The 561,178-nt window shown below is 40.2% G+C and overlaps 3 protein-coding genes, 1 long non-coding RNA gene and 1 other non-coding gene across 19 annotated transcripts; 3 read left to right on the top strand and 2 right to left on the bottom strand.

Moving 5' to 3' along the window:
• The first annotated feature begins 4,584 nt into the window (after positions 1-4,584).
• On the top strand, positions 4,585-66,315 carry CCDC169 (coiled-coil domain containing 169). Of its 4 annotated transcripts, XM_077974261.1 has the most exons (9): positions 4,594-4,814; positions 6,566-6,645; positions 18,033-18,143; positions 18,226-18,266; positions 45,409-45,507; positions 45,709-45,762; positions 50,117-50,196; positions 65,723-65,824; positions 66,134-66,315. In XM_077974261.1, the coding sequence occupies exons 1-9, from the start codon at positions 4,732-4,734 to the stop codon at positions 66,213-66,215; spliced, it is 732 nt and encodes a 243-aa protein (XP_077830387.1). In that variant the 5' UTR covers positions 4,594-4,731; the 3' UTR covers positions 66,216-66,315. The 4 variants fall into 4 exon arrangements, with proteins under 4 accessions (XP_014976401.1, XP_077830387.1, XP_014976397.1 ...); XM_015120911.3 differs by lacking the exons at positions 65,723-65,824; positions 66,134-66,315 and adding an exon at positions 61,853-62,360 and having other exon boundaries at positions 50,117-50,193; XM_015120915.3 differs by lacking the exons at positions 6,566-6,645; positions 65,723-65,824; positions 66,134-66,315 and adding an exon at positions 61,853-62,360 and having other exon boundaries at positions 4,585-4,814; positions 50,117-50,193.
• Positions 32,008-32,114, bottom strand: LOC114673656 (U6 spliceosomal RNA). The gene has a single exon (XR_003724419.1). It is a non-coding gene; the product is annotated as a U6 spliceosomal RNA (small nuclear RNA).
• An 11,757-nt stretch (positions 66,316-78,072) lies between the features above and the next one.
• SOHLH2 (spermatogenesis and oogenesis specific basic helix-loop-helix 2) lies at positions 78,073-121,676 on the top strand. 2 transcript variants are annotated; one of them, XM_001082320.5, is made up of 11 exons: positions 78,073-78,873; positions 91,273-91,487; positions 99,556-99,617; positions 99,698-99,802; positions 101,541-101,640; positions 103,376-103,486; positions 114,928-115,075; positions 115,231-115,322; positions 115,990-116,108; positions 119,104-119,360; positions 120,835-121,676. In XM_001082320.5, exons 1-11 carry the CDS (start codon positions 78,826-78,828, stop codon positions 120,853-120,855), a joined length of 1,278 nt encoding a protein of 425 aa, XP_001082320.5. In that variant the 5' UTR covers positions 78,073-78,825; the 3' UTR covers positions 120,856-121,676. The 2 variants fall into 2 exon arrangements, with proteins under 2 accessions (XP_001082320.5, XP_077830386.1); XM_077974260.1 differs by lacking the exons at positions 114,928-115,075; positions 115,231-115,322; positions 115,990-116,108; positions 119,104-119,360; positions 120,835-121,676 and adding an exon at positions 110,158-111,342.
• A 39,708-nt stretch (positions 121,677-161,384) lies between these two features.
• On the top strand, positions 161,385-512,110 carry DCLK1 (doublecortin like kinase 1). Of its 11 annotated transcripts, XM_015120875.3 has the most exons (18): positions 162,211-162,473; positions 167,458-167,852; positions 181,781-182,127; positions 335,998-336,097; positions 412,355-412,471; positions 428,063-428,157; positions 443,647-443,731; positions 446,707-446,815; positions 454,549-454,606; positions 455,103-455,222; positions 459,934-460,080; positions 471,817-471,950; positions 473,679-473,756; positions 474,451-474,547; positions 476,986-477,066; positions 489,289-489,402; positions 494,478-494,551; positions 508,750-512,110. In XM_015120875.3, the coding sequence occupies exons 2-18, from the start codon at positions 167,477-167,479 to the stop codon at positions 508,805-508,807; spliced, it is 2,190 nt and encodes a 729-aa protein (XP_014976361.2). In that variant the 5' UTR covers positions 162,211-162,473; positions 167,458-167,476; the 3' UTR covers positions 508,808-512,110. The 11 variants fall into 11 exon arrangements, 10 of the variants coding, with proteins under 10 accessions (XP_028693270.1, XP_077830338.1, XP_014976361.2 ...); XM_028837437.2 differs by lacking the exons at positions 162,211-162,473; positions 494,478-494,551 and adding an exon at positions 161,385-161,823; XM_077974211.1 differs by lacking the exon at positions 494,478-494,551 and having other exon boundaries at positions 412,355-412,465.
• Positions 415,435-426,804, bottom strand: LOC144336278 (uncharacterized). The gene is made up of 2 exons (XR_013407908.1): positions 426,682-426,804; positions 415,435-415,484 (listed from the first exon to the last, which is right to left on the bottom strand). It is a non-coding gene; the product is annotated as an uncharacterized LOC144336278 (long non-coding RNA).
• Positions 512,111-561,178: the final 49,068 nt, after the last annotated feature.

Raw genomic sequence — 561,178 nt, 5'->3', positions numbered from 1 at the left:
TTCCCTCTACTGTAAAATTTGCCTTTTGTCACTGCTGACAATTTTGCTTTTCATGTTTAGGTGTTTACTGAGATTTGTGTGTATGTGTGCAAGATGTAAGGTATCTAATTCCTCCCCTCCTCCCCCACCCCGTGGATAATCAGTTATTTAACCCCTGTTTATTGAATAGTTCTTTTCTTCAGTAATTTCCCACAGGTCTTTCTCTATATATCAAGTATGAGTGTTTCTGGGCTCAGAGACGTTTGTTCCATCTGTCATTTCTTTTTTTCCTGGGCCAGTCCCACACTGTCGTCATTATAAATTAGTAAGTCCTACTGATTGTTAGGGCAAGAGGCTCAATTCCCTAAACCAAATTCTTTAAGGGTATTTTGGCTGATAGTTCCATAAGGAGTTTAAAATCTTCCCACAAAGAAACATCAGCCCAGATGGACTTACAGGTGAGTTCTAACATACCTTAAGAAAACAATGTTACATTGGGTGCAGAGGCGCACACCTGTAATCCCAACGGAGGCTGAGGTTGGGTGATCTCTCGAGTCCAGAAGTTTGAGACCAGCCTGGGCAACATAACGAGACCAAAGATATTGTTGGACATTGTGAATTTTACCTTATTGGGTACTGGATGTTTTGTGTTCCTATAAATATTCTTGAGCTTTGTCTTGGGAGGGGATTAAGTTACTTAGAACCAGTTGGATACTTTTGGATCTTTCTTCTAAACTTGTTAGGGCTAGTGGCTAGTGTTTTTTTCCACTCCTAAAGCAAAATCCTCTGTGTACCTGATGCCCTGTGAATTCAGAGGTTTTCCGTTCTGGTGGGTGGTAGCAGGGATTATTCCTACCTCTGTAAACTGTAAGGATTTCCCCACTAATCCTTTGTGATGGTTCTTTCCCCAGCCTGAGTACTTGCCCCACCATGTGTGTGCATTCATCAGGACTCTGCTGCAGAGTGTACCCTGTGGCAGGCCAGGTCTCAACACAGGCCCCCATAACAACTGTTTCAGTACTGAGTGAGTGGCTAAGTTAAATGCTAAAAGATAAAAAAGCCAAGGCCCTTATACAAAGGCTGGAATGTAACAAAAGCCCACCAAGAATTTTGCCCAGGCCTTTATTGGGCCTTAAAGCATGACAAAAAAAAAATGAAGGAATTCTTAGCTGGACCCATTTAGGATTAAACAAGTTTATTGGGGTTCTGAAAGAATCACCAAACCTCCCTGATTTAGCAGGAGACAAGCGTAATCACCCTAGCAGCTGGACCCATTTAGATGAAGTGAATTTACTGAGGCTGCAGAGGAAGGTCTTCAGGACTCCAGACCTTAGTTGTAGATTATAAGAAGTTAACCACTTATGTCTTTAGATGAATGCACACTTACACATAGACATATAGCTTAGAAGGTATTATAAGCTCTGGAAAATTTTGTAATTTTGAGTTGGTCTGGTGATCATTTCCAGGCCTTCTCCCTGTAACTGGTTCCAGAAATAAAAACTCTTCCTCCCCGGTTCATCTACATCTTCTTACTGGGTCACAAGAAATAGCAGCCCAACCCTCAGTTTGGTCTGGGAACACCGTGCGCAGCTCTTCCCTCCAATGTCTGCCCTGCAAAGTCTAGCTGCCTTGTTCTCCCTAGACTGTTAGAGAAACTCTGTTTCCTCAACTTAGGGCAACCACCAGCCTCTGCCTGTTTTCTCCCTTTCTGCTTTGTACCCTGGCAGGCCCAGGCCAATTTGGGAGCTTGCCTCATTTGTGTCTCATCAAGAGATCATTGTCCCTTATTGCCTGATGTTCAATGTCTTGAAAACCATTGTTTCTTTTTTTGTTCCTCTTAGTTTTTTAGTTGTTTCAGGCAGGAGGTAAATTCAGTTGCTTTATTTCTGCCAGAAACACAAACCTGTTCTCTGCTTGCCTTTGATCTTAATTTCCCACAGTGAGATTCTGCTAACAGATCTTTTTAAGAAATCCTCGGCCGGGTGCAGTGGCTCACGCCTGTAATCCCAGCACTTTGGGAGGCAGAAGCGGGTGGATCACGAGGTCAGGAGTTCAAGACCAGTCTGCGCAATATGGTGAAACCCCTGTCTCTACTAAAAATACACAAAAAATTTTAGCTGGGCATGGTGGTGCATGCCTGTAGTCCCAGCTACTTTGGGAGGCTGAGGCAGGAGAATCGCTTTAACACGGGAGGCGGAGGTTGCAGTAAGCTGAGATTGTGCCATTGCACTCCAGCCTGGGAGACAGAGTGAGACTCCATCTCAAAAAAGAAATCCTCTGTACATTTGGATTTGTCAACAGATAATCTAGTCCTTTTCACTTCATTCTATTCTGTTTACTTGGTTGTGAGTTGCCCTTTCAGACTTACAGCTAGACAAAATTTTGATAAGCATACCTCCTATATTAGGGTAATTCACAGAAACAGAACTAATAGGGAGTGTGTGTATAAAAGATTTATTATAAGGAATTTGCCCATACAATTAGGAAGGCTGAGAAGTCTCAGGATCTGCAGTTGACAAGCTGGAGAGGCAGGCAAACTGATGTGTAGTCCCAGTCTGAGCCCAAGGCTGGAAAAGTGTTCCAACTCAAGCTGTTTGGCTGTAGGAGCTCCCTGTTACTCCTGGGAGGTCAGCCTTTTTGTTCTATTTCGTCTTCAGTCGATTGGCTGAGGCCCACCCACAGTGGAGAAGACAATGTACTATACTCAGTCTCCCAATTGAAATGTTAATCTCATCCAGAAACTCAATTGGAAAACTATTTATGTATTCACAACCCGTCTGACACCAAATTGTGTTTTCCACACCAATCAATTATCCCATTCTCACTAAAACCTTGTTCTCCACAACCCCTTTATTTTCTAAAGACATTCCTAAGTCTTTAGTAAATAACTTTTCAACCAATTGCCAATCAGGAAATCTTTTAATCTAGCTGTGACTTGGAAGCCGCCCCCTGTCCCCCATCCCTTCCAATTGCCCTGCCTTTCTGGATGGAACCAGTGTATATCTTAACAGGTATTTGATTGATGCCCCATGTCTCCCTAAAATGTATAAAACTAAGCTGTACCCTGACCACCTTGGGCACGTGTTCTTAGGATCTCCTGAGAGCTGTCACCAGCCATTGGTCACTCATTTGGCTTAGAATAAATCTCTTCAAATATTTTACAGAGTTTGTCTCTTTTTGTCAAGGAAACACAGATGTATCAAGGGCAGGAGGTGAACTTTGTGATTAAAAATATAATGAGGCCGGGCACAGTGGCTCACGCCTGTAATCCCAGCACTTTGGGAGGCCGAGGCGGGCGGATCACAAGGTTAGGAGATCGAGACCATCCTGGCTAACTCGGTGAAACCCCGTCTCTACTAAAAATACAAAAAATTAGCCGGGCGTGGTGGCAGGCGCCTGTAGTCCCAGCTACTCGGGAGGCTGAGGCAGGAGAATGGCGTGAACCGGAGAGGCGGAGCTTGCAGTCAGCCGAGATTGTGTCACTGCACTCCAGCCTGGGAGACAGAGCGAGACTCCGTCTCAAAAAAAAAAAAAAAAAAGAAATGTAGGTCAGGCCTCTGAGCCCAAGCCAAGCTATCGCATCCCCTGTGACCTGCACATATACGCCTGTGACTTGCATGTCCGCATCCCCTGTGACTTACACTTAAACGCCCAGATGGCCTGAAGTAACTGAAGAACCACAAAAGAAGGGAAAATGCCCTGCCCCGCCTTAACTGATGACATTCTACCACAAAAGAAGTGAAAATGGCTAGTCATTGCCTTAAGCGATGACATAATCTTGCGAAATTCCTTTTCCTGGCTCATCTCGGGTCAAAATGTTCCCCCACTGAGCACCTTGTGACTCCCACTCTTACCTGCCAGAGAACAACCTCCCTTTGACTGTAATTTTCCTTGACCTATCCAAATCCTATAAAACGGCCCCACCCTTATCTCCCTTGGCTGACTCCTTTTTCGGACTCAGCCGCCTGCACCCAGGTGAAATAAACAGCCATGTTGCTCACACAAAGCCTGTTTGGTGGTCTCTTCACATGGAGGCGCATGACTCTCTCTCTCTCTCTCTCTCTCTCTCTCTCTCTCTCTCTCTCTCTATATATATATATATATAGAAATTTCAAGTTGCAGTGAGCAGCTCTGAGGTATGTTCATGAACGGCACACAGATGCAAAACAATAATCTGGAGGGCTAGCAGTCTTCCCGAGTTCAGGAGGTACCTTTTTAAGGCCAGTTCCTCTCGCTCCAACACTGCCAAATCAGCGACTCTGGTGCTTGTTCAACTGAAGCAAAGAAGGGCGCAGCTACTCTTGGATCCAGCATTTTCCTAACAAGGGCTAAGAGTGAAGCTGACTTTGCCACCCAGGTCTATGTTTAGGAAAGCAACCAGCAGGAGGGAAGAAAAAGGTGAGGGATATTCTCGGCCTCCTGACACTCCCCTGTGTAGTCGGAACAATCTAACCCCAGAGTCTTGAGCAACGAGTGTCCCTCGAGCTGTTCTCCAGGGTCGCTCCACCGGACAGAGCAGGTTTCTCTTCCAGTCTCCCCGGCTGCCCTCGCCCCGCCCCCTGCCTCCTACGGGCATCGCTTTATGACGTCACCACGCGCCTCTGCCGGCACGCGCGGGAGGTGGGACCGGGAGGCGGTTCGGGTGCCCCGCCTCGTGCCATACTCTCCTTGCTCGCTTCTGGGTGGCCTTTACTGTCTTGTGTTCTAAGGTGTGCTGAGGGGAAGGACGCGGGAGGTCTCTAGCCTGACACTATGGAGGAAGAGAAAAGCTACAATTTCGACGGTGTGAGCACCAACCGCCTGAAACAGCAGTTGCTGGAAGAAATCCGCAAGAAGTGAGTCGGGGGGCGGCGCGGTGTGGAGTCTGGTCCACGCCCCCCGAGCCTTCACCTGCGGCGTCTCAGGGCCAAAGCCGCTGAGGATACTGGGAGACCGGCCCCGGGATTAACCCCTGGGCACTTCGGTCGACCTGCCCAAGTGTTCCGTGCCAAAGATTCATGTGCCTCTTTGACTAAGCCTTTGGTATTGTAAGTAGGCAGCTTTCGAGGTAGGATGTTCTGCCCTTAGGATCCAAGCATACGGCGTGTGTTTTGCCTATATACTGTAATGCCAAAAGTTGTGTTTGGTTTTGTTGTCTCCATAAATCCAGATTTTTTGTTTAAAATTCCGAAGATTTTATTTAGTTATGCGGGTTTGTTTTTTTTCTTTCATCCCTTTAGGGGGAACTTCATAAAATGGCATTTAGTAAAACTGTTACTCCTTTATGCTTTTTAAAAACAGTATTCGTACTTGGTGTTAAATTTTTGAAACATTTATTTTTTGGACATACTCCCAACTCCATCCACAAGTCCCGTGAGAATTGGACTCTCCTTTGTGCGTAGATAGCGTTCTGGGTTTTCCTCTATTGTAGCTCCAATCACAGTTTTTTAATTGCTTGTGTATTTCTTGTCTTGCTACCAAACTACACGCATTCTGAGGACAGGTTCTGTGTATTCTGAGGAAGTAGAGAGTAAGAGCAAGTACTTGAGGAGAGTGCTGAATGAATGCAAACCTCATCTGTCACTCAGTAATTATGCAATCTTAGACAAGTTAATTAACCTCTTTAATCCTCAGTTTTCTCCACTCTAAGACGGGTATACAAATAGTCATCATCATACTCCTGCAGTTGTGCCCAGGTTGGAATGAAATGCACTATAAAGCACTCACCGTTGGCTTATAATACGCATCCAGTGGAACTTTGCTGCCGCTATTGCTATTTTTCTGTTCACTGTTCACTGAATTCTTCCGTGTTTAATACAATGCCTTGAACATAATAGCACTCAAAACTATTTATTGAATAAATGGTCCTGTCATATGATAATGTTCTATTTATTGATGTCCTAAATAGCTAACCTTTTAAATTAGTGTTTCTTTTTTTCCCTTTGTTTCAGTTTGTCAGCTATTGTGTATTGCCCTAGGTATGCCTTTCTGTAATAATGTGCAGTGCCTAATTTGCTTGGTTCTGAAAAACCAGATAGCTAACTTCTTTGGGATGATATTTAAATTAAAGAATTTCCGAGGGCGGGGCGTGCTGGCTCATGCCTGTAATCCCAGCACTTTGAGAGGCCAAGGCTGGGCGGATGACAAGATCAGGAGTTCAAGACCAGTCTGGTCAGTATGGTGAAACCCCGTCTCTACTAAAAATACAAAAAAAATTAGCCAGGCTTGGTGGCGCATGCCTGTAATCCCAGCTGCTCAGGAGGTTGAGGCAGGAGAATTGCTTGAACCCGGGAGGCGGAGGTTGCAGTGAGCCGAGATTGCACCACTGCACTCCAGCCTGGGCGAAAGAGTGAGACTTTGTCTCTTAAATAAATAAATAAATAAAGGATTTCCAGTGGTTGCCTGGGGGTCTTTGAGCTTTAGTGCATATTTGAGTCCTAGAACTAATTGGAAGCCTTCCTTACCTGAGTCTTGTTTCTTAACCAGTCCTTCAGTAAATGATGTGTCATAGTAAATTGTTCCTGAAGTAGTAGTGGGTTACTATGTATTATTTTTCTGGTGTTATTTTTAATTGAATTATAATCAACAAAAACATTTTAAATAACAGGGATGCAGTGCAACTTTCAATGTTTGAACTAAGACACAAGATTACAGAACTGGAAGCCAAACTGAATACTGACAATGAAGGTATATAAGTAAACACTTACATTTGTAACTCCTGTATAATTATTGTTCATTTTACCAGGATTAAATTTCATATATTGAATAATAGTACCAAGGTTTCAGTATTGCTTTTTGGCCACATTAATAATAGTTTATGATAGAGGCTTTAAAATTGATACTTCAGAATATCAAACCTATTACTATTTAATTATTTTTCTACCTTTCAAGTTCAAAATGTTCATTAATTAGCAAAACCTTTGTTACATGACATCAATATATTATTTCTTTATTAAATAAATATCACCAGTTTTCTACTCACCTCAAGTTATACTCTTGGTATCCTAACTTCTAGATTTGGGATATGTTTAAAATCTGTATCTAGGTTTTGGCTATTGTTGTTGGAAGCCTATTGTTTGCTGTGGAGGATGTTGTGTACATACACACTCATGTATCCTTAAAATTTGTAATGTATGCAAGATATGACCCTGCCATATGTAAACACTTTAAATGGAAGACCTTTGTTTTCCCTGTTCTAAAGAGGTTCATTGACTATTGGGAGAAAGTATCAAACCAGAATATGGATATGAAAAGTCTTATGAGTTCTATGTGAGGATAAATGAAAATGTAGGGAAGAGAAACCTAACAGAATTTGGGTGAGGTAATAAAGACAGGCTTTCCAGAACAGGCAGTGCTTGAACTGAATGCTAAGGAACAGGAGGAGTTTATTAGGGTTATCAGGGGAGGCATTTATACTCTTCCTCAACTGGGGAGCCATGAACAAAAAGGATTAGTGGCCATATGGGAAATAAAATGCCACTTTCTATAAGTACCCAATGCTTTGTTAAAGCTTGGTTGCAGAATACTGCTTTGTCCCAAGGCTGAAGTAGCTTCCTCTATCTCCATATCTATATCTTAGATATAATTGAGTCTCTGGGGGCAGGCTCTAAGTGTACTTATCAAATACTTGCATTGGCAGGATAGCTAGAACTTCTTCATGTACCCAGTTACAGGAAAAAACAGAAAGCATGCTTACAGGTACACATGCAGTAACTATACCCACTAGTAAAATGTGGCTCAACAAGTTGTACCAGTTCTCAAAAGGAGCTAGTATGTGGGTATAAAGAGAAAAGGTCAGAATGATAGGAGAGAAAGTTCTTTCCTCCATGGGCGAAAAGTAAGGCCTAAGGTGAAGGGCAGAAACGTTTACTCCTTTAAAGCCAGGGACTGTGTCAGGTGAGGTAGTTACTATTATTCCCATTATGGAAGAATGAAATTCAGGAATTCAAATAACTTCTAAGGTCATATAGCCAGGGAGTGGCTGAGCCATGACTTGATCCTAGATCATATATTTGCCATGCCTTCAGTAAGTGATAATACAACTGCTATTACCACATCACACTCAAAACAGTTCTGCTTGTCTGTTGCTACATAGCAAACCACCCTATAATTTAGGAGCTTAAAGCAACAAACTTTCTCTTATAATTCTGTGGATTAACTGGGTTGGTTCACCTGATGGTTCTTGACTGGGATCTCTTGTTCGGTTGCAGTCAGGTATACTGAAGATTCAAGTGAACTGGTTATTCCGTGATGACTCATTCACTTGGCTAACATCTGACACTGGCTTTTGACTGGAAGCCCAGCTAGGGCTGCCTGTCAGAAATGCCTCTTGTACCGTTTTCTTCCACAGCATGGTGGTTAGGTTAGGATGTATCCCAAGAGCAAGCATTCCAAAAGACGTAAGTAGAGACTGCCAGGCCATTCAAGGGCTACTCCCAGAACTGGCACAGGTGTATATCCACTGTATTCTATTGGTCATAATAGTCACAGATTCAAGGGACTGGAGAGGTAGACTGCTTTAAGGTCACATTACAGAGCAGCACATGGGATGGGATACGTTATTGCAGTCATCTTTGGAAAATACAGTCTGCCACAGGAGCATTAAACATAAAGCCATTTGGGGAATATGCTAAGTAATTGATAAAAGTGGAACATAGGTCATAATGAGAATGCGGTAAAAGATGAGATTAAAGTTTACGAAGGAGATGAATCAAGAAGACTGCATGATGCTAATGAATTTACATTTATCCTGAAGGCAGTGGGGCAATATTAAAGGTGTTTTAAAATGAATTTATTATTGGAAAAAGGTGCACATGCGACAAATATGGGTGCATTCACTGTTCAGATAATTTGTTCACCCTTTCTGCTTTCTTCTCAAACCTCCACCACCTCTCTACTCAATCCCACTCTTAGGTAATGAGCTTACCCTCCTCTTTCAAAGAAAACAGAGAAGCTATCAGAAGAGGACTTCTGCATGTTTCTACCAGCACAGCTACCCATCTGCCTGCACCCTTGCACATCCTCTTCCCTCCTGTTTTATGAATTGTCTGTCCTTATTCTTGTCTCAGGTTATCTCCTCCCTTTGTGCAGTAGATCCTACCTACTCTTACCTACTCAAGGATATCACTCTAGTGATGGCCCTGTCTTCCCTACACTGTTTTCCCTGCTCTACTGGATCATTCCCAACAGCAGACCAACATGCTGAATTTATTTTATCTAAACAACAAATGATAGGCTTCTTTTGGTCCCACTTTTCCCCTTCAGCTAGCATCGCCTGTCCCTGCCCTATTTATAGCAAAAACCTTCGAAAGAGTAGTTTTTATTTCTACTTTCTCATCTGCTTATTGTTTGATCTTGCTTGTCACTGGATTAATTTTTAGGTAAACGGTAAACACAGCCAACTCTAAAGAGCTTTATATTCTCAGTCACCTCTTGAAGCCTTTTAGGGTTCATAGGAAACTATGTGTAGAAAATTTGGTTTTATGTTTTAATTTGAATTTTACAACAAAGGTTAGTGATAAGAAAATGGTAAAGAAATGTTCAGGTGACTTTTTTTTTTTTTTAAGTGAGAAGAATTAGTATTTGTGTAGAGCTTTAAGTATGTTTTTTTAAAAAATTGAAACCTCACAACTACCCTTTGAAAATAGTATCATTACCTCCATTTTATAGATTGAAAAATGGAGGCCGGGCACGGCAGCTCACACCTGTAATCCCAGCACTTTGGGAGGCCGAGGCAGGCGGATCACCTGAGGTCAGGAGTTTGAGACCAGCCTGGCCAACTTGGTGAAACTGTGTCTCTACTAAAAATAACAAAAGAAAAATTAGCCGAGTGTGGTGGTGGGTGCCTGTAATCCCAGCTACTCTGGAGGCTGAGGCAGGAGAATCGCTTGAACTGGGAGTTGGAGGTTGCAGTGAGCGAAGATTGCAACATTGCACTCCAGCCTGGATGACAAGAATGAGACTCCATCCAAAGAAAAAAAAAAAGGAGACTTATTGACAACACACAAGGTTACATCTTCATCCTGGATTTCTCCATTGAGTCTTTTATAGGCTGGTTTCTATGCCCAAATGCCTTTAGCTAGTGGGTAATGTATTAATGGATCCAATATATTTTTTTAAAATCACCTCAGTAAATGCTAAAATTTTTAAAATAAAATTCCATTTGTTTTTCTTATTTCAAAACAAGGAAAAGAATACTTCTATTTATCTCAAACTAGCGTAATACTTAACAATGAAATAGTAGAGGCATTTCCATTCTTGGGGAAAAAAATACCAAAGCTGCCTGCTGCCATTATTAAAATGCAATATAGTTTTGAAAGTTCCAATTAAGCAATACAATATGATATAGAAATAAGAGTTATAGCTATTAGAGACGAAGTGATACAATTATTATAAAGATTAGCATATTAATAAAGAACTAGAAAATGGTTGGATACAATAACTAAATAAATGTTTATTTTAAAAAACAAATGCCAGCAATAACCAGTTAGAAAAATAGGGTTTTTAAATGATCCCACCCACAACTCCAACCCAAACCATAAAAGATCTGGCAATATTCCTAAGAAGTATGAGGACCTATATGAAGAGATAACAGAAGACTGTAACTATAAGGGAATAACAGTTCAGTCCAAATTCTTACTTATTTAACATAAGAGATATCATACAGGAAACTCCAGAATAAAATGAATTTGGGAAAGCTTTGCAGCATTAACACTTGTTTGCTGACCTTCTGAGAGTCTTTGTTAGTAAGTGAAACAGGTAACAGTGTGTATCTTATTGCTACAGAGTCTGTCAGTCTTAGGTAATCTCTATTTTAATGTTAATGCTGGTCATTTGTGCCTAAACTCCAAAGTGGGGGAAGGTATAGTGTGGCGTGTCCAACCCTTCACTTCTCATAATGGCCTGAACTAGTTTTTCAGGTTTCTTTGAGATTCCCTTTGGCCAAGAGGTGGATACATTCCCTCTGTTGGGGGGGGCTTAGGATTTTTTTTTTTTTTTAGTTTATATTCCCCGTTTTTTGTTCAAGGTATGCAGAGGCAGTATCCATAGCTAAGCTTTTATTAGCTTAAGTTCTGGGGTGGTGTGACTACTTGCCCCTGGTCCATCATGCTTCTCAGTGGGACCCCTATTGCCAAGGAACTTAGAGTCAAAGACTTACATCCGATTAAACGTTTTAGGCTAGATAGGAGTGGAGGTGAGCAGGTATTCAGGAATCTTTAAAACCCCTTTTAGGTAACATAAGAGCCAAAAACCAAAAGCCAAAAAATAAGGTTATAAAGTTGAGTTATCTATAAATTTTCTGCATTGAGATACTGTAATCTTGACTTGTAGCAATTAGCTATACAAAACACAAGAATTTGTTCAGCTGTTTAGGCATCTGTGTGTCTGTCTTTGATTTGGAGGGTCTTAATTAATTTTATCCCTCAAAATCTGGCCCTTACAATGACACACTTCTGCGATAGCCCCTGGGCCTGGAGGGATTGAATAGTTTCAAATTCTGGAGGTAAAAAATAATGTGAAGTATTAGCAATGTTTCACACAAAAAGGTCATAAGCCCTGCCTAGTTCTGACAATTACAGGAAAGGAAACTTATAGGTAGCTAAACATTTAAATTATTTAGTATCAAGGCACAGAATAAATTATATTATTTTAGATAGAGGCAAAATTATTAAGTGAATCTTAATTTTTCTGCGGTACAAGTGTGTCCCTGTGTCTCATGAAGGTAGTTTACTATGATTGTCATCTTTTCCCAGATCTAAAGATGGGGCTTTGGTTAACTTAGATTTGCTGTCAGATACTGGCAGGAGTCAGTGCCTTCTTTAGATGAGATATGTGTACCCAGGAATCAAAGCCCTGTAACTTCATAGCACAAGGATTAGTTAATAGCACCTGATAAGGACCTTTTTAAGGGGCTGGAGGTGGTGACGCTAGAGTCCATGACTTGACTGGAAGCTGTAAAAAGATTCTATAACCTTGCAGCAATTAACTTTTATAGCTTTGATAAACACCAGCAATAAGCCAGAGACTTAATTTTGGTTTCAATTTTGAAGATGTTTCTCAAAAATGTTAAAGGGCTCAAAACGTTTGATTAAAACAGATCCACAGGTCATTGTAAACCAATAGTTACTAATTTAACCAAAATGATCATTGAAAGACTTAAAGGCAATACAGAAGGTTACATGCATGTAACAACTTTCAGCCTTTTAGGTCTCAGTTTTTCTAAGCAATTAAAAATCTAATAAATACAACATATGAATTATTTTGATAAAAAGTAAAATGTTGTTTCTTATGCCAGTTACTAGAAAGGCAAAGAAAAACCTGCAGTGTGACTACTTCTCCTTATAGGAAGCCTATTTAGACAACCTGGAAGTTAAACCTGATGAAAAATGTACTTGAATTTAATCAGACACAGGAAGAATGTGTTCAGGGTTATGAGTATAGCAGAGGAATACATAGTTCTTAGTAACTGCATGAGAAGTTTCTTGATTACATTGAAAAATTTAAACCTATCAAGAAAGCCAAGAGTACAGATTCAAATTATACTGGAGGAAAATATTGCTTTTCTAGACCTTTAAGATAAAACATTTTAGCATCAGGCCACAACAATGGAACCAGAGGAAAAATGTTACAGAAGCTAATTTAAAAGCTGAAGGAGAGAGCGCTCATCTCAGGCCTTCTCAGGCGGAGGAAAAACTGAAAGCAGTGAGACAGCAATAGTTGAACTTCTGAGATACGATTCTGAGAAGTTTTTAAAAGAAACAGGCTCTAAAATTTTAAAAATCTCTTGTAATTTTATTAAGAGAAAAGTAATACCTTAAGAAAACCTTGTTGTAGGATAGGAGATCAATCTTAGAAAGACTATTAAAAATAATTCCCTTTGAATTATAGCCAACTTAATACATAAAATAACTTTTGTGATTTTCCTTTTACGAACCTTATCATAACTGACATAGACCATTTATTACATGCTTGGACTTTCTGATTTGTCCTAAAATTTTCTGTTTTCTGAATAACCAGCCATTTTATTTGAGGACAAGAATTTACTATATAAAATCTTTCTCATGTAAGATTATTTGCTTGTTTTATAACCTTTTTATTATAAACACATATTTGTATCCACAACTTTCTTTATATCTCCCCTACTCACTGATTCTTTTTTATCTTCTTTTAGAAATAACTTTTAAATGACCTTTGAATTACTTACTCTTTTTTAAAAAATGAAAACACAACTTACGGAATTATATATTAGAATTCTTATTCTTAGTAACCTTAAATTTTAGTGAAAACTTAGGAAGCAAGAAATCCTGAACTGTTTATCAGATGTTAGCATTGTCTGGATGAAACCATTCTACAGTTTTAGAAATATGTTTTCCTACATCATAATCTTTTCTTAATTGGAAGTGTCCCAGAAATCTAATTATTATCAATTGGATTGGAGCATCTATTATTTAATTCAAAACAATTTTAAGATTTAAAATTACATAAAAAGTCCACTTACAGGCATTTATCTCATTTACGTGTATTCACTCTTTCCATTTTTTAATAGTTTATCTAAATTACTTCCGAAAATTGAGATACTACACAAAACTAATCATTATTTAAAGTTATTACTGGGCTGAGCGCAGTGGCTCACGCCTGTAATCCCAGCACTTTGGGAGGCCCAGGTGGGCAGATCATGAGGTCAGGAGATCGAGACCATCCTGGTGGCTAACACGGTGAAACCCCGTCTCTACTAAAAAAGATACAAAAAAATTAGCCGGGCGTGGTGGCGGGCGCCTGTAGTCCCAGCTACTCTGGAGGCTGAAGCAGGAGAACGGTGTGAACCCAGGAGGCAGAGCTTGCAGTAAGCCAAGATTGCACCACTGCACTCCAGCCTGGGCAAGAGAGCAAGACTCTGTCTCAATAATAATAATAATAATTTCCCTATTAACCATTTTTAAAATCTGTGAACAGTAAATGGTGAGCACCTAATTAAGAGCCTTAAAATTAAATGTATTTGCTGATGACTCAGAAGATTTAGCTGTTTCATTGAACTAACAATCTTAAGTTAATCTTATTTGTCAAAAAAAATACACAAAGATTATTCTGTTTTTGGCTGAGTGTAAAGTCTTAGAACCTTTATGTCAACCCTTGACAGCTTAGTATACACACTGATACAAATATAAAACCACTTAGATAAAAACGTATGTGGACAATTCTGAAGACATTTCTATTTTTATCAATAATTTTAAAACCAGTTTTATTAAAGATTCACATGCACTTGAAAAGCATTTGGACTTAATTTTTGAGTACTCGTTCACTTATAAGCCAATTTGATAGCATGCTAGACACAACACAGAACATAATACATGAACATTACATAAATATATCTAAACATGTATACATACATGCACAAAGAAATAACCAATAGCTTTTACCTTGGAACTCTAGCCATGAGATAGCATTACAAACTTACAGACATACAAAAGTTAGCTGGCTCCAAGTTCTTTTTCTGACAAAATTGAAACCTGTTCATATGGCCAAACTTCGTTTGCCCTAATAGGTAATACAAGGAAATCTGTGAACCAAAATTTTGGGTAAAACAGTCTCTATGGCAATTTTTTAAACCCCTTTTACCCTTGTTTTTTTATTTTCAGTTTCAAACAACTTTCCAGTGTTTACATTCTAGTTAGACCATAAATGAGTCTTAGCACCAGCAGCTTAGTAACAGCAGATTTAAAGCAGGCAGGAAAGAGAGGAAGATAGCTTTAGAAGACGCTACTTAACTCTATAGCTTCAGGTTAACTATTTGAGCTCTAAATTTTTCTTGCTGTAATTTGCCCGTCAGTTTAAAATGTACACAAAAATGGACCATATGTAATCAGCTGGAGTCCCAAAGAGGATGACAAAATGGGGCCAGGATGTTGAAAGTTGTTTTTCCTCTTCAGTACTGGTTTCCTGGTTTGAACAGGAAAAGATTAAAAGAAGAGTGGAGAGGAGAAAGGAGGTCAGGTTTTGTGGGCAGGAAGAGGAAAGAAAAAAGAGGGAAGGGAGGCTCATGAGCCTTCCAGCCACTGCACAGTACCCCTACCTCTCTTGTTTATCTCCTCTTAGGGACAGCCTCAGCACCCCAGACCTGCAGGGTGTGGGATGAATCCCTCCCATTTCCTCAAGTCACCAGTCAAGGTAAACTGTTTCGAGCCAGAGGGAGCTAAGGGTGGTTTTGGCTGAGAAGAGTAGGGCTGTAGATGGCTTCTGAGATAATCAGGATGATGAAGGTGAAAAAAAAGGGGAAAGAGAGAGAGAGATCAGGGTGCACAAAGATCTCACACACGGACAAACAGGTGGTGTGCCTCCAAACAAATCCCTGGTTAAGGGGCTGTGTAGACTCCCACATCCCTCATTTCAGTTTCAAATGGCTCCCCCCAGGCAGCTGAGTCAGAACTGAGCAAAGGCCCAAGATTGCAGCAAATACAAACAAAACCAATGCATAAAATGCTCATATAGTGTCACTGGCAGCCAAGTCTAAATAAAGCAGAGCCCCAGCGACACCCCAAAAGAGGCAGAGGGTGGTTGGGTACACTCTGACTAATGTACCTAGTTCCAAAGTTTGTCAACTTCTCCAGAGGTCACTTTGCACCAGTGAAGCATTGAAGGTAGCAGACACCATAGCAGGAAGAAAAGAGAGGATCCCTAAGACAAAAGATTCTTGGCGACTGCTGGAAATTCCCTAATATCCTAGCCATGGGTCAGCTAGCCGTCAGCAACTAATATTCACAGATGGCCCTTTGCCCCATCTGACAGAAACCAGACTGGCGGGCTCAGGCCCTGGAGCATACAGCACTCACCATATGGGACACTAAAATTGTAACCAGCAATTTTAAGTGCTGATTGCATAGTGCAATTAACAAGAGCGAGGTCTGAGAGAGAGAAAGTGACTTCATTGACCAAAACTAATAATGGACAAGTGGCCAGATTCCCATCCAAAATAACCATGTCCAATTTCTAGAAAAAAGGCAGGGGGCTTACAAAGGGAAACTTAATATGGGAGGCATGCAGGAGTTGTGCTGGTTACAAGGTTCTGTGTCTTGTTTTGGTGTCTATGTTGGGTCTTTTGTGTTGTCCCATGTTGATGTTGGGGTTAATAAAGTCACTTTCCACCAGACCTTGCTCTTATTAATTGGACTCTGTAAGTGGCAAGCAGCCGAATTGCATTTGGTTACAATTGTATACTAATAGGTCAGTCTGTCTATCTATCTTATTTTATTTTTGTTTTTCTAAGAAAAATTTTTATTTTTTTGAGATGCAGACTCGCGATGTCACCCAGGCTAGAGTGCAGTGAGTGGCGTGATCTCAGCTCACTGCAACCTCCGCCTCCCGGGTTCAAGCAATTCTCCTGCCTCAGCTTCCTGAGTAGCTGGGATTACGGCCGCCTGCCACCACGCCCAGCTAATTTTTGTATTCTTTAGTAGAGACGGGGTTTCTCCACATTGACCAGGCTGGTCTTGAACTCCTGACCTCAAGTGATCTGCTGGCCTCAGCCTCCCAAAATGGTGGGATTACAGGTGTGAGCCACCATGCCTGGCTGACTTGTCTATATTTGATGATTGACTTAAAAGTCAATAATATTTTAAAATAAAATGGTGTCAGAATTTATGAACTACTCAGATGTGCCAAAAATAAATTGCGTTTTTAATTTTTTGGTAACCATTCTCATCTTGGTCTGAAGCATCCATTCCCATGGTAGGAAGGGGGATACCATGACAAAGGGAGACTTTAGGTAGCAAGTTATAAACATGATTCCATGCAGCTGGGCTCTACTGTGTCTTTTGGGTAAATGTTTAGTCTTTCAGGGCTTCTCCTTTCTTCTTGTTCCTTTCCAAAGCTTTTGGGTTAATGACTTTCAGTTTCAGTATGGGAGGGTGTTCCAGCCCCTTTGGTAGGCCACATTTGCATAAAGATGAGGGTGTAAGGGAGACCTGTGTCTGGGCTGAGGAGGTTGGTAGTGGTATGTGCTAATACTCTTTCTCCTTAACTCCTCCACCAACTGTTATGTAGCAGCAGTTATTTCAGACATGTGAAGAGCATTTAAAGTTGAAAAAGAAGCCATCTTTTTGCCCTCCACAAAGCCTGACTTTAAAGACTAGAAAAAGTTAGCTTTGGACTTTGAATCTGAACAAAGACCTTTTAATTTTAGGCTGTATTCTTCTTTTTCCTCAGACATAAGAAAAATGCTTTGACTTTAATAGCTAAAGGGGTTTAGCGAAAGAAAAATGCTTAAGGTTAAGAGAAAATGCCGGAGAAGATAGCTAAATGTACATTGTTCCTTCAGCTTAGCAGTTAAGAGGATGTGATTTCAAAGGCAGATAAAACTGGATTTAAAACCCGGTTTTTCCCTTATTTATTAGCTCTGTCATCTTAAGAATATTATTTGACATCTTCGAACCTTGGTTTCCTCATCTTTGTAAAATAGGTAACTACATTTCTAAAATGAGGATTAAATTAGTTAATGTATGTAAAGCATTGTGTGCTTTACACACAGCAGACACATAAGTGATAGTTATTAAGCAGACTTCAGAATTGCTTTCAAAGGAAAAAAATGAACATGACATTGGATAGGTTAGTAATGTTTAGGATATTTTATATACATATAAGTATATATAAAATATATAAATATATCAAGTTTCCTTGGAACTTTAAATATTCATATGTATTTATGGATATATGAATATTATATATATGGGTATTTCAAGTTCCAAGGAAAGAAACATGTCCTGATATTCCGTCTAATTGAATTCATTGTAAGGATGCACAAGAAGTAAAAGAAAAAAGGGGGTGGGAAATAGGGAAGAAGAGGAATTGTAGTAGTTGTAATAAGTTTTGGCTGTGTGGTAGCCTGAGTGTGGGTCTAATTCTTGCAATCTAGAAAATCTTACTAACAGAAATACAGACTTAATAATTATTTCCTTCTAGTTGATCTGTATTGCCAATAAAGTAAAATGTAGTAATAGAGTAAGATCAAGCTCTTCATGTTATTTTAATGAATAAATGAGAGGTGTTGGGGTTATCTTGATTGTTTCCCCGTTTTTACTCAGGTAGTGAATGGAAAACCCGTTATGAGACACAACTTGAATTAAATGATCAACTAGAAAAGCAAATTGTTTATCTCAAGGAGAAGATGGAAAAAATCCGTGGAAACTCTTCAGGTACAAAACCAATCATATATATGTTTTATAATTTGAGTTAAAACTGATAAAACATTAAGTGTTCGTATTTGATTTATTGTAGATAGACTATCTTCTATTCGTGTCTATGAACGAATGCCAGTGGTGAGTAGAAATATGATTAAACACAAAGAATAATTGAAGGAAATTATGTCTATTTTTTTCAGACGTATTTCAAACAGAAGTTTGAAGACTAGGGCAAGGTCTAAATAAACTATTTTTTTCAGGGGACCTGTTTGAAGTAACAACAAATAATTTTCAAGTAGCTATAGGTGGAGCATTAAGTTGCCAGCTATATTCACAGGCCTCCTGAAGAGCAGAGCATGTGTGGATATTGCGTTTTGAATCACTGCCAACCTCTAGAGAGAAAGATATAGACAAATACTGTGTTTTTGCTAATAATGGATCAAGGAGAAATAAGTGTTTTTGCACACTTGTTATTTTCAACCCAGACATGTCTTTATTTCCATATCTTGGAAAGTCAGGAATTTTTCTTTTTTAATTCGAAAAATTGTATGTTTTCCCGTGTGCTGTCATAGAGTTATATCGCCCTCTTGTGGCATTTAGAAATCATTGCTAGAGCTGTGTTAAGCTTAGTGCCTTTTCTTAATTGCAGGTAGAATTTTATTAGTACCTACTGGATATAAAATATTGTAGCTACCTGCTTCTTGATAACTGAGGTTCAGTCCTAGCTCACAAGAGTGGGTATCACCACCTTCGTGGAGAGTAGCAACAAGTGCTGGTATGACTTGGTAAAATACCTTAGGGCATATCTAAGGAGCATTTAATTGGTTTTCTAACTACTACCTGAGACTCTGGAACATATTCATGTTGGCAAAGCTACATTTATTTTCCTTGACGTATTTGTGTTATTTCTGAAGAAAATATGGTTCTCTAAGAGGTTTAATAATTTAGATCCAGAGACAGAGAATTACATTTCTGCACAGTAAAGGACTGAAGAAATATTAACACAAGGAAAAGTGAGACCACAGGCTAAGCAGAAAGGAAAGAGAATGAAAGTTCAGTATAAATAGTACTGATCCTCTCTATTCTCTGGACAGGTGCTTTCATGAGTGTTTGGTACTCATGAATCCAAGAGGGGTATGTCTGAGCAGCAGACATTAGAAATCTAGCCAAGGAGTCAGCGATAGAAGTGTCCAAATGCTAAACAAAAAGCACTGGGATCCAACAATCCTATATCCAGTCAAGAGTCCCTCTTAGCTAAGGACGAAAGATATACTAAGTCTTATTCTTTGATATAAAGAATAATATTTGTGAAATTTAGACATGTAATTGTGTAACGCAGACCTATTTTTGGCTTCCTGTTAAATTGACAATTAGGCAAAAGGGCTTAAATTACTTGTGTTTGTGGGATAGGGTATGAATTCAAACACCATCTGTAAATTTCCCGATTCTTTATCCTTGTTGTGGATTGTTTAGTGTTTAGGAGTAATCTGTACAGACATACTTATGAAATTGATGTGTTAGTTTGAATACTAATTTTGAGTAACTTCAAACTGCAGATTTGCTTATGGGTAGCAAAAGGATGGGCACTCGTTGTTGACTAGTATATGTGTAATATTTTAAATGTTGTTTGACAAAAATATATAAAATATTATCTTCAAACTATATCATTAAAGTGGACTTTATTTTAATATAATTTTATCTCTTTTTTATTGTGGTAAATGTACATAATGTAAAATTTACCATTCAGCATTTTTTTTTTGAGGGAGGGTCTCACTTTGTCACCTAGGCTGGAGTATAGTGGTTCAATCTCAGCTCACTACAGCCTTTGCCTGCTGAGCTCAAGCAATCCTCTCACCTCAGCCTCCTGAATAGCTGAGACTACAGTTCATGCCCCCATGCCTGGCTAATTATTGTATTTTTAGTAGAGATAAGGTTTCACCATGTGTCCCAGGCTGGTCTCAAGCTCCTGAGCTCAAGCAATCCACCTGCCTCACCTCCCAAAATTACGGGTATGAGTCACCACACCCTGCCTGTTTCAGCCATTTTGAAATATAAAGTTCAGTGTGATTTTAATATTTTGGAAAAAATTATTCACATACGTGAGAGTGAAGCTTTAGTCTTTGTTCTGATATTAGGTTGATGCCTCCAACCTTTTTTTTCTTGAGGTTCACTTTTCTCCTCTGAAGGTAAGATAGATTATATTATCTTCTAAGTGTCTTTCAGTGGGGTAATTTGTTAAAATTTTATTTTAGCATGATGTATCAATTAAAGGTTGCATTTGACAAAATATAAGAGAAAGGTTTAAACAAGTAAAGTTTTTTTTTTTTCTCTTTTCTTTTTTTTCCTCATGTGACAGAAAGTATGAGGTTTGCAGTCCAGGGGTGGTGCAGTGGCTGTATAATGCCTTCAGGAATCCAGGCTTCCCCTAAGTTTCTACTCTGCCATCTGTTTGTGAGTGGCTTTTGTCCTCGTGTTTAAAGATGGCTGCTTCACCTTCTCAGCTGCTTCACATTATCATTCAAAAAAAGAAGTAGGTGAAGGAGAAATGGCCAAGGTGAAAGCCAGTCAGGTCTACTCCCGTTCAAAGAGCTTTCTAAGATGCTGCTCCCCTTGACATTTCACTGGGAGTTAGAACTGTATCATATGGCCACCTTTGTGTGCGTGACAGGCTGGGAAATGTAGTGTTTTACTGAATATACAGGAAGAAGAGAAGAGTGGATTGTGAGCGTACAGTTGGCTGTATCTGCCACACACAAAGTCATTTAAAGTGAAGGCATTTCATTTTATGTATTCAATTCATTCATACATATTCATTCAATATGTATTCAGTTGATATTATTTGAAAAATAAAAGGCAAAGAAAGAGAATATTATAAAATCAAACATATCCACTGTTGACAGTTCTGTTTTTAGTAATTTTTGTATGCATACATATTGATTTAAAAGAACAACCAAATGAATAAGTCAGCCAACAAACAAAGTGAAAAAGAATTACAGCTAGTTTTTATTGTTTAAAATATAATTATAACCTTACTGCATGGGCAATTTTGAATCCTATGCTAATCAGGATAATTAAGTCAATTATTTCTTATGTTATATTCTCTTCATGTACATTTTTCAAGGCTATATTATGTTCCATTGTGTTGGAATGCAAATGTTCAATTACTTTTCCCTATAACTTGGTATTCTAGGTTGTTTCTGGTTTCAATTTTGAGTTAAACAAAACCCACAGAATATATTATGGCGAGCAACTCCATATTCTAGTATTTATAAATCTTCAGATCTGTGTCCCTTTTTTATTTTAAATTTTTTAATGAAAACAATTTATAGAGTTGAGATCTCTTTTGTTCTCCTCCCTGTCTTGTTTTTGCTTCCTTTTCATAGGGAAGGACTACCATGAATTTGGTATATATTATTTCAGTTTATTTTTTAATATCTCTCCACATGTTGTATGTATAAAAATGCATTAAAAAATATCATACTGTGCATATCATTCTTGGTGACCTGATCACCAAGTCGTAAGTGTCACATGAAGTCATGAAACTACAAGGGATTGCTCGGGAAAATATATGCAGTCTGAAAAGTATGATTGAGGTTGAAACCTTGGGGAATGCTAACACTTAAAGTGTTAGGAGGCAATTTAGGGGATATTATTGAGAAGGAAAAATACTGAGAAAGGATGAGGGGGACAACTGGAAGAATGGTATCATAGAAGTCAAGAAGGGGATGGCTTTATGAATGTTCAGCAAAAGAATGTTCTAGAAACTTCTGCTATAGGAGAGGATAAAATGCGTTGTCCAGAGTTCAGGCAAATTATTCAAAAGTGAAGAAAGAAGTGCCAATTAGAGGCCAGGATGTTAGGAGAAAATGTGATGTGGTGTGTAGTGGAAGAGTGGGGCTGAGAAAATGTACTGAGTATAACCTATTTTACCTAGAAACATAGGTTTTGGAATCAGACCATCATGGCTCAAATTCAGACTATGGGACACTGAGGAAGCTATTTCATCTCTCTGAGGCTTAATTTCCTCATCTGTAAAATTGAGTTAATTAAACTGTCATGCAGGGTTACTGTGAAGATTATTAGAGATAGATAAAACAAATAGCATAGTGCCTGACATAGCAAGCTCTGTGTTAGTTCCTGTCCTATTTTCCCTTGATAAAGGAAAAGTACTATTTTATTAAAACAAGTCTGTTGTGAAATTAACCCCAATCACCTTGGAAGGGATAAGCATAAGGCCCGAAGATATGCAATCTGTTTTCACTTATTAAGCTGTGCTGTTATATAAGTTGTGAATCTTCTGAATCTTCTGGTACCTTCTCAAAACTATAATAGAATTCATTAGATATTTAACACTCTTTTTTTGAGACAGAGTCTCACTCTGTTGCCCAGGCTGGAGTGCAGTGGCGTGATCTTGGGTCACTGCAACCTCCGCCTCGCGGGTTCAAGCCATTCTCCTGCCTCATCCTCCCAAGTAGCTGGGATTACAGGTGCCCACCACCACGCCCAGCCAATTTTTGTGTTTTTAGTAGAGATAGGGTTTTGCCATGTTGGCCAGGCTGAACTCCTGACCTCGGGTGATCCGCCTGCCTCACCTCCCATTACAGGCGTGAGCCACCTCACCTGGCCGGTATTTAACACACTTAATAAAAAGTGCAGAACCTCTACTTCCCTTGAGCTAGCTGGGTGTACATTTTCTAGTCTCTTCCATGTGCATTCACCAAAAAGGGACTTAGTGCCTACCTGAAATTCCTTCCAAGAGTTCCCAGGTATGTTCATCAAAGACTTATAGCCATCTTAATGTATATTAAAGGTGTATTCTTTTTTAATGTTTAAGTTCTGGGGTACAAATGTACAAATGCAGGATGTGCAGATTTGTTACATAGGTAAACATGTGCCATGGTGGTTTGCTGCACCTGTCAACCCATCAGCTAGGTATTAAGTCCAGCATGCATTAACTATTTTTTCTAATGCTCTCCACTCCCTCCACCCCACTCCCTAACAGGCCCCAGTGTGTGGTGTTCCCCTTTCTGTTTCCATGTGTTCTCAACGTTCAGGCCCCACTTGTAAGTGAGAACATGTGGTGTTTGGTTTTCTGTTCCTGCATTAGTTTACTGAGGAAATGGCTTTCAGCTCCATCCATGTCCCTGCAAAGGATATGATCTCTTTCCTTTTTATGGTTGCATGTTATTCCGTGGTGTATATGTACCACATTTTCTTTACCCAGTCTATCATTGATGGGCATTTGGGTTGATTCCATGTCTTTGCTATTGTGAATAGTGCTGCTTAATGTATACTTTTATATACATTATGTATGTATACTAATGTGTATTAAAAGTATACATTCTGAGGATTTCCCCAGAAATTTGGTAGGTCTGGAGTAAGGCCTGGACATTTGTATTTTTTTGGCAGGCATCTCAATAGGCTCTATTACAGAGCACCACTTGAGATCAACAGATGTAGGGGATCTATATCCCTCAGAGAAAGATGTGCAATACAGACTTGCTTGTGAAAAGTTAGTGTAATGGCTCTTATCAACAAGCCCCACCATACCCCTGCAGTCAATTGTATTGCAAAGTGGAAGTCCTGTTCCTTGACTCATTTAGAGTCATAAAAGTGATGACCCCTATTTTTCTCTTTCTCTAGTTTTCCTATCAATACCCACCCTCTTGTCTTCCATGACACCCAGGCAGCTTGGATTCTTCAGGGAAATCTCTTACCAGTGCATATGCTTTGTCAGTCAGATGGATCCTGTTCCTAAAGCTAGCAAGACTAGCTGGTAGTGAAAAGAATAGGGGAGAAGGTGTAGAAACGAGAAACATTATTCAGGAAAATACTTAATCTCATTCAAACATTCTCTGGAAGACTCTTGATCAATTTGTAGAAAACCAATTCACAGGAAGCCAATTTGCCAAAATCCAAATCCTTGAATATGTTCTAATGAATATAATTTTATTTAGTAACATTTTAAGAAATGTTTGTTGAAAACCCAAAACTTACGGAAATGATTTAGCATTTAGTATTATTATCGAAAATATACTTAGAAAAAGAATATATTTCAGGTTATACGTTCACGTATATGAATGATTTTCCTTGAAGCGAGTTTTTAGTAAGTTTGGAATTATAGGTAGATTGGTCTCCCTGCAAATTAATCCTTTGGTGAATTGACTTTTTGAAATATTAATCTTTGGCTGTTTGTCTTCCCTTCTGACATATGTTTCAGTTTGCCATATGACAAACAGGAGAAGAACATATTACAAAAGCAGGAGAAACCTGAAGGAAGAAATGGTTTTAAGTCTTAGTTCTTTTAAACCATCGGGCCATTGTTTTTATCCCACACCGGGCTCTCCTCTCTATTATTCTCTGTTGTCCATGTCATGTCCCACCCTCTGACTTCCAGTCTGTCTTATTACTCATTGACCTACTTATCTTTTCTTCATCCTGATGCCCCACACCATTTGCCTGACTGTGATACTAATTTCTTTCCTTTATCATGATTCAGATTCTTCTTTTAGCTGTGCTGCCTGATGGACATCCAGCCCTATTTGGGTCTTCCTGGGACTCATTACCTCGCTGTGCACCCAGTTAGTCATGCTCCCACTGGGCTCACTCTGGTAGCTTATGCCTTCTGAAAACTCTTAGAAATTTTGTTTTTAATGCCTGATAACCAGTCATTAAAATTAATGACCCTAGAGCACTATTGACACGCATTAAGTATTTTTAAAGTATTGAGGTTACTAAAATGATATAACCTCTGAGACTGCCTCCTGAGGTGTTCTGTGACAGCCCTCACTGGGTTTGTGTTCTCCCCAAGATCAGAATGGTCAATTAGGGGATAGGTACATAGCTTCAAATCATGAAGAGAAAAGTTAAACAGATTTTACATGTAAATCTAGTAACAGTGCTGTCCACAAGGGGGCATTTGGTATTTAAGTATGTAGAAGGCTGTATTCTTTCATTGTTGCAGTTGCCTATATTGAAAAGTACTGTATGTCTAGGAGCTGTGCTTAACTAAATTGTGTTCTTCTGTTTTTTCTTTTGTAAGCTTCAGTGGAGTGATTATTTTTTACTTTAGTTTTTTGTGTTCTTTAGCAATTGTTGATTTAAAAAATAATAAGCAGCCAGTGGAATTTTCTTTCTGCTTTGGATAGAGGTGAGGGACTTTTTAAAAAACCTAAGTATACTTTATTTCAGGTGTGTAAACAGTATCTTGAAATTTCTTATTCTTACCCTGTTGTTTCAATCTACTCTAGGAAAATGGCCTTTAAAAAGCAAATTAAAACAAGAACATAGGTGAAATACGTTATTGCTTGGAATGCTAAGAAGTTATTAGTGTCAGAAACAAAACAAAACAGCTCTTGTATGATAGTAGAAGAATTGGCTTTATGTATGTGATTTTCGTTGTTGTTAATATCTAACAGAGTTTTCAGTTTAACTGTGGCATTGCTTTGTCTTTCCAGGCTGCAGTTTTCTGGTATATTACCATTGATTTGTATAATCAGATAAAAGCAGCTCCTTGGGAAGATCAAGAACATTAAGTTATGAGTGGTCCAGTGAATTGGAAATGATGGAATGAGAGAGTCTGTTCCTCTGTTTTGAAGATATCTAGTTCATTTTGGAGTCAGTAAAAGAGGGAACTTTAAAGTTATTGTAGTATAGTTTTATATTTTACAGGGATCTCTAGTATGTATATTATAAATGGATGATTACAAATATCTTCTTGTTTATGGTCCAGGTTATTTCATGATTGCTGTAGTTTTTGCAAAATCTATAATGTGGTGTTGTCTTCTCCCCAGGATAATTTATTTTTATGCTGGCCTTATTCCCATGAGATTGCCCCAATGACACATCATAACTTCCTGAGTTATAGTATAATTTCAAAGCATAGTATGTCTAAAACACAACTCATAAGAAGCAGGTGCAGAGAAGGAGAGTGAAGTGGGTTCCAGGAATTCTGGACCACACCAGCTATAACTGTGTGGGGGCAGTGCTGAGGCTAACTGCAGAAGAGAAAATACTTTGTGTCTCTATGTTGAGCCTGGACAGAATGAACACCCACAGAGCTGGGAGACAAAGTCATGTGGTAGAGGCTGGAAGAAGAAACCAAGGTGTTAAAGCTTAAAGCTAAAGACAATGGTGAAGAAAGAAAGAAGGACAAGGCACGAAGACCACAACTCCTATGAAGCTGCTTCTTAATACGTTTTCCACATGGTGCCTATAAGGCTTTAGAAATTAGCACATTATAAAAAAATTTTAAATAAAAACATTGATGGAATTTCTAACTTAAATACCAGGGTGGGTTGTTAACGATCTCAAATGTGATCTATTTTAGAATTCACAGTTTTTGAGTATAAAATTATTATTTTTAAATCTAGCAGAATAGTAGAAATATTATTGAAGCAGTAGTAGTATTGTGCTTAAAAAATGCAAATATGCCTAATTAGAATGTTCCCCATTTTAGTCAAAACATGTTTTGCTTGTGAAACTAGTAAGTAAGGTAGTATGTGTGTGGGGCCTCAGTTAGGAAATTTTTTTTTATGACTATTACATCATTTGGTGTGTTCACTCTTACATGCTCCTGTCTCACAAACCCATATTCTTCCCATGTATAAAATTCCTAAAGTACTCCCACCTGACAAAATCCAATAACACATGTAAAATTGGAAAACTGGGTATAATTGGGTATAATTGGTTTAAGTAAAATCATAATTTTTATTTTGGTAAAGTTGAGTTTGAAGTGTGAAGAAAATGTTAAGAATAGGCACCCAGGGGCCTACTTTTACATTTGGATCTGATATTTATTAGACAAGAAATGATAGCTGATCATTGAAATGAATGGATAAGAAGAAATCTCAGCAGGCGAGTGATTTAAACAAATTTTGCAAGGCTCATAGCTGGAAGAATACAAATTGACTTGATAGAAGTTGAGGAAGCAACAACAGAGTGCCTGTAGAGAAGAATATTGGTGAAAATAATGCATTCACTCTTCTGACCTGCTTAGTGCTTTAGAACTTGGCAGATATGGAAGAAGATGGAGGTGAGAAAGGAGCTGAAAACTGAGAGACAGTTGAAGATAAACACATGGAGCAGTTGGTCACTGGAACCCCTCTGCCATCCCATGCAGCCAGGATACTCTCCTTCAGTTAGGAGTCTATTTTCTGGAGAAATTAAACTGCAATAGCTCTTGTACTCTGGAGTTTCAGACACAGAGAAGTGTGAGTGAGATAGAGGTCTAAGAATGATGGGATCAAATGAAAATATGCAGTTTGAATAATGGAACTCTCAGCTCTCTTCTCCTGCCCTACTCCATGAAACCAGCAGCTAGGATTAAACGTTAAGGGTTAGGAGATTAGAGTATTCTTCAGCAAAAAGCCTGAAATGCCCTTTAGAAAAGTTAGCGTGTTGAATGGGAAGAAATAGGAAGAAAAAATAAGAGAAAAAATAATTTTAAAAATATAGAAAAGTTAGTATGGTGACCCAACAATGAACCTCACAGACTTCCCAGGACAGGAAGGTTAACTGAGGACCATAGGTGCTGGGCTTCAAAAAAATTCTACCTGTGTTACTACTTTTGTATCAGGTTTATACTTCCTAAGGGCTATTCTCCGCCTATGACTAAGTGCAGTGGAGCTACTAAGGCAGACCCATTCCTGCGAAGCATGGGACTCCATTGTCAGCTGACTTCGACTTCAAGTTCCCTGATGGCTTTTTTCAAAAAGTTTTTATTTCAATACATTTTGGGGTACGTGTGTGTGTGTGTGTGTGTGTGTGTGTTTTCTTTTTGTCACATGGATGAATTATACAGTGGTGAATTCTAAGATTTTAGTGCACTCATCACCCAAGTAGTATACATTGTCCCTAATGTGTAGTTTTTATTATTATTTTAGTTTAGTTTTAGTTTTTTTCTTTTTTGAGATGGAGTCTCACTCTGTCACCCAGGCAGGGGTGCAGTGGTACAATCTTGGCTCACTGCAACCTCCGCCTCCTGGATTCAAGTGATTCTCCTGCCTCAGCCTCCTGAGTAGCTGGGATTACGGGCATGCACCACCACTCCTGGCTAATTTTTTTGTATTTTTAGTAGAGACGGGGTTTCACCATGTTGATCAGGCTGGTCTTGAACTCCTGACCTTGTGATCCGCCCGCCTCATCCTCCCAAAGTGCTGGGATTATAGGCATGAGCCACCACAACCGGCCACTAATGTGTAGTTTTTTTTATCCCTTCCTTGCCTGCCAGCCACCCGCTTCTGGGTCTCTAAAGTTCATTATATCACTCTGTATGCTTTTGTGTACTCACAGTAAAGCTCCCACTTACAAGTTAGAACATACAGTTTTTAGTTTTCTACTCCTGTGTTACTTCACTTAGAATATTACCCTTCTATTCCATCCAAGTTAATGCAGAAGACATTATTTCATTCCTTTTAATGCCTGAGTAGTATTCCATGGTGTATATATAACCACATTTGCTTTATCTACTTGTTAGCTGATGGGCACTTAGGTTGGTTCCACACCTTTGCAATTGTGAACTGTGCTGCTAAAAACATATGTGTGCGAGTGTCTTTTTTGTATAATGACTTCTTTTTCTTTGGGTAGATACCCAGTAGTGTGATTGCTGGATCAAATGGTAGATCTACTTTTAGCTCTTTAAGGAATCTCCATACTGTTTTCTATAGAGGTTGTACTAATTTACATTCCCGTCAGCAGTGTATAAGAGTTCCCTTTTCCCTACATCCATGCTAACATCTATTGTTTTTTGACTTTTTAATAGCCTTGCAGGAGTAAGGTAGCATCTTTGTGGTTTTAATTTACATTTCCCTGAGGATTAGTGATGTTGAGCATTTTTCCATATGTTTGTTGGCCATTTGTATATCTTCATTTGAGAAATATCTATTCATGTCCTTGCCCACTTTTTGATGGGATTTTTTTTTCTTGCTGATTTGTTTGAGTTCCTTGTAGATTCTAGATTCTAGTCCTTTATCAGATGTGTGGTTTACAAATATTTTCTCCCATTCTGTGAGTTGTGTGTTTGCTTTGATTATTATGCCTTTTACTCTGCAGAAGCTTTTTAGTTTAATTAGGTCTCATTTATTTTTGTTTTTGTTGCGTTTGCTTTTTGCATCTTAGTCATGAATTCTTTGCCTAGGCCAATGTCTATGAGAATTTTTCCAGCCTTGTCTTCTAGAATTTTTATACTTCCAGATCTTATATTTAAGTCTTTGATCCATCTTGAGTTGATTTTTATATAAGGTAAGAGATAGGGATCCAGTTTCATTCTTCTACATGTGGATTGCTAGTTTTCCCAGCACCATTTATTAAAAGGGGGGTCCATTCCCCAAGTTATGTTTTTGTATGCTTTGTCGAAGATCAGCTGGCTGTAAGTATTTGGCTTTATTTCTGGGTTCTCTATTCTGTTCCATTAATCTATGTGCCTGTTTTTTATACCAGTACCATGCTGTTTTGGTAACTATACCCTTGTAGTATAATTTGAAGTCTGGTAATATGATGCTTCCAGAGTTGTTCTTTTTGATTAGGATTGCTTTGGCTATTTGGGCTCTTTTTTGGTTCCATATGAATTTTAGGAATTTTTTTTCTAATTCATTGAAAACTGATGTTTGTATTTTGATGGGAATTGCACTGAATCTATACATTGCTTTGGGCAATATGGTCCTTTTCACAACAATGATTCTTCCAGTTCATGAGCATGGGATGCGTTTCGTTTTGTGTGTGTGTCATCGGTGATTTCTTTCAGCAGTAGTTTGTAGTTCTCCTTGTAGAGGTCTTTCACATGCTTTGTTAAGTATATTCCTAGTTTTTTTGTTTGTTTGTTTTGTTTTGTTTTTGCAGCTATTGTAAAAGAGATTGAGTTCTTGATTTGATTCTCAACTTGGTCATTTTGTTGTGCAGTAGTGCTACTGATTTGTGTACATTGATTTTGCAACCTGAAACTTTACTCAATTTGTTTATCAAATCTAGGGGTCTTTTAGGAGGAGTCTTCAGGATTTTCTAGGTATACAATCATGTCATCTGAAAACAGCAATAGTTTGGATTCCTCTTTTCTAATTTGGATGCTCTTTATTTCTTTCTCTTGCCCGAATGCTCTGGGTAGGACTTCCAGAACTATATTCAATAGGAGTGGTGCAAGTAGGCATCCTTGTCTTGTTCCTGTTCTCAGGGGGAATGCTTTCAACTTTTCCCAATTCAGTGTGATGTTGGCTGTGGGTTTGTCATGTATGGCTTTTATTATTTTGAAGTAAGTCCCTTCTATGTCTAGTTTGTTGAGAGTTTTTATCACAAAGTGATGCTGGATTTTGTCCAGTGCTTTTTCTGCATCTATTGAGATGATCATAGGGTTTTTGTTTTTAATTCTGTTTATGTGATATATCACATTTATTAACTTGCATATGTTAAATCATCCCTGCATCCCTGGAATGAAACCCACTTGATCAAAATACATTATCTTTTTGATGTGCTGTTGGATTCAGTTAGCTAGTATTTTGTTGAGGATTTCTGCCTTTATGTTCCTCAGGGAAATTGGTCTGTAGTTTTCTTTTGTTGTTGAATCCTTCCCAGGTATTAGTATCAGGGTGATACTGGCTTCATAGAATGATTTAGGAAGGATTCCCTCTTTCTCAGTCTTTTGGAATAGTTTCAGTAGGATTGATACCAGTTCTTCTTTGAATGCCTGATAGAATTTAGCTGTGAATCCAACTGGTCCTGGGTGTTGTTGTTGTTGTTGTTTTGGCAACTTTTAAATTACTGGTTCAATCTTGTTGCTTGTTATTGATCTGTTCAGGGTTTCTGTTTCTTACTGATTTAACCCAGATATCATTCAGGAGCAGATTATTTAATTTGCACGTATTTGTATAGTTCTGAGGGTTCTTTTTGGAGTTGATTTCTACTTTTATTGCTCTGTTGTGTGAGAATATACTTGATATGATTTCAATTTTAAAAAATTTATTGAGATTTATTTTGTGGCCTATCATATGGTCTGTCTTGGAGAATGTTCCATGTGCTGATGAGAAGAATGTTCTGTAAATATCTGTTAAGTCCATTTGTTCTGGAGTGTCATTTAAGTTCACTGTTTGTTGACTTTCTGACTCAAAAATCTGTCTAGTGCTGTCAATGGCGTCTTCCACCATTATTGTGTTGCTGTCTCATTTCTTAGATCTAGTAGTAATTTTTAAAATTTAAACATTTTAAAATGTTTTATAAATCTGGGAGCTCCAGTGTTAGGTGCATATAAATTTAGAATTAAAATATCTTCTTCTTTAATTGATCCTTTTGTCATTATATACTGACCATCTTTGCTTTTTTTAATGTGTTACTGCTTTGAAGTCTGTTTTGTCTGATATAAGAATACCTACTACTGCTCACTTTTGGTTTCTATTTGCATGAAATATCTTTTTGCACCTTTTAACCTTGAGTTTATATGAATCCTTCCATGTTAGGTGAGTCTCTTGAAGACAGTAGATATTTGGTTTGTGATTTGTTTTTAATTCATTCTGTATTTTTTAAGCAGAGTATTTAGACCATTTACATTCAGTGTTAATGTTGAGATACAAGGCATTGTTCTCTTCATCATATTAGTTATTACCTAGTTTTTTTTTTTCATTGTGTTATTGTTTTATAGGCCCTGTGAGTTTTAAGGTTTCAAGAGGTTCTGTTTGGTACATATTGGGCTTTTGTTTCAAGGTCTAAAACTCCTTTTAGCATTTCTTATAGTTCTGGTTTAGTAGTGACAAATTCCCTCAGCATTTGTTTGTCTGAAAATGACTTTATTTCTCCTTCATTTATGAAACTTAGTTTTGCTGGATACAAAATTGTTAGCTGAGAGTTATTCTGTTTAAGGAGGTCGAAGATAGGACTCTAATCTTTTCTAACTTATAAAAATATGAAATTCTTCATGAATTTGTGTGTCATTCTTGCACAGGGACTATGCTAATCTTCTCTGTATCATTCTAATTTTAGTATATGTGCTGCAGATGTGAGCACTCTTGGTTGGCTTTGCCAAACTTTTCCTAGACTACATTACAGCCTAGGACGTTTCTGCTCCCAGCCAAGCTTCTCTCCCTGTCCTTTACTAGGGCTAAGACTTGCATTACTGTCAGACTGCTCTCCTGGCCTCTTCCTGCTCCCTATTTCCTTTTACATGGGTGTGTCTCATAACATGATCCTTTCACATGTAATCCCATCATAGTGTCTGCTTCTCAGAAGACCAGGTCTAAAACTAGGAGTAAGAATAGTAATATGAGAAAATAGGAGGTAATTTGTAACTGGCTCAATCACTGTGTAGCAGGAAGAGGATCTGTTCTGATTGGTAGATGTGACAACAGTAGATCCTGGCCCAACGTGGCAGTTCATTTCATAAAGATTGCACTGATGATGACCTTGGAAAATGTCCTGTTGGAGTGGAGTACTGTGGAAGAAGCCATGATGCAGGCATTTGCTACCAAGTTGTATTGACAGCCTACATATGGATAATGAGAGGCTGAGGACTGTTAACAAGTATGTGAAACCAGAAAGCCTTAGTGGTAGCCTCATAAGAGGCCCTCTATACCAGTAGTGGAAGGGTGGACAGGGTAAAACAATAGGCTAAAGACCTAATTGTGAGAGTTGCAGAGCTCCAGAGGCATCTGAATGCTCAGCCCAGGTAGGTCTGTTATGTGAAGGGCAGGGCCCTGATAGGGATGACCAGGGATCTTGAAAACTCTGATGGGATATCTGGATAGGTGCCCCTGAGGATCTGGATTCTACAAGTCTACCTGGACCCTCCGGGTGTGCAGAGGTGGCCCACCCTTCCCTAATAAGGGCTAAAAGTGTATCCACTGTGCTGGAAGATGCTGTGGAGGCCTCTTCCCAACAAGACAACTGGTTTCCCCCTCAGGAGCTGCACCCACCTCCTCCCCTGGCTGCAAAGGCAATTAAGAATGGTGCTGTTCAGCATCTCTAGTTAAAGAAAGAAAAGCAAAAACATAGGAGCAGGAGGCTGAGGACAGCCCAGCAGAAAGCATAATTCTTTTACTCATTTCCCAGATCTGAACCAATTTCCAGAACCAGAAACTACTGACCAAAGAAGTGACTGGATTCCTAAGAAGGGCCCTGCAATACTAGTCAAAGTTTATGTTATGACAGTATCCATAGTCCTTCCAAAAGGGATCTCTGGCCATTTACACAGGTGACTGGACACTGAGGAAAAGAAATAACTAGTTCTCAAGGATGATTGAGCACAGACTCCGAGTTGACATTGATTCCCAGAAAATCTATGACCAAATTCCAAATCACAGTGGGCTCAATGTGCCCACAGACTCCCCTACCCCTGCAGTGATAATTATCTCCATCACCAAGTACATAATTGAAATAGATATACTTGACAGTTGAAAGTTACTCCCTTATGGGTCCCTAATCTCTGAAGTAAAAGCTATCATGGTAGGGGAAAGACCAAATAAAAACTTCTGAAACTGCTCCCTTCACCAGACCAAAACTGTAAATCAAAAACATGTCTTATCCCAGGGAAGACAGTAGAGATTAGTGCCATAATTAAAGACTTAAAAGATGCAAATATACTGGTATCTATCATAGCTGTCTTTAATTTGCCAGCCTAATGGCTGCAGAAACTGGATGTCTCTTGGGGAAAAACTGTAGGCACTACAGACTGAAATTAGTAGCCTCAATTGCAGCTACTTTGCCTGATGTGATATCACTGCCAGAGCAGATTAATAAGGTTTCAGTTACAGGGTATGCAGCCATGATTTGGAGAATTCATTCTTTTCATTTCAGTTAAGAAAAGGGGATCAAAGTATGTGACTCCTTGTTTCAGCTAGAACATGTATACAGCTTGAAAGTTGTCAATCTTGTCATTACAACAAGAACACGGTGAACAAACTGAAAATCAGTGACTTTTCTTAGACCCATTAGAAAATTGTGTTTGCAGGGCAAACTCCTACCCTGAAATCTGGATAAACAGAAAAAAGTGGACAGTCACAATTGAGATCTGTTCACCTAAAATGAGAACTGCTAGAATTGTAAACTGGTAGGTGTACCTGAATGGTAACTTTGATTAATTACTGGAGGAAAAATAGACAAATCCATTATGAAAGTTGGAGACTTCAACATCTCACTGTCAGTGCTTGATAAGCAGGCAGTTGACCTGAAAAGTGCTACCAACCAACTTGATCTAATTGACATTTATTGAATATTCCATCCAACACCACCAGAACACAGATTCTTCTCAAGCTCACATGTAACATTCATCAAGATAGACCACATTCTGAACCCCCATCAGATTCTCAGCTTCATGAGGACAGAGTCTAGGTTTGTAATTCTTAGTGTGCTATCCCTAGCATAATGCCTGACACATAAGAGGTGCTTCATAGGCAGTTTTTGAATAAATGAATGAATTGTAAAATTAGGCTACGAGACAAGGAATCTAGTCAAGTTGGGAACAGCAGTAAGATATAGTCTAAGTCACAAAGGAAGTACAGGTATATTAAAAATGTTTAAGCCTCAGGAGTTAGAATTGCAAATTCACACCTGAAAGTAACAGAAAACATCCTCTGTCATAGAGACTGCCACTTGACTAATATTCCTAAGTCCCTGTTTTTATCATGTCTCTTCTTTAGTAACTTGGAACAGCTCCCAGTTCTTAGACTCCTGAGCCTAACATGTTAAGCCTTCTTTATCCAGGTCCTTCCCTAGGTATCCTACTTTGTCTTTTATTTATTGCTGAAATATTTTGCTTCAGCTCTATCACTACCATTAAATAATTGTTTCTGATTCAAGCCTGTGACCAATATATAGCTCCTTCCATTTCACTTTTTCCATCGAAATCTTTCTCATTTTAAGGACTCTGTAGCCCATATTGATCAACTTCTTTTAAAAACTTCTGAAGTATTTATTGTCTATGTTTCACATTTTGGCTTTTAATCACATATTGCCTGTAATTTTAAATGCTATTTGAATGTACGTTTTTTGGGTATGAATTTCTAAAGTTTTGAATCCCATCTAATTCAGGTCATCTTTAATGCAAAAATAATTTGTGTTCCAGAAAGTTATTTGTAAGCTAACTTCTTTTAGAACTTAGAATACATTTTCCATTAAAACTATACTAAAAAGGGTTGGATTCATTTTACATCTATAAATATATTTAACAAATTATGTAACTGATCTACGTTACTATGGTAGCCTAAACTTGGAATTCTTGGAGCAAGCGTCCATGTAGCATAATTTTGAACTACCTCCCTCACCCCCTGATTATCCCTTCAAAAGCTCTTCATATTGAGCAGTTTATTTCATAGGGCTTTAATTTTCTGTAAAATGACTCAGTTTAGCTTCTTGCATATGTTTGCCTTTTATTGATTTTCTTCTGGAGCAAATTTGTATTTGGGGGAAGGGAACTGGAAACCATTTATGATACTAGTGTGTAATTAATTTTTGAAGAAGAATAATACCTACCTGAGAAATATCACCCAATTACGTTTTAACAGGGATGTTGGTCAAATATATATAGTGAGGATGTGTCATTTCTCAGGGATTTGTTTTATCACTAGAATTATTTTGAGAGACTGGAACTTGCCCTGTTTCACCGAATTATTCTCTTAATATAATTTTTAAAATTCTAATAATTGTTAAGAAGTATCTAAGAGAGAATAAAGTGTTTAGAGAAGTAGATGTGTTTCCGGAAGGTATGAGCTCTGAAATATCTTGCAGTTTTGCTTTGTGGAGATTTAAATCAACTGCTTCCATTTTTCTTTGAAGGATTCTTTTAATAGATTTAGTGACCTAGATCATGACCAATATGATTGAGAGAATTTGACTTGAAGATTTTTTCCCTTTAATTTGCAAGAATGGGAGAACTCATTGGAGTTACTGAAAATGATCAGTTATCAGTTGGGGATTAAATTTTAAACCAAATGAGTGTATTATTGCTCTGACCTCTAACCCTTTTTTTCTCTACTTTCCTACCAATGTTTTAGGGAACTTGATTGTAAATTCAACAAATACTATAGCCTCACAATTCCTTGAACTGCTTAATTCTATTAAACCCTCCCTCTCCCACTCCTTTTCAGAAACCCATATACCATGGCCAAACACTGGGCTTTAACATCTCCTTTGTAGAGGGCATTTTGGTTTGGTTTGATCAGCATTCCCTCTGACTTCTTCTAGGACAGAACTCCCCTCCTTCTGCAAATTGTATTTTCTCCTTCTTTCAATCATATGTTTATATCAAAAGAGTTTTCACTGCTTTATATGTCCCCAGAGCTCATTAGTTTAAAGGTGGAGACCTTACATAGACTGGCCAACCATAGTATCTCTTAGAAAAGAGATGCTCACCCCCACCACTGATCCAGAGCTGGGCACAGAGACAGTTCAAGAAACCAAGCCCACTAGCTCTGGACCTATAGTTAGATGGCACTTTTATGCACAGAGCAGAGCCCAGAGCATACTTCCTAGGTAAAAATCGTTCTTTAAAGATCTATGTTGGGCTATCCAGTATATACCAATCTTCACCCCTCCAGCCACCTTTATCCTTTCAGCTGGGGCAGGGAATCTTCAGGTTTTCATGATTGAAGGCTTGAGCCACAATTAAAAGCATATTTGAAGCATGACTTGAATTCCTAGGTATAGTTCAAAGCTAGTAGTACTTTTATTTATTTAGGTATTAGAACTTTGTGGCACATGTTAGAAGTCCAAGACTAGCAGGACAGGGCCAGTAGGAGACTACATCTAGCAGTAAATCAATATATTACATACTTTCACACCCAGAAGGAGATGGAGGTGTTCATCATTCCTCAGGTGCTGGCACAGTCATGCTGGTACAGTTCCAATAGCATTATGTGACAGTGGGTCAGGCTGGCCTTAGAAAATTATTTCCACTCATCTCTTTTTTGTCTAAGGATGAGATCACATACCTCCCCAAGGACTGTGTATTTGGTAATCTGAACACTATGTGCTGAAGTGTTGGCAGAGGAGGTTTAATTGTTAACATAAGTAATTTCTGGGTGGTAGATTCCAGTTGGGTGGGGCCGAGCATTTCTGGGCAGCACTAGAGGGGTAGACAGTTATTCCTCTGTATGAACTTCCTGAAAAAGTTTCTGCATGTGAAAGTCTCTCAGCAGGGGCATCTCTTAATGGTTTTCCCAGAATATAAGAGAAAACTAAAAAGTGTGGGATGATTAAACAACCCAGACCTAAGCCGATTTAGAGTAAATTGGCACCTGGGTCTATTGGGCTAAAATCAACTGATGAATTTACCTAAACTCACAAATGCTCTGCAGTGAGTTCCAACAGCAAGTTCCCAATGGTGTATTTCTGATGTTCAGTTCTGTGATCACAGGGCAGGCTCTGGAGGCAAGTCTAATCATAAAGAATCCAGCTTTCCTCCAGAACAGGCACAAGTTATCTTCTAGTGGCAGTGTGGGTTTTCTTTGCTACAAATTTAGCTCTATGCCTAGCATTCTGCCTTCAACTCATATGCTCTGAGCCACTAATTATGCTAGGCTGCCAGTCTTAGATATCAGCCAGTTGACTGTCCAGCCAGTCCCACCTGAAAAGGATGGTAAGATTGTTTTTTGGCCTAACAGAGCCCTTTTGAGTCAAACAAACAAACAAACAAACTTCCTTCTCAGAACTGATAGATTGCCAAAGTATGTTGCTGGCTGAGGCACTGTGGTAGGAAAGGTAAAACTGTATCAGGAACACTTGTCAGGATGAATTGTTGCTGTTTTGAGGTTGGAAGGCATCTAGTATAATCAACTCTTGCCACCAAGCAGCTGATTGATCTTGAAAGATGGCACAGTAACAGCGGCTTATGTTGTCGTCTCTTGTTGGTAGGCTAGACATTGAGCAGCAGCAGTACTAGATTAGTCCTGCTGGGAAGGAGCCCGTTATGTTGAGCCAACGCAAAGTCGCCATCTCAGCCACTGTGGTTACTGATCATGAGCTCATTGTCTACCCACTGGGGTGACCAAAAACAGAAACCAGATGCTATCTCCTGGTTAAGTCTTTGTTCCATATGGTTTAATGCCTCTTACGTAGTGGGTGCTCTCTGGTGAAAATTACTGTGCAATACAGAGATTTCACCCTTTGTTCCCACTTTTATAGGACCATCCACATACCTCTTTCCCAGATTTCCACATCCCCAATCATCAAGTCAGTACAGATTTCGGCCCTCAGTGAATATTGGCCAGGTAGAAGGATTATAGGATTCTTGAAAGCTTTTCTGCATTTCTATATGTGACACCCAGGAAACCGTGCACTTCTAAGTCCTCTCTGAAAAGCTAAAACAGATGGGGGTAGGAGGTTCTTATGAAAAGTAGCATTCAGAAAAGAAAGTTCTAGAGTTTGTGAGGGATGCACTGACACAAAAAAAGAGAAATAATATGATCAGGAAAAGGAGATTATTTATCAAGCCAAAGAAGTGAAAGAAGTAGAGTGGTAGAATAGGCACTAAAGGTTGGTAATCAGGAAAATTGTGAGGATATTACAGAGTAGACTAGTTCTAGAAACTAAGACCTTAACCTAGATACCCCTCATCACAAATAGCTGGAGTTTTTTACATAAGGGTTTGCTTACATTTATTTCACTAATACCAGGAAACTAGTGTAACTCAGATTGGAAGATAAAAATTATACATTTTAATTGTACATTTATCTAACAATTTATAATTATGTATATGTATGGTATTATTGATGTGGATCAAGATAATTCACTACATTCCATCTTTTTATAAAAAAGGTGCCATAAACTTTTTCCTGTATTTGGATGCCTGTTTGATCCTGTTTTTATAGATTTCTAAGTTAGTTTTTCACCAGGAAATAAAAATTGACTTAGAGTATACAGTTAACAATAGGACATCCTCTTTAAATGTCTTTGCCTGTACCTCTTTTTTTACAATGGTAACAATAAAATGAACACGCATATAATAATTGTTTACCTTCTGTGGCCTTTGGAGTCGTTTTACCTGGGTTCCATTCCAGCTCTACCATTATTAGCTGTGTGTCTTTGAGCCAGTTATGTAATCTCTATAAGCTGCAATCTTCTCAACAGTCAAATAGAAATATATTAGCCATTTCAACTGTAATAAGGATTAAATGAAATAATCTATGAAAAGCACTTAGGCCCAGGGCTCCCAGAGGCAGGGAGGTGGACTGGGCTGGGCAGGCCAAGCGAGGAGGCATCTCCATTGGAGCAGGCCATGCCCGAAGGCCACCAACTGCCCACCTGCCTCAGGCAGGCCTGTCAGCCACCCCTCCCCTCCCTGCGCCCAGTCCCTGGCAGGGCCAGAGAGGCCACCACCTGGTGGGAGTCTGGAGAAGATGAGGCAGGAGAATAGGGTCTAGAGACAGGGAGTCTAAGGCCAACCTGCCTCTGACTTCTTGGAATTCAACCTAAAGGAAAACTTCAACCTCTGATTGGTCATGAGCTAAGTCTTTACTTCAGCCTCTGATGCGTATTTTTGGGCCAAGTCTTCACTTCAGGGTTGGTCATGGGCTGTCTTCATTTGCATAGGGTGTAACCAATTGGAAACCTCTAAAGGGTGTTATCAAGTTCTTTTAGTTAATAACCCCAGGGAACATTATACTCAGACCTCTTGAGCCACTTGCTTGAGCCCGCTTCACTCTGTGGAGTGTCCTTTCACTTCAGTAAATCTATGTTGCTGCCATCCATTGCTTTATTTGAGCATTTTGTTCAAGTCTTTGTTCAATATACCAAGAACCTGGACAACTCGCAGTCAAGACTTCCCATCCGGTAACAAAGGGAAGCCAAGAAGCACTTCCTGGGGGAGAGCTCATAATGTTCCTGAGGGAAGCCACGACAAGATGGTGGCTCTGAGGGGGAGACAGGGACCAAGTGACTCAGCTCATCGCCAGGGGGCAGGATGCTGCCTTCTAATTCGACCATCCTGCCCTCGGCCCTCACTGTCATGGTGGCTTTCACCACTGTAGTCCTGCTACCTACATAGATTGTGGTTTCCGAGGGAGGGGGATCCTGGGAATCCCTGGAGCCTGCCTTCTTGGAAAGAGCAGGGCCCGAGCACAGGAACACATTTTAGATGTGCCTGCAGGAAGCAGGATTCCTCGGTAGGCACTCATCCTTACCCGGAAGCTTCAGGCTCTTGGTTTTGAGTGTTTTCACACCTGTGACAGATGACATGGCCAGTCACACTGTATGGAGAAACTTAACGGAAAGGAATCCTGATCCAGATTCCAAGAGAGGTTCTTGGATCTTGCACAAGAAAGAATTAGAGGCAAATCCATAGTGTAAAGTGAAAGCAAGTTTATTAAGAAAATAAAGGAATAAAAGAATGGCCACTCCATCAGCAGAGCAGCCCCCAGGGGTGCTGACTGGCTTTTTTTTTTTTTTTTTTTTTTTTGCTTATTTCTGGATTATATGCTAAAGGAATGGATTATTCATGAGTTTTCTGGGGAAGGGGTAGGCAATTCCTGGAAATGAGGGTTCCTTCCGTTTTAAGACTATACAGGTAATTTCCTGATGTTACCATGGCATTTGTAAACTGTCATGGTGCTGATAGAAGTGTCTTTTAATATGCTAATACATTATAATTAGCATATAATGAACAGTGAGGATAACCAGAGGTTACTTTTGTTGCCATCTCAAGTTTTGGTGGGTTTTGCCCCATTTCTTTACTGCATCCTTTTATTGACAAAGTCTCTGTGACCTGTACCTTGTGTCAGCCTATTTCATTCTGTGACTAAGAATGTCTAACCTCCTGGGAATGCAGCCCAGTAGGTCTCAGCCTTATTTTACCCAGCCTGTATTCAAGATGGAGTTGCTCTTGTTCAGATGCCTCTGACCGAAACCTCTGTAGGGGAGCAGGACTCAGCAGACAGGCTGTGGCCCAGACAGCAGCTGCCGAGCTGATGGAGCCTGCACCCACCCAATTTGGCCAAAGAAGCCCCCATACTCTCCATGAAAAAGATTTCCAGAAGCTGCTGTGTCAATAACAGTCTCAAAACAAAAGCAAAACCACCAACACTGAAGATCATTCTAGAGTCTGATTTGAAAACTAGGGTCACATTCTGCAGGGACTTTCAAGTGGCAAAAAAATCACCCTAGTAACCAGATCTACAGTCTCATCCATCACACCAGGGAAAATGCTCCATTCACCGTTCCTCAGCTTCTGGTTCTGGTTTCTGAGTTCTCTCTATATTGGAGGGGTTTTAAAGCTAGAGGGACCTTTGCCCACTTACTCATTCACAGGTCTGAATATGGAGGTCAAGAGGGGAAGTGACATGTCCTAAGTCAAAGTAGATAAGAAGCCGTTGACTGAGCCTTAGTGTATACTGGGCACTGGCTAGCTACTGGGGATATGGAGATGAAGAAAACATAGTCCCTTTTACAAAGAGCTCCATCTAGTAAGGTAGAAAGATTGTTTTTCTTTTTTTTATTATTTTTTTTTAGATGGAGTCTTGCTCTGTTGCCAGGGTGGAGTACAGTGGTGCCATCTTGACTCACTGCAACCCCCACCTCCCAGGTTCAAGTGATTCACCTGCCTTAGCCTCTCAAGTAGCTGGGACTACAGGTGTGCGCCACCACGCCCAGCTAATTTTTGTATTTTTATTAGAGACGAGGTTTCACCATGTTGACCAGGATGGTCTCGATCTCCTGACTTTGTGATCTGCCTGCCTCAGCCTCCCAAAGTGCTGGAATTACAGGCATGAGCCACCATGCCCAGCTGGTAGACAGACTCTTTGTAGGCAGGACCAGGCTTCCCTGAAGCAGAAGGAAACTTGAAATTAGGGTAATGAGCCTCACCAGGGGTGGCCACCACACTGCCCCGAGATGATTATGTGTGGACACAGGGCTATGACATAGCCCTGCTTTGACCTTGTAGCTGTGCTGTAGGGCTAGATGGGGCCTGGAGTGGCCTGAGCTAGGGGCTGCCATGAGCTCTTTCCACTCCTCCAAGGCATTGCGTAAGTAATGTCACTTTCTATTTGTACAGCAAAATCAAGAATACAGTTTTCTGTAATACCAGGTGCCTCCCCTACCCCCAGCTCAGTGAGTGGTCTACCTGGTCGATAGGCCCTTGTTTGTGTTAGACACAGAACACTAGTGGTAAGCTCTGGCCCACAGGCCACTGGCAAATGGAAGCAGAGCTGCAGAGCCCTCAGGAACCACGGAGCACCTCTGTCTGCCACACAATGCCCACCCAGCTTCTGCTGGCCCACCTGTAGGCAGTAGTAATTAGTGATGTGCAGCCTAGGACTAGTGCCAGGGAACCTATGGACACTCTGGGTGATCGGACATGTGCTGCTGTGGTGGCCTTTATGATCAGGAGATGACATGCAGTGAGAAGAAGGGAAGAGATGGCCCAGGGGGTTCAGACCAGGGTGAGGTCCACAGAAAGGCCAGGGCCAAGATGTGGTCAGCACCCCAAGCCGGTGGGGGCCTCGTATCACCCATGCTGGAGGTCAGTCCTTGACTGCTCCAAAACCTCTGCTTGAGGGATTCTAAATGAAATGAGCAGGCCTTCCCTTCAGGACATGACTGAGTGATATGGTTTGGCTCTGTGTTCCCACCCAAATCTCATCTTGAATTGTAATAATTCCACATGTCAAGGGCGAGACCAGGTGGAGGTCATTGATTATGGGGGCTGTTTCCCTCATGCTGTTCTCATGATAGCGAGTTCTTACAAGATCTGATGGCTTTATAAGTGTCTGGCATTTCACCTGCTTGGTCTCATTCTCTCTCCTGCCGTTTTGTGAAGAGGTGCCTTCCACCATGATTGTAAGTTTCCTGAGGCCTCCCCAGCCATGCAGAACCATGAGTCAATTAAACCTCTTTTCTTTATAAATTACCCAGTGTCGGGTATTTCTTCATAGCAGCATGAGAACAAACTAAAACAGTGAGCTTCTGAGACAAGCATGAAAAAACAGGCCTCCTGAACTTCCCCAAGTGACTGATGCAAATCACATCCCTCACACTTCACAGCACGCTGGAGATCTTTAAGGACAAACTGCAGATGATCTGAATGACAGCACTGACCATCAGCAACCTGCACAACTGCCCAGCCAAGAAATTGCAAGATGGAAGCAACACTTGCAGGCAAAGAAGGAGAAGAAGGAAAGGCCGGAGCAGACCAAGGCAAGAATGAAACAGCCCATGAATACTGGAGTGAGACAACTGACCTCCCTGGCCCACACCGTGCTGAGCGCCCTGTATCTGCTCAAGGGTGGTAAGAGACTACGTGGAGGACGGGGACTTGGCAGTGAATGGGGATCAGCGAAGGACATAGTGGGTCCCCCAGCGTCCCGGCCACAAGTTCCTCTGAAGACTGAGGATGACAGGCCGGGCGCGGTGGCTCAAGCCTGTAATCCCAGCACTTTGGGAGGCTGAGACGGGCGGATCACAAGGTCGGGAGATCGAGACCATCCTGGCTAACATGGTGAAACCCCGTCTCTACTAAAAATACAAAAAAACTAGGCGGGCGAGGTGGCGAGCGCCTGTAGTCCCAGCTACTCGGGAGGCTGAGGCAGGAGAATGGCGTAAACCCGGGAGGCGGAGCTTGCAGTGAGCTGAGATCCGGCCACTGCACTCCAGCCTGGGCGACAGAGCGAGACTCCGTCTCAAAAAAAAAAAGAAGACTGTGGATGACAATGGTAGCATAGGTGCATCCTTCTTATTTCCTGAGGGGTAGTTGGAGAAGCAGAATGCAATTGTGGGAAGAAATCCAAAGAAGGAAAGAATTCACAGGACAAGTCCAAAGTCTGATCGGCAAGCAGGCCTTTCCATTTTTTTCATGGAGTCTTGCTCTGCCACCCAGCTTGGAATGCAGTGGCACGATCTTGGCTCACTTCAACCTCTGCCTCCTGGGTTCAAGTGATTCTCCTTCCTCAGCCTCCTGAGTAGCTGGGATTACAGGCATGTGCCACCATGCCAGCTAATTTTTGTATTTTTAGTAGAGACGGGGTTTCGCCATGTTGGCCAGGCTGGTCTCGAACTTCTGAGCTCAAGTGATCTGCCTGCCTCGGCCTCCCAAAGTGCTGGGATTACAGGTGTGAGCCACCACGCCAGGGAGCAGGCCTTTCTGCAGGGTGCCAGGGCACAGCCTGAGGGGGAGTTCCTGAAGCTGTAGCTGACCCTCCCCACTCTATCTGAACTGCATGGAGAACACATGATGGGGCCTCAGCAGCAGTCCATGGAGGAGGACACCTACTGCCTGGACCCCGACCAGAGACTTCACAAGGCACCTGAAAACTTGAACTGCTTATATCACACTGCTACAAGTTGTTCCAAGAACTGGCCCAAGAATTGAAGAAAGACACTTCCAGTTTTCATAACAAGACCCTCTTCCATGAGAAAACACCTCAGGAAAGCTGGGTGACTGCCATGTCCACTGAGAGAGCACTCTGGGCACTCTGGAAAAAAAAATGACCACAACAGGCAGAAGCCAGCTGACTGTGAGGCCAAGTTCCTGCCCCCACAGGGGCCAGGAAGTGCCAAAGGAACCTGGAAGTGCCAGGGCTCCCAGGAGGGAGGCAGGTCACGATGTGAGGGCTTGGGTCCAAAGCACCAGCGGGTTTGGTTATGTTTTCCCTGTAGCCAGGTTCTGAATGCCCACAGCCCCAGCAGAACATCAGCCAGTGCTGCTCCTCTGAAAGCGCTTTTGGTTGGTCTCTTGTTAGTTGAGCTACTATTCATTAGTTGATGCTGAAATTGCCCTTATTGAAGTTTGATAGACAGTGTTAGGTTTGTACGATACCATTTTTCAAATAAAGATAGCTTACTATGAAAAAAAGAAAAGCACTTAGTACAACACATGATATATTGTTAGCGTTCAATAAATATTGTGATTATTGCCATTACTTAAAAAGTACACATCAGCTTGGTGCAGTGGCTCATGCCTGTAATCCCAGCACTTTGGGAGGCTGAGGCAGGTGGATCACCTGCCTGACCAGGCTGAGGTTAGGAGTTCGAGACCAGCCTGGCTAACATGGTGAAACCATGTCTCTACTGAAAATACAAAAAGTTAGCCTGGCATGGTGGCAGGTGCCTGTAATCCCAGCTACTTGGGAGCCTAAGGCAAGAGAATCGCTTGAACCTGGGAAGCAGAGGTTGCAGTGAGCCAAGATCACGCCATTGCACTCCAGCCTGGGTGACAGAGTGAGACTCTGTCTGGAAAAAAAAAAAAGTACACATCATAGAATTATGAAATCACAGAATGTTAGGTATACAAGGCATTTGCTAGTGAATACATTGATGGTCATTTCTTATTTTGTTTAGAACATGAATACATATAAAATTTTACTATTTACATTTTCAGGAATCCTTAAACACATTACTTAAACAGCTAGAAAAAGAAAAGAGGACTCTTGAAAGTCAAGTGAAATACTATGCACTTAAACTGGAACAAGAATCAAAGGTTTGTTTTTACTCTATATACTTAGCAATTCCTTTGAAACTGCCATTATTTCTAATGTTATCTACAAACCTACTCTATAATTATCACAAAATGCTTACAAAACTATTTCCTATACTATAGAGACATACACCTTAACTTAGTCTTGCTAGTATTGCTAATCTTCTCATATGCTGGACCCTTTACTTTTGTATCTTCACATAGGCTTACCAGAAGATCAGCAATGAACGCCGTACATACCTAGCTGAAATGTCTCAGGTAACTCTTTTTTATTTCCAAATTCTAAGTGTTTCTTCTTACTATAAATTACATTTTTCACTTTTCTAGGTTTTGTTTTGGTTTGGGAGAGAAGCAGATGTTGGAATTAAGTTTCTAAATATGGAGGGTAGACAAGAAAATACACAACTTGTATAAAAGATAAAAAGGGCTGGGTGTGGTGGCTCAAGCCTCTAATCCCAGCACTTTGGGAAGCCGAGGCGGTCGGATCATGAGGTCAGGCGTTTGAGACCAGCCTGACCAACATAGTGAAACCCTGTCTCTACAAGAAATGCCAAAAATTAGCTGGGCCTGGTGGTGAGCACCTGTAGTCCCAGCTACTTGGAGGTGAGGCAGGAGAATAGCTTGAACCTGAGAGGCGGAGGTTGCAGTGAGCCGAGATCACACCACTGCACTCCAGCCTGGATGACAGAGCAAGACTCAATCTCAAAAAAAAAAAAAAAGTAAAAAGGACATAACAGTTTTCCAAATTAAGAGATTATTTTTCATATTTGCTTCCTTAATTATCCTTTTAGTTTCATCCCTAATCACTAGAATTCCAACTGGTAGCTGCTATCTCTGTACTATCATGAAATTCAAGGCACTTCACTTTATAATAATGCATGGTAAGGTCTGAGAGATCAGAATTGCTGTTGGTAGAAGTGCGTACTTATAAATACAGGACAGGGAGGTGATCAGTAAGTTATGAAAGATGTTGCATCTATTTTCAAGCTATTCATTTGCCTTTCAGTTTTATTTATGATATTGTTGGTATTGTAGAGTTTTTGTTTTGACCTTGTCAGAGCTATCTTTTATTTATGATTTCTAATGTTATAGTTAAAAAGACCATCTCAATGTTTCACAGCATTCACCACATCTTTTAGTATTTGTATAGCATAATATCTGACATTTAAATATGTAATCAGTATTAATCTTATTTTGGTAATGTTTTAAGATTAGGATGTAAACTCGGTTTTCAGTGTGTATTATCCAAATGGAAGTGTCCAAAGAGCAGTTGGATATATGACTCTCAGGAAACAAATAAAGATTTGAAAATTGTTAACATATAAAAAGTGAAGTAGGCCAGGCATGGTGGCTCACGCCTGTAATCACAGCACTTTGGGAGGGCGAGGCAGGTGGATCACGAGGTCAGGAGATCAAGACCATCCTGGCTAACACGGTGAAACCCCATCTCTACCGAAAATACAAAAAATTAGCCGGGCGAGGTGGCGGGCGCCTGTAGTCCCAGCTACTCGGGAGGCTGAGGCAGGAGAATGACGTAAACCCGGGAGGCGGAGCTTATAGTGAGCCGAGATCGCACCACTGCACTCCAGCCTGGGCGAGAGAGCGACACTCTGTCTCAAAAAAAAAAAAAAAAAAAAAAAAAAAATGAAGTCATTGAATGAATGAAATGCATTGGGAAGAATATACAGTGGGAAAAGAAAAAATAGTCTAGGATATAGCTGTGAAGAAGTTCAACAGTGACGATCAAGGGAAAAAGAGCCGAAAAGAGGGTTGGAGTCCTGAAGACACAACTAGGTCTGACAAGGAGGTAGAGGATATTGAGGATGGGAGTAGCATGAAGAATAATCTGCTAGTCACTGATCCCGAATATCTAGAGGGATTAATGAAAGGATTGAGAGGAAGAGCATTAGGTTTGGGGATTAGAGCCAATAGGGGGATATTTAGAAAATTTTGAGAAAGGTCTATCATGGGTAAAGGGAAGTGTGTGTTGCGGTGTTGACTAAGGTAAACAAGAAGAAATTGAGACAAGATAGGATCAGCTCTTGCAGTCTCTTGTCTGTAAAATGGATGATTAGCTTAAACTTCATGGTCCTTGATACTGGGCTGGATGCATTGATTCCTCCTAGAACACAGGCACCCTTATGCCTTTCCTCAGACTATGTGCTTGGAATGTGCTCCTTCTCATACATGCCAGTTCCACTTCCTTCAAGGTCTAGCACAAACACTACCTCTTTATGGGGCCATGACGTGATGAAAAGACCAGACTGTAGTGGGATTGCAAATCTGAATCTGAATCCCAGCTCTGCACTTGCTATTATGTGACCTTTCTGGGCCTTAATTTCCTTCCTCACCTGTGAAAAGAAAGTATCAGTATCTTGCAGGGGTTTTGTGAGTATGTAGAGAAATAATATATGTGCAGTGCTGGGTGAAGTTTCTGGCACATAGTAGGTTTTAAATTCCAGGAAATGGTGAATATCACTTTCCTATGTTTCTTTTCTGATTTTCCGAGCCCCTCTGTGACAGGGACACCAGAATTTCTGCTTGCCTTAGCCTTCCTCCTGGTCCCTTATTGCTGATACATCTGTTTGCTTCACTCAGCTGTAGGTTCCTCCCTGAGGTCAGGCAGGGTGACTCATGCTTTCTATTCCCTTTCACAAAGAGTGGCAAAAAGGAAATATGCAAAATTCTTTACTGAACTGAACATAAAATAGAAATTTATGTTCATAATATTAAGCCCAAGTTATTAAGAAAAAGGTGATATATAAAACATTGTTGAAGGATTCTTTTAAGGTTAAAAGTAAAGTCTTTTGTCCCCAAGGCATTCATTTACCTTTGTTTATCTGAAAAATTCACTTATGTGAAATAATCCTACTCTGACTCCACAGGATCACTGAACATACGATAAAAGCCTATTTTAACAGCTTCCCAGGAAGATGTTAATCCTGTCCCCAGTATAAATGTTAATAAGGATTTTCACTCTAGAGTGAATTGTTAATCTCTATAGTGAAGGACAGTTCTAACCATGTGGATACTATGGTGATTGGAAAGGTTAATGGATGATTTGCAGTTCTTCCCAGGCTGAATACATAAATAATTGATTCATTGGTAGATAACTAGAGCTATTTGCTGAGTGTGCTGTTTATCCTTCTGCTGCTGTCCTCTCTGTGGCTTTGTCTCACTCTTGATTCACTGTTTTGAATGAAACTGAGTTTCCCCCTCTTGGGAGTCTTCTGATATGCACAACGTAAGAACACTACGGACATAGGTAGTGTTCTTTTTAATAGCTTTTTAATACATAGGTACGTTACATTACTTAAAGTCAGGCAGAAAGACTGATTAGAGCTTTTTGCAACACATAATAAACTTAAGCTTTAGCTTCTATCCTCGTAAACATAGAATTTTAGCAATGGCTGTGAGAGGTTGAGGAATATAATGCTTTTAGCTCACAGATAAGGAATCTCAGGCTTTTCTGTTTCATTATCAGGAAGTTCTAATTGTTAAAATTGTTAAAATATCATATGATGCCTCTTATTCTCCTTTCCTGAAACTTCCTTAAAATCCATTGGTTTTAGTTACATCCTCTGAAGAATAAGAACAAGTCTACACTCTTCCTGCAAGATAGGTTTTCAAAGATTTGTAAATGCCTCTCAGTCTTCCCTTAGTTTTTTGTTTTGTTTTGTTTTCTAAGCTAAAATATTAAGTTACATTAGCCATTCCCATAACATAGGTTCCAGACTGCCCAGGTATTTCAGCTGCCTTTTTGGACAATTCTGTTATTGTTCATTTAAAAATGTGGCTCCCTAGGTTTAAATGTAGTACTTAGGTTTAAATTTAGTACTTTAGATATAATGTCAACAGCATAGTGACCAAAGTCTTAACTAACTCTGCCGCACCCATTTTTCTTCTCTGCTGCCTATCATTCTGAAATACAGATACAATAGTGTTGTTTCCTGTTAAAAACCTTCAGTTTGCATTACCCAGAGGATCACAGCAAAGCTCTGTGGTGTGGTCTCTATGGGGTCCTCTCCAACTTGGCTGTACCTGTCTCTGCAACCTTGTCCCTGCTAATATCCTAGACTGCCGTTAGACCAAATGCTATGTGCAGTTTCTGGATATATCTACTGCGTTATACCTGAGGTCCTTACTGTTCCTTCTACCTAGAATATCCTTTCCTTAGTTCTTAATTGGCTACTCTTCCATGTGGAGCCCCCCAAACCCTCAATTAACTACATCTCCTGTATGCTTACAAAGCACCTGTGCACATCTCTATCAAGGCATTTAATTATAGTCACCTATTTATTTTGTTGTTTCCCCAATAGAACTAGGACCCGTTTGTCTTTGTACCTAAGTGCTTAATGTAGTGGCAGCATATAGTAGATGCTCCATAACATTAGCTGAAGGAATGAATGAATTCTATTTTCTGTTCCAATATACCCAAACCTGTCACTCATATCAAATGATCTAATATCTTAGCTCACACACAAAAAGCTTCTCTTACATATGCTGCAGAAAAACCAGGTTATGGGAGAGTTAATTGAGAATTGACTATCTCTCTTATTTCTGAAATCAATTATGAACTAAGAGGATAAACACTCAAATTTTTGTATTTCAGGGTTCTGGTTTACATCAAGTTTCTAAAAGGCAACAGATGGATCAACTGCCTAGGATGCAAGAGAATCTAGTGAAAACGTAAGTCTAGCTACATATTTTCTTTCTAATTAATTACATTTGCACATAAATGCCACTGACAAAACAGGTGTCCACTATATTTTGGAAGCAGAACGTCTAGGTTTTATAGCAACAATATAAAATTGCAGATGGTAAGAGAACTTAAAGAAGTTGTGATCTGTTCCACTATTTATACACATTTTTTTTTAGATCTCAGATACATTTTTGGTCCTCAAGCACAATAATATATTAGTTTTTAAACTAAAATAATATGTACCTAGGAGAGCTTAAAACTACACCATTAACAATGACATAAACATAGTCATACCTTGGAGATGTTATGGGTTTGGTTCCAGACCACTGTAATGAAGCTAGTATCACAATGAAGTGAGTTATACAAATTTTGGGGTTTCTCAGTATATATAAAAGTTATTTTTATACCATTATACCATTACTGTAGTCTATTAAGTGTGCATTAGCATTATGTCTAAAAACAATGTAAATATCTTAATTTTAAAAGATTCTATGCTGAAAAATGCTATTGATCATCTGAGCCTTCAGTGAGTTATAATCTCTTTGCTGGTGGAGGGTCTTGCCTTGATGTTGGTGGCTCCTGATGAATCAGAGTGGTGGTTGCTGAAAGCTGAAGTGCCTGTGGCAAATTCTGAAAAGAGGGCAACAACGAAGTTTGATGCACCGATTGACTCTTTTATGGAAGATGTCTCTGTCATTTGTGTGGTGGTTTGATAGCGTTTTACCTACAGCGGAACTTCTTTCAAAATTGGCATAATCCTTTCAAAGTCTGCTGCTGCTTTATCGACCAAGTCCATAGAATATTCTAAATCCTTTGCTGTCATTTCAAAAATGACATCACAGCATCTTTACCAGGAGCAGATTTCATCTCAAGAGACCACTTTCTTTGCTCATTTGTAAGAAGCAACTCCTCATCCATTCAAATTTTATTGTCAGATTGCAGCAAGTCAGTCACCTCTTCAGGCTCTACTTCAAATTCTAGTTCTCTTGCTACTTCCAAAACATCTACCGTTACTTCCTCCACTGAAGTCTTGCACCCTTCATAGTCATCTGTGAGGGTTGGAATCAACTTCTTCCAAACTTCTTTTAATGTTGACATTTTTCTACCTCCTCCCATAAATAACAAATGTTCTTAGTGGCATCTAGAATGATGAATCCTTTCCAGAAGGTTTTCTCCCAGACCCGTCAGAGGAATCACTATCTGTGGCAGATATAACCTTATGAAATGTATTTCTTAAATAATAAGACTTGAAAGTTAAAATTACTCCTTGATAAGTGGGCAGCAGAATAGATGTTATGTTAACAGGCATTTAAGCAGCATTTATCTTCTTGTGTATCTCCCACAGAGTTCTTGGATGTAACCAGGTACATTATCAAAGAGTTATAAAATTTTGAAAGGAATCTTATTTTCTAAGCAGTAGGTCTCAACACTGGGCTTAAAATATTCAATAAACCATGCTGTAAACTCTAAACTCTTGTGCTGTCATCTGGGCTTTGTTGTTTCATTTACAGAGTACAGGAATATTAGGTTTAGCATAATTCCTAGGATTTTCAGAATGGTAAATGAGCATTAGCTTCAACATAAAGTCACCGGCTGCATTAGACAAGTCAACCTGTTTTTTTTGATGCTTCGAAGCCAGGCATTGTCTTCTCCTCTCTAGCTAGGAATGTCTAGGTGACATGGTTTTCACAGTTTCCTCCACATTTTATTTTTAAAGTCACATGGACTGTGGGTCTGAGATAGGGGGATTTCCAGAATCTTCAGAGGTTTGATAATAATGGAGAAGGCCAGAATTTCCCATTTTTCTCAGCTGGCATCCTTTTCCTACAGAAGGTTGTTTTGTGTACATTGAAAATCTGTTGGTTAGTGTAATTGCCTTCATCGATGATCTTAGCTAGTTCTGGGTAACTTGCTGCAGCACATAAGACATACTTAATTCCTCCAGCAAAAAATTGCAGCAACAGGTATGACATCAACACTTGCTACTTCACTTGGTACTTTTATGTTATGGAGGGGGCTTCTTTCCTTAAGCCTCATGAACCATCCTCTGCTGGCTTCTAGCTTTTCTTCTGCAGCTGTCTCACTTCTTTCAGCCTTCATAGAGTTGAAGGGATTTAGGGCCTTCCTCTTGATTAGGTTTTGGCTTAAGAGAATATTGTGGCTTCTTTGGTCTTCTATCCAGACCACTCACATTTTCTCCATGTCAGCAAAAGGCTGTTTTGCTTCCTTATCATTTGCGTGTTCACTAACGTGGTGCTTTTAATTTCTTTTAAGAATCTTCCCTTTGCATTTACACTTTGGCTTAACTGTTTGGCACAAGAGGCCTAGCTTTCAGCCCATCTCAGCTTTCAACATACCTTCCTCACTAAATGACTAAGCTTATCATTTCTAGCCAAATTAAAGTGAGAGATGTGCAACTCTTCTTTTACTTCAGCACCATAGTAGGGCTATTAATTGGCCTAATTTCAATATTGCTGTGTCTTAGTGAATAGAGAAGCCTAAAGAGAGGGAGAGAGACCCGGGAATGGCTGGTTGGTAGAGCAGTCAGAACATACATACCTTTATTAAACAGTTTGCTGTTTTATATGGGCATGGTTTATGGCTCCCCAAAACAATTACGGTAGTAACATCAAAGATCAGTGATCACCATAACAGATATAGTAATAATTAAAAAGTTTGAAATATTGTGAGAATTACCAAAATATGACACAGGTATGAAATGAACATATGCTATTGGAAAAATGGTGCTGATCGACTTGCTGAACAGAGGGTTGCCACAAATCTTCAATTTGTAAGAAAATGCAGTATCTTTGAAGCACAATAAAGTGAAGCATAATAAGACAAGGCATGCCTTTTTAGTCAGGAAATATGTTCACTGGAGTGGACACTAAAATAAACGTAGATGCCAGTGCAGTTTAAACTGTTTTCCTATGTAAATAAAACCAATTTAAGATAGATAAAGAACAGAGGGCCTGGTGCAGTGGCTCATGCCTGTCGTACAACATTTTGGGAGGCTGAGGCGGGAGGATTGCTTGAGGCCTCAAGTTCAAGACCAACTTGGGAAACATTGCAAGACTCTGTCTCTACAAAAATTAGAAAAATTGACTGGGTGTGATGGTGTGCACTGTAGTCCCAGCTGCCTGGGAGGCTGAGACGGGAGGATCACCTGAGCCCAGGAGTTCAAGGCTGCAGTGAGCCACGATTGCACCACTGCAATCCAGCCTGGTTGACAGAGCAAGACACTGTCTCTTAAGAAAAAAAAACAGGAAAATATTTTGTGAGTTTAGAAGGTTATATCTACACGCAATTTTCCCTGGTCCTAAATACAGAAGAATTACTCAGGTAATCCTTGTCTGAGTAACTTTATCCTATGTAGGGGAAAACATTAATATGTAACTTAACACTATAAAAAATTAAGCCAAGATGTGAATCAGCTATAAGTCAGAATCCTTTTTAAATATAGGTCAAGGTAAGAGCCACTCAAGTATAGCAAATTTCCTTGGTGGAGATTAATGAGGTAGCAACATTTTGTCCAATAACCACTGTGTCCGAGTCCCCAAGACCACTCCCATCCATATTCAATGGTTCACTAGAAGAATTCATATACTGTCAGAGTCCCCAAGACCATGCTCACATTCAGTGATGCGCTAGAAGAATTCATAAGGATTGGCATATATTTGTACTTATGGCTAATATATATTTCTTTCCTTCCTTCCTTCCTTCCTTCCTTTTTTCCTTCCTTCCTTCCTTCCTTCCTTCCTTCCTTCCTTCCTTCCTTCCTTCCTTCCTTCCTTCCTTCCTTCCTTCTTTCCTTCCTTCCATCCTTTTGCTAAGGAAAACAAAGCAAAATCAACCAAGGGATAAAGCTCATGGGATGAATTCTCAGAAAATTAGGCTCAAGCTTCCAAAAGTTTTCTCCAAGTTAGGGCCACATAAGACATACATAATTCCTCCAGCAAAAAATTACAACAACAAGTATGACAGTACTTGAAGTTTTATCTACCAGAGAAGCTCATTAGATACTTAGCACCTAATGTTTCTACTGGGAGCAGATCACATAGGCTTCGTCTGCCTGGCGTGCACCAAAATTCCAGACTCCCAGAAAGAAAGCAGGTGTTCAGTATAAACCACATTGTTTGTACAGACAGCATAGGCATAGTGAATCATTCTTTTCGTTTGGGAAAAGGTTTATATCAGTGTAGGGAACTGTTTACCAGTAAGTTTCCAGATACCAGCCAAGGGCCAACCTTTTCTGTTCTTTTTATTAATATATATTCTTTTTCTTCTTCTGTTGTTTCCTTTTCTGTTATTTTTATATTGCTATTGTAATTCAGTAAATCAATCCACTAATGAGTTGCATTCTGCAGTTTGGAAAACATTGCTCTAAAAGACATCTAGGAGATTAAATATCTTTTACCAGTAAAGTACCTCAGCTTCATCATTAGTGTCATTAGTCAGTTATTATTAAGACATTAGTGTCATCATGTTAGTTAGATCTTTTAGAAATGGGCTGTATTTTGGAAGCTACTCAAAACATCCTTAATGTAATAGAAAATCATTTCATACTATAAGTAATATCTATAATGAGCTATATTAATTAAATATAATAATTGAATGATTGTGATTAATTCCATATTTCACCAGAAGAAATCATTTTTTAAACATGATTAATAAACTAAAGAAAATTTTAACAGGAAATAAATTATTCCCAAAGCACATTTTAAAAAGTTATTTTATTGAGATATTATTCATATACCAAAAAAAATATCCTTTTAGCCTACAACTCTGTATCCTTAGCACTTCAAAAGGCCAAGGCAGGACAATCACTTGAGCCCAGGAGTTGAGCTGCAGTGAGCTATATTCGTGCCACTTCATTGCAGCTTGGGCAACAGAGCCAGACCTCATTAAAAATTTTTTTTTAAATAAAAATAATAAAGTGTACAACTCAATGATTTTTAGTATGTTCATGGGGTCATGCAAGCATCACTGCTAACGGATTCCAGAACATTTTCATCACCCCAGAAAGAAAGCCTATATGAATGAGCAGTTAGTTCCCAAACCCCCTTCCACTAACCCCTGGCAATTACTAATCTGCTTTCTGTCTTTATGGTTTTCTCTGGTTTTGTTATTTCATATACAGTCAGTCACATGTCCCTTAATATTGGGGACATGTTGTGAGAAGTGTGTCATACGGCAATTTTGTCATTGTGCAAACATCATAGAGTGTTCTTACAAAAACCTAGATGGTAGAGCCTACTACACACCTAGCTCTATGGTATAGCCTATTGCTCCTAAGTTACAAACCTGTACAGCATATTACTGTACTGAACACTCTGATAATTGTAACACAATGGTAAGTATTTGTGTATCTAAACATAGAAAAGGTATAGTACAAATACAGTATTATCTTACAGGAATACTGTCATATATGCAGTCCATTGCTGACTGAAATGTTATGTGACACATTTCCAACTGTAAATGGGAGCATACACAATATGTGAACTTGTGTGTTTAACTTATGCCACTTAGTATAACATTTTCAAGGTTCATCCATGTTGGAACATATGCGAGTTCTTTATTCCTTTTTGTGGTGGAGTAATATTCCAGTTTTTGGATATACCACATTTTATTTACCAAATCATCATCTGATAGATATTTACATGTTTATACCTCTTCACTCTTTTGAATAATGCTATTATGAACATCCCTGTACAAGTTTTGTGTGTAAATGTTTTTAATTCTCTTTGGTGCATGCCTAAAAGTGGAATTGCTGCGTTAATTCCATTCTGTTTATCTTTTCAAGGAACTGCCAAGCTGTTTTCTGTAGTGGCTGTACCATTTTATATTTCTGTCAGCAATGTATCAGGGTTCCAGTTTCTCCACATCCTTGTCAACATGTTGTCCTTTATTTAAAAGAAATTTAACCATCCTAGTGGATGTGAAGTGGTATCTTACTGTGGTTTTGATTTGCACTTTCCTAATGACTAATGATGTTGAACATCTTTTCTTGTACTTGTTGGCCATTTCTATACAGATAGCCTTCCATATGCATGAATTCTGCATCCATGAATTCAACCAACTGTGGATCAAAAAAATTGGGGAAAAAACAATAATAATAATAATAATCATACAATAATAATAAATAATTTTTAAGAACCCAATACAGTAAAACATCTATTTATGTAGCATCTACTTTTGTATTATGTATAAGTAATCTAGAGATGAGTTAAAGTATACTGGATTATGTGTGTACATTATATAGAAATATGACACCATTTTATGTAAGGGACTTGAGCATCTGTGAATCTTGGTATCCATGGGGGTCCTGGAACCAATCACCCGTGGATATAGAGGGACAACTGTATCTTCTTTGGAGAAATGTCTATTCAAGTCCTTTGCCTATTATTAAATTGGCTTGTTTGTCTCTGTTACATTGCATTGAGAGCATTTTATATTCTAGGTCTGAGAGCTTATCAGATAAAAGATTTACAATTTTTTTTTCCCCATTCTATGGATGGTCTTTTTACTTTCTTGATGATATCTTTAGAAACCCAAAAGTTCTCTATTTTGATAAAGACCATCATCTACTTTTTCTTGGTTACTTGTGTTTTAGGTGTCATATATAAGAAGTCATTGCCTAACCTATGTTTTCTTCTAAGAGTTTTATAGTTTTAGCTCCCTTTTCACCCATTTTGAGTTCATTTTTGTATATGATATGAGATAGGCATTCACTTTCACTCTTTTGCCTGTATTTATTCTGTTGTCCTAGCACCATAGGTTGAAGACACTATTCTTCACCAATTAAGTGGTCTTGGCACTCTTGTAAAAAAACAATTGACCATAACATATGGGTTTACTGTTAGACTCCCAGTTGTATTTCATTGATCTATAACCCTATCCTTATGCCAATACCATACTGTCTGGATGACTAACTTTTTAGTGAGTTTAAAATCAAGAAGTGTGAGTACTCAAATTTTATTGTTCTTTTTCAAGATTGTTTTGGTTATTCAGAGTCCCTTTAATTTCCATGTGGATTTAGGATCCACTTGTCAGTTTCTTCACAAAATATAGCTGGTGTTTTGATGAAGAGTGTGTGTTGAATTTGTAGATCACTTTGGGTAGTATTGCCATCTTAACAATATTAAGTCTTCTAATCCAAGAACATGAATTTCTTTCTATTTATTTAGATCTTCTTTAATTTCTTTCATAGATAGTTTATAGATTTTAGTGTACAAATCTTACAATTCTGTGGCTAAATTTATTCCTAATGCTGTATTCTTTTTGATGCAGTTTGAAATAGAATTATGTTTTAAATTTCATTTTAGGACTATATATTGCATTGTCTAGAAATACAGTTGATTTTTGCATATTGATCTTAAATCCAGAAACCCTGGATCTCATAAATGCATGCGTGTGTCTGTGTCTGTATGTGTATGTGTATGTGTATGCCTTAGTATTTTCTGTACATAAGAACATGTCACCTAAATAGAGATCATTTTACTCCGTTTTTTCTTCTTCTTTTTCTTCTTCTTTTTTTACTCCTTTTTTTTCTTCTAATTTGGATGCCTTTTATCTATTTTTCTTGCCTAATTCTATACAATGTTGAATAGAAGTGGTAATAGTGAACATCCTTAACTTGTTCCTTATCTTAGAGAGAAAGCTTTTGGTTTTTACATTAAATATAATGTTGGCTGTAAATTTTGTTCATAGATTTTCTTTATTAGGTTTAGTGCTTAGAGATAAATTTATAGCTGTAAATATATTTTTAAAGGAATCATTTCAAATAAAAAATCAAATCTTCTACCTTAAGAAACTTGAAAAAGAGGAGCAAACCAAACCCCAAACAAGCAGAAACAAGAAAATAAGAGTAATATTTGCCTCATAAAATAAGTAGGAAGGTGTTCTCTCCTATTTCATTTTTATGAAGTGTGCACGAAGGATTGGTTTTACATGTGTATGTTTGGTAGAATTTACCAGTGAAGCCATCTGGTCTTGGTCTCAGTGGTTGCCCTGGGAATTACAATTAGGATATTAATTTATAACAATCTACTTTAGGTTCAAATCAACTTAATTTCAGTAGTGTACCAAAAGATCTTTCCTATGTAGCTCCATTCCCTCCACCTTACATTGTGCTGTTATTGTCATACAAATTACAACTTTATACATTTTGTTTCCATCAACAGATTTATAATTATTGCTCCTGCAGTTATTTTCTTAATCAGTTAGGAGATTCAAAAAGAATTACAAACAAAAACCACATTTATCCTATTTTTATGTTTACCTATGTAGTTACCTTTACTAGTTTTCTTTATTTTTTCATGTGAATTTACACTACTATCAAATGTCCTTTTATTTCAACACAAAAATCTCTACTATTTTTTATAGGGCAGGTTCACCGATGATTAATTCCTTCTGTTTTTCCTTATCTGGAAATGTCTTAATTTTTCTTTTATTTTAGAAGGATAGTGTTGTTGCACATAGGATTCTTAGCTGAAAGTCTTTTTCCTTTAGCACTTTGAATATTTCATCTCACTGCCTTCAGGCCTTCATAGTTTCTGATGAGAAATCAGTTGTTACTCCTATTGAAGATCCCTTATACAGACAGTTGCTTCATTCTAGCTGCTTTCAAGATTCCCTCTTTGTGTTGGCTTTTGATAGTTTGATTATGATGTGTCTGGATATTCATCTTGGAATTTGTTAGCTTTCTTAAATTTGTAGATAAATATTTTTAATGAAATTTGGGAAATTTTTAGCTATTATTTTTCAAATAATCTATCTGTCCTTTACTCTTTACCCTCTCCTTCTGGGACACTCATTATACATATGTTGGTATAGTTGATGGTGTTTTACAGGTCTCTGAGACTGTTCAGTTTTCTTTAGTGGGGGCCATAGGCTCTTGCCCCTAAAGTTTACTAAAAATCACAGACATGAATCAGATTTATTAATAGGAGAAAAGGCACACAAATTTATTTAATATGTATACATGCTTCAGAATGAAGACCCAACTTCCCAATGAGTTATAGAAGCTTATATACCATTTTGAAGTTACAGAAAGAGTAGGGGCTTAGATTCTGATTTTTAAAAAGGTTATAGGAGCAGGGAGAAGAGGTTTAGCAAACAAAGGTGGACTTTTTATGTAGATGAAGCCACCATCAAAGAGAATAGATGGTAAATGTTTCTTCTCAGACTTTTAAATGTGTCAGATTTTCAATCTCTCCTAGATCTGGGGAAAAGCATAGAAAGGGGAAGTGGCACAGCTGCATTAGTGGAGATTCTCCACATTAATGCAAATGTTCCCCACTTAAGACAGCTTTGTAAGGCCATTTCTGCCTGCTGGCCAAGAGACTGACATTTCAAAATATGTCAAAGAACTATATTTTGGGGGAAAATATTTTAATTTCCTTCACTTTATTCTTTGTTATCTGTTGCTCAAACCAGACGATCTTAGTTGACAAATCTTTAACTTCACTGAATCTTGTGCCTGCTCCAATCTGCTGTTGAGCTCTTCTAGTGAATTCTTCATTTCAGTTATTTTCTTTTTCAACTCCAGGATGCCTATTTGGTTCTTTTTAAATAATTTCTTTCTCTTATTAGTATTCTTGATTTGGTGAGACAACATTCTTATAATTTCCTCTATAGATATGATTTCCTTTAGTTCTTTAAACATATTTAAATAGTAGATTTAAAGTCTTTCTCTATTAAGTCTAACATCTGGACTTCCTCAGGGAAAGTGTTTATTAGTTGCTTTATTTTCTTGCATAAGAGCCATTTTTTTGGTCTCGTCTCATATATTGTAATTTTTTTTTTGAAAACTGGATGTTTTAAAAAATATAACGTGGCCACTCTGTATATTAGTTTCTTTCCCCTCCAGGGTTGTTTGTTGTCACTGTTTTTGCGGCTGCTTGTTTAGTGACTTTTCTGAAATAATTATGTAAAATCTGTATTCTTTGTTGGGGTGGACACTGAAGTCTCTGCTGAGTTAGCTTAGGGGTCAGCTAATAATTGAACAGATTTCTTTAAATGCCTAGAATCAATAAATCTCCTAGCCTTTGCTGATGGGCTCTGTGTGTGTGTGTTGGAACATGCCTTCAACAGCTGGTCAGGCAAATTACAACTGTACCTTATTCTTTACTTCCTGCTTGTGCAGAGCCTCAAGGTCAGCCAGAGGCAAAAGCTTAGGGACTTTTCAGGCCTTTCCTGAGTATGCACACACTCCTATGCATCCCCACAGTTACGCGTGTGTATGGTCTTCTAGATTCCAAGAAATATAATGGAGCTTATTAACACTCATTTCGCAGCCGTCTCACTCTGTTGCCTAGGCATGATCTCAGCTCACTGCAACCTCTGCCTTAGGCTCAAGTGATTCTCATGTCTCATCCTCCCAAGTGGCTGAGATTACAGGCATGCAGCACCACGCCTGGCTAATTTTTTCTTTTTTTTTTTTTGTATTCTTAGTACAGGTGGGGTTTCGTCATACTGGCCAGGCTGGTCTCATACCCCTGGCCTCAAGTGATCCACTTGCCTCCCTTAGCCTCCCAAAGTGCTGGGATTACAAGTGAGAGTCACTGAGCCTGGCCTCTCAGCTTTTCCTTTTAAGCTTCCTGGTAAGCCTATTTTTTTTTCCTCAATTGTTATCTACTAACTCCCGGCAGCTCTGAAATTAAACAATGGTTTCTTATTGTTCCATGCCCCTAGGGAAAAGGCTATTTACACTGGACCATCTCCAAGTTAGGTCAAATAAAGATAGCTTTGTAAGTGGTGTTTCAAGTAATCACCAGACTATTTAAATAATGAAACTCCTCTCGGAATGAAATAGGTGTTAAAGGAGCTCCAGCCCTATTCTGCCCCTTATGGTGTCTGCCAGGCTACTGGGTTTTCACTGCAATTGTGCACTCTTGGTTTTCAAGGCTGCCATGGAGCTGGGGATGACAGCCGGGGGAACAGTGGATAGGCATAGGGCAAGTTAAAATGCTACAAAGCTCAGTGTTCGAAGTTTCAGCCATTTGTTTCTGTTGTTATTTTATAAATTCTCCAGGATTGTTGCAACACTTTCGTTAATTTCCAGAGTTTTGATAAAGTTGCTTCTAACCATATTTGCCAATTTATCATCACTTTTATGCAGAAGAGAATCTTATCCTTCATTTTAATGAGGAGAAAATGACAGGTTCTTACTCATCGTTTTACTGCCATCACCCCCTAACTAAGAAAGTTTTTAGGAAATTGAAGTGGCCTTTTACTCTCTCAAGTCAGAGTGTAAGGTAGGTTGGCTTTTTAATGCCACATAAGTCATTAATGGAAAAAGGATCTCATGGAAATCTAAGGAAAGGAATCCATGGATCTGTCTTATCCCTCATTAGACAGAACTTTCCACATTAGGGCACCTGACATGCTGCTTCCCAGCGTTTGAATTATCTACCCTTAAGCTGTATGCCTCTGTAGCTGTGGAGATGATATGCTATAACAGAAGGCTGCCTAAGATTTGCACTGTAAGCTGAAACTCTTCACAGGAAGGTTTCCATGTGAGGGTCTATCGGGGTGGGGGGTGGGGAATAAGGTACAATATACATTTCTCCCTGTGTGGCCTATAATGTTTTTGTTGTACATAATGGTGACTGAAAAATTATGATGAACACTTATTTATTTCAGTGGAAGATATAATCCAGCTAAGCAGAAGACAGTGAGTGCCAAGAGAGGACCAGTAAAAAAGATTACAAGATCAAACCATCTTCCAGAACTCCATCCATGATTCCAGAACTGGGTGGATTTCTATTTCTTCCTTTTTCCATTTATAATATTCAACTTATGAAGTTAATGGTCAGCACATTTCTTCAGGGAATAAAATAGATAAGAACTGCCAAATTTTTCTTTAGCTCCTTTTCCAGATGTGTGTTCCTTTGTTTGCATAAAAGTAATTTTCTCCAGTGACCCTAAACTATGAAGTGCTTGAGAGTTTTAAAATATCCTAGGGAATCTGAAGGCTGGCATCGTTACATTTACTTTTCATGATACACCCATGATCTGCTCTGATAGAAACATTTCTATTCTATTTGGTTTCTAGTTGACTGTCAGCGAAAAGTGTGTATTCATAAAACCTTTTTGCTATTTTGGGCTGGATCTTGCTCAGTTTTTTAAATTTCAGGTTTAAACAAAGCCGAAAATCAAGTCCATTTTAAGTTTTGACTTGAACTCTTATGGTATTGTAGAACAACCTTAGATTACAAATAAACTTGCCGCTCTGCCATGAACTTAGGAGATCTTGGGCAAGTCCCTTCACCTCTTGTTTATTTCCCACACCTGTAAAATGACTGAGGCAAAACTATACACTTTCTGAGGATTTTTACAATTCTAGAAAACCAGTATTTATTCAATCATAAGGTCCTACCACTTACTTAGCACTAGTGATTTAAGTCATTTTGTGACGTGTGGTAATTCATAGTGATGGACTAATTCTTTAGACCAAACTGCAATTGTTCACAATACTCAAGTCCAGACATGGAGATAGAATGAGAATAAGAAAAGAGTTCTTTTGAGGCATTTATAAAATGTATTGAATCCTCTCATTCGTGGTTAGACTGTTTTTGTCTTTTAGATAGTTTTTGTAACTGTCACCTAGGTCCGGAACATGTAACTTGTTTGTCCACTTTAATAAGTGAAATCATTGGACTTCAAATTTATAGAAATCACCTAGAGGTAAGTATAGTTTCCAGCTAATGGTGTTCTCATCCTGTATCTGGCACTAAACCTAAATTCAATTCTGTATCACCAGGAATGAATACCAAATGCACTTCTGTAACTACTTCTATAAAAGTTTATTTTCTTTCTTTAAGGAAGAATATATAAATTTCATATAGCCAAAAATATTTTAAGTTACTTTAAAATGTAATGTGGAAAAATATAACTTTCTATAAATTATTCTACATTGGAATTATTCATAAATATTTTACCCTATTATTTAGCTAACTATTGATATTAGGTGCCTTGACCCATATCATTAGACAAATATTAGATTTTTATGTCTTATACCATCTTTCTCAGCATTAGTAGAAAATTAATAATTAAAATAATAATTATAGGACGGGTGTGGTGGCTCACACCTATAATCCTAGTACTTTGAAAGGCCAAGGCAGGCAGATCACTTGAGTCCAGGAGTTTGAGAACAGCCTGGCCAACATGGCAAAACTTGTCTCTACTAAAAATAGAAAAAATACAATTAGCCTGGAGTGGTTGTGCACGCCTGTAATCCCAGCTACTCAGGAGGCTGAGGCACAAGAATCACTTGAACCCGGGAGGCAGAGGTTGCAGTGAACTGAGATCATGCCACTGCACTCCAGCTTGGGAGACAGAGCAAGACTCTGTTTCAAAAAAAAAAATCATTATTATAATTATCAATGAAAAATAAACACATTTTTTCCTTTCATACAGAGCTAAGCTATTGTAGGGACTATTGAGGAACATTTAAAGTTATCTCAATCACTGGGATAAAATATTAGTTGAACATCTTATCACAGGGACTCTATTACATTTAAGTGTTGGTTCTGCAAGAGCTACTTTGGGATACTTTTCAGATGCCATAAAATGACTGTATTAAACAGAATGATGGAATGTTGAGAGAGTATAAAGAACTGAAATGAGGGACTGCAAGATCTGTATTCTAATACAGTTTTGCCACTTATAAGTTTCTGACTTTGGTAAATAACTTTTCATATCTTCAGTTTTATCCTTTATAATTACTGCCTTGAGATTGCTGTGCAGATAAAGGGTACTTACCATGTATTTATTTCTTTACTTCTTTATAGCCTCTTTCCCACTAGAAGGGATGTGAGTTAGCTTTTCCTAATATAGAGGTATCAAAAAATACCTACAAGATAAAAGATGAAAATTAAAATTAAAATTTAGCAAGAATTTCCAACCAAGAAAAGTTTTAGTTTTAAGCTTTCTACCAGTCAGTGCAAAGAAGCAATGACTGCTTTCCTCTGTAGAAGGAATATACAAGTAGAGAAGAAGTTTTATCTAATTCTAAGCTCTGAAAATAATTTTGTCATAAAGAAAATGCAATTACTGGCCGGGCATGGTGGCTCACACCTCCTGTCACTTTGGGAGGGTGAGGCAGGTGAATTGCTTGAGCCCAGGAGTTCCAGACCAGCCTGAGCAACATGGCAAAACCCCATCTCTACAAAAAATACAAAAATTAACCAGTTGTGGTGACACATGCCTGTAGCCTAGTACTCAGAAGGCTGAGGTGGGAGGATCACTTGAGCCAGCCCAGGAGGTTGAGGCTGCAATGAGCCACTGTACTCCAGCCTGGGCAACAGAGTAAGACCCTGTCTCAAAGAAAAAGAAAAAAAATCTAATTACTTGCTGCAATAACTGCAGCAAAAATGACAGTTTAGGGTCTTTGATACTCAAATATGTATTGACTTCAGTAGTTGTTTTCTTTCATTGGAAAGTTCAGAAATCATAAAGCAAAACCATCAGTAAAACAACATAAAAAATTTTAAGATATCTAAATGTATTACAAAATATCAAGACATACCATTTTAAAAACAAATATTGCCATAATAAAAAAGACAGATCATGAGTATTGACATGAGTGTGAAGAACCTGGAACCCTCATATGTTGCTGGTGGGGATGCAGTGATACAGCCACTTTGGAAAGCTGTCAGTTTCTCAAAAGGTTAAACATGGAGTTACTATATGACACAGCAAGTCTCTTTGGTATATGCCCAAGAAAAATGGAAACCTATGTCCACATAAAAACATGTACAGGAAGGTTTGTGGCACCATTATTCAAATAGCCAAGCAGTGGAAACAACCCAAATGTTCATCAGCTGATGGTTGGGTAAATAAAATGCAGTATATTCCAGCAATGGATATTATTTGGCAGTAGAAAGGAATGAAATGCTGATATATGCTACAACATGGGTAAACCTTGGAAACATTATCCTAAGTGAAATAATGGAATAACAAAAGACCATATATTGCATAATTCCATTTATATGAAATGTCAAAAAATAGGCAAATCCATAGAGACAGAAAATAGATCGGTAGTTGCTGAGGGTTGGCAGAAGGGTCGGTGATGGAGAATGACTGCTGATGGGTACAGGATTCCTTTTTGGGGTGATGAAAATGTTCTAAAATTGATTGCAGTGACAGTTGCACAACTCTGTGAAAGTAATGAAAACTATTGTATACTTTAAATGGGTTAATGGTATGTTTTGTGATTTATACCTCAGTAAGGTTGTTGTAAAAATGTTAAATATAAGTTATTTTAATATTAATTAGTAAATAAATGTTAATGAAATATTTGATCTTTCTCAAAAATATGATCCAAAAAATACAAAAATGCATTATCACTAGTGCTATTACTGGGTATAGAGCTTTTTATTTATTTGTGTGCGTATGTGTATGTGTGCGTGTGTAAAAACACAATAAACTAGTTGGAACATCTGCTTTGTTAGCATATTTGTACCTTCTCTGCCCTTATTTATGTTCTATTCACATCTCTTCAAACGGTCCCCTCTTAAAAGAAGAATTGGACCCTTTAGAGGTCAGCTGCTTGGAGACATTGGGTTTCAGTGCTGCTAGTGTGGCTGGACCAGAGAACAGGACATGCCTTGGAAAAAAAGCTCTCTGGCGGCCGGGCATGGTGGCTCATGTCTGTAATCCCAGCACTTTGACAGGCCGAGGTGGGCGGATCACGAGGTCAGGAGATCGAGACCATCCTGGCTAACATGGTGAAACCCCTTCTCTACTAAAAATACAAAAAAATTAGCCAGGCGTGTTGGCGGGCGCCTGTAGTCCCAGCTACTCAGGAGGCTGAGGCAGGAGAATGGCGTGAACCCAGAAGGCAGAGCTTGCAGTGAGCTGAGATGTGCCACTGCACTCCAGCCTAGGCAACAGAGCAAGACTCCCTCTCAAAAAAAAAAAAAAAAAAGCTCTCTGGCCCGCCTGCTTACATGGGTCCTCAACCTTGGCTGTGTGTCAGACTCACCTGAAGAGCTTAAAGTAAAATACTCAGACATGTGCACCACCCCCAGGATTGTGATCTCACATGTATTTCTTTAAGCCTCCCCCCAGGAAATTGTGCAGAAAAGATTGGGACCCACTCTGCTGGTTCAGTGTGGCTCCATCTCTCAAACTGAATGACACTTCTTCCAACTCTCCTCAAGCTGACTTCACCTTGGTCTTTTTATTTTTACTTTTTTACAGTGAGAGATAAGGATTTTATTTTTTCTTTGTTGTTATTTATTTCAATTTTTATTTTAGATTCGGTGGTAGCCGTGCAGGTTTGCTACCCTGGTATATTGTGTAACGGTGAGATATGGGGCACAAATAATCCTATCACCCAGGGACTGAGCATAGTAGCCACCAGTTGTTTGTCAACGTTTGCTCTCCTTTCTTCCTCCACCCTCTAGTGTTCCCCAGTGTCTATTGTTGCTATCTTTATGTCCATGTGACCAGTGTTTGGCTATCACTTGTAAGCAAGAACATGCAGTATTTGGTTTCCTGTTCCTGTATTAATTTGCCTAGGAAAATAGTCTCTAGCTGCATCCATATTGTTACAAAGGACATGATTTCATTTCTTTTATGACTGTATAGTATTCAATGGTGTATATCAGGAGTCCCTAGTCTCTGGCTGTGGACTGTTACCTGTCCATGGCCTGTTAGGAACTGGGCTGCCCAGCAGGAGGTGAGCTGCAGGCGAGCAAGCATTACCACCCAAACTCCACCTCCTATCAGATCAGCAGCAGCATTAAATCCTCCTAGGAGCACGAACCCTGTTGTGAACTGTGCATGTGAAGGATCTAGGTTGCACACTTCTTATAAGAATCTAATGCCCGATGAGAATTTAACTAACGACTAATCTGAGGTAGAACATTTTCATCCCAAAACCATCTCCTCCCAACAATGCAGTCTGTGGAAAAATTGTTTTCCATGAAACCAGTCCTTGGAGTCAAAAGGGTTGGGAACCACTGGTGTATATGTAGCACGTTTTCCTTATTCAATCTACTGTTGATGGGTACCTAGGCTGATTCTATGTCTTTACTATTGTGAATAGTGCTGCGATGAGCATGCAAGTGCATCTGTCTTTTTAGTAGAAAGATTTGTTTTCTTTTGGATATATATACCCAGTAATAAGATTGCTGGGTCAAATGGTGTTTTAAGTTCTTTAAGAAATCTTCAGACTGCTTTCCACAGTGGCTAAACTAATTCACATTTCCACCAACAGTGTCTAAGTGTTCCCTTTTCTCCATAGCCTCACCAGCATCTGTTGCTTTTTGACTTTTCAATAATAGCCATTCAGACTAGTGTTAGATGGTGTCTTATGGTGGTTTTGATTTGCATTTCTCTATGATTAGTGATGTGGAGCATTTTTTTCATGTTTGTTGGCCACTTGTATGTCTTCTTTTGAGAAGTGTCTGTTCATGTCTTTTGCCCATTTTTTTTTAATGGGGTTATTTTTTGCTTGCTGAGTTGTTTCAGTTTCTTATAGGTTCTGGATATTAGACATTTGTCAGATGCATAGTTCATGGATATTTTCTCCTATTCTGTAGGTTTTCTGTTTTCTCTGTTGATAGTTTCTTTTGTTGTGCATAAGCTCTTTAATTAGGTCCCATTTGACAGTTTTTGTTTTGGTTGCAATTGCTTTTGAGACTTAGTCATAAATTCTTTCACAAGGCCGATATCCAGAATGGTGTTTCCAGGGGCCAGGCCTAGTAGCTCATGCCTGTAATCCCAACACTTTGGAAGGCCAAGGCAGGAGGATTGCTTGAACCCAGGAGTTTGAGACCAGCCTGGGCAACATAGTGAGACTGCCATCTCTACAAAAAGTAAAAAGTTAGCCAGGCATGGTGGTGCATGCTTGTGGTCTCAGCTGCTTGGGAGGCTGAGGTGGGAAGATCACTTGAGCCTGGCAAGTCAAGGCTGCAGTGAGCTGTGATCATGCCACTACACTCCAGGCTAGGCGACAGAATGAAACCCTGTCTCAAAAAAAAAAAAAAAGGTTTCCTAGGTTTTCTTCTAGGATTCTTATAGTTTGAGGACTTACATTTAAATCTTTAATTCATTTTGAGGTAATTTTTGCATATGGTGAAAGGTTGGGGTCCAGTTTCATCCTTCTGTATACGGCTAGCCAGTTATCCCAGCACCATTTGTTGAATAGAGAGTCCTGTCCTTATTGCCTAATTTTGTTGACTTTGTTGAAGATCAGATGGCTGTAGGTATGTGGCTTTTTCTTCTGGGTTCTTTATTCTGTTCCATTGGTCTATGTGTCTGTTTTTGTGCCAGTACCATGCTGTTTTGATTACTCTAGCTTTACATATAGTTTGAAGTCTGGTAAAGTGTTGCCTGTGGCTTTTTCCTTTTTGATTAAGATTACTTTGGCTATTCGGGCTCTTTTTTGCTTTCACATGAATTTTAAAATAGTTTTTCTAGTTCTGTGAAAAATGTTAGTATTTTGACAGGAATAGTATTGAATCTGTAGATTGCTTTGGGCAGTATGGCTATTTTAACAATATTGATTCTTCCAATCCATGAACATGGAATGTTTTTCCATTTGTTTATGTCATCTGATTTCTTTTGGAGGTGGTTTATAGTTCTCCTTGTAGAGATCTTTCACCTCCTTGGTTAGATGTATTCCTAGGGGTTTTTGTATATGTCTTTGTGTATGTGGCTATTGTAGACTGGGATTGCATTCTTGATTTGGCTCTTAGTTTGAATGTTATTGGTGTATAGAAATGCTACTGATTTTTTATACACTGATTTTGTATCCTGAAACTTTGCTGACGTTGTTTATCAATTCCAGGAGCCTTTTGGCAGAGTCTGTAGGGCTTTCTATGTATAGGGCCATATTATCCTTGAAGAGAGATAGGTTGACTTCTTTTCCTACGTAGATTTTTTTTTTTTTCTTTCTCTTGTCTGATTGCTCCAGCTATCTCTTCCAGTACTATGTTGAATAGAAAGAGCTATTTTTGGGAGAATTTTCCAACCAAGATGTCAAAACAATAATGATGAGAGCATTATATGCTAATTCCCAATATTTTCCTTTGACTTGTTTAACTTTAAATAATCCAATTTTTTTACTTAATGACCTTGTAGAGAATATTTATAAAACACCTTTTGATTTTTGACTGGGGATGGATTTTTAAAAAATGTATTAAGAGCTATATAGTGTTGATTTCTAATAAATTATTTCTACCTTTTCATTATCTTAATTAGTTTTATCATGTATAGGAGATTCCAAAGCAGAATTACCTATATCAGTTTTAGTACTATTATATTCATATTTTACTGGATAAGAAATTACTTATTTGGGACTAAGAATTATTCTTGCAACAGAAGCTTATCAGTAACACTATTTGATTGCTTTTTGCTGTGTGCCCAAGTGAGGACCTGTCTAGACTTCTATACTATGTGTATTGTATTAATTTTGTTCATAAATTAAGTAATTGAGTTATAGATACTAATTTAATATGTAAAAAATTTAGATTGTTGATTTCAAATATCAGAATAACCAAATTGTAACAACAGTGCTAGGATTTTGGTATTTAAAAAGGCAGAGTATACCAGAATATTAAAAACTGGCATTAAAATCACTAAACGTAATTGAGATATGAAAAAGTACCTTTAAAATAATAAAGCACTACATAAATATGAGATCATATCATATATTTGACAGTAGGACATTATTTTTACAGGTTAACATTCAATTAATCTGACTATGAATTAGAAAAATCTTGAATTTATAGAGTTCATTTAACTTTATTAAAGCAATTTGCCAACTCAGCTACAGAAATACAGAAAATATTACTATCTGGAGAACTACCCAATCGTAAGTTTATCATCGTTAGAATTGTTTAAGCAGAGATTAAGTGACCATTCCTCAGAGATACTATAGGAAGGATTCCTGCAGTGGTGGAGGTGTGTAGTTGGTTGCTGTCAATGTGCCTTCTGATACTAAGATTCTGTGATTCCCTGTTCATATATCATTCAACAAAACGTGAGACAAAAATAACTCCCTAAAATATATGTTGATTACACCATATAGGTTATATACATATAGACTGTAAATATAAGCTTTCAAAAATGTTTTGCCATTAGCTAATAACTAACAAAATCAGTTTTATTAAGGTGGTTTTGTGTTTATATTGCATGGTGTTCAATGAGCTTCTTATATCTGTAGTTTTCATCAAATGTGGAAAATTTAGGGCCATTTTTGTATTATTTTTCTGCCGTTTCCTGTCCTCCTGGGCCTTTAATTACAGCCTGTTGTAAACCACTTGATATTGTTCTTTTTGGTTCTTTTTTTATATCTTCTGTCGCTGTATTTATGTTTTCCATTAAATAATTGGACAGGCATATGATGACTGTTTTAGCATACTTATTTGCTAATTACAGTATCTTTTTCATTTCTCAGTCTGTTTCTGGTGACTGATTTTTTCTTCTGGTTTTGGGTCTCATTTTCTGCTTCTTGTAATATCTACTAATTTATATTAGATGCTAGGCATTGATTTCACATAGTTGGTTATAGATTTATTCTTATAGGCAGTTAAATGACTTGCAGTTCAGTTTCTTCTTTTCAAGTCTTTTTTAGGGTAAGTATAGAGTGACCTTTGCCCTAGAGAGAGTTTAGCACTATTTCTAAGCCATAGCTATTGTGCGATCGCTAGTAAATTCTGTGAGTGATCAGCTGGGACACTCAACTCTTGCTGGTTGGACCTCAGATGCCTCACAGGCTTATGTGGCACTCTGCTTGACCTCGTAGAGTTTTACTCTAGGCTTACGTGTCTCAATATCCAGCCGACTCTCAAGGGGCCCCTAAGCAGATTTCTGGAGTTCTGTTTTTACATGTCTGATTGCCCTCTGGTACTGTGCTCTACAACTTCAGCCACTTCAGCCTCCCTGAACTCCAGCCTCTGTCTTCTCCGCTACATGAAACCACCATGCTTTGTTTGGGATCCCCTACCCTGCTCTGAGGTCTGCACCTGCAGGTAGAAATCTAGAACGATGGATAGGCCTCATGTCATTCCTCTCAGGGGTCACAGTCTTAAGGTGCATGTCAATATCTGCAGTTGTTTCATATATTTTTGTCTATTTTTCTGTTTCTTCACAGTAAGAAGCTAAATCTTTCCCGTTACTCTCAATGCCAGAAGTAAAGGATAAAGCACTAAAATAAAAGCAAAGAAAATATTTTAAAATCTAATATAAAAATCCATTTTGCTATGCATCTGTAACTTTTTTTATGTTATCACCTAAATATGTTTTTCTCACCTTAATCACTGAAATTTGCACTGGATAAAATGACTGGATGGGGCTTGGTCTTACCTTGGCGAGGTGGTAAGTATATTCTGGGAAGAAAGAGCAAAAGTATTTATTTGGTGATCAAATTGATGGTCTGCGGCAAAGACTGTTGCTGTACACTCACCAAACTGTCTTCTTTTCCTATGGGACACAGAACTAGGCTACATTTTGTATGTGTTAACCACTTTGCCAGCGTGTGATGGTGCACACATACTTCTTTGCTTAGTGATATATGCATGAAACACTGTTTAGTAGTGTGTGATATGTATGCTACTGTGTTTAGAGATGGGGTGTGAAACACACTGTATGCACCTAGGTATGACCCTGCGACTGACTTCAGGCCGATATAACCTAGACATAAGTGATATATGTCATTTCTGTGACTAGCCCATTAAAACCTCCCAGGTGATCCTTCTTGTTTGTGCTTTAAAAAAAAAAATTGTGTTATGGGTGGATATGGAGGGTCTAAAAGCAAATTCCAAGGCCTCGGGGATAGCAGATCCACAAGGTAGAAGAAAATTGGGTCCCCGAATCACTTCATCTAGCACATCCATTCCTCTCACTTTGCTAATCCTCGTTTGATTTTTATGTGAGGGAAAAGGAAATCCTTTTGTATTTTTCTGTGTGTGTTAAGACACTGAGATTTAGGTTTTACTGGTTGAAGCGGTCAGCGAATGCTCACTTGTATCAAACAATATTTTTAGTAAGACTTACAAGTATTTAGGTTTTCTTCAGTAGATAATATCTTTCTTTGCAACCACATGAGAGATAAATTCAGCTATTCATTGATGGTGATGGCCCCTGGCCTGCTGCATCACTGAATCATGTTCTTGCATCTCGATTGATATTTTAAAATTGATTCTAACTTGGTATATTTTCAAGTCTGCTGAACATAACTAAAACAATGATTTCTTTTAACTAAACAATCTTTTTGCATTTCCATCAGTGTCTTTCTAGGATGCTGTTCTTTTAAGCCTTAGTACAAATGCTGTAAAATCTGATAGGCAAATACGAGCTGGGCCCAAACAACTGTGGAATGTAGCAGTCAGTGTGTGAGCGTGGAAGGATGCCCATAATAACTTTTGCTCAGATGAGGAAGAATACACAGCATCACTCATCCACGGCATTTATAAAATCCCATTGGGAAGATATGGTGAAAGCCCTCTTCACTGGGAATGGGGATGGTTCCTTTCTTAGGCTCTGACTCTGCTCTTGGGAGGAATGTTCTTGTCCATTTTTTCTCAGTAGCCTCTGGCTCCAGTCGGTGGGATTTTCTTCCTTTTTCATCTTCTTGCCCACATTCAAAGTGGATGATGAGGTTATGCCCTCTATTGGGGATGCACAGCTTTCAGAGCTCATACTCTGTTTCAACAAAATTGGGTGTCTAAAGGTGATTTTACGGTTCAAAGGCTTTTTAGTCTTAGTTTATATAAATTCCATCAAAATAGTAGTCAGTTCTATGTATAATATAATTTCAGAGCATGATTTGTTTCTTTGACCCATACCTCTCTCTGCCTAATGGCAGCTACCATGCAGATATTTAACTAATTGATTAAGGTGATATGAAGTTAACACCTATCCATAATCTGATCCTTGCCACAAGGCTGAGTATTAGTGGTCTTTTGTGGCTCAAGACTTTTCTCAGCCTCATCTCTTTCTTTTTGGGATCTAGAAATAGTTGGCCTGTCCAACTCTTTAATGCCCTTCGATGCCCCGAATTTCTAGATTCTTTCCTAGACTCTCTCTATTCCCTTCTATTTCTCCTTACAAACTGGTTAACTATATTGCAAGCTCATCAGTTTCTTCTCTCTTACCAAAGGCAGTCAGTAACATTTAGTACACATACGTGTCCTAATTTACACATATTAGTCCATTCTCTTGCTGCTAATAAAGACATGCCTGAGACTGGGTAATTTATCAAGGAAAGAGGTTTAATTCACTCACAGTTCCAGCATGGCTGGGGAGGCCTCTGAAAACTTAAAATCATGGCAGAAGGGGAAGCAAACGTGTCCTGCTTCACATGGCAGCAAGAAAGAAAAGTGCCGAGCAAAAGTGGGAAAAGCGCTTTTATAAAACCATCAGATCTCATGAGAACTCACTCACTATCATGAGAAAAGCAGCATGGGGGTAACCTCCCCCATGATTCAATTACCTCCCACCAGGTCCCTCCCAGACATGTGGGGATTATGGGAACTACAATTCAAGATGAGATTTGGGTTGGGACATAGCCAATGCATATTAACACATTATTATTAGTTGTTTTCCCGACATCCTTCCTGTGACCTACAGTCTTAGTAAGCACTTGGTCTGCTATGGCATAACAGGGATCCCAGGCTTCCAAACTCCCATATTTGTTTCTGTGCCGCTCACTGCAGACCTGCTAAGTTAATGCCACACATATTAGTATTTTGTTAATGCAGCACCTAAATTCAAGTTATTAATCTCTCTATTATGACTATAAAAAATAACTCTTGAGACTTTAGAGGCTTAACACAAAGGTTTCTTTCTCTCACACATCACAATCCATTCTGGTTTCAGCAGTGAAAAGAAGTAAAAATAAATAACAAAATAGTAATTCTATCTGGGGATAGAGGGGGAAATGTGAATGAGAGACACATATAAGGTATTTTAAAATTATTGATAGTATCTGTTAGACTGAGTGGTAGCTACATACACATCCATATTATTATACTTTAAATAATACATATGTAATATACTCAAGTATGTATGAAATTTTCAAAATAAAAAAATTAAAATTACTTCAGATAACTTTTTTTTTTTTAGACAAGGTCTTACTCTGTTTCCCAGGATTGAGTGCAGTTGCATGATCATAGCTCACTGCAGCCTCAAATTCATGGGCTCAGCCTCTCGGGTGTGTACCATCACACCTAATTTTTTTTTTTTTGGTAGAAATGACATTTTGCCATGTTGCCCAGGCTAGTCTTGAACTCCTGGCCTCAAGCATTCCTCCTGGCTTGGACTCCCAAAGTGTTTGGATTACAAGTGTGAGCCTCCTACACCAGGCCTCTCAGCTGACTTTTAAACCATATTAGTATACATCGACATATTCACAAGTAAAGTGCGAATGACATTTTTTCTACTCCCCCTTATCCTTCACCTTTACAAACAAGAAACTTCTCTCCTTTAAGGTGGCCTGACATTTTTGTGCTAAAGAAATTCCTCATGACTTCATACAGCCACAGTTGGCTGTCACTATGACTAAAGGAAAATGAGTTCATTTGTAACTTTGTGATCTCCTCAGACCATAGAGCTATAACCAATGACTACCCTGGGGGGATGCACTCAAAATGAATCAACGTGGAATCGCACAGGCCCACTGTGGACTTGGTGTGACACAGCCCCTCCTCCATGGTTATAGTGTTACTTTGGTTTAGCTCTACATTTCCTAGCAAAGACTTGTGGTTAAAATGAAGCAGATTTAGTAGAACTAAATCCTGTTTTAAAAAGTGAATTAATATACTGAATGATGAGAAAACTGTCAAGTCTTATTGCAATCTAATGCAGGGCATCATTAGAAGTTGGTACTATTCTTTGGCCTTTGTTACTGCCTAAGGGCGATGGTTCTTAACTCATTGGGAAAAACATGTATTTATTATCACCTTCTGTATGTATACTAAATACTAGGATATGAAATCTAATAAACAGTCTCTGCCTTACCATGCTGCTAAAATCAAGTCATAATTGTTGAGCAGAGGTGTGAGATGGTGTTAGTCTATTTGAAATGCTATAACAAAATACATACTGGGTGATTTATAAACAGCAGAAATTTATTCTCACAGTTCTGGAGGCTCTGAAGTCCAAGATCGAGGCAGCAGCACGTTCAATATCTGGGGAGGGCCCACTTCCTGGTTCATAGATGGCATCTTCTCACTGTGTGGTAGAAGGGGTGAGGGATCTCTCGTGGGCTTCTTTTACAAGGGCACTAATCCAGTTTATGAGGGCTCCTCCCCCATTACCCAATTACCTTCCAAAGATCCCACCTCTTAATACTATTACATGGGGGTTAGATTTCAAATATGAATTTTGGGGGGACATCAATATTAAATCTTTAGCAGATGGAATTAGTACTACTTTGAAAATTTTCCACTGTCTTCTCAGACTAACCACAAAACAAAAGTGTGAATCAGTCTGTTGTGTGGGAGAAACCGAAGCAAGCACAAGTGTAACATTCAGGAGTAAGTAGGTGTGCTAAACCTCAGACAACGCAGCTGTCAGAACTGTACTTTCAGGTTAGGAGGACTGAGGGAGAGGCAGAAAGAAGGCATGCACGCAGCAGGGGTGGAAGCCTCTTTGATGCAGGGATAATGGGACAGGAAATGTTTTTCAGGCAGAGTGCAGAATCAAAGAATAAGTGAATTAGCAGCTGACAAGGATCAGAAGATATATTCAGGGCAGTTCGCAAACCAATAAACTGTGCTCACAGTGTTGTGATGGCAAGTGCTATCCTTTAAGGCAGCTTGGGGCTCCTCTAGGCCTCAGGTGACTTATCCTATCAATACTACAATTCCAAAGAAATAAGTTACTCTATCTGCTTGTGCAAATCTTACACTGGGGACTCTTGGGGGGACCTCAGGACACTATTAAGGAGATTTGAAGCTAAGTCTAGAAAGCCAGAATGGGACAAGGTAATGTGGCCCTAATGCCACACTGAGGAATGGGACTTAATTGTAATCAGCAGAGAAACCCTTGTACATTTTTAAATAGGGAAAGGACAGGATTAAAACTGACCTTTTCTTTTCCCCATGCAACCACCAACACAATTTACACCAGTTCCGGCTTTGAAATACTGAGTTTGCCATTTTAGTGTGTGTAATATTTTTTCCTTTCCTCCAAACCTCATCTTTTCCTTTCCACTACACTAGATTCAAGAATGTGAAAGGTGCCAGAGAAATTAAATGGCTTACATTCTGTGTTATAATTTGGAGGGTTTATATTAATAGTAGGGTTTCTCAACCTCAGCACGAATGCCATTTTGGGCCAGATAATTCTCTGTTGTAGAGCACTGTCCTGGGCATTGTAGGATGTTTAGCAGCATCCCTGAACTCTACTGGCAAGAAGCTAGTGCACCACCAGTGATAACAATGAAAAATGTCTTCAGACATTGCCAAATATCACTTGGAGGGCAAAGTCTTCTCTGGGAAGAGACATTGTTTTAGAGTAGATGTCTGTTCATTTACAAAGAAAGATTTTTGTTTGTTTGTTTGTTTTGTGAGACAGGGTCTCCCTCTGTTCCGCAGCCTGGAGAGCAGTGGTGCAATCACAGCTTATTGCAGCCTCAAACTCCCAAGCTCAAGTAATCCTCACACCACAGCCTCTGGAGTAGCTGGGACCACAGGTGTGTGCCACCACACTAGGCTAATTTTTTTTAGTTTTTGTAGAGACTGGGGTGTCCTTATGTCTCTCAGGAACTGGTGACCTCAAGTGATCTCACCTCAGCCTCCCAAAGTGCTGCAATTATTGACATGAGCCACCACTACATCTGGCCTTTTTTTTTTTTTTCTTTTTAAAGGAGATTGGAAACAAAAATATCTAAGCTAATGCTTAGGAAGCTTGGACTCATATTCTAAATACAAGAGAAGTTTATTATCTTTTTTTTTTCTTCAACACAGTAGTGATGACTTCTTCTCACATAATCTTAGGGGCATTTTTTACTTAAAAGCAATGAGTCTGTTTCCCTTTCAACATTGTCTTTGTCTATTAGACTTGCTAGTCTAGACCTGTGGAGCAATGGAAATCTGATGCTTGCGCATTGAGCACGAAATGCTCAAAGCTGCCTCAATTCACACCCTACACCAATGCCTGGGCAGGACTTCACCTTTGTCTTATATTGGCGAGCAAACCACTTCCCGCACAGACATTGATCTGGATACTGTCAGTTCCTAATTGGAAAAGCAATAGAAGTGAAATTGATTTAATTTCACTTAATACACTCTATTAAGACGTGTACACTTCCAAAAGTAATGCAGAATCATCCCATCAGAAGTTTATCTGCTCCTTTTCTTCCCATCAGAATTGTAGAGTACCACAGCAGTATTTTTGCATGCCCCCGGTATCTAAATCAGGCCCCCAGGACACAGCACCAGCTGCTCAGGAACCAGTAGACTTTGCCCAGGAACTGCCTGCAGCGATGGTTCCCGTAGAGCTCCCCTGTGTTATATGCTCTAGTGAAATCCAGAGTCTGCACTCATCCACAATAACCACCGCACTTACAGCAATGGAAAAATCATGATACAGTAGTCAAGACTTATCCGCGGAAGGATCCTTCGCGTGTCCTGACGCCCAATAGGTCTCAGTAAAATGTTCAGTGAAGGTTGAGTAGAGGGGTTTACATAGCAGCAGCCACGAGTAAATTTTATCGCCTCATTGTTTCCGTTGACAAAATAGGGACAGTATTTGTTAAATCACAGCACAAAAATGAAGTGTTTCTAATATTTTTAATTTTTTTTTTTCTTTTGAGACGGAATCTCTCTCTGTCGCCCAGGCTGGAGTGCAATGGGCGATCTTAGCTCACTGCAACCTCCGTCTTCCGGGTTCAAGCGATTCTTGTGCCTCAGCCTCCCAGATAGCTGGGATTACAGGCGCCCGTCACCACACCCGGCTAATTTTTGTATTTTTAGTAGAGACGGGTTTTCACCATGTTGGCCAGGCTGGTCTCGAACTCCTGATCTCAAGCGATCCACCCGCCTCGGCCTCCCAAAGTGCTAGGATTACTGGCGTGAGCCACTGTACCCGGCCTAACATTTTAAATTTCTTAGTGGCTTGGAAAGAAAGCACCGTAAAAGTACTCGCCTTCCCTGTCCTCTGTTTATGTTTGTTTAGAAAAGAGCAAAACAAACCCAAGTGTTTGCTAATTCCTAACATTTAAACTGGAAAGACTGCCCATAAGAAAGACTTCTTAAAATGTTTAGACCATCTTGAGGTGACGCCTTGCCTCCCCCCTCCCCAGGCGGCGCAGTGGGAGTGACTACGCGGGGCTTAGTGTCGTGAGAGCTGCCCTGGGAAGGGGACTTGGAGTGCGCAGTCTGCTAATGACGCGGTCTTCTAAGGGCCCCCAGGACAGCTTGAGTAGCCCCCAAGGGCAGGCCCCCGACCCGGGTTCCGCGGGGAACCCTCAGAGCGGCCTGCCTCTCCCCCAGGCGCCAGAACAGGCGACAAGGCCACTTTAAGCGCGCCCGGGGCGTGCTCGCCCTCAGCTGCGGCCAGGAGCCATTAGTGCAGGGGGCGGGCCCGGGACGCAGCGGCTGTGGAGCTCCTCCTGCTGGAAGGCTGCCCCAGGACCCAGCACGTGCGCAGCGGCCATGGCTTCCTCAATTATCTGCCAGGAGCACGGCCAGATCTCGGGCCAGGTAAGAGGCTGAGGAAGGGGAGGCAGCTGCGTTTATAACCTCGCGGGCGGGTCCTGGGCCGGTTGCCCCCGCGGCCCTCAGTGCCCGGCCCGGGGAGCTCTCATTCTCGGGGAACCGCGAGGAGCGGGTAGCAGGAAGGGCCCCTTCCAGGGCGCGAGTCCACTATCCCCGGGCCCTGAGCTGGGGAAGCGCGGACCCGGCTTCTGAGGGTGCCCCCGGGTGCCACCAGGCCCTTTGGGCCTGAGGTCGGGGGACGGGGCTGATTTATCTCAGGAGAGGAGGCCAAGGAAGAAAGAGAACTGAATCGTGTTATAAAGAAAACCCAGTAACAGATGAAATGTTCACAGTGAAACTTAATGGAATCCAAAAAATTCCAGATTGCATCACATCAGTTACTCAATAAATGTGAATTCTCCAACTGAAAAAAAAAAAAAAATCTTTCCCTTGACGTTTGCCCAACTTAGTTTTCGAGCAGAAGGCCACTTGTAGAGTTAGCTACCTAGAAACACGATTTTGTAGGCACTCTGGGGCTGGCGACTGGACAAAAATGAATGATTTTTATTTTTAATATAAGAAAGTTTAGGCGTGCTGTTTCCCTGCAGTCCGGTCTCGGCACAGCTGGGCATGCTTATTTTCAGTTTGCGCACTGGCGTGGCATCCCAAAGTGTCCTTCGTGGAGCTTCCACCCAAATAGGCAGCTTTGTGTGGAACCAAAGCCGTGGTGGGAAGGGGACCTGCTCTGCACGCATTTACCACCTGCATGGAAATAAAAAAGCCCACTGGCCTCTTTTGAAAGTACCTTAATTTTTCAGCCCCTTTAGCAAAGCACAAAATCACTTCTGTAACTGTTTTCGATAAAAGTGAAAGGTGATTACCCCACGAGGAGGAAAGCATAGACGAAACCTCCCCAGGCCAGAAAGCAAGGCCAGCTGGGGAGAGGGGCTTTCATCTTCCTATTTTCCGCATCTTGATAAATAGGAGAGGGCAACCTTTCGTGCTGAGTGTAGTCTTGTTACCTCTTAGAACACTCTGCAAACTTAATTTCCTCTCCTTAAGAGCAGACTTTCTGAAATGGGATTAGGATCCCTCTGAAGTGGACCCGTTTAACAGGTTTTCTTAATTTTTCAAGATGGAAGAACCTATTTAAACTCTAAGGAAAAATAGTATTTTATGGTGCAGGATTAGGCAAAGCTGCACAAAACGAATTCTGAATGAAATATCTGATTATCTAGTAGAACATAAATAATTGCGGTTTCCTTCCCTTAAGAGAGTGTGAAGCCCCAACTGACCCCTTTGTGTGCCTTTGTGAGAAGAGCCGCTTGCTCAGTTTCTCCAGATAGAGCTGTTTAAATCCCTTGACTCCTGGGGAAACTGAAGGCCCACAATTGCCCCATGAGAGCCTCAGCCCTGCAGCTGCTGCTGATTGTGGGCTGCTCTGCTCCTGGTGATAAGAGTGACATAAATAACAACTCACTAAAATGTAGGAGTGATTTGCTTTAAGCACTTCAGCACCTGCTGTTACTAATTAAGGGTTTAGCCTGCCACAGATTGCAAATGGAAATCCAGTGTCTTAAAAATTGTAGAGACTAGAGTGCCCTGCATGTTACTGTGATCACAGAAATGAAACAGTGGATGAAGTGTCTTGGTGACAATGATGTCGTGTTATTAAAACCGCCCACACTTAAAGGGTATGTACCAAGGTTAATAGGGCTTACCTTGAGTGGTGGAATTTCAGTTTTCTTTTTTTGATTTTTTTTAGTATTTCCCAATGAATACATATTACTTTTGTTTACAAAGGTGTAGTAAGCAATTCAAACAGAAAAAGATATTTCATCAAACGAAGCCTAGCATTGGTTCAAATTATTGCTTGCAGGTGAAAATCTTAGATGTACTAAAAGGCAGTTTTCCAAGCAGAATATACTAGAAATGTTTATTCCTTTTTCTTTTTATCAATAGATCTTTTTCATCACCTGTGTTCATATTACATTGTCAACAAGATATTTTTAACTAAATAAACATTCAGATTTATGTTGATTATAAACTATTCCCTTAATTTGAGTTAACTGGAATTGGGATAGTGGACTTGAGCAGTGTTCTGATTTGTCCATTAACATTCCAAGTGTGCTATGGCCCTGATTTTGTAAGGCAGGGAAAGAAGCATTTGGCAAGAGAGCACATCAGTTCTTTCCGGAGCTGCTTTATGTCATACCCCTCTGTGCCATGGTGCAAGACACTATGCAAAAACTTCAGACTCCTGCACAGAACGGTGGGTTAGCGGTGCTTGTTTCTCCTCATCCCTTTCCAGATCGTCTTCCTAGCTACCCTCAGATTTCTTCCTACTTCCCACTACGCATATTCTGCCCTTCATAACTCTTTCTTGACCTTTTTTTCCCAAAAGGCCGAGAGATTCTGGGGACACTGGGAACTGAGCCTCTGAGGGGTATCATGCAGTCAGAATGTCATGTGCTAGCTAGGGAAAGGCTCAAGCTAGGCAGTTGATTTCTGTTATTCTAAACTTTATGCTCTGCAGGAGGCCCCGCTTCCTGAGCACTGTGATTCAAACAGTGCAGAGCCCAGCATGGACACGTTTTCCCCTCTCCTCTGGTCCCTCCCCTGCTAGGTTGATTTGACATTTTCTGTGTTCTTTGTGCTCAGGTTCGGTATTACTTGCAAAAACATGGCAATAACTACCACCTGCAGGGCACTATACAAACACTTTTCATAACAATCTTGCAACGTAAGTATTTTGATCCTTCAGACGAGGATCGCTTACGTGTCTTATTCAAAGCCACTGGTAAATAGTTGAACTAAGTGACAAGACTCTGGTCTGTCTGCCTCAAATGGCTTTGCTCCCTTCCCACTGCATCAAGCTGTTGAAAAAGGATTAGTAACACCCTTAGTAGAACTGGTCATACTCCATTCTTCCTATATTCCAAGGATTGAACGCCATGCTTTCTTAGCAGAGAAGAGGGCTGTTAGAATGTAAGCCCCATGAGGGCAAGGACCTTGCCTTGTCTTGTTTGTTCACCTTGTGTTCCTAGGACCCAGCCCTGTGTCTGTCCTATAGTAAGGGCTCAATAAATATCTATGGAGAGAATAGACATCAAGCATATTTAAGCAGATACATAAAGTGGCAGGATATTTTAAAAGAAAAAATAAACCTTACTAATATAAAGTTTTACAAACTATATCCCAGGACACCCTAGTTTATATGTGTTATTTTAGTGTAATTATTAATAATTCATTCTCAAAAGTGCCTCAGTTTGGAAGATCAATTATATGGTCATACACCCTAATTTTACTAGATAGGTTATTTTTGGGCTTTCATATTTGCTTCCATTAATCAGGTTAATTAAAAAACAAAACCATAATTGCTTCTGTTGTGATCACTTGTTAATGAGTGTTTCATTGTTTGGTTTTGGGTTCACAAAGAATATATTTGTATAGAAGAAATCATGTGCTGTAGTGGAGATTCGCAAACAGTCTGCACTCACAGGCATCACAAAGGCTTAGAGTCCCATGTTGCTCCTAAAGTGTGGCTGGAAATGAGCAGTATTTATAAAATGTAAAGGAAACACACTAGTAGGGTCCCAACACTCTCTACTGTAGAAATTCCATATTTCAAAACTCATTTAAAAGTGTTGTGCTGTGTTCTTGGAATATAGAGCATTGAGGGAAGTAGAAGGAAATAAGTTGGTGAAGTAGGTTGGTAGCAGGCTATGAAACACCGTGCTAAGGAGTTTAAATTTGTATCCTGTTTAGTGTAGGGTAGTGCAGGTGAAGGAGATTGGCACGTGATGATTGAGCACACAGGTCAACCTCCCCGTCTACCCCAAACTCCAGAGCAGATGTCTTCAAAATGTGATGATTCCTTTAAGTAAATAGCATGGAAAAAGAAGACAGGTATTCCAAATTAAAAGATCAAGGCGCTATAACAACCAAATGCAATGCATAGTTCTTAATGGGATCTTGGTTTGAACAAAGCAACTTCTCTGTGAATGTTAAAAAAAAAAAAAAAAAAAAATCCACAGAAAAATGTGACATTTAGAAAGCAGATGGGGTCCAATTGCACCTAAAACAAAAGTAGAAAATCCACAGCTTAAAAGACACAAAAGAGAAGAAATGCAGTGATAAAACAATTTTAGTGATAGTTCAGGCTCCATGTTGACAGAAACAAAGATGAAAGTAGCCCAAAGCATGCTCACCTGGTTTGAATTAGCTGGGTACAGAACACCGGGCCAGGTTGGCCCCCTGGATTTACCCTGTGGACTCTCCCAACTCACTCCTACTAAAGCAGGAGCAATGGTGCCTTTAACTGAAAGATAAAACTCAGGAACTCTTCTCTAAAGAAAATGAACTATACATGGGATGAGGACTCCTGGTATCAGTAATTTCCAGACCTCTGTAACTGAAAGAGGAAAGGAAAGGCAGTTCTTCCTAGGAGGAAAATAAACTAAAATACTTGGTCTTCAGAGTAAAGCCCACCTTGATTTTGACAATTAGCTGGTGCCAAGATCTCTGCTCTTCGGCTGTTGCTTTCGCTCGTCCTGAGCACTCACACCAAACCCATAGTCAGTTGTCCCATTAAAGGAGGCCCGCACTGAGGAACCACCACCCCAACTGCAGGAGAAATTGCCTGTTCACATCCACTTAGTTCTTGATTCATCTTTATGTTTGGAAACCAAGGATTGCCAGACATTAACAGAACTAGACAAATGCACAGATCAAACAATTAAAGAGACAGATTTTTAAGGTGCTATAGACTGAATGTTTGTGCCCTCCACCAAATTCATATGTTGAAATCCTACTGCTAAGGGGATGGCATTAGCAGATGGGGTCTTTGGGAGGTGATTAGGTCGTGAGGGAGGAGCCCTCGTGAATGGGATTAGTGCCTTATAAAAGAGGCCCAAGAAAGATCCCTTGCTTCTCCACCACATGAGAACACAAATAAATTGCCATCTATGAACCAGAAATTGTGCCATCACCAGACATTTAATCTGCCAGTGCTGTGATCTTGGACTTCCTCAACCTCCAAGCTGAGAAATACATTTCTGTTGTTTATAAGCCACCCAGTTTATAGTCTTTTGTTATAGCAGCTTGAATAAACTAGGACGTAAAGGAATAGGGGGAAAAAAAAAAACTTCTAAAATTTGAATTTGTATCTGTGGAGAGAATATCACATCCTAAAAATAGCAGGTAATGAAAAGTTACCAAAAAATCTTAGAAATTAGTAATTTACATTAAATGGATTGAAATTGTAATACTTAGAATAATACTTAGAAGGACTGAAGACTAAGCCAGTGATCTGGAAAATGAGGAAATCTCTGAGAGAGAAGTCGAGGCATGTAGGATCAATTTAAGACATCCAGCATCTCATAGAAGGTTTACGAGGAGAGACAAAGACAACAGAAAGAAGGAAGTAATCAAATAAATAATAGAAGAAAATTTTCAGAGCTAAAGATCCACTGGGTGCCAAGTAGGATGAATAAGGTCTATATTCAAACACAGCCTAGAAATGATCAGAACCCAGAGGAAAAAGAGGAGACAAGCATCTAAAGAAGAACAAAGCAGCTTATTCTTTTCATTAGCAACTTTGGATTCCAGAAGGAAAATTCAGAGACAAAGTGATTTTGACCTTATAAGTATTTGCTGGGCAAAACTTGCACTGAATTGTGAGAACACGGTGAAGATGTTTTCAGACATGCTAGGACTCTGATGCTATCAGACAGTCTTTAAAAGAATTTTCTGAGCCCCCGTACTATAATTCAATAAAATGAATCCAAGAAAGAAGCAAATATGAGATACAAGAGACTGTAAGAATCAGAGAAACAAAAATTAAGTGTAAATGTTAATAAATGTAAATAATAATGATTGGAACTAAAATTCCAGGTAGTCATAGCATGAGAAGTATATGGGGTAGAGGGAGCTGTGTTAAGGATGCTGCCATGTTTGCAGAGAGGCTGTAGATTTAGATTAGCTCTACATCTTAATTAAAAATTGCTACATATACTTACTAAAAATTAAGTATTTTTGAAATTTTAGTGGCCAAAGTGGAGTAATTTGAGTAACAAAGTAAATGATAGTATTGGATTATAACCCAAATAATAAAATAAATATCCAAAAGTCCTTACTGATTTAAATAAACAGTTGACTAAATAAATAAATGAGGGAGAAGGAACATATTCTCCTTACATAAGATTTCCAAATCATAAATGTAGATGGAAGGAAATAGAAAAACACCAATTGAATGTCATAGTAATAATTGCTACAGGCAAGATCCACAAATGAAGGGCAGGAACAGAGGGTATAACTTTAAGGAGAAATGGGATATTTGCAAAGCCTTAAACCATCTCCACTAACATATTTATCAATGACTGTGATGGTTTTTAACGTACATCCACAATTGTTTGATATTCCTCCCTCCAAGAGGTGGTACTTTAGTCCCTTTCCATTGAGTGTGTCTGGACTTAGTGACTCCCTTCTGAAAACAAGAATGTGGAAAGGATAAACAAGTAACTTAACAGTGGAGAAACCTTACAGACACCATCTTAACCAAGCGACCAAGGTGAACCTCCCTGGCAATCTCTCATTGATATATGACACCATAAGAAGGAGGTACTCGTGTCCATGGTATTCTACCCAAAATTTATAGTCCCAGTCTAATTATGAGAAAATGTCAGGCAAATCCAAGTAGCGGGACATTCTACAAAATACCTGACCAGCACTCCTCAAAAGCCAGTAAAAACTGAGAAACCATTGCATGTTAGAAGAAACTAGAAGATACAAGGAGTAAGTACAACCTGTTATCCAGATGGGATCCTGGGACAGAAAAAGGCTATTAGTGGAAAAATTGGTGAAGTTCAAATAAAGTCTGTAGTTTAGCTAATAGTACTATGCTAATATTGGTTTCTTAGGGTTATCTTTCTCATGATTAAAAAAAAAAAACCCTCACAATTTCTTAGTTTGGATAAACATACTGTGATTGTAAGATGTTAATATGTGGGGAAGCTGAGTCAGGTGTTTATGAGAACTCACCATACCCTCTCTCCAACTCTTCTGTAAATCTAAATTCCAGATAAAAAGACAATTAAGCACTTAAGCACAAAAATTAGGGATTTCAGTCCCAAAGCATTATAGGAGCAACAGGATGGAAAAATGAAAATTTGATCAGCCTAAGAGTAGCTATGGGAAAAAAAGAAAAAAATTACAGTAAATAGGAAGCCTGAAATAACAAATGAAAGGGAATAAGGTCATTTCACATTAAATTGTAAATGTTCACAAGTAATTAATATTAGCTAATTCGTTACAGTACATTAATGAAGTTAATGTACACTAGTTAATGTCAGTAATGTAATTACTTAAATTCATACATGAAAAACTGAAAGGTCAGATTGTGAAAACCATGTAAATTCAATTAAAAGCGATTTACAAAAGTCGCAGAAAATAAAGATGATAAAGAAAAGTTCAAAATAAGGGGATATAAAGAACGAAGCTGTATATCAGAAAAATAAAATTTGAGGTGAAAAGCATTAAAGGGCAAAGAGGTATATTTTACATAGTAGTATTCTCTATATAGAATCATCTATATATATATATACACACTATTTAACAACATACTATATAAACATAGATCACATATATATTGTTAAATATTATAGATGTATCTTTATATAATATCACTATCATGAACCTTTATGTACTTAACCCATAATTATAAATATAACCTATGGTTAGAGAAATTGATGAATTGACAAAAGCATAATTAAGGAGATTTTGGTACTCTTCTTTCATAAACTGAAAGATCAAGTAGACCTAATATAAGCAAAGAAAGAATGAACAGTTTTGCTCTAAAAGATACATAGAACTTTTTGCACAAGAGAAAATAGGCATTGTTTTCAAGTACCCATGGACGATTAACAAAAACTGTTTATTAGGCTATGAAGAAAATGTCAACAAATTTTAGAAAGTAGATGTCATGCAGGACACATTCATTGTTGACAGTGCACTGAAATAAGAAATGAGCAACTAACAAATAGCCAAAAAAACAAAAAACCAAACACACTATCCCCTTGAAAATCATAAACACGTTTGTATAGGTGTATTTAATAAAAGTCTTTAGATTAAAATGGAACTATCAACTGAAATTATAAAATAGCAATGAATGAACATGAACTCATTGTATATAAAAATGTGTGGGCTACAACAAAATGCCACTAGGAGGAAAATTTAGACCCTCTACTTTGCTGCCTAGTAGCACTTTCCACAATGATGAAAATGTTATGTAATTATACCATCTGATAATCCACACTTACCACATGAGGATGTTGAGCATGTGAAATATGGCTAGTGCAACTGAACTGAATTTCAAACTTTAATTAATTTTAATTAATATAAGTTTAAATAGCCACATGTGGCTACTGTATTGGACCACACAGTTCCATATTCTCAATAAAGCATTACCAGAAAAAGAAAAAATTAAACATTATTAATTTTATATATATATAAAATTAAAACATTAAACATAAATCCATATGAAATGGATTTGTAAAATGTGTATGACCAAAATTCATTTAAGAGAAGGTGGGAAACTTGAATTTACCATTAATCAGTAAGGAACTATAAAATGAAATGTAAGATCCAGCTCTATAAATGTCTTCAGAACCAGGTTTTCTAGACATGTTTTACCTAAACTTAAGATGCAGATAATTTCTGTGTTTTATAAACTATTCAAGACCATAAAACAATATTTTATTCTTCAAGGCTGGCATAACCCTGATGCCTAAACAAGATAAAGCAATACAATAAAACAAAATTATATCAAGATTCACTTATGAGCACAGATACAAAAATCTAAAGGTGAAGGAATTGAATTCATTACATATTATGAATAGGTTTATCCCAGCAATACCGTGATGGCTTGACATTAGGAAATCTATTAATGTAATTCACTGCCTCTGCCTAACAGATCAAAGAATAAAACATAATATGATCATGTTATACTGAAAAAGCATTTAATAAATATCAACACCCTTTTGTGATATAAAATTCTTAGCTTCCAAATAGAAACTTTTTTAACTGATAAAGGATATTGATCAGAAATCTTCAGTAAGTATCATATTTAGTAGTAAAAACATTTGAAATATTCCCACTAAAGTCAGGAACACGACAGGAACACCTACTATCACTCCTGTTACTCACCCTTGTTTTGGATGTTGTAGCTAATGCTTTAAAGTCAAATAAAAGGCATACATTCTGGAAACAGACAAAAGTGTCATTTTTTGAAGGCGGTAGATTGCCTACCTAGGAAATTGAGAAGAATCAATGGAAATATATTGGAACTGAACAGAGAGTACTATAAAGTGCATTACTCGAAGCAAGTTCCTTATACAGAAATCAATAGCACTTCTATATGTCAACTGTAATCAATCAAAAATGTAGTGAGTAAGAAAAGAGATCCCCTTCACAGTGACCTCCAAATGTTGAAATATCTGGGAATACGTAAGACATATCTGGGAATACATACTAGGACATATGCAAAATCAATATGAAAGTCCATAAAACTGAAGAACATAATGGAAGACCCAAATTCTCTAAGATATATACTTCCTAAATATGATGACTTAATATAGCAAGCATATTTTCTAATTAACTGTTAAAATAGAGGCAACCATAATTAAAACTTTAACAAGGTTCCTTGACAAACTGATGCCAATTTCTGTTGGAAGAGAAATTGTTGGAAAATATATAATAACCGAATTGAAAAATAACAAGGAGGGAAACATGCTCTATCAAATATCAAAACACATTATAAAGAGCTAGTAATTAAGCAGTATGGTATTAACCAGGAATAGGCAAATAGATCAGTGGATCAGAATGAAGTCCAGAAACACACACACACACACACACCCCTACCTGGCATTGTGAAAACTTCGCTCCTGAAAACACTGAGAGAAGGTTAGTCTGTTCAGTAATCCTGTTGGGTCAATTAGTTCTGCATTTAAAAAAGAAAACTGAAAACAGGTACCTACCTCATATTAATGACCAAATAAACTCCAGCTGGGATAAAAAGCTAAATGCAAAAATAAACCCTTAACAGTATTAGAATACTCTACCAAAGCATTTTTTAACATAAACACAAATGGCTTTGAAAACAAGATAAAATTCACTAAAGCCATAAAGGAAACAGTAGATTTGTTACTAAATATTAAATACTTATTAGTGACAAAAGACCTTATAATCAGAATTAAAGGGCTGGGCACGGTGGCTCATGCCTGTAATCCCAGTACTTTGGGAGGCCAAGGTGGGTGGATCACCTGAGGTCAGGAGTTCGAGACCAGCCTGGCCAATATGGTGAAACATCATCTCTACTAAAAATACACAACTTAGCCAGGCGTGGTGGTGGGCACCTGTAATCCCAGCAACTCAGGAGGCTGAGGCAGGAGAATCGCTTGAACCCGGGAGGCAGAGGTTACAGTGAACCGAGATCGCGCCACTGCACTCCAGCCTGGGCGACAGAGTAAGATTCCTTCTCAAAAAATAAGAAAGAAAAGAATTAAAGGCAGAGTGACAGACTGGAAAAAAAAAGTAGTTGACTAATATCCAGACTTTATATACTCCCACAAAGCAATAAGAAAAATACAAACCACAAATAGGTGAACAAAGGGAGTAAATGGGCATGCTTAATAAATATGTGATAATAAAATGCAAATTGCCACTAAAATGAACAGATACTCTATGCATTCAAAAAATGCCAATAAAAAAGATAAGATTTTTTGCTCACAATATTGGCAAAATTTTTTTAAAGGTTAAGAACAATCGGTTTTATTAAGGGTTTGGGGAAATGAGTACTCGTACGTACTGCTTATAGGGATATAAATTTTTGTATCCTTTGGAGTATGCAAAACAAGTGAAAATTTACTTTCTGATTTTCTAGTTTTGATTCTAGGATATATGCTTATTTGCACAAAGATGTATTTATAAAGTGTTCGTCATGGCACCGTAATAACATCAAAACCGAACCCTGGGAGAATGTCTCAATCAATTGTCATCATCGAAAATAAGGAAGACTGGATCACGATGACAGATGAGCACATTCACCCCTGACCCCAACAAATAATAGAAAACATACTCTTATGAGAATAAATCTATAACCACCTGGAAAATGAGAATGTTCCCAGTGAATCAGAATTTTTGAGGAATTGTTGAACTATATTGTTAAATGTAAAAAGCAACTCACTTCAAATAATAGTAACAGCCCATTTATGAAAAGCTACATATGTTTGTATTGTACTTATATGTTTGACACAAAAATTGTCTGGATGGATAGACACCAAACTCTTGACAGCAATTGCTTCCAGAGAAGGGATTGAATTAGGATATGAGAGATGGTAAAGGAAGATTGACTTTTTTATAAAAAGAAGGAAGAAAATTAGGTGAGCAGGTAGAAGTGCCCGAGCTTTGCTTACTTGACTCTTGCCTAGTTTCTTGCACCTCACCTGTTCTTTCCTGCAACCCTCAGGAAACCAGGCTGAAAAGAGAAGGAAGCCCCACGGTGGCCACTTACACCAGCATCCTGCCCTGTGGAGTTGCTTCTTTGCCAAGCTGCCTTTCTCTTTGTACAAGTATTTCCAGCCCCTTCACTCACTCTTTTAGCTTCAACTCTAATCACCTCCCAAATCTGTTTTCTCATACAGATGTTTATGGCCTGGCATTTCCAATTGTCTTCTATTTCCATTAATTTAAGCATCCCCATTCTTTGGCATTTTCAGTGGGTTGTGTTCATTAGCTGTAGAGAATAAAACATAGAGAAATAAAAGGTGAAGAAGGGAATGCTCTTTTTCCTAATTGAATATACTTGAAAATATCTCCAAATGCAAATAGTCTTTTTGGTTCCAATATTGAGGTTTGAATAGCACATACATTCAATTGAAGGGACTATTTCAGTGTTTCTTATGATTTAGGAATTTAAATCTTTCTCTGTTCCCTGAAATGTGTGTTTCACCAAAATAAATCACGTGGGAGAGTTACGACTTTGATCCTTTCAGCAATAAATAGATTTTCCAGCAGGAAAGACTTTTGGGAAACTGAGTCATAAGAACTCTATCATTTAATAGGATAAGAGAGAAATTTGCAGAAAAACTGAAGTAAAATAGCATTGGTAGGCAAAATGTTTAAAAACAGCATGACCTTCAGATCTATTCACTACTCTAGTTACTGAAGATGTGAAATTAATAGTTCCTGTCCTTGAGCTGCTTACAGTTGACCGTCTAGCCAGTCAGACTAGATATGGAGTCAATCGTTGTGTTATTTGTGAGCTTTATTTATCTTATCCTCTCATACATGACATTTCACTATGCCTAGGTAATAATTACGTGACACCTCTGCTTCCTTCTCTTTCAGGCAAAAATAGACGTCTTATTAGTTGGAGATGTCACTGTGGGCTACCTGGCTGATACTGTACAGAAACTGTTTGCAAACATAGCAGAAGTCACCATCACCATCAGTGACATGAAGGAGGCAGTAGCACTTTTGGATGATTGCACATTCAACATGGTTTTCTTGAAGATGCCTTCTTCACTAAATGCTGAGGAGCTGGAAGCCATCAAGTTAATTAGGTAAACTTCAAAAGCCTTGATGCTGTATCTTTAGAACCATTTTTTTAAAAACTCATTTTTTAAAACATCCTAAAAAGATATATTTCTATTTTACTTTTTAAATTGAGGGGCCAGGGCGTGGCTTCATGCCTGTAATCCTGGCACTTTGAGAGGCCGAAGTGGGATGATTGCTTTAACCCAGGAGTTCAAGACCTGCCTGGGCAACATAGTGAGACCTCTGTCTCTACAAAAAAATTTTTAAAAATTAGCCGGGCCTGATGGTGTGCACCTATAGTTCCAGTTACTTGGAGGACTGAGATGGGAGGATTGCTCAGGAGTTTGAGACTGCAATGAGCTATGATCATGTCATGGCACTCTAACCTGGACAGCAGAGTGAGATGCTATTTCTAAAAAAAAAAATGAGGGATATTTTCATGGAGAGATTCTATGTACATGTTGTTTTTATTTCCAGTTTGTGGTATTTTATTATAAGAATTATTTTAACTTGAAACTAGGTATGGATTAGAATGTAAGAATCAATTTGTCATAGAAATTTATTTAGTATGCAACGCTTATGTTATTCCCATACATACTCCTTTTTAATAACTGTATGATTAAAATGGTGCATCTATTCAGGGTTCATTAATTGTAGTGGCAGACACTAAAGGAAGTGAGCACTCTCAGCTCTCTGTCCTGTTAGCTGGGGACTGAGGTGTCTCCTGGGGCCACGGAGCCTTCTGGATTCACTGGGTCCAGAAACCACCCCCTCCAGTGTTCTTGTTTCGTCTTGCAGTTCCATATAAGCTCTGCTTCTTTTCTTTTCTTTTCTTTTCTTTTTTTTTTTTGTTTGAGATGGAGTCTCACTCTGTTGCCCAGGCTGGAGTACAGTGGCGCCATCTCGGCTCACTGCAACCTCCACTTCCTGGATTCAAGCAATTCTCCTGCCTCAGCCTCCTGAGTAACTGAGATGACAGGCATGTGCCACCATGCCTGGCTCATTTTTGTATTTTTAGTAGAGATGGGGTTTTACCATGTTGGTTGGGCTGGTCTCAAACTCCTGACCTCATGATCTGCCCACCTCGGCCTCCCAAAGTGCTGGCATTACAGGCGTGAGCCACCGCACCTGGTCAAGTTCTGCTTCTTTTTAACCCACTCCAGCTCTAGAAAATTGGAGTCCAGTGGTGGGAGAGTTAGATTCTTCCCTGCCACTTAAGATGTATTTAGATAGGGTTAGATCAGAACAAATTTGTTCTCCTTCCACTTAATAGATAAAGTGGAATTGTCAGTTACATTGGAACATATGAGAGCTTGTCAGAATTACAAGACAGGCCTCTTTTTTTGGCTAAACAATTCAGAGCCAATATTTTGATCCTTGAATAAAAGGGCAAGCAAATTATGTTAAGGGAAAAGAAAGGTTGAAATGAGAAGCCCAAGCCATCGAGTTACTTATTGGAGAGACAGACACACAGATACTACTCTTGGAGTTTCTTAGAACAACTGGTCTGCATTTCTTTTGGCTTTCTATGAGGTATATGAACTCTAGTCACACCAGGCAAACTATCTATGTCAAAGTAAATTCCACTTCTAAAACCTGCTGTATACTATCCTCCTTCTGAGAATATGCTTATTTTATTACAAACCTTAAAAAAATAGAGTTTCCCTTGGCTGTGGACTCATCATAATATCTCATTTATATCATATTTAAAATTTTTTTACACAGCTACATGAGGCAGGTGGAGCAGGATTTTATTGTCCCTACTTGACAGATGAGAAAACTGAGCCTGAAGTGACTTGCCTAAGACCACATGGCTCATTTTTACAAAACTCAGACTGGTTTTACAAAACTAGATTAGAACTCTACTCTTCCCTTCATTTTCTTTCTAGAAGTCTGTCATTAATTGACTTTTGTATTGAAACCACCTCTTTTTCATCTCTGAGGTTCAGTATGTGCCAAGCTGGGTGTACATCAAACATAGATATGGTTTTGAAAGAGCCCTGGACAATTCAATATGGCTGGTCTCTCCATTCCAAGACTAGGACCCTAGCTATGCCTGTCAGAATGGAGTAAAGCTTTGCATTTGCTTCCTGTCAGAGCTGCCTTTTGAACAAGATAAGAATGAATTTCTGTTAAGAACCAGCTTTATGTTTAGTTGCAGATATTAAAACCTAGAAGGTTAGAGGAGAGAATTTCTTGTCTGATACTCACCTCAGCAGCTTTTATTGCCCTGAGTAACATAATTTAAGATTTCTTAGCAGAGAAAAGAAAGTAGATTAAGGTATTAAGTGTATAGCTATGCAAATGGTAGTTCTGTTATTTTGCCTTAAGAGAAATCATTGGTTTGAAAGGAAACAAATAATTTGTGGAATACACCTGGATTTGTATTCCTTGTTTGTCTACTGTTGCACTGTTCCCAACACCCAGTGAAGGTCTTGACTGCCAGCAGGTGTTATCTACCTTGCTGTAGCTCCAGTGAATGTATGGATGAGTGGGAGAAGTGCCGTCCTAGGCAGGCAGTGCCTCCTCGCTTTTTTGCTCCTCTCCGCAAAGGGACAGAGTTGTTTGGTTTTGTGTGTGTGTGTGTGTGTGTGTGCGTGTGTGTGTGTGTAAGCTTTGCTTTCTTGGTGCTGTCCTCAGAGGCTATGAATATCTCTGAAGTTCCTTTTCCTGCCTTCAGAATCGTTATGAGTTTATGATTTGTTGAATTGTTTAAACCCCTGTAGAGGATGTTTCCAATTTTCAACCTATAGTTTTTCTTATGGTAATGAGCCCTGTACACGTACCGCCACATTTGTAAGGAGTTTAAACCTTCATCTATCCTAAAGTACTACATCTTTTGAGTTTGGGCTAATATTTAATGACTAAACCAAAATGAAAAGCCTGGCTCTACTTTTCTTCTGCTGTATTTTAAAGTTTTCTCTTTAGATCTTTGTTGTCCTCTTGTAATATCTCAAAAGCTATGTAGGTCTAGGAAAATGTACATCTACTTACCTTACTCTTGTTTCTCTGGGTGCTTTATGTCTCCTGTCAATGAATGAGGAATTGATGATAGAATGAAAGTGGCCGTATATGTGTTCAGTATTGGAGCACAGGATCACAAATCTATGTATCTGTAAGACATATGGATTTTTATTGAAAATAAGGATGAAGTTTAGCCTGTTAGCTATAATATTATATTTATTTTAGAATAAAATGAAAGCAGCGTCCTTAAAAGATTCTTAAATTTAATCTTACAAAACTGTGTTTTAAGCTTGGTGCTAATCATTCATTGACTTTAATCATTCATAAAATATCAGTACTTAACAGACTCAAGACTTATGGCACATCTCACTTGTAGGTTAACATTCCTAATAGTACTGCCTAATTTGTTTTCATCTCAAGAATGTATTGAAAGAGTGTGTTTTTATTGAGCAGATGAACTCAAACACTACCCAGTGGTAACATATTTTAAGATCATCTTAGGATTCATATGCTTAGCTCCAGAATTCCAGGGATATTTCACTCTTGGCTTAGATAAGTTCTCAAAATTGAGCCATACTCAAAGGGCAGATACTTGATAATTCAGACACATCCTGATACTTACTTCCAAAGACAGGTACAGAAAGTTTAAATATGTTTTAAACTTGTCAGTATATAGGGAGTTATAGTTTTCTTCTCCATGAAATGGTTCTGCAGTTAAAATTCCATGATTCTCATGAGCTCAGAGCAGTTTAGCAACAAAAAAGGAATGCAGGATGTGGCTCCATCTGCTCCGTCAACAAATCAAGTTTGAATCTGATTTCATTTCTTCCCCGTGTAGCTTTAATTGTCTGACCAGCTAACTGATCACTAAGAAAACCCAATCTTGGGAGCCACAGAGATCTAACAAGTTGTCCTTTTATGTCTCCAAGACATCTTTGACTTGACAATGTAAATCATTAAATCTTACTAGGTAGTTTGCATGACCTACTCCTCTGAATATTCGACAATAAACACAGTAACAGCAAAACACCTAAGTAGCTTTACTAAAACCTTTTTCCTACAAATTGGTGGAGGAATTGAATAGGAACTGAGGACAACTCTAGGTCTTTATAACTTCTAGCACCATGTCACATGGGGAGTGTTGCAGCAGGAACTCTGTGGGAGAGCCGAGTGGGAACAGGGCACACCACCAGAATAAACTATATAGCCAAATTATATAGCCAAAATAAACTATCAGAGCTTAATTAATTAACAGAGAACAATATTTGTTACAAGTCCCATGTAGGTCATACCAGGTTAGTTTGGCTGCATGTACCCCACGGACAGAATAATGGGTAACTGTACTCAAGAAAACCACAACCCAAAGATGATACTGGCTTTTGTCCCTGGAAATCCTTATGGCTCTAAGAGAAGTAAAGGTAGAAATTTCCGCAGGCTTCACAGGGACTTATAACACCTCTTTGGCCCTCTCACATGATAGATTGCAGAGGCCAGGGCTTTCCTGAGACCCTTTGATCAGCAGAGTATACAACTCAGCTCAAAACCCTTGTATATGATCTTTGTTTTTTCAGCTACCAGAGACAGACCCAGGGATGGGGGCAAGACAGCGGGTGGTTACTGTTGCTGACTGAGCTGATGCTGACTCCAGTTCTAGAGGGCACTGCAGGCAGGCATAGGAATGGAACCGAGAATATCAGTATCCAATCTCAAAAGTGAGGTGTAGCCTCCGGAAACATCATGACACTTAAACAGCATAATCGTGAAACATGAGGGAAAATGAATTGTCCCCAAATAAATTGCAAAACAAAAGAGACATTAATTGAGAAGGTCTCAGAGCCTACAATTTGATTTTGGTATATAGAAGAGGAAGTAGTATCAATTGGTGTGGATAAAAGTGATTTTTATTTTGGTTTGTTTTTGCATTGCTTAGTTTTATTTCCAGGAATATTCATTCACAAAAAAGAGAACATTTTCTGGTTGATCCTAGAAACTAGAAACTCTTTTAGCTTATCGATTTGTAGGGAATGTGAATGAGCAGCTGAGCTTAAGACCAGAGGATTGGATTCTGGGAACTCTTACTGGTTGCAGGAGTCCCTGTACGGCTAGGGGAGTGTGTGTTTGGTAATTGATTCTGTGCTGATAACAAAAGTCCAAGAATCCCGCCTTTGTCTGATGTAAAGCTTGAAATTTGAAAGTCATCAGGGCATATAAATCCATATAGCCATATCTTACATATTTTTGTGTCAGTAAAATCAATTTTCAAATTTTTGAAATATCGGGTTTTCAAAAATGGACATAGGAAGATTTCTAAAAGCAAACAGGCTGTTTTTAAAAAATCATTTAACTGTATTTAACTTAGGATAATTTACTTTTTTGAATCCACTATGCAGTATTTTTTATTTTGACATTTAAACTACCCGATAATTTTCTTTCAGTGGTCCCATCTGCTCAGTCCTTTATTCCCTTTCACCTCTCTTTCCTCATTCTGTTGTCCATACCTCCATTATAATCCACACTTTCTCATCACTTAAAAATATATATATGAGGCTAGACACAGTGGCTCTTGCCTATAATCTCAGTACTTGGGAGGCTGAAGCTGGAAGATTTCTTGAGGCCAGGAGTTTGAGACCAGCCTGGGCAACATAGTGAGAACCCATCTCTACTAAAAATACAAAAAAAACCCAGCCAGGTGTAATGGCACACACCTGTAATCCCAGCTACCTGGGAGGCTGAGGTACAGGATCGCTTGAGCTTGGGACAGTGAGGCTGCAGTGAGCCTTGACCATGCCACCACTGCACTCCCACCTGAGTGACAAAGCAAGACCCTGTCTCAAAAAATAAAATAAAATAAAATAAATCTATCTATTTATCTCTTTCTATCTTTCCCTCTTTCCGTCTTTCTAAAATGCATATATTTAGTTTCATATACATATGAAATGCTGACATACTGGCAGGCATCATTCTGATCCCCGTATTCCCTCTGTGTCACCACGCCACCTACACCGGTGTAGGAAGTGCCTTTCTTACCTCCACATTTGGTTGGCCAGGCAAACTCTATCCTCCCTCCTGCATATGCCTATTTTGATGATAATATTTCTGCCTGAGTTTCTCATTTCCTCATAGAAACCGTATATTCTTCCCTTTCTTCTCTCTCAGCCTAAACTCCCCAGAATTCATAGCACAGAATCAAGTCCGAATAGACCTCATTGGGGTGTCACATTTTCTTACTAATCCTGCTAGTCTGAAGTAATTCATTTAGTAAATACTCTGAAATATTTAACGTTACCAAAGGTTCCCAGGTGTGCCCGCTTTCCTTACCATCAGCCCTTGCCTGGATCACTGGCCTAGGGTGTCTCCAGTCCACCTGTGTCACCCCATCAGTGCATCCCATCATAGGCAGAGTGGCCTTTCTAAAATGCAAGGATAATTGTGTTGGTTGCTGCTGAGCTTCATAGCTTTCCGTTGCCCATTTTTCTTCAATACCAAACCTTTCCTGTGGCCTAACAGGCGTTCTGCGAGCAGAGCCCAGCCATCCCTCACTCTTTGGTCTCCACTGATGCTTTTCTTTCTCAGATGCCCTGTGCCAGAGCTCTCCTGGACATCTTGTACCTTCTCCAACTCACCTTGTTCTTGACCATCCCAGGGCTCCTGCATATGCCGTGCCTTTTGCCCAGAATGTTCTGTGCTGCCCATCTGCTTTCTGCCCTCCCCCTCTCCCCAGCCTTTTCTGTGTCTAGCCAGCACTGAGGGTTGTCGGCCTGGAAGCCTCTCCCAAGGCTGCTGAGGCAGGTTGGTGCCCAGGCGTGGACTCCTATTGGCCCCTTTGGTTTTTCCTTCCTGGCATTGGACACATTTTCAGCCATAAAGTTATCTATAGTGATTTGTTTAATGTCTTTCCACCCCAAGACCACCAGCTGTGTGAGAGCAGGAACCTTGTCTGTCTGTTTACCATGATATCCCCCAGAGCCTAGCACAGGGCTGGTACATAAGAGGTTCTCAATATACATGACTCAGATATAGAAATGATATTAATATATAATGCAATTTGAAATATAGAATGTATACTTACTTCCAAATGCTTATGTAAGATAAGCTAACAATGTTATACAGTGGGGGTGCTCTCAGTTCTCATTTTAGTGAATAAATAACAACCATATATAACCACATGCTAATAAATGATGCTTTTAAGTACTTGAGAATAGTTTGCTTTTCTTAGGTAGTTTTAAACTGTTCTCTTTGAAGTCTCTTTCACAGTCACATTCTCCCTGAAAATCATTTCATTTTGGCTAATACCAAGGCTCAGTATCCATCCATTTATTGAATTCCAGACTTACTGTACTGAGTTTAGTGAATTATAATGCCACTTTAAGAAAAAAGTTTTATTTGAAAAATTTCCAGAAATAAAAGGGAAGCGAGTATAATAATACACCCATAATATAGCCTCAGCAGTTACCCACATCTGGCTCGTCATGCTTCTCCCTACCTTCCCACCCCTGTCCACCAGTGGATTATTTTAAGGCAAATCTAAAATACCGTTTTATTTCATCCATAAATACTTTAATTGGTACCTCTCTAAGGTGAGGACTCAGAGAATAACTACAAAACTCGTATTATACCTGAACATCAATAATCACTTCTTAGTATTGTCAAATATCCCATCAGCATTCAAATTTCCCTGCTTATGATTTTTTTAAAAACTGTGAGTTTATACAAATCAGGATTCAACTTTCCCTTTCCTCTTTTTTTTTGTCTTGTTCTTTAATTATATGTATATTTAAAGGAGTCATTTGTCTTACAGAATTCCCCCCATTCTAGATTCTGCTTATTTCGTTCCCATAATGTTCTTTAAAATGTTTCTTTTTTTCCACAAATTTCTTGTAAACTGCTGATCTGATCAAAAATTTGGATGAGGTTTAGGCTTTTTTTTGTTTGTTTTTAAGAAAAAGTGATTCATCTCTTTCCTCACTGATTTGAGATGCTACTTTTACTAAATTTCCATGTTAATATTATTTTAAATTCTAAAGAAATGAAGAAAATCACTGTAGTTAGTTCCTAATAAGCTAAACTCCTGAATCCCAATTTTTTGAATAATGATTTTGCTTCATTTTAACATTTTCTTTCCTCTCTCAGATTTGGCAAAAAGAAAAATACACATTCACTGTTTGTTTTTATAATCCCTGAAAATTTTAAAGGTATGTACCTGCTAAATACAGTATTTGTTTTTTCTCTAAATAGAAACTATAAGGTCAGTATTTAATGTAAAGATTCTTAGGTTGTATTTCAGGGCATGGAACTGATATTGCTTTAACTGAACCACTGACAATGGAAAAAATGAGTAATGTGGTAAAATACTGGAAAACATGTCTCTCAAACACAGGTGAGTAAAAAATTTCCAAAGGTTTGAAAATTTGAATTAAAATCTTTGAAAACTATGCTTATGTATTCTGACAAAAACAATCATAAAGGGAGAAATATATATTCTTTACCTGGAAAGAAAAAAACTACATCTTCAGAGGTTTAGAATGTGTTGCCCAAGGGCAAATACAGTGCTGCGGTAGGCACAGGGTTTTGGGCGGGGGGTTGGTAGCAGCATTGTGTCACTATTTTTTTTTCTTTTTTGGTAGCCTAGCTACCATAATTTCTTACTCATTAAAATGGAATTAACTGTGCTGTGTCATTGTGTGATTATCTAAAAGCCAGGGGCACTAACCTACAGTTGTATTGTACTTTCTACTTTGCAAAATACTTGCATATAAATTATTTTGCTTCTTAAAGTTAATAGGGTGGTTGCCCTTTCTGTTTTCGATTTTAGATGCAGAGGATTAATGTCAATGCTTCAATTAGACCTCACATTTCTAAACTCTTTGCCTATTATGTTATGCATATCACCAGTATCTAAACACTTAAACTAATTAAATTAGCTTTCATTTGGCTTGTGAAAGGACAGACTCCAATTACGGAAATTAAATTCTACTGGAATCATTATTGGTCAGTGACTATTTTTGGTCTTTCTAGGCCTGGGATACTAAATACGGAATCTTTTAAAATTAAGATGATGTTAAATTGGGACTGTTGTTGGTCAGGGGGTACAAGGTTTTTTTTATGCAAGATGAACAAATTCTGGGGGTCTGGGATACCACTGTGTGACTATAGTTAACAATACTGTATTGTCTACTTGAAATTTGCTAAGAGGGTAGATCTTATGTGTGCTCATCACCAGAAAAGGTAACGATGTGATGTGATGGATATGTCAATTAACTTGTGTGTGGTGATTATTTCACAATATATACGTATATTATCAACTCAAGTTGTACACCTTAAGTATGTACAGTTTTGAATTGTCAATTATACTTTAATAAAGCTGGGAATTTTTTTTTAATAAAATTAAGATTTTTTTTTCTTAAAATGGTCCTGAAAGACACTTTCTGGATTATCCTGATAATGATTATACGAGATTCAGTGTAACAGTCCTTTTTTAATGTTCTTTTTTAATATTCAGATGAGTGCGTCTGTTTGTGACATTCCAGTGGCTCCCAGCCCTTGTGGTTCTTCCTGGAAATGGCTAACTTTGGTGACCGAGGGCTTTTGCAACCTCTTACTTGGTTCTCGGTGAAATAGAGCAGCTGCTCATCACCTGCCCACACCCTTCTGCTGGTCATGACCATGTCAGCTTCCAGTTGTCTCGTCTTTGCTCCGAGGATGAGCAGCTGCAAAAAAGGAAAAAATTTTTTTCAGATGCTATATTTTGACAGTGCAGCTGCTTATTGAAGACTCATGCATGTTTTTTGTCTCCTGACATTTACCTATAAATAGGAACTTGATAAGTAAACTCAGTTGAATGTGTTTTAAGCACACCTGTCACTAAGTGACTAGAATCTGGCTTAAAGGTATCCCGGGGTAAATAATATAGAGTATTTTAGTTTTTGCTTTCTAACCTAGGTGGTTTTATATTTCACAAAAATCTATAAATTGCTTTCAGTTTTAAAAATACTGCTTTGTGAAATCTATTGAGTAAAAGACGACAACTGCATTAAGGATTGGGGCTTGTATATTTGATTAGCATTATCTCCTTAAGTGACTTTAGAAATAAATAGTCCCCCTCTCAAAACTTTCAGTTAAGATTGAAAATGCTGCTGGGCCTGAAGAACCTGGATTGCCCCTGCAGAGGTCTTACAGTGAACACGTGGGATATTTTCCTACTGATCTATTTGCCTGGTTAGTTTTTTGTTCTTTTTCATAATAGCAATATTTTTAGAGAACTTACTGATTGTGTCTATTTTGTGGAAGAGGGGTGCAGCATTTGCTGTACTTAAGAATCCTGAGCTGGCACCATGGGTACACATTACAGAAGTATTCAACTTAATATAAGGAAATACTTCATAAATAATTACATTTGACAACAGGTGAGCAGGTCAAATTGTAAGATAGTGAGTTCCCTGTCATTGGGGAATGTGATCAGTGTTAGAGTCTGTGTTGTCACTAAGCAAAGTTAAATAGCAGCAGTGGTATTTAAACTTCATAAAAACAGTGAAATTCCTCAAACAAAAATTTTACATGGAACCCCAATATTTAAACAGACAAGAGCAGCCTCACCTGATATATACCTACTATTCAGCTTCTTCCTGTTGTCTTTCTTGAACTCATGAACCTATCCCCCGAGTTACTGAAAATCACCCTTTAAAAAGGATTTGGTATCATTTACATACCTCATGTAGCTTTTGGAATCTTCTTGTTTGGTATACAAGGCAAGTTTTAGTGTGTGTCTCTGTGTCTCCTTGTGTTTCTCTGTCTCTCTCTCTCATAGATGTTAGAGCTGGCATTCAAACCTGGATTGGGTAGGCAGTTGAACTGGGAATCAGACCCTTCCAATGCTAGTATGCTTATAAAATTAAATTTTTGTGAATTTCTTCCCTTCACTTTAAGCTGATTTCCAAGGAGGTTTTAAGTGGAGCCTAGGGATACAAAGAATGGACATAACTGCTGAGGGCATGTGTACTGATGATGGTGAGAATTTTAAGTTAGTTACTTCCAGAATTTGTAGAATGTGGCCATCTACTGTTTTGAACAAGAAAGGGACTTGGCAGTCAGTAAGTGTGGTTAAACCAAAGCTGACTTTGGTAACACCGAGATATCAACAATTTTCTTGGTCTTATTTAACATTTTAATCTCAAAGAGGCTTGCTATATTAACCCCTATCTAGGATATGGGGTTGAGAAAGGTTTTGGAAGGTCTTAATTTTCTTATATTACTTGCAACTGCTTTTCTTTTTTAAAAAGTTTTTATGACTACATGGTATGCATGTGCTTTTTGATCTCTACTCATCTTGAATCCTTCTGTCTTCCCTCAGTATCCTACCACTGTAAATACAATTTTGAAATCCAGTTATATCTCTTAGGATAGAGGAAATAGGATTAGTTTGCAAGTTTCTTAGATTAATATATTTTTAAATCAATCAGAATGCCTGAAGAAGTTCTGCAAAAATAGTAGAGCCAGAAAATGTTCATTAAATGACAAATTTTAAAATGGAGGGAACCTGCGCTTTGCTGGTCGGCTTGGACTAGGGTGTATCTTGTCGTTCTAATCCTTTATGCTTTTTTCGTGTAATGTACCTTTCCTTCTAAAGGGTGGATAAAGTCATATAATATGGTGTAGTCATAATTGATGAGGTCAGAATGTTTTAATCCTACTTGTATCTATTGTTACCAATTTATTTTAGAATTTTGATCAATCATTGATTTTAGGATGATTTTGATCATATATTCTTTTGAAATTTTGGAATAAACATTCTGCACCAAGTGTCTAAGATAAGGCGTTTTGACACTTATTTCCCCTTTGTATGAAGCAAGAGATGTAGAGAAGCATCCTTTGTTTAGTATATTGGTACATATTGTTTAATTTTGCCCGACTATTTTCCCCTTTAATGTATGGTATGATTTTCTCTTGTTTCTAGCCCTGAATCTTTAAGGAATGGCAATGGGCTTGAGTTAAATGCTTCGTTGTCAGAGTTCGAGAAAAACAAAAAGATTTCTCTTCTTCATTCAAGCAAGGAAAAACTAAGAAGGTGAATTTTAATATAGCACTTTTAAAGCATTATTCTTTTGTAGGGAGAAATTAATGAATTTTATAATTTTTTTGTAATATTGTTAAAAGTATAAGTGAAACTAGTAAATTTAGCAAACAAATGGATGCCATTCACTCATTCAGCCTTGTAGTCATTCAATAAACAGTTTTGAGTCTGCAGTGCATGCCAAAGAAGCATTGGAGAACTGAGATAAAAAATAAGTCCCTGCCTTCAAAGGTGTTCTGAGTCTAGTGCTCAGACAGACTTTTAAATAGGCTATTAACTAGAAAATGATGCTTTTTAATACATGATGAGAACACAAAGTAAAGACACGTGGAAAGTTTTCTAAGACAGAATAAGGGGACAGCAAAATTTTTCTTGAGATGGCAATAGCTAAATTGAGCTTTTGACACGTTGCAATTAATTTGGTTTGGAAGTCAGGGAAGGGTATTTTACATGGAGAGAATAATAGGTACAGAGGTTGGCAGCCTTAGAGAGTACAGTGAATTTATGGAACTGCATGTATGTCCGTATGGTTGGCCATCAGGTCACAAGGGGGAGGAGGCAAAAGATGAGAGGTAGTAGGTAGGGGCTGGGTATTTCATGCTATGAAATTCAAATTGTAACCTGGTCTGTTGGGCAGTTGTGAAAGGATTTTAGTGAAGGAGTGATATGAAATTTACACCTTAGAATGAACACTGTAATAGATGTCACACAGTGAATTACATCTGGAGGCCAGAAGGAGTCTGTAATAAGAAATGATGATTTCCTGAGCTATGGTGTTAGCAATGAGATAGAGAGGAATAAGCCAATTCTAGATGTATTAACTAGGAAGAATCAGCATGAGCATGGCTAAGGATAAGTGAGGTGTAACTCCCAAGTGGATGGTGACACCATCCGCAGACGAAGAAAGACAATAGAATGGCAGTGTGAGGTAAATGTATTTTTATTTTTAATCTTGTTGAGCTTGAATACCTGTAGGTTTAAATGGAGTGCAGAGTTGGCCCTTTGATTCTAGAGAAAGGTCTAGGCTCAGAGGAATGAGGACACGGCATTTCTTTGAAGCAGTGGACATAGGAATGGATATAGGATGATTGTGGGAAGCACGTAGGGAAGGGACTAGTGGAGAAAAGAACCTTAAAAAGATTCTCAGTAATTAAGGTACAGGCAGCAGAGAAGGAATCCATGGGGAACACAAAGAGTTACTAAGCAGATAAGAAGAATACCAAGAGGGAGTGGTATTAAGCAGACCAAGGGAGAGGAATTTCCTAAAGGAACAGGTGCTCAGGAGTATCATGTGATGCAGAGAGATCAAGTAAGGTTAAGAGCTGGTAATTGACTATTTGTATTGAGCCAGACCTAGATGTCATTGATCTTGGCAAAAATCATTTCATTCGTATGGTTACAGAAGAAGCACCATTGCAGAAAGAAAGACGGGAACACAGATGAAATTAAGGTGTGAAGTATTTGCAAAGGGACTGAGGGTTAAGTACGGGATTTTGATAAGAGACCAGACTTTAATATGCTTATGTTACAAAAGAAACAACTGAGAGAGAGAAAGAAGTCTTGAAGATCCTCATGTTCTAGTTATCTGTGGTTGCATAAAAATTAAAACAAGATTTATTGGCTTGAAACAACCACCATTTTATTGTAACTGCGTTTTTATGGGTTAACAGTTCCAGCAGGGCTCAGCCAAGCAATTCTTCTGCCTACATGACATTAACTGAGGTACTCATAGTGTTCAGCTGGTGGATGTAGTCAGGAGGGTCCAAGACGTTGCATATCTGGACCTTTTACCGGCATGGTTGGAAGGCTGAGCTCAGTGGGGGCTGTCAACTGAAGCCTCCCCCGTTGAGTACTTTTAGGGTCATTGGACTTCTTTCATGGTGGCTCAGGGCTCCTGGAGAGAGTGTTTCAAGAGACAGGAAGGGGGCTCTGCCAGTCTCTTCAGGCCTGTGTCCAGGAATAGGCCCAGTGCCACTTCTACCATATGCTAGTGGTCAGAATCATCACAGGGTCCTCCCAGATCCAAGGGGAGGAACTAGACCTCACCTGTCAGCGGGAGGAATGTCATATAATTTTAATCCCCCGCAGCTGGCGAGGGGGTGTTGGTGATGAAGTGAGCATCCCTGAGGAGGCAGAAGGCAAGGGAATCCAGAACCAGGTGGAAGAATATCTTCCATGGAAAATGGAGAGGAGGAGTTTAGGCTCAATGTGAATTCACATGAGTTTTTCGATGGGGCCAGATCGGGGAGGAAGTTGAGCAAGTTCTTTGCTGAATGGTCCCCCTCCATCTGCTGAAGATTAGTGGGAAGATGATGGGGTTTGGGCTTGATGGGATGGGATGGTGGATAGGCTACTCTGGCTCTAAAGGGCTTCATTCCCATGACTGCTGCCTTGGCCAGGTCAAGACTTAGGGCCCGCTGGCCAGTGCTGTCCCATAGATCTCACTCATCTGAAGCAAAATGAGAAAAATACAGTGCACTGGGTATTTTTAAAGCTACATATTATACAATTGATATCCTAAGATTGTATTCTCCTTACTTTATTAGGTGTTAAAATAATGTTGATATTAGCAAATGATTATAATGAAATGATATGAGGAAACATTTATTCCTTGTTTTTTCATTATTTTTCATGTCCAGATCTAATGTTGGGAATCCTTTATTGGTCCCCCAAAGTTCTGTCATAGTTTTCTTTTAAAAATTTTAATGGTTGTTGAAAATTAAAATCTAAAACTACTCATCTAGTAGACTGAAATGATGCTTTGGGGTTGTTCACATCCGTGGCATTATTAGAAGGACTAGAAATCTTTGTTTCTCAAGAAGAGCTGTGACAAGGACCTCCCCCTTTCTCTTTAGAGATTTGTCTGGGAGCTACCATGAGGTAAACATCATCCCTGATTAGTTTTTGCCTTTCCCTCTTAACCTTTCTGACTATGTCTGTGAATCTGAAATGGTTGCTTCTAGTCTGTTTCCTTTCTTCCTCCTCCTCTTCCCCTCACCTGTTTTACATATGGTTTTGGGTTTTTGTTTGTTTTTAAGCAGTAGGGCAACATGATGTTTGCTAATGTTAAGGAAATGACGGTTCTGGCCAATATTTTTGCACTTGGCAAGTTTTTTTCTCTGACACTTGCATTCTTCTTAGTAGAACATATTAATCAAAATTAGCAAATTGTTACATTCTTAGTGAAATCCCATTCATTATATATTTATAAATACATAAACATGTTTTTTTCTTGTAAAGTATGTATTCTCCAAATGATGTCGTCACATTTTTGTGTACCCATGAGTCTGACGTGATGATGGTTTAATAATTTTGGGGGTGTTCATTCACTTGAAAAGAAGGGAAACATTGAGCTTTGCCATAGTGTCCCACAAATGAAGACTTTTCCAGGACTAGACAAGTCTTAAAAATTCAAGAAAGGCAGTTCTTGGAGGGTTTCAAGTTGTATCTGGCCCAGATATCTTTCCCTGTGACTCCTCGTTTGCTTGAGATACATTTGTGCAGAGGAGAGCCCCAAGTAGATATCCGTGCCTTGTTTCCAATCTTAGACGGAAAATGTTGTCTTTTACCGTCACATGTAATGTAAGCTGTAGGCTTTTGTGCATGCTTTTTTATCAGCCTAAAAAAAGTTCCCTTCTAGTCCTAGTTTAGGATTTTATCATGACTGGGTGTAAAATGTCGGTCTTTTCTTCTCTATCTAGTAAGGTGATTATTTCTCCTCTTGTTTGTTAATGTGGTGATTATAACCAATTTTTTTAAATGCAAACTTCACTTTGTCTTAAGGTATAGATAATTTTTATTTATTGCTGGATTAGATTTGCTAATATTTTGTTAACAATTTTTGCATCTGTGTTTATGAAGAATATTGGTTTGAAGTTTTCTTACAATGTCTTTTTCTCAGACTGGTTTTATGAAATGGAAAGTCTTCTGTTTTCTGAAAGAATTTGTGTAGAAATGGTATGTTTGATAGGATTCGACAGCGAAGTCACTAGGCTTGGAATTTTCTTCATGGAAAAGTTTTAATTACATATTCGATTTCTGTAATTATTATAGGACTAAATTCCCTATTTTTTCCTTTTGGTTGTTTTTTTCTGTGTCAGTTGGGTTAATTTATATCTTTCAAGAAATTTGTCCATTTAATCTTAAGTGTCACATTCATTTAACAACATGATCTTATTATCATTTTAACATCTACAGGTCTGTGATGATGGCTGTTTTCATTGCCGGTATTGATAAATTGTGTTTTCTGTCTTGTTTCTTGATCAGTCTAGCAAAAAAAGGTTTGTCCGTTTTATCAGTTTTGTTGATTTTTTTTTCAGTGAAGCAGATTTTGATTCATTGATTTTCTGTATTAGCTCATTTTTTTATTTCATTGATTTCTGCTCTTTGTCTTTCTATACTTTTTTTTGTTTTGTTTTGTTTTTTGAGACAGAGTCTTGCTCTGTCACCCAGGCTGGAGCAGAGTGGTATAATCTTGACTCGCTGCAAATTCTGCCTCCTGGGCTCAAGCAATTCTCCTGCCTCAGCCTCCCGAGTAGCTGGAATTACAGGCGTCCACCACCGCACCTGGCTAATTTTTGTATTTTTAGAAGAGATGGGGTTTCACCATGTTGGCCAGGCTGGTCTCAAACTCCTGACCTCTTGATCTGCCCACCTCGGCCTCCCAAAGTGCTGGGATTACAGGCGTGAGCCATTGTGCCCGGCCTCTGTACTTTGCTTTTAAAAACAAAAAAAGTCTTTGAAAATGTGGCACATATACACCATGCAATACTATGTAGCCATAACAAAGAATGAGTTCATGTCCTTTGCAGGGACATAGATGAAACTGGAAACCAGCATTCTCAGCAAACTAACACAGGAACAGAAAACCAAATACCGCGTGGTCTCACTCATAAGTGGGAGTTGAACAATGAGAACACATGGACACAGGGAGGGGAACATCACACACCAGGGCCTGGCGAGGGGGTGAGGGGGAAAGGGGAGGGGAGAGCATTAGGACAAATACCTGATGCATGCGGGGCTTAAAGCCTAGACAACGGGTTGATGGATACAGCAAACCACCATGGCACATGTATACATATGTAACAAACCTGCAGGTTCTGCACATGTATCCCAGAACTTAAAGTATTTTAAAAAAAGAAAAGTAGGCCAGGCGCAGTGGCTCACACCTGTAATCCCAACACTTTGGGAAGCCGAGGCAGGCAGATCATGAGGTCAGGAGATGGAGACCATCCTGGCTAATACGGTAAAACTCTGTCTCTACTAAAATACAAAAAATTAACCGGGCGTGGTGGTGGACGCCTGTAGTCCTAGCTACTCGGGAGGCTGAGGCAGGAGAATGGCGTGAACCGGGGAGGTGGAGCTTGCAGTGAGCCGAGATAGCACCACTGCACTCCAGTCTGGGCGAGAGTGAGACTCCGTCTCAAAAAAAAAAAAAAAAAAAAAAAAGTATTTGTAGGTAAAAACTTCTATCACTGATTTTAACCTTTTCTTCTTTTCTAATATAAGCACTTAAAACTAAAACTTCCTTTATGAAAGTTTTTCTCTAAGCATTGCTTCAGCTGCGTCTCATCAACTTTGATATATTTCCACTATCAGTTCAAAATATTTTCTCACATCCCTTGTGATTTTTTTCTTTTCACTAGTAAGTCTTTTCACTGTTTAGAAGTGTATAACTTAACTTGAATGTTTGGAGACTTTCTAGGTATTGATTTATAATTTAATTATGTTGTCATCTGAAAACATACTTTGTAAGGTTTCTGTCCTTTGATATTTTCTGAAACTTGTTTTATGGCCCAAAGTGTGTTCTCCCTTGATGAATGTTCCATATGCATTTGAAAACACTATATTCTTCTGTTTGGAGGTGTAGTATTCTATAAATATTAATGAGGTAGAATTAGTCAATAGTGTTTTGAGGGTTAAATTTTTCAGTGACAACTCTTTTTCCCTTTCTTTTTGAGAGTTTGCTTCATGTAGTTTGAGATTCTGTTGTTAGATGCCTGTCTTCTTGCTGAATTGACCCACTTATCCTGAGGAAATGATAATGCTGATTTTTCTATGCTAGTACTCCCTGTCTTAAAAAATCTGCTTTGATATTAATATAGCTTTCTTATGATTAGTATTTGCATGGTTTTTTTTAACCTGTATATGTCTTTATATTTAAAGAGTTTCCCTTATAAATAGCGTGTAGTTGAATTTTGTTGTTATTTTTTACTCATTCTGACAATCTCTGTTATTTGTTTTCATATACTTACTGTTAAGTGCGGTTTTAGGTCCACAATTTTTCTATTTGTGTTCATTAGTCTAATGTATTTTATTTTTCCTTTTTTTCTCTTTACCTGCCTTCCTTTGGATTTATCAAGTATACTTTAGCATTTCTTTTTATCTCTTTTATTGACTTTTTAGCTAAAACTATTTTTTGTTGATTGATCTAGGGATTATGACATGCGTCTTTAACTTATGATAATCCACCTTGAATTGATATTATGCCCTTAAAATACAACAGCATATTTCCAGTTACCTTCTTTCATTTTTTGTTATTGTTGTCATACATTTTACTTTTACATATGTTATTGTGTTAGTCCATTCTTGTGTTGCTATAAAGAAATACCAGAGACTGAGTAATTTATAAAGAAAAGAGGTTTAATTGGCTCATGATTCTGTAGGATGTACAGGAAGCATAGCAGCTTCTGTTTCTGGTGAGGCCTCAGGAAGTTTACAATCACGACAGGAGGCAGAGTGGAGCCAGTGTGTCACATAGCAAGGGGAGGAGCAAGAGAGGGAGACAGGAGAGGTCCCAGACCCTTTTAAACCACCAGATCTTGCATGAGCTGAGTGAGAACTCATCACCAAGGAGATGGCACTAAGCTCAACCCTAGAGCGCCCCCATGATTTAACACCTCCCACCAGGTTCCACCTCCAACACTGGGCATCACATTTCATAAGATTTGGAGGGGACAAAACATCCAAGCCACATCAGTTATCAACCCGGCATTGTGATTAGTTTTGCCTAAACGGTAAGCTGTTGTCCAGTTATCTAATACTGTACAACAAAGTACTCTAAAACTTGGCAGTGGAAATCAACAAACTGTGTATCATATCTCATGATTTTGTGAGTCACCACCAGTTTGGGCAGAGCTTGGCTCTGTTATTCTTCTCTGTGTGGTGTTAACCATGGCACTCCATGTGTTCAGCCAGCAATTGGCCTGTCTGGAGATTCCAGCACAGCGTCATCCACACATATGGTCTTCTGGTGGGTGTGGCTGCAGGTTGTGCTCAAATGGGCTGTTCTTCCCTGTGGTCTCATCACTTCTCCGCATGGTATCTCCAGCAAGCTAGAAGGACCTCTTACATGAAGGCTTAGGATTCCATGAGACCAGTATGAAAGCTACATCTTCTGAAATACTGGTCCCAGAGCTCTCATAGAGTCACTCTCCAGATATCTTTTGGTTAAAGTAGGCACAGGCCAGTGAAGATTCAAGAGGAGAGGAAATGGACCCTGACTCTTCGTTGGAGAAATAAGTAATTTTCAGTGACTTTAATCTTAACTCTTAACTTTTTAACCCAAATATCAGATTCTTGTTTGCAGTAGAACAGGCTCTTCACTGTATACAAGGTTTTGTCCGAGTTGCCAAAATTCTCTCCCCATGAATTTCCCTGTATTACCATCTTTTGCTCCTGCATTTCTGCACTCAATCTTGGCTGCCACCATCAAAGGGACATAAAGTACAAGGACACTTTTTTCTTGCCTCTGTAGCAGAAATCTTAGCAGTATACAGCTGCTCTGGGCCTGTCAAATAAATATACTATTGGTTTTTAAAACATTAATAAGTTAGAAAACTACCCTTTAATGTATGCTACCATATTTATCATGTCTTAGACTCTTCACTTGTTTGTGCAAATTGTATTTCCATCAGATATTATTTCCCTTTATCTTCATGTAAGATAAAGACATTTTCAGATAAAAGACAACTTATATATTTTGACACCAGTGGACCTGCAGGGTAAGAAAGCTGAGGGAAATTCTTCAGGCTGAAGGGAAATAATACCAAATGGAAACTAGAATCACTGGAAGGACTACATAGCACCAGAAATGACAAATGTCTAAGCAAAAACAAACATTTTTCATTTTAAACTATTTAGAATACTTAAAACTGTTATAAGCAAAAATTATAGCAATGTATTATGGGGTTTATAACATATGTAGCTATAGTACATTTGACTATTACATGAAGAATGAGTGGGATAAATGCACTTGCATAACTTCTGCAGTTATACATTTTATGTGATGTCATAAAGTATTAATTCTAGACTATGAAAACTTCAGATATATATTGTAATCCCTAGAGCAACCCTAAAGAGATAGGCAAAATGCATTGCTGTGAAGCCAAAAGGTAAATTAAAATTGGAATTTTAAAAATATTTTAAAAAGAAGGAAGGAAAGGAGGAACAGAAGAATAAAAAAGCAAAAGAGACTACAGGGGGAAAAAAAGTATGGTAGACCTTTATCCAGCTATATCCAACTTATAGGCAGAAGTTTTCAGAATAGATAAAAACAAACAAAACCCAATACCTAGCTATCCACTGTCTGTAACAGAGAAGCTTTAAATATAAAAAAATAAATTAATAGAAATATATCCATTGTGGAAACAGGAAGTATAAGAAAATCAAATAGGCTGTTTTAATACTAAATAAAGTAGACTTGAAGACAAACAGTATTACCTGAGGTAAAGAGGGGCAATTTATAATGATAGAAGTGTCAACTTCTCAGAATGATATTAAAATCACAAATAGCATGTGATAAGAACTTCAAAATACTTGGATCAGAAATTTACAGAATTAAATGGGCAAATAGATAATTTAAAAATGATTGCTAAAGATTTAACACTCCTCTCTCAGCAATTTATGCAACTAGACACCAAAAAATCAGTAAGCTCTAGAAGATGTGAACACTGCTCACCACCTCGATCTCATGAATATTTATAGAGCAACACTCCCAACAGCCGCAGCAGAAGACTCCTCCTCAGTGGCACATGGTACAGTCACTTAGACGACTGTATACCGGGTGTAATGTAAGAAGCCTCAATACATTCAAAAGAGTTGAATTAAAAAGATGTGTTCCCTGACCACAAGGAAATTAAATTAGAAATTGGTAAGAATAAGATGTAAAGGGGAATCTTGAATGGAAATTTAAAAAAAAAAAAAAACTTCTAAGTAATCCATGGGTAAAACAAAAAAAAAATCACAAGAAAAATTAGAAAATATTTCAAAGTGAATCTGTTGAGAACAGAATACATCAGCAAACCACCATGGCACACTTTTAGCCATGTAACAAACCTGCATGTACTGCACATGTATCATGGAACTTCCAATTTAAAAAAAGAGAATGCAATATATCAAAGTTTTTAAATAAACTACAACAAAGTTTAGGGAAAACACTGTGACTTTAAATGCTTATATTAGATAAGGCAAAAGGCCTAAAAATCAGTAATATAAGGTTCCATCTTAGGAAGCAAGCCAAAGTAAAACAAAGTAAACCCAAATAAGCGGGTGGTGAAGGGGGAGGAGGCTGGGAGAGAGACAGACATAATATATCACAATCATGAATGAAAGAGGGATGATCATGATAACTACTCTAAATATTTAAATACAAAAGAGTATACTTTGAACAATTTTAGGCCAGTAAATTCAACAACTTAGATATACTTCAGGCTATGTATATATTATAAAACATAAATCAGTTTTGTCTTAAACCTTGGGTCCCATCCGCAAGCTATCTTATTATATATATGCAAATATTCCAAAATCCAAAAAAAGTCTGAAATCTTAAACACTACCCCAGGCATTATGTGGAGGGATACTCAACCTGTACAGTAAATGTTAACTGTAGACTCTTAAGTGGTGAGTGTATAGGTGTTCACTGTATAATTCTTTCAAATTTTCTGTATGTTTGAACATTTTTCTAATGTTGGAAAAATTTTAATAGCATTTTAATAGTTTCAATTATGAATGTGACATATGCCTGGCAGAAATATTTGGAAGATATAGAAAATAAAGGGAATAAAAAGGATCCGTTGTCCAGCCATCCAGAAATAACTGTACTGGATGTTTTTGCCTTCAGTCTTTTTTCCTAGGCTTCATTTTTACTTTGTTTAGTGGCTAGGATTATATTTTATATGCTGTTTTGTGTCCTACTTTTCCCCAATAAGCTTTATAACATATCACTTCCACTGCCAGGTGACATTGTACTGAACTAATGTACTGTAGCTTACTTAAGGCATCCTCCTATATTAAGTATTGTTTTCCATATTTTTCTAATATATTGCTCTGATGGGTTTCTGTGTATACACACTGTGCTCTGTGTTTTAGATTCACTCCTTAGGATGGATCCTTGTAAGTGGAAGTATCATGTCAAAGGGTGTGAGAAGTTTCAAAGCCCTTCAGACACATTGTCAAATTGTTGACTCTTCTAGCCTCCCCTTCCCAGAATAGTCCCTAAGACGCCTGCGCAGACACCCCAGAGTTCCTCAGAGCTCAGTGAGAACGCCATTTGAGTTACTCATTGGCCATATGTCAAACTAGGTTTTTAAATTTAATTTCTCTGCCATTCTGGTGTTTACAGAGGTTTAGTAACTTGCCTAAGGTTCCAGTTAGTAATAGCAGAACCACCATTCAACCCTGTAGATGTCAAGGTAGTATTCAGCACAAAACAGGGGCTTAAAAATGTTTATTAAATGAACACATGGATAAATGAAACCACAAGGGCTTAAGTCAGTTAGATCTACATTTCCCATCCCCCTTCAGAGCTGCGAAAGACGGGTTAGTTTCTTTCTGATACCTGCATCTTGGTCTACTCATTCTGTCTATACCTACCTCATGTAAAGGAAGCAGCCTTCTGATTTTCTTATTGCTCAGGCCACGAAGTCATGTGATACAAGATGCTAGCTGATCTGCTGTTGGAAACGTGGTCTAGGTCCCAGTGACATGAAGGTCCTTACTGCTCTTTGCCTTCTAGGCTTCTAGTGTGAATTGCAAAAGGATTTTTGTATCGTGTACAGTTCTCTGCTGGGAGGGCAGAGTGGTCCACACGTTTCCGTAGGCAGCAGGGGGTGGGAAGGGTGCCCTCCTCAGTGACTGGGCATCCAGCGCTCTGCGGCAGGCCTGAGGTGAGAGAGCTGGGGCTGCCGTCAGCACACACAGTGCACTTGGGCAGTGGTTCTTTGTGCAGTGGTATGTGTGGGTACCCCAGGAAGCTGGGATTTCGGGGGCTGTGAGGGCTGCTGGCTTGTAGGGACACCGCCTTTCTCTGAAATGGAGACTGCGTAGGGAGGGGTGGTTCTTTTACAAACATACCCAGGAGGAAGGGTGGTTTGTCTTTGGGTACAAGGAAGAAAATGAGACTAATTATTCTTTATGTATTGCAATTCTGTGTCCAGAGAAAGAATCAAATACTGCTGCGAGCAGCTGCGTACTCTCTTGCCGTATGTAAAGGGGAGAAAGAATGACGCGGCTTCAGTTCTTGAGGCAACAGTTGATTATGTGAAATATATCCGGGAGAAAATCTCTCCAGCCATTATGGCCCAGGTATTTGACTCCCAGAGCTTTGAATTTTATCCTTATAGACAACGCTTTAATACTACAATTTTACTTCTTTGAATTTTTTATCATTGGAAAGTATGTGTCTTTGTTTGTATGTAGAAATGTCAGTATCTACCTAAATATATTTCTGTATTTTTTAGATTACAGAAGCACTTCAGAGCAACAGGAGGTTTTGTAAGAAACAACAAACACCCATCCAGCTCTCTGTCCCAGGCACTGTCATGGCACAGCGGTATGATAAGGGCTCTTGCGAATCTGAAGTCTGCTAGCTATTTTCCTCCCATGTCGATGCTAACACGTAGACAAAAACTGATCCCATCCACAGTGAAAGCGCAGGGGCATATTAAGGGTCAGTGAACTTCTCTAATTGCCAATGTGTATCATTTCGTTGCAGTGATAAACACAGGTAATATTCTCAGGTCCATGGTTTTTTCATCATGTGACTCACCCTTGCTTCTCCTTTTGTTATTTCTGAGATTCTTAAAATTGGGGCTTTCTCCCTTGTGAGTGTAGGGATGGTGGCGGTCCAGCAGGGACGCGATGGCTTCTGGTGTTCCTCCATCCCGGAGAGGTCTCGGGCCCTGGAGCTGTCCAGCCCTGGTTCAACTAGTGGTGCTTAAAGCAGGTCACTAGTGCCAAATGTGACTTCCCAAATGATTAGTTCCTTCCGTAGGTTGATGAGAATATGTAAACAGAGAAAGTGTGGAGAAAAACACATCATTCCTGCACATCCTCAGAAATCATCGTGGGTCTTGTGTCTGTGTTCATATGTAAAGAATCCACAGTGGAGGCTTTATCAGTGTTTTTAGAACTTGAATGATAAAAGGCCAGTTGAACTCAGCAATGTTCACATTGTTTTCCTTGAAAAATATGCAAAGAATTTTTTCTGTCCTTTCAAGGGAAGATAGTGTGACGAGCACTTACTCCCCTGAGAGAGGGCTCCAATTCCTGACTAACACGTGCTGGAATGGGTGCTCCGCTCCTGACGCAGAGGGCTCCTTGGATGAAGCCGTGAGAGGTGAGCTTCACCTAACATCTGTGCCACTTACAGGGGGACCTGCACTGCCCTGCAAACCCCCAGGCTCCTGTGCATTCACCTCCATAACCAGGGAATCCAGGAGAGCTGACGAGGCCTTCTGGTGTTGTCAGCCTCAGGTACACAAGGTGGCTACGGGTATTTAAACAGTGTTATGTCAGAAACTGGGCTCAAAATTGACCGTAATTACCAGAAAGCTCATTTTGTTGATAGATGATAAGCACACTGGTGACTTTGTTTATAATAGAAATAGAATCTCAGGGGAGGTGAAGTGTTCATATTATTTCAGGACGGACTGTGTCCTGAGCATTTAACATATTTATTTGCTTCCTTCATGCCTTTGCTTGCATGTCACCTCTCAAAGAGATCTTCTCAGCCACCCGGATAAAACTGCACATTCCTCCCTACCATAAACATGACGCAAGGCACTCCTCATCCACTTTCTCTGCTGTATTTGTCGTGATAGCACTCACTGTCTCCTGCTGTTCTTTACTCCTGTGTTTTGTTTGTTGCCTATCTTCTTCCATTAGAATGTCACCTCCATGAAGGCAGGGAATTTTCTGGCCGGTTTGATACATTTCTGTATTTCTAGTACCTAGAACGATGACCAACACACAGGAGGGGCTCAAGAAATCTCCTTATATGAATATTAATTGTGGAACAAATGCTTTCCCACTGGGAGTCATTTTTGTTATATGTGCTATATAAGCCTAGACATGCCTGTGTACTTGAAATAACAAGGTGGAAAAAGATAGAGGAAAAGAACACAGCTAGCAGTTTGTGACTTTCAGTATTCCTGAAGGTGAAGTTACTCTCCATCTAGAAACCAGGAAGGTATGGACCTCTTGACCTAAATGTTAGATGCTAGATGACAGGACTGCCTGTCTCCTCAGCCTCTCAGTCCTAGACGACACTTCTGACTTCCTCCAACAGGCTCTGCTCTCACCAATGTACCAGAAATGTCCTTCCTCCCTCACCTGCCCTGGGCAGCACCAAGTCCATCCCTAGTTCTCAGCTTAAATGTCCCTGCCTCAAAGATGGGGACACAGAGATGAATGAAAGGCAGTTCTTGTTCTTATGAAGCTCACAACTTAGTGGTGGAAAGGGTCACAAAAGAAAATATGGCCCAGACAGTCTTGTAAGTGCTGTAGTAGAGGCACCGTGCGTAGATGGGGATGTGGACGGGGATGTGGCGGAAGCCATGGGAACAAATGAAGGGTACTCAAGATGGTGTCTAAAGTCAAAAGAGAAGGGGCCCCCAGATAGAACCTAGCCCTGATTCTTCATATCACCAAAGAAGCTTCAGGGTGTTATTTTAGTCAATTTAGACTTTTCTCCTGACTTAGAGAAGAGAAGAGAGGATAAGAGGAAAAAAAAAAAAGTTGCCATAAGCCACGGTTAATCTACTTAAAGTAGCGGTGGCTGAATGTGATATGGAATGATTAAATCAGCCTAGATTAAATCAGATAGAGGTCAGGCCACAGGCATATGCCTGTCAATGTTATTTTTTTGTACATACAATACTATTTATGTCCTGCAGACACTCTGAAACATTTTGTGGCAGCGAGTTCAGGCCTTTCTGTGCCCCAGCATTTCGAGGCACTACCTCCCCTAAGGAGACTGATCTTGGGAAGCCAGAGATGCGCTAGGACCATAGATCTGTGGCATGTTCAAACCCTAGGAGGCCTTGAAGGTTAAGGAGTCAAATCTCCCATTTTTATTTGATGTAAATACATTTTTGCGTTTGAAAACCAGTGCCGATCCTTTACTAACCTGGCTAAGATAATCACTGTGTTCATTTTTTGACGTATTTCCTTCAAGTCTTCTTCCAGGTATATTTTTCTATGGTAGTAATCATTGAACATCCATTTGGTTTCCTGAATTTTTTTACTTAACTTTGTGTCATACATACGTATATTTGTTGTTATGCATCACTCATCACCATTTTAATGGTTTTAATTATTTATCAAGTGATTTATAGAGTAATTTTCTTAGCCATTTTCCAATCGCTACATTTAGCATTTGCAGTTTGAGGGGAGAGTGATTTTTTATGTCATGTGATAGGAAATATTTTCCCATATATGAGGGTTTCTGTATTTTGGACTTTTCCTTGGACTGGATTCCTAGAAGAGTATAATGGGTTCCTGGAAGAGTGTAATGGGTGAGTTAGAGAACAGAGAACGTGAATGTATGTATAGCTCTTAATGCATGTTGCCAAGTTGTTTTGGAAAGAGGATCGGAGAAGTTCAATCAGTTAAGTCTTCCAAATTTCACTTTCACCACCCGCATCAGGAAATTGAAGGCTAGAGAAGTTAAATGACCACCCGAAGTCTCAAGGTTTCTGTGCTGAGCCCGATCTGTAATACATACATGTTTTAACCTTATCAGCTTGCCTTTTTCTGTTCTTTTTCATAAATCTCTGTATATATTTGCTTAAATTATTTTTTCACAAACATTTCAGATACATTTGTATTTAAAGTAGACGTACCATTATATTACTTTACTTTCAATGTTATTGATGTCCAGTAGAAAATAAACATTCATGGTATTATTTGAGGTTACATTGTTAATATTATATATTGAATTTTTTCTTCTAGTTACCATGTAGAATATAGCTGTATAATGATATTAACCATTCTGCTGAATGGAGTTGTTCTTTCCAACCTTCTTCCTTGCTTCAGAGAGATTCCATTTTGATTGACATGCACATTCACATACATCAAAAGGCACAGGGATCTTCCGCTTCTCTAACATCTGTCTTTTAATGACACATGAACACTAATTTATAGTGTGTGTGTTGCTCTAAATGTCACAATTAGAAAGTTCACTTTGTTTTTCCATCAGCGTTCGGGTGTAGCGGTAGCACAGATTTGTAATGCGAGGAAATGAAACAGCGGGCAGTTTATGTCAAATAACAGTCGTTCCGAATTACAGAATTGTGGATACTGACCCATATTTGTTTTCTTTCTCATTAAAGTTCCGTCAAGCTCCACCTCAGAGAATGCTATTGGTGATCCATATAAAACTCACATTCCCAGTGCAGCGCTCTCTCTGAATTCCTTGCATACTGTCAGATATTATTCTAAAGTCACCCCTTCCTACGATGCAACTGCCGTAACAAATCAGAACATTTCAATTCATTTACCTTCAGCCGTGTCCCCGGTCTCAAAGCTTCTCCCTCAGCACTGCACTTCTGGGTTGGGTCAGGCGTGCACTACACATCCCAACTGTCTGGTAAGTTTTCAGGGGTCCATGGATCAGATTGGACCCTTTCACTCCAGCCAGCAGAAACCCCTGACCCCCATTTTGTTGTTGCGACTCTGGTTGGAAGACTGGGACCTAAGGGCTTGATTCTGAGTCTCTCTAACCTGCTGGGTGAAAAGGAGATGCAGTCGACCCGTGCTCTCGCTCCCCATGCTGCAGGGCTGGTGTCTAATATCCAGAACCACTGAAGCTGGATGGGACTGTGCTAGTTTGACAGTGACAGGTGGAATCTGATCTCCCCTAGCACTGATTCCCCTCTGCCCCCCTGCTTCTACTCAGAGCTTCCGCAGTGGCACATCCCACCTTACCACCCTCATCCTCAGCTGGTCCCATCACTAACTGCTGCTTATCTCTCAGGTGGGCAGCATCACTCACACTCATCAAAAAGCTTTCTTTCAGTCGCCAGCCAGGCTGGTTTCAGATACCAGGTGTCTTCATACAGCAGATATTTACTGAGCACCCACTATATTCTGACACTGAGCTTGTCATTGTGCTAAGAATGTAGTATACAAAGGTAGACACGATCCCTGCCCTCATGCAGCTTTAGTGTTAAGGGGATGCAGACAAAGAAGCAGAAATTACAATATGGTTGAAGCGGGTAGGAGGAGTGCCCCACTGTATATATCAGCTAGATGTGGGTGAGGTTAGCGACTGCTCGCCCCTGGAGAAATGCCATCTATGCCAATCTCTAGCTGCTAAGAATTAGCCAGGTAGAGGGGTGAGGAATCGGAAGTGAGGAGACAAGAGCAGTCCTGGCAGATGGACCAGCATATGAAACAGTCATACCTGCATTGTTTGGAAGAACTGTCCAGTGCTAGAGGAAGACTCAAACTAGGTTGGCCTACTTAAAATGGACTTCTGTTAACTTTAATATAGTTGCTAATACTTTTGCATATTAACAGTAGCCAACATGTTTTGAGCACTCAATAATAGTGCCAAATACTCTATGTACTTAATGTGCATGATCTTTTGAGAATCCCTGAAGTGATCCTTTGAAGGTAGATACTGTTACAATCTCCATATGACATCTATAAAATGGGAATAATAGTGACCTTCCAAAAGATATTTGTAAGAAAAATATTCTAAAGAGAATTGCGAAGAAATGTTAAAATATGTAGTGTCTACAGATATCATAATGTTGCTAATGATCATTAGTATTCCAATAGGAAGGCTAGGGTAAATGAAAGAAAAGATTACAATATTATTAGTTTTTAATTGTTGACCTGTACTTACTCTGTGTGGGTTTTGTTGGATTGTTGTGAGAAAATAATTCCTTTTAATAAGAATACATATTTTAAAACCTGTAAGCTTATTCATCTGAGGATTTCACATAGTTTTGCAAATCATTTCAGATTGTTTTATGATATAGAAAATACAATCATGACATTATGAGTAAGAATGGGCGAGGATTCAATTAATGTGGATTTTTCCCCCTTCTTTGCAGCAACAATTTTGGGCATATTAAAAGCACATGTTTGAAATTCACACTCTCAACCACCTACTGGGCGCAGTTTGACAATCTAGGAAAAGTGGAACAAAGAATGATTTTGAAAGCTCCACCCAAAGACCTAATATCAAAAGAGTTGGCATGGTTTGGCTTCTGATAAATGCACTCAAAGCTTCTGCAGATAGAAAGACCAGCAGCAAAAAAGCTGGCCGCACACTGTCACTCATCTTCATACACACTTGGATCCCCGCCAGCCAGAGAGCTACGAGAACAAATGGCCTCGGTGACCTACACTCTTTCTTCTCAAAAAATATTCCACAATTGATGAAAAAAGCATGCTATAAGGAAGATCCATGTAGACACGATAAAATGATAAGATTAGGAAGGTGTGTTGATACCTCGTGTCACTGAGTACAGATATTGCAACTTGATTCTTATTTTTAGTATCCCTGTGAATTACTGTCACTCATTTCTAGGTGGTGTCTTTTCCTTATTTGACATTTTAGAGTGTTTCCTTCTTCATTCACCATCCAAACTAAGATACGCAGGAAGATGCTGAAAGAGGGGTTTACCTCCCTACTTGACTACTGATGAATAAATTGATGTGTGCTTTTGCATTTCACAATCCATTGAGTGAAACGATGGCTAATAGGTAAATATTTCTTTCTGGACCATTAGTTACAGACTAGCAGGTCTTTTGTTTTTCATCTCTTCCTCCCTATGGGTATTAGAAAGGACAGTTGAAATTAAGGGGGAAAAAAGGTTTGTTTTATATTTCACTGAATTGTTCTTATACGTACATTTTATTATTAAATAAAATACTCAGTTTTCACCCTGAACATTGTAATCCATTTTTATTTTGTTTAATAAATATCTGTTCTCTCTTTCAGTAGTACTATGTAGGGAATTTAATTTCCTAGAGTTTTGAGAAGCTTAAAAATTACTGTAGGCATAGCCTAATTCTCATGTCAAACCGTACAGCTTTTCTTGGAGGCTACCAAAATGATGGAATCTGTAGATGTTTGACATACTTTAAAAAGGAACAAGAAGTTTCCAACTAAGGTTTTATTCTTATTATTAAAAACAGGTGCTTGCTTCTTCATTCTCTTTCCTTTAGAAATAATTGCTTTGACATTAGAAGAGAACCTGTTGAGGTATTTTGGACGCTGGGACTACTGCCTGTGTTCCCAGCTGGTCTTAATCGTTGCTGGCACTTTTGCTTTGCACCAGGGTTTCTTTATATCTCCATGTGGGCTATGAGAGAAGCCTGTGACTGGGAATTCTTCAACAGAGGACCTAAAAAGTGTGACCCCTAGAGCCATCTCTCTACTTGCTGCTCTCTCAGTCCCCTTTTCCTTTCAGCATAAAGAGGAGGCTACCAGATCGATCGTTAGAGCTCTCTGCTTTCCGAGGCTGGGTCCCATGATCCTGGGCTTCATGCCAGTGTCCAAATTCATTTCTAACACGAGAATTACATTTTTAATAAATTATTCTCTTCCAAGTGAGCTCAACTCTTAGCCAAGGAAGAAAGGTTAGTTGGGTTTCACCTTGTAGAAAAAGAGCAGGATTTTCCTTGTAAAATCAAGTTGGCTGGTTATGAGACAGACAGTTGCAGTGTTATTTTCACAATGAAGAAGATGCAAAGAGCTTGCCTAGAAAAGGTGACAGCTTGTAGGTTTCATGCTGGTAAGAGCAGAATGAATGAAAGATAGTAGATGATCTGATACGGGGCTGTGATAAAGGGCAGAGAATTAAGGATGCCACCGAGACTTCTGGCTTCAGCAGCTAGCGAGGCCGTATTGGTGTTCACTGAGACAATGCGAGGAGAAGAACACTTGGAGTCATGGCACTAGAACACGACAATTTTATATGGGGCCATGTTGCATTTGAGGTATTTAAATGATATCCGAGTTGAAGTAGCCAAAATACATTCAGATATTGCAGCACAGGCAATAGATCTAGATGAGAGACATGGTTTGGGGTGTCAGCACTGGAGGGGAATGCCAAAGTAGGGGGATTAAACATTAAATGGTGGGAGGGGCCTGGATGACCCAGTAGGAACTTGTGACGCTGCAGTTCTATCATACTATATGATTCATTTTAAGAGGTCACTCGACCAGGCTCCTGATGACACAAGGCATTGCAAATCACCGGAGATTCAAGGTACATGGGTAAAACCCTCAAAGGCAGAGGGCACAAGTTGTCGGTGGCAGCTGTTTGTTTATTGGCTGTTTTTTGAATGTTAAGAAATTAAATTGCTCTGAACTTGTAGCTTCTGAAAAATTCGAAACATAGACAATACTGGCTCTATTTCTACTCTGGAAAAATAGTAATGAACTGCTGAGGCAGAGCAGTGCCTCCCCCTTTCCATGGGGCATCAGCTTCCGTTTGGTCCCTCCCCACCCAGGCTGCCTCATTCATTGAAGTGGTGTGCCCGGTCCCAGTAGGTGTTCCAGTTTGGTTCCAAAAGCGGTAGTGTTTCTCTATACAAGGAAATCATTTCGGGAAGGGAGGATGGAGAGGTTTGTTAAAATGCAGACTCCCAGGCCATATCCCCACAGAGTCAGATTTGGTAAGCCTTACTCCCTGGTGCTTGGGAATCTGCATTTAAACACTACAAAATGTGCTTGCTAGTATTTGATTATTCCTCTTAAACACATCCAATTCACATAAAGAGACACAGATACCCATAGGGAACAGAATAGATACAAACTAAAACCATATGTCATTGACTTCCAAACCTGGCAGGGCCTCAGAAGCACTCATAGGTTGATTAAAACTGTACATTCTCGGACTTTCTCCCAGAGATTCTGATTCCATAGCTCTGGAATGAGGCCCAATACTCTGCATAGGATGATTAGGATGATTCTGATGCACAGCCAGGTGTGAGGGCCCCTGTTAACTTGCAGCACCCTGATCAAGTGCATGTTAAGGGCTGGAGTGGAGCACAAGGAGCACCGCCCTCCTCGATAGGCAGTGACGGAGAGACTCATTCGTTACTCCCACAGTGATTAAGAAAGGGTTTGCTGGGATGGGTTCCCGAAACTGCTTTGGTAAGTTAGAAGGATGAATAGGCAGTACAGCTGGGAAACTCAAAGGCGGGAGTGAACCCCGTGAATTTTGAGTAGGTATTCGCAAGGAGTGAAAACCAGAAAAGTGATGTGGGGTTTCACTCATTTGGTTTATCTAGATGGCAGTGGAAACTGCATGAAGAGGTGGTTCTGAATTTTTATCAAAGCTTTCATATTTTGTGGAGTTACTCTAAAGGTATTGTTAAAAACAGAATGTCACTTTTGAAAACAAAACAAACAAACAAACAAACAAAACAACCTTGGAAAGGATCTGTCATTTCTCCGAATGGCATTGATGTAACAAAATCTTAAGACCTGAACCTGAACTTCCTGGTATTTTTCTACCCACCTATCGCACATGCCACTGGTTTCCCATTTTCTTCAGTGCATCTCCCTGTTATATGGAAGTAGGAAGCAGGAAGCCCACAGATCACCTTGATTAATCCGGTATCAGGAGCTGTTTTCATCACCATGGAAACATGACACTCCTATGGAAAATGGAGAAACCTCTGATCTTCGTATTTTAAAAGGTTTTTTTGTTTTTTTTTTTTTTAACACCCTAGAATAATGTTCTTTTTGAAAACAAGATACACATACAAACACACGATTATATTACACATCTTGTATGCGGTTGAATTTTACTCATCATGCTTGTAAAAATATTAATTTATTCTCAAAGCAAAGGTTTCTATACATAAGATTATAAAATAAGAGGGCTTAAGTGCCACTGGAAGAAACTTCAGGGAAATAGACTTCTAAAATGCACAGATTCTTCTAAGAAGAACATGTATCCCAAGAAGTCTTTGCAAATAGATATTCCTTTATGCTTATTTCTTACCCAGGTAGTATCAAGGCTATGTAAGGGTGTTGGGAGTGGTGCATTTCATAAAACACTGAATTTTTCCTCCTTTCAATCTGCATCAAGCTATTTCTTTTTGTCCTTCAAAATAATAGCCAAATGTTTAAAAATTCTCTGCTTAGGACTCCATGTTATTTTAAACCCTCAATAACAGATCTCAATATTGCCTGCATCCTGTAGATTATTTTCCACATAGTCCTGAAATAAGACTCAGTTTTGAACTGGAAACTTTTGAAAAGTAGGAAATCTTTCCTATAGTTGTGTGTATATTAGGATAGGCACACAAAAACAAGAATAAACTCATGGAATACTTTCCCTACTGCTTTAGGCTAAAAATGGTTCTCTCATGTTGTGGTATTCTAGTGCTGCTGACTCTTGTTTATAGAACATTAAGGAAGGGGTGAAAAACTTACAGCACTCACATCCCTGGGGTAGTTACTTGTTTCTTTAATATTTTTAGATTTTATTTACTGTAATCAGAAAGAAAGCCAATGGGGTTGGAACACTGATTTTTGTAATTGAATGGAGAATTATAATTGAACCATGTCAAATTTAACTGGTAAAATAAAGTTGTTAAATATCTTTCTAAAGGAGACATTATAGGCTTTTTCTTTTTTTCAGTACAATAGGAAGTTCTACTTTTTTATAGGGTTAGAGAGTCAGGAACTGGATGAAAATGCCCCTAAGCCTTTGAGAGAGTTAAAAGAAAGGGAGAAAGACAAAATACCAGTTGAGCTACCTTTTTTTTTTTTCCCCTTTAGAAGTAGAAAATAGTATTTGGAAAAATTTGAATATGAACACATTATCTTGGGTTCTTAATCTTATGCAACTGAGAAACTAGTACAGGATTTACTCTGAACTCAAAGTAATATTTCCTTGCTTTCTTGAGTCATGTGAGAAGCATCGTATATGGGGAAGGGAATTCCTTTCTTGACCATCATTGCCCTCACCCTGTGAAGCAAGAGCTGTGAGTTTCAATATAAATATTATTGCTGGCCACCAGACTTCCCAGATCCTTTTCAAAAACCCTAGCCGCAGCATTTGACTGGCAGAGGATGTGTTTATACTTAGTCTCACTATCAATTCTCCCTAAAATGGAAAACCTGCAACAAAGGATGGACTAAAGTACTGCTCCCCAGGGCAGGCTTGTGTCAGCACAAGAGGCAGTTACAGGGAGATCATGTTAAGGGATTTGCACTTAACCTTGGCTCCGGTCCAGCCAAGGCTGGGAAAAGTACTCCCAGTTCTCTACCCCAGCAGCAAATGATGTAATTCACACAAGGAGGCACGTCCGCCGACCTGGCTTGGCAGAGGTGAGTGCAAAGGTGCTTGTATAAATGGTTTGCTTGTTGAGGCTCAAAATGGTTTATGAAAAGAAGGCGCTTAACCAGCATTTTATCACAGGTTAACTGCATTAGAGAAATTGGGTTAAAATGTTAAATCTCAGCTGCTAGAACCAGCTTTGTGTCATTTGGGTATTTCCTTCAAATGCTAATGAAAGCTCAAGAATACTAATCAGATCCCATTGGCAAAGCCAAGCCAGTCATGGCAGGTTTCCAGCTGAAAATTATTTTTCACTGTCTACACTTGGATATTCTGCTCCCACTTGAACAAAGGCAAGACAAAGTCATTGGTGATTATACTCCTCCTATGCCCAGTCCAGGCCCCCCGCAGCATGTCCCTACAACTGCTCTTCACAATTCTCAGGCCCTTGCCTCTGCAATGAATAGAGCTCTGCTTCTACACCCTCAGTGCCTGATGCAAGACCAGACACTACTTGCTCACTGCTTAGGCCGGGGCACTGATTACCTCACCCAGAAGAGGCAGCTGAGTGTCGTGGAGAAAGCACGAGACTAGAAGTCAGAATGTTGTGAATAGAGCCTAGTTCACTACCCATTAGCTGCATATATTTGGGTAAATTATTTGCCTTTTTGCACTTGTTTCCTGTTCTGTAAAATGAGAGTAATGAAATTTATTTACTTATTCAGGGTCTGAGGATTCAAGATCATGTTTATAAAACTTCCTGGCATGTGGTAGACCCTTGCCCAATGGTAGCTGTTCTTATCTTGCCACCTTCCCTTCCTGCAGCCTGTCTACTCCCTAATACACAATCTGCACAGAGGAAGAAAAATCATGGTTCTTAATGTCACTTCATACCACTCTTCCTGGCTCTGTAGCATCCTAAACAAGGAGAGGTTTTGGTTCTGAGGGGCTGCTGGGATTTTCTCCAGGCAGATTTGACTGGCTGGCTGCTGCTGTTGGATAAGCAGAGATTTAACTGGGGTTTCACCAAGCACGTTTGACAGAGAAGATAAGGGCTAGGGAGTTGAATAAGTATGCAAGGGAGTCATGATCAGGAAGACCCGGGGGATCTTGGCTTTACAAGTGAGGAGGGTGATGGGCCCTGGAAAGTGGATCAGTGGATGCAGGGCTCCACATGTGTGGTTAAAAAATTGTTGATGTCAAAGTAGGTAGAGGGATGAGATGTAAGGGTAAGGTGTGGGGAGTGGGCGGGGGTAAAAGTAGATGTAGCAGTTAGTGAGTGGCATACTCAGAATGGTGGGTATGGAGGGGGTATGACTGTGGGAATATTCTTTCTCCTTTGCGGAAAAGAAAAATGTGATTATACAAGGCTACAGAGAGGACAGGTAAACCAATAACTCCAGCAAGACCTCATCTGTCCAGCACTGTTAGCCATTGAGAATCCCATTCATACAACCATTCCAGACAACAAATAACTTAAAGCACATACTTTATTTTAATGACTTGGAGAGAATTCTTACTAATGACCAGTTTGCTGAATGCATCAATCATATACTAGGGGATATTGTACTTGCACAGAGAGAAAGGGCACGAGACAGGGAGAGGATGTGTGAGCACTTTAAGGAAGAATATAACATGCATCAGTATTTTCAAAGATAACCATTTCCAGGGAGTTACAAAGTCTTCATGAAGTAGTAAATTTCTATTTTAATAACAGGGGACTGTAATTATTAGCTGATCACTTGCCTTTTTGCAGTCAATAGCACAGGTAGGACCTTAATGTAATTTTCTACAAAGAAAATAAATATATGAACAGATGTTTATAATAATAATTGAAAAACCAGTGGAGTCATTTCTCACCAACTAGATATGACAAAGATTATAAAGTTTTACACAGTGTTGGTGAGGGATTGAGGGAAAACTATCATACATGTGGGTAGGAATTAAATTTGCATCAATTATTTGGCAACATCCATCACAACTGTAAATGTACATACCTTTTGTATTAAAATTCAGAGACAAAGAGACTTAGATGAATGTAGCCCCAGAAGCAGAGTTCAGAACTATGGAGTAAGTGTGAAGTGCTCGATACGCTGAGAAAGCAAAAGGAAAGGCCTTCACACTGATGGAGTGTGACAGGATCCAGATGAGCCCTCTTCTTGAGTTGAATTGGAAGTACTTTTTAAACTGGGTAGGATCAAGTTAGCGTTTCAAGAATGTTTGGGGAAAGCAGATTATTCCAGAAACAGCAATGCGGAAGCAATTTGAAATTGAAAAAAAAAAAAAGAAAAAGAAAGTAAAGCTGCATTCCTACATCACCCCCCCTCCAAAATACTGTAAAATCATTAAAGAAAACATGTATATTTTTATAAAAGTGGCATGATGACTTTTTTTTAAACAATGACAATGGGCCAGGCACGGTGGCTTACTCCTGTAATCTCAGCACTTTGGGAGGCCAAGGCGGGCGGATCACAAGGTCAGGATCGAGACTATCCTGGCTAACGCAGTGAAACCCCGTCTCTACTAAAAAAATACAAAAAGTTAGCCAGGCGTGGTAGTGGGCACCTGTAGTCCCAGCTACTTGGGAGGCTGAGGCAGGAAAATGGCATGAACCTGGGAGGCAGAGCTTGCAGTGAGTTGAGATCACGCCACTGCACTCCAGCCTGTGTGACAGAGCAAGACTCTGTCTCAAAAAAATAAATAATTAATCAAAAGAATGACAATGAAACCCAGGCCCATATGATTAAAGACTCCTCCCTCTATATTTTACATGAATATGACTGGCAAATGGCTTGTTTCCCTAATATGCAAAGGGCTTTTCAAATGAGTAAGGAACACACAAGCAACCAGGGAGAAAAATGGGCAAAGGTCATCAACAGCATTTCATGAAGAAGAAACACAAGGAAAATAAATAGGTGAAAAGTTATTCACAATAGTAATTGATAATGAGCTATTTTTCACAGACTAGATATGACAAAGATTATGAACTTTAACAGGGGTTGAGGGAAAACTCATGTGGATAGGAATTTAAATTTGCATCAATTATTTGGCAACATCAAGATTGTAAATGTACATACCCTCAATTCCACAATTTCTTATCTACCCGAATTTATTGTGAATCTTTCTGAATCCGTTATGAGTTCAGGACCTCCTCCTCCTCTAGAGGTGACCTGAGGGCCACAAGGAGAGCCATTGATTTTTCTTCCCCCATCGCAACATAACCAGCCCCATCATTATAAGCCCAATCCAGTACCTGAAGAGCCTATCATTAGAAATGACTGCACACCTTCTCCTAAAAGGCCATGGGAACCAGCCTCATCACTCTTTCCATGCCTAAGTTGCTCGTCACCAGAAGTGAAAGCTTCTCATGTCTCTCTCACCCCCCTATTGTTGGACAGCTCCTGTTGGAACCCGATTTCCCAGCCACCCTGAACACATACACACCTCTGAAATGCAATCATCGTCACAACCATGTGTCCTCTCCTCCTTTCTACGCCAGCCTCTCTACTTCCAGCTTGGGTCTCAGGCCCTCTTAACTACTCACAGACTTTCCTCGAGCAATTGTCCTTTGTTTCTCTTGAACACTGGATCGTCCTTTTATCCAAGGTCAATTCCATCACACAATAAACATGCTTTAATATCTCCCACCTAAACAAACAAAACCAAAAAATCCTCTTTTGACTCCACCTCACTTCCTTCCAGTTACTGCTCAATTTCTCTGTTCTCTTTTAGATCAAAACTTTTTGAAAGGATAGTGTTGTGCCTACTTTCTTCACTTCCTCACCTCCCATTCTCTCTCTTGTGAGAGTTTTTACTGAAGTGTGATTAGCCTACTGGAAGGGGCACAAATCACAGGTATGCAGCTCAATGGATTATCACAAAGTGAACACACCCTGTGCCAATACCTTCGTCAAGAAATAGAACACTGTCCACACCCCAGAAACCTAGTTTTTTCTTCCGACTACCACTGCTCCCTCTTCCCCGAAGACCATTACTATTACTCCTTTTAAAATAACACATTATTTTGCCTATTTTGAAAAATTGCTTTGGAATATTTCTTTCTCTCTCTCTTTCTCTCTCTCTCTCTCTCTTCTTTTTTTTTTTTTTTTTTTTTTTTTTTTTTTTTTTTTGACAGAGTTTTGCTCTTGTTACCCAGGCTGGAGTGCAGTGGTACGATCTCGGCTCGCTGCAACCTGCGCCTCCCTGGTCCCAGTGTTTCTCCTGCCTCAGCCTCCCGAGTAGCTGGGATTACTGTATTCTCTGTGCATGTTTTCTTTTGCCCAATGTGATGTCTGTGAGATTTGTTCAAGTTATTACACGTAGCAGGGACCAGATCGCACAATATAAGGACTTTTTCATTTTTATGGAGTGAAGCCCTTGGGAGGTTTTTAACAGAGGAGTGACATGATATGATCTTTTCACTGAAAGTTCACTTAGCTGCTACCTCAAGAATAGAATATGGGTCGGGAGGTGAGGATGAAGAAGAAAGCAGGGAGACTGGTTAGGAAGCCGTTACAACAATCCAATCACAGTATTAAATTCTCCGGCTTTAAAAAGAAAAGACATTTTAGGTCAGTCCCTCAGTGGAGCTAAATCAAAGCAATAATAAACCAAGTTGACTGTTGGACCTGCAATAACTAGGCCAGCTATCACAATTTAGGCCCAGAAAATAATTAACACCTCCTCAACAAAAATAGCCTTTGCAAACAACTGTAATTTTCAAAATTAAAATAGAATAATAGATGGCTGAGAATAAATAGAAGCTTCAATATTTGGAAACCTTGGGTCTTCAAAGTAATACTTCATCAAACACGGAAAGCATTTTCAAGGCCAGAAAACCGAAATAATTTCAGGCCTTGGGAGAATGACAGGGTGGCAACGACTCATCGAAAGCAGACTGATAGGCAGGCTGAAAAGTATGGGTTACCTGGATATAAATAAATGGAAATACAGGGGTGCCCTACCCCGCCGTAAGGTTTTCCTTTACGATGTACATTCTTTCTTGTTATTCTTAACACTTGCAGCATCGCAAAGCTGTGTTTTCTTGGTGGCAAGTGTTTTTACATGACTCAGTTGAAACCTGAGATTACGTGTGGTTGATTTTTCATCCATAACTGCACATTTGTCTTGATCTCGAGAATTTCCAGCTTTTTGAAACGAAAGTTTTAACATTTTTGCTCAGATCCACGTATTTGATTCCATGTTGGTTCTCACAGCACTCTGGGCAAAAGATGGGGCTGAAAGTTGGTGTATGTTAAATCTAGGAGCATGGCACATAATACCGGACCACAGCTCTATTCAATTCTATAATTTATCTAGGGGAGTGGCCACATCCCACATCCCCTTTCCCCAGTAAAAAAGTCTGGCTGCCTCATACAATATCAACATCAAAAGATTAGCCTTGTATTGAATATCGTTTTACTTATTTACCAGTTAAGATCTATTGTCAATACATTTATCTGGGAATCTTGTTTTAGCTTACTTTATTTTTCGCTTCTATCACCTTTGAAGGAATGTTCTCCTTTGGAGCAAAATTTTTCAAAATAATTCATACTTGTCTCCAATTACCCTCTTGAATTCTTTGTTAAATGCACTCCAGCAGCCTTTTGTCTTCAATATAGCCTTGTCAAGGCAACCAAAAACCTGCATATTGCTGTGCCTACACCAACCGTGCAGAATGTTGATTTTTCCTACAACCTTCGAAGATAATTTGTTTTCCTGTATGTTCTAACCGCCCCCACTCCAAAAACAAGTGATTCAAAAGAAAGTTTGAAGCCAGGCTGGGTGTGAAGCCAGTAGTGCAAGAGCTTTAGAGTTTTAGAGTCAGACAAACCTCTGTTGAAGTGCAAGCTGCATCACCTACTAGTGGGTGGCCATGAGCAGTCTCTCTGACCCCTCTGTGCCTCAGTTTCCTAATCTGTGAAAATGAGGAGTTAACAGAAGCTGCCTAGCAAGGCTGTGGGAAAATGAAACGAGAGAATGGGCCTGGCACATGTAACCATTTATTATGCCTTAGCTGCTATTATTATTGTCGTTGATACTGTTCTCATCTGAGGCCAGAGGGGGCAAATAAGTTTTATGCCAGTAGATTCCTCCCCACAAGTCCTTCTGGGTGAGCAGCTGCCTCTGCTGCTTTCTCAGGCTGCTTTGTTCGACTTCCTGCCTGCTTGAGGCATAAATCAATAACTTTGATGATAGCCACTGCTCTTTGTGAGATGATGCAGGAGGAAGGAAGGTTACAAGAGGGGGTGATAGCTGGAAAAAACTAATGTAAATCTATAAACTCAGCACCCCACAGGTAGAGGAAATGCTCCCAATACATTGGCCTCTGTCTATACATCTGGATAAAATGTAAACAATAGCTTTATTTTAATAAGATCACAAAATTGCAAGCTTTGCAAACACAGGAGCAACGTCCTCCATTTCCTCTGAGTCCCTCCGCACTGCTGTCCGTAGGTAGCTAAGCCAGCAGCCTTCAATCTTTTTCTTTTTCTTTTTTTTTTTTTGCTGATTCATAAAAATGGATGCCGCTTACATGAGCAATCACTCTCGTGGGGATGCCCAAGATTCTGTGAAATTCCCAACACACAAGCAGCAATTCCTCCCTGTTCTCTCTCTTGAACACAAAGGAGAATGACAAAAATAGAGGGGTACATTTTAGCTAGCTCCAATTCACTTTGCAAAAGAATATATAATTTGTGAGCTTATCTTTATTGTTAGTCATATGTTTCTTTTGACACCTCACACTGTTCACCTTCGCCATTTCAACAGACATCCGTTTCAACAAGCTATCATCAAACAACGGTGCCAGGGAGCTACTAGGAAGTGGGATGAGGAGACTCTGGGGTGTCTATCGGCGCTTCCCAACGAGTGTTATGGGCCCTCTGTTTTCAGGTGGACCTTCCTACAGGAGCAGAAGATTTCTTGCTAAAGGGGGTGTAAAGGTCGTTTCCTTTCTCTTTAGTGGATCAGAACCTGCATAGAAAACAGAAATGAATGCTCAGGTGAGAGCAGGGATTCTCAATGGCTGGTGTCCAAGACACAAAAGGATAACCCCAATGTTTTTATGAAACCACCTTCTGAAGATCATGTTTGCCAAATTTTTCCTGAATAATGGACAGTATGAAGAAGACACAAAATGATTATAAAGGGGAGATTTTGGAAATGGATCTGTTTCAAGTCAAAGGAGAAAGTGATCAAGTAGTTTGGGGGCCAATTACAATACTGGGTGAAAGCTGCTGGGTTAAAGAGAAGGCTATGGGGTCACCACACAAGACAAAAGCTGAACTTTTGATTACCTTTCCCACCATTCCTCTCCCTTTCTTTTAGTAAATGGCAAACCCATTTGGCACCAAGCCAGAAATCTTCGAGTCATTGGCTTTTCTCTCTCTATCTCCTTTTCTCTTTCTCTCATGCTCTTCATTGGATTGATCAGCAAATCTTGACTTTTTGAGTTCAAAATGTCATCATTGCCTAACCACTTCACTCTAGTGAAAGACAGTACTCATCCTGGTCCAGGCCACCAATACCTCTCACCCGGGGAATGGCCTCCTAAATAGTCACTACTTTCACCTTTCCCTGCTCAATCTGTTTCACATAGTAGACAGAACGGTCTTTTTAATGTTTAAATCAGATTATGCCATTTCTTTGCAAACCTCCAAAGACCTCTCACGGAAAAGCAGTCTTTACTATGAGTCTATGAGACCTTTTAGGACGTCACTCCTTGCAACCTCTCCAACGACATCGTCTCCAACAGCTCTTCCCCGTGTCACTTAGCTCATTGACAATGGTCACCTGGGTTTTACTTGAACAACCCTACTCAGAGCTTTGCACTTGCAATTCTCTCTGCATGAAGTATTTTATCCCAGAAATTTGCTTGGCTAACTTATTTATTCAGTTCATCACAGGCCTCATTATGAAAGAAGGCTTATTCTTTTTTATGGACAACTTGATCATTGGCATCTGTTTCAGCAGTCAATGACTGTGAGCAAACTGGCAACGTCAAAGTCCGTAAAATTTCGAGATTTTTTTTAATGACCTAAAATAGAGAGCTTATTATCTCAGAAATTTGTTAAGGTCACATTTTTTTGTGTATTATCCTCAGCACATGGTTGCTTTTCTCTTACAGACTCTTTCACTTGTTTTAAAGAATGAATGATTTAGGGACTTTGAGTATTTAAATCTATTTCTAAACATGGTATATGTTCTTGTAATTATTTTTCTCACATTGGCACTGATTGTACTTTATTAGTTAGTTCCAAAGACCCTTAATTACAGAAAGCTGCCTGGGGAAAGTGCGAGATCAAGTCAATCGTATTGATGAGAAAAGAAAGAAACAAACTAATAGACCTAATGACTTGGAGTCTAAGACAATCATGAAAGACTTTCCCCCTCCACTTCCTCAAAATATAGGTAGGTGCAATGTTAAGTAGAGTCAGAGAAGTCAGTAACTCATTTTGCCAATTTAAAGCCCCAACGCAATTTATTTATGAGGCTCGGGGTATTTTAAATTCACCTAAGTCAATCACGCGGTGAAAATCATGCTCGGGTGTGAATTCCGGCATGCAAATATGCATCCCCTGATTGTATTCACACAGACCTTTTGCATCTCAAGCGGGGTGAGCAGCTGTTGCGGAGTCGGTAGAGCCTGGTCTGAGTAAGGAGGAGCGCGGTAGCGGCCCTGGTGGGGTCGGAGAGAGGGCACTGGGGCTGTTTCTATTTGGGGACCTGGGAGAAGGCGCCGCCACCGGGTCATTGCAGCGCCTCCCCAGCGCGCCGGGCTGCGGATCCCACAGCAGCCTCCAGGCCAGGTTCCGGGATGCCTGGGGATGGCGCGGCTGCACCTGTCACCCGCTGCTCCCTCCTGCTCCGGGGAGACCCCGCGCCGACCTCTGTCCTTGCGCCTGACAGCTGGGCCCCGAGTCTCCCCTGCCTCTGCTGTCACTCGGAGGTGGCTGGTGATTAGTAATCGTCTCCATCCTCCACGCGGGAGGCGTGACCAGGCTTTTACACGCATCCTGTGAGCCAGTGCCTGGAAATTGCTTTCAGGGACTGCTTTTGCATCTAGAAACCAGAAGTGATTCAAGTGATATGTTCAACTCCTGCCCCTGGGCTGGGGAGAGCGTCACAGCTCAGTAAAGCCCTGCTCCCAGAGAAGAGCTGTCTCTGTCCCCATGGCATAGTTCCTTTCCCTTTCCTGATCAAGGAGACAATGACAGAAGTATGACTGTCATGACGGATGATAGCCAGACTGGAGAGACATTCGCACTAGGGTTTTGTTTTGTTTGTTTTTGTAGACAGAGTCTCACTTTGTCGCCCAGGCTGAAGCTCAGTGGCACAATCACGGCTCACTGCAGCCTCAATCTCTCCAGCTCAAGTGATTCTCCCACCTCAGCCTCCCAAAATACTTGGATTACAGGCGTGAGCCACTGCGCCCAGCTCCCATTAGTTACCACTAACACACTTCCTCAATTGTAGAATAAAGCATTGAACAAGTTGTTTACATTTAAATCACTTTCTGAGTGTCCATCAGCCTCCAAAAATTAAGGAAGTTTCTCAGACTAATATCAGTAGCAGTTCTATCACTATTTGCACGTGGCAATATCTTCTTCAATGTAAGGGAAAAATAATTGTGATCAATTTGCCAGGTATCAATTTGGGTAACATTTCTACCATCTTGATTTGACATATTGCATTGCAGTTCCCCAAGTCACTCCAGCTGGGGCACAGGAGGCAGCTAACAGTCACTGTGGGCATGCTTTTATTCTGTTACCTTGAGCCCACCAGGCTCATATGCTTAGTCCTTCTTGTCACTGGCTCTGCACCTGCCCTTGGTACTTGTCCAGGCCAGGCCCCAGGGGAAGAATGCTTATAGACTGGGTCAGATATTTTACCTTCCCCATTGCTCTTGGGAGTGGTCTCCATCTTCTTCCTTTGTTCATTTTGCTAAATTCAGGAACCCCAGATCCTGGTCCTGGTCCTCCTCCACCAGAGGGAAGGAAGTCAGAGCTTACTCCAAAGAAATTCTTGCAAAGTGGCCCCACAACTGCCTGTCTGAGTCAAGCCTCAGTGGAAAAAATTCCCTGTATCCATCATCTCTTTCTCTATTCCTCTATGAATAATTTATCTCATAGTTCATCATATTCTATAATATCTGCTTATGATAACTGAAGCATCTAGCAGCTTGACCTGCTGGAAAGGATATGGATTTGGGACATTTTGTCTCAGCTCTACTACATACAAACTTTGTGACTTTGGAAATAGACACTTTCTTGGTCTGAGTCTCAGTAAGCTCACCTGTAAGACGGGAGTTGTAAGAATTTTATAGTGCCAGGCACAGTGATTCACACCTGTAATCCTAACACTTTGGGAGGCAGAGGCAGGAGAATTACTTAAGCCTAGGAGTTTCAGACCAGCCCTGTCAACATAGAGAGACTCTGTTTTTCCAAAAAACTTAAAAAAGAAAATTAGCCAGGCATGGTAGTATGCTCCTGTCAGCTCTTCAGGAGGCTGAGATGTCAGGATCCCGTGAGCCCAGGAGGTGGAGGCTGAAGTGGCACTGGATTGGTGCCACTGCAATCCAGCCTGGGCAACAAAGCCAGATCCTGTCTCAAAAATAAATAAATAAATAAACAAACAAATAAGAGTTTTGTAGGAATCAAGTCAAATAATGTATGACAAAAGATCCTGTGAACCTCACAGCATTATGCAATGGTTTGTGTGTGTGCGTGTGTTTGTTTTACTGCAGCAGATTTTGGTGGTTGGGAGAATGAGTTTTTGGAGTCAGATGTCTGTTTAAAGCAAGGTTTCACTAATTACTGACTGTGACCACAGAAAAGTGACTTTAATTTCTTTATACGCCAGCATCATCATCATCTGTAAATTGGAAATAATAGCTGTATTTTAGGGTTGTTGAAACATTAAGTGAGATAATGTATGCTAAGCATTTAGTATCATTCTTAATATATCATAATAGTTGTTGCTGCTGTCAGGCCCTAAGGATCCTGTTGGCCTGAAAAAAAAATGTACCCTTGAGACTTTTAATCTACCTCCTTTTGTTAGCCACATCTGAATTTTTATCTCCAGAAATAAATGTATATAAAATTGCCTTACTTAATTCCAGTGTTTAGAAAATATTTCTTTTTCCGTAGTTTGAAAATGCATAAAAATCTAGTGCACCAGCTTCTTATCTCAGCAGATGAAATCATTTCATTTGACCATTGATTCTTGAATTCAATCAAGATTTTTCCAGAAAAATCATGAAAGAATCAATCTTCAGTGACTGATGTTCTTCTGGGTATAACAGACCTGATGTGTGTATTCTGCCAAAACAGTTGAGCAAATGAAACAAACTTAACAGCTTTTTGCCTAATTTGATAATATACCAAAAGGCCTCACAATTAGGTATGCATGTCAGGTGTATTAATCCATTTGCACACTACTGATAAAGACGTATCCAAGACTGGGTAAATTATAAAGAAAAAGAAGTTAATGGACTCATAGTTCCAACTGACTGGGGAGGCCTCACAATCATGGCAGAAGGTGAAAAGCAAATCTTACGTGGCAGCAGGCAATAGAGAGCACTTGTGCAGGGAAACTCCCCTTTATAAAACCATCAGATCTCGTGAGACTTATTCACTATCACGAGAATAGCACGGGAAAGACCCGCCCCCATGAGTCGATTATCTCCCACTGGAAACCTCTCACAACACATGGGAATTATGGGAGCTACAATTCAATATGAGATCTGGGTGAGGACACAGCCAAACCATATCATCAGAACTGTTCAGGGGACTCCTTGGGGGGTCGTAGCGCTGTATTAGGATGGGGTTCCAGGAGATGCTGCCGTGGAGCATCACTTTTATGTCCACAAATGATCCTTCTGAGGAACATGAGATTCCTGAACATGAAACATTTGTTCTGGAGTAGATAATTTATAGTTGCTTTTTCTCATGCACCTGTGATCAGCTGCTAGCCTGGTTGGCTGGTCTAGCATTGCCTCAACAGGGACAGCTTATCTCTGCACCATGTGGTCTCTCTTTCTTCAGCAGGCTTGTTCTCATGGCAGTTGCCGGAAGCAAGAGAGCCAGTGAAAGAGTGAAAGTACTCTTGAGACATAATGACTCTTCTGCTGCAATCTATTGGTAAAAGCAATAGAATAAAAGGTCAGCCTAGATGGAAGACGAGAAGAAATGGACCCCACCTCTTGATGAAAGGATGTGCAAAATAACATAAAGAGTATGCAAATGGGAGAAGTGAAGGATGGTGGCCATTTTTGCAACCCTCCACATATGATACAGTTGCCGTGTTGCTGTCTAAGTAAAGCTGGAGGGCATTTACGTTCCCACATTAAGAGTGTGAGTTTCTGTTTCTTTGCATTCTTGCCAACATTTGGCAGAATACACTCATTTTTAAAATTAATCTGATAATATAAGGTAAGTGGTGTCACATGGTTATTGTTTTTATTTCATTTTCAGTTTCTACCTACTGACGTTAAATACCTACTGAGGTTAAATATAGTCTTATATATTTATTAGCTATTTGTATTTCTTCTGAGAATTACCAATTTCTATCTTGCTAATTTTTCTATTGGAATTTTTTCTGTTGGAATGTTCTCTATTGGAACTGTTATGAATATTTATATATTTTAATTCTTTAAGTGTCATTTCACTGCAGATTTTTTTCCATTCTTTGTCCTTTTGTTTTTCAATAGGTTTTTGAGGAACATATGGTGTTTGGTTACATGAATAAATTCTTTAATGATGGTTTCTGAGATTTTCATGCACCCATCACCCAAGCAGTGTACACTGCACCCAGTGCATAGTCTTTTATCCCTCACCTCCCTCACCCTTTCCCTTGAGTCCCCAAAGTCCATTGTATCATTCTTATGCATTTGTGTCCTCATAGCCTAGCTCCTACTTACAAGTGAGAACATATAATGTTTGGTTTTTCCATTTCTGAGTGACTTCATTTGGAATAATGGTCTTCAATTCCACCCAGGTTGCTCCCAATGCCATTATTTCATTCCTTTTTATGGCTGTGTAGTATTCCATGGTGCATGTATATCACATTTTCTTTATCCACTCATTGATTGATAGACGTTCAGGCTGGTTCCAAATTTTTACAATTGCATACCGTGCTGCTAGAAACTGGCATGTGCAAGTATCTTTTTTGTATAATGACTTCTTTTCCTCTGGGTAGATACCCATGAGTGAGACTGCTGGATCAAATGGTAGATCTACTTTTAGTTCTTTAAGGAATCTCCAAACTGTTTTCTATAGTGGTTGTACTAGTTTACATTCTCACCAACAGTGTAAAAAAGTGTTCCCTTTTCACCACATCCACACCAACATTTGTTATTTTTAAAATTTTTATGGCTGTTCTTGCAGGAGTGAGGTGATATTGCATTGTGGTTTTGATTTGCGTTTCCCTGATAATTAGTGATTTTGAGCATTTTTCCATATGTTTGTTAGCCATTTGTATATCTTCACTTGAGAATTGTCTATTCATGTCGTTAGCCCACTTTTTGATGGGATTGTTTGTTTTTTTCTTGCTGATTTGTTTGAGTTTCTTGTAGATTCTGGATATTAGTCCTTTGTCCAATATAGATTGCAAATATTTTTCTTCCACTCTGTGGGCTATCTATTTACTCTGCTGATTATTTCTTTTACTGTGCAGAAGCTTTTTAGTTTAATTAAGTCCCATTTATTTATCTTTTTTTGTTTGTTTGTTTCATTTGCTTTTGGGTTCTTGGTCATGAAGTCTTTGCCTAAGCCAATGTCTAGAAGGGTTTTTCTGATGTTATCTTCTAGAATTTTTATGGTTTCAGGTCTTAGATTTAGGTCTTTGATCCATCTTGATTGATTTTTGTATAGGGTGAGAGATGAGGATCCAGTTTCATTCTTCTACATGTGGCTTGCCAATTATCCCAGCACCATTTGTTGAATAGGGTGTGCTTTCCCCACTTTATGTTTTTGTTTGCTTTATCAAAGATCAGTTGACTATAAGTATTTGGCTTTATTTCTGGTTTCTCTGTTCCATTGATCTATAGGCCTATTTTAATACCAGTACCATGCACTTTGGGTGACTATGGCCTTATAGTATAGTTTGAAGTCAGTAAATTTGATGCCTCCAGATACCTCCTTTTTGCTTAGTCTTGCTTTGGCTTCAGTTGTCCTTTTAACTTTCCCTATGATGTCCTTTGCCATAGGCAAAAATGAATTTTTATCTAAAAAAAAGTCAACCTTTTCCACTATGAGTTACATTTTTTGTAACTTAAGCCATTCTTAACTTCAAAATCTTCAATATGTTATCCCCATTTTTGGTAAAAATAGTTGTAAAGTTTGCATTTTATATTTGGTTGTTTAATATATCCAGAATTTTATTTTTATGTATGACATGAAGGAAGGAATCTAATTTTATTTTTTCTATGTGGTGAACAATTATTCTCACCCACTTTTTGAAGACTGTGTCTTTCCCCACTGGTTTTTGGTGCCATCTTTATCATATATCAAGGCCCTACATATGAGCAAGACTGTTTCTGGACACTCTAAAAGTTCCATTGACTTATTTATTTGTTGTAGCATGAAAAAAATTGCTGTTTTATTTATGATGACTTTGAATATGGACAAGTTTCTAATGAGAAAATATGCTTTTAAAATTATTTTTCAGGATTGTTTAGCTGTATCTATACTCTTCTGTATGAATTCTATATGGACCAAAATTTTTAAAAAATACACTTTACCTTTAACTTTTCTCCTCTAATATGCAAAATAGCACACATCCAGCAAACAGCTATTTTTACTGGGCACATAAATCTTACTCCTCCAAAATTCATAGTCATTTCTAGGCAAGGGAACATGTTCCCAGTGTAAATGGTCTGAGATTATATTCTGTTTTAATGCTTCTCATTCTGGTAGAATTATTTCTCTGTTTCTCAGTGTTTTTGCTTGCTGAGGAATACTGTTAATGTAGAATCTTAAAAACTGTAGAAATGTTTTATTAAAAGATAAGAAGGTACCATGAGGCCTATTTTTAATTAGAAATCTGGTACTTTTTGAGTTCTGAAAACTTCAAATACAATGCCTCATCTCAGATGTCTTAGAAGGTAGCCTCTTCACTTATTCATTCAGCAAATATTTACTAAGATCCTATTACATGGCTGTTACTATCTTATGTGCCAAGGATAGAGTGGCTTACTTAGCAGTTATTTGGAAGAGAAGAGACAGTGATTATTTTTATTTTATAGGTGAAGGAAGTAAGGCACAAACTCTTCATTTAATTTGATTAAATACAAGTTGCATTTGCCGAGAGCTTACAGAGGTCCCAGAGTATAGGGTTATGTATTAGGTGCTCTGGGGTGATAATATCAAAGATGAGGAACGGAGGTGTCCTCTTCAAGGCCGGTCTCATCCAACATGACAGATTACAGTCAACGTGTAGCTATTACACTTGAATTCATGTAAGACCACTTGCCTCTTTCTAAGGAGATTTAAATTGATTCCTCAAGAAAGTAGGTTGTAAGTTGGCTTTTGAAGAATGGAAGTATTGTTGTCTGATTTCTAGTGAGATTATCATGTAGACAGATTGAAGGCCAGAGGAGATAATGTAGCAAAAAGAGACCTGGGGAGAAAGACAACATTGCAGAGACAGGGGTGAGACTGGTTGGAATAGAGCAAGTGTTTGGAGCATACAGAGATGGAATGAGTAGTGAATAGCACTCAGGTCTCTTGCACTTCTGGCTAGTAGAGGTCAGTGGATTAGGAGAACTGACATAAATTACAATCACAAGCAGGCTACCTATGCTTTGTCATTTGGTACTGATTCCTTTCTAGTAGTTTCTGTGTAATCTCCTTTACAAATTTTTTTATAATTCACCACTGAAACTGAATCATTCTTCCATCTATGCCCCTGTACTCTGTGCATTTTAAAATCACAGCACCTGTAATTTTCAGCATACTTGATAATGTGTCTGTCTGCCTAAGAGCAGAGACCATGCCTTCAGCCTTTATGACCTCAACAACTAGCACAATGCCTGTTAGTTGAAGGAAATTTTGTTGATGGAAAAACAAACCTTCATGGCCTATTATTTAGTGGATGGCTAGAGTTCCTTGGGTTTGTTTTTTTAAAAAGTCTGTACATCTAATGCATCTTATGAGGTAGTAACCTGATGCACTGATATGACTTTGGTCACAGAATCATGTGATTATGTGAGAGTATGGTTACTGATTCAGAATGTGACATAACCCTGGAAGGGTTCTAGAGAAAAGCTGTAAAGAGCCAACAGTGCAGAGTGAATGGTCAGCAAATCAGACATCCTGAAGTAAATTCAGGCCTTGTTGAGATTTACAGGAAAAACATTTTCCTAGTAATTGGAGGTTTTCCTCCTAGATCAATGTACTTATATTGTTCTATAAACTTGGGACTCAACTAAAAGTTGTTAAAAAAGGTTTTAGAATGCCAAATAAGTCTAGTGTTTTCTATATTTCAATTCTCATTTCTTTTTATATTAAAATTTCTTCTGCATTTCCCAGTCACCCTTTATGATATTTGTCTTGGACTTTTAAAGAATGTTCATTTGGGTATATTGATGAAGCACAGCTGGGGAAATCATTAACTGTATCTTCCTTGAGAAAAGCACAAACTATTCAAGTGTATCTTTGCCAGAGAGAACACATGTCCAATCAGTCACATGTGGGAAGTTAAGGGTGAGTGTGAGGTACCTGGCCAGGCCAGGAGTGAGTAATAAACATAGAAACAAAAGAAACAAGACACATCATCACCTCACCTGCTACCAACATTGAAGAATCTACACTTCACTCTAATACAAAGAAGGACTAGAAACCCTGTCCAGAAAGTACCTAGGGATAGAAAGCAGTCAAATCAACTCCATTCAAAGCTACTGTAAGAAAAAAAACCAGAAAACGTATCAAAACATTACAGTTAGTAAATATTCTTTATCCAAAACCAACAATGAAGCGGAAGAAAATTGTAATACAGCACTCCAAACTGAAGTAAATATTCTCTAATAAAAGCATCTTAAGATATTAAAAATACCTGCAGTCAAAAATTGTAACATTAAAAATGGACAAAACAAAGAAACTGGGAAAAGTGAGAATAAAAGATGAATTAAATAAAAAGTAAATAAGTTCAGAAAGAAATTCAAGAACAAATTATAAGGGGCTGAGTGAGCAGAGTTAAATGGAAATCTGATAATGAACATCAAGGTAAGAAAACAACAAAGAAAATAAAAATGAGACAAAGAAAGAAATAAAAAATCAGAGAAGACGTGATAAAAGTGAACAACAGGCAGTGAAGGTCCAATACACATGTAATGGAGTTTCTGAAGAAGGAAAAACAAAATAAAGGTACAGAACTAACATTTAAGACTATAGTATAAGAAATATTTCTGCAAACAAAAGAAAACTTGTCTTCTTACTGAAAGGGCTATCCAGGTCCTGGTTCTGGTCAGCCTGTAATCCCAGCTGCTTGGAGGCTGAGGCAGGAGGATGAGCTTGAGGCTACAGTCCTGGAATTTGGAAGCATCAACTATGATACATATCCTAGTAAAATAAGGATAAATCATCAGAGTCTCCAGGCAACAAGATCACACTACCCATAAAAGTCAGAAAATTAGGCTAGCATCAGATTTCTCAAGAACAACATATAAAGGGAGGAAGTAATGAAGTAACATTTTCAAGAAACTCAAGGAAATAAAGGGTGATGCAAGGATTTACTAATGCAGCCAGGATATTCTCCAAATATCAAGACTATTTATGAAAAAACAGTTTTGAATGTGCAACAACTCAACAAATACAGCAGCACTTTCTGAAGAATCTACTAATGATGAGCTTTTCCAACCGATAAATAACTGTGGAAACTTTAGCAAAAGATGATGAGAACTTAATGTATTGAAATATAGAGCTAATATTAACAAAGATGGAAACACTGGTGGAAGAATAATATGTAAATGCATGATGTTCTAACAAAGAAGAAACAATGCAACTTAAAGCATGAGAGTAGGGGGAAAAAGAATGAAGACCACTGTTTCTTATATGTAGGTAATTTGTGGGTATAAACTGAATTGTCTATGTACTTTTGTTGAAAATCAATTGTCCACATGTGTATGGGTCTATATCTGAATTCTTTGTCCTGTACCATTAATCTATTTGTCTTTCTTACACCAATACCATGGAATCATAATTACTATAGCTTTATAAGTTCTGAAATTAGGTAGTGTTAATCCTCCACTTTATTCTCATTTGACTAGGTTGCTTTGACTCCTCCAGATTCCTTACATTGCCATGTGGATTTTAGAATCACCTTGCCAATTTATTCAAAACACTGCTAGGGTTTTGACTGGGAATGCATTGAATCCATAGATCAATTTTGGGAAAAATTAACATGTTAACAATATTGGATCTAATGACCCATAAACACAATATCACAATATACCAGTCTATTTACTTAGGTTTTTACTTTCAGTAATGTTTTGTAGCTTTCAGTGTACAGGTCTTGTACATCCTTTGTCAGATTTTCCCCAAAGTATTTCATATACTTTGATGCTAGTATGAATTGTATTGTTTATTTCATTTTAGCTTCTGATTGTTTGTTGCTAGTACAAATACAATTGATTTTCGTACATTGATCTTGTATCCTGAAGCCTTTCTAAACTCATTTATTAGTAGTTTCTTGGTAGATTTCATCAATTTCTCTACATGTTGTCTGTGAATAGAAACCATTCACTTTTTCCTTCTCAATCTTGATAACTTTAATGTCCTTTTATTGCCTTATGCCAGTTAGCTAAACTTCTAGAACAATGTTGAGTAGAAGTGGAGAGGACTAGCATCCTTGTCTTCTTCCCAATATTGGTGGAAAGCATTCAGTCTTGGACTATTAAGTATATTACCTGGAGGTTATTCATAGATGCCATTTTTCATATCAAGGACGTTCTCATCTTTTCCTAGTATGCTAAGATTCATACTCAGTGTAGATGAATGGATATTGGAATTTTCCAACTGTTTTCTGAGTCTATTGAAATGATCATATGACTTTAAATTTTTTTTTTTTTTTTTTTTTTTGCTAACGGGGGAATTAAGTTGTTTGAGTTATAAATGTTAAATCGACCTTGCATTCTTGAGATAAGTCTCACTTGACTCAATGAGCCATAAGATACAATTTTTTTATTATTGTTGGACTTGATTTCCTAAAATTTTGTTTAGAAATTTTGTATCTGTGTTTACGAATGATATTAATCTGTAGTCTTCTTTTTTTAAATAAGTTTTTTGTCAGGTTTTGGTATCAGGCTAATGCTGGCCTCTAGAATAAGTTGTAAAGTGTTCCCTCCTCTTCAATTTTCTGGAAGCATCTGAATAGAATCTGTATTACATCTTTCAAAATTATTTGGTATAATTCATCATTGAAGCCATCCAGACCCAAAGTTTTCTTTGTGGGAAGGTTTCTTAAGTACAAATTCTGTTCCTTTAATAGATAAAGGGCTATTTAAACTCTTTATTTCTTCTTGAGTGAGCTTTGGTAGTTTGCATAAAGTTGTTCATTATATTCCCTTATTGTCTTTTTAGTACCAGTACAGCCTGTAATGATGTCACCTTTAACATTCCTGATGTTGGTAATTTGTATCTTCTCTTTTTTCTCATGAGCTCCCTAAGTTTATCAATTTTACCAGACTTCTCAAAGACCCAGCTTTTGGTTTCATTGATTTTCTCCATTGTTTTTATGTTTTCTTTTTGAGTTCAGCTCTGAGTTTTATTATTTTCTTTCTTCTGCTTACCTTGGGGTTCAATTTGGAAAATGAGTTAGAAGGACCAGAGGTATTTTTTGAGGTGACTGAGGAATGTATAATGAGGATTAATTATAAGAATGTAGTTATAATTATATTAATTATGAGAAATGACAAGAAGGAGACAGGACATTGCATTTTATACAGCTTATTGTAGAGTGACAGAAAGGTGTATACAAGTTCTAAATTCAGCATTATGAACTGTTAGAAACACTTTTTACCAGTGTAGTGAATCATATAGTTTGAAAAACAGCCAATATTAGGAAAAAGGGGAATAAAGAACAAACTGGTTTCTAGGTTTTGGTAACTTTTCTTTACAAATACAAAAACCACTGTAGGACAAATTATTTTGACATGTTTACTTATATTGGTTCTATTCCAACTGTGAATTACATTATGTTACTCTCAAGTACATTTCTTTTTAGTTTTCCCCACCTTTTGGCTTCCTATTTATCTTTCCTGAAATACATTTGCTCTTCAGGCACTTTCAATTATGCAATAATATCAGCTTACTGGTATAGTAGAAGCAGCTCTGGCTTTTGAGACAGATTTGCTCCCAAATGCTTACTCTACCACATTATAACTTTGAGGCTTTGGAAAGTGATTTTAACTTTCGGTAAGCATATTTTTCTCTCTTTTTTTTTCTTTTTCTTTTTAAAGAGTCAGAATCTTGCTCTCTTTGGCCCAGGCTGGAGTGCAGTGGTACGATCATAGCTCACTGCAGCCTCAACTACTGGGCTCAAGTGATCCTCCCACTTCAGCCTCCTGAGTAGCTAGGACTACAAGTGTGCCACACCACGACTGACTAATTTTTATGCATATTTTTTGTAAAGACAAGATCTTGCCATGTTACCCAGGCTGTTCTTGAACTCCTGAGTGCAAGTGATCCTCCTGCCTCAGCCCCTAAAAGTGTTGGGATTACTGGTGTGAGCCATGGCTCCTGGCCATAATTTTCTTAATAAGTAAATATGGAGCTAAAAGTCCTAGGTCAAAGTTGTTCTGAAGATTAAATAAGAGAATATACACAAAGTGGCTGCCATATACTAAACCCTCAGTCAATATTAGTTCTCTTTCTTTTTCAGTAATGATGTAGCCACTTCCTTGGCAGTCATTTATTAGAAGGCCTTGACTAGCTTCCTGTAGGCATAGCCTGGCAGCAACTGGCCTGGAGCTTCACACCAATTACCTCTCACTTTCTGTCCCAAAGCTTTTCTGAATCAGAACGTTTGTTGCCAGAAAGAATCTGCTCTACACTCTGCCATGTGCAATTCTGTCTCAAAGAAAGTTAAAGTCTTGGACATCCTTGACAAATGGGGGATGGGAACTAATGGATACATGTTTCCCAAGGCGTTTCACAAGGATCCTCAGATGGTCCAGTGGGATAATGCACAGTTGTCTATAGTATTGACACCTTGACGACTTATCATTGTGCTAGATTTCTTTCTTTTTTTCTTTCTCTCTCCTACTACCTCATTCCTGCTTGCTGGACTCACTCCAAATAAACCACTTGCACCCAAGACTTTGTTTCAGGATCAGCTGTGGGAAAAAACTCAGCCTAAGGCAACATCTATTATGTACATTGCCTGTGCTAAATACTGGGAAAACAAAGTTGAGGAAGATAAATGCCTATCCTAGAATACTTCACAGTCTAATGCAGAAAACAGGTATTTAAACATATCATTTCAATACTATATGTTTATACAATTTACATTTACTGCATACTTGACATTTAACTCAAAGCTTAATCCTAATTTACTAAATATATAACAGTTAAACAAATGGAAACTGTTTTGCATTTGTGCTCAACACATGGTTTGTGAGAATCATCTAAACAAATATAAGTAACTGTATTTCATACATTTTCACTGCAGTATAGTTTGCCATTACAAGAATATATCACACGTGATTTATCTACTTTTTTCTTGATGTCCACTTAGATTGTTTATATTTTTATATCTTTTCTGTTATAGATAGGGCTTCCAGGAGCATTCTTCTACCTGTGTTTTGGAGTACATGTGCAACAATTTCCCTTCTACCTGTTTAGAGGTAGGTATGCTGGTACGTAGAATTTGCTTATTTTCAATTTTACTACATAATACCTGAGAGTTTTATAACATGGTTATACCAACATACACCTCTTAAAGCACCGTATAAGATTTCTGGTTTCTCCACAATCTTGTCACACTTTATATTGTCACACATTTTCATTTTTTTAATTAAAAAATTCCTCATGCTATCTAGTCTATGATATATTGTCACACATTTTCAATTTGCCAGTGTAGTATGTGTAGAATGGTATTTTGTGATTTTAATTTGAATTTCTGTGACTACTAAGGAGATTGAGCTTTTGTTCATGTTTGTTGACCGTGTTCATTCTTTTGTGAAATGCCTATTCAGGTATTTTTGCCTATTTTCTACTGAGATGTTTTAATTTTTAGTATAGAGGCTATTTATAAATTGTATATTAATCCTTTATCAATTATATGGGTTGCAAATTGTGTCAACTGACAGTTTATGGCTTATCTTTTTAACTGTCTTTATGTCTTTCAATAAATATAAATTCTTAATGCAGTATGAGTTATTCATCTTTTCCTTTATTCTTTGCATTTTCTGTATCCTTTAAAGAAATACTCTCTTATCCTAGTGTTGAAAAAGTACGTATTCTTCTACAAATTTGTTTACTATTTTTCTGTTCACATGAAAGTCTTTAATCCACTTGGAATTGCTTCTTGAGTATGATATGCTCTAGGGTCTTAATTTTATTTTATTTTTCCCCATTGGGATAACCGATTCACTTATTTAAAAAATCCTTCTTGTCCCTTTTGGTCTGCAGTGCCCACTCAGTCATAAAACAACTTTTCATATGCATGGTGTTCTGTTCTTGGGCTGTCTGTTCTATTCCATTTTTCTATTTGTCCATTCTTGCACCAATACCACAATGTCTTAAATAATATAACCTTGTCTAGTAAGGCAAGTCTCTCTACCTCGTTCTTTGCCTTCAATAGCATTTTGGTTATTTATTCTTTGCTTTTTGCTTTCCAAAAAAATCCTAGAATAAGCTTGTCACACTTCACAAAAAATTAAAATAAAAGCAAAAATATGTTTGGCATCTTTACTGCAATCACACTAAATCAATAGATAATCTGAGGAAAATTTATATTTTTTATTTGATTAAATCAATCCATGAACATGGTATATCTGACCATCTATTTTAAGTTTGCATTAATGTGTTTCAATATAATTTTATAATTTTTTCATGAAAATCTTATACATCTTTTCTAAGGCTTACATTCCTTGATACTTTGTGTTTTAGTGCTATGATAAGTGATATCATTTAAATTACATTTTCTAGCTGTTTTGCTGGCATATAGAAGTGTAACTAATTTTTATATATTCATTTTATATCAACCTTACTAATTTTTCTCATGAATTGTAAAAATTTTTCATTAAATTTACTTGAATTTTCTATTCAGATGGTCATATTATCTAAGAATGACTTTCTAATCCTTGTACTTTTTATTTCTTTATCTTCCCTTACTATGTTTGAACAGCAGTATAACAATAAGCATCCTTATCATCTCCCTTATTTAAAGAAAATACTTCAATATTTCTTCATTCAGCAGGATGACTGCAGTAGATCTGGGGACTCCTATTTTGGGACTTCCCTTCTATTGCCAAGATTTTTTAAATCATGAATGCATGGTGAATTTTTATTTAATACTTTTCTATATCTGTTGAGATTATCACATGATTTTTCTCCCTTAAGCTATTTTAGTGATGAGTAACATCGGCTGATTTTCTTTTGTTAAGCCAATCTTGCATTCCTTGGATAAACTCTACTAGCTCAAGATGTGTTTTATTTTTTATATCTCTAGTTTGTCTTGACAATGTTTGCATCTATTTTTATAGATGAGATTGAGTTATAATGGTCTTTTTTTTAAAAAACTGTTCTTGTTAGATTTTGGTATCATGCTTTTGCTAGTCTCTTAAAATAAATTGAGGGGAATATTCTCTTTACTTATACTTAAGAATTATTTTTGCAGGATGGAAATTATTTGTTCCCTCAATATTTAGCAGAACTCACCTTTTTTTGTGTGGGCCTGTTGTTTTCATTATGGGAAGATTTAAATTCTGATTCTATATTTCTTTTCAAGTCAGTTTTGGTAAGTTATGTTTTTGAAGACTATTTCATCTAAGTTTTAAAATGTATTTTCATTATTTTCATAAACTCTTATTATATTTTAAATGACTGAAACATGTGCAGTTAGATCTGCTTTTTTATTCTTAATATTATTCACTTTCACCTTCTTTATTTTATTCTTACTTTATCTTTCCAAAGTTTGATCTATTTTATTAGAGTTTTTAAGGAACCAGCTTTTGTCTCTGATGATTCTCTCTATTGTGTATTTGTTTTCTAGAACATTAAATCAATTCTGTATTAATTTTTTATTACTGTGTGACAAATGGCTGCAAACTGACTATCTCAAAATTTTATTGTTTTATGTCTGGGTATGCTTAGCTGTATGCTCTGCTCAAGGTCTGACCAGGCTGAAATCAAGGTGCTAAGGTGGGGCTGGGGCTATGATAAGGCATGAGCTCTTCTTCCAAGCTCACTGGTTTTGACAGAATTCATTTCCTTATAGTTACATGGCTGAATTCCTATTTGCTTGTTGGCTCCTCAACTTCTACAGCTAAACACAGTTCTTTGCCATGTGGCCCCAGCAAGCAGTTTACAACATGACTATTTGCATACCTCCAGGACAGAAGAGCACTTGCTGAACCTTTGAATTTATCAGACCTCTGTCTCTGACCTCCAAACCCTCTTTTAAAGGGCTCAACTAATTAAGTCAGGCACATCCACACTCAACAGAAATAGATTATGCTGGTTGTGTGCTCAAGGATGCAGAAATCTTGAGAGCTATCATAGAATGTTTTCTGTCAGTAGTCCCTTATATTTGTCTTTTTTATACATCTTATTATGGCTTTATTCTGTTGTTTTATTTTTTCTTTTTCTTTTTTTTTTTTTTTTTTTTGAGACAGGGTATTGCTGTCGCCCAGGCTGGAGTGCAGTGGCATGATCTCGGCTCACTGCAAGCTCTGCCTCCCCGGTTCACGTCATTCTCCTGCCTCAGCCTCCCGAGTAGTTGGGACTACAGGCGCCTGCCACCACGTCCGGCTAATTTTTTTGTATTTTTTTTTTTTAACACAGACGAGGTTTCAGCGTGTTAGCCAGGATGGTCTCGATCTCCTGACCTCATGATCCGCCCACCTCAGCCCAAAGTGCTGGGATTACAGGTGCGAGCCACTGCACCTGGCCTGTTGTTTTCTTTCTAACTTCTGAAGTTAGATGCTTAGTTCATTGGTTTTCTAAAGTCCATTATGATTTCACCTTTGAACAATGTACAACTAAGAATATTTCAAATAGTTTAAATATATAGATTTAATTTTTTTCCCTTTGATTACTCATTTCCTATTTAATTGCATTGTAGGGAAGAATATTGACTGTATGAATCAGTATTTGGAAATTTGCTGATTTTTTTTCTATTTTCTTTTTATAATTCTTTAATTCTTGCCTCATATTATTAAGGTCATATTATTTTGTGCTGGTGGGTAGAAATAGATTGTATGTTTTTGATCAATTAACTTTTTTATCATTATGTAAGACTTAGAAATTTTTACCTTAATATACTTATTTGAACTTTGTTAGTATTTATATGGTATATTTTTTCCATCTTTATATTTTAAATTTTATCGTCTCATTATATTTTAAATGTGTCTCTTATCAACAGCATAAAGCTAGATCTAAAAATTCCAGTCTAGCAATTTGGCCCCTTAAATGGAGTTTTTAGCATAGTTATATTTTTGTAATTACTAAAATATTTGGTTATTTTCAGCATCTTATTTTGTGCTTTATAATTGTTCCACTTGTTCTATGTTTCTTTCACTTTCCTTTCATATCTTATTTTACATTAATTTTTAAAATTATATTATTTTTCTCTATTATTTTGGAAATCATACATCCTATATTTATCAATTAAAATTTCCTTATTCTAGAAATACATTTTAAAGAATTTAAGTTAGAATTTATGGAAAGTAAAGAATATCTTGTTGTCACCCTTATTTGTGAGAATGATTTTCTTTAATACACAATTCTATGTTGATAATTATTTTCTTTTTGCATGTTGAAGATACCATTCTACTGTTCTCTGGCTTCCATTTTATGCCTCCTAGGTTCATTATTTGCCGTAATTATATTCTATAAACTCACTGTTAACACTGAATTATTAAATACTGAGCCACTTCTCCTAGAGAAAATAAATGGTGAGGTTCCATGAGCATGTGGTCACAACATTTTCATCAGCTTATCAATACATAACCTTGTTTTGTATGTGTTTCTGTTTAAAAACACCTTATTTAATCTATATTGTTGATTAATTAACATTGAACTTGCAGCCCACAGTACTGTACTCACATCTGAATGCGGCTTCTGTAACACGTGTATTTTCCCCTAAAGACACATCATAGTCTTCTTGTTCTTAGGAACACTAACAGTATTTCAGCACTATGCTTGAGGAGAATTTTAAACTGCAAAATCACTGAAAAAAAGCACAGAAATCGAAAAATATGCTACTAAATAGACTGTGAAAAAGACACATGTTTATAGTATAAGAGCTAACACTCTAATAGTATATAAGTCAATTTTATTTTTAAAATGTTTTGATAAAATTTTGATTTTCTTAGACTTCATAAATCTGGGGCTTAATATTTCTCATCAGTTCTTTAAGAATGCTCAGCCATTTCTTCTTCAAGTTTTCTGTCACCCATTTTCTCTCTCTTTTTTTTCCTGGGACTCTAGACATATTTTTGAACATTTACTTTGTTATTTATGACTCCTAACTATTATTCAGTATCTTTCATTTCTTTGTCTCTCTGTGTTGCATTATGGATTCATTCTTTAAATCTAATTTCCAGTTTACTAAATCTTTCTTCAGCTGTATCAAATCTGCTGAAAAAGCCATTGTTTAGACTTTAATTTCAGTTGTTTTCTTTAATTTTTATAAGTTCTTTTTGATACTTTTTTCCAAATATTATTGGTCTTTTTAAAAATCCCTTGCTCTTGGCTTGAAATCTTTATCCTCTCTTCTATTATGTTAAACCTACTACATACATGCATATATTTTTATATCCCATGTCTGATAATACCACTATCAGAAGTCACTTTAATTCTGATTTTATTTTTCACTTTTTTCTAGCTCATATTCCTGATGTTTTCTTTATTAATCTATTTAGTGTTTCTTCCTCCTCTTCTTCCTTCTCCCCCTTTTACTTCTTCCTCTCCCCCTCATCTTCCTTTCTTTTCTTCACCATTACCCTATAATCTTTAGAAGTACATTAGTAACAATTTTTTGAGATGTGGCTTGAAGATGTATTTCTTCAGTGAGGACTCAGTTCACTTTTCCTAAATGCCTGAAAACCATTTTAAACTGAACTGAGAGCTTCAAGGCTTTTTAGGTCACCAGGACAGTATGAATTTAGGCTGCAAACCTACATGAGGCCCAGAGTGTATATCTAAATTCTTAGGGAATATTTTCCTCCTTAACCTAAAACAAAATTTTGAGATAGGCACCCTTTCTCTGAGAGTGTATGGAGTTTCCTTTTCAGCATTTCATGATAAGCATGTTTTGGGTTTTGTCTCCAATCTTCCTGCATTGGGAGGCTATGAAAACTAAAGCTCAGTGCCCTCAGGGTAAAGCCAGTTTGAGTTCTTTTTCCCTTTCTGTGTGTATTTGTTACTTGAACCACACCCACGGATCTTTATAAAAACAGTATATTCTATCATTTGGCCTCACATTTTATTAGAACTAAGAAGGGTAGGAGAGTTTTTCAGAGTTTGGTGTCACATCCATGCATACTAGGTTACTGTTGTGAAAGTTCTGAACACTGGGGGGGGGGCAGTGGAGGGGAATATGCTTCACTCTTTGCGCAGTTTTTCAAACTATTTTCTTGAATTTTCTTTTCAAACTACAAAGCCAGAAAGTGTTCATGCAATAGGGCATTAACATGGAGTTACACAAAGAAAAGGGCAACAATCTGTCTCCCCAACTATTGGCTCCTTAACAGCGAATATTTACACTTTTGGATGCATGTTTATCCTTAGCTCTGTAAGCTCATACAATTATATGCAAACAGATACACAATACAGATTCTCTTTCTTTCTCTTCATTACCAAATAATGAGATCATACTATAAATATCTCTGCCACTTGCCTTTTCATATAACAGCATATCATGTTCCTCCATGTCAATATATATAGCCTAATTCATATGTTATTAATAGAAGTGTGTTATTCTGTAGTATGTATATATGTGCTCCAATTTATTCAGCCATTTCTCTATTTATAAACAGTAGTTTTCCTGCCAGAATTTTACCATTGATGGTAGGGAAAGATCAGCAATGAACATTCTAGACACAAACGCTTATGTACTGGTGCTTTTATTTTTGTAGAATAGATCTTGCTGGATCAAAGACTCTGTTTGCGATTTGCTTTCCAAAAAAATTATAGCTGTTGTATAAGAGTGTCCTTTCTTCCATATTTTAGCCAACAATATATTTTATCAGTCTTTCTAATAGATGCCAGACTGATGAGGGGAAATGTGTCTCATGTTTGCCTTGTTTACTTCGACCTGAATTTTCAATAAGGTTGAGCATCCTTCCATATGATGAATAGCCATTTGCCTCAACTCTGATGTGGAAAACTGCATACACTTTATTCATTTTTCTATCAGATTGCTTGATGTTTACCTATAAATTTCTATGGCTCTTTGTAAGTTAGAAAGAGTAATCTTTGTCTGTCATATATATTTCAAATATTTTTCCAGCCTATCGTTTGTTTTTTTTTGTTTTTTTGTTTTTTTGAGATGGAGTCTTGCTCTGTCACCCGGGCTGGAGTGCAGTGGCCGAATCTCAGCTCACTGCAAGCTCCGCCTCCCAGGTTTACGCCATTCTCCTGCCTCAGCCTCCCGAGTAGCTGGGACTACAGGCGCCCCACCTCGCCCGGCTAGTTTTTTGTATTTTTTAGTAGAGACGGGGTTTCACCGTGTTAGCCAGGATGGTCTCGATCTCCTGACCTCGTGATCCGCCCGTCTCGGCCTCCCAAAGTGCTGGGATTACAGGCTTGAGCCACCGTGCCCGGCCTCATTTGTTTTTTGACTTTGCATTTGGTATATGGAAATTTTTATCAGTTTCATTGAGCTATTAATTTACATGCAATAAAATTGACCTGTTTTAAGTGTACAATGTGGTAGATTTTGACAAATGGGTAATGGTATGTAACCATCACCACAATGATGATATAGAAGTTTCATTATCCCACATATTTTACCTGTGCTTCTTCGTAGCCAGTCTTTTCCCAGCTCTAGCCCTGTGACCACTGATCTGGTTTTCTTGCCCTTTCTGGAATTTCATATAAATGAAATTATGCAGCATGTAGTCATTTGTGCCTGTCTTTTTTCACTTAACATAATACCTTGAGATCCCATGTTATGTGTATCAGCAGTTCCACTTTTTAAATAGCTGAATAGTGTTCCATTGTATGCATATTCCACAGTTTGTTTATCCATTCACCAGTAAATGTTTATTTCAGTTGTTTTATCTAATATGAATAAAACTGGTAAAAAAATTTTAAACACAAATCTGCATAAACATATTTTTCTTTTTCTTGGGTATATATCTAGGTATGGGATTGATGGGTCATAGAGTAGGTACAAAAAAACTGGCAAATTATTTTTCAAAATAATTGTATCATTTTGTATTCCAAACAGGGTTGATGAAGAACTTTAGCTGCCCAGCCTCCTCCCCAACACTTGGTATCATCAGTCTTTTTATTTTTAGTTATTCTGTTGGGTGTGCAATGGTATCTCATTGTGGTTTGGGTTTGCATTTCCCTAAAGACTGAAGATGTTGGGCATTCTTATGTGTTCTTTGGTGATGCGTCTGTTCAAATCTTTTGCCTTTCTACCCCTCTTTTTTGTTCTGATCCCTGTTGAGCTGTAAGAGATCTTTATTCTGGATGTAAGATCTTTATCAGATATATATTTTGCAAATTTTTTTTGCTGCTTTGTGGCTTGCCTTTTCATTTTCTTAACAGTGTCTTTTGAAGAGCAAAAGTTTTTTAATTTCATAAAAGCCATCTTAACTAATTCTTACTTATGTTTCATGTTTTTGGGTCTTCTCTAAGTAACCTTTCTATAGCCAAACGTCACAAAGATGTTTTTCCCATATTTTATTCTAGAAATTTTATTGTGTCACTTTTTGCATTTAGATTTATGGTACATTTGAGTTAATTGTTAAGTGAAAGAAGTCATAATACAATACATTACATCCATTAGCATCCTACATTTTTCTATTTAAAGCTACACTTTTGGTATACATACATATACATGAAAAAATTTAGAATATATATGTACCAAACATATTTTGATTTTTTTCACTTAAAAGATTACCAACAGCAGAAATGTAGTACGTTTTCTCTTTGTTTAAAAGATACCTTTAAAAATCCACTTCTACAAATTAAATTAAAGTTTGAAAGACTCCTTAGGATATTAAAAACTTGCCAATGACTCTTTGACTTTACTTATAAAGTTATTCAGTCTACAGGTGTATTTTATAAAAGGACAAGCACTATTGTATGAGCCCCTAATTTAAAAAAATCCCAGGTGTTTCAGGTGAGGTCTGATTTATGCTTAGAAGACTTAACATAACTATTGTGACTTCTTAAATATTTGTATTCTATAGAATCAGTGAGAGTTCTCAGAAAATATAATTATATAAAATATAATTAACAGAGTAGTGTATAGTACTTTAATATAAGTATGCATTAATAAATATAAAAAGTAAATTATTTGTCTCTCAGAAATTTTTGGAACTAAGAGTGTGGCTCAGTAAAGTTCTATTTGAAAGCATTTTAGGGCTTGGCATGGTGGCTCATGACTGTAATCTCAACACTTCGAGAGGCCAAGGCAGGTGGATTGCTTGAGCCCAATAGTTCCAGACCAGCCTGAGCAATATAGTAAGACCTCATCTCTACTAAAAATAAAACAAAGTTAGCCAGGTTTGGTGGCAAGTGTCTGTAGTCCCAGCTACATGGGGGCTGAGGTGGGAGGATCACTTGAGCAAGGGAGGCTGAGGCTGCAGTGGGCCGTGATCATGCCACTGCACTCGTGGCATGGGTGACAGAGTGAGACCCTGTTTCAAAACAAACAAACAAACAAACAAACAAACAAGATGTATTTTAGCAAAGGTGACTATTTTTGAGGTTAATTTTAGGATCCTTAAGTAAAATTTTCATTATTTTGGGGGAATTACTCCATGTCTTGGGGCAGTGATAGAATATATAAGTAAGTATACATTCTTAAGTTACTTTTCTAAAATCCTTGTATCAAGAATAACATATAATTTTACATAATTTTATTTTTCACTTGGAGATGCCATATTTAATACATGGACTTAAAGAACTTTACAGATTTGAATACTTTGCTAAGTTCAGATTCACTTCTCTGCTTAAAATCCTTCAGTGATTTTCCTTTTCTTTAGGACAAGTCCATATTCCTTAATAAGGCCCTCAGGATGTGGGGTGCTGGCCCCTGCCCATCCTTGCAGCTGCCTCTCTCCACTCTCTCTGCCTGTGCCCCAGCCACTCTGCCCAGCTCTTCTTCCTTGAACAAGCTGCTTCCCACTCAAAGTCTTCACTCAGCTGTTTCTTCTGCTTGGAATAACGCCCTTTCCCCTTGTGCCTGACAAACTTCAAGTCTTTGCTTAAATGTTACTTCCTTAGGGAAGAAACGCTCTCCTTGAAGTTATTTGTGTTCTTTTCCTTCATGGTACTTAAATAATTATTTGTGTAAAAATGGGTTTAATCCAATCTCCCTACAAGCTACCAATGCCTGGGCACAGGATATTTGTAGCTCTATCTCATGATTGTATTATTTCTACCTAGCATGGTGCCTGGCACATTGGAGACACTCAAAAATTACTTATTAGATGAATGGATGAATGAATGAAAATTTATGTGGTCTATGAATACTCATGACCTCAAAATGGCATTGAAGTCAAGGATATAATCCTTGTTATAAAAATCTGAATTTTTCCTATCACTGGATCTCTAGATAATTATTTTCTGGAGAGAACATGTTGACCTCTAATTACTTGAGTACATTGAGAGAGTCATTGGCCATCCGCCATCAACCTGGAGAGAGACTGTGGGCAGTAAGGTGATAGAGCCTGCTGTGACCATGTTCTGTTGAAAGTTTTTATCAACAACTGAGATGATGATGTTGGTGCAGTGTTAATCAGACTGATAGGATGCTGGAGGGATCATTCAAGTATAATATGCCCTTATTAGGATCTGAAAGGATCTCACTCAACAGATTTGAATGGGGGATCAAATAACAATATACAACGTTAATAAAGGAAAATTCCAAGTGGGCACTGGACTTAGGTCCCCCAAATCTAATTGAACAAATGCAGAATGAGGGGTCTTAAGAGCAAAACATATGAAAAGCATGGAGATTTTTATTGACTGGATGAGTCAATAGCATGGCATGCCTGTCAGAGATATTGATTAGATGTTAGGCTCCTATAATGGAAGCACCGTGTCAACAGTCAATGAAGTCATGGAGCTTCCCTAGTCAGGCCACCCCTGCTGTGCCATGCCCAGTTCTGGGAGGCACATGTGGAGGGAGATACTGACAGTTGCACTGCTGTGAGCATTTCCAAAGATGTCAAATGAGAAGCAGTTGAAGGGCTGAGGATTCCTAGTTAATGAGGAGTCAAATTTGGGAGAAAGTAAGGAGACTGTCAAGCAAAAGCCAGGGCCATTTGATTTGTTCTCCACGGGTCTAAAGGGTAGACCCAGGGTGCACAGGAAAATTCCTGGGAAGTGGATCTTAGCTGAATTTGAGGAGCTGTCCAGCAGGGGAGTGGGCTGTGCAGAGTTCCCCTTCACTAAAGCAAATTACATTTAGGCAGGAAACGAAGAGAAGAGCTTTCGGAAGCTCTCTGCTAGTTTACAGAGGTTCTATCAGAATACTAGGGGCCTTTCTTCCTCTGTGCAGTTCCAGAATCTCATGTAGTTTGGACCTCAGCATGTTTGGAGTTCCAAACCAAGGGTAAACAGCCAGTTAAAACAATTTATTTTAAAGATCTCATTTACTATGCCTAGAATTCCATGGTCTATCCTAACACTCAGAGGGATAATCTTATTCCTCTTCGCTTTTGCCACAGAGCCAACAGAATGGAGGCTGGAAGACAACTTGTTGTGGAGGGAATTCATGCACTGGGTAAAAATTGATAGGCTTCTGCCAAGGTCTCACATCACCGAGTTTCTGTAATTCTAGTAGAAGCCAGAAGTATGTTCTCTGTAATTAGGGGGAATTAGATGAACTATCAGGAAATGCCATAGTCTTCAGAAGAAAAGAAATACAAAGGAAAATCAGACTGATGATTATGTTCTGTGAAGCTGCTTCTCACAATTGTGGCAGCCACTACATATACACAGTCCCCCAGCCCAGGAGCACTATATGCCCATAGCCACAGAGGAGAGATTATGAATGAGCCAGAGCAAATTCTTCCTCCTAGAGGGAAAAACAGGAAGTGTATCTCTTCCTGCTCATATTCTCATTCGACAGTTCTACTTGAATCTACGTGATTAAGCATATTGTTTATGAACAAGGCAATGAAAAGAACCTGAAAAGAGATACATGGTGAATTAAAAAGTATTATTCCGAAGAATAATGGTTCTCTGTCTCTTTCCTGGTTTGCACTAAAACCTTACATTCAGGAAGACAAGCACACTTAGATAAGATTGTCCATCCACTATGTTGCCAGAGGTTAAAGTGCAAATGTCCTCATGAGAAGTTTAGTCCAAAGACACATTTGAGGGGATCCGTCACTAAAAGAAGCAGTGTTCACGATAGCAAGGAGTTAACTCTGTTATGAAGTAATAAGCTCTTTGATTAAAAGACTGCATTTTCCAAAAAAGATTACACTTTGCACTAGAATTTGGTATTGCTTTATAAGCATATGGCCTTAGCAATTGAAAAACTGACTTGAATTTTAAAACATAGGGATTTTAAATCTTGAAGTTGGGCTTGACATTTTTAAGCTACATGACTGTGCGCAAATGATGTAACCTCTCCATGTCTAAATTCCGTCATCTGTAAGATGAGGATAATAATGCCAATGCCTACTTTGCATGGTTCTTATGAGAATGAAATAAGAAAATGTATAAAAGCCCCCAGCATGGCAAAAAGCAAGCACTGAGTTAATGGGAGCCACTGACAGAGCCGGGGCCTAGTCATTTTCAAGGATGACTAGGATACAGAGCTGTGTCTGCTTGGGGAGGCAGTTGGGGTACAGCTTAAATAGCATTTGCTTTTGGGAGCTAGAGTGAGATCTCCATTACTTTCAGATGATCCTGGGGAAAAGGATGTATTAATTCCATTCACTTCTTTGATCAATACCTTAGTGATGTAAAGGAAGTAGCATTCGTTTTTGAAAATTACTTGAATTAGGAGTTTTCTAGTTAAATTTCATTTCAATAAGGAATTATTGTTGAATATAAATTAGATTTGCCAAAGGCTTAAGCTACCCGGGAATGAATTTTAGTACCAGCCTGCTGTCCTGGACTAAATGATATGACCATGATGTAGGGCCAATGTGAACTATTTAATGTGCTCATCTACTTAATTATCAGTTACCCCCTGATTTCCTTAAAGAGCTAATGATGCTCAACTATTTCTAGTGAGAGCACTTTGCTACTGAGAGACTCAAACACAAAGGTATTTCCCTAAACACATTATATGCGTGTGCTAGGAAGAGGTAAGATGCTGGTGAGTTACTTAAAGCTCTTAAGAAATGACCCTAGTAGAATATCCATAGGGGTTAAGAGATGAAATTTATTTCCTGGCTTAGCATTTTGGAAGAAATCACTTGGCATTTGTCATTGGCAAGATAAAAAGAAGCTCTGATTTCTGTTCTCCAGAAGATGTACTTGGCTTCTTCCTTTCTCTTAATTTACCCCCATGGCTCTCATTTTGCATCAGAATGTGAAAGAATAGGCTTACTACTTTGCATTTAGTTAATTTGTTGAGTTCACTGTACTCTCATCTCTGTGCTATTAAATAGTTCAAAAATAAATATTGCATCACTTGTGGAATGTGTAGCATGGATCTCATTTGAGCTGTGTTTTAAAACAAATGGTAATTATTTAGCATTTACATCATACTTGGAAAGTATTTCAGAATAGTACTTTTTAATAATAAGTAGTCAAATACATAACTGGGATCAATGGACAGGAGAAAAATAAAATTTTAATTTTCCATTGAAAGGTGTAAGCTCAGGAAGAGAGAAAAATACTTATGTGTATTTGTATACTTATGTGTATTTGGGACAAACACAGGTCGTGGGCGACAGGACTGAAAGTCAGATTAACTGGATCAACATTCAGGCTGCGTACTGAGCCAGTCTAAGATTTCACCGAAATCTGGGAGCTGCTCCCACTCCCTGGACTTTTGTGCAAAGACTGGAGGAAGCTGTGAACAGCCTGGGCTAGGAGAACATTCCCGCTCTGGGAGGAGAGGCTCGCATGAGCTCATGGGGCTTTCCACCGCACACCCAGCCTTGGCAGCCACAAAGTGTCCAGTAGTGAAACCTGGCCCTTAAGTTCTCAAGGGCCTGTTGGAACATATTTGACTCTAAGCAGAGGACACTATTCCAAGGGTGACTCATGTCTTGGGGTCAAGTGGAGATGATGGGTGTGGGATCCACGAGCAGATCGAGCTCTTCCCAACGTGGGGGGCACCAGAGTGCATAGCTTGGGAGGGTTGGTCATCCGAAGAGGCGCTGCGTGGATGCATCCCGGGCAAGAAGGATGAGAGGGTGATCCACTGGCTTCCATACCCTGGGAAAGGTGTCAGACCGTGAGGTCACATCAAAAGGTATGGGTGTGGGTACCTCCTTCCCTCCCCCGACGGTGGGGGCCTCATCTCTGGGCCATATCACCTCTCTGCCTTGCATACTTCCTGGCTCAGACTCAGCCCTGTCCACGTTCTCTTCCACCATCTGATCTGCCCCCACCTCCCAACGACCACTTCTGGGGACTAGGGAGGTTTAGGGGTGTAGTCAGGCCAGATGTACCGAGGTCGCTGCGGTGGGAATAGGGCGCTGGGAGGGAGGAGGACCTGGGGCGCAGCCGTGGTGGGTGCGCCCTGCCAAGAAGGGCGGGGGCTACGGGGCGCGCACGCGGAGGAGGAGGAGGAGGAGGGAGAAGGGAGGGCGTGTGAGCGAGAGAGACAAGAAAAGGGAGCGCGCCTGCCGCCGCCGCCGCCCTCCTCTGGAGAGAGAGGCTGGAGTGAGGCTGTGCGAAGCGCTGCATTTCAATGAGGACCGGCCGAGGCACATCCCTGCACTAGGGGCCGCAACCGAGACGCCGCGCTCCAGCAGCTGCTGCCGCCCAGCCCGGCCACGCCGCCGCCCCCCAGCCCTGCAGCCCCGCAGCCCCAGCCGCGCCTAGCCCGGCGAGGACAGCACCAGGAGGCGGCCCCCAGCACGGCCACAAAGACCCCCGGCGGCGTCTCTCCGCGGACCGGTGCGTGGTTTGCCTTCCCTGGGGACGGGAGCTGAGGAGAGGGCGGCCGGAGGACTCCGCAACGCCCGCTCCGCCCGCAGCCGCGGGGCGCCGAGGGCAGGGCGGGCGCTCAGCTTGGCCCCGCCGCCCCGCCCGCAGTTCCTCGAAAGGCGGCCGCCTTGCCCTGGCCAGCCTGGCCCGACCCGCGGGGGTTGCGTGCGGCCGGCCCCGGGGCTGCTGGCACCTGCCTCTTTTGTTTGGTGCCACGGGTCTTTAAACCTGGAGTCGGGCGAGCGGGCCCTCCCAGGTTTTTCGCGTTGTTAGTGGAGATGGAGAGCCGGGGCGGAGGAGCTGGGAGAGGTGCTTATCATTGTCAGAACTGGCTGCGGAGCGGGAACCAAGGAAGGAGTGGCCGGGCCCGGCCTCTTATTGTGTGTGTGCTTTTCCGTGTGCCCGGGCCAGAGATGTGTGCTTGTGGATGGGGTCGATTCGTGCGTGGTGGTGGCTGCAGCGTGGGTGTTGCAAGTACGTTTGCAGGGTCTCAAGTTCCTTCAGGGACAGCGAGGCTGCCTCATGTTCAAATTAGTACCTGCAGTGCTAAAAGCATGCAGAGAGGAAATGGCATTTTTCCTCCTAGTGGGAGCGCACGCACAGCCCCGCAATGCCCCACAAAAGAGGCTGCTTTTGAGAACCAGGTTTGCGCGGAATTGCTGCTGGATTTGGCAAGGAGATGCTTGGTCGGTGAGAGAGCAGATGAAAGGTTTCATTCAAACCGGCTCCCTCTCTGCTGCACCTGTGAGTGTGTCCAGGCACGGTGCACACACGTTAAGCGACCACACTGCAGGGTGTTTCGTGAATACATTTTATGACTGTTCCTAAATATATTGCCTTTCAGTGGGAGAGGAAAGTAGGACAGCGTTTTAAGTATGAAATGTCACATGGATGCGGGTCAAAAGGGATTTTTAAGAGAGGTCATATAGAGGAAAATTATAAAAGATATGCACACACCCTGTGATGTCTACGTCCATGGTAGTGCACAGGCCTGGAAGGTATGTGTGTGCCTTTTATTCCATGCCAGTCCACCTGAATCCTAATCCTACGGTTAAAATATGCCTTGGGACTTCCAGGTCCAGCATGTATTTAGATGTGGTAGCATTTATGCCATTTTTTTTTCTTGGTATGTATGTGTGTAAATTTCTGAAACAAGAACCATGTGCTCATCTAGAGAAGGATGAACATAGATTCCTCAAAATGGTGAGAAATCCCACTGAGAACACTCAGGGATATTGGTTTCTTGAAATGGCAGGATTTATAGGAAAAGCTCTGATGAAAGCCAGTCGCCCTTCTTCCTTCCAGTGTCTGTGGTCGCTGTGGCTGAGGCGCTGTGGTGACCATCCTGGTGCCACTGCACATGTGCACTCAGGCCCTTGGCCACCTATGGTCTCTGAACATCGAGCTGTGTGTTCTCGCAGGCTTCCTGTGCAGAAAGGGTGAACCTGTGGAAGGCCAGCGGACCTTCAGAAGCTCATGCATGGTTCAAATGTATGACTAAGCCAAGGTGAGGGAAAGAACACCTATTTTGTTGCCATGAATAATTACCAGCACACTAAGGTGTGGAGTGTGCTTCATTTAGAGGTAGCTGTAGCCTTGAAAATGATTTCACTCTGAATATGGTTTCTTTTGTCGACACCATTGCCCACTTTTGGACAGATTCAGGGAAGGGAAGTAAAAGGTGTAGCCCTGTCCTGGATGAACCTGTGATCCAGTTTGAGGAAATATGCAAATAAAATGAAACAAAGTAAACCATTTTTCTATTTTAAATTGTTCTTTTCTTCTCTTTTCAACTGGTGTGGGAATTCTTGGTCCTAAAAGCCCGTTCCCCCAGGGAATTCAAACTATTGCCAAATTATTTGGCCTTTGCCAATTGTCAGTCACTGAGAATTCGAAGTGCACTCTTTCTGGTAACAGAACTGTGCCATCCTTCCCTATGACCCTGCTTGTTTTCTTTTAGTTTATATCCATTTGGAAGGAAATCCCCAAACTCCTGGTGTTGGGAGAATGATCACTGCCTTTAAGAATAAAATACAAACTTCAAAAGCGAGTTTGGCCTTTATAATTTACAAAATGTTGAAGAGCTGAGTGAGTTGGTGTGAGTACTGGGAGTGCCTTCCACTCCACCCCCAAGACACACCCCCTCTTAGAAGACAAGAGAGCTGACTTTAAAAACATATAAATTAAAAAGTAAGAGCAGTTACCAGTATCATGGGCAAAAATTGGTTCTGTTTCACAACTAATGCCTACAGGATTGGATATCAAGTGATCATTGTTTTATAGTTATCTAACTTCAAAATCAATGAAACCAGTTCAGAGCTGCCTATATATGGTATAACTTTTTTTGAAAAATGCATATTCTGACTCCTATGAGTTATTAAGATGCATGAAATAGTTTTCATATTTGGAGGGAAAAAAGTACACTGAACTCATTAACACTCCAGGTTTAAATCACACTTCATTTCTCCCTCCCCAGACCTTCAGTGGGGTCAGCAATGGATCCATAAGCAGCTAGATAGAATCACAAACATCAGAGGCTTGCTGACCACTGCTTCCTCTGTGTGCAGATGAGGTCCGGTTCAGTTATGTGGCCTGTCCAAGGTCACTGAGCTAGTTAGGAGTGAGCACTTACAAAATCTTGCTTCTCATGCTGAAGAGCAACCAGTTTCAAAGGAGCAAGGGATGGAAAGCACCAACTTTGGAGTTACAGTAAATCTGGGTTCAAATCTCAACCCCTCAGTTATAATTTTGGGACCCTGGATTAATTCCATAGTTACCTAAGTACTGATAGTATTACCTACCTTGTTGGATTAATATGAGGTTTAGAAGAAAATTTTTAGCATATTATACAACTGATTGATGAGTAATAGTGTCACGTACATCCTAGGCCTTCAATAAGTATTGCTTTCTTCCACTTCATTTCTGGAGTACCAAATCTCTAGCCATGCTTTCGGGTGTGAAATTTTAGCCACTCTGAATGGATCAGAGGTCAGTTTACTGAGGGTCAAAGAAAGATTGTGGAGACAGTGGTACTTTGGTGAATTTTGGATGACCTTCAGAAAGGTGATGTCCATCTATATGGTGGGACTTGGGAAGTGCTTGTAAGGTTCTTGCTCCAGATTCTCCATTTTCTTGATATTCTATTTCAACATGCCTGAAATTTTGTCATTAAAATTTCTTTCCTTTGAATGCGTTGGTCTTTCCACTTTCTACATTGTCTCGTTAAAACACAGATTCCCCTGCAAGACTCCACAAACCTTTATCAACCAACCCCTTAGCAAGGATGAACTGGTCCCCCCAGGCAGCTTGCTGTGGGGACCAGGGGTTGCAGACGTACCTTTCAAAATCTCATGAGATGGAGATCAGGAAGAAAGCAGAGCTTCTCTTGCCAGAAAGAAAATATTCTATTCCTATTAGCTTTTTATGTGTCAGGGCCAGGAAGAGAAAAACAGATTTTATTAATTAAAAAATTAGTATTTATCGAATGTCAGACACTATGCTAAGAATTTCATGTGCACGAACTTATTTAATAGTTGATACTGACTACGAGGCAGGTACTGTTCTCATTCCCATTTTGTGGTTGAGGAAATCAAGGCTTAAAGATTCTGAGCAAGTAGATTTTTTAAGCTTACACAGCTAGCATGGGGTCAAGTGTAAATCGACATCTTTAAGCCTCAATTTCTTCAATCACAAAGATAGAGAGCCTTAATGAAAGGAAGAACCAAGAAATGTACTTCCAAGCAACATTTTTTTCCCTTTCTTGTTGTTTCTCTTCCTTCTCCTCCTCCTCTTCCTTTTTCTTCTTTTTTTAAACTCAACTTTTCTGAAGTACTAAATGTAAGTAAATGAAGTATAGTGAATTTGCTTTTAAAAATATTGAATGTGTGAATATGTTGGAAAATCTTCTTTAAGTTGGTCCAACCTACAGATTGATTTAATTTGCTCTCCATCTGGCCATGGGGTGCACAAACACTATGTAAAACTTTGACAATCTGACTGTTATGCTGCCTGCCCTCTCTTTCTGTCCCAGCCCACCATAGCTACTTATCTTTCACTGATAATGATAGGAGAGCTTATTTTCTTCCTGCTACCAGGATTAGCACTCTGCCCTGCAAGGAGCAGTGGGCTTTGGAGTCAGGGAAACCTGGAACAGAGGTGCTGGTACAAGCATTTCTCAATTGTATTCCTTGGAGCAATTTAGGAGAAATTTTTCTGTGCCTCAGTTTCTTCATTTGTAAGGAAGGAAAATACTTTGGAAAGTTGTTGTGTCTACTGGGAATGATATCTGTTTGAAGCCTGATGCACCGCGGGCAACCTAGGAGCTGCTTCTAACAAATTTGTGGTTGATTAATAAGCTGTTTCTACTGGGCTCGGCCCCTTCTGTTGAGAGCGTGCAGAGGAGCCTGTGTTTATATGAATTCACATCCCTTTCTCTTTCTGTCCCACTTGATAACTCATATTAAATGTGTCATCCGTTAGAGCAATGTTTCCACCCAGCTGTTCTGAAGCAGACGCTTTGAAATCATGATCTCAAAATAACATCATCCCAAAACTTTGGGAGGCCAAAGGAGTTGGGGGGCGGGGGAGGATCACTTGTGGCCAGGGATTCAAGACCAGCCAGGACAATATAACAAGACCCTCATCACTACTACTAAAAACAGACAAACAAAGGAAATTAACCAGGTGTGGTGCAGGCACCTGTAACCTGTAGTAGTCCCGGCTACTCTGGGAAACTGATGCAGGAGGATCACTATAGCCCAGGAGTGTGAGGCTTCAGTGAGTACTTCAGTGAGTACCACCGCACTGTAGCCTGGGTGACAGAGCGGGACCCTGTCCCCAATTTAAAAAAAAGTATGTGTGTGTATATATATAATAGATATATGTTGTAACATATATATATATATAAAAAACTTACATCAATATATGTGTCTGCTTTTGTTTCTGGGGCTCGTAGATACTACTTGAAGTCCATCATGTCCTTCGGCAGAGACATGGAGCTGGAGCACTTCGACGAGCGGGATAAGGCGCAGAGATACAGCCGAGGGTCGCGGGTGAACGGCCTGCCGAGCCCGACTCACAGCGCCCACTGCAGCTTCTACCGCACCCGCACGCTGCAGACGCTCAGCTCCGAGAAGAAGGCCAAGAAAGTTCGTTTCTATCGAAACGGAGATCGATACTTCAAAGGGATTGTGTATGCCATCTCCCCAGACCGGTTCCGATCTTTCGAGGCCCTGCTGGCTGATTTGACCCGAACTCTGTCGGATAACGTGAATTTGCCCCAGGGAGTGAGAACAATCTACACCATTGATGGGCTCAAGAAGATTTCCAGCCTGGACCAACTGGTGGAAGGTGAGCGCTGTGAGATAACCCCCACGTGGCCCTACAGGTTCCAGGCTCAGATTTCCAGTGTTGTAGCCGATTCGCATTTGCCCTCTGACAGTTGGCATTCAGCCTTATGGCTGCGATCCTTATAGTTTCTCACATATGAATGTGCTATTGTGTAGTGTAAAAAGGAAAAAAAAAATGGTATTGTCAGGTAGCTTATAATAATTGGCCAAGGGAAAAAGTGCCTAATTCTACAGCATTCTGTATTTTCTTTCTCATACCCATGCTACATTAATTTTAAAAGTCCATTTATCTCTTCAATCTTATAGTTTATATTCGTTTCTAAATGCAAATTAAACTTTTGCTATCACGATATCCGAAAGTACTTGAACTGAAAATGACAAATGGATCATGAAATTTTAGAGTTGAAAAGAACCTTAGATAGCTATCAAACCCATTAATTTTATCTTTGGAGTCTGAGGACCAGAAAATTCAAATGACATATGAGTGCTTACGTGGTAAGATAGTGATGACCCTGGACCAAAACTTAGGTTTTCTGACAACTCATTCCACTGCGATGCTTCCTTTTGAGTTTAAAGGATTATTGTCTTTCTCTGATATTTGAGGATAGGCAAGGACTAATCTGTTCAGTTTAATTTTTAAAGTCCAGTCTAGGTTAATCGTAATTATCTGTTTCAGACATTTAATGTGGAAATAGGACTGTCTGCGTCCATAGATGCAGCCTGGTATCTTATGCAAGCAGAGAAAGTCATCGACTCTGGGCTATACTTGCCCCAGGACTGACCCGATTTGAACAGGGCATAAAGCCTGTCATTGTGTTAGAAATCATCGCCAATTAAAATGAGTTGGAGAAAAATGACTGGGATTAAATGTATACCAAGGTGCAAAAAAGGCTAGCAGATCCTCTTTGGAGAGTTGGTTTTTCTGAGATTGAGATCTCAAGACCCTGATGATGAATAAGTAGATGGTACAAAAGAACCTGGGAAAGGGAGGTTGGATGGAGTGTTGGAAGAGCTTGATTTCGCCTTGAGTTCATTTTTACTCCAGAATTATTTGCTCAGGCCATGTAACTCAACTGGGTCCAGGAGGGATGCCATATAATCCCTCCCTCTCTTGTGCAGGTAGCAGGAAGCGCCGGTTTTGCAGCCCCGTTGGAGATGGGGGCTGTTCTCCCCTGACCGCACACTGACAGAGCCCTCTTGTCCTGCTTTGTAACCAGTGTTTGTATGTGATTCAAGGCTGGGGGCTTCTCTCTTTTTGCTTTCCTTCATGCCTTGGCAGGAATGCCAGCCTAATCACAGTGTGACTGGCCTTGAGAGCGTGCAGAGGAGCCTGTGTTTATTTTGTGGGAATTCACATCCCTTTTCGGTGACTTGACATGCTGCCAACATGCCTGTGGACTTGGCCTTTTTCCTTCTATTCAGAGGGTGGAACTTCCAGTAAATTAAAGGAGAAGAATGAACATGAAATTTTACTGTTTCGGCTTTAATTTCTGTGCCCTGTCCTTTGCATGACCTTGGGAAATCAAAGGTTAAATGAAACATTTGGTGATATAGTCCAGGGGATCTGGACAAAAGTCATCTGCAAAGTCAGGTGCATGACAGTCAACAAGCCATCCCTCTGAGGGCCGGTAGTACCGTAGGGAAAAATATGGCAAGATCTCAAAGCACATCCTAAGACAGTCATGGTTCCAGAGTCACTTGTGTAGCATCTATGGGGATTGGGGTACTTCAATCAGTTTCCCACCCAGAAATGATCTTTACTTAGAAGTGGCCAGAGATATTCCAATGACTTCCATCCACCAAGGAGAGGGTCTGGAAGGTGGTAGATGACAGTACTCCCTTCACATCTAGGGACCATCAAAATTATGGCATGCTTGTCACCATCTTCTTTGTCTTTTACTGCAAAATAATGCTTGCTCTGAGGGACTGATGGCTTGACTGAAGGTAATAATGATAGCTCTCAGTCACTGAGCATGTGCCAGGCACTGGCCAAATCCTTGCATATATGAATACATTTAATTCTCACAATGATCCTAGGAGGTAGGAACTGTTATCCTTATACTAAGGTGAGAAACGCAAGGTACAGTGTGGTTAAATGATCCGCTCAAACTCACAAAGAAAAAAATGGTAGAGTTAGGTTTTGAACCCAGGAAGGCTAGTGCCAAAGCTTGAGCTCAGAACTACCTATAAGATGTTGCGTGCTATGAATTCAGCTCCTATAAAAAGCACTGTTGTGTTTGCTTTAATACAGTGGATTTTTTTGTGATATAATGGAATGGTAGATATTTCAGTGTAAAGTTAACTACAAACCCTAAGTTGTTCGCATGGCTGTTAGTGACATTGAGGTGTTATTGTATTAGTTTCTTCTTGAAAACAAATGTTTTTAATCTTGACATAATTCCAGGAAAGAAAGATGCTGCTCCTGGAAACACTTTAATATTTCCATTTGCCCCAAAATACTTTTTCCCCTCAATCAATATGAAGTAACTGCCAACTGAATATTCTGATGTTTAAAAATGACTTTTTTGAAAAAAAAATTCTCTGATTGAATGAATGGTAACTTTGGTACAGTGTGCGAGTTCACCATGTTGGCTGCATTTATTTTTTGAATTTTCATTTAAACAGATTTTTTTCTAATTCATAACACTGACAATTAGCATGCAGCTGCAGTTAGTGTTTAAATAGCTGGAAATTCATTTAGATTCGCCTCTTTGTCAATTACATTTTTTGCTTAGTCTGTTAAAATGCAAACCGTTGCTTCATATTCATCATTAGGCTCATATCTCTCACTTTACATACTAATTTTATGTAAACGTCAATGCATGTTATTAGCTTTTCATTTCCCCTTCCAATATGACGATGTTTGAGTTTTAAATTAAATTCTTTTAGTGGGTGCAGTGACAAGTGTATTGGACTTATAATTATTTACTTGCTCTTTCTCACTTGCTCTCTGACTAAAATTTCTGAATTACAATGATATTTGTGAATTTCTTTATAACAGTCTTGTGGTCACTGTCACTGTTTTGTTTTTTTTCTATGGATTATTATGCCTAAGGGTGGTTTAAGCATATTGGTAGAGCTAGCTGTATGTATTTAGCTGAGCCAAAATGATATAGTCAGTGTGAATGTGTGTGTCTATGATTGTTTGTGTGTCACTTATGCACACATATTCACATGCATACACCTAAGTGCATTCCAAAGGTGATACTCTTGTTTGCTTTCAAAATGGCCTTAATATGTTATTTTAAAAAATCATGGTGCTTAATAAGGAAAGTTGAATTGAAGGCCTATTTCTGCAAGTGATTCATCTTGAGACTTGGCCTCATTTCCCCCAATTTTGCACCATCTGTATTCTACTGTAGGTATGTAAATGTTGTGAAGATAAAAGAAGGTGTGACATTTAAAGCCTTTGAACTCTTAGGAGAAAGATGTAATGTAAACCTGGAGCATTGATGGATTGACTGATTTGTTCTTCTTTTAACATCTTATGAAAGTGTACATGTGAGAGGGCCAGAACATTGTATTTAAACATTAAAATAAAAACTCAGTAGATATGTAATCTTCTCGATACAAATAAGTGAATTTGTTCATCAGATCTGCCCTATTAGAGATGAGTGCCTCCTCTTCTTTGGTTCTAATGCATGCCTTGGCTTTTCACTAATCCTATATGGATATTGCCTGACTATGGCGCTGTAGTTTCCATAAGGGCTTTTTCCAAGTTTCTATCATAATTCCCCTCTCAGGATTAAACCCATGCTTCACCCTGCAGTTAGGGAATCTCTTTCCTACCATAGCCTCTGGATTACCCATCTTTTCCTATTCCCTAATAGAGCATACTCTACTTTATTTCCCTATTTCACTGGCTTTCTCTATGCCTCTCCTTGCTATATTGAATTTCTTAAAATTAATTTTTGAATAGCTATAAAACCTGCTCTTCCTAAAATTCCTCAGAGGGGACCACTTTACTAGTTTCTTTTTCTTTTTCTTTTCTTTTTTCTTTTTTTTTTTTTTTTTTTTTGAGACGGAGTCTCGCTCTATCGCCCAGGCTGGAGTGCAGTGGCTGGATCTCAGCTCACTGCAAGCTCCGCCTCCCAGGTTTATGCCATTCTCCTGCCTCAGCCTCCTGAGTAGCTGGGACTACATAGTTTCTTTTTCTTTTCTTTTTTCTTTCTTTCTTTTTCTTTGTTTAAAAAAACAAACAAAACAAACAAAAAACAAAAAAACAGGGTTTTGCCATGTTGCCCAGGCTGGTCTCAAACTCCTGGGCTCAAGCCATCCACCCTCTTCAGCCTCCCAAAATGCTGGGATTTCAGGCATGAGACACTGTGCCCAGCCTACTAGTTTCTTGAGTATCCTCTCAGAGATACCAGTGCATGTGAAGGACACATATACAGCAATACCCCCTTATCCTGGAAGGAAATACATTCTAAGACCCCCCCAGTGGTTGCCTGAAACTGCAAATAGTATTGAACCCTGTATAAACTATGCTTTTTTCCTATGAATACATACCTATGATGAAGATATGTATATGATGCAAGGTATATGATAAAGTTTAATTTATAAATTAGGCATGGCAAGAGATTAACAACAAAAACAAATAATAAACTGGAACAATTATAACAGTATACGGCAATAAAAGTTATGTGAATGTAGTGTCTCTCTCAAAACATCCTTTTGTACTGTGCTTGCCCTTCTTGTGATAAAGATGGAGGAAGCAAAATGGCGTGAGAGTTCATCACACCACTCATAACTGCATACCGTTTACAATTCATGAATTGTTTGTTTCTGGGTTTTTTCATGTAATATTTTTGGACCTCGGTTGACTGCAGGTAACTGAAACCATGGATAAGGTGGGGCAGTACTATAATTTGCCCAGAAGGTAACTTTCTATGCCCACACTTCTGCAGCTTGCTTTGTGTACTTAACAATATACCCTGAAGACCTTTCCATATCGGCACATCCAAAACCACTGTGTTCTTTTATTGACTTTATAGTACTCCTTTATACAAAGGTACCATCATTTATTTAACTAGTCTTTTATCAATGTGCTTTTAGGTTGTGTCCAATTCTTTGTTATTATAGACAGTTTTGTGATGAGTATCCTTGGATAGATGTTTTCCACTCATGTAGGAGAATATCTTTAGGATAAATTCCTAGAAGTAATATTGTTGGGTAGAGAGGTACAAACGTTAACATTTTAAGCACTATTTGCAAAATTCCCCTTCATAAAAGTGGTTTCAGTTTACACACCAACCAGTTATGTATGAGAGTGACTGTTTCTCTACCCTCAACAAGATGTTTTGAAATCAGATGTTTTCCCATTAACTAACCCATTAACAAAAGAAAACTATATGTCTTCTCATAGTTTTAATTTTCATCTTTTCATATGTTTAAAAGGCATTTGTATTTCATTTTCTCTGCATTGTCTCTCCATCATTGATGATCATTTTCCTGTCAGGTTAGGGTCTTTTTTATTAACTTTTAGAATGTTTTTTCTTTTAAATATATTAACTCTTTATAATAGTGATTGAGAGGGCAGTCATGTGTCATTTAATAATGTGGATATGTTCTGAGAAATGTGTTGTTAGGCAATTTTGCCATTGTGGGAACATCATAGAGTGTACTTACACAAACCTGGATGGTGTAGCCTACTCCACACCTAGGCTGTATGGTATAGCCTGTTGTTCCCAGACTATAAACCTGTACAGCCTGTTACTGTACTAAATACTATAGACAATTATAACACAATGGTATTTGTGTATCTAAACATATCTAGACATAGAAAAGGTACAATAAAAATATGGTGTTACAATCTTATGGGACCATTGTCATAGATGTAGTCTGTCATTGAACGAAATGTTGTGGCATATGACTCTATTTTTTCCAGATTTCTCTTTAGTGACTTCATTTATTGTGTTTTTTGCCATATAGATGTACAAAACAATTATATAATCAAATGTAGTATTATTATTTATGTGTAGCTTGATTTTTATGCCTCTTGGGTCCTTTGTATAATGAGATCATAAGGCCATTTTTCCTCATTTTCTTGTGGTATTTTTATGTTTTCACTTTAAAAATATTTTAATGGAAGTCATATTGTTATAATATGTGAGATAGGGATTCAGTTCAACATTTTTTCCAGGCTATTTGCTTCATTTCTTTAACATTATATTTTCAGATTAATTTGGACTTATAGAAGTATCACCGAGATAGGAAGTTCCTGTTTACCCTTCACCCGTCTTCCCATAATGGAACAGCACACACAATCATGGTACAATGAACAAAACTAAGAAGTTAACTTTGGTACAATACAGTAGCTGAACTACAGGCTTCATTTGGTTTTCATTCATTTCCCCACTGATGTCCCTTTTTTATTCCAGAATCACACATTGCATTTAGTTGTGGTGTCTGCTTCATCTCCTTGAAGCTATGACGTTTCTTCTGTCTTTTCTTATCTTTAATGACCTTGACAGTTTTGAAAAATACCAGTCAGTTATCTTGTAGAATGTCTCACAGTTTGGGTTTGTCTGATGATTAGATTGATGTTATGCACAGAAGTCATGTTTTGTCCTCAGTACATCATTTCAGGGGGTACATGATGTTGATATGTCTTGTTGGTTACCTGTGATCATTTGGTGAAGGCAGTGTCTGTCAGGTATATTCACTCTAAAGTTATGATTTTCCCCTTTGTAACTAATATTTTGGGAAAAAACTTTGATGCTCTGTAAATATCTTGTTTCTCCTTAAGCTTTTGCCCATGAATTTTGACATTTATTGGTGGATCTTTCCTATAGCAGTTATTACTATTTTGTTCTAATGGTGATTTTCTTTTCCCTCTTTACTTGCCAAATTTCTAAACATTACTGTCCTCCATTTTCCTGTCTTTGGATCATCTATGGTGATCTCATCAACTGACATTATTTTAACCACTCTTTTAAGGCCTATTACTCCCAAATCAGATCTTTCTTCTGCCCTCCAACTACCTTGATATATGTAAGTGATTCTCTTCCTTAGTTCTTTCAAGCTCAACATGTGTAATTGTGGACTCATTCTTTTCCATTTTCCAAAATTCATTCTTTCTCTCATATTTCAGCTCTTATTAAATAGTGTTACCACCTGCTAGGGTCCTGATGTTTGGGACCCCCTCAAAATTCACATATGAAGGTATTAAGGGGTAGGGCTTTTGGTAGGTGATTATTAGTTCATGAGGCTGGAGCTTTTATGAATGGGATTCATTGCTTTATGAAAGAGGCCTCCAAAAATTGTCTTGACCCTTCAACCCTGTGAAGATACAATGAAAAGATACCATCTGTGAGGAAGTGGGGCCCTCACCAAACACTAAATCTGACTGTGTCTTGATCTTGGACTTCCCAGCCTCCAGAACAGTGAGAAATAAATGTGTGTTGTTTATAAGCCTCCAGTTGATGGTCTTTTGTTATAGCAGCCAAAGGACTAGGACACCACATAACTTAACATCAACCTTAACATCTCTCTCTCTTAATCCCTCAAATCCAGGCTATCATCAAATTTTGTTGATTCTGCTTAAGACATTTCTCCAACTTGTTCTCTCTTCTCCATCACCTATTTCTGCTTGCTGGAAATCTCCAACTGATTGGCTTCTAGGAACTTCAAATTTAATATGTGCACAGTCAACTTAATTTCCTTCTTTACTGCCTATTCCAAACCTGTTCCTCTTCTAATTATACCTATTATGGTGTATGGGAAGTAGGCCCAAAGAGAATTTTCAGTGTCCTCACTTCAGTGTCTTTGTTGCCTCATATTCCCTCAGAACCCATATCCAGTCAATTGCCAATTCTGGCTGGTTGTATCTGCTAAATACGCCTCGTAGCATCCACTCCTCTGTCCCTAGTGTAGATATGTAACATTCAGTTCACCTCCTGTCGTAGTCAGCTGTAATGACTTTCTAGGTGATATCTCCCCGTGTTCACTTCAGCCCGTCATTCACACTGCAGCCAGTGTAACCTGTCTATCATCCAGGGCTGATCACGTGTAAAACTCTGACCTTGTTGCCTGATGTGGTTTTATCTAACTCGTCTGTCTATGGAACCATTTTTATTTCATTTTTTTTTGAGAAAATATATTAATATATATCACAGCATATCCCTTTCTGTACTGTGCGACAGAGCATATTATTATTTTATTTTTCTCTGGAATGCTCTCCTCTCTCTTTTTTGTCAATGGTAATCTTACCCTTACTTCCAAGGCCAGTGTGAATTCTATTTCCCTTTCATTGATAGCCCAGCGGGAAGTAGGAAGTGACTTCTTTCTCCTCTGAGTTAGGATGGCCTACACTACTTACTTACCATTACCACTTACTGCCTTGTGGTGGAATCTTTTCATAGACACATCTTGCTTTCTAACCTATTTGAAGACAGGCTCCTGACTTAGGTTTCTTTCCCTCCCCAGAGTGGCTGAGTTAGGTCTTGCACCTATGACTTAGGATTTAGGAGGTTGTGTTTAATTTTTAGGTTTCACTGTTAATGCTATACGTACTTGTCACAGTTTTGTTATTTGTTGTTCTGTTGTTAGGCACAATTTTTAGCAATGAGATTATGGGTATAAACATTTTCGTGGCTCCAAGTAGTTTTCCATGTTGCTTTTTAAAAATGATTGTTACCAATTTAGTGTCTGTAATGGTGTTTCCTATTTACACTTTATTTTGTGTTTATCGTTTGTCATAGATTTTAGCACCTTGTATTATTTTGTTGCTGCAACCTCGATACCACTTGTTTTCATTATTCTTTTGTTGCAATTACAATAGGTACAAGAGTACATCTTAAAACTGCTTTAACCTGCCTTAACCTTGCATTTCTTGGCTTACTATTTGAGCACCTTCCATGTGTTTTCCGTATATTCTTTGTTTTGTTTTTCTCCTTTGCCGTCTATTTTTGCACCTTGTATTTTTGTAAATTATAATAAGCCATGTTTATTATAATAAGAAATAAGAAAAAGAGTGTCTACTTTTCAATTTCAAAAAGTTTAGATCTCTCATATTTTTTCCTTAATGTTTTTCTGTTGCTTCGGATTTGAGAAGGTGACATGTCCACAGGTCTGACATACACATTCAAATTCATTTTCTATCAGCTTACTTTTATGTTCTATTGTGTTAGGGAAGACTTCTGGGAAGGAGTGACCCATTAGCGCCTTTGGGAAATCTTTTTTCTTGCCTTTAATAGCTCGATGAAAATCATCCTAAGCCAGTGACTTCCAGGTAGATTATGAAATGTTGCTGCGCGTATCTGAGTTGCCTCATAAGATGTAATATCCAGAAGGCACTTTATGATATTCTATTCTATAAACAATATTTCATGGAATTTAATTCAGTTTGGTTGCAGAGGTTTCAATACATATTTGAGTTTTTTTCTAGATTTTGCCATAACTCACAATAATGAAATTTAATTGCCAGGGTTTTTAATCAGAAAGTTTATCCTCTGGAAAAAATGAAATATATTACAGATATCCTTCACTTAAGATACTTTTGACTATGCCACATATTGATCTTAAAGGAAGCCTAGAGGAGGTGACAACCAGCTCTAGTAATGTGAAAGATGGAGATGAGGGCATTTTCAGACTGAAGTTAAGTAATATCAGAACTGGAATTTACAAGCCACCACTCTTAGCCAATGAAAAAACTCCCGCAATAAGAGGCAAATTTGTAAAATCCCCCAACATAGAGTCTTGTGGAGGAGCACTTTTATAGCTAACACACTGCAGGTGCAGTCACCCAGGGAACTGGTACCACATTATCAGTTTTCAGTAGTGCCTAGGGAAGTCATTTTAAGTGGAAATATTCTTATTCTGTAATGGAAGCTAATGGCAAAGTAGAATTAACTTCACAGATTTTTAAAATAATAAATCTTATTAGAGAAAATGTATTGTTATGCTTTGAAGAATAATGGCAAGTATGATCATTTAAAAATACAGGCCAGGCATGGTGGCTTACGCCTGTAATCCCAGCACTTTGGGAGGCCGAGGTGGGTGGATCACTTGAGGCCAGGATTTGAGGCCAGGAGTGTCAACGTGATGAAATCCCGTCTCTACTAAAAATATAAAAATTTGCTGGGCGTGTTGGTGCATGCCTATAATCCCAGCTACTCAGGAGGCTGAGGCAGGAGAGTTGCTTGGACTCAGGAGGCAGAGGTTGCAGTGAGCTGAGATCACACCACTGCACTCCAGCCTGGGTGACAGAGTGAGACTCTGTCTCACAAAAATAAAAAACAAAACATAAAAATAAAAATACGTAGATGATTTTTTAAGCAAAGATTCTTCAGTATCTTAAAAATAATCTAATATTCTTACTTACATATTATTTTACCCTCCAACTTTCAGAAAATATTGAAATCTTTCAGGAAAGAAATGACCACATTCTGATATTTTAGTATCAGTTGGATCCAAACATAATTTCATGCTTTATTTCCTTACCTTTTTAAAAAACTGTCATTTTCTTTATCTCTCTCTACTTAAAAGCAAAGATTAGTTTTTGGCCTTCAGAAATGCTACAACAAAATTTGGGCAGATGCTGCTTCAGCAGTTCTTGCTATTTGTTGGGGTGTCTTAGATCCCAGAGTATTACCTTTCAAGTGAAGAATCAGTCTTATCATAGAATCTTTAGGGCTTGAACAAACTGAAAAAAAAAAGGTTGTATGACAACCAACCAAAAAATCATGATGTTTTGTAATTTCCGGTACCATTTCTAAGAGCTTTGCAATCATGCCATCCTTGTTCAAGTTCACCTATAGGAAGTCATGCAAAGCTTCCAAACCTAATTTTGGGCTATTTTTTTGAAAAATACCTTAGTTCTTTTGTTTGTTCGTTTTAGATAAATTCACTTTTATTTCATTGTTGCAGTAAAAGTTATACCAAAAGACTTTGGAATGTGGGGTGGCTTAGTGTATGTAAGAGGAAGTATACTACAGTAATTATAAGCTTACTTTATCATGTTATTTTGTTTGTTTGTTTTTTAAATAAAGAGAGACGGGATCTCGCTCTGTTGCCCAGGTTGGAGTGCAGCAGCACAATCATGGCTCACTGCAGCCTCATCCACCCAGGCTCAAGCGATACTCCCACCTCAGCCCCCCAAGTAGCTGGGACTACCTGTGTGAGCCACCATGTTTGGCCCTGTCTTGTTATTTTTGAATGGCACTTAGCACACATACCTCATGTCAATACTTGAATGCTCTCTAAAAATGATTATTTAAACAAGATTATAACCTATCTCTTAAATCTCAGTCTCACTAAGGAAGAGACTGAACACTGGATATCCAGAGCTATTTGACCAAATCAAAACTATGTTTTCTTCATTCAGAACAATCACATTTGTTAATTTATAATTATCGATGATAATTAGCCCATGAATTGAAAAGCTATTTTTTACAAAATCAGAAAATACAACCAACTTTAATTTAACTATGTTAAGGCAGGAACCACATCTCTTGTGGCAGAGAGAAATTCAGTATTACGATTACATTGAAAATAGTTAAAACATGGATTCAAATAGATTTAATGGAAATTTCTTTGCACGATAAAATGGAAATTTACTAGCATAAGGAAATCAATGGAAATTTATTAGCATAAGGAAATCCATCTGGGCCTTTCCTGAATTCCTGAATAGTGTCGCAGACTCTGAATGACTGTGGTGTGTGATCTTGGATTTGGTGGCAGCTCCTTCTCCTTCCTTTAGCTGTTGCTTTCCTGTTAGCACAGTATCATCTGTTACTGGAGTCTCACATCCTTCTCTAAGATTCACATTCCAGTCTTTAAATCTGATTATCCGGCAGAGGAGCCTCACATTTACAGCACAGATTAAACACATATTTTTTTTCTGATCATTGTTGCTTGAACCAAACCAGCAATGCCTTCTCAGTGTCACGGGAGAACTTTCTTATGCTTTTAAACATTTTCAGGGTGCTTTATCTAAGAAGATATTTTTAAAAAGTGTTTATTGTCTCTTCTAACAAACTCATTCCATGTTGCTATGTTCTTTAAAGCTGCTCCCTCTTCTAATACATTTTTAAAATTTTTGTTGAAATGTACTCTCTATATCTTTGTTTTGCTTTTAGTTATTAGCTTAGTATATAAACTTAAAAATGATCAGACAATTGTATATCTTCAGTTAGCACAGAATTCTGACAAAGGCTAGCTTTACCAGCTCAATTACATGCTGTGTGTCTCACTGGGGAGTGTTGGGGGCATTCTCACATTGACATGGACCCAACGTGGTGTCCACTGGTAACTGTTCAATATAAGACCTGCTTACTGATTTCTAGTAAGTTTGTTTTTGAATTTTTCTTTGTGGCTTACTGCACAATTAGGGTAATATAGCCTCAGGTCATTTTCACTTACATAGCAAGTTTGCATCTGAGATCACTTTGATCTCTATCTTCTAACTTGACCTTCATAAAAACCTAATGAGGTTTTACTTTATAGATAAATAAACCACCACCCAGAAATCTGAGGGACTGGTCCAAAGTCACATGCTTGGAGAGGCCAGGTTTTGAGCCCGAATTTCCAATTCTCTCTTCCCACTATCATGTTCAGGTCATCACTCCATGAAACCTCCAAAAACACTGCTGTTTCTGTAGTACCCAAATATGCCTTTCTCAGAATTTAAGTAAATATCAAAAATCTGTATATGTTTTTGATATTTACTGAAATCCTGAGAAAGGCATAGCTGAGACAAGTCGTGATATGCCAAGTGAATAGAAAGGGGGTTGGTTTAACTTGCACTATTCATACAACTTCTAGTGAGGCATAATGTGTATGTATACACATTATAGGATATTTTAAGAACATCTGCAAAACAAGTGTTCAATGACATGTATAACTGTTCTTTTTAACTTTTGAAGGCCTGCTTCAGTTATTTTTATGCGACTGCTTGTTCTTTGGCCTTGGATGTTTGCACTGTTAATTTAAAAATAATACAAGGACTTAGATAAAAGAATGGGCTGTGTTAGATTAGGCCTAGGTCATTTTACCTGCAATTATGAAGGCCTTTCAGCATTTTTACCTATTCCTAGTTACAAAAACTTATTAACACAGAAAAAAAGCCATTACAAAATCTTTAATTTCAAAAGACTTTGACCTATCTTTATGAAATATGTATTTAGAATTCGTCATTTCACAATTTGTTGTCTCTTGGTTCTTGTTTTTCTTTTTTGTGTGCGTGATCTTCATCTACTTAATAGTCTGATTATTTTCATTAAAAAATTTCCTGCTAAGGTGTCATTTTTAATAAAAATTTATTTATTTTTTTAGAGCCCATTTTTGAAGCTATAGTTTGTATGTTGAACACTTCTAAAACTTTTTACTTATGAACAAGTATGAATTGACTTTACAGTGTGTGTGGATCACTGTGATTGGCACTATGTAGATGAGAGAAAGGAAGGGTGATTATTTGCTTGCTTTTGGAACTTTACTGGGCTTTACAAAATCTTTAGCATCACCTCTCATCAAATTCATAAATTATATGACTATTTTTAGATGCTGTATTCTGATTCATTCTTAGTGTCTAAATTATCTCAGGTAGCAAATGTAGGTACTTCCGATTTTGAAGTTTTCTGCAAATTTAAATATCTCTAATTCCCAAAGAATATTTTCTATTTTAAATTCACTTTCACACTTCTCTAAGGTCTTTTCAAGCGGATCAGCATTCCTATCACCAACCTTAAGATGAAGAAATGGAGGAATAATGTTTTGTTTTGTTTTTCCAGGATGTGGATCTGTTACTGACAGTGCCAGACTAGCAATCAGAAATCTTTCTTTTTCCCTGATGATTAATCATACTTCCATTGTCTGAAAAGTCAGGGCTAGCTCTTGCCCCTAAGCAGAAAAGGCAAAAGAGAGGATAAGTAGGAAAAAAGAAATGGGTATATTTTCGTTTAAATTTAAATATATTTCTCTCTTCCTCAGGAGAGAGTTATGTATGTGGCTCAATAGAGCCCTTCAAGAAACTGGAGTACACCAAGAACGTGAACCCCAACTGGTCGGTGAATGTCAAGACCACCTCGGCTTCTCGAGCGGTGTCTTCACTGGCCACTGCCAAAGGGAGCCCTTCAGAGGTGCGAGAGAATAAGGATTTCATCCGGCCCAAGCTGGTCACCATCATCAGAAGTGGTGTGAAGCCGCGGAAAGCTGTCAGGATTCTGCTGAACAAGAAAACGGCTCATTCCTTTGAGCAGGTCCTCACTGATATCACTGATGCCATCAAGCTGGACTCGGGAGTGGTGAAACGCCTGTACACATTGGATGGGAAACAGGTAAGAGACATATTGTGATGTGACTTTGCCTTTGAGGCAAGAACCAGGGAGTTGGAGGGTGTACGTGGTTAAAGCATACATTTTGCTCAAGTTGTTAAAAGACCTGGGTGACTTAATTAACAAATATGTACTTGCTGGCCCTAGAACAGTCAGAAGTTTGAGTTGAGCAGGATTATTCTTAGGAATAAAGTAAGAAAAAAAATGCGTATCTTTGAAGATTAAATAATTACTCAGGGATTTCTACTTTTTCATTTATTATTGCTTAACATAATGGTTCTTTTCTGTCATCTGTTTTCAGTTTTCTCATAGGTCTTATAGCCTTAAGGATGACTGAGGTATGGAAGTAAACTGTGACCAGTAGGGACAATTCTAACTTATTTCTTTGACCTAAATATTTTATGATTTTAAGTCTTTGTAGTGTTTGTTCACTGGTGAGATTTACTTACATGTTATAGATTTTCAAATGTGTATCTAAGAAATGACATATTTCCATCTGGATAGCTTTAAAGTCATATTTCTAGAATAGTATTTATCTTGTATATTTCAGTGTTAAAATAAAAGGGAGGTTTTTTAGCTACAGAAGGAACATCAGTTGACTTGGATGGGTGATCATTTTAATGTGAATTGGTCAGATGAATCCAAAGGAAGCATCACCTTTTGTTGTCTTGGGTGGATTATTTTTGTAAAGGTTTGGCAGAACCTTGATGGTGAGTTGAATTAAAAAACATTGATTATATGTACAGCATGATTTGCTAGTCATTCAGAGTTTACCAGATTACATTTTTGAGCACACTATCTTTGATGGAAGTTTAGTTTTTAATGTGGTGCTATCAAAATGCTTTAAAAAATTTTTTGAGGGATAATTTGAATGATTTGTATGTATAGAAAATACTAAAATTAAAATGATTCATGAATTAAGAAACTGATCTTATTAAATAGAAGACTCCTCCAAGTTCTTAAAGGGTAGCACGTTCAAACTTTCTGAATTAGAAATCGATGCTAATCCTAGAAAGAGTATTAGTCATGAAAGAATACTTCCCTTAGGGATCCATTCAGATGCTCTAAATTATAAAATTCATTAGGAAAGAAGGAATATGTGCCAGTTGTTCATTTGTATTTACCATCTTTTGCTTGTCTGATAACCCTTGCCCTAAGTATCATGAGGATAAGGATCCTAATGGATGAGATTCTCTAATGAATGAGATCTAGTCTTCTAGATTTAAGAGTCTGTAGCCTAAATGTCATCAATCTATCAATGACCAGAAAGTTCATGCTGGCTTGTGAGTTATAGTAGCAATAAGATGGCAAACTTCACCTTTACACATTTAAACCCTTCACTGGCTCCATTTCTAATGAGTTTTTCAAACATCTTGTAGTTCTGAATTTTCACATACTGAATTTTCTCAAGATAGGAGTTCATCCATTTTCATAAATATATACCTATTCAAGTAAATATTTTTATGAAGTGTCTCATTAGAGTAAAGAATACATATGGATAAATGTTCCCTCTCCCTGCCTCACTTCAGAATTTTAGTAGCTCCAAAATGCTACTCTGAATCTAAAAATCAGCTTTAATGACTTTAGCTAAAATTTGCCATCAGCTGATTATTTAATTTTGTTTATTTCAGGATCCCTAGAATCCCTAGAATAGGTATGATGTTCTCAATTATTTTCTTCCTTACTGAATTTGTCTAATATCAGTATTTGATAACAGCTAGTCTGCTGTGGTTTACATGTAAATAACCTGAAGTCATGGGAAGGAATCCCAGGTTTAATGTCAAAAGACCAGGATTCAAGTCTTGGCTCAGTCATAGATTCCTTATGTTTTTAGCAAAACACTTAACTGAGCCTCATTATCCTCATCAGTGAAACACAGATAAAATGATTACCTGTATTTTATAGAGTGCTTGTGTGTCAACTATGATGATACATGCGATAGCAATTTTGATATATAATGATGATAGCTTTACTGAGCATTGTTCTAAGTGCTTTGCATATATTAGCATGTTTAATCCTCATAACAACTTGCTTATTATCCCCATTTAACAGATTAGAACACTAAGGCACAGAACTTGTTAAAAACATGCCCAAGACCACACAGCTATGATTTAAACTGGTCTTGCTCCAGAGCTTGTGCTGGTAACCACTGTACCACTTTAGATTATGTTAAAGCACCAAACTGACGCAAATGTACTGAGAAAGAATTGTTAAGGGAGTAATCTGTCCAAGGAATATCATCTGAAATATTTCTGCGCTGTCCTTTTTTTCCTGCAGTCATTCTGCTGACTGTTGTACTCAACTGTTGTTTTGTCAAGCATTCAGTTTGCTGCTATGGCATTTCCCCTAGTGTTGGCATGTTCTCTTCATAGCAGGATCAGTGGAAAGCTGCAGAGAAATTGGATGATTAAGTGGAAAGAACATAAAGACTTATTCCTTGGGTTCCCAGTGGGAACAAAGATGCTTCCTCATGGACCCCAGGAGTCTTTGGAATCATTTTGGCTCAAAAGAGAAATCTGTCTCATAAGCAGTTTGTTAGAATAGAATTTTTGACAACACTGGCAGAGACTGAGGCTTGATAATCCTCTGAGAATAAACCACTTTCCTCCACGCTGTCCTATGGAATAATGCTTGGCCATAGTGGGGTGGCACCTGCACTGCTACCATCTTGACCTGCCTGTGGTGACATCAGGGTGCTTATGCTGCCAACAAGATGTCACCCTAAGATTACTTGTCCCACCTTTTTAAAAAATGGTTTAACTGAACCCTCACATCAGCTCCATGAACAATATGGGAATTCCAATGCCCAGTAAAGAATTTCATGTTTTCGGATTGAGGAAGTAGAATTGTTTAAAAAAATGAATTGCTTGAGTGCTTTGAGTAAATGGGTAGAGGGGAATATGGTTTTGTAGATTGCCTTAGGGCAGCCTGCAGGTGTATCCATGGCATGAAAACTGTTGACGCTGGGATTTTGGACAATGGAACCATGAAAGCCGGAGCCTGCTGTTTAATCTGTTACCCAGAGGAGACGGACACTGGAGGGCAGAGACCACATGCCGTTCTCACTTGTTTCTACCACCACTCCTTGCTCCGTTGCCTCCCGGGTTTGTGTTAGCCCTAAGCGAGGAGTTCATCGAACAGTACTTTTCTTGATGTTTTTAGACTGAGATAAGGAAATGAACGTTTTGGAAATGCTGCACAATCTAGAAAAGATTCTGCAGGAAGCTACAATTGGCCAAGATGATCGTTGTGGTTCATAAGCAGCCTATGTGTGAGCAAACCCTTTCTAATAATTTCAACTCCATTCTTTATTCAGGGGCGCTGAAGCTTCAGTAAATGGTTGCCCCAACCTTCCTCGTCTTCCTTGCAGCTTTCAGGGTGACTGCTCACCAGGTCATCAGTCCTTTTGCTGGCATGGCTGGGAGTTCAAGGAAGCACTTACCATGCCTTAATTTCAGTGATGCTTTTTTTTTTTTTTTTAATCTGGGCCTTGGTTAGAGACCTCCAAAGAAGAAAAAGGGACATTTTCTAGCTGACAGTTAAAATCATGTCCCCTGAACCCATGTCCAAGGGGAGGATTTGTGGGATCTGAGAGTCTGAGAGTCTCTTCCTCTTGCCCAAGCCCAAGCTCTAGATGTTGGAACTTTGCTGTGGGTTATTCATTTAACCTGCCAAGCAGTTCCTCCCAGAGGACATTTGGAGTATAATTGTTTTTTAAGTGCTTAAAATAAGCCTAAAAGTTACCAGATTTGCTACAAAGATACCCTTGCATATCTCCTGACTCCTTTTATGGAAAAGCAAATCTGGTTTTCTTGAGCTGCTTAATCTGTGGTTCTTAAATCCTTCCTTAGAAACATAGAACAGCTCGTGCCTAAGTAGGTGATTTATACTATAAAGAACACAGATAGGGCACTTCCCAATGATCCCCTTCCCACTGAAATATAGCAGTGACAAACTAGATAGCTCTTTAAGTAGAAAACCAATGCACATCCCTATCTTATCTACTTTTCAACATCAAAGATCTGTGCAACATTACAGCATGGTTTAGTGAAGAGAAAAAAACCCAGGGATGTTATATTTTTATCTTTCAGACATTTCACATAGGCCATGGACTTTATAAAATCTACCACTGCTAGCATGCTAGAGTGAGCAAACCATTTATTGTTTTCCCAATATGGAAAACATTAGGAATTCCTCAGCTGAAGTAAGGGTAGCCATAAACTGATTTGGATGGTAAACCATGAGAAAGCATCATAACTGCCATTTTGAGGACATCCCAGTAGCTGTTGATAAATTAATCCATTATGACCTCTTCTCTGTATCTTTTGATCATGAATCCTTATTGCCTATTGTAAACGTAAAGCTCAAAAGATGCTTGTAAATGAGTCAGTAATTGCCGCCATTTTTTTAAATTTTTTAATTTTTTTAAATTATTATTATACTTTAAGTTCTAGGGTACATGTTTAGGTGTTTAATACAGGAGTTTATTTGATTACAGGAAATGGTAATGGTGATTAATAGGAATCTATGAATCAGACATCACAAAATGGTCTTTATTTTCTTCCTTTTGGCTTTTAATATCTAATTCTAATCTGAAGTAAAAATAATTTGGTCCACTCTTGAGTTCACAGCGCTTAATGTATGTCTTCCTCTTACAAGTGAAAAAACTCATACAAATTATTATTACATCTGACCTTGGCTATAGGAGTTGATAAGCATAGAAAATGTGGAAACTAGAGGTTTCCAGATAAAATGTAAAACATTTAGAATCTGATAGGATTTATTTGGAATGGAAAAGGAGGTTTTCTGTAGCTGTTAACAGCAGTGGTATTTTTCCTTTTTTATTAGTAAAACTTTTCTGTGACAGTCCTAATTAACTTCTGCAAGCATATTAAAACCCTTCATTCTTAGTATAAAGATTGAGTACTATTGATTTGCTACACTACCTATGTAGTAAAGGGAATGTAATACTTTTTAGTTTTGTTTGCAATTGGAGTAAAAAAACAGTTGATACAAGTAATTTAGCTTATACTTTAAAATGTCAAATTAAACTTTTCTACAAAATCTCAGAGCACATGTTAAACCATCCTCATGATTTATTAGAGCTATGAATTGATGGAAATAGATGATTTCAAAGAAAAAGAAGTTTAAGAATCATAAGGACACTTCACTTACAGAATTAAAGTGTTTAGAATAGAATGTGCTATTTTAGGTCACATATCTTTGGTCAATATTCAGGACTCATGAGCTACACCTGTCCTTATGTAGATATTAGTGCCTCCAAATTGGGAAGATTTTAAATCCTTTTTTTTTTTTCACTTTGAGCTCCTCTGAGGATGTGATCAATTATAGGTACCTGCAGTGATGTATATTTTAAGGCTTAGATTCCTTTTAGCAAAAGTCAGTTTTCTGTAAATTGCATTCCAGCTCGCTGTAAAATGAATTCTAAGTTCTCTTAGTGTTCCACTGCTGTACTGAAGATAGGCTTTCTAAAGCCCTTCCACAGTGTGCTGAGAGCATCTGGGGGACGTTTACAAGTCTACTGGCTTTGTGATTGCCTTCTGGTGGTGACTTCTCTTGCTTCTATGACAGCTGGAGCCCTGACCTGGCCTGTGAGCCTTTTCCGTCTGGCAGGAGCATGTTAGGATGATGGAAAGAACTTGGACTTTAAAGTCAACTGGTCAGTCAGTTATCCCTGCAACAAACAAACAAAAAAATTCAGCTGAGCCTGGACTGAGATTTCAGTCTGGAAAATCTAGCTTGTGGTTTTTCATCCAAGCCTGGAAAATTTAGTTAGCCTACTCAACTTACTGATTAGTTAAGTTTACAATTTCTGTATATTGAATTTACTTATAATGAGGAAATTTGCTTATGTATGCTATAAATTAAGTATAGAGATATGTGATAACGTGACACAGAGGAAAAACATTAGTTCCATAGAATTATAGACTTGAGTTCAAATCTGTCCTCTACTGTGGGCACAGTGAAATTTATCCTCCTGTTGGAAATAGTTCACACCGTGATAATCCTCAGTTTCATCATCCATATATTGTGAATAATAATCATGATAATAATGCTTGCTTTATATGTTGTCACGAGGACTAAATGAAACAATTCACGTGGCAAATTTAGCACTGTGATTGGTACCCAATTGTTGGTAGTTGTTATAATGGAAATGCTGACACTTAAGTTGCTTTTGGAAAAAAATCATATTTTAAATGTGCCAAAGGGACTTGCTGTTTTAAATTACCCTTTTATAATGACTAATCATATTTTCCTTTGTATATGTGGCTTTTCACATGGAAATGCTTCATGATAGAATAAAAAGAGCATGGAATTCGAAATGAGACACTTACTAATATAAAGTCAAATCCTGACTCGAATACTCATTAGTGGTGTGACCTCTGGCAAATCAGGTAAACTCTCTGAATCTCAATTTCCTCTTCTTTAAGATGGCATAGTAATGCATACCTCTTAATATTGGGGTGATAATTAATTGGCAAAATACGTATATAAAGGCCTTGGCTTAACATGTGGTAGGTCCTCTAACAATATCAGTCCTTCTCCCTTCTGTTCTCATATTCCAGGCTTTCCTAAAAATATAAGACCCTTGTAGTTGTATAATACCATGAATGTGGAATTGGTCATTTTGCACTGTTTCCATTGTAACTGAATTACTGTACCTGAACTACTAACGACTGTATTTTTATCATCCCATTTATTGTCATTCAGTTGTGAATGCGATGCAGATATTTTATTCACTTTCTTCTTCAATGGTACAGGTCATTCCTTAAAGGCATCTTTCTATTGGCAATCCATCCCACCAAGAAAGTAATATTACTATTAGTATCATTTGTTGAAAACCCTCTCTGTGCCTGGCACTGGACTCATTGCTATATATATTTACATTGATGATTACATTGATAATGGAAGGTAATCTCATGAACCCCAGCTCTGCAAAGCAAGAACCTACTCATTCTCAAGATTCAGCCCAAAGGTGGCCTTGTCTATGAAATATTTCCCATCTTCTCCATGTAAAATTGGCAACTCCCTCTCTTGGGACCTGTTCACTGTACATTGTACGTAGCCCTGCAAATGTTCATTATGCTGGTCTATTGTAATTCCTGTCTCCTCCTTTCGATTTTATAGGATGAGGCTAGGAAAGGTGTCCTATCAGCCTTTGAGTCTCCAGAGCTTGACCTGGTGAATGATTGAATGACTAAGTAGCTGGATGATTGACCAGTTTGCTGTGGTCTATCCACTTGGCGTTAGCACATGGCTCCAGTATTCAGCAAGGTCCTTACAGGTCATGGCCTCATAGGAGCTGCCTTGGTCACCCTGGGCTGTGGTCATGGGTAGCCATAAATGATGATGGTGCCCTCTGCAGTGTGACCACACACTACATTACCATGCACACCGCACCATGGTGCTTGTTTCTAGCTAGGGCTTCTTCATGAAAGACTCTAGTGTAGAAAAGAAAAAGAATGCATCTGCCAATTTTAGATCATTTTCGCTATTGAAAGCACTTTCATTTTGTGGGGGAACAATAGATATTCTGTTAGAAACATCTCGCCGTCTGAGTCAGGAGAATTGCTCTAAACCTTCCTGACATTGCCTTAGCCATCCAGTGAATAAAGAGAAGAATTGATCAATATGTCCCATGGATTTAAAAATTGGTGATGGGCCAATAGGAGATGTGCATGAAAAGCATCTGGCCTAATTATCACACAGACACAAACCTGCAGTATTCAAGGGTGTTTGTGGTGGTAGAGTATAATATGTTGCACCAGATTTTCCTGATTAGTTTTTAAATCGTTGAAACTAAATTAAATGAAAGAAATCTGTTTCAGAAATTAAACGGAACTTTAAAAATCCAATTTTAAATAGGAACTATGTTGTAAACAACATGCCTTAGAAACAAAAGGACAGATGGGAGATTTATTTTTTAATTGGTCTTGTCCTTTGTAAGATTAATATATAATCTTTGTAAAGAATTTTGAAGGAAATGGGAAAATATTAAGATAAATTAAAATTACCCACAGTTATGTTGAGAAGATGGCCCTTGCTCATATTTTGGTCTTTTTTCCTTTATCTTCTTTTTTTTTGAGACAGGAGTCTTGTTCTGTCTCCCAGGTTGGAGTGCAGTGGTGCAATCTCAGCTTACTGCAACCTCTCCACCTCCCAGGCCCAAGAGATTCTCCTGTCTCAGCCTCCCAAGTAGCTGGGATTACAGGTGCATGCCACCACACCCAGCTAATTTTTGTATTTTTAGTACAGACGAGGTTTCACCATGTTGGCCAGGCTGGTTTCAAACTCCTGACCTCAAGTGATCTGCTGGCTTCAGCCTCCCAAAGTGCTGGGATTACAGGTGTGAGCCATGGCACCTGGCCCTGTCTTTTTCTTTAAAACAAACAAAAACAAAAACAACAACAATAAAAACCTCAGATCCCACTCTGTGTGCAGTTTGGCTCCTTGCTGCTACCTTCAGGGGACAGTCTGCACGTTCATGTGAGAAACATATCAAACCATCCCCTCTCTAACTTTGTTATTTCATTGTCCAGGGCCAGAGCCCCTGAAGCCAGGTTTCCCAGTGTGCTTTCCTCTCTTGTGACTTGCCTGTAGAGCCTCTTTGTCTTCTGACTTATGGCTGATAGTAATCGTGTTCCAAAGTCCGATCCAGAAGGAAACAGTATGTAAAGTAGCAATTCTTGAGGTGCTGTTCAGTGTCATCAGTTACTGGAGGTTAAAAGTATCTCAGACTCCATCTGCTCTGTCTAGAATCCTCTTAGAAAAAAAGTCACATTTTCAAAACATGTCTGAGTCCATAAGTCCAGTCTAGTTTTTGTAAGTGCCAGGTAACAGGATTTTTAGGTCAATGGGAGCACAGTCACCATGATCTTTTCTGAGTTCCTCCCTGAGGGAAAAGCACAGGGTAGTTCTCTTTCTGTGGATAATCACTTCTGCTTTGCATTAGAACTGTCTGTACACCTGTGTGAGACCAAAATATCCCGGAGAAAGAAGATAGTGCTTTGTGGATTTCTGTATTCACGACTACCCTCATTAGATGCTTACAGTTTGTTAAATGACATTTCTTAGTTTTAACTTGTGGCTCATCCTTTAACAAGTAGATTACAGGGCTAGGAGTGCCCCTACAAGAGATCTGTCCATTCCCTTTTTCTGTACTTGGAACACCATAAACTAAACTTGCCTTGGCAGATAGTAACATACAATTGACTTTTTTATTAAAAACAAAACAAAACACACACGCAAACCTTCCAGGAAGAAAATAACTCAAGGTAAGCACTAGCTTAAAAAAAAATTAGACTAGACATTTTGCTGCTGATGCTTTTTCACAGTGAGAGTCTGGAATCTAGAAACTGCTTACACAACAGAAATAAGTTGTAAAGAGTTCTGCTATGTGCACAGGTGTATGCTTCATCAGTGTTCTTAAAAACCTCACTGCCAACCAGGTACAGTGGCTCATGCCTGTAATCCCAAGACTTTGGGAGGCTGAGAGGGGCGGATCACTTGAGGTCAGGAGTTCGAGACCAGCCTGGCCAACATGGTGAAACCCCATCTCTAATAAAATACAGAAATTAGCTGGGTGTGGTGGTAGGTGCTACTCGGGAGGCTGAGGCAGGAGAATCACTTGAACCTCAAAGGCGGAGATTGCAGTGAGGCGAGATGGCGCTAGTGCACTCCAGCCCAGCCTGGGTGACAGAGTGAGACTCCATCTCAAAAGAAAAAAAAAATAATAATTAAATAAATAAATAAATAAATAAAAACCTCAGTACCAAGAGTGGTCCCGAGACAGGAGCAGCAAGGCCACCACGGACCAGGTAGAGATGCAGACCCTCAGGCCCCACACAGACCTACTGAGTCGGAATGTGATTTCAACAAGATTCTCGGGCTGTGTATATTCACATTTAAGTTTCAGAAGTGCTGCTCATGAGACTGAAGAGTATGAATGGAACATCAGAATGCAAAGCCCTAAAGATGGTGAACCCTGGCTGTTGTTGCATGGATGCATTAAACATTAGTTTTAGCTGATTTTGCAGTTTTATTAGCATCCTAATGCCAATGTTGACATCAGATGGCAAGATATGATTGCCAGCAACAACGTTCTGGAAAGCAGCCAGTGCATTAGTGTGAAATGTGTTCTCACTACAATCTAGCCTCAGTGGGCTGCCTCGTGTGGAGGGTGGATGGCTTCCTGTATGGAGAATAAATGTAGGTTAAAGAGGCAGGAAGGCTGAACAAACACTGTGGAAACATGGATCCGAGGAAGAGATTAATGCCACAAAGTGCGTAGGCGTGCTGTTAGAAGTTGTCTGTATCTCCCCTCAATACGCTGCACACACTGAATATGATCCCTGTGCTACTTCTGGGTGTCTTCTATGGGAATGAATGGAAGTCATTAACTGGTCCTGAGAACCGATTTTCGATCTTCAACTATTATCAGATGGAGCCCCTACACATGAGACAATTCCCAACATGGACGATGCCCAGAAAGACGTGGGCTGTTTTTAAGGTGTGCAGGAATGGAGGGGTGATTCTTTTTTTTTTTTTTTTTTTTTTTTTGAGACGGAGTCTCGCTCTGTCGCCCAGCCCAGGCTGGAGTGCAGTGGCGCGATCTCGGCTCACTGCAAGCTCCGCCTCCCGGGTTCACGCCATTCTCCTGCCTCAGCCTCCCGAGTAGCTGGGACTACAGGCGCCCACAACCGCGCCCGGCTAATTTTTTGTATTTTTAGTAGAGACGGGGTTTCACCGTGGTCTCGATCTCCTGACCTTGTGATCCGCCCGCCTCGGCCTCCCAAAGTGCTGGGATTACAGGTGTGAGCCACGCGCCCGGCCGGAGGGGTGATTCTTGAAAATAATTTCCAGCTATAATAATTTCCTAGGCATGCCCAAGGATTTAGTGGCCAAGAGTCTTATGTACCGCAGACTTGACTGTGGAAAACAACAATGGATGGGATAGGCTGGTGTGAAGGAACCACCTAGTAATCAGAATTAGAGTGATTTTCTTATGACACAGCCTGGGAGGTTAAAAGACTGAGGCGGTGTCGCCTATTTAATTCAGCTGGTGGCTGGCAGGGACTGCACGTCAATTAGGGCAGACGGGGCTTTGCAAACAGCCATACAATGCCCAGTGACCCCATAAACAAGGCCTTTTTCGAATGGGAAGGTCAATTCCATCTCTGAGGTTATAGCTCTAAATTAGGGAAAAAATAATAAACCCTAGAAATAAGTGGGGTCTGTACACAAAGAACCAGTAAAAGGTTCGTTTCTGTCATTGTTGATACAGTGGCCCTAGGAAGAGTAAAATTACTGACATATTTCTCAGGCCATTTCTGGGACTGGTCTCCTGTGAAAGGAGTAGTGCAGGCTTATTGTATTTTGTTTCTTGGTAACATCATCATTTTTGTTTGTTTGTTTGTTTGAGACAGGATCTCGCTCTGTCACTCAGGCATCTCACTCTGTCACTGTTACTCAAGGTCACAGTGACGTGACCTTGGCTCACTGCAGCCTCCACCTCCCGGGCTCAAGCAATTCTCTGACCACGGCCTCCCAAGCAGCTGGGACTACAGGCATGCACCACCATGCCTGGCTAATTTTTGTGTGTGCTTTTTTTCTGTAGAGACAGGGTTTTGCCATGTTGTCCAGGCTGGCCTCGAACGCCTGGACTCAAGCAATCCTCCCGCCTCGGCCTCCCAAAATGCTGGGATTACAGGTGTGAGCCACCATGCCTGGCCAATCGTTTTCTTATATAGCAAAAATTGCTTTTCTCTTTATTTACATTTTGTGTCAAATTGGTAGACTTAGCCACTGTGTATTGAGAAAAAAATACATCCATTGATTAAATCCTTGCTGCATTTGTCAACAGTTTATAGGAAAAGGGAGAATTTCTGAAGATCATGCTGTGATGCCTCTGGGATACGTTCAGTTGGAGAAAATCTAATCTCATGCATTATTGTATTGTGCAGAGTGTCAGTTATTGACAGTGACCATAAAAAACAAAGACCTGTTACAAAGCCTGTTAGGTGAACAGACTATTCACAGAGTTGTCTTTGGTTTTGCCAAATTGGATCAAGAGTTTCACCTGGGTTTTATTAAGATGATTGTACTTTAGCTTTTTAACATAAATGTCTGTTAATGTTTAAAATATGCATGTCCTTGTAGACTTGTTAGATCAGGAAACATTGATTCAGCATGGATTCTGTGCCAGGCATTGGAAATATCTTAGTTTTCTTTCAGTGAGCAGTGGGAAGACTTGGGAGAACTCTTCACAATAGAATCCTAAGAGAAGAGTCCTTTTAGACTCACTGCAAGCTTTGTTACTAGAGAAACTTGCTTTTTCACTCTCAGTTCATGAGAGTAGGAGATGATTAATACAGTTAATCTTATTTGAGGATGTCCTTGTACTGTTTGAAAATGTGACTGTCGAAACACTGTGAGTAACATTGCCTTCAAACTTTAAATAACTGAAAGATGTGTTTTACTTTATAGTTGAATTAATAACACCTCTAGCACATTAAGAATCCAAATAATACTGGGCGTGGTGGCTCATGCGTGTAATCCCAGCACTTTGGGAGGCCGAGGCAGGCAGACTGCCTGAGGTCAGGATTCAAGACCAGCCTGGCTGATGTGGTGAAACCCCGTCTCTACTAAAAAATACAAAAATGAACCAGGTGTGGTGGCACGCACCTGTAATCCCAACTACTCAGGAGGCTGAGGCAGGAGAATTGCTTGAACCCGGGAGGTGGAGGTTGCAGTGAGCCTAGATCACGCCATTGCACTCCAGCCTGGGCAACAAGAGTGAAACTTTGTCTCCAGAAAAAAAAAAAAAAATCCAAATAATATTAAAAGCCTACTCTTGTGTATCAGCATGCTAGTAAACAGATTTCCACTAAAATTCGTCCCTGTACTCTAAGCTTGTGGCAGATTTTAGAAGCCCTTAAAATAAATACTAAATGTCCCAGCTCTCAGTTTTATGAGCCTGCACTTTCCATTGAGGCATATTGAGAATCAGGTGTATAAAGTTCCTATTCATTTTCTACCATCAGTTAAAGTGAGAGGGAAGTTACTTTCAAAGCGTTACAAGGTTATCAAAATGCAAGAGAACTTGACTTTGGAGATGTTTACACCCACATACCTACATTTTGAGGCACGAGAGAACTAGAGGAAGAACCAGAGGAAATGTGAATCTATTTTGAGGATTGGCAACATTAATGATGCTGTTTTCTAGGTCTTAAAATTACTTTTTTTTTTTTTTCAAGACAAAAATGAAGCTTTATGCTATGTATTTGAATAATTGCAAATCTCTCTCTCTCAGTGCTTCTCTCACCTGGAAGGGCAGGTATGAATGACCCCACTGTAAACGGATTCTGTTCATGTGACTTTTCCTTTGTCCTATTTGCCTTATAATTTGGTCTGACATCGGCTGAAGAAAGTGTGTCAGATCAGTTCTGGGATACCGCAGCAGCTCTGTGCCAGAAAATGAGTGATAACACTTTGTGTAATGAATCAAAAGTTGGAAGACATTTTCTGTTACAACAGCTGGAAACATTTTCTCCAGTTTACATGAAGATTGCTGAGTACTTGGCATTCCAGGAAGGTAAAGGACTGAATCTGTCCCTAGGGGTGAGGCTTTGTGGAAAAGAACAAAATCGTCTTGTATGTTGAACCCAGACCAGGGATAATAACATCAATAAATGTAGAATAGCAGCTAGTGTTTCTTGAATGTTTACCATATGCCAGACACTAACTAAAATTTCTCTTTTTTACCCCATTAACAGTATTATGGGAGTAGATACTATTGTTATCTCCATTTCACAGATGCAGAATCAGGGAAAAGTAACAGGCCCAAGTGATTAGTAAGTACCTGGTCAAGGCAGACTGACATTCTTAACCACAGTATCATATCTGACATTATATAGTGTTTTCCAAATACTTTAAGTATATAAAATCAGGTGCATCTTTTTTTTTTTTTTTTTTTTTTTTTAGGTGAGAATGCTCACAATTCATTGCTAAGCTTTATTGGTGTGCCTGCTGGAGTTTATAAGTATTTTTCTTCTGAAATTATCAAATTCCTGTGATCTGTCGTCTTTAAACACAGTAAGATTAATATACTACCCTGTTAAAAGGGTTAGACTGGGTTGCCAAAAGACAGTAAATGTTGAGAAAGCTACTGAAATGTCTTATTTCAATTTCTTCTAAGTGTTTCTTGCTATTTTGGTTCCTATTTGGACTGTTAATGATTATGAAAATAATCCATTTAGAGTAATTTTAAAAACTTAAGAATCTTACTTTAGATTATTATAAAAATGTATATTCTCAATAGTGGAAAAATTACATTTTTAATGTAATTAACACATCACAGAGCTATACAGTACAACTATTTTATAGTGTGAATATCACAAAATTTAAAAACATGTCAACTTTAAAATAAGAAATGATTACAACTTTATTAAGCTGTAATTTTCATACCATAAAAAGCACCCATTTTAAGTACATTATTTAATGCTTTTAATAAATCCAAAGAGTCATGCAACCATCACCACATTCCAGTGTTAGATACTTTGACCAAGAAAGTTCCTTCATCTGCATTTGCAGTCAATCTGGGCTCCCACCTCTAGCCCAACAGCCACTGATCTGCCTATTAGCCACATCAACTTTTAAATGTTGACCTCATTTTTCTATCTGCTTTTATAGAAAAGTCTCTTTTCTACCTTCTAAGTCATTTGTGTAATTATGGATTCACTAAGTTCATTGCCTTTAACCTGTAACTGTAGCCTCCATCCTTTCCAGCTCGGTTTGACCAGCGCTGGGTTTTATTGAGGTTTTAGAAGTAACTTATTACAGAGGTTATGTAGCCAGTTTCAGCACCGTGAGCCACTTATTATCTTTGCACTTTTTGCATATATAGTATTTCTGAGCTCACTCCAGTCTTAGGTATCCAGGAGAAGAAACCTTTCATGTTCATGGCAGGATGGAATAATTGTTGTCTTCTAAGCCCTAGCGGTGCTTCCTTGGGGCCTATTCTTCTCTCCTACCTTCTTGGGGCCCCATTTGATGATATTTGCTTTGTTACAGTTCAAAATACCATTTATAAGCTGATTAGGCTTCACATGATATTAACATATTTCAAGCTGTGTATATCTTTTTGCATTTCATAGTTAAAATATGGTTTCCATGTGCTTTGTCTGTTCCTTGGATAAGATCCAATTATTTCCTAATCTCTCTCACTCCCTCTTCATGGTGGGTTTCCCACTTGTCCTTTCATCACTTTGCTATTCAAGATCTTTGAGGACTTTTTAAAAATTGCCTATTTCTCTCTTCTCAAGGAAAGAGACTTAATTGTGCATTTTAATATCCTGCCGTACAGTAAAGCTACACCTGGGGGATTATGTTCACTGAACCATCATTGAAAACGCCTTTGTACTTCAGTGTTAAGATGCTGCTGGCTTTTGGATTCCAGAACAGTTTGTGTATTCAGTGTATACTTATCTTCTTTTTCTTGTTCAAGGCCATCTCTAAACCAAAAACAAGGACTGGTCTCCCCTCTGAAGCCTCTTACAAGATGAGAAAGAAAAGTTGGTCTCTGGCTGGGATTCAAAGGCCTTGGGCTTAGGTCTAGGCACAATTCTGAGATTAGTGAGGAACTGAGATTGCTTCCCAGATTTTTCTCCCTTTCTAACCTCCTTCCTGGTAATCTGTCTCTCCAAAGAACCAAAGGGGTTTTGGTGGTGGGTAGCTACATTAAAGCGAATTACACACAGAAAACCCTTTCAAAACCAATGGAACTGGTTTATAGTTTTTAACCCTCCCTTTTAGGGGTTTTATTGTATAGCTCTTATTATTAAATTGAAATTAAATAAAATAGCGATTTACTTTGTTTATTATATGGTTTATTATAATTGCCTTTAGCTAAAGCTGACAACAGAAAATAATATAAATGAAATGGAAAAATTCTATAATCAGTAATTTAAGACAAAACCCTCTATCTTTAACTTAGTTTTTCTGAGTTTATCTACACCAATGGCTCTTAAATTGTGGGGACTGCATTCCCCTTTGAGAATCTTATGACTGCTGTGGCTATATCCTCATAAAAGTTATGCTTCTCAGATCAGGTAACATTTAAGTTTTCTATTATGTTTCCCGGCAGTGTTCAGTCCTTGACTCTCACATTCTGGGGGTGGGGGTGGCGGAATTTATATGTAGCCAGTTTCAGCACCATGAACCCCTTATTATGTTTGCACTCTGCACATATGGCATTTCTGATATTTACTTATCTGGTGACATAAATCAAGTCTTATTTTAGATCGTCTTTAATTTTCTTGCATTAAGTAGTGCTTTTTTGGAAACATTTGGGAGTTTGAGCCCAGAAAGATATGAGAGGGCCGGGCACAGTGGCTCATACCTGGACTCCGAGCACTTTGGGAAGTCAAGGCGGGCAGATTGCCTGAGCTCAGGAGTTCGAGACCAGCCTGACCACCACAGTGAAACCCATCTCTACTGAAAATGCAAAAAATTAGCAGGATGTGGTGACACACGCCTATAGTCCCAGCTACTCAGGAGGCTGAGACATGAAAATCACTTGAACCTGGGAGGCAGAGGTTGCAGTGAGCCGAGATCACATCACTGTACTCTAGCCTGGGCGACAGAGTGAAACTCTGAAAAAAAAAAAAGAGAGAGAGAGAGAGAGAGAGATCAGAGGATACATTCTGCCACCTGTGTTCATTCATGACTGATTATCAAAAGAAATTTCTGGTTCTTGACAAAACATTTCCTGTTCATAGAGAAATTGTTCAGTTCAACTGGGCATGGATTTGCTTTCTGTCACTTGCTGGAAATTCTTTACCGGAATAAAGAGTCTAGTGCTTCTGCACAAGGGAAGACAGACATGTGGTCCTTCCTCACACCTGCTTCCTCACTCCTGCTTCCTTTTTGCTCCTCATTTTTCCTTTCCATCTTCATTTTTCCCCATCACTTGAGCCTTTAGTAAGTGTGAGATAATTTCACTTTCTTCTCGTGATTTTTTCACTTACAGGAAATCATATTCCTGGCCCGAAATTGTTTCTTCTTTCACAGCAGATGCTCTCCAGGGCTCTTCATCATTTTGTCCTGAGCAATACATTTTCAAAATGTAAAGTGCTTCCCAGCTGATAGCTCTGGAGCCACTAGGGGGTTTAGGAATGTGGTGCAGTAACGACATTTGTCTTAATACCCTTTAAAAACTATAAGTAAAGTATAATTATTGCTTAGAAACTTTTTCCTTAAAAAGGAATTGATTTTACAGCCACAGGGTGGATAGCAACTACCCGTGACGGGCAGTTAGAGGGGATCAAGTAAGAGTCCGCGTTTCTGAGTTGGTTTAATAACGCAACAGAACACCAACAGCTGACAGCTCCTGGTTTTGACCATTGCATTGCTTTAAATTGGTTTTATTCTAACTCTCTATTGTTAATTTGTATTCATAACCGTTGGTTAAATATAGGAGGTGAACAAGGAGCAGAATATAAATGACCATAATGCCAGTTTTTCTAAAGTACGTTAAGGTGTTTCTAGCATTTAAGAAAATAATAATAAATAATAAAAATAATAAAAAGAAAATACAATGATAATTGAATCCAATGTAGTTTTCACTTACTGAGATTAAAACTTTCTACTCTGACTATGACTAAATAAGATGATCTGTGGAGGGGTGCAAAATTTATATCAGGTCAAAAAAGGCAGATTTTTAAAAATGCTATAATATATGTTTTAACTTGTCTACATTTTAATATAGATTTGACTCTAATGCCAAATAAGGTCTAGTCATTAAAATAGTTTTTGACTGGGTGCCTGTAGTGCCAGCTACTAAGGAGGATGAGGCAGGAGGATCACTGGAGCCCAGGAGTTTGATACCAAACTGTACAATACAAAATAATAGTAATTTTTTTGTGCTTGAATCATATATTTGCCATATAAATTAAAACTACCTGAAAATATGTAACACAGATTGATTGGGAAGAACAAACTTTATCTTTATATCCCATAACTATTATCTAAGCTCTATTGATGTATTTCTAATTTAAAATATTTTATTTTAAATAACTATCATTAAAAAATGTCAAAATTATTCTAAAAATTCCTTAGGGTATTTGAGAGGCTAAATAGTTCTATGAAGGAATTCTTGAAAGAAATAAAAAAAGACTGGAAATGTAAGGACATGGATTGTAGTCAGGTGATTAAATGATAATGTGCTGACAATGACTTTGGGAATATCGAGGTCCTTAGGGGTCTCTAGCATGGTACTTTGCTTTGACCAGGTGCTCGGTAAATGTTTCTTCATCTAAGGAATTTATGTATATAATATATGGTAGTTTAATCACATGGTGCTGTTTTCATTTAAAAACATAGAAGTCATAGTCTACTATATGGAAACTTAAGTAGGTAATTTGTAGCCACTATGGGAGCTCTTGGCTGGGAGATTCATTGTAGCAAATACCTTTTCACAGATCCAAGACCTGGTAGTACTGAATGAAGTGATGGTTTTACCCACATGATGACTTCTGTCAATCAAAATGAAACATATACCCACTTTCTTATTCCTACCGACTTCTTAAATAATTTGCCAATCTGTTGCGAATATGGTACACCATCAATTTTCAAAGTTAGCTATGTGAGCAGTCCTTCCTCCAATTACAGGACCAATTACATAATGAAGGTTTGATGTAGAAGTAAGGATTTCAAGAATGGTCTGATGCTTGGCATAGAAGTAAGGATTTCAAGCTGCAGTCTGTTAAGAGTTTTGAAGCGTTGTTATTGTTTTTGTCTCTTATTCGGGAAGGCCTAATTATCAATGATGTTAACAATACTTTCCTCTCCAAAACACTTTTTTCTTTTTTTGACTTGTCTTATTTTCAAGCTTTTAAAATTCAGTGTATACCTATTTTGTGCAGCCTGGGCTCTTGCCCAATATGCAAAGGATATTTAGATGGTAGAGTTTATAGAATTTAGTAACTGATTGGATGTGGGAAAGAACAGGAAGATGTGAAGAAAAGGATAACAAAAGAAAACCCCTCTCGGATAAGGGACGTGCCTTGGGCAGCAAGGTAGAGAGTAGTTATATTAAAAGTTAAATAATATAATATGCATAACAACTGCTAACAGCTATTCAGCTATTTGCCATTGTGCTAGGAACTGTTTTAAGTACTTCGTATGCTTTATAAAATTTAATCCTCACACCAACTCTAGGAGGTAAGTACTATTTTTTTCTCTTTTACAGATGAGGAAACTGAGATTTAGAAGGGTTATATAATATGTGTGATATCACACAGCTATAAAAAAAACCTCAAGAACCAGAACTCTTAGACATTAATTGCCTTCTAGTGAGAAAAATAAAGCAGATTTGGAGTTGTATATGGTCAACAGTATCACATGGTGCTAAGTAATGAAATAACATAAGGACTGTCAGACAACAATATCACGTGTTGCTAAGTACTTAAATAAAATAATCCATTTAATAAAATACTATAAAGTATTGGCAAGTAGAAAAGATGATGAGAGGACATTCTAGGCAAAAGAAACAACATGGGACATTGCCCCGGGCTAGGAAAGCAAGGCAATTTGTCCAGAATGATGACAGCTGTATTGGATTTGGGGAGTGGTGGTGCTCAGGGCATAGGAACTAGGAGCACAGATATATAAGAAAAAGTAGGTAGAAAATGATGCCAGTGGTGGGGGAAATGGATAGCTATCGTTGGGAGTGGGGAAGAGGACCCAGATGAATAAGACACACTGCAGCCTTCTTACTGTCAACTTCGAGTGCTTTATCATATGACACATATCACGCTAGGAATGGTGGCTATTTTCTTTATCTACCTTGACTCATATATCACATATATTTATACCTCTGGGGTGTCATGACTGAAATAAATTTCCTGGACTAACTTTATAAATGTATAGAGAAGCAAACAGAAGAAAGAAGCAACTTCTTTGAAGTTTGGGTTATTTTCCATTTTGATGGCCAAATGTAGATTAAAAGTTGAAAGCCAGTCATTCATCACATAACAAGCCCTTATATACCAAGTATTGAGGATATGAAGATAGGTTAGTTATGGTCCCTGCCCTAAGACACTCGGAGTACAGCCCAGGAAATGAGCATTTTTAAAAAATTGTTTTATTTTAAGTTCTGGGATACATGTGCAGAATGTGCAGGTTTGTTGCATAGGTATACATACGCCATCCTGGTTTGCTGCACCTGTCAACCCGTCATCTAGGTTTTAAGCCCCGCATGACTAAAATACCAAAAGCAATTGCAACAAAAGCCAAAATTGACAAATGGGATCTAAACTAAAGAGCTTCTGCACAGCAAAAGAAACTAGCATCAGAGTGAACAGGCAACCTACAGAATGGGAGAAAATTTTTACAATCTATCCATCTGACAAAGATCTAATATCCAGAATCTGTAAGGAACTTAAACAAATTTACAAGAAAAAAACAACCCCATCAAAAAGTGGGTGAAGGATATGAACAGACACTTCTCAAAAGAAGACATTTATGCAGCCAGCATTTTAACCAGTGGTTTATGATGCCATGGGCTACATGTCCAAGGAGAGTGTACTGAGCCATGTGACAACAGTGCAGGAGAGGGACTGGCTGCTGCATGGGGTGGAATGGGGTGGGGTGGGGGCTGGGACACAAGACCAAGGTCATGATCATGAGATCCTCATTGTGCTCCCCTGCTGTTTCTCTGAGCTTTCACTGACCTCACGACAGCATTCGTCCCCGTATCCATTGAGTCATTCAGTGGCTCATCCGGTCTGCCCAGAAAGGTTTTGGGAATCCAGTTACCCTTCTCCACGCATGTGTTCAGGCTCTCACGGTGGGCCTGGACCCTTGCAGAAGTTCCCTAGTTGATATCTTTGCTTCCTGTCTCTTTCCTCTCCTACTTACATTCTGTGCTGCCTCCAGAGGGCTCTTTCCAAGAACAGAGCTTTTGCCCCAGTGTGGCGTGTAAAATCCTTGGAGATATTGGCCTCTTCTCCCTTTCCAGCCTCACTTCTTGCCATTTTCCCCATACACCCTAAGTCCCAGTTCTCCAAACAACTCTTTGCTTCTAATACTAAGTGTCTGCGCCATCCCATTCTCTCTGCCTGGATGCCCTCCAGCTGGTCTTTTCAGTGACTCCTCTAAGAAGAAGGGCTCCTCTGGCGTATTTCGAAAACATGCCTGTGAATAGAGGATGTGTGTCCTTATTGGACTATAGGCCCTACATTTCCTGCTCTGAGAATTTTCATCCAGAAAGCCCTGAATGTCCAGACCCAAAGAGAACTATTTGTCTTTAGGTCTTTATACTTTGCCAGAACAATAAATGCCAAATAACTTTCCTTACCACATCGATAAGCCTACAACTGTTATGTCACCCCACTCTTTTTTTTTTTTTTTTTTTTGAGACGGAGTCTCGCTCTGCCGCCCAGGCTGGAGTGCAGTGGCCGGATCTCAGCTCACTGCAAGCTCCGCCTCCCGGGTTCCCGCCATTCTCCTGCCTCAGCCTCCCGAGTAGCTGGGATTGTCACCCCACTCTTAAGCAAGGCTTGCTTTATAACGTGTTGGAGAGCATGTCGTAGTTTATGAAGGCAAAGTGCGTTAAGTTTTTTAAATAGTGCTAGGATATTAACCTAATGTTTATTCCCACAATGCATGTGGCATACTCGGGGACCATGGGAATTGAATACACACATCTGGATTACTAAAATGTGTTAATCCTTTCCAATTGATGTGAAATAATGATTAGTCACCAGGAGAGTAAAAAGCTTTGGTTCCCTCATGCTGCCGAATGGAGATCAAAGTGCTGTCAACCCTTCCCACTCGCTATTGTTGGAGTCACTCTTGTACCAAAGGAAACACGATTTTGTCTTGTTTTGTATTTGAAAATATTGGAGGAAAAAATCAAATTAGGCTAGATGTTATTGGTGTGAGTCAAGAGTCAGTGACTCAGAAACATAAAAGGAAGTTAGAGAAATTAAATGACCAGAACTGCCTGTTGTATATTTCTTGGTGCAAAGAAAAAAGATGCTTTTGCCAGCGAATGGAGGTGGAAAGAAGAAAGTGATGGGAAACTTTAAATATATGGTAATACTTTGCAATGGACAACCTGGAGTTCCTGTTGGAGGGTGGTCCTGCAGAGAAGTGTCATGAGAGAGTGGAAGAGTTGAGTGTTGCACAGGAAAGAAACATGGGCTGAACTTGGAACCAAGGTTCTGTTTCCAAAAATAGTTATATTAACTGCACAAAGCACATAGATCGAGGAAAGCCTGTGCTTCTGTTCAGGCCTAGCAGGCCAGTAGGTCTCCAAGCCATCTGGCCTGCTTCTCCTGGGTTGCCCAACAGTTTATAACGTGACGTTTCCTCATCAAGTAGAGGAGAGCTTACATATTTATTCGCAGAGATATGAGATTGTACAGAGGAAGAGTGATTTGAAATGGGGCAGAAATCAGGCCCATTGAAGATACTAGAAAAAAATTAAAACCTCTTCTGAAGCATTTCAATGAGTCTGGTGAAAACCATTTTGAACTAATTTCAGACTTTTCGCCTCCAACTTGCATATAGAAATCGTACCAATGATGATAACTAGATTGAGAGAGTTTTTTTTTTTTTAAAGATGGAATAAAATTTTGTTTCTTTTATTGGTTATTGGTATTTCATCTGTTTTTTTAAAAAAAGTATTCAGAGGTTAGAATCCAGAGGATCATTGAAACAGAGATTAGAAGTGGGAAGGAGTGTAATGTCTGAAGAATTGGCTGCACTAGAAAGGTAGGCTGAGAATAGTGAGTGTTCTTGAGTTATTATGAGCTCAGACATAAATGGAAATGTGGTTGTCATGGGGACTATTTGCAGTAGCATAAAGTATTTTGGTTTGTCAGGAGAGATAGATCTTTTTCTAGCACTAATGTTAAGGTTCCACCCTCCCTGGAATCTCAAGGTACATCAGGAACCCCCGCACATCCCGCAGACCCGCTGGCTGGCACTGCCCCTCCACTGGTGTTCTGGGGCACGAGGCTGCCTGCTGTCCTGCAGGGCACATTTGCCATCTTACAACCTGCTTTCCCGGGATGTAGTTCTCTACCTTATGCCACTTCTTTCTCAATACAGAAAAGAGCCTGTCTTTTCATTCCCCACAGCATAGCTGGGGCCAAATCCTGACATTTAACTGAGATTTCCTGAAGGTTTTTACATCAAGGAAGGGTAAGGGAACAGCCTTAAGACTGGGCCCTACATGAGGCTGCTCCTGGAGTACAGAAGCCGGCTTCTTCTCTGGCGCTGTCAGCGGGCAGCTCACCTGCTCACAATGGGAGTGCCCTTCTCATCCCTCCCTGGACTCAGCCCTCAGTGCCTCCTCTTCAGCTACAGAGGGAGTTTTCCTCAAAGGATACAGTCTGCAGCGCCAGCCACACCTCATCTGAAACACACTTTACTTATTATGTGGACAGCTCACTCTTCCTAGTCATTAACCCGCTATTCCAGAATCCAGCAGTCGCTTAACCTTTGCATAACCACTAGGACGTAAAGTGTTTTCTCACCACATATGAGAGATCGGTTTCCAAAGGTGGATTTTAGTCCTCAGTGATGAAGAAACAGGAAAACCACATGTAACTTGCCCATTTTCCCAGATCATGGTGGGTTTTTTTGTTTTTGTTTGTTTGTTTGTTTGTTTTTTATTTTGGAGACGGAGTCTCGCTCTGTTGCCCAGGCTGGAGTGCAGTGGCCGGATCTCAGCTCACTGCAAGCTCCGCCTCCCGGGTTCACGCCATTCTCCTGCCTCAGCCTCCCGAGTAGCTGGGACTACAGGCGCCCGCCACCTCGCCCGGCTAGTTTTTTGTATTTTTTAGTAGAGACGGGGTTTTACCGGGTTAGCCAGGGTGGTCTCGATCTCCTGACCTCGTGATCCGTCCGTCTCGGCCTCCCAAAGTGTTGAGATTACAGGCGTGAGCCACCGCGGCCCGCCCCAGATCACGGGTTTAAAAAATGTTGTTAAGACCCAGTCAGAAGTCCGGGCGCGGTGGCTCAAGCCTGTAATCCCAGTACTTTGGGAGGCCGAGACGGGCGGATCACGAAGTCAGGAGATCGAGACCATCCTGGCTAACCCGGTAAAACCCCGTCTCTACTAAAAAATACAAAAAACTAGCCGGGCGAGGCGGCGGTGCCTGTAGTCCCAGCTACTCGGGAGGCTGAGGCAGGAGAATGGCGTGAACCCGGGAGGCGGAGCTTGCGGTGAGCTGAGATCCGGCCACTGCACTCCAGCCTGGGCGACAGAGTGAGACTCCGTCTCAAAAAAAAAAAAAAAAAAAAAAAAAAAAAAAACCCAGTCAGAGCATCCTATGCTCATGGGCACTCTGGTGCCACCCAAGACTTCCTTAACATTTTTGGTAAAAACAAAGCCACAGGTTTTGGTGCCTCTTGCCCTCATCTCTCACCACCTTCCTTGCCTTCTCCTTGTTTCCCAGGGGTCTTAGTCTTATTCTTGGCTTGGGAGAATAGTGTATCCACAGCAGGATAGGTGTTTCTAGTATTAAGGATCCAATTGACCTTTGCCCACCCCCAATCAAACCTGTCCCTTGTTAGAAGAGAGTTCAGAGGAGGGAGCAGCCTCTAGGCGTCTTCTTGGTGGGAAAAAGGTATGGATATCCTCAGAGCATCTCCTGCATGCCAGCAATCCACATGGCCTGTTTTCCAACACATCTTTGCACATCCAAACTGTCACTAGGCTGCAAATGTCTCACAGTCACAGGATGGGTCATTTCATGTTTCTGTGCCCCACAATGCTTGACTCTAAGAGATACTCAGAAATTAATTACCAAACTGACACCTAACACTATCTCCTAACTCTTTGTTAATTACAACGTGAGCGAAGAGATCACAGGCTCCTTTGCAAGGGTTTTTTTTTCCTTTTAGCCATACCTGTGCTTGAAGATAAATGCCCTGTTTTGTTGTGTACTTTGCAGTCCACCTGTGTAGACATGTAAACAGTCGCTATCATGTAGAGTGTTTAAAAAGCTATCCAGGCACTTCTCAAAAGAAGACATTCATGCAGCCAACAAACATATGAAAAAAAGCTCATTATCACTGGTCATTAGAGAAACGCAAATCGAAACCACAATGAGATACCATCCCATGCCAGTTAGAATGGCAATTATTAAAAAGTCAGGAAACAACAGATGCTGGAGAGGATGTGGAGAAATAGCTTTTACACTGTTGGTGGGAGTAAATTACTTCAACCATTGTGGAAGACAGTGTGGCAACTCCTCAAGGATCTAGAACCAGAAATACCATTTGACCCAGTAATCCCATTACTGGGTATATATCCAAAGGAATTTAAATCATTCTACTATAAAGACGCATGCACATGTATGTTTATTGCAGCACTATTCACCATAACAAAGACTTGGAACCAACCCAAATGCCCATCAATGATAGCCTGGATAAAGAAAATGTGGCATATATACACTATGGAATACTATGCAGCCATAAAAAAGAGTGAGTTCATGTCCTTTGCAGGGACATGGATGAAGCTGGAAACGATCATTCTCAGCAAACTAACGCAGGAACAGAAAACCAAACACCACATGTTCTCACTCAGAAGTGGGAGTTGAACAATGAGAACACATGGACACAGGGAGGGGAACATCACACACCAGGGCCTGTTGGAGGGTGGGAGACAAGGGAAGGGAGAGCATTAGGACAAACACCTAATGCATGCGGGGCTTAAAACCTAGATGACGGGTTGATGGGTGTAGCAAACCACCATGGCACATGTATACCTATGTAACAAACTGGCATGTTCTGCACATGTATCCCAGAACTTAAAATATTAAAAAAAAAAAAAAAAAAAAAAAAAAGCTGTCAAGGAAACATTTTATTTCCAGCTGTAGTGCCAGCCAGTAATATTGTCTGAGGCAGGCTTCTCTTGGGACTGATTCTCTCTCCTGTGTGCTTTGTGCCGACACCTGAGTTCAGCTGAGGTGTTCTGGAGCCCAGGGGATCCCTGGTGGTTCAGAGCAGACTCCAGAGGGCTGGTGTAGGTTGTGTTTTAAGTCACAGAAGCAGCTCCCGACATTGACGTGCTTTGCTGAAGGAGCTATTTAAATAATGCTAATAGCTGGCAAACAGTGATGTCAGACGGGTCAACAGTGGCCCTGGCCGCTGAGTTGGATGGGGGAAGGAAGAAAATAAGGGAGTGGGTCTAAATGTAGCCGAGGAAGGATGCGCCTTTTATATCTCATGCAGATTAGTAATAATTTTTATTAAAAGTATCTAACCCTGTGGGCGAGTGCCACAAGATTTGGAGAGACTTTTCTTCAAAGATTTCTTCACAGAAGTAATCTATTTTATTACTGGGTAACTAGTTGAAAATAAGCAATATGCATTGAAATATTTGCCTGGGGTTCCTGACTGTTTATTCCAAATTGCCAGAATGCCAAGAAAGGGGAATCCAAGGATAGATGAAGGGAGAGCTTCAGGAGTCAGGGATCTCTTGGTCTGCCCATGTGTCTCTCTCTTTGCCCTTTTCAAATCCTCTGCAGCCTTCGCTCCCAGGGAGCTCTCTATGCTTCATGGCAGACTGGTGTTCTCTCAGTCTACCCCAACTGTAATTTTGCTTGATAACATTCAGGGTATTGGTAGCTATTTCCACAGTTACAAAGAATCGTGTGCGGTAATTTAGAAGCTTGATTTCTGATAGAAAAAATTAGGGAAAATTACTGCAAACATGAGCAGTCGTGGGAACTTTATGGTTGAAGCCTTAAAGGTGGTTATTGATGGACATTTTTGTCTTTGGGGCCAGTGGTACAGAGCTGGCTTCCAAACTGTATTCAGGTTAGTAATTTTTATCTCTACCAAAGCAATTTGCAGAATATGTACAGTATAGCTTTTTTCATAATTTTAAAAAACCCAACCTTTGGATTATAGAAACTTAGACAAAGGTCTGGAAAAAAACCACAATAAACTAATAGGAGATGTTACCTCTGAGAAAGAAAGTGGGATTGGAATCTACAAAGGGTCCATTTGCTTTATATTATTTGAATTGTTTACAGTATAAATGTATTTTAAATATGAAGATTAAAGTTAAAATCCACAGACAACTTTCAGAGCATATAGGCATTTATTTCAAACTTCTCTGGGGAGAAAAAAGTTAGTGTATTTTATTTACTTGATTTTGAGATAAGCACAATTATTTTAATAAAATATTACTTTGAGTTTCCTTGGGCATATTTATAGTACCTAAATTTTCTAAAGTGGATACTTAAAAACATCAGTTATTAGTAATTTATCTTTGGCCACATGGTGGTAATGAGAAATTTGTTTTCCTTGGAAGATGATATATATATTTATGGAGTAGTTTTGTTTTCAAAGTCTCATCTTGATTTATATAACCACACGATATTTTTTGAAAATGGTATAACAATTTTATTTCTGATGGGAAAGTACTTATATAAGTCTATCCCAGGAAGTTAAAAAGCTAAAATGGGTGCCATATAACCAGTAGTGGAGGCCATTTGCATTGGTTTGTTGTTCTTTCATCAGTTTGTACAAACTGGCTTGGTTTTGTCTTTTTTTTCTTAATGTGACATACGTATCCCTTGTTGGTAGTCTTTCTAATAGAGATTTAGTGGGAGCATAGATAATGGCAGAATGATTGTAGCTTTCACAAGTGTAATTAACTTCTTGTAAAGTACAGTTCTTCAGGACAAATCTTGAAATAGAATGACTATTTCCAGATCTGGGCTTTTATCCCCCTCCTTTATAATTCAGTTCCTTTTACTTCTGTGCTGTCAGTTTAGTGATTCTTCAACAAGACTTCCCAAACTCCAAATTTGTTTATGTCTTTTCTGTTTAGCTCTTTCTTTTCATCAGATTATACGTAAGTGTTTTTGAAATAGCTGCAAGGTTTGACCCCTATGTGCCCGGTGATTGTACGTCAGTTATTTGAAAAATCAGACACTCAGCTGTTGTCCCTGTGGTCCAGTTTCTAAAACCAAGAATCACGAACTGTCTGGGGATAAGGGAAATGGGAAGACAAACCGAGCTACTGTCTGTCTGTTGATTCTTGCACCTAGTGTTTTTCCTTACCCTTTTCATTCTGCCAGGGCAGGGAAAAATCATTCAAGGATGTTTACTGACATTTCTGCATATGTTTTTGAATGCCTCAGGAATTATTTGACTTTCCCTTTGTGATAGTCTAATCCTAAGTGTCTGTTTGCCCCAATGTATTTTTAATAGCCAAGAGACAAATACATTTAGTTTTCTTCCTTTTGATAAAAAGTTGTTTGAGAAAGGAAAGTATCAATTTGACTCATTTCTATTATTTTTCTAGCACATTCTAATTATGTTATAAAAATAGCAACAACAAAGTAACTTAGAGAAATCCAGGAGGAAATGAACCTGTTGACTTGGAGGATATATATTCATATATCACTAATCCTGCGTTTAATAGAATGTTTCTTAAAGAAAAAAGTTTTCTCTTCCCAACTTAGAATGGAAGACCAATAGTAGAGGTAGCAAGACCCTACTAAGCACCCTCACCACAGTGGACGGCACAAAGTGGGTCCCCCATAAATATTTGTTGAAATTTTTAAAAAATGAATGGGAAAACTCAAGGAAAAAGATTGTTCCTGGAGGAATTCCATGGATTATTTATTTGTTATTTGGCAATACTACAGATCAACTGGAATGTGAATAATACAATTGCTTGTTTCTTAGAATCTATTCCACTTTCAATCTTTTTGAGGCACATTTCTAAGATTTACAGTACCTATGCTTCCATGACTGTATGGGCACCAATAAACAGTAGAGGACTTGTTTTCTTATAGCCATTTAAATTTTAATTATCATTGGGTAGTGAATGCCATCCCATTTGTTCCATAGGCTGATCTACCAAACTGGGAACTGGAGTTGAACTGAGGAGGGACGCAACAAAGTAATCGAGATGAAAGAGAAGTTTCAGAGATGTGAACACATAGTACAGCTAAAAACAAACTAGACATTTTTAGTGTATTTTAGAGAACTTCCTATGAGGTCACTAGGACTTAAAGGCTGTGATCAGAGGCAGAGGCCAGAGGTTGCTACAGGCCACCATCTTGACCTGTCAAGATAACCTGGTCTTTTTCTACTTTAATATGGTGGTTTCTTAGAGCCCAATAAAGAATAGATTGTTTACTCTTTGACCCTCCATTCCCTAAGGACTTTTTAAATAGCAGTTTGGAATCGGTGGGTACATTGCTTAACCCTGAACAGGTGTTTGGCAAATTCAAATGAGATTACAGGGATTCTTATGCACTGAAGATATTTAAAGAAGCAACTTTTGTGGACAGAGCCCATTCCCTATAACCATAACTTTGACTCACCAGGAGCTGGGTTTCTGAGGCAACTGTTGCCTTTTTCTAATTGCAGCCATCTGTTTGTATATTCCCTTCTCTCCACCGGGAGCAAGGAAGACAAATGAGGAATGAAGATAACATTCTAGATGGATAGCTGGGACTCATTCAGCTCAGGTTTTTGTCTAATCCGGTGGGTGGATTTGACTTTTTTTCATATGAAAGTATTTTAGCAACTTCTAGTGCTTTGTACAACTTCCATTTTCATGAGGTTTACAAACTGTGCTCTCTGAGGGTGGTCTAAGCGAGGACTGTATCTGTTCAGCTGATGTTGCAGGAGAGGATTTGGTGACACCATCAGTCCTTCATGATGCCATCAGTCTGGGGAAACTGACTTGTCCATCCAACTCTTTGTTGAGAATTTAAATGACAAATGACATATGAAGTACAGGTGGCCCTTGAACAATGTGGGATTAGAGGAATCAACCTCCCACACAGTTAAAAATCTATGTATAACTTTTGACACTTCCAAAACTTAATTATTAATAGCCTACTGTTGAACAGAAGCCTTACCGATAACATAAGCAGTCAATTAACATAACACATATTTCATGTTATATATACTGTATTCTTATAATAAAGTAACCTAGGAAAAAGAAAATATTCTTAAGAGAAAATATAATTACTGTTCATTAAGTGGAAGTGGATCACCATAAAGGTCTTTATCCTCACTGCCTTCACCTTGAGTAGGCTGAAGGAGGAGGCAGAGGAGGCGTTGGTCTTGCTGTCTCACAGGTGACAGAGTCAGAAGAGGTGAAGGAGGTGAAAGGGGAGGCAGGAGAGGCAGGCACACTCGTCACTTATACTGAAAAAAATCTGAGTATAAATGGACTCGCACAGTTCAAATCTGTGTTGTTCAAGGGTCAGCCATAATTGCTAAAATAGCGAGGCTGGAGATAAGATTATCTGGAGGGGGAAGATTGCTGGCCTCTCCACCCTCATTAGATAGTGCTTATCCAATGCCTTGGTTTGCAGGATGCCATAGTTCTCTTCAAAGCATTGTAGTCTTATAGCATTATTGTTCCTTACTCCCCTTGACTAGAGCAATTGAAATGTTAAAGGAAAACAAAACTTTCTCTAAAGAATGCCTGTGTAAATCGGTCCCTCTGTTTAATCTCCACAATTTTTCTACTTAAGTTGAATAAATGTTATTTTTCCCAGAAGAAGTCAGAGAGGATATTCAAGCAATGGTTTAATGCAATCCTTTATAAATTGTGAGACCTTTGTGTGCATGTGTGCTGGGGTTGAGTGCAGGAGGTAGAGATGACAGTTTCCAGTGCTTTCTATGTGACACAGGTTAGAATTCCAGAACAATGAAACTTTCCAAGAATGCCATTTCTTGGAAATACCTGCATTTTAAGGCCACCTTAGGCATGACTTTTAAAATGGAACAATTAAAATTTGCATTTCAAAGCCATCTAATTGGCCCTCTATTCTTTTGAACTGTGAGTGGTCTTTTTAAGTAGATTTCAGCATACTTAATGTTTTTTGTATATGTAACTTTGAAATTTTTTTCTGATTCATTAGATCTTTTTATAACTTGGCCAAAAAGTTATTTAATGACGCACTAAGTGATGAGATTCTGTCTTCAAAATTCACATTGTTTTTGTCAGGCTTCATGATATTAGACTGTATTTAATGAGATGTTAGGAAAGGAGTAATTTTGGGGGAAATATACTTGAATCAAATTGAATTCTTAGCTTCGTTATGTTAATAATTATTTAATTCTAATTATTTTCTTTTAAAAGTTGCTTTCATTTTAACCATTTAATTAATGTGATGCTGAATTTTTATATGCATTGAAATGCTTATTTTGTGATACGAATAATGCAAAACTTCTACCAAACACCGAGGTCTGTCATTATTGAAAGCGGAGTTTCTGAGCCTGCACTAGGGACATTTTAGGACAGATTAGTCTGTACTGTTAGGGCCTGTCCTGTGCAAGGCAGAATGTTTAGCAGCATCTAGCGCCACCCACTAGATGACGGAATGCCCTACTCCCTTCCCCCAGTTGTGACAATTAAAATGCCTCTAGACATTGCCAAATGTCCTCTGGGAGACAAAATTAACCCTGATTGAGAACCACTGATGTAAAGTCTAAATGCTTTCTTCCCAATAACAGAAAGGGATTCCTTGTCATAGAGAGTGAAAGCAGAAGCAGTGTGTGTTGCCAGAATAACTGTGGAAATCTGACTGGAAACATTATATTGTAGATCATCGTCCTAAGTTAAGTAAAACTCAAAATCAAAGGCAGGCTAAATATGGAAATAATGCAAGAATCAATCAATTATTTTTATACAGAATATTTCTGGACCAAGATGGAAGTACACTGAGGTACAATGTGGAGCGCTACCTGGAGCACGGTAGTAGTTCAGTGTCAACCCACTGAAGGAAACTGACAGATCAGACTCAAAATGCTGTTGACCTTGACGAATATTTCCCCTGAATATGTGTAATATCCTTGACCTGTGTGAGATAACCCAACATGGACCAGAAGCTTTATTGAGTCCCTAATTCCTATATTTTGATGTTTTGATTTCACAGGTATTTCCAGCTTGCTTTTCTCTCTCTTTTGATCCTCCATGACATCGTGTTCTCTTGGTTCTCTTGCTGCCTCTTTGTCTCACCTTTTGGCTTTCCTTTCTTAGGCCCTCCCTCCAAACACTGGTTATTCCCACAAGCCAGGCCTTGCCGTCCTTTTTTACCTTCCTTCTTCATTAACTCTCAGTTACCTCAAATACCAGCTCAGTCCTATTCCCAATCTCCAAAAGCTGCAGAAACAGACATTTTTTTTCCCATAACTCCTTTGTTGACAAAACCTGACCCAATTAATATGAAGCTTTTATAGTCATCATTGATCCCAACTAATGTGAACGTGTGTATGCATACCACTGCAGAACTGTTAACAGGCTAATCAAAGGCCACTGCCCAGATGTCATTGGTAAGGATAAGTAATGTGTGATGTATGTGCTGCATCATTTTTCTAAAATCTGAAAAATGCAGAACTCTAACATGTTTGGCTCCCCAAGCATTGGGTAAGGTACAACTACTACTTTTTTTTTTTTTTTTTTTTTTTTTTTTTTTTTTTGAGGCGGAGTCTCGCTCTGTCACCCAGGCTGGAGTGCAGTGGTCGGATCTCGGCTCACTGCAAGCTCCGCCTCCCGGGTTTACGCCATCAGCCTTACAAGTCAATAGCTCTTAATGATCACTTCATTGCTTGCCTTTTGGATATCTTCAGCTATTGATGGAGCATTCTTTCAATGCTTGAAACATTTTTTTAAAAATTATGGCAATTTATTTTCCTTGCTCTAAGAAACAGAATATTCCTGATCGTGTTGTTGGTACTAAGTACTCTAGTCTTCAAAACTTGAGGTTATCTTTTTCTTTTTAAGATGGAGTCTCACTTTTGTCCCCCAGGCTGGAGTGCAGTGGTGTGAACTCGGCTCACTGCAACCTCCGTCTCCCGGGTTTAAACAATTCTCCTGCCTCAGCCTCCCAAGTAGCTGGGATTATAGGCACCCACCACCATGACCAGCTAATTTTTTTGTATTTTTAATAGAGACAGGTTTGGCCAAGCTGGTCTCAAACTCCTGACATCAGGCGATCCGCCCACCTCAGCCTCCCAAAGTGCTGGGATTACAGGCGTGAGCTACCGCGCCCAGCAGAGGTTATCTTAATATTTCCTTTTCTCTGCTTGCTTCTAGATCCTTATGCACAAGTTTCTTTTCATCTTTGTTATCACTTGCAGTAACTTTAGCCTTGAGCTGCTGGATCAGCCTCCATTTGCACATGGCCCACGTATCTGTTGTTTTCCTCTTTCTATGATCTACTGGGACTTTGCAGAGTAACTTTCTAGGCATTTCCACAACCGCCCTGGCATGGCCTCAACTCTAGCCATGTAGCAACAGGGTCTTTTCTGCACCATTGAGACACACAGGTTCTTCAACATAGACTGTTTTGATGCCATGTCCTGTTCATTGGTTGATTTTCTCTCCCTGACTGCAGAGCTCCTTTTCTGATTATCAGTCCATCATCCCCTCGGTTTCGTCTTCTCCATACAACCTTCCCTCAGTGCAGTGAGTCACATTTTAGAGGGGAGGCGAGGGTTGCCTTCCAAAGGCCTAGTACAAATGCAAAATTCACAAAAATCAGACCTATTTTTTTTGCTAGGAAATGATTCACATTACCTAAAATTGTAAGCGTAAAGTGACAACCTTTTAATGTTTTATGTCACTATTTCAAATTCACATAAAATAAGACCATTTGGAAGTCTATCTACCAAGAGCTAATCTGACTTTGTCTTTTCATCTGCACTTAGACTGCAACTGGTGGTGTTTCACCATCCACTTGCTCCAGTGCCCAGATACTTCATTTAGAGATAGCTCATCCCTCTGGACACCCTGAAAATGTATCAGTATCTACGATTTGTAAGCCACTTTGAATAATAATGCATTATAATATTATGGCTTTCTGATAGCTAAAATGAAAGAATAGTGGGAGATTTCCACTCAGTTGAAGAACTCTACCCAACTGGTACAGATAACAGATCATCAAGAGCTTGGAGGGGCTTCAGTAGCATACCCCAGACTTTGACCCCATGAGCATTATCTAGAGCCACACCTTAGCCAGTGTGTCGGAAGAACACGTAAGTGGTATGCTTATTGTCTTAGACTGTTAGAGCTGCTGTCCTAGAATAATATAGACTGGATGGCTTAAACAGCAAACATATGTATCTCATAGTTCTCAAGGCTGGGAAGTTTAAGATGAAGGTGCTGGCAGATTCAGTTCTTATTCAGGACCCTCTTCTTGGTTTGCTTTGTCCTCACATGGCGTAGAGTGGAAGCTCTGGGGTCTCTTCCTTGTCTTATAGGGACACTAATCCCATGATGGGGGCTCCACCCTCATGAGTTTATCTAAACCTAATCACTCCAAAGGCTTCATCTCCAAATACCATCATATTGGGTATTAGATTTTAACATATGAATTTTGGAAAGACACAGATATTCAGTTCATAGGACTATCTTACTAAGTTACTGGTGAGTGAGAAAATCTAATGATTATGACACACCAAAGTTATGGGTCAGAGCTCACAAAGTCATATTAATGTTTGTGATATTGCACATTCTCCATGTATGTCCCCAACATCAGTTATCTAAGCATTGGCCAGGGCAATAGCTTCATATTATGAATTCATGAAAAATAAGGTAGGGTTTGATACAGAATAAGCTAGCCATGTGCTATCACTTGTTAAAGCAACCACAGAACAGGGACATGTGTAGAAAGGTGTATGGACCTTGGGAGGTGGTAGTCTCACTGCATTCCCCCAAGTCATCAATCTGTTTGCTGTGTTGACTGCATCTGGCTCTCCTTTCTTGTTCTTACCATCACGTCTTCTTTGTGCTTTATTATGTAAATTTTCTTTATATATATATATATATTTTTTTTTTCTTTCTGCTTGCAAGTTTTAGTGCTATTAGACTTTTCTAATAAAGTCTTTAGTGCTAATAGTTCTCTGCCTGAGAACAAGGATTATCTGTTCATCTTTCCTGTCTCCAGCTCTAGCAGAATACTTGGTAATTAATACTCTCTTAATAAAAATTGCCAAACTGCCTCTGTCACCCATTTCCTGGGGGATGCTGGAAAACCAGTTGACATCTAGAAGGGGGGCAAGTAGATTTCTGAGAACTTTTTGAATCCAAACGACATAAGATAACATAATGAGTAGTTGATGGAACTGTGATTGTTTAGGCTGGAAAATAATTATGTTTGCAAAATATGTAATGATTTTTGGCACACAGAGCATGGGATACAGAAAGAAGATAAAACAGTGGTTAAGAATTTATAGGAGTGTCACCTTGGACAAGTCTTGATTATCCATTTGTCAAATTGGGACAGAACAGAGTGATTACCCCATTGGGCAGTTGAGAAGCATTAGTGCTTGGGGAGGTATTGATAGTAAGTGGTCAGTAAGTGGCACAACTTTCTCTATTCTTCTACCTATATTTTCTCCTTCTCTATTTCTCCTCCCCCTCCTCCTCTCCAGCTTTCCACTGGGGGCATTATCATATCTATTGTTTAGACAAGGAAGATAAGGTCAGAAGGGTTACATGATACATTTGATATTTCTTTAAAATATGTGAAAGAAGAAACCGTAATCTAAGTTTGGGCCCATTATTCTTTTTTGGACAGAATGTCCATCTTCAAACATTTGGGAAAGCAGTATGTAGAAGACAGAGGTGACTCAGTCTGCATTGCTTCAGAGGGCGGAGCCAGGGCCCATGGGTGGATAATACCCGCATCAATGCAAGGTGGCAGGTGCAGTCAGAACTTCTCTTCTTCCCTGGCATCAGGAATGGCACTGTGCAGATCGTAAGGAGTCCACAAATCATTGAATTAATAGAATTTCACTACTGAAACAAGGACTAGGGTCTTACTATATTCTGCCAGCGAAACCAAGGTTTGAAAAGTTCTTCTGCAATTAAAATATGTAGAGAGAGAGTTCTCAGGAGTGATCAGAAGGACACACAATAGCAGAGATGGAAGGAGAACTCAAGCGCAATCAGAGCTTTTTCAGGAATTCAGTAAATGACTAGTTGCATTAATTCTCAAGTTATTTTTGAGAACTGAGTGGTCAGCAGTTTTCAGGAACTGGTTTTATTCCGTCAGGAAGACTGGGAAAATGAAGATGATATTTAAAAATAAGATCCATGATAATTGTGAAACTGCCCATAAATTCCCAGTGCCAGGATAGTCAAGGAGACAGGAGAAATAGGGCATCTTTTACATTATCAACATACTGAATGGGTAACCTTACCTCATTTGGTATGTCTTCACATACCTTTTTTAAACATAATTTTCTCATGGTGAAACACTTTTTATGCAGTGATTTCTATTCATTCTTTTGACTCTTAAGAAAAAGAATCTTGTGGATTTTTTTAAAGCATGATGAGAATAAGAAATGCAAGATATATTGAAGGAGGGAATCAAGAAGACAACATTAGCATTTTTGGGGTTTTTTTTTTTTTTTTTTTTTTTTGAGACGGAACCTCCTTCTGTTGCCCAGGCTAGAGTGCAATGGCGCAATCTCGGCTCACTGCATCCTCCACCTCCCAGGTTCAAGTGATTCTCCAGCCTCAGCCTCCTGAGTAGCTGGGACTAGGCATGCGCCACTGTGTTTGGCTAATTTTTTTTTTTTTTTTTGTATTTTTAGCAGAGACGGGGTTTCACCATGTTGGTCAGAATGGTCTCGAACTCCTGACCTCAGGTGATCTGCCCGCCTCGGCCTCTCAAAGTGCTGGGATTACAGGTGTGAGCCACCACACCCGGCTAACATTAGCATTTTTTTAGTGCTACACTATAGCTAAGCTGTCATACATATCATCTCATTTAACTCTTCTTCATTTCATGCACAGTTTGCAGACAAGAATTTGAGACTCATAGGTTAAATAATTTACCCTAGGCTCTGCAGTAAAGAAGTAATGATCTCTCTTAAGCGGCAGTCAATAGAGAGAAATTTTTCATAGAAATATTTCTTTACTTCTCTTTTTGAAATTGTCTGGGAGCCCTAAATTATAAGGCAGTTGGTGGCATCTGACATATGCTTGATTTCCCAAAATACTCAGATGTCGCATACAAGTAATATCTCTGCCTTATTTATTTCATCCTCATTCATATTTTCCCCTAACACTGTGCTTCCATCTATTACCCCCTGCGTGATAAAAGTGTGTTATTCAGGAAGCCGTAGTAAGTATGTATCAGAACTAATGGAAAAGAGCCTGGCAAATATATCTACTTGTTTTATACATGAGCAGAGTCAATAGAATTATCCTTGTGATCTGGAAGGAATTTAAAACCATGCAGATGATTCTGAAAATATTCTTCATCTTCAAGAACCCATCTAATTTTTTGAGACACAAATTTTTGATGCTATCCCCCATTTGAATCCTAAAAATGTATTTGCCATCCAGATGCAGAAAGATGTGGAGGTCAGGGAGTAATGTGGTGGTCTACTTTAAAGATTAGCTTTTTTTTCCCCCCCAAACATTTAGAAATAAAATAGTTGTACCACTTCACTGGCAGAAATTCAGTAGCAATGATAAGAATAGAGTTACCTTCTGTGTCTAGTGTTGCCTTTACAGTTGCTTTGTTTCATAGTTTTATAAATTGGGCTTTCTGGTTTCCTTGGAAACCCAGTTGTCGACATTGGTTGCTAAGGAGCAGCCTTGGCTGCACAAAGCATAAGGAGCTGCGAGTCTGCTACTGAGTGACTTCATTCTTGGCAGTAACAGGCAGTGGGACTCTTAGGACCCGCTCATGGGGGGCCTCCATCTTGATTTTCAGCCTGAAGAATTTCTATGGCTCTTTCTGATCTTTATTCTCCTGGCAGTTACCAAAGCTATAGGTACCTGTAGGAGCTGAGAATTGTGTAGCATTTTAGAGCATCTTTGTCCTCAGCTCTATTTTTTCAGTCACTTGCTATCAATGATTTATTCAACAACAAAGAATCTTTTTTTGCAATTATAAGATCCCAAATAAACTGTATTGTCTTCTCTGTTTTTAAGATGGGGGGGTCTTCCTTCTTAAATTTCGCAGTGAACAATAATGGAAGAAGCTAAGAGTTGTTCATCTTTGCAAATCAGTGTGGTAGCATGACGCTGATAACAGACTGTGTCTGATCTACATTTTCTAATATTCCAGTTTGAAGAACTAGAGATTATAGTACATGTAACTGTACCATAACTAAATGGTTATCCAATTAAAACAAAAAACAAAGAACTGTATCCCACATTTTCTGTATTGGCATACAACAGATATTGTAGTTCTTATAGAAATACATCCCTAACTTGGATTATACCGATTTTTGAATATGACTTTATAAGCTTTTAGGCATAGTAATTCAGGTGCGGGTCTATCTGTGGTCATGGTCCACATGTCTGTTTCATGGATGTATGCTGCACAAGGAGGTCAATGATGTGCTAATCTTCGGATCAGAGTTAGCAAGGTCCTCATTTTTTGAATAAGTGTTAAGGATATGTGCAAGCTCCAATTCCATAGTTCAGGTGTGAGCCAGACAGAGCCATCCTCCTTGGCTGTCAGGCTGGACGGCTGATTTGTGTTACAGCAGGTGGTGAGGGAATTAAACCCTAACAGAACACCATTCATCTTCCTTGTTTGTTTTGGGTGATAGCATTGTGCAAATTCATGATGTTGTTTTATCTGTCGGATATCTTCAGATACCTACTTTTAGAGGTAGTTTTTTTTTTTTTTGTAAACCCACATAGTTAAGTGAGACTCTTGTCTTACCCTCTCTGAACCTCATATTCATTATCTCTAGAATTGGGCAAGTAATAATCCCTTGTATGGTTGTTATAGGAGTGAGATAGCCTATGTGAATTGTTTACTTAGGTATCTGTCCCATAAGAGGCCCTTAAAAATAGTATCTGTTTTCTAGAAAAGGCAAATCCGTAAAGACAGATAGATTACTGGTTCTCTGGGGCTGGACATAAGAGGATAGCATGACTGCAAACAGGCATGAGAACTCTTTCCAAGGTGATGAAAGTGTTCTAAAACTGAATTGTGGTGGTGGTTGCCCATTGTATGTATTTACTAAAAATCATTGAATTATACAATTAAAATGAGTGAATTTTATGACATGTAAGTTATACCTCAATAGAGCTGTTTTAAAAAGTAGTAGCTGTAAGTGGTACAGTAGAGAATTAAACTTTGCTTCTCATAGGCTATTCTGGATGAGTGAGTAATATCTTAGAGGATTTGAGGTGAGATATCCCAGAATCCATGTAATAATGAGCGTGAATTATAATGAGATCTTGTTGATGTTCTATATTATGATAAAACAGAAAATGATTATTCTTTGTGATTACCTTATATTATATAATTTCCAGTTCTATAGAAACCTCCAACTTTCATGACTGTCGCAAAATAATTACTGTGGTTTTGTAATGGATTTGGATGACTCTTTTTAACAAGGTAGAGCTGCTGGTTGTAGGGTATATGACTGTGATTCTTCTTTTGAGACTCATTGTCATCTGGCTGGATTGTATCTATTCAGTCTAACAGCTTTGTTGAGCACCTAATATGTGTTAGTGATTTTCTAGAGGTTGGGGGTAGAAGAAGAGAGGTGCTCAGTTTTAGATGTGATAAGTTTGAGATCTCTTGTTAGTTGTACAAGAGAAGTTACTGCATAGGCAATTGGCTACAAGGCTGGCATTCAGGAGAGAAGTCTGGCCTGAAGATATAAATCAGGAAGACATTAGCATACAGATAATATTTAAAGTAATAAAACTGGATGAACTCACCAAGGAAATACGTGTCATTAGAGAAGGGAAGAGTTTCAAGGACTGACCTTAGGTTGCTCCAAAACTAAGAGATGGGAAAAAGAAAGGGCACCCGCATAAAGGACTGAAAAGGAGTGACTGGTTAGATAGGAATCAAGTCAGCAGAATAGCATGCCCTGAAAGTGTATCCGGGACAGAGGGACACCTGTGTGCATACACTGCTAATGGCTCAGATAAGATGAGTCCTGAAAATGTGATGATTGAGTAGAATAACCTGGGGCTGTCTGATGATCTTGACAGAAGCAGCTTGGTGGAAATAGGTGAGGGAGTTAGTTTAGGAAAACAATGAGAGGAGAAATGGATGCAAACGTAGACAAGTCTTTTAGGAAGAAATGGAGAGGAAGCTGGTGAAGGAAGTAGGGTAGTAAGAATGGCTTCAGTCTGATATTTGAATTATTAAACGTTGAGAATTTCATCTATATGGAGTAATATAGATTTTAATTTCTCTGGCATGCCTCTGTCGATCAATATATCTTCACCGATATTTTTCCAGCTTTGATTTGCAAGCTCTCAGCTTTTACAACAAAATTCAAGTTCTGCTATGTGTGAATTAATGAATGTAAAATTTTTCCCTACGAGCAAAAAGCAATATAGTCTAGTGGTAAGCACCATGCACTTTATGTCAATCAAACTGGAGTGTGAGTCTGTCTTCTGCTCCTTGTTAGCTGTGTGAACTGGGAAAATTCTTTAGTGTTTCTTAGCCTTGGTTGCCTCATTTGTAAAATTTGGATACTAGCATTCTTGCCTTTTAGAGTTATTATGAGACTTAAATGAAATAACACAAAGTGCCTAGTCCAGCATCTAACACCTATACTTCCTGGTAAAATTTAGTTTTCATGATAGCCACTAATTTATACTTTGATATGGAGTAACATAGCGTAGTAGAAAGAAGGTGGGATTTGGAATTGGCCACACTTGGGTTTCTACCCCATTCCATCTCTCACTGTCTGTACATATTACTTAATATTGCTGGATTTGTTTCCTCGTATCTGAAATGAATATAATAATACTTAACAGAATGAGGATTCAATGAGATATGTATAAAATCACATAGAAAGTGCCACACAAATATTAATTTTATTTATTTAAAATGAAGTTGTATTTTATAGAGATTACATCTCTTCTATTACATGTATTTACTAAGAAAGGAGAAATCTTAATATACGTTTGCAGTTTTAAGTGTTCAATTTCATGGGAAATTTGGGCTCCAAATAGAATGCACTCCAGTGGCAGTGTAAGGAGATACATTCATATTATTTCTGGTCAAAAATTCTCAACTGTTAAAATGCTACAAGCAGAAGAATAGAAATGTGCATTCTATTATACAATTATATAAAAAACATTTCCATGTAGACTGACTCATTTTGCTCCAAGTGACCTAGCTTGGAGGCCAAGCAAGTATCTTTTTCTCTTTCTGCCAGAACACCATATCTCCTAGGTCTCTTTATAAAGATGGGGGCCGGGCGCGGTGGCTCACGCCTGTAATCCCGGCACTTTGGGAGGCCAAGGTGGGTGGATTGCCTGAGGTCAGGAGTTAGAGACCATCCTGGCCAACATACTGAAACCCTGTTTCTACTAAAAATACAAAAAGTTAGCTGGATGTGGTGGCAGTTGCCTGTAATCCCAGCTGCTCGGGAGGCTGAGGCAAGAGAATCGCTTGAACCCAGGAGGTGGAGGTTGCGGTGAGCCGAGATCGCGCCATCACACTCCAGCCTGGGCAACAAAGAGTGAGACTCCATCTCAAAAGAAAAAAAAAATTAAGTTAAAAAAAGAAATAAAGATGAGAAAAAATGATACATAACAGCTGGTAAAAACCAAAAGTGAAGGAGAATGTGGTCAGCCAATCATTGAAGACACTTTCCAAGTAAGAACAAACTAATGGTAAAAACTTGAAATTAGTGTGACCTTGTTTGATAAATATCTAACCTAACCTCAGAGACATCCTCTGACCAAAAAACTGGGGTGACTTGCATCACTTTTGAGTCCTCTTGGTCACCCTTTACGGAGGGAGAATAGCGAAGTCCAGTACTGTTACTACTAGTTTACGTTTGTAGATTACTCAGTCCTTTTCAAAATATTTTCATGAGCTTTGTTGCTTGTAATTCTCAGAACCATCCAGTGAGATAAGTTTTGACACTTGTATTATGTCCTTCTTAAAAAGAAACAAATTGTTTCTCTGGAAGATGTTGTTATTGCCTCTGGGTCAGGACTGGGACTGCAACCACTTTAGGATGTTTTTGGATTTAAAAAAAAAAACATATTTTTTTCAGCTTTTCAGGCATTATGCAACAAATGTGAATGGTCACATTCTGAGCTTCCTTGGAGACTTAAGGATTTTATTTTATTTTTCACAACACAAGCCTCTTGCATCAAAATTCATTCTAACCTCACTCTTTTCACCAGACATAAAGTTGGCCCTCAAAGAGTCCTTTTTTGACTGGCTGATTGCAGTAACGCCCGGCATCCTGCTGGAGCACATGTGATCATTATAGTTCATTTCGACTGCTGATGGATGCTGTTGCTCTGTAGTTATTTTAAAGGTATAGCACTAAGTTCTGACAGTTAAAATGTTTAGATGATATGCGTTGCGGTTCACTATGGTGTACACCTAACAAGTTGAGTACTATCACTGCTCAGAGAGAATGGGGGCACATCCAAACAACAGACATTTAGAAGCAATTCCAAAGCAACACAAAAATAAAGCTAATGTTGTGACCCAACCTGAGTGAAGGCAAGGATCCAGGTGGGAAGAGGTGGCGGCTCTGGGAAGGGTGACCTGTCTTTTGGAGAGGAGTCTAATTTGATAGGTGGAGAGGATGGGACGGAAAAATACCATAAATATAGGGGAGATGAAGCAGGTCATTTCCTGTCACTGCCTTAGTGACTGAAAGTTGCCTTATGAGCAAGCATTGTTGCTTGCAAGTGGTCTAATATGTGGAGCCTCAGGGTGAAAAACAAAATCAATTTTAACAAATTAAGGAATGTTCTCATTGAAGAAAGAACTATGAATAGTGGTGTATTCTTGGTCTCTTCACTTCTTTATTTCTGTTGCATGTTGGCATAGTTACTTAGCTTAATTTAAACTTAATTTAATATCGCTTGGATTCAGGGAGAGGACTGTGTTTTAAAAGAATCCAGAGCCCTTGAAACCTTTTTCTCCAGTTTAATAGAGTTCAGAATAATATTTTCCAAGCATTATTTTCTGGACTCTACTTTTCCAACAAAGCTTTGTGCCTAGTTTCTTTCTTCATCAGTGATCAATTCCTACAAAACTTCAGTTTCTTCTTCTGACAAATAGAAATTAATGCTAAGTGTCTCATGGGATTATTAAGATTAAATTGTTATAATGTGATTTGAAAACTGTATTCACTGAAAAATGCGATAGACTATGCTAAAGTGACATTATATGATTAAATGTAAAGCTATAACATTTATCTGACTGCTATATTTGGAAACAGTAACAAATTTTATTTTATTTTTCCTTGGTCTTGGCTTACCTTCACAGTAACCTGGAGTTTTCAACTCATCCAAACCAGTTCAGTGTGTTTTGAAAGACGATGTACTTTGTAGCACCCATCACTCATGCTCTTGGAAAGAGGATTTGAAATGCCCTGTGTTGAAGCTAGTGAGATGAATTATGGATTTTTCCCCCTGCATTTTCTTAAAGCAGTCCAGAAGTTTATTGTGGAGAACACATTTAATTTGAGTTCTGTATCTTAGGCCCTATTGTTTCTTAGGTCATGAGAAGTATTTTTAAAACTGTCTTTGTTGATCAGATTAACTAGTTATTAAATATAGAATTTTTAGAAAACAGTTATGAGAATTTGTTTAAAAAAAAAGACTGTTCTCTATCAAGATTCAGCCAAAAGAAAACGTTTAAAAGTGGAATTTGTTAAATCTAAGGATTTAATTTTTGGCCGGTAAAAGCTATATTATACAAGTTTTACATAGAAGTTCTCCAAAGCTGAGTTTAAAATTTATTTAGAGAGGCTTATATTCACTGAATACCAAGCAGTTCTTTTTATTGCTGCTTTGTGTAAAGAGTTTAGGATTGATTTACATGGGCTCTTATTTATAACTTGAGACCAAGACAGTGTAGCTAGCCAAAACTATGTACAGTGTCAAGTGCATTTTAACTAGATACAGATAAATTTATCTTTGTTGCCCAGCATGAAATCAGCCAGGTCATTTACTGCCAGAGTAATGGGAACAGAATGACTTTACAGGCTTAGCAAATTTGGCTCTATTTTTTGATAACCATAAATTTTCAGGAATCACAATATAAAATGCTGGAAAGATGTCTTGTGGATTTTTAAAATATTAATCAGTGTGGTCACAGTCCATGGTTATGTTCTTCTTAATACTTAATTTTTTTCTTTCTGTACATGAAAAATGTGAACACTTTTATATATGCGTTTACATCATTCCTTTTTGCTCCCTAATATGTAGACCAGTAACTTTTTGTTTTCCATCTAACACAGATGTCCCCTATAAAACATCTGGCTGAAGACAAAGCAGATTTGTGTTCTGTGGGGTGCAGCAGACTCTTCTCATTTAGCATAGTGATTTTGGGGGGTGTTGCAGGAAATGCTGCCTGCTGTGTCAGCTCCTAGGAGAGAAGGGAATACCTCTGAGAAGCAGATTGGAAACCTAGTGGAAAGAACCCTGCCATTTCAGGGGCACCATGATTGTCCTCGGGGAGGTAGAGCTGAGGTGTGGCACCAAGACCCACTCTCCCCAAGGCTGCTTAAGGCCTTAGTTTCTGAATTATGATGCAAAAGAAAGGAAAAGAGGCCTGTTGTTAGCACAGGTTCTTTCCAGACCTCCCCTCTACGATGGAAGAGGATGTATGTGCCCGATTTACTTGGGCCATGCTAAGTTCATTACAGCTCCTCTAAGTGAATGAAAACCATAGAGAGAAATGTACCAGTGGTTACTTCAAACAATATCTTGTTTCTTATTGTAACAAAATCTGTTTGGGAAAATGCTGTTATTTAGGCTCATTTTACAGCCCAGGAAAGAAGTGTTGTGGCCAAGGACCAACGGGGCAGCTCTACCCTTGGATTCTAATATTCCAGGACCGTTCTGTTCCAGACCAACCTCATGGGAAGAGGTGGAGAAGCCCTGGCTTGATTTCTAACCTCCCTCCTTCCTTGCCGCCTAAACATGGGAAGTGACTTGACCCTTTCTAACTCTCAGGTGCCTGATCTCGCGGGAACGTTATGTGCTCCACACACTTTATAGGGTTATTTGAGGTGCAAATGACACCATGTATATTGTAGCTCTTAGCATATTATAAAATGCTATTTAAATTAGACACGATGAAGTTGTTGTTATTCCGATATCTGGGACTTGTATTTTTTATTGTGTGTTTTTAGGGGGTGGAAAATATAGCATTTGGTACAAAGAAGAAAATAAAAAACAGCCATAATTTTACACCAAGAGCTTTACAATTGCTGTTACCATTACCATTGTGTATAAATGATTCAGAATGTGCATAGATATTCTACTATATATTTAATTTTATATCCTCTATTCTTTTGTTGTAACATAATGGCGTAAGTATTTTTTCCATTTTACAATGTCACGTTAATGATTATTTAACTGTTAGCTTTTTAGATTTCTGGACAATTTTAAAACAATGTGCCAAATTAGCCAGATGAGTCTTTCCTTTGTCCAGTCGCCTTTAGTCTCTAGCTGAGCTTACTTTAGGATGTGGTGTGACAGGTAGCACAGAGAATTTTGGATTCTCAGGGGTAGGTTCAATTCCTATAGTTCTAGAAATAAGAGGGTTTAAACCTCTACTATTTACTCTATCAAAGTAATTCTTTTTGTCAGACATATTTCTTACATTTGGGGTGGGATGCTGGAGAGTGTAAAGGGTATTGAAATATATCATATGAAAATATAGATAGGTTCTTAAAAGCTCAGAGGCCTTGAATCTCCACATCAGTCTTTGAAGAGTTGCCTTGCTGAATTATTCTTCCTTTCCAGTTTTCCTTTTAATCTTATAGGAAGAATGACCCAAATTCCGAATCACTAGAATACCAACTAACATTTACAGAGTCCTTATTCTGTGCCCACATGATTAACATCACGTCTCATTTACTCTTCACAACAACCCTGTAAGATGTGTGCTGTTTATATTCTCATTTTATAGATGAATAAACAGAGACACTCAGAGATTAAGTAATTGAAGATCACATAGTATGTGGTAGAGGTGGGATTTCAACTCAGATAATTTCTCTGGGAAATCCTAGACATTAGATGGCACAGATAACTGAGAAGTCCATTCATTTTGTGTTCATGCTTCCCATAGACTGCATATTTTCTTCAACTATTCTCATATATTTGCAGTCTGTTTAAAGTCAAGAATTCCAAAGAAAGCATTTTTTTTACAGAAGAGTGCTTGGTGAACATTTCTAGCATTGTTTAGGAATATGGATCAATTATTAGTACCATTGCCTTTCATTATTTAATCATGCTTAAGAAAAGGTAATGAAGTCAAAGTAATGGCATGGTGACCTGTTTTTACTTGAGAATAAAATGCTGATGATAGAAGTACCCTATTATGGAATAAATACGAAGATTTTACACTGAACTTTCATGTTTTATTACCTTTCTTCTTCTTCTGTTTTTTTTTTTTTTTTGTACAATAGATCCTGTTATTCCTGGTAAAGATGAAGTTACCCATTTCCTGCTTTTCCCCTGACTTTCTTTCTTTTCTTTTCTTTTTTTTTTTTTTTTAAATAGACGGAATCTCACTCTGTCGCCAGGCTGGAGTGCAGTGGCGCTATTTCGGCTCACTGCAACTTCCGACCCCCTGGTTCAAACGATTCTCCTGCCTCAGACTCCCAAGTAGCTGGAATTACAGGCACACACCACCACACCCAGCTAGTTTTTGTATTTTTAGTAGAGATGGGGTTTCGCCATGTTGGCCAGGATGATCTCGATCTCCTGATCTTGTGATCTGCCCATCTCGGCCTCCCAAAGCACTGGGATTACAGGCATGAGCCACCGTGCCCACGCCACCCCCTACTTTCTCATGGAGAAACTTTCTCTAAAGTTAAATGGACCTTTGTCTTTTCTGCAGGAAAATGGCATTTGTGTTGCACAAGAGCAAACTTATGATGCACAGTTCACCATACATATTTCCTTCTGGACATTTGCTACAGTATATTCAGTGATGCCTAAAGCTTTGTGACTTTTCAGATTAGTTGATGCTTCATTTTGCCTTAAATGTTAAATTCAATGAATGCCTCTAATAAAAATCTTGTGCATAGCAAGAAAGTAACATCACGTGTGAACAGTATTCATCAAATACGGTGAGGTGCTTCCCAGTGTTCGCTTACTTTTAGTGTGAGATGTTTATCATACCTTTATTACTTCTCATTTTACCTGACTATTATAGGTTAATTACAGTTGTCAGAGTGCTAAAACCTACCCTTCAGGTCGTGTTTTAAAAATGTAATAATCTGTTTTAGTGGATTGTAGCGATGGCTTATGACAATCCTGACTCATCATTAATTTATTCATGTAACAAATATTTATTGCCTGCATTCTCTGTGACAAGCTGAGTAGTAGGAACTGAGTATATGCTAATTAATAAACCTGTTATTTCAAAGTATTTTAAGAAGGTTGAATTCCTGACCAGCGACTCTGAAAAATACACCAAATATTATTGTCCAGTAAGAGAACAATTCTGTTCAGTTCTTTTCACATTTTCTTAGAAAGTTGAAAAGAAACAAATTCTCCTATTCTGACCATTTCCTAATTCCCATCTAGCAAAAGCGTGAGTGGTCTGGCAGGTGTGGTCACTTCTGTAACATTGGGCATACCTCTATGCTTCTTTCTTCAGTCACTGATGCCAGACTTACTCCAAAAATAAGAGCCTCAAGGCCTTGAAGTTACTGAGAAGCAGAGTGTGCATATTTTTTTCTCTTATATATTTTGAAAATGGTCAGAGTCTAACTGAAGCCATGATCTAGTGGCCTAGCTTCCTTGTAAGGCAGAGAAGACATTCAGAGGGAAGAAGGTCCCATGTTCTCTCTGGCTGTTCGGTGTTTTTGTCTTCGTCCCTTGTAACATCCCTGAACCCCAGGCTAGGAGAGGAAGAACTGGACCTCCAGAGTGGTCATCTAGACTTTTCCAACGTATCTCCAAGGCAAACCCAAAGGCACTTTGTAGTATTCTGGTGACATTGGAGGAGCTTTCTGCTAAAAGTTAATAATTTTTATCATAGCTGAGATGATGAAAATCATGATCAATATCAGGATCAGTTCATTTCCACATGCACATGGTGCTGTATTGGCTCCAGGCAAGTTGAATTAAACAGACACAGGTCCTGTTCTCATGAGGCCACTGGCAGCATGTTATATGCAAGCAACTGAAGGATATCAGATGCAGACATCCACAAACAAATACACAAAAACCTTGCATTATGGTCATCTCAGGAAATATACTCATTAAGTTTGCAGATGACATTTGGGTCAGGATTATCGACCTTTTGACATTAGTAGACATCACAGTGACCTGAACATATTGTCAAGTTGGATTATCAAATTGGAATGATGGCTTGTGTATTCAACGTTTATTTAAGGTAGATCCAGTCTAGTCTGGAAGAAGTTTCCACAATGACGCCTATCTGTGGTCAGTTCTCTTCTCTCTTGCTTTTTAATCTGAACCATCACAGTTTGCATTTACCGTTCATCACTATCAAGTCATCATCCTCGTAGCTGTTATTTGGATATCTTTATGTGTCAGGCAGGCACTTTACGTAATTATCTCCAATTCTCACAAAAGCTCTGCTGCAAGGTGTCATTATTTTCACTTTAAGGATCCATCAACAGGTTTAACTTTTAAAGAGGTATATTAAGTGATAGCTGGGATTCAAACCAGAAACTGCCTGGGCCGAGTGCCCAGATACCTTTCCCTCTAGGGTAACAGGTGGGTTGTTCTCCACCTGTTTTGTGTTTGATTGTGAACCTTAGGTTCTCAACACTGACAATGAAACAAAAACCAAGACAGTAAGTCCCTGCCTCCAGGATGCACATTCCAGCAGATAGCAGGCAACATCCATGTGGCCTTCAGGAGGCTTGGACAAAGGGGGATGATTTAGGAGTGTTTGATTCTTTATATGTAGATTATTGATGAGTGATGTTCAAAAACAGTCTGTAATCCCTGAGCATCTCAGAATTAAATACAGTATTTTTTGAACATCAAAGCCACTGTATAAATTAATGTAGGTGTTCCTGTTTATAAAATTTATAAAATGGGAACACCCACATTTATTTATATAAAAACCCACAAGGGTGACATTTTAAAATGACAGGAAGCTCAACTGAAGTGTGAATCACAACCAGAAGTTGAACAGAATTGTACCTGACAAGCACTCCAAATTTAGACAGGGTTCTCAGAGAGGTGCTTAATAGATGCAAAGCCTGAAAAATGGGACTTTGGGGTTTCCAACGAGTTGTGGTGACTTCAGTGGTATTTTATGAAAAACAACACATTGATGGTGGATATTGAAATGTACCATGCTGTGATTTAATGCCAGAAAATCTCTGGCTGCCACTTAGTTTTGAGTAGATGCAAGGTAACACTATTAAATGTTTGGTTGTTTTGGAATATTGATTTGTTGGGCTCTCTGTCAAGTACTAAGTTGAGCCAAATTATATTCACACTTCGTCATTTCACTCCTATCTGTTGCAGTATTTAAACTAGAAACTATTTTTGCCATTTTTTCCAGATATATTATTTTTATTAAGTGTCATGTGGACTGGTATATACTGCTAGAATTATTTGTGAGTCACTCTTTGGGTGGAAGGAGAGAAAGTAACTAAAACAAAAGAATCTAAATGGAAATTTGTGGAGAATTGAGCCTTTTAAAATGTTTTGCTTAGAGTTTTATTGCCCTCTCAGCCATCAGAAGTGAAACCACTGATGTGCTTTGAACAGCAGCTACCTATCTAATCTTCTAATTATAGAAAAGGGAGTAAATATTTGTCTTTAGATACTTTATTTTTACTTATCATAAAAATACATGTGTAATGGGGTATGTTTTTCTTCTGGAATGTACTGGGGCTTACTTCAAGACTGGAACTCGAAATTGGCCATAGATGAGAAGAAATGCCAGTTTTCAGTTTAAGAAAGCCAGAGTGGGGTTGCTCCAAATGCACTGTTTTTGTGCCCTGTTGATTTCAGTTTTAAGAATTCTATCCAGGCTCATGGTTTCATAACTCTTCCCTCAACTCCCCCCATCATCGCCACCACCACATGCTTTCTCTGAGTCTTTTAAAAGATCTGTGTGACCCCGCCCCCTTTACCTGAGACCAGGATTGTATTCTGATCAGTTCCACATGCTTCCATCCTCATATGGCTGTGCAATGTGGCTTTTGCACACATTGTTCCTAACCAGGTGTTGCATTCATCACAACTGACGTCATGATCACTTTTTCTTCCAGCCTATGGATCATTCCTGCAGTCGCTGCATCCTGGGGGTTGATGGGGCACAGAGTAAACACTCTATGCGTCTTCCTGCCTGCATCCTTGGTTGTCTGAGTTATGGCCACAACTGCACAGTTCTTTGATTGGTATCTTATCTTTACCAGTTTATGTTACTAAATTTTTTGAGAGAAAGTTTTGTTGCTGTCTGGTTTTTAACCAGACATCTTTTTTATTAACTTATTTAATTCATTATTAACTATTTGTTGGTTATTTTGCTGCTATATGCACTGGCAGAGTGCACACTGAAGTATGATGCAGCAAGATTTTTAAAAATCTCTGCCGCTCAACACACACACATGCTTGGACACACAGCAGCATATAAATCAAAATGAATGATTATGTATTTATCAGTCAAGTATAATGCGGAATATCTGTGTTTGATAAACAGCTGTAAGCCTATTTGCATACTCACGGAAGACTCCATTAATCGTTCTGATCATGAGGCTGATATAATTGGAAAAAGTGTGCTTTCTGGCCACTGTACCACTGAGAATGGGAAGTTGGTATTTAAAAGACAGATAATCAGCTATGAAAAAGTGACATAGTATGGAGTAAATAATAAATGATTGACTGAATTGTTGCTTAATAGGTATTTTATTATACTAAGAAAATGGAAGTTAGATCAAAAACACATATTTGTGTATAGATAGCTCTTGTGAATCGAATATTGATATTCTACTTAGATTACGAAAATTTGGCTGGGCGCAGTGGCTCACACCTGTAATCCCAGCACCTTGGGAGGCTGAGGTGGGCAGATCACCTGAGGTCAGGAGTTCGAGACCAGCCTGGCAAGCATAGTGAAACCCCATTTCTACTAAAAATACAAAATTATCTAGGCTTGGTGGTGTTCACCTGTAATCCCAGCTACTTGGGAGGCTGAGGCAGGAAAATCTCTTGAACTCAGGAGGTGGAGGTTGCAATGAGCTGAGATCGCACCACTGCACTCCGGCCTGGGTGACAAGAGCAAAACTCCGTCTCAAAGAAAACAAAGAAAAGAAGACTTAAGTGAAGTCATCTTTTTTATGAAAAACGTGATATACTAATATGAATTCTCCTTCAGGCTTTAGGGTATTCTGAAAATCAGAAGGGAATAGCCGGGTTAGAACAATATAAGCAAGAAGGATTTTGTTTTATTCCAACTACTTTTAGCCTGTTTGTTTAAGCACTCCCTGTGGTATTTGGGGTTAAGGATTACACTGGAATACCAGTCAGACCCCACTATCAGTTCTTGCTCCCCACTTTCTGTGATGCAAGCTCTCTACGGTCCAGAGTCAAATCCCTCAAGTCAAAGTAAGTGGTTTTCTTTTGTGCTTGTATTTCTTTCCCCTGATGCTGGCAGTTGGCCAGTGGGGTCTAGTGGAGAAAATAGTCTCTGGAGGGACAAAGATCTGATTTTATTTCCAGGCCCACTGTGATGATTTCATAGAGTAGTGCCTTATAAACTGCTTTTGGCTTCTTGGGAGAGAGGTATTATTTAAATGCCAAGTTTCTAACATTAATATTTCTCTGTGCAGCAGTAACGTGTGTGTTTGTATTACTATGTGAAGGAGGTAATGGATGAGAAAGTGGAGCAGTACTGTAGGGAATTGAAAAGAGAAAGCTTTTATCCTCATCCGACTTAAAGAAAATACTTTTATACACAATGGCACTTTCCTGAGGTGCAGACGCTAATTCTGTTTGTTTCTCATTGTAAATGAAGCTGTATGGTCAAAGCACTATGATGGATGGAGCACTGTGATGATGGGCTTTGCAAAGCATGATTTGCCATCTGATTTGGAGGGGTCATTCCAACAATTTTAAGCCCACAGAGTAGTATTTTTCCTATAAAGGTAGCATTTTGCAGTTGGAGATTTTTTAAGAAAAGTATTAGAATCAATTTTATGTTACCTTAGCTACTCTCTTTGGCCACAAATGTCAATTGAGAAACCTAGTAGATATTCTGATCATTACTAACTTATTCCTGAGAAAAATAAGGGAGATTGGATTTCGTTCCTGATCTATTCAGGGAGTTCCAGCTCTGAATTAATCCCTACTGAACATATACTCCCCACTGAATTATATGTTGGCCTGGATGCCAAATTCAACATAAGCAAAATCAAATGCTCAGTCGAATTCTCTCAGTGGCCTTCCATATCAATGAGGGTCTTCATTCTTCTGAGCCTCAAATCCTTGAAATGACTTTTTCTTCTTCTTTCCCTTCAGATAACCCCTCAAATAGCAAATCCTGGGTCTAATTTTATAATATCTTTACATCTGTCCTGGCTGCCACAATCCCGTTTTAGATGTTTCTTATAGCTGTGGGCCTCCAAGATCCTCACCTTGTTCTCAGCCTATATCTAGAATTGCTTCATCCTTCCTCAGTAAGTGCCTTACTCCAGACTTACTTCTCATGTTAGCTTCACATTTCTTAACTTGCCTTCTAATTAGATCTCCCTCTCAGTCCTGAGTCCTGATACTGCCCTTGGCACTAATATCTGGTTCTCACTCCCTACTAAAATTCATTCTTCCTCCTCACACAGCCTAGCCCTTGGTTACTCTGGGAAAAGTTCCCTTTCTCAGTCCATCAGGCTCTCAGAATGCTGTCCTGGCTCAGACACTTGTGGCCAGTGTTACAGGGAGGACAACTCTGTCCAGTGAATGGCAATTGTACTCGATTTTCCTTCACAGAGATGGCTCTTTAATATGTGCTTGTCAAAATTCCACTCTTTTTTAAAAACCCAGTTCTAATCCCATATGCTTCATTATGTCTCTCAGTACCACCAGCCCACAAGTTTCCTCTCCTCTGAATGTTCTATAGAGCACTGATGAATTATTCTCTTGATATTTACTGTTATTGCTCAGAATATGTCCATATGCAAAGATGAAAAACAGTGACTATATACCACTTGTCTTACCCCCCAAAAATCTATAAGCATTTTGAGGGCAGAAGTCATAGTATGCATCCTCACATTCTGTGTGGTCTTTGTGCCGGGAGCATACATTTAATAGACAAGCATTCATGATTGGCTGACTTTCTAAATTCTTCTTAAAGCATAGTGGTCATAGGAAAAAAGATAAGCTCAGCCTGAATACAGGGCTTTGAAATCCCTCTCTCTACACCCCTATGTTTCATTCTGCAAACTAAAAGCCATGCTGGCCGCAGAGCATGGCTTTAGTCTCTTCCATAAATTTAATATCCTGAATCTGAACCTCAACTGAACCCTGCACAGGCTGAAAGTACAAATAATTTTTCATGCGTGTCTCACACAAAACAAGGCCTGAGCAAAGACCCAGATGTCTTTTAAATGGTATTATTAACAAGCAAAAAATTGCAGCTCATCTCTGTGCCCTAAGAGATTTACAATGGAATTTTTATTCTTTGCTTATCAAGCTGATTGAATAATTTGATTGATGTCTGCCTTAAATAGTGCTCATTCCCAAATGTGGTGTTACATACATTTAAGTAACAATTGCTAATATATTCAAGATTAAGCCCTCTGGAGCATTTAAATCCTCGCTTATACCTTCAGATTTTTTTTAAAGACAGGAAAGTAGAGATTGGGGTGAAGTTACTCCTTGGAAAGAATAAATCATTTTGAAGGGAAGGAAAAGGGGCGGGATGACTGATGTTGCTATCCATGGTTCTGATTTGTTACTAAAAGACAGGATTCATTTGGAGAACGTATCACTGCTGTGGTTTACAGAGCCGTCATCCTCATCATCATCCTCCTCATCATCAAATGCTGAGATATAACTACTTTTAGACTATAATAAAATTTTAAATATTGACTAAATTTCATATGAATGTGTGTGTGTGTTTGTGTGTATATACAAACTCACATGTGCATGCCTACCTTGGTGGTAGTTTTAAAACAGTATCTTCGAATCTTCAAAGTGTGTATAATATAATGCCATTTGTGTAAAAGAGGAGAATATATATATATATATATATATTTTTTTGAGACAGAGTCTCGCTCTGTCACCCAGACTCAAGTGCAGTGGCGCGATCTTGGTTCACTGCAAGTTCTGCCTCCCAGGTTCACCCCATTCTCCTGCCTCAGCCTCCCGAGTAGCTGGAACTACAGGTGCCTGCCACCACAGAGAATATATTATATACACACACATGCATACATATTTATTGTTATTCATACATTTAACATATACATATATTTTCATTATATGGTTAATTTTTAAAAGTTTATTTTTAATAAACAGCTAATTTTTAAAAGTTTATGCCTTTTTATATTTTTAATACTCTCTATTTTAAAAATCCTATAATAAACCAGAACTGCTTAAAAATAGAAATAAAAGACCTATTACTGACCTCAACATCTGCACTCTGGCAAGCTATAAAGAAATTAGAATGAAGTTCTAAAAATCCTGTGGTCAACATAAAGGGATAAAATGTGACATGGATTTATGACAGTGTGGAGTCTGAATTTGTTATATTTAATTTAAGTAGAAAAAATAAATTGAACAGCAGTACAGTGGTATTCTCCAGGAACCCATCAAAAAGAAGCACTGGGGAAAATGCTGGGAGGTTTCCCCTTATTCTTCCAAAATCTTCAAAAGGAATGAAAAATGGAAAATTTAGTAAGAAAGAATAGACACTGAGTTCACTCCCTGTTTATTGAAAGAAAAGAAGCCAGCTGGTTAGGAATAACCAGCACGAAACAGTTCATTTTCTCTTGCTGGTGTTTTAATATGGCCCAGGGGTTGGGGTAGAACTAGAGTTTGCAGATTGATAAAAGTCACCACAGAGGGCAGAGGAGCAAAGTCCATGAATCTCAAATCCAAGGGGAAGTTTCAAAGGCTATTCTGCCAATGCGTCCAGGTTGGTATGTCAAAAATCAAGTCATCATTTCTCCACTTACCCATTCTCCCTCCCTCCCAGCCCCTCACCCTTGAGCCCCGGTTTGTGGGAATAGCTGTTTTTATGGCCATCCATGCTTAAAGGCTCTGAGTCCTCTGTAATCTCTCTCTTTATTTGCTTTTTCAGTGAACCCAGTGACCAGTTTTGTGAAATCTGTCTCTTGCTGTTTTTTAGATCTGCTCCTTCTCATAACTCCTACTGCATTCTCCAGAGTTTGAGTGCTCATTACCCCTTAGAGATGAGTATATACAGAACACATAGTGTGGCAGGATTCATGATGCCATGGTTCATATCCCCACCGCACTACTTGTTATGTAGTGACAAGTACCCAACTTGTTAGTTGTGTAACAAGTACCCAACTTGTTAGTTGTGTAAGTTGTGACAAGTACACAACTTGTTAGTGTGGACAAGACCTCAGCAAGGTACACACTCCTAGCTTCTATTTCCTTATCTCTCAAATAGACATACTCATAGCAAGCAGCTTCCTCATTTTATTTTTCAGGTCTCTGCCCACATTTGCCTCTTCATAGAGGCCTTTCCTGATCACCATATCTAGAATAGCATCCCCATTACTCTGTCCTTTTACCTTACTTTATTGTCCTTTTGTGACTATCTGACATTCTATCAAGTGTCTGTTTGGTTGGTTATTTCTCTGTACTTCTGCTACCCCCCTCCCAAGTAGAATGGAAGTTTCTCAACTCAGTGTTCAGTTATTAGTGTAATAATAGACCAGCTATGTTGTGAAGGTCCTGAGATTTACTTTATTTGCAAGCTAAAAAGTTAGACGGTCACAATTTCATGGATACTGGCAAAAGATAGGAAACTCCTGGGTCAGAGGTGAAGGACTTCATTACTCACAGCACACCAGGCAACATGAGCTCCATGTTTGTATTGGTTTTCCCCATGAGTCCCATGCCAGTCCCATGTGGAGTGGCCTCAGGGATTCCTGGGCATATACTCATGATATGTCACTGCTGAGAAATTCCAAGCTTAGAAAGCCCCCAATCTTATAAGGGTTGCTACCAAGCCTTTGCCCCCGCCAAGGGCATTATCCTGATGATGAAACAAATATGCCCTCTACCCTGAACAAAGACATTGCCTCTATCTTCCAAGGCTGTTTGCTCTACACACAAATTTGCAAGGATAATCTAAGACAAAAGCTGTCATCAGACGTGTAAAAGTATCATGGAGAATTGCTATCCAATTCTGCTTTTCTATCCTTTATCTTCCATGGCATTTACACTAATCCTGCATTTTACCAAACTGCAGCACACACTGTTTCCCTGTGTGTCATGTAGCTTCCTCACTTTATGCCTCACTGTATGCTTTTCCTTCCAGAGTCTCCTGGGTAACACCAGATCTCATCTTCAAGACCTGTTTCTTCCCCTAGATATCTGCATAGCTTGCTTATTCACTTCCTTAAGGTTTGTGCTTAGAAGTCCCCATATGAGATGTTTCTCTGATCTGAAATAGAAACCTGCCCCCTGCCCGGCAGCACTGTCCCCTTTATCATTATCACTCCATGACATATATAGTCACAATATATAATATATATAATTTATATATAAATCATGATACTACACACACACACACACATTGTGAAATATATGTCACACTTGTCTATGTCTCCTTTCTCTAAAATCTGATCTCTTTGAAAGTAAAGACCTCAAATGTTAGATGCGGGGCTATAACCTCAGTCCCCCAAACAGCACCTAGCACATAGTAGATGGTAAATAAGTATTGGTTGACTCTGTTAATTTTGCATTTTCCTTTCTCCATGGCTATTTCCAGGTTTACTAAGTAGAAAGCGATCTCTGGATCTGCTGAGCCCTTGCTCTACCTGACTTGTCCTTCCCTGTGATGATGATCCTGTTCTGCCCCTTATTATGAAGGTGCATACCTGCCCCCTCTTTAGACTGTGAGCTTCTTGTAGGCAGATTTGTTCTCTTATTTCAGTGGCTGCCTAGTACCTCACACAGTTCTTTCATTTAGTAGGCACTCAATCAATGTGTATTGCATTTCATAATAAGTGGAGAAGCCAGGCAGCCTGAAATATAGCATTCCTTTTAATACTTGTTTACTTAGCATCTTTGGTAATTGGAATGCACTCTCTAACAGAATTTGGAGGAAATAACTGATGCCAGTTGGTTGAAGCTAAGGGAAAAGAGATTTCAGCTAAATACAAGGGAAAACAACTGGAACTTTCCGAGGTAGTGACTGCCTCAGAGATTGTAAACACCCCATCCTCAAAGAAGCTCAGTCATAGAATCAGGCTGAGAGACTACTTAGCAGAAGGTTGGCAGCAGATTCAAGGACAGAATGAGTGTGGGGGTGGGGAGTATGGTTTGTTTAGGGGTTCATAGATGTCTCTCCTACAGGCTGGCTTCTATGACTTCCATGTGCATATGCACTCATTTACCCACCCATCACATAATGACATGGAGCAGTACTTTCTAAGCCTAGAGGTACAGTTTTCTTTCCATGCTTTTGGGTTGGGCTTTGATTCTTTTGACTTTTCCATTTCACAGCAATGTGAATACATCTCCTATAATTTTCATGTTTTCAGTGTTTGTTTACATGTCTGTCTTTCTAAGAGACTATGTACCCCTTATGAGCAAAATTCATGTCTTATTGAACTATCTATTCCTAGTGTCTGTCCTAGAGTCTTAGAGCTCCTTGGATTTCTGCAGAATGAATGAATAATCCACCTAAGGTTGTTCATTTGTATATTTTTATTACTCAGCTTTTGGGGCTCTTTGCTACCTGGACTTGCTGAGCGACCCAGGAATATTGCCTTTCTTTCTCACATGATATCCTCACTACTTTGTTCCTTATAAAACAAATTCTTCTTTGAATTTCTGTAGGGTAATGATCTTGTCATTGCTGAGAGTAGTGAGATGATTTTCTCATCATCTAATACAGTTCTGTTATCGTAGCAAGCAAGAAAGTAAGTTGTTCTGTGCCCAAATGAAAGGAAACATCTCAAAAGGCAATTACTCATTGCACCATATAAGCTCAGTGAGGAGAGCAAGTTCAGTGGTGAGATATAAGTTGAGTTTCTCAAGTAGAAAGAAGTTTGAATGATGGGGGATATTTTAAAATAAAGTAGCAGCTATTACTTGCCATCTCTAAAGTGATAGTGATGAAAGTGGAGTTGTATTCCAAATCACCTGGGGGTCTCAGGCTTCCTGTGAATGGCAGACTTTAATTCTAAGAAGGTAATTTAACTTTCATTAAAGATCTTTTCCCTTCTACATAGCATAGGGCCTCTTTCTGAACAGATTCATTCCCTTCTAAGGTTCTTCTTTTATTAATCAGTAAACATAGCTTTCTAGATGGCTATCACTATAATAAGGAAAGTATTGAAATTCAGAAAGCTGCTACAGAGAAAAAAAGGGGCATTGTACTTTTAGTCCAAAGAAAGGTGAGGCTGAATAGTACATTAGTGTTCATTCTCAACCTTACTTTGATTTTTCACTACTGTAAAACAAGCTACCATTCTTTGCTTAAATTGGAGTAATTTCAGAGAAAACCAGTGCCATGTGTTAGATGAGATTTAGTGAATGAATGAACAGAATGAAAAGATGAGTGAATTTCAAAAAATTGTCATGGTTATTAACAAAAGAGAGTGCACATGAACATGAGGGCAAGGATTAAAAGACCACACAGAGGGTTTTGTAATCTTTAGATATAAAGAATAAAGCAAGACAAATGTATACATGTGTTGTTAAAGAAATTTTTTAAATTGACTGTACATAAAGAAAATAATCTTTTGGCACCTGAAAGCGTGAATATGGTTAAGCAGTAGGTGATTATGAGGCTACTTTTTCAAGTGAGATGACTGGTGAGGTTTGGTGATTGAGAAGTCATCAGTCCTTTTCATTATGATGTGTTGTAGCACTGAAGAGTGGGTCTCCAGGGACCTTGATGACCAGATAGGCAAAAAAATGAATCCTTAAAGATTATGCAAACATGAGCCGGAAGGATTAGTGTCTAAGGAGAGATCAGAAGAATGTTTTGATTATGGTGCTTTTATCTTCTCCTCATTTTTAAAATTTCTTAAATATCTATTCATTTATTTTGTAGTAAATAATATGAAAGGAAATGGGTTGTACTTTGGCCCTTAAGCACTTTTAGTGTTTGGGGTGGAATTTTGGAAATGTGTTTTAGCCTCTGTAGCATCACTCCTCATTGGCTGATGTATCATTGTTGTGAATGGCTTGTTGATATGTCACTGGGTTTACAGGCTAAGTTTAACTTTTTATGTTTTTTACATGTCCTACTGGCACTCATCATTCCTGACTGCTTTCTGAAATGGTCCACTAGATGACCAGAGAGCAAGGGATGTCCTTGAGCATCTTTGAATCGTGACACAGCTCCTGATTGGGAGAAGACACTCAAACTTGGTAAACAGAGAAATGAACTGAATCAGGTTAATCACAAGGGACACTGGTGGAGATGGTGTGCCCCAGTGCAAATCTTATAATTTGAAGAAGAACTTGAACCTCATGCGTAATGAAGGATGAGATTAAGTTAATCCTTTCGTATAAAGGGAAAGCACATTTAAAAAACAAATGAAATAATGGGGCCTAATCCTCACGTATCACAACTGCCTGAATGGGTAGATTTTATGGCAGGATAAGGGAATTGGCATTGGGATTCTTAAAGGTTGCAAACCAAATTAGGATTTTGTGATCTTCTGGTGTTGGTTGGCACTCAATTCTGCGACTCTCTCTGTTGAATTTAATTTCAGCTACATCATTGTTATTGTTCAAGTCCACCAAGAATTTAATATCCATCAGCAAACACCAGAGTAGTACACTATGCCTGTGTTAAAAATTCTGTTCAACGATTTGCTTATTTAACTCATGTTTGCTTTCTTCAATTAGCTTTTTAGTATATCAAGATATTTGAGGTTGACTAAGAAATGTGATTTTTTCCTCACTCCCCAGAGCTATTTATTTAAAAGATATTATTAAACATCAACTATTAATAGGCCCAAAGATTCTAATGATGATAGCAGATACATGTTAAAGTATTATTCAGTTATAAAATGAAAGTTTCACAGTGCTTTAAACAGAGTAGGCTCCAACTACGTGCTGGAGCTGGCATGTACCAACTCACTTGAGCTGATTCTTGAAATTTCCAGAATTTTCTGAGTCCATTGTTAAACACTTGGTAGCTGTAAATTGGCTATGGATGTCATGGAGGGAGCATTTATACCCGGGACATCAGCAATCGTTACAAATGAGGGATTCCACCCACCCCAGCAAAAAGCCAGTTGTTAAATATTTTTCAGCACTCTGCTGGTAGTCAGTCATATTTTTATTGAATGATTTTAACATAATGTATTAGAGTCTTTATATTTTATTTTTATTCTGACAACTCCACCGTTATTGTTACTTTTGCTCTCTTTCCATAGCCAGTTTTATAAGGGTAAGGACTTCTACATATTTTTTAAAATACTTGTAAAACTGCAAATGTGATTTCAAAGAAAATTAAATAAATTATGAACTTGAATAATGGAACAGATTTTTTGCCATCTTTAGGATAAAATTTTTGAGATGTACAACAAAAGATCATATAAAAGGGTAACAGGTAATTAAGATAGAAAACATGATTTTTTATCTAATTTTAAAAATAGTAATTGGAAAAGGATTCTGTTAGACCACATGGGACAGCCAGGAAACTATCTTAGAGAACTTGGAATTTTGGAAAACAAAATGGACAAAGAATGGGAAAGTTTGTTTTAGAAAATAATACTTTAATGGAAGGGATCTATGCGACAACCAGATTGCCACAGTGCATTAAATGTCTCCTGAAAGAGACATGTTAGATCCTTTCAGATATACATTTACTCTTTCAAGTCATTAGAATTTGGGGATGGATTGACAAATTCTTAGCAAAAATCAGAATATGCTCATGTTTCTTAAGCAGCCACACTTACTTGATCTGGTAAGGTGCAGTATAAACAATCTAAAATAATACCCAAGCTCTTCAATCCTGCATCTCATAATCAGGAGGTCCAGAAAACAAAGCCTTCCTCTTTTCTGCAATACTTAGTTTCATTTTCTTGGGTTTTCTGTTGTCTTTCAAAAGTGATGTGAAGGAGAATAAGATGGCAAGTGCACAGAAGTCATGAGATAGAGTTTAAAGGGAGAAGAAAGAAACAGAATGAGGTAAGATGAGGAGATAAGGTAAATCATCATGGATAGGAAATTACATGTGAAACCACTCCCAGCCTCTATCCACTTCCAGCCCAGCAATCCTACTGGGTAGATTTCCAAAGCCAAGGCTATTTCCAGAGTGGAAGGAGCCAGAATCCGGAGTCCTGAGGCCTTTGCACAATTTTGCACAGGTGCTGTGACCCCAGCTTACCAATGCTCAAGAATAATGCAGTGGTAAACTTGCACACTATGCAGGATCTTGGCCATCACTGTCAAGGAAAGAGAGAAGCTGACTTTCCCAGGAGCACACAGCTTGTTGGTAAAGCTGAAAGTAAAGTCTCTTATTTTCCAATTTAGTGCTGTTTCTAGTGTGTTATTCTTGGACATCGCTAAATTGAATGTACAGCCTCATTTGTTTTAAGGTGACAAATACCCTGGAAATTATTCAGTTGAGTGAGACAGTCTGCCAAATGATTCAGAGGGACTCAGAACTTTACCACACTGAGGGAAACACAAGACTGAGAATATACACTCTTTATAATAGCAGTGTATTTTGAGATCAGAAAGTTTAAATGTAATCTGTATTCCATAAACTTGCAAAGGAAAATATAAACAGTATTACTCTGTGTAAAGAAAAATAATATTGTCTTTAGGTGCCTATCAAGATATATAATAGTTATTGATTCCCTAATATAAATATATAAGAATATTTTATACTGTTTTATTTTAGTTGTTTCTTTCTTGGGCTAACATTTAAAATATTATCAAGAACTTTATCAGAAATGCTTTGTCCCTAGTGAAAGGTTTACAGTTTTAGCACATATCCAATGCTAAATATATCGGTTGGCACGGACTACTTTTTAATTTTTAATTGACAAATCAAAAATTATATATATTTGTGATATACAACATGATGTTTTAATATATGCATACATTGTGGAATGACTAAATCTGGCAAATTAAAATGTGCATTGCTTTACACCCATATCATATTTTTGTGGCGAGAACACTTCAAGTTTACTCTCCCAGCAATTTTCGAGTATACGATGTATTGGTTTGGGGTTTTTTAGAGACAAGGTCTCACTCTGTCACCCAGGTTGGAGTTCAGTGATGCAATCCTAGCTCACTGCAGCCTCAAGAACTCCTGGGCTCAAGTGATCCTCATGCCTCAGCCTCCCACAGTGCTGGGATCACAGGCATGAGCCACCGCACCCAGCCCTCAGGTATTTGATATATTATTGTTCGTTATAGTCACTATGATGTACAATACATCTCTTGAATTTATGCTTCTGGCCTAACTGAAATTTTGTATCTTTTAACATATTCCCAATTCCCTCTTCCAATCTCTGGTAACCACCTTTCTACTCTCCATTTCTATGAGTTCAACTACCTTAGATTCCACATGTAACTGAGATCATGCAGTATTTGTCTTTCTGTGCCTGGCTTATTCACTTAGCATAATGTCCTCCAGGTTCATCCATGTTGTTGCTAATGACGGGATTTCCTTCTTTTTTTTAAGGCGAAATAGGATTCCATTGTGTACATATAGATGTGTATATACTACGTGTTTTAACCCATGTATCTATCCATTGATTGACACTTAGATTGCTTCCATACCTTGGCTACTGTGAATAATGCTGCAGTGAACATGGAAGTGCAGATCTCTTTAACACACTGATTCATATCCTTTGATATATACAGAAATGGGATTCTTCGATCCTAGGGTGGTTCCATCTTTAATTTTTTCAGGAACCTCCATACTGTTTTCTATTAATGGTTGTATTAATTTACATTCCCACTGACAGTGTACAAGCGTTCCCTTTTCTCCACATCCTCGCCAAATCTTGTTATCTTTTGTCTTTTTGATAGTGGCCATTCTATCAGGTGTGAGATATCTCATTGTAGTTTTTATTTGCATTTTCATGATAAGTACTGATGTTGAGCATATTTTTGTATACCTGTTGGCCATTTGTATGCCTCTTTTTGAAAAATGTCTTTTCAAGTGCTTTGCTCATTTTTTAATTGGTTTATGTGTTTTCTTGCTATTGAGTTGCTTGAGTTCCTCTTATGCCAGACTATTTAGAAAGAGTGAAGTGTGATGTAGGGCATGAAGTTCACCTGCCCAGGAAACAGCTGATTTTCACTTATGCAAACTTGGTTCTGACTTCACTCACTTGGCTACCACTGCTGGCCTTTTTGTGCAGTATTTATGGCTTTGGAGTTTCAAATTTCAATTTCATTCTGTTGGTCTGGTCTCATTAGTCCCAGTCCTTCTCCTTGAAGTTAGTTATTTCATATATTTTAAGTTGAGAGTTACTAAAAATAGGAAATGAAAAATCATTAGCTTTACAGGAATGGGGTCATAACACTCTCCGCAGAGGGCTCTGAGTCTTGGATTTATCTGTGAAGAGATTGGATGCAGCCACTTTGTAGAATGTCCCACTTCAGTTTTCTTTGCCATTACCTGTTCCTCCTGTGCTTTGTGCTGGCACAGCCATCAGATTTCAGAGCAAAGGGTTAATGAAATTTCAAACAACCAGTTTACTTTTTGGCTTTCTTGAGAATGTGATTTATGGATCTAGAAAGTATCACCAAGTCATGGAAGTATTTGAAGGAATGTGTTAGATGTGGCATTGTCTGTTAAATCACAGTCATAAAATTGTTACTGTTCAGGCTCTCTTTAGCTGTTAGTTTATGTATTAACTTAGATGCTGTTGGATGATTAGAGACCCATTAAGTACCATTTCAATTACTTCAGTAATTTGCACTGTGACATTTAAGTTAGTCATGTAATCCTAAGTAAATGTTAAGCCACAATAGAGTGTATGTTTGCTTCTGCAAGCTTATTAAGCAAGGAGAGAAATTCTTATTAGAAAAGAAAGTAAAGGTTCATCCTAACCAGTTCTCATAACTTCCTTTACTAAAATAACATTTAGGTTTTTAAAAATATTCTTCCTGAATCTTATCATGTAACTGTAAACTTAAGGTTTGTTTAAAAAAGTAACACTGCAAAATTGAAGCCAGTCTTCTTTCCTAGAATTGGGTGATGAATTAACTTAAACTGTACTAAAAAAGTTAAAATGTTGATTCACTTCAACATACCTTTACTGGGCCCCTTTATTGAGCACTGAACTTGGCTCTGAGGAATTTTTTTTTTTTTTTCCATGACACAGAGTCTTGCTCTGTCGCTTAGGCTGGAGTGCACTGGCGCTATCTTGGCTCACTGCAACCTCTGCCTCCTGGGTTCAAGCGATCCCCCTGCCTCAGCGGTCCTAAGGTAGCTGGGACTATAGGCATGCACCACTGTACCCAGCTAATTTTTGTGTTTTTAGTGGATATGGGCTTTCACCACGTTGGCCAGGCTGGTCTTGAACTCCTGACCTCAAGTGATCTGCCAGCCTTGGGCTCCTAAAGTGCTGGGATTACAGGCATGAGCCACCACACACGACCTGATGACAAAATTTGTAAAGCTCAAATATGCCAAGTCAAATTTTGACTGAGAAGACTATGCTTTATTGTATTCCAGTTAACTTTTAGTTTGTTCAATAATTTGCTTGATTTTTTTTGATTCTTAAAAGCTTTTTTCTAAAACATATATACATTTGCTAATGTACTTGGGGGAAAGTTCACTGATGTTAGCAATTTACCTTGAAATATATATATATATATATATGATGGATTTTGAATAGATAGAGCTATGGGTAGATGGCTGGATATGTGATGGGGTGACTATGGTAAAATGTTAATGGCAGAGTTGAGTGTTGGATTATACAAGTGTTCACGCTAAACATTTTTTCAACTTTATTGCATATTTGAAAATTTCCGTGGTATAATTAAAAAAAAAAATCATGAATCCCTCTACTCAGATTAAGAAATAGAATATTATTACTGCTTCTGAAGTTAGTTTGATTTTATTATAAGGTATATATTTATTTTTATTTGTAGCAAAGTAAGAAATAATGTACTTAGAAATCAAATAGTACCAAAGATATATAACAAAGCAGAGGCTTTGCTTGTCCCATCTTTCCATGCAAGTCCTGTGCCCTAGACTTTCATTTTCTCAAAAATATCTTAAGTATTTACCTGCACATTTCTTTAAAAACTATGCTTATTCTGTTATTTCTTGATTTATCATGTTTAGATTTTAACATTTTTGATAAAGAAAAATTTGTCTTCCTTTTATCTTTCTCAATTTCCCTCTCTTATCCTCCTGCATCCATATCACAAATTTTTAGTAGTCAGTAGTGATTACATTTTATTGCAGAGTCAAGTAGTATACTATTATTGTTTCATTTGCTGCAAAATTTGCTCTCTTTGCTTGGAGTTATTAGTTGACTCATTTTTAAAATTTTGCTTAGTTTTCTATGTACCTATCTGTTTCTTGAGATATGTTAAACACTAATCAATATTAATTTCCATATTCTTAAATGTATCAGATGATCTACCAATTACATTTCCTTCGGAAAATTCTTTTGGAAGCCTACAGTCCCCTGTGCATTAGGTAGGGTCAAATGCTTTACTTTCTGTACAATCATCATCTCCACAGTACAGTTTTAAGAAAAAATAAAAATTGGACTTCCCTTTACCATTTTCATGAGTGTGTTAGTCCATTTCACATTGTTATAAAGGAATATCAGAGACTGGAGAGTTTATATGGAAAAGAGATTTATTTGGCTCATGATTTTGTAGGCTGTACAAGAGGCATGGCAGCAGCATCTGCCTCAGGTGAGGCCTCAAGAAGTTTCCACTCTTGGCAGAAGGTGAAGGGGGGCCTGCATGTCACATGGAGAGAGCGAGAGAGAGCAAGGGAGGAGAAGGAGATTGCAGACCCTTTTTAACAACCGGATTGCATGTGAACTCATTACTTCAGGGAGGTCACCAAGCCATTCATGACAGATCTGCCCCTATCACCCAAACACTGCCCACTAGGCCCCTCTCCAATATGGGGGATCAGATTTCAATATGAGATTTGGAGGGGACAGATATTCAAACTATTTCAAGAGGGAATCTCCTTTTGGCCTTTACTACTTCTAGTTTTTGGGGAATGTATCTCGTCTTTTGGAAGTTTCTCTGGTGGTTTCCTAACAAAGGATACATGTAAAATAAAAATTGTGAGAACTTGTTCACCTGCAATATTTGTTTTTATTCAACTCTCACTTATGATGTTTTATGTAATTTAAGAATTTTTAACAGAATTTCGAAGATCTTGTTGCTTCCAGTGTTACAACTGTAAAATCTAATGCTATTCTCCCTCATATTTAGTTCTATGTTACCTATTTTTATTTGTTTCTTTCCGGCATCCCATAGGATCTACTCATTATCTCTGATATTGTGAAATAAGTTTTTGAATGATATGTATTGGTAAGAGTCCTTTATCATTAGTGTACTGGGCACTCTTTAGGCACTTTAAATCTTAAAACTACTGCCTTGTTCTGTTAATTTTTCTTATATTAATTCATTGATAATTTCTTTCTCTTTGTTTTCTCTTCTTTGAAACTTCTATAAGTCAGATGTTGGACCTCCTATATTGATCTTTTAAGTTTGTCAGATTTTCTTTTATATTTCTTAATTTTTTTCTAACTTACTGAGAAATTAATTTTATTTTACCTTTTAATTAAGTTTTTATTGTATTTTTAAAATTTCTAGGAGCTTTAAAATTTCTTTATTTTTTGGTGTTTATTTTTCAGAATACTCTCTTTCTTTTCATGGATGTAATGTCTTCTCATAACTCTCTGAGGAAATTAACATTTTTCATGGTCAATTACACTTTCCCAAATTTACCTTTTATTTTCCCATTTTAAATGCTGTAAATGACTGTATCTTTACTTTCCAACATTTTCTAAAAGTAAGTTCAAGAATTGTTTTAAAAGAATTAATGGCTTTCTTATTTTAATGCTTTCCAGCTAAATGGGATGTAAAACAAACTTTTTTCTCCCTAAATATTAAGTGTAGTGATGTTACTCCATCTGATGTTTAAGTGGGCCACAGATTTAATTTGAGTGAACAAATATATGCTTATGTAGAAGAAAGTGAATAATGATTCTCAATAATTGGATATTAGACCACATTAAATGTGTTTGAATGTTTTCTCACCAGAATTCATTTAGAAAAAAAGTTACTAAAATGGAACAGAACAGACAAAAAATTTCTTTTGATTTCTTGCTCTAGCTTCCTTTAAAATAAATGCCTTGATTTTCTGTTATGATCCCCTTTGTTTCTTCAGGGATGCAGAATGTGTGAGTTATAACCATATTGGTGGCTCCATTAGATGCCTACTAGAGACCTCTTTCATGAGGAAATTCACTGAAAACCTCTGGTTTGGTAGTGTTGACCTTAACATTTAGCTGTGTTTTATGAGCTTGTAGCTGTTTGTACCCTTTGGAAGCCCTGATCATAATATTGTTATTTGAACATTTTCTCTCCTCCATGTTTTAGAGAATTGTTGGAACTTACATTAATTGATTGCTTTGGTCAAAAGTAAGGACATGCATAGAAGAGCAATGGTTGTATTGTGGATAGGAGGTGGAGAATGATTAATTGATGCTGGGCAATTGTGACTTTCTAAATTTCAGTGGTGGTTTTGAATTTGGCTACTCATTTCTCAACCAATTTAGTAAGCAAATATCCCTGTTTTAAATCAGGTTGCAATGAAGAAGGAAATGTGAAAGTAGTTTTATTCATACTGTGTATTGTGAGAAATACAGACAGACATAATTTAATAGCCATGTTTAATAAATTTAGGATATGTGTGGAAATGGCTTGTGTCAGTCCCACACAAATTGTCCTCAATCAGGATGTAAAACTGGACAGGATGCCAAATATTCCCTCATGTGTGATCCATCCTTGCCTTGTGTGTTACCATTCCTGTTAAAGACCTGAGCCACTGAAGCAAAGCTCTGGCTTTACACTGTGTTTACAGCCCCTATTTGTCCTGTCCCCAATTTAAATTGTTCCATTAATGGGAGGAACAGAGTAGCCAAGGGAGTATTTTCCCCAAATACAGGGCAAGAGAAGGAGAGACAATAAAAAATCCTTATAGGTGGAGTCATTTTTGAGAGAATAAATTTATATTCTCATATCCTTACTAATGCATAATTCTTAAAGATATCATTTATCTTACTAGAAGCTAAAAGTTGAAATATTTCAGCATTTACATTGTATTAAATTTCATTAAAGTGAGTGGATTTCAGTATAGGTAAGTGTGTATGTGTGCATATGTACAAGCGTGTGTATTAAAAGCACTTGAATAAACTCCACGGCCATGGAATTTAAGCAGAGTGTTTAAAATACTTGGAAACCTAGACTAAAATATAATTCTATTTTAAATATTCTGGCATTTAGAATACAATGAAGCAGGTTAATATATTTAGCTTCCTTTTTCTTTTTAAAGAACAATGGATGAGACAAAAATAATCTAACTGTATTACAAATGTATGAAACCACCTCACTCAAGGGGGTGGAGGTGCTGAGCAAAGTAACTTTGGAAGTGAGTGAAATCTGGAAGATGAAGGCAAAGAAAGCTGTACATAATTATTGTCCTGCAGTTTAAAAAGTTGTTTCCCATAGAAGTACAGGTTAACAGTTCTGATGCTACTATACATGTATGCTGGAATTGGACAGTTAAGTAAATGGATGGCCAATGGTGGAAGCCAGGTACTCACTGTTGGAGTGGAATGTTACAGAGAAGCAAAGGAGACTAAAATGATGCAAGTTATAGATTAGAGTTGGAGACATCAGTATGAACTCAGGTTTAGTTTAGTATAGACACAGATGTTTACATATAGAAATGTTTTTCGGTATGTACATATACACTGGTTGGTTTATTTCTTTGCTCTATCAACTGAGAGGGGCTAGTAGCAATGAACACATATAATACCTGGATTTTGGGTTTTAATACCATTTTCCAATGAAAAGGAACAGAGGTCCTTGGAAAAATGGCTGTTTCTAGGACTAGGGAAGGAAATATACCGATCAGCCTGAAGTGTCTTATAGTGCCAAAAAGTAAGCAAGTGCTAAAATAAAAACAAAATAAAACAAACAAATAAACCCATAATGATGGAGATACATCAAAAGGACACAGGAACCAATTTAAAATGCTCACAATGGCCAAATTGGAACAATGTGACCAACACATTCAATTTTAACCCAAAGTATAAAGTGAATATCCATGAGTTCATACTGATATAAATAGATTGAATAAATAGTAAGTGGGGGAGGAGAGATAAATGTCCACGAATTTCAAACAATTTATGTAGATATTTTGCCCTGAAGGAAGTGGAACATAACTCCCCACTCCTTAAAGTGTTGGTTGCACATAGCGACTTCTTTCCAAAGAGTACGGGACGGAAAGGAGAATAAAAGATTAACTTTACAGTTGAAAAACCTGTCAACACAACTCATCCAGGTGAATAGGATCAACATCAACAGTGATAAGTCATGCTGATAGAATGCACTCTTGACAGTATGCACTTAGTATGATAAGGATGCCACTTTACCCCTGTAGTCTTCCTCCCCAAATTCTATACTCTCAGTTTTATCATGAGAAAAACATCAGACGAATCCCAATGGAGGAACATCCTGCAAACCTCTGAGTAGTATCCCTCAAACTGTCAAGGTCATCAAAAACAAAGGAAGCCTAAGAAACTGAAATAGCCAAGATGACCCTAAGGAAACAACGACTAAATGTAACATGGTGTCATAAATGAGATCTTGTAATAGAAAAAAGTACTTAAGTAAAAACTAAGAAAATATGAATGAAATATGGACTTCAATTAATAATAATGCATTAATATTGGTTCATTGATTGCCCAGACCAATGTCAAGAAGCATTTCTCCTATGTTTTCTTCTAATAATTTTACAGTTTAAGGTCTCACCTTTATGCCTTTTATGTGGAGGTCGCTTTAGCTCAGGTGTTTGAGGTTACAGTGAGCTATGATCGTGGCACTGCACTCCCACCGGGGTGACAGAGCCAGACCCTAGATCTAAAAAAAAAAAGATTAAGTTTACATTTTAAAAAGAAAAGTTGTTTGTATTATATAAATATCTGCTACTTAGTAAGGCCATCTTTATTTTAAATTTGGGGAAAATATACTTAGTAGACATTGAGTTCAAAAATGTTTTGCTAATAAATTAATAAAAATACAGCAACATATTTATGTCTCTTAGTCATACTTTCAGAATTTCGTGATTAAATTAGGTCTTTGTTTAGCTGGATCAAAGTTTTTTTTTTTTTTTTTTTTTACAGTGTAGCTTAGTTTTGGGAGATAGAAGGACAGTGTATTTGTATGTGTGTGTGTGTACATGTGTGCACACTAACCCTGTCAAAGCAGTACTTTCAACAAAACATTTTACCAAGAAAATTGATAGAAATTTAAATAAAAAGAGAATTTTTAAAAGTCAGTGTTTGCCTCTCTGGTTTAGCTTTAGAAGAAAGTGGTGCTGAAAAAAATCACCGATGTTCGCACATTTTGAAGAGTGTGAATTTTATTCACCAATTTGCTTTTTATACCAGAGGCCAGCTGCTACCTTTTGGAAGAGTGAAACATTGCAGCCAGAATTGCCTGCAGCTCAGTATAGCTCCAATGGCAGAAGAAATCCTACCAGATTATGTCCTTTGATTTTCACAGATTTTGTTCAGAGGATCTGGCAATGGGTTGCAGTTTCACACTTCAGAAATACATGGTGGCCAAGAGTTATTTCTGGAGCTTTCTTTTAAAGCCTTATCAGTTGTTGAGATTCTCTGTGCTCCTGAATCCATTTCCTACTCATTCCTTACCTGAAATGAGATATTTATATCTTTTCTAAGTTGCTTTTAAAGTTGAAAACTACATTTTCTACAACAGTGAAAGATCAAAATGCCAGCCGGACATTTGATAGGATTCTCTGTTGGTAGGCACCCTGACGGATGACTACTAAGTCATGTGAAATACTTTCTTTAGTCATAGAACATGGTGCTGTGAATCATGAAATGTTAGACATAAATTTTACACATAGGGGATTACATTCTAAAATGAGTGCTCAAGATCCTTGGCTTTGGAATTACAGAAACTTCATTCAAGTCTTGAATCGGCTACCTCCTAGATATATGAATACATTCTTAACTTTACACCTCAGTTTCCTTATCTGCAAAATGAAAAAGAAAAATAGTGTCTAACACATGAGCACTAATTGTTTTAGTGTTAAAGGAGGTAACTGTGCTGTGCTTGTCATAGTGCTTAGTAAAATTAAATAGATATTAAGCATTGTCATTATCATGCTGGCATTTATGGAAGACATGCCAGCTACCTACCCACCTACCTGAATAGCATCACCAAATATGTTGCTTCTAAAAGATCAGTTGTGCATAAGTTGCTTAGGAACATGTACTGGAAAAGCCTCTAAGATTATGCATTTGATTAAGACAAAAAGAGGTATGTGCCAAAGAATGTCAATGTTCCTTTGGGATCTTGACTTAAAGTTTTGCCCCATAAGTTCCTCAGTATTCCATCTCTCACTTCTCTTTCCTGACCAAAGCTAAGCTCTAGGCTCTTGTTATTGTATTTGGTTCTCCAGGATTCTCTGCCCTGCCCCTGGGAGGCTCTCATTTCTGTAACCAGGAAGCACTCTGGAAGACCAAACTATCTCCGGGCCTTAAAACAAGCCTCAGGGGCAGGGATGGAGCCATGGTGGGGACAGCGCCCTGTTCTGCCTCTTCATTCACACCCATCTTTGGGAACTGTTACCAGTTTAGCAAGCAAGGTAACAAGTCACTGAGCTTTTATGGGATCCAGCTTCCTTGTTCATAAAATGAGAAAGCTACCAAAGATGATGTTGATGGTCTCTTGCTTCTCCATTATTCTCTTGGATTCAATTAATTAGTGGACATATCTAAGAAAAATAAATGTCACAATCACTGCCTTCAAGAGGCTCTCTTTGTCCACAAAGTCTTCCTTTTATTGCCACTCGGGCTGCAGTGAGCTGTATCTTAAAAGTCTTAATGTGACTGTGATACATTATAAGCCATACCCATGGAACCCTGGAAGTTCTTTTCTTACATTGGGGGATTAGATTTTCTTTCTTTTTTAAAGAATTTTCTTTTTTTAATTGATACATTATCACATACATGTGATAATTTGATAAATTCATATAATGTGTAAAGATCACATCAGGGTGGCCGGGCATGGTGGCTCACGCCTGTAATCCCAGCACTTTAGGAGGTTGAGGCAGGCGGATCACCTGAGGTCAGGAGTTTGAGACCAGCCTGGCTAACATGGTGAAACCCTGTCTCTACTAAAAATACAAAAATTAGCTGGGTGTGGTGACACACACCTGTAATCCCAGCTACTCAGGCGACTGAGGCACAAGAATTGCTTGAACCCAGGAGGCGAAGGTTGCAGTGAGCTGAGATCACACCACTGCACTCCAGCCTGGGCAGCGGAGGGAGACTCCATCTCAAAACAAAACAAAACAAAAACCATGAGAAAAAAAGGTCACATTAGGGTAATTGGGATATCCACCACCTTAAATATATATCTTTTCTTTATGCTGGGAACATTAGAAAAATTCTCTTCTATTTTTAAATACATAATATGTTATTGTTAACTATACTCACTCTACTGCTCTATGGAACACTAGGTCTTATTTATTCTATCTAATTGTGTATTTGTACCATTTAGTCAACTTCTTTCATCCTCCTCAACCCCTACCCTTTCTGGCTTCTGGTAACCACAGTTCCATTCATGAGATCCTTTTTTTTTTTTTTTTTTTTTTTTAAAGCTTCCATATATGAGTGAGAACAGGTGATATTTGTCTTTCTGTGTTTGGTTTATTTCACTTTTATCATAATGGCCTCCAGTTCCATTCATGTTGCTGCAGATGACAGGATTTCATTCTTTTTTTATGGCTGACTAATATTCCATTGTGTGTATGTGTGTATATATATGTCACATTTTTCTATCCATTCATTCATTGATAGAAACTTAGGTTGATTCCATATCTTGGCTATTGTGAATAGTGCCGCAATAGACACGGGAGTGCAGACATTTCTTCAATAAATTGATGTCCTTTCTTTTGGATATATACCCAGTAGAGGAATTGCTGGATCATATCATAATTCTATTTTTCATTTTTTAAGAAAGTTTTTTAAGGGTAGAGATAATGCTCTTTTTAATCTCCCTGAAGAGCCTTACCAACAATTACATTCAAAATTAACTTATTATTCATTAAAATTATAAATCTATAGTACATAAATGTTTAACATGTATAAAATCTGATAGCTTAATATGTAAATAAAATGTGATTTTCTTTGTTATATATATCATATATACTGTATATGATCTTATACCTACACATACACATACATATACCCTTTTGGGTTCAAAAGCACATAAAAATATGAGTCATTGTGATTACAATCCATAGTAAATGGTGGTCTAGTGTTACGTAGAACATCAAGGTATTTGTTCAACTTACCATTCAAAGAGTCCAAGAAACAGCATACCATACTGATGCAGGACAGGCAAGCCCCCAAACTGGGGCTTAGCCCCAGAAGATTCCTGGCTTTGCCCAGGAAATAATTCAAGGACGAGCCGGTAGTGTTGGACAGCAGTGTTTATTGAAGCGGTAAAGTGCACAGCAGCATCAGAGGAGCAGGGCTACCCCATAGGCAGCGTGCCCAGAGGAGCAGCTCAGAGGCAGTTCTGCAGTCTTATTTATACCCACTTTTTATATGCCAATTAAAAGGCAGTTTAGGCAGAAACTTCTGGATTGTGAGGTTGTTGCCATGGAAAGGGGTGGTAACTTATGGGTGTTATGGCAATGGTAAACTGACATGGCACACTGGTGGGCATGTCTTATGGGGAGGTGCTTCCACCCCAGACTTTATTGGGAGATGCTTCTGCCTCTGTTTTAGCTAGTCCTCAATTTGATCCAGCGTCCAAGTCCTGCCTCCAGAGTCTAGTCCCACCTCCTAGCTCAATACCCATGGAAATATCTATTTGGATAATGTTGTTATCTTTATAATTCTTACAATGTGGCCAAGAAGAGAGATAAGAGATTAATCTCTCTGATACCTTTTTACGTAGTATATACTTCAAATTGCCCTAAAACTTATGTTGATTGCTCATTAATCTATCAAGCTTATATTATTTTCCAGAAGTGTGCAAAATACTTCATATTTGTGTGCAAAATACTTCATTTGTCTAGGAATTGTAAGGATACATAAAAAAGTATGTATGTACTTTTGCCAGTGACAAAAGTAACAACCTGAATTCCTTTTGCAACAAAATTATATAAGCACAAGCCAGGCATGGTGGCTTTTGCCTGTGGTCCCAGCTGCTTGGGAGGCTGAGGCAGGAGGATCACTTGAGCCCAGAAGTTCGAGGCTACAGCGAGCTAAGATTGCACCACTGCACTCCAGCTTGGGAAACAGAGTGAAGCCCTGTCTTCAAAAGAAAAATTATGTAAGCACAGACTGGGTGTTAAATAAATAATTAGATTCAAACTTTAAATTATTTGGACCCTTTTCCCCCAATTCTACTTAATAGCAATATAAATTTAAAAAAAAATGCTGGGAGCCAAAGAACAAGATAATTAAAAAACAAGTTATCAAGTGCTTCATTTGTAATAAGACGTAGGTTTTGGTTCCAAGTTAAGTTTTCAATCTTAGGAGGGTCAAGGCAGACATAAAAAGATTATTCCAAATATGGCTGTAAAACATTATGAAACAGATGCTATAGAAAGAAAAGCAGTGAATGAGGCAGGGAGAGGCAAAGAGAGAAAGAGAGAAGATGGACAGGGAGCAAGTGAAAGGGAGAGAATTAGCTGATTTTTAGAGGGAGAGACACAATAGCAGACAAAGGGGCAGAGATGGGCAGCGCTGTGATTTGCTGGGCAGGACTGACTGAAGGTGGGAGGGTCTTGTGCTACCCCCTTGATATTTGGTTGGTGTTTTCATGGTCATAGAGGAGAGGGGGTTGCAGCAAAGGAGGAAACCACAGTGGTTTGATGCCCAGATAGTAATATGCTGCACGGTGACCTTTCCACCTACCTAAGCCTTTTCGCTTTTATAACTGGCTCATTCCCTGAGCTCCCTTCCTGAACTTTCTCCTTACCAACACCCTTTCTTTCAAATGCAAAGAGGCAGCGTGTGCTGGAGACCACTTTCCCTGATTCTTGTTAAATATATAGAAATTTCGTGAGCTGGTGGTTATACTGTTGGTAGCCTGAAATCAGTCCTGGTGGGAGTATTGACGCCTTCAAAATTGATGAGTGAGAGCTTTTTATTTTCCCCTCAAGAGTCAGTTTACCCACTCACCACTGAGAGAGGACTTGCCTGGGTAAAAATTCCCTGAATTTCATATTGTTTTCCTACTCATTCATATTTGTGATTGATATCATGACTTAAATCCTTCAAAATTTCAGGAATAGAATTGACTGTTGGGCTAATTTTTACATTTAAAGCAGTTTGCAAATCCAAGGGCCAACATGTCCATTTAATATTTAACGTTAAAGGAATGCACTTAACTTCCAGGAGATCACCACAGGGAGAACTGGGGAAATGGAAGAGAAATGACTTTAGAGATTTCAAAAGAAAAACAAAAGATACAGGAAAAATATATTGTACAGACTTAGTCATAATTAAACCAAACTTGAAATGTTAATTTTAATTGATAATAACTTTAAAATTCTAATTTAATTTCTATTGATTCGATTCTGGGAGAAACCAACCACGAAGTTCCTATTATCCTTAATTCCGGTTTTCTTTTTAATCCTTATGATTGCATTAATATACATGATACTTCTTCTTAGACTGGAGACTAATTTGTTTAAAATCTTTTATATTCATGACTTCAGAGATAACATTTTGGGTTAGTTTTGAACTAAGTACCCAGTTCGCTACTGGCCAGGCCTGGACAAAGACCTTTCCTCCTGGCTACTGCTTTTTCTGTGGTGTCTCTTGTAGATTTAAAGGATGGCCCATTGCTCATTAATCTATCAAGCTTACATTATTTTCCAGAAGTGTGCAAAATACTTCATATTTGATCAAGGTTTTGCTCTTGTTGCCCAGGCTAGAGTGCAGTGGTGCGACCTCGGCTCACCGCAACCTCCGCCTCCCGGGTTCAATTGATTCTCCTGCCTCAGCCTCCTGAGTAGCTAGGATTACAGGCCTGCGTCACCATGCCTGGCTAATTTTGTATTTTTAGTAGAGATGGGGTTTCTCCATGTTGATCAGGCTAGTCTCAAACTCCCGACCTCAGGTGATCTGCCTTGGCCTCCCAAAGTGGGAGAACTCCAAAGTGCTGGGATTACAGGCATGAGCTACTGCACCCGGCCTACTCGTAGTTATTAAGTGCCAGTCCTGTAACAGACTTGGGTTGGCACTTTTCATATTTTATCTAAAACCTTACAGCCGTCCCATATGGTAAATATTATTACTCCCCACTCAGAAAAAAATTACCCGGTCACACCAATATTAAGAATAAATGGTTTAAACTGCTTGAGTCCAAAGTCTAAGTTCTTTACCCTGTGCCAACCTGCCTCCTATATATTATGTGATTTTAATCTGCTATTACCTTATAAAATGCACAGCAGGTATTATCACTACTTTATGGATTAAGTTTTAATCAGATAGCTAGAAATGTCCTCTGACTTCTTGTCTAGTGGTCCTCCCCAGATGACCAAAATTACACAGGCAATAACAAAATTAAAATAAGGTCATCATATCTGACTTAATGTGAAACTTTAGTAGGACATTATTTCAAACTGATAAAAGCTTCTTCTGGATTGAACACAAACTGCATGTAAATGTCGTTAAGTGGTTCACATTTTACAAGCGCGAGTGGAGGCCAAGAAAGAAATCTTCAGCTACTGTTTGCCTGCTTCCATCAGAATGATATGTTTGGCGCACAGTGTGTTTTGTATATCAATCCTGTTGTTTATGGGAAATACCATTCCTCACCCATCCACCCTCCCCTGTTACCAGGTCCCAGCTACTGCCTTATGAAAAAGGTGGTTTCATTTTTGCCTGTTTGTTTGTTTTTATAACAAGGAATTATCCTTAGCGATGTTAAAAATGATTCTCTCTCATCCAAGGAACTTTTAGACACCCAAGTTTACACTCTGCATTTGCGATATCCACAAGGAAGTAGGAAAGTGGAGCGGGAGCAAAACGCAGAAGACACCGAAAGAACCTTTGCAGAGAGAGTGCCCTGCCAGGCCATCGATGGCTGCTCCCGGGGCGGGGGCTGAGTTAAGGAAAGCCCTAGCACTACTTTCCTTTCCCAATGTGGCTCAAGGGAAACTGCAAAAACTGGACTGTCCCCTATTGGAACATAAAAAGGCCAAATCAGAGTCCATTTGACCTAAATCTTTCAAAACTGCACAAGTGATGGTGGGTGGTGGGGTGGGGGCTTGTTAGAAAGCAGTTATAAGAGCGAAACTGAATGGCATGGCACGAATCTCAAATTTATTTCACTATGATTACAAAAGTGATAGATACTTGGATATAAAAGAAAAACTGGGCTGGGTGCGGTGACTCATGCCTGTAATCCCAACACTTTGGGAGGCCAAGGTGGGTGAATCCACCTGAGGACGGGAGATGGAGACCAGCCTGGCCAACATGGTGAAACCCCATCTCTACTAAAAATACAAAAAATTAGCCGGGCCTGGTGGCGGGTGCCTGTAGTCCCAGCTATTCGGAAGGCTGAGGCAGGAGAATTGCTTGGACCCGGGAGGCAGAGGTTGCAATGAGCCAAGACCATGCCATTGTACTCCTGCCTGGGTGACAGAGCGAGACTCCATCTCAAAAACAAAAACCAAAAAAAAAAAAAAAAAAAAAAGAAAGAAAAACTGATTTGTAGAAACATAATACCTAATTTTCAGTTGGCATCCCACTGTGGAGTTCCAGGCCACCCAGGGGAGTGAAAGAAAGGTTAATGAATGGTTTAAAAGGGGCCTGCCCCACAGACCTGTCCCCTTCCCTTTGTTCTCTTCTCCTTCGCCTAAAGTGTTGAGCTGCACATCCAGTCTGACCTCCGCTGCTGAGACTTCACATCTATCAGGTGGGGCCTAGCAGGGATCTGGGTGGGAGGTTCGGTCAGATGCAAACAGCAGCCAGCTCTGTAGAAGCCACGTGCAAAGCAGTTCCTTACTCGCTGACATGACAGCCACGCATTTCAACAACCACCACAACAAATCGCATAGGGGATCAGAAGACCATGCTACTCCATTTTATACTAACCACTTAGCAGCAGCCTCCCAGGAAGTCATCAAATACATCACTGTAAGTAATACTGAGGGTGACAAAATTCATCTTTCCAACTTAACAAATGGTACTTAATTATCTAGTAAGAATAAGAAACCTTTTTATATTGTCAAACATATTACCAGGAAATAATTTAAGGCCTGCTGGCAATAAAATCATAGGACTAATCTTTTAAAATCACATTTGATGACATATATACAAACACATACACACATATATAATATATGTACGTACATATAATTTGTATACCTATATATCTAAATAAACCCCAATCCTTTGACACCATTACCACTACAGACTTCAAGCTACTTGGAGCCGTGTTACAGAAAAGTAAAATACTTTTGAAGCTCCTCTTTTTTTGTGTGATTGATATTGGACCCAGTCCATGAGCCTAACAAGAAAAATCACTCTTTTGTGCTTAAAACTTTGTAGCCTAAATGGAATTATCCAATTTGATCACACACATTATTTGCTAATTTGATTTTGGCTATTTTCCAAAGTCAAATCCAGATTCAAAGGATGATGACTCACCCCTATTTCGGGTTTTTGAGGAAATGGGCCCAGGCTGTGAAGGGCTGAAACTCCAGAGATGGAGTCTGAGCAATCGTGGTGACGCTGGGAAAAGCGTAGGAGTGAGAACTGTTTTGTGTAATCTTATACACGTTTAGAAATAAGTCCTGTGGCTTTTGAGTTATACCTGCAGAACACGGGGCAATGTTCTTTCTTTGAGTTGCTAAGGGAACAATGCCTCCCAAGACACAGAGGTCTGAAATAACAAGGTGCTGGGCAGGCATTGTGAGAAGTGTGGCTTGGTGAGAGGGCAGGAATGAGTGAATGGGATGGGAGCTGATCAGGCCAGGAGGTTCCCTCGGACCTGCCTCTGTGCTGCAGGCAGAAAACCTGAGAAACGTTTATTCTATTTGTTCTGTGCCCTATATTGATAACTTTTCTCTGTTGAAAAAGTTTGCTTTGAGTATAATATTTATTTTTAGCGATGTCCTGTCCCCAAGTTTGAATAACAAAGATACTATTTCCTAATGGTCAAGTACTATCCAGATTCAGTGTGTTAAAAAGAAATGGGTCAGGCATGGTGGCTCACGCCTGTAATCCCAACACTTTGGGAGGCCGAGGTAGGTAGATCACCTGAGGTCAGGATTTCGAGACCACCCTGGCCAACCTGATGAAACCCTGTCTCTACTAAAAAAAAAAAAAAAAAAAAAAAAAATAGCCAGGCATGGTGGCAGGCACCTGTAATCCCAGATAGTTGGGAGGCTGAGGCAAGAGAATTGCTTGAACCCGGGAGGCAGAGGCTGCGGTGAGCCAAGATCACTCCACTGCCCTCCAGCCTGGGCAACAAAAGCAAAACTCCATCTCAAAAAAAAAAAAAAAAGAAATGAGGAAACAGAAACAAAGCAAAAGACCATTGGTTAGCTAATCACTCTTGAATGTTTGAATATGAGCTCTTACAGAGTGACAGTGGGGTTCAGACAGGTGCATTCTTTTGGTCTGAATGAAATACTAAATAATGAAACAATCTGGTGATTGTTTAACACTGCTTCATTCAATGTTTGTGAGATTTTGAATGGGTGAAGCCTCCCTTGGATGTGTTCTATTTTCAAGCAACTAAAACTCATTAATGAGTTCATGGCCTCTGCGTTTGTAGATCTGGGTCAGTGGCTTAGGTCCGTGCTGTGCTCACTGTATTATCTTGGACAAGTTACTTAACCTTTCTGAACCATGTGTGTAAAATTAGGTTAATTGTTTTTGCTTCCCAGGGTTATTGTGGGGGTTACATGAAATTTAACAATTTGTATAAGCATATGACAATATCTGGCATGGAAGAGACCTTCAAATCCAATAAAAAAAGGAATGTAGGTACCACTAAATATCACTAGCTATCACATGAACACTTTGAAATTTTATTTGTAATGAAAATTGTGTGGAACAGATCTTGTTTTTCCATTGGTTTCTAATACATAATGGAGATAAACTTTTAACCAAAATACCCCAAATAGATGTGGGTCTCCTAATAGTCCACCTGACTCTCTTGAGCCTTTCCTTTGCTATGATTGTGTCTCAAAATCAGGTTCTTTGAGATCACTGGGATTCTGCTTATATCTCAAAAGTAATACACAATTGCTTTGTTTAGTAGAGTCTAGTATTTAATATTAAAAGTGCATTGAATTTACCTTGACACCATGCTAATACAAATTGTAAGGTAATGGAACATTATGAGATACACGTATTCATCAGCAAATGTTGTCTGGTTCGCTGCAAGACACTGGAGAATGCAGTGAGGAAAATAAGACAGATCCAGCCTCTCCTGCTGTGGCACTGATGGAAAAACAGACGTTCATTGGATAACCACACAAACACATGTGTCATGTCATGTCACAGTGACTCATGTTACAGAGCAAATGTATATGCTGCCGTGAGAGTGTGCAATAGAGTTGTAACCTGACCAGGGAGGTCAGGGAAGAGACACCTGAACTGAGGACTAAAAAAAGAGTAGGTGTCACGGTTACCGGAAAGAGTCCCAATCCAGACCTCAAGAGAGGGTTCTTGAATCTCGAACAAGAATGAATTCAAGGTAATCCATAAAGAGAAAGCAAGTTTATTAGAGAAATAAAGAAACAAAAGAATGGCTACTGCATAGACAGAGCAGCCCTGAGGCTGCTGGTCAGCTATTTTCATGGTTATTTCTGGATTACATGCTAAACAAGGTGTGGATTATTCATGAGTTTTCTGGGAAAGGGGTGGGCAATTCCTGGAACTGGAAAGGGTTTCTCTCCTTTTTAGATCATACAGGGTAACTTCCTGATGTCATGTCATCTATAAAATGTCATGGCACTGATGGAATTGTCTCTAGCATGCTAATGCATTATAATTAGCATATAATGAGCAGTGAGGACAACCAGAGGTCACTTCCATTGCCATCTTGGTTTTGGTGGGTTTTGGCCGGTTTCTTCATCACAGTCTGTTTTATCAGTAAGGTCTTCTGACCTGTATCTTGGGCTGATCTCCTATCTCATCCTGTGACTTAGAATGTCTAATCTCGTGGGAATGCAGCCCGGTAGACCTCAGTCGCATTTTACCCAGCCCCTATTCAAGATAGATTTGCTCTGGTTCAAATGCCTCTGACATCACCTGAATGCAGATAAGATGAGCATTTCCCAGGCCAAGAAACAGCCTGGAGGGCAGGAAGAAGCAAGGCAGAGGAAACCAGGAAGTTCAGTGGGTATGGAACAGGGTGACCAGGAGTCTCATATGAAACTGGAGAGGTCAGCCCTGAAGGGCCCCTGTGAAGGCACAAAGGGAAACATGGAACATTTAAGTCCATGAGCCATGTGGTCAGATCAGCGTTTCAAAAGACCAGCCTGAAGTCTCTACTGTTGGGAAAATCGTAACAGAATCTCTCTTTTGGACTTAGTCAAATCTTAAATTATAATTCCACTATGCAGGTGGATTTTAGAAAAATCAACTACAAGTGGTGTATCCATTATAAGTAGACACTGAGCTGCTATTTTTTATAGTCAGTAGTTAAGTCCACAAGAAATGCATATTACATTTCATAGTAATTTTTAAAAACCTGGAAAGTTGAAAAGCAAGTCTTCTAAAACATCAACTTGATTAACTTAAAAATCAAATATGAATCACAACAAACAACAGAATATATATAGTTAGGCCAGGCGTGGTGGCTCACTCCTGTAATCACAGCACTTTGGGAGGCTAAGGCAGGAGGAGCACTTGAGTCCAGGCATTAAGAGATCAGCCTGGGCAACATGGTGAAACCCTGTCTCTGCAAAAAGTACAAAAATTGGCCAGGCGTGATGCCATGCACCTATAGGCCTGCTACTTGGGAGGCTGAGGTGGGAGGGTCACTTGAGCATGGGAGGTAGAGGTTGCAGTGAGCCAAGTTCACACCAGTACACTCGAGCCTGGGGGACAGAGCAAGACCCTGTCTCAAAAACAAACAAACAAACAAACAAAAGAAAATAGATATTTGATTGCTCCAGCTAATGTGCTGGGTAAAGAAATATTTTTCTTCACATATAGAAATTCATGGCACCTTAAATACTTACCTCTTCTGTATGCACCCCCAAGCTGCAGTAATTATCTTGGAGGATCAGCTGTTGACATGTTCATTCCAAATAGGCATGTGTTGAAGCTATTCGATCTATTCACTCGCCAAAGCTCAGTAATACTTCCCAGATCATGTCTTTGCAATGCATATCCAGTTTTATTGCATTTAATGTTGTATAGAGCAGCAGTCCTCAACCCCTGGGCCTGGTGGCCTGTTAGGAGCTGGGCCACCCAGCATGAGGTGAGCAGTGGGCAAGGAAGCATTACTGCCTGAGCTCCACCTCATGCCAGATCAGCGGCAGCATTAGATTCTTATAGGAGTGTGAACCCTATTGTGAATTGCCCATGTGAGAGATCTAGGTTGTGTGCTCCTTATGAGAATCTAATGCCCGATGATCTGAGGTGGAACAGTTTCATCCCAAAACCATCCATCCACCCCACCCCCATGTCTGTGGGAAAATTTTCTTTCACAAAACTGATCCCTGGTTCCAAAAAGGTTGGGGACTGCTGGCTATAGAGGATAATGCTACAGTGAATATCTCTCCATGTGAAAATAGTTGGAATCCTTAGATATTAGCCCCATCATTTGTTAGTATTTGAAACAGTGAAGTTAGAAAAAAGTAATAAAAGAATTTTAATATCTTTTAAAGTTTTTTTTAATAAGTAGATTTGATTATAACCCAAGGATGGATAGGTGTCTATACCAGTATACCTTGTTTTGAATTAATGAGGGATGCTGATATATTTTTATAATATATATTCATGTTATAAGTCAACCATCAACTGCATCAACCACATTATACTGGTTCATTATAAGAATGCCTGAGAAGCTGTTTATTAAGAGTGTGCCTGCTTGTATTGAATTTTGAGCAGTTATGTTTCCAAGGAAACCACTCCATTGTCAGCAAAAGATGCACCCAAAGCAGTGCAAAAACATTTGCCAAAAATAATCCAACCTTATTATTAAATGTGACTTCGAATGTCCTCCACAGCCCTAAAGCAATAATTAAAAGAGGTTTACATTTTTCATCAAGTTGATTCCATTTAATAAATTCACCATAAAATGTGTTTCAAATAAACATTTAAGTGGTAGAAAGTAAATGATATACCTTGAAGATGTATCCAGTTTTGAAAGTTAATGTCTTAGATGTAGTATGGATCTGCTAATGAAGAATGGATTAGATCTTTGCTTTCTCTATTAATAAATCTGTAGTTGTGTACAGTGAAATCTTATTTGTCTCAAATTGTTGACAGTTGGCTGTGGGTTGGGTTGTAATTTGGTTTTGCATTATCTATGAAGAAAGTCTTTGCAAGTGTAAAATTCTTAACATAGTTGAAGACAGTTTTGCATGGCCAGCATTCAATATTCACTACTCTAGCATATTATTTTAAAAAGCTGACAAGTGTCAGGTTATTTCTAACTTTAATAATGCCAGATCAACACATTTCCTGCCCAGTGTTAAAATCACTGAAGCAAAGCTCTCAAAATACCTGGTTCAGAGGCACAAGCTAATAGGCTTCATTTTTATTTGTAATCATATGTGTGATATAAGTAAATGTATAGGTAACATGACAGTTTGTTTCACTTAATGCGCTTAACTTTGGGCAAATTTACCACTCAAACTGAAATGATGGAAGTTTAGTTAAAACACAGTGTATCTCTTTCGTCTCCTCCCACCATGACCACCCTAGATCAAGTCCTAATTATCTCTGACTTAGATATGTAAATTTTTACAGTTAGAGCACTTTGCAGTTTACCTCTGTGTTGCTGTAACAATGATCTTTTGGAAACAGATTAAATCATGTCTAAATTTTTTTTTATATATTTTAATTCAGTTTTGCTTCAGAACATCTAAAGTACTTAATCATGGTGGTAAAAGCTGTCCCATCTTTCTCTCCCATACCATTCCCTTTACCATTCTTACCATGAATTTTCACAAAATTGCCTTACAACTTTGCTAATTTGGAACATTGCATACAAATGGGCCTATGTAATCTGTGGCCTTTGGTTCGTTTTGCATTCTTTTGCCTGAAAATGTATCGTGTTTTCATGATGCATTCATGTCATAGCCTGTCAGCAGTACTTCATTCCTTTTTATGGCTAAATAACATTCCACTGAATAAATATACCACATTTTATTTATCCATTAATCAACGATGAACATTAAGGTTATTCCAACCTTTTGGCTATTAGGAATTACGCTAACCATGAGCATTCGGGTAGAAGTTTCTGTGTGGCCATAGGTTTTCAAGTTTCTCGGGGATATACCTTCTTTCTTTTGCATGTGGGTGTCCGGTTGTCCCAGAACCACTTGTTGAATAGGATATTCCTTCTCCATTAAATTTCTTTGGCACGCTTATAGAAAATCAGTTGACCAGCTGGGGGCAGTGGCTCACGCTTGATTTTCCAGATACAAGATCATGTCATGTGAAAACAGAGAGTTTTATTTCTTCTTTTTCAATCTGGATGCCCTTTCTATCTTTTCTTGCCTAGTTGACCTGACTAGAACCTGCAGTCCAACACTGAATAGAAATGAGGAGAGCAGGCTGGGCGCAGTGGCTCACGCCTGTAATCCCAGCACTTTGGGAGGCCGAGGCGGGCGGATCACGAGCTCAGGAGTTTGAGACCAGCCTGGCCAACATGGTGAAACCCCGTCTCTACTAAAAATACAAAAATTCGCCAGGCTGGTAGTGGGCGCCTGTAATCCCAGCTACATGGGAGGCTGAGGCAGGAGAATCTCTTGAACTCGGAAGGTGGAGGTTTCCATTGTGGTTTATTCTTTAATCTGTTGGCTATTTAGGAGTGTATTGTTTAATTTCCACATATTTATAAATATCTCAAATTTCCTTTATTAATTTCTAATTTCATTCTAATGTGATCAGAGAACATACTTTGTATGATTTCCACCCTTTTATATTTATCAAAGTTTATTTTAGGGCTTAATATATGGTCTATCTTGGAGAATATTCTATGTCTCTGTTGAGAAGAATGTGTATTCTACTTTTGTTGGGTGGGCTGTACTATATAGTTCTATTCATTCTATTGTTTTATAGTGTTGTTCCAATCTTCAGTTTTCTTTTTGATCTTCTGCCTAGCTGTTTTATCTGTTATTTGAAAGTACAGTATTGAAGTCTCCAACTATTATTGTTGAATTGTGTACAGGTCCCTTCAATTCTGTCAGTTATTCTTTCATGTAGTTTTGGGTTCTAGTGTTAGGTACATATATATTTGTTAATTACCATATCTTCTTGATGGATTCACCCTTTGTCATTAAAAAATATCCTTCTTTGTCTCTAGGAACAATTTTAGCCTTAAAATTTATTTTGTCTGATGTTAGCATAGCCACTCCAGCTCTCTTTTGGTTACTTTTGGCATATTGTATCTTATCATTCTTTTACTTCCAAACTACTTGTGTCTTTGAATCTAAAATATGTATTTTTTAGATAGCATACAGTTGGATCATGACTTTTAAAAAAATAGTCTGCCAATTCTGCTTTCAATTGGAGTGCTTAGCCCATTAATTAATGTAATTACTGATGAATTTCTTTCTGCCATTTTGCCATTTGTTTTTATATATTTTAAGTCTTTTCTGGTTATCTTACTCCATTATTACTTTTTTTCTATTAAATAAGTGTTTTCTAGTATATAATTTTAAACCTCTTATGGTTTCTTTTCCTGTTTTTTATTATTTTTATAGTGGCTATCCCGAGGAATACAATTATCATCATAAGACAATCTAGTTCGGTATAATGCCAATGTAATTTCAATTGTATACTAAGACTTTGCTCCAATATAGCTCTTTCTCCTGCTTCCTCTTTTGTGCTATTATTGTCACACAAATTATACCTTTACACATGAAGACAGTGTTGTAATTGTAGCTTTATGCAGTTGCATTTTGAATCAGATAGAAGGAAAGTGTTACAAACCAAAATCAATTTTTACTATTTTTTACATTTACATACTTATATATTTGCTTATGTACTTAGTTACCTTTGCCAATGATCCTTAGTTCTTTAAGTGGAATTAAGTTAATGTCTTGTGTCCTTTCATTTCAGCCTGAAAGAGTCTCTAGTGTTTCCTGTAAGGCATGACTGGTAGTGATAAATTTTCTCAGTTTTGGGGGTTTTTTGTTTTTGTGTTTGAAGGATAGTTTAGCTGGATATAGAATTTTTAGTTGACAGTTTTTTTTTTTTTTTCTTTCAGTACCTTAAATATGTCATTCTGCTGCCTTCTGGTCACCATTGTTTCCAATGAGAAGTCACATTTTAAACTTTTTTGGACTCTTATTAAGTTATATGCTTGCTGATACCTTGCAGGTCGCTGAGGGACTGTTCATTTTTCTTCATTGTCTTTTCTTTTTTGTTCTTCAGAGTGGATAATCCCAGTTGACCTGGAGACAAGCAAATGGGAATAGGGCAAGAAAAATACCACAAAGCTCCCTCTTCTTCCCTAAGTCAGCTATTTAATAAATGCTCCTCAGATTGGTGCAAGCCTCTGGTTCATTTCCAGACTCCTAAGAAAAGTTTATTTTGATTACTTTTTGCCATTGTTTTCATTTCTATGGAGGAACCATTCCAGAAGTGCTTCTTTACCATATATATTTTGAACTCAATGACCAAAGGATTGTGGCCATCCTTTATGAAAGCTATTCAATAACCATTTATCAAGTGTCTTAATCCATTTGTGTTACTACAAAAGAATACTTGAGGGTGGGTAACTTATAGAGGAAAGAAGTTTATTTGGTTCACAGTTGTGCAGGCTGTATGAGAAGCATGGCACCAGCATCTGCATCTAGAGAGAGCCTCACACTGTGTCCAATCGTGGCAAAGGGCAGAGGGGAGCCATGTATCACATGGCAATAGAGGGAGCAACAGAGAAAGATGAGGGAGGTACTAGGCTCTTTTAAGCTTATCATGGAAACTAACAAAATGAGAACTCATTCATTACTGGGAGGATAGCACAAAGCCATTCATGAGAAATCCCCATGACCCAAACACTTTCCATTAGGCCCACCTCCAATATTGGAGATCGAATTTTAACCTAAGACTTTGCAAGGCTAAACAAACCATATATAAACCATAGCATTGAGTAATACTATGAGCCATATATTGGATGCTGAAGATTACAATGTGATTTTCACTGACTTCTAAAACTCAGTACTGCTTACGTTAGCTCCTTTTGTGGTTGCATTTTGTATATTGCCAAGAGTTAGGAGGCATTGAATAAGAAGCATATGAAGAAATAAGCAGAAAAAGAAAATCTCTAACATTATACACCTCTAATCTACACATGAAACATAGTTAATGTGATGATGTTTAGAATTGTGATAAGTGTTCTCAGGTACATGAATACTTCAGGGATACAAAGAAGAGGTGATGTGAACAAAGAAGTGAGGTCATTATTATGTAAGCTTAAACACATTGATGTATACATTAGTGATGTATATATACTGTGTAGTAAGTGAAGAAACAGGCTGACAATACTTTTGATAAGACTCTGGATAAATAATTATCTGTTAATCTATCAGTTACACTTTTTCAGGTCTGGCATTTGGGGCTAGAAGGAGAAAGGTTCAGTAGAAAGGTCCAAAGCTTAAGGAAACAGTGGCCAAGTTCTTTGAAAACTGAGTTCCGTTTTCTACATAGGCTTGGATCTTGGGAACACAGAATAGTTTGTTTTTAACCACAGGAATCATCTTATCAGTTTCTGTAATAACTAAAAGAACAAATATGAGGTTAAGGAGCAGCTTAATTAAAATGTTGGAGAAAATGATAGAAATAAATTAATTCAGAGAGTGCCTTTGACATTAATCATGGAAAAAATGCATCTCATTTTGGTAGCATACTTAGAAAAGGCAAAATAAGAATAAATTTGCATGCCAATTAGATACAAAGATACCACACATACCTCAAGATAAATTTAAGATCCTGTAACAAGCAATTGGGTCTATAATATTCTATAACATATTCATTTGGATATGTGTGCTATCAGCATTTTTAGTGAAAGAAAATGCATTCAATCAAAGGCCATAGAGAGTGCTATCAACAATATTACAAGTTCTAAACTAAACTTGCAGAAGATTGTCTGTGTAAGTTCACTTATAATGTGTATAATTTATATGAAAGCAAAGTAAATATGGATGAAAGAAACATTTGAATGAGAAAGGGATACACTTTTAAAATTTTGCTCAATGTTTTATAATTGTGGATAGCTAATTTTTTATTTAAAAATATATTCTTCCATAAATAATTATCCATGAGAAAATCTTTATAGATAGCCTTATAAAATGTTCACAGTAAATTAACACATTTGAAATCAAAATTAATAGGCACTGGTTGTGTATAAAAGAAGCATACATGATTCATGAAATTTGTTCAATTGAGCAACCATGTAAAAAATAATTACACTACATTTGTCAGACTCAGTTTGAGGATGACTGAAAAATGATTAACGATTTTTAAACATGCATAGAAAAACATTTTAAACTGATTTTTTTAGGAATGCTTAAAATAATAACTTCAAGTTATAAACTGTACAAGAAAATTAACTTATGAATTTTATGCCTTTGCTCCCTTAAGAGAAATGATTTTTGTTTACATTTAATTGAAAAAAGAATATGAATCAATGGAAAGGTTATGTACAAAATTTGATTTGTGTATAGGGATGTGTATAAACTGAGTCTATAGAGTACATATGACAATTGGTTACCATTTCATAATCATAATTGTGTAGTGTAATCAACAGCACAGAGGAACCACTCTAACACATTAAGGTCCTTGGTCAAATAAAAGATTGTCCTGTTGAATAACAGAATTTAAAACATTTTCGGTGGTAGCCAAGTGTGTTAATGTTTCCTGGCCATGGTGGAAATAAAGGTCCTGGAAGAATTGAGTGCTGTCGTTAGCAGTGCAAATAGAGTTAAAAATTGCCATCACCTAGAACTGACTTCATGTGCTTGGGAAACTGAATCTTCTCGCTACAGATGGCTCTAATGAGTCAGGAGGATGGTGGTGATCAGAGGTCAGTGTTGGAAGTCCTTTCTTATGGCAAAGACTTTGCAGTCTGTGTGTGCATGTGTGTGTGTAAGTGTGTGATGAGAGTTGCAGTTGTGGGGTGTAAGAAATAAGATGCAACTGCTTTTTGAATGGCAAACAGAAAACTGCATAAACAGTAAATTTTGAGATCTGGCAATGATAGGCAAAGAGGGGGCTCTGATAACCTTATGTGGTGGTTAGTGAAGCATTGCCCTACACACACCATATTAATGACTAGTTTCAGAGATTGAGAATGCAATTACATACCTGCTGTAAAATGATAGTGAAGACCTTTTAGTTTTTTATTGATTCTGAAGTCATGTTTGGATATACCATACCCTAGAGTACTCACTACAACATTAGCTATTGAGTCATACGTTTTTATAGATGTGTTGGTTAAAAGAGAATTCTGGTTTCCCAGAATGTTGGGTATCAAACTATCCCCTGCACTGAATTTTATTTAATTCCAAAGGTTATGGACTTTCCCAGTCGTGTTACATTCTATCTTCATCAGTCTGAATGACAGTTTGCTCTTGACATTCTGTTCTTCTGTGTCTAGCCTTGGAGTTTTGTTTTTCAGTTACTTAAGGATATGATCACTTCCTTGTGAAAGGCTGTGAAAATAATTATTCCATGAACAGATCCTGCAGTTTGGAGATACTGTCAGTAACTCCAATTCTGTATTAAAAATTGCTATGATCATTGTCTCCTTCCTTTTTTATTATTTCTAAAAATGTTATTACCTTTCAAAAAATACATCTTTTCTTTCACAGGCATTCATGTGTTATTTTATCAAGCTGCTTAGTATTCACCTTCTTAAGGTATTATGCAGTTGCTGGTATTTTTCTGCAAGGCAAATCGAGCAACCTTTCTCACTTGGTTGGATGTTTTTGTTTGGAGTTGTTCTGTCTGATGTCGTGCTGCTAGCCATATGTAACTTAAAATGAGGATAGTCTGACCTGAGGTGTGTTGTAAATGTAAAATACGCACACCATGTCAAATACTTCATGCCATAAAATAATATAAAATATTTCAATAGTTTGTATACTGATTACATGTTAAAATAACATTTTAGATATATTAGATTAAATACATTATCAAAATTAATTTCATTTATTTCTTTTTACTTTATTAATGTGGCTACTAGAACATTTAAAATCACATATGTGGCTTGCATTATGTTTCTATGGTTAGGGGATAAAAAGAATGTGTTCAGGTTGTTGCAGGATCCATGATAAAAACTCATGGAGTCACGTCCTTAGTGTATGCTTCTCTTGTGAGATGAATGATGGGGAAGAGGAAATCCAGATAAAAGAAAGTGACTGTTTGGTAATTGTTGGCTGTGCTTTTCTTTTCTACCATTATGTGTATGCTCTGTTAGCCTGATTTGCTTGGTTTAATTGCTGGGTTGAGAAGGCTTCTTGATGGAGGAGGGAATGGAATCATTGTGCTATTTAGGGCTCCTTTTAATGGTGACCCCTTGACCTGTTGATCATTAATAGTTCACTCATATGACTGGGAAGGATAATGGCAGAAAGGAAATACAGAAAATTTGTTTTAAAATATAGTTAATACAAATATGAGATATGCTGCATTTTAATGGACTGTAGGTTAAATTTGCAAACCTATTCTGTAGAGCAAGCATGTAGCAATTTGTGTTGCTTTCTATGAGTCTGTGCCTGGGGTTACATGTATAAAGCAGCAGTTCCCCCAGACTAGTGATTTTAGCCATTTGAACACGAAATGTGAATTTTACTGCATAATTGATCTGGTTGTTTATATCAGTATTTCTTGGCAAGACCATCTAAATGAAGTAAATTGTCCATGCTCTAGCCTTCTGGTTGCTCAGTAGTTATTACTGAAATAAATATATGAAAGTATTTGATGTCCTAGCCACTGAGTGATTTGCCGGTTAACTGGTTCTGATTTCTAAACCCGTTTATACTTAGATTTGCAAAAGTGTGACAGACTAAATATGGTCATGAGGATAGTCTTCTGACAAATTGATGTTTTTCATCTCTAGTCTGAATATATACAATGAGAGCCTGAACTAGTCAGTGAGAGAGATGGAGAAGGCAATTGGATTAAAAAACACAGACACAAAATAAAGTCCTTTGGGAATGATCACTGGTTGGCAGGGGTGGGTGGTGAAAAAAAGAAATGGATTCCAGGTAAGCCCTAGATTGGTAGCATAGGCTAATGACTGGATATCGATGCCTTTTACAGACTAAGGGCCACTTTAGGAGGGGGTCTAGATTGAAAATAGGTTGTGACAGGCTCATTGTTAGGCATGTTGACATCATAACACCATAGAAGCTCTGGTTGAAAGAAAACTTAAGTTCCATCTAGTCCAATAACTTATGGTAATATTGGTAGTTTAATATAATAAATATTAAATACCTTCTGTTTCCAAAGCTCTATGCCAGACACCAGAATTCACCCATTGGAAAAAATTTAAAAGCTGGCTCATTTGAGGGTTTCCATTCCTAAAGTGCTACTTTACCCATGTTTTACTGCAAAACAGCTTTGGGTGATTCCCACTTCCTTCCTTCATCATTGAGGCTTGTCAATAAGGAAGGATCCCACATGGGGAGTCCCTAACCCTCAAGCTAAACAGAAAAGCTTCAGAAAACACAGGTTCAAACTCATTGCAGATGAGAGATGGCACTTCATATTTCCTGAAGAAATTTGGAGGATGTTGATGTAATTAATCCTCATTAATGTATTGAATATCTGCTATATGCCAAGGGCTGGAAATATACTGGTGAATGAAACAGACATAATCACTACTCCCATGAAGCAGACATAATCACATCAAAAATTGTGTGGGGGAGATAGGGAGAAAGAGAGAGAGAGAGAGAATTAATAATGGAACATTAGAACATGGTAGGGGAAAAGGATGTTTAAGCCAGGATCTGAAGGATAAGAGGAAGCCACCACTGAATTATGCATGGAAGATTCTTCTGTGGGTTAATGGAAAGGGCAAGGTCAAAAATGTGTGATTTACTTGAAATTCTGATGAGTCTGTAGCTTAAGTTTAAACATCTATTTTCTTTTTAAATATACACCACTTAAACACACTAATACACTGAATAATTTGACTATTTTTCTCAATCATGTTTGTTCTTATTATAAGACTGATTTTTTTATAGGCTAGAAAAAGATAGAGAAGTGTGATCAGTTTACCTGCCTTACCTGTTGCTGTTGTTATTTTCCCCAGCAACTCCAAGAGATTGCAAATGCTTTGATAACATTTCTCCTATGAAAACCTTTTCTGGAAACAGCTCATCAGGATTGGGCTTTCATCTATATTAGGTTACTTAGTCATTCACAGGTTGCCAGGTGACAGTCATAGGTTGCAAGCATTTTAGGTATGGCAAAATAAGGTAAACAGCGTATCAGCTGTAATTTAAAGTCGTAAAGGCAACAAAAAACGTTGCTCTCTGAAATACCATAATCCTGAAGAAGAATGCAAAGTAAGTTTCATTTGAATGGAAGAGAAGCCAGCCTTTCCAGTGGCAAGAATTAAGCCTGTTCACATTTTCAAACATGCTTTTTGTTTATATGATCTTCAGCTCTCTACAAAATTTTAAAGACAAGGTCAGTGTCAAAAATAGCATCCTGTTAATAGTTAAGTGATTGGAAATGATCGACATTGCAATTAGGTATAATTGGAAATATATTTTGTTCATAAGAAGAAACCTAAATATATATGTGGAGTTTTATAAACTAATAATTGTATTAATTACTCCTGAGGATTGCCTTTATGGTCGGGATGATTCACGGTTTGTATACGACACACAAAATAATGATCCCTAACTTCCTAGAAGTCAAAGATCATCCAAGATATACTAAATATAACATAATTAAATATTTCATTAAGTTTTATCGTATGCCAAAAGTGATCAGATGGATATGCTCTTTAGAACAAATCTGTTTCATTAGTTATTTGAAGGTAGCAATGGCTTAGAGATTTATGTTTCGATGTTTATGTTCTTCTTTTGCTCTTTCTCTCCTTACGAGTTTTTCTACTCACAAATAGTATGGATTTGGAAAAGATCCTAAAGGAAATATTATTTTAGGGAATATAATATATTCAATACTCTTACAATATAGAATATCTTCCGGTTCCCTTAGTGTAGTTCATCTGCCTTCCTGTTTGTTGCTCTTCTTTAAGACTATTTAGAGCTTTCCAGCATGCAATATTCATCTCTACTCACAACCCCAAGATATCCTGAGGATTCTCCAAGGGAATTTGGCTGAGATTTTGCTGGGAACAGAGAGGGCTTGGACAAAGATTTTGCAAATTCAAGACTGTATGATTCTAGATTCACATTTGTGTTAATACTGCCTTGTAGCCTACTAACACTATTCTAGAACACTCAAATTGCATGTGTTGGCTGAAATTTCTGACTGTGAAATATTAAAAATCTCTACTAAGCTTTATTGGAAGAAGGCACTATTGGCATTCACGGATTTGATATTCATGATTTCAGGTGTTTGAGGCTGTTCCCAAAGGTCTGCGAAATACAGTCATTCAAAATTGCTTTGAGGCTCAGCAGGAGTGGTGAGCAGTCAATCCATGACATCGCTGGGCGGATGCATGCCGCAGAGTTGACCAATGAGCCTTGCTGGCTGCTGGGCACACTCTCCTCCCATTCACATTTACTTTCCCTAAGTGGTAAAATCTTGATTTCTTTGTGTAAACTTTTCATCAAGATATAAATCTTTATGGAACTTGAAATCATTATGTTATGAATCTGAGCATAGGAAACAGCAATTCGGACATTTTCGTATTTCCAAATACTTAAAGGTATCAAAATGTTCTTTCAAATATATACTCTCTTATCTGATTCTCATAGTAATACATAGTCCATCTTACAGATGGAGAAACTTAAGCTAAGAACCTGTAAGTTACTTGACCGGGGTCAGCTAGCTTTTGCCCTAAACCTGAGTCCTCTAGATCCAAACTTCATGGTCTATCCTCCACAGCTGCTCCTGGATCTAGGCCACCCCAAATAGAAGGCTCTTTGCCCAAGAGCTTGCAAATCAGTTTTTCAGGCAACAAAATGAAGTAATTTTTTCTCCCCCGTGGCATCTCCTTTCAGGGTTGCGCCCTCTCCTTTCCCCTCTCCTGGGAAGCCCTAGCCTCTGGTGTCTTTAAACATGGAAAGTGGCAAAGCAGGTTTTGTAGAGCACGCAAAAACTGTTTCACAAGAGGGCCTTGGATTGCTAAAATTTAAATGTAAACATACATACAAATTTGGTAATGTCATGGTACAGTGTATCAGGTTTCATGCTTTATTTGATGGTTTCACACATAGATGTGGCTTTTGTGGTCCTTCTTGTTTCTCTTCCCAGTTTAAACCAGAGGTTCTCATAGCATTTCCCTAAACTGTGTGTCTGTCTACCTACTGGTTTGTGGGTCTCCCAGCTCCTTGGTGCGGCTCCCTGGAAAAGATGCTTGCCTTCATTCACATTTTCTTCCTTTTCCTTTATGCATGATTTCCCTAAAAGTTTCTGTGTAATCCAAACTTTCTTTTTTCTTTTAAGTTCTGGGATGCATGTGTAGAACGTGCAGGTTTGTTGCATAGGTATACATGTGCTACGGTGGTTTGCTGCACCTATCAACCTGTCATCTAGGTTTTAAGCCCCACATGCATTAGGTATTTGTCCTAACGCTCTCCATCCTCTTTCCCCGCACCCTCCAACAGGCCCCAGTGTGTGATGTTCCCCTCCCTGTGTCCATGTGTTCTCATTGTTCAACTCCCACTTATGGGTGAGAACATGTGGTGTTTGGTTTTCTGTTCCTGTGTTAGTTTGAGAATGATGGTTTCCAGCTTCATCCATGTCCCTGCAAAGGACATGAACTCATTCTTTTTTATTGCTGTATAGTATTCCATGTATATGTGCCGCATTTTCTTTGTCCAGTCTATCATTGATGGGCATTTGGGTTGGTTTCTAGTCTTTGCTATTGCAAACAGTGCTGCTAATCTGAACATTCTTTACCAATTCCAGCAATACAAGCTTGCCGCCATGCTGCTAGCCCATCTCTGCTCTTTGCTATAACTTTGCCTGCAGCAGCTACAGCTTTTGCCATTGAATAGCATATTTCCCTGCACCCTTTTCGAATGTTTTCCAGAGATACCTATGGAGTGTTACTTGATATCCTTTTGAAAGCATGTTCCCATCGTTTTAGATTTTATTATTATTTCTCTTTGACCTTAAAATGAAGTTAGTAATAGTTTGACATATGCCTTTCATGATGCAAGATCATTTACTAAATTTTCCTTATATGTGATCATCACATTGTTAACATTTGCTGGCCTCCAAAATGGGTGGGATAATGAGTGATCATTGTTTTTTGTTAAGTCTTTTTACATATACATTGTATTTATTATTCTTTACATCCAGAATAGATATCTTTTATTAGAAACATTCAGCTACCCTTTCCAAATACTCACTCTTACACGCACATTTAAGTTATAATCTATTAAATCAGCTGGCACTCAAACTTCTTATTTATGTTTCAAGACACATGTGAAAGTTACTTATTTAGAAACCTCTAAGTAAATGAGGTTTTTGACTGCAGTTTTGGCAGTTTTTTTATGGCAAAAATCATATACAGTGGCATTTCATTAAAGCTCTGTTGGGCTTACCAGTCTCTTTGTATTAGTTTCATGCTAATGATGCAAAATTTCAGTGCCACAATTTTATTTGTAAATACATTAATACTTAGCCAGATTGTTGTGTACATTAAGTTAAAGTAAATAAAGCATTTGACCCACAGTAGACAATAAATGGTAGCAACTATTACTATTTAAAACTTGTGAACAGGCCGGGTGCAGTGGCTCACGCCTGTAATCCTAGCACTTTGGGAGGCTGAGGCGGGCAGATCACTTGAGCTCAGGAGTTTGAGACCAGCCTGGACAACACGGCAAAACCCTATTTCTACAAAAAAAATACAAAAATTATCCAGGCATGGTGGCATGTTCCTGTAGTCCCAGCTACTTGGGAAGCTGAGGTGGGAGGATCATTTGAACCCTGGAGGCCGAGATTGCAGTGAGCGGAGATTACACCACTGCACTCCAGCCTGGGCAACAGAGCGAGACTCTGTCTCAAAAAAGAAAAACAAACAAACAAAATAACAACAAAAAATGTATGAGCAATTTTGTGCCTCACTGAGTATTCTCTTTTTAAGATAACATGAAATTTCTTGGTGTATTTTCACTTTATATTCTATTTCTTTTCCCCCACCCCAGTCCCTTACCCCTTCATTTATTCAACAAATATTTATTGAGCCCCCACTATGTGCCAGGTCCTGTTTTAGGCTGTGCAGATTCTGCAGTAAGTGATAAAAGCCCCTGCTTTCATTGAGCTAATATTCCAGAACTAGTGCATGTTACTTTTTTCTTTTTGTAATTTTTAAAGGTTGTTTGTAAAATGTTCTAGGAGCTCTATTTTTAGGTAGTCTCTGGAAATGCAGACACAATGGAATAATTTTGTGATCACATATTGAATTATTAGAGACAGTTCAGAAAATGATGTGGCTTTCCAAAAAGGAAGCTGACACTGATTTCCTTCTGCTAATCAAGGAGGGCCTATATTAAGGCAAAGTATTAGACAACTGTAGTATTTTGTTATCAATTCTGTGACTTTTTATATTTAATCTTGTGTTTTATTTTGCTTCTTTTCAGAATGATTATTATTTTAGAACAAATAACACACTCTAAAGTTAACATAAAGATATAAAATTTTATTTACTCATTCCTCCTTCTTTAATAAGAAAACCTAAATTTTTAATTGCAAAAGCAATATGTGCTCATTATTAGAAAAATTGGTGACAGAAAATGCAGGTAATTAAATTTTAAAAATCATAACTACTTTCATAACATATCTTTTCAATCCTTCCAAACTTTTCAGGATGGCCATATATCTCTTAGGAAAATAAAGTCATGGTGTACATGTTGTTTTGTAACCTTTTGTAACCTTTGACTTATCCATATATTGTGTAGTTTTTCAATCAATATTCTTTAACATGATTTTTATAGGCTATATATTTTGTATAGATCTAACTTATGTTGCAATACCCTATTGTTGCCTATTTATGTTGTTTACAGTTTATTTTCAGCCTTTATAAGCAAATCTTGCCATGAATCCTACTCTCAGCAAATATTTCTTATATCTTCAAATATATCCTTATGATAACCTATAAGAAGTAAAATTGAATAGCCTATTATGGTTCTGGTTATATGTCATAATATTGCTTTCCACTAAGATTTGTAAAGTTTACATTTCTCCAGCAGTGTATGAGACATGTGTTTCTCCAAACCAGTAATAATATGAAGGATAGCAAGTTGGATGGATTACACACACACAGACACACACACACACACACGTTCTGTGATTCTCTGTTATAAGTGTCTGTGGTGGAATGAAAATCTTCAAGGTCAGTTTCTCCTCCTTGGTCTCCAAGGTTTAGCGCCAGAAACATTCTGGTCTGGAAAATTTAGCTCACACCCACCAAAATCACATGAGATTGATTGGAATCAGCTTGGCATCAAAATGCTCATCCAATAGTTTATGCAACTGGCTTTCCAGTCTCAGATGAGATCAGATAGTTTAGAAAATATGGGCAGATTGCTGAGAAGACGAGACACTGCTAGATCTGCCTAGGCTCCCTGGACCAGACCCACTGGCTTTGGTCACGTGGAGAGGACAGTGGGAAAGAGCACAGACCAGGGCAGGGGGCTGCCATGACAAGGCCTCCCCCGGCCCTCAGGGTGCAGCCAAAGCTTTCCTTAGAGTTGAAATGGTGCCTTTTATGATTTCTTAAGAACTGTCGCTCTTTCAGAATTTACAAAGTTAATTTCGCACAGGATTTAAAACAATTAGTTAAATCATGTGGTCGTCACAAGGATGGTGGATGGTTGAAAGAAGCAACAACCTAAAAGAACATGTATGTGCACACACATATATATTTGCAGATAAGCCAGAGATGGCCTTTTTCTACTGGCCTCAATATTTGTTTTATAATTCTTGATCTCCCAGCAAGGATGATCTTCTCTCTGTGTCCCAACATAAAACTATACTTCAATTTTTCTTATTTGTTTATTGCTTAAAATGCCTCATTGGAAACAAAATTTTAATGTAGCATTAGCATTTCAATAAGTTTTTAAACCCTAAAAAAGATTGCCATTCCTCCAAGAGAATCTGTTGTTACTTAACGTTGAAGGATAAAATTAGCTGTAAGGGTTATTTTAGAATACACTTCAAACTCATTTTATTCTCTAGCACATATTATTCTAGCGAATATTGGTTGCTAGGTTTTGCTGAAGAAATCCTTTGACTTAAATTGGATGACACTAAATTGAAACTCAGAACACTTTTAAAATGTAGGAGTTACCAGCACATTAAATTAACTGTATTGTACTTGTTTTGGAAATGTTTGTCACCTCACTTGGCTTAAAGAAAAATGTTGAAAAGACCAAAAAGCCTGTGCTTATATAGGCTTTCAATTATTGCCTAAAGCAAGCCTTGAATTGGCCATCACCAAGAATAAAAATTGAATATTTTTATCATACATTTTACCTGGCCATGTGAGTAGAGTTGTTGTTTTTAGAGAGATTTTTCTTACCCAACCTCACCGTCCTCCTAAAAGGGGATAAGGTAGATAATCCAAGCTAAAAACAGTTCTTTGTACAACCACAAAAAGGCAAGAGTGTGTCCAAGCTTCATCTAGTTGATACTGAAAAGAAACCAAGCAAAGCTTCCAATTAGCTTGATCTGTACAATGATGGGCTTTCATTCCCAGTTAATTAAGAGGGATTCAATAAGGTCCAGGCTGTGGGTTCTGATCTTTCATCTTCCAAGAAAAAAAAAGTACCCAACAAATAAAAACTTAACTAAAAGGAAACCTTTGTTTAGAGATTCTCCAGGGTGATGAGTCTTACATTTTTCATCGTGTGGTCCCACACAGTTCTTCTTTTGTCTCCTTACTTTATCACTTGTAGGGTACACATCATATTCCATGCCATACATCCTTTCCATTTAAAACACAAAGTCAGTGAGATGTCTTCTAGCAGACAAGGGGTGTGGTTGAGTTCCATGCTAAAGGAGCCCTAGCATCCTTGGAAGATCAGGGAGGAAGAGGACCTGAAAAGGCATCTGGCCTCAGCCCCTTTTTTTTACAGAGGAGGAGACTGAGGTGCAGGAGAGTGAAATGACCTGCACGAGGACACATAAAGCAGGAGACTTCTGGAACCCAATCTCTTGATTCATAGGCAGCTGGTTCTTTCCATTAAACTTTATTACCTTGATGTTGCTGAAAGAATTATTGTCTGTTCAAAAAGGTAGCATTGTTTTTTGCTGTTGGATGTTTCTTTCAACCTTGTGTGTTGTTACTGCTCCTAAAGAATCAGTTATGCGGCCAGGTGCAGTGGCTCACGGCTATAATCCCAGCACTTTGGGAGGCCGAGGTGGGTGGATCACCTGAGGTCAGGAGTTCAACACCAGCCTGACCAACATGGAGAAACCCCGTCTCTACTAAAAATACAAAATTAACTGGGCTTGGTGGCACATGCCTGTAATCCCAGCTACTTGGGAGGCTGAGGCAGGAAAATTGCTTAAACTTGGAAGGCGGAGGTTGTGGTGAGCTGAGACCGTGCCATTGCACTCCAGCCTGGGCAACAAGAGTGAAACTCCATCTCAAAACAAAACAAAACAAAACAAAAAATCAGTTATGCATACTACTTTTATAGCAATGTGTAGAGTACATACTTAATGTATTAAAAATAGTAAATGTGAAAACAATTCACGTGTACTCATTCAGTTTACCAACATGTATTTGTTGAATGTCAGCTATGTGCTAAGTACTGGCAATATCAAATCAGATAATAGGTGATCCTGCATTTATACATAGGAACATATTCAGGGTTGTTCTTTCACTTTTGTTTTCTTGTAAAACATCCTATGGTTAACAGGATGTGATTATTCTTAATGGCTTTATTTTATTTATGATGTCTAAACTCCCCAAGAAGGCGTTTCAAATGATCTTTAAAGTACTTTGAAGTTAGGTTACTGTCAATGATTTTAGTAATGGTATTTAATGGTATGTAAATGGTATATAATACTAATTCATATAATGATATTTAATATTATTTTAGATACTAAAATATGGTATCCTGCTCTTAATGCAGCCTTGCAAATGAAAATGTGTTACAAATCAAAAGCCATTCGGTGATGAAGCTTGTCCCCTGCAATGCCTCGTAGCTGCTGATGCGGTCAGACCGCTAGACTTTCTTCATCCTCACCCCTAGAACCGCCATCAACTGGGACATGCCAGAGAGCATTCTCGCAGCTTGATATCCAAAGATAGCTGATTTGGTTTCTGTCCTTAAGTTATGATAGAAACTCTAGGACTCACAGTGGGGAAAAAATGACAGTAGAGAGTAAGTGCCCAGTGAGAAAGAGGAAGTCATCACTGAGGGGAAGGGCCATTAATAAGCCTCTTAGATTGTGTGGGGTTTAAGATTTGCCTTGAGGATTACATGGAAGAACTGAGGGAATAGGACAGTCTGGCCACGTAATAGAAGAATAGTCAAGGTTAGGGGTGAAGTGGGGGAAAGGCCTCACTTGACTTAAGGCTTGTAATTACTGACTTTCCTTCCTATTTTAGCCACATCAAGTAATTAGTCCCTCTTCCCACATCACTGTGCCAGATGCAAACACTTCGCTTCCTAGAGTGTAAGACTTGTTTGGGTGGATTGGGAGATTTCAGCAATGATTGCTGCTATTTTTGTATAAAAGTCAGTAGTTTTGTAAGCAACAGTCTAGGATTAGCTCTAGCTGCAGGTCAGCAGACCCCAAGCATCATCCTTCCAGACCATCTCCCAACAGGTCTCCTACCAATTTCCTCCAAGAAGAGTTTGGTACTAGGGCATAATAAGACATCAGGTAGCAGTAATGAGGAGAATAGAATTTAGTTTAATGCTGCTGTTTTGAAATTCCAGCCTCATAATAGCTCTCTTTATGTCAAGAAAAAATTAGGAAGAATGAAAGCCAGAAGCCTCAGGAGAAAGAATCTGTCTCCCTGAGAGCAGGGAGGGCCTTGCTCAGCCAGATAGAAGGGGTTTGCTTGCTGGTCCTGAGAGGAAGAAGCAGTGATTTTCTATTCCAAATTGTCCTTGAAGGGAGAGAGAGAGAAAGAGAGAAGGAAAAATGGGTGAAGCCACCCATACCATTGACTATCATCTCAAGAAACACAGTGTGCCAAACTTTTGGGAAACTTAGGATTCCATTCAGCTCACCCCAGCTCTGGAACAGGCAGGCTGGCAGCTGTGCTGAGTGAATGTCATATCCATTGACTACTCAAGAAAAGTGTAATTGTGGGAGCAGAGACTTATTTGGGGACCTTTTTTTTTTTTTTTCTGAGACAGAGTATTGCTCTGTTGCCTAGACTGGGTGCAGTGGCACGATCTGGGCTCACTCCAACCTCTGCCTCCTGGGTTCAAGTGATTCTCCAGCCAGAGCCTCCTGAGTAGTGGGGACTACAGGTGCATGCCACCCCATTCGGTTAATTTTTGTAGTTTTAGTAGAGACGGGGTTTCACCATGTTGGCCAGGCTGGTTTCGAACTCCTGACCTCAGGTGATATTCCTGCCTTGGCCTCCCTAAGTGCTGGGTTTACAGACATGAGCCACCATGCCCGGCCTATTTGGGGAATTTTTAAATTGTACCTAAAAATCAAAATCCTTTATCACCACTTAAATTAGTGTTTATCTTATTCTCATATATTTTGGACTCACTGCCTAGTGATAAAAAGTAGTAAATGTTCAGTATATTTTTGTAGTGATTCTGTAATAACTGCAGCTTTAACTGAAACTCTTTCTGCATTGCACCTTCTCATCTCATCTGGAAATATTTTAGGGTGTAGCTCTAAAAAGTTTAGGGTACTTTTTTGAAAAGCATAATCACAATACCATTATCTTCTGTTCAACAAAGATTTACTGAAAGTCTGCAGTGTACATGACAGTGAGTTTCTGTCAGGGAAACAAAGAGAGCCTAACGGATAAGGAGAGAGGGAAGAATTTTTTGGTTGCCTAGAAATGATCAAGAAGACCACTCTGGGCCCCAGAGTTTGGCATAAGTATGATGATTCTGAGTGGCTAAATTGGGGGGAAGGAAGATTGGTAGAGACGCAAGGGCTGGAGAACAGGGACCCAAGGAGGCAGAAGAGCTATTGGTATGTCTGTGAGGTGCCTCCTGTGAGACCCGTCAGTATGGGTGTGAGGTTTCTGCATTCGCAGGAGGTAGTGAATGGACAGGATTATGAAAGGGCTCTATTTGTCTTTTTAGGATAAGAAGAAAAGCTATTGAAGGGCATTTATTTTAATAATGATATTATTTATCAAAATGTTTAGCATTTTCTGACAATAGGAGTGTATTGTGTCGTAGTTTTGTACTTTAAGGACATCATTAGCCGATTTTTCTTCTAAGCTTTGTACACTTTCTTATACTTTTTAATTTTATTCAGAATTTTAAAAATTATTTTAAAACTTAAGGGCAGTTGAAGGGATACTAAAATACTCAAAAAGGGGTCAGTAACTAAAGTCACTGAGGAAGGTGGGAGTGAAGCTCAGCATGTCAAAAGAAGAATTGATTGAGTGATGATGCCACTGCAACAATGGTCTGGATCAGCAATCAGAACATGGGAAACTGCTGACCACACTTAGCAGGAAAGTAGACTGGTTGTGGTTTACCTTAAATATCAGTAATAAAGCTGGAAGCAGAAATGCTAAACTTCAGATTGATTCACCAAGCTACCCACAACACGCCAGGACCTATGCATTCTGGTTAGTCGAAGTATTTCTGTATAATGGAACAAAGCAATTGCCAGTAATTAATCCACGAGAAGCATACTGTGTTGTTTGGTTGGTTTTTTGCTTAGTTTTAGTTTGGGGGGAAGTTGTTTTATATCTGATTTAAAGACTATTACATTGCAAGTTTCACGACTTACAACCATAGTTGGAATGTTCTGTATGAGAAAGAATGTTTTCATTAGGAATCAGTCATTTTTAGGTTAGGACTGAACTAATCAGGCCAACACCACCTCATGATCATCGGTATTAAAAACTATTGATAGATGTAGACACATGATCGGCTGTTTAACTGTTTTCCATTGTCGGAATGAAATTAGCCTGTGAAATTAGATCCATGCATGTTCCATTCGTGCTGGAAAAAGCCAGGAAAGGGAAAATGTTCTTTGCCCCCAAAGCAAGTTTTTGGGACTTCTGCTCTGCGATGATTTTCCCCTTAAAATGAGAGATGAGAAAAGAAATTAAAGACAATCATATCTGCGTAGGTTTTAGTTGGATTGGGGCCTATCTTCATTAGTAACAAATCTTGTATTTCCTCATCATTAAAAAGAACTTGATCCAGACAATCTGTGCTCATGTTTAGTGGAGAAGATCACGAGATTATCCAAAATGGGCTAGCCTTGGCTTTGCATTTGTGTATGGATGAAGCTGATAATGGATTTAATTTCAAACCACAAGGTGTAGCCCAAGGAGAAGGGAGCCATTCTGGAAGCTAATTGACTTTTTCCATCCTACCTTCAACTCAAAGCATTATTAAACTCGCTTTCTAGCAGGAGGAGACTATTCCTGCATGCAAATGTAGGGAAGTGGTTAAGGGGCTTTAAAGGGCTTCACTGCATGCAAAATAAATAGCACAGAAATCAGAGTGTTAAAAATAGAAGCTCTGAGTAAATAGCTATAGTTTTGTGGCCAACAGGTCAAATGCTCACCCTCAGTATTAAATGGGCAAAAATAAAGTTATGCCGTCCATATTGATGAAAGCAAATGTACATATATATATATATATGGAAAGAGATTTGTTTTAAGGAACTGGCTCACGTGAACATCGAGACAGGTAAGTTCAAAATACGCAGGGAGGGCTGGCAAGCTGGAGACTCAGGGAAGAGCTGATGTTGCATTTCAAGTCTGCTGCAGAATGGCCTCCTGCTCGTGGAGGTCAGCCTTTTTGTTCTATTCAAGCTGTCAACCAATAGATGAGGCCCACCTGCATTATGGACGGCAGTCTGCTTTGCTCAAAGCTAGCAATTTAAATGTTAATCCCATCTAAAAACACCCTCAAAGAAATATCCAGAATAGTGCTTGACCACATACCTGGGCCCTGTGGCCCAGCCAAGTTGACACATAAAATTAACCATCTCAAGTGGGAATGGGCATTGCACATGGTGTTGTTTGCAATACTAGCACAATGGAGTGAATGACAAAGATGGGAGGCCTTAATCTATCTCTCCCTCTTAAAGCACTGATGATTTTATTTACAATTAAAATAGATAGGCTGGGTGCGATGGCTCACTCCTGGAATCCTAGCACTTTGGGAGGCTGGGTTGGGTGGGGGGGGAGGGGGGCGGGGTGTGGATCACCTGAGGTCAGGAGTTCGAGACCAGCCTGACCAACCTGGTGAAATCCCATCTCTACTAAAGATACAAAAATTAACCGGGCGTGGTGGCAGGCATCTGTAATCCCAGCTACTTGGGAGGCTGAGGCAGGAGAATCGCTTGAACCCAGGAGGCGGAGGTTGCATAATACTGCACTCCAGGCTGGGCAACAAGAGTGAAACTCCATCTCAAAAAATAAAAATAAAAAATAAAATTAAAATAGATTGAAAATATTGTTGGCCTTAAAGTATAATATGGAAGGTATTTTAGGAAACCTGTTTTAATCTTATTGCTTATGTTTGTAACGTTTCTGCTAGATTTGCATTTATAAGACCAGCCAGGAAACAAAGATTTATGGTAAAATGTGTGATCTCACGTACGTGGGTTAGTTTATCTTTTCTGAGGTTGTCTATCACGGCCTGCTGCTAAAAATAAGCAATCTTCTATTATTTGCTCACCTGTGATTTAGTCAGAAAAGCCAGTGTATTCTAATTAGTTGGGAAGAGGTGAAATTTCCATTCAGAATGATAATTTTCTGTTAACCATCATTGAAATCGAAGAGCCTCCCAGATTGTTCCTCGACATTTGAATTGGCTTCAGTAAAAATAAAAGAAGACAAAGGAACATTTATATGAAAGTAAAATGTTCTTATTCTTTCTGGTTTTGCAAATAAAACTACCAGACTGGTTTTCTTCTCTTTGTCCTCTGCTTTGTTTACATTCCTTTCTATTATATTTTGGTGTGACCCGTTAAAAATATTGCCCCATAGTAACTAGTATATTGAAAATGGATAGAATTAGATTTCATAATAAAGTGAACTTAGTTCACTCAAATGTTAAGTCAAATCATTTCCCCCCACTGAATCCTTGTAGACACAGGCATTTGGATTGTGTCTTTCCAATATGATATTGGAAAAGATGAGGGAATACTGGTAATTTGAGGTGAAAAAGAAAGTTCTTATAGTTATAATTGAATGTAGATACTTTGTCTCTTTTCTTGGAGCAGAGGTTTAAGAAAGAAAAGAAACTCTACCACTACAAAGCCACCTTGGAGAACATTTAGACAAAAATTTCTCAGAGCATATGCTATTTGGTGAAAATTCACAAATTGCTCTTCATAGCTTTCTGAATTTGTGTCATATCTGCATTTTAAAATTGAATGTGCTGCAGTTCCAACCTGTATGCTTTTGAATGAACCTTAATGATGGGCCATTTCTTGTTGCCATCATCTGTGCCTTTCATTGCTGATTTATGTCAACTGCCTTTAAATGCATTGTGGTATTTAGGCAGTGGATAAGATAGTAATGCCATCGCATGCTGGTTGCTTAATGATGCAATTGCTTGAAAATTTAAAACCCATAATAGCTTCAGGTCAGGTTCAGAAGTTCATGTTCCATGCCAGACATTTGAAGACTGAATCAGAGCCCGAGCACTGCCAAAATCATGCCGCATTTGTCAAGCCTGGTCTTGGGTAAAAGCTGTTGGAAGCCTCCCATTCATCCAAGCCAATCACTGATAATGAAGCTTCAGGGAACATGAAATATCTTTTCTAAAAGAACAGACAACCTCACCAGTTGGCTGCCTTTTTTTATTTTTAGTATAATTACCAGGGGCAAACTGTCTTGCAAAATTGGTATCTTATATTAGCTTTGAGTTTGTGTTCTCAAGAGCTGATGCAAGGATGTTTTATTAGCTAAGAAGATGTGGTTTGAGGTCAGCTGAACGTGATTCTTTCAGGTTTTTCTTGTGGACTGTAATGTGATTGACTATTCTGTGGTGTGGGAAGCTTACAGCTAGAAAAGTAACTTCAGGAGAACCACTTTCCTGTTTTCATGCTTACATTTTATCTGACTAATTCGCTTGGCTCCTGCCACAAACATCCATCAATGCACAGACTTCTGTTACATGGAAAGTTCTAGAAGAGCTGCCCACCTGGAACACCTCAGTCAAGCCTGAAGCTGGAATTGTAAAGTGTGACTGATTCCAAAATCACCATGCCCCAACCTACTCCTGCTAAATGGCTTAGATTTTTTTTTTTTTTTTTTGGAAGCTGCATGTTACTTTTCCCCTTTTCTTTTTTTCAAAGGGCTCATAGTATTGGTTCCAGTGTCTCAAAAGAATGTTTTGCAGATGAGAGAAAAGGACTTGAAAATAGTCTGAAATGCTGGAAGGACTAGAGATGTTAACTGGTCACTTTCCCTCACTCCTTCTGCCTTTCATATTCCACAGTGAGCTCTTTAAAGACTTTGGCTTTGAAGAGAGGAAATGAAATATGGCAGCCTCAAGGCTGATACTTGTCCTAGCTTTTTTTTTTTTCCCTCATGAATGTTCAGAGAAAGGAATTGAATTCAGATTCTCTGAAACCTGCCCAAGATGCATTCAGCTGGGTCCTAATGTGTCTCTGAAGCACCATATGATGGGTAGCTCTGACTAAGTTGTGGCTAGATGTCTTTGATGTTATTACCATCATTAAAAAAATGTTAACTAATTCCTCATGTATATAAATCTTTGTAATTCAGAACAGACTCACTTTACCTGATTCTCACAACCACTTGGTAATGAAGGCACGGCAGGTATTGGTTTCATCCTCATCCCCCAGTGTGTAAATGCGGAAACTAAGGATGAGAGGTAAACCTTTCCCCACATTTCACAGCTAGTAAGTGGCAAGTCTAAGACAAACCATGCTAAGTTCAGTGCTTTTCCTGTATTTTATGCTGCCTCCTGCCTTCTGTCAGCAGATTTTGGTGACTGTTGGAGGAAAGATAATTATAAGAAAAATTATAAGAAAAGATCCTTGCTCTTGATGAGTTTAAGGTCTACCTGGAGAGACAGAACTGGGCTAAGAAAGAGACAGAGAAGAATGCAAGGTGGGCTGTGCTAAGTGCTCAGTCAGTAGTTCTGAGGTTACTTGCTGCAGAAGCGTCATGTAGAAGTGATTGATCGAAGGCAGGGACAGCAGAGAAATCTCTCGGGAGGAAGTGACAGTTGAGTTGGTCTTGAAAGGAGAGTAGGTCTTAGATAAGAGAGAGCAGAGCAGCTTGAGCAGCTGGATCACAGAAGCAGATGCATATGACAGTGTGTAGGAGGCTGAGCAAGCAACTGTGTTGGACCCACATATTACATCAGGGAGACATTGCAGGCAAGGCTGCAGAAAAAGCAAAAGGACCAGGATGTGAAAATCTTGAATGCCTAAATTTGGATTTAATCCATTAAATAAGGAGAAGATATCCAGGGCTTCAGAGCAGTAGCTTCATGTGTATTATCGATTAGAGACTGGAGGTCACTGATGGGGGAGTAGTATATCAGTGCAGTTCATAAAGGTGGTAGAATTAAAATAAAGGAATGAATGACCAGGTCACACAAAGGAAAAAGGAGCAGGATTTTCGGGGGAAAGAGGAAAAATAGAGTCATCATAAAATGTATTGTCCAACCTAGGACATTTTCCAAGACAAATGCTACACTGGTCAGGACGGTGGGAAAACAAGCACAAACTGGGACTGTCCCAGGCAAATTGAACATAAGATCATACTGGGCAACAATGATGCAGAGGTTTTGAGACTGGGGCAGTTGTGGTCATTGATAGAAGTAAAACCAGCAAGGCCAATGATCTTGATTTTAGGCTTCAAGATGACTGCAGTAAGTCAGGAGTACATTTCCAGTGCAAAGTTAGAAATGCACAAAATTTGTCTGTATAACCCCTTTGTTTCACCTTTAACTCCTCTTTTAAACCTCCAGCATAAAAAAAAAAAAAAAAAAAAAAAAAAAAGCACTTTCTTTTGAAGGAAGCAAACAAAGTAAGGAATGGCAGCCACATCCTAGTACTGTCACCATGTTGCACTGTAATTCTTCATTTTGAAACGTGAGCCTGGATGTACTGTCAGGAACTCCTCATCTTTGTCAGACTATGGCTTACAAAAGCAAATCCTTGCATGTTTTCCCACATCAAAGGGGATCATTTGTCTCTTAAGTGGATTCAGACTACTTTGCGTTTCAAAACAACAGAATTGAATGTCTGTCAACCTGTTAACAATGGAGATTTTCAGAAGGAAGAAGTGTGAACTAGAAGGTATGAGTGTGGGAACCCCTATAATCTATGATTTCATTATAGATCAGAAAGGATTTGTTCATTAGTTATCAGTTGCCTTGGGACTTTTCAGAGAGGCAATTAAACCAAAATCTACTGAGCCAGTGTAATCATAAAACATAATTTTTTATGATTAAAAATGTCATTTAGGCTTTTATTTGACATTTTAGGTGATTTATGTGGCACTCTCCAGGCATTAGAAAAAAGCTTTATCAATGCCATGTGTAAGATCTTCCTAGCATTCCCCCCAAATAGATGAGTAGCTTTTCATATGAGGTTAGAACAGGGTAGTCAGTTTTAAGCTCACAAAATAATCTGGAATCAGACCTGGATTTGCTAATGAGGGGAAGAAAAGAATCTTTTCCTCTTCCATCCTAGGTTCACGGCTGAGGCCCCTATAACAAGAGATAGTTTAATGAGAAAAAAAAGCATACAAATGTACTTAACATAAGTTGTTGTTGTTTGTTTGAGATAGGGTCTCAGTCTGTTGCCCAGGTTCTAGTGCAGTGGTATGATCACAGCTCACTGCAGCATCGACCTCCTAGGCTCAAGTGATCCTCCCAGCTCAGCCTCTCAAGTAAGTGGGACCCCAGGCATGCACCACCACACCTGGCTAATTTTTTAAAATTTTTCATAAAGACGAGGTCTCATTATGTTGCTCAGGCTGGTCTCGAACTCCTGAGCTCAAGTGATCCTCGGCCTCAGCCTCCCAAAGTGCTGGGATTATAGATGTGAGCCACCACATCCGGCCTTTAATCTAAGTTTTAAATGGCACAGGAGTCTTCATAAGGAAATGAAGACCTAAAAAAGCAGTTAAACTTGTGTGTTTTTATGCTAAGTCTGTTTAAGAGTGAACAGTCATGGAGAAGTATGATTGGATAAAGGTCGGATCTAATAGTAATAGGTGGGGGCAACTTAGCAAGGCTTGTTTGTTCAGGTTCTTCTTGGCATCTGTGTCTGAGGCACTTTTCTTTAGGTGTACAGAGGGTACCTCTCCCATGAGGGTCTTATGACCTGCTTAATGGGAGAAGGGGAGGTGGGTGAGATGAGAGTGACCATCCCATTTCTGCTTTTTCTCAAGTGACAAGGTGCCATATTTTGGAGTAGCATGTCCTGAACTCCATCATCAAGGAGAGGGTATGTCCTCTTGCCTTGTAAGGAACCTGGTCCATCAGGAGGCCTGAGGCAGTCATCTCTCAGAGCAGGAATTTGAAAGAGTGCCTCTCCATGGTCAGTTTTGTATTCTCCAGGCCTACTTTGTAGACATTATGTAAAAGAGAATTTATCAGATTCAAAATAACTTGGTGGGAATATTCAGAAATATGTCACTTAAAAAAATTCCCCACATTGGCTATCTGTTTAAAAACCAACAAAAATAGTAACGTTTGAAGTCTTGCTTGGAGTTCAACATGAGCTTGAAAACCATCTGCCCTGACTTAATCTAGAGCGTTCACTGAGTGTAGACAACTGTACATAGGTGCTGTGAGGGATCCAGAGATTTGTAAGCCCAGCTGAAAGTCCTACACTCTGTATCTGGGAACCAAGTGGAGAACGGGTGTTTGTTACACCAACAGCCACTGCCTCCACTGCAGAGCAAGTTCAGAGAAGGCTGGGATTGGCCAGGCGTGACCTGGGGTGGAGAGGTGACCTGGGGTGGAGAGGTAATCTGGGAGCCTTGCAGCTAAAGATGAACAGAGAGACAGTGAGAGCCCAAGCAGAGATCAGAGGCCCAAGAGCCAATTGGGACTGAAGTTCTGGAGCATCAAAGAGCACCCCCTCTGGGAGAAAGGACGTGCTTCAGAGGCCTGGGCAAGGTGGAGGATTTTTGCAGGATGCTGGCAATTTGTCCAGCATTAATAGATGCCATAGTGTAGTATTAAAAATTATGACTTAAATACATACAAATATTAGTTACTTTTAATCTGTATTTTGGTATTTAGTATTAGTACAACTTGTACTCTGATATTCAACCTACTTTTATATCCTTGGAAACAATTAACACATGGTTTAAATAGGAAGACATTCTTGGGAACTAGGACCTAGGACCACAAATATATTTTCTATGCTTTTTACATTCTCATCATGAGTGTGCCACCTTCAGATATAATTTTCATATTTTTAGTAGACATATGTAAAAAAGTGTAATTAAGACTGATTACCCCAGGAGCTGTGCTTTCTTTGAAAAAACAAAAAGGTATATCTGGCACCTACCAACCCTTAGTTTATCATGTATCTGTTATTTTTAAAAATTAAATATTTTCTTCTACAGTGAAAAATGTGAAGAAAAGTCTTTATAAAGGTGATGTTTTGCTGGGTGTGGTGGCTTATGCCTGTAATCCCAGCAACTCAGGAGGCTGAAGCAGGAAGATTGCCTGACTCCAGGAGTTCTAGGCTGCAGTGAGCTATAAGCAAGACCCTGCCTCTTAAAAAATAATGATAATGGCCAGGTGTAGTAATAGGATTACACACCTGTAATCCCAGCACTTTGGGAAGCTGAGGCAGGTGGATCACCTGAGGTCAGGAGTTCAAGACCAGCCTGGCCAACATGATGAAACCCCATCTCTAGTAAAAATACAAAAATTAGTCGGGTGGGTGATGGGCACCCACCCATCTCCCGAGTAATCCCAGCTACTCAGGAGGCTGAGGCAGGAGAATCGCTTGAATCCGGGAGGTGGAGGTTGCAGTGAGTCGAGATTGTGTCATTGCACTCCAGCCTGGGCAACAAGAGCAAAACTCTGTCTTGAAAAAATAATAATAACACTAAAGTCATGTTTTGAAATTTCGAAGTATAGATATTTTGCAAAAAGCAAATTTACAAGCTGTTCCAGTACACATGTATCTTAAGGGAGTCTGTTGAAGGTGAGATAGTCAATTCGGAAAAGGAGAGCATGCGGTAGGTGTTGGAGAGAGTGAATATGTTATGGATTCTGTACCCCTATTACCTTCTAAATCTTGGGCTAATTTGTAAAGTTTCTATTTATTGTTTGTTGAAAATTTACACTTACGTTGCTGAAGATGGCCTGCAGGTGAGAGAGCTCCTGCAGGCAATTTCCAATGGCTGTTTAGATCCTGGAGTCCGTGTCCCTCATGGCGTGTGCTAATGATACCCTGTAAGTTGTTCTGGGCCGAGGCAACTATTCAGGTCTCCTGAAATGTTCTGGGCTGCAGCCATTTCCTTACTGCAAATGAATAATGAATGAGCTGTGGTTTAAAGCTAATGGTTCAAGATAAAATCAGAAGCATCATGCAACATGGGTAATGCTCCTTTGTCATCTCCATGGAAACTGCTATTTGTCAAGACACACTAGTATTTCAGAAGACAGGAGTCAACGGTTTTTGTAGCTTCAGGTCAGCTGTTGAAAAATAGATTTAAGAAGCACAGATTGAGACAGAATGAATACAGAGAAAGCCATCTGCATGCAATGGGAGAGCTCTGTTAGACCATTCTTTGGGACTTTAAAAAAAATAGATCATAAATGGTATAATAAATATTAAGCTGATAGATTTGAATGGAAAGTTGAGTTAACACTTTTTCCCTCCCCCAACACTATGACTTGGCATCTGGCTGGGCCACATAGTGAGTGCACAGACCTCATCCAGGTGGCCTTCTTGCATCACAGGGGGAGGGCTGGCACCGGTGTTGCAAGAGGGGAGAGCAGCTGGCTGCACAGCCCTGGTACAAAACGGGCACCCCAGCCTCGCACACGCATCCGGCCACGGTGTCGCCAGCAGCCTGAGCGTGGGGTCCCCACTGCGGGGGCTGATGTCAGCATGCTGAGGTCACATTAGGGATCGGATCTCATGCTGCAGCCTGGCAGTGGGTGGGGCAGGGGCCGATGCATCCCAGCGCTGAGGACAGTGGCACTCCGGCCACTTAGGGTTAGAGGGAGGAAACAGTGGGGCTGGGTCTTCCAGCCCCATCAGGACTGGGAGGTGCTGGGGAAAGAGGGAAATAATAAGGAACAAGAAATGTCCAAAAGTGGGGCCCAGAACTAGATCTAGCAGGTGGCTGGGGCTGCCTTCACCAGCACAGCATGCCGGAGGCTGGCCTGAGACTGGGGACCCCTGAGGATGGGGTGCTCCTTGTCCCTAGTGAGAGAGATGTGGGGAGCGGGGAGGAGACCGTGCCATAAAAGCTCTAGAAATGTTCAGACATCAGTAATACGTTAAGAAAGCACCTCTTCACACTCTAAGCTTCTGGCCTCTGGAGCATATAGCTTTGGGTTACCTCAAATCCGAGGGAAAAGCAGCCAGTGTTACAGACTTGGCCTCCATCTTGGCTGCCCCGCTGTGGCCGCGCTACTCAGGGCGGGTTAGCTGCCTTCTCTCCTCCCATTTCATGGAAAGACCAGGTAGTGCTGCCCCTTGGGGTCATTTAATTTATTTTTTATTGCTGTGGTACATAGTTGGTGTATGTATTTTACGGGATACATGAGATATTTTGATACAGGCATGCAATAAGTAATCATCACGTCACGGAAAATGGGGTATCCCTCCCCTCAAGCACCCCTTCAGGGTCATTTTAAATATGAAATGAGACAACACCTGTGAAAAAGATGAAGCCCAGTGGCTGGCGCCTCACTACTCTCAGTAGAAAATTAAAGCATTTCTCTTCAAGAAGGCTGTCTACGGAAGTCGCCCCCTCGCATCTAAAAAAGGGGTCAGAGTTCAAGCCTTCTCCTGCCTGGGCCTCCCAAGCAGCTGGGATTACAGGTGCGTGCCACCATGCCTGGCTAATGTTTGTATTTTTTTAGTAGAGACAGGGTTTCACCACGTTGGTCAGGCTGGTCTTGAACTCCTGAGCTCAAGTGAGCCTCCCATCTCAGCTTCCCAAAGTGTTGAGATTACAGGCGTGAGCCACTGCTCCGGCCACCACTGATACTTAATTCTCAGCCAGTCTCAGTCTCTATCTATTGCCCACCCCTTTCTCTGCTCAGTTAATGAGAGAACAAGGAAACGGAGCTAATTTAAGTATTTTTCTACTTAAATTACAAAATATTATCAGGAAAATGGAGCTTTTACAAGAGCATTAAACCTTTTCAGTGCAAACAGAAATGCCTTTACATGATTGTCCAGGCTTCCTTGCAGTGAAGAAACTACTCCTCACCATCTTTCCCCCTTCTCCCTAGGGCTAATCTCCCCTCCCTGAACATGTGTCCTGTGCTCCGCACACATTGTGTGCATCATCACCCATCACCTCACAGCCTGAAAAACGAAGGTGTAGCTCTACTTACAAATGCAGCCTCTGCTTAGGGAAGGATCTTGGATCTGCCTGTGAGGACCATGAGGGTCCCATCAGTTTCTGTATTTCTCCAGCCCCTCCCCTGCCCTACCCCCAAAGCCATTCACTCAGAGATGCAGAAAGCTGCCAGTGACCGACAAAAGAAATCCTCTCAAGGAGCTAATGCCGGGCAGATTGTGAAAAGTGCTGGGTTTGTGTGTGTGTGTGTGTGTGTGTGTGTGAAAGAGGTGATCACTTCTATACCCCTCAGTGTGTGCTTTTGATTTCCACATTATTTAGCTGGCTACTCAGATCTGATTAAAAGCATCTGCACGAGCCAAGGTATAGCAATGAAAGTCAAACACAGACCCGTGAGAAGATGTAATGGAAACAAACTATACTGGGAGTTCGCTTGCTGGGTGAATTTGAGACCAGATCCTCAACCTCCTGGTTCTCCCCTGCCTCCTCTGTGAAACAGGGATAATGCTGCTTCACTGGCCCTTTTTTTTTTTTTTTTTTTGAGACGGAGTCTATTCTGTCACCCAGACTGGAGTGCATTGGCGTGATCTCAGCTCACTGCAGCCTCCAACTTCCAGGTTCAAGCGATTCTCCTGCCTCAGCCACCTGAGTAGCTGGGATTACAGGCGCGCACCACCACATCCAGCTAATTTTTGTATTTTTAGTAGAGACAGGATTTTACCATGTTGGTCAGGCTGGTCTCGAACTCCTGACCTTGTGATCTGCCTGCCTTGACCTCCCAAAGTGCTGGGATTACAGGCATGACCCACTGTGCCCAACCTTCATCAGCCTTTTAAGTGAGGGCCACACCTCATGAACTCTTAGTATCTTCTCCACTCTATGATTACGATTGTTTGGACTTTTTATTTTTCCTTAAATCTGGGGATCAATACTGCTGTGCTGAGGATGTGGCTTTCTTCCTGATAAAATACCTATTTCTTCCATTGGAATACATTTTAATTTGGGAACAAGCATCAATTTTAGAATAAACCCTTCATGTTCTGCTAGTTGGCATTACTACCTGGCCAAAGGGGAGGAAGATTCTGGAAAGGGAAGGAAAAAGGGCCTGGAGGGAGCAGCCCACCCCTAGCCAGTCTCTCCTGAGCCTGTAGGCCACCAAATCCCTCAGTCCCAAGGGCCAAGGCTGCCAAGGACCTCTCCTTTCAGCAACATCAAAAACAAGATGACATCAGGTTACCACTTACTAGTGCCTAGAGAGTTGTCAATTACCTTTCAGTCACTTACCCTTTGCTAATTGCAAAATAAACAGACTCTGCAGCCTGTCTTCAATGACAGCCTCATCTCCTGTCCTAATATTTGTATCTTAGCCTCTTATGAATTGCATTTCATAGATCATTTCCTAAATACTCTTCCTCCCTTTTGTATTTTAAGTACTCCAATTTTTTGGTTTGTTTGTTTGTTTGTTTCAAAGAGCAGGGATCAGAGTCAGATTTTCTAAAGGGCCTGCCAGTGCCACACCTGCTATTGTTGATCCTCATACCCTGTAGCTCCCTAAGAATGGCTAATCCCCTTCGCAGGAGGCATTGTTTCCAGGGAGAATGGGTTTATTGGCTTCCCACACCTCTGTTAGAAACAACAGTGGAGAAGGATGATGTGGAAGGGAAGTCAGCTGGTAGCAGGTCTAAATGCATCCGTAATCAGAAAGATTTCCAGATTTCCCTAATTGCTGTTTTTATTCGCAGAACTTCTATTTTAAGCGCACACACTCACATGTGGATTGACAGGCACCAGCCACTGTAATGGCTGTGTCTGTCTGTAGCGCCTGCAAACACTTGTTTCCATGGTGACAGGAGGCACCACAGAGACACAATTATGGTGCTGCTGGGACCAGGGCACTGCCACACCAGGAGGCCTCTCAAGTGTGCGTGTGTGTGTGTATGTGTGTGTGCGTGCGCTGGGGGCACAGGGTTGCTGTCGAGTGCAGAGTGTGAAAAAGTCAAGCAGGGAAGGGGTTGGGGAGATAGGCAGAGGGAACATTCGCTGGTACAGAAGCCTGGAGCTAGTGAAGAGAGGTGATACCTGGATCAGGGGAATGATAAAAAATTGAAGAAGAAAGGGAATACAGATGGGAAAAGGAAAGGGGCAAACAAAAATGGGAAATTTCTCCTCTCTGCAGAGTATCATTGCCCCTCCGTTTGAAAGGTTTATTGTGGCAGAATTATCCCACATAAATTTGCCAAGTAGAGAAATAGACTTTAGTGAGCAGAGGCAGATGGTTCAGGCGGTTTGGGTGTCAGAGTTTTTCTGTAACTCCAGAGTTGATAGTTTGCTGCCTCCGGCTCAACAGCCCCATCGGGGAGAGGAGATGAATTGCTCCCTCACCCACTGCAGGGTTTTCTAGGCATGTGAAGCCATTACTTCTCCTCTGGGCTCTGCCCAAGGTGGAGGCACCCAGTGTTGTCTCCAAACAATGTCATTTGGTCTGAGTGAATTAGATGTGAGGCAAATGAGGCCTCATCCAGGTCTCACAGAGGGCACAACTGTTTTTCAGAGACCTTGAAAGGATGCCCAAAGGATTCCATTATATTAATGCTGACTTGGTGAACACTGACTGAAGTCCTAGCCTCAGCTGACAGACACCCACCCTAGGTGTCAAGCAACCAAAAGGGAACTTTCTGGGGTTATTCTGTTAGGCTCTGGTTGTAAAAATCAGTGGTTCTCTGGTTCCAGATTGAGCATTTATTGACAACCTACTGTGTGCCAGCAGTTTTCACAGAGGCTCGCCTGCACCACTGTAAGTGGTCCTGGCCCCATTTCATAGTGGAAGGCCTGGAGGCTCAAAGTGGTTGAGCAATTTGCCCATAGTCAAGGAGGTCAAGTCAAACCCAGATTTCCAGATTGCAATTCAGTGCAGTCTCCTGTTCAAGGAGGTCAAGTCAAACCCAGATTTCCAGATTGTAATTCAGTGCAGTCAGCTGTTCAAGGAGGTCAAGTCAAACCCAGATTTCCAGATTGCTGGAAAAAACTTCTCAAAAAATTTTCTTTGGGCCACAGTAGGTGTATGCATTTATGGGTACATAAGATGTTTTGCTACAGGCATGCAATGTGAAGTGATTATATCATGGAGAATGGGGTATCCATTCCCTAAAGCATTATCCTTTGTGTTGCAAACAATCCAATTATATTCTTTTAGTTATTTTCAACTGTATAATCAGGTTATTATTGACTATAGTCACCCTGTGGTGCTATCAAATAGTAGGTCTTATTCATTCTAGAAAAACTTTCTGATGGAAGGATTCAGGCCCAGGAGTCCCCACTGAGCCTGATTCCACTCATGCACTTGGTGATGGAAGGACCATGACATGGTGAGCAGGCCCAGCAGGAGTCTGGCCAAGCTTGGCTCCTAGGCAGAAGTGCTTTCCCGAGATTACTTGCTCCACCAGCCTTACAAAAGAAAGCCTTGGGGAAGGAATTTCCTGTCCATTTCTTGAATTTTCTGAGGAGTTCTGGGCTGGCTCATGCTTGTAATCCCAGCACTTTAGGAGGCTGAGGCAGGAGGATCACTTGAGGCCAGGGATTTGAGGCTGTAATGAGCTGTTATGGTACCAGGGCACTCCAGCCTGGGCAACAGAGTGAGACCCTGTCTCTAAAATAATAATAATAATAAAGAGTTCTGAACCCTACAGGAAGCTTGATAAAGCAGACAAAAAAGCAATTCATGGTCGGGTGTGGTGGCTCACACCTGTAATCCCAGCACTTTGAGAGGCCATGGTGGGAGGATCACCTGAGCTCAGGAGTTGAAGACCAACCTGGCTAACATGGTGAAACCCTGTCTCTACTAAAAATTCAAAAAAATTAGCCAGGTGTGGTGGCGGGTGCCTGTAATCCCAGCTACTTGGGAGGCTGAGGCAGGAGAATGGCTCGAACCCAAGAGGCAGAGGTTGCAGTAAACCAAGACCACACCACTGCACTCCTGCCTGGGCTGAATGACACCCTTTCAAACAAACAAACAAACAAAAAAAGCAATTCACACTAATCAATGGACTTTGAACACTTCCTAATCATTTGTAACATTCTGCAACAGATGTGACTTAGCAATCAGGTTTTAAAGTTTTGAAAAATTGTATTCCAATCCAAAGACTGACAATGAAGCATCCGCTTGTGTTATTTATAGTAATTTTTGTTTTGCTTTGTTAATGTTCACATTGTGATCTCACTGTGGGCCTACTCTGGCTTTAGAAATTAATGGAACTTTAGGTATTCTGACTTCACTAAGTTGAAATTCACTTGAATTGATTGCACTTTCTCCCACCCTCCCTCTCTCTCTCCTTTTTCTCTCTCTCCTTTCTTTTCTTTTTTCTTTCTTTTCTTTTCTTTCTCTTGAAATAGGGTCTCACTCTGTTGTCCAGGCTGGAGTGCAGTGGTGCAAATCACTGTTCAGTGCAGCCACGAACTTATAGACTCAAGTGATCCTCCTGCCTCAGCCTCCCAAAGCACGGGGATTACAGGCACATGCCACCAGGCCCAGCCTGGTTCCCTCTTTCCTTGGTGAAAAGTGCCTACCCCAGGGGGCTGTGACCTCACCTTAACTCTCTTCCTTTCTGGCCTAGGATCCCTCCAGGTGGGTGTGGTAAAATCTTAAATGAACAATGCATTTATATAACCATCAGGTAGTACTGCAATATTTTATAATTAGAGCTTTTAAAAATTCATGGAACTTCAGCCTTGGGAAGAGTTTAAAAAAAATACATGAATGAAGGGTTCTACCTCACACCCACTAGGATGGCTAGTATAAAATAATCAGAAAATAACAAGTGTTGAGAAGAATGTGGAGAGTTTGGAACTCTTGTGCACCATTGATGGGAATGCAAAATGGTGCAGTCACTATGGAAAACAGGATTACAATTCCTTAAAAAATTAAAAATGGATTTTTAATTGCAATTCAGTGCAGTCTCCTGTTCAAGGAGGTCAAATCAAACTCAGATTTCCAGATTGCGGTTCGTTGCTGTCTCCTGTATTCACTAGTTCTCTTTTATGCCAAGAAAAAACTGTCTTTGGGTACACGGTAGGTGTATGCATTTATGGGTACGTAAGATGTAGTCATTCCATTTCTGGGTTTGTACCCAAAAGAATTGAAAGCAGGGTCTCAAAGACATATTTGTGTATCCATGTTCATGGCAGCATTATTCACAATAGCCAAAAGTTGGAAGCAACCCGAGTGTCCATGGACAGAAGAATGGGTAAATGAAATGTGGTCTGTGATACAATAGATGATTATTCAGTTTTACAAAGGACGGAGCACAGAGGATTCTTAGGGGAGTGGAACTACTCTGTATGATAGTCTAATGGTGGATCTGTGTCATCAGTTTGCTCACAGAATGTGCAACACAGAGTGAACCCTAAGGTGAACCAGGGATTCTGGGTGGTAATGATGTGGCAATGTAGGTTCATCAGTTGTAGCAAATGTCCCCTCTGGTGCTGGATGTTGATAGTAGGGGAGGCTGTCTGTGTGGGGGGACAGGAGGTCTATGGGAAATCTTCATCTGTTTCTCTCAGTTTTGCTATGATACTAAAATTTCCCTTAAAAAAAAAGTCTGTTTTTTTAAAAGCAAGGAAATTCTGACACATGCTACAAAATGAATGAACTTTGAGGTCATTATGCTAAGCGAAATAAGCCAGTCACACATACCCACTTTTTATTCCACTTATATGAGATACCTAGAGCAGGAGTCCCCAGCCCCTGATTAAGAACTTTGCTACACAGCAGGAGGTGACAGGTGGGTGAGTGAGCATCACTGCTTGAGCATGCCAGGGATATAGGTTGCACGCTCCTTAGGAGAATCTAATGCCTGATGATCTGAGGTGGAATGATTTCATCGCAAAACCGTCCCCACACCCAGCCCGCATCCATGCAAAAATTTTCTTCCAAGAAGCTGGTCTCTGGTGCCAAAAAGGCTGGGGACCACGATCTACAGTATTCAAAATTACAAAGACGGAAAGTAGAAGGGGCTACTTCTACTTTTGCTACCATGATCTACAGTATTCAAAATTACAAAGACAGAAAGTAGTTGCCAGGGACTGGAGAACAGGGGGAACAGGAGTCTGTGTTTTGTTTTGTTTTGTTTGACACAGGGTCTCCCTCTGTCACCCAGGCTGGAGTGCAGTGGTCGATCTCTGCTTACTGCGACCTCCACCTCCTGGGCTCAAGCCATCCTCCCACCTCAGCCTCCCGAGTGGCTGGGACTACAGGTGCATATACCACACCCGGCTAATTTTTGTATTTTTAGCAGAGCTGGGTTCCACCACGTTGGCCAGGCTGGTCTCAAACTCCTGAGCTCAAACAATCCTCCCGCCTTGGCCTCCCACTTTGCTAGGATTATAGACATGAGCCACCACACTCAGCCAGGGAGTTCATTTTTAATGGCTACAGAGTTTCATTTTTACAAGATGAAAAGAATTTTGAAGACCAGCGGTGGTGATGGTTGGACCACAATGTGAGTGTTCTTAACACTGCTAAACTGTACACTCGAAAATGGTTTAGGATGGGAAACTTTATGTTATATGTATTTTACTACGGTATAAAAAAATAAAGGTGTATCTCCTGTTGGTCCCAAGTAGATGGGATTTTGTTATATTTTCCACAGCACACTTTGAGTTGTAATATGTTTTACCCGGAATCACAAAAGAGCCAGTGTGCTCAGGTCCAGCTGACTTAGTGCCAGAGCCGCTCAGAGAATCCTTCATGTCCAGTTGAAGAGGGACCAGGCCGCCTGCATGTGGTTGCCTCTGCAGAAACAAAGGTCATTTTCAGCCCTTACTGCAGGGTAACACATTGCAAAAACTCACAGCTCTCCAGCTGTTAAGGTTTGAATAAGGTAAATGACCATGATTGGCCTTTCGCCACCGGGATTTGTTCGCAGTGAATCATCACCACTTGACTGAGGAGCCAGCTCAGCATCTTTTTAAAAGTGAAAAAGAAAATTCAGTTCCTTCCCTTTTAGCCCAAAATGCTATGAGTCAGTACTTTGGCACTGGGAGTGGAAAGCAGTGAGAAACGGGTGGGCCTTTGGGATCTGATGGGAAAGGATAGCTCTGGGACAATATTGTTTATGGGTTGGTTGTCATGCATTTGCCAAGCAATGGCAGTGGCTGTTTAGAAGCTTTCTACGCCTCACCCCATTCACATGTCCTCTTTCTGGTTGTCTCAGTTCTGAACCCCATGCAGAGATCAGCTGACATCCCTCGTCCTCCATGAAACCTCACTGATTAGTCCTTCCCTGGGTCTCCTGAATCCCGGGCTGTGTTCTCTTGCTTTTAATAGTCATTGGACAGTCACTTGGCACTTTGTTTACAGCCCTTGGGCTACTGCCTTTTTGTGGGTAAAGGTTGTCTTCCAGGTGGAGAATCTTTCTCCAGACCAAAAACATAGCTTCTCTTTTGTGGCCTCATGGCTTAGCAGAGATCTGTATGTGAGATTTGGGTACTGGGAACAGCTCGGCAAGTTACTAAACTCTGCAGAGCTCAGGTTTCTCATTTTAAAACTGAAGACAAAAAACTACCATTAAAGGAAGATCGCGTTTTCAGGATTAGATAAGACAATGTGGGTAAAGCACTTAGCACTGTGGCTGGTGCCCAGTAAATGGTGGTTATTACTCTTACTAGTAAGTCATAGGTGTATATACTATTTGGGAGTTAACCTGAGTTCACTACTCTTTTAGAAGATAGTGCCATCATTGTGATAATTCATGCTATTGTCATTTTGTAATATCTTTGTGTGAAATGGGGCCTTTAGAGAAAAAAAAGGTGTGGAAATCTAACGTAATCTCTTCAGGCTAAGTGTAACTTTGAGTTTCCTGGAGGTCTAGTGACACCAAGTGGCAAAATGTGATATTACATGTTGGTTGTTAGAGTGTTCAAATTCTATTTCATTGGTAAAATAGCAAATTATTCTGTTGTGTATGATTTCTGAGTTTTCCTGTCTTACTTGTAATCTAGTCTTAAGGAGTGACAATGGTAAGATTATAAGAGTACTACGTGTAGACTTATTGAATGAAAAACTGGAATTCTTTGCCAAGCGCGGTGGCTCATGCCTGTAATCCCAGAACTTTGGGAGGCCAAGGTGGGTGGATCACCTGAGGCCAGGAGTTCAAGACCAGTCTGGCCAACATGGTGAAACCCCATCTCTACTAAAAATACAAAAGCCGGGCGTGATGTCGCGTGCCTGTAACCAGCTACTCAGGAGGCTGAGGCAGGAGAATAGCTTATACCCAAGAGGCAGAGGTTACAGTGAGCCAAGATCGTACCATTGCACTCCAGCCTGGGTGACAGAGCGTGACTCTGTCTCAAAAAAAATTAAAAAAAAATTTAATTTAATTTAAAAAAAAGAAAAGAAAAACTGGAATTCTAAATATCACAAAGCAGAAAATCGATTCTTAATGCGCAAGTGTTTTCTTCATGTATTATTTATATCCTGTCAATACAGTGACACATTTGAAATTGACACCAATTTATAATGGATCATTAGTCATACTTCCTTAATATTTCTCTCAGGAACAATGACATTCTGCTTATTATCTACCCAGTCTATAAAGAAAGCTGACATTTCCATACTCACAGAGCTCTTGTTGACAATGTAATTGTGCCCACTGTGTAGAGGATATTAGTCCTATTAACTTATGATGGCTTCTGAACCTTGACTTTCTTCATGGGGAAGTAAATGAACAACTTTCCATTATTCATTATGCCACTGAGACAGCATCTGGGCCTGGAGTTAGTGCTTGAACGTGGAGCTGTTCTTGAGTTTATGACACCATTATTAGGTACTGAAGAGCAGACCAGAGTTGATGAGCTGCGATTTTCTAAACCTAGTCATTTGTTCTCAGCCTTCTTCATGTCACTGCCGGCATTCATCTCTGGCTGTGATCTGGCCTTATAGGTATTTCCTTATTCATTATTTGAGGTACTGTGTGGAATAAAAGAAACATAGCTCATCAGACCCATCAGGATACACCTGATGATCGGTATTAAATGTGTGCATTTCTGTACTTTAATTAGCAAATACCTAATGTTGGGGCAATGGAGAACCATGTGCTCAAGTCAAAAGGGCTTCGTGATAGTCATTCACCAAAATGTAGCTCCTCAGAAGGAAGTCCTTGGACTCACCCATCCTTTGCTTTGCCCTCAGGCCACTTATTTGGGGTGAGCTGGGAGTGGCTGACGTACCCTTCCCTCCTGCGCGTCCCAAGGAAGGAGTGCAGAAACGCAGACAGCAGATTGCTCAGGGGAAAACGTGCCCAGTCTGCCCAGACACTCTGAGTTGGGAACATAATCAACTGGCATTTATGAGGCTCATAGTTCTGATTCAGTTTCCTGATATGCATGAAGTAACTTATATATTTGGAACAGTTGATAACATTTGAATTTATCTGTCTCTTTCTATATATACATACACACATATACACAAAATGCAGCATTTTATTTTTGTCATTTCTTAACATCTGGAGTGGATGCAAGTTTCACAAATGAAGCTTTTTGAATTATTTCTGATACAATTCCTTAAATAATAAAATCCAGATTCCACTAAGGCTTAAGCTCTCTATATCCTTCCTGAGGCTTTGTTAATTCTTTGGGGACACTGTGCTGATGATTGTTAATGCCGTGATCTGCTCATTTGTGGTGACTGAAAGAGTAACAGTGCAGCGTCCAGCCAGGCATGCCTCGCTTAAAACCTCAGAGAAGCAGAAGGGCTGGGAGGACCTTTCTCAGGGTCACTCACAGAATTCTGCCTCGAGCTGACAGGCTTAAGCATCATTTGCTAAGGGTACACCAACATCCCTGCCCAGAAGTGTTGCTGAGGCTGTTAGGGAGGAAACAGTGAGCCCTGTGCCAGCCTCAGCAAGATGCTTAGGTAGCAACGTGGCCAGGAGCTTCCATCTGGGCTGCAGCTGCTCCAAAGTCACCTCTCTCTCTGTAGCACCACGTGCCTGTGCTGTCCTTCCTTATTTGACCACGCCCTTCCTGCCATCCCGGGACTGATCAGAGCTGGTCAGGACTGACCTCCTTTCTCTTCTCACCCTGCCTCCAAACCCACCCCTACAATGCTTTGAAAAGGAGCCCTATCTGCATGTCATCCTTTGGGGCTGGCTTGGAACCCCTAGGGAAACAGTGAGCTCAATCTACTATACAACTGATGCTGTGGGAGACTAGAGGAGTTCCCTGGAGGACGGGCTCCCCTCTGTGTCATTGCCTAGTGGCCCACTGATAAGTCACAGAGGCCACTGCCATTGAGGAAATAGGTCGGAGGATGTGGTCCCTTGACACATTACAGGGAGGCTTGCTTTGGCTTTGCAGCTGGTGGTGCATTGTGGAAGTTTCCAAATCACAAGTAGATGGCCACTTTCAGAGCGGATAGGGCTCCTTACCCTGTTGAGTTGGCACACAAAAGGCGAGGGAGGGTGGCCCATATGTCATTAGACGTCAGGTTTCCACTGGTAGGAAATCCTTCTGGTGATGTCAGGTGAGTTAGGGCAGAGCCATGAAGGAATCAAGGGAAGAAACGTAAGCAGATCTGTATGATGCCCCAACCCAGGATTTCCTAGGGAAAACTCATCCCCGTGCTCAGGGCACAGTCCTCCCTCCCCCTTGTGTCTCCAGTTTCTGAGCCATTTTATACAAAGTCATGCCGCCAGAACTCTCGTAGCAAGTGGGGTGGGGGTGGGGCGGCCTCCAGCTCCCCGGTCTCACCTTGGAGCTGGTTGAAGAGGATGGCATCCTTCATGGGCTGTGTGGTAGGGACTTGTCCAGGAACAGTGAGTGGACCCTCAGTGTCACCTCCCTGCACCTTGTTGCCTCTGTGTTTCTAGCACCCCAGGTTGGCACCGTGACCAGCTAGATGACGCCATGAACTGAGGTCTCCAGCCTGATGCAGGTCAGACCCCCTTTTCTTCCTTTCAGTGGCAAAGGCGAGACTCATCTCTGGTTCTCCAGCATTGCTCGTATGTGTTTTTTCCTGCCCAAGCCTACTGGTCCCTCACGCTGTGTCTTCTGCCTCACCCACACCACAGGCTGCACCTGCCCTCCTGCTCCTGGCTCTAGGCAGCTCCGTGGTGCTCTTTCTGCAGCACAGATGGATTGGTGTAAGCCCTGACCTAGTCTTTGGTCATGTAGTGTTTACAGTTGTGCACAGGCATTGTGCCCTTGGGGACCTTACACAAGCTCTACCCTCACTTTTTTCATGGCACACTAAGCATGGAAATGGCACCTGCCTCAAAGGGTTGTTGACTGAAATGAGATCATGGAGCTGAAGTTCTTAGCACCATTCCTGGTATGTTCATTTTCTAGGGCCTCCATAACAAAGTACCACATACTGGGGCCTTAAACAACAAATATTTATTTTCTCACAGGGCTAGAGGTCAGAAGTCTGAGATCAAGGCATTGGCAGGGTTGGTTCCATCTGAGGCCTCTGTATTAGTTTGTTCTTACACTGCTATAAAGACATACCTGAGACTGGGTAATTTATGAAGAGGTTTAGTTGGCTCATGATTCTGTGAGCTCTATAAGCTTCTGCTTCTGGGGAGGTCTCAGAAAACTTACAATTGTGGCAGAAGGTAAAAGGGAAGCAGGTACACTTCACATGGCCAGCAGGAGAGAGAGCAAGCAGGGAAGCGTTACACACTTTCAAACAGATCTCATGAGAACTCACTATCACAGATCTCATGAGAACTCACTATCACAAGAACAGCAAGGGGGATATCCGCCCCTAAGATCCAATTACCTCACCATGTCCCTTCTCCAAAATTGGGGATTACAATTCGACATGAGATTTGGGTGGGGACGTAGAGCTAAATCATATGAGCCTCTCTCCTAGGCTTGCAGGTGGGCACTTTCCCTTTGTGTCCTTACAAGGTCTTTCCTCTGCATCTGTCTGTGACTAAATTCCCTCTTTTTGTAAGGACAGCACCAAGATCAGATTACAGCCCACCCCACTGACCTCATTTTAAAGTAATCATCTGTGTCAAGGTCCTCTCTTCAAATGCAGTCACATTCTCAAGTACTCAGGGTTAGGAATTCCACATATGAATTTGAGGGGGCTCAATTAGGCCTGTGACCTCTAGCAAATAACAAATGCTCAACAAATGTTCGTTACCTTTTCCTGGGCAGTTATTCTAAACTTTTGTCATTTTTTAATTTGTTTTATTTTCTATTTCTATTTTTATATGTCTATTTGCTACTTAGTAAATGACCCTCCCTCCTGTATTTTTTTTTTGCAGAAAAATGAGGTACCAGGGCATAAACTCATTCAATTTTCAGTCTGTTCTTCCATCTCCTTTGCCCCAAACCTCACTGACATCGTCCCTTTCCTGCCAGTCTCAGAAAGGGGGATTTTTCCGTCCCTGCTCCAGGCTCATCCTCACTCCTCTGTGCTCTGACCTCCTCCAGGACCCCGAGTCAGCCCCTGCTCCCTCTTCCTCACATCTTCAGTTTTGTGCCATCTTCTCCATCCTTAATCTCTGCAGGATCAGTTTCCCCCTTCCACAGACACACTTCCTTAGCCCTGCCAGTCCTTCCAGCTGCTGAGCTCTCTCTTTCTGCCTTTTCTAATTGGAGCTTTTGAAGGAAAAACCTACATTCTGTTCTCTCCTTTTTGTCATTCTTTCATTTATTCATTCATTTGTTGAACACCTTCTTTTTGCCAGGCACTGGGCTAGGCATTGGGAATCTAAAGATGTGTATTCATAGTCCCAAGACCAGAGGAGAAAACAGATCATTATAATATAATGAGCGTGTGACATGCCTTGTTAGAGGGGAGCCCAGTGGGCCCTATAGGAGGACGTAGACACATCCAGCCCAATCAAGGCATAGACCGAGGTGCGAGGTACGAGGTGCAGGGGAGAGCTTCCCAGAAGAGGAAGAATTAGATGGGCCTGAGAATTAGATGGGCCATGAGCATGGGGAGGTCTTCCCAGCAGGGGCAAAAGCCTATCAGCAGGAGGCCTGGATCCTCCAAGTGGATGGCATTTTCTTTCCTCCCCTTTGCTCCTCAGCTCCCTGGCCTCTCCATGTGCCTCACCATTGAAAGGATTTCATGGGGGTTCCACTAGACCCTCACTAAGTGACCGGGAGAACGCAGCGTGTTCCTTATCTAATGGACCACCTCCCCTCCTTCTGCCTCTCCTCCCTTAGCCCCACCCTCACCTGCCATCCTCCTTCCTTTCTCATCTTTCTTTCTCTGTTTTTTTCGTGGAAGCTCCTCTGCTGTGGGCCCCAGAATGTACTGGGAGCTGACTCAGGCAAGTGGGTTGTTAGTAATGTCAGCAAAGGACAGGAGGAAGAGCAGGCATGGGGATGCAGGAATAATAATGCATTTGTACAGCATGTGGACTGGGAGTTTTGTGACTGGTGATATGCAGTGGACAGAGGAGATGAGAGAGAAAGGTCAGGACTGCACCAGGAGGCTGCGCATCATCAGGAAACAGGATACAGGGCGTGCTTGAGCCATGACGGTCTATGGGATGGGACCTCCCTTTTCCTCATTCCTCACATCAAATTAGGTTCAAAGTTCCCTTGTTTTTATGCTGTAGCCATCTTTTGAGTCCTTGTTTTTACACTCCCTTGTTTTTACACTGTAGCCATCTTTTGAGTCCACCTCACTGCAGTATTCATCATGCTTCCGTCCCACTCCGTCTCAGTGCTGCCACCAACCCCATCTCCTTGCTACCTCTCTAACATGCCACCTGCTCCTTGTCACTTCTGTCTGTGTGGCAACCTCTGTTGACTCCACATATCAATGCAGAATACCTCTCTGGGGCTTTCAGGAATGTTTGTAATCAGACTCCCCGTCTTAAATATTTATCATAAATTGATAAGCAAATAGTTATCGGATATTATGTGTGTAGCTCTGAGGTAGTGAGCTTCTCTGTTTGTCTGTATCTTTCTCTACACACACATGAGCTGAGCACTTAGTAAGCAGTCAAGACCTTATGTCAAGGCTGAGGCAGGAGGATTGCTTGATCCCAAGAGGTCAAAGCTACAGTGAGCTATGATTGCATCACTGCACTTCAGCCTGGGCAACACAGCGAGACCCGATCTCTAAAAAAAAATTAAAGGCTACCTGTCAAATGGTTGATTAAGAATCTACTTGAGGAAGGAACTTGCTGAAAGATGTTTGAGAGCCACAGAAAGGACCTCAGAGGAAGGAGGAGGAGAGAAATGTCTAGGTGGTAGATAGGACCCGTTAGAGGTATGCTGGTGCTGAGTCACATGGAGGGCCAAGGGTGTAGAGATGGTTGAGCTGTGGGACAAGGATAGGCATCCAAGTCTGTCGTCACCCATCAATGAATGTGAATTTTAAGTCAGCAGTTGGAAAAGGAGAAGCTCCTGGGAGTACAGTTAATGAAGAATTGGAAGGATTTAGTCTAGACGTAGAAAGGAAGTCCAAGATAGGATTATTAGCTGGTAGAAGACAGGAATTATTTGTAACTTGCTCCCTGTCCTTGTGCAAAAAAAAAAAAAAAAAAAAAAAAAAAAAAAAAAGTGAGGTCCAGGAATGGGATTTCATCCCAGAGTTGCATTAGCAGCTCCAGAGCTCAGCATTGATAGGGAGAGTGCCTTTACTATGGACTTTTTTTTTTTTTTTTTTCTGAGATGGAGTTTCACTCTTGTTGCCCAAGCTGGAGTGCAATGGCACAATCTTGGTTCACTGCAACATCTGCCTCCCAGGTTCAAACGATTCTCCTGCCTCATTCTCCCAAATAGCTGAGATTACAGGCATCCATCACCATGCCCGGCTAGTTTTTGTATTTTCAGTAGAGACAGGGTTTCACCATGTTGGCCAGGCTGCTCTCGAGCTCCTGACCTCAGGTGATCCATTCACTTCAGCCTCCCAAAGTTCTGGGATTACAAATGTGAGCCACTGCGCCTGGCCTACTACGGACTTTTGATGAAAGCACACATCTTCCTGTCTTCTTGTATCTCATCATTTCTCATGGGAGCGTCATCAAGCTCTGAGCCTTGGCTTTGGTGTCATATCCTTCAACCTAAAATGGGAATGTGTGTGCATGTGTTGTTCCAAATGGCAGAGCTCCTGTCCGGGGCCCAGAGAACACCCTTTTAATTCTTTTCTTCTTTTTCAGTGCTTCAGTTACATTGAAGCCAATCATTCTCTACCCACCTCATTGGCAAAAATTATTCAAGAAAATGGTATCCTGATAACAGACTATCCTGCCATAGCACAGTCAATTGTGGAAGAGTGGAAATCTTATAACTTCAGTTGGTTGTTTGAGCTCCACAGTGCTGAAGAGCTGGGTTTCACTCACTTTTCTTTTTAACAAAACTGAGTGTATTCCTGGGGCATCTGCTCTTGCCTGTCAAGTATGTTACCCTAACAAATGTGTAGCTTGTTTCTCTGTTACTCCATGGGCCCTTTGCTGCTTCCATGGCCCTTGTTGTTCATGGGCAGCCCAGTCTCATCTCTGTTCTGCCACTGCCCCATGTGCAGATTGAGACTGGTGATTAACATTTACGGCACTGAGGCCAGGCGCAGTGGCTCAAGCCTGTAATCCCAGCACTTTGGGAGGCCGAGACGGGCAGATCACGAGGTCAGGAGATCGAGACCACCCTGGCTAACATGGTGAAACCCCGTCTCTACTAAAAAATACAAAAAAAACTAGCCGGGCGAGGTGGCGGGCGCCTGTAGCCCCAGCTACTCGGGAGGCTGAGGCAGGAGAATGGCATAAACCCGGGAGGCGGAGCTTGCAGTGAGCTGAGATCCAGCCACTGCACTCCAGCCTGGGCGACAGAGCGAGACTCTGTCTCAAAAAAAACAAAAAACAAAACAAAACAAAAAAACATTTAGGGCACTGAAATGAGGCTACTCTTTCTGCTTTTGACCTCACCAATTCTCCCTACAAGTTATCTGTGAAATTAACTGTCTTAGTTCATTTTGTGCTGCTATGACAGAATACCTGAGGCTGAGTAATTTATAAAGAATAGAAATGTATGTAGCACAGTTCTGGAGGTTGAGAAGTCCAAGATCAAGTGCCTGCAGGTTAGGTGTCTGGTAAGGGTCCAGTTTCCACTCCCAAGATGGCACCTTGAAGGCTGCATCCTCCAGAAGGAGGAACACTATTCTTCACATGGCAGAAGAGCGAAAGAGCCGAGAGAGAGAGCCCACCACCAATAGCCCTTTTATGAATGCATTAAACACACCCATGAGGGTGGAGCCATCATGGCCTAATCACCTCTTAGAGGCCCTACCTCCCAATATTGATACAATGATGATTAAATTTCTTTTTTTTTTTTTTAATTTTTTTTTTTTTTTTGATGATTAAATTTCAACATGAGTTTTGGAGGGGACAAACATTCAAACTGTAGGATTAACCATTTTTATCCTTTTGGCAAAATATGAGAAGTGGGATTGGCTAGAAAAATCCTACCATTCAAAAAATGCTAATATCATTTGGCCTGATACATTAAAGCAAAGTGAATGGTCTCAAATGTGGAAAAGTGGCACTTCTGATATTGCTCTTCACAACTAATTTCTGGATGGAGCCACGAATGGGGAACAATTATTTAATTGTTAGGAAGATTAGCAAAACCTGGGAAAGCTAGGCAGCTTTGAAAATAAAAAGTGTGAGGGTCTTGGTCCCTTAATAGAAAGGAGAAAGTGACCTTTAGATTGTGAGAGAGACCTTAGACAATGTCACAGACCATTTGGCTGCTCTAACAAAATACCATAGACTGAGTGGCTTATAAAAAACAGAAATTTATTTCTCACAGTTCTGGAGGCTGGGAAGCCCAAGATCAAGACATCTTGGTGAGGAATCATTTCCTGGATCACAGGTAGTATCTTCTTGCTGTGGAAGGGGAAAGGCAGCACTCTGGGGCCTCTTTTATAAGGTCACTAATCCCATTCATGAGGGCTTCACTCTCATGCCCAATCACATCCCAAAGGTACCACTTCTCAGTATTATTACATCGGGGGTTAGGATTCAGCATACACATTCTAGAGGGAACACAAGCATTCATCTCATAGCAAACAACTAAGTCACCACTGATTTTGCCCCTTTGACAACCGAGTGAGTGTGTGTTGGGTGGAGGGCCAGCATTTCTTAGGGAAAGAGGAGCCCTGACGAGGATACATGCCATCTCTGGTGGGCACACTGAGCAAGTTTCCCAGGGCTACCTTAGCAAAGTATCACAAATTTGGCTTGAAATGACAGAAATGTATTAGCTCACAGTTCTTGAGGCCAGAAGTTCATAATCAAGGTGTCAGTAGAGTTGTGCTTCCTCCCAGGGCCCTAGGTGAGAATTCTTTGTCTCTTCCGGCTGCTGGTGGCACCAAGCATCCTTGGCTTGTGGCTACCTCGCTTCAATCTCTACCTCCATGTTCACATGTCTTTCTCCTCTCTATCTTCTCTTCTGTCTCTTATAAGGACACTTGTCACCACTGGATTTAGGGCAAACCTATTAATCTAGGATGATCTTATCTCAAGATCCTTAACCTTTTCCAAATAAAGTCACATCTGTGGGTACTGGGGGTTAGGATTTGGATGTATCTTTGTGGGAGCCACCATTCAAGCCGTTACACACCAATGGAATCAGGACTTCAGACACTCACATTATGTGTCCTCACTGTTGGTTCAAAAACTATGCTCATTATAGTCGCAGGAGAAGTGAAAATTCCCTGAGACACTGCACCCTTGTTACATCTGGTGGTAATTTCCCTGATTTTTATCTTAACGTGTAGCATTTTACGCCAGGCCCAGGGAAATTTGCTGGAGAGGTTGTGCTTTGTTTTGAACTGTAGATGAGCATTTTGTTTCCTTGTTGGTTGGCTGATTGGTTAGGATGCAGTTGGGAGAATGCCATGGGTTGGGAGGGTCTGTACAGTCCTGAGAAAAACTCTTTTCCTTCAATTTGCGCCCAAAGGTCATTGTTTGTAGAGATGTCCTCTATGCTGGGAGTGGGTAAGGTTTTTTCTTCTTGTTTTGTTCTTTCTTTTTTTTTTCTCTCTTAGAAAGTAAGACTGAGAATCTATGATCTGCTGAGAGAATTACTTGTAAATCAGAATCTTGGTGTGTCAGTACCCAATCTTGCAGCCCGCCTTTGTGAGAGAATTGCAGCTGCCCCTTGTCATTGAATTTCAGAAACATTTCAATAGATCAATAATCAGGTGGGCTATAATATAATGCTATTGTTTTATTGTCAGTGTGCAAGCTGTTAATGCTAATTTGACTTTCTGCCATAGACTTGTAGACAGTAGTAATTGCAAGTAGGAGCAGCTTCATCTGATATTCAGGAAAAGGAAGCTAAGGGGAATTCTGCTGGAGGAAGTGTCAGATGAAGGCACTCTGTAGAGAGCACAAAGCCCAAAGCCCCTCATTGGTCACCGCTGTTGCTCATGCTGTGTTGAGTTTTGTAGCATTAAGTATGTCTACAATGTTGTGCAACCACCACCATCATCCATCTCCAGAACTTTCTCATCTTCTTCAACTGAAGCTACAGACTCTTTAAGCACTATCTCTCTATTCCTCCTCACTCCAGCCCCTGGCAACCATCATTCCACCTCTTGTCTCTATGAATTTCACTATTCTAGGTACCTCATATAAGTAAAATCATACAATATTTATCTTTTGTGATGGACTCATTTCACTTAGCATAATGACCTCAAGATTCATCCATATTGTTGTATGTGTCATAATTTTCATTCTTTTAAAGGCTGAATAATATTCCCTTTTATGGTTATGTCATATTTTGTTTATCCATTCATCCATCAATGAATATTTGGATTGTTTCTACATTTTAGCTATTGTGAATAGTGCTGCTATGAACATGGGTGCAGAAATATCTATTCAAGATATTGCTTTCAGTTATTTTGGTCATATACCCAGAAGTGGAATTGCTAGATTGTATGGGTATTCCACACTTAATTTTTTTTGAGAAATCAGCATGCTGTTTTCCACAGTGGCTGCATCATTTTTTATTCCCATAAACATTTCACAAGAGTTCCAATTTCCCCACATCCTTGTCAATACTTGTTATTTTCTGTTTTCTGTTTATTTGTTAATAATGGCCACCCTAATGGGTGGCAACCCATTTCCATTTTTAAATGAATTGTATTTTCAAAAAAGTTTTTTCATATGTTTCTTGTGTTTGTTTTGTTTGTCTCTTTGCCTTGAGCTTTCTGTTATTCCTCAGCATTTCCTGAGCTCCTGACATCTTGTTTCAAATGTCTAGGAACTCTCCCTGTGGCCCTCCTCTCTTTGGAATGAGAAGTTCAGATCCCTTACAATCTCTTATTGTTCTCGATTTGGAATTCTGTGGTCATTTTTATCTGTATATGGCTCTGAACAGAATTTCTAAGGTTGGGCACAACACAAAACAAAATGGCTTAGAGAGAGAGAGAGAGAGAGAGTCAGAGAACACAAGTGCTCTACCCCACCCCTGAGAGTGGAAGGGGTCTGGATGCACAGGGATTAAGCATAGTTGATTCTCAGTGGCTTCCAGTCAGTCCTCCTAGAAGAGGAGAGGAGCAGTGCGGTTTCTTAACTATTCTTTAGCTGCTTTCTAATGCACTTTTCTTTGTGGCAGGACATTTCAAGGTTTCCCTGAGCAAGAATTTTATCTTTCTGTCCTTTGCACAACAACTGGTAAACCGAGATCCTTAAAGAAGTAAATATTTTTAAATGTGGAAATATTGCTTACAACCAAGTGAATAACATTTGGCTAACAAAGAGCATGGCACTATCAGATGGAATTAGGGCCATATGCACACAGTACAAAAACTCCAGATGCTCATGTTAATTCAGTTAAATTTGAGTCAAAGAATCAGTGGAGCTGGTCCTTTGGACTGACTGGTCATATAAATACAGATGGCCAATGCATGCCCGGCTTGGCTCATTGATCAAACAGAGTAGAGATTTATTGACATATACAGGAATATTCTTTTTCTACTGAAAGATGGATGTTTGTTTTACTTATTTCTAAAATTATTGGCATCATGAATGACACATTCATGAGGTACCTGCCCTGTGTTCAGAAGACAGGTAGAGAAAGAGTAAAGAACTGCACTGGTGATCTCAGAACAGTGTCTTCTGGGCCATGACATAAAGGAACTTGCAGATTTCATGTCAGAGCAGCTTAAGTTATGGCTTAAGTCAGTGGTCAGCAAACATTTTCTGAAAAGGGTCAGAGAGTAAATATTTTAGGCTTTGTGAACCATGTGATCTCTGTTGCAACTACTCAACTCTGTCTTTGTATCTGGAAAGCTGCCATAGGCATATGTGAACAAATGAGCATGGCTGTGTTCCTAAAACTTTATTCATGGGCACTGAAATTTGAATTTCCTGCCATTTTTACCTGACACAAAATGTGATTCTTTCCTTGAGGTTTTTTTTGTTTTTTTTTTGTTTTTTTTCCCCAACCATTTAAAAATGTAAAAACCATTCTTAGCTCAAGGGCTGTACAAAAAGATTTGGCCCATAGATTTCAATTTACGGAACCCATGGAAGTCATAGCTTCCAAGAATGTTTCTTTTTGATGCTCAGATTTTTATATGTGTAGGAAAACTTGGATGCAAGCAAAATAAAAAGTATGTTCTAGCAAGTTGTTTACAAAGATTTGAATTTATGAGATGAAAACAAATATTTCCGGCCACATGCCTCAGTGTAATTTGGTTTGCTGATTTAATGTCTTCCTGAATGCAGAATTTTAGGTAGCAAAGTGAGCCTGCCAAGTAGGAAAGGAAGATGGAAGTTTGAAAACTCTAGCACTGCCTATGAAATCTTAAATCCTGCATTCAAGCAATTTGCATGTTCATTTCCTCTTTTACAAAATGTTCCTGGAATTCTTATGGTTTCATTATTAGTGAAAATTGTTTCTTTTTTTCCCCTTCACAACTTCATATTACAAATTCTCCAAACCTGGCACTTCACTGCGTGTTTCTTTTGAATGTCTTTAATTCTGCAATTTTATACACCCCCTTATCTTCCAAATTTGATTAGTTTCCAGAAGTTCTGCAGAGAAAATGGGCCATAATAATTCTTGATTATTGCCACTTATTTTCTTATAATTTGATACAAGAGGATTTTATTGCATTTTTAAAGTAGTTTTAATCCGAAAAAGATGGTCCTCTCCAAGTTTAACTTCATACAGTGTAATAATTTAACTGCTATTTCCTGGTTCTAGAAGTATTTTTCTATCTTAAAAAAAGTTGCTTTTCTCAAATTATTATACTACCATTGTATTAGCCTGTTTTCACACTACTATAAAGACATACTCAAAATTGGGTAATTTATAAAGAGGTTTAGTTGACTTACAGTTCTGCATCATCAGGGAGGCCTCAGGAAACTTACAATTGTGGCAGACAGGAAGGAGGCGTGTCTTACATGGCTGCAGATGAGAGAGAAATGCATGAAAATGCAGGAAAAACTACCGTCTATAAAACCATCAGATCTCATGAGAATTCATTCACTATCACGAGAACAGCATGGGGGAAACTTCCCCCATAATCCAATCATTTCCCACAAGGTCTTTCCCTAAACACCTGGAGATTACAATTCAAGATGAGATTTGGTTGGGGATACAAAGTCTAACCATATCATCCATGATAATAATTTAACTACTTCATGGTTCTGGAAACACCTAGAACACTGAAGTTCTAAGTTATCATTGACCAGACGAATGCCAGAAATTTCATACCTTTGAACTTCTCAGCATAAACCAATTCTTGATAATCCTGGTCTTCACATTCACAAAATATGGCCAAGCAAAGCTTCCTATTATGTCTCCAATCCTACCAAAACATTCAATAAGAGTGTCTAGTAAATTGTAGAATTAAAATATTTCCATTGTTCCCTACTATACTACCTGTAGAAGCTCCTCAGCATGGTGATAAAGATGCATTTGGTTTTCAGTGTCTCAAGCATAGTAGGCTCACAAGAAAATTCACCTCCCCAGTTCGCCCTTTGCAGGTTTCCTTTGTAAGTCATGAAACAAAAGAGACATTGTTCATTCAGTATAATTTCTCATTTTAAAGAAGACAAAACCGGCACTCAGAGAAGTTAGGCTCACACTGTGAGTGATTTACACAGTCAAGATGAGGAGAATCCAGTTCTGCTGATTTGCTGCAGTTCAAGGTCCTGGCCGTGATTCACTTGTTCTTGAGGCATTGTCATGATTCCTTATTTCTATCTTAGAAGTCAAGGAGTGTCCTATAAAGGCTTTCCTGTTCTTAGTTCACTCTTCTGAATATATAATGGAAACAACTAACAATGAACAAAGCAGAAAAGACAAGGAGAACATAAGAGAGTCCAGATAATCCAGGGTCCATACAAACAACTCTTTCATACCATCAGGAACTGGTCATGGTGGCATAAGTAATAACTGGCATAAATGTAAAATGAATAAAGACCATATGTTTGCCCTTCTTCAGGTTGACAGAACATATATATGTTACCAGAATTTCCTGTGCTTTAGAGTTTTTCTCTAAAACCCTCTGAAATTTAACTAAGCTCAATGGAAAAATGAAGCCATTAGCAGTTGTTTCATAGGAAAATTTTTATTTCTGTATATTTTGGTGTGCGTGAAAAATACATGCCTGTATTAATTTGTTAAAACTTCTGTAATAAATAACCATGATCTGAGTGGCTTAAACACGAAAATGTATTGCTTCACATTTCTGAGGACTGGAGGTCCAAGATAAAGGTATCAGCAGGGTTGGTTTCTTCTTAAAGCTGTTAGGGAGAATCGGTTCCAGGCCTCTCCCCTAGCTTCTGGTGTTTGCTGGCAATCTTTGGTGTTCCTTGGCTTACAGAAGCATCTTCCAACCTCTGCCTTTATATTCACGTGCCATTCTTCCTGTGTCTTTGTCTAAGTGTCCTTTTCTTATAAGGCCACCAGTCATATTGATTTAGGGGCCTACACAATTCCAGGATGACCTCATCTTAACTAATTACATCTGCAGTGACCCTATTTCCAAACAAGGTCGTATCCTGAGGTACTGGGAATTAAAACTTTGACCTATAAGTTTTGGGGGGCACAGTTCAGCCCACAGCAACGCCCTTCCCTGAGATATTGCAAAAAATAAGATAGCTATTTTGTTCACTGTAAAGTTTCATATAGACACTTCTTGAGCTGAAAAATTTTTGTTAACAGTTCATGTGTTTGGACACTGAAGGGCAGTATAACACTACAAATAATTGCAAAAAGAAGTTCAGGGCTTGTTTGCTTTAGAAATTACATTATTATGATGATTTTGTTTAAATACCTCTATAACTATGACTATCATGTATGGTGACTTTAACCTTGTTTGTGTCTGATTACACTTAATGTTAAAGTCAGACTTAAAACTTGTGGATAACACGTTGAAGTTAGTCTAAATCAGAAACAAGGAGAGAACTTTAATTTTGAGATTTGCATTGAATGACTATGCCTTTTTTGTGGTTTTAAACCTTTAAATTGCTGTTGATTGTGGTAGTTTGTGCTTAGATCTCATTTCCTTTAGCATCAAGGAAGTTATGATTGGCATGGACAAATGTTTCAGCCTCGAGGGAATTTTCAGGTACTTGAAAAGAATATTATTTCAGGGGATGCAAGGGGAAAGTTCATCTTAATTTAGTTATTGCACTGTATTCTTCACATATAAAAGAAAAATGGATAATATACAGAAGGAAAGAAAATACTATTTTCATGCACTTTGGTCAATGTTGATTGCAGTTCTAATGCCTTATGGTTGTCTGAATCCAACAGCTGTTAGACCAGAATAATTTTCTGTGTAAAACCAGTACAAGGAAAGGACAAACTGGAAACCACTGATTTATTTTGCTCTCTGTTCCATGATAGTTGACTCTGAGAGTAATCTTGGAAGTTTATGTCTCACCAACATTAACTTAAGGGCTATATTGCTATTATTTGCTTTTCTCTGAACACTTGCATTGGGCCTGACATGTCCATGCATTATCTTGTCAAATTCTTTCAATCATCCTGGGAGGTAGATGCAATGTTATTCTCCTCCTTTCTGTGAAGGAATGTGGTGAGTAGGTGACTCAAGTCTCCCATTCATGGAATTGAGTTTTAAACTTAAGTTTCTCTGACTCCAGAGCCTATGCTCAAAACCTCTATTATACACTCTTCTATATTGCTGCATTGTTTAAAGTGAATTGGAACATAAAAATATGTAAACATGAACATGTTCTCATCCAGACAACAAAAGCATCTTCCTGTGCTAGGTAGATGTTCTGTACATAAACGGACTGGACCACTAGGGACATTCAGAGCCAAGCATGACATCATGAGAGAAGGCCATCAGTAATATGAGACAAGTTTGTAGAAGAAAAAAAGAATCATGTCAACTCATTCCTGGTTTGTGAGAAACCCAATAAATAAAAATCAACCATTAGAAATTATTTGTGAAAAGCTCTGATTTTTTTTGACCAGGCATAGGGGCTCATGCCTTAATCCCAGCACTTTGAGAGGCTGAGGCAGGAGGACTGGCTTGAGTCCAGGGGTTCAAGACCAGCCTAGGCAACATAGTGAGACCCCATGTCTACAAAAAATTTAAAAATTAGCCAGGTGTAGTGGTGAATGCCTGTAGTCCCAGCTTCTGGGGAGTCTGAGGCAGAGGATCACTTGAGCCCAGGAGGTTGAGGCTGCAGTGAGCTATGATCACACCATTGCACTCCAGCCTGGGCAACAGAGACCCTGTCTCTAAAATAAATAAATAAGTAAACAAACAAACAAATGAATACATAAATACATAATCTGATTTTTATCCTTTCACTCTCATGTCTTAAACCCCATTTCCTCAGATAGCTGAGTTTTATTTACTCTGCTTCCTTCCAACTAAAGCTAACATTTCTAATAGTTTTTAATGGCCCTGGTATTTTTTTTTTTAACATTTGGGTGGAGAAGATGTGGCCAAAAGGAAAATTACTGCGCATGGTGGATTTTTATTTTTAGAGAGAGAGTATTCATTTTTAAGGTGAAGTTGGTAGCTTTTGAAACCGTGATTTGCCCTTGGAGCCAGAGGATGGATTAAGCGGGGAGAAAGGGAAGTAGAAGGAGCTTCTTGGCTTTATTGGAGGGGTTTAGTTTGTTCCACCTCTGCTGAGCTGGTAACATTTGCTTTAAAATTTCCTGTTAGGTTCTCCACTTTCTTTCTCTCCTCTTCTCTCTAGGAAGAGGAAAGGGATAGTCATGATGATCAAGCATAGGGGAAGAGAGGAAGGACCCAGAAAACAATCTGTTGACTAACACAACCCCTTCCCAGGACAGGAATGTAAGCACATGTAGATGCACCCATGTATACATGCACATAAACACATGCACATAAACACATGCACACACACACACACACACAACTACACAACTTGCTGTATTGGTTTTCTCATGAGCTCTAATTTCCAGGAGTGGTGGGTCTTGATTGTGCCCTACCCTGCCTTTGGAAATTACAGGAGCCGGAGTCTGTCCGAAGTTGGTAGTCTCCCCTGAGATATGGAAACAACCAACAGTACTGGCTCTGCACATATTAACCATGGCTGCTGGAATTCTCCCCTGGAGACTACAAACCGCCTGCCCACGGGTTGAATCCAGGACATGGACATGTCTCATTTGGAATACACAATGTTTTTTATAAAACACGATTTTATCGCCCACTTTTTAAAAATCAGGGGCTTTCAAATGAAAGTCTGATTTCACTTTCTCATAGGAAATGAATCAATCTGGCCTAATTTCCTGCATGACAAGTGTTGAGCTGCCCTGTTTATGGGTGGGGGCGGGGGGTGTTCCAGGTCAGTGCAGTCACCATCAGTTTCCTATTGTCTGCCTGTGTTCATGGCCATTGATCACCCTGTTTGCATGGTGTTTTATTATGCCTGGCCCACTTCACTGTGTATGTTACCTGCCAGGTCTCTGTAGGCATTTGAAGTAATGATGCTTCATGCCTTAGTTCATGCTTCGTGGGGAGGTGAAAACCAGCCCCATGTTACTCACTCAACTCTAGATTTAAATAAAAAAGAATTAATTTTAGATGCTCTAATATACGTAGTATACAATGAAGACAAAGAGGAAATATTGACCTAAGGTGTTCTCATCACCATATATAATTTTTAAAAGACCATTAAGAATCAAGTTTGTATTCATAGTTGTGTACCCACATCAGAATTTATTTATAAAAACATAATGTCTTCAAACCAAGCTTTCATTTTGAACTGTAAATTTTTTTATCTTACTTTTGCCATCTCTCTCAACCTTTTATTAGCTGTGTTTAGATCTTAATACAATTATGCAAAAACAGTATTATTGTTCAAACAATTCCAGAGAATGTTTCCATTTATAATTTTAAGCGCTCACTTGCTGTCATATATATTTTTGGAAGAACAAGGATCTTTCTCCAATATTTTGGAAGCCATGTAAATGTCTTTAGTAGCTGCATTTAAGTATGGATGAAAAAAGTAAATGTATTCCTAAAATAATTTTAGAATTCTAGGTTGCATTTATAGTGAATATTACTGGGATGATTATTATCAATTAGAAGTGGTTAAGCACCCAGTGAGCAAAACACAGACTAATATGCTGCACAGAACACTCAAGAGACAAAAGGCTCTGTCCTCAGCTCATTTAGAACAAAATCCAAAGTTTTGTAAGGGCTCCCTTTATGGAAATAGTGGTGTTGATGGTAATGATGGTGATAGTGGTGTTAATGGTGGTAGTGGTGGTACTGGTAGTTATACTGCTGTTGGTGGTATGGTAGTGGTGATGGTGGTGGTGGTGGTGGTGGTTATAATGGTAATGGTGGTGATGGTTATAGTGGTGGTGGTAGTGGTAATAGCGGTGGTGGTGATGTTATAGTGATGGTAGTGGTGGTGGTGATGGTTATAGTAGTGGTGCTGGTGGTAGTGGTGGTTATAGTGGTGATGATGGTGATGGTTATAGTTATAGTGGTGGTTGTAGTGGTGATGCAGTGATAGTCATAGTAGTGGTGGTGGTGGTGATTGTTATAATAGTGGTGGTGATGGTAGTAGTGGTTATAGTGGTTATAGTGGTGGTGGTGGTGGTGGTTATAATAGTGGTAGTGGTGGTGGTAGTGGTGGTTATAGTGGTGATGATGGTGATGGTTATAGTTATAGTGGTGCTGGTGGTGGTGATGGTGGTTATAGCAGTGATGGTGGTGATGGTTAGAGTAGTGGTAGTGGTGGTGGTGGTGATGGTGGTAGTGGTGGTGGTGATGATTGTTATAATATTGGTGGTGGTGGTAGTGGTGGTTATAGCAGTGATGGTGGTGATGGTTAGAGTAGTGGTGGTGGTGGTGGTGGTTATAGTAGTGGTGGTGATGGTTAGAGTAATGGTAGTGGTGGTGGTGGTAATGGTGGTTATAGCAGTGATGGTGGTGATGGTTAGAGTAGTGGTAGTGGTGGTGGTGGTGATGGTGGTTATAGCAGTGATGATGGTGATGGTTAGCGTAGTGGTGGTGGTGGTGGTGATGGTGGTTATAGCAGTGATGGTGATGGTTAGAGTAGTAGTGGTGGTGGTGGTGATGGTGGTTATAGCAGTGATGTGGTGATGGTTAGAGTAGAGGTAGTGGTGGTGGTGGTGGTGATGGTGGTTATAGCAGTGATGTGGTGATGGTTAGAGTAGAGGTAGTGGTGGTGGTGGTGGTAGTGATGGTGGTTATAGCAGTGATGGTGGTGATGGTTAGAGTAGTGGTAGTGGTGGTGGTGATGGTGGTTATAGCAGTGATGGTGGTGATGGTTAGAGTGGTAGTGGTGGTGGTGGTGATGGTGGTTATAGCAGTGATGATGGTGATGGTTAGAGTAGTAGTGGTGGTGGTGGTGATGGTGGTTATAGCAGTGATGATGGTGATGGTTAGAGTAGTAGTGGTGGTGGTGGTGATGGTGGTTATAGCAGTGATGGTGGTGATGGTTAGAGTAGTGGTAGTGGTGGTGGTGGTGATGGTGGTTATAGCAGTGATGGTGGTGATGGTTAGAGTAGTGGTAGTGGTGGTGGTGGTGGTGGTTAGAGTAGTGGTAGTGGTGGTGATGGTGATGGCGGTTATAGTAGTGGTGATGGTTAGAGTAATGGTAGTGGTGGTGGTGGTGGTGATGGTTAGAGTAGTGGTGGTGGTGGTGGTGGTGATGGTGGTTATAGCAGTGATGATGGTGATGGTTAGAGTAGTGGTAGTGGTGGTGGTGGTTATAGCAGTGATGGTGGTGATGGTTAGAGTAGTGGTAGTGGTGGTGATGGTGATGGCGGTTATAGTAGTGGTGATGGTTAGAGTAATGGTAGTGGTGGTGGTGGTGATGGTGGTTATAGCAGTGATGGTGGTGATGGTTAGAGTAGTGGTAGTGGTGGTGGTGGTGGTGATGGTTAGAGTAGTGGTGGTGGTGGTGATGGTGGTTATGGCAGTGATGATGGTGATGGTTAGAGTAGTGGTAGTGGTGGTGGTGGTGATGGTGGTTATAGCAGTGATGGTGGTGATGGTTAGAGTAGTGGTGGTGGTGGTGGTGGTGGTGGTTATAGTAGTGATGATGATGGTTATAGTAGTGGTAGTGGTGGTGGTGGTGATGGTGGTTATAGCAGTGATGGTGGTGATGGTTAGAGTAGTGGTGGTGGTGGTGGTGGTGGTGGTTATAGTAGTGATGATGATGGTTATAGTAGTGGTAGTGGTGGTGGTGGTGATGGTGGTTATAGCAGTGATGGTGGTGATGGTTAGAGTAGTGGTGGTGGTGGTGATGGTGGTTATAGTAGTGATGATGGTGATGGTTAGAGTCGTAGTAGTGGCGGTGATGGTGGTGGTTATAGCAGTGATGGTGGTGATGGTTAGGGTAGTGGTGGTGGTGGTGGTGGTGGTGGTTATAGTAGTGGTGGTGATGGTTATAGTAGTGGTAGTGGTGGTGGTGGTGATGGTGGTTATAGCAGTGATGGTGGTGATGGTTAGAGTAGAGGTAGTTGTGGTGGTGCCAGTGGTTATAGTGGTGGTGATGGTGGTGGTGGTGGTAGTTGCGGTGTGTGATGGTGATGGTGATGTGCTGGTGGTGATGGTTATAATGGTGGTGGTGGTGGTGGTTATAGCAGTGATGGTGGTGATGGTTACAGTAGAGGTAGTGGTGGTGTGATGGTAGTTATAGTGGTAGTGATGGTTATAGTGGTGGTCGTGGTGACGCTAATAATTATTTTGGAAACATTAGCTTTATGAGATTGTTGTTTGAAAATCATCATTTACTTAAGAAGACTAATTTGCACTGTATAAAAAAATGCCTTTTAATCTCGAGTTATAAATGCAGAGAAGTATATTCAAACTAGAAATAAAAATATTTACAGCAACACACTCCATACTTTAATGTCAAGTGACCTTTACAAATGTTCCTGGCAAAAGCATACTTCCATGGCTTTGGGAATATTATTTTACACAATCTCAGGCAGTAAGCCAGTGCACAAGAACATACCAGGCAAAGTGATTTATCTTTGTGTTTTTAGCTCTCAAATGTATGCCAATATTTTTGATACTTATACTTTTCTTGCAAAACTTTTTAAAAATCTGATTTTACCAAACAGTCCTTGTGAGAAATCAATGTAACATCATGTGTCAAGTCTCTCTTAGGGCCTCACACATCATAGGTCTTAGCACTCATCCCAGGCTCCTAAAAAACATCAAGAGTGCCTTTGTGTGCATGTTGAGTAAGAGTCAACAAAATTATAAGAGAGTAGTGAGTTGCTTTAAACACATTTTTAAAGTCCTGACTCTATCTGAGGATGTTGCCTAGCACAGATTTTGTGGGTTGGGTTTGGTTCTCTGGGTTTGAAGCCTGACTTTTGTAACTTTATCTGCATGCCAAGACTCCTATAAAGCACCTTACACTAGCTGATTAGTGACTCTTTTCCTTTGCTCCAAGTTTATCTTGCCCCAAACCTATTCTATTGATGGTGTTGTGTAGGCTTATAAACACTTAGTAGGAGAATCTCAGAGCATCATTTCTTTGTTCTTCATCTTAACTTTTCAAATAGTGACCACCCTAACAAAGAATACACAAACTGATAAAAGAATAAACATTTGAAAATCTTTTTTGAAGGTATAGTTATTTTCAAAGTTTTATATGGATGTTTTTGAGTGGACTGAATCCAGCCCAGAGGAGCATTTTGTATGGGTTTATATACTACTTGCAGATTTTATTTTTTAATTGGAGATGTTAAATTTACAACAGTTCTTCCTATTAAAATGTTTTAGAGAAAGTAATGTGGGAGCACAGTGCCTGATGCTGCTTGCTTTGGACAGGGCATTTATGATCCAGTTTGCCACTGATGGTGGTTTTGTTTCTTTCTTTTTTTTTTTTTTTTTTTTTTTGCCCAGCCTTTGCTCATCCGTATTCCCTGCCTATCCCTGGTTGGTCCTGTGTTTATGACTCCTGCTATGAACACTTCTTGACATTGGTGATGAGAACTCGAAGTGTTTCTCAGAATGACTTGAAGATAGCATTATGTCCAAATATCACTCCCCGGGCATTAAGCAGACAACAAACCATATGTTCAGTGCCACATTTTACCCCTTAAGGATTTCCAAAAGATTCTATATTATGTGGCTTCCTGTTTCTCTTAAGAGTTTTATTTCTTCTTTCTTCAATTATTACAGTAAGATGTTTCTGCCTAATTAGAAACCATGCCACAATCTCAACTACCTACTTGCATGAATCTTTTGGGAGATCCTCTCAGCGATAGAATATAAGTTTAATCTTTTTCTATCCCTGAAAATAATGAGTTCAGTCAGACGGTTCAGATAAGCCAATTTCCTGGGCTTGGCCACCCTTAATCTTGAACATTCATCTTAAGGTAATTGATTTAGGTTAGCTTCTGGGTTCAGACCAGAGTTTATTTGCACCCTCTCCAAAGAAACTACTGTGTCACAGTTTTCATTTTCTTGGACTATCCTTTAATTCCTTAAGTGAAAGAAATAGGTAAGCTATTCTAAAAAGGAAGTAGACAATAGTAAAGGATGTCTTAGTGGGAGAAACCAGAGGAATAGGACTGATGTATTAACTTGGCAAAAGACCAGGATTGGAAACCTTCTGAGTAAACTCTATTCTTCATACCTCTCTTTCCCAGATATTTCAAGTTTAGTATTCTGTTCTTAAATAATAGCCCCAAATCCCTCAGACTGATGTTCAACACGGAGACCTACCTACTATGCCTTACTAATATCAGCACTGAGAGCAGTAGCTGCTCATCGCTGGTATTCTCTATAAGCCAGGCATGGTACTGATTACTCTACATACATTATCTCATTGAACCCCCATGAAACCCTACGGGGTAAGCATTGGTAGCTCCATTTTACATATGAGGAAACTGAGGCTTGAAGATGTTAAATAGTTGTCCAAGGTCACACATCTACTAGGTGGCCGAGTCAAGGCACCTGGTCAGTATTTGTTACTAGGGTGTCGTTTTACACTTTGCTATGGTCTGAATGTTTATATCCCCCCAAATTCCTATGTTGACATCCTAACCTCCAAGACAATGGCATTAGGAGGCGGGCTTTGGGAGGTGATTAGGTCACAAGGGCATCATCCTCATGAATAGAATCAGGGCTCTTATTAGAGGCCCCAGAGAGGTCCCTCTTCCCTTCCACCTCGTGAGGCTACAGTGAGAAAGCAGGCCCTCACCAGACACCAAATCATCTGGTGCCTCGATCTTGAACTTCCAGCCTCCAGGCTGTGAGACACAAATGCCTGCTATCTACAAGCCACCCAGTCTAGGATATTTTTGTTATAGCAGCCTGAATGGACTAAGAGACACATTTTTAAAAAGAGAATGAAATGTTAGCATTTAAAAAAATAAAGGATAGATAACAAAAGATGAGTCATTTAGAGTAGGTTGCAGTCTGCTTAGGTATGTCTGAGTCTGTGAAAGATGGTAATCCATGCATAAAGGGTGCATTCCTGGGTCAGAGAGTATGTTCAACGGCAGGCTGCAATAGCTGATGTCCATGTCAACTACAGCAGCTGAGAACACATCCAGGGAAGAAATACACTTTCAATTCCATAACTGACTTTTTCTGATTGACCCAGCGAATCAAACTGCGACCGTTTCAAACGAGAACTTTTGCTTTTTCTATTTCTTTAAGCATCAGCCTGTTAGTTTGAGTGTAATCTCCTAGCCTATTCTGAATTTTAACAGTATTATCCATTTTTACAAAAAAAAAAAAAGTCTTAGTGCTTCATGTTTTAAACTTGTAAAGAGTACTTTGAGGATCTTTATTTTCTTCTTTCTGTTTATTATTATTACTTAACTAATTTAATTTTTATTCACATATTTTCCTCTGGCCAGGAGCCAGAGTTTCTTTAAAGAATTTTTTATTAGAAGCTTCCAGCCATAAGAGCTAGAGGAAAATAAATTATCACTTGCATAAATTTATCATCAAAGAGTGAAAACAAAAATGTAAAGAAGTGATGGAGAATGTGTTTTATGACAATAACATAACACACTTCTAATATTAGGCTATAAAACTAATTGTGAACATATTTTAGAACCAGAAACATAGGGAATTACATGATTATAGGACAGAAAAATTCACAGTGGTTGACTTATAATATCATGTGGCATAAAAATGCTCATTGCTAAGAGTGGAGAGAAGAAGCCAAGTATGGAATGAAATTGGAAGAGGAACCTCCTCTCAATTCAGTTTTGGCAGGACGAGGAGCCCCATACGTGCCAAGTTTTAACTGAAAGCTAATTATAATGGTCACGTTACGAATTGTGCAGAAAGAGGAAGGTTGTTGACTTGGCACCTTAAATACATAGGTAACTATATATTTTTTCAAAAATATATAAGCATTCCTTTGTGGTAAAGAGCATCTCATTAAAATGTTAACTACAGAACCTTTAAGCTTGCCATCTTTAACGGGTATCAAGAAGTTTAAGAAACTGCAAATGAAGTATTTTGAAGAAAAAGAAAGTTAAAACAGAAAGAACGTGCCGTAGTCAACGATTCCAATAGATGGGATGAATTTATTCGTTTTTACTTCTGTGATGGTTTGTTCTCTTGCTTAAAATACATTCTTTAAATGGGTGACAGCAAAATATTTTGGTGTCTCTCATACAATGGAAAACACCTGATAGAGACACAATGACTTCTGTGGCTTCAAATGCGTCCGGGGCTACGGAGATATCCCCTGTTTCGTTTGAAGAGGGCGCTCTTGTAAAGAAAATATCCTTGCCTAGGCCCTGCTGAGAAACTGGCCCAGCTCCCTGAAGTCAGCGTCACCATGGAGATCTTATTCCAGTGAGGGGGAATGGATTCCACGGTCCTGCTTTGGAAATGTGTAAATAGCAGATGCTTTTATTGCCTTTGTTTGAATCTCTGCCCTTGCAGAGCAACTCAGGCCGGAAGCTCAGAGGAGAGGAAGTCCATATTTGTCTGTAGCATTTTGTTTCCTCGTAAGCAGCTTAGTCTCTTGGGACGACTGTGCGTAATGACAAGTTAATGGAAAAGATATGAATTCAGATTTCACATAAAGAGAGTCAGAAAAAGGAATGTGTCTTCCTTGAGCCAAAGGAAGAATTCAAACTTCCTTCTTTTAAAAAAGGGGGGAGTTTATTAGACACCATTTTTATTACATACTGTTAATGTACAATATATGTGGTAACTATTGATCATAATGATTTTATCAGCTGAAATTTATAATATGCAAATGCGAGAGTGCATGATAGACTCATTTTCCTACAGCTTGGTAGTTAAGAGCCTGCATTTGAGTTCTAAGTGGCCTGTGTTCAAATTCCTACTGATTTTCTGTTTAACCTGGCTGTTTTTCTTCATCTGTAAAACCAGGATACTGATACCGATAAATTATTGTCAAATAGGGTTTGTCTCCTTCATAGTTGAAAGAATTCAGTATTATCATGTATGTTGAAGATGAAATGTAGTAATGTATACAGAACTATACCTGTTGGTACATCACACCGAAAAGAGAATTTTCCTATTTATTTTATCTTTATCAGATATATAATTACTGTGGTAAAGCATATTAGAATCAATACAGTAACTGATAAGAGAATTTAAGTCACTCATCCAAGTTCATGCAACAGTTATAGGCAATATGGGCTCAGAACCCAGGTATCCTGACCCTCGTTCAAGGACTTTTCCCAGCACATCTGGCAATTATAATCACCCATGTTTTTTGAGGTATTGTGGGTATGGCATAATGCTAAGCACCATCACATAAACTCTCATGCAATAAATTGACTGTTTTTCTTTGGACTTAAAAAAAAATTCAACATTGGAGTTAGATTTCCGTATAATAAGCAAAGCGCTAAGTAAAAACTGAAAATTAGTCAACAGAATATTAAGTGTCGTGTACTATAAACAGATTATCTGGCTTATGAATTGCATATATTACACATACAGTATCTTTTGCAGTGGGGGATATTTCAACAGAGAGCAGTTTTCTCAGAGGAATAAAAATCTCTGGTTGTCACGAAACTAGAAGTTGGTGACAGATCTCAAGGGGCCCTGAGTTAAGACAGTGGTTCCTAGCACATTTGTTATGTCAGGTGAATTTGCTTACAAATGACTTTTCACAGCATCATTCTGTGGAAGGCTAATGGAAATCAGTGGTATAAACTCTGCCCCACCTTTGAGTTAGCGTCTTCTACCAGCTTTCCACCCATTCTCTGATGCTAATTCAAAGTGTGCCTTTCATCAAAATAATGATACTGATAGAATCCTTATTCCCCAAGCAAGAAGAGGCACGCATTTGCTACATTTTCTTCAAATCAACTTAGAAAAGAAGCATGTTAGTATAGAACTTAGGAAGTATATACTGTATATTTGCACTCAATTTATACTTATTTAGAAGTAAAAATACATTTGGGCTAATAAAATAGCTAAAATTTATTGAGGACTTATTCTCTTTGGCTTCATCGTCTTAACTCATCTTGAAACAACTAATATGAGAAACTGAGACACAAAGAGATTAACATCCAAGTGGAAGAGCCGGGTTCACTCAGAAGCTGGGCTCTGTTGGTAGTGCTGTGTTCTTAGGGAATAGCCTAAGCAGACATCTCCATGATGCCAAAAGAAAAGGCACCCAATGGAAGACACTGCCCTTGCTCTGACTGAAGTTAGGTTCTATAGAAACAGGACTCATTTCAAGATAGCTGATGGAGGTTTCCTGATTAGCTCAAGTCATTGTGGTGTCAGAGTACGGGCTGGAGTGATATCACCTGTCTCCAGCCTTTGACAAAACCACTAGAAGGTAATGTAAGTCACTCTCTGCTGAATTACTGATTCACAACAGGAATTATTTGGATCATAAGTCTGTAAACATATACGAGAAAAGAAGAGGTGATGGATAAGGACAGCCATGTTCTTAAGATCTAGCCCAGGGACTGGCAAATAATGGGCACTCAGTAAACTCGTATTGATCAATGGATAGAGATTCAGAGCAGGGATGAGTCACTTTGGATTAGAGTGGATAGAGAAGGTAGGGTTTGAATCTGCGACTGAGCTATGGGCCATAGGAGGGATTTGAACAGGCAAAGAATAATAAAGGTTACCAGATAGAAAACAAACAAACTAACTAACACATAGGTAGGAAAGAACAAGCCCTTTTTAGAGAAAAACAGGCAAAGCAGATAAATTGAAACATGTTTCAGGTTAGGACATAGTTCTTCCATCCATCCATCCGTCCGTCCGTCCGTCCGTCCGTCCATCCATCCATCCATCCATCCATCCATTTATTAATCCATCCATTGTCCATCCATCCAACAAATGCTTATTTAAGCATCAGGCACCATGTCACAACTAAAAAAAACCGGAAGCTTGAAAGATAGGTTGGGGTCAGATTCTGAGGCATCTGGAATGCCAGGCTCAGAAAGATGAACTTTAACTTGAGGATAGTAAGCTATGGATGGCCTTCTGAGCCATGGAGAGAGATATTGAAAATTTGCTAAGGAAGAGTAGACTGACAGAATTAAACCGGATGGATTGGACAGAAAGGAGGTAGGGCTGAGAAAATCCACTAGAGTAAAATGCCAGGGTCCACAGGCAGGAGGATGAGCCCTGGACTGACTTGGTTCTGGGGGTAAAGGAGAGGAGGGTGGGGGAAAGGAAGGCCTGGGTTGGAAAGTTACTACAGGGGCGGAATCTCTGACCGTAGTGAAACCACAGAGAAGAGCAGGCTCTGAAAACATCAACTCTCCTGGGAGGTAGAGGAGCATGGAGGTGGAACAGAAAAGCTTGGAAAGGTGCTTCTCCATAGGATGGACATCTCTCTTTTCTCAAACTTGATAATTCTGCCTTTGCATCTGCCCTGTATCTAGTCATCGTGAATGCTTCCAACATCTGACACGTACTGAGCAGATAATTCATGGCTGAGAGGCCAATTGTCACTATCCCTTTGTAACAAGAAGCCTGTTTTTCATTAATCAGATGAATTTTTTAAAAAACTGGTAACTATACTGAATCTTTAGAACACCAGGTTTCAAAAGGAGTAACACTGCATAGATAAATAAAATCAGATTATTATGCGAAACACTGGTTTTCAATTCCTCTACCTTTTTATAATTCCTTAATATCAGAATGTACAGTAATGCCTCAAGGAAAATTCTCAATGTACATTTGTCTAGAGAAGTGGGTTATAAATCTCCCTCTGTTATTCTTTCTTGCTAGTTGGAATACATTATAGCTACCTCTGTATCAGTGATAGAGCGTGAGTGCATGGATAATTGAAGCGCACTGAAGTGCACAGATTATCCTAAATTCATCTTTATTATAACCTTGTGTTTAAGTCTCCTTTGCTATCAACTTTTTAAGAAGACTTCTAACAAGGAGCAGTTTTATAAAGTTGAATTTGATCTACTGACCATACCTACCTTTTCCAATGGGAAGTTGTGAGCAGGGAAGTGGTTACATGATGTTGAACAGAAAGCACAGAAAACATCAGAGTTTCTGCTAGTTCAACAAATTCTCTCATTTCAGTGACTGTTTGGTGAGAGGTAAATGAATGCATGCTGCTTGGCACTGAGGTGACTTGCCCCTGCCTTTTTGTGCTGGGTGATGACAGTTACTTTTCTCTAACAATCATTGCATTCCTTTTATATTCTTGGAGTCTCGGTGTTGGAAAGAACATCAAAATTTCATCACGTTTCATTTCCCGCTTGCCAAAAAAAAGAAAAACCTGCCCAAGATGGATCATTGTTTGTTCCGTTCTTTAAGTCTCAGACTTGGAGAATGGTCTTCAGTAAACTGATGGAAGAGCATTGGCTAGCAACCTGCTTAAAACCTGTTGTAGTTTTGATGATAGTTATTTGTCCACATAGAAGTGACATGAAACATGAAGACACCGATGAGTAGGATGTGGTTAGCAATCAGATGTTCTCAAATGCAAATGGTGGGACTGAGAATGTGTTTCCTTTCAAAAACAATATTTTTCATCTATCAGAGATACATCATCAGAATGTTTGATGTAGAGTAGGCCCATCATAAATGTTTGAGTGAGTAAATTAGTTGGCAATGAAATATTTATCAGCTGCAGAAGCATGGCCGCCTAGGAGCAGAGTGGGTAACTCCTTTCTTCCTGTGTTCCCAGAGATCTTTTCACCTATGGCTGTCGGCCACTTCTAAAGGGAACTCTGAGGAACACTATCTGTCTTCATGATGCTGTGTGAGAAAAAAAGTTCTGGAATCAAATAAGTTTGGGAAATACTGGATTTTTCTATCTCTTCTTTGACGTCATGATGTGTATTAGAACATTAAGGGTTTTGAGAATTTGGAAACAAATATTTTCCAAATCTGTTTGGCTTTAGAACTCTCTTTTGCACAAAACGTATTAACCATCCACACTTTAGGAGATACTGCTCTTTTGGGTTCATTGTTCACATTTGGTTGGAGATCATGACTTCTTCATTTCTGCCAGATGCTGATTGGCACATAGTAGGCGTTCAGTAAATACTTTCTGTAAATGAAATGTAAAATGAAAATGGCCATGGGGGGGAGCGTTGATTGAGATGACGCTAGAAGAAGCTATGGTGTCATGAAGGTAAAGATGAACAGGATTGGGTTGGAGTCAGAGAAAGAGGAGTGAAATGGAGGGTGGGTTCTGAATTCAAATGGTCTGCTTTTAAACCAAATAGAATATCAGAGCTTCTGACATCACTCTTGAAGCCCTTCAGTTTATCTTCCTCAGTGATTACAGCATCCCTCTTAAATCCCCTGTGTTTTTAAGCTTTCATGGGTAGACTAAACACTGACAACCATGGATAATACCTCATTCTTGTTTAATGTTGATTATCAAACTGTTGTAGAAATTCAATTTTAAAAACTTCAGCCAAGTGATTATTTAGAAATGAGACATTATTTGGAAAGACAGTCTAAAGCCCACACATCATTGTATTTGGGGACTCTAAATAATGCTATGTTATCTCAACTTACTATTCTATGTCTTATAGCACATGTGATGTGTCAGAGTAGCATTCCCAGGGACTGACGAAAAAGCAGAACTCCAGAGGTGCCCACGAGCACTCCAGAGCGGCTTGTCTCTGGTCCTCAAATATCCAGGGGAAAATGCTATTACAACCTCTATTTCATACAGCTCTGAATGGGTGCCTGCAACTAGCCATCTTACGATTCGCCCAAGTGGTCAAAGGAAATTGAAAATAGTTAGAAATCAGCAGTGTTCCTAGTGTTGGCATTGCACACAATGTGAACAAAATATTACATAGCCTATCCAAAGACAGAGAGCAAGATGCTTGAAAATTATTCATTTTGATCACATTTACTTGCAAAAATGACATTTAGCTTTCTTAAAGCTCTCATTGGAGAGTAAGTCGAGTAAATATCAAAAGGTTGCCTTAAAACTTGCCTTTTGCATGACGAGAAGAAATGGGTGGCCTGAGAGTTTTAGAGTTTGGCAGAGCTTGGGTGTGGGCATACACTTACCGTAATCTCTCTAACCCTAAGCAATAGCTTCATTTATTTATTATTATTTTTAAAAGAGTTTCATTTTTCTTTCAACTAGAGGTGGAATGGGTTTAAAGGAGGTGATTATGTTCATATGATGAGAGAAATATTTTTCTTCAGTGATTATGATGGCATCAATTACTAAACATATTTGTTGTTAAAACCATATGCTGACTTGTGTTGCTATCAAAGAGGATTACATTCCGAAGAGGAAAGGGGCACTGCACCTACACTAATATGGAAACAAAGGGCTCTTACCTCAGAGCCTATTGATATATCAAGTAATAAATGTGACAGTTACGGGTTCTATTTTCCTTATCCTGTTTGCCTGCAGAACTGAAATGGAACATGTTTCTTACTAGTAACAGATGCTCGAACCCCTCTTTTGAAATTCCTCTGTAGAAGCTGCCCTGTTGATTCCATTAGGTGGGAAGGGGCTTTATGCAGATGTCTGCTCGTGGGGTTGCGTTGTTGTAATTGCTGTTCTACCACCCTTGCTGAGTGCCATGCTTTTCTCTTGTAGGTGATGTGCCTTCAGGACTTTTTTGGTGATGATGACATTTTTATTGCATGTGGACCGGAGAAGTTCCGTTACCAGGATGATTTCTTGCTAGATGAAAGTGGTAAGGAAAAAAAAAAGTTCAAAACCAGGGGAAATTTGAGGCAGCTTTCAAAAATGAGCTGCACCAGGCCAAGATTATGTCAACTCCAAAGCTACCAAATCAGTTTCAGATCCTCACCCAGCGTGTCTTTTCCATATCTTGAATTTCTTTGATTTTTTTTTTAATATGGAAAACAGATGAAATGAGAATTGGAAAAGTTAAATCATTTAGAAGAATAAGTAACTAATGGCTAATTTATAACCACTTAATAATTAAGTTGATGTTACATAGAAGATGATGGTGTGGATTTCTACATTTTTAATTTTATATTTTTTCCACAATTTTTAGCTGAGGGATTTGTCATCATAAAATCATTTAAGATGTTTCTAGGCTCAGCTTTCAGGTAGCTTCCTTTAATTCCTAACCAGGCAAGTGGCTTGCTTTCCCTTTTTCCTTTAAATACTGTAGCATTCATGTGTCATTAGCATCTGTGAGATATCAGAAAAGAGAAGCTAGCTTCCTTCCGTTAACAAACTAAATGTGCTACTCCGTAACTGATAAAGAGGGGATGGTTGTAAAGAGGGAAAAACATGTCTTAGGAAATGAATATGAAAGGTTGTGACTTTAAGAATGATATTTTTGATACCATTAATCATCTGAGAATCTTAGCACTATCACAGGTAAGATTATTGTACCAAAGATTATTGTACCCCTTCCTTGATAATATTACTCTAATTTAATTAGGGGAGCATTGCATATTTACTGACAACTCAGATTCTGCCTAGTTGGAAATGCTTTTTGAAATGACAATAAATTATTTGCTTAGATGAATACAGAAAAACAAATCAGTGAGCTTTTGAAATAGTGGCTGAGCAACACTTGAGCACTAACAATAATGGGAAAGTGATGTGATGTAGTGATCTCACCCCGACACTGCAGATGTGTGTTAATGCACAGCATCTATGTTACACGCATATATACATATTATCAGCTGTATGCACTTAGGAACTACAGTTCTTTGATTTAAAAATGACTTAAAGGATGGGTGTGGTGGCTCACACTTGTAATCTCAGCACTTTGGGAGGTCGAGGTGGGCAGATCACTTGAGCTCAGGAGTTTGAGACTAGCCTGGGCAACACGGCGAAACCCTGTCTCTACAAAAGTTAGCAGGGCATGGTGGTGCACACCTGCAGTCCTAGCTGCTTGGGAGACTGAGGTGGACGGATCATCTAAGCCCAGGGAGGTCAAAGGTGCAGTGAACCCTGATTGTGCCATTGTACTAGGCCTGGGTGATAGATCAAGACCCTGTCCCCCCAAAAAAATGACTTAGAGTGTGTAGGGAGGGATAAGGATTTTTAAAATTGCCCCTTTCTCATGAAAACTTCAAATGCCCATTAAGAATGTAAATAGATGTGTCATTTGAAGAGATTTATTTTGGTTCAAGGACCAAAACTGGAAGAGTGGTTTGGCATCCCTTTTTCTCTAAATAAGTTGACTCAAATACATTCCATCTTTATTTCTGATCTACGTGCCCTTTGAGGCACAGATTTTTGTAAATATATCACAAGTATAGTGTCCTCAGGGAAGGTCTCCCCCACACCACCGTTTTAAGAACAGCTTTGCCATTGTGTAGAACAGGTGAAAGTCAAGAGTCAGACAGAAGAGTTGACAGCACGGTTTTGAGAAAAATAAACTGCCCTGACTTTCCATTTAAAGAAAATAGCTGCTTGTGATAGAATGGTTTAGGAGACCAGATGCATTCTGAAATGAAAGCCTGTTTGTTGCTTCGATATAGAAAACAGCCTGTCAAACTCGACCTGGAATACATCTCTTTTTCAAACCAGCAAGCAGAGTTGGCCACATCTTCCAAGCTCTGGGGTCTCCATCTAGGCCCCAGATGGACTTGGGGCCCCTTCTCCCTGCTGGCTGGGCTGGGTGAGCTCACACAGCTGGGCTTCCCTTCGCAACAATCAATGGGCTCTCCACCCACGATGCCGCAGCTACTCCTGTGCACCTGCTATGATGAGCAGGTAGACTTTCTGAGAAGTACAGCAGGGAAATGCCAGAAATTCTGTAATACAGTAGGCGCACTACCCCTTTCCTCTTGCTATTTGCCCCTTAGAATTATTTCTCATTAAAAAGAATGTACACAGGCCGGGCGCGGTGGCTCACACCTGTAAACCCAGGACTTTGGGGGGCTGACGAGGGCGGATCACCTGAGGTTGGGAGTTCGAGACCAGCCTGACCAACATGGAGAAACCCCTTCTCTACTAAAAATACAAAATTAGCCAGGCATGGTGGCACATGCTTGTAATCCCAGCTACTCAGGAGGCTGAGGCAGGAGAATGGCTTGAGCCTGAGAGGTAGAGGTTGTGGTGAGGTGAGATCCCATCATTGCACTCCAGCCTGGGCAACAAGAGTGAAACTCTGTCTCAAATAAATAAATAAATAAATAAATAAATAATAAAAGAATAAAAAAGAATGCACACAGATATACAGAGATATGCACACAAGGGCTTACATGCAAACACACACACACACATCCCAGGGCACCTTCTCCATCTTTTGTGGTTTGACCTTGTGAAGGACCACTTCACACTAATTAGCTGAGAACTTCACATCCCTTCCCTGGATGAATAATGTCCTAACCCTTTCTTGGTGTGAAATACATTTGCTGAGTAACGATGTCCTCCCCCATTCCAAAAGAAACACGTGGATATGGAAGGAAGGGGGCTCAAATAGAAAAACGATCTAAATTGAGATTTTACTTCCTTGGATGAACTTACCCCAAGACTAAATTCACACGTTGACAACTGCAATTTTCCTGTTGCTTGTACAGCATGTTCTAGTGCTGATGTATTAACATTTGAATCTTTTTTTAAGTGCTCCGAGCATGATTTAACCCAGCTTATCTGTACTTGCTAAATGGTATTTGCACATCGATGCTTCATTTGGCCTTTTCCGTAGTAGTTTCCTTAAAGGGGTGTCAGCAGTGGGTACAGGCCTCTTCAGAATTACTACTCTTGCCCTGTGCAGGGCTGTGCTTCATTTAAGGTGCCAAGAAGTGGGCCTTTTGCCACAAGGCGGCACTTTTATTTTAACTTCCCAGATTTACCCGGCTCCCAGTGAGTTCAGGATTTAGCAATAATACATCCCTCTAATTACTGCTAGGAAATCTCCTAAGGATGTCTCTTAAGGTCCATCCTGGGAGGAGATTTGCCATTGTAGATGAATATTTCATGGGGCCACATTGGAGCCAGATTAATATAGGAAACTGCCAGGGAGCCTCCTTCCACTCCTAAGTTTGCACTTTCGGAAAATAACACCTTCCTTGTTCTGGTTCAGAATGTAACCATTTTAGCGATATCGTCATCAATCAGTAGAATCTTAGCACCTTGGAGATGGTGGCTAGAGCACTATAGATAGAGACAAGCAGAGAGGCCAGCAGATCCTTCCCTTGTTGTCTAATTTAGAATGATGAAACAGAGGCAGGGAAAATGTCACATTGGAGACAGGAAGCTCAACATGGTTTTGCTTCTGTGTTGATGACAAATGGATGAATTTGTGATCTGTTGCCATTTAAAAGTGATAGGGTTTTGTTGAGAAAGGATCATCACCCCATGCTTGGGGGAGACAGTGAACTCCTTGGGGATGAGCCTGATGCTGGATGTCAATTCTTGTCCAACCCCCCAGCCTCAAAGCCAGTGCCTCGACTCTGCTTGGCTAGTTCCTTCACCCATTCACTCCACTGCCATCTGGAGCCTCACCGTGGGCAGGACTGCCACCTGCTCGGGAGTCCAGATATCTGTCATCCTCTTTCAGCTTCTCTTAGATCTTTCTGGTTTTTTATCAATCAGTTCCTAAGTGCTCTTGATTCTGATGTTAATCGGCATTACCTTCAAAGTCCATTGTTTTGCTTAGATGTTGAATTAATTTCCTAGGGCTGCTGTAACAAAGTATCACAAACTGGGTGACTTAAACAACAGAAATGTGTTGGCTCACAGTTCTGAAGACAAGAAGTCCAAAATCAAGGTACTGGCAGGGCTGTGCTCCCTCTGAAGGCTCTAGGGAAGAATCCTTCCTCATTTCTTCCAAGTTTCTGATGGCTTCCAGCAGTCCTTGACTTGTGGCAGCATCATCACTCCAATCTCCACCTCCATCTTCATGTAACCTTCTCCCCTGCATTTCAGTAGAATTTCCCTCTTCTCATAAGGACACCAGTTATTGGATTAGGAGCCACTCACACTCAGTATGACCTCATCTTAGCTTGGTAACATCTACAAAGACTCTATTTCCAAATAAGATTCATTCAAAGGTACCAGGATTCGGACTGGAACATATCTTTTTGGGGAACAAAATTCAACCTAAAAAAGACATTGGTGGAAGCTGTTCGAATTTTATTTGAACTTGGATTACAAGTAAACTAATGTTTATCATATTTGTTTGGATCTGTCCTTAGATATTTACAGTAATAGCATTATATTTGTTAGTAGAGTACATCAAAAACAGAGCTGCGGCTGCCCCTCATCTGACCCTTCACAGTTAGGGTTCCTCACCTCGTGGATCAGAGGAATGCTGTCAGACAGTCTGAGATTTCAGCAGTGCATTTGACAGAGCCCCTCTTGAAATCCCTTGGACTAAGATGAAAATACGTAGTAAATGGTATAGGTGGTTGTATTTTTAATTGATTTATCTTCTCTGTCCGAAAGGTACTGATTTATAGGCTGATGTCCAATGTGCCGGAGGAGGCCTCTATTAGGATTGTCCCATCAGGCCCCTGAAGGAAGGGATTTGTTTGTTTGCTGAGAGTGAACAGGTTTCACACCACAAGAATCTGCTTTGGACTTAATATGGTTTAGCATGGTTAGAAGTGTCCTTTTGAGGTCAGGCGCAGTGGCTCATGCCTGTAATCCCAGCACTTTGGGAGGCCAAGGCGGGTGGATCACGAGGTCAGGAGAATCACGAGGTCATGAGATCAAGACCATCCTGGCTAACACAGTGAAACCCCGTCTCCACTAAAAATACAAAAAAGTAGCTGGGTGTGGTGGCACACACCTGTAGTCCCAGCTACTCGAGAGGCCGAGGCAGGAAAATCACTTGAACCTGGTAGGTGGAGGTTGCAGTGAGCCGAGATAACACCACTGCACTCCAGCCTAGGTAACAGAGCAAGACTGCAAGACTGTCTCAAAAAAAAAAAAATGGGGTCCTTTGGAGAACATTAAAGCTGTGTGGATTTGAACCATCAGGGAGGAGAGCTGATGTGGTTAAAGGTAGAATGAGGATCCGAAAAGGTTCTAACAGGGTGGATTGTATCTAACAAGATAAAATTGAATTTGTATAAACAAAAAGAAGAGCTCTAGGGTGTGAAAGAAAGAAAAATGCCATCCTTACAAGCTGACTTAGTAGTGATGTTGTTTTCACAGCAGCACATGTGAAATTTACTTTTACTGACTGCAGGCTTAGTATGAGATGTTATGTGATATGGGTCATTTGTGTGTGGATTGTAGGGGTATCATATACTATACTGTAAAATGTTTTTGCCCCTCTGATTGAAGGTGGTAAATGTGAATTGGAACAAAACATTAAAATTAAAAAATGTATTTAGGGCCGGGCGTGGTGGCTCAAGCCTGTAATCCCAGCACTTTGGGAGGCCGAGACGGGCGGATCACGAGGTCAGGAGATCGAGACCATCCTGGCTAACACGGTGAAACCCCGTCTCTATTAAGAAATACAAAAAACTAGCCGGGCGAGGTGGCGGGCCCCTGTAGTCCCAGCTACTCGGGAGGCTGAGGCCGGAGAATGGCGTAAACCCGGGAGGCGGAGCTTGCAGTGAGCTGAGATCCGGCCACTGCACTCCAGCCTGGGTGACAGAGCGAGACTCCGTCTCAAAAAAAAAAAAAAAAAAAAAAAAAAAAAAATGTATTTAGTATTCCTAAAACTAAGTAACTATAGAAGAAATGTAAATAAGCTTTCAGATTTTTGTATGTTTATAGTGTTTATAATTCTGAAGTCATTAAAGCTCAAAACTGCAGGAAGACTTTTGAGACACAGTGTGCGTGTGCGTGTGTGTGTGCATGTGTGTATGCCCGTGCACGTGTGTGCATGTGTAGTGACCGATCTCCAGGAAATACCAGTTCTGCTTCTCCCTGCACCAGACAGATGTACCTGTAGTCCAGTGTTCTTCCTGGGTATGTGATTCTAGAATGGACGTTTCCTCAGCTTCTCTTATGGATCTCCATGGTGTTGGGTATCCAAGATCTGCTTGGTAAATATTTCTAGAAATATTCTATCCTAACCATTTTCCTGGGACTCATGTCCCGAATAAGACAGAAGCTGCATCAGGCACCATTCACCAGGGGGTTCTGATTGCTTTCCGTAATTCCGGGTGATAAGAAAATAGGGCTAGAACCTATTAGGTTGGTGCAAAAGTAATCATGGCTTCTGAAAGTAATGGCAAATATATATATATATATGATTACTTTTTCACCAACCTAATAGAATAGTAGGAACAGTATTGGAATAGTGGGATTGTGTTTGGAAGACACAGTCTCATCCAGGCTCTGTGTCCTACTTTCTGTGTGGTCTCTACATCTCCAAGCCTGCTTCCTATTCCCTGAAACACTTTTTTTTTTTTTCCTGAGTTGTAATGGACCTCAAATGAGACAATAAATGTCAAAGCACATTCGAAACTGTGTTCCTTATTACCCAGTGAATGATGCTGGGGAATGACACCTCAGCTGAAATATACCTCCTAGTGGATTGCAGCTGGACTCAGCCATGTAGCTTCATTTGCTGGGCTTAATTGGAGGCAGATGACATCAAGCTCTGCTTTTGGTGCTCTTTGGAACCAGAAAGCGATTACTACTGCTTTCTTCCACTCTTAACTTTTGTTGCTGTGGTGGAGGTGAGAGGGAATTAAGGCTCCTTTGAAGATACCCACTCTTCTCTGGAGGGAATCTCTGGAAGATTAAACTAAACCACATGTAGAAGAACCAATCAGACTTCTAAAAGTGGCAGTGCTCAAAAGTCCCAGCCCTTGGTAAATGCTTCCCTCTTTCCATGCCCACGTTGATTTGAGTTAAAGAGACCTGATGGCTCTGCTGCTTTGTCCTGAGGCTGGCGATGCTAGGAAACCAGAAGGTTAATGGAAACACTGGAAGATGCTCACAGTCAGGCCAAAGACCACTCCTCCTCACAAACTAGTTTTTGAGTCACTGCTAACAAAATCCATCCATTCTTTCACTCATGCAGTTATTTATTCAATAAGCTAGCTTACTATGTACCGGGCAGTGTGCTAAGCTCAAGTACCTGCAGGCAGTAACACTTAGATCAGATGTGACCCTTCAACTGACCTTTTTTTTTTTTTTTTTTTTTTTTTTTTTTGAGATGGAGTCTAGCTGTGTCACCCAGGCTGGAGTGCAGTGGTGTGATCTCGGCTCACTGCAAGCTCCACCTCCCAGGTTCAAGCAATTCTCCTGCCTCAGCATCCCAAGTAACTGGGACTGCAGGTGCACACCACCATGCCTGACTAGTTTTTATATTTTTAGTAGATACGGGGTATTGCCATGTTGGCCAGGCTGGTCCATACTGACTTTTAATGTTGTTTAAGTGTAAAGATGTCAGAGGATCTTAGGTACTGAACTTTGACCCAGAATATTAAATATTGCATATTTTTCTAGTGGCTTTTATCTCTTAGGAAAAATACTGTGGTAAAATGACTATTGATTTACAATAGACAGACAACTCTTTGTAAATCTAAATTGTAATTGGATTATAAGGCCAGTTTACATTGCATCTGTGAGTAGATTTCTTTGAGATGGATGGTACTTGTTGGTGCTAGAATATTTTATCGTTTCAATAGACGTTACTTCTAGGAATGTACAGTTTTTATTTTAAAGAAACAGTATAGGGCCGGGCATGGTGGCTTATGCCTGTGATCCCAACAGTTTGGGAGCTGAGGCAGGTGGATCACTTGAGCTCAGGAATTCAAGAGCAGCCTGGGCAACATGGTGAAACCCCATCTCTACAAAAAATTGGCTGGGCATGGTGGAGCAAACCTATAGTCCCAGCTACTTGGCAGGCTGAGGTGGGAGGATCGCTTGGGCCCCAGAGGTCGAGGCTGCAGTGAGCTGAGACTGTGCCACTGCCCTCCTGCCTGGGTGAAAGAGCGAGACTCTGTCTCAGAAAACAAACAAACAAACAAAAAAGCCAAACAACTGAAAAACTAACATAGCTATCTTGGTGAATAATTCTAAGTTTTTGTGGCTCTTCATTGTCTTATGAGAAAAGGATATAAAATCTGGTATGATCATTCCTGTTTGCATTGATTCGTAGAATTCAGCTTGATGTCTGAAATAGAGGGTTTGGGAGCTGTTGTCTGTTTTGTGTTCTGAATACGGGGCACATTGGCTAACGTGCTTTGCTCATACAGGACACATTTGCTAACCTGCTTTGCTCTCGTCAGCAAGTTCCTATTTGCCTCCAAGCAGTGGAAAGGCCGCAGGGGGTTCTGGAGACTTTCCTGACCATAGCTACCTTTTAGCTCGTGCATAAATATGAAATGTCCCAGAACATAGCGATTGTTCCAATTTAATCAACAGCCAAACTATGGATACATACAGAGTACTGTACCTTGGCAACAGACTCTAACTCAAGCTCAAGCTAGTTCATCGCTACAAATAGATAATTTCCTACTTAGAAAATCAAGGCATTGTATAACCTCTGCAATCTTTCCTTTACATTTTCTCTTCCGCTCCTCATGGGCCTTCCTTTTTATTGTATTCAGTAACAGTGACATATGAATTTTTGATGTGGAAAACCCTACAAAATATAGCATTGTGTGTGAATCGTGGACACTAAAGGTCTTGGAGGTCATCAGCTTCCCCTCCCCTTTGAGGCAGAAACCCTCTCCACAGCATCCAACAGTTGTTCCTCCATCCCCAACTGGAACCCTTTGTTGATGGTGGGGTGCAAATTTAGAAGAAGGCCAATTCCACTGTCCACTAGTGCTTTTTTTTTTTTTGAGACAGTCTCACTCTGTCACCCAGGCTGGTGGAGTGCAGTGGCGCGATCTCGGCTCACTGAAACCTCTGCCTCCCGGGTTCAAGCGATTCTTCTACCTCGGCCTCCCGAGTGGCTGGGACTACAGGCATGTGCCATCATGCCTGGCTAATTTTTTGAATTTTTAGTAGAGACAGGGTTTCACCATGTTACCCAGGATGGTCTCCATCTCCTCACCTCATGATCCGCCTGCTTCGGCCTCCCAAAGTGCTGGGATTATAGGTGTGAGCCACCGTGCCCGGCCTAGTGCTCATTTTTAACAAGTTATTGAGCCCAAATTAATGTCTCCCCAGCTTGTACATAGTCCTCCTAGTTCTGGTCTCCAGAGTAACAAATACCACCCACTGCCCTCATTCTAAGGGGAGCTTCCCTCCTATCCCTTCCCTCGTGGTCAAAATCACTCACTGTAAACTCTGTTATTTCTTTTCCTTCTAGACCAAAATGACCTATATCTTTCCTCATCTTCTCTCCTGCTTTCCTCAACTTTCCAAAAAATGAAGTCTCCTTTCTCTTCTAAAATCAATGATGGTCCCTGTCTTTGTCTTCTATTTCTCTTTGTGACCTTGCCTTGTCAGTATTCTGTTCCTACTGTTTTGTGGATTTGTTGTTTTACCCTATCTATAGTCTCTTTTCTTTCAGCCCACAGCTAGGCCCAGGTTCCTCCTATCCTAAAAGAGCCTCCAGTCATCTCCGTCATCTCATCAAACCACTTTGCCTTTCTTTCTCTGCCAAACTGCTAAAAAATAATAATAAATAATAACTGTCCTTGAAGCCTCCACTTCTTCAACCTGATCATTTGTTATACCATTGAGTAACTGGTACATGGAACACACAAGAATTAGGGGGTTTTATCAGTTTTTTTTTTTTTTTAAATCTGTCTTCCCCTATCCATTTAGGTTTATGTAAGGCTGGAAGTTCCTTTCTTGGCACTGGATGGCACCTCAGGAATCCCAATATTTTTCTGGTCCCTCCTAAGATAGTCAGAAAGTCTTGTGGACTCTACTAGATGCGAACTGCCATCATCATTCCGAAGTGAAAGTATCTAGTCCCACATGACAGTCATTCAAAATTGGAGTTCTGTTTCTACACCTAGCTAGAGCCCAATGTAGCATGTGGTGAGTCCCCTACTCTGCAGGACAAGGGGAGGGTTGATGACTTCTCTCCTGCCTGCTCTCTCCTCCCCACTGTTTTGATCTCTCCAGGATTGGAATAGGGATGAGGTGGATGGGGCAGGGTGATGAGAAAGGAGAGGTGGAAAGTCCTTACTTGACTATTCTGTTGTAGGGTGGCTTCAAACTCTCTCAGCCAGCAACTGTGATTTAAAGCTAACTTTTCTTTGGGGTGTTTTAATGGATTCTTCAGGGACTCTCACTGGGAACATTCTGCTCTTCTTTATTGATGTGGGTGATTCAATTTCTTCCAGCTTTGGCTGAATCTCTCTCAGTCCCTGTTTTCCAAAGCCCTCCCTATTGGCCTCAGATGCTCCTCTTGGGAAGAATTTAAATTAGTTCCACGCCAAGTTGTGCCCTCAAATCCATCAGAACACTCATGCATCCTTTACCTCCAACAACAGGCCACCCAGTACAACCAAGCCTCCTTCAGTTTTCTGCCAGAGGCTCTTGGGTGAAAGTCAGACACATGAATACCAGTCTGTCATTTCCCTCTGTCCACAGAGGACACTGATCAAGCACTTACGATCTTCCAGTGAAACCCCTATTGAGGTGAAGGAGAGCATCACCCCTGTTTTGGAATGACGGAATTCACAGCAAGGCTGTCTCTTAAGGAATCCTTCTCATAGATCTGCTTTCTCTCCAGTAACTTAAGCCTTTTATATCCTCAAAGTGGATAAGAAGACTAAGGTCTAGAACTGTTTATATCTGCTTTGAAATTTCTGGAATAGGATCTGTCTCACAATTCACTTTGGTATCTGATACACATCTCCTTGGAGTCTGGGTGAAATTTTTGTTTTCAATCCTATTACCTTTGCAACTGGCTTCTATGCCTAACATATGTAGTAGTTCCACTAAGCAAGGATAATCTTCAAAGCACTATATTCAATGTTCTATCTTTTTCTTTTCTTCTTTATCCTCCTTGACTTCTTTGTAGCATTTGACATTTTTGATGATTCCCTCCTTGAAATTCTCGCCCCTTGACCCTTTGTAGTGTCTTGCCATCTTGATGGTCTGCCTGTCCCGCTTTGAATACTCTTAAGCTCCTTTCAGGTTTGCTTTTCAGTCATATATCCCTTAATAATTGTTCCCTAAGATTCATTCATTTTTTAAAACTTAATTACTCTCTATTCCTAGCCAAGTTCATCTACTTTAATGGCTTCAGCAATGATGGTTCTGGTAGACAGTGATGGTGACAAATGGCAACCAGATGGTATGCAATAAGCAAAGCCTTTGAAGTATGTATAATTTTCCCAAATTTACAATTAAGGAAATTAAGGCTTGGAGATGATAAATAATTTGTTCAAGGCCGCACAGCTAGTATTAAAGGCAGAGGTCAAACCCAAGTTTGTTTTTGTTTGACAATACATCCTTAATCTTTAAATGTACCTCCTTTGAGATATACATCTCTAACCCTGACTCCTCTCAGGAGCTCCAGAACCACATTTCCAACTTTCTCTTATGAACTTCCCTATGACTATTCCACAGCCACCTGAAATTCAACACATCCCACAACTGAACTCATCATCTACCTGGTCAGCTTCATTTCTTGTTCTGTGTTTCCTGGATGAGCTCATGGCATCAGCATTCTCAACACCAAGGTTGTAAAACATGGAGTCATCTTTTACTCACTCCTCACTTTTACTCCCCATAGCCCATCTGTCCCCCTCCTTTCCAATGCTACTGCCATTATCTTAGGTCGGTTCCTCATCATCTCCCACTTAGACTCATGAAGATGCTTGAATTTTCTATCCTAGTTGCAGTTTTTCATTTTCACACCATGTTTGAACACAGATTGATCCTCCTGAATTCACTTACCTAGCCCTCCACTGCCTGCAGACTCCTTGGCATGCTATTCTAGGGCAGTTGTAATCTGACTGCGTTATATCTTTCTAGCTGTTCTCACCCTTTATTCCTCCTCTGCCCTCCAACCACAGTATTATTTGTTGGTCTCCCAAAAGCTATTTATTTTCAAAATAGCTGCTTTTACTCATGTTGTCTCATTAATGTGGAATGCTCTTTTTTCTCTTCTCCTTCCTCATCCACCAAACTCCATCTTGTCCTCTGAGGTTCAAGTCAAACATCACCATCCTTGTAAAGCCTTTTTCCAGCTACTTGGTTTCAATCAGTTACTAATTTCTCATTCTTTTTCCAGCTCTTTGCTCTTTATTATACCATTGTTGTTCATTCTGCTGTGTGTTCTGGGATTTTTTTTAATGCATCTAGCTTATGAGTAATAATCACGTTTAATTATCAGGAAACCTCTGCAGTGTTGCTTTACAAATAATGAAAGCCATGTTAGGAGAAGTTGAGAAACTGTCCAAGGTGGCTGTATTAATCAGGATTCTCAACAGAAACAGAACCAATAGGATACACACACATACACATGCATACACACACAGAGACACACACAGACATACTGATATGGTTTGGTTCTGTGCCCTGAACCAAATCTCATCTTGAATTGCATTCCCATAATTCCCATGTGTTGTGGGAGGGACCCGGTGGGACATAATTGAATCATGGGGGCAGTTTCCCTGATACTGCTGTCATGGTAGTGAATAAGTCTCATGAGATCTGATGTTTTTACCAGGGGTTTCTGCTTTCGTGTCTTCTTCACTCTCTCTTTGCCTGCTGCCTTCCATGTAAGATATTACTTGCTCCTCCTTGCCTTCTGCCATCATTGTGAGGCTTCCCCAGCCACATGGAACTGTAAGTCCAATTAAACCTCTTTCTTTTGTAAATTGCCCAGTCTCGGGTATATCTTCGTCAGCAGCATGAAAACAGACTAATACAGTAAATTGGTACCAGTAGAGTGGGGCGCTGCTGAGAAGATACCCAAAAATATGGAAGCAACTTTGAAACTGGGTAACAAGCAGAGGTTGGGACAGTTTGGTGGGCTCAGAAGACAGGAAAATGTGGGAAAGTTTGGTGATAGCAATATGGACAATAAGGTCCAGGTTGAGGTGGTCTTAGATGTAGATGAGGAACTTTTTAGGAACTGGAGCAAAGGTGACTCTTGTTATGTTTTAGTGGAGACTGACAGCATTTTGCCCCTGACCTAGAGATTTACAGAACTTTGAACTTGAGAGAGATGATTTAGGGTATCTGGTGGAAGAAATTTCTAAGCAGCAAAGCATTCAAGAGGTGACTTAGACACTGTTAAAAGCATTTAAAAGGGAAATAGAGCATAAAAGTTTGAAAAATTTGCAGCCTGACAATGTGATAGAAAAGGAAATATCATTTTCTGAGGAGAAATTCAAGCCAGCTGCAGAAATTTGCATAAGTAACGAGGAGCCAAATTTTAATCCCCAAGACAATGGGGAAAATGTCTCCAGGGCATGTCGGAGGTCTTTACAGCAGCCCCTCCCATCACAGGCCTAGAGGCCTAGGAGGAAAAAGGGGTTTTATGGGCCAGGCCCAGGATCCCTGAGCTGTGTGCAGCCTAGGGACTTGGTGCCCTGCGTCCCAGCCACTCTAGCCATGGCTGAAAGGGGTTAATGTAGAGCTCAGGCCATGGATTCAGATGGTGCAAGCCCCAAGCCTTGGCAGCTTCCACATGGTGTTGAGCCTGTGGGTACACATAAGTCAAGAATTGGGGTTTGGGAACTTCTGCCTAGATGTCAGAGGATATATGGAAATGCCTGGGTGCCCAGGCAGAAGTTTACTGCAGGGACAGGGCTCTCATGCAGAACCTCTGCTAGGGCAATGCAGAAGGGAAATGTGGGGTCAGGGCTCTCACACAGAGTCCTTACTGTGGCACTGCCTAGTGGAGCTGTAAGAAGAAGGACTATCCTCCAGGCCCCAGAATGATAGATCTGCTGACAGCTTGCACTGTGCACCCGGAAAAGCTGCAGACACTCAATGCTAGTCCATGAAAGCAGCTGGGAGGGAGGCTGTACCTTGCAAAGCCACAGGGGAGGAGCTGCCTAAAACTATGAGAACCCACCTCTTGCATCAGCATGACCCGGATGTGAGACATGAAGTCAAAGGAGATCATTTTGGAGCTTTAAGATTTGACTGTCCCACTGAATTTTGGACTTACTTGAGCCCTCTAGCCCCTTTGATTTGGCCAATTTCTCCGATTTGGAATGGTTGTATTTACCCAATGTCTGTACCCCCATTGTATCTAGGAAGTAACTAGCTTGCTTTTGATTTTACAGGCTCATAGGCAGAAGGGACTTGCCTTGTCTCAGATGAGACTTTGGACTGTGGACTTTTGAGTTAAGGCTGAAATGAGTTAAGACTTTGGGGGACTATTGGGAAGGCATGACGGGTTTTGAAATGTGAGGACATGAGATTCAGCAGGGGCCAAGGGTGGAATGATATGGTTTGGCCCTGTGTCCCCACCCAAATCTCATCTTGAATTGTACTCCTATAATTCCCACATGTTGTGGGAGGGACCTGGCGGTTGATAACTGAGTCATGGAGGAGGTTTGCCGCATACTCTTCTCGTGATAGTGAATAAGTTTCATGAGATCTGATGGTTTTATTGGGGGTTTCCACTTTTGCATCTTCCTCACTCTCTCTTTGCCTGCTGCCATCCATATAAGACATTACGTGCTCCTCCTTGCCTTCTGCCATGATTGTGAGGCTTCCCCAACCATGTGGAACTGTAAGTCCAATTAAACCGCTTTCTTTTGTAAATTTCCCAGTCTCACATATATCTTTATCAACAATGTGAAAATGGACTAATACACATACACACACAGAGATAGATGAAAGATAGACTTATAAGGAATTGGCTTGTGTGATTATGGAGGCTGATAAGTCCCACAACCTGTGGTTTATAAGCTGGTGACCCAGGAAAACCAGTTATATAGTTCAGTCTGAGAATCAGGACCTGAGAACTGGAGGAACCAATGATGAAAGTCCCAGTCCAAGGGCAGGAGAAGATGAAATGAGATGTTCCAGCTCAAGCAGTGAGGCAGAAGGAAAAAGGTGAATTTCTCCTTCGTCTACCTTTTGTTCTGTTCGGGCTTTCATGGATTGGATGAGGCCCACCTACATCGGAGAGGGTAGTCTACTTTATGGAGTCTACTGATTCTAATGCTAATTTCACCCAGAAACATCCTCACAGACACACCCCAAAATAATGTTTAATCTGGGTGATTGTCTGCAGCTGGTTAACAAACTGTTAAAAGATAAATGTAAACAAATTAAAATGTTAAAGAGATTATTTAAACAGACAGCAATTCATGAATTGGGCAGCACCAAACCAAAAGCAGTTTGACCTCCAACAGAGTGACATGGAAAGAGGCTTTTATAAGATGAACATTGACTCAAGGCAAAGAAAATGTTTGACTCATTAAAGTGGAGCAGTAGCCTTATTTAGGTCATTCCAGTGGAAAGTTCCTGGTTACAGATTGGTTGGCAGTTTCTGGTAGGTTATGCTTAAGTTTCATTTTACCTTTCACACCGAGTTGCATTTCAACTTGCTTATACAGGAAGCCAAGGTGCTGGAATCGTCTCAGTCTAATGGGGTCCCAATTAATTTCTTTTCTTTCTTTTTTTTTTTTTTTTTTTGAGATGGAGTCTTGCTCTATCAGCCAAGCTGGAGTGCAGTGACATGATCTCAGTTCACTGCAACCTCCTCCTCTGGGTTCAAATGATTCTCCTGCCTCAGCATACTGAGTAGCTGGGACTACGAGTGTGCACCACCATGCCTGGCTAATCCAATTAATTTCTTTTTAACAAGTCTACAGAGGAAGACAACAGATTGTTTTTGTCCCTTGCACTGACTCACACATACCCCTGAGTACAGGAGGGAACTTGAGGACTCTCCTTTCAGTGTGGGTCCGCAGGGCACAGGAACTTATGTTTTTGTTCCTGTTTGAAATATGCCCATTTGTTTTCCCACACCAAACATGTACTAGTTAAGAGCCTACTGCATGTCAAGTATTCTTGGTTTTAAACAAAAACGTTCTGGAAAGTTAAATATCTACTTCATGAAAACAGATGAAGTGAAAATCCCTGTGGAAAACAGTATATTTGATGTGAAGATGATTTTAAAATCTGTCTTCAAAGTGGAGTAATAATTTGATATGTGTGTATATAGGCTGTCCTTATAGCTTTTTATTTTTGTAAGTGTTCTGAATGATTAAAATATAATAAGATACTGATATTCTATGGCTCTTTACCACCTGAAGCTAAGTTTTTCTCTCTTAACAGCTCTGGAAAATAAACACATATATAAGCTTTTAGTAAAAAAAAAAAAAAAAGATGGTGTGGGTGACATCTTCATTGTTCAATAGGCTGAATCACTGTGAAATCAAGAGTCTCACTTTTCCTGAAGACCTAAAACAGATATGAAAGGAAGAGATTCTCTAAGTTTGTATCACTCTTAGTCAAATAATCAGAGGACAAAGCTGAAGAAAAGTGGCAGTGCTGTCAGGAAGTGCCAGCAAATGGACAAGAAGAATCCATACATGTTTGCTTAGAGTAGGGGAATGAGGAAAGGCAAATCATTGCCAGCAGAGCAGGGTGAAACTAGCATCATCTTGCTGAAAGGTAAAAATCAACCTCTATGTTTAGTCATGAAAGCACTCTTGGGCCAACTGAGCCAGTGATTGCTTTTTGTCCACTAGAGGACAGCCTAACAGTATGGCAGTGGGGATACCCCAGTGATCTGACCACAGAGCTCACTGCCCAACTACTGAGAACTGAGGTTATAAAGCTTTTGAGTTTTTTAGCTCTGGAGAAACAAAAATTTGCTTTTATAGATTTGCCCTTCAACTTTAATGTTAACATAGCCAAATTTATGTTTTTCATACCTTTTTTTATTTGTTCATTTCACCCTTGACAGCCTTTCAACAGAATTTTCCCGAGAATACCATTAGAAGTTAGAAGATTAGTATAAGCTTTTAAAAAAGTGTATAGAACTTTGGGAGGCTGAGGTGGGTGGATCACGAGGTCAGGAGATCGAGACCATCCTGGCTAACACGGTGAACCCCCATCTCTACTAAAAATACAAAAAATTAGCCGGGCATGGTGGTGGGCACCTGTAGTCCCAGCTACTCAGGAGGCTGAGGCAGGAGAATGGCGTGAACCTGGGAGGCAGAGCTTGCAGTGAGCGGAGATCACGCCACTGCTCTCCAGCCTGGGTGACAGAGTGAGACTCCGTCTCAAAAAAAAGAAAAGTGTGTAGAAAAGTGAGCTGCTTCTTGCTCAAGTGAGATATAAAATGTCACCCTATGCTATGGGGTTCCCAAATATGAAAATTAGCATAGCTCAATATACTACCCACAAGGGCTTATAGACAATTAACATGAATTCAATTTATCATATTGCAGGAGCCTGATCGTATATGTGTATACATGCATTTAGGTGTAGATTCAGCAAGATTCAACTAATAGTAAGTGAATTACAATGGGTAGGCACTGCTCTGAGCACTAGGCATATCACAGTGAACGAAAGAGAGAAAAATTTTTGCCCGCATAGAGCTTACATCTCATCAGAGGAATGCATTTAACATACAAAATCTCCTACGCAAAGTACCTAGTGTATTGGAAGGTAAGTGCTATGAAGAAGAGTGAAATAGGGAAGGGAGAAAAGGAGTAAATGGAGAGTGGGTGGTGTGAGGAGGCTGCAGGGGGCAAGACTTTAGGAAGCAGTGACATTGGAGCAAAGACTTGAGGGATAATGGAGCCAGCCGTGCAGATCCCAGAAGCAAAAATGCTCCCCCGGCACAGGGAGCAGTTAGTGCAGAGGGCCTGAGATGGGAGGGTGCCTGACCTGTCCTCATGCACAGCTCGGTAGTGGCAGGCAGGCCGCAGTGCTGAGGGCAGTTCCAACGCCAACTACCAGGAGTCGGCCCAGACTTCACAGGTTAAGGGCACCATCCCCAACAAGGCTGCCCACGCTTCGGGACTAGCCTTGATTTAGGAGTCCCCAGGCCACCCAAACTTCTGACCAACTGGCTACAAATTCAGGGATTCCCACAGCTCCCTCGAATTCAATAGTTTGCTAGAACAACTTACAGAACCCAGGAAAGCACTATCTTTATGATTACAGTTTCATTACAAAGGCTACAGACTAGGGCTAGCCAATTGAAGAGACAGACAAGGGTAAGGTCTGGGAGAGTCCCATAAGTGGAGCTTGCAGGTCCTTTCCTTGTGGGATTCGGACACGTCACACTCTCAGCTCAGTGATGTGTTCATCAAGCAGGAGGCTCACTCAGCTGCTGGTGTCCAGAGTCTTTACCGGGGTTTGGTTATGTAGGCGTGGGTGATTACATCATAGGCCCTGTGATTGGAACTGAGTCTCCAGAGGTCAGGCTGATATCACATGAATCAAAGCCCTAACCCTCTAATCACATGATTGACCTTTCTGGTGTGATTGGCCCCCATCCTGAGTCATCTCATTAGCATAAACTTGGTGTCATCCAAAGGACCCGACATAGACAGTGTTATCACTTGGGAACTTCCAAGGGTTTAGAAGCTCCCTGCCAGGAACCTGGGAAGAAAACCAGACACATGGTTTATTATACAGCATGGAACCTGTCAAGATCTGGGGGAGGACATCCACGCTAATTCTATAATGAGAATAATGCTGAACACTTATAATAAGGAGAAATCAAACAGTGTAACAAAAACAATAAACTTATCAGGGACTTTGGATCTTTGCAAACACAGAAAGGCAAAATGACTAGCTCCCAGCTCAGGACAGGGAGGCTGATCACTCTTGGACACTCCCATCTCAAGAGTATGATTTCTGCATAAAGGTCATAGAAATGTTTTGACAACTGTGTATACAGCCAGCTTTTAGTTAATTAGCTCTTAGCCATTGAGAAGGGCGGACTTGTGGCATGATTCATCTAAAAATATGTATAATGCAAAATCTCTTTCATTTGCTTGTAGACTAGACTTTATATTTCACACAATGTGTTATTTCCTTCAGATAGATAATTTGGAAATGGATTACTTTTGCTCCATAAAATTCCCAGTTGTTGGAGTTGAAAGAACCTTAAGGAATTTCTAATTCAGTTCTTTCATTTCACAATGTGAGGAAGCCAAAGTCCAGAGGGATTACGTGAGGGCCCAAAGTCAACTAGCAGGTTAGTGTCACAGCTGAGGCCTGAAGCGTCTGACTTTCAAAAGCTGCTGACTTCCAGTCTGGGGTTCATTCCATTATGTGAAGTTGCACCATTCAGTCAGTGCATCAGCCTCAGATGTGCCCTAAAATGTGCCCTTGGAAGAGCAGCAGCTCTTCTGGAGATGGGGGTCATGAGTCCCACCAACTCCTGCCCTTCTCACCTGTGTGACTCCGGACAAATTACTTAACCTCTATGAGTTAAGGTCCACAGTAAAAGGGAAACAAAAGTAGTACCAATCACAAAAGATTGTCATGAGGATCAAATGAGATGATGTAGGTGAAAACCACGTTGCAAGGCTGTAATATAATGGACAAATATTGCTACTTGGTGGTATTATTTTTGGGTTCTGAGAAACTGTCATTTCTTGATTAAAGTGGAGCAAATTTGAGATCTTTATTGTGAACTATTTAACAAACACTTATCTGAACAATATGCTAGTGAATGTGGGGGATGCTAGTTTATGGTGAAATTCCCAGGAAGAGGCCATCCACAGTCAGCAGCAATGCTTAGCAAACTCAGATTGGAAAATGGTACAAGGGCTGCTTGACAGTCCAAAACGGAAAGCTCAGAAATTCCAGCAGGTGGCGCACTGTTGAGTGGAATAAGACTCCCAAGAGGTTCCGTGGCAGTAAGATTACATTTGCAGCTGGGCACGGTGGCTCACGCCTGTAATCCCAGCACTTTGGGAGGCCTAAGAAGGCGGATCACTTGAGGTCAGGAGTTCGAGACCAGCCGGGCCAACATGGTGAAACCCCATCCCTACTAAACATGCAAAAATTAGCCAGGCATGGTGGCACATGCCTGTAGTCCAAATTACCCAGGAGGCTGAGGCAGGAGAATCACTTGAACCTGGACGGCAGAGGTTGCAGTGAGCCAAGATTGTGCCACCGCACTCCAGCCTGGGCAACAAAGTGAAACTCTGTCAAAAAAAAAAAAAAATTACATTTGCGAGTATTTCTTCCCTTCTGGCCAAGAGACTGTTAATATGTGTAACTCTCACCCCTAGCTCTGGACACCTAGTTTTGTATACAAACTGCAGGTTTAGGTAAAGCATATAGATCTTGAGATTTCAAGCATGGGAGACACTAACAGAATTACGCTGAATATCTTGGATGTGTAGTCATATTTTCTGTGGTGTCTCCTTGCTTTGTTCTCTGCAGAGTGGATAAAGAGTATGCACATGTGTAATTAGAGTCCATATACATAAACTGATCAGCCAGCAGATAGATCAGAATGGTGAGATCTATCCAAAATAAGATTAAAAATAAAAACAACAACCAAACACATGAAAAGTAGTTCTTGACTCAAAGATAATAAAATTAATATAATATGCTGTTCATCAAAAAATGCACTGAAAATGGACATAAGTAACTTAAAACATATTGAAATGGAGTAAGACTTTTTGTTAACCTATTTTGTAGCCCAAGAAAGGCATTCTATCAAACGAATTGATATCATTATTTTTAAAATGCTCTTAAGAGGTTTCTCTGTATTTGGACTGATCCTAGGCTAGTTAATATATGGCATCGTTTCTGCAGCTTTGCCTTCACGTGGTGAGAGCATTAGCATATTTTATATAGTCTTTTAAATGTGCTGTTGCTAATTATATAATTTCTCATGTTTGGTTTGTAGCCAGCATCAAAACTCTGAATTATTTAGAGTGATGACAGTTCTCTTGCCTGACTACCTCGTCTCTAGCAGTTTGCAAAGGAGGCTTGGCCCAAGATGCCCGTAGCAGGTAGCCTTGTAAGAATTCTAACTAGCTTCTCCTTTGACCGCTGCTCTGCCCAATAGGTTTCCAAGGAGGACAGGATGAGGGCCAATATATAGTAGATGTCTATAAGGTTGCAAATGTATTAGAGCCAGGAAATTTTTATTCTAAAATCATTTGCTCACTTTTGAATTTCGGTGGTGAATTATTAACCAGCAACTGCTCGTGTAGTGGATGGTACTAAAAAGATCTTGTCTAAATTTAGGATCAGCTGCCTTTTTCTCGAAAAAGCAAGATAGTGCATATTTTAGCCTTCTTGGGCCATATGGTCTCTGGTGCAACTACTCAGCTCTACTATTCTCATGTGAAAGCAACCATAGATGATAGGTAAGCATGTAAAGGTAGCTGTATTCTGATAAAGCATTATTCATAAGAACAGGCAATGGGCCAGGTTTGGCTTTCAGGCTATAGTTAGCTGAACCTTGGTCAGAGCCACTGATTTTTAGTTTTCTGGTGAATATGCTCCTTCCTGGGAATTTAATGAGAGGTATGGACCCTACTCCAGAAAAATAAATATTCATGTACAAAATACTAAGAATACTAAGCTTTCCATGTATTTTTTCTTTTTCTTTTTTAACACAGGGTCTTGCTTTGTCACCCAGGCTGGAGTGCAGTGGCACGATCACAGCTCACTGCAACCTCTACCTTGGGTTCAAGCAATTCTCCTGCCTCAGCCTCCCAAGTAGCTGGGACTACAGGTGTGTGCTACCATGCCCAGCTAATTTTTTTGTATTTTTAGTAGAGACAAGGTTTCACCATGTTGGCCAGGCTGGTCTCGAACTCCTGACTTCAGGTGATCCACCCGCCTCGGCCTCTGGAAGTGCTGAGATTACAGGCTTGAGCCACCGTGCCCGGCCTAAGCCTTCCATTTCAAGAAGTTATATATCCTCAAAACTCATCCATGGATCCACGTCACGGATCCAGGGCTTGGTCTTGATAGTGACAAGAAAGCCTTTGTAATGGTCTGCTGGTTGCTCTGGGACAGCCATTTAAAAAAGATTTGCCCCCACTTATCTCACATCAGAAACTCCAGACTTTAATCAGACTCAGCAGTTCATAGACACATAGAGGACTTGAACCAGACAAGGCAGATGCACACATCAAGGGGCTTTAAAGGGAAGAAGCCATGGACAGGTTGGAAAGGTGGGGGAGAAGTATACTTTGGGGAGCACTGGGGAGAGATGGAAGCCACAGGCAGTTTGGCTGTGATACTTGAATAAATGATGGGTGACGTGGTAATTGGAAGCACAGCTGAAATACCCAGATCCTTATGATCCCTTGAACTATTCTCATCCTCAATGACCTCTCCTTTTGCTAGAAGGGGGTCTAGTTTAGCGTATGCATTTGTTCTGCTTCTTACTGTCTTGTGAGTGGTAGTATCAAAATGGAATGAATCTATTGTCCTATTCTTGACAGCAAGGGCTAACAGACCCCCGGGTTTCTTCTGTCCTTCAAGGGCGTTCTTCACAAAAGTGTCACCCTTCTCAGACAGGTGTGTGGCTTATGTTTAACACGTTAATGCCTAGTAATCCAGCAACTGCAGCATATAGAAATAGATAGCAGGGAAATATTGTTCCTAACACTACTGCTAATAATTCATTAGCTGTTGTCCCATATTGAACATTGACTAATGTGTGCTAGGCAGTAAGCATTCATTTATCTGTGGTGCCTCCAATTTTTGCAAGATGAGTGAGAATGAGGAAGTTGAATTCCAGAAAGGCAGTGTAACCTCCCCAGGATTGCACAGTGAGTATACAGCAGAACAAACCCAGACCTGCCAGCCTGGCCCCACGTCACCTTTGCCATGGGACCAGCTATAGCTCTCAGTGATTTAAAAACTGGCCAAGTGGCTGGGCATGGTGGCTTACACCTGTAACTCCGGCACTTGGGGAAGCCAAAGTGGGAGGATTGCTTGAGCTCAAGAGTTCAAAACCTGCCTAGGCAACATAACAAGACCCCATCTGTACAAAAATTTAAAAATTAGCTGAGCATGATGGCACGTGACTGTGGTCCCAGCTACTTGGGAGGTGGAGGTGGAAGCACTCCTTGAGCCCGGAAGGTTGAGGCTGCAGTTAGCCGTGGTCGCACCATTGCACTCCACCCTGGGCAACAGAGCAAGATCCTGTCTCAAAAAAAAAATTTAAAAATAAAAATCTTACAAGAGATTCATAACATGGCTTTTAATTAATATAAAAGTTTGGCCTCTATTTAATTGCTATTGTTGGTTGTTCTTTTTGCCTCTGGTGACAAAAGAGAACACAGAGAGCTTTTGAATATTTACTCCACTGCCCTTTTCTGAAATACAACTCAGGGCCATACTTCTGCTCACAGACAGTGACTCACTGGTGAATCAGGGCTGAGCCAGCGTGTGTCCTTTATGTTTGGTGCCACCAGATTATCATTTGTCCCACAGCCTCTCTACCCCACACTGCTCCCTCCTAAGCCTTCTGACAGCCACAGAATTGGTTGCCTCCGCCTTAACAATGTTCCCTGGGCCCAGGGCAGCCCACCAAGCCCTGGCCGTCCTCCCAGTGACTCAGACGCCCTTCAACAGCTCAGGGGAAAGGTGGTAAAAAAGTGAAGCTAGTGGCATCTTGGACTGCGCTCCGGAGCCGGGCTGGGAGTCGAGCCCTTCTCCAAACCAAACTGGAGTGTGACCTTGTCAAGCAGGTCCCTTAGCGTCTCACCTGAGTCCTGAGACCCCCATCTGGAAAGTCCCCATCAGTTGTTTCCATCTGCTCACAATCCTTTATTTCGGTGCACAACCCTGGGAGATCCTCCCAGGGGTCTTTCCTGTTGGAGTTCTTGCATTCTTTTCCTGCGTAGATTACTGGCTGGTCGACCTGTTCACTTTACCTAAGTTCCCAATTGATTCATAGCAGTTACTCCAATTCTTTAAAGTTCTGGGGTAGAAGCCAAGTCTCTTTCAGGAACAAGGAAAGGTAACCAGGATTGGATCTTCATTTCTGGCTCATCGTTCCCATGAGACAGCTCTCCGGGCCTCTGTTTCTTCACATCTAAAGCAGATGGGTGTGCTGAGACAGGCTTCCAGGTGCCCAGGGATGGCAGTGGGTTTAGAAGTCAAACATCTGTTTAACACCAGTTGGGCCACTTGAAGCTATGTGACTTTGGGGAAGTGTCCAGTAGCTTGGAGCCCATTTCTTCACAGGGTGATCATGAGGATTGAAAACAATAACACATGCCAAGTGTGTAGCTTAGTCTTTCACCAGGATTTATGCCCAATACATGTCAATGCCCTTCTATCTCCATCTGCATCCATTCCCTTCCAGTGCAGTTTCCAAGCTGTATTAATAATAATGGCAAGCGTGAGGTTTTGTGTTCTTTGCAATTTGCACAGTGCTTTTTTTGGGTGCTATTGCCTGCAATCCTCACAATATCCTTGGAGATAGAGGCTTTTACTTACATTGTGCAGTCAAAGAAATAGATTCAGAACCTGGGTCTGACTTTCAGCCAATGCTCTATGCTGTATCTACTAGGCAATCAAGACATATTTATTGATCATCTGCTGTATGCTCAGCTCTGAGCTTGATGCTGTGTGGAGGGCATGGGTGATGTGTGGTCCCTCTCCCCAACGAATTCCTGAGTCATGGGGAAAGGGAAGGTGATGGGTAGAAGATAATTGAAACAAGCTACCATCACCCCCAAGAAACGTTTATTGGGTACAAACTGTGTTTGCAAAGCTGTGAAATTACAGTACCTATTATTTACTTTTAAATTATGATTTATTTTTTCAGTCACTTTCTCATAATGATCTTAAGAGAAATAACAGAGATTGAGAGTGAGTCCTGATTCAGCTCAAGTGATAATTTTTAAAAGTAAACAAAAACCACCCTACCTGTCTGTTTCAAGGTCAGGACAGGGTTTCTAGCCTTGATAGGATTTTTGTTGGAGAGAACTTATCTTCATCAATGAGGTCGTATGGAGCACTTAAGGTAGGAGGCACTTTACTTCTCTTTATTTTTACTTCTACCAAACGTATGAAATTCCAAAACTCAGTTTTCAGTCCAGACATCCAGCTGTGTCATTGACACCATTTCCTCCCAGCTCCTGGGGTGGCAACTTTATCTCTGCCCCATTACCTGGTCTTTTCCCCACCTTACCTGCCCCTTGCCACAGTCATCAGCCCCATAATGTATCTTGCCAAATGTCACCAGGTCCTTCTTTCATTCTCTGAGTTACTGCGGGAGATTCCTTAGCAATCTTCATTCCTCTCTTCATTCAGTCAACACGTTTTCATTGAGCACCTGCTTTGGCCAGACACCTTTCTGGGCGCTGCTGCCATTTACATAAGACAGACATGGTCTTTCCCTCCTGGAACCCTAAGGTCTCATGTGAGGTAGGGACAGGACGTTAAAGGAATAATTATAGGAATGATGTGTACTATGAAAAAGGACATACAAGGGGCTGTGAGACCATGCATTGTGGATCTAAGGTTTGGGTTTTAGGAAAGTCTTCTCTGAGGAAGTCGAATTTCTGCTGAAACCTGAAGGAGTGATAGATGTTAGCCAGTGCCCGAGGTGGGGTTGGATGCTCCGTGGGTATATAGGGGTGGGAGTGGGGTGTTGTGGCCGGGGAGGCTGGAGAGAGAAGAATGCTTTCAGGTACAGAGAACACACACTTGAATACCAGCCAGCTGAGGAACTGGGAAATCCAGGTGGCTAGAGTGGAAGGAGGGAGAGAAAAAGTGGTAGGAAACAGGGTTGGGACCAGGCTGCGGTAAACCTTCTAAAGCCATTTTATGAATTTAGGATATCCCAGGAATAATAGGTTGTGATCCCAGCAGGGTATGACGTGATCTCACTTGCATTTTCAAAAGATCTCTCTGAAGGCAACTGAGAATGGATTGGAGGGACCCAGGGGTAAATGCAGGGCAACCAGTAGGTTGGCTTCTAAATAGTCATTGTGGAGGTGTTGGTGGCCTGCTGTGGACTGTTGGCAGTGGGGGCAGGGAGCAGTGGACAGAATTAGGAAACATGGAATGGCCACATTGACTTACTGAAGGGAGGGAGTGAGGAGAGGAATGGGTGAGGGACCAGCGGCAATTTCCTTGCTGGGGGCCACATCAGGTGGTGACAGAGAGAAGCAGTTGGGAAGAAGATACACGCAGCTGTGCTTGTATGGGGGATGCTGCTTAGAGATGGCTCCAGAGCAGGTGTCCCTCCTCCCAGCACCTCCCATCCCGGTTCCTTCTGCACACAGCCTGCAGATTCACGGCCCTCAATCTCTGGTTTAGAAAACTTTCGATGAACCAGTGTGTGTAGGACCAAGAACACCCTTCTTGTCCTCCATGGTCTCAACCTTGTCTCTCATTGGCCCCCTCCGTAACACTCATTGGTTTCCTCCACAACCCTGGTGCATTTTCCTTCACTTGGCTCATATTCCCTTCAGTTCCTGCTTCAAGCCTAACTCCTTGAGAATACACTTACCAACTGCCCTAGCCTGTTCAAGTGTTTGGTTTTGCTATTCGTTTTACACTTGAAACACACTGCTGAGCTTTCTCATTATCTTCTCCTTTTGTAGACTCTGCTTCACTGATTTACTTAGAAAACCCAGTTCAGATATTGTCATACACTTCACAGCTAGTCCCTTCCGTGATGCTCTGTGCATTGCTATGCTCCATACATGTCGAGGCAAGGACGCGTGAAGGGCAGGTCTGTGGAGTGGAAGGTGAGACAGATGAGGTTGCAAAGTCTCATGGAAGGTTGAAGATGTGGACATAGTTGCAGATATGGGCAGAGAGATGTCCATACACATACATATCAGGAGAAGGGAGTTATTTATTTGGTATATAATAGTGGAGGAAGACTATTGTGAAGTTTGAAACACAAGGATCATACATGACTGTAGTAATTTAAGAAAATTAATCTGGCAGTGGCATAAAGGTGGACTCGAAGGGGAAAATTGCTATTGGTTAATGTGTTTATTTTATTTGCCAGGCTATGTATTAAGCACTTTACATGAGTGAATTTATGTCATTCTCACAACTCCCACCCACAATTCCCCGCAAGAGTGCTACTATCATTATCCTTATTGTACAGAGGAAGAAGATGAGGTCTAAAGAAGGTAAACATTTTTTTCTTTTTTTTTTTTTAATTAAAAAAAATTTTTTTGAGATGGGTGGGGTCTCACTGTGTTGCCCAGACTGATCTCAAACTCCTGGCCTCAAGCAGTCCTCCTACCTCAGCCTCCCAAAGTGCTGGGATTATAGGCATGAGCCACTGCTCCTAGCCAAGGTGAACTTTTAATTGTTGAAACCAGGTTGCAAATCCAGCCTGCCTAACCATTATGCTGTAGTGTCTTCTGGAAAAAGAGAGGAGTCCGGGACAGGGCTATGGTCAAACTGTTCCAACGGTCTCTGGGATTCCAAGAAGATCCTCAGGGTTTGCAGCCAAAATAAAAACTGTCTCCTTCAGCCAGAGCAGCCCACTGGCATCTGTGTAACCATTTAGGCTCTACATAAAATTTAAGAGACAATCCCCTGCTTAAAAAGTTTGAAACCGCTGGATGCAAGGGTTTGTGTTGTTTGGTTTGTTGAAGATGCTATAGAATTCACACCACCCACTGCCTTAGATGCTACAAGCCTGAAGAAGTCTTCCTGAGGCAAAGGTATGGATATTTGTTCTTCCCAAAGATGTGACTCTGCTAGCTCCAGATTGAAAAAAAAAAAAAATGCACCTTTTAAAAACTTCATCAGGACCACAACTTGTTTTAAAACTCTTGGGTGCCGGGTGCGGTGGCTGATGGCTGTAATCCCAGCACTTTGGGAGGCTGAGGCAGGCGGATCACTTGAGGTCAGGAGTTTGAGACCAGCCTGGCCAACCTTGTCTCTACTAAAAGTACAAAAGTTAGCCGAGCGTGGTGGCGCATGCCTGTAACCCCAGCTACCCGGAAGGCTGAGGCAGGAGAATTGCTTGAACCTGGGAAGCGGAGGTTGCAGTGAGCCAGGAGATTGCACCACTACACTCCAGACTGCGCAACAGACAGAGTGAGTGAGACTCTGTTTCAAAAAAAAAAAAAAAAACAAACTCAGAAGGAGATTTCTTTTTGGCTCTTTACCAAATTATAAGACAATTAATTAAATAGGAGCACCTGTGTTGTTATAGACATTCCCCATTTTCAGGATGCTTTCATAAATCCCTTTATTTGAGCTGTGCAACTATCTGTGAGGTAGATACGGCCAGTCATGATTAGTGCCCATTTTTCTTTGCCAATAATGGGCTCAGGAAGGCTAGGCGATTTCCTGGGGTTTACTGCTCTGTCTTCAGTGCCTCACACCCAGTAGTTGCTCAACAAATGTTTGCTAAACAAGTTGAATGATCGAACAAAGACCATAAGGATTGGAATCTAAGCCCTTTAAAATCAGGGCTGGTTTTGTGATCCCACTCTGTCTTTAATGTGGTGAGAGAGTCCAGTCCATGCAAGCTACCATGCAAATAAGTGTCATATGACATTGGAATCAGTGAACTTTTCGTGATTAATGTTTGGAACACTCTCCATGGTCATATAAGCTGAAAAACTCTCCCCCACATAACTCCCCACTCCTCCACATTTTCGGGTATTAACTATGCAGCCCCCTCTGACAAACATATGTTCCTTTTATTACAAACTTTGATGCAATTTATAGAACATATTGTATCTGGATTTGGGGGGAGGAGTACATTTATTCCAAATTTACTCTCTAATGCATTTTAGAAAGAAAAATAAAAATTTGTGTATGCCTTTTGAGTCATATGAGGATACGTAGAAAGGATTCATTCTTTTTGCTTGTCACTTGAAATGATCACATCTTAGTGTGCCTGGTAAGAATAAGCATGGCCATTTGACTGTAACAGTGTTTAGAGAAGAGAATAGCAGATTAATGGCGGGGTTTGGACATGGTCTCTATTTGTTTTCTCTTCTGTCTGGCTTTCAGGAGCATGAGCTGGCAGCTCTCTGCCCTCGCCCATGGCTGCCTGACCCTCTGGAAGTCTCCCCAAATTCTGAAATGTGTGTCAGGCCAATTGTGCAGTCTCCAGCCCAGCTAGAGAACGCCTCTCCACTGGAGCGCCCCCCTCCACCCCGCTCCCCAGGGCAAATGCTCTGCTGAGCTCTGCCTAAAATATTCCCAGGGTAACTAATGATTTTGAAAATGCCATGTTACCATGGTACTTGAGGCATAGTAGGTGGGGGGCATGCAGCTGGGTTTCGAATTCAGTAGGTATCCAGTTTATAAGCGTTCATTTTCTTTTTGTTTTCAGTTTTTGTTTAATTTAAAACATGCTGAGAAAACTGGATCGCATGAGCCTTGGCATGCTTTCTCTTTTTCTTTTCTTCCTCCTTGAGGCTTTGCCCTCCACCTCCTAAGTCCCTGCCAGGTGTTCTGTGTTTAGAGGCAGGACGGGATTGCTTGAAAGCTCCCATCTTTGGAGGGCTGGGTGTGCCACAACCTGGCAACCCATGAAGCATCACTGACCACAGGAAATGCTATTTGAGGGCCCGACAATAGCAAACAAAATGGAACAAAACCCTGCCTCCATCCAGCGTCATTGTTTTAGTTATATGCAATTATAGGGGAGGAAAAATATCTCTTCCTCTCCAATTGTAGATTCATGGCTGAGGCCCCTATAACAAGAGACAGATTAACAAGAGAAAAACATACACATTTATTTAATATGAGCTTCGCATGACATAAGAGTTGTCATAAGGAAATAAAGACCTATAGAAACAGTTCAAACCTGTGTGTTTTTATGCTAGGTTTGATGAAGGGTGGACAGTCATGGAGAAATACAATAGGGCAAAAAGGGTATGAGTTAAATATCATGAACTGGGGCGCTTAGCAAGGCCTGTTTGTTCAGATTCTTCTCTATGGCCCTATGTCTTCAGCGATAATGATGCTATTTTCCTCGAGGTGGAAGAAGGCAGCCTGTTGAGTAAGGGAGGGTCTTGCAATCAGTTTCACTGGAAGGTCAGAAAATCCTTTCTAGGTTTTATGGCCCGCTGCAGGAGAGAAGGGAGGTGGAAGGTCCGAGAGGCCTTCCTGCACGTGCTGCCTCCTGAATGTCTTCACCTTCCAAGGTGCCATAGTTAGGACAGCATGTCCTGAACCTCGTCACAATCCCATGACCGTTTTTTAAAGATGGGGATAGATAGATATGCAACATCACATATGTAATATGTATGCATATATGTGTATCTGTGTGTGTGTATTAGTTTCATAGTTTGACCTGCTAAGGAAAGGATATCTACAGAGACACAGAGGGAGAGAAAGAGGAAGAAGGAGAAAGAGGGAAATATAAGAGAAGAAAAGAAAGAGATAAAAAGAACAAAGGAGAAGGGCAGGATCAGAGGATGAAAGTTAAAAATGTACTGAGCCTCTGCTGTATGTTCCTGTTGAAGGCAGGGCTGGGCTTCTTACGTTGGGGAAGGAAACCAAGGCTAAGGGTAAGGAAGATGGAGAGGGCAGAGGAGGGAGAGGTAGAGGGGGAAGAGAGCTGCCTAGACCGGCAGAGGGACTGCCTGGAAGTCCCAGGTGGTGCTAATCCACTTTGTGTGTCTATAATGCATGCGGCTCTGGGTTGCAGAGTTACTGGGTCACCAGAGCCCTTTCAAATGCTCATTTGCTATTTCTGTCCCAGGAAGTAGCTGATCAGTTTCTGTGTTCAAATGCAAACGTTATTTATGGTGCTTGTTTGTTATGGGTGTTTTGGTTTCTTTTGTCCATGGGATTCTTCGGGTTTTGCTCCCTGGCATCTTGGAAATCTAGTGTGAGCCTGTGCTAACTGGGATCTGAAGATCCTCTTGGCAGAAGGTATGTGCCTCATCACGCAGAGCCTGAAGGTTAGATTTACGGTAAGGATTGCATTGACCTGAGACTCACCTTTGACTCCCATCTTTAAAATCAAATTTCTTTGATTTGTTTACTTGTTTTAAAAGACTTACTCTTATTCTTCTTTGCAAACGGGTGTGTCAGGCTTGAACATTTGAATGAGCTTTGAAAGCAAGCTACCTCACTCTTTATTCGGTGGCAGCCTACACAGGTTAGTGATCAATCAATAAGTAAAATAGTAACCCAACATGTTTTTGAATGTTTGGGTTACTTACCTTTGAATAGCTCTTAGCCTTTTAAAAAAACTATTATTCAGACTTAAAATACAGCTCTGTGCTTTTGTTGGTTTGTTTGTTTTTGAGATGGGGTCTCAGGGTCACCCAGGCTGGAGTGCAGTGGTGTGATCACAGCTCACTGTAGCCTTGACTTCTGGGCTCAAGTTATTCTCCCACCTCAGCATCCTTAGCAGCTGGGACTCAGGAATCCACCACCACACATAGCTAGTTTTTTTATTTTTCTTTTAGTAGAGAAGAGACCTTGCTATGTTGCCCAGGCTGGTCTCCGACTCCTGAGCTCAAGCGATCCTCCTGCCTTAGCGTCCCAAAGTGCTGGGATTATAGGCGTGAGCCACCACACCCAGCCTAAAACTCATCTTTGAATGGGTAACTCCAGGAGTCAAAAGTAGGGAATATAGTTTGGGGATACACAGCCTTTGTGGCTGATAATATTAGGGTGCTGTGGTTTAAAGGAACCCCCTCCAGGCTGCAACACTTACTACCCAAGTTATTTTCTTCAGCATGGTTCGTAGTATTGACCTAGAAGTATTGAATTTCTGTGACTCTGAAAAAAATAATTTTTTATTTCATCAATCTGCGAAATAGCAGTATGTTCTAAGGATTAACAATTGCTTCAAATGCCTGCTATGATAGTGTTATACTTGAGCTTAACTTATTTTTATGGTTTAGAATTCTCTGAATAGCACTTAACTTTCTCATGGGAAATTTGGGTACATTTAGTAAAGATTTCAAAGCATAATGCAACAATAAATGTTTCTTTTCAGTGTTTATCTTTTTGTTATTGCCTCATAAAACAATTCCTAAAATCATTGGCTCTCTCCAGTGATCTTTTACTCATCTTCAAGTCATCTCCTTCCTCTTTATATTTGATTGAATTATGAGATTTTACTGTTTGCCAGGCCTTCAACTAATTGCCAGGGATAGAATGATGAATAACCTATGATCTTTGCCTTCAGAAAAACTTCTGTTTTTTTGTGAGATGGCTCATAATCAGCCCAGAATTTGGCAGCCTCGGAAAATATTAGGTTAGTTTCTTTTTTTTTTTTTTGAGACAGAATCTCACTCTGCCACCCAGGCTGGAGTACAGTGGTGTGATCACAGCTCACTGCAACCCTGACCTCCCAGGCTCAAGGGATCCTCGTGTCTCAGCCTTCTGAGCAGATGGGACTATAGGCTGTGCCACCACACCTGGCTCATTTTTGTATTTTTAGTAGACTCAGGGTTTTGCCATTTTGCCCAGGCTTGTCTTGAACCCCTGGCCTCAAGTGATCTACCGACCTTGGCCTTCCAAAGTGCTGAGATTCTAGGCATGAGCCACTGCATCTGGCCTTGGTTAGTTTCGTTTCTCTTTTCAATTAGCAATAATTTTGCTAATCTCTCTCTCTTTTTTTTTTTTTTTTTTCTGAGATAAGGTCTCCCCTCCATTGCCCAGGCTGGAGTGCAGTGGCACAATCTCAGCTCACTGCAGCCTCGACCTCTCCAGCTCAAGTGATCCTCCCACCTCAGCCTCTCAAGTAGCTGGGACTATAGGCACATGCCACCACACCCAGCTAATATTTGTATTTTTTGTAGAGATGGGGGTCTCACTATGTTGCCCAGGCTGATCTCTAACTTCTGGGCTCAAGCGATCCTTCTGTTTCAGCCTCCCAAAGTGCTGGGACTACAGGCATGAGCCATTGTGCCCAGCCCTAATATATCTTTTTATTTCCTACAAATGTGTATCTCTTTCCTATACTAACTGACATAACCAGATTGGAATTAAAATAATGCAGACTAGAATTTAAGAAAAAATAATCATCTTCCCTGGTCAGTGCCGTGCTCACGTAGACAGCACTTGGTTACCTACCCTTTGCAAGTTTAGTTTTAAACTGCCAAGTTCTAGTCATTGAATTTTTTTATATATTATACTTCTGTAACTTCTGTTTTTTTCCTACAAGCATGAGCCTTAGTTTCTTTTCAACATTTCTGAAATGCTTACACGCCCAGTATCAGACTTTTTGCTAGGAAAAAACACTTAGGAACCATGAATAACAAGAATTCTGTTTATTCTGTTTCTGCCTAACATTGTGAGGAGCCTGCATAGACAGAGTTTTAAGAAAAAATGTATTTAATTTAGCAGGCAAATGAAAACTTTGATAGCCAAGGGTATATGCAGATAGCCGTTTCTGTGTATTTCCATTAAAAATACTTTATTTGAGAAAGTGATAGGGAGAAAGACTTGTACAAAAAAATTTGAATTCTTTACCAAAGGCATAATAGTAAGTGCCAAGTGGTAAAGAATTGCATTTGAGCATTTGTGGTTGGACATGGTTTCAGAAAAGTATTCATTAAGAAGTGAAGTCAAGAGCAAATAATGTAAGGTATGAATATTGTAAGCTAAGGGGAAAATGTATTTTAGGTAGTTGCTGGTGAAAGAATATACCATCATCTTCTTTATGTCTTCTAAGAATCTAGGCCAGTATCATGGGACCCTACATTAATAGTGCTTTGGGGCTGCACTTGGGTAATATTTTCAGCTGAAACTGAACTAACACAAGGCCCTTTGGGCCGATGATCATCAAAGCCATGTGGCTGTGTTCCAGGACAGTTTCACATCAAGCTGCATGGTACAAGGCACTGCCTTGGAATAAGTCACATATCTTCGAAGCTCCTTGTGATGCAAGAATTTTCTCCACCCCTTGTCAGACTCGTGACGGGGGTGCCCCGTTTATTTGGCCCGCCATGCTCAACCTCTTGCAGGAAGGAGCATATGAGTGAGCAAGGGCAGGATCTAGCTGGCTACTTTGGGCACCAGCAGGAGCAGCCTCTGTGTAGGCCCCTCAGCCAGACCAAGTGGGGGTCCCTGCAACCCCCAAGACTCCAGAGGGTGTGTTACAATGGTATCTTAGCTCTGCTGTCTGTGGACAGCGGTGTGTTATCAGCTCAGTGGACACCTTGCCTTGTAGTGTGGGGCAGCTGCCCTCTGCCAACGAGGGCAAAGGGCCAGTGTGACAGTTTTTTTGGGGTACTTGCACTCAATGGGTCCTGAACTCTTGTCTGGTGTCCAAGAAGAATTAGTTGCACGGATACTTGAAAGATGGTGGAGGTAGAAAATTTTACTTAGTGACAGAAGTTGCTCTCAGCAGAGACGGGAGCTGGAGAGGGGATGGGATGGGCAGATAATCTTCCCTAAAGTTCTGTTGTCACCAGCTGGCTCTTCCCTGAAGTTAAGCCGTCTGTCCTCCAAAGTCTAGCTATACTGCTGAAGTCGAATCGCCTTTCTCCAAGCTGCTTCTCTCTTCTCCCAGCTGAGTCTGGGGTCTTTATAGGCACAGGATTGGGGGTGGGGTGGGCCATAGGGTAGTTTTGAAAAAGGCAACATTCAAGTGGTAAAAAGACATTATTCGGAAAGAACTAATCGGGAGACAGTGGGCAAACAGGGATAGAAGTTCTCATTTTCGGCTGTGGCTTTTTGGCTCAAACTTGGGGTTTTGCCAGGGACCCACCCCTGTCTGCCTAGAATTTCTCTGCCACCTGTCACTATCACTTGGAGTCAGCCAAGCATTGCCTGAGAGCCCCCTGCATGCCCAACTCTATGCTGAGGACCTTGAGGAGGATGCAGAGAATTCAAGGAAGGATTCAGAAAGGGAGGGCCATGATTGATTGATTGAGCTTTACTGTGGGGCAGGCACCGTATGAAACATACTCCATTTAATTCTCACAACCACCCCAAAGGCAGGTACAATGGTCCTTATTTGCTCACTTGGGAAGCCTGGTTGGAGAGGTGAGCTGCCTCTCCAGGGCCCCACAGCTGTGATGGAAGGGCTAAGGGTCACCCTGGCCGCAGGACTCCCAGTATGTGCCCTTACTATGACACCCTGCTCTCCAAACAACAAAACAATCAGCCCACTGCTGAGGCCAGATGCTGTTTTATCCAATCAGTTCTCTGGATCCCTGTATAAGTTAAAGGGTGTGTATGGCCTCTTTGAGATGACTGACCACTGAAGTCCTCAACTGTTTCCTGTCTGGTTATCCTCAGTACAAGAAATTGTTCAGATCCACATCCTAGTAGAAGCTGTACTTCAAAACACAAAGGGCAGCTTAAAATGAGAAATTGTAATGTTCTGGGTGGCAGAGGGAATACTAGTCCTAGAGGTCCCCCTCCTTCTATTTAAGGCATAAAAACTACAACAGCAGCGACATCCTAGGGTCTAGACCGGAGTGATGTGAGCCCACATGTCTAGCTGAGCTCCAGCACTAAAGGAAACCTCGCAGAAATCCCACCACCTTCTCTCTAATAGGAGATCTGCCACTGTGGCCCCGTGGTTGTCCTGTGGTGGTGGCAGACAAATATCCCTGGAGAGGTGGGGCCATTGCTTGGAGAAGCAATGGTACAAGAGTTTATCTCTGAAAAAGGTCAATGTTGGTTGTAAAATTTAACAGTTCTTTTTTTTTTTTTTTTTTTTTAGACAGAGTCTCACTCCATCACCTAGGCTGGAGTGCAGTGGCGCGACCTCTGCTCACTGCAAGCCCCACCTCCCAGGTTCATGCCATTCTCCTGCCTCAGCCTCTCGAGTAGCTTGGACTACAGGCACCCACCCCACGCCCCCGTCTAGTTTTTTTGTTTTGTTTTGTTTTTGTATTTTTAGTAGAGATGGGGTTTCACCGTGTTAGCCAGGATGATCTCGATCTCCTGACCATGTGATCCTCCCGCTTCGGTCTCCCAAAGTGCTGGGATTACAGGCATCAGCCACCATGCCTGGCCAAAACTTAACAGTTCTTTAGACCTGTGTTCTAAGATTTGAAACCACTGGTGACTTTTCAAGAAGTAAGATTTGAAAAAAATCTCTCTAGTGTCACATCCCTCAATCGGCCAATTATGCATCGGTGTCTTTTGCTAGTTTCTAAAATGATTAGTTGCACAAAGAATGGAGATAGCATGTTTGTGTGAAGCACGCTCCTCTTTTTTGCGACTCCCTTAATTCCCCACTTCCTGCCTCCAGCAATTTCTGGCCTGTTTCCTGGATGTCAGTTCATTGCCACATTAGTGTGTTCCTTGTATGTTCTGTTGCCAGAAAGGTGCTGCCACAGCAGGCCCTGGGAAGTCAGGATGCTGCTCATTTTCTCTGTAGGTCTATCAAAGAGAAACCTATGGGATTGGGAAAGGATTTGGTCATCCCAGACATGTTCGGTTTTAAGGAACTCTATGTTCTAAGAAATATGTTGATATCTACCTTTTTATTTCCAGCATAGGAAGGAAAAGGAAAAAAAGGGAAAGAAATATTCAAATTATCTTGGAGCTCTCCTCTCATTTCTATTAGGCACAAAATCCATAGTTCCTTTTCAAATGGTTATTGACCCAGCAAAAGACTGTATGTACTTGGGTTGAGTATTATCTCTGTTATTATCACCTTCTTTTGTCTTCTATGCACTTCATTCATCTCCTGTAGAGGCAGCTCACAGATTGATTTTAAAAGATGTAACAATGTCTCCTGAATCGCTGCAGAGGACATTTTGTCACTGTGTTGACTGTTGGTGCATTTCCGTTTATTATTGCTAGTTTCAAAAGCATGTAATTTTTATCTGAAAGTAGGTTACAATTAAGGGAGTTGCAGGCAGTGATCCTGGATCCTGTTTTGTCTCCTTGATAAATACAACTTAGAGGAGCTGGAGAACATGTGTTTGGATTTGTAGCTCTCCTGTTACCTCCTGAGTAACCTCAGGAAATAGCACGTGGGGGAAGACAAAGGAGAAGCGAAGCGGGTGTCTTTAGCAAAATGACAGGTGAGGCAGGGCGAGAACAGAGGAGGGAGGTGCTGGCTTCTAGAAGCTTCTCAAGATGGAGCTGTAGAAGCAAGCCTGTTTTTGGTGGGAGAGGCCAAGTCTCATGCCCAGGGGAGATTTTTGTTTTCTTTAAGGAGTAATAAAGTCTGGGGTGGTCTGCGTCACTAGGAAGGTTTACTAGAAAGAGTCTTTTTACCCTTTCTAGTAAAAAGGATTAGTTCTCATTGAAAATGCCTCCTTGCCCCCTGAATCTGTCAATACTCCACCTTTGTCCTCAACCTTGACTTTAAAAATCCTGCCAGATGCCTTTAAATTAAGCACTTTTTTTCTTTGTAGAAGAAAAAAAAAAAAAAATATATATATATATATATATACACATACACACACACACACACACACACACACAGCTATTAATAACCACAGTTTATTGAGGGTTTACAGTGTTTCAGGCATTTCTCATCACATACAAAATCTCATAAATCCCACCCAAAAACCACGAGGCGAGTATCATCCCACCTAACAGATGAGGAAGTCTTAGAGAGGCAAAGTAAGTTGTTTAATGTCATACAGTGGAGAGCCAGGATTCCCGGCAAGCCCGCCTGGCACCAGGGCCCACACTTTTAACGTTTGTGTGTGTCACACGTACAGGGTCTTCCGTTTTATGTGCAAATATTCATTTCTCACACCCTCTTTGGAGAAAGACAAGGTGGAGAGGAGGAAGTTGTAGGTGTTGAAATGGGAGCACTCACACATGTGAGTATCCAGAAGCCTCCAGGAGGCCCAGCAGCCATGTGGCCCCACCTACAGCCACCTCATTTCTTTTTCTGCAGCATAAAATAGCCAAAATACGTGTTGTGTGGTGCTGACACCGTCCAAACATACCTACTGAGTGTGCTTAGATCTACTTAGGAGTCTGTCTCTGCTTCCTGAGATACAAAAGCATCTGGAAACAGGTTTTCTTTTTCTTCTTGCTTTGTAGAGATACATTTTTTTTTTAATTGCAGAAAGCTTTTTGGTTTCTTGTTCAAAAAAGTATAAATCGGCTGGATGTGGTGGCTTACATCTGTAATCCTAACACTTTGGGAGACCGAGGTGGGTGGATCACTTGAGGTCAGGAGTTCAAGACCAGCCTGGCCAACATGGTGAAACCCCATCTCTACTAAAAATACAAAAATTAGCTGGGTGTGATGGTGGGTGCCAGTAGTTCCAGCTACTCAGGAGGCTGAGGCAGGAGAATCGCTTGAACCCAGGAGGCATAGGTTGCAGTGAGCCAAGATCATGCCGTCGCACCCAAGCCTGGGCAATGAGGGCAAAGTTCCATCGGGACAAAGTTGTATGAAAAACAACCTTTCTGCCTGAAATCCACAATAGGAGCTGGGTGATAGACTGAGACCCTGTCTCAAATAAATAAAGTAAAATAATAAAAGAAATGTTACATATTGTTTTGGAAGAAAGCTCACTGGCACTAGAGAAGCTTTTGGGAGTTAAATCATGCCCCAACAAAGGATAGCACAAGAAAGGCTGGAGGAGCCTCTGTTATCAACTAGTTAAGAATTAGCATCATCCAGATCTTTTTCTTTGTCCTTAACTTAGCATTTTCTCCTACTTGATGTGAATAACTAAATGGCCTGCCCTCATTGGGTGATGAGAAAGCTTTTATCTTCTGTCGAGAAATGATGGATAGTATTGGCTGAGACTTGTTTCCTAATATCTATGCCTTATTCAAAATGTCATAGATCTTTTATACTAATACATTTTAGTATACTAAAAGTTTAGTTCCTTCTATAATTTATCTGTTCTGAATTTTCCATCTCCAACTAATTCAAACCTCATTAGGAGAAAGGAGAAACAAATTGTACCCCAACCATTGTTCCTTCTTGAGTTGTATTATAATGTCAGCACAGTCCTATTTTAAGATCCTAAACTCTAAAGCTCTTTTTTAAGGGTGCGAATATGTTTAGACTAAAATCGCAAAGCCACCCCAGAATAAGGAGGAAAAAATAGGAAACGTTCTTAGAACTGTTATTTTTATACTTAAAGATAATTTATATAATAATAATTACATTTATTCTGATAGCTCCTACTTGTAAATTTTTATACTCTATACTTTGGTTTTTAGGCTCTTTTTTAAAAAAAAAAAAACATATTTTCATAGATGTGAAATTAAAGATGGTGGTGAGGGTATGAGGATAGTTCACAGGACTGTTTAACCCACGCTTAGCCTGAACCTCTGAGTCATGGTGTCCCCTAATCCCTGGCTTGGGCTCTGCTGCCACCATCTCTAATCCAGAGAAATGAGGTGGTTTTGGGGCCTGGGATGGCCTCTGCAGGCTGTCCTATCCCGCCTTTCCCCATACGCTCCTGTTGCAATCGAAAGAAAACATAGAAACAAATCTCTAAATTAAATGTTTTATTTGGGAATCACAGAATAGCAATTTGGGGCAGACACACAGACTGAGGTGGGCTTTGGTATGTCTGAAAAACAAGGGAAGCTTGGGAGTTTTATTATAAAGAGAAATGTGGGCCAGGAACAGTGGCTTAGGCCTGTAATCCCAGCACTTTGGGAGGCTAAGGTGAGAGGATCACTTGAGGCCAGTTTGAGACCAGCCTGGACAACATAGCAAGAACCTGTCTCTACAAAAAAATTTTAAATTAGCCAGGTATGGCAGAGCACACCTGTTGTCCCAGCTACTTGAGAGGCTGAGGTGGGAGGATCACTTGAGCCCCGGAGGTCAAGTGGCCAGTGAGCCATGATTGCAGCACTGCATTCCAGCCTGGGTGGTAGACTGAGACCCTGTTTCGAATAAATAAAAGAAAATGAATGAAAGAAATGTTACATATTGTTTTGGAAGAAAGCTCACTGGCACTAGAGAAGCTTCTGGGAGCTGGCAAGTTCTGATTGGGGAGTGACAGTGATGGTGGTACGAAAAACCAGTCTTGCAGTCATGGCAGGTCGTTTCAGCAGCTACTAGGTGACACTGTTTTTAAGGTTACAGCTGGCCATTTTAGCGGCTGGGCTTGCAGAAAATTCAATTCTTGGAGCACATGCTGTGTGTCCTGAGTGCTTACCCCCTGACTCCGGCCCCTCGACTCTGGCTTAGCTGGGTATGATAAGAAAGACTCAATTCGCATAATCAGACTTCATACTCTGTATCCCAATTTAGGCCCCTGTGACTTCTGGATCATGCTTCAGGCCACTGCCAAACCAAGCTGTCCTACAACTCACCCTGGCCATGTCATTGTCTTGCTAATAACTCTTCCATGATTTCCCCTGAACCAGTTGACTTGAGGGTTTCAGAGTTCTCCAAGTCTGCTCTCAAACTGCATTTCCAGACTTTATCCATAACTTCTTCCCCCAACCAGCACATCTCCTGTGTTCATGTCCAGCTGGGCCACTCCTAGTTTCCCAGGCATCATTTAAGATTTCATTGCCCCCCTTCATCTCTGTTGCCTGTTGCTCTTTACCATCCATCAAAATCTAGCACAAATGCAATTTCTGTGAAGCCTTTCTAACCCTTCACACCAGAAGTAACCGTTCTCTCCTCCGAAATCTCATAGCTCTTTAAATCTATTTCTTGTGAATTGTTCTCAGTCTATTTTCTATTCATTTAACAGATATCATTACGCTTTGCTACAGTTCTGTTTTCCTTTATTTAAAAAAAAAATACTTGGCCAATTATAAAGTGAAAATTAGAAAACATCTACTTCCTAAATTTAGGAAACTTTTTAAAACTTTTTTCTTTTCTTGAGAGTCTCCCATATAAAGATGAGGCAGGAAGCTGGAAGCTGTGTGGCTGCAATGCTGTTTCTATCTGTTTTGCTGTCTGGATTATTCCAGTAATTTGGAACACGATAGAGTGGTTCTGGAAGCTAGCAATGTGGGTGGCTGAGGGAGGAAAAGAACAATGCTATTCCACATCCATTTCAAAAACATTCTAACAATGAAACACAAATTCGAATCAGTTTGTTTCAATTTTTAAGTAAAAATATTGTCCGCAAGAGAGAAATCTCATTTAGATCATGCTTATTCTGTTAATTAAATGAAAGGTTGCTGAGATCTATAATGGGGGACTGGGACTTCAGATGGGATGGGTATCAGTTAGAAAGTCGTGGCCGTGGCAGTCTTTTTTTTTTTTTTTTTTTTTTTTTGAGACAGAGCCCACAGGCCCACACCACCACACCTGACTACATGTTTTGTATTTTTAGTAGAGGCAGGGTTTCACTATATTGGCGAGAGTGGTCTCGTACTCCTGACCTCAAGTGATCCACCTGCCTCAGCCTCCCAAGGTGCTGGGATTACAGGCGTGAGCCACCACACCTGGCCTGGCTCTGGCAGTCTTAAAAGGAAGAGAATGAATTAGCTCATCTAAGTGGAAAATTCAGAGGTGGCCCTCTGGGTTGATTTGAGCCAGAGGATTTTGAAGTCTCAGAGTTGTGTCTCGTTGTCTTTGAAAATCTGTTGACTTTGTCATCTTCTGTGTGTGAGCTTTGACCTCATTGGCTTTGACCTTGTGGAAGTGAGGTGGCCACTGAGAGCCCCCAGGACTGTGCGCCTCCTGGCTCCTGGGGTAGGGTGGGATCTTCTCTTTCCTCAACCATTGAACAAAATTCTTAGCATTTCTTTGAATGGACCAAGTTCAAAGTATATCACATGTCTGCCTCTACACTGTGCCAGAAGAAAACTGTGATTGACTTAGGGCAACTAAGGCCCGCCTCTGGAGCTGGGGATGGAAAACACAGTGTTTATCCAAGTCCAGGCTGGAGGTTAGGACTGATGGGGGTCTTTGACTAGCCACAGGGCAACATAAGGCCACAGTAACATAAGTTGAGGGTAGGAGGCCGGGCACAGGCAAGGGTTCATTTATCTTTCGACACCCTCTCATTGAGGCCAACTCTGTGCCAGGCATTAGTAGTCTAGGTGCTGGCCATAAGAGGTGACCAGCACAGGCCAGGCTCCTGCCCTTCTGGAAATGACAATCTATTAGGGTAGGAAAGAATAAGAAAACAGACAATTAAGTGCACAGATAGTTTCAGGTTGTGACAAGTGTCATGGAGGAAATAACAGAATGAGTTGCAGAGATGGGGAAGAGGGTACCTTACAAAAGGTGGCTAGATTTCAGAAATAACAATAGAAGGGCAAAAAGCCAAAATACCCCTTTGCAATTTTGCAGATTGCTGCCTACTGTACAGGCTGTCCATGCCCGAGCAAAGCGTTGAGACTAATTTGGAAAACCAAAAAGCTTCCCACTTTGCTTGGTCTTCACTGTCCCAGCTAACCCAGATAAATCTTTCTGGGTCTCCCAAGGACTCTCCATCGTTGTCCAGCCCTTATCTCCTGAAGACAAAAGGGAAGGAGGTGGACACAGACAAGGAGCTCTATCCATCCAGCACCCACCACTTTCCCCATCCCCCTTTTTTCTTATCAGAGCAGCAAGTGCAATGTTTGATAAAGTCCCCAGTTAAACAGAGTCTTTAGAAGGTATTTCTATTAGGCCAGGCATGATGGCTCATGCCTATAATCCCAGCACTTTGGAAGGCCGGGGCAAGCAGATCACCTGTGGTGAGGAGTTCGAGACCAGCCTGGCCAACACGGTGAAACCCCGTCTCTACTAAAAATACGAAAATTAGCCGGGTGTGGTGGCGCCCGACTGAGGCACAAGAATCGCTTGAACCCAGGAGGCAGAGGTTGCAGTGGACCAAGATCGAGCCACTTCACTCCAGCCTGGGTGACAAAGTGAGACTCTGTCTCAAAAACAAAAAAGTTTTGCTACTAAAAATATTGCCGCTGAGTGAAATTTCCCTGCTACTGAAAATGTTGTATGATACTTTGAGCTGCTTGAAATGCTGTTTTAATATTTGGTTTAGAATATCCATAGCTGTGGGATGCTCTTTGTACTACCCCTCAGCATATAACACACGGCTTTAAACTTAAAAAAAAAAAAAAGTAATTGGAATCTTTTCCACGGATTTGTACCTATCCATAAATATATGAGACCCTGTTTGATGTTTGCTTCACTGGAAACAAAACTAACCAGATGAAGACTTCTTAAGATCAAAATATTCTTTCATGTGTCTAATTCACTGAAGTGTAGAGAAAAATATATATTGTTAGGCCAATCAATGAACTTAAGTGCTTTTTTTGCATTTTGTTATGCTTTTGGCAAATGGATCACAAGTGACTTTATGCTTTTGAAGAAATTATGTTGGTCTGTGGTTTTTAGTAGTTTGTTGTAAAGTTTATTTGATTTTTTTTTTATGTTGTTAGGCCATATATCAAAGCTTGACTTTGGAGGGGGTGGATAGTCTCGCTGTAGAACATTTGTGTGTGTGTGTGTGCCTGTGTATGTATAGCCTTCAACATTTTTTAGCTTGAAATTAGTTTTAAGGGCATCAAATATAATATCCTGTTCCTTAGAAAATATTAAAGACTCTTTGATTGACATTAGCCATATGATACCAAATAGAATCTGTATAATATTATAACTTTATAATTTGATCAAGACATTTATAAAGTAGATGGCAATGAAATAGGAAGAAACAAGCTAAAGGTAAAAATAAAAAATGAGAGAGAGAGGAAGCATATTAAATGCTAAATAATAGAAAACACGTCTGTTTTGAGGTTAGAAACTGTTCAATGAGTTGTCTAGCAAGGTTTCCATAAGCAGTGCCTCTGCCTCCTCTTATGGCCAGACACTTCCCGTGGCATTCTGTTTGATTTCCCATGTATGCCTGACATAATGAAGTTTAAAGAACATCATGGGGATGATAGAAGCCCTCGCATTTCTTATCTTATGCTGAAGGGCAATTGATAGAAGCAACTCACCAAAACTTTCTTTCAATCAAAGCATCTTGTTTTGATTAAGCACTTCAGGTTTGGTACTTCATTTAGTGTGTGAAGTTTCACAGAAATTGTTTATAATTCTCACTGGGAAGGCTGCTGAAGAGCCATTTTCTTTCCCTGCCCGTTCTTCCCACTTACATGAAACCTGGTGCATGAGAATTTCAATTTTTATTATTTGGTAATTGTTTGAATTATACAAGAATTTTCTTGCTTTACAAAAAGATTCCTAGTAGTGTCTTCAAAAGCAGGACGTTGGGACCTCCTTATTTCATCTTTTCTAAAATGTTTGGCCAGTATCTTTTGGACATATGCCTTTAGGATCCACAGTTGTCACTGTTTCGGGGGCTGAAATTGCTAGAAGTGTTAGGAGGCCCTGCCTGTGTCTTTCCATAAGCTGCCGCCTTCAGCTGTCATTGTCACAGCACCTCCCCCTCCCCCCACATTAAGAATTGGACGACACCTCAAGACCACATTTACCATGTTACAGCTCTGCTGCTGTTCCAGTTCCATTATTCTGTTAATGAGTGTCACCATCCCCCTCATCCCCCAGGCTTACATCCTTCATCATTCCTGATGCCTACCCTTTTCTCTTTCTCACAATCTACGCCCACAGCTGCCAAGTGATAATGCTTCTGCCCGCAAATCACCTCTACCATTTTCCTTCCTTTATCTTGGAGAGATAGCATGCTATCCTGCCAGGATACAGAAAAGTTGATTTGAGGTGGGTCTCTGGAGCCCTGTGTTCAGAAGGATTCTAAGGCCATATCCAAGCTTGAGTAGGAAATCGATTAGCAATGTCTGCAGTGGCAAATAAACAGAATCAGCACACATGCCACAGATTTGTTGCAACTGGTATCATGATTGAAGCCTTGGATTTTGAATTAAGGAGACCTGGGTTTCACCCTTGACTCCAAAACTTTCCAGCCCTTTAACTGTAGGTAAGTCAGTTAACCTTAGTCGACTTTAGTTTCCTTATGAGTTCAATAGGGCTCATCGGTTAACTTAAAATGCATTGAATCAAATTAAACCTAACTAATATTAAGTATTTCCTGTGCATAAAGCAAATCTAGATTTGTTGACTGTGATAAAGAATAAAAAACATACGTTACCCTTCAAAGTGTGATACCAAACATAAATCATTCTATTATGTTCAATTTCTTCTGCCATCGCTCTGACTTAGGCTCTCATCACTTTGTCCCTGAACAGTTCCCTTCCTCACTATTCTCCACACAAATGCTCCCTCAAAAAAAAAAAAAAAATTTGCTCTGCATAATAAAGCAAGCCTTTGATCATACCATTCCCCATTCCCAAGCTTTCTGTGGCAGTCATGGTTGGCAGTGAGTGAGTCCCTTCCTTGGTGTTCAGTATCTTCTGGCAGCATTCTCAGGGCTTCACTGAAGAGAATGCTATAGCAAGCAGCAGCTGGTGGGGCCTGAGGAGAAGGGTGGAGGACAACCTGGTGGAGGAGGCTGGGCCAGGGTCTAAGAGAGGAGGCCTGTAAGAGAGCATGCAAAGGGAGTGCCTGGAGAATCCCCACTTTTAACTACCAATCCTCTAGCTCTGTCTTCTGAAGTTCTACCCTATTTCTTCCCCTCAAGGCCACCCCACCTCCACATCCTCATAGTCTGTCTTTTTTTTTCTTAAGACAGAGTCTCATTCTGTCACCCAGGCAGGAGTGCAGTGGCACGATCCTGGCTTGCTGCAACCTCCGCCTCCTGGGTTCAAGCAATTCTTCTGTCTCAGCCTCCCAAGCAACTGGGACTACAGGCACCTGCCACCACACCCAGCTAATTTTTTTTGTATTTTTAGTAGAGACGGGATTTCACCATGTTGGCCAGGCTGGTCTCAAACTCCTGACCTCAAGTGATCCACCATCCTCGGCCTCCCAAATTGCTGGGATTACAGGCGTAAGCCACCACGCCCGGCCAAGTCTGTCATTTTCTACTTACGTCTCCTTTGTTTTATCTTTCATTTTTTATCTCCCTATTTGAATTATAATATAGAACTGAAGCATATTTTTATATTCTGTTCTGTTTACTGAATTAATTTTATTTCCTCTGTTCTTAATTTTATAAGCGAGAGAGAACATTTCCTTATTTCTTGTTTCTTTCTCACTGTCTCGACACCTACCTTAAGAAAAAAAAAATACTTTGTTGAGTATCTCCTTTCGCTGAGTTTAATTTCTCCCTGTGGCATAATAGTTCGCATCCTAGAGAAAGTTCCCCGTTCTTATTAAGAACAGCGACCTCTGCAAGTGCCCTTCAGTTATGATTCCATGCACAGCATTTTTATTTCCACATTCTATAAAGCGGCCCTTCTCAACAGAGGGGATTTTGTCCCCCAAGGTACATTTGGCAGTGTGTGGAGACATTTTTGGTTATCACAGCCGAGGGTGGGAGGTGATGCTACTGGCATCTGGTGGGTAGAGGCCAGGGATGCCAGGCAAACATCCTTCAATGCACAACTCCCTGAAACAAAGAACCCAGTAGTGCACAGGTTGAGAAACACTGCTGTAAAGTAGTGTAAGCCTGCACAGTGCTCAGACAGAGCACTTGGTGAGAGTTTCTATAAAATGTTTATTTAGGCCCAGCACGGTGGCTCATGCCTGTACAAATCCCAACACTTTTGGAGGCTACATCTGGCGGATCACTTGAGGCCAGGAGTTCAAGATCAGCCTGGCCGACATAGTGAAACCCTATCTCTACTAAAAATACAAAAAATTAGCTGGATGTGGTGGTGCACGCCTGTAATCCCAGCTACTTAGGAGGCTGAGGCACAAGAATTGCTTGAACCTGGGAAGCAGAGGTTGCAGTGAGCCGAGATCGTGCCACTGCACTCCAACCTGGGCAACAGAGCAAGACTCTGTCTCAAAAAAAAAAAAAAAAAAAAAGTTTATTTAGTTGAAACTAAACCTCTTAAAGCTAAAAAAATCAGCTTTATCCTCTCTCCCTGATTACCTTTTTTTTTTGGCCATATGTTGTCTTACCCAAATTATCAAGGTATTTCTATTACCTATATTCAATAATTCCTTGTTTCTTATTTATTTTAACTTTACTTAACTTTAATTCCTGTGACATATTCTTCCACAGTTTGTGTGCGAATTAATGAAGAAAATACTTAGTAAATGTATTTAATAAGGCAGGTATGGTTTTAGAGAAACCTGTACATAGGTTCGGTTTCTTTTACATTATTAAATATGTGTCCATTTTTTAAATCCATGAATACATCTAAAGTAAATTTAATTTAGAAACAGCATGTATTATAGAATAGCAAGCATATCTTTTACCAATAGCGTTCTTCTTCTCTTCATTTATATGTGCCATTTTTCCAAAATTACTATTACTCTAAATATGCATTTAATAGCTTCCTCACCTTGTCATTTCTTATAAGCTTCCAAAGTTGTAAGTTATGGGCCAATGACCATAGTTTATGAGTGATAAATTATGAAGATAGATTTAACACAGTACAGTGTTGTAGTAAAAATGTGCACAAGTTATTCTAACACTTTTTTAATGATTTACATATTCATCACTGTGCTGCATTGTAATTAGACATATGGATATGGTAAGCAGTCCTGAGAAATTACTGTGATTAGTATTCTTTCCACATGGCCAAACCACATTTTTATAAGGCTTTTTTTCTTGCTTGCTTAGTTAGTTCTCTAGTTCTTGTAATCAGTGTCATGGCTGACAACCTTCCTTGTATAGTACAATGTACACTTTATGTACACTTAATTGTCTTCTCTCTCTCTCTCTCTCTCACACACACACACACACACACACACACTTCTACTTCTATTTCTCATTGACACATACTTAAAATGAAAAACATGCAAGCTGCTGTCTCTCTCATATTATTATCCTGGGGCTTGGGAACATCAAGAATAAGAAGATGATTGGGATCAATGACACTAGCATCTCACATTTTATCTTCATTTTGATAATATGGAATTGAAATCATTGTTCTTGTTTGGGAAAAGATAAGGCATAAACTGGAACTCAGAGGTATACCCCAGTGTCAGTCATTGCACGCATGTCCCCCTAGAAGCAGAGCATCATTTTCTGCTTATCACTTGAGGAATCAAAACACCATGTTCATGCTAAGGGTGGTGGCGCAAGCCTGTAATTCCAGCACTTTGGGAGGCGGAAGAGGGCAGATCACTTGAGCCCAGGAGTTTGAAACCAGCCTGAGCAACATAGTGAAACTCTTGTCTCTACAAGAAATACAAAATTAGCTGGGCATAGTGGCACCTGCCTATAGTTCCAGTTACTTGGGAGGCTGAGGTAGGAGGATTGCTTGAGCTCAGGAGGCAAAGGTTGCCATGAGCCAAGAGCGTGCCACTGCACTTCAGCCTGGGCAATAGAGCAAGACCTTGTCTCAAAAAAAAAAAAAAAAAAAACACCATGTTCAAAAGCACATGAACTTAAAGTTGTAAACAGACTGTGACACATAAACAAAATGGCAGCCATGGTCACACCAACCAAGAGCTGCCATATGCTTTTTACTCATTCATGCCTGGGTGAATTTTAAAGTGATAATTCACAATTTCCTTTAAATCAACCAGGTGGCACTGAAGTTTTTTCCCTTCGATGTTGTTGCAAATATGCCTAAATGGTGAGATCGTAGCCAATTTTGATTCTCATTATTTACAAGTGAAATCTTCATAGTGTGAGAAATGTTTACTGCTGACGTTTCCTCTCATTCATTAGTAAGAGCAAGTTTTTCAGACATTTCCGTTTAAATGCATACTTGCAAGACTTCATTAAATATCTTTCCAAGAACTTGGGATAATGAGAAGTATGTTTGATTTCTTTCATGTCGCTTTGCGGGGAAGACTGGGCTAGGACACTTAAGTGTTTAGCTGGCAATTGAAGAAAAGTCTTACTGCTTACTCTTCCAGGAGAAGACATTCATTGACATTTTTTAGTTCCAGAAAATAATCTTGTACCTGTAATTGGGACTTGTTTAGGCTTTCTTAGGCTTTAAGTGTGTGTTTAAAGTAGACTCTTGGAAGCAGTAATGGAAGGGAATCAAAGAAAACCAAACTCAAAAGAAAGGGATTAACCTAATCAGTCACATATGCCCTCTGCTATTTTAAATCTATTTTAAATCCAGATAATGTTTTCATATATGTTTGAAGACCTACAATAGTCATAATTTATCCTGTTGCTGATGGAGATGGTCTCTCAATTCCAAGTGAAATTTAATTATTATAAACACAGAGTTTAAGATGAAAAATTAAAATGTTTAAGATCTAGCAACCCTCTAAGTACAACTATCAAGTACAGTTTTATCAGTGACACTCTCCTTTATCAGGTGTGTTTCCTTCCACTGTATTATCTGAATCAAGTTTGCTGTTGTTTTCAGTTGCTTTTGTTTTTTATAAGTGGATGATTTAAAATGTTTATGCTTTGCTTACATGGGAAGGTAGATTTGACCTCTACCCAACCATCGCTACCAATAAAATCCCCCAACTAATGATACAAGTCAAATGATGTGCTACTTTAGAAATATGTCTGTTCCTCATTTTCTTTCCTATGGTTTGATAAATGGCCTTTAATGGCAAAAAGTTCTCCAAGAATATGGCTTATCATGGCTTTGCTTGCCATAGCCCAAGCAACATTGTCCAAGAATTCATTCTACATATTGGTTCCTTCATCCCTTGGCTATTTATTGAGCTCCTAAAAAGTCCGATCTATCTGTTCCAGCCAGTTTTCCTCACACCTGGTTCCTGCCTTTCATTCTTGCTGTCATGGCTGGGTTCAGGCACTCCTCACTTCTCTAGCACGGCACAGGCCCCTGTCTGGTTTCCTTGCCTGCAACCTTGCACTCCTCAGCTCCGTCCTCCACATTGCCTCCCAGTGTTCTCTCTCAAAGGCAAATCCGATCAAGTCTTACTCATTCTTTTAACATATTTTGCAGAATAAGGAGCCTCCTTACCACCCTTCTCCCATCCTCTTTAAATGGTCCCAGACACCCTACATCATCTGGTCCTTACCTCCAGAATCCGCTTCGTTCATCTTCTGTTCTAATTCAATGGCCTGATAATGAAGAATGGCTGGCGGTTCTCCTTCCCATACTCTGTGCTGCCTTAGACCTCTCCTGCCCTGAACCATGCTGTCCTATAGCCTGGGGCACCTTCTCTTCTTTTCACCTAGTTTATCTCTGTACATTCTGTAAGGTGCACTGCCAGTGTTCCCTGTGCTGTGAGCCTCCACACTCACACCCCCCAAGATGGATTAAGTGTCTGTTTTCTGAGCATCTAGAGGCCCCTGCACACACCTCTGTCTTCTACCCCAGCATACTTAGCACCTTATGTTGGAATGATCTGAGGGTGGATTTATCTCGCCCTCTCCTCTAAAAGTTTACCTGAGGTAAGGACTGCATCCTCTTCATCTTGTCCTGCCAAGGCCAAGTGCACAAGGGACCCAAGGGAATGATTTCTCTGTGGAGCTTTACTGGATGCCTTAATAAGACGAACTTTGCTATTTTCTTTCAAAGAAAAAAAAAAAAACTTTACTTTTTTTTTTTTTTTTTCTATATATCAAGTTCTAACAGCATATTTTAACTTTTTTTTTTTTTTTGAGATGGAATTTTGCTTTTGTTGCCCAGGCTGGAGTGCAATGGCACCATCTTTGCTCACTGCAACCTCCGGCTTCTGGGTTCAAGCGATTCTCCTGCCTCAGCCTCCCAAGTAGCTGGGACTACAGGTGTGTGCACCACGCCCGGCTGATTTTTGTATTTTTAGTAGAGATGGGGTTTCACCGTCTTGGTAAGGCTGGTGTTGAACTCCTGACCTCAGGTGATCCGCCCTCCTTGGCCTCCCAAAGTGCTGGGATTACAAGTGTGAGCCACTGCGCCTGGCCTAACAGCATGTTTTAGAGACCTCACTTACTTTTACTTTTCTTTGTTGTTCTATATACAGTCTTAGCAAAGTCTCTCTGAAAATTGTGTGTTCTAACAGCAAATCTTCCCAATTTTCTACCCTGTTTGAAAATAAATATTCAAAATATCACTTTCCTTTTGGGGCATATGTACGTTTAACATCTCATCCCTAAAGTTCTCCTGAATAATGATGTCAAAGCAAAACGCCTTACTTGTATTATTCTAAGAATGTGTGGAGGAGAAAAAGAGCAGTTTTTGTTAGAGAGAGTTTTAGGTTTATGTGAACTACAAAAAAAAAATTCATGAAAATATCAATCTGGTGTTTGTAGAATTTTTTAAAAATTTGATATTGTTGGTAGTAGATGTAATAGTTGTTTCCATTAAAAATTTATTCATTTTATTTTCACTGAAAAATATATTCATTATACTAAAAGAGAGTTTACTCTCAAGTGTATACAGCACAGGCAATTCTTGTTTTGTTTTGTTTTTTGCTATAGTGAACACTGAGTTATAAAGAAGATGACTGTAAAATGGTTACATTTTCTTATAAAACAGGTGCTTTATTTGTGTTCCTCTCTAAAATCTTGTCATAAAATAATTTATAGAGATAGCTACCCACATACCATAAATGCAAAGACATAATTAGCCACTTCTGATATCACTTACAGAAGACAGTTTACTCAGTCCAAGAAGTGGGAATAACATTAGCATGTGCATCATGTCATGTTGCACTTTAAAATAGATACAGTGTAGAAAAATATACTTACATGTAATTTAAATGGGAGCAGTCTAAAACTAAATGCTGCCCCAAAGAACCGTGAAGCATCCAGCCATAACTGGTCTTTAATTGTTCATATTTCTAAAGGTATAATAAGAATAATTCTCAATGACTGTAAGACACTTTAAAATCCATCCAATAAATTTTTTTTTTTTTTTTTTTTCTTTTGAGACGGAGTCTCGCTCTGTTGCCCAGGCTGGAATGCAGTGGCCGGATCTCAGCTCACTGCAAGCTCTGCCTCCAGGGTTTACGCCATTCTCCTGCCTCAGCCTCCTGTGTAGCTGGGACTACAAGCGCCCGCCACCTCGCCCGGCTAGTTTTTTGTATCTTTTAGTAGAGATGGGGTTTCACGTGTTAGCCAGGATGGTCTCGATCTCCTGACCTCGTGATCCGCCCGTCTCGGCCTCCCAAAGTGCTGGGATTACAGGCTTGAGCCACCGCGCCCGGCCCATCCAATGAATTTTTATCTGAAGTTTTTTTTTTTTTTTTTTTTTACCTTTCCTGTTAGAAAAATACATATTCAGTGACCAGGTGTGGTAGCTCATGCCTATAATCCCAGCACTTTGGCCTCCCCTAGTACTTTAAGAGGCCAAGATGGGAGGATCGCTTGAGATTACTCAAGACTAGCCTGGACAACATGGCAACATTCCACCTCTACAAAAAAATTTTAAAACTTAGCTGGGTGTGGTGCTGCAGACCTGTAGTCACAGCTACTCGGGAGGCTAGAAGATCACTTGAGTCAAGGAGTTTGAGGTTGCAGTGAGCCATGATCACACGACTGCATTCCAGCCTGGGCAACAGAGCTAGACCCTGTCTCAGAAAGAAAAAGGAAAGTGTGCATCAAAGTCTACTTGAATATGATTGATTATCTTTGTAATCATGCCCCAGTTTGGAGTCAGTCTTTTGTTAATCATCATTACAGCAGCCAAATATTTGAAAATAGAGGTCACGGTCGGTGAGAGTTTGGAGATGAAATGCTGCCAGAATGTGAGGTCTTGTTCATCTTCTTTTGGTCCTCTCTGCTCCTTGTGCCCACACATTAATGGCGGGCTCAGGAGGGAAGAAGAATCTCAACAAGGAAGAGCTGAAGTGTCTGTGTAGCATGGCACACTGGGCTTTTCACTCCCACCCCTCCGCTGAGCACTTTCTGGCGTGGTCCTCCCTGGGCACCTCTGTGCCTTGTGTATTTCCACATGTTGCTTCCTCTTTTTCTTGAGGACACTGTTACACCCCTGCCTCTAGGCCCCGCTCAAAGATAAGATTGTGTAGCAGAGGGAGGTACCCAGAGCATATTAGCTTTCCTCCCACCTGCTCCCAGGCTGGAGTAATCTCCCACCTCTCCACTGCGAGAGCCCTTCCTAGGTAGGATGCCAGTTACACCCTGGGAATACTGCCTTGGGCTCTGGCATCAGACTGCACCAAGTTCAAGTTCTGGCTCAGATGCTGTGTAGCTGTGTGTCCCTGGATGAGTTCCTTGCCGGGCTAAGCCTTAAGTTCATCTTCAAAATAGAGCTGCATTTGTGCTTAGCTCTTAGCATTGAATAGTAAGGTCATGCATGTTAAGGAGCTGAGTATCTCTGTCCAAAATGCTTGGGGCCAGAAGTATTTCAAGATACCAGGGTTTGGTTGTTTTGTTTTTTGTTTTTTTTTTTGTTTGTTTATTTTGGAATATTTGCATATACATGAGATATCTTAGCGATGGGACCCAAGTCTAAATATGAAATTCATTTATGTTTCGTATACACTTGATACATATAGCTTGAAGGTGATTTTATACAATTTTTGTAGTAATTTTATGCATGAAACAAAGTTCATGTATGTTGTACCATCAGAAAGCAAAGGTGTCACTATCTCAGCCACCCCAGTGGGTGATCTGTGGTGATTTGGCATCGCCATCATTACGGACGCTGAATTTATAGACTACCATTCAGCAATCATTTTCCTACACTTATTCACACATAAGTACTTAACAGTAAAAAATATGACACACCATTAATACAGGAAAAAAATAATGTGTTCATTGTAAGTAAGCAGCACAGCAGCATCACAGAATACCTGGATCAGCTGTTAAACAGCAGCAACAACAGACAGTGCCGGCTTTAGTCTCCACCTACCATGCTCTGTTTTGGTTAAAAGGTAGGACACTGCTCAGTGACTCTCTTGGAGATGCTGAATAACCTGTGCAGTGTACCTGCCTTTTGACTGCAACCTGTCACAGAAGGTCAGGTGCAGAATTTTTCACTTGTGGCATCATGTCAGCACTCAAAAAGTTTCGGATTTTGAAGCATTTCAGATTTTGGATTTTCAGGTCAGGGATGCTCAACCAGGAGTAAAGTGACTGGCACACAGGAAGTGCTCAATAAATGGGAGCTATTGATGATTTTGTCAAAGTTGTTAATATGACTTGCCTTTCTTCTTTAAGGATAGAGACGGGTTTTATTCTTTTTTTTGTATGTCACACAGTGGATGTTCAAGAAATATTTGCCAAGGGAGTAAGTGAATGAATACACTTAGAATGGGGGTTGTGAGCCAACAGCAGGAATATTTCAACTCCTTCTGGAAAAGCTACTTGCCCCTTCACCTCTGCTGGACTCCTTGCCCAGACCGCAGTAGTTCAGAACCTTAAAGGAAACTACTCAGATAGGGTATATGTCTTTGGTTTTGTCTCATTTCTTTGTTCACCATTCATTGAACAATTACTACAGGGGTCCGCCTGTGTGTCCAGGCACCACTGTCTATCTGAAAGCAAGGTGCTAAAGTGTAAAAAACACTGCTGAAAGCAAATCAATTTGTGTTCGTGTGCTGTCATGTGGAGAGCAGAGCCCATCTTTTGGTATATTTCAGCAATGTCTCCTTCTTCCTCTGGGATACCAAGGGCTTTCCACTTATGCTTCCAGCCAAGAAAAATTTTCCGGAATCATCCAAGGCTATTTACCTTATGCTGAAATATGCAAATGAGGAGCTAAAGATCCAGAGGTGTTTAACAGGAGGGGCTACCAGACAATGTTGCATGTAGGGAACAGGGAAGTGAGACCTGGTTGAAGGGGAAACTGCCCATGTTAGGTGACTGTCCCTTTATCATGGGAGAGAGCAAGGGTGGACTGAAATCCTTTGCAGACTATGAACTTCTTGAGGGATTAAACTATATCCTGGACCATGTCTGAGATCCTCTAAAACGCTTGATATATTTTGTTTAATTATCTGATCACGGTGTACTGGAAACTAACATCCAATTCACATTTTCCTAAGTCTAAGGTAGAGAAACACCTCTACCTTAGAGGTGATTGGATAGATTGGATAGAAAACATTGACAGTGTTTCCTGAGTTATGTGTGTTAAAGATGATTCCACTAAATTAAATTACAGACTTTTGTTCATCAGTGACTCACTTCAGATTTGTGGAAAGAGAAAGGCAATTTACCTTGACTTTGACTCATACATTGGAGGTTAATAATTTAGTGATTAAGGTAACAGTCATCAAAAGCTGTTGGGAATAATGCAATAATGCCCATACTTCTATTCTTTGTGTTGTATTTTCGTGAAAACTCTTAAATAATTAAAATGTATGAAGCAAACAAAGTCTACCAAGGAATAATCAGTGCAGGTGTTCAAGGAGGGAGGGTGAAACAGATTCTCTAAGAAATAGTGATTGCGTAACACAGTGTGTCACACTCCCCTCAGCAAGGTGAGGACACACAAGAGCATAAAAGTGCCCTATGATATGACTCTGCTGGTACCCGCCAAGATAAATGCCTTGAATCATTCAAGACTATTTACCATATGCTAAAATCTACACTGTAGCATGTTATATTATATAGCATCTACATTGCGGTAAAATTATATAATCCCAGGAATCAAGAGAATGACAAAAACATAGAAGGGAAGGCTGGAAAACCCCCCTCCATCTGCCCTGATCTCTACCCTAAAGAAAAGAGTGAAAGAATTGGAGAAGGGAAAGAGGATAGCTGAGAATAAACAAAGAGGGAAGGGGGCCTCAGGATGAATCCACTGAAAACCTTATGTTTCTGGAGTTCCCTAATGAAGCTGTTTCCTAGCTGGTGCAGACGATGCTATGACAGTGTGGTGACAAAGCACAGCACTTTACTTTGCACATCACTTTACTCAAAACACACCACAATTTATTTTTTACAGCAGCTCTATTGAGATATGATTCACATACCATACAATTCACCCACTTAAAGTGTACGATTCAATGGTTTTTAGTATATTCGCAGAATTGTGCAGTCGTCACCACAATCAATTTTAGAACATTTTCATCACCCCAGAAACAAACCCCACACCCATTAGCAGTCCTATAATTCATTTTTATCCAAACAGAAAAAGAAACATCCTATATTTATAAACCTAGACTTACAGTATAGTCATTTTGGTTTACAAAAGTCATGTTATAATTGGGGATAAGACATCTATGACTTGTTATAACTCTGACAAGGAAAGAGTAACTAGAAAGGTTGAAAGTGTTTTTAAAATTATAGATAATCCAGCTTGGCTCTCTGTCAACATTTTAATGTTTTTTTAAAAAAAAAATTATAAAATTCAACATTTTATGTCATTCCTTGAGACTAGACTTCACTGTACAGTCTACCTAAGTCATCTGCCTTATTGGTCATTTTCAGGACCCATAATGACCTACCTAATGAGAACATTCATTGAAAATACTTTGTGACCTTTTGTTTAAATATCATATCAGATAGTCTCCTTATAATAATTAATACCCAGAGCCTATAAAAGAAAAGATTGGCCAATCAGAATATAAAACAATTAATTCTATATGACAAAACACTATAAAAATTAAAATTAAGAGAAAAAGGGAAAATGCTGTTTGTACAAAATGTGTCCTACAAAAGACTACATTTCATAATATATTGATTGGAATATTTGCTAATCGATAAAGGTGAAAAAAACAGAAAAAAAAATGCAGAGGGATATTAACAGGCAATTTACAAGAGAGAAAGTCCAAATGACTTATTAAATATATAGAAAAAAGTTTTCAATTTACTAAGTAGTAAAGAAAAGTAAACTAATACAACAGGGAAATCCCATTTTTTTCTCAAACAGGTAAGGAAAGCGTTGTCAAAACACGGAGAAACTCAGTCTCATACCAAATTGATGAGACAGAATAGTGCCAAACAACATCAATCTGTCAAAATTTTAAAGACACATCAGTCTTCCATCATTGATCCAGCAACTCTGTCTCTAGAAATTTTGTGTACAAGTATATCAAAATATTTTATAAGTTTTATTGCAGTTTATTTGTAATCACAAAAATCTAGAGGAAAAAAGGTAAAAACCATCAATAGAGATCTGGCTAAGTAAATTACTATATATCCACTTAATGGAATACTATGCTGTCATGAATAAGAATTAGGCCAACCTAAATAGACCAATATTGTAAATTGTCAAATATGGATTGTTAAGCGGGAAAATAAAATCAAAGTATCAATATTATGTTTTGTATCCCATTTTTATACCAGAAAACACATATATGTACTAGTATGCATATTTTTATAATGCTTGTATATGCTCTGACCTTTTATGACAGACCAGCCAAGAAATTGTTACCTATAGTGTATTCAACTAAGAATGAGAGGAAGTGGGGAAGAGATAGTTTTTACTTTATGCTCGTATATATTATTTAAATTAATTCTAAATTATTTAAATGTTTTAAAATGCAAGAACATTTTTATATTTAAAAAACAACACATATATTATAGAAAACTGGAAATGCAAAAAAAGTAAAAGCAGTGCCTTGATCTAAGGGAAAAAAACACTGTTAAAATCTGTTCAGATATCCTTTTAAAATGTTTCTTTGCATACAATGTGCACACTATACTCTGTTGTATAATCTACATTTTTTCACTCATAAACATTCCACATCACTAAATATTCTTTTACAATACATTTCAAGTAAACATGTCACTGTTAATTACATGGCTATGATAGTCTGTTAGTGCATTTTCTCTTCATTTCCCTTCATAAATAAATTGGAAGGAAAATATTTGGGAGAAAGCAGTAATCAAGGTAATAGGAGAGGTTTTTCAAAATAAATGTCATAAATGAGGATTGGGCAGTGACTCAGAGAACCAAAAGCTAAGTTCCTTCTTTAAAAATAAGATATATCACCAAATCTTAAGGGGGGGAAAAAAAACGATGATGGAATGAATCAGAATTACAGAATGTCTTCTACATTTATAACGAAGTTAACAAATAGTCATTTAAGGAATTAAAACAAAAATGAAAAAACAATCAAGAAATAATTAGCTGACTCCACACAAAGAAAGAGGAACAAGTCTGGGTCCTACGCTTTAAAAAGTGGTTGTCCAGAAAAGACACAGAAGACTTTTGTGTGACACAGCATGGCAGAGCCCCTAACTCCTAATTTAGGGTGATTTATTGCTTCCTTCTTTTAATATTTTTGCACATTTTGAATTTTTATAATGGCATATAACATATTTACAAAAATAATAAATCCATTACAAACCCTTTCTGATAGATTATTTTTAAAGAAAAAGAGGGAAATTATGCATGAAGGGTTGGTATTTTCTGTGTATGAACATGATTTTCTCAGTGAGGCCCAGCAGAGCTCAGGAGAATCCTGCTGTTGCTAGGAGACCATAGTGTTCAGTAGCTTCTCTCTTAGCCTAAACGATGTTTTAGGTTTCTGTAATTTTTATCAGGTACAGAATATTCCAGGGAGAATGAAGAGAACAAGATTATCTGTCTGTTTTCTAAACACAAAAGCATATATTTTAAAAAATTATCTAACTACATCTCCGCTAATATTTTTGGAAAAGAAAAAAATTCTACCATGTGAGATTGAGTGTCTTTGAACAGGGCTTGACACTTTACTCTTTGTTTTGGAAATAAAAGGGCCAAATTTGTCATAGAAATACAAGTTTACCTTGCAATTTACATACCGTTGCAATTAATGGGGTAAATATTTGAAGATGATAAGTCTGGCTACCAAAAGTGAGTTATCTACTGAAATAATTTTGTGAATTGCTTAGCCAAGGATAACTGCCTTGTGGATTGCAGTAATGACTGATTTGTTTGATGGCTGAGGGCCAAATGCAAATAGAATATCATCTGATTTCAGGCGTCTTGGCCACAAGTCAACTATAATGTCTCCCTTCTAACCAGATCCTTTTCATTGAAAGACCACAGTCCCTCCAAAAGCCTATATGCTGTCACATTAGATGGCTGCCTTCGTATGACTACAATATTTATTAGCCTTGAAATGCTATAACCCAGGGACTTACATAAGTACTGCATGGGGAATTCATTTCAAGCCACGTTTGACCCCTTGTTGTAAAGGTGATCTTCAAATAGGTTTAAGGGAAATAAATCAAGTTTTCAACCCAAAGTCTGCTTTCTCCTAATAAAAATGAAAAGAGGCTTTAGATGTTTCTAACCTTTTCTTCTTTTCTTCACTTTGGAATTGAAGATAAATCACATGTACTCAGAGACGTACTTTAATGTCTGTCATTTAGAATAGGAGGGAAAATAGATAAATGGTTCATGAAGAGGGTGCTTTAAAATTAAACAATACAACCAAGGATTTTATTAGACAGTTGGTAGGAAGGATACTTCTCATTAAAAGGAAAGTCAAGTAACAAGGGAACATGAGAAACAGGATAATAAATACTAGACTTTTTGGCTAAAGTGAGGAAAAGGAAATCTGAAGTTTTCAGACTAGGACACATAGAATTATCCTTGATAATTAACTCACTCTTAAAATGTCTACCTTACATTGGATGAATGTGAAAGAATATAAAAAGAAAAAATTGTTTAGAAATTGTTGGACTCCAGGAGAACTTTTTCATTCGTAAATTTTCATTGCGTATGTATGTGTGAACATGCTTTCCTCTGAAGGATTCTTTTTTTTTTTCTTTCTTTTTTTTTTGAGACAAGATCTTACTATGCTGTCCAAGTTTGAAGTCCTGGGCTCGAGAGATCCTCCCACCTCAGTCTCCTGAGTAGCTGAGACTATAGGTGCTTGCCACAGTGTCTGGCTTGAAAGCTTCTATTTTTATTGCTATAACTCTGTCCTTAAGAAAATAATCTAGCCATATGACATAGGTGATTAAATTATGCTCACAAGATCAGTTCCTGAATAATTGTTTGCCTTTGGTTTTTCACAGAATAGGAAACTGGAAGTTTTGTTTTTAAAATGATACTAATGGCCGTTCTCTTCAAACAGAATTTCCCAAATTCCCGTTTCCTCATCGGTCTTTCCCACCCAGTCTCTTCCTTCAAAGCAACTTCCTCTAAGCCAGGTGACAGAAGAGGGCTGAGAAGCAAGTCCAGCCTCCCTTGGGAATTGTGAGCAACTAGATCATGCCCCAGAAATCCGGAGAACAGGACAGCAGGTCACTTACATGATGGCAGATATGTTGGCTGACTGTGAATGGCTTTAAGAGGTTCCACCTTGTACTTAAAGACCCACTAGAGCTCCTTAAATATGCAAGTCCAGCCTAACACTGAGATGTTTCCCAAGAATGTCCATTTCTACTTGATTCAGCCATTTTCAGGTGTTCTAACCTCACCTCCCTTCCCACTCAAACAGGTCACCTGTGGCACTTGGATCACCTGTAATTTCCCCAAGCAATTTACTAACATGTAGCATTGTTAGCAAGTATATCACTTATGTGACTGACAACTGTAGGTAGCTGGATTTATGTATGGAGACAGAGTCTCATTTTGCCAAAAATATAAGCAACGCGGAACTATTTCTTCTTTCCAGTTGGATTGCAACTAACGTTTAGGGCAGTTGGAATTCAGCTAAAAACACAGTTGCTTTCTTAGCAGAGAATGACTGAAAGAGGACTGGCCATGGGCAAGCTTAGAATCTACTGAAGCTCCTGGCAAGTGTAGCTTCTAGAAATCTACCTTTTACTCATACTGAACCTGTGAGACTTTGTCTCCGGGTTTTCTAAATGTTTTATCCTATTTAATCTTTAAATGAAATAACCTGACTTGCTGTTTTCTCTGGAGCAGTGAAAATGTCAGGAAAACTACTGACAGACTCCACAAAAGCTATCCTAACATGTGGGCGTTGTCTGGTTCATGTACTGAGTTATGATAAAAAGGAAAGAATTTATTTTATCCCTGTTTCCTGAGTTCTCTCATGCTGCTTTCTTCAAAGAGTAGCCTAGAAACCCATAGGCATAACTGAGTCACCAGAAACTAATTCATATGCAGCACTTAATTGCATTTCTCCAGTGGATCTCACACGTGGCACTCTTCTGAACGCTTTTAGAAAAGTGGCATTGCTTGTGCAACATCAGGGTGAGCTTTTTCTAACATCCTTTGCTTCTTTAGGATAGGTATTTCTGCAATCTCCCAAGAAGTCGTTAATTCTAAAGCCTGCCAATATTTAGAGTAATATCTAAACCATTGCCCAGAAACATGATTGGCTGCCATATTTTTAAGTGGCCCCTTGGAAAGAAATGAAAGTTTTCTTAAGAAACTATTCGCTGGGCGCAGTGTCTCACTCCTGTAATCCCAGCACTTTGGGAGGCCGAAGCAGGCAGATCACGAGGTCAGGAGATTGAGATCATTCTGGCTAACACGGTGAAATCCCGTCTCTACTAAAAATACAAAAAATTAGCCAGACATGGTGGCATGTGCCTGTAGTCCCAGCTACTCAGGAGGCTGAGGCAGGAGTATTGCTTGAACCCAGGAGGCAGAGGTTGCAGTGAGCCAAGATCGCACCACTGCACTCCAGCCTGGACGACAGAGCGAGACTCTGTCTTAAAATAAAACAAAACAAAACAAAACCTATTTTGCCTTTATCTAGCAGCTTTCCCTGCTGTGTAAGAGAATACCTGCTACTACAATTTTACTTCTCTCCTCTAGGCAGTACTATTATTTTAGGTACAGAGCATCACCCATCACCATCACCGTAGTAATTATTTATTATTGAAAAGCAATCACAAAGTACTCCCAAAGTTTTATTTCTTAAGACCGCACAATCGGATCACGAGGTCAGGAGATCGAGACCATCCTGGTTAACACGGTGAAACCCCGTCGCTACTAAAAAATACAAAAATCTAGCTGGGCGAGGTGGCGGGCGCCTGTAGTCCCAGCTACTCGGGAGGCTGAGGCAGGAGAATGGCGTAAACCCGGGAGACGGAGCTTGCAGTGAGCTGAGATCCGGCCACTGCACTCCAGCCTGGGCGGCAGAGAGAGACTCCGTCTCAAAAAAAAAAAAAAAAAAAAAAAAAGACCACACAATCAATATTTTATCATCACTTTTGCATGGTAAGGCCCTGATCATTTTCATTTTTAGATGACAAATCAGCAACCTGAGTTATACATAAAAATATGAATTTGAAGGTTTTAGGGTATGCCTAATTTAATGCCTGATTTTTGTGTGTGTTCTGCCAAACACACATTTGTGCTACTCATCAATTCCCTGAAACGGCTAAGTTTCCTGGCCTCTGCGATTGTGCTTATTCCTTGAAAGTAAAACCTCTTGATTAAATTCCATCCCAGTGAGACTTTGCTCAGGAGCATGTTCACATCACTCTTCTTCAGTATCACTTGATCCCTTTAAAATAAGCACAGAGCTTCATTCAGCCTGTCATTTATTATGACATTCTGATTACTTTCTTTACACAACAGTCTGAATATTTTGTTCCTGGCCTTACAGTTAGAGTTTTTGTTCTTGGTTTCCCACATGAATTTGTATTTGTTTATTTATTTATTTTTGTTCTAGTATAGTCTGAAGGGAGAATTTTATTTTTATTGTCTCTGAGATGACAGTGCAGGCTCTGAGATGATTTTGGTTGGAGAATAATCTTCCCAAGTCTTGTCTTACCTCATTTACCCAAGGTGGATTCAGGTTGGAGGTCCTTTCTCAGGAAAAGCCTTGGCTGACTTCTAGCCAAACACAGATACCTCATTCCCAGTGGACAATCTCTGTTCCCAGTCAAGCTTGGTGCCCACTTCACAGAACACCTGGAAGCTTTCCAGAAGCTTCCTTTATATAGGAGCCCCTCCTTCTACCAAGAGCCTGGTCCTCTTTCGCTGACCTGGTGATGACCTGAACAAGGCAGGCTCACCTTGCAAGGTGCTAGAGAATGTCCCTAGCCAAAGTGACCCAAGGTATTGGGCAGCACAGAGCCTGTGGCTTTGTTTTAATGGAATAAGAATGGACCCTATTGTAATCTAAACTATGACGAGTCATTATCCAAAACAATACCCTTACCTTTTGTGAATGACACACCTGGGGTTCTTGACTGTCATCTCTGTGTGGTCCGCAGAAACTCCAACCATTTCTACTTTCTCAGGGAGCCCCCTCCAGACCTTTTGACCCCAACCCACTGGGGCATGTGCTAGAGTAGGTTGAGTATTGGGCCACCAAACCAAAGATGCACACTTATCCTTGCTTTTCTGCAAGACTGGGATAAAGTCAGGCTTAAAGGAGCCTTACCCAAGGAGACAGTCAAATTTTATTTCAGTTCACATTGCTACGCTGTTTTTATTGTTGTTAGTTCCTTTTGTTTCTTCTTCTTTTCTCTTGGATGAATTCTTCTTCATTTTCTAGCTCTCCATTCTTGAGTAATTTATCTATTTCTTGTTTCTTATCTAGTTTTCAGATCCTCCCCATCTTGTAGCTAATTAAAACCAGGTGGTCATGAGCTGACACTATATATGAACTCTTGTTCCATTTTCAAAGTCTGCTTTCAGCTGGGTCTCAGGATAATAGTTTGTTGTTTTTGCAAATTTGAGTTGGGATAAAATCTGAAGGAGGACAGATATTTGCTGTTTTTTTCAAGACCAGTTTGTCTTGCTAATTTATCTCCTCATACTTTTTAGTTTAGTCCTTTTTTTTTTTCCAAGTGGCACATTGCACAATTACTTCAAACCCCGAACCTCTGGATTTCTCTTGGTAATTTTCTTATGGATCCACAGGAGAATGGCAAGAGCTGTCTGGTCTGTGGATCCACGCCATTGGGATCACAAGGGTTTTTAATTTTTTTAAGTGCCCCAGGTTCTACCTCCAATGAGTCTAATTCAGTAGGTTCAGGGAAGGGCAGGGAATCTGCAGTTTTAAAGAGCTGGGAAGTCTGTCGTTTATCTAGAGGAAGACTGTAAGCCTTTTTAGACTCTTGGTCTCTCCTGCACTTTGGCACATGAAGCCACTGCACTGTGCAAGGCCATCAGCAGGATTCACTCGTCAGTACATACACAAGGAGCATATAAGCTGGGATTGCCTGTCTCTCTGCCCCTGTGCAATCCATCCTTAAGCTTTGCAAACTCTATCTCCTCATCATATCCAAGTCGTTCTTTTCTATCCGTTTCTATCACCTCCATCCTAGGCCATGCCACCATCCTTTCTCACCCAGAATAACCACTTTGCAATCTTTCCTCTACACACCAGCCAGAGTTCTCTTTTAGACTCACAAATCAGACCACATCACTGCTGCCTTAGTCCATTTGTGTTGCTATAAAGGAATACTTGAGGCTGGGTAATTTATAGAGAAAAAAGTTTGCTTGGATCATAGTTTTCTGCAGACTATACAAGAAGCATGGAACCAGCATTTGCATCTGCTGAGGTCCTCAAGCTACTTCCACTCATGATGGAAGGGGAAGGGGAGAGCTGGTGTGTGCAGAGATCACATGGAGAGACGAGGCAAGGGAGAAGGGAAGGTGCCAGGCTCTTTTTAACAACTTGCTGTTGGGAGAACTCTTGCTGGAACTAACAGAGCAAGAACACACTCATTACCTCATGGATGGCACCAAGACATTCTGGAGGGATCCATTCCCATGACCCAGTCACCTCCCATTAGGCCCCGCCTCCCACATGGGGGATCAGATTTCAACATGAGGTTTGGACGGTCAAATATCTAAACTGCATCAACTGCCCTTGCTTAAACCCCTCCTAACTTCTCTTGCTTGGAGTAAAACTCAAGCCCCTCACTTGGTCATTTCAATCTTGACTTCATCTGGTGCCTGCTTGCCTCTGTTTCCTTCGATCTATCCATGGCTGACTTCTTCCTGTGTTCAGAGCTCAGCTTCAACATCCTCCACACCAAGAGACCTTCTCTGACCACCAGCATAGAGAAACCACTCCCTCAGTCCCTCATTGGCACATCACCCTTTTAATTCATGGCAAAGTTCTTATAAACTCAGCTCTTGTTCTTGCTTTTGTTTGTTTGAGGCCCATTTCCTCCACTGGAATATAAATTCCACAAAAGCAGGTACCCTGTCAACAGATACACTACAGTATCCTGGCACCTAAAACAGCAGAGACTCAGTAAGTGTTTGCAAAACGTACGAATTTAAGTTGAGTGTGGAAGTATGAACAGAAAGTTAACTAGGCAAGGTGGCAGTATTGAGGAATTGTTCCTTTTGCAGGGAAATAAATATTCCAGGGCCCAGAGGCAGGAGGTTACTTAGTGCATTTAAGAAACTAAAATAATGCACCCAAAGAAAAGGGAGAGAGAGCTGAAGCAGGGAGGGGCCTTTCAGGCTACTCTAAGGATATTCTCGAAGAGCAACAAAGAGTCCTAGAAGGGTTCTAAGCAGTGGAGCAGCAATACATTTCCTGACAAAAATGCTCAAGAGAGGCTGGTATCAAAGTGATGTCATACACATCGTAGCAGGCTAAATAGTGGTCACTGAAAGGTTTCAACGTGTAAATGTGACCTTATTTGGAAAAAGGTCTTTGCAGGTGTAATTAAGTTAAGGGCCTTGAGATGAGGGGATTATCTTGGGTTATTCTGGTGGGAAGCAAAATCCTATCAGAAATGTCCACCTAAGAAAGAGGTCAAAGAAAGAACACAGACACACAGAGAAGTCAATGTGAAGATGGAGGCAGAGATTTGAGTAATGTGGCCACAAGCTAAGGAATGTCTGGAGTCACCAGAAACTATAAGAGACAAGGAACAGATTCCCTTCTAGAGCTTTTGGAGAGACTCCAGACCTGCCAACACCTTGATTTCAGACTTCTGGCCTCTAGAACTGTGAGCAAATACATTTTGGTCATTTTAAACCACGAAGTTTGTTGTTATTTGTTACGGCAACTAAAGCATACACTTTGGAAAAAAGATAAAGAGAAATCAAAATTCAGATGTGCACCATTATGCACATGAGTCCATCCAATGAGTGTAGGCCCAGCGTAAGCGTGAGATTGGAGATGTTCACCTGCTGTTTCCGCAGTCAATCTTCCTTCCCTTGTGAGCTGTTGTCATGATTCTCTAGAAGATAAAGGTAGGCCTATTTCACATGACATGCCCCTCAACTGAAGTTAGCTGCTTTGTTTTATGGTCAGCTCAAGAAATGGTGTCTATCCAAGTGCCAGAGGACAGACTGGCAGGGAGACAGGGTGCCACTCTCCATGGTGTCACAAGGAATAAATGTGGCCACAAGGAATCAGACATATGAGTAACAGAAAGAGAAATGTACCCAGCCATAGTGCCGAGTGCTGCAGTCAGCTAAGGGAGAGCCATGTGTGCTGTGCACATCCGTGAAAACGGACCAAATGAGAACAAACTAAGGCTATTTATTCAGAGCTTGCTATAGCAAGGAGTCAGCCACCATCATCTGCGCTTTGGCAGGGACTCACAGGCAGGCAGAGGAGTAGGAGTGCTTTAGAGAAGAAAAAAAGGGAAGGCTTTCCCTGCACCCTGATGGAAGCAGTCGGTGTGGGGAAGATGTAGGCAGGCTAACCAGAAGTGGGGCACCCTATGGGATTGGTTAGAGGTGCACATTTGACCCTTTCTAGTTGGTGCTAAGTTGGAAGTGGAAACAAAAATTAGGGACGCTGTCCCTTATTAAATCCTGGCTAATTTAAGGTCAGTTGTTACGAGGGTTATTGTTTGGCTTCCTGGAATGTTACTAGAGCTAGACCATTGTAATTTGTTATTGATTTTTCTGCAAGTCCGACTTAGAGTGTGCTACCTTCCGGTAGGCTGTCATAGAACGGGGGTTTTCCCTCAGCGGGTTGCTGCGGGTCATGAGTCAGAGTTCTGTTTGGTTACATGGTCTGGCCATTGTTCATCTGTATATTCAGTCTCTCAAGGTGATCAGACGTCAGTGAAGACTAACAGGGCATTGTATTTGGGCTGAACAATGTGGAACATATGACATGTGGGAGAAAAGACCCTTGGCATCTTTGATTTATTCAAACCTCTCACTGAAGACACATGGGTTTTTTTATGAGAAGCAGCTCAGAGCCAGTCAGTGTGGGCCTTCTCAGTTTTAATAACTGCTTTACTTTCAAAAAGATGAAGATTTGGTGAAGCTTCATCGGCCAATGAAAAGGCAGCAGACCCTGGGCAAAGCCCAGCTGGGAATCCATGGCGGAGAAAAAAACGGGTGTCTTCTGGGACACGTTTTAATGCCAATGAGGTTGGGTTCTTATGAGGAAAACAAATGTACCAACTACACTTGCATTTAGGATTCAGAAAGATGAGACCCAGACTACCAACCAGCAAAAGGGGTACATGTTTGTATTTTTGAGGCAATACTGCCAGGCTTAATGACTAAAGTTGAAAATCCCCACATCTCAATAGGTAAGAACAATATAATCTCTTGCATGTGTACTTGTATTCAATCCAAAATAGTGAGGAACCCCATTTTGGAGTTGTTTCCAAAGGGTAATTACAGAGGTCAAGTGGTACCTGGAAGGGAAAGGACCTTACCTAGAGGGCAGCCTGATCAAGGGCCATGCTTGTGGCCCTTCTGCAACACTCAGGTTCACACACAGAGTGTGGAAGTCTCTTTCTCTAACCTCTGCCCCATGACATTCTTCATCCTCCAGACTCTCAGCTAAGAAACCAAGGCCCCGTGTTCCCATGTTCTCAGGATGGTTAAGCAGTGGGTACTGCTCCAATTTTAACAGACTATTGCAAGACCTTCGGCATTGTCAGTTACATCACTTACACTGCAGTGTAAAGCCCAAAACGCAGTTTATGCCTGCCAAACCTGCAGAAAGAATATATGGATGCCTTGTTTAGAGACTCAAGCAGGTGGTTGGTGATGGTTTCATTAACACCATGGAGGAAGAATGTAAGAGTTAATTGAGGGCCCCTCTGGGAAACATTGCCTAATGAAGACATTGGCAGTGGTTCTCTACCAGGGGTAATAGGCCCTCAGGGGCCATTTGGGAATGTGTGGGGATGTTTTTGGTCACATAACTAGGAAAGAGCTACTGGCATCTAGTGGTCCTGGCATCTAGTGGGTGAGGCCAAGGACACCACTAGCAACTGGCACAAAAAGGTGCAAATGACATGTGGGAAAAAGGAAAGACCAGTATCAAATTGAAGAAACTAAGTTCTGGTAGAACAAGGAACAGATCAGCTTTTCATGCCCAGTGTCTGCAAACCTTCCTCTTTTTCTGCTTTCCCCCAGGATTGAAACTCAGACAAGGCAACATAAACCAACTGGGGCCCTTGTGGATGAGAGCACTCAGGTTTGACAGAAATAAGATAGTAGGAACTTGGGTTTACCGAGCAATCTCCCGGAGCTAAACCGCCTATCCCTCAGGACACCTGCAGACCTCTGCACTGTTATGTAGGAAAAGATGAACTTTTCTCTTATGTGACTGTTAGGGAAAACGAAAGTGTTTGGAAAGGAGAATCATTCATACTATCAGAACAGTAGATCTGAGCTGTGACTCTTGAGATGTTAATACAGAAAATCCCAGAGCCGTAAAGCCTTCTGCAGATGTTACATAAGGTTTCAACTCCCAGCAGTGCCTCCAGAGCCCCGTGCAGGTGCAGGAACACGTGGGCGCCATCTGGAGTGCTGAGCTGGGTGTTCTGGAAGTTGTGGTGGGGCAGTGGAAGTGCTGGTTTAAACATACGTCCCTATATTTTTAGAAGGTCCTTTTAAAATCTCAGTTTCTGGGACTTTACTCTCCAGCTAAGTTACTCCAGCTGATGCCTTTGTCTCCAATTCAGTCTGCCCCATGCCTTCTTTTTTACTTTTGTGTTTTATGTATTTTTTAATTTTTGGCCAGGTGTGGTGGCTTATGCCTATAATCCCAGCACTTTGGGAGGCCAAGGTAGGCAGATCACCTGAGGTCAGGAGTTCGAGCCCAGCCTGGTCAACATGGCACAACCCCATCTCTACTAATAATACAAAAATTAGCCGGGTGTCACAGTGTGTGCCTGTAATCCCAGCTGCTCAGGAGGCTGAGGCAGGAGAATCACCTGAACCTGGGAGGCAGAGGTTGCAGTGAGCCAAGATCGTGCCACTGCACTCTGGCCTGGGTGACAGAGCAAGACTCGATCTCAAAAAAAATAAAATAAAATAAATAATAATTAATTTTTATGTTTACATAGTAAGTATATATATTTATTGAGTACATGAAATATTTTGATGCAGGCATACAATGCATAATAATCACATCAGGGTAAATGGGGTATCTGTCACCTCAAGCATTTATTCTTTGTGTTACAAACAATCCAATTATACTCTTTTAGTTATTTTTAAATATACAATTAAATTATCCTTCATTATAATCACCCTGTTGTGTTATCAAATACTAGATCTTATTAATTTTTTCTAATTATTTTTTGTACCCATTAACCATCCCCATTCCCCGCCCCCACCCCTCTGTAATGCCCTGTTTTTAAAGCTGTGTTTTAGAGTGTTTGGATCTTGATTGCTTTTATTCCAGACGTGCTGCATGTGGAGTTTGGGGAAGCAGCACTTATTTCAAACCCCACAGGCAGTAGGATGGGAGTCTTACTATGGTGTCAGGATTCACTCAGAAAACAGGTGGAGTAAAAGAAACAAGATGGGTCTCAGTTCTTACTAGATGCAGGCCCACCCTTTCCTCAAGAAGCCTACATGTGGATTTTCCTGTAATGCTGCTGTGAAGTATGAAAATCATAACATTTCTGTAGAAAGTAAACTTTAGTTGTCCATTACACCAGGATGACTTTGCTCAGCTCAACCAGGCAGACAAGCTGGAGACTGAGGATGCTGGAAGATTAAAACATCATGAGGCAGGAGGTGATGAATCCCAGGCACTGGGGGTGCTCAGAAGGAAGCTGGACCACCACTTGGTTGGAGTGGAGACAGGAGGAGAGAATATTCCTGAGTTAAGGAGACAGTTGACTCGTTAACCATTGACAACTTTGATATTCTAGAGGGGCATCTCCCAAGGGGAGGGAAATGAACATGTCGGGGCAACTTATTGGAGAATTGGAGAATCAGAATTGCAAGTTCTTTTTGTCATTGACTTTGTGCCATTTTTATAAAAAGGCTGTGGAACGGAATGTGCTTCCTCACTCTATTTTGCATATAGCAACAGAGAGGAATATTATTCCATTTACAGGCTTCGTACCTTTGCCAAATTAAGAGGAAGCTTGTCTTTGTCATCAGGGTAAGGCAGAAAGCACAAAGCATCTACTGCTCATAATGGATTCTTCTAGATGAACTTGTCCATTTCCTGAACAGTTCAGAAAACTGAATTTAGAGTTGAGACATATTAAGAAGCCTCTGCCTAAGAGTGCTTTTATGCTGGTTGGTTTCAAAAAAGAGACTAGAAAAGAAAAAGCATTTCTTGTTTGAAGAGTATTCCCTAGCCAGCATGCAGCATGTCACCAAGGCTGTCTAGGCACTCAAGGGACTTCACCTATGCCTTGTTCAAGATTCTCCAGAAGGAATAAGTGGCCCCTTTGAATGCATGGACACTGTGTGAGCTCAGGTGAGCCACTGGTGCCTGTGGTGGAATTCTGTAACCGTTTCTATTCTTCAGCACCTTCTATAACACTTCAGCCTACCTACCAACTGTTTCTGAGTGGGGGGAGGATCTCTCTAAGTGGAGGTTCTCCTGCCACCGGGAATGTGGCCAAAGAATATGTTCCACCTCCTCCTTATGCATCACCATCTGGGCTGTCTCTCTAAATCTGTCCATCAAAGAATGCCCATTTCTTGAGTTCATGTCCTAGGTGAAGGTGAGAAACAATTTAACTTGTATAAATCCCCAAAACATTGGTAAAGCTAACGTTAGTATAGATCGTGTGGGGAATGATACTTTTCACCTCAAATGAATGTAGGGACTAAATAGAGCAGAGATTTAATTCAATGTTGCTTACTTGCTTGCATGCTATGGGAGGTTCAGTCATCAGAGAACCAGTTCATGAGTTTGATCTGATTTCCTGTCCTTTGGGTAGCCTGCAGTCTTTAGGAACAAGATAAATTACCATCTGTTAGCTTCCTTCAAGTGGCTCACCTACAGTCCTTCGGTGTCATCTTTCTTACGGAGTGTCTGGGTTATCCTGTTTCTCCACCACCAAAGGAAATACAGCCCTCTTAGAGAATTGGTCAATGAAATATAAGGGTGCCAAGAAACATCAGAGTAAAGAAGTAATGGCCCCAAAGGCAAATGCCCCCATATGAGAGGGGGAATGGAAGGTACTGCTTTCTTCCTTGCCTGAGGCTATGAAAATGTCCTTTGTGTGAACAAAAAAAGGTTTTCTACATTACTGGCCATTTAAATCGTATTATTGACAATGTTTCAAAATTGTGGTTATCAGCTGATGTAAATTTTGGCGTTCTCTCTAAAGCCGTGCAGCATTTGTTCCTCCCTGCATTTTCACCATTATAAAATACAATTCCCACTTAAATTAATCAAAACATGGAAAATCTAAACTGTATTTGGAAATATGGTTGGGGTGTTTGTGTGTTTTTTTTTTTTTTTTTATAATTTACGACTTGGCACTGCAATATTCTTCAACTGGATTTATGTTGACCCATTTTAGAAAATGCAGTTACTATAAATCTTTTGTTGCTGTTTCTGATTTTTGTTATTCAACCCAAGCCTTTGGAATTATTCTAATCCTCAATATGACTCATGAAGTATCACTTTATCCTAAAGGCAAGTGGTCCAAGAGTTGAAATATTTGTAATTATCTTTCAGACTCCATGATCCTCCAAGCTATTACTTCATTATAATTCCGTTTCTGAAAGATGGTTTGTTTCTTTTTTTTCCTGATATAATAAACATTTTGATAGACAGGTAGCTTTTGTATCTTGAATTTCTTATTTAATGTTGATATGAGAGCAGTTGTTTGCAGTTCTTCCCCTGATGCACCATCACCCATTTTTCTGCCGCTGACCATGGACACCAATAGACATTTCCCAGGCTTTTATCATCAAGGAACACCTTGCTTAGGCCACAGCCTCAGATACTGGGGGTGGTGAGGAAGCCACCAAACCAAGAAAGTTGGGTTTTGATGCAAGTCATTTCATCCCTCGGAGACTCAGTTTTCTCGGGTGTAAAATGAGAGTTTGGGTTAGTTCAGTAAATACCGAGAGTTCACACAAGTAGTAACAGGATCAGTAGCAATTCGGGCTGATATTTATCTAGCAGCTACTTCATGATTTTTAATATGCCAGGAACAAGTTAGTACCCAATGGAGTATAGGAGTGGGGAGACAGACTAATAAATGAATAATTCTGACTGATTAATAATATGGTGAGAACTCAGTTCAAGAGAAGCAAGGGAAGCTTTGGAAGCATGATAAGAGGCCGCAGGTTTTTCTAACACTTCAAACATTTAATGAAATACCTACATTTCTTCTGATAAGAAGAGCTGCTTCACAGAAATACCAAGTTTCTTTTTGGTACTTGGAAAAATGTCAACTAAGTGTGGTAAAGTTGGTTGTATCATGGTGACCTGGATTGCTGGTTGGTAGTTATAGCCGCAGCTAGCAACTCAGGCACCTGTGCCAAACAGCATGCCATGGACCCTAAAACCAACTTTTTAATGCACATTGTGGATCACAGATGGGTATTATTAACAATGTGTACCATCTGGTAGCTTTCTATTTCAACTATTCATTCTTGCTCACTAGATACTGAGCTTTTAAAATTATTGTTGTAAATTTATGTGACTCTGAATGTTCATAACCTGGGACAAAAAGTTCTGGTCATCTGCCCTCATGATCATCTTGATTTTGATTTAAAATGAGAAAATTGAATGTTACTTAATAGCAACGTGTTGCATAAACCAACACTTTTCAAACATGAGGTCCATGAAATAAAAATTAGCAAAAAGAGGCTTCACTGGTGAAAAGACTCCATGCACCACTACCAGATGGTAAAGGTTTTAAGTTCCAAAACTTTGTATTGTTCTCCAGCATGCCTGCAGCTCTCGATGCGTAGCATGTAGCGGCCACGTGATAAAAATGTACCTGGAAGCGTACCAATGGGCCAGCAACATTGTGGCATTCCAGTTTGGTTACTAGTGTACTTCCAAAAGGCTAGGCAAAGGTCTAAGCTAGGACAAACTCCAGGACGTGTTGTCAGTGGCGTGGTCAGAGCCATGAACTAATTTGAGATCTTCTTGGCACGTTCCAAAGCTCTGTTTTGTGAATCAAAATCTCCACGGACACCTCAGGCATTGTCCCATGTGAATGTTCCTGGTTTTCCTATTGTATTTTCTGAAGTTATTAATGTTGTTTCTTGGTTACTCCTATCTTTTAATTTTTGTCAATATTTCTGTATGCATAGATTTTTTTTTATTTTTTTTTAAACAGAAATATCTTGCAGGGTCACTGGGCAGGCCAGAACAGTGACAGTGGCCCAAGTAACTGTTGGGGAAGACTGGGCAGGCTCTGTAATGCCCTGATTCATTTCTCTTTGCTTTGGGCTATGAAAACAAGTGGAGGAAGAAGAAATATCACAAGGCAGAATTTGTTTCCTCTTCTTTTTAATCTTCCCTCTTCATTTTCCCCATTTCAATTCATGAGACTCTCTAGGAGACACTCTCTGCCATGACTTATCTCCTATTTCTTGTCTTATAACATCTGTATTTCATATACACTCACATCTTTTCTAACTAAACAATTTAAACTACTTTGTTGGTTTAGATGTTAGAAAAAAAGTAGAAAACGATGTTTATATAAAGCAATTCAGAATATATAAGAGAGAGGAACATGTTTTGAATTTAGAAAATTAGAAATTGCATGGATAGGGAAGAAAAATTTTGAAGTTAAAGTCAGGCATCAGAATGAGATCCGGAATGATTATGAGTTTGTTGTTACTAAAGCGTAAAATGCGATTTAAAATATATAATGGAAAAGTGAAAGTAGTTTAATTTAAAACTACTATCCTAAAAAGGTTCACCACATTTGAAAAGCTAACATATTTCAACAACTACCTACAAAGATAAATATTTATAACATGATAGACTAAGTGTTAGATTTTCATATAGAATACACTCTTACAAACCAATAAGAGAAAGTAGGACATAAATAAGTAATTGCAAAAGAAGAAATCCAAATGGCTAATATGTATGTGGGAAAAATGTACAACTTTACTGGCAATCAAACCAATTCAGATTTCAAAAAAGGAAATCGAATATTTGTTTAGAAATTGGCAAAGATTTTTTGAAAATATAATACCTAACCTCAGTGAGGGACCCAGCAAATGACCACTCATTGTCTGTAAAAGTACAATTTGAGGCCGGCACGGTGGTTCACACCTGTAATCCCAGCACTTTGGGAGGCTGAGGTGAGTGGATCATTTGAGGTCAGGAGTTCGAGACCAGCCCGGCCAACATGGTGAAACCCCATCTCTACTAAAAATACAAAAATTAGCCGGGCATGGTGGAGGGTGCCCTATAGTCCCAGCTACTTGGGAGGCTGAGGCAGGAGAATCTCTTGAACTCGGGAGGTGGAGGTTGCAGTGAGCTGCGATCATGCCACTGTACTCCAGCCTGGGCAACAAGAGTGAGACTCTGTCTTGAGGAAAAAAAAAGTACAATTTGTTTGAGTTGGACTTTCTGGAGGGCATCATTCAGAGCTTTTAAAAAGTTCTTCTCTTTCAACTCACCAAATCCACTTTGTTCAGCAAATTCTTTAATTTTAAAATTTTTTATTTTTATTTATTTATGTTTTTGAGATCTTGGCTCACTGCAGCCTCCACCTCCCAGGTTCAAGTGATTCTCCTGCCTCGGCCTCCTGAGTAGCTGGGATTACTCGCGCCCACCACCACACCTGGCTAATTTTTGTATTTTTAGTAGAGGCGGAGTTTCACCATGTTGGCCAGGCTTGTCTCTAAAATTTTTTATTTAAGTTGGAAAATACAAAGAAGAAATCCCTAAGGAGTGACCTGACTTTCCATCAATAGGGGAATGATTGAATAAATTGTGATATAAACATATTACAAAATATGATGCAGGGTTTAGAAAACCGGTTTTGATTGCTATGGATTGACCAAGAAAGATGATTATAATATATAAATATGAAAAATATATAAAATATGTCACTATTTTGCCATTTTTATAAAAAGCAAACAAAAACCTGGCTATGTATATATGTCTTTATATAAGACTTAGAAAAGCTATGGTAAGATCCATACACTTAAAAATGGCAGTGATATTGAAGGGGAAAGAACAATATCACAAAGGTAGTGATACTGAAGGGGAAAGAACAAATAGCTATTGCTATCTTTTTAATTTTGAATTTATACTTTTTTAAAAAGAAAAGGGTCGGTAAATATTTCTGAGCACCCCCAGTGTACCCTTGGTTTCTGGCTACTAGAAACTAAGTGTCAAGTGCCAGGGACTAAATCTATTATAAGGGAATGATAGGATAACTGCATACTCACTTACAAAGGTGTCGCTGAATAATTATTTATAAGAGTGAAATACTGAAAGCAAGTTACATATTCAGTAGTAGGAATTCAGTTAAGTAAATTATGGTATTCCATGCAGTCGGATGCTCAACAGCCATTAAATAACAGAGTGAAAATGCTCACAAGATACTGTATTGTGAAAAGGGCTGGTGACAGATCAACATGTATCAACAAATCCTAATGCTGAAATATATAAATGCATAGAAAAAATTCTAGAAGTTTGTATACCCCCCCTCCAAAAATAAAGTGTCATTTGATCATGGGTTATTGGGGGTGTTTTAAAATATGCTTTATATTTTTCCATCTACCGTGAACATTGATTATCCTTACAAGCATACAATTTTTGTTAATTATTAGAAGCAGTTTCTTGAGAACAAGATATGTGGCTTTGCACAGCATCATAATTGGTCAAGGGAGCTCATTAAGAGAGAAATAGAAAGCTCTCTGCCATTTAAGATGTTCAGCATTGAATATAATGGACGTGAACACTGAGAATTTAAATCTAATAGAAGTGAAGTTGTTTCTTATCCTCAAGCCACAAACCATTTCACAGACACAATATAAGCTCTGTGGCAGCTTCGTGTGTTGGCACAGGCTGGCAGGATGCCCTTGTTGCAGGGAAATACCACCTCTTCACCAGTTTTACCCCTTCCAAGCAAATGCTGACATCTCCCACATATCATAAAGACACACAACTATCTCCGTGAGGACCCACAGTAATAAACTTGGTCCTGTTGTGGTGGGTGGGATCTTCCACCACCACATTTCTTGGTTTATGAAGTTGACCTTTCTTCTAACATTTTCCTTGGAAGCAACAACAGTTTATCCTAAGAGACCCACACATACAGATAACTCAAGGAGTGAGTAGACAGAAACCCAACAAAACACCTCTTTATTAGCCTATATCACTCCCAATCTAGCCAGAATATTATTGTAAGGAATGTAACCTAGGGGGATTGAAGTATTATTTACTTCCATGTCTAAGAAGCCCATCGTGTCCTTCCTCTTTGTTTTCTTGGTTCCATTGTCATAGACAAGAATCTGTCTGGTGGGAAGTAGATGTGACTGAGGATGGTCGTATATTTCTACTTCCAGGTTTATTGTGCATTTTGAGTTGGTGTGTGTGCCATTAACCCATAATGACGTGTGGTTGTTGTTCTTTCCCCAGAATGTCGAGTGGTGAAGTCCACTTCTTACACCAAAATAGCTTCATCATCCCGCAGGAGCACCACCAAGAGCCCAGGACCGTCCAGGCGCAGCAAGTCCCCTGCCTCCACCAGCTCAGGTAAAGCAGCAGAGGAGATTTTGAAGAAATTGCCTTGTTCCTGACACAGGATGAGCAGAGGGTGTGCGAAGCCCAGAGTGTGAGGTTTTTAAGCGAGTGTAGGTTCCGGTTTATAATTTTAGAACATGTTAGAGCGGTTGAACAGATTTGCTGGAGTCTAGCATATTGGCTGCAAGAAAAAGCATTGAGCTTCAAAATATGTGCTTAGTGAAGATTCAGGAAACCCAGATTTGCCCACAAATAGAAGAACGTTACCATCTTGTATCATTTCTATCATCGAAGTTAATCTTTCAGATTCTGGAAGTCTCTGTTAAAGCATTTATCCTACCTGAGACTGGCCTATGACAAGTTTCCCATTTGTATTCGCTGAACCTTTGTTAAACACACTTTTGGCTCTCAGTTTCCTTTCATGGCTCTGAAGCTAAAGGTAGTGAGATTGAGAGGGTGGAGCAGGGATTGCTGCAATGACCTTGGCCTGAGCCTGCCTCTCAGTGGGTTCTAGTGCTGGTGTTGGAGAGGCTGTGCATGCACAAGATGAGCACCTCAACCCTACCTTCTCCTTTTTTGTTTTAAAACTGACATGAAGTCAGTTAGAAAGTTTCTTATTCATTTATCTCAGGTGAAGAGTCTGTATCATTATTAAAGGGAATTATTTATTAAATGACACAAATTGTTGATTGGGAATTATTAAATGATACAAATGTCAAAGTGATTGTTGCCTGATTTTATGAAGACAAGAAGCTCTTATAAATGAGAATAAAGACCTCTGGGGCCTACTTGGAGGCGTTCTTTTACTCCACAGCATTGGCCAGGGGGAGTGTGAAAAGAGCTCTCAGCTGAGGCTGCCTAAGAAGGAACTTTCAATAGGGTGGATCATTATAGACCGTTACAGGTCATGGGCCGACTAGACCACCCAGCCCACCTTGATTCTCTAAGAGTCTCCTTCCCCTTGGAGTTTTACCAATTACTGCTATTCTCTAGACAGATCTCCAAAGACCACCTTCCCCTCTGACTCTCAGCCTAGGGTGGCATCGATGGGCTGCCAATGCCTCCTTCCCACAGCATGGCCTGCATCCTAGCCAGTCAGGAAATATGTTTCAGAGCACAGCTGGCACTTGAGATGCATCTTGTTTGCCTCTGTAGTTAAGGGTGAGCTGAGAACTCCTTCCTTAGTATGACACTGCTCATCTAAATAGGATGGAGCCCTAAGATGAGGCATTGCTAAAGGATGAGGCAGTAGACTCAAAGCTTAGAGTTCATGAGAGTCACTTGGGAACTTGGTGAAGTTTGTCATCCTGACCCCCCACACCCTGAGATTCTGAGTAAGGACCTAAACCTGTGTTTCAGCAAGTACTCCAGGTGATTAGGATCTGGTAGTCCATGGCCCACATTTTGAGAAACAGTAGGTAAAGGCAGTGGTTCTCAAACTAGCAGCATCACCATCACCTGAGCACTTGTTAGAACTACAAAGCCTTGAGCCCCCTCTCCAGAACCACTGAATCGGAAACTCTGGAACTGGAGCCCAGCAATTTGGATTTTCCCAAGCCCTCCAGCTGATTCCAATGCACACTTTGAGAAGTAGTGGGTTATGGAAAACAGAAATAAAGTAAATGCAGAAAATCATTTGACTCTGGATAATCTGGAGGGAAAGATATGACTTGTTCATCTTTATTTACTGGCATGACAGAGATGACTTCCTTTCTACTTCCCTCTTTGCCTCCAAGTAACAATGTCCATCAGTGTTCTTGCAATCCAAGAGCAGACCTTTTAGATACCTTGATGTGTAGACCAAAAGAGCAATGAACAAAGGAGAGTACCATATGCCAACTTCCTTTTCTCCCTCCTTGCAATGGCCTGGCTTCAGAGAGTCAGTCACCTGGGAGAAGAGAGAATTTCTTTCTGACGATGATCCCTTCCCCAGGATATCGGGGAAAGTGTCTCTTCAAGAGAAATATCACCCACACATAGAGAAGAAGACCTCCACAAAATGACAGAGTGATCCTGGAATTGCTGCATGGAAAACTCCCCTGGAAGAACTGAGCTTGTCCAACTGTCCAGGTTAATATTGAGCTCTGTGGAGGATGTTCAGTCTTAACTAAAGACCATTTCTCACTTTCTCTGATTAAATATGGGCTGTAGGGTCCGGTGTGGTGGCTCACACCTGTAATCCCAGTACTTTGGGAGGTTGATGGGGGTGGATCCCTTGAGGTCAGGAGTTCAAGACCAGCCTGGCCAATGTGGCGAAACCCCCGTCTCTACTGAAAGTACAAAAATAAGCCAGGCGTGGTGGCAGGCGCCTGTAATCCCAGCTACTCAGAGGCTGAAGCAGGAGAATCACTTGAACCCTGGGGGGCAGAGGTTGCAATGAGCAGAAATCACGCCACTACACTCCAGCCTGGGCGACAGAGTGAAACACTGTCTCAAAACAAAAATATAAATAAATAAATCAATAAATAAATCTGGGCTATAGGATGAACTCCCATGGAGCAATAAAGGAGAGCAAAATCATAAGCCTAGCCAGCATATTGCCCCCAAAATTTTGGCTACCTAATGCAATCATACAAGGATGTGAAAGAGAAGGAGAGCCTATATTAATGAAACCATATCAATACTATTAAAAATCATCAATATTAAAAAACAAAATTAGTTCTCCATCCAAACCAACTTTGACTTAAATTTTACTTAACCTTTCCTATCTTCTTCCTCTCAGTATATAAGATGAATAAAAAAAAAATGTGGGGCAGACACATCTAATAATGGGTGATTAGCCAAATTCTTATGTTTTTTATATTACAGATATTCTAAGAAAATCAATAGGCACTATAGCTTTTAATTTTTTATTGTCATTGTTTTTAGCAGCTTTGTTGTTAAGAGCTGTAGGTTGTTAGATATTTCTGGATTTAAGTTTCTTTTTTTCTTTCTTTCTTTCTTTCTTTCTTTCTTTCTTTTTCTTTCTTTTCTTTCTTTCTCTCTCTCTCTCTTTCTCCTTCCTTCCTTCCTTTCTTTCTTCTCCCTTTAAGTCAATAAAGATGGAGAATAGATCAGATTCTTGTGTACATGTTAAATAATGGACTGATGAGTCTAATCTTAAAAAGATATTTATGCATATAGGCAATAATTTCATTTTATAATTAACTGGTAATGTAATCACTATTCAGCATTATAAGAATTTATATTCATTTCTGAAAAGTTAACTTTGGAAACTCAAGAAGAGAGGCAAATATATTAAATGTACTTGTATGTCACTGCCAACATTTGTAATTATTCCTTTTAGAAGTTTAAAATGGGTAGGACGCATTGCCTCAAAATCAATAGGTTGCTCCAAACAAGCATTTCCACATTCTATTTTTTCTTTGAAGTCCTTTTCAACTCTAGTTGACACCTGGTTGAACTGACCAGCACTAACTTGAAATTTGTGATAGGTAAGTCATACCTAGTATCATTTTCATAAAGAAAGTAGAGTCCAAATTCATTCTAAAATTAACACGTTCTTGAAGAATTAGCACTTCTAGGTGTCTTTAACTTCTAGGTCAAAATTAATTATATAACACTAATCATATTTTGTTTAATGTGAGCTTTTTATGCATTTAAAATTTTCAACTTGCTGCATTTTGACGTGGAGGAGATAACATGCAACCATTTTCTTATTATGTAAGAGCTTATTATATGCACTGACTGTCTCTTGATTCTGACTTGCTACCAAAAGGGACTTGTTCCCACTTTCCTTTGGATGGTTCCAATTTAGAGAGTTTCACAGAGCAGTCGACTCCCAGTCACAAATGTGTGGATTGTGCCAGTGACCTCAGGACCACCTCCTTTCCCTGGAACCAGACCCAGGGGTTAAGGAGTTCGGCAGCTTTGCCAGTTCTCCTGGACACAAGTGCAGCTGCTGGATGTCAGGGAAGCCCCTCTCTTGGGGCCCCTCCACTGCTCTGGCCCAGGTCTCCTGTCCCTACTCAACTAAGGCTTTTGGAACTAGTGGAAAGGCACGTTGAATTATCTCTATACGGCTTGCATCACATTTTCTTAAAATAGCCTGTTTAGTGTTTTTCATCGATCATATGGACTCAAACATGAATTTTACTTAAATACTCCATCAACATTGGTATTGCCCCAAACCCAACTACCACCGGACTTTTTAATGTTAAAGCATCTTTAGACCAGGTGTGGTGGCTCATGCCTATAATCCCAGCACTTTGGGAGGCCAAGGCAGGCTAGTGAAACCTGGTCTCTAAGAAAAAAAAAAAATACAAAAATTAGCCTGGCATGATGGTTCCTGTGTTTCCTGTGGTCCCAGCTACTCAGGATGGCTTGACCCCGGGAGGCAGAGGTTGCAGTGAATTGAGACTGCACAACTGCACTCCAGTGTGGAAGACAGAGTGAGACCTTGTCTCAAAAAAAAAAAAAAAAAAAAAAAAAAAAAAGTCTTTGTTTTCCCCTAAAACATTAACCTAAAGTTTATAATGATTTCTACTTCAGTGTTTAAATTTCTACTTCCAGTATTCAGTTTCCTATATTATACAGAAATTGCAGCATATTATAAAGTTAAGATCTATGCAATTTTCAGGCTATGCTGCTATGAATATAACATGGTTAACTTATATTTACCTGACACATTATAGTTTACATATGGCCTTTCTTTCTTCAATCTTTTTTGATCCTCCTATTAATTTCCTAACAGCAAGCAAGTAAGGCAAGTTATTATTATCTCTGTGGAAATAAGAACACAGTGGCAGGGCTGGGATAACTGCTTTGCTCTGAGTCCCAGAGTTCAGAATGGCACCTCGGGGCTGGCACCGGGGGCTTCTGGTGCTCTAGACACACAAGGCTGGCAGTCCTTGATACCTATTTCTTCACCTCCACTTACTAGAGTTTTGATCCAGAATAAAATTAAGCTAGTCCCTGGTTTGAGAGTGCAATTCACAGCATCACAACACCTTGCAACATAAGCCTAAGTATTAGTCCCTTGGCACCAGGGTTCCAGGAGGTGAATGATTTACCCCAAATTCCTGATGAATAGCGTTGCTGGACAGAAACCTCCCTTGTAAGTCAGCATTAGAACAAGAATGAGAATCCTCTGTAAATCCTCCCTTTGTCCCTTAGCCAGTTCTCTTCGTAGCGCTAAAAGTGGTTCAAAGTGATTTATTAAAGTGTAAAGTTCATTTACACTTTCAGAACTATCAGTTACAGACCAACTAGTGTCAGGCATTTCCTAGGCACTAATGATGCCCCTATTCTCAAGAAGCATAGGGATCGAGGCCTCACAGATAACATAATTCACGTACCCATTGAATTATGATTAGTCTGCATAACAGAAAAGGCTGAAAGAAGGCAAACAGAGCTAGCAAAGAGAAACCAGAAGCCTTAATAACACGTGAAAAGAATAAAGAGCCTCCAGATAAATTGCGTGCTGAGATGCTGGAGGATGAATCACTAAGAAATTGGAAAATGACTTCTAGCTGCTTCTTAAAGAAACAAGAATCTGTAAGGAGTAAAGAGTTTCATACGGGTTGACTCTTCATACATGTGTATATATTTGGAACACAGATCTAGTAAAATGTGTAAGTTAAAAGTAAACTTCTTTATTTTTATTTTTGAGACAGGGTCTCACTCTGTCACCCAGGCTGGAGTGCAGTGGCAAAAGTGAAATTCTTTTAAGCAATTTTTTTTTATCTACATAAGGAAGTTATAACAAAATAACTCTAAAAATAAGAATAAAATATGCATTAATTTGGTTTTAATAAAGACTGATAAAATTTCAGTTGGCTTTATATTGTTTTCTTAATCTTACAAGGAAACTGTGTTTATCTTGAAGTTTCATAGCTGCAGTTCTCCTTAAAACTTACAGATTTCAAAATTTTGATCTTTTCTTGGATTTGGGAAAGCTTTGGGGCCAGGCATGGTGGCTCATACCTTTAATCCCAACACTTTGGGAGGCCTAGGCAGGAGGATTGGTTGAGATCAGGAGTTTGAGACCAATGTAGGCAACATACGGAGACCTGTGTCTACAAGAAATTTAAAAACTAGCTGGGTGCAATGGTGCACACCTGTGGTCCCAGCTACTTGGGAGGCTGAGGTGGCATGATCTCTTGAGCGTAGGAGTTTGAGGCTGCAGTCAGCCATGATCACACCACTGCACTCCAGCTTGGATGCCAGAGCAAGACCCCATTCCGAGAAAAAAGAGAGAGAAGAAAAATGGCATATTTTGTTTGTTTTAGAGTTTTTATTTCCATTTAGATAGCCAACTTTTTATCATAGAATGATACCCTGTATTTAGAATCTCTGTCTGTGGAACCCATAGCAGACATCACTGAGGCCCAATGAGTGCCTCACACCTTTCAATTCCAATATGAGATAATGTATTTTCTTGCCCTTCAGAAGCTTATAGACTGGAGTAGAACCATTCATGGCAACAACCATTCATTCATTCAGTATGCATTGAGAATCTATAGTGGACCAGCAACGTTGGGTGCTGGAGATGCAAGGGCAAACACTTGAAAGAAGGAAAAGACAAATGGCTTAGTTCATGAACATCTACCATGACAAAGCACCATTCTGAACGCCCAGTCTTAAAACTTCTGTGTGACTCCAGAAATCCTAAAGTCTTTTTATTCATGCTATTTAAATTTTACTTTTTTACAGTTCTATAAAAATATTTTATGCAGCATATGCAGATAAGAATCAAAGCTGGGGAAGTGAAGAGAATTTTAATCAGCTCACTACTAGTCCAGTTTGTGAAATCCTTTTGATTTATATCAAACACCTTCAAAGGTAGATTGCCAGCTATTAATTTTTAGTTCAGTCTTTTCCTTTAGTGTAGGGAATTCAGCCTTATACAATGTATGGAGAATCTTTTTTGCTTTGGAGCTCCAAGGGAATTGTTGAGAACAAAATGCATCAAGAAAATCAAGAGGTTGGTGAGTCATCCCTTGTGTCTTTGGAATTTCTGGCTGCACGTAAGTCCCATCCCTCCTTCCATTTCTTCTTTCTCTGCATCCACCAACTCTCCGTAGTGCTCACCCCAGCAGAACCTCCAAAGATACTCTTCAAAGCCTTGAACCATTATCTTGACTTACTGTCTACTTGAGGGCAGCAGCCTACATCAACTGCTTGTATAAATTTCTTACTGTTAATGCCCCACATTAATTAAATATTTCCTGAGTATCTACTGTGTTCCAGACATGCATTAGGTCCCAAGGGTGCAAAGATGCTTAAACCACAGTCCTTGCCTTCAAGTTGCTTATATTATAGTTGGGAGAGAAACATATACAGCCATGTGTCCCTTAATGGTGGGGATGTCTTCCAAGAAATGTGTTATTAGGCAATTTAGCCATTGTGCAAACATCCTAGAGTGTGCATACACAAACCTAGATGGTGTAGCCTGCTACACATGGCTATGTGGTATGGCCTGTTGCTCCTGGGCTATAAATCTATACAGTATGTTATCGTGCTGAATATTCTGGCCGTTGTAACCAGTGATAAGCATTTGCACATCTAAACAGGTGTAAACGTAGAAAAGGTGCAGTGAAAATACAGTATTATAATCTTATGGAACCACCATCGGATCTATGGTCCATTGTTCACCAAAACATTGTTATGTGGTACTTGACTGTATACCACGTAACTGTAATAGTGTAATAAGTGCTGTGATGATCTAGAGGAAACAGGTTAGATCTCATTAATAGGGTCAGAGAGCTCTTCCAAGAGAAAAGGATCTATACATTTGGATGTAAAAAAGGGCCAGGAGGGCATTCCCGAGCAATGTGAGCTAAGGCACAAAGACATGAAACTATATGGCATAGTTAGGGAATAGTTGCTTGTTCAATAAAAACGCAGGCTAGAATTCTAAGAAAGAGTTGGAAAGATAGTGGTAGCCCCATTGGTTGTGGTCCAATTGCACAGGGTCGTGGAAGTATATTTGTGCTATAGGTTGTAGGTATTATGAAGTGAAAGGGAATTTTTCACCACGCCATGAAAGATCGCAGCTGAGTTTTGGAAACAGTGGCACGGTGGTAGAAAAAATTGCTATGAAAGGCCAAGGGCCAGGAAGGCTCTATGAGGCCATTGTAGTCATCCTGAAATGAAATTGTCCAGACAGAACTGAAAGAGCATCGTTGGGAATGGGGGAGACCTCAAAGGGAAATGAAACCAGAAATTGAACTGGATGTGAGGCTAGAAGAAGAGAGAGGAATCAGAGATAGGAAGCAGGTTTGTTGAATGAGGAGAGGTAGGGACTGAGTTTCATTTTAGATATGTGGAGTGTGAGGTGATTTGGAAATGTTTGTAAGCAACTGGAAATAAAAAACTGTTCTAAGTCAGGAGATCTGAGCTAACGATATATATTTGGGAGACCCTGGTATATTGTAGTGATTTGAATAATAGAAATGTAAGGTACCTCCCTGCTGCCTCAAGAACAGATTTGTAAAGATGTAAATGGAACCATGGGGTAAGTCTGCATTTCTAAGAGCAATCGGCAGAAGCAGGGAAGAACAGTAAGAGTACAGAGACAGAAGTCAAAGGGGCAGAAAGTTTTGAGATGAAGGAAGAGGCAGAAATGCTTGATGCTGAGATGTCAGGTAGCATGAGAACTGAATGGGAATCATAGGATTCAGCAATGAGGACGCCACTGTGGCTTACAAAGGAATGGGTAATACCAGATGGCAGGGGGACCTGGTCTGGGAGTATCATTTTTGGGGGTCACCGTGGGTCCTCTCCCAGGCTGGCTCCAGGCTTTACTCTAGCGGGAGCTGTCCTGCAGCAATTGGTTGGTAGGGATCAGCCCCAGGACCGCCATCCACCCTGACCCTTGGTGCTTGTGGTCCCTAGTTCCCCTGTCATAACCATAGCCTGTTCTTGAATCCCAGCTGATAGGGATCAGATCCAAAAATTGCCTAATTTTATATCACAGGACTCTAGTTGGTCTTTTTTCATTGTTTAATTAAATTTTTTTTCTTGTACCCCAAATCGTCACCAACTCTTTTCTCCCCACCCTGTCCACATTCAGTGGGTCACCATTCTCCCTGTGGTGATGCCATCACTAGCTGACATCCTCCCACTTTATCTTACATCTGCCCTGGGCACCAATGTCCAACCTGCTGCCATCACCTGTTGTCTGCCAAATAAAGTCTGGACTCATTCTCAAGTGGAGGACATTTTCCTTTCCAGTCATGTCTCCCTTTTCTTCTCTGGACCCATGCTCCATCCTAGAAACAAATTTAAATTGTCCCCAGCTTGGGCTTTTCCACCTCATCCCTTTATTCCTCTCCCTTGGCCTTGCTAGAATGTCTTCCTCTGTTTCTTCAGCTGTCTGAAGCCCACTCACCCAGTCTGGCCCTGCAGACCTCTGCCACTTTCCCGGATCACCTCGCTGTCCAGGGTCTTCCCCAGCCCTGCAGTACTGCGGCAGCTGATTCACCGATGACACGTTGTACCACCTTGCTCAGTTGCAAGGTCTCTGAGAGCAGGGGTTCTTTGTGCATTCTGCAGTGACTGTGAGTTCATGGTAACTACTGGGTAAATGTTGACCACACAAATGAACTGAGAAATACTAGGAGCTGTTGCCTAAATTTCCTGAGGTTTGGAGCCTTTGGAAGTATTTATTTAAAAAATTAATTCACAGAGCCATGTCCTTGTCTCCCTCTCCTCTGTTCCTGGGGCCCCTCCTTCCCCTTATTCTCAGTAGATGGTTTCTTTGAATTGGACCCATTGTCTGAGTTCAAGAAGAGAAGACAGACATGGAGAAAATCAGAGTTCCACCTCGCCCATGAGGTGAGCACCCAGGAAGCTAAAGTTAGGGAAAAAGTACATCATCTTCCCTCTGTTAGGTAGTTCTCTCTTTTCTCTTGGTCTCAACTGATCCCCAATGTGCCCCCCACCCCCTGCATTTTTTTTTTTCTTCTCAATGTGGCAAGCAAGGAACAAAAGCTGAGAAAGAGATTTTAGGGAATGAACAGCCTACACCATGATTAGGGAGTAAAGGAGAGTCTAAGGCAGGAAGCCAGATCTCCCTGGCAGCATGCCTGAATCGCCACCCCCAAACCCAAGGACACACACATATATGCAAACACATTCTCTCCCCAAATCTTGACAAGTGCAGCACCAGAAATAAATGAGCCGCCTTAAGTGCTAAAAGAAGACAGGGAAACAGTAAGGTGGATTTCATGTCCAAAAAGTTGCACATCTTTTAATTAGATAGTCTCACTTGGAGATTTCTCTGACTTCAGAACCAATTTGAGATACTTACTAACATTTCAGCTTTCACTTGGTGTCTGAGACTTTTAGGAACGTAACTGCAAAAAGAAGGGTTAACCTACATATGCCTGGAAAGTCATTTAAAAGGACAATGAATTTGTAAATTAAGCCAAGTATTTCCAAATTCTAGCATGGTTAAAGTAACTTTGATATTTAATCATAAGCATCTAGAGGACAGGGAGCAATAAGAATCTAGCATGTATTAAGTGTACACTATGTGTGCTGATACGTTGATATCTAGAGCCCTGGACTCGTGGCTCCAGTTAGTGAACAAGAGTGGGTTCACCTGTCTGAAATGATGAAGGAAAAAGCGGATCTGCACACTTCCTGAGGAGTATTATTCAACGATGCGCTGTGACCAGTATATGCTGTTGGATCCCTGGCAGGCTTAGGTGACAGCTGAGTTGAAATAAAGGAGGGTCATGTACCGTCGAGAGGGATAGAAGTCAGCTGTGCAGTGAGATTTCTTCCACAGCTCTTTGGTGGCCAGTGATGTTCATTGGTCCTCATGGTATCAGTGAATGATCCATCCTGAAGTTGAGCACTTCTCATTCAAGGGTAACAAGCACAGCAAAGGAAGACATTTCCTATTTTTTAAAATAAGAAAAGGTGCCTATACAGATATAAGCAAAGGAGACCAGAACTGGGTAAAGGCAATGATTCTAATGAGTTCTTTACTAATTCAGAGTTTAGTGGATTCAGATTGAAATAATTAATTGTTCGGCTGTTTAACAACAACCATATTAGTTTAATTGTTCCCATTCAAGATAAAGAATTGTTTAATAAGGGCCTCTGAAAAATAATGCCATTTTAAGTTGAATTTTAATAAGTTCTATTAAATAAGAAACAAAGCCTTGTTATTGGCACTTAGAGACTTCTGGCATTACAGAGCAAAAACCAAGTGAACTCAGTACATGTGTCAAACTTATTTATGAAAGAAAATTATTTATCCCAGCAGTGATTCAACCAGAAGGTGTGTAATGCTTTCTGGATGTCAAGAACCATTTTAAGAAGTTGCTGATGCTCTTCTGCACGGCCAAGAGGAAGAGTCTGAACAGAGCTCTGACCCTAAGAATACAGGCTGTTCCCAATGTTCAGACAAGTTGTGTTCCAAAAACATTTGATTGTAAATGACTTGTCTGGCACTTGAGTTTCATTTTTCTAGAGATGGCCATGCAAATAGAAGCACTGAGCCCAGTGGTTTTATTAGGTTGGTGCAAAAGTAATTGCAGTTTTTGCTTTACTTTTAATGGCAAAAACCACTTTTACTATTGCAACAACCTTACCTAAAGGAGGCAGATCCAAGGGTCCCGGCGGTAGAGAGAGAAACCTAGACATCCTTAGCCCTACAGACGCGAGGAGGGTTCTGGACATGCCTTGAGGTGCCGGGACCGGCCACTCATAGGAAAAGTGCGAAGTTTTTTGAGTAAGACCTAAATGAAATCCAGTTTTAGCTCTGCCATCTTCCAGCTGTTTGTCTTTGGACAAGTTACGCCACTAAACCTGTTTCTTCATCTAAAACAGAAAACGTTGTACCAACTTACATGGCAGAACTGGTGTCACCTAAGGTGCTTCCGTTCAGTGTCCAAACTCTCTGTGTTCTTGCAACCATGCTGCCTTTTGGCCTTAATCTTCTACAGCCAATCAATTACCAAGTTCTATAGTTTTTACCTCTTACATTTCTCTGGAATGTTTCCATTTACCGCCACCCCATGGCACTACCCTAGATCAGCCACGTCAGCATCTCTACCATAGGACCCTTAAATGTGCCCCACTCTCTCCTACCTTGACATTCTCCTTGCACCCAGTATTGTTTCCCTGTAATCCACTCTTGACAGGGCAAGAGCTCTGGAGAGCATTTTCAAATGCAAGCCTGATCTTGCGACTCCTGCTTAAAATCTTTTTTGTTTTTGTTTTTATTGTTTTGTTTTGTTTTGTTTTTGCTTCTCATTGCCCTTTGGATAAAAACCAAACTCCTTAACATGAATTTTAAAGCCCTGCTCACTATGTGACCCCTGCCTCCATCTCATTCCTGAAACTCCTCCCCCTCCCACCGCACATACTTGCTGTACTAACTTATTTAAATCTCTTCAATGCACCACACTGGCCTCCTTTCTTGCATCCAGCCCTGAAACAGGGGATCCCTGGGCTGAGGACACTTTTCCTTCATTGTGCCCTTCCTGCTTCACCAGGCTAACTCCTGTATCCACTGCCCTCTATGAAGGGCATAGGCCAACTCTGACTCTGTTGGTTATTAGGATTCCAGTTGCAACACCCAATACTTCTGTTGATGGCTGTTGTGATACCTTGGCTCTTGTCTTCTTAGTTTAGAAGAATTTAAACAAGAGACATACAGCAAAGGAGATGCAGCAGAGAGTCATTCATTGCAAAAGAAAAAGAGTATTTTGAAAGTTAGATGCAGAATGAACAGTATACCCTGAGAGAGTTCAGGGTGAGCTGCTTGTAAGGGTGAGGCAGTGTTGATTATTGCTGGAGAAACCCCCTTTATGAGAGTCTTACATGCTAATTCATAAGGAGATGGGAAGAGGCGTTGCTAGTAAGCATGTTCTGGGTGGTCCTCTGGGTGCACATGCGCTGTAGCTGTACGTGCATGTTCATATATCACGTGTCTCATTAGCATCTTAAATCTCCACCCAGGGGTGTGTTTTTTACTATAAATGAGCAAAGGGTCAGTTTGATGACAATTAAAATCAAAATGCACATGCTCTAGAGAAGGGACAGTCCCTCCTGAAGATAGCTTTGCTTACATGAGCTCAATTACAATGCGAATGCCAAGGCTTACTGTATTGGCTGTGAGGTCACCACCACTGCTGCATCCCAAGAGCATGATCACTTCCTTGACTATCCTGCCTCACTTCCCCTCTCAAAATACTTTATTGTAATTACTAGCTTAGTTCTCTGATTTACCTGTAGGCTAAAGGGCTGACACAGTAAGGCAAGGTAGTAGTAAGAGTGCAGGTTTTGAGCTGCCTAGGTTAGATTTTGCTCCATATTTGTTTGTCAAATGACTCATCATCTGTAAGCCTCAATTTCCTCACCTGTAAAATGGGTGGAAATGATACTGCCAATCTTACAGAGTTATTGTGTGAGTTAAATGATGTAATATACATACATGCTGATGCATATAGATGCATATATGTGCATATATAAAAGGTTTAAGTGCATTGACTGGTGCATAAAAATGCCTTCAATAAACTGAGATACACATATAATGGGTACTTACTAAATATGTACAGACTTTTATTGTTTTGTTTTGGTTTTTAAAGCAAAGTATTCCTGAGACTGTTTTCTTGTGAGTCCTTTGTCTCTCTTTCTTAATTTTCCATTAGCTGGGTAAGATCAGAGTCTCAAAGTAAAAAGTGTTGACACTGTGTTCGCTTCCCTATTTGCTCATTTTTTCTGCCAATCTATGTAGCCTTCAGGTATGACATAAAGATGTGCAGTAGAATGCGGGTGGGCAAAGAAAATATATTCACAAAATGTGTTCTCCAGCCAACCAGTAAGGCATCCCTTCCTTACTAGTTGTAGGCTCTGCTTCTGCCTTTGTCTTTAATCCTTGCCTATTTCTGAGCCCCTTCCTTAGAGGCTACTGGCTGAGGAAGTCTAATGTGATGAGGTCCGAGCGTGAAGTTCACTCAGCAAAGACAGGAGAGTGGCATGCAAGCAAATTAAAGCATTCTTAGCTTTCCAGTTCACTCTCTCTGCAAAAAAAAAAAAAAAAAAACAAACAAACAAAAAAACCATACATAACTTTTTAGGCTTCTATTTTTAGGAGTTGCCAAATACATTTCAAAAGCAAAACTACAAATTAATGCAGCATGGGGTATGTGACATTTTTAAGGTCTTTGGAGGAGATGACAAAACAAGGAGCTTCCCACTTTCCAGGGTTGTAAGTTTTTGGGAAAACATCGAGTGCGAAAAATCAATAAACATCCTACCTTGCCACTGAATTGTGTAGGGTTTCCGGATTACCTGGTAGTCACCAGGCTTTAGAAGAGTTATTGTCATTTCGATTTTCAAATGAGTCACTGGATCTCTTGCCCCGAGGGCCACTTCATTATGATTCAGTGCAAAGTACTGACAGCACCGGGGCTTCCGGGAGGGAGTGGTGTCGGGGTGGGGGTTGCTGTTGGCAAGAGGCTTAATTGACACCTTTGATGTAGCCTAAGACAGAACCTGCACCTCCCACTGCTGCTTGGGAGACGTCAGCTTTACGCAGAAAAGGCATCTGCTGATGAATCCTGCATCTCATTCAGCCTGCTCTGGGAGCAGCCTTAGCCATCCTTAAACTCATCCAACCAATTCCCGTTTCCGCGGGTGCTTGGCTTAGTGCTGAGACGGGATTCTGCCTTTGGTATTCAGGTCCAACACTAAGACTGTGTCCATGTTAGAACTCATAGAAGGTAAGTGAAATGCATTGCTGCTCTCCCTTGTGGAAAGCGTTTATTTTGCACCCTCAAGAATCTATGTGTCTCCTGGTTAATTCTACTTCACTGACTGTGGGGCTGTAATGTTGTCATTTTTACAGGTAAAATAGAGGCGACCTGATACATCTTTATAAAACCATGTCTTTAAGTGTTTCATTCTGTTGTCAGAGATGATGTTACTTAGAGAAAAGAATTGCTTACTTGAGTTCTGTGGCTTTAGTTCAGTTTAGTGCAAATATGCATAAAACTCTTGAGAATTGGGTAGAATTCCAGTGATTTGAACTTGTTAGCAGTTTTTCTTTTCAAAGGCAGCAAAGAGAAACTGTGAGGAGTTTCTCAGCGTCTGTGGCCAGTGACTGTCCTGTTCAAGTCAGGTCCATCACAATCAGGCTGGGGGGATGGACAAGACAGAGGTGGATGCAGGACATTTTTCTAGAAGTGGGTTATTCATTATACAAATACAGTGATCTATTTATCAGGTCATTGGAATGTCACTGGTGATCTGTGCTTATATTTATTCCTGCTGGGTAGTACTAGGTAGCTAAACTGAAGAGTTAAGAATGAACCTCATTGAAAATGTCTCAGGACCATACATTCCTAAAGTCCCTGCTGGCACAGTTAAAGGCATCGTTAATACATTCATCAGGAAAGTGGTGAAAGGTACATCTTAAAAAATAATTCTGTAACCTACTGCTCTGTGAAACACAGGATTTGCAAAACTGTGACTCTCTGAAGGCTACTTCCCAAAGCTCTTCCTCAATGTACACATGGAAGGGTGTCTAGAGTTCTAGTACACAGCTCTCTATATAATTGTTTATTTCCTGGAGATGATTTGTCATGAAAATTATTTAACGTGCCATTTTTCTCTGTGTGTGATTCTTTGTATTTCTAGTTAATGGAACCCCTGGTAGTCAGCTCTCTACTCCGCGCTCAGGCAAGTCGCCAAGTCCATCACCCACCAGCCCAGGAAGCCTGCGGAAGCAGAGGGTAAGGAAATAAGCAAGCTGCTTGTTTGAGACTTGTCTCAGCCTCGGTGCAGAGTGGTACAGGTGCCAGCAAATCGTGCTGCTCGTCTCTAGGTGATATCTAAGCTAGAAGAGGAGGTGACCAATGGGGAGTTGCTTATTGCTGTGGTTTAGCTAGAACTCAGGGCTTTTAGCTTCTCTTTAACCTTGTCCAAATCTTAACTCAGAAGAATGCACCTTTGCTACTTCACTTTTACATACTCCTCTTTTTGTTCTGACTGCAAAGGCTTTATTAGCACTAGTTTATAAGCCTTCTTAGTTGTGATGAGTTTGATTAGATGTCACCATTAAGGGAAAGAAGAAGTGCTGTGAATGGAGGGGAGGGCCCTGGTGGAAAATTGCTTATGGTACAGATGGGGCCCCGGAGCAGCAGAGGGTCCATGAGGTAGGGGATGGGAACCTATGACACGTGCTTTTGTGGATGAAACCCACATTGAGCACCTTTTCATCACTACTTGCATTTATGGGCAATTTGGCTGAGCTTGGAGACCACAGTGAAAAAGTTACTGGAAACTGTTAGCTTCTCCATGCTAAGGAGGAGGGTGAGGGTTAGCGCTTCTTTCAGGTTGGAGAGACTACTGTTCTTATCCTGTCACAACCTGTACTGTTTGTCTTTTCCAGTAATACCAAGGCAAAAATAAAAGTAGTGGGAAGGAGGCAAAAGGGGAGGTACAATGCCAAAAACGTAAGGCCCTTTATGGTCCTGATCTCAGATGCAAGGTCGGGGGAATGTACGCTTCTGGGAGGTTTCATGATGGTGCTCACCGAACACTTTAATAAGCGAGGACTCCTTCCAGTCTACTGCACTCAAATGCTAGATTCTTGAGTTTGGTTTCTTTTAATATGTGTTTTAAAATAAAACTTCTGCCGGGCGTGGTGGCTCAAGCCTGTAATCCCAGCACTTTGGGAGGCTGAGACGGGCGGATCACGAGGTCAGGAGATCGAGACCATCCTGGCTAACACAGTGAAACCCCGTCTCTACTAAAAAAAATACAAAAAACTAGCCGGGCGATGTGGTGGGCGCCTGTAGTCCCAGCTACTCAGGAGGCTGAGGCAGGAGAATGGCGTAAACCTGGGAGGCGGAGCTTGCAGTGAGCTGAAATCCGGCCACTGCACTCCAGCCTGGGTGACAGAGCGAGACTCCGTCTCAAAAAAAAATAAAAATTAAAATTAAAAAAAAATAAAACTTCTGAGTTCCATAAAATTAGGTGTCATCCAGGATGGAAGGCCCTCTCTTCAAGATTTCTGCACAGGTTGTGTCTTTAGGCTGCCAGATGTCTAAGAGTGTGGGGCAGGGAGATTCATTTGGTCCCTAGCTCCTTTGGAGCCTGTTGCACCAAATATCAAGTTTGGTTATCTTTCGCCACTGATTCACCTGGCATCAGGTGGAGCTTGTTTTGAGTGTTTGATGAAGCCTGGGATCTGATGCCAGCTTGTCCACTAAATGGCCATGGTATCTTAGATAAGCCTGTTATCTTTTCTGGGTCTCCGTTGGAAACACAAAACAAAACAAGAAGGCTCTTTCCAGATAGAAAGTCCAATACTTCTGTTCTACTTCCATTTGAGTGTTTTCACTATGGTTTTTTCTTGGCCACAGTCTAATTTGGGATTTTAAGGTGTTGGAATCATTGGCGAAAAACTCAAAGAATTGGCCAAATTTATTTACTCTCCTAAAGGCCTGTCCTTGAATGGAGGAAGAGCTGGTCAGTCATTCTTTTCTTGTAAACATCATGTAGTGAGGCATCAACCTATAGGGACCGCCATTAGATACAGAGCAGGAAGGGCCCTCTTTCTGAGAACATTCTCTCTCTTAGAGTGTATGCTTTCTAGAGGACACCTAGCATAGAAATCCCTCTTTATACTTTGAGCTAATTGAACTCAGATTAAGGATTTATTGGTGTCATTTATGCTTAGTTGTTGAGATTAAGAGTGATTGGGAATTCCCACTGCTGATGGGAGCTTCTCTCCCTGCTCGTTTATTGAGGAGACCTCCATCGTAGGGATGTAAAGCTATGCTCAGATGTCCCTTTCTTGGCGGAATGGGGCTAGAATTCGCTTCTTCTGCTTTCTGTATTTCCACTTTAGTATGATTTTGTCCAATTGAGGCAGAAAATTTCCATTCAGCTCTGTGGCTATTGGCTTATATAATTAACATTTCCTGTACTTGGGGAATGATTATAAGATATGGCTGTCTTATAGATTCTTCATTTTACCATTTAAATGATCAGTGCAAACACCATACTTGAGAGAAAAAAAAATCCCATTTGTTTTAGGAGGACAAAGGGTTTATACCATCTGAAAACACTTATTGAGCACATGTTGTGAGGCAGGGCACTGGATATATTCTAAGATGGTTCCATATCCAGGCTTTTGAATTTGGGCCATAAATGAACGTCCGCATCCACGTGCTGTGTCAGTGTATGAACGCATTCCCAGCTGCTTTAGCCAGAGAAGCTTTCATCTTAGCATGTAGGCAACTGCATCAAATAATCCCTCCCAGTTAAAATGGGCCTAGAAGATCCCTAAAAACTAATCCTGTTTCAAATTTGGTTAATGGTCTTCTCAAATGGTTGGCTATACTCCTATGCAGGAAATACTGACATAAGTGAAAGATGGCATGTGCTAAAAGAAGACACTTCAAAGAATAAATTAACTCTTTTTACTGCAGATTGGAAAACAGTAGCTACTTCTATTTTTTCCTTCTGTGTTGCCTAGCAACATAGCCAAGAAAATGAGTTGACTACCCTCACCCCAACACACACACACACACACACACACACACATGCACGCGCACACACCTTGCCCCCATTTTAAAAATACAGGAACATAAGGTGTTTTTTCAGAAGGAAGGTTGAGACATTTGACTGGTTTCTTTACAAATAAGAAAATCTAGTTTTTACTTATATTAGTTACAAAATTTAATTACCTTTTTTTCTTCTGTTAAAATCACATTTTTATGTTACCTCTCTTGACATTTTGGAATAGTCTTATACAATGAAAAACCTGCATGCCAGACATTTCTCTTCATAAGCATATTCGTGGCAATGGACCAAGTAACCTATTTTTCCGAAGCAGAGTTATTTAAGTTGCTGTCTACAGGCGTTTGACTGGTCACAGAAGCAGAGCCTGGAGGCTCTTTTCCCACTCATGAACTTTTTTTGGTCCCATTTCTTAATCCATCAGGAAGAAATGTGTTGTGTTATGTAGGCTGAATGAATCTCCCCATTATACTCCCACATCACTGACTTTTGTAGATTATCTGATCAGTCAGATGATGTGAGGAGTGGGTGGTACAAAACAGGAGAAAAGCCAACTCTAGACGCTCTCTGCAGATCTGAGCGGGTTGCCTGGCTACCAATCGAGATCTAGTAGCAGGAAGGGGAGGGAGGAAAAGAGAGAGGAGGTGATGAGTGAGTGGTCTGTTGGAGAACAGGGAAAGAACATTGGGAAGGGATTTGGGGTGAGGTGGGTTAATTTTGCACTCTTTCTGTCGTCCAAACATAATATTTTGAGAAAGCAATGCTTTCTTGGGTTTTATGCTACATGCAACTACAACATTTGAGTTGCTGCTCTGGGACCAGAATTTGCTGAATGCCATCTGAGCCTCCTTATAAATTATTTTATCTTGAGGTAAGCATGTTCCTTTTCTACCAAGAATGGGAAGGAAATGGTCAAGGAAGAATTTGCCTAGTCACACAGTAGTGGAGGTGACCTTCACAGACCTCAGGGGCTATGCAACTCAACAGGCATCAAGGAAGGTGAAAGATTATGAATAGACCAAGAGGCATTTTCTTGCTAATAAGGTGAAACCAGCACCATTTTGTTTATTTAGACGGTTTCTCTATTATTATCTTTCCTCCTACTCCAAGTTGGTGACTTGAAAAGGTCAATAATATTAGAAACCGGGGATGCCCATTCAGTGTTGCTCCCACGAGAGCCACAGGGCACCCAAGAAAGTTGAGTAAACAAATCTATACCGCCCTTCATCTTGCAGGACCTGTACCGCCCCCTCTCTTCGGATGACTTGGATTCAGTAGGAGACTCAGTGTAAAAGAAACAATGGAGCAATGTATATGGTTTGTGATTGGGTGAAGGTTTCACATTTCCTAAGCAAAAGTCTAACAGCAAAATACACAAAAGAGTTTTGCATACCTTGAAATGGTAAAAGACCAAATCATACGAAAGTAAATATGTAGGCATTTTATATTCATGATGTTCAACCTTGAAATTGAGAGATTTTAAAAAATATCTCCCACATTGATTTGATTGGGGAGAATCTGAACACAAAATGCTGAGATTTTTGTGCAGCGCCTGGCTCTAGATGAATTTCATTTACGGACCCAATATTGAGTATAAGAACACACTAATCGTGTGGCAATATAGAGCCAGAATTTCTGTAGATGGAGTTTTCTTCTTAATTATAAGTAGGCATAGAGATATAATTTTTCTGTACTTTCTGCAAAGCATATTAAAATGGCACTAGTAGGCATATTTTTTCTTAAGGTTATGTTGTTTTTTAAAATTTGAATTGCTGGTTTTTAGAGGTATTTTTATTGCAAAATAATAAAAATGCTTGGGTAGATTTTTTTCTCCCTAGACGGTAGAAAAAGCTACTTATTGTTTTGTGGGTTAGTATATTTGAGAGAAAAAGAAAAATTGTGACAAGGACACATCTCATAAAGACTCTAAAATTAGCCGTTAGGAACTTTCCTTGTTTTTGTTGTCAAGTAAATTTTATTTTTTAAAGTTATTTTAGTAGAAACAGTATAAATTAAGCTTAAGCTATATGCCAACATGAAGAACTTGGCCAATGGCATTGCTATAGATTGTATAATTTTTTCTTACAATCATATACATAATTTTTTAAATGTGTAAAAACTAAAGCTGGGAATTTTTTTTTTTTCATACAGACCTAAAAAAAATTGTATCTGGACTTTTTCCAGGAAATCCATTTGAAAAGCAAGATTCACTTAAATGGTGCTGTCTAAATCAGGCCTAGAGTGTCCAAATCTCCACTCTGAAAAATTCTCAATCTTGCTGGTGTTTTGGAAATTTTCATATGCAAAACTCCTTTTGTGTTAAACCAATTAAGTCTATGATTATAACCCATTGTTAAACATTAACCTACTAATTCTGCTCTTCTAGTCCTCTATTTTTAAAAAATTATAGTCAGCTTTGCTTAAACATAAAATAATTATTTTAAGTCTGAATGTTAAAAATTAATTTAATATGTATAGTCTATTGTATTTAAGCCATATCCTAGTGGTCATTTACTTTTACTAGTTCAAACACTAACAATTTAAGACTTGTGAAGCATGGTTTTGATATTCTCCAGGCTTGACATATCTCAGTAGGTGACAAATTAAAAATGTTTGATGCCATTTCGAGGCTTTTACATGATTGTTTTTCAAATTTTACTTGAAAACAATTTTCAAATGTTTGATTCAAGATGGAGAGAAATTCAGTTGTCACACACTGTTTTAAATGTTATTGATTTATCTCCCTGATAAATTGTTCAACTAGCAAATTTTACCATCTGGTTTATAGTTACATATGTTACCATCTCACTTTACAAGCGAATAAAATATTCCAACCAAAAGAAGAAGAAGAAGAAAAAACATCCAGGCAATCTAACAGCATTTGAAAACTTAGCCCTATAATGATTAGTGCCTCATTATGCTGTCTGTTGGAGAGAAAGACATTTCTCTGGCAGGTTATTCAAGAGCTGCAAACTGAACCATTCCATCTTGAAAGAACAGTTCATAATAATACCTGTTCCAGGCTTCAGGTTTTAAAACTGTTTCCAATAGAAATGACCAGAGACTCCTGCTGAGATCAAAGGCTGCTTTGTTTTAGCTGAAACAGTAAACATCTGTGAGGTTGCCTATGCTGGTGTCTGTTTTAGTTATGTCTTTGTAAAATGCATTACTTAATACAGTTGAGTCCATAAAAGATTAGTATGTATTTGACTAAATTGCCAAAAATGCAAAGAAAGCAGTGGAACAGTTACTTTAAATCTGGTGGGGTCAGATGGTTGAGAACAAAAATAAATTCCAATAATTTTAACTTCCCTGCACTGTCAATCTTATGGACAACTACTTCTAGAAAGGTCCAATAAATGCTATTTGTTCTAAGTGGTAGATATTGCCAATTGATATAGAACCCATGGCTTTGTTTAGACAGGGCAAAAAGAAATTGAACTTGTACTAATTGCCGATAGATATCATGGCCAACTTTCCATTCGAGCAGTTCCAAGGGAAGTGCTTTCCACAGCATTTAATCTCTTGAACATATGACTTCTATTAAAGGACTGTTCAGGGGCTATATATATCATTTACTTTTTGAAAGTAAAGTCCCTCAGAGATTGAAACAGCACACCATTTATAGTCTTTGAGATCTCTTTTTTATGCAAAACATAATTCTATTAAACTAAAGCAGAAATAAAAAATTCTTAGCAACAAACCAGAAGTTTTCAGTTCATTGGTGGAACAGAATTGGTGATTTATAGGCGCTTATGATTGACTTACTTATAGAATTCTTTATAAAAAAATTCGGCAATGAATTTTTAAATTGTTCTACTGAGCAGGGAGCACTTCAGCAATAGCCATGCAGTTTTGTCCTAATGATAATCCTAAATGTGCTCTGAAGACTTCGTGCTGTAGTTCAAAGTTCGATACTTTTTCACTTGCTCTCACTTCTTTCTTAGACGTAGACATTGTAGAAAAAGGTATTAGGAATATTTCCCTGCTTTCAGCATTTTAGAAGTGCAAAACTGAAAAATATATAAAGTGTGAAGTTCAGTGTGAACTCAAGACTATAGTTCTGAAAGCCACATGGTGTGTTTTGTCTTATTTAATCATCTAGGCAGGGGGAAAAATCTACACTGTTTCCGTACTGCCATAGAATTTTAAGAAGTGTCAGGTTCTCTCATTTGTATACATCCCTGTGCATATATATTGGCTCATCTAAATATTAAGAATCCAAAAAACATTTTCTAAAACCGTTTGAACCAGCACTAACGTACTATATATGTACCCTACATAACCAGCTGTGGAATTTCCAACACATGCCCTGAAGATCTGTACATGATTGGACTCTTTTCTTTCTTTCTTTCTTTCTTTCTTTCTTTCTTTCTTTCTTTCTTTCTTTCTTTCTTTCTTTCTTTTTCTTTCTTTCTTTCTTTCTTTCCTTTTTAAACTTAAAAACAATGAAGTGTGCAAGTCAGATTTCTTAATGGAAGTAAATGAAGATATAGAATAATATTCCTGAAAATTCCACATATTTTAATTCTTGGACTGCTAAATTTTTCATATGTGGCCATATATCTATACAGGTGTTTGGGTGTTTATGTAAATTTGCTAGGCTTGGTGTGTATGTGGGTATGCTTCTGTAAGTATCTGTGTATGTGTATAAACCATCAATAGTAAAGTATAGTATTTGTGATACAGCCTTATAAGTGACTGGCTCTTGTGGAATTATATATAAAATCTTCATGTCATAAAGTGTTACTCTGTGACATACTAGTTGGGACATGTTTAAGTTAAAAAACAGTTTGCTCAACTAGTATGGCAAATGGTTCCAAATATTCAGATGTACTGATTTATCAAAAAAATTGAAATTCAGCCAAATCCAACACTGTGTTAACTATTAAATGTAAGTAACATTAATGTTTATATTGATTTATCTTTGTGTTCAATTATTAACAAGATTGAATACTATGACTGACTTTTTTTTATTGTGTGTTTATGGATGACTTGTAGTGATTGTCAGTCACTATACACTAAAAAAATGAAACCCTGATACAGTTGCAGATTGTCAAGTATAATGTTGGAACATAAATAGAAGAGAATCCAGAGTATATTTGATATGAAGTAAGTTTAATAACAAAGCCAGATAACCTGTAAGGCGATCCTGTATGTTCTTTCAAAACTCTAACCTGTTGACAAATTATGAATATACTTGCTGTATGTGTGTATATATCTACATAAATATATACACACTTGAAAATGTTAATTGGATGAATTTACTATATATGCATACATTTGCTCATTTATGCATATTTGCATTAGCCTTGCTAGCATCGCTATTTGTGCATGTTAGTGATAACTGTCTTTGATTGAAATATCCCACAGAGGCATAGTGTGAAAATTAGAGATATATTGAATTCAATATAGCAATTGCCTGATATAGTGTGTTGTACTGTCAGTTGAAAAATATTTGTAATTTTGTGCCTGTTACGCATGTGGAAAAAAGAGGAAATCAGAGGTCCTCACTATAATTTTTAAGGGTGCATGACATATGATGTCTTTAAAATACGGTTCATTTTAGTAAAGATGATGGATAAATTCCAAGATAGTATAAATGATGCATGTAATACATGAATGTTTGTATTATATATGGCCACAAAATGTTTTTGAAGCCAGGGTAGTAGATATCTAAAGGTTATAGGCAAAGAAGTATGAAAGTTAACTTTCTTGTGATGTGTTTTTGAGGAGTTGATACTCATCAGTAAGCAAGGAATTGAGTTTATTTTTTCTAAGAACTCTTTACTTTGAAATATATTATGAATGTTGTAAATTTGGATAACATTTTTATAAAGAAGTTAGATACTTTCTGCTCACAGTTTCAGTTGATTGGATGTGTATTCTCTTAAAAAAAGCATTTGGTGTTAAAACATTTGACACAGCAATATATTTTTTAAATCCATCAACTGAGGCCATCAGCAGAGCTTTATAGAGCGAAGCATTGACAAAATGTTTCATTGAACTACCCAATTTTGAAAGTTCAATTACTTTGTGCTGTGGTTTCATTGCAAAATGTTGTACCTTGTGTTTCACACTGGACCATGTTATTCCTCTTGAAGTTAACTTTGTGACACTTACCACCTTAGAATAACTATATAATAAACAGGAAAAACTGCCTATGTTGTTCAGTGAGTTTCTTTCAAAAAACTTGATAAGTAGACGCTGCAATTGAAATGACCATGTGTGGGGTAAGGGTGACCTTCACAATCACGTGTATGGCATTCTTCTGTTGTAATTAGCATCAACAAGTGATATTTGAGAGACTACAGAATGGTACCACATAGCATCTGAAGTGTAAAATACTGACAGTAATAACAAAATAAGATTATCTGATGAAGAATTCTGTTTCAGGTAGTTGCATTAAAATCAGGACTCTACCTTCCTTTCAGGGTTGCCTTAAAGGATGAATTTGTCAGACATATTGATAACTCATTGAAAAGAAGAAATTAACATGCATTTTTAAAACCACTAGTGGTCTGCTAGGCTTGAAGGCATTTTTCCCAAGGTGATCTAACTTGCGGGGAAAAAAATGTGCATGTGTATGTGAGCATGTCTGTGTGTGTATTTATACAAGCTATTTCTTTTAAAATCACTGGATAAATATATGGTTTTAAAAATAAAGTTAATTAAAATAATGATAGTAAAATACTTGACTCTCTAATTCAGAACAAAAATCATACTATATTTCATTTATAAAAGGAAGACAGAAAAGGATGTTAAAGAGGATAGGAAATTCTGCTGACCGAGCTAGAAAAAAATATATATATATTTTTGAGACAGAGTCTTGCTCTGTCACCGAAGCTGGAGTGCAGTGGTGTGATCTTGGCTCACTGCAACCTCCGCCTTCTGGGTTCAAGTGGTTCTTGTGCCTCAGACTCCTGAGTAGCTAGAATTACAGGTGTGTACCACCACGCGCAACTAATTTTTGTATTTTTAGTAGAGACACGGTTTCACCATGTTGGCCAGGCTGCTCTTGAACTCCTGACCTCAAGTGGTCCTCCTACCTTAGCTTCCCAAAGTGCTGGGATTACAGGTGTGAGCCACTGCGCCCAGATGAAAAAAATATTTAATATTATAATTACAATATAAGTTCCAAATTCTGGTTTTAAATCTAACATTTTCACTAGTTTTACTTTAATCTTCAAATTATATTTGCTTTAATTGGTTCTCTGTATTATTTCCTTGATGAATGTCCACAGCAATGATCACAGCAAAATGTAATCAGTGTCTGTAGCAATAATCATTGGAAGGAATGTTTCCAAATTTATAAATATTTCAAATTGTAGTTACAGTTTCTTAATATAACCAGAGTTTAGCATAAAATGTAGCAGGTGCCTAGAAGAGTGGTGAGCTCCCTTCATTACAGGTTGGGAATCCCATTTGAGGAGTAAATCATGGAGGGAATTATTCTATCCAGAGGAAATACAGTGGATGACTTCCTGGGCTGCTTCCAAACTACGATTTCATGAAGGGTGTAACTCATGAGAGGAGGCATGTGGCTACCAAATGGCACAGTCTCCTTGGGACAAATGGTTCAGATTATCAATTTATAGATCTTGGCTTATATGAGTATAGTGAATGGACAATTGAGGCCAGAAAACTACCCAATACAATACAACAAACAGTATAGATCTAGTTGTAACTAAATGCATTTGTCTTTGAAATCTTGGCTCGCATGGTTTCACTAACATAGCCATAACACCGTTGTTTCCATTTGCATTTTGGCCTCCTTTCGGTAAACCAACTTCATGAGTAACAGTTCTCTAGTCTTTTGAAAAATTTATCCAAATCTTTATGATAAAGTTTTACATTTTTCAGTATTCATTCTTACTTATGCTCATGCTTATCTGTGCCATAAACTTTATTTAGGCTGCACGTACTACTATGAAGAGTGCAGACAAAGGAATTGGGAAAAAGCAGTTCCTTTGTGCCTTGTTTCAAATAGTGGAGCCTTATTAGTAATTGCAGAGTGATGCCTTCAACTTACTGTTCTATACCCACTTGGGAAATAAATAAATGTATGGCTTTTCTATATCATATAGAATCCTGTGAGTTTCAAGCTCTCTTCACCAAGATTATTATTTAATTTTGTTAGAGGTCCTCTTTAGAGCTTCTGTGCATCTAAAGTCAAGATCACCAAGACAACTGTTTGAGTGTGTTAAAAATGTATTGCTTGTGTGTCCTTTATAAGATTGATTCAGAAATCATATGCCAGTGATTACTTGATTTCTAAATTATTTTTAACCATTTTTCAAATCAGTATCAACTCAGTAAGGTAATAATTGTATGCCAAGATAAAATGTGAAGTGGAAATGGTGCAATTATCCAGCCAAAGCTAAAGTGTGGTGAGATTTTTCTACCTTGATTAGATCAATTCTCTCAATTATATATTTTCAAAATCTTCTTGCAGCGTGGACCCCAGCTGAGTGACAACGTTAATACAAATGGCAAGAGTAACTCACACCATTTAAAGTGAACTGTTTTCCAGTACATCGTCATCAGATACATCTTGATAAAATGTGGTTAGAGTTGTTATGTCAGCTTTCTCGCTTGCTTCAAAAAGTGTGATATGTTCTCCATCTGTTATATGATCCCAAGCTCAATAGCTACACTTAGGATGTGTTCTTACTTAGGGCAGTGCTTTTATGAAGGTGTGCCATAAAAGCATCCAGGTGCCAGCAACCTTTCCAAATGGTTCCCATTAAATCTGCTTGGAGGGGAGGGGGTGATGACATTTCAAATGTCACAACATTTCTCAGAGCAGCTAATTGCCCTAAATTCTGAAATAACTGTACATTTTGTACTGTACACCCAGATGCCTTGGAATTAGCAAATTGAAGCAAACATAAAATCTTGTTGGCATGTGGACTATAAAATGATTTATCTGCTCGGAAAAACCAAAAAGGTAAATTAATTTCATTTACAAGCAATGAAAAAATATAGGTGGGCTTTTCAGCTTCTGTTGGTTGTAAAGAAAGGCTGGTTAATCTCATTAAGTTAATTCTAAAGAGCAAGCACTTACACATTTTGCCTTTACTATGTTCGAAATCCTTCCGTTGGACTTATGGATAATAATAGAAATGTTCCAGCAGGGTCTAAGTTAGTATATTTAGGTGGATTAGGAAAGAATTGCTGGATTATCCAAAGAGTCATGCTGATTACTGGTATGGCTTCAACTGGGAGACAGAACAAAAACATTAGGAGACCAGATCAGAATCTAAAAGATAACAGGCTGGGAGGATATTAATGTAATAAAGATGACATTTAATGTGGGGAAATGTGAAGTCCTGGACTTGGCCCAAGACAACCTTTCAAACACACACCAGGGAGACCTGACATAGCTGTGGGCTCATTGTAAAGGTGAAATGCTATGGCCTCATCCACATAAGCCAATAAGATCTTGAAGTTAATTAATGTTCTAGTCACGAGAAAGAAAACTCTATCCTTCTCTGCTTTGTGCTAGTCAGAGCACACCCAGAATATTGCATTCATTTTTAAGCACCAGGGTTTTTTTTTTTTGTAGAGACAGGATTTCACTGTGTGGCCCAGGGTGGTCTTGAACTTGTGGACTCAAGCGAGCCTCCTGCCCCAGCCTCCCAAAGTGCTGGGAAGACACAGATGGAGACCAGTAGCTATTTTCAAACACCTGAAAGACTGTCATGTGAAAAGTGGATTAGACCTGTACTGGGCAACTCTGGAAATCAGAGATAAGACCAATAAATGGAAAATGTAGAAGGATATAATTTCAACATAACTTACAGAAGAACTTCCTTTATTTTGCCTCCTATTAATGATGAAGGGCTGCCTCCGGAAGTACTATGTTCAGTACTAGAAGTATTTGGACAGAGGCCATCTGACCACCCACTAGGATTTCTGTAGGGGGCATTTGGTCTCTGGGTGGAAATGGGGCGGAATAGGTAATATTAAGGTCCATCCCAGTCCCCCAAACTCTCGGAATCAATGAATGGTCACTATCTTGGAAAAGTATTTAGTATTAACTATATTACTTCTTTGGGAAAAAAGAGATAACACTATTAGAAGTTTAATACATTGATTTTACTCTCTTTGAGCATAACAAATAAAATGAAAGCTTTACATTTTCAGAGAACTCTGTATGTCCATAAGTATATTTTTCTCTTAACTGCCCATCATCTGTTACTCTCAAGCAGCAGAAAATTTGAAATGACTCAGGATACATTTTCAGAAACACAAAAATACAATCATAACGTTGAAAACAAGCAGTCACAAACATAAGCAACTTGTGTTAACCCTACTTTCCCCCCCCCCTTTTTTTTTTTCTACCAGAGCCTAAAATCCTTGAGAGGTTTTTGTTCAGAAAGCAGAGAAAACCCAGCTGGCATTGTGACAAGCATTCAGGGATCGACCATTTGGTGGCACTGTTAAATCCAATTCATTAGTTGATAAAGCATTGAGTGAATAATAGCCCACAAGTTTATAGAATGTTACAGTTTAAAAGATGTTTTCATGTACTATGGGTCAGAGCTCTGTATCGAGTACCTGATGTTCTTGCTAAAAGAACAAGCTTTTGGAATTGAGTGTCTAAATTGTGAACATCTTTGCTAGGAAACATGCTACTGGTCTATTAATTTGGTGAAAGAATGTGTCTTTGTATTCTAAATTTAAAACACCACGTGACAAGGCAGCACCTGCCAGCCTAAACCACACCATGTGTCTCCATTATGAAATACCATTTGTGCTGCTGCTGGAAGAAATTCAAGGACCCGAAAGCCCAGAAGAGAAGGTCTACATTGTAGACATTTACTTAGTGCTTCTCTGTTTAGAACGCCATTATGTCTGCAGCAAAAACAATGACCCAGAGGATGAAGGATCTCACTGTTCTGGAAAACACACACTGTCCCCTCAAATGTGGTTATGTTTATTTTCTTGGGTTATTGACATAATAAATCTGCCTTGTCTCAGCCTCATACCGCAATATTATAAATACTAGATTTTCACAAAAAGACGTTCATCCATAAAAGTCAGCAAAGCATGACTTAGAAGCTCCTACATTTATAGTCCCTTCCACAGAGTGGATTATGGGCCCATAGTGTCACACTAAGAAAAACTCTGTGTCAAGGTGACACTCTTAATCCGTTTTTCTAGCCTGACATGACAAATGTGTGCTGCTGGTTACAAAAGATAGAAAAACGGCTCAAGTCACCAGGCTTGCTGAGGGGGGATTTTTATAATATTGGAAACAATGGGCACATTACACACACTGTGTGGTATCCAGGGGTATACAAGAGTCATCTCGAAAATTTTAGCCTGTTCTTTAGGAAAGCAGATGTGCTATTGCTATTACATTAACTTTCATCCCAATGGTGTCAACTGTGAGCTTTGATGAACTTGACCAATGGGACATGCTTATCTAAGTCACACCCAGGAAAAAGTTCCGTGATGTTTGACTTAGATGGCTCTGCAGTGACTTAGGCAGCATTTCCCCAACTATATTCATCTTTTTAATGAAAACTAAAATCTTTGAATCTCCTATGCAGGATACTATAGACCATAATGAAATTACGTCAAACGTGTCTTTCCTCCTACTTTGTACATAGTTTAAGGCTGAATGGGTTGGGGAGGAGGTTGCAGGGAAACAGGTAAGCAGAGGAAAAACAGGTCAGCTTTGCTTCTTACCACCTCTTCATTATTAATTCAACTACAGATGCTCTTTCCCTTCTCTCTGCTCCACAGACAGCCAGCACCATGAGCCAATGCCGCCCGCCCCCTCACCGCCTCCTGCTCCCATCAGGCCAACCAAGTGGATAAACCCAGGGAAACAGAAGGAAGATCTTTTAGGACAAGCTGTGTTCACTATTTAGAAATAGCACTGAAATGTGCAAATTGTTTTCTCAGGAAATAGATGCAGAGATGGAAACATTCATTGTTAAAGTACTGCCCCATAGCCAGTCATAATATTAAATATTTGGTACTGTTTTGTCCTCTGAGCTCTCTCATACAGTTGGTTACCCTGTTTGCTTTCGTGGGTCTTGGGTCAACATCAAACAGAACTATAAGGCCTAGGCTTTTATTCTTGTCTTTATTTCAGACTTATTATGTAACATTTAACAAACCAATAACCTACTCAGTGCTTACGTTTTGATCTCAAAATAGAAATGACAACCCCACTCTTTAGCCTTTCTCCTAAAGTTGTGGTAAGGTGGAGCATTTAATTTTTTTTTTTAGGATATTTTATAAAAACAAACTGAAGAGAAATGTTTTCTATTGGAAAAATAGAAAAAATAGTGAATGGGATCAGAATGGTACCACATTTGAGGGCCATTTGCCGAGAGACTGTGGAAGAGTCAGGTGAGATGCTTGAACTCTTCCAAACCCAAAGAGTGAGCTAAAGGACCCTGATTTTGAGCAAAAGGAATGAGAAGTCATGGAACATTCAAGTTCACAATAACCAGCTTGATCCTGTTATCACAGTCTATTATTGGTTAATAGGGAGAGAGGGAGATGTGGCCCCAGTTGAATATGCTAAAGACGTCTTTTTCCAAGTGTTAAGTTCAAATCCTCCCTAGCATGGGCAAAGGTTTCTCTTGAGATTCCGAGCTGGGCACGGCCCCTGGAAACTCAGGCCTTCTGACCCAGTTTTTGAATTACCGGTTTCTGTTCCCCTACAGAGCTCTCAGCATGGCGGCTCCTCTACTTCACTTGCATCCACCAAAGTCTGCAGCTCGATGGATGAGAACGACGGCCCTGGAGAAGGTGATGAGCTTGGGACTTGGTATCTGAGGAGGCAGAGGATGGGTTGGCTAAATTTACTCCAGGAAACTGTAGCTTCTCAAGCAGAATGATGTGGACAAGGCTGAGCAGCTCCTGTGGGTCAATCACAAGGCGATAGGGTTGAATATGGTGCCCACCAGGGATTGGTATCTGCTCTGTGAGAATGGGAAGGGGAACTTGGCCCATTTTGGAGACATTTCCCATCCTCTGAGGGCATATGTATCCTAAGAAGGCCAGCTATTGCCCGCTTTGGAAATAAAAGGGGATCGCTGGGATCATGGCTGTTTTTGTTTTCCCAAACCCTGTTCACTTTTAGTGTTACTTTAAGTGAACAAAGACCATTCAAATTTAAAGACAATTTATTCTTTTGACTGTTGTAGTCTCACAGATGTACCCTAAATTAAGTGAACTCAATACATGAAAATATGGTTTTACAAAAAGAATTGGTGGAAATTGCAAAAATACCCTTGAGCTAATTCACTGCAGAACATCTCTGTGATGTGGTCAAATGATCAGGATTCCAGAAATGACTTTTTCACTAACTCACTGGATTGTTTTGGACAAGCATCTTCAACTCTCTGCATCTTACTTCCTATCCTATGAAATGGAGATTGTGAATCACACCTATTTCCTTCCTGAAGGCTATTACCAGGTTCAAATCAACTACGGGGAAATATTTGGAAAGGATAAAAGTGATACCATCAAGCCACTGTTAAGGAATCCACTTCTCTTATTTGTGTTAAATGATATGATTTAAAAATTTTTTTTTTTTGGCCAAAAAGTACCCTTTGAGAAGTGCTTTTATTATATTAAGTGAAATATGTGATTTACAGTGTAATTATTTTCTGACTACATACAATGCAACATCAGAATTTTTTGTACTTCCAGAAATATGAAAACCAGCCACCTAGAAGTCTCTTTTGTTACAATGTGTTTTGTATTTTTTAAATGAAATGAAATGGTTCTTGATTTAAACCTTTGGCTAACCCTTTTCTTTTTTTTTTTTTTTTTTTTTTTTGGAGTCTCGCTCTGTCTCTCAGGCTAGAGTGCAATGGCGCTATCTCAGCTCACTGCAACCTCCACCTCCCAGGTTCAAGCAATTCTCCTGCCTCAGCCTCCTGAGTAGCTGGGATTACAGGCATCTGCCACCATGCCTGGCTAATTTTTGTATTTTTAGTAGAAGTGAGGTTTTGCCAGCTTGGCCAGGCTGGTCTCAAACTCCTGGTCTCAATTGTTCCACCTGCCTTGGCCTCCCAAAGTGCCGGGATTACAGGCATGAGCCACTGCACCTGGCCTGGCTGGGCCTTCTTAACCAAAAGTGAGAAAAGATACCTTTTATGAATAGTTAGGGAAAAAAATCCCAAGCCATGTGCTTTCAATGGGTGTCTCAACTCAGTGAATGCTCCCACCAGAAGGCAGGATGGAAGTACCTTCTTCCATTTCCCACCTGCAGGGTCACACTTGTACCCAACAGCCAAGGAGTGTTCCTTTCTTAGCCACATAGTAAAGATCCTTAAGATTGTGTCATGTGGGAGCTGTTTTGTAAATTTGGGTGCTTTGCAGTAGACAAAACTCCCCTGGCTGAGTCCTTCAAACAGAGGCAAAATTGCAGCTTCTTTAGAGGGGTGAGATGGGGGTAGGGGGATTGGCTCCAGCCCTCACTTTATTCTAGAGACCACCTAGATGGCTTCTAGCAGGGTAAGAGGGAAATGTCACCTATAAAGGGGTGAAGAGACTGTACCAACGCCAAGGACAAAAGTAGCAGCAGCAAATGTCCTACATTTGTTCAATACTTTCTAGAAATTTCATCCACTCTAGAATTCAGATTGATGCCAACTGAGCATCATTATAAATCGAGAAGAAAGGCCCTCATGCAGATATCTAATGATTGTCTGTCTCCATTTGATTATGGGTCTCCAACAACACAGAGCAAGTATGAATACAAAAACTACTAAGAAAGCCCATTCACCACCTAAAGTTGTATTCTGAGGAGAGATGTTTAGTCTCAGTTTACGATGAAAGGTCGGAAGAGGAGTACATTAAGAAAACACACCAGGGTTCCATCACATTTTGCATTCAGGTTGCCTGAGGGAGAGCTGGGATTTATCACTTTAAAGCATGTACATTTTAGAGTCCAGCTATAAAAGGCTTTTTACACCCTTAAGATGTTAAAGGTTATTCAGTATATTTACGTGACCTAACTGTGGCTTATTTAGTTTTATGGCCTTAGATATTTAAAGCATATTAGGCATTTGCAAAATATTTCAAAATGCATTTTCAGGGGGAAAATGTGTTGTGTTAGTGGCACTAACATAATTGAAACTACAAAACTGTTCCATTCACAGACATAATAGATATTGTAATTTTAACTCAACATCTGCTATGCAGGTTGCTGGTGAGAACATTTGTCTAAAGTCTGCTCGTTGATACTGAGGACGGGTGGCCATCAGTGCTTAGTTCATAAGGAATTTTATGGAGATTTCCATTTCAGGATGTAGTAAAACTAACTGTCCAAACAGCAGGCAATTTTCATGCTTGTACAATGTCAAGCAGCCCAGAGTCCCTTGCGAACTGCAGTTGCCTCCTGCGCCATACATGGGAATGCTATTTTTCTGTACACAGTGGGTATTCAGTAAACACTATTGATCAAATTGGCATGAAGTGAAAGGAGCAAAGCTTCCTCCTGAGAATCCCCACAGCATCAGAAAACCCAAGTTTCTCTTATATAGGTGGGAGTGGACCCCTTACATTTCTTTTTATTTTATCATTTGTCTTAGTAAAATCTGTTGAGTATATACAATGTCAGCAAGGGAAGGAGGCAGTTGCCTCACTGTACAGAGAATGACATATCGATTCTGAATCCGTTCCAGTCAATTAGATGATACTTTTAAATGTTTCCTTGTGCAACATCTGTGTTCCCTTTTCCACCAATAAAAAAGTATTAATGATTCTTTCAGAAGTGTCGGAGGAAGGCTTCCAGATTCCAGCTACAATAACAGAACGATATAAAGTCGGAAGAACAATAGGAGATGGAAATTTTGCTGTTGTCAAGGAATGTGTAGAAAGGTGAGAAGAACATCATTTGCATCAATACTTAAGGGTTACATTTGGCATTATGTTTTCCAAGATTGTGTCTCTATTTCCAGTCTGTGGTACATATGGAATAAGTTAGTGTCTCAACCCCACATGCAAAAGAAAGACCCATCTAACAACAGATTTGAAAAATGTAGTGATACCTGGGGACAATCTATAAATTAAAGACTTCGATTTTTTAAAATGTACTCAGAGAAACGTTGCCAGCTTTTCAGGTAAGCCTTTTTATTGTTGTTAAAAACCATATTGAATAGTTTTTCTCACACACTTTTTATGACATATTTCGTAGAGGTCAGAAAGTTCTTGTGAGAGTTTATGTCTGTAATGCATACTAGCATAAGATGAAATGCATCAACAATCATCTTGAAAAGCTTTAAAATGCATATGTACTGACCCCAGCAGAAGTGGTATTTAATACATTAAGATGTATTAAAATGAATGAACCCGGTACTCTGTGGGCCAAAGGGAAGGGTTTATCCTGAGGTTCTAGATATCTAATCGAGGACGTTAGCTGGTGGCTACTAGACGAAGAAGTGACAACTGATAAAGTTACAACCCAGCTACGGTGGCCTCAAGCCCTCCACTCGGTGTCACGTTTGGGTTGCTTTTCCCGGGCAGCTGCTTGCTTTAGGGAACCTGGTCAGCCAGCAGCTTCTCAGGGCTGGTGGGCAGAATATTGAAAAGTCGGGGGAACTAACCTCTTTCCTTGAGGGACTGTGTCCTCTGGCTTTCTGGGGGCTGGCCTGGGGTGTACACACTTCCTTGTCACCTTTCTCGGCCTGCAGTGGGGCTGGACACCCTGCCCATTCTTAATCCTCTGAGAATCATGCTCCTGAGCTCCACTCAGAGAGGATGACTGAGGAGAGAAGACAGACGAGAAGGCTTTGGCCTGGAAGATCTAGACCTTGCCTCCGCTACGGGCTTTGATTCAGAAGCACAGGTTCCTGCCATATTAAAGCTGGCAGTCTCTACAGAGCCCCACATCTCATGAGGGTTCTTCATTTGGCCAATAGCCACTTGTGTGCTCCCGGCACCCCTTGCGGCTCTTTGGAAGATGCTTCCCCAGCTCAGGTAGCAGAGCACTCCTTATCGACCTTTGTGCAGTGGGTCTCAAACCTTGCTCTACTCCAACATGTCAGCAAGGCTGGGATATTCCCAACAGTGACAGAGACCCAGCTGAGCAGCCACTGTGCATCCAGGAGGGTCATGAGTCATAGGGAGCTTGAAAAATCCCTGAGTCCATGCTGCCAAGCCACGGTTCTCCTCTCTCCCTCTCATTCCCCCACCTCTCCACGAAGCTTGGCCATTTGGCACATTTGTGCTGAACATGAAAAATGTCCATTGCATCCCTGGGCCTCACCACCTCCCAAAGCAGGAGCAACCTTGCTTTGCTGAACATAAACTATCTACGAAGCCCTTAATTTGTGACATTTCATTTAATTAACACGATACTTGCATAATATCAGTGTTGTTGTCTCCATGTGATAGATAGAAAGCACGGACACGTTAAGTGCCCAAGGTCAGTCAGCTAAGAAGTACTTAGCAAGACACAGGTCCGAGCCCAGCTCCAAAAACCACACTTTTAACCACTACTCCACTGCCTCTAATAAGGAGTCTCCCATAAGACTCTGGCTTAGCTGAGCCAAAATCACACTTTCCCTTTGGTCCTGTACAAATAAGACTAAATTAATTAGGGAAAGCCATTCCTATGGTAGTGGATAGAAGCGTGCATGCAAATGCATGTGTGCTTCTATAATTTTATATTTCATTGATGCTTTTACTGATAGTAAATCTAGCTCTTTTTGGCTTTATTTCCACGGTAGCAGAAAACCCCATTTCTAGCAGATTGCCATGCCCCTGAGCTGTGGGGTGTCTGGTGATTTGCCAGCATCCGTCATCTGTTAAGTCTGACATGGTGGCATGTGCTGTTTCTCCTAGCTAGTCCTTGGATCGGGCTAGTGTCTTAGTCCAACAGGGCTGGTCTTCTCACAATAGAAATTTCCCATTTCTCCATCCAGAATCAATTTGTTTCTTTCTAACTTGGATTGCGTTCGTTTTGCATGAGTTCCCATCTTGGGTCTCACTGTATGAAACTTCAGAACCTAAACACCAGATTGCTCCATGAAGTTAGTATTCAGCTCCCACTGAACGAGGACATATGGCATGTGCCCTCTCTCCCCAGAGGTATCACAAAACATTCTTCTAATATTTTCCAGAGGTCCAAGAAAATAAAAAGCGAGCTAAGAATGTGAATGGCACACATTGCTTGCGGGTACATTCTGCTGCGTTTGGAAGGATGAATATGTATTACCAAGGGTGACTATGCCCCTCCTCTGCTAATCATATCCTGTCACAGGCAAGATTTATCTACAACAATGGACACAATAACGATGTCTTTCTGTGGTCCTGTTCCGGTATAGTCTTTGGCAGCTAAGTCCATTTAGATTTCTGCCTATGTTCCAGGAGTAACTTCGTGAGTGGCCTCTGGGGCATCCGGGACATGCTAAAGGAAGTTAGTGGACTGTGACTCCAGCTGGAAGAGACATGCTCTACTTTGAAGCTGTTTTGTGGAGCATTTTGAGGCCCCATAGCAAACTCAAAAAGCAGAAAAGCACTAATGACCAGTCAGAGCACAAGTAGAGGGCGCGATGTGAGATGCCTTTCATCCCTAACTTTCCTGGCTCTGTGTGGACTAACGACCACACGAGCCAAGGGTAGGGGTGATATAGTCATGAGCAGGGATGGTGCCCCCGGTGGCTCTTGGTCCTCTTCCCCACCTGCACCGCTGGAATTGCTTAGTGATATAGGCACCAGAGCTGAATTAAAATCCTTGCTGCGGATGCTTCTCTCTCTCCCTCTGGCACCTATAAGCCTGAGGATGTGTGCAGCCAAGATGCTGGCTCTAGCAATGAACATAAGCAGGCTCAAACCCACCAGAACAAGCTGAGACCTTAGGGTCACCAAAATGCATTGCTTCCACCTAGAAAATCCTCAAAATTCATAATAACCTCAACAAAGCAACTATGTGTCTAGTTTGAAAGCATTTCCGTCAGAACTGGGATTTGGAGGATGCCTTGTGCTGAAGCTTAGATCACTGCTCTTGGCTAGTGGATTACTGTTCTTCCTTCTTTCCTTCCTGAGGAGTCTCTGGCTCCTGACAGCCATGGGGCCCTTGTCAGATTCAAAATAAAATTCCACTTGGGAGCCGTCTGACAAGGCACGGTGGAATACCTCAGTTCTCTGCTCTTGGCAGTTATCTCTTTACGGAGGAGGCTGAGATTGGGCTTTGTTAGGATTACTTGGTAAACAAAGGGCGTGTTACTAACTCCTTTTTGCTGGTGTTGGGGGTGGTATTCCTGTCATTGTGCCAACTGCCACCATCCTCTGGAGTTTCCACAATATGTGCAGAGCACCTCCTAGTTCAGGCTCATGCTGGGCCCTTCTGGGGTTACAGAGAGAGACAAGACACAGCCTCATACAGAGAACTTTACCCACAAACAAGGATTGCGGTGAAATTCAATGAATGCTATGGGAGAGGACTGCTCGGGAGCTGCCTTTCCTTCTCCATACACTCTTTCTCTAAATCCTTCAAAACACAGCACATAACAGCAACAAGAGAAACCATGTGAGCTCAGAACATCCCAATCTTTGCTAGCCATTTCCACACCACCAGCTTTTTTTGAGGCAGGGTCTTGCTGTGTCACCCAGGCTGGAGCACAGTGGCAAGATCATATAGCTCATTGCAGTCTCAAAGTTCTGAGCTCAAGTGACCCATTCTCCTGCCTTGGCCTCCCGAATAGCCAGGAGTATAGGTGCACACCACCATGCCTGGCTAATTTTTTTTTGTTTTTATTTTTTATAGATGGGTCTCACTATGGTGGCCCAGGCTGGTCTCAAACTCTTGATCTCAAGTGATCCTCCTGCCTCAGCCTTTCAAAGTGCTGGGATGACAGGTGTGAACCACTGTGCCTGGCCCATTTCTTTTTTTGACAAACATTCTGCTACACTCGCTGGGTGAGGGGTGCAGTGGGCAGAAGACTGGCCTGAGTTGAGAATCACTAAGTTAAACAAGACAGCTGTCTCCAAACCATTTTTAGCACAAACACCAAAAGTTGGATTTAACTGAAGTTTGTAAAATTTGAAAATTTCCCTCTAGTAGTTTGGGTTCTGACCTGGGGTCACATTTAATACGAAGGCAGCCTTACAAATTGATTTCCCATAGTCCAGGAGGAAGACAAAGTTTTCTGTTGCTGCTGTTTTTGTTGTGGCAAAGCGGGTTCTGTAAAAGGTCAAGAACGTAATTTCAAAAACAAGCAAGCAAACGGCCTGTATTCCCCTCACCAGTAATCAATCAGGTCATCTCGGATTCTTCTCAGTACACTCAAATGTAGAATCCTTGAAGACAAGGATCAGGTCTCGTTCCTCTCTGAATCCACCAAAGAGCCCTGCATCCCACGGCTTGCTGAATAATTATACAGGCACAGCAGTCCTCAGAGTTCCAGGTATGTAGGAAGGCAAATTCGTTATATAAGAGTCGATTTCTTGCCAAGTGTTTTCACTTAAAGCAGACACTTACATTCTTATTCTTATGACACACAATTAGTCCTAACACCTGTTTTCAGGCTCACTTTCTAGACTAGCTACTTTCCTGTAAACCTGTGCTTCTAGGAATTGATTTTTATTATGTGGCTTTTATTATGGATTTTATTATATGGCTTTATAGTTCGACCCTCAGGAATCAAAAAAGAAAAGGTGCAACATTAATTTGGTGGTCCTCTGTGGAGCTCATTGTCCGCTGTGAAATGTGAGTAGATGTAATGGAAGGTTTAATCCTATTACAAAAGGTTCTATAGTGGAAATCCACAAGGTCTTTGTTCCTAGTAAGCCCTAGGTTTGCTGCCCTCTTCGCCTCAGCTGTAGGCTCAGGACAGAACCTGCTTCCTTGGCCTGCTGGGAGCCAACACACCCTCTGGCTCACTAGGGATCCGGCTTCTTGTCTAACTGGCTATAGAGGGGATTCAGCCCTCCTGTGCTCTACACCAGCCCTGAGGATTGAGTGCTTTAAAATTACTCCTTCAAGGGAAAAGAGCAGCAAATGGCAAACATGAGGAATCACCAAGCTAAGAAACCACTTTCTTTTCTGACCAGCACGGTCCTGTCTATCCATCTCCTCTGTGGAGGTGGTGAAGGGAACGGCAGCTTTTATTTTTCAGCCTCACAAACGTCCCTTCTTGCTCTCTGGCCCTGCCTGGGATTGCTGGTGGTTATCCAGGCAGGCAGTGCAATGGTCTAGATTCCCTGCCATCCAATGGCACATGTTAAGCCAGATAGGAAATTGCTCATGTATTCCAACCTGAGATTTGCTTTATCATAATTTTTTAGTGATTTATGAAAAGCAGAATCCAGAAACACTTGGGTTTTTAGTTTTCCTCTTGATTAAGTATTTTCAAGTTTGCAGACAAACTCTACAGGAGCCTCTTAAGAAGAAGCTACTTAAAGCGACCCTGTGGTCTTATAGGATGTAGAGCTTCTACAGTGAAGAATCTCTTCACACGTGAATCATGTCACTTTCTCATTTTCTCATTTATGTTTGCCCTCACATTTTAAATTTCCCTGTCACCCAGGCTGGAGTGCAGTGGCATGATCTCGGCTCACCATGGCCTTCACATCCTGAGCTCGAGCAGTCTTCCTGCCTCAGCCTCCCAAGTAGCTGGGATTACAGGCACGCAACACCATGCCTAGCTAATTTTTGTGCTTTTTTAGTAGAGTCAGAGTTTCACCATATTTACCAGGTTGGTCTCGAACTCCTGACCTCAACTGATCTGCCCACTTGGGCCTCCCAAAGTGCTGGGATTACAGGCATGAGCCACCGCGCCGAGCCCACATTTTAAATTTCTAATGTTAAATATTTTGGTTTACCTCTTCCTGAAGTGCCTTCTCTTTCTCTACCCCCCAGTCTTGCTGGTGGTCTGGTGTTTATGTGGGAACATCTAGCACACCAAGCCCTGCATTTAGCCACAGCCTGGCTCACACCCCATCATGGCCTCTCTGCCCAGCCATGGCTGATCCTTCAGCCATGATCTGAAGGATCAACAGAGACAGTGGTAGTGGCATCCTTGGGCTTCTAGTCCTTCTCCTTCCTGAGGGAAAGCTATGGGAATTCCTCTGACAGCTGCATATCTGCAGGAGGGGAGCCTTGAAGCAAAGGGTTTACCTTCTACTGCCTGAACCCCAAAGCCTGCTAGTGAGGAAAAGAGGCTTCAAAGTCATTATCTTGTGATTTTATTCAGCAGATAGAATCATAATTCAGTGATCACTGTTTTTTGAGGCTGGCACCATGAAAAGGGCTGGAAATGTCATGGAAGAAGCATTTTTAGAAGTAAATAACATGAAAAATTTCTAAAATGCCCTCAAAACATATTAATGACTGGCCTGTTGATTCGCTTAGAGGCAAATCATTTTCTTGCTACAACCATATAACTAGGAAATCCCATTTAATTCACCATATTGAAGATTTTAAAGCCCTGTTTTAAAAGCGTGTTCTTAATTAACCTCATTACTATTTGTGTCCATTGGATCCACAAAATTGGCTCTAATGGATCCACAAAATTGACTTTTATCTATAGGTAAAAAGCTAGGCTCTCTCAATTTCACACCAGAAATAAAACAGCAATGCTTGTGAAGTCGTGGTTTACTATGATTATGAAGTATGCATTGTGCCCTTTAATAATAGACGCGTTCTTGTGTTTGTCTCTACAGTATCTTAGTAATGTTAGCACAAATTAGGAAGCTGTTTAAAGGTAGCGATAGGACTAAATCCTTCCTCCTACACCTATCACAGAGGAGGGGCAGCGTTGACTGTGCTATGCAGGGAGCAGGGGCCTCGAGAACTGAGAGTCTGATTTTAATGCTGCCATGTGGCTTTGGGGAGTGAGTAGATTTTCATTGTCACCTTCATTTTCTTTCAATGAAACGAGACACCCCGTAAAAGGGCCCAGGGGTCCCAGGAAGCTCTGAAATAGATTTTATCCCTTTCTTTACACCTTGACCATATCATCCATGAGTTCTCCAGCAGAACTCACACAGGCTGTCACACTGAACTGAGGTCTAAAGAGCGTGGACTGCTTTCTCTAGAGTCTTCAGTGTGATTGTGTGAACTTTCAGAGAACAGTCACAGGTGCCCTGGGTGGATAGCGAACCTCAGGAGGGAATGGCGGAAACTCATCTCTGCTTTAGGCCGCCACTACATCACTTCAGAGGGAAGGGGAGGGAAGAACAACCTGGAAGCAGGAGGAGCTAAGACGCAATAGCAATGTTAGTGTTGTGTTTTGTTTTCAGAGCAGGAGTGGAAGTTTATTAAAAAGCTTTCCAACAGTAAGAAAAGGAAGGAAAGTACACTTGGAAGAGAGATAAGTGGGCAACTTGAAGAGCAAAGTGCCAGTGCTAGTGTTTTTATTACCAGTATGGCAACATAAACAGCCCAAGATTTCTCTATGCCAGCAGACTTACCATCCTTACACTTGGTCAGTCCATCAACATTTACATATTTATTTGTTTTTAAAAAAAAAAAAAAGAAAGGAAATCCTTTCACAAAATATTTACAACATGACACAAGATCTATGGGGTAGGAAATTGATCCCTGACAAAATAATTCGATAGATTTGAAGTTAAGTTTTATGTTAAAAACACAAACTTTCTCTTTGCAGATCGACTGCTAGAGAGTATGCTCTGAAAATTATCAAGAAAAGCAAATGTCGAGGCAAAGTATGTATAAAATTTGTTCTTATGAGATAGAGTGTTCAAGAGGTCAAAAGAAACACAAAGATCAGCTCCCAAATAAACATAAGTTCACCCTAAGGGTTGAATTTTGCTGGAATAGAATGTTATACACTTACTAGAATATAACTTTATGTATATCCCTGGGATAAAAATTATTTGGAATGATTATATATGATTTATCTTCCTTATCTTTTTGTTTGTTTACTCTCTTCCCTTCTTCATGTGATCTAAGTTTCATCCCATTCTTTGCTATGAAACTGTAGTTATCATGATAGGTTCTGAATTTATAAGCATTATGTAAGGACCTCCACATCAGTTGGCAATTCTAGGCTATATCTGAATATCAGAATACAAGACAGGCTCATTACATTTTACCAAAATGCATCTCTCTTGACCCTTACATAGTATAGTTGTACTCACTGAGTTAGCTCTCCATATGTTTTGTGTGGAAGCTGATGAAGATGACTTTTCCTTTGGACAGGAGCACATGATCCAGAATGAAGTGTCTATTTTAAGAAGAGTGAAGCATCCCAATATTGTTCTTCTGATTGAGGAGATGGATGTGCCAACTGAACTGTATCTTGTCATGGAATTAGTAAAGGTGTGTATTTTGGAAAAAAAGTAAGCCTTTATTGATGGCACCGCGCTTGCCTATATTCTAGAGCTCTTTTCCTTATTTTCTCTCACCAATATTCAGGTTCTCATTTCTAGATATTGGCCTAGTGATTAGGAATGTTCACAGGAGAACTGTACACAAGGACTCAAGTCCCAGCCTTGGCACAAAGAGGCCCATGACCTTGGGTCTACCTCTTTATGCCTCAGTTTCAGCATATGTAAAGTGAGAATACTAATAATACCTGCTTAATGGTGTTTTTCTGGGGATGAAGAGATGGCTTCCACCAGTTTGTGTGACACACAAAGTATTAGGTACCAATATAATTGTCGTTGTTGTAATGGAAAATCATTCACTTTTCCATGAACTATATCCAAAGGTACCAGCCATCTTGTAAAAACAAGCTTTAAACTTTTAGTCACCAACATAATGGGAAAATAGCGCTGTCCTAATAATGATGTGAATAGCGCACTTTCAGTGAATGTCGTCATCTCATCCTGTCACATAATATTACCTTCTATGAAAACATAGACTATGGGGATAGCCAATTGATGATGGTTGAATGGAGATGAAAAGTCTCTTACTCTCCTTCGATACATTTGACATTTTCAGGAATTAGAAGTTTTAAAAAAAATGGCATGCTTCATTTTCATGAAGCTGTTGTGTTCTCAAGTCTTTTCTAGTATATTCATCAAATTGAAAGGTTTTTTTTTGAGACAGAGTCTCACTCTGTCGCCCAGGCTGGAGTGCAGTGGCGCAATCTCGGCTCACTGCAAGTTCCGCCTCCCAGGTTCACGCCATTCTCCTGCCTCAGCCTCCCGAGTAACTGGGACTACAGGCTCCCGCCACCACGCCCGGTTAATTTTTTTTGTATTTTTAGTAGAGATGGGGTTTCACCGTGTTAGCCAGGATGGTCTCGATCTCCTGACCTCGTGCCCGCCTCCCAAAGTGCTGGGATTACAGACGTGAGCCACAGCATCCGGCCCAAACTGGGGGTTTAAGTAATGTCTACCTTAGTTGGAGAATGTTGCACCGCCTTCTGCATCAGCTGTGAGCACCTCAAGGGGGCGCCTCAGGCTCCCAGGGCATGTTTGGAATCCCCACACTGCTGACTTGAATGTGAGGTTTTCTCTTAAACATTCAAGACAAGGAAATCATTTAATAAGCTAATCTGTGATGATATGATAAATGTTCATTCTAGGGTCTTTAAGTTTTTGTTGTTCAGAGTTGCTTCACCTTAGACATATCGGCATTTTTTTTATAGGTGAAACCTATTTTTATTCTACTTCAAATTAGGACTTGTTTCTTTCAAAGAATGGGAGCCTTTTTGTAGTAACAAGGTTATTGTCATGTTTGAGGCTGAGGGAGGTAAAAATGTTAAACTGATAATCCAATAAAGAAAAGTCGTCCTGGCACCGTGGCTCATGCCTGTAATCCCAGCACTTTGGGAGGCAGAGGTGGGCAGATCACGAAGTCAAGAGATCTAGCCTGGCCAACGTGGTGAAACCCCGTCTCTACTAAAAATACAAAAAATTAGTCGGGCGTGGTGACAGGCGCCTGTAGTCCCAGCTACCCGGGAGGCTGAGGCAGGAGAGTCGCTTGAACCCGGGAAGCGGAGGTTACAGTGAGCCGAGATCGCGCCATTGCACTCCAGCCTGGGCAAAAAGAGGGAAACTCTGTCTCAAAAAAAAAAAAGAAAAAGGAAAAGAAAAGTTAATTTCATTTGAATAAAGAAAAAATATGAAGATTTTCCTGTTGGTGCTTTATTATCAAATTACCTTTTTACCAACATTGTAAATTATATTTTCCCTAGTACCACGGAGACTTTTTCCAACAATGTTTTTAGACTACCAACTTCAAGCCATTCTGTTGCCCTTCTGTGTGCTGTTAGAATTTGAATACCCCCTGTTATTATTGCCTTACCCCCACTGTTGGCTGATTTTTGGAATGCTGAGACTAAATGAAATTTCAAGATGGCAAAGGCTCAGGCACTCTGAATGGGGCATTTTGTGAGAAATCTTAGTCTGACTCTCAATCATGTGCTTGGTTAGGTGACTATGTTAAGGTCCTCATTACACTTAACTGCCTTTGTGAATTCTCTCTGCATCACCAAGATACCCTGAAAAAGCCATAGAAGGTCTCCGTAGCCCAGCACTGGGACTCTCAATTGTGCTGAAAGATCATACCCTTCCATTTAATCTCACCCAGAATGCCCTGAGGGCGCTCGAGAAGCTTCCCAGGGAAGTGAAGGCCAGCCCCAGGCTTGACTTGAAAGACTCCCAGGACTTTTCCACTGAGACATGTGGGTGGGTGTGCTTCTCAAACCCTCAGGGCCCAGTGATGTGCCAAAGAATGCCTGAAGCTCCTAGACAAACAAGGCTCCTGTTCCGGAAGGCAGTGGATCGGCAGTTCCGGAAGGCAGTGGATCAGCAGTTCACCAGAATGAAATTCCATACACATCAGGCGCAGGACTTTAGCCTTCTGCCTGCCAGAGGCGGTGCACATGCAGGCTGCCTATGTGTTCAGAGGAAGGCAGGCCTTGCGGAGGAACTGGGCCTGCAGCTGGGCCCTGAGAGAGCAACGGGAATTAGAAAACTGAAGGGGAGGGGACGGGACACTTCAGGAAGCGGGCTCTCATGAGGACAGGCTTGAGGACAGAGATCTTGGCCTGTTCGGATGGCTAGGGAAGAAATATCCTGGAGCATGAGGGTCACTGTTTTAAGTAGTGGCAAGAGAGGAAATTAACAGGGTGGAATGAAGGTTGGGGCAGAACATAGAAAGCCTCCTCCTTTCGGCTGTGGGAAAAGAATGGTGATTTCTTGAAGAAAGAAAGAAAATAGTGACATAATGTGTGGGAAGGTAGCACTCGGTGTGCAGGATGCTTTGGATAAAGAACTCACGGAGGGAAGCAGAGCGGATTGTGAGACCACATGACAACAAGCCAGGGATGAGGCAACAGGAGCGTTTGGCGGAGTAGGAAGGCCCAGATGGCTGCGAAGGAGAAACGTGTCCAAGAGAGAATGGATAAGACCTGTTGACTGCATTGTTGAGGACAAAGAAGAAAGGGGCCAGATGCAGTGGCTCATGCCTGTAATCCCAGCACTTTTGGGGGGCCAAGGCAGGAGGATCACTTGAGGTCAGGAGTTAGAGAGCAGCCTGGGCAACAAAGCAAAGCCCCATCTCTACAAAAAAAAAATAATAATAATTAGCCGGGCATGATGGCCTGCTCCTGTGGTTCCAGCTACTCTGGAGGCTGAGACAGGAGGATCACTTGAGCCCAGGAGTCTGAGTGCAGTGAGCTATGATTGTGCCACTGCACTCCAGCCTGGGTGACAAAGCAAGACTTTGTCTCTTATAAAAAGGGGCATTACAAGATGCCAGGAACCCAGGTAACTGGGACTGATGGAATCTTTGCAGGGTCTCCATATACAGCCACACATGCCCTGTGGTGGAACTCCAGGGGTGCTGTTCACATAGATAGAGCACTGTGACTGTCCCACCTCCTCAAGTGGTACAGAGACAACCTGAAAACCTGTGTGTAGCAGCCTTACCTTTGAGAGAAGCAGAAAGTTGAAAAAACTATTCGTTTTGGGAAAAAAAAAAAAATCTGTGTGCTTAGCTTGAGAACTGTTGCAGCTTCGGGGATAGTGAGAGAAGCCTCCAGAGTGGAGACTGTCCAGGGGCGCAGAGGGCCCAGGCCCAAGAGGCAGATTTGAAAATCATCAGCCTACAGGGACTATCTTTTGCTTTAGCTATTTATAAAAGAAAAACTGAGTTCCTTAGCACATTAGGTAACAGATGATCACAGTTGGTTACGGTGCGTAGCAGTTTGGTGCCCTGTAGGCACGAATGGTGCACATACTGATAGTAAACCAGACCCCAATTCTCTGAAAGGGTTTTGAATAAATGGTACTTAGGTTGAAGCTTAAAAATAATTGCATTTTACCAAAAAGCAATATCTTTTAAAAGGAACAAGGGAAACAAAAGTTCAGATGAATAACAGTCCTAGAAAACTTTCTTTGAGATTTCCCCCCTCTTCCTCCCTCTTTTATCTGGCTCATCTTTGAAATGGCAGTTTCTGGTCCTTTTCTTTGTTCCTTACAAAGAAGCACAATATTGAAAAAGAAAACACTACGCCCACTCCCAAAGAGCTAAATGTAGCATATGAAGGGGATTTTGTGTGTGTGTGTGTGTGTGTGTGTGTGTGTGTGCGCGCGCGCACACGCGTCTTAATAACTAGGCAGTAGAACATTTTCAGTGTGCAGTTTGTGGTATTACCTGTTCCTCACTGGAGGAGGTTAAGGATTACGAATTTGAACTCTGGCTGGCAGTCAATGTGAGGCAGGTGGCACATGCCACTGAGTTCTTCACGTGTCACAGGCCTCCGCCCTGGGGATCCAGCTGCATCTCCTCCTCCCCTAGCTGGGAGCTGTGGAAATGGCCATGTGTCTGGTGGTGGAGAATCCTCACCCTGCCCCTGTCTCTGAGCTCTGGGGGAAGTGCTGCTGGCTTTGTAGTGGGTGGAGAAATCACCATTCAGCCTTCAGGCCTTTGAGAGGGAAGTGGCAGGAAAAGCCCTTAGGAACCCAAAGATTCCACATCCATTCTTTCTGTCCTTTGTGATTTGTGAGTGGCCTCAGCAGGTGACACCACTGGCCCATCTGTTAATGTGCTGCTCCACCTTCTGTTCTCTTCTCAGGGGGGAGACCTTTTTGATGCCATTACTTCCACTAACAAATACACTGAGAGGGACGCCAGTGGGATGCTGTACAACCTAGCCAGCGCCATCAAATACCTGCATAGCCTGAACATCGTCCACCGTGATATCAAGCCAGAGAACCTGCTGGTAAGAGGAATTCCACCTACAGGGCATCCTGAGTTCCAAGGACTCATAAATGAATATGAATATTTCTTTTTTCTTTTCTTTCTTTTTTTAAAAAATTACCTGAAAGGTTAATTTCCAATTAGCCTTCAGGATCTAGTTGGAAACTAGCCTTTTAGGTTGATCTAGATGAGTTAATGCACCCTTAAAAACACCTGATTTATTAGCAAATAAAAACCAGGCACAAGAATGGGAATTGAACTCTTGAAGGGTAGGCCTGTGTTGAATACCTCAGGCTAGGACAAGATAGTAACAAGTTACACAGACACGGATGTCATTTATCTCAGGCGCTTTTATGTTAGAAAGTTTTTACTTGCCAGTTGGGGCAACATAGTGAGACCCCCCCATCTCTGCAAAAAAAGAAAAAAATTTTTAATTAGCCAGAGATTATTGTAGTGTGTGCCTGTAGTCCCAGCTTCTCAGGAGGCTGAGGTGGGAGGATTGCTTGAGGCCAGCAGGTCACGGCTGCAGTAAGCTATGGTCACACTACTGCACTCTAGCCTGGGTGACAGAGTGAGACCCTGTCTTAAAAGAAAGAGAGAGAGAAAAGAAAGAAAAGAAAAGAGAAAAGAAAAGAAAAAAGAAGTTTTTACTTGGGGGAAAAAAAGGAAGCCCTTTTAGACTTTTTCTGAGTCTCCCAACTTTACAGCTCAATAATGTGATCCAAACCCTAAAAGAAAAAGAATTATGATGGGTTTTTAAGACTCTAGCCCTTTAGCATAAAAACAAATTCGAAAAAGACTAATTTTTAAAAACAAAGACATCCTTCCCCCTACGTTACACGATTTGGTTTGCTTTTCATGTACTCCCCATCCCTGTGGAAACCTTGAGATATCTCCACAAAAGCAAATGGGGGTCCTTCCTCACCCAGTTATTAAGGGAAATGCAGAGAAAAAAGAGGAGGTGGAGACTAAGTATGCGGCACTTCACTGGGAAATATGGGAGTAATGTAAATGTTGCTGGCTCTTCAGGCTGGCATTTTAATGAAATGTATTTCATTTCTATATACTGTGCATATATATATGTTTTCCCAATGATGCTAGTTCTTCTTTTACTTTCATTATCCACCCCTGAGCATCATGTATGACTTCTGTTACTTTGCCCATCTCTTCAGAAATCTGGGAAAAGAGGATTCTCTTTCTAAAGTAGTGTTTCTCCAGGGTGGTCTAAAGACTCCCTGAATCAGAATTATTCCCAGATGCCTGTTAAAAATGCAAATTTCTGGGCCTGGATGAAGCCCTACCAAATCAGAATCTGGTGACTGAAGACAGCTTGCAGAAATCCACGTGGCAGCCAGCTCCCCAGGTAACCTGCATACACACTCCAGTCTAAAAGCACATGAGCCACCCAGCTCCCATGACACAAACAAAAGCTAGTAAGATCTGCAATGATGGAGAACCATCTATGTGTTTGGCCCTGTGCTAACGTCTTTATGGTCATTATCTCATTTCATCCTCGCAGCAACCATATCGGGTAAGTTCTATTACTGTGTCATTTCATAGGTAAGGAACATGGGTACCTAGAAGTTAAATGACCTGCCCACAGTTGGAACAGTTCTTAAGTAGAAGAGTCAAGGTCTCAACCTAATTCCGACTTCCAGAGCCTTAGCTCTTATCACTACACTACAGTGAGCTCTGCGTTAAGGAGAGGTACTGAGTACTTGCTGTGTCAGGTACTGTGCCAGGGAACAAGAGAGACACACGTCTTCATGAAGTTGACACTGAAGCCGAAAAGATAGGCATTCAAGAAATAAATATGCACACAATTAGTTCATTGCAATTACGCTGGTAGTCTTGTAGCTACTGGCTAATAAAAGGCAGCCGAGGTCAAGTGACTGAGCCCTGACTTAATTGCACCTTAAATTCCTCATCTCCACAGTAGCCTAAACATTCTCTTCTGCATAGTTGCCTCCATCAACTGCAGCAATTTTCTCTCATCTGCACTCATTTTTCCTGTGTCTTGAATTATGTAGGATTGTCTCATGGGAACGGACTTACAACTAGCCCTTTGTTTAAAAACTTCTCTAAGCTCCCAAACTTCAGCGATGGAAAATTAAAGTTTCATTTCCTTTCCTTTTTGATTTTGCTGCTCAGTTTTGTGTACCCATTGTTCACTTACTCCTCGCTGAAGGGTTATCTGTTTCTGTAAATGCCATAAGTGATTACATAGGAGTGCACTTTTACTAAAATTACAATTTACAGGATACTTCTAATGTATTATGCTGATTCAAACATATTTTACTTTAAATTACCACAAAAGAAAAAAAAGTTATCTCCTTTCTTTTTCCCTTCTCTTCTAATTTAAGAAGCTGAACTATATAGAGAAGCAATTGCAGTCATTTATAATATAGGTTTAAAATATCTGTATGAAAAACTGAAGAGATTTTATTATCCATTACAGTGATTTCTGCCTGTAGGGATTAGGGGTTGGTGAATTTTGTAGAGATAAATCTATTACAGGATAAAATAGTTCAAATAAGTTTAGCAAAACTTAACACAACTTATTCTGTCCTGGTTTAACAGAACTAGGATGACGTCACTAATTGCACAGGAGACGACTGTTGATTTCACATTCAGTTGAGAGTTGTGGAAATAACAGAACTATCACAGAAGGTAGACCCTCACACACCCAGGATTTATAGTCAGATGGACAAAAGTTCAAAACCAAGTGGTTCACTCTTCCACTGACTGGTCTTATGACCTTGAGGAAGGTACCTCCTTCAAGCCTTCTTTAAGGGGATTTGATGAAATAAAGAGATAACACATAACTATTAATTTCCTTTTTAAAATTTCCCCTTTCTTTGTAATTAAAAATGAAATTAAATTATTCCTAAAAATAAAATGGCCTAACAATAATGTTGTATGTAGTGAAAATCACTTTTTAACCCTTTTTTTATATTGCTTTAGAAATTTTTCTATTCACCCATGCATGGATTTGCCACCTCATGGCAAAATGTAAAGCTATAGACTATTTTTGGAAAATGTTATAATAAAGTTAATGTAAAGATTTGGAATCTGTTTACTTATAATAGGGAAACTTACCAAATATATAAAAAAACTTCACAGCATACTTTGTTTTACTACTTGATTAAAAGGCTTATAGAGCCCTTCTAAATTGTAAGACTTACAACAAGATTTCTGTTAGCTAAGTGTTAGATTAATATTTGTTATAACTAGCAAAGTATTTTTAATACCTATCTAATTCAGCTATAGATTTCATTGTATGCAGTATAATTGTGTATATAGAACTTTTAGCGTTTTTTATTTTTAATTCTTATAGAACAGCATAAAAATGTAGCTTGGCCTTAAGGATCTATATTGATTGTATGAATGATTTATTTAACTCTAGTGTTTGGTCAGGTTAAAGTATTTTGATGAGAAAATGTGATTTGACTTTCAGGAATGTTTCCAGCCACATTTTAGGTGAAAACTAGGTACTGACCCAGTGAAAAATACCCCTTATTGATTTATTATTGTATTTAACTAAAGTTTTTCCCCCTAAATTGATCATGCCCATGATTTTATATGGTTCTTGTTGCTTCACTTGTTGTCATGCCTGGTACTTAATAATTGTATGGACAGGTGGACGTCAGAGTGGATGAGCGGAGTGAGTGAGTGAGTGAGTGAATGAGTGATACTTCTTTAAACAGAGGACAGAGCCGCCTGGCAAGCCCAAAACAGTCCCAACTGGCCTGTTAGACGGAGTTCTCACACTGGCCTCGGTATAAACTTCACTGAGCAGTGGGAGAAAACATGATGCTTCCCCAGATGGGCTTAGGCATGGGACCACTGTGTATGTATGCATGGATGTGTGTATGTGTATATGTATGTGTGTATGTATGCCATGATAGCTCATGACTAAAGGAACTTTTTGCTTAATTTAAAAAAAAAAAAAAAAAAAATTAATACCTTCATTTTACACAAGTCACCACTAGATGGCAAGCTTGTACCCTTAGCAACAAAAACCATCATTAGGAGCTTGTTTCTTCCAGGGACCTGGGCAGGTCTTTCAAAAATGTGTACACAGATGCCTCCTCCTTATGCAAATTAAATCTTTACTAACAAAACTATAACTCACATCACTAGTTTTTATTAGGTTCCAGAAACAAGCATAGTCATTTTCTTCAAATATAAACGTTCAAAAATCTTTTCCCTCCCAAAGTCCCCAAGAGCCTCTAGGAGAAAAACTGCCTCTCCTTGTCTAGAAACTCTGTGTTCAAGTGTTTGTGCCTGCTCCCGGCTGCCCATCAAAATGACACGTGCAACTCATGGTCCTTGTTTTCACGCAGTGGATTATATCTAGCAATAAGCTAGTCCTGTTCCACCAAAGTGACGATGACAGGTTGTGCTCCAGCTCTTCCTAGTTTTCAATTCCATGCTCACAAGATAACATATTTCTTTCACCTTAATCCCATGACTCTTAATTCCTCAAATAAATCCATTTGGTGATGGGATAGCTAACTGCACTGTTCGACAAGATGAGTCCACAGAGAGAATGGGTCTGAGGTCATGGACAATAACACAGAACTTGAGCCCTCAAAGTGTATTGACTAATGGATTGGAGGTTACCCAGAGCAAGGGAGCCAGTGATCTTCTGTGAGTCCGACGCCAATACTGCCCTACTTATGAGTATCAGTGACTACAAATGAAAATGAATTATACCAGTGACAGAAGTGAGATCCAAAAATATTTTTGGCTCTATAAAGGTTCAAAATTGGTAAGAAGAGATTAAACAAGAGATAGACATAAATCCCTAGAGACTAAGTTAGTTTTGGTGTAGTTGTGTTATTGGCAATTACAGAAACAATAATGGAATACTTGGCCTGACTGCAGGTCCAAAGGCTATTAGTTGACCTGGAGAAGGCTTTTCGTTCAGTGTGAGTCTCAGTATGACAAGGCTGCTAAAAATATTCATATGACCTTAGACTTCTTTCCCTGAAAGAGTCAAGAGAGTCCTTGGTGCAGCTTACCATGTTACCCCTTATGGTAATAATTTGAACACATTCTGTCTGGGCCTGGGGTTGACCCAGAGAAGGGATGCACCACTTGAGGCATGGTGGTTCTCATCAAATATAGGAAAGGCTGCCACATGGAAGATGGGATAACTTTCTTGTACTGTATTGGACAGCAAGGAACTAAAATTAAAGAGAAGATATTAGTGGGCAAGAGATTTAGGGTTAACTTTAGAAAAACTTTTTAATAATGTAATTTCTTTGAAATTTAAATGTCCTTTATTACTGGTAGCTTGTTGTCATTGTAAGTGTCCAGGCAGAAATTGAACGATCCTTTTTTTGGGGGGGTGTTTAGAAAAAAAATTCAGCTCTCTGAATCTGCATGGAAGTTGAGGGAAAATAGAAGACACAACATTTTCCCAAAGCATTATTTAGTACCATAATTGGCCAGTTACTGTACTAAGTGTTTACTGGGGGCTCTTGTTCAAAGACCTGTGATTTCATCAGGGAGATGAGGACAGGAAGGAAAAGATATTCCTTTAAGAAGACATTGACTTTCACCTTGTGTCACCTTGGTGGGTCTGTGTTTGTCTACTTCACTGCTCCTTTTCGCTGTCATTAAGAGATGACACTCATTTCTTTCTAAAACGACATAGCCTTATCAGACTAGCAAAAATTTAAAATAGCATACAATGATGGCAAAGTTAAGAGGATAACAGTTATCTCATATGTGTTGGTGGGAGAGTCACTTGACGGAACCTGTCAGAGAGTCAATTTGGTAATATATAACCGAAACCTTCAATAACACGTGTGCCTCGTGACCAAGTAATTCTACTGCCAAAAATGTAACCTAAGAGGAAGAAACTGGATATGTAGCTATCCAGACAGATGTTCATGTCAGGGTTTTGCAGTATGCGGGGAAAAAAAAAACAACAAAACCCAAACAGCATATATGGAGATAACTTATCTCAGGGCACTGATGAATTAAATAGTGGCACAATGGTGGTTAGACCACCAACAGTGTTAGGACGTGCTGGTTGGACTCTTGGACTCAGACATATCTGAGTTTAAGTTCTAGCACTGCCACTTATTTGCTGTGTAACATTGGGTAAATTATTTTACATCTTTGAATCTCAATTTTCTCATCTGCAAAATATGAGTAAAAGTGCTAGATTAATAGGGCTGTTGTGAAGATCAAATGGGCCAAAATGCACATGAAGTCTTTATCACAATACCTGGTATATCCTGTGTGTGCAATAAATGACAGTGGTAATAGTAGCTATTGGGATTACTAATACGGTGCGTCCATATAATGGAATATCCAGCAGCCACTGAGAATAATTGTATAGATATATGCAATTCACTTCAGAAAAACATTCAGGATATGTTGTTCAATGGAAAAAGAAGGATAGGAAAGAGAGAAAAAAAGCCTTGGAAGTCCATGTCCCCAAATCTGAACAGTGTTTATTTATGAGTGTCAAGATTATGGGTGAGTTTAGTTCCTTTTCCTTTATAGTGATCATTTTCCTACTATGATATATTGGATAATAATTGTGTGACAGAAATGTAATAACATTTTTTAAAATTGCAATGGCATTGAGTTCCCACAGTTTTGGCAAAATCCTGGGATGTATAACTCCTAACAGAATCTGGAATGTGCATGTTTTGTGTATCTCGCTGCAGCTGCATATAACTCCTTTTAAGATAGTTTCATGACTAATTTAAATTGAGGGTGAGAATCAGGTTTCCTGGAGTTTCCGTTCACTTCTCCATCTTCCCAGATATCTCCAGTGTAATATTGAAGACCAATTTTACTTTTTCCTTTAATTACCTCTCTTCTGAATTACTCCTTTCTGACATCTGCACAACATTCATTGTTTTTATTATTTCATTTAATTTTTGATTTCATAAATATTTTACATGTAGGTATAGCATTCTTTTATTACGTTTTTCCAGGAGATTTAATTCAAAAGTATGTGGGCCATAATTCTACAAAATGACTCCCTGCTTAAATGTTGTTATATTTCATTTCTTAAAGGTTAAAGATTTAAATTAAATCCATTTTCCTCAGAAAGTATCATAAAGGCCATATACCGTAGCTGGAGGAAAATCAATGTCTTCTTAAAGGGATACCATATATGTTAAAAAGTAAATTGACCTTTTTTCATGGCTTTGTCAATTTCATGCCACTTTTGTTCAATTCTATTTGGTGAAATAATTTTTAGTACCTACTGAGCTCCTCTGTGAAATAGTTTTCAGTGGTTACTAATAATTCATTAGCCAATGTTTCATCAGGGTTACCCTTGGATTCATGGAAACATTGAGAATTATGTTTGTTCCAACACATCTGTTATATTAGTCAGCTTTTAGTGCCATATGATGGGAATCTCAGAAACCTTTTGACTGGGTTCAGGTTATCTGTGAGTTTTCATATGATTTTATGGCCACCGGCTGCATTTTATGACTATATATTAAATGTTTTATTTTTTCAAATAACTTTTCCAAATGGTCTCAGTTTCCCATCCAAGGGAAATCAAACATATGCCTAAAGATCTACTATTCAGTAAGTTGCAGCTAATGCAAAACCCCAAATAAACAAAAATAAATAAATAAATAAAAATAAAACCCTTCTTTCAAAAACAATGCTGTGCAAAATACCAGTGTGCCCCAAAAATCTACATACCTGACCTTTCGTTATATCCGTTCTTGGTTGGTTATGCCTTCAGCTTTTAATTGGAACCTTTTTCATAATTGTTGCCATTTAACACGTTTAGTCTGTCAAATCATAGGATGTCTTTATAGCCATATAATAAACCCTAGAGAACAACTTCTCTGACTGTAGCCATCTGCAATGATCACAAGAGTAGCTTACAAAATACTGACAGTCTTTATGGTAATAGGATACATATGGCAGCCCACAATTATGTGTAGCTGCATTCAATTAGTGTTGTACAATTACACAGTTTTATTGCTTAGTTAAAACAGTGAAAGCACTACATACTGGGTGATTTGCACTAATCCCTGTCCCTTTAATAGCCCCTTGGTGTTTAAAATGCGGGGGAACATCTATAGCACTTAAAGGACCAGGGATGAACATTAAATCATACCTCATGTTGTGAATACTCCTTGACTGACAATTAATGTACTCTGCTTCACGTGTGGGTCACGTTTTATAGAGGCTTTAAAACACAGTTATGGCAAAAAGTTCTTACACCAGAGCTCCACTAGCTGGACCAGTCTGTCCAAGCCTGTGCTTGCAGCCTGCTCATGCCCTTTCTGAAAGATGGTCAGAATAAGGAGGAACGCCAAGTAACAAGTCAATCCAGAGAGTAGTCTAAGCCAAGGATTTGGCATTTTCAATGTGAACTTGTTAGAAGCCTTTCTGATTTCTAACATTTAATTAAAAATTTAGTTCAAAGTGAATTTATGGCTGCCATTTGGAATAATACTTTCTGGAGATGGTTTTGTGAGGATGTGTGTATGCGCGTGTGTGCGCATGTGCGGGCTTTAAATGGATGTATTTAGCAATCTGTGATTTTTTAACAAATGTTTAATTACATTTTCAAATGGCCTCAGTCATGCCCCTTTGTACTGGCTCGGTAAGAGATAAGGGTGCACGTAGCTTAGGCTGCAGCAGGTGCTAATGAAGAGCTCCCATTGTGAGAGGGCTTCTTAAACCATTGAGGGAAGGGCTGTCCCATTGGAGAAGAAACACTGAAGTCTATTCTTCTCCATCCTTCTCCCAAAGTGTTGACAGAGAAAAAACCAGAGTGACCTTGTGTCCTGCCCTGCCTGACAGTAGGTTAAACAGAATTCCAAACTAGAGGACTGGACATTTATTCACCTGCAAAAACATTTTGTTGCAGCATTTCAAATGTACTTGTGTCTAGATATGGTTTCAGTTACGTGGAATTGGCCTTTGTCTTTACACTCTCATTTTCTCTCCTAAGCATCCCTTGAACCTCTTTATGTTCACGAAAATCCTACTATGTGGTTTTTAAAGCAAAAAAAAAAAAGTTGGGGGCACTGTGCAAGTGATTAAAAGACAGCTGTACAGGGAATAAAAAGAACATCACAATTATGGTTCTATGTATTTTAATGGTTTTGGTTTTTGTAGACCTACATTACTTTTAATAATACTTTTTTATTAGTACTTATTTTCTTTATTTTAAGGAAGGTTTTTAGTGATTTTTTTCTTAGTTATTGAAACTTTGAACTATATTGTTCATTCATATTAAATATAATTGGTCTATGGCTTTATGTTAGATGGAATTTCTTTTAAAACGTAGATGTTCGAAAAGAAAACTTTTCCTACATGTAGGAGAAGTACAAAGTCATATTTAGAACTAAAATGAGACTTATGACTGAATCCACCAACATCTGCTTTTGTCAGACTTTTGAATAGAGTTACGTGATATAGATACTGTGTTTAAGAAAAAACTACAAAATTCCTGCATCAAGGGGGTGGAATAAATCATAATCTGCATCACCTCACAAAGCACACTGAATGAATGTTTGGACCTAGCAGAACATCAAAGCAAGAGATTATTTTGCATTCTAGAAAGGTGATTGTTAACAACATGGAATTAAGGAAGTAAACAATTCTTCCCTGCCTCGGAAATCAACTAGACCATCTACTAGATGTTTCCATCTCAGATTTCTTTTCATGAAAAACATTTGCTTGTCATTTGGATGACCAGAATGGCTGACATGGTAAGACTACAACTTAGGGTTTTTTTTTTTTTGCCTAAGAACAGTTAGGCTGGGGCTGATGTTGTGTTTTGCAGCTGTGAAGCCTCAAAGTTTTTAACTTAACTCTAAGTGACCAAGGCTGGACAGCTGCTTCCTTAACTAAGGAAGAAAATGTCCATCCCAGATGACAGCTGGACAAAGCCACATCTGTGAGGGACATATGGCTGTTTTTGCCCTAACAACCCAAGCACAGGTGACCTCACAAGCCTTCAGATACCTGCCAGAGGGCAGCCCAAACTCAATCCTGATCAGCAGCTCCTGGGAATAAGACTCCATGCTAGGAGTATGGAGAAAATGTAAAGGAATATTTTCGCTCAGAAAAGATGCGATCTCTCCAGATAGGAAGATATGACTGCCTGCTTCTGCCAAAACTGTTGGATCCAAATGATCATTGCTGATATTGCAGCTTAGCTGGCCAAACATCTGCACTTTATGTTGCAGTGAAATGCAAAGTGAATCTACTTTTTCCAAAGGAAGGCAGACATGGAGTGTGAACAGTAGCGGTGCCCCTGATGTGTGGAGATGTGCCTTGCTGTGCAAGAGATTCAGACTACCGCAGCAAGTAACAGATGATCACAGAGTGAGAACAGGAGAATATGCAAGCCTCGGCTTGCTGGATCAAGTATTTTGATATACATGGAAAAGTTGGCTGCTTCCTTGAGGCATCTCCGGAAGATTGCCCTTGCTGGAATTACTAGCCTTTTACTGTGGTTTTCTTTTCTTAATCTTATTCATTCCAACAGAAGGCACTGAATTAGGATTCTGAATGCCCTTTCATCTTTTCTTTGAAATAAAATAAGTTATTTGGGATATTTTTTAGAGCAGCTCTGTTTGTTTTGATCGTGGCTGGAGTTAAAGGAGTATAAATACTTGCCTACAGTCACTTGCATCCTTTTCTTGATTTGTTGGGTGAAGGAGAGAAGATTTTTACTGCCTTAATAAGGGAAACCTGGACAGGATGCTGACTCTGCACCTGATCAATCTTTCCAAATTGCCACAGGTGAAATGAAATGTTAATATCTCTTTCAATTATTAATTTAAGAAATGTAAATAGATCATGTTGAAAATACGGGGCACTGAAAATAAGGTATTTTTCTATAAGTGTAGTTTTTTTGTATTCAGTTACTAAAGAATTTAATTTTTAAAGTTTCTTTTTTGTTTTGTCCAGACAGAGTTTCGTTCTTGTTGCCCAAGCTGGAGTGCAATGGCTTGATCTCAGCTCACTGCAACCTCCGCCTCCCGGGTTCAAGCGATTCTCTTGCCTCAGCCCCCCGAGTAGCTGAGATTACAGGTGCCCACCACCACGCCCAGCTAATTTTTGTATTTTTAGTAGAGACAGGGTTTCACCATGTTGGCCAGTCTGGTCTTGAACCCCTGACCTCAGGTGATCTACCCGCCTCGGCCTCCCAAAGTGTTGGGATTACAGGAGTGAGCCAACATGCCCAGCAAGTTTTCAAATCGAAGACACTGCACTAGTGACTTTCTATACTTCATTTTATTATGCAAATCAGTTTTAATTATAGACAATATAAAATACAGATAAACCAAAGGATTAAGAAAACCTACAATCCTACCACCAAGAGACAGATACAGCCACATTGTGTTCTTTCAGACTTTTTCTTTTTTTCTTGTATGTACTTTTTTTTTCTTTAATGGACATTTTATAAAAACCAATCTGAAAACTACTCTGTTCATTTCCCAAACATAATTCAATAACTATAAACCCATGTCGCCATTGTAAGGTCATGTAACCTCTCGTTGTATGAATGTACTATAATTTATTTAACCAATTTCCATTTGCTAGGTGTCCACCATGTTTCCAGTTTTGCAGTAATCTAAAGGAAGATATGTTGTATGTATATCCATTCTTGCATAATTGCCTAATTTATTTTTTACTTTCTATACATTAAATTTAAACACAGTGTTCCTCATTTCTTCAAGAAATTACTTTTGAGCTCTTGGTTTTCAGACAATTGTGCTTTTTACCTTTGTTTTAGGTGTATGAGCACCAAGATGGCAGCAAATCACTGAAGCTGGGTGACTTTGGACTGGCCACCATTGTAGACGGCCCCCTGTACACAGTCTGTGGTACCCCCACATACGTGGCTCCAGAAATCATTGCGGAGACTGGGTATATGCTTCTCTTATGTTTAAGTGCTGTGCTTGCAAAAGAACTAGCCAGCTTCAAGAACAGGAAAAATAGTTCTGCTGTGCCCTATCCAGACATAATTAGCTATCAGGTTTCTTTCACTCTTTTTAAAATTTATTTTATTCTTTAACATTTACAGTGGGAGCCGTTTTCTCTGTTTTCCTGATCTGTTTTGTCAATTACTGCAATCTTACGGCTTCCATTTGGTCTTTGTTAAAGGTAGAACAGAAGTTATTAACCCCAGAGTAAAAAATGTTCAGACTAACAGAAACACACAGCGATGGTAATTAACTCTCATTTGGAGATAAAAGAAACAGACACTGCCGTGTGCGGTGATTACAGTCTCCTGCGGTTATTTCTCTCCGCTGCCCTTATCCTCCAGTCCAGGTCCCATTTGGGACCTCTTGGGGATCCATTGATTTTCTGTGGAGTACAAACACCCTTAGGCATCAGGGACTATTGGGAATTTCCTGGTTTCTGTGTGCAGAATCAGATGAATGTGGGGAGAAGGGCAGGGTAGCCTATTCCTTACTAAGGCCCCACAATATGCCAGGCCTGAAACTCCTTTACTTCTTACTCTTCCAGTAGATGGTACGATTCCCATTTTGCATTTCAATAAGTTGATACTCTAATGGGTTAGATACGGTGAAAGCTCATGATTAGTTTTAGTGGCTGAGTCAGGATTTGAACTCAGGTCAGCCTGAGTCAAAGACTCCTTTGGTAAGAAGCCCTATTTCTTACCAGACTCTGAAGTGCCATCCTTAAGCAGAAGGAATGGGGGGTGGGGCGCCGATGGGAGGCAGCCCTACTTTTTCTTCTCGTTAGCAGTTTCAGTCCACAGCTGGGAATCTAGGTGGCGCTCTCCCCTGTTACCAGTTGGAGATAGTTTTTTGGGATTTTGTTTTGTTTTGGTTTGGTTTTTGGTTGTACCATAGACCACAAGGGCAGGAAAACCAGATAGATGAGAAGGGAATCCCAATAGGGAAATTCCTGAGGTGAGATATGAGGGAGCGAGGACTTTGCTACTTGGCAAATTTGAATGAGGTAGGAGCCCACATCCATAGCCTTTTCTGACCTCCCTCAGGTGGGGCTGCCTGCGGCACAGCCACACTTTCTACTGGGACATACTCTGCCTGCTGCTGGGAGGAAGTGGTGGGTCTTGAAGACCGTATTGGGGATCAGCTCTGACACTAACTGTGTGATTTTAAGCAAAATTACTCACTCGTCTGAACCTGTTTTCTCTTCTGTACAATAAGCAATACTCGCCTTGTCCAACCTACAGAGTTGCTAGGAAAACCAAGTACGATCATGTATGTCAGTGCTCTATAAATTGGAAGACTTTCTAGAAATAATTATTATTCCTAAAGTGAGGGAGTTTATCTCAAGGGTGCATCCTTATCTCAGAATTGTTATTACTATAATAAACCTTTTTGCCGACACTCTTCATTTAGTGATATTTACATATAAGTCCATCCATGCCTTCCTTTGATTTTTTATTCCTGCACCTTGGTCTTTTTTTAAATTATTACTTTTTAAACTTTTTTCTTGAACTCTGTTTAGGTGGCGGGTTTCAGTTTAGTGTTTGTTGTTGGGATTGTTATTTTGTTTGGTTTTATTTTTGGCTTGGAGGAGGAAAGTCATTGATTTTACCAAGCTGCATAATTTGTCCACGCCTGACTCTCCTAACTCTAACATCCCTTATTTTTCCAGATACGGCCTCAAGGTGGACATCTGGGCAGCTGGTGTAATCACTTATATCCTGCTGTGTGGTTTCCCTCCATTCCGTGGGTATGGGCAACCATCGTTTATTCAGCGCCGACAAAGCATTTCTCTATTCTCCGAATGATCCATTAGCCCTTCTTGCACAAAGGAGCCTGAGGCAGGAAAAGAGCACAAGAACTTTACTAGCAATCCCTGTTATTTTTTCCCTGTTACATCGTGCATGCTAATTTGTATGCGTTCCATATTTCTTCCCCATATCATTAAAAACTCATTCTTTCTTTCTTTTTTTTTTTTCTTTGGTTTTGAGACAGTCTCTCTTTTACTCAGGCTGGAGTGCAGTGGCGCGGTCTCAGCTCACTACAACCTCCGCCTCCTGGGTTCAAGCAGTTCTCCTGCCTCAGCCTCCTGATTAGCTGGAATCACAGGCACATGCCACCACACCCAGTTACTTTTTGTATTTTTAGTGGAGGTGGGGTTTCACCATGTTGGCCAGGCTGGTCTTTAACTCCTGACCTCAAGTGATCCACATGCCTCGGCATCCCGAAATACTGGGAATACAGGTGTGAGCTGCCGCACCCGGCCCAAAAACTCTTTCTTAATTTACCAAAGCAGTTCCACATGACATTTTTCAATTGTTTAAAAATACACATTTTTACACATTTATGGGGGAAAGCAAGGGCTCCAGCGCCTAAGACTGAAAAGATGTACACTGAGTTGATATCTTAGTGCTGTTTTTCCTTGTTGTCGTTCACCTAAACAGAAGTGGTGATGACCAGGAAGTGCTTTTTGATCAGATTTTGATGGGGCAAGTGGACTTTCCTTCTCCATACTGGGATAATGTTTCCGATTCTGCAAAGGTAGGTTTCCAGTGCCTTCCTCTTCCCTATATCCTGTGTGTCTTCACAGAATTATTTATTCCAAATCATTGTGTGCAAAGAAACTAATGACATCATAAGTATGTTTCCTGTACACATTGTAGTTGTAATTGCTACGTTTTCCAAGATCTTACAGTCATCAAGTCATCTGTCCCCAGACATCCCAACAAGTACTTATCAAGCGTCTCCATCTGCTGCCTTCATCTCTCTCAGGGGCCATTCCAGTGGCATTGCTGTAGCCTCTTGCTGTGCCCCACCCTCGCCAGGCTTGAGCCCAGCTCAGATTTCTATATGGCCTATGGTTTCACCTCTCTCAGCTCTTGACTTACTGGCTTAATTTCTCAGTGAAGCCTTCCCAGACCATCCTGGTTCCAATTGCATCTCTTATACCTTACCTGACTTGCTATATCCTACTTGTCTGTTTTATTTTTCTTCAGAATACTTACACCTGTGTGTCCATCTGGTATACCATCTAACTACCTATCTCTCTACCCAAAAAAGATAGATACAAATAGGTAGGCATATCTTCTTTATCTAGTTAATTTCCAGACTCTCTAGTAGTATGCAAATTCTGTGAAGGCGGGGATTTTTATCTATTTTGTCCATTGCTGTACCATCACTGCCTAAAGTATGACAGTATACTAGTGCTCAATATATATTGAATAAATGAACAAGTATATGAATGAATCCATCAGTTAATCAATCAGAGGGAAGAAAACTCAACCTCAATATAGGTTGAAATCATCAAGAAGGACTTTATGGGGAAGCTATGATTTAAGTTGAACCTTGAATAACAGCCAGGATTTACAGGCAGAGGGGGGAGAAAAACACAAGATTCATGGTTTTTATCCCATGAAACTAAAAGATCAATCCTTAACACAGATGAAGGTGATGGTTGCACAACAATGTGAATGTACCGAATGTCAGTGAACTGTGCACTTAAAAATGGTGAAAGTAGTAAATTTTATGTATATTTTACCACATTAAATAATATTTATAATAAATCAACCTCTAAGAAGGCTATAAAAATCTTACATTGAGATGTCTGTAGACCTTGAGGAGAAAAAGGAAAACCTTTTCATTGCTCTTTTTAAAATTTGTATTATGTCTCCAAGTGCTGACTTAAATGTTTGAAAATTTGAGAAAAATGTTCTCAATAATTATCTTGAGAAATAACTATCTTTTGATTGCTCAATGTATATGCCTTTGCTTTTGTCATGTCCTGAGTGTGAGTTCCCTTTAAAAGCCAACTCCTCAGACCCGACCGCTTTGTGTAGAAAATGATGCATATTGGGTGCAAGTCTCTCATTTTCTTCCACTGTCCAGGAACCTGCCAGAAAGGGAGTGTCAGAGAAAAGCCCAGGCTAAAGGAGATGGGGCGATACAGCTGCGGGACTGGGGGCTCTTCAGGAACCTGTCCAGCTCCCCGTGCCATCACTGCATGACCTGAGTGCTCATAGTTACTGACAAATAGGACCATCTGCTATACCTCCATAGCACCTGCAAAGGGCATTACACACAGCAGATGCTTTCACGAGTTCTGGTCTCAGTTAGAAAGTGAATGAAGAAGGCTGAGTGAATTCTCTCCTTCAATGAAATTAAATCACCCGCTTCCCGAGTGGTACTATAAAGCCTGTGTATGTAAGGAACTGGATAACGCATATCTAACCATTTTGTGACATGGGAACTTCTAATCCAAAGTGGACACTTGCATAGCATGCTCATCGTTAAGACCCAAGTAGAGCATTCCTGGTCCAAGTCCATTTGAGCTCATAAGGAAGTTCCATTAATTTCAGGATGATAAAATTGTTTACCTCTTAATAGTTCCGTTTTTGTTTGTATTGATTTGTCTGGAAATTGTTGAAGCAATTTTAACCTATTTCTTTAGAGTTCTTTAGCTACTAAAGGATCAACTCTATCTTGCCACCTAGCTGTTGGCAATTCTATGTCTTTCCTCATTCCTTTCTTTCAAACCTAAGTATGCTGTCTTGAAATTAGGGGGAAAATTTCATTTTTCCTTTCAGCTGCTAAAGTGAAATTTTAAGTAAAGTGGTTTTTTAAATGTGACTTCTATATTCAACTAATTAATAAATTTGTCTTTAACGTGCAAAATGCTAGACAAAGAAAGGAATATTAATTCCTTAACTTGTATGATTTGTTTATTTTCTACAAACATTTTTATGAAATTGATTTTGATATTAATTTTTATTCAACCACAAGCTATGTATTTATAATTCCAACTGCTTACCATTTGTAACTTTTGAAGGTGATAAGTAGCCACAGGTAAGTGGAGTTGATGTATTTAAGATTTAGAGCTTTTACAAATGCTTTTCGAAACTAAAAGAGAATTCTTGCATTTGCACACATCCAGCGTTTCACCTTAACTTCAGATAATTGGACTCTAATGTTCCCCTTCACAGGAGCTCATTACCATGATGCTGTTGGTCGACGTAGATCAGCGATTTTCTGCTGTTCAAGTCCTTGAGCATCCCTGGGTTAATGTAAGTGACTTGCACCATTTCCTATGTTCTCTCCTAACATTCCTTTTAAAAATCTGTTGCAGATTTTCTAATGCTCTTGCCTCCTTTTGAAAGTGTTGTGGGCCAGGTGCAGTGACTCAAGCCTGTAATTTCAGCCTTTGGGAGGCCGAGGTGGGTGGATCGCCTGAGCTCAGGAGTTCGAGGAGAGCCTGGGCAACATGGCAGAACCCGATCTTTACCAAAAAGTATGAAAAATTAGCTGGGCATGGTGGCGCAAGCCTGTGGTCCCAGCTACTTAGGAGGCTGAGGTGGGAGGATTGCTTGAGCCTGGGAACCAGAGGTTGTAGTCAGCCAAGATCGTGCCACTGCGCTCCAACCTGAATGACATCTAAAAAAAAAAAAAAAAGAAAAGTGTTGGGTTTCATTTTGTTCCTCCCCCTCATATGTGCCAGGACAGTTACAGGATCTTAGACTTGTTCCACGAGGGCATCTGATGTATCCATTACATTTTATTCTGATGAAACTGCCTTCTAACTGGTGAGGTGCCAGTGGCCTTAATCTTCTACCCCACAACCTGCTTTCTGAGGTCCAGATTAGAGCTGAATAATCATCAAGAAGACATAACAGACTTTCTGAGTCAGTCCTGCTTTTTGCATGATTGATTCCTACCAAAAGTACAAGTGACCTAAGGATTTCTGCATACACCTTGGGCTACTCCAATACAGCACTTCTCAAACTTGAATGTGCTCACAGATGACCTGGAGATCCTGTTAAAATGTGGATTCTAACAGAGTAGATTGGAGGCTCTGCATTTCTAAAATCTCCCCGATGCTGCCTCTGCGGCTGTTCTTTGAGTGCAAGGGTCTAATGATATTTCATTAACTATGAAGGAATTCTCCAGAGCAGAGTCATTATTTTTTAACTTTGTATTTCTCTACAACGGATGGGTAAAATTAGTTTTGATTAATAATACTCATAGTTGGCTGGGCGCAGTGGCTCATGCCTGTAATCCCAGCACTTTGGGAGGCTGAGGCGGGCAGATCGCTTGAAGCTAGGAGTTTGAGACTGGTCTGGTCAACATGGTGAAACCCCGTCTCTACTAAAAATACAAAAATTAACTGGGTGTGGCGGTGCGCACCTGTAATCCCAGCTACTCAGGAGCCTGAGGCATGAGAATAACTTGAACCCGGGAGGCGGAGGCTGCAGTGAGCTGAGATTGTGCCATTGTACTCCAACCTGGACAAAAGAGCGAGACTCCATCTCAAAAAATAATAATAATAGGCTGGGCACAATGACTCACACCTGTAATCCCAGTAGTTTGGGAGCCCAAGGTGGGTAGATCACTTGAGGTTAGGAGTTTGAGACCAGCCTGGCCAACATGGCTAAACCCCATCTCTATTGAAAACAAAAAACAACAACAAAAAATAGCTAGGCATGGTGTCATGCTCCTGTAATCCCAGCTACTCGGGAGGCTGAGGCAGTAGAATCACTTGAACCCAGGAGGCGGAGGCTGCAGTGAGCAGAGATTACACCATTGCACTCAAGCCTGGGTGACAGAGCAAGACTCCGTCTCAAATAATAATAATAATAATAATGCTCATAGTTAATACTGATAGAATGCTTAACTTCTAGAGTCTGCCAGAAGTATTTTAAGCATCTTATATACCTTAACTGTATTGTGTTTGTACTGATTGTGTTCTTTCCAACAACATTATGACTGTGTAATCTAGTTTCTATGGTAATCCCCATTGACAGATGGGGAAGCTCCATCATTAGGTCTAATGGCCAGAATAGAGGACAGATATAGGCTTGAATATATATATGGACATGGTCATAGAGGTGGACAATCATAAAATTGTCAACTCATTGATAAAAATTTTACCAGCCTCCCTACTGCACTGAATCATCTGGCTGTACATTGAAGGCAACAAAATGTTCCATTTCTCTGAATTGTCACCTTGGTGAGTAGTCGAGTGATTTGTTTTGTTTTGTTTTCCAAAACAACAAAAGCTTGAGGTCAAGGCATGATTGAAAGCACAGCCAGCGTGTCAGGTGACTACATAGGGGGTGACAAAACTTGGGATCTCATTCATGTTCTGCCACTTGATGGCCATAGGTCTAGGTTCCAGCATTCTACATGTCTGAATGTGATTCTTCACACTCCAGTGGGAGGTTATATACAAATAACAGGAGAATAGACGTGAAAATGAGCATGTAGAGCTATGCACTGAGGTTTATTTTAAGGCTTCTCATATAGCAGAATTTTCTAACTGATGTACAGACATGCAAAAATAGTAATCCCCACGGCCCTAGGGACAGTGGGGCTATACATCCAGTATCCAGGAGTGGTCACTTCCGGCCTCAACAACATCTGCATTCACCCCAGGGTGGTAAGCAAAAATTATCCTTTTCTATGAAGCTGAAAAGATTAGGAAGCATCTTACTTGAGCCTCACAGCAAGCCTACAAGATAAGCAGGATGGGGATTATTGTACCCATTTTACAGATGAGGAGACTAAGGCTATGCAGGGTGATTTTCTCAAAGTAGCCAATCTTGCAGTTCAGCCGGAATTTGCAGCCAGATATCCTCACTTTCAGCCCAGGTGTTTTAAAGTCCCATGCACCACATTACATCTACCCCACCCTTTGTTATACATGAAAATGTGGTAATGTTGTAAACAGGTAGGTATAATATGGACATTGTCATCATTGTAATGATTGCTAATACAAGTCAGCAACCTTTCCCAGGTCATGGTACCTTTTTCTTAGCTGTGCGGGGAGGAAGAGGCACAAGCCAGCTGTAGGCTCTCTGAGTGGCAGTGGTTGGTTCTGACTGATCCACGTGTTAATGCTGTATGACAAAATGCTCTGATTCCTAGTGCCAATGGTTCAATTCAGTATATATAACTGAACACACTCATCTATTTGTGCTACTTTTTTTTATGATGCTTGAAGAGCCCATCCTTTGCGAGTCATCCTTCTTGTTACTTAGGCATTTTATCTTTGCTCAAATTGTTGAAGAATGGTGGCTTGTTTCACGGTTTTTGTATTTGTGTCTAAAGCACATTTTAACATGACAGACGCAATGCATTGTGTAGCTAGTTTTCCGGAAAAGTCAATCTTTTAGGGGTTGTTTTTCAGATCTTCAATAAATTTTTTCCTTAAATTTCAAAGGAAAAAAATAAAAGCCTACTATCCATAAATTGTCAAACTGCGTATTAGCTCTAATTAGCTCTGGAAAAGCTGAGACAGGGTAACCACACAGAAGAAACTAGGCAATCTGAATTTGACATGTGGCCTTAAAAGGCTCCTGAAGAGCCATAGAGGAAAGATATTCATAGATGACAAATAATCATTTTAATTTTGCTTTTTTTTGAGACAGGGTCTCACTCTGTCACCCAGGCTGGAATGCAGTGGCACAATCATGGCTCACGGCAGCCTTGACCTCCTGGGCTCAGGCAATCCTCCAGCCTCAGCCTCCCAAGTAGCTGGGACCCCAGGTGTGCGCCACCACAACTGAGTAATTTTTTAAAAAATTATTTGTAGAGATTTCTAAATGCGTTTTTATTAGAGAGACACTGTGTGCCAGCCCTGCCCTCTAGGAACAACGTCTAATACAACCAGACAGTTCCAGGGTGGTGAGAACGGCTACCCCAGTCTGCTCTGTGGGGAGACTTCCCAGAGTCCAGAGAAAGAGGTGCCAGAGCTCAGTCCTGGAGAAGACTGGGAAGAAGATATCTGACAGTCAGTTCCAGCAGAATGTGCATGTTTGCTAGAAGATAACTTCGTAAGTGTGAGCAAATTTGTTTATATACATGAGGGGTCTGAAATGCTGTTGGGAACAGCATGAATCTTCCCGATTCCAGACCAAATGGCCCTATGTTAATAATATCCCAACTCAACTGTGGTAAAGAAACAAAATGAAGAAGCCTTCTGGCTGTTACCAGTGAAAAAATAGGTTGCTCATTATGGCTATATATACATGTCTCAGCAGTAACTTTCTGCCTCCTCTACCTGGTTTTGTGCACATTTTTACACATGATCCCACTTTGCTGATAATTAGGTTCCATGGCTCCCTCTGAATCTTAGACTTCTGCTGTCCATTTCAGTTTTTCCTCTCAGATTTCCTAAAGGCATTTTCTAAAAGCAAGGAGAGAATTTAAGTAATCATCTAAGAGATCAAAAACTAAAAAAAAATACTCTTTCTGTAATTAAAACAGACCATCCAAAAAAAAAAATTGGTTTTAATAAAAGCTTTTTAAAGTCTTGATTAAGTGAGTGCTTAACTTTTGAAATTATCTTTATGAAGTAACTAAATCAGAAAACATATTTTTTCTTCATCTAAAAATAATCAATTGTTAAAAGGAAGCTTTCACAATGAGCGTTTAGTATTTGTTGACGTCTCCAAGTACAACAAATGAATGACCAAGCAAATTAAATAAATAAATTAGAGATTTCAAAGAATATCTGTTTAGTAAGACATTTAGTATTTAGCAATCAAATTATATCTGATTACCACAAAGGAGAGAAGCGGAGAGAAAAGTACTAATAATTATGGGAACCCTAAGGACGTTGTCAAAAAGCTCTTCCTCTGCTCTCATTAGTTCTGATTTTCTCTGTTGCTTATACCATGACCTTTTTACTTGGCATACTTGGAATTGAAAAGGCAGTCTTGGCTGGGTGCAGTGGTTCATGCCTGTAACACCAGCACTCTGGGAGGCCGTGGCGGGTGGATCATTTGAGGCCAGGAATTTGAGACCAGCCTGGCCAACATAGTAAAACCACATCTCTACTAAAAAACAAAAAACAAACAAACAAAAAAAACAGCCCAGCATGGTGGTGGGTGCCTGTAATCCCAGCTACTGGGGAGGCTGAGGAATGAGGATCGCTCGAACCTAGGGGCAGAGGTTGCTGTGAGCCAAGTTCGAGCCACTGCACTCCACCCTGGGTGACGGAGGGAGACTCTGTCTTAAAAAACAAAAAGAAAGAAACAAAAAAAAAAAGAAAAAGAAAAAGAAAAGGCAACCTTATACAAAAGTAGAGCATAGGGAAGCAGAAAGGAAAACCTAGTTGGCAAAAGTCACCTGTTTTAGCCTCACTCCTCTAAGGAAGCTTAGAGATTCCTCTAAGCTCACCTTTATTTTTCACACGTCCTGGGTCCGAATCCCGCCATGCTCCACCGTATTCTTGCCCTTTTGCTCTGTTGTTGAAAGAGTCATGAGCAAGGCCTCTCTGTGGATGGTTCTAATGAGACACATGAACAAAGTCATCGTCAGTAAGCAGCCATGTGTCTGGAAGAGGAATGTAGACTCGCGGAGGGAGCATCAGCTCACTCGCCTGTGTGACCTTGGGCAAGGCTTTTCTCTTCTTCGAACCTGTTTTCCTATCTATGAAATGGAGAAAATAGGATTCTCCTTTCCGCTTGCTGTACGGATGGGAAAAGGATCATATAGTTGAAGAGTCTGAGAGGGCAATCTTAAGTCCTAGCACCTTGTAGGTACTTAGCAAATATTTGGTGAATTTGAGTCTGAGCCAGATGACAACTGTTTCATCCATTGCTATGTGCTGATGAAATGCAAATTGTCATTAATGTTGGTGAATGAGAAGCTTGATTAGGGAAGAAAGACTGTCACCCCCAAACATGATCCTGTTTGTGTGTCACAGATCCAGATAGATAATATGTGTATCACCAGCTCTGTTACTTTCTCCAGCATCACAGCTACTTTGTTTAATGTAGTTACAAAATGCCAACAGAAATTATCCCAGCTACGTTTCTTTACCCTATTACCCATCTAGTGGAGAACAATATGATTTAGGCACGTTTATTATAATATAAGAATAAAATAGGCAATAATATGTCTTGACCTTTCCAGGAATTGGAAAGAGGGTTGAGTCACTTTCCCCACAAATGATGCTTTATTGATAGAAAATGTAGGTTCATGATAAGTTCATAAACAGAATTGACATTTCCAGAAAAAAATTCTTATATATAAATAGGATCAAATTATCATCATTGTGATATTTTAAATATATTGCTGTCATTCTATTTTTATTTTCAAAATGTTCATCTACCTTATACCAGAGTTACTCTTCTGATACTCTAGGATGCTATAATTTTATGAATCTGTGTTTTACATCAAATTATTCTGCCAATTTTACTGATTTAAAAAACTGAGGGTTGGGCACAGTGGCTCACACCTGTAATCCCAGCACTTTGGGAGGCCGAGGCAGGCAGATCACCTGAGGTCGGGAGTTCAAGACCAGCCTCACCAACATGGAGAAACCCCGTCTCTACTAGAAATACAGAATTAGCCGGGTGTGGTGGCTCATGCCTGTAACCCCACCTACTCGGGAGTCTGAGGCAGGAGAATCACTTGAACCTGGGAAGCGGAGGTTGCGGTGAGCCAAGATCGTGCCATTGCACTCTAGCCTGGGCGACAAGAGCGAAACTCCGTCTCAAGAAAAAAAAACAAAAAACAAAAAAACCTGAGACTCAAAGGAGTCTAGCCTGAAGCCCACTGGAGCCTCTAACACAGGTCTGATGCCTGGGTTTTGCCCCCAGACATTCTGATTTAATTAGTTTGCACTGGCTCCCTGGCATCAGGACTTTTAAAAGCTCACAGGTGATTATAACATGAGACCAAGTTCAAGAACTTTTGTACTAGCAGAACAGACTGGTTTAAATAAATCAAGTATAGTTATTTAGCCAATTGGAGACTTTCTATCACCTTCCTGGCCTTTACATTTTAATTTACCTCCTATATCCCACCTACATACTCTTTTGAAAAGATTCTGCTAAGTCAAGATATCCAAAAAGAAAAAAAGAACAAGAGAAAGAAGAAAAAATAGAAGTCTGGATAATCTCCCAAGATATTCTGTGTTGACTAATAAAAATCAGCCCTACTCACACACACAAAAATGTAAACATTCATCTTATTGTGCTGGTAGAATTTGTTAGAAATTAAGTGAAACCCAATGACACTGTAATAATATAAAAAACCACTTATTTATATTCATACATTTTAAATGATGACATGGAATTTCAGTTTCTATATGGGCATTTTATCTTGTCTTGCTCTAAGATAAATCTTAACTTGCTTTACATTTTCTCCCAAAGTGCAGTGTGAATTGTAGACAGAGAATCCTAGGGCCATGTGGAAGAGAGTCAGGGGGACTGGGGGTGCCGTGCAGGTGGGGATGCTTAACAGGAGTCAAGCACACTAGAAGGTGAAGCGGAACTGCTATTGAGTCCTTTAATGACCTTGGAATTGTTTAAAACTAAGTGGGAATATTCTAGCAGTAAACTGCTCAAGACTGCCATGCTTCTCCTGAGTTTACAGATATTATTAATAATAGAGTCTGGCAATGAATACACTGCAAACCAGATCCATGATTCAAAACCAAAAATCCACAAGGGGATGAGAATTTTCTAAAGCGTGACACCTGAAATGGTTTCCCAGAGGAAACTGAGGAATTCACACTACAGAGTGACTTAACATCCGTTCCCCTACACGCCTCCCCACAGCTCTTCCCCAGTAACCCCTAGAGAAACGGAGACCAGGAGGCCAGGTCTCCTATGGACAGTGGTGAGAGTTCATTTTCCATTTTGCAAACTCATTTTGTTCGTGTCAGTTGCAATGCTCTGCCAAGTGGAGGATGGGAATTTCTAAATCAAAAACTGCTAACCTCAAACCACCACCAGCCTGTGTCAAACTTCAGAAACTACCACCAAACCAGAACGTATGGTAATAATACTACAACTGTTTGTAAAATACTGCCAGATTTGTCACGTTTAGAAAATGCATAGCACATTTTTGGCACGCAATCTATTCTGAATAATGGTGATAAAGATGTATATATATAAATGTATGTTTTTAACGTCCCTATTTATTTTACTGATGCATGACAGTAAGTTAGCTAAATCTCTGTCATCCATCTGTATGGCGCAGGTACAGATTAGATCCCTGCAAAGCCAATTGTTTAAGTATTTTTATCCAATTATGCTGAAAACCTTCAAAATTTATATAAAAACACTGCAGACTTTTTCATTGTCATGGGTTTGTGTGTGTGTGTGTGTACATGTATATGTTTTACCTACTCCAGCTGAGACACCTTATTTCATTGGAAAAAAATCCCGGAACGTTTTAAGATTTATGAAGTCAAAAGCCTCTCTGACAACTTGTGAGAGTTGTTTTGCTACTTGCATTGCTTCAATGTGAACTAATAACCCAAGGGAAGCTCAAACCTTCACTGGAATGTAAAGCTGGAGGCCTTCACCTCCAGGCCCCAGTATCTGAAAGAGTTGCTAGGAACCTTGACAGGAGATTAGGAGCAGGACAGGGCTGGGAAATGATAAGGAAATCCATTGTGAGGAGGCTAGGTAGCAAACTCCTAGCTCAAGAACTGGCAGTGGGGCGAAAGCCAGGTGAAGGCAAGTTTCTGAAATGGTGCCAATGGTGGGGAGTGAAAAGAAGGTGGGGTTATTCAGCAACAGCTGAATCTTTCTCAGTAAGTTAAGTAGGGGCTGCTCTTATGAAGACCCAGCTATCTTTCCCCATATTTGCACCCAGGCTGGTAAACACAGCCTGTGCCAGTCATAGGGCAACCCTGTTGGCTCCGTGCAACTTTATTCTGCCCAGTGTCAGCCAGGCCTTGCTGCGCTGCTTGCTGCACATAGGATCCTAGAGTTCTGGCTCTAATAGGTCACGTTGACACATCCCAGATTAGTGGACACCCAGTCTCCACTTGACAGAGAATTTCTAACTGTGTTCCACTGGGTCCCTGAAATGTTCAGCATCTCTTTTATTGACCACCAGATGTTTCCCAGGCTCCATTAAGTCGCGTCCAAATATTCTCTGGTTTGTTCAGCTCCGGTTCAATTCTCCTTCCCCCTCACCACTGTGCCACTTTCATCATGGAAAAGATGATTCACTGAGTATTTCCATTGAGCAGTGAAGCAGCCCTTTTGTAGCTGATGCCATGCTAGTGAGCATCCTCAATTCATGCAACCTGGTGTGGGAAAAAGAACAGAGTTTCAGGCCTGGTTCGATGCTGACTCAACCACTTTCTAGCTGTGTGATGTTGAGAAAATGATTTCACCTTGCTGAGCCTCATTTTGCCGATCTTCAAAATGGGACTAATAAATAGACGGAAGTTTGAGGAGGAAAGCGATCATACATATTAATAGCAGTTAATGCTTGTTTCATCTTCCTCGCCCTGCCATACTCTTACCATTTCCCTCCCCTGCACCTCTGCTCATTCTCTTTGTTTCATCTTTGCCCCAGAGAAAGAAGTAAACCTATACCTCCCCCAGGCAAAGCACTTCACTTCTACCCTCCGTGCCTACCCTGCTCTTTCTCCTGTCTTTCAACTCTCCCTTTTCACTAGCTTCTTATCCTAAGACCACAAATAGGCTCAAGTTGCTTTCATCTTAAAAAGAAAACCTTTCCTCAACCTTCTCCACAATCATGCTTTTCAAACTATCTCATCATCGAAAACTCATTTGTTCGCTTTGCCCAAGGTAGCCTGAAACTCTATAAAGAGATGGTAAGAAGTGCATGTGTAATCTTGGGGGGTGAGGCCAGTAGGGCACCCAGGGTGGCCCCTTTCATTCTGGCAGAACCCGACACTTTGCCAAGGCATGATACTAATATTCAGAAGACTTTCAGTATCATTTTATCCCTTGTCAAATGTTGAAAAACTCTCAAAAATTCTAACTTAGATTCCAAACGCTATTGTCCAACTTAAATTCCGGGGTTGTTTCATTCACCAGTTGTTTGTTTGTTTGCTTGTTTTTGTTTTGAGACGGAGTTTCGCTTTTGTTGCCCAGGCTGGAGTGCAATGGAGCGATCTTGGCTCACCGCAACCTCCGCCTCCAGGCTCAAGCGATTCTCCTGCCTCAGCCTCTTGAATAGCTGGGATTACAGGCATGCGCCACCATGCCTGGCTAATTTTGTATTTTTAGTAGAGATGGGGTTTCTCCATGTTGGTCAGGCTGGTCTCGAACTTCCAACCTCAGGTGATCCACCTGCCTCGGCCTCCCAAAGTGCTGGGATTACAGGTATGAGCCACCACATTCGGCCTCATTCACCATTTTAATAAAAACATTTTATATATACACCATTGAATTCACCCTTGTGTTTAGAACACTGGATGCATAATTCTAATTCCTTGTAATTATCATCTGACTTCTCTTTCACTTGTAGAGTGAACCAAGAGCTGGATAATGTACTATAAAAATACCTCAGTAAAGGGAAGGTAGTCCTTCACATTTCTTAAACTTACAGTCCTCTTATTAAAAAGCTGTGTTCCTAATGGAGATGAAGACTTCAATTCTGGGATCTTTTGGGTACTCATTTATGGCCAATCTTCTCCTGTTTTTTCAGCTTTCTCTGCCATTACCATGGTACCTAAACTCTTAACTACAGACAAACTGTTTGACTTCTTCTTTGGCAGACATGACTTTGTAGCTTCCCACTTGCACACACTACACACCAAATATCACTGTCCCTCCTCTCTACCTGTCAACACACTCTCCATCATTAAGGGCCAGGTCAAGTCCCATGATCCCTCATGAAGTCGGCTGTGCCTGTTCACAACAGAAAATATGCCCTTTCTCCTCTGAACTTCTTTGGTGCGCCTAGCTGAGCCATCCCGTCATGCTGCCTTGTAACAGCTCCTTTTTATCTTGTTGGCCTGTTTCACGATTTTACATAGTCTGTGCGTATTTTGTCTCCTAATTAGCCTGCAAGATTCTGGTGGACAGAGATCACATCTTCCTCCCACATTCTGCTATTCCTAACATAGCCCTTGACAAAGTCGGCACTTCATGTGGCCCTGCTTCTGTTCCCTCCCCAAGTAGCATCCCTACTCTACTGGAGTTTCACCTTGTTTGTAACACCAAAAAATAGAAATAGTGCAAGTTGATATAATGAAAAAAGCACTGGGGGTTTCCAGAAAAGCCAATAGAATGGATTGTGCTTAACCCGGGGATAAGTGCCTTGGAACAGGCCCAAGTTATGAAGAAAAGAAATGGAGCAGAGGGTCTAGGAGAGGAGGGTCGATGCCTGTCTTTGCTTGCCGTCGTTTCTCCCCCACCTACTGTAGTGCCTGGCCCATGTAGGCATGCAGTTAATGTCCATTGAATAAGTGAATGCCCAAATGCTGAAAGAAAAAGCAAATGCCATGTGGAGGGACCAGCTCGTGCAAAAGGAGCCAGCACATTATGCTTGAGAAGCAGCAGACTTATTTTCCTGGGTGGAACCAAGAAATTACCTGCACAATGATGGAGAGGAAGAAGAAAAGAAAAATAATGAATGGCATCAAAGTGATTGCCAGGAGTTTCTTTTTAGCAGTGAGTTGCAAACGTTCTATTATCTGTTCATTCATTTATTCCACAATTGAGCATCTACTATGTGCAAGGCACTATGCCAAGACCTGGGGATCTATAGTGAGTGAAACACAGTCTCTGCCTTGAAGGATCCTGCAGCCTTTTCATCATGAACTCTAGTAAGTGGTGGCACATACTTATGACCCTGGTTATTGCGATTCTAACAGTATTCAATACAAGAGAACCATGTATCCAGCCTCAGTCATAGAGGGCTCCAGCAGAGAATAGAGACCTTGGTTAAAATGAGCTCCAATATAAACTACGTCATAATGACAGATGATTTGAAGGCAGCAAGAAAGATTTAAACTTTAAGGAAGATCTTTCTGCCTGGAAGGCTGCCTGGGATTTTGGTATGGCCAAATGAGTAGCTGTGGAACAAGCCTGAGTTTATTTATGGGCCATGCAGAAGCCCCAGCTTGCCAGCCAAGACCCTTGGCTTTGAGTCTAAATAATGGGTTAAGAGGAAAAAAAAATATTAAAAAGAAGATGTTCACATTGAATTTTTTTTCCTGGTCATCTAGATGAACTTGCTCTTTGATATGTTCCTAGAACCGTGGTTGGCATCGATTTTACTAGAAACCAAAAACAGAAATAATTTTTTTTTTTTGAAATTTAGAGACAAATCTCTGAGGGTCAGATGACACAAAGCAAATTAATTTTAGAGCAGATGTGGAAATGAACGAGACCTTGGAGCAGTACTTCCAGCAACAGTGTTTAATGAGTAGACATTGGTTGGTTTATTTCTGACATCTTATGAATTCTAAGATCGCTACCTATGACTGGAAGATTTGACCTTCATTTTTCATTTATCTCATTTTCTTTCATTTTCTCTTCTCTTTATTTCTTTTTCTCCAGGATGATGGCCTCCCAGAAAATGAACATCAGCTGTCAGTAGCTGGAAAGATAAAGAAGCATTTCAACACAGGCCCCAAGCCGAATAGCACAGCAGCTGGAGTCTCTGTCATAGCAGTAAGCATCTGAAATATCCACCTATAACTTTTTTAAAGCAACCCACCTAAGAGACAGGCATTACTCAGGAGATTCTCCAGCCAGAGACAGCAGAATGGGTCATTTCTTTAGACAGCTCAGCCACTTAATACACTAGAGGAGGTATGGGACTTATATATATTATGTGTTTCTGCAGATCATTTCCCTCGGCGTCACATCATTATCCAACACCTCCAGGGTGTCTTGCAGTATATATGAATTTTATGATTTATTTATTTAAAACCGAAAACCTCCCCCCTGCTGGACTCTGTGCCAACGCAAACTTTTTGGCTCTAAGAAAAAGAGTTCATAGTGTCCTTTTGCTAGAACCTAGAAAGGAAAGGCAAGCCGAGAGAGACAACATTGCAGGGAGAGCTTGGAACACTATGGATCTTGATACTAGACCTAAATTAAAGTCAAAGCATAGCAGAAAGCTACGCGGTGAGATTTTCCGTGAAATTGAATTACTGTGAACACCCAACGAAGTCATAATGTCTTGCTCCTTGGAAATTTCTGTTCTTAAAGTTGAAGGTCTTTTAACATTTACTATTTTATTGATGTGGCTGCACAAGGCCTTTTTTTCTGTTCTATACATGCAGACATACACTACATGCAATTTGATCACAGCTCTAGGCAAAGATTAAATTGGGCCGAGGAAAAATGAAACCTCATATTTCCTGGTGTCATATTCTAGAGTAAATATATTCAAGTTCTAATTACTTGAGTTTTTCATAATTTCCTCTTTTTTTTCAGAGTATGTAAATTTTAATTGCATATTCAATCTGAAAATCACTTGAGCTTTTTTCTTCTCCAAACAAAGAATTTAAGACACTGTGATGTGGACTTTTTCAAAAGTATTTATGCTATTAAACAGTACCTCTCACTCATGAGCAGTACTGAATATCTAACTTCTCTGGGTGTTTTTAGTTTCTTTCTTTTTTTTCTTTTTTGGTTGCATGAGAGGTCTAAATAAAACTGAGGATAAACAAGTGATCTGTTTGATACCACCAGTCCCAGATCTGGGTTACTAAATATTTGATATGAGGTTCCAGAATTTGCAAATGGTACGAATGCATGCATACACGCTCTCGTACTGTTTACATTTCACGTTTCTCGATTGAACCCTTTCAATAGTGATTTACATGCGTGTGAGCAACTGGCCCATGTGTAAAGTGAAAAGGAATGCCTACTCTTCCAGATGTTCCTCAGTGCCGCTGAAGTTTTCAAATTTCAACTTGTTCCTGCCCTCTATCTTTAATTCTTTCTAAGAAAATTCAGTGTAGAGGTAAACTAGCCTCTACGTCTTCCACAGATGGTCAGTGTTCTTTGTTCTGAGCTGATATTCAGTCAGTAATTTTTGAAAGCAACAATCTCATAGTGATTCTCTACTAAACCAGACATTCTAGACTCTGTTTCCATTATTTGTTCAAGATATAAGTCTATTCCAAACATGTGATTCCACAGTTTTCTTTTGGAATGGACTGCCAGCACGCTTGTCCATGAAAGGGACTGTTTTTCTCCTGCTAAGGGCTTAACGGCTGCTAGAGAGTGCCTTTTCCACCTCTGTCATTTTGATTTTGTTTTCTTTTTTCCCTGGTCTTTTATTTTCATCAGTCTTTGGTTAAGTTAGCCTTGGTTGCTCAGTATGGGTTTGTTCACAGTATTCTAGGAGTCTTACAATGACTAAGGGCAGGAACGTCAGGGCAATTTTCCAATTGACAAATAGCACATATTTGAGGGGAAATCCTAGTTTAATCAAAGTTGGATAAATTCTGAAGCCTTATCCATATGAATTCATTAAAACCTCATCTAGGTGGATCTTAAAACACTCGTTAGTATTTGAAGATCAAAGATCCACTATTTTTTTTCCTAAATGTCATGATTGGACCACTTTGAATGCAATTTTGAATGCAAGTTTCTCAGTTCATCACTAACATGATTTCCATGGAAACTGCACAAACTGGTAATATACTTACAAATTGTAAAGTGGGCTGTGTAATGCTGAGTTATGCATTGGTTGCATGCTTGTTTAATCTTTACCGTTGCAGAGGTTTTTGTCTTTTTTAAAATAATTATCAACTTAATTCAGATTCAAAATAATTGGCTGGTTTCAGAAAACTGTATCTTAAAAAGTGCCTGTCAGATCTACAGCACAATTCATATGGTAACCATCAGCATTCATATTTCAAGCATAAAAGAGAATATCAATGTAGATTTCAGAGGTCGTTTTAAGAGAAACTGGTCTACCATACTATGTACATTTAGGCACCTTCTCCAGAATGCTTTTCCCTCATAAATATCTCTACCTTCTAGAAGAACTTGGCCAAGGTCAGTAGCCACAGGGTGGGGCTGGGAATTAGAAACTGGCTATTTTGGCCCCTTCATTTTGTTACTTTCAGAATAGCACTGGATATATCCAATTATATTGCATAACCATTTTTTCATTCTTAAAATGCAAAGGCTATCAGGGGACTATCACAGGAAAAAGAAATTCTGGCATTAAATAATATTCCAAAGTATGTCTGCCAAGAAAGACTATTCTGCTATGAAGCAAAATAAGTGGAAGGTAGAAGAAAATTTTTTTTATAAATGATGCATTCTATAAAGACTATTTGATAATTTAATAATTTAATATAATGATTAATTTGCTCACATCATTAAAAGTTCAGGAATTGATTTAACACAGTGATGAGTTCTATTTGATAGATTTACAAAAACTTATTTCAGCATAAATTTCATTCAAACAGAATTTTCCTGGATATATATGCTCTCCCCAGGGGCTACAAAATCATGTATTTTAAACCGCCTTTACCATGGGACTCATATTTTAGAATTACATATACCCTTTAGAATTTTTAAAAAATTATTATTTAGGATGTAGCGTTAGTTTGTGGTTTGGTGGCGGGGGGGAACCAACAATTAAATAATTGATTTTTAACTAGTACTTCTCATTTCTTAGTTAGAAACCTAATTACCTGCTGGAGATCACCAATGCCCATAAGAGAATCTATGACACTTTTTTCTTTCTTAGAATGACAAAAGAAAAAGAAAAAAGCATACTGTCATAACCGGCAGCCTCTCTCACAGGTGTAATTTATGATATGAGCATAGTTTAACATGTACTCATGTTCTGAACTGTAGTGCTTTTTGTTCTTGTTGTCATTTTTTTTCTTCTGCTTCACACTCCCTACATTATTGAGACCAAAGAAAGGACAAATGATAACCTTATGTTAAGGTTGCAAGAGGGCCTCGAGTTGGTTAGGACAGTAATTACTAGCTGGAGGTTCACTGGGATCACACACCCTCCTGAAGGAGGAAAGGTGCTCTGACATTAGGTCAAGCCATGGGATTAGGTGGAAGCTATTGCATTCCTTAGAACTGCAGCATTCTGTGTCTCTCAGAGAGACTCCATTGTCCCTCTGCTGCCTTTCTCAGTAGTTGGGGGATTTAAAAGGAGAGAGAGACAGAGAGAAAGGGAAACAAAAGGTTATTAAAATGCAATTTATAGACATAAAATGAATTAGAGATGACATTTTAACGGTGAACTTTTTGAGAGCTGAGGGAAGAGAGAGAGGCATTATTAGATTTGCTCAGCTTGATGAAGAACCGATGACTAAGATGTCAGTTCCAATTTATTTTTCCTCATTTAACACTGTTTATTATTTTAACCAATAATTTTCCTAATGCTTTAAAGTTCTTCTTTTGCATTTTGCTCATGCAAATAGAGCATTTCAGTCTAATTGAACAAATCCATACTAATCAGCGTGCATATAATTGTGACACTGGGAAGCTTAGTTCTAAAATGAGACCTGTTATATGACACTTTGCCTGTAGATGGCAATAGAAAGCTAATTACTAAGTAGCTGTCTGTGGCCAAGCATACACCTTCATCTTCCTGAAAGCAAGATAGTATACTCAATTTTTTTCTCAATAAAAGGAAACATACGTTTCTAAAAAGATTAAAACCTCACATTGCATTTTATGAACACTTGGATAGCCTAGTTTATAATCAGCACACCAAATCCTCCAAACAGTTTTTAGTTTAAATGCCTGGTGCCCTGGCATGTTTTTGAAATACCTTTGTGAATTCAGAAGTAAAAACTGTCGTCAGCATCACACCAGTAACGCACTTGAAAGAACACGTAAGCCTCTCTCTGAAGAAAGGTGTCCAAGTCGCATCCTCTCGCAGGCAGAATGGGGAAGCGGGCACGCAGCATGTTTAGTGTTCTTCAGGTTGGGGGATTGAATCTTTTATTCCCAGGTAGCCAAAAGCTAACATCTTATTCCAGGATGAACAACTTTGAGGACTTCTCCTGTCTTCTATTTATTGTACTTTGTGTTAATCATAAGCACTTAACTGTACATATGCATTTTTAATATACAGTGAAAACTATATTTTGTTTTACTTCACTTTCCATATTTTCATAGAGAAAATTTATTGACTGTTTTATACTCTATCTTTGTAGTTTAGAAATGTAATTAAGATTCACCTTTAATTAGATCATATAGCTTTTATAAAAAGGAAAATATTCACCTTTAAGACTAGCTCTGCTTTTGAAGATTAACTCAGAAATTTAAATTGCTGTAATTAATGAGGTTTCAAAACCTGATTCTTGTCCTCTTTCATTTCATAGTTATGAAGCCCTCAAATGTAAGCCTTATGCGGTAATACTCTATGGGGTCCAATCTGCTTTAAGTGGCTAATGCTGATTTCAGTACTTTATTGAATTGTGAAGCATTTTCTATTCTATGGCATATGAAGAGGTGTTTGTATCTTTTGAAATTGAGAGGACATGTTTAAAATGGTCATTCAAAAACTTGTTTGATGAACTAGATCTATTTGAGCAAATTGGCCTCCAAAATATTCATGAGGGATTAGTGTCATTTCCTGCCTTTTTGTTTTCAGTATGCAGACTTAGGATATTAGCTAGTTACCCTGCAGAAGAGGCAGCGTAACTATATATACATATAGAATCAATGAAGAACAGCTTGGTCTGGAGTCTTAATTCTTTAGCACAATGTTGATCCACTGAGTTGCCCCGTTTCTCTCTGCTCAGCTGGACCACGGGTTTACCATCAAGAGATCAGGGTCTTTGGACTACTACCAGCAACCAGGAATGTATTGGATAAGGTATGAGATGGTGCAGCTCAACAGTCAGTGTTTCCATGGCAACGTGCTGGCAGTCTCCATTAACCAGTTCCTTCGGTGGATAAACATGCTTTTGATTTGTTATCCAGTCCATATGCTGCTTTATCGGTTTCATTTTAATCTTGATTGAGATGCCACACCCCCTCATTCCTTTTTTTCACCCATTATTCACACTGACATTTGCCAGCTTTCTTTCCATTGCACATGCTCAGTATCAATTTTCCTTATGGTTAAAAGGACAGTATATTTAGTGCTAACGCCAAAGCATTTTCCTGATGTTGCTAATTAAAACGATGATTTCCAGTGCTCTTCTGTCCCTTAACAAATGGAAGAACAATAGCACGCTAGTGTGTGTTCTATAGAAGTATATACTGTCATTTTAAAGTCATCAAGCCCAACCTTGACCTAATTAGATGGATAACAATGCATTTACACTTTAGTAGTAGAAGCGCCTCAAAGTACAATGGGCTATAGAATGCATTGTGTGTGTTGGTAAGCTTGTGTTTTCAAATTCTCCACCTTTTGTTTTGTTTTTGTTTTATTGTTCCCTCTTCCCCCTGGAAATCCCTCTATGTATTAGCTATTGCATGAATTTATTTTTCAATATTTTGTAACTGTCAGATTATTTAGCCGGCTTATCTGCTCAAGCAAAAGGGATTATGGGAGGTATCGATTTTTTAAAAACTGGGTTAAGAATTCTATCCAATCGCTTTCTATTCCAGTCAACTGCCCTGGCATTTCCTTCAAGGGGCATTGTTTATGTCTCTTTAAGTTATCCACAAGCAGGATGGTTTTTGATGGTTTGAGAAATGAACTCTGAGAAATCCTAGGGAGCTTGTTTTCTCCATCTTAATGTTTCTGAAATGATCTCCAGGTAACGCTCCACGTCTTAGTGTTTGGAAAAAAAAAAAATTCCATTGGTTTTGACATTTGTTCTCTCCAAACTATGGAGCCTATCTGGAGTAAGACAGTAGCTGTCTGATATTGTTTCATGGTTAGACCGCAAAGTGTAACCAAAAAAAATAAAATATATACGTATGTGTATATATGCATATATAATGTATATGTGTGTATATATATATGATTTTAGCCCCAGTTGTTACTCCTGGTTATTTTTCTATAATCAGACACTCAAAACATAGTACATAGGAAAGCAGAAAGGGGCATACCTTGACAAATGATTCAGATATACTAAAATCATGATCATTTCCAAATCTGTTTAAAGCAAGAAAACACCCAGAGCTCAATAAAATTTTCTAAGGTCATTTTTGACATAGAAGACTATTTGTGTCTTCTCCGTTTATAATGCATGTAGGAGTTGCACATTCATTTATTTAGTTTACCTACATAATTGGCCTTATAGATGTAGAAAGAACTTAATTTTTGACTTTATTTTGGAGGGAGGAGGGTGGGTTCATCATAATCTGCCTTTGTGCAGACCCTTCTTGTTTGACTGTATCACAGAAGAGAATTCATCCATCTTTTACTTTTACCTGGAAGAATATATACTTCCAGAAGATTGCACCTATCAGGAATGCACATCTCTCTAAATTTTCACAAACTGAACATGCCCCTGTAGGCAGCACCCAGTTCAGGCACAGAACACTGGGGGCTCCCTTCCGGGAGGGTCACTTCACCTCAAGAGTAAACATTGACCCTAGAGTCTAGCCACATTAATTAGCTTTGGCTGGTTTTGTACTTTGTATAAATTGAATCACAACATGCTCCATCCTTTTAAATTATGTGTCTCTTAATGTCAGGAATATTAACCAGAGATGTAAGTGTAAAGTTAATATACAATTAAAAATAGGCATCAAGTATGTCTAATTACAGTTGTGCACATTTGTATTATAAAAATTACACATATAAAGTCACCTAATTTCAAAAACCTCTGGAAAATTAAATTACTAAATTTGTGGGATTAAGGATGGGAACTGAACCCCAAGTAAACACAATAATTAATAAACATAGCCAAGTATAAAAAGGCCATTTAACTAAAATCCTAGTGATGGCTCCCATCAGCAGACAAAATGACACATCCCTGAATAATGGGCAGGAGCAGATGGGAGATAATCTCTTTTTTCTTGCGCACATAAACTGCTCTGTTTTCCAGCTGGGGCAGTAACAACAATGTTTATAGTTAGTGCTGTACCGAACAGCGCACCCAGTATGTAAAGCTAAATTGGAGAAATGATGCTAAAAACTCATCGGCATATATGCTTAATTAGGAAGTTTTATAATGCCATTTAGCCCCAGAACGTACACGCTCTCCTTACTGATTGCAAGTGCTTGCCTTTTATCTCTGCAGAAGTGGGAGCATTTGTCTAACCATGGTGGCAGCCAACTTTCTAACATAAACAATCATTACAGGCGAGCATCCCCGCTCCCAATTGTTGTGTTTAAAGCGCTCATGGCTGTTTTTACTGCTCTAGGCAGAACACTTGGGAGTCACGCTTGCTTTTTGTAAAGCAGATCACATAAGGGCACAGGCTGGGAAAACCGTCTCCTCAGGGTGCCCAGAATGGGTCTGTCCCTCTTAACTGGCTTTTTGGTGATTATAGACAAATAGTGGGGGTTGTTTTCCCCTTTCTCTCCATTCTCCAGCCTCATACCAGAGAGCTGCTTCCAAGGGAGCAGCATCCTTCACTTGACCCATGCGTCCAGGAGACTTTGCTCCTGTCACCCAGAGTCCAGGGGGGACGCTGCCCCAGGAATGAGCTCACTGCGCTATTCCACACTCTCCTAAGAAGCCACCATGTTCCCCTGCTGCAGGCCACTGGAAAACATTTGCATCCCGTTACATTTCCCCCTTCCTGGAAATGCATCCTTATTCAAAGGGGACGTGGTCACACACATTTCTACCTTCCCAAGTGAAACTGTCACCATGGCAGGTGCTATGCCCTGTAACACACGGGGAAGAATCCTGCACCTTCAGCACACAGAACAGGGCAACAGCCAGAGCCGGGTAACTCAATTAAATAAAACAAATATCAAAACAAGACATAAGCTAAACATGAGAAACAAGATAAAATGGGGAGGCGAGCTAGGACAAAAGGGTGGTTGAGTTCCCAGGCATGACGTAACTAAAATGTGCATATTGGATTCGAGCACCGTGCTGAAACAGTGAGTAATGAGGCAGAGTGGTGGCGGCTGCACGCCGTCTTTGCAAGGCTATTAAAAGCTGTCATGCTCGGTTGTTAAAAGGAATGGGGTCAGTTAAATGCATCTTGCTCCGCGCAGGTTTGAGAGAACTGTTCCCTTGGAAGCCAGGGAGGAACCTCCGTGCGGTGTGAGAAGGGATCTAGGGCCAGCCTCAATCAGAAGCAGCTAAATGTACACAGCAAGTTGCAATGCATTGCAGGTTGCTTGGTGGCGAGCTGTCCTGGCCTTGCTCTGCAGAGGGAGAGGGCAGTCCCCGCGGAGAGCCAGAGCATGGCTGGCAGGCAGGGCAGATGCTCCACCCACTCCGGAGGCTCCCTCTGTAACAGAAAGTTTGGGGGGTTCAGTTTAACACATCGAAAAGTCATAGGTTTAAACTTCAAAACCACTCAGACTGTGATTAGAGAGAAGTCTCAGGAAAGTAGTGAGGATTGGTCTTGCAGTTGTACCTTGATACCCAAGCATGAGCTATTAGGCCATAGTCTCAAAAGATGAGTGACACCTATGCCTGTAGTGGCATGAAGGTCACCAAGGGTCGTTAGAAAGAACATGGGAATAGTGAAACATCTGCGTTGCATTTCCCAACTCAAACAGGTTGCTCACTGAGGTTTTATTTTCTTTTGTTTTGTTTTCAGAGGCCCCTTAAGAGAGGATTCCAATGACATATAAGTCTTTTTAAAATGTAGCTTACTTATTATTAAAAATGAGAAAATGCCATGGCATTCCAAGTCTTAATCATTGAGTGTAAATTGAAGAGAGATTTTAACATTTTCCTAAGATTCCTGATGATTCCAGATCAACTGAAAATTGTGTAGTATCATATTGATTCTGCCCTTGCCCCAGAACCTCTTTCCCTCATTTTGACTTAAAAGTAAACATCTGTGCTCTTTTCTACATATTCATTCCTGCCATACTTTGTGAATGCTCCTTAGTGAGGTCATTGAGAGGATAGAGGTTTTATGAGGTATAAATGAGCAAGAAATCATACATAACTTAATTATAAGTATGACACACCTCTTATTAAGAAAGGGTATGAGGCCAGGCGCATTGGCTCAAGCCTGTAATCCCAGCACTTTGGGAGGCCGAGACGGGCGGATCACGAGGTCAGGAGATCGAGACCGTCCTGGCTAACCCGGTGAAACCCATCTCTACTAAAAAATACAAAAAACTAGCCGGGCGAGGTGGCAGGTGCCTGTAGTCCCAGCTACTCGGGAGGCTGAGGCAGGAGAATGGCGTAAACCCAGGAGGCGGAGCTTGCAGTGAGCTGAGATCCGGCCACTGCAGTCCAGCCTGGGCAACAGAGCGAGACTCCGTCTCAAAAAGAAAAAAAAAAAGGGTGTGAGTATTCATAGGCTGAAATAAACAATTTTCAAATATATGTCAGTCACATGACACTTTTAGAAATTAAAAAGTCTTGGAGGCTGGGTGTGGTGGCTTACACCTGTAATCTCAACACTTTGGGAGGCTGAGTCAGGTGGATCACCTAAGGTCAGGAGTTCAAGACTAGCCTAGCCAACATGGTGAAACCCCATCTCTACTAAAAATGCAAAACATTAGCTGGGTGTGGTGGTGGGCACCTGCAATCCCAGCAACTCAGGAGGCTGAGGCAGGAGAATCATTTGGGCCAGGGAGGCAGAGATGCAGTGAGCCAAGATCACACCACTGTACTCCAGCCTGGGCAACAAGAGCAAATCTCCGTCTCAAAAAAAAAAAAGTAATGGAGATTGAGATTAAATTAACTTAATTAAAGATTGGCAGCCCAGTGTACAGAGAGAGTGTGGCTTTGGAGTCAAGAAGCCCTGGGTTTGGATCTAGTCCACCCCATTTCCTGCAGAGCAACCTTAGGCGAGTTACATTCTTCGTCTGATTTTCAATTTCCACACTTACAAAAGGGAGAAGAGCGTTATCCACCTTCAAAATCTGTGGTGAGGATTAAATTAGCCTGCCTGTGCAAAAGTGCTTTCACACACCCCAGCCCAAAGAAGAAACTCAAAAAAAAAAAAAAAAATTGATATCTGTTTCCCTGACTTTCAAGAGCAAATCACCCACTCCACAGATTTTGCTGAGAAAACTGATCTCTCTTCAGAGAGAGGCATTTATTATTAGAGTAGAATCATGAACTTTTTAAATGCTCTGATTAGGGTAAAATGCTCAGTAATGTATATGTTATATTTCTTGTGAGTATTTATGGCATTATGTTTTACCTGAAGTAGCTATAGCTAAAAATTCTGATGAAGTATAAGTTTAAAATGTGATCCTCTAGGACAGGAATTGGCAAACCACGGCCAATGGGCCAAATCTAGCCCACTTCCTTTTTTCGTAAATAAAGTTTTATTGGAACACAGTCACACACATTCATTTGCAAACTGTCTATGGCTGCCTTTGCCCTACAGCAGCAGAGTTGAGTAGTTGAGTCAGAGAACCATGTAACTTGCACAACTTAAAATATTAACTATCTGGCCCCTCCGGAAAAGTTTTCCAACACCCTTTCTAAGGGGAAAATATGTCTAAATTAAAAGGCACCATCTGTACAAATGCAAATTCCACAAGAACAGGATTAGGGCTTATTAAAAACTATATCTCCACTGCCTAGTAGAAGATGCCTTCAATAAATATTTGTAAAGTTAACAAATAAATGATTGAGCTCTCCAAAGAAGGGACCATTTTTTCACTGATTTTCAGGATAGACATGTTTTTGAAGAATTTGGGATCCATCAAAGTTTGGGCAATCAAATCACATACGAGATGCTCCAGAATAACATCCCACTTTTAGCAATCCAGGACTAAGCTTTTTGGCAAGGCTAAAATGGTTTCTGCAATAAAAGGAACTACCCCTGACTCACCTGCTTTGTAGGCACTAAATTTTCATAGATTTTTTTAAGGCAAACTGTGTTTTTGGTTGCTGTTTAGTTTACTCATATGATGGAGAACAAACATGGCAATTCCACGGAGGTTGGGCTCCTATAAGAAAATCAGGGGCTGTTGGGCAGAGGAAGCACACGAATTTTGTCCTGAGCTCAACCCCCACCAATTGGCTGTAATTTTAACTGTCTGATAGGAGGCCATCAGAAACCCACTGCAGAGCTAGGCCAATTTAAGACTCTATTAAGAACCAGGTCAGCAGGAGAAGCCTATGTTCAAGATTATTAGTGCAGAAGCATAAGGTCAGCTCTCCCAGGAAAATGGGGAATAAGATTTAAGATAATCATGCCAAGAAAGTAAGCAGCTTGGAAGGCTACTCAGTTGCATCCCACGAAGGCCTCCTTTTGCCATTTTAATGGTTGTCTTTAAGAAAAGCCATGCCATGTCTTCAGATACTGTGTCAAGACCTCAAAAGGATATGAAAGCAAAACACAACAACTGCAATAAGCGTGAGAGTAAGCCCAATAAAATGAGGAGGGTGGATATTTCAATTGATTTGTCAGTTTAATTTTACTAGCAAGCAAAACATTTCCAAACTGACAAGCAAATCGTAATGTAGTCCCCACAGAGTGAGGGTAAGCAAAAGAAAGGGTTCCTGAGATTAATGTCCCAGCAGCTGCATCCCCAGTTCGGTCTCCTAGGCAGTATGAATAATGGATGGACTAAAAGGCAAAATGCACAATAATGTTCTTTTATTAATGAAATGAAGACTATATGTGATGGCTAGCCATAAATTAAGAAAAGCAAAAAAGGAAAAGCAGTCCACATTTGCCTCTGAAAAATGCAGTTACTTAAATCCAATAATTACTGCCATGACAGAAAACATTGCCTCACAATGAAAATGAGTACATCTCTTGTGAATCCTGCAAGTATTGCAGAACAGAAATATGTTTGGTCCATAGACTGTAAGGCCTATTGTTTGCTAAGAGAAAAACATAACCCATTAAGTAGATTGATGGTGATAATAAGCATATTCATAGAATTTCATAGGTGAAAGTTTCCCTAGGGATCATGCACAATAACCCCCCTTCAGTCTGTGGACCTGGAAATTGGGGCTCGGTGTGGTTAGAAAACATGTCCAAGGTCATATAATTAGCTGAGCTAGGACAAAAAGCTAATTCTCCTGACTTCCACCTACTGCTGCTTCCAAGGGGATTAAACTTAAGCTACCAGACAAGACAAGCATTAGAGACGTGGGGTGACTCAGACTGGCAAAATCTAAGCTAATGCTTCAATTCATGTTCTTGATTATTCCTGACCTTCCTCCTCTATGCTATGTTTTTCCTTTAACATTACAGACATACCAGATGGGTAGTTCATATGTCTTTATACGGAGTTTCCAAATTTAATGTCAGAACGAAGGATTTAAACTATCTGAGCACATGTGGAGGATACTGTCATTTCATTGTAACAGAATAGGCCACTGGCCAAATTCAGTAGATGTATCCTTTATGGGAATAAATCTGATAATAGGCAAGCACTGTCTTTTATTTATGTATGCCTGGTGTTATGGCAGGCACCAGCATGATGGGGAGGGATTTCCCTAAGATTTTCAGCTACCACGTGTGCAACCACCTGAGTTGCTGAGGTAGCTGGCATTATTTTACCATTCCTCTGTTTTCACACTTGATCTAGCATCTGCTAAGGGCTTTGTGATAAGCCAGGGCTTACAGTTCATGGTAGAAATATGCAGTGTTTCTTCTGGGTAGGACAGGTTTATATTAGTCCATTTCTCTATACCATTTTATTTAATCAACCATGTGTTCTCTCTTTACCAGCTTCCCCCAGGCCATCATTACTCAGCTCTCACCCAGTACACAGCGTGGCGGTCGCTATCATGCACATATTTGAAGTAACTAGGTTAGAGCTGCATCCTTGGTTACCACTGGTCAACTCCAGAATCTCAACAGAGTTCTTGCTTACCTCTAACCTGTGATAATTAGCACCAAAATGTGATAATGCACTCGTCAGAGTCTCTTAGGATCTCTTAAAGAAGTGGTAACTTACTAAGGAAACACTTGGGAATTCTACCGCAAGCCTATTCATGTAGGTTCCGACAAAGCTACAAATTTATATGAACAAAATAACTAATAAAATAATAAATCCATTAGGAACTCTTAAGTGTTCATGGAGCCTCAAGCCTATACCTGAGGACATCCTTAATTTACAAAAATAGGCATTAAGAAGAGACCCTATTTGCTTGATGTCTGGGGATTTTTTTTGTGACTGATAAAGAGTAAAGCTAGCCACACACATACACACAAAATCAAGTTGACTCTTGAGGACTCCCCCCTGACCCCACCAACAAAAATAGTACAGCTGCCTTTTAGAAGTGGTTGAAAGGGCTCAGAATCTGAAGTTGTGATGCAGGATTTCAGAGGAACAAATTATGTTTCAAATGCTTTTTTTCTTTTTCGGGGCGGGGAAGACATTTTCAATTGGATTACATGTTTTATGACAATACTTTGTAAAAATTATGTAATAGCCTATAGTGCTATTTCCTTGGTAACTTCATCTGTCCCAAACTGCATATCTGGGCTACCAAATTCATTTGGAAAAGATGAACTGCACCTATTTTAGAGTCAAGTTAATTTTGTGGCCACAAACTTCTAAACATCATACGTTACAGTGTTTAGTATAATAAGAAATTAGACCGCAATAAATGCTTGTTGGATGAGTGAATTCGTAAGAGAATTTTAACTTTATCTGACATAAGAATTTGGTCATATTTGAAACATAAGTTATAGTCTTAAATATTGCCTCTTAATACTTTTAACTTCTTACTCTTTTGTGTTAGAGTTGCTTTGAATTCTATTTTTTGCTATTGTTATTATTCAGAAAGTATACAGTCCCCTAAAATAATGCTATATTAATTAAGAAGTATTTAACACACACTTAATATGTGCGCCACAGTCTACTAATCATCTGGAAAATGCAAAGAAGTTTCAAATTCTCCCACAGAATAGTTGGCAAAGTATTTGGGGAATATGCAAAGATAAAAAAAAATAGAAGGTCAGTGTGCAATTAATTCCCAAAAGTTTGGTCAAAACAGTTCTTGCCTAAGGAGTTTAGAAAGAAAAAATATGGTACAGAAGGTAAAATTTGATCAAGTCTTCAAGAATAAATAAATTGGCAGGGCGCAGTGGCTCACACCTGTAATCCCAGCACTTTGGGAGGCCAAGGCAGGTGGATCACCTGAGGTCAGGAGTTTGAGACCAGCCAGGCCAACATGGTGAAACCCCATCTCTACTGAAAATACAAAAATTAGCCGGGTATGGTGGTGGGTGCCTGTAATCCCAGCTACTTGGGAGACTGAGGCAGGAGAATCACTTGAACCCAGGAGGCGGCGGTTGCAGTGAGCCAAGATTGTGCCACTGCACTCCAGCCTGGGCAACAAGAGTGAGACTCCATTTAAAAAAAAAAAAAAGAAAAGAAAAATTTGAGTGGGCAGAGAGAGGAAGAGAGGTAATTTCATGTTGGCAAGTACCTTGAACCAAGAGGTAGATGTGAGAATGATTAAAGCACATTCAGAGATATATCAGTTTGGACTGTTTTTATGGCAAGTGAAGAAAACCAAAATCAAACTGACTTAAGCAAAAAAGGAAACGTATTCTTTTACATAACCTGAGAGGTTCAGAGGTTGAGTCTGCCTTCAGTGATGGATGGATCCAGCACTCAGTTAATGCTTGGTTTCTTGACATCTCCAGCCCTGCCCCCCTGTGTTGGCTTTAGTTTTGGACTTCACATGGTACCCAGGATGGGAGAAGCAGCTCCAGGCCTGCCAATCTCTCAAAATTGGGATTCATTATAAATGTGAAGTTCCAGCAAAAGTCTTACCGTGTCCTATTGACGGAGTCGGGTGCCCATCTTGGGCCATTCATGGATATTGGGGAATGCAGTAAATTCAGGCTTACTCCTGAGTCACAAGCCCACCCCAACCCTACTCCCAGAGATAGGAGTAGGGTCAACTTCATTGGAATCATGGAATGTGGGAGTGAGGAGGTATCCAAAGGGAAATTAAAGTATAGTTAACCATAGGCAGAGTAAACAGATGCTGTGCTTGCAAATCAAGTGTCCACTAAAGGAAGACAATGACTCTACTTATGCCATAGGATCATTTTAAGTAATAATAGGTACTACACCCTAGAAGTTTTTTTTTGTTTTTTTTTTTTTTTTTTTTTTTTGAGACGGAGTCTCGCTCTGTCGCCCAGGCTGGAGTGCAGTGGCGCGATCTCTGCTCACTGCAAGCTCCGCCTCCCGGGTTCACGCCATTCTCCTGCCTCAGCCTCCCGAGTAGCTGGGACTACAGGCGCCCACAACCGCGCCCGGCTAATTTTTTGTATTTTTAGTAGAGACGGGGTTTCACCGTGGTCTCGATCTCCTGACCTTGTGATCCGCCCGCCTCGGCCTCCCAAAGTGCTGGGATTACAGGCGTGAGCCACCGCGCCCGGCCACACCCTAGAAGTTTTTATTGGAAGCACATTGCAAAGGCTAGGCCAAGGAAAGAAATTGGGCTTTATGAGGAGCTGTAAATAAATTAATTGGACCTTGTAGAAATTGACAGCGGTGTGCAGAATGGACCAGAAGGTGGGTGCTCCAGAGAGAAGCAGATCACCTCTATTATATTTTCTCGTATTTCAAAAGCCACAAAGTTTTTGAAGAAAGAGAAACAGATCGCCTTCATTGTTTCCCATCTTTCAAATGCCACAAAGTTCATAGAGTGTCTACTGCGTGCTGTGAACTGTGGAAAACACAGAGACCATATCCAAGGCTTGACCTTGGTCCTCCAAAGAGTCTACAATGTGGTAGGGGGAACAGTTAATTAGGGTCAATTGTGGTGCAGGCAGGATGAACAACAATAACGGTACTAGATTGTCATGGAAATAGAGAAGAAAGAAGTTCCGAAAATACTTTCTCTAAGCAGAGTGGGCGGGGGCCGAGAAGGAAGGACCTGTGGGCAGTGATGCCTTCTGGAACGTCTCTGAGAGCAAGTCAGTTGGGAGTCCCCAGTGCTGGTTTGAGAATATTATGAGGACCTGAGGGGTAGAAAACTGCACCTCTGTCATCAGACTCAGGTTTCCTTAGGAGTTTATGAGCGTCAAAATTCAGAATGTGTTCACGGGATTGTCCACATGGTGGATCCTGTCTGCTTCTACAAAGAGAAGTTTCTCTGATCATCAATGTGGAGAAGCCACTGTCTTTTGGCCTTTGATACTACCTGTGGCCGATGTCTTTCCCTAGCTCATGCTGGCTGGGAACAGAGAAGGGATGAGCTTCTGGGAGTGCAGTGACTTTAATTTATCATTTCAATAAACTTCAGAATAAACGGGAAGACACTGCTTGGGCTTTGCACAGGAGAAGATTGAGTTCTGTTCCTAGTTAGCAATGCATATGGGCAAGTCTCTCCACATGCCTAGGCCTCAGCGTCCCTGCCTGTAAAGACAGAGCATTGGATAAAAATGCTTTATAAACCCTCATTGAACTCTAAGAGTCTGCAAATCCAATAGAGACAACCTTGAACCACTTATTCCATGACACATGCCCATGACCATGATACATTTCCAAGAATAAGTGTCATGAGCATCCTGGGGATCCATGCACCTGAAAGCTCAGGAGCCTTTGTGCATGAGGCCTTATCTACAAAGGTGAACATTTAGAAAGCTGCTGACTAGGGAAATCTGTAGGAGTGGCCAGAACTGACTGCTTCAACAGGGACAGGGGAAGGGCTTTCCAGGCAGGACAAGTAAGGAAGGGAATATGATTGTGCTTATAAGGATTTGCAGAAATGAAAGTGCAAATGAGGGTGAGGGGACCATCCAAGCATGGGCTCAACATTAAGTGCCACTGGCTTCTGCATAAACTGAATTACAGTATTTGTGGAGAATGGTGGGAGAATGGTGTATTTCAGTGGCTGCAGCTAAGAGTGTGAAGTACTGAGTGGATAATGGGGAAATGAAGTAAATATCAAGAGGGCGCCAGTGAAACTAAAGGAAGGAGGGAAAGTACTGAGTTAAGTTCTAACGTGGGCTTTGTGCACATTGCTTTTCTATAACCTGCAGTTATTTGATTTTAAAACAATATCTTACATCAAGTTGTAAAGAAAAGAATACCTTACATTTCTGGGAGTCTTGGCTGTTTAGAAAGCATTTGCACATCCATTTCTACCTATAGCAACTCTATGAGAGTGGAAAGGTGCTCCTTATTTAAAAGATGAGAAACCTGGGTGAATGGTCAGCAATGGACAGAGTGGGACCCAAAATCCCTGATGCAAAATCCCTGACAGAGTGGGACGCAAAAACCTGATGTGCTTTTCTTCCCCACATCTGACTGCCTCTGTTCACAATTCATTCCAATGCCAATGACTTTTTTCTTTCTCAAAGAGGTAGAAATAGAAAGATTTCTTATGACCAAGAGGTGTTTATATTACTCTTGGATTAACTACAAAATGCTTTTTATGTAAGGCAGACTAAATAGACGTCTGTTTTTTTTACAAACATTCAACTCTACACAAACAGAACATTTCAGTTTGCTTTGAAAGCAAAATACCATGTGTTGTAACTTTACAATGTTTTAAATAAAGTTAGGAATTTGGGTTTATGACACTGAAAATGTCATAAAATCAATAGGTATAAGACTAACAACTATATGAGCGTCCTTAAAAATTCAACAAGTAGAATCAAAGGTAGACGTTTCAACAGACCAGTTACTGAATCATTGTATTAACAATCTAGTGAGACAAGAAGTGAATCATTGAAGTTTATCTTCCTCATTGGTTTGTAACACTGTTCATTCAGTGGGTGGATAGTTTCTAAAGTAGAGCAGTTCAGCCTAACGAAGCCATTTACTGTACTGGTTCTACACACTGCCTCTCTTTATCTCTTTATTACTTCATTTTGGAACTTTGATTGGCCTATTTTAGATCTAAGATTGCCCTAATGCTATACTGCAGTTGTATGAGGGGCTTAGTTTTCGCTTTGTTCTCAGAACCAGGCTGGCTATAAATTTATCTCTGTTCTTTGAAGGAGCTAACAGTAAATTTTCAGGAGGAAAAATGGTGGCGTATATCCCCATAGAGGAAAAGTAATCTCTTAAAAGCAGAATAACCTCCAGGCTACATCCTTTTAAAGAGGGATTTTCAAACAAGAACGCCTTCAACTTTTATATGCGTTCTATATTTTTCTTCAGACCTCATACCTACTCTTCTGCTTTCTGTGTAAGGTTTCTCTGTAATGACCCCATTTTCCCCCACACCCATTAAATCTGTGATGAAGTCATGCTGTCCCCCATTCTGATGTCATGGTAACTTCCAGAGCTACAGGCAGATAGCACATCCGGGGACTCATTGGAGGTCTCCTCAGGAAATTGAGGCATAGAGACTGGGAGTTGGAATACTTACAAAACTGAATCTCAGTTTCATAAATTGCCACATACTACGATGAAAATGAACTTTGTAAAGTAAAATCCGTGGGAAGGTTTCCACTTGGTTTAATTGCATTCAAAGCAGTGTTCAATTTCAGGCATTGGTTTCATTAAAATTAAACCAATCCTTCCCAGAAATTCATCCACACTCCCTCATCAACAGATAATAAGATCATTTAGAGTGAGGAGGTGCTAAAAGAACAGGATGAGCCGTGGCTCCGTTTCCATGTCTGACTGACAACTTCATCACCTTTCATCTGTATTATGCAGCTACCCGAGCTGCATGTTAATTGAAGTTGCCCAAGGGGGGTTTTTACACACAGGACTCAGGCACCCCTTTTCAGAGAAGATGGGGGTGTCCTCTGGCTAGCCTAGGAGCCACCAAGGGTAAATAAATGTGGAGCTAGCAAAAGTCTGGGGAGGGGTGGGGAAGGGTCAAACCCAGTACACCATCCATCCTGCCTGTGCCTGCAGCTATCATGACCAGGTCCCTTAAAGACCTGGATTTGTGGGGAGCAGAGGGCTCCTCGAGAGTGGTGACTGTCAACAAAAAGTGTGCCATGATGGACAGGTGAACTTGGCCAGTGTATTTTTTCTGACCTCAGAAAGTTCTAGAAAGAGTTTGTTTTACCATTTCCCTCGCCCTAATTGTCCTCTTTCTCATTTTATGCCCCTGCTAGACCACCGCTCTTGATAAGGAGAGGCAGGTTTTCCGACGAAGACGCAACCAGGATGTGAGGAGCCGGTACAAGGCGCAGCCAGCTCCTCCCGAACTCAACTCGGAATCGGAAGACTACTCCCCAAGCTCCTCCGAGACTGTTCGCTCCCCCAACTCGCCCTTTTAATAAGACCCTTTTACTCAAAGTCCTAGCTTAACCCTTTGAGACTCTGAGATTTTTTTTTCCCCAAAATTTGTGTAAAACAGTTTCATCTGATCTATCTAGCGCTCAATGCTTGAATGGCAGAACTGAAAGTGTTTTCAGGTATCTTTGTAGCAGTTTCCCTTTACTGAATGAGATGACACATGGTGATTGTGAAGATGGTAATTTGCTGCTAATAGAGTCCTCAAAGGGTTAAGGCCAATTTGCAATTTTTTTTTTTAAACTTAGAAGCAATGAATGTTTTCATCAGTCAAGCTAGGATCTGCAGTATGTAATATAGCACTTGTTAACCCTCTGAGTGCATAGAATTTTATTGAGAATTCTTGTTGGGGAATTTTTCAGGTCTTTGGATGTATACACACATGTTTCTTGATTTTACTGCAGATCAAGGGGTGTTGTTAGATGCCGAAATGTCCAGAAAAGAAGGACATTTAGAATGATATCTTGTTTGTCCTTTTCTGTGGGTTTAGAACATGGCAGGTTTATAACTTCGACACACGCACTATTCTTTCTTCTTCACAATCCTATTCAGAAACAGATTTTTTTTTTTCGTTAGAGATATGACTGTCAGTTGCAGTGAGTTCTGCATCCCAAGTGGAGGGAACTGGGTTTGTGGCAAAGAGCTTGACCCCAGAAATAGATGGTGCCCCCCCAAATTGTCTCCACATGAAGATGTACTGATGACGCCCCAGAAATGCTGCTTCCATATCAGCTGCTGCTAGCGCCAGCGCAGACTCTCAGGGAGTCACCATAGCTTGTCTTGTGCTTGGTGAGTGAGGGTCTCTCTACTCAGTGTCAGACATCTACAGGAAAGAAACAACTGGTGGAAAAGAGCAATAAATTGCCCGGTGCTCTGCAGGGCTGGAATTTCAAACAGTAAGAGGGAATAACATCCTGTGCTTTTTCTCACCTGCTTCCACGCACTGTGGTCATCACTGTGCAATCTACATCTAGTATGAAATCCACACATAGGAGAGCTGGGGCACAAGGGGCCTGGAGGCAGGTGCTTTGCAAGATGGCTGAGGAGAAAGCACACTGGGAACACAATCCAGAATGTTCTAACGATAAGTTTTCAGTGAATAAACCACTGGCAAGACAATTCCATGTGCACCTTTAGGTTACCTATATAGTCTCCCAGGAAGATCAGGATGAAAGACCTAGATGATATCCCTGAGGATAAAACCTCCATCTCCTAAAATGATTTTTTTTTATACCACTGTCTTTAGCTGTCCAGGAGGTCATAGTGTTTTTTCTGTCTTTGGGCCAAGTCCTGTCTGAGACCTGTATTTTCACTCCTGTCACCAAATCGATCTCCCTAGTGCAGAGTCTCCAGGCCTGAGTTTCTTCTGGAACTGATTCCATTTTAGAATGGGAATTCGCAGGTTCTGTGCATCACCGCAGTGCTGAGAGAGGATTCTCCTGGCGTGTCTTAGAGGCAGGTGCCCAGCTCAAATGTGCTCCCAAGGTTTGCTGGGCTCTGGGATCCATGAGACAACCAGGGAGGGATACCTCATGATGTTTGCATCTGGTGGCTGAACAGTACCTATGTTCTCTGTTTGAATATATTTTAATACCTGAGAGTCTTAAAATTTGTGAACAACGTTTCTATAGTCCTTTATTTTCAAATGCATGTTGATCTTCACTTGCTGCATTTTTACTCTTCAACCCTGAAACTATGGTCTATATTAATATGGATTTTTAAATCACATGTCATTACTTTTGCAACACCATCTCCAAAATTTTTTCTCCTTTACATTTAGGTTCATCTCTGTGGTCTGTGTTGTCCTGACATGTAAACAGCATATTATTTATTGAGGGTTTTTTTTCCCCCCTTTTGGAGCATCCAGAAGCGATAACACACAAAATCACAAAGTAGCATAAATTAGTAAATTAGTTGAGTTGTTTTTTGGGGGGAGGTGGGGGTGGGGAGCAGAGAACACCAGAAAGAGTGTTGGTGTGTAGGTAGATTCCATATTAATGAGGAACACTGAATTAGTTGGAAATTGTTGCTTTCTCTAGAAATATAAAGCAAAGCACTATTCCAAGGCTACGGAGTAGCTCTACAGCCTGGCCTCAACTCTAAAAGTATGAAGAATGCAATGGGCAGAGACCTACCTGCAGTGGACTGTCATTTTCCTTTCTTTCTCTGAATTACTGCTTTTTCTGTGGGCATTAACTATATTGCTACAGCATCTAGTGTACTGAGCCTGCAGTGCATGGCTCAGGCCTTTTCCCATCAACGTCTAGGAGGACTCTGGACTGTGTGAAGCTAGGGAGTGTTTCTCAGCACACTGCAGAAGGGCAGCTCAGAAGAATGCAAGGCCCATTCAGCATGGGGATCCCAGCACATCACTGTAGAATTTGAGTGACCTATGCTGAATAAAGAGTGGAATGTGACCAGTCAAGTAGAAATCTTGAGTAATCAGATGGAATGCAATCTTTCTAACATTAAGCTACCAAGATCCTGAATGTCAGAGATGTACTCAGAGGGTTAACAGACAAGCACAAGGCATGCTGACTACATTGGTGTATCCAGATTGCTTTGCTTTTAGCCAGTGCTTTCTAATTTTTTTCTCGACATTCTTGGGATAGTTCAAGTTTGAAATAATTAAGTGGTGGTGTTCTTTAAGGAATTTCTATAACCAAATTGATCTTATTTTTGATTTCACTTATCATAGAACAAATATGTATCATTATGGCAGTGTATCTATGTAATTATCAATTTAATCATCACCACAAGTGTTTCCATATTTTTTCCCAAGTATTTAATATAGCTCTCTTATGGTGGTGGCCTGGTGATGGGGACCATCTTTCTTTTACTGACACATGACCAACCATATGGTATTTTCAAGGGAATTTTAAGATTCATCTTTTCAGTTTGATAGTAGACTAGCTAAGGAAGAACTCTTTCATTACTTGCATCGTGTAAATCATCTCTGTAGACATGTGTTCATATTAATGAACACATTTTTTCTCAACATTGTAGCAGAAATCATTTTATTCGTCATGATCAATGAATATGTGATTTGCTCCAGATCATTAGAAGGAAAAGTAAGATTTCAGTCATCGAAAATGTTTTTACCGTAGCCCTCATCTAACTTACACGTGGTGCATATTAAAATAAACAGAGAAAAAAAATGTGAATAAACTACTGAAAACACTTGGTGTTTTGTGTTCAATGAGACCTTCCTGCAACCTGCTCCCCATGGGTGGCAGTTAACAGGCCCATCAGATATTGTTGAAAGAAAGCAATATATCCATGAATGAAGGCTAAAATTGCAATCCTTTACCCTTTGAGGCATATATCAGTTGAAAACAAAAAGAAAAGAAAATTTGACTTAGAGGGTCACAGAGCTCCCATATGACCAAGTCTCAAGCACATTAAATCACGGTTGTTTACTGGCCAAGGGCGTCCATTAGACAACTCTATCCCTTGCGCCAAAGCTCAATCGTGCTGAGGGAGAGCTTTCTTAATATTACTGTGTTGCTCCTAGCCCTTCTCTGGGTTAGGATCTGTCAGCATTTCTATGATAAACTCCTATTCTCAAAGGTTTTTAATTTGACCATAAAAATGTGCCCCAGGCTGAAGTTTGCTATACAGGGCTGTACCAGAGTGAAGGTTTACTTCCTTCTCTTTCCAACTTCTTCCCCATTCTCCGAAGAAAAGAACAACAAAAAATTCTGGTATCGTCCCTCGTTAATAGTGATTTCAGAATTTTGAAAAGCACCAAAATCCAAGATGGTAGTTTTAATGTAGTTACCCATTCGGATACGTTTTTTAAATTTAACGGGTCACCTGGCGTATATCGTAGATAACATATCTTTTCTATAATTTGTAAGTCAATAATTTTTTTAACTGCTAGATGATATTTTTTGTTTTTTTTGCCCAAGGATTTTAAGACTTGAAGTTGGTCAGTTCAAAACTCAGATTTTTCTACATATTGTCTGCCATGCCCATCAGGAGTTTGGGAAAAATATTCTCACACAGACCCTTACTTTGCATGCAGTTTAGAGGGTCAGATATGTGCTTCTTCTGGGGATAGAGATTTCCTTAATTGTCAAATTTCATGGAGCCATTCTAGTCTGTTGGGAAAAATAGTGATTAAAAGCACTTCCAAAATTAACATTTTTGACAATTCAGATATGATAAGAAGCAGAGGAAAATAACACACTTTACTCTTTTCTTGCTTAAAGGCAAACAAATCAGTGAAACTTGAGGACACACTAAACATTTGATAACTGCAAATGTGCTTTAAAAATTGGTTCAATGGTGCTTATACATGAAACAGTAACAAATGGGGTTCCTAGGACTGTCAGAAGGAATCTTTAGTTTGTATGTAATTACATACTAGAGGAGGAGGTGCTTTTAAGCCTGTCTTTTATTTTTAATCATCTCAAATATGCAACCATTCATCCAGTAACATTAAGGGTCGTAAACCGGTGGGAAACAGGAAATTCAATGGAGAGGCTTAAATGCCTCTGGTGAGAGCGGGGATTTTTGTTTGTTGTTTGTTTATTGCTGGGCTTCAACACTGAGCATCATTTCTGTGATCAAGTTTCTAACTGGCATGTGTTTTGATCATGACATTTACCATATCTTGCCCATACAGACAAATGAGAGATCTAGTTTAATTTTTTTCCCTGAAGAAAGAGCACTCTCTAAAATTAAATCATACCTGTAAATTTCTTCAGTATTTGTTTCTGTTCAATGAAATTGAGGCCCTTGATGTTGCTTTAATGTAAAGGTGTCTATTTTTGTCTGTGATATACTTTATTAATTTAAAGTAAGTAATAGTTCTAAAGTCTTCACTGTTGCTACTAAGAGAAAATAGAATTTTAAAGGTGATGATAAAGATGCTATAATGTCAGTTCATTCCAGTCCAATCAAATGTAGTGAGAAAAAGTCCTTGAATAGTTCTCTAGGGACAATTTCTCACTTGCCATTGACATTAATCTTTGGTGTATTCTCAGAAAAAAATAAAAAGAAATTGAAACTGGTCCAAGGTTATAGTCATATCCTCGATAACTTTTGAAAAAAATTTTATTAGGAAATTAATACTGGCCTTTTTCATTCTGGCTGAAAGAAAATTATTAAAGGATTAGTTGAGTGTGAAATTAGATAGTATTTTGCTCATGCATACTAAAAAGGTGGGTAGGACTTGATTCATTTAAACAAGTTTCTGAAAGGTTTCAATTTGACTCAAGAAAAAATTCAATGTTTCCTTTAAAAATACTGAATTTATCACTTGCTGCATGGATCAGATGACACAAGTTAATCTTTGATTTTCAGAATCCTAATGAAATAACTTTGGAACAATTTGTATCCTTAATTAAAGGTGGAATGAGATCCAATTTTCCCCCTAATCCTTCAGTTTAAGCTAATACATGTAGGTTAATGTGGAATGAAATCATCTGTGATATAGTATGTTCATTTATCAACTGAGCTTTTTTGATGTTGCCTGTTTTTATGTAAAACATGTTCTTAAAGTTAATAAAACAATAGTACTTGGTGTATGAACTACTACATAATACCTTGGCTACAGGGTACACTCCTCAGTTCATTTGCCATGTTGGAGTAAAATTTCATCTTAGTTCAATTCATAATTGACACATTCAGTCCACGAAGGAATAGCCCAGCTGTGTTCTTGGGGGGAATTCTCTCTATGCAAGGCTTTAAAAATTAGTCATGCGGTCAGAGTGTAGCTTTCCCACATGTCCTCCGTAGCACAGTGTGTATTTCATGAGCATAATTCAAAAACAGCTATTCCAAAAATGTCCCTTTTCATATATTACCTTCCTGCCTGGGCCACTGACTTGGATAAATACAAATAAATCAAATACCATTCAGCCCTATTTTATCCTTCAACCTACGTGCACAGGATCTCCAGAGAAGGGCGTTGTTTTATCCACTAACCTGTAATTAGCTGCCATTTTTGTAGCAATTTCCCATTAGGCATTCCATGTGTAATATTGACCTTAGAGAAAATTGCAAAACCTTACAATGGATTTAAGTTCTTTCCTATTGAGCTTGTCAATGTTAGGAGATTGAAAAGTCAGCCAGCAAAAGTGACTGCAGGTTCCCTGGTGGCCTATGAAGGTGCCAGAATATCTCCAAGTGCTTGTAAAATTAGCAGTCACCTTCCCTGCCGTCCACAGGCTGCTGCCGCAGCTGCTGTTCTGCCTTTTGCTGTACTGTCGTGAAGTCACTAGGTCCTTTCTAGACTCTCTGGCAACTGCTGGGAAACAATAGCTAAAGTGATTACTTCCTAAAGACCATTACCTTGTTTTACGAGGCTGGCAGCTCTGCCAAAAACCTGCCATCGAAAACCTGGGCTTGGGTGTGAAAGCCTCAAGCACAAGTCTGGGATTGGAGATGATAAAATTGCCACATATGGGAATTGGGAAAGAAGGACCTTCCACAACTCCTGGCCCTTTGGATGGGTAGTGGGCAAGGTGGCACTCATTATGTACAGGGAAGGCGGTCCTGGAAATGGAAGTAACTGGGTAACAAACACAAAACAGGTATAGGAGCATCCTGGAAATGTTCTTATAACATTTCCTAAATGGAAGGAAAGCTGTGCTCTTCTTAGAAGGTAGCCTGCTCCCCCCCACTACCGTCCCCCAAGCTCCAGGAGGAGCACCAGGGGAAGACGAGAAGCCACACCCAGCCAGCTGGACCGACCAAATCCATGCTGGCCATCAGCACAGTGACAGATGTCCTAGCCAGCTTGCCTGCACTTCCAAATCATTCATTTAAATGTTTCTTGAGCGAGTGCCAACAACATGGAAGGCACTTCATTTGAGCCTAGAAAAGAGAAACTTCGTTCTCCATGTTTATTTTCACTATAGATCAGAAGACTTTAAAGACAGGAAAATATATCTCAAGCTGGAAGGCTTGCCATTTCTTCTGAGACTCTTAGTCCAGGGTTCAGCTGATGTACACACCCACATGTAGCAAGTCCTTGCATGTATGGCAACTTCCAGTCTCTAACTTGAGGCTGTGTGTCTACCATCTGCCTGTTCGATGGTACATGCACCCCATGGTACTCTTGGCTTGACTCCTGGGATCTGAGCTGAAAGGCTTTCCCGAGTCCTCTCTGCCATCTCTAATTACTGAGATTTTACCTCTTGTCATGCACTAATATTGCACTATGTCCATTAACCCAGCAAGCGTTATCAAGGACCTACGATGGGTGATGTACTGTGGAGGCTGAGATAAACAAGCCACAATTCTTGTTCTTAAGAATTTCCTTCTAGTGAGAAATCTTTTACCCTGGATGTTCACAGGGTGGGACGACTCATTTATCACTCACAGATGGCAGAACTCCAGTTTGTCAGGGGCACAGCATCACTACCAGCCTGAGACTGGCTCTCAGCATGTGGAGACCGTGCGGGCTGCTTGCAAGCCAGCCATCAGTCACATGCAAATACACTTGTGGCCCACTCTATTACAACAATTCAAATGTCACCCTTAGTAAACCCCTAGAAGGAAAAAGAAAGAGAGAGGAAAGAAAAGAAAGAGAAGGAAGGAAGGGGGAACAAAGAAAGAAAGAGAGGGAAGGAAGGAAGGAAGGAAGGAAGGAAGGAAGGAAGGAAGGAAGGAAGGAAGGAAGGAAGGAAAGAAGGAGAAAGGAAAGGGGAAGGAAGAAAGGAAAGAAGGAAGGAAGGAAGGAAGGAAGGAAGGAAGGAAGGAAGGAAGCAGAAAGGAAAGGGGAAGGAAGGAAGGAAAGAAGGAAGGAAGGGGGAAGGAAGGAAGGAAGGGAGGGAGGGGGAAAGAAGGAAGGAAGGGGGAAGGAAGGAAGGAGAGAGAGAAAAAAAGAAAGAGAAAGAAAGAGAAAAAGAGAAAGAAAGAAAGAAAAAGAGAAAGAAAAAGAAAGAAAGAAAAGAAAGAAAGAGAGAAAGAGAAAGAAAGAAAAAGAAAGAAAGAAAAGAGAAGGAGCAAGAAAGAAGGCAAGGAGGGAGGGAGGAAGAGAGCAAAGGAGGAAAGGAAGAACTAAAGGCTGAAGAGACAAAGTTTCCACAGTCTTAAAACTGGGGTACCATTTGGAATGTTTAAAAGGAAGGGAAATATCAATGTCTCCCAAAGTGTGTTCCTCAAAACCAGTCCTGGGAGATGCTGTGTGGGAATCATGGAACACACTTTGGTATGAGTTTGACATGGGTCTTGATCTCCTCCACATTCTCCATCCATGATTACAGTCTCCCTGTGACAGGGTGAGTGATAATAAGATGTCATCAATGGCTCTATCCATGCGTTCTTGTTGGAAGCAGGAGGTGGAGCCTTTCCCAAGAATCTTCTAATTCTCACATGTCATTATCCATTCTTTCCCGGACTTTCAAAATTCTCTTGGAGAACCTATTCTCCACCACCTGGGAGGACATACCCTGAACCTGTACTACTAAAAGGAATTTTAGCCTGGGGAAGCCCTCCCCGACACCTCCCTCCCCATGCCCTCCCCACCATCTGTCACGTAGGAGAGTCATCTGCTCCCACCTCCAGCAAGTTCCTGTCATATGCCCCCGTTTTTCCCTCTGCTGGATCTGGGGCCACACAGCAAAAGCCCTAACCACTGCCTCTCCCACACTCACGGGCCTGTGTGAGAAAGAAGTAGAGAGTTGCCGTCCAGCATGACCAGGGTTGAGACGGAGGAATGCCCAAGACAGACACGTGGGATCACTTTGGAAGGTCATCTAACTGCCATGGGCAATCAGAAGCTTTCTGAAGAAAGTGTCCCTGAGAGAGGGCCTCAGAGATGAGCAGGAATCAGCCAAGAGAAAGAGGAGGAAGACATTCCAAGCCATGGGAACAAATGGTGCAAACACAGAGAACACAGAGGCGCTCAGAATCTGCAAGATGGAGGCTTCAAGTCAGCCCCAACGAGGCCAGGGTGGAGTCCAGTGAACTGGCCCATCTCCTGGCTGTGCGAATGTGCTCAGGATGGGGTAGGCAGCTGTAAAAATGAAACGGTGCCCAATGCCAGGTCCCAGGGCTGGCGAAGGAGGAAGAGGGGCAGGGAGGATGGCTTTTGAGGGAGCACTAGAGATCCCAGGCCCTTCTGAAATACTGTGGGTTCCAATTGCTCCTTCACAGCAATAGCAGAGGGCCACCTCCTTGTGCAAACAAAGGAGCTAGCCGTGGGTTAATCCTTTCCTAATGCATAGAACCTCCTGCTCACAAAGCTTATTAGCTCACCGCTCACGGGGAAAACCTCGTTCTCTCCTATGTTGTTCTGAGAAGAGAGAGAGACAGAGAGGAGAGAGAAATCCACTGACCCTGAAAATATTTCTCTCCCTCCTTCTTCCTGGACAAATCCACATTGTCACCTTTCCCTTGCAGCAGGGCGATAATTTACGGTCCACCTGAGACAGGTTTTGTTATTCCATCAGAATTACCTATTAATTTGCTGGATTCTTCTGATTAAGCAGTGAACTTGTCAGCACGGCTGGCTCATCGTTCAGAATATGAAATATCCTTTCATTTTCAACAAGTAAATCAAAGTCCAAACCAACCCAGACATTTGCAATTTCTTCTCTTGACATAGTCTCCTCTGTTCCTACTGTCTCAGATGTCCCATTTTTAAATAACATTTTCTAAGTTCTCTGCTATCTTTCTGAGCAAGCCTTTTTTTTTTTTTCTTCATGAAAAGCTCCTATTGTTTCTACTTACTTTATAAAGGAAGGTAACAGTTCACTTTGGTTTCTTAAATTGGAAAACTGAAAATGTTCTGCTCAGGATGGAAGGGAAGCCTCATCTTAGCATATTTGTCTGCTGATTTGCTCAAAGGACTTCTCCTGCCTTGTGATTTTGTGGGTTCTCCTGAAATGCCCACACTTCAATATGCTTTTCTGCAAAAATCTTGCTGAGAGGTATGTGTGGCTTAATCCTGCCGCCTCTCAGGGTCTTCTTACAACAGAGCGTTCCGCTCTCAGTATGTTTCATCAGAAAAAAACCTGATGAAAACCCAGCAAGGGGAGAGAAACAAGGAGCACCTGTGTAACCCGAGTCTCCCCGATACCCGCAGATGCATTCAGAAGGGTGGAGACAGCCGAGAACTCTGGCCCTGGATGATCCAGCTGCCAGAGCGATGTCTGTTCACTGCTGGGCTTTAGCTATCTTCAGGATCGGTGGATCAGAGCTTCTACGGCCCCTCCTAAAACCAGAGTCCAGGGAGCAGTGGGTGCCCTTGCGCCTAAGTGATCACTCCCATTAGTCACACTCTGAGGATTGTCCACCTCAGCTCTGACTCCAACCTGTCAGCAGGACTTGCTCTAATGTATAGAAACTTTCCAGGCAAAAGAGAGACCAGGGTCTCACTGGGCCAAGCCAGGCCCTAACTGCTGCCAACCTGCCTCCTCCTAGCGCCTCGTTCCACTCAGCTGTGTTTTAGCAAAAACAGCCAGGTAAACCACTGGCAGTCCAAGTTCAGTCCCTGGCCTTAACCTGCTGTCCTCCCCAGAGGCACGTCCACCGCCTGAAATCCATGTAGCTTCTCCACCATAAGCACTCATGGTCTCACCTCCCCTTAATGTGGCTCTAAATCCAAACTGGCCTCTGGGCAAACTCTGGGCTTGGCCACCTCTGTGCCTCTTCAAGTCTGGAGATTTGGGAATGATCCCCAAAGTGAACTTTCGCAGTAGGGACCACAGGCCCCTATGAGAGGACCAGACACCATCTGGAGGAAGTCAGAGCACAGCTGGCGGTCGGGCTGTTGGCTCTTCTCTGTCCTGCAGGTCCCAAGGATGCCTGAGAGAAGCTTTGGAGCTCAGACCCTGCACTGCGCTGCTCCTGTGTTTCCAAGTTTCCCACCGCACAGCGGCAGCTCCCGGTGCCATTGCTAGAGTTTCCAGCCGAGCCACTGCCTTGTTATCCTGAAAGTACACGTGTATGTGTGTGTGTATGTGTGCAAGTGTGTAGGGGTATATGTGTGTATAGGTGTGTATGAGTGTAGGTGTATATGTATGTGTAGGTGTGTATGTGTGTAGGTATGTAGGAGTGTGTGTGTAGGTGTGTATGAGTGTAGGTGTATATGTATGTGTAGGTGTGTATGCATGTAGGTGTGTAGGAGTGTGTGTATAGGTGTGTACGAGTGTAGGTGTGTATGTATGTGTGTGTAGGTGTAGGTGTGTGTGTAGGCATGTGTATAGGTGTATGGGGTGTACGTGTGTATGAGTATAGGTGTGTGTGTAGGTGTGTAAAAGTGTATGTGTATATAGGTGTGTATGTATGTAAGCGTGTGTGGTGTGCACAGGTGGTTATGTGTGTGCATATGTGTGTTGGTGTGAGCCAGCATCATGACACCTGCAGCCAGCCCGCCAATGTGGGCAGCCTCCCTGTTCCTCGGCGTCTGCCATCTTCTGTCCTCATAACCATCACCCTCTCCCACAGTGTCAGTCTTAATGGCTGACTGTAACTTGGGACCTCGTTCCCGGCCAGCACTGGCCTCCTAGAGCTCTATTTACTCTCCTCTATTGCCTTCCACTTCATCATGCCACACAAACAGGGAGGCAGCTGCGGTAACTTTAGATTTGAGTAGTCAGCCTCCAAAGTCCTGCTGTAAATCAGGAAGGCACGGTCTGGCACTTGGAGGATGAGGCGTTCCTTTCTTCAATAAAAGTTACGATATTTTCTAGTTGAAGGGGGCAGTTTCTTGTCTCCCAGCCTTTCCCCAGATGCTGATGCCCTTCAGAGATATCTGATGTGAAAGGCTGCCTGCTGGCTATCGGCATCTTAAAAATGTTTACGTGTGAAATCACCAGACCATTATCTTTCTCCCACACGAGGCCCAGCTTTAACAATCAGCCAGTTGCCCTCTGATATTGACTTTCTTTCTTCCTGCTGGTTTGGCTGACAGTAAACGCCTGCTGGGAAGGCCCTCGCCCGCCTCTGGAGAGCTGAGAAGCCTGCTGCGCCCCTTATCTGTTGATGTGGATACATCAATGGGGTCACGGGAGGGAAAGGACCACATCTGTAAGTATAAGCAGAGACTCCATTTGTGCAGAATTCTGAGGGCAAGAGTTTGAAATTCCCCTTCTTTTGGGAAGCCCTAGATAGTCCTTCATTTGGTTTCAGCCACACCTGCAAGCTGAGTATAAACTAGGGCTTCCAACAAAGAGAATTCGAAAGCTCACAAATCAAAGCTAATTCAGTCCAACGTGGTCCTCCTGGCAGCTAGCCACGTAAGCAGAGATCTCTTCACAGAGATCAAGCAGCTGGCCATAACCATTCTCTAAGGACGCCAAGCTAAGACCACAGGTCACCAGTGAGGATGCAAGTGAGAATATCATTGGTGCTTTGATACCTCCCAGGGGCACACTCACAATTTGCACTCAGGAGTCTGAACAGTGTGATGTATCTGCTTAGAGCATCAGGTTCAAAGTCTTGTATGACAGGAAACATGGCTGATGAGAACATTGTGGGGACTTGTATGTTATACTAAATAATGAAGAGGGTTGTAGGCAAGGCATGACATGCTCAGGTGGATATTTTGAAAAGATGACTCTGTAAAGAGAATGGAAGGTTGTTTGAAAGGAGACAAGCCTGGCAAGTTGAAAACCAGTTAGGAGACTTTTGTAATACTTTGGGAAGAGATAGTGACATCCTAAAGTGGACAGTTGAACTAGAGATGAAGAAGAGGAAATGCACCAAGGAAATATTTGAGAGGCCAAATCAATCAGTACAGGTTCATTATTTTACTTGGGTGATACGGTGGGTATGGTACGACCAGCAGAGGCGGGAAGGGAAAGGGGCAGCATGTTTATGTGTGTGTATGTGTTGGGGTAGGGGGAATTGGCTTTGAATATGTTGAATTTAGGTGCTTGTGGAGCCTCAGGGAGGAGGCAGTCAGGAGGAACAAGTCAGGGCTGGACGCAGTGATTTCGGGAATAAGCGCAACAGTGGTGGTTGAGAAAGAGTGGATACCATTACCCAAGGAGACATGAACGTGAGTAGAGAAGAAGGCTGAGGAAAGGAACCCTGGACACGCCTGGCAGAGAGACGCTGAAGGACACGAAGACATCGTACACACAAATGACGGTGAATCAGAATTGGGGGCTCGGGAGCTCAGGGAAGAGACAATTTCAAGGAGGGCATGATTAGTAGCATTAAGTGCGGCTGAGTGATTTTGATAAGTGGAGGGTTGTGGGAATAAATGAAGACCAACTAAATGAGAAAAGCAAAGGCTATTTCTTCCGAGTTTGCTGTAGAAAGGGTAGTCAGCCACCACCACTTGCGCTTTGGCAGAGACTCAGAGACAGAGGATCAGGAATGCCTGAGAGTAGAAAAATGGAAGGCTCAGGTGTACCCTGATCGGTGACTTTAGGCACAAGGAAGCTGTAGGCAGGCTAATCAGAAGTGGGGCATCCTGTATGTTTGGTTGGAGCATATTTGGCTTTCTCTGGTTGGTTCTAAGTTGGGAGCAGGAAAAAAAGTTTGGGAAGCTGCCAACTGCCAATTGTTTCAGTCATTAATTAAGTCCTGGCCACTTGTGGCCAGTACGTACGAAAGTTATTTCACTGGATTGTCAGTAAAGATAGCTATCTGGCTTCCTACAAGTCTGACTTAATATGGCAAGCTGGCTTCCTAGACTGTTTTTTTGTAAATAAGGGGTTAGTTTCCTGGGCAGGTGGCTGCAGGTTGTGGATCAAAGTTCTATTTGTATATATGGTCTGGACATTGTCCTTTTGTATATTCAGTCTCTGGGGGGTGCACTAGATTTGGCTTCTGGGCTCCTTATTGAAGGCAGTTTCAGCAATGCCAAGAGAACGGGGAGTAGAGGAGTGAACAGGAGTTCAATAGATGCAGACAGAGCATGTGCTGTCTGCCCTTTCAAAGACAGTTTGCTAAGAAGAGGAGTAAAGGAATAAGCTTCCAAGAAATGTTTTGTTTTTAGCCCTTTTCCTGTTTTCCCTGAGAATACTCACGGCCAACAGTTGTGGCTGCAGCATTTACCACAAGATAACTTTGCCACAAAATCTCACTTCATTATTATTTTTGCATCCCTCTAGTATATCAACTTTGGAAACAAAAGACATCATCCTATTTATAGAATTCTGTTTCTAGTAGTGGTATCTCCATTTACCAAATATAGTAATTCTCGATCACTGAAAATGTCAAATCCTAGAAAGCGTAGCATTTCTTTTCTTTTTTTTTTTTTTTTATTATACTTTAAGTTCTAGGGTACATGTGCATAACGTGCAGGTTTGTTACATATGTATACTTGTGCCATGTTGCTGTGCTGCACCCATCAACTCGACAGCACCCATCAACTCGTCATTTACATCAGGTATAACTCCCAATGCAATCCCTCCCCCCTCCCCCCTCCCCGTGATAGGCCCCGGTGTGTGATGTTCCCCTTCCCGAGTCCAAGTGATCTCATTGTTCAGTTCCCACCTATGAGTGAGAACATGTGGTGTTTGGTTTTCTGTTCTTGCGATAATTTGCTGAGAATGATGGTTTCCAGCTGCATCCATGTCCCTACAAAGGACACAAACTCATCCTTTTTTATGGCTGCATAGTATTCCATGGTGTATATGTGCCACATTTTCTTCATCCAGTCTGTCACTGATGGACATTTGGGTTGATTCCAAGTCTTTGCTATTGTGAATAGTGCCGCAATAAACATATGTGTGCATGTGTCTTTATAGCAGCATGATTTATAATCCTTTGGGTATATACCCAGTAATGGGATGGCTGGGTCATATGGTACTTCTAGTTCTCGATCCTTGAGGAATCGCCATACTGTTTTCCATAATGGTTGAACTAGTTTACAATCCCACCAACGGTGTAAAAGTGTTCCTATTTCTCCACATCCTCTCCAGCACCTGTTGTTTGACTTTTTAATGATTGCCATTCTAACTGGTGTGAGATGGTATCTCATTGTGGTTTTGATTTGCATTTCTCTGATGGCCAGTGATGATGAGCATTTTTTCATGTGTCTGTTGGCTGTATGAATGTCCTCTTTTGAGAAATGTCTATTCATATCCTTTGCCCACTTTTTGATGGGGTTTTTTGTTTTTTTCTTGTAAATTTGTTTGAGTTCTTTGTACGTTCTGGATATTAGCCCTTTGTCTGATGAGTAGATTGCAAAAATTTTCTCCCATTCTGTAGGTTGCCTGTTCATTCTGATGGTAGTTTCTTTTGCTGTGCAGAAGCTCTTTAGTTTAATTAGATCCCATTTGTCAATTCTGGCTTTTGTTGCCGTTGCTTTTGGTGTTTTAGACATGAAGTACTTGCCCATGCCTATGTCCTGAACGGTATTACCTAGGTTTTCTTCTAGGGTTTTTATGGTATTAGGTCTAACATTTAAGTCTCTAATCCATCTTGAATTAATTTTCGTATAAGGAGTAAGGAAAGGATCCAGTATCAGCTTTCTACTTATGGCTAGCCAATTATCCCAGCACCATTTATTCAATAGGGAATCCTTTCCCCATTTCTTGTTTTTCTCAGGTTTATCAAAGATCAGATGGCTGTAGATGTGTGGTATTATTTCTGAGGACTCTGTTCTGTTCCATTGGTCTATATCTCTGTTTTGGTACCAGTACTATGCTGTTTTGGTTACTGTAGCCTTGTAGTCTAGTTTGAAGTGAGGTAGCGTGATGCCTCCAGCTTTGTTCTTTTGACTTAGGATTGTCTTGGCAATGCAGTCTCTTTTTTTGTTCCATATGAACTTTAAAGTAGTTTTTTCCAATTCTGTGAAAAAATTCATTGGTAGCTTGATGGGGATGGCATTGAATCTATAAATTACCTTGGGCAGTATGGCCATTTTCACGATATTGATTCTTCCTATCCATGAGCATGGTATGTTCTTCCATTTGTTTGTGTCCTCTTTTATTTCACTGAGCAGTGGTTTGTAGTTCTCCTTGAAGAGGTCCTTTACATCCCTTGTAAGTTGGATTCCTAGGTATTTTATTCTCTTTGAAGCAATTGTGAATGGAAGTGCATTCCTGATTTGGCTCTCTGTCTGTCTGTTACTGGTGTATAAGAATGGAAAGCGTAGCATTTCTACACATGCTGTTCACATCGATCTCGAACAGTCGTTGGCCAAAGACTCATTTGACAAATCTGATTTTTCTGAAATACATGTTTCTGATGATTCAGACAGTTCTGATATTAGTTATGTGTAGCAATAACTCCAAGAACAATTTTTATGTTTTATTTTCACATTAAAAATCAGTCTGATTTGCTTCAGCCTCAAACGGCATGTTTATTATAAAATTAAATGAGTGCTGGCAGCGTGCTGCACTTTTTTTTTTCTAAATAGGAAAAGGGTTAAAAGAACAATAAACCTAGCCCTTGTTACTAGGCAGAGAAGAAACCTGTGAAAACGGCTGAAAATATAAGACTGCCCATTAGACATCTTCCCCACGGTGTCTCCTAGGAGCCTCAAATTCATCGAGTCTCAAACTGAGTGCACTCTCTCTTGCCACAAAGCTGTTCTGTCTCTACATACCCTGGATTCATTGGTGCACCTCCCTCCATCCCGGCAGCCACTGTAAACCTCCCAACACGTTCTTCTTGCCTGTATAGACTGAACTGATTTATCAAGATATCCAGACAGGGCAATTACAACAGAGAATTTAATTCATGCAGACCCAGCTATACCGGAAACTGAAGTTTTGTTATTACTCAAACCAGTCTCCTTGAAAATTCTGGGATTTGGGTTTTTAAGGATAATTTGGTGGGTGGGGGTTTGAGAAGCGGAGAGTGCTGATTGGTAGGGTTGGAGATGAAACCACAGGGAGTCGAAGCTGCCCTCTTGAGTTGAGTCAGTTCCTGGGTGGGGGCCATGATATCAGATGAGTCAGTTTATTGATCTGGGTGATCATTTCTATCATAGAAATGGGTGATCACTGAATAGATCACTGGGTGATCTATTCAGTGAAAGGCCTGAAAAATAACTCAAGCGCCAATCTTAGGTTTTACAATAGTGATGTTATCCCTAGGAGCCATTGGGGAGGTTTAGAACTTGGTGACCTCTAGCTGCATGACTCCTAAACCATAATTTCAAATCTTGTGGCAAATTTGTTAGTCCTACAAAAGCAGTCTAGTTCCCAGCCAAGAAGGGGGCTTATCTGGGGAAAGGGTGTTATTGTATTTGTTTCAAAATTAAACTGCAAACTAAGTTCCTCCCAAAGTTAGTTCAGCCTATGCCCAAGAATGAACAAAGACAGCATAGAGGCTAGAAGCAAGATGGAGTCAGTTAGATCAGCTCAGTTATAATCTTTGCAAAGGCAGTTTCACCACCTCACAGAGTCACTAAGTTCTCTCTGCCCTACCTTCTAAACATGATCACTTCGACTCTATTCTTCAGCCTCAATGGGATGACTTTGGCTGGGTGCTCATTCTTTCTCAACTGTGCTGATGTGACAGCTGTCAAACTGGTCCATTTCCAACCTCTGCCCATACTGTCTCAAAACAGTTGTCTGAGCTTTCTTGTTTAAATTTAAATAATCTATTTTCTGCTTACATTCTTTCAATGAAACCCAAGGGATAAATCACAAACATCTTAGTATGGCATTTGTTCATTCATTCATTCAACAAATATGAAACACCCACAAGGCACCAAACATCTTGCTATGGGCTGAGCATGCTACAGAGAATCAAATAAATCCTCCTACCTTGTGAAGTTTGCAATCTAGAGGAAGATAAACATTAATCAAATAAGGACACAAATAAATGTTCAGCTATGAGGAATATTAAAGAGGAGAAATAAGGGTACTACGAGAGGGTGTGATGGGAAATTTAGTGGAGATAGGGAGCTCAGGAAAGGCTTGTAAGATGAGGTGAGCCTTGAGCTGAGATTAGAAGGATGAGTAGGAGTTAACTAGGCAAAGAAGAAAGAAAAGAGTATTTATTTGGGGGACAACTTGTGCAAAGCTTTGGTGGTGAAAGGGAGTGGGGCCAGCCCAAGGGACTGACATCTGGCCAGTATGGAGAAAGCATGGTATGAGAAACCCTAGAGGAAGGCAGGCAAGGTCAGCCTCACAGGCTGAGCAGTGGTTTACCTTTGTCCCTTAAGTCATCAGAAGTTACTGAAGGAAATCAAACTATACCCCTTAATATAATTTTTTGACATATTTTGAGGTGGCTGCCACAGGAAGAGTAGTCTGAAGTGCCCCTTCAAAAACATCTATTGTGGGGGAAATTTGCATCTGTAGATAATCTCTGTTAATGCAGCCAGGCCTTCCCTTGTCCAGATCTAGGACAGATTAACTGAGTCTGACACCTCTAAAGATCCAAAACAAACATTTACCGTGTATTCTCTCTGAGAGCTGCTACCTGTGAGATTTCATCTACAGAACAAGACCTCCTTTGCGAACCAAGCCTCCTCTTCTCCCCATCCCATAACCAGCCTTGCCACTACATGATTTACCACCATAACCTGTTTTTGGCTATGCTCTGAGCTCACATTCTTTCTGTAATCTCAAGATGGTATATAAGCTTCTGCATCCCAGTGGGGGGCCAGGTCTTCATTCTGAAGGCTCCTGTGTATGCCCATTAAATAAATCTGTATGCTTTTTCTCCTATTAATCAACCTGTCTCATGTCAGTGAATTTCAGCAAAACTTCAGGGGGCCAAGTGTCCCTACATCACTGTTAGATTTTAAGCAGGAGGTAGAGATGGTGATGTGACCAGATATTCATTCGAAAACGTCACGCTGGCTACAGTCTGGAGAGTTAAGGATATAGACCAAAAATAAAATTATAAGCCCCCCAACAATCTGAAAGGGGCCCTCCTCTCGGCCAAGAGCATTCCAAAGTTAACCTGGAAAATTAGCTCAGACCATGATGGGAAGGAGGAGTCAGACATGCCTCATTACCATTAACATCAACACAGACCTGAGGACTGACAGAATAGACTCCAAGTCTGATAAGAAACATTTACAATCTACTGTCTCTGGAGCCTGCTACCCGGAGGCTTCACCTACATGAAAAACCTTGGTCTCCACAACCCCTTATCATAACCCAGACATTCCTTTCTATTGATTCCAGGTCTTTAGATAATAACTCAACCAATTTCCAATCAGAAAATATTTGGATCTGCCAGGGAACCGGAAGCTCCTGCTTTTGGTTGTCCTGCCTTTCCAGATGGAACCAGTGTAAATCTTACATGTATTGATTGATGTCTTAGGTCTCTGTAAAAAGTATAAAGCCCAGTTATAGCCCAACCACCTTGGGCACATGTTATCAGGACCTCCTAAGGCTGTGTCACAGGCATGTTCCTAGCCTTGGCAAAATAAACCTCTAAACTGATTGAGCCTTTGGTTTACAAGGGCATGGAGCCAAGAAGACAGACATAGAAAGCAGAACAGGTAGGAGATGGGAGTAGATAAACTCAGTAGGGGTCCTGAAAATGGTGAAAATGAATATTAAAGAGCTATTCTTAACAGGACTTAAACATAGGAGGTTTGAGCATAAGAGATCATGGCTGATTTTAGCTTTTCTGTGCACAAAAGTGAATAATGCTCCCATTCCCTGAGGTAGGTAAGTCTGGAAGAAGATCAGTTGGAGGAGTCAGGGTAGATGCTAAATTAATTTTAGACATGTTCTTTTTTAGGTAACTTTTAAATATCCAAGAGACCTCAATGATGCAGTAGGGATACATTAGTTTGGAGCCCATATGAGATATAAAATCTAAGTCATCTACAAAAAATAACTGATAGACGTAGAATAAGAGGAACTTGTAGTGATTAGGTAGAGGGGAAAAAAAAGCAAAGAGATCATAACAGAGAACTTTCCAAACCTAGAAAGAGATATCAATATTTCAGTACAATAAGTTTATAGAACACCAATCAGATTTAACCCAAACAAAACTACCTCAAGACATTTAATGAACAAACTCCTGAAAGTCAAGGATAAAGAAAAGATCCTAAAAAGCAGCAAGAGAAAAGAAACAAATAACGTATAAAGGAACTCAAATACATCTCGCAGGAGTCTTCTCAGTGGAAACCTTACAGGCCACGAGAGAGTGGCATGACATTTTTAAATGTGCTGAAGAAAAAAAGAACTCTTATCCTATAATATATTCAGTGAACATATCCTTGAAACATGAAGGATAAATACTTTCCTAGACAAACAACAGCTGAAGGATTTCATCAATACCACACCTGTTCTACAAGAAATGCTAAAGGGAATTCTTCAATCTGAAAGAAAAGAATGTTAATGAACAATAAGAATCATCTGAAGATATAAAACTCACTGGTAACAGTAAGTACCCACAAAAATACAGATTGTTATAATTGTATTTGTGGTATATAACCTACTCATATGGTAAGTAGAACGACTAAAAGACCAACCTATCAAAAATAGTAAGTACAACAACTTTTTAAGAAATAGACAGTATAATAAGATATAAATAGAAACAACAAAAAGTTAAAAAGCAGGTGGGATAAAGTTAAAGTTTAGAATTCTTAGTTTTCTGTTTGCTTGTTTGTTTTTGCAATCAGAGTTAAGGTATCATCAGTTTAAAATAATGGATTATAAGATGTTATTTGCAAGCCTCGTGGTAACATCAAATAAAACAGATACTGAAAAAATAAAAAGCAAGAAATTAACACATGCCATAAAAGGAAACCACTTTTGAAGGAAGGAAGGGAGGGAGGGAGGAAAGAAGGAAGAAAGGAAGGAAGGAAGGAAGGAAGGAAGGAAGGAAGGAAGGAAGGAAGGAAAAAAGGAATGGAGGGAGGGAGGGTAGAAATGATAAAACAACCAGAAAACAAATAATAAAATGGCAATAGTACTTATCAATAATAACATTGAATGTAAATGGACTAAACTTTCTAATCAAAAGACATAGAGTGACTGAAGGAATAAGGAAATAAGACCCAACAATCTGTTGCTTACAAGAAACACACTTTATCTATAAAGACACAAATAGGCTGAAAACAAAGGAATAAAAAATATATATTCCGTATAATAGAAACCAGAAAAGAACAATAGCTATGGTTGTATCAGATAAAATTATATAAAATCTATAAAATCAAGACAAAAACTATAAAAAGAGACAAAGCAGATCATTATATAATGATAATGGGGTCAATTCAGCAAGAGGATATAAAAATTGTGCACCCAACACTGAAACACCCAGATATATGAAGCAAATAGTATTAGAGCGAGGGAGAAAGATAGACCTTGACACAATAATAGCAGGAGACTTCAACACCCCACTTTCAGCATCAGGCAGATCATCCAAATAGAAAATCAACAAAGAAACGTAAGACCTAATCTGCATGACACCAAATGAACCTAATAGATATTCATAGAATATTTCACCCAATGACTGCAAAGTGGTTATTCTCCTCAGCACATAAGTTCTTGTTTCTTTTCTTTAGAAAAGAACTTTTCTTTAGAAAAGTTTCTTTTCTAAAGAAAAGAAACAAGAACTTAAAGTCGCATTGGCTGTGTTGTCTTCCCACAGTTGTACAGAAGACAAGAAACGAGATAGTTGACCAGAAAACACACTCTGCAGTGAAAGGAAGTTCTGATGTAAACAGGAAGATAGAAACTAGGCCAACGAGGCCAAGTGATTAAATTACCAGGGCATAATCCCCCAACTGGGAGGAATCCAAGAGGAAGGAGGAGGTGTGTCCATCTGTGTGAAAATAAAGCATTACATTTAAAAGTAAAGGCATTTTCCAAAGTCCATTGAAGGGCAAATAGTAACACAGTGACGATAAAAGTAATATTACATTCAACATTGCCAGGCATTTCAGGTCTAGAAAACATTACAGATGAAGCAAAGGCAATGATGAGGCCAGAGTTAAGTATGCTATTATATGGGAAAAATTAAGAGGGTAACTCTGAGAGCGGTAGATGGTGACAGTGAAGAAAGTTATGAAACCTGCTTCACCCCACCAGGCATCTCTGTGACTCAGGTCAAGTCTAGGCTCAGAGGAGGTAAGAATGAGCCTCTTGGCCTAAGTCTTCTAGGGCCTATGATTTTCATCTCCCTACTGTGTTACTGTGTTTCTTCAGTGTTTGCAGACTGTCTGATGTGGATGTGTGCTCAACTTGGGGGCACCAGGCCTTCCTGTGCACATAATTATTTTTTATTTTAACCTTGTGATTTCCTTCTTCCTTTCTAGTGGTAACTCTCAGCCTTGAATCTTGGGTATTTAATTGCATTTTTGCCTAGCACCTGGTGCAAGTGGCAATTAGCTTTTTTTTTTTTTTTTTTAACTGAAGTGACAGTCACATCACAGAAAATTAACACTTTAAAGTGCATGATTAAGGCCTGACATGGTGGCTCATGCCTGTAATCCCAGCACTTTGGGAGGCCAAGGTGGGTGGATCACTTGAGATCAGGAGTTCAAGACCAGTCTGGCCACAATGGTGAAACCCTGTCTCTACTAAAAATACAAAAATTAGCCGGGCGTGGTGGTGCACGCCTATAATCCCAGCTACTTAGGAGGCTGAGGCAGAAGAATTACTTGAACCCAGAAGGTGGAGATTGCCATAAGCCAAGATCATGCCACTGCACTCTAGCCTGGGTGACAGAGTGAGACTCCGTCTCAAAAAAAAAAAAAAAAAAAAAGCATGATTCAGTGGCATTCAGTATATTTACAACATTATGCAACCACTACCCCTATCTAGCTCCAAAATGACAATTAGTTTGTGCTGATGTTCAGTATCTCTAATAGCTGCTGTGTTGAACCCTCACCATGTGCCATAAATGAATTTATATATTCAACACAGTAACTTAATACAAGTGCACAATGTACTTAGAATGTCAGCTAGGCTCTGCGCTGAGTTCTGCTAAAAGCACTTAGCATTTATTGCTGTTAGTGCTCAGATGTTCCAAACTTGAAGCACGCTCTATAAGTGAGGTAGGAAAGGTCAAAGAACAAACTGCTGCTATGTTTCTTTCTTCTTGTTTGAAAAGCTTAAAATAAAAAGGACTAATTATTGGTTGTTGTCTAGTGTATTTGAAGTCCTTGAAAATGGGACCATCTTATCTGTCTTTGTGCTCCCAATACCCAGCGCAGGACGTTCATCCCGTTATGTAAATTCCCACCCTTACACCCATAGGTAACTTATTTACTTTATATTTGAGGAAAATTCAACTCTCGTGTGTGTTGATTTTTACCTCAAAAATCATGTCTCTTAAAGAGATGAAGGCCAGGTGCAGTGGATCACTCCTGTAATCCCAGCACTTTGGGAGGCCAAGTGTCAGGGGATCACTTGAGGTCAGGAATTTGAGACCAGCCTGGCTAACATGGTGAAACCCCGTCTCGACTAAAAATACAAAAATTAGCCAGTGTGGTGAGGTGGGAGAATCGCTTGAACCCGGGAGGTGGAAGTTGCAGTGAGCTGAGATTGTGCCACTGCACTCCAGCCTGGAAGACAGACTGAGACCCTGTCAAAAAAAAAAAAGGTAAATAAAAAGAAGAAATGCTGTGGCTTTAGATCTGGAACGGACATGAGAGAACATTTTACACCATTAATTTACACAGGAGCCCAGAGTGTAGTAAAATCATGCAACATGGAGAAGATTGCCTTGTGGATAGCCCAGGTTTGCAGAGCTCACCTGCCAGCGTGAAATCCTTTGCCTATGTCTCCACTGAGGACACAGTCAGAGCAGCCCACGGATGAGGGATGGCGGTAGGATGGCAAGAAATTCTCATCCAAAGTTTCCTACCTGGGAGACAGTCTCATTTGCCTGGGGGGTTATAATCAGCAATCCTAAAGACAGGGTGATTGAGTTGCTGCTTCCAGGCAGAGACAGGTAAGGGATGCAGGACCAGGGGAGGTCCTGAGCACCCCTACCTGTGCAAGTTTCTCAGATTGCATTTGTCTGCTTGGATTGCTGTAACAAAACACCACAGGTCAGACAGCTTCAACAACAGAAATGTATTTTGTTAGTCTTCTAGGGGTTGGGAAGTCCAAGATCAAGGTGCCAGCAGGGTTGGTTTCTGGTGAGGGCTCTCTCCGTGGCTTGCAAATGGCCGTCTTCTTGCCATGTGCTCATTTGGCCTTTCCTCAGTGCCCGTGTGCTGGGGTTGGGGGAGAAATACTAATCCTATGGCATCACGGCCCCATTCTTATGACCTCGTTTAAATTTAACCTTAATTATTTCCTTAGAAGCCTTTGGTATTATGATATATTGGTTTTCGGCCACAGTTTCTGGCTTATAATTCCCATATCCCATTGTTACAATCTTTTGTTATAAGGCTGGGTGTGTGAGGCCTCAGGGACAGGCCTCAGGAAACAGACTATCTCTCCTGCCTGCCTTCCTTTTTTTTTTTTTAACCAGTTTATTATATTATTATTATTACTACACTTTAAGTTCTAGGGTACATGTGCACAACGTGCAGGATTGTTACATATGTACATATGTGCCATGTTGGTGTGCTGCACCTGTTAACTCGTCATTTACATTAGGTATATCTCCTAATGCTATCCCTCCCCCTCCCCCAACCTCATGACAGGCCCTGGTGTGTGATGTTCCCCACCCGTGTCCAAGTGTTCTCATTGTTCAGTTCCCACCTATGAGTGAGAACATGCGGTGTTTGGTTTTCTGTGCTTGCGATAGTTTGCTTAGAATGATGGTTTCTAGCTTCATCCATGTCTCTACAAAGGACATGAATTCATCCTTTTTATGGCTGCATAGTATTCTATGATGTGTGTGTGCCACATTCTCTTAATCCAGTCTATCATTGATGGACATTTGGGTTGGTTCCAAGTCTTTGCTATTGTGAATAGTGCCACTATAAACATATGTGTGCATGTGTCTTTATAGCAGCATGATTTATAATCTTTTGGGTATATGTCCAGTAATGGGATGGCTGGGTCAAATGGTATTTCTAGTTCTAGATCCTTGAGGAATCGCCACACTGTCTTCCACAATGGTTGAACTAGTTTACAGTCCCTTCCTTACACCTATACAAAAATTAATTCAAGATGAATTAAAGACTTAAATGTTAGACCTAAAACCATAAAAACCCTAGAAGAAAACCTAGGCAACACCATTCAGCCTTGGGCATGTTCAAGGACTTCATGACTAAAACACCAAAAGCAATGGCAACAAAAGCCAAAATTGACAAATGGAATCTAATTAAACTAAAGAGCTTCTGCACAGCAAAAGAAACTACCACCAGAGTGAACAGGCAACCTACAGAATGGGAGAAAATTTTTGCAATCTACCCATCTGACAAAGGGCTAATATCGAGAATCTACAAAGAACTTAAGCAAATTTACAAGAAAAAATCAAACAACCCCACCAAAAAGTGGGCAAAGGATATAAACAGACACTTCTCAAAAGAAGACATTTGTGCAGCCAACAGACACATGAAAAAATGCTCATCATCACTGACCATCAGAGAAATGCAAATCAAAACCACAATGAGATACATCTCACATCAGTTAGAATGGTGATCATTACAAAGTCAGGAAACAACAGGTGCTGCAAAGGATGTGGAGAAATAGGAAGACTTTCCTTTCACCTGCCCCAAGACGGGACTCTAATCTTTCCCCACTTTTCTGACTGTAGGTCTTCAGACCCTCCTTTGCAAAGGTCCTGCCTCATTCCCTGGGGGAAGGACAGGGTTAGGAGAGCTTCCTGATAGCTGTACACATGGAAGCTCCTGCAGGGCTGGCACACCCAGAGAGGGCATGGAAGCTGCATGCTCCTTCTCCCAAACCTCGCCCTACACGTGTCTTCATCTGTATCCTTTGCAATATCCTTTATAATAAACTGGTAAACATAAGTGTTTCCCTGAGTTCTGTGAGTTGCTCCAGCAAATTAATTGAACCCAAAAGGGAGTCAGGCGACCCCATCTTGAAGCCAATTGGTCGGAAGTTCTGGAGGCTCAAAATTGCAACTGGCATCTGAGGGTGTAGGGAGCATTCTTGGGGACTGAGCCCCTAACCAGTGGGATCTGATGCCATCTCCCAGTAGATACTGTTGGAACTGAATTGGAGGACGCCCAGCTGGTGTCTGCTGCGTGATACATGGGGGAAAACCCACACGCATTTGGTCACGGAAGTCTTCATTATCACAGACGTCTTGATTATTGTGGTGGTGGTGTGAGAGCAGAGGAAAAATCTAGTTTGAGAGACGTTTTCCCTACATAAGGCCCCATCTCCAAATATATCCACACTGAGGGGTAGGGCTTCGACATACGACTGTGAACGTATGTGGACACACACATTTAGTCCACAGCACAGAGCATGAAGAGCTCATGTGGCCCAGAGCAGAGGCTCATTTAAAAAGCAAACAGGAATCCACATTTGATACCACAAAATGAGTATTTTCTCAGTGCAGCCACAGTCTTGTTTCAATTTACCCAGGCAGGGGCTCAACAAGCCATGCTTTGTTTACGTTTTGGTTTGGGTTTTTGCTTTTGCTTTTGTTTCTTAGCAGTAGCAAGTCAGCACACTGAAGGGGACCCATGACCCTTTGTCCTGATGAGACGGAGGACAGAACCAATGTCTTTTCAAGGTCCCTCCCACCAAATTTGAAGCTAAACGCCAATTCTTTAGACACCAAGCCCACGCGTGCAAACGTCACAGTGTGACAGATCTTACTGGCTCTGCCAAGTGCTGCTGATTTGAGCGAGGGGACTTCTGCACAGCTGGAAACTGTTCTTCCAGGTCATTGACACATGGGACCCACTGGCCAGCACTGGGAGGGGCCATTGCTGGGGACCATTTGACAGAGGGCTAGTGGCAGGCTTCCAGTTTGACAACAGACAGTCCTGAGCTGACATGAATTTGTCCATCTTGTTCTCAACACTGCAGTGAGGACTTCCAGTGCCATTATGGGAAGCTTGAGTGGTTGTACTTTAATAAAAAATTAGTAAGAAATAACAGGGAAAAAATGAAGAGGGCTATGTCCACTCGCACATGTATGTGAAAGAGTAACATAAAGTATTCCCATCTCCCAGATGAGTACTTCTTGCCAGTTCACTCACCCACAAGCAGAACCACCTGGAATCTCATTCTTAGTTGTCCTATGAGTTTCTATTAAATATTAAATCCACACTTGGGATACAAGGAATGATCTTTCATATCAACAAACACTCCTTTTGGTGGAGTAATCCTGGGTTCCTTTCTCAGAACATTGAATCAATTTCACAAACATTTCTTCACAAGGCTCTTCCCAGGAGCTGTCATGTTTGAACACGGTTCTGCCAATTGTACCCTAGAATTTATCCAAAAAAAATATGACTTCAAAGGTGAGGTTAATCAGTACAAATCATGGGGATGTTCTAAGGTGACCAAATGTTCTGCTTTGCAAATATAGATAGTTTTACTTCTTCATTTCCATTCTAGGTGCCTTCTATTTCATAGTCTTGGCTAGTTTTTCCTGGCTAGAACTTCCAGTGCTTACTGAATACTTATTTATGCCAGGCACTGTGCTAGTGTTTTACGTGCATCCTTTCACTAAATTCTCCAAACAACCCTGTGAAGAGAATGTCACCACTGATGACATGTTGTGGATAAGCCAACTCGGACTTAGAGGGGTGAAAAGACCTGCTGAGGTTTCCCAACTAAGTCACAGAACTTGGATTTGAACCTGCATCTTTCTGATTCCACAGCCCGTGGTCTTCAGTTGTATTTGCCGGGTTTCTTCTCAGCTTCTAAGGAATTCCTCTGCCCCTCCAAATAGGGACAGGGTGAAGAGCTCCTAATGTCTTCCAGATAAACTGGAGACCCAAATAAGTGTGTGAATAGTAACTATGCATGTATGTAGCTTATGTATAGCAACCCAAATAATGGTTGAGTTTCCATGAAGACATCTCTTGAAGTATGACAACACTGTGCTTCGATACACCCACAGCCCCACCCTCTGCAACCATGGGCGGGGCTTCTACTCATGATTACTAAAAAGGGGAGGAAGAGAAGAAGGCAAATCCCAGAGCGAAGGGACTGATGGCTGGATGTGTCTAATGTAGCAAGAGAGAGGGGTGAAGACATACAAAGTGACTATTTTCTTTCCTGGAGGACTGACTCTGAATAATAATGGCAGCAGACTATTCTCAGGTGCTTTGCCCCTAAGAGTTGAGGGAATAGAATAAATGTCCATGTAGCTAACTTCAAATAATCTGAATATTTCTTTTTTTTCTTTTTTTTTTTTTTTTTTTTGAGATGGAGTCTCGCTCTGTCGCCCAGCTGGAGTGCAGTGGCACACTCTTGGCTCACTGCAACCTCTACCTCCCAGGTTCAAGCGATTCTCCTGCCTCAGCCTCCCAAGTAGCTAGGATTACAGGCATATGCCACCACACCCGGCTGATTCTTGTATTTTAGTGGAGACGAGGTTTCACCATGCTTCCCAGGCTTGTTTGGAACTCCTGACCTCAGGTGATCCACCCACCTCGGCCTCCCAAAGTGCTGGGATTACAGGCATGAGCCACCATGCCTGGCCATAATCCGAATAGTTCTATAGTAGGAAAGGAAACTAATATGCTCTGAGCATCCAAGTTCAACATGCACGCTTACATATTACCCAATACGTATTAGCCATGTAATCCTTCTAGAGCCCTGTGGTGGAACTATTTTAAAGAAGAGGCAGCTGAGTGTCAGCAGAGTTTACGACTTGCTGAAGTCACATGGTTAGCAAGTGGCAGAGCTGGAGCCTGCACAGGCTTGTCTGACATCTTCACTGTCAGCCGGTACTGTAAGATTCTGGCTGGCTTCTCTGACTCCCCAGAGAAAGAGTAAATGGCAATCCACAGTGCAGTTTAAGGCAATCATCTTCAAGCCGAAGTACAGATCCCTCCCTGTCTGACCCCACAGCAAGTCTTTCCATCTGGTACCTGCATTTGGATAATTTTAAGAAAATCAGCCAGGTGCAGTGCCTCACACCTGTGATCCCAGTACTTTGGGAGGCCAGTGCAGGTGGATCACTTGAGATCAGGAGTTCAAGACTAGCCTGACCAATATGGTGAAACCCCGTCTCTACTAAAATTACAAAAATTAGCCTGGCATGGTGGTGTGCAACTGTAATCCCAGCTACTCAGGAGGCTGAGGCAGGAGAATCAGTTGAACTTGGGAGGCGGAGGTTGCAGTGAGCCAAGATCGCACCACTGCACTCCAGCCTGGGCGACAGAGCAAGACTCCATCTCAAAAGAAAAAAAAAAAAAGAAAAAAAGAAAGTCAATTTTCAACTCTTCAACTTCTATGACCTCTCTCTCCTAAAAATTGATTGGTCTGAGGCAAGGCTTCGTTTTTCGCCTTTCCCACCTCTCCTGCCAAAATTTTTCTTCTACTATTTTATAAAAAACAAAAACAAACAACAACAAAGGCTTATTATGCAGCATTGTTCCAGGTGTAAAATCCTCCAGGGCATCAAACACAGGAGCAGTTTAAGAAACTATAAACTCTCTTACATTTCATTAAGATATATGTCCACTAAAAATTTTAGTTTTGTGCTTATAATTATTTTTTAAATTTGTAAAATATTTATATCGTTATGTCAAATCATTTATTAATAATTAGAATGGCATCTCAATCCAGAAAAGTTTTAAACCTATACATTTAAAAACATACATATACGTACATATTCACAAATATATTTATCACAGAAACATAGGATAGGGTGATTATACAAGACAAACACAAAACGTATAATACATTAAGAGGACTCTTAAAGAGAATTCGAATACAGATACAATGTCAAGCAGAAAAGGGAATGATGTGGAATTTCCTTTTATTAAACAAGAGTTTGTACTTGTATTTTTTAAATGGATGATGGTGGATACTAAATCATTCAGCTGGATACATTTAAGAAAGTTAATAACAGTTATATTTTGAATTGTAGAATTTTACGAAGTTAGATCCTTTACAATTACACAAACTTATGATGAAAAAACTTAGATGTCAATTGAAAAATATGGGTGGGGGTACAAAGTTTTTCAGAACATTTTAGAGGGTATGTAAACCAAAATGGTTATAGATAATTGCTTTGGTATATTCTCATTCTCTGCAAACTAGTCATCTATTAAAAAATATACAACTCTCCATTAGCCATACTCAAATAACTCACTTTGTTAACCTTAACCACGTGGTTGGTTAACAGAGAGTTATTTGCAGAACTTTTTAGCTGTTCTGGAAAGAGTGCGGGAGGGAGAGAGGAAGGGAATGAGTGACCTCATCGTTCGAGACCACACCGAAAATTCCCCACCCACTGGCGAAATGAGCACCCAGGCAGTGGGGCCCCAGTTATTGCTGCCTTATTCTCTTCCCAGGTGGCTTTGGGTCCTAATCCTGTCAAGGCTAGAATGCAATGGTGGGGTTGGTACTTTCTTACCATTGTCAATGGCCAGGTTCACGATAGAGAGTAGCCTGCAAATAATAATGCCCCACAGGTGTAAGGCGAGGAGTCTCCTGTGTTATTAGCAAAGGTCTTTGAAGGACCCAATCCCTCTGAATGCAGAGTGTTCCCTTTATTATTCTACTCCATTAGGCATGTTTTCTTTTGTTCTCTACAAGCGTGGGGCTTTAACTTCTGGAATATTGCATTTCATCGGCTTCTCTTCTCCTCCTCCCCAGGCTACTGAGAATTGGTTGCTGTCCTCAACTGCCCACCCCACCCCCTGTTCTTCTCCCAGTCATGGTGAATTTGGAACTGCAAAAGCCTTGTATCTGTTTCAATTATTTTTTAATATAAGATAATATTGGTCTTGGCACCAAGGCTTGACAGAAGTGCTCCTCTTTGCTCTCCCAAAGTGAACCCGTTGCTCCCAATTACAGACCTTGCTCCTGTTGCTTTGTCAGCCCAAGTTCAATCCAGTGTGAACATCTCTTCCTCGCCTTTTCTGGTTTATGTTCTGGGCATTATTCAGAATGACCACAAGCCTTGTCATTTCTTCTCATCAAATTCTGACAACGTCCTTAAAATATTGGTTTTGGTAAATCTATAGAGCCCTGCTCTGCATTAACCTATATTGTTAGAACAAGGCTCTCAAGTGGCTGGTTACCTTAGATTTCTTTCTCTCTTTCTTTTTTTTTCTTCTTTCTTTCTTTCTTTCTTTCTTTCTTTCTTTCTTTCTTTCTTTCTTTCTTTCTTTCTTTCTTTCTTCCTTCCTTCCTTCCTTCCTCCCTTCCTTCCTTCTTTCTTTTCTCTCTTTCTTTCTTCCCTTTTTTTTTGTAGAGAGGGGTTCTTGCTATATTGCCCTGGCTGGTCTAGAACTCCTGGCTTCAAGCAATCCCCCCACCCAGCCTCAGCCCCTCTAAGTGCTGGGACTATAGGCATGCGCCACCACACCCAGTCATCTTCGTTTTAAGAACTTTCCCCTGGGTCTGAGTTAAGCTCTGGTTCCACAATTAGCTTCTTTTTTGGTGGAGAAGGGGCCTTGAACTGCTAGAGTGATGCATTCTGGGATGCAGGGCAGCCTACTGATGGCTCCCGAGTCTGGGTTTGAATCCTAGCTACTCCAAAGACTAACTGCATGATCTTGAGGAAAATTAATTACCTCTTTGAATCTCAATTTTCCTATTTGGAGAGCAGGAATACTAACTCCTGCCTCACAGGATTGTCATGAGGATTCATCAGGATAATGCTCATCAAGTACATACTTTTAATTTAGTGTCTGATCTCTAGCAAATGCCCTAAAATGGTAGCTATTGTTCTAAGTGAGCATGCCTAACAGAATAGTCAAGACTTAAAGGTGAAAACTGTTCATGTAACTCTTTCCTCCACCTGATACTTTGTACTCATATTTTACAAATCTGATTTTTGTTATACTTAAAAAGCTAGACTAGAAATCTTCTTCTTGCTGGCATAATGAATTTTTGTGAAACTAACAAATTAAAGTAGCATTTGCTTTCTTCTATACTAAACACAATCATTTGTTTTACTCCTGAAATCTGAGTCTCTGTTTCAAAGACTCAGTTTTGTCGACTCCTTCTGGGATTGCTTTTCATCAGTGCATTCCCAGAGTCCCCAGCCTTTAGAAATCGCAGGATGCACCAGCCATCATGTGCATACTCAATTTTCAGAAAGCATCTGAAAAAGCTCAGCTTCAGAGATTGATGGTTCTCAGCTTTCAGCTTTCGTTTCTCTCAGCCAGAGCACCATTTGGATCTGGGCCTAAGAACATAGTCACACAATGTCAGAGTATTAGTATTAAGTAGGCGATGCCCCTCTTCCTGCCTCTCGGCCTCATTTAGAAAAACACGAGAAAATAAATCTAATCTCCTCATGGTTCCCTTGCACTGCACCACAGCAGGAATGTTATATGATTTCAAATTACTTATTAGAAATATTCCTATGGGTATCGTGTTGAGGATTGCTTTTCCGAGGTTATTATAGTGCCTGTATCGTTAGGAAAATGAGGTGTAATTCTACCTGCTATCTCATTCCAAAGACTTCTACCTTTGGACAAAAACCAACTTCCAAGTCAAGGAGGAGGACATCTTCTGTTTCACTCTCACTTTCCATCACATGCTGGAGGATGAGTTGAGGGTGGGGAAAAAACATTTTCTCAAACCCTTTGCTTCTAATAACACAGTAGTGGCTTATATCTCTGCTTTCAAGGGAGATGATGTTGACACTCAGAGGGAGCTTAGAGTCAGAAAAGTCCGGTGCTAAGAATGGAATTGGTCACATCACACTTGCACTGATGAACAGAAAACAAAGATAAATGCTTGTGCAACAATACAAGGCAATGGAACTTAATTACTGGCGGCCAGGGGACTACAGTCACAGGGATATAAACTGTGGAATTTAACTCCCGAGTGATCTTGAACTAGTCACTTCCCCTGTCTAGGTCAGAATATCCTCCCCGGCATCTAGCCGTGTGTATCTGCTGTGTTATCGTAGGCATCTATTATCTGCATTTTGATTTACCTCAGGCAAATCTTTCAAATTCTTTGACAGCACTTACCATTTAATTATTTTCCTAGTTGACAGCTCACTCTTTCTTCAGGAAACACTAACATTTTTATTCCTTGCTTTACTGACATATAGATCTTCTAGTATTCACTTGCTTTTTCTGCAACATTCATCCTTGCTGGGGAGCCCCTTGCAAAATGAATGGTACTGCTGTGTTTGCTGCAGAGATGTTTACAAGGGCAGTGCAGCCTTCCCTAAAACCTTTGAAGCCAGCAAGGAAGCCTTCTTCTCCCCTTCTTCCTGTTCACTGAGAAACAAGAGAAGAGGAGAGAAGAAAAGCGCTTCCAAGCTCCAAGTCAGTCCTTCAAAGCAAGGTTCCTTTCCTTGTTGAAGGTGAGTGTCCACAAAATTAAAAAGTATTGGATTTGATTAAAAGCACAAACCCATTTCCAAACCAAATGCCAGTGATTTTTTTGAATTGTCTTGCTTTTCCCAGTGCAGAAAATTGAGGGCTGACTTCATTTGCATTCACTCATATTTGTCCTTTAAGTTCAAAAGACATAATTGCTCTCTGGCTGTGCAAACGTGGCTGATCTTGACCTACCCAAAAATAATAAATCAAGTCCTTGAAAAGTTTTTGGAAAACATGAAGGGCTCAACAACATTTGTTTGATTCTCATGACTAAGTCATCTTAGCTAAAACAAAGTGAGAACATTATGCAATTATTTAGAGGAAATTCAGGACCTCTGGGACAGCCAATCATATAATTCAGGCAAAAGTAGATTTGGGGGCCTGACATTTGCAGATACTTGCGCAACTCTCAGCTGTGTGAGCTGGTCCTGAGAGAGTTCCCACCTTCCATTCGCCCATTTTTCCCATCCTTCTTCACTTCGTGCCTCTTGATTAGTAACAAAATGAATAAATCAAACCGACCCTAGCTTGGCTCTTATGAGATATGCTAAGAGAAATGAATATAAAAAGGAAAATACCAAACTAAAGGTATCCTCCCAAACTTCATTTCTCATTTACACACATACACACACACAAACACACACACACACAACTAGACTTGTTGAGCAAATCTGAGCTTAGAAACTAAAGCTCAGGCCCAGATGTTATTAAGTATAAATATTTATAAGAGCCATAAAGATCCTGGCTAAGCTCAATTTTGCCTTAATGCAGCAAATGTTTCAAATTCAGCTCTTTTGCCGTTTGAAGCCTTTGGAAGGCAGGATACAGTAGAAGGCGCATTGCTGTTGGTGAGAGGAGGGCAGCTCCTCTTTTATGTTTTATGGCCAGTTTTTCATTGAGGGGTATTGCTTTTCTCCGAAATCACTTCTTGTGGCCTGTCTTTTCCAAGAAGCCAGAAGAAAGTAGGCTTGCTGTGGCCGTGCATTCGGGGGGCATCAGGGACGCATTCTCCCTGTGAAAGGATACAGGGACACTAGATTCGCTTTGTCCTTCCTCGTTTCAGTTATTATGAAACACACAGCAACATCCTAAGAGCCTCAGCTTAGTCACTCATTGAAGGGGTGTGTGATTATTGTAAGTGGAGCACGCCTAACTCATGTTTTTAAGACTGCCATTTGCACTTGCAAAAATAAGCAGCCACAATATTTAAACAGCTGTTTTAGTCACTTGTAGAGGCACAAGCAAAAGAACCCGTAGGGGCATAAGCTGTAATTTTGTGATGAAACAGTTCAAACTCTATGATCGTTTGGGCTCTGAATTAAGGGTTTGGTTCTCCAGATTCTTGAAGAGGACCCAATGTACGGAATCGTCTTGGGGTTTCTACTTTTTTTTCCTTTCCAAAATTAGGGTCTCTCTATGTTGCTCAGCTGGTTTTGAACTTCAGGGCTGAAGGGATCCTCCCACCTCAGCCTTCCAAGTAGCTGGGACTATAGGCCACCACTCTTGGTTATCATTATTATCCTGAATCCACGTGGTTTTTGGTGAGAGACATCATCTACCTACATGTCTTATCTACCTGTGAACCATGCAATTCCCTGCTTTCTAACGTCCCTTTGGTTAATATAGCATGTTAACAAAAAACCTGGTGCACCTCTCTTTACAGCAAGTCCCTGAGGCAGCAAAGTAATACGTTTAAAAGACGTATTACTTCATGGGATGATTCGTCTGCATATGGGGATGAAAAGAATCTTGGTTTTCCCCCTAAGATAAGTTCTAATCTGTGAAGTAATTCCCAGTTCTCTGGGAGAATCCTGAAGATTCTTCAGTGTCAACTGGCAGTGGCCTGGGTGTGGACCCCATCTCTCCACTCTTAAGGGAGGGGGCGTCCCGCTGCTGAAAGCTCAGGGATGGAGGCCTGTGGCCCCTCCACAGAGCCTGGCTTTGCTGGGTTCTCAGCAAGGTCTCCCAATGTCCACGCCAGCCCCACCCCGATCTCCTTCCCCCACTCTTTCTGCTCAGCCCCTTTTGTCTACTGGATCTGACAATTCATGACGACCCTGAGAACACTGATCTCCTTCGTGGAGGCCTTCATCTGCCGGACACATCTGGGAAGTACTCCGAGGGGCCCACCTGGTTTTCCTGATTAATGTAGATGTAAAGATTTTATCAAGGCTCCTGGCGGCCGGACTTCAAGATGTAATCACAAAATCAATCCACATAGACTAACCGGGCATAGACTTACTAAGAAGACATTCCACAATGTCAGGCACTTAATTAAGCCGCTCTGGCTCCTCTGCCCCGATTGATTCTTTTCTTTCCCTAACAGGTGATGCTGCTCCTCTGGGTGGACAGACCACTCCCCAGACGGAAACCACCCTGCTTTCAGAGCCTGCAGTTTGGTGGGAAGACCACCAGGGGGAACCCGTGCATCATCCCAGTCCCCAGGGACTGGACCGGAAGACCAACAGCATCCCTCTTCCAGCCCCCCAGCGAACTTGAAGGAGCAGCCAACTCAGCCTGCAGTATCTGCTAGGCTGCATTTTGTTTGCTGAGCTCCAGGATTCTTCTCCGAGCCTCAGGCATGTCTTGAGCATAATCAGAGACTCCTCCCATCTCCTCACCATCCCACTTTTTGCACCTTAGTGGTGGAGCAGAGGACTGCACCTCCGGGGCAACCAGCCTGTGCTCTAGACTGAGCACCTGGGAGTCCTAGCCACGCTGGCTTGCTTGACACAGAGTTTCCCACTGGAAATTCAAAGACTTCAGAAATGGAAGTTTTTAAAAATGTAAGCACCTTGTGAAAAGTAGCCCAGATGAGAGATTGCCAGCCTACTGCCCCTTGATGATGCAGAGTTTTTTCTGCATTCATTCATTCAGCCATCGGGTTTATGTGGCATGATTTTAGCACATGACCATTTAATTTATCAAACATTTGTTTGGCACCTATCATGTGCCAGGCATTGTGCTGGGGATATACCTCTACTCTTTGTGCTGGGGATATACCAGTACTCTAGTCATTTATTGAATGAGGCGCTGTCTGACTCAGCCCAGGAGGACATCATCCCGCCAGTCCTCAGTAACATCTCAGTAGACCTGGGCCAGAATCATCAACAGCAGCTTGGGTGCCTGAGGCCCTGCCAATCAAGAAGCAATTCTACTGCCCTGGAACAACAAAGGACTCCAGAGAAGCTCAGACTTCACTGGCCCAGGGCAATCAAGGAGGCTTCATTCATTCATTCATTCATACATTCATTCATTCATTCAGTGGATATTTATTGAGCACCTGGCATGTGCCTAGCAACAAAATGAATCAGAAATAAGCCAGGCTGGAGCAGCATTCTTCATCACATAGAGAGACTGCGCATTTGGTTGTATCTACATTGGGCACCAAAATCTTGACTCTAGTAGCCAGGTAGCATTCACCCAGTCCTGACTGTTCTAGATAAAGCAATCTTGGAGGGCTTCTTTAACTCAAATCTTTATCATGCTGCCAAGAGAATTTGTTTGAAATGATTGGTACTTTGAAAAGAGAAGTACATCTCTATCATTTACTATAGGAGTTTTTGCAAGTTCTTATTCTTGTTCACAAGACTCAGGCAGTGTGATCAAAAGGACTCTTCTGTCATCCATAGAGACACTGTGTCCTCTTCTGGTCCCAGGCTATTGGCCATAGAGAGGGATTATCTCTGCTGAGGCTCACATCTTTGGCATGGGTCTTCGTTATTGCGGCCAAAATGAGTCTCATCCAAACATTCAATAGTGTAAGAAATAGGACTTTTCCCATTTTTTCTGTAAGTTAATTTCTGTTTCAAGACACTATTCTACCTGACTGAAAGACACACATTTTCCATTTATCCAGGGATTCCAATCCCCATTTTTCCCAGGGTAATGTTGAAGCTGCATGAACTTGACTAGTGTTGTGACAAGGGGTTGGAGGAAATGTGGTCCCTGAGTCATGTGTCCATGGAGGTCCCCCTCCCTGCACCCGAGGCATCTGCTGAGCCGGTCCACAGGCACGAGGCTCCCTTTGCCCTGCACTGAGATGTAGAGGTGATGTTCGTTCTGCTGCTCCCATGAGGCTCAGCGCCCCCCTTCAAATCCTTTCTGGGGTCTTGACTTCTCAGGACTCTGTCCAGGAGAATATTCAGGATGGCCCCCCACCTCCCAGCCAACTTCCCTGGGATTTAATTTCTACTCTTAAGGAGCATGTTTTTTTCTAGATACCAGTGGAGGAAGTTCTTTTCCATTTTTGAGGTTTTTCCCTGAGAGAAACTTCCTGTACCTTCTGGTTTGCCTCGGAGGCACCTGACAATAGCTTAGTGGGTCCAGGCTTTGGGAAGCCAAGGTAGAGGCAGCTCCCCTCTGCCTTCTAGATTTTCACAGCTGTGCTGTCTCACCCCGAGGCAATGCAGAGGAGAGGAGAGAAAAGAAGGAAGATTTACCAGGAGAGATTTTCAAAACCAGTTAATATTATCTCCATTAAAATCTCAAAAAAGTTATTCTACCATATCAAGATGTCCACAGTTTTTATTTCTGCATAAGTTCCAAGTTTGCTCTTAGAACAGTTTGTGTGTGGCTCCAATAGGTGCTGCAGAAAGTTTGCTTCCAGATTTACATCCGCTCCCCGAGCCCTGCACCTCTTTTTACAGCAAGTCCCTGAGGCAGCAAAGGGGTAGATATGCTATAGCTTGGTGGGAAAGCCTCTATCCATAGAATTTTGAGCTAAACCCATCACCCGTGAGCCCAAACACCACTTCAGTTCTCTGGTTAAATCCACCACTTAACATCCTTCAGGCTACAGTCCCTTGGGAGCCTCACGGTGTATCTGTGTCACACCTGCCCCCATAAGTAGAATTTACTAGGCTCTGAGAGAACAAAAATAAGAAGCACTGGCTCAGTCCTCAAACAGCTTACAGCATGGGTGAAAAGGACACACCTTATGTGTTTCAATATAAGAAAAGGAGTTTGATTTTGAACACGCACTATATTAGCTGATTGCAGAAATTTCTGGAAATAGAGCCATTAAGATGTAGGTGATAATTCAACACGGATATAGGATAAGATTATACTACTGAAAATAGTGAACGAACATCTTGAATATTCCGTGTCCCAGGTGGTGTCCTAATATCTTCACATGCATTCTCTTTTTAACAAGGTTGCTGTTATTATTATCACCTTAATTCACAAGCCAAAAAAAAGCAAAGATGAAGGAACTTGTCCAAGGCCTTGAAGTTGGGGGTCAAGGAAAGGCTGACGGCTCCAGATCCCTGGCCTAAGCAGAAGGCTTTTCCCCGATGTGTCTCCACCACGTGGTTGTGAAGGAACCGGCACCATCATTTGTCTTCTAGATGAACTCACAGCACTGTGTGCGTGTGGCCCCTAGTCAGTGTCATGAGCTGACTTCCCAAAGCTTCCTGGGATGTGGCTGTGAAATTTGATCTTAGAACTTCAATTTAATTCCGCAAACTTTTGTTAAATATCTACAGAAGGTATAGAAGTGATGATGGGATTGAAAGGTGAATCAGACATGAACCCTAGCCATGGGACATTTCTAACTGGAGTAGAAAAACAACTGCAACCAGCTTCATGCTGCAGTGCAGGTACCGAGAACCTCTGGGCTCCTGGTGAGGCTGCAAGACCAGATCCAACACCATGGGCAGCCTCCATGAGTCCAGACGTCACTACTACAGCAATATATCCGTGCAAAAAAATTGCACTGGTACCCCTTACAAATACAAATATGTATTTATTTAATGAACAGAGGGAGAAGCCCATGAAAGCAAAATTGCCTAGAGCCCGGGAAAGTCACCATGTGGCCCTGTAGTGACAGGTAAATATTAACCATTAAACACATATGGGATTTTATAAAGTACAGAAAACATTCCTCAGCTCTGAAGTAAATACTCTGAAATTGGAGGGAATGTTTTATCCATGATCATAAATGGGGATCCAATATCTCAAGGTCCAGCCTTCAGAGGAAAATGATCTTAGAAGCATGAGACGTTGCCTTAAAAGCCCAGGGGTAGAAGAAAGGTCCAAATACCAGCATCCCCCTCGTGAAACCCAAACAGCATCACTGTGGAGTTTCTGTGAAGAATCCAGGAATTGCTGGGAAAGGGGCCTGCTTGTTCTCCCTGCACTGAACGAGGATGTGAGGCAGCAAGAAGCAGTCATGCTCTGGAAACAAGCGAGTGTCCGCCGCACTGCTGGGGACTCCAGGAGAAGGTTCAACAGGCTCACTCGCTGAAACATCACTGCTCGCCAGTGGGCACAGGAGGCCTCGGTGGCTGCTGGCTGATGCTATACGTCAGAGCCTCCCACCTTCGAGAGCCCAAGCTGGCCAGCCGTCTCAGACGAGGTGCCAAAGCTGGAGCCCAGAGTGTCGGGTGGCTCAGAGGGACTCAGTTGTACAGAGTGGGATGCCAGGCCCTGTTAGCACAGAGGTGGTGGGAGGACAGGCTCTGGAACCCAAGAGAATAAGTGTTCCAGACCCGGCCCAGAGATGGCACCTGCTCCTCAAATCTTCCAGAAGTGATCCTGGATTTTAAGCTTCTTTGAAAGCCCTTACAAGGACTTGTTGGAATGGGGCTGAGGGCAGCTTAGCCAACACCCATGAAGGCTAAGATTAGACAATGACTCATGCTTACAAATGCTGACCGCCCCCACCTCATACCTGAAGTGCAAAGTGACATTTCGTGCCCTTTCCCCAAATAAATCTTTCCTGCACAGCATTCTCTGAGGACCTCAAGGCCTGTCAAGGACTTGGCCCCTCGCTCATTGAAACCACAGTGGATTGCCAAGTTTTGCAGATGTTTGCACTGACTGTTTTATGTTTTGTAATATCCCAGAACCGTTCCCAAGTGATGCTCATCCATTCACCAAGTTAATGCTTAATAAGAATGATCTACAAAGGGTGACAGCTCCAAAAGATGACGAGAGGGAAACAGCCTCCAACGAGAATGGACGAGCAAAATAAATAAATAAATACAGCCCAGCCCCCACACACCGAGGTGCAGAAAAGGGAACGCGTGTGTAGCAATTCCTAAGAAAAAAACAAGAAGGACAACAGTGTTTATTTATGAACATGGGCATGTTTGTGTTTCTCAGGAGGGCTGTGAGACCCTGGCAGGGCTTGGCAGTGCTTGTGCTGAACTCAGGTGGAGATGAAATGTATAGATGGACCAAGGTGAGCTCTTACAGAAGCATGGATCAATTTGATAGCTAAGAAGGGTCAGTTCCCAGAGCAAGAAAAGTTTAACTATGGAGGAAACACACTGATCCCAGAGCTGTAGAAATTGAATAACAATTCCTATTTTTCAACCTGCTGTTACCTGGATAGTCTCATGTACCTGGACAGTCTCATGTTAGAGAAAAATCCTGAAGCCACCGATGTCAGTGTCTCTACAACAAGATAGGAAGACTGGGGATGTTCTGAAGGTCAACCAACAATTTTGTGGCAGGTCTGGGTTGAACAGGCAGGTCTCTATTCCTTTTCATTGGTTTTTGACATGTAAAGTGCTAACTGTCTTCACAGCTACAATGTATTACATGTTTTACATATATTGTGTCTATATTCACTTCAATCCTACAGAAGTGGTATTACTCTCTTTATTTAAAGATGGCAAAATTAAGGCTCGGGGAGAGATTAAGCAACAGACCCAAGGTCACAGTTTATTCAGCAAATATTAGGCCTCTATTTTGTGCTAGGCCTGGGGTTTCCCAGATGCCAAGCGGAGTGAGCACAATTCAGAAGAAGAACTTCCTGAAACGTCTCAGCCAAAACAACCTGTATTTTAAAGAATTTTTCTTTTAAAGGCTAAAACAAGCATGTGGTGCGCCATGGTTTTTTGTGCTAACAGGCTGAATTCCACGTAGAAACGAGAGAAATGCTGAAATTGTTTGGAAGGATTGCAGATGTACGCAGGTTCATTTTATTAATTGAGCAGGCCTGGATGCTAATTCAGTTGCTATGCACCAGAGCTCCCGGGAGATGCATGCCGAGGCAGAAGGACATGCACGGAAATCTTTAAGGAGATTTGTATGTAGTGCAGGTGGGAATTGTGGAGGCTGGGAGGTGTCATGTGGCTGCACATCCATGTTTTGCAGCACAGAATCCGGTTACTTAAAAATTGTGCCTGCGGTCTGTGCTATTCCCAGCCACACACCAGCTGGGGAAGGATACATATCACAGTAAGAAAGCAATTTTTTGTGTGACTCTGGACCTACCCACTTTGCAGGAATCCCAGGCTGCCTCAGTTTCCCCCCAGCTCATCAGGGGTTTGAGTGAGCTCACTACCTCTGGGTACGCACCAGGCTCCTGCCTGCCCCAGTTGCAGTGGCTTCTTCTCCTTGGGAAGCTGCTGGTGACGTTGAGTCCTGCCATCTACCTCCAGCTGGAAGCTGCCCTAGCTGACCTCCGGCTGCCCTGTCCCTGTCCCACTGCAGAGACTGGCCTCAGGGGCAATCCTGTCTTTAACACACCGCCTCCTCTCACCCAGAGGTCACAGAAGACTGCATCCAGAGCTCGCCTTGTCTGGAGGAGGTTTTAATGAAACAGCTCTTCTATTTATTTGTGTTGCTGCCTCCGTTGCCCGGGGCCATGGCATGGGTCTCCAAAAGGGGAGGCTGAGGTTTGGGGGAGGAGACTCAGAGGGGACAGCAAGCTTTCTCTCCAGTCACCTGGCCCCTGACACTGACCCACTGTCCTTGCACCAATCCTGTGACCTTTCTCCTGTTTTTCTCTGAGTCGAATCCTGGGTTGAGTACAGTTTCATTTGCGCCCTGCAACAGTCAGTAAAACTAAACTGGTTTCCCAAATGTTCACGATTCCACCAGAGGGAAAACAAAGGTCATTCAGAAATATGGAATCTGATTAACACAAAGATCCAGACACGCACTCCTGGATTAAATGCTTTCTTAAGCCACTCCTGCCCCAGGGACGGCAGGAGCTATTTTAACTGTGGTGGAAGACCCGGTGGTTTGCTGAAGTTGCCCAGTGGGATGCATTTAGTATCCATATTTCAAGGCAGCTTTCCTAATGCTATTTTTACATTATGCATTTTTAAAGAACGAAACTATTGCTTGGATTTATAAGGAAAGGAATAGAAGAACCAATTTTATACATTGGAATAAAAGATTTTAAAAATTACTTTTAACAAGAATCAGGTTTACTGAGGTCTAATTTACATACAATTAAATTCGTCCTTTTTAGTGTACAATCTGGCAACAAACAGAGTGCAACCACTGCAATCAAGCTTTCAGCCCCTTCTCTCCACCTCCCAAAAAAGTTTCCTTGGCCAGGAGCCATGGCTCATGCCTGTAATCCCACCATTTTGGGAGGCCGAGGAGAGAGGATCGCTTGAGACCAGGAGTTCAAGACCAGCCTGGGAAACTTAACAAGATCCTGTCTCAAGGAAGAAAAAAAGCTTCCTGTGACTCTTTGCAATGAACCTTCCACCCCCCAACCTCCAGCCCCTGGCAACCTTCGATCTGTTTTCTGGTCCTGTAGTTTACCTTTCCCAGAATATCATATAAATGGAAGCACACACTTTATAGAATCTCTTGTGTCTGGCTTGTTTCACACAGGGGATGCCTTTGAGGCTCATCCACATTGCTGCGTGGATCAGCAGCTGATTCTTTGTTGCTGTTGAGTCATATTTCCTTATATGGGCACACTGCAATTTGAATATCCTTTCACCAGTAGGTGGACGTTTAGATTGTTTCCAGTTTTTAGCTATTGAGAAGAAAGCTGCTATGAACTTTGTGAGGACATATGTTTTCATTTATTTGAGGGTAAACAGCCATTAGTGGGATTGTTGGGTCATTTGGCAAGTATATGTAGAACATTTTTTTTTTTTTTAGAAAGGGGGAGTTTAGGAATGTTGCTGAGTGGTTCATACAGGAAGTGAAATATCAGAGTGATGAATTTGAAGAGTCAGCTCAGCTCTGGGCTCCATGGTACCTTTCAAGACTTCTACCCATGGCCTTGCTGGGAGTTGGTAGAGTCACGTTATTGCATTGTTGGTCTAGACGCAAAGGAGGGGGCAGATCTGCTTCATTCTTAGGTGTCTCCACCTCTTACTAGTGGCATGGCCTCGGGCAAGTACTTGAGCTCTTTGCGCTTTTGTTTCCTCAGCTGTAAAGTGAGCATTCCAGCAGGGATGCGGTGAGGGTGTTTTGTTCTTTGCTGTGTACTCCAAGCCCAGCCACGAGGACTTTTCTTTTTTTTAAAGTATAAAAGTGAAAAGTGTTGAACAATGCCTGACACATAGCAAGTACTCAATAAACACTACCGGTTTAAAGTCAGAATCAGAACTAGAATTTCAAATGAAAAAGATTGTGGCAGAGTTCATTCGTCTTCCTAGAAAGCACTGATATTTTTAATTAAATATGCTCACCAGATGACATGAAGAACGTGTTCATTCATTCAGCACTTCTTTACTGGGTGCCTGCTGTGGGCCAGGTGAGGAGGCCCTGTCCCTATTCCTATAGAATTTATAGTCCAGGAGGAGAGAGAGGCAGAATGAAAGGCATGTGTTATAAGTAAGTACAAACTCCTCCAGTAAGTGCATCAAAAGAAAGGACAGGGGGCTTGCAAAGAACATCCAGTGGGAGAAGTCATGCCGCTAGCACCACCAACCCACCTTGCATGAGTACCGCGCATTGCAGGCTAGAACTTTAGCTCAGTTACTGACTCTGATTAAAGGGGAGTGAAGTCCAACCCCTTCTCACCTCCTCCCGTGATGGCTGGAAAATAATTTCCTCCTTTGTTTAATATTCATCAGCAAACAATAGCCTGGTGCCCTTTAAAATCAAACTACCGTCCTAGGCATGGAGGAAACGTACAGGCAGGATGCAACATCACTTCTGCAAGGGAGTTGACAACATCGTGGAGGAGGAGACCAGGCTAATATACGGTGACAGCTCCTCTCCCTGCTGGAACTGCACAGATGAAAAGGATCATGAAACCTTGATGGGTTAAGAGCTAAGCACCATTTCCCTGACCCAGATTTACCAAGGGGATGATGCCACCGGAACTCGGGGCACACACTGGCCACCTTTGCCAAATAGGGCCCACAGACCTGGAGGGCCTTCTCCTTGAGGGCCATGAGGAGGGGTGAAATCCCCTGAGTAGGAGGCCGTGGAGCAACAAAAGACCAGGACTCAGTCCCCCCGCTGAAGCCAGATGGTGTTTGCCAGAGATTTCCAGAGGAAACTGAGTGTGAATAAGCAGCAGTCTGCGGTGGAGATACGCAACATGTCTTGGCAAGTAACAACTGTTTCTAAACATTGGAAAGGCACTCGCTGCTGAGAAGCCACTCCTGATGTGCAAGAACCAAAGGGTCAGTGGGAACCTCCAGGACTTAGAGACTTGCTCTTTTCTTGGCTCTCAGCCAGGTCCAGCCAATGGCAGTGAGTGTACAAATGGTCGTGCTAATATAATCCATGGGTCTCACTTGAGTTCTTACCTCAGTTGCCAGCTGTGCTTTCTGAAGGTCTTCTAAGCACCAAGCATGGTGCTCAGTCCTATGGGGCATCCAAGATGATGATATAGGTTGTGTTAGGTTTTCAGTATCCCCAATTCTTTTAGGGTTCTTCTCCTTCCCCATCCCAATCAGGTGCTGCTATGGGGCCACCCATCATGGTATCCTCCCCTTCCTAATCACGAGACGGTCATGTGGCTCAGCCCAGTCCTTCTACCCGTTCCCCTGGCAACAGTGGTTGGACTTGGGCTGGTCATATGACTTGAGTTGGGCCAACTAGAGACTTTTATGGGACTCCTCAATTTGGGACCACAGGTGTGATGCTTTGTGATACACTACTGTACTGAACTGCATTTCTTAGAATTCCCTTTCCTGTATGTTTTCAGACAGGATGGCCCACAAAAGACATGCTTTTAGGAGACTGTGAGGATGGAAAAGAAGCAGTAGCCCTGTGTAGCACACATACCCTTCTTCCCAGTTACCCAAACACTCAAATAGATGCTGCTGTGAAGGAATTTCACAGATGTGCTTCAAGCCCCTGATCAGCTGGCGTTAGGTTACAGAGACTACCCTGGATGGGCATAACTCTCAAAGCCTTTAAAGACAGCTTCAGCCTTCTCCAGAAATGAGCTTCTGCCTGTGTCTGTGGAGCCCCTGCCTGCTTCTGATCTTGCCTTCTTGAAGCCTGCCCTAAAGATTTCTGACGTTCTTAGCCAGACAGTTCCTCACAATCAATCCCTAGGGATGCATGGGTTTGAGTGTGTGTCCTACTGATTCTGTTTGCCTAGCTGCCCCACGCATGTGTTCTCTTCTCCCATTAGACTGGAACTCCTGAATTTCAGCTAGGCTCATTGCCACCCATGGGTTCAAAATTCAAAACAGGCTGGGTAAAATAGCTCAGGCCTGTAATCCCAGCACTTTGAGAGGCCGAGGCAGACAGATCATTTGAGGCCAGGAGTTTGAGACCAGCTTGGGTAACATGGTGAAACCCCGTCTCTACTAAAAATGCAAAAATTAGCTAGGTGTGGTGGGGCGCACCTGTGGTCCCACCTACTCAGGAGGCTGAGGCCGGAGAATCGATTGAACCTGGGACGTGGAGGTTGCAGTGAGCTGAGATTTCACCACTGCACTCCAGACTGGGTGACAGAGCAAGACCCTGTCTCAAAAACAAACAAACAAACAAACCAAAAAAACCTCAAAAGAGAAATAAAACATGTAGTAGTCCCCTTTTATCCAGAGGGGATACATTCCAAGACACTCAGTGAAGCCTGGAACCATGGATAGTACCTAATCCTGTATTACTATGTTTTTTCCTATACATACATACTTATGATAAAGTTGAATTTATAAATTAGGCACAGAATTCTTGAGCTCTAGGACCATTATCAAGTAAAAGAAGTGTTGCTTGAACACAAGTGCTGCGATGCCGCCTGAGGGCTGAGGGCAGAATCTGTCTTCACATACATTGCACACTATTTTGGCCGATCTCAGCCAAGGTCATGGAGGCAGGGCTGCCCCCTCGGGTGACCTGGGATGCCCCCTTCAGTTCCTACACCCACCCTGACTCCCAGTCACTCACACCCACAGCCACAGCAGTTGCACAGCAGTATGACTTTATTAGAAGCTGCTGAATCAAACACTTTAAAAAAATGAATTTTATGGTAGGTAAGTTACATTGAAATAAAGCTGATATGCAAAAATTGTATTGAAAATAAAGTATCACACAGAAAAACACAAATAATGAAAGGAAACTGAGAATGGCATTCTGGGGAACGAGTACCTTCCCCAAGGTGGAAAGAGGAGGTAGGTAGTCAACAGAGAAAGTGGGTGTTGGGAGAGGCAGGAAGTCCTGTCCCCCCAGGAGGAGGAGCATCAGGAGAAGTGGGCAGGCAGCTACTTCAGGCACGGCCAAGTGGTCAAGGAAGAGTCGAACCAGTACAAAAGGCATGAACCAACCAGGTCACCAAGGTCCCGAAGAGAGCCACGCTGGCAGTGACTTGCAGAGCTGGGTGTGGGTGAGAAGAATTTGAAGAAGTAATAGGGTGAGGTAAGCTCTTTAGGAAGATCTGAGTACATTTTTGGTCCAAAAGCCACTCCCCTCCCTGACTCCCAGAGCTAGTGCAGTGGGAACAGGCTGAGAGGGCAGGAAGAGTGGGTGGCCTGGCCAAGGAGTAAGGACCGTGCTCTCTTCTCCTTTATCTCTGGTAAGCGTTACTAGCAGGCATATTTGCTTAGGATATTAGAAAACTTAGTTTCTCAGGCCTAAAAGCCCTTTGACATGATAATAATAATTGTAACTGATTTATTGAAAGTATAACTCATTGGACGTAAGCATAAAGTGGTTTTATTCCTTCCAGTAACTCCCCCTTGATAATGTCATATTGAAACTTTTTTCTTAAGGCCAACAAAGGTCCCTTCATCACAACATTTTGACCTGATTCTATAATTATTCGGCATTCTTGGTTACTAAAACAGACTTATTTCAGCACTGAAAGCCCAGTCCTTATCATTGAAAGGGGCTGTAACTGCTTTGAGCAAAGGAGTGGGTGTGATTTGGCTTTGAGCCCCCTCTTCAGTAAGAGTGGGCTCCCCAACTCCTGAGCAGGAAGCAGGCAGTCTCCCCTTGTGACTGTCATGGTGGGGCCATGCTCCTGGCCCCTCGGTGCTCATGCTCTGCTCTCCTGGCGACCTCACCAGAGGTAGTTGCCTTCACATGGGCAGTGTGGGAGCTTTCTCGTTGGAGAGGTGTTCAGTTTCATCTCCACCACTGAGACTCATTCAGCTCCACCAGTAATGCCAGTCTTCAACCCATTCTCCAGATGGGATGTTCCATTGATCTTGAAGTGTCCCTGGTGCTCATGCCTCCAATAACCTCTGTGCTCTTTCGTTGCCATAGAAACCACAGGGCTCCTCTTCCACAGCCTATGAGGGCCATGAAGGATCATTTCATGACCCAGCCTGGGCTCCCTAAGAAGTAGGGTTGCCAGATAAAATGTGAGATGCCCAGTTAAATTTAAATTTCTGAAAAACAGGACATAATTTTTTAGTATACTGTCTCATATAGTATTTGGAGCATACTCATATCACAAAGTTATTTCTTATTTATCTGAAATTCAAATTTAACTGGGCACCTTGCATTTTTATGCATTAAGTCTAGCAACTGTAGAAAGAATCAGACTCCAAGATACGGTTTGCATACAGGAAGTCTATTGGGGAATGCTCTAAGGATCAACACTGGTCAGGGAGGGAAGGCAGCTGAGCCCAGCAGAGAGAAGTTGAACTGTGATGCAGTTGCAACAAAGGGAGGCCTCAGCCAACCCCACACAGGGGCTCCTGAGCTGGGCGACCCTTCAGAGTCATCTCATATTGAGGGAGGTGGTTGGGGCTTTATACCTGTATTGGTCCATTCTCACGCTACTAAAAAAAGACATACTTGAGACTGGATAATTTATAAAGGAAAGAGGTTTAATTGACTCACAGTTCAGCACGGTTGGGGAGGCCTCAGGAAACTTAAAATCATGGTGGAAGGGGAAGCAAACATGCCTTTCTTCACATGGCAGCAGGAAGGAGAAGTACTGAGCAAAAGGCGGGCAAGAGCCCCTTATAAAACCATCAGATCTCGGGAGAACTCACTCATAGTCACAAGGACAGCAGCATGGGGTAACCGCCCCATGATTCAATTACCTCCCAGTGGGTCCCTCCCATGACACTTGGGGATTATGGGAATTACAGTTCAAGATGAGATTTGGGTAGGGTCACAGCCAAACCATATCAATACTCAACACCGACCATCACTGGGGGGGGGTGGACCCTGGAAGGGGATGTGACCTTGGGCAAGGTGGCACTTTTCAGGAAGGGTGAATCCACAAGTGAGAAGTTCTGCTAAGAGCTGCCAGTCACCAGCACCTCCAGAACACACAAGCTATACCCCGTCAGGTAGAAACCAGGTGCCACTGACACACGCCACATGATCAAAGGTTTCAAAGCAGATCAGACAGAATCCAGTGGCAGGAAAATCTGAATCATCATAAGGACAAAGGGCAAGAGGCCAAAGTAAAAAGAAACTGGACTCCAGTAGACTGGATGATAGCCGTGATGCAAACAATGATTTCGTTTCAGCAAAATTCCATTATCAGCCTCTTGCTGGGTATAAAAGTTGGACACCAGCATATAGGTTTCATAGGAGTTGAAGAGCCTGAAGTGCTTGTACTGAACTTAACCCTCTACCCCACTTAACACTGGGGCCCAGGAGCAGTGGCTCACCTGAGGCCTCTAATTCCAGCACTTTGGGAGGCTGCGGGACACAGATCACCTGAGGTCAGGAGTTCGAGACCAGCCTGGCCAACATGGTGAAACCCCATCTCTACTAAAAATACAAAAATTAGCCAGATGTGGTGGTGGGTGCCTGTAGTCCTAGCTACTAGGGAGGCTGAGACAGGAGGATTGCTTGAACTTGGTAGGCAGAGGTTGCAGTGAGCCGAGATGGCACCACTGCACTTCTACCTGGGTGAGGGAGTGAGGCTCTGTCTGAAAAACAAAACAAAACAAACAACAACAACAACAACAACAAACTAGGGCTCCTGGAGAATCCTTTGCCTTTAGAAGAGGTGCATGCAGAGCTCACATTTGGGAGGCGAGCCTCCAAGTCACCGCAGGCCAGGCAGCAGTGTTGCTTCTCCGAGGCAGCGTCCCCACTGAGGCAACACAGATCCATCCCCACCCCTTCTTCCTGTTCCCTGGCCCTTCCTCTCTCTCCTCCTTTCCTCTGCGGGCCCACCCCATCCCGCCCGTCACTCTCCCGTCCTCTTCCTTTGCTCCCTTGCCCCAGGGTGGGGGCAGGATCTGTCTTTGGACACCCTGGACACTGTTTTGGCCAACCTTAGCTGAAGCCTCCAAGGTGGGGCCTCCCCCTCGGGTGTCCTGGAATGCCCCCTTCACTTCCTAAACCCCCGCAGGCTCTGGCAAACCCAGTCACTCACACCCACAGCCACACCCAGATCTTGTCATCACCGGCTGCTCCCCCGACACCACCCCCCACCCCACTCCATCCTCCCACTTGCTGGCCACAGCCCCGTCATTCCAGCTCCCTCCCCGGCTCCCCTGGGTCCTCCCTAGACCACAGGCCAGCCCTGCAGCTGCTCTCTTACTCTAACTTCCTTCCCTCTAGCTCTTCCTCCCACCCCACCCACCCCTCTTCTCTCTCCTGCAGCCTGCTGGGAGCTGTGGGGTCAGGCATCGGTGGTGTCTCTGGAAGCCACTCAGCAATGAAGGGATCCAAGGCTTCCTGCCTGCCACTCCCGCTCCCTGCAGGTGACCTCCCCTCCTCCTCACATGGAAACACAGAGGCCTTCAAAGAAGGTGGCCCCAGCTTCCTGCCCCTGCCCCTCCTCCCTCAAGCTCCCCTGCACCTCACTCACCTTGCTCTTCCCTCGGGTCTTATAGGAAGGCAAGGCCCTCCCTGTCCAATGTCCCTGCCATCCAGGCTCTGAACCCTTTCTCGTCCTGAGTCTTTAGCCTCCTGCTAATCATGATTCCATCCATTACCAGGACACTTCTTTTCTACCGGCACATCTTGTCTTATCTTTTTTCTTTTCTTTTCTTTTAATTTTTTTTTTTGAGACAGAATCTCACTCTTGTTGCCCAGGCTGGAGTGCAATGGCATGATCTTGGCTCACCGCAACCTCCGCACTTCCTGAATTTAAGCGATTCTCCTGCCTCAGCCTCCTGAGTAGCTGGGATTACAGGCACACGCCACCACTTCTGGCTAATTTCCTATTTTTAGTAGAGACGGGGTTTTGCCACGTTGGCCAGGCTGGTCTTGAACCTCTGACCTCAGATGATCTGCCTGCCTTGGCCTCCCAAAGTGCTGGGATTACAGGCGTGAGCCATAGTGCCCAGCCTGGCCCAGTCTTTTCTGTTGTGTGAACATACTCGAGACCCTCCATAGCCTTTAAAGAATTAATCAGTTGATCCTCTGCTTCCACCAAGGTATCCCCAGGTCTCTGTCCTGTTGGCATTCAAGTTACCTCAGGGAATAAGTTTCCCTTCCACCTACTCCACCTCTCCATCATCCCATTTCAGTCTCTGAAATAGGCCTCCCGTCCCCTAACTTCCCTGCCCCACCTAGGTCCTGGCCCGTGTCAGCCTCTATCTTGGGGACTCCTGCTGTGCTTCTTGGCTCTGTTGACCATTCTCTCCTTGAAAGTCTTCTCAGCCTCTTCCTCAGGCTTAAGGTGTCACCCTTGGTGTTGCCATGGTTCTTTCACTCCCTGCCCTCTTCCTTCCTCCCTCTGCTCATGCCCGTGCTCCCCATGGCTTACTCCTCCCCACAGAGGCCCATGACTCCAAAAGCATCCTCATCCCCCCACCCCACCCTATCCTCTCTGGGGATCTCCAGCCCAGGTCTGCAGCTGCCTCCTAGACCTCCCACCTGGGTGTCCCGGGGGCTCCTCTTCAGCCCAGCATTGTCAAACCCACAGATCTTCTCTACACGGATCCCCAGCCCAAATGTGTGCACCGCCTTCTACCAATGGCTCATAGCCAGAAATCCCGGAGGTATATTGAATTCTTTCCTTTTTCTCCTCCTATATCCAGTCTGGATGGAAAACCAATATACCAGACACCTGGCAGCCTCTCAAGGACAAACAAAAGTTAAACTTTGAGCTTCTCAGACAATGTTCTAATATTATGATTTGCATCTGAGCACTAGCAATGTTTGTTCCTTCCTTCACTCCTTCCCTCACTAGCTCACCCAGCCCCAAGCAAGAGCTGAGTGTCTTCTAGGATCAGCGCTGTGTCTTCAAGATCCTCAATGTGGGCAGCTGCCCTCAGGGTCCTCTGAGCCAGCCAGAGAGATCCAGAAACAGGGAGATGACTGAGTGCATAGACCCGTGCAAGTATGTGCACAGGACACAGACAAGGGAGATACCTGTGTCAGCTCAGGGAGGAGCGGGTGCTTCTTCAAGGAGAATAAAAGCTGTCTTGGCCAAGACATCATGCTCAACAGTGAAATCCGAAAGTCCAGAAGAGTGTTTGACAGGTGCTAGGAGCGCCGTAAATATTTGATGAGCCAGTGAGTGAATGTGTGTATGTTTGTTATAACCCATAGAATAAAATAAGAACCCACGGGTCCATGGTAACATAAATAAACAATTGGATAAATAAACAAATGGGGGCAGGGGAAGGACAGGTCTTCCTTCCAGTAGAATTCCAGCTACTAAATATGGAAGGTATGATGGAAACAGGAAATCACCATTCAGCAAACCCAACAGTAATCATTGTTTCAGGCAGGAATCAGCAATGGATTCTAAGATTAATGCATGGAATGTGATGAGAGACAATATTTATGTATTTTCAGTGGACTTCCCTACAAAGCACTTATTAATTACAAAGGAAAAAATAGTAACGTGACGGTGAAGAAACCTGGCAGATGACCCTTTATCCAAATGATCAAAGTCAGCAAATAAAGGGACATGGGGACCCCCTGAGGATATGATACCTTCAAAGGACACATCACTTCAGTGGCATTCTTTTTTATTTTTTAATTTTTAACATCTTTAT

The sequence above is a fragment of the Macaca mulatta genome, chromosome 17 (genome assembly GCF_049350105.2).
Source record: "Macaca mulatta isolate MMU2019108-1 chromosome 17, T2T-MMU8v2.0, whole genome shotgun sequence".
Classification (NCBI taxonomy): Eukaryota; Metazoa; Chordata; class Mammalia; order Primates; family Cercopithecidae; genus Macaca; species Macaca mulatta.
Note: the sequence above shows the minus strand (reverse complement) of the source record. Positions and strands in the feature narration are given on the sequence as shown.

Excerpts from the sequence above, each read along its gene's own strand:
- CCDC169 (XM_077974261.1), top strand. The coding sequence starts at position 4,732 with ATGGAGGAAGAGAAAAGCTACAATTTCGACGGTGTGAGCACCAACCGC. Across the intron at positions 4,815-6,565 it reads CTGGAAGAAATCCGCAAGAA|GGATGCAGTGCAACTTTCAA; the intron begins GTGAGTCGGGGG and ends TTTAAATAACAG. Across the intron at positions 18,267-45,408 it reads TCTATGAACGAATGCCAGTG|GAATCCTTAAACACATTACT; the intron begins GTGAGTAGAAAT and ends TTACATTTTCAG.
- SOHLH2 (XM_001082320.5), top strand. The coding sequence starts at position 78,826 with ATGGCTTCCTCAATTATCTGCCAGGAGCACGGCCAGATCTCGGGCCAG. Across the intron at positions 99,803-101,540 it reads AACATGTCTCTCAAACACAG|TTAAGATTGAAAATGCTGCT; the intron begins GTGAGTAAAAAA and ends CAAAACTTTCAG. Across the intron at positions 119,361-120,834 it reads CTACACATCCCAACTGTCTG|CAACAATTTTGGGCATATTA; the intron begins GTAAGTTTTCAG and ends CCTTCTTTGCAG.
- DCLK1 (XM_077974210.1), top strand. The coding sequence starts at position 167,477 with ATGTCCTTCGGCAGAGACATGGAGCTGGAGCACTTCGACGAGCGGGAT. Across the intron at positions 428,158-443,646 it reads GAAGCCTGCGGAAGCAGAGG|AGCTCTCAGCATGGCGGCTC; the intron begins GTAAGGAAATAA and ends GTTCCCCTACAG. Across the intron at positions 473,757-474,450 it reads GGTTTCCCTCCATTCCGTGG|AAGTGGTGATGACCAGGAAG; the intron begins GTATGGGCAACC and ends TCACCTAAACAG.